The 503223-nt window shown below is 42.9% G+C and overlaps 6 protein-coding genes across 12 annotated transcripts in view; 5 read left to right on the top strand and 1 right to left on the bottom strand.

Annotated features, from left to right (window-relative positions):
- The first annotated feature begins 19554 nt into the window (after positions 1-19554).
- LOC134336724 (protein yippee-like 2) lies at positions 19555-58002 on the top strand. 4 transcript variants are annotated; one of them, XM_063031134.1, is made up of 6 exons: positions 19555-19823; positions 20396-20576; positions 23478-23826; positions 46959-47002; positions 49203-49311; positions 54604-57998. In XM_063031134.1, the coding sequence occupies exons 3-6, from the start codon at positions 23710-23712 to the stop codon at positions 54691-54693; spliced, it is 360 nt and encodes a 119-aa protein (XP_062887204.1). In that variant the 5' UTR covers positions 19555-19823; positions 20396-20576; positions 23478-23709; the 3' UTR covers positions 54694-57998. The 4 variants fall into 4 exon arrangements, with proteins under 4 accessions (XP_062887204.1, XP_062887202.1, XP_062887203.1 ...); XM_063031132.1 differs by lacking the exon at positions 20396-20576; XM_063031133.1 differs by lacking the exons at positions 19555-19823; positions 20396-20576 and adding an exon at positions 21345-21461.
- A 40282-nt stretch (positions 58003-98284) lies between these two features.
- On the top strand, positions 98285-142915 carry dhx40 (DEAH (Asp-Glu-Ala-His) box polypeptide 40). Its single transcript, XM_063031027.1, has 17 exons — positions 98285-98473; positions 102377-102522; positions 104250-104369; positions 107324-107557; positions 109364-109430; positions 110912-111043; positions 111281-111380; positions 115063-115149; positions 122751-122933; positions 124748-124828; positions 127772-127929; positions 130671-130785; positions 132068-132176; positions 132322-132416; positions 138585-138654; positions 140723-140939; positions 141827-142915. Exons 1-17 carry the CDS (start codon positions 98296-98298, stop codon positions 141937-141939), a joined length of 2205 nt encoding a protein of 734 aa, XP_062887097.1. The 5' UTR covers positions 98285-98295; the 3' UTR covers positions 141940-142915.
- A 15092-nt stretch (positions 142916-158007) lies between these two features.
- On the top strand, positions 158008-241112 carry LOC134336839 (clathrin heavy chain 1). Its single transcript, XM_063031392.1, has 33 exons — positions 158008-158196; positions 158288-158430; positions 184566-184773; positions 190210-190478; positions 191470-191631; positions 192897-193010; positions 193382-193555; positions 196361-196558; positions 198107-198307; positions 199595-199747; positions 200396-200518; positions 203262-203399; positions 205778-205942; positions 206070-206250; positions 208237-208400; positions 214203-214328; positions 214513-214655; positions 217620-217854; positions 219838-219960; positions 220631-220776; positions 222253-222436; positions 222521-222713; positions 223814-223971; positions 225053-225217; positions 226205-226312; positions 226644-226811; positions 226893-227042; positions 227915-228046; positions 229913-230023; positions 230843-231013; positions 232440-232661; positions 239928-240003; positions 240547-241112. The coding sequence occupies exons 2-33, from the start codon at positions 158389-158391 to the stop codon at positions 240666-240668; spliced, it is 5025 nt and encodes a 1674-aa protein (XP_062887462.1). The 5' UTR covers positions 158008-158196; positions 158288-158388; the 3' UTR covers positions 240669-241112.
- Positions 241113-254588: 13476 nt separating this feature from the next.
- Positions 254589-262168, bottom strand: ptrh2 (peptidyl-tRNA hydrolase 2). The gene is made up of 2 exons (XM_063031511.1): positions 261978-262168; positions 254589-260376 (listed from the first exon to the last, which is right to left on the bottom strand). Exon 2 carries the CDS (start codon positions 260356-260358, stop codon positions 259852-259854), a length of 507 nt encoding a protein of 168 aa, XP_062887581.1. The 5' UTR covers positions 260359-260376; positions 261978-262168; the 3' UTR covers positions 254589-259851.
- Positions 262169-262213: 45 nt separating this feature from the next.
- Positions 262214-441618, top strand: vmp1 (vacuole membrane protein 1). Of its 3 annotated transcripts, none has more exons than XM_063031509.1 (12): positions 262214-262354; positions 296138-296236; positions 303670-303805; positions 316962-317052; positions 319675-319785; positions 346959-347123; positions 381619-381738; positions 409186-409266; positions 410952-411068; positions 417737-417798; positions 436692-436794; positions 439937-441618. In XM_063031509.1, exons 2-12 carry the CDS (start codon positions 296167-296169, stop codon positions 440078-440080), a joined length of 1200 nt encoding a protein of 399 aa, XP_062887579.1. In that variant the 5' UTR covers positions 262214-262354; positions 296138-296166; the 3' UTR covers positions 440081-441618. The 3 variants fall into 3 exon arrangements, with proteins under 3 accessions (XP_062887579.1, XP_062887578.1, XP_062887580.1); XM_063031508.1 differs by lacking the exon at positions 262214-262354 and adding an exon at positions 270364-270493; XM_063031510.1 differs by lacking the exons at positions 262214-262354; positions 296138-296236; positions 303670-303805; positions 316962-317052; positions 319675-319785 and adding an exon at positions 331999-332140.
- Positions 441619-476058: 34440 nt separating this feature from the next.
- LOC134336843 (ribosomal protein S6 kinase beta-1-like) overlaps positions 476059-503223 on the top strand; it is an 81937-nt gene continuing 54772 nt past the window's right edge. For both annotated transcript variants that reach the window (XM_063031406.1, XM_063031407.1), the window contains exons 1-4: positions 476059-476241; positions 492492-492535; positions 493435-493555; positions 501341-501409. In XM_063031406.1, the coding sequence (XP_062887476.1) occupies positions 476164-476241; positions 492492-492535; positions 493435-493555; positions 501341-501409 (312 nt within the window). In that variant the 5' untranslated portion in view covers positions 476059-476163. The remainder of the gene's footprint in view (positions 476242-492491; positions 492536-493434; positions 493556-501340; positions 501410-503223) is intronic.

Below are 503223 nucleotides of genomic sequence, written 5' to 3'. Positions count from 1 at the left end.
TGTCAAAGTGCTGCTGTACTGTAGTAGTGATAAAGCTTGTGCTGATTGGTTCAAGAACCCAATGGTTGAAGGGAAGTTGCTGCTTTGAACCGGTGGTGTGGGATTTCGGGCTTCGGTACCTCCTGCCCACTGGCAGCTGCGAGAAGATGACATGGCCTGGATGGTGGGGATCTTTGATGATGGACGTTGGCTTCCTGAGGCAACACCTCCTGTAAGTAATGTCAATGGTGGAATTCATTAAGAGGGAGATGTAGCACTGAGTCCTGCTGAAGGGTCCCGGACGTGAAATATTAACTATTTCGCTTTCCACAAATACGGATCAACCTTCAAAACTCTTGCAGCCTCTCACGCTGACTGGCCTGTGTGTTTGACAGTGTGGCTAATGTCGCCATCTGGTGACGAATGCAGGAAGTGCTACCAGGAAGTCTGGGCACTGATTCCCCTTGGGATTGCTATCTGGTGGGGATGAGTTTCAGGCTACTTCAATTAGATTATCAATTAGACTTACTTTTCTTCTTCTCGACCCTGCCTCTATTTTTCACATCTTAACTGAGCTAGTGCGGTAAAGTAGTTCATAGATTGTGGTGACACTTGGAGCATTGTGTATAGTTCTGGTCATCCAGGTATAGGAAGGATGCCATTCAGTTGGGAAGGATGTGGAATTTTCATGAGGATGTTACCAGGACTGGGCAGCTTGAATTATGAGGGGAAGTAAGAGAAGCATTGGAGATTGAGGGGTGACCTTATAGAGCCATATTAAATCATGAGAGATGCAGATAAGGTGGACGGACACAACACTTTCCCCCAGGGTAGGGGAGTCTAAAACTAAAGGACATAGATTTAAGATGAGAGGGGAAAGATTTAAAGAGGACCTGATGGGTAAGTTTCTCAAACGGGGTGGTGGGTTAATGGAATGAGCTGCCAGAGGTGGGTACAATTATGATACTTAAATGACATTTGAACAGATTCAGAATCAGCTATTTATCACAAGTACATCGAAACGTACAGTGAAATGTGTCATAGACAGGAAAGGTTTAGAGGGATGTTGGCCGAACACAGAAAATGAGACTGGGACTTAGTCAGCATGGACAGGCTGATCGCAACCCTCTCTGCTCCAGATTCAGATTCTTACACATTGCTTTAAAAATTTGTCATGCAGCAGTTGGTACAGTTTTCCCTTGCACCTTTCAATCTCGGTGGTTCCTATGTTTGTGTGAAAATACTTAGTGTCCTGGAGTCAGCCAGGTGCTGGAACTCAGTGCAGTGAAGCCCCTCTACCCACACAGACCTGTCACAGATTCAGTTTTAAATCAGATTTTGATTCATTATCTATCACATGTACATGGAAACACAGTGAAATGTGTTATTAGCATTAACAACCGACACAACCTAAGGGTGAGCTGAGGGCAGCCCACAAGTGTTGCCACAATTTCCAGCACCAATGCAGCATGCCCACCATGTTCAGCAGAACAAAACAAGCCCCATTCTTCCCCTCGCCCCCCTCCCCCCTCCTCCCTCTCCCCCAACTCCAAGTGATGCTGTCTCCAGACTTACAGACTTCAGGCCTCCGACTTCTCCAATGGACTCACAGATGTGGGGCTACAGCCACCGTGTTTCAGCCTTCAGGCTGATCACCAGCCATGTTTCTACTGCAGCCACAAACGGCAGTCAGAAGTTGCGTACCGACAAGACACGCTCCTCACATTCCCAAACCTTTCCAACAACTGCTGTTGAAATAATCTTCACCTGGCCGTATCTTTATCACCAGGAAGGACAAGATCAGCAAGCAAATGAAAACACCACCGCCTGCAGATTCATCTCCGAGTTACACGCCATTCTAACTTGGGAATATATTGCAAATCTACTGAATATTATAAGTTCAAACACCAGAACAGAAAATGCTGGCAGTCCACAGCCGGGCAGGCTGCATTTCGTGAGAAGCAAAACGAAGTTCAAAGTAAATTTGTCATCAAAGTACATTGATGTCACCATAGACAACACTGAGATTCATTTTCTTGTGGGCATTTACAGCGGAAGAAAGAAATACAATAGAATCAATGAAGAACTACACAGACTGACAAAAAAAAACAATGTGCAAATACAATAAATAAATAAATAAATAATACTGAGAGCATGAGTTATAGAGTCCTTGAAAGTGAGTCCATAGGTTGTGGAATCAATCAGTTTGTTGAAGCTCTAACAGGTTCTGATGAAGGATCTTCAGCTTAAAAAGTTAGCTCTGTTCCTCTTCCCACAGATGCAGCCTGATCTCCCGGGTATTTCCAACATTTTCTGTTTTAATATTTTCGACAACTTTTTTTTTATTTTTCACTTTGAAAATCTACTGCTGTTACTTCCTGGCCTCTGGATCTAAATCCTGGAACTGCCTCCCCAAAGGCGCAGGGGGAGCACCTTCACCAGCAGGGCTGCAGCTCATCCCCAGCGTCTCTAGAGCAAGTGGGAATGAATATTTAATGCTGGCCTTGGCCGCAACCTCTAAATCATTAAAAGCACTTTCTAAATAGCCCAGAAAGTGCCAGGACAGAGGCGCACCACATCCTTCAACAGATTAGTTTCAAACCACATGCAGTGGTGAGCAAATACAAAACTGCTTGGGAAAAAGACCGTGTGGTTTGTTGCCGTGCAAAGCCTCGAAGGTCCAGATTCAGATTAATCCATTTATCACGTGTACATTGAAACATGCAGTGAAATGTGTCGTTTGTGGCAGCGACTAGCGCAGCCTAAGGACGTGCTGGGAGCTGCTGCAAGTGTCACCATAGCATGTCCACAGTGTTCAGCAAAACAACACAAACCACCATTAAGCACATCGACAAGGAATGCTGCCACAAGGAAGCAGTGTCCATCATCAAAAACCCCCACCACCCAGGCCGTGCTCTGGCCTCTCAGTTGCCACCAGGAAGGAGGTACTCCTGGTCCCACCCCACCAGGTTACCCCTCAACCACCAGGCTCCTGAACCAGTGCGGTTAACTTCACTCAGCAGTCAGAACTGATTCTGTGACCTACAGGACACTTCACAACTCGTGTTGTAAAAGCAGGAGAACGGGGTTAAGACGGAAATGGATCAGCCATAATGAAATGACAGAGCAGACTCAATGGGCCGAATGGCCTAATTCTGCTCATGCCTTACGGTCACGTTCTCCGTTTATTTCTTATCTACACAGTTTCTGTCCTTTTGCCCTTTGGTTGCTTGTCAGTCTTTGTTCATGTACAGTTTTTCATAAATACATTATTATATTTCCTTTTTTTCCCTGTAAGTGCCTGCTAGAAAATTAATCTTAAGGTAGCATATGGTAACGTATGCATCATTGCATAAATCTACTTTGAACTTTGGGGATATGGCTTAAGGTGGTGACACTGATGTTGGATCGCTTATTCTTGATGTAAATTTGGAGGATGATGTGGAGCCAGGTTTGGTGGTATCCTTCTCGTGCCTTGAGATCCCTATTACTGACAATCCAAGCCTCAGAACAATATAGGAGAGAGTTTGCTCTTGTCCAGGAGGTTACGAGGTCTGTGCCAGGTCTGGGGCTTTGAGCAAACAGTGCATTGAAGGTGATTGGAGAATTTCCTCGTCAGTGCCAGTCCACTTAGATCATCGTCTGAGAACCCTGGGTTGTCTCCAGTATTCCTGCAGTTTGTTAAACACGACACCAGGTGGCAACAGGGCCCACTCTCCGATACACCACATTCATCCCTTACACAGTTTCCAAGGATTTTTTCATAGACAGTAGATTGTTGTACATTATCTTTAAATATCTTCTTTGTCCCTTTTCCCTTGCACTTTTGATCTCAGTTGTTCCTATATTTGTCTGGAAGAACTTGTCGCAGAGTCAGCCAGGTGCTGGAACTCGGTCAGAGCAGCCCCTCTACCCCTACTGACGTGTTACAGGTTCCGTTTTAGATCAGATTCTGATTAATTTATTTATCAAAGGTGTACCAAAACGTACAGTGAAATGTGTCGTCTGCATTAACAACCAACACAGTGTAAGGATGTGCTGGGGGCAGCCCGCAGGATTTGCCACACACTCCAGCGCCAACATAACAAGCCCACAACGTTCAACAGAACAACAAAACAAATCAACAGCAGCATCACCAGCTCCTTTCTCCCACCCACACACGCACACAGACTGCAGGCCGCCTCCAGCCTCCGCCCTCCAGTCCTTGGCCCTGGACTGTCAGGTTTGCAGGCCACCGTCCTCCGGACACTCCGACCAAGGGGCTTCAACCTTCGGGCCTCAGTTTCCAGACACGCCAGTTCCTGGACTTCAGTCTCCGGCTGTGACCTCCAGACTTCACTGGCTATCAACCACAGGACTCTGACGCCCAGGCCTTGGCATCTGGGCCCGCATGGACTCGCTGACCTTGTGGGACTCAGTCCACCTCGAGGGTCACCATCCCTCATCCTCGGGGATGCCAACCTCTGTCGTTGACCACAGGGCTCGCTGGTCTTCACCCTCGGCGCCTGCCAACCTGACATCACTGGCCTTTCACTGGCCCACTCCATCCACCAGCTCCTGTCCTGACCTTCACTGACTGCCCCGACCTCCAACTACTCTTCATAAGGCCATAGGACAGGGAGAAGGAAGGAGGGATAATAATATCTGAGGAAGACTGGACAATAATATGGAGGTATCAATGGAAGTGTACCAGTTCACAGAAATGGAGGGAGTTCGGGTGGAAAAACTTGATAAGATATTTTATTACACCCTCTCAGAAATCCCATTATCCCCCACCACGTTTGCTGGAGATATTGTGCAAATCAAAATGCAAACCATTATCATATTTTCTGGGAATTCCCCGTTATCAAAGACTATTGGAGTGGGATACACAATGCCCTACAAGACATCTTTAAATGTGAAATACCCTTAGAGAGTAAGACCATATATTTTGGGTATATACCTCAAGAATGGTTGAAAAGGGATAAATATTTAATGAATGTACTGCCGGTGGCTGGTAAAAAGACTCTTACCAGGAAATGGTTATCACAGGAGAGCCCAACTTTAAATGTATGGATGGAAATTACAATGGACATTTACAAAATGGAGAAGATAACAGCGTCTGTTAATCATAAGTTGGAACAATTTTATTCATACTGGAAAAAATGGTTTAACTACATAACACCTCATAGGCCTGATTTTATTCTCACAACTCAATGAATAAGTTGTAAAAAAAAATCACTCCCTACTCTGTACATAGTTTTCTTCTTTCATTTGTTCTTTCTTTCCTCTCCTTTCTATAAGTGTCTACCTCAGATAAATATTATGTAGAGATTTGTGACAAATATGATTATATGATATATATGTACAATATCTGAAATACATCTTATGGAAAAGTTTGATGATGAAATTCAATAAAAAATAAATTACAAAAAGAAAAGACCATAAGACAGAGTAGGATTAGGCCCTTCGGCCCATTTAGTCCATGCTGAACCGTTACTCTGCCTTGTCCCATCAACCTGCACCCAGGCTGTAGCCCTCCCTACCCCTCCCATCCACGAACGTGTACAAATTTCTCTTAAATGTTCAAATTGAACCCACATCCACCACTTGTGCTGGCAGCTCGTTCCAGACTCTCCCACCCTCTGAGTAAAGAAGTTCTCCCTCATGTTCGCCTTAAACATTTCACCTTTCACCCTTAACCCATGACCTCAAGTTCTTATCTCACCCAACATCAGTGAAAAGAGTCTGCTTCCATTTACCCTGCGAATTTGTATACCTTTATCAAATCTCCCTTTATTATCCTATGGTCCAGGTAAAAAAAGTCCTAACCTATTAAACTTTTTCCTATAACTCAAGTCTCAGGCCCTGGCAAGATCTTTGTAATTTTTCTTTGCATTCTTTCAATCTCACTGACGTCTTTCCGGGGATGTTATTCCGGGGAAAGATGTCAGTAAGGTAGGTGACCAGAATTAACATAATACCCCCCTCACCAACATCGTATGCAACTTCAACATACGATGGCTGATTTATTTTCCCCCTCAACCCCATTCTCCTGCCTTCTGAACCCTAACCTGTCCCCTAACTTCCCACACTGCCCCAAAGACCTTCTGTCCGGACCGAGAAAACAACAAGGTCTAAGCCGCGACCACGGTGGACATCGAAGCTCGGAGATGTCCACAGGTTGGCTCAAGACGACCCTGCGTACCTGGGAATTCCCGGGGGCCGGAGTGAGAAGAAAATGAGCCAGTGACCGGCCACCAGCATCCAGATGAAGGGTTTCAGCTCGAAGCGTCGACTGTCCGCGTCCCTCGCTAGCTGCCGTCTGACCCACTGAGCTCCCCCAGTGTCTCCCGTGATCAGCTTTCTTGAGCTCTGGAGGTTCAACTCTTCTTCTGGCCTTGGCTGCAAGATCGACTCCACCTGGGACTGTTGAAAATCTGCACTTTTTATAGATTTATAATATTAATGTTATTGTGCTGGTGAATCAGTGTGAGTTTTATAAAAGAATGGGGAGGAAAGGGTTAAATTGATCTCGCTGGGCAGCCAGCCAGAGAAGGCCCCCATTCTTCCCACGGGTGCTCACAATCCCCGGAGGGAAATTGAACTGATCTGATTTGGGGATGGACAGTGAAGAAGGAACACCATACAGTAGAAGGTACAGGAGCCTCAGGACTCTCACCACCAGGTCCAAGAACAGTTACTACCCCTCAGCAATCAGGCTCTTGAACAAAAGGGGATAACTACACTCACTTGCCCATCCATTGAGATGTTCCCACAACCAGTGATCTCAGCTTGGGGACTCTTTATCCTGTTATTTCATGTTCCTGTTATTTATTGAGTATGCTCACAAAAAAAATGAATCCCGGAGTTGTATATGGTGACATAAATGTACTTTGATAATAAATTCACTTTGACTTTGACCATGTCCAGGAACAAATCTTAATCTAACCTTTGCCACACATTGGGCAGTATAATAAGACCATAAGGCATAGAAACAGAATTAGGCCATTCAGCCCATCAAGTCTGCTCCGCCATTCGATCATGGCTGATTTAGAATCAGAATCAGATATATTATCACTGACAAATGTCATGAAAGCTGAAGTTTTGCTGCAGCAGTACAGAGTGACTCATTAACAGTTACTGTAATCGAGGAAATCTGCAGATGCTGGAATTTCAAGCAACACACATAAAAGTTGCTGGTGAACGCAGCAGGCCAGGCAGCATCTCAAAGGGTCTCGGCCCGAAACGTCAACTGTGCTTCTTCCTAGAGATGCTGCCTGGCCTACTGCATTCACCAGCAACAATTACTGTAAGTTACAATAAGAAATATAAAATGGGTTAAAAGAGCAAAGGGTGAGGTAGGGTTAACAACACACTCAAAACGCTGGAGGAACTCAGCAGGCCAGGCAGCATCTGTGGAAAAAAAGTACAGTCGACATTTCGGGTCGAGACCCTTCAGCAGGACTGAGGTGGTGTTCGTGGGTTCATTGTCTGTTCAGAAATCTGATGGTGGAGGGGAGGAAGCTGTTCGTAAAGCATTGAGTGTGTGCCTTCAGGCCCCTGTACCTCCTCTCCAATGGTAGCAATGAGAAGAGAGCATGTCCTTGATGGTGTGGGTCCTTCATGATGGACGGCACCCTCTTAGGGCATTGCCTATTGAAGACGTCCCTCAATAACTCTTCAATTTGTTAACCCTGTCAACTTCATTCTCTTGCTTTCCTTTGCTGCCTTTACTAATCAAGAACCCATCAACCTCCACTTTAAATATACGCAATGACTTGGCCTCCACAATTGTCTGTGGCAATGAATTCCACAGATTCACCAGCCTTGATATTGAGTTGGGTCAATTCATTATTGAAATGGGTCGGTTGTATTAGCTGTGATACTGCTTAACACTCGTCTCTAGCAAAGACGAGACTTCAAAACAAAAACCTAAAGTTATCTTCAAAGTTGCTGGTGAATGCAGCAGGTCAGGCAGCATCTCTAGGAAGAGGTACAGTCAACGTTTCGGGCCAAGACCCTTCGTCAGGACTGACAGACTCAGTCTGGGTAGCCTCCAACCTGATGGCATGAACATTGACTTCTCTAACTTCCGTTAATGCCCCACCTCCCCCTCGTACCCCAGCTGTTATTTATTTATTATATATATTCTTTCTCTCTCTCTCTCATTTTTCTCCCTCTGTCCCTCTGACTATACCCCTTGCCCATCCCCTAGGTTCCCCCCCTTTCTTTCTCCCTGGGCCCCCTGTCCCATGATCCTCTCGTATCCCCTTTGCCAATCACCTGTCCAGCTCTTGACTCCATCCCTCCCCCTCCTGTCTTCTCCTATCATTTTGAATCTCCCCCTCCCCCTCCCACTGTCAAATCTCTTACTAGCTCTTCCTTCAGTTAGTCCTGATGAAGGGTCCTGGCCCAAAACGTTGACTGTACCTCTTCCTAAAGATGCTGTCTGGCCTGCTGCATTCACCAGCAACTTTTATGGGTGTTGCTTGAATTTCCAGCATCTGCAGAATTCCTTGTGCTAAAGTTATCTTCGTCCGGATTTGTGTGTGTGTGTGTGTGTGTGTGTGTGAATGTGAGTATGAGTGTGTGTGAGTGCAGATCCAGATAGAACAGATGGGACGGCAGGGGATGTTTTAGTTTGGTCTCTAACTCCAGTATAAGCAAAGCTTGTTGGGGAACAGGAACCAGTTGTGGATACAGTTTTCCAGAGCTGGTGCCTTGCAATCTGCAAGCTCTCAGGTTTGCCTGTAGCTGGTGACAGTCGTTCAGACTGCCTGACCCCATCCAAGTGCCGTTGTCTACCACCAAGCCTTGTCCGAGTTCTTGTCCCTAAGTTCATTCTACCCACAGCGCGGTTAAAACCTGCCGGCAATCCCAGCAGCCGTTTCTCAAGGAATTATGGTTGCATTTTCAGGATCTTGGAATGAAATTCCTTTCAGTTTTTAACTGCAGACACAGATCTTACAAGATGGCCAGTTAATATGCAGTGGGGAGAATCTCAATCTATTCTTCAGATCCTAATGAGTAAATAAGAGGTCTTAAATACTCATTCCGACACTTAACACATAGAGGGTGAAGCCCGTGGAAGGTATGACTGTCCCAGGAGACTATTAAATTAAAAAATCTGACAACACTCATTAGAGATAGATTATAACGGTTAATGCTTTGTCCAATACCTCAGCCTGACAGTTACTGGTTAAACAGAATTTATGTGGCTGCTTTGAGGATTTCTTGAAGGAAAACAATGACCACTTCATGGTAATGGCTGGCTTTTAGAAATGTTAACCAGGAGACTTTGCAGATTCAGAATTGCATTTATTTGTCACATTACATCAAATGCTTTTGTGTAGTCGATAAAACAAATGAACAAATCTTTTTGCACTTGAATAGCTCGCTCTGATAGTATCCTTAATGTCAATATTGCGTTTCTTGTACCTTTGTCTTTCACAAAACCACATTGTTCTTTACCTATTTCAGCTTGTATCTTACTTTTAGCTCTTATCATCAAAATTCTTAGAAGTATCTTGGTGATATGACTCATTAAACTTATGGTCCTATGTAATTCACATTCTATTGCTTGAATGATTTGTTTGTTTGTTTTATCAACTACACAAAAGCATTTGATAAAGTGAAGCACAATAAGTTATTTGAAATATTACAGAAAAACTCTAGATCTAGATTCGAAAGACCTCCGCCTAATCAGAAATCTGTACTGGGAACAAACTGCCGCTGTAAGAATAGATGGAGAAGTGGGTCAGTTTACGAAAATCAAGAGAGGCGTTAGACAAGGGTGTGTTTTCTTCCCTGATTTGTTTAATGTGTACAGTGAAACAATATTACAAAAAATAAGAGACATCTTGGGAATCAAAGTTGGCGGTAAAAACATCAATAATTTCAGATATGCAGATGACACTGTGTTAATTGCAAGTACAGAGGAAGAACTACAAAACTTAATTGATATAGTTTGTTGAAGAAAGTGCAAAAATGGGTCTATCATCATTTGCAAAAAGACAGAATGTATGGTGATATCCAAAAAGAAGGAGGATCCTATCTGCAGGCTGAGAATAAATGGGGAAGACATAAAACAAGTGCAGAACTTTTGCTACTTAGGAAGCTGGGTGACATCAGATGGCAGGTGCGACATGGATATCAAAAGAAGAATAGGTATGGTAAAAGACACCTTTACGAGAATGAAGAGTATACTGACCAACACTAAACTAGGCATGACGACCCACCTCAGAGTACGGAAATGTTACGTTTACTCAGTTATGTTATGTACGGGGTCTTTCTTTTTACGTTACTGCGGAGGCTAATTAAAATGGCGTCTTTGTTATGTTAATCTGGGGAATGCGGCTTTGTTGTGTTAAACGCTGAGAAAGTTTGCGCTAGCAGCTTGTTTTTCCTTTAGAGTGTGATAAGTAAGTGCTATTAACCAATTGGGATAGTTGTTATGGTTTTGGTGTATTTGAAGATACTGTATGCGCAGGGTTTTGGGGCAGAAGGCGGGAGAGCGAGACAGACGATGGACCAGGTGCTGTGAGTCCGCTAATGGGGTCGGACCCCGAGCGGGACGTTCGGCGAGGAGACGGTGACGGACTCAGTGGAGCATCTGGTCGACCACCGTTGTTGGTCCCAGGCGGCCGGTCGAGGTGGTCCGAGGGGGTCGCAGGGTGAAGAAGAAGGTTCTTGAGCTCCAACTGTTTTGTGCATGAAGAGATTGAACTTTGATAAGTGTGGCGCCTTTTATTTTCCTTTTATATTTTATTCTCTTTTAATTATATAGTTCCAGTAATATCTATAAACTGTAAATCATTTAATTGCATCTGGTGTATTGCCTGTTATTTGGGTGGGGTGGGGTACGTCACACAGCATCCACACAAACGAATTACCCAGTTTGCCGGGGCCAAGGCTGTTTCCCTAGACGACAGCAAGCCGAGCGACCCTGAGGGTGACCGGCGGGGGGGGGGGGGGGGCTACAGTTATATGGCTCAGAATGTTGGATAATATCTAGTAACATGAGGAAATGAATTGTAGCAGCAGAGATGTGGTTTTTGAGGATGATGCAAAGAATATCATGGACGAAAAAATATCTAATGAGGATGTCATGAACAGCGCAAACACAAAAAGAGAAATAACATATGAGATCATGAAAAGGCAACATAACTTCATTGGACATGTGGTTAGGAAAGAGGAGTTAGAGTGCACGGTAATTATGGTAAAGACTGAAGGGAAGAAAGCAAGAGGAAGACAAAGACAAATGATGATGGAGACAGCAGCCAGAGAATTGGAAATGAATACCAATGATTTGATCTACTTGACCCGAAACAGGAGTGTGTGGGCCAGGGCAGTCAAAGCTCAAACTGGGCACGGCACCTGATGATGATGATGTCACATTACATCAGAACATCCTCCAAGAAGGGTTTGGTCTTGTGTGCCTCAATGACCCAGAGAGCTATGTTGGCTGGAGTCAGTGTTTAACACTTCAGCTCTTGGTAGGGTCACCCATGCCAAACAGGTCAAAGGGTAGAGGTCAGACCAAGAGTGATCCTCTGGTCCTCCAGGCTCAGGGTTTCAGGCCAGGGCTAACAACCCAGACTAGTAAAACAAAATAGTTATGGAAATGGCAATTAAATATCTGAGTGTGATGGTATTCCTGAGTATACACCTGGGACTTGCGTGGTTGACAGTAGTGAAAACCAAGAGGAAGCTACTGACACGATGAAGGAAGCCCTGACACCACCAGAGATGGAGGACCTTCATTGCTGCCCTAAATGCCAGTGGTGTAACGGGCAGTAAGACATCAGAACCTACAGCAAAATGTGTCATTTGTGTCAAATGAAATCAGCAAGGGTAGTGCACAGCAGCCTGCAGTAATCACCACACAGTCTGGTGCCAACACCGCGTGTCCACAATGCTCAGCAGAACAACACAACACAACAAGCCGTAAAACAACAAAACAAGCCCCGTTCCTCCCTCCCACCCACCCAGATATATGACAGTCCTCCAACTCCAGAACCATCTCCAACTCCAGAACCATCTCCAACTCCAGAACAGTCCTCCAACTCCAGAACCGTCCTCCAACTCCAGAACTGTCCTCCGACTCCAGAACAGGCCCCCATCTCCAGAACCATCCTCCGACTCCACAACCGTCCTCCAACTCCAGAACCGTCCTCCAACTCCAGAACCGTCCTCCATCTCCAGAACAGGCCTCCATCTCCAGAACAGGCCTCCAACTCCAGGGCAGGTATCCAATTCCAGGAGAGGCATCCAATCCCAGGGCAGGCCTCCAGCCTCCAGTCTTCAGCTACTAGGCTTTGTATTCCAGACTCCTGATCAACCTTCGGATATAAATCTTTGGTGTCAACCCCCCAGACTAGCCAATAGCTTGATCCCCAAACTCCAGGCTCACTGACTGACCTACTCTTGTTCCTCCTCATGAATCCTGCTTGCACTGACCTCTGACCCTGGGGCCCAAAGACTTGGACAATCCTGACACCTGCCCACATGGCCGACTTTAGAGTGCAGAGCAGAGGTGTAGACTACAGACGTCTTTCTTCCCAGCTTCACATCACTGGCCCCTCAAGCGTGGAGTGGAGGCCTGGACTGTAGCTGTCCTTCATCACCCAGCTACGTCACTGCCCTTCGAACACGGAGAGTAAGGAACCCTGGCCCAACCTCTAGCTCCTCCACATCCCTGTCCCAAACCCCAATCTCTCCACATCCCTGTCCCAAACCCCAATCTCTCCACATCCCTGTCCCAAACCCCAATCTCTCCACAACCCCATCCCAAACCCCAATCTCTCCGCATCCCTGTCCCAAACCCCAATCTCTCCACATCCCTGTCCCAAACCCCAATCTCTCCACAACCCCGTCCCAAACCCCAATCTCTCCACATCCCTGTCCCAAACCCCAATCTCTCCACATCCCTGTCCCAAACCCCAATCTCTCCACAACCCCGTCCCAAACCCCAATCTCTCCACATCCCTGTCCCAAACCCCAACCTCTCCACATCCCCGTCCCAAACCCCAATCTCTCCACAACCCCGTCCCAAACCCCAATCTCTCCACATCCCTGTCCCAAACCCCAATCTCTCCACATCCCTGTCCCAAACCCCAATCTCTCCACAACCCCGTCCCAAACCCCAATCTCTCCACATCCCTGTCCCAAACCCCAACCTCTCCACATCCCTGTCCCTAAACCCCAATCTCTCCACATCCCTGTCCCTAAACCCCAATCTCTCCACATCCCTGTCCCAAACCCCAATCTCTCCACAACCCCGTCCCAAACCCCAATCTCTCCGCATCCCTGTCCCAAACCCCAATCTCACCACAACCCCGTCCCAAACCCCAATCTCTCCACATCCCTGTCCCAAACCCCAATCTCTCCACATCCCTGTCTCAAACCCCAATCTCTCCACATCCCTGTCCCAAACCCCAATCTCTCCACATCCCTGTCACAAACCCCAACCTCTCCACATCCCTGTCCCAAACCCCAATCTCTCCACATCCCTGTCCCTAAACCCCAATCTCTCCACATCCCTGTCTCAAACCCCAGTCTCTCCACATCCCTGTCCCAAACCCCAATCTCTCCACATCCCTGTCTCAAACCCCAGTCTCTCCACATCCCTGTCCCAAACCCCAACCTCTCCACATCCCTGTCCCAAACCACAATCTCTCCACATCCCTGTCCCAAACCCCAATCTCTCCACATCCCTGTCCCAAACCCCAATCTCTCCACAACCCTGTGCCACACCCCAATCTCTCCACATCCCTGTCCCAAAACCCAACCTCTCCACATCCCTGTCCCAAACCCCAATCTCTCCACATCCCTGTCCCAAACCCCAATCTCTCCACATCCCTGTCCCAAACCCCAATCTCTCCACATCCCTGTCACAAACCCCAACCTCTCCACATCCCTGTCCCAAACCCCAATCTCTCCACATCCCTGTCCCTAAACCCCAATCTCTCCACATCCCTGTCTCAAACCCCAGTCTCTCCACATCCCTGTCCCAAACCCCAATCTCTCCACAACCCTGTCCCAAACCCCAGTCTCTCCACATCCCTGTCCCTAAACCCCAATCTCTCCACATCCCTGTCCCAAACCCCAATCTCTCCACAACCCTGTCCCTAAACCCAAACCTAACTCCCCTCTCTGTCCCCAAAAACATCCCTACAAGCCTAAAAAGGCAATTAAGTCTGAGCCACAGAGACAGCAGCTCAGCGCCAGTTGTGTTCGCTGCCTTTCTTTGATTGTATTTCCCTGATGGCGGGTAGGTTGGTGTGGGTGATGTGTCTAGCGGTTGTGGGGTTTTCCTGTCTGCCACAGTGCAGTTTCTGTACCATGCAGCGATGTTAGGATGAACCTAACAAACCTTGTCCACTTTGTCAAGAGGACAAGTGCAGCGAAGTAAAGTTACAATGAAAACAAGTGCTTGTAGTGGCCCCGCAGGCAGGCGGGTACTGACAACAGAATATAAATAATACATGGAAGTGAAAGATAAAAAGTCCATGCAGAAGCAAGGCCTCGGTGCTTTAAACAAACACGATCAGAGACAAGCCCAAGGCAATTCAAGAAGTGGACCGTGGTCTTTGATCAGTGACGGAGAATTAGGGCGTTGCAGTTTGTTTCACCTCCAAGAGGATCACAACCTTGTCGTAGGGTTTGGAGGCTTGTGTGCCTCAGTGACCCGGAGAGCTGTGTTGGCTGGAGCCAGGGCTTTATGCTTCGGCTCTTGGTAGGGTCACCCATGCCAAACAGGTCATAGGTTAGAGGCCAGATTAAGAGTGGTCCACTGGTCCTCCAGGTTTGGGGGTTCAGCTCAGGGCTAACAACCCTGACTGGTCAAACCAAATTGTTATGGAAACAGCAACGAAGAATCCTTCTACACATGAGGGTGACAGTATTCCTGAGTCTCCACCCGGGACTTACATGACTGACAGTCATCCAAACTGAGAGGAAGCTACTGACACGATGAAGGAAGCCTTGACACCACCAGAGATGGAGGATCTTCATCGCTGCTCTAACTGCCAGTGGAGTGATGGGCAGTAAGTAAGGTTGCTTCAAGTGGCACAGTGACGTAACAGATTGTGTAACACTATTACTGCACCAATGATCAGCGACAGGGGTTCAATTCTCACCACTGTCCATACGGAGTGGTGACTGCATGCGTTTCCTCCATGTGTTCCATTTTCCAACGTCCCAAAGGACGTACCGGTTCGGGTTAGTAAACCGTGGGCATGTTATATTGGTGCCAGAAGCAAAGTGACATTTGCAGGCTGTCCCCAGTACAGTCTCGGATTGTGTTGGTTGTAGACGGGAATAACACTTTCCCCTGTGTGTTTCGATGTACATGTGACAAATAATCTCAATCTTTAAGATCTGGAGCAACTCAAAAGCAATCAGATGAGTTGAATGGACAAGGTGAGCAGAAAGACCTGTCTCAATGCTCTTCACTATAACTCCTTCTAAAGGGCCTACACAAGTGTAACTCTTCTCAAAAGGAATATGTAGTCAATTCTGGTTAACTGAGACATCGTTTAATCAGGGCAACCACTTACTTGGGACAACTTTTAAAGAGCAAAAACTAATGGAGAAAACAGGATTTCCTTCATATGTCTGGGACACTATGCTGCTTAATTGGGGCAGGAGACTGCCACGGAACATTTTCTAACTAGCGTTCGTGGCGTGCACTTGTGTGGCCGTTAGACGCTACACCATGCTTAGAGCCAACGGTTTTTAAATGGTGTGTGTTTGTGTTCAAAAAGCAGTGTTTTTTGTCACTGATAGTTGGCAAGAAATAAGCAGTGACTGCTTTGCTCACCACAGTTTCGAGCATTCAGACTTGGAGATGCTAGGGATGTCTGGGAGTGAAAATGAAACAATTTCACTACTTCAACAAGTTAGGAACTATGAAGAATTTGAACGTATCGATAATCACCTTGAATGTTAACTTTGGTCCCAGCAGACACTCAGCTCTCACCTGCGGCTCCAAGTAGCAGCTGACGTGTGACAGCAGTCAAACCCACCGGGCTAAACCGGGTGAGTGTTGCTTGCGGGTCTCGTACCCCAGTGAGATAGGGACGTGACTGTCCCAGCATGTAATGTCAGCTCGGACAGACTGGGTGGATGAGACCTACAGTGAGATTCAATGGCTGGGAGGCTGGTTCTGCAACGCTATGTGGAGATTGGAAGGCACGACGAGGCACAGAAGAAATCGTGGTTATTAACTGCAGCCAGGGAAGACCCCAGTTGTGATGTCTACTTGTCCCTCCAAGGTTAAGAGAGTGGAACTGCCCCAGTCCAAAGACTATTCCACTTTAAAAAACTTGCCAGCACAGGTTTCCTGTCATCATTAGATACAATGGACAATCATGGTGTTCACATTTATTCTGTATTTCATTTAAATACATAATTTGTTACTCAGTTAAACCACAGATTGTCTCTTTCATATGTTTCTAACTATTTCTGTGAAACTTTGGCTAATTGGGCCAAAATGTACTGGTCCCAATGAGCCAGGTTCACTGTCTATAAAAACTGTAATGATCGTATACGACATCAATACAAGCACTTATTTATACTGTACCTTTTCATCTACATGTTACTTTAAGACCATAGGATATAGGAGCAAAATCAGGCCATTCAGCCCATCAAGTCTGTTCCACCATTCCATCAAGGCTGATTTGGTGTCCCTCTCATCCCCATTCTCCTGTCCTCTCCCTGTAACCATTGACACCCTTACTAATCAAGAGCATATCAACCTCCACTTTAAATATACCCAATGGCTTGGTCTCCACAGATTCACCAGCCTCTGGCTAAAGAAATTCCTCCTCGACTCCGTTCAGAGTAAATGACCCTCTATTCCGAGACTGTGTCCTCTGGTCCCAGACTCTCCCATCCTCTTCATATCCACTCTATCCAGGCCTTTCAATGCGCAATAGGTTTCAATGAGCTCCCACCCCTTTCATTTGACTAAACTCAATTCTAAATTCTTTTAAAGTAATATTTAAAAAAAAACTATGAAGATGTCGTATTGATGTGAGTTTTTGTGAAATATGATGTAATTCTGGGTAAAGTAGGGTACTTACACTCTTACTACAAATGGTAGACTAATGCGAGCTCTTTATAAATTGGTTATAAATGTGTAATTAAAGATGCTGTATTAATGGAATCTTGTCAAATATGCAAATCAACTTTAATATTAGATCCGCAAAGTGCATGCAAGATTTTGTTAGAACTGTATTATAGAGTGCAAAACCTTTAGAAGGCGAACATAAATACAGAGTCTCTACACAAAATGAAAGCAAGGTTTTGTTAAACCTGACACAAAAATGTACGGCATTGGTAATTGTTCAAATAAATACATCAAATGTTCAGGCCACCATATTAAGGCAAGCTTGTTAAACTTGCAAAATAAACACAAGTGTTTGTTAAAACTGGTGAGTAAATACAAGCCCTCGCGCAAAGTTTATGTTCCTGTGGTGTCCTGCTAACATTGGATACATAAATGGGAGATCTTGTTAAGGAAGCTATTTAAATCCAAAATCTTGTTAAAGATGTAAACTACGTTTATAAATACATGCAGACTTTTTTAAAGGGTTTACATGAAGGGAAGCTCTTGTTCACGGCGCAATATGAAAGCAAGCTTTTGTTAATTGTGCTATTTCAATACATACTTGTAAAATTGTATTTCTAAGTTTAAGTTCTTCTTAAAAGTGTAAGTGTGCTTTTATAAGGCATTGACCAGACCGCTGTTGGATATTGACCAGAATGATCTTGGGGAAGAAAGGGTTACTGTATGAGGAGTCTTTGATGACTCTGGGCCTGTACTCACTGGTGTTGGGAAGAACGAGGGGGGATTGCATTGAAATCTATTGAATATTGAAAGGTCTGGATAGAGTGGATGTGGACAGGATGTTTCCTATAGTGGGGGAGTCTAGGACCAGAGGGCACAGCATCAGAATAGAAGGCCATCTCTTTAGAAAACAGATGAGGAGGAATTTATTTAGGCAAAAGGTGGTGAATCTGTGGAATTCATTGCCATAGATGACCGCGGAGGCCAGGTCATTGGGTATATTTAAAGCGGAAGTTGATAGGTTTGTAATTAATATAGGTGTCGAAGACTGTGGGGAGAAGGCGGAAGAAAAGGATAATAAAACAGCCTTGATAGAATGGCGGAGCAGACTTGATGGGCCGAAGGGCCTTCTATATTTTATAGACTGATAGTAATACCTTATAAAGGCACAAAATGCAAATTCTTCATAATTGTGCAAAAGAAATGTGCACTCTTAATAAAAGTATGAAATGATTTCAAAACTTCTGCTGGGGAGAGAAGGACAGAGTTAATCTTACAGTTTGGTAACTTTATGTTAGAGCCAGCCAGTTCTGACCGTAACAGGAAGGACGGTTGGCGAATTCGTTGTTGAGTGCCCAGGTGCAATGCACCTTATGGCAAAATGAATTTTTGTTTCTTGACTTTACACTGGGTTTTCGTTGGAACAGTGCAGGAGACCAGACGCAGAGAGGCTACATTGGGTGAAGGGTGACAGAGACCCTTGTTGGCCAGTCCCAGGTCGGAGGTCTGTACAGGTCTGAAAATTGCGATCCAAAAGTCAAACCTGCGACAGGCAAGTCCTGAGGTCGATTGACAAAGTCTGCAGGACAAAGGCAAAGGCTGAAGTCCAAAGTTCAGCTAGAAGCTCTGACGGTAACAGAAACTAACTTTTGCTGGAAGCCCTGGACTCAAAGACCTTAGTCTGGCTTGTCCAGAGGTCAGAAGCTCGATGTCCGTGAGCCTGCGAGCCCAGGCCAGGGACTGGAGGTTGGAGGCCCCAGTGTCTGTAAATCTGAGAGACCAGGGCCAATGGCTGGAGGCCCAGAGGTGGCCTGTCCGAGGGTCTGTGTGTGAGAGAGGTGGGCAGAGGGCCTGTTTCGCTGTTGTTGTCTTGTTCAAAGTTCAAAGTAAAAAATTATCAAAGTACATATATTATTCCCATATAAAGTACAAGGTATACATTCAGCCATGATGAATGGCAGAGAAGACTCGGTAGACCAAATAGTCCAATTCTCTCCTATGTCTTCTATATGTCACTATTGTACTACCCTGAGATTCATTTTCTTGCTGGAATTTACTCTTGCCCAATGTTATATGAATAAAGATATTCAAAAATACAAATCCATTTCCTTTCCAATCCTGATGAAGGGTCTCAGTCTGAAACGTCGACTTCTAACTTTTCTCCATAGACGTTGCCTGACGTGGTGAGTTAAAGGTGCTCTATAAATGCAAGTTTTACTGAAACGATTTTTGAATTATTATTTTACAAAACTAGGTGCATCGCCACAATCTGCTACGGCATGTGTGCTTAGGGACTAGAAGCTGGAAGGGCAAGTCTGCATTTGCTTTTTTGGTGGAATTTCCTGCAATTATTTCTGGTGCTTGGTTACAATCCAAGTCCGCGCTTTGCTCAACTTTTTTCATGAGCCGCTCGCTGATTGGTCCTCCGGGCGCCCAGGTGACGTCTGCCGCGACTCAACCTACCTTGAATATCCCCACCGTCGCCCCGCCCCTCCAGTGAGACGCGATTGGTGGGAATTCCGCGGCGGGGCGACGGATCTTGACCAATGGCAGTGGTGTTGCTAGGACCCCTCCTGCGCTGGATTGCTGGACGAAACTGTCAATTTCTTGGCGAGCAAGCTAGGATGCGCTCGGTATAAAGTGCGGTGGCTGGGGCTGCAGCTGTTGCAGTTCTTCAGTCTTGCCCGAATTGTGATGTAAATTGTAAAGAAAAATAGGCAAACAGTCGTTTGGTTAGAGAAAAATAATACAAACAAATAGTAGAGGAGTTATAATTTCTTATCTTAAGGTAAGGGTTTGCAAATAGGCTTACAGGTTTCAAATGCTACATTTTCCTATTGTGCGTTTCCGCGTTTCCAGATTATATTTTTTACGGAATGTTTGCGCTTTATCTTTATTAATGCAAAGGAATCTGAGACTGCATGATTGGAATTTTGCAGAAACTGCCATGTGTCACAGTTCTGCGGCGTTGTTAAGGCTAGGGAGATGCTGCTGCAGTGGGTATTTGGGTTTGTTTTGCTTGGAGCTGATGTGATGCAGTCGGAAATCTGTGGTTTAGGCCGGCGAGAGGCTCAGCAATTTTTAATCTCCAAGCTCCGCGACTGCTTTGAGAGGTTAAAATTAAATACAACTTGCCAGGAAAACCCAATTTTAATGTTAATTATGATCAGATTTTTAAAAAAAAGTTGGGAGCTGTAATGATGCTTTAGCCTCTAAAGCAGTATTTTGTTTCAAGAAAATTAAAATATATTTGTTCCAGTTGATGATCTCAAAGTGTGTTTGTACGAGGTAGTCGTTAAGATTTAGCCCGTTTTCTGACCACCGCCGTGCTCTTTTGTTCCTGTCCCGTGCTCTCGCCAGATGCAACAGTTTAAAAAAAGCACACGAAACGCTTCGAAGATCAGAACAAAGACTTGGAAGGGGCTCCCTGACTACGGTTGAACTTTTAATACACTTTTATTTATTTTGGAAAAAAAAAGTAATTCCTACCTTCCTTGCCTTCGGCGAATGGGTTGAGGAAAAAGTTAATCGGATCTTTGAGGTAGGCTAATCGTGGGGATCTTCACATTTGTTTATGCAGACGTCATAGCATTTTGAAATATATTTTGGGTAAATACAAACAATATAACTTAATGGCTTTTTTTTGGGTTGGAGTGTCGTACTTACGGTTGCATTGATGGAGTTGGAAGTTGGATATTGAATTGTTAGTGTTGCACCGGGTCTGTACAGGTCTCGCTCCCTCGATCGTGCCCAGGATTAGTCCTCCACCCCCCACCCACCCCCGTTCATTTTCCGGGGTTCCCTGTTGTCCCAAGCCTCCTCTCGGGGTAAAGGAGTGATGTGATCTTTCAGTCGCACGGTCTGCCTCCCATTTCTTTTGTTCTGCCTCGTATCCATCGACTTCGTGGTCCCAGGTCGACATGTGACATGTGCCCAGGGGTGTATTTCATCCGACCACCCCCTGTCCCGGCTCCGGTCTGTCCCTCTTCCTACCCCCGCTGGTCCCTGGTCATTCCCCCCACCCCCGTGTTTATGATGAGGGATCTTCCCGCCATCTCTGCTCCCGAGACCCCCCCCCCCACCCCCGGTTCCATCTCCTCCCTGCACGGATGGAACGCCCGATCCGGTTGCCTGGCGACGCCGCGGTCCCGTTGCGCGGTAACGGCCCGGGCCTACCGTTGCTCTTGGGAACCTATTGGGGGGGGGGGTTTAGCTTGTATAGAGATGTTTGTCTGCGGAAGTGACGCCGGGGGGGGCAGGTCACGTGTTGCGTTTGTTTACCAACAGTGCGGGGGCGGGGCGGGCGAGCTGTCCGTCACCGGGCGAGGCCCCGCCCCCTCGGTGCCGTTGGCAACCGGCGCCTGATGGCCGGCGATGGCGAAGGCCGCCTGAACCCGTCACTCGGTCAGTCCTCCGGGAAGCCAAGGTTAGGCCTTCGCGTTGCAGGGTTTGGCCGTCCGGCCGGCCGTGTGGGTTCATTGTGTTGGAATATATAATGTAGTTGCCCTGATTGTCCAAATCGGGTTTATTATCACTGGTGCCTGCCGTGAAATTTGTTGTTTTCGTGCAGCAGCGCGGTGTCTGGGCGTCAAAATTACTATAAGTTGCCAAAAAAGAGGTTATATTCATGGACCATTCCGAAATCTGATGGCAGAGGGCTGTTAAATCGTTGAGTGTGTGTCTTCGGGCTCCTGTACCCCCGCCCTGATGGTAGCAACGAGAAGAGGCCATGTCTGGGTGGTGAGGGTGCCCCGATTGAGGCACTGCCTCTTGAGGGTGCCCACAACGGTGGGGAGGGTTTTGGCCGGGGCAGAGCTGGCTGAATCTATGTCCCTCTGAAGCCATTTTCCAAATCTGCACATTGGAGGCATTGACACAACCAGTCTGAATCTTCACTGTACTTCCTCATTGTGTTGGTTAGCACAAATGGTGCAATTTCCTTGCATTACACATAGTGAGAATATGAGTGATTTTCAAGAGAAATTGATTTCGGTTTTGGAAGGAGCTCCCAGTTTGGGGGGGGGGACGTGGAGTGCAGGAATGAAATGATAAAGATTAGATCCAGGTTCTGTGGGAGAAGCCTCTCCGAAATAATTGGGGGGAGGGAAATTTCAAAACTGAGTTTAAAGGTTGGATGAATGATTAACCTGAAATGTTCACTGTGTTTGTGTCTCTGTAATTGCTGTCTGACTAGCACAGTGTGTGCGTGATTGTTTTAATTTTCAGAAATCCAATGTTGCAAAGCAGGTTTGCTTAAGAAAATTCCTACACTTTAGTTATTAGGCATTACATCATGGCAGGTGAGAATTGAGATGCAAGTTAGTTCTTATGTAATCAGATAGCAGAATCAACTTGAGGGTTTGAACAGACTCTTTTAGTAACAGAAACAGGCCCTTTGGCCCATCTAGTCCATGCCAGATTGTTATTCTGCCTAGTGCCATCGACCGGCATGTGGACCATAGCCCTTACAAATGCCAATTCAAATTTCCTTTAAATGTTGAAATCAAACCCACATCCACTACTTCTTCTTGCAGCTTGTTCTACATTTGCACCACTCTGAGTGGAAAAAGTTCCCACTCAAGTTCCCCTTAAATATTTCACCTTTCATCCTTAACCTATGACCTCAAGTTCTAGCCTCAATTGAGCTCAGTTGTATTTACTGTATCTATACCCCTGAGTTCAGTGCTGACTGGCAACTCCTGCGATGCTGCTGGTGCCAAACAGTCTGTTTCTGCTGTTCCTTTGGGTTCATTGGATGAGTGAAGAGGGGGAAGCTTGCTCTGCATATTGTACTGCCCTGGCTTGTGTACCTAGACAGCTAGGACACCACATCCATGGTCATCCCTGACCACAGGGAATAAGTTCCTCACCTATTCAAGCTTTCCCCTATGACTCTGGTCCTGATATCTTTTCTGTAAGTAGGTGAACGTAACTAGACACTACTTCAAAGTAGCCTCACTAGTGTCTTACACCTTCAACATAACATCCCAACTTCAGTACTCAGTAGTTCGACTTGTGACAGCCAATGTGCCAAAGTATCCATGAACCTATCTACCTGTGATGCCACTCTAAGGAATTATGAATCTGTATTCCCAGATCATTGCTCACTGTGACAGTGAATTCCACGGATTCACCAGGTATCCTTGTATTCTGAGGCTGTGGCCTCTGGTCCCACACTCCCCCACTATTGGAAACATTCTTTCCACATCTACTCTCTCTTGGCCTTTCAGGGAAGCTCCAGGCAGACGGTGTTGGATTTTTCTTGTGAGGAGCTTTGCGATCAAGGAGTGGAGTTGTTGCTTTGCTGACAGTTGTCTGTTTTTGAGCATTTGAATGGTCAAGCAGAACAGAGAATTGCATGGCTTGTTTCTGTATTCTTAACAGTCTTCGGTGCTAAAGTCTTTTAATCTCTCCACTAACAAATGGTTTTTCTCTGTGCCAGGTTGGTGGGTTAAGACGTCGGTGTCTCGGGCTGTCGCTCCCTCGTTGTGAGGCTGGTGCTACCCCCTCCCTCCTTCCCTGCCCCGGTGCCGCAACAGCGTGTGGAGACCTGCCACACCGCTTGCCCGCACACCACGGCCTTCACCTGCGTGTTCCAGTGTTTCCCGTGCGAGCCCGCCTGCCTCGGCGCCTCGTGGAGCAGCCCGGAGTTTGCGCTGCGTCCGGTGGTCCCCATGGTGAAGATGACGAGATCCAAGACCTTCCAGGCCTACCTCCCCACCTGCCACAGGACGTACAGCTGCATCCACTGCCGGGCGCACCTCGCCAACCACGACGAGCTCATCTCCAAGGTACCTGCTGCCAGGGCAAGGAGGGAATAAAGGGACCTCGGGATCCACCAACGTGGCCTTCTGAAAGTGGTTGCACAGATGATGGGGGTAGTAACGAAGGTGTATGGCATGCTTGCCTACATGAATTACAGGGTATGTTTGATAAGGAGAGGCTCAACAAACTAGGGTTGTTTCTGTGGAGCAGCGTAGGTTGTGAGTAACCTGACATGGGTTTATGATATTAGTCAGAATCGGGCAGTTCGGTCACTTGGTGGTTAGCCTAGCATTTTAGAGCATCGAAGTAAATTTATTATCGAAGTACATGTATGTCATCATGTGCAACGCTGAGATTCATGTTCTTGCAGGTACACTCAATAAATCCACTAACCACACCAGGAGGGCAAACAACAACCAGTGTTCAAAAAAAACAACAAACTCTGCAAATACAAATTAATAAATAAATAACGAGAACATGAGATGAAGAATCCTTCAAAGTGAGCCCATGGGCTGTGGGAACATTTCAATGATGGGCCAAGTGAGGGTGAGTGAAGTTAACCCCTTTGGTTTAAGAGCCTGATGGTTGAGGGGTGATAACCGTTCCATATTCTGGTGCTGTGGGCTCACTGTGCCTGAAGGGCCTGTTACTGTGCTGTATCTCTAAATAAAAATAATGGATGGATGTGGACTGTGTGCTGGCAGAGGGAATTTCACTTAATTTGACTCTGTGTTTTGCACCATCATTGTGTTCTGGAGCGGCACTGTTTTATTAGTTGAGGCACTGAGCTCAGGAGCTGGAAAGTTTTGTTGCCGCTGTATAAAACTGCGGTTAGGCCACTTGTGTTTATTTCTGGTCGCCTCATAGAAAGGATTTGATGGCTTTGGAGAAGGTACAGTAGAAGTTCACCGGGATGCTACCTGCTTTGGAGGACGTGCTCTGAGGAATGGTTAGACGAGCTGAGTCTGTTTTCTCCCAAAGGGGAGGTTTGAATGAAGTTTGTAAAACTGTGAGGTATAGTAGAATTGATGACTACTATCTTTTTCTCAGGATTGAAAAGTTTACAACTGGAGGGAATGTATTTTGGGTGGGGAGGGGGGAAAGACAAAGGAACTATGCATGGCAAATTTTTATAAGAGTGGTCTGACATGTGCTGCCAGAGACGGTGATAGAGGCAAGACAGCATAGACGTATTTCAGAGACTCTTCGATAGGCAGATGAAAATACAGAGAAGTGAAGGACACTGTCAACGTGCAAAGAAGATGTGTTAGTTAGTTCAGCACAGCACATGAGCTGAAGGACCTGGTCCGTCCTGCACTGTCAGGTTGATCAGGATGAACTTCCCAGGCATGAGAAATGAGAACAGAAGTTGAGGGGGCTTTCAGTCTTCCTATCATTCAGTAAGACCATTTTAACCAAGTCCTGGAAATCTGGAAGTCGCTCCCCAAAATGCTCCAAGAGTCAAAGAACTGAACGCAATCGAACTTTATAGGATAAGAACATGGAAGATGCAGCTGTACAATGTTCAGATGACACTTAAGTGATGAAGAGCCTCTTCCCAATACTTTTGGTTGTGCCTCCTCTGAACCCTGGTGATGGTTGATTCTATTTACTTTTATCTAGAGATGCAGCACAGTAACGAGCCCTTTCAGCCCACTCTGCCCAATTATACCCATTTGACCAATTAACCTACTAACTGGTATGCCTTTTGAATATGAGGGGAAACCAGAGCACTCAGGAAGCCATGCAGTCACAGGGAGAAGGTACAAGCCGGGGTTGCTGACTCTATCGCAGTGTTGTGCTAACCACTACATTACCACACCACCACTGGTTGTTATGCTCTTGTGAAGCTTGGCTTTCACTTCCTGCAGTCAGCTGCTTTTATTTTGTAATGTTTGCATTAGTTTGCTTTAAGGAAGTTGAGTCGTATTTATTATATAGTTTCTCTCCAGGTGGCATAGTCAATGAAGTCCTTCAGGATGGTTTGTTTGCATGAAAACAGCCATTTTGTACACAAAATGCTCCCACTTTTTAAAAAAAAAAGGTCAGTCAAGTGAGCAGATATGTTTTGATTGGTGATTGAGTGATCTTTAAAGATTGGGCAGGACTTGGTCATTTCTTTACATTATAGTTTTGTGTGTTCTTTAGTGTTCCCAGTAAGAGCAGCCGGATCCCCACCCCAGTGAAGTGCTAGGAGTATTGGCCAGGCTGCAGTCTCCGAACTTGGATCCGCGACCTCCTGACATGTGCTACCCGCTGAGCTGTGTGTTTGGCAAGCCTTGCTAAATATACTCTTGTCAGCCTTAACATTCAGTGTGACAACAAAAACTCTATTCGCAGCCACTGCGGCAAACAATCTCTCTGACCCAGAATACAGGGCTCACAATAAAACTGTTGTTCCTGTCGAGTTCTGCGCCTGCTGCCGTGGTTGAGAGGATTTTGCGAGCTTAATGTGCCCAGCTTCTGAAAGAAAATAAACGTACCCGGCTACCCAGTACACTGATGCTTTTGACTCCTGATCTCTGTCCTATTAATAACTTGGTGATTGCAGTGGACTGACTTTCTGAATGTTGGCTTGTGCTTTTTGTACCAAAAAAAAAGAGAAAAGGGTGTGCTAAACACTCTCTCAAAGTGATACTTTTTTCTCTCATAAAAATAATTTAGAAGCCTCCGTCCGCTCTCATTTCTCTAATCTGTTGTCTGCCAGCAACTAGCTCTTTGCTCTCCTGGCTGGAGTCTGAGTAAAGTCAGTTCCTTGCATATTGTGGTTTCAGCACTGACCTCAGTCAACCAGCGGTCAGGGACCCTGAGTGGTAAGTTCTAGAATTGAAACTGGATTTTTAAAAACAACTTGCCAGGGAAGAAATGGATTTCTCTCTGTGCCAAAAAAACTTTACAGAAATAGTGTAGTAAAAAGTTTACAAATCTTTCAGGTGCTTTTTTTTATGCTCCTTCAGAGCCAAACAGAACTGTGCAGGTACTTTGAGAGTGCAGTTAGTGTGGGAAACACAGCTGCCAGTTAGTACATAGAAAAGAGCGGCGTGACGATGACTCTACAAAAGTTGATTGAAGAGTAAACATTGGCCCAGACACCAGGAAGAACTTCCCTGCCTTCTCTTTGAAATATGTTTGTATTCACTTAAGCGAGGTGTGTGTGTTGATGGCACAGCCAGCATTTACAGCCTCTCCATACCTGCCCTTGTGAGGGTGTGTGCGGAATTGCTTCTCACAGTCTACACTGCAGCTGAGGAGGAAGAAGGCGGTTAGTCTTTTGTCAAACGTGTGTCAAAACATTGAGTGAAATGTGTTGCTGGCGTCGAATTCAATCATCGATGATTGTGCTAAGTAGCCCACAAGTGCTACCACTTAGCATGACCACAACTCAGTAACCTTAACCGTACGCCTTCAGAATGTGGGAGGAATGCGAAGGACACCCACATCGTCACAGGGAGGATGTACATACAGCAGGAGGAATTGAATCCTGATTATTGGTCACCGGCCTGCGCTGTAAAGCGATGCGCAAACAGCTACCAGACTGCCCTGCCCTTAGTTGTGAGGCTAAGGCTTTGATGCATCATGAAAGGGAATGCGAGCAGGGTGAGGTTCCCATGTGCCTGCTGCCCTTGTCCCCTTTGATAGGGGTTACCAGATGTAGGAGGTGCAACTCTGGTAGCCTGGTAGTAAGCATTGTACCTGCCAGTGGAGGGAGTGTTTAATGTGGGCTGCTTTACCGGAATGGTGTTCTCTTCTTTAATTTGGAGATACAGCACGCTAACAGGCGCTAACGGGCCCTTCCAGCCCAGTGTTCCCATGCCACCCAGTTACACTTGTGACCAATGAGCCTCCGAGCTCGTCCGTCTTTGGACTGTGGGAGAAACCTGGAGCACCCAGTGGAAACCCACATTGTGACGGAGCATGGGCAAACTCCTTATAGACAGCAGTGGAATTAAACTCGAGTGGCTGACCCTGTCATAGCGTTATGTTGACCTTGTTGCCCATGTTGGTTTTCATGCTATCATGGGGTCACTACAGGGGGCGGCTGGATCCTCAGCTTAACATTTTCCTGAAGCTTCTGCCATTGCAGCACTCTGTGTTACAATTTTATTTATAATAAAAGTAAAACAAAACATGGCTTTCTTCACATTTCTAGTGTTGTCCAGTCTATACATTTGTCATTAGGACGTATGGTGGCACAGTAGCGTATTAGTATTATGCTGTTACATCGCCAGCATCCCAGTTTCAATTCCTGCTGCCATTTGTAAGGTGTTTGTGCGTTTTCCCCCCCGTGACCACATGGGTTTCCTCTGGCTGCTCTGGTTTCCTCCCACGCTCCAGAGACCTACAGGTTAGTAGTTTAGTTGGTCACGTGGGTGTAATTGACTGGCGTGGACTCGTGCTCGAAGGGCCTGTTACTGTGCGGGGTCTCTAAATAAATGTACAGGTTTCCCCCGCTATCCGAAAGTAGAGCGTTCCTATGAAACCGTTCGTAAGCCAAAATGGCATAAAGCGAAGAAGGAATTGCCATTAATTTATTTGGGAAAATTTTTTGAATGTTTTCAGACCCATAAAATAACCCACCAAATCATAGTAAATAGCACTTAAAACCTAAAATAGCACTAACATATAGTAAAAGCAGGAATGATATGATAAATACAGCCTATATAAAGTAGAAGTAATGTATGTACAGTGTAGTTTCACTTACTAGAATGGGGAAGATGCAGCCAAAACCGATTTGTAGAAAAAAATCGGCAGGTACACGCACGCGCACACACCTGCCCGCACAAGGCTTCATGGTCATGGTAGTCTTTCTCAGAGTAAACACAAGTTTAAAGCGGGCATCTTTTTTCGTAAAAGCGAAAATCCTCTTTTGGTTAGTTAAAACAGGTACTAATGTAGCTCTCTCGTAAAAGCGAAGTGGCGTAAAGCGAACGTTCGTAAAGCGGGGGACACCTGTAATACATTGTGTGTACAAAGCACCAAAGCCACAGGTGGCTTCTTTGAACAAAACACCCTTCAAGTGTTTGAGGGGCTCTTACACAAGGTCCATTTCAATGGTAACAGGATCTTGGATTGCCGTCCTTTTTCCCCCTCTTCCCCACCCCCAGTCCTCCACAAAGCCTCTGTGTTGGCTACACCAAGCTTCAATACATTCCTTGGCATGTATTCCTGCAGTCTGGAATGTGCCAGACAGCAGCATTCATTTTTGGACATCTCATTGTAGTGGCAGACCCACACACTTCAAGCAGTGCATCTTTGCTTAGTTAATGATCCTATTGCAGTACTTAATGTTTGCCTTGGGTGTGTGTCCCTGGGAACAGCCTGTACATCAGAGGGTTCTCTTGTGCGACAGATTGAATTAAGCCTCCTTCTCCAGACCCATCTTTACAAATGCAGTCCATTACAGCTGTCTCAGGATGTTAGCCCTCCCTACCGTTACCTGCCTAGTGAGGTCACTATCTTGTTGGTGAGTCGCAGTGTTAAGGCAGTCTGCTGAATGGTTTTGAAATGAACTTGAGGTACCATCCCGTAGGAGCTGTCGTATCCTTCTCCTGCAGGGCATGTAGGATGTTCTGTGCTGACCACTGCGTGGTGAACTTGTTTGAAGTCAAAGTTGTTGATGTCACTGTTGTTGGGGCTTGAACCCCGACCCTTCAGCTCGCTGTGTTTTCTCGTTGAGTGGGCAAGTTGGGTCAGTGACCCAAAATGGGTGGTATGAGAACCAAAGAGTGAAGGGGTGGGGGAAGCAAGGTTGTCAAATGGTTCCCTTTGCTGAATTTCAGGTCCCCAGGAGACCAACAGTTTAGTTCCTTAATTGCAGCTGCTCACGTTTATTTTCAGATACAACATGCAAACAGACCCTTCTGGCCCAAGGAGTCCAAATTGCCTAATTGCACCCATTAACCTCCTAACCCAGGCATCTTTATGTGGGGGAAACCCACAGAGTCACAGGGGGAATGTACCAACTCCTTCCAGACAGCAGTGGGCATTGAACCTGGGTCATTGGGGTTGTAATCGGGTTGAGGTAAACACTATGCTACTGTGCTGCTGTCTTGTACATTTTCCTTCCTCCTAGAGAAAGGAGCATTTCCTTCAGGGAATAACAGAAAAAGCTAATGTTTTCTAGGATTCTTCCTTTGAAGCTTCTGATATTCCTGTCACACACTTCTTGCGCCTCTTCTCAATACTCAGTATTTCTGTATCACCAAGCCTGCAGCCTCCTCCCTCCTCCCTTTCCCTTCTCACTCCATCACTGCAACCTACTGTTTTCTCATTCCTTGTTTAGTTGGCTGTGGGTGGGTGATTGAGACTTCTGGCACTGTCTGGCAGAAGGTTAGGTACTTGAGACTTGCTCAGTGTCTGCAGTGGACCCCAGTGAATAAGGTGTTTTGAAAAACCAACCTGTTTATTTTCTTGTAGTCAGTTACTCCTTGTTGACTTCATTCAGCCGGACATAGATGTGAGTCCCTATGTTATCAGAATGGGACCATGAAGATTGATTAATATTTCCCAGTCAGGTCCACAGATATGATGAGGGAGGCATGACTGTTGCTAGATCATCACAAAATGCTGAAGGAACTCAGTAGGCCAAGCAGTGCCCATGTAGGGGAATAAACCATCAATGTTTCTGGGTAAGCCCTTTCATTCTCGTCTTGATGAAGGGTCACAGCCCGAGAATAAACAGCCCACTTCCTCTTCATGTGGCCTACTGAATTCCTCCAGCATTTTGTCCGTCATTCTGGTTTAACAGCACTGCCAGATTCTATTTTTTTTTTTTTGACTGTTGCTAGACTTTTCCTGAAGACTATTATACCCACACGATGTTTTGTGGGCTGATAGTCAGTTCTATGTAAATCTCATTCAGTTGGCAGTGAAGGGAACAGACTTGCTTTTGCAGCTGTATGCAGATCTTTTGTGTGGTAGCTATCGTGAAAGTGTCAGCACGACCCGTATTCCTGGTCGGTCTCAGCGAGCCAGGAGTCTGATTCCCGATCACAGCCGCTGCTCATTGGGCCCAGAGTGAGGCTCAGTGTGGGACCGATGCTGCTTTCTATTAACAATTTGAACGTGGTGAGGGGGTTGAGGCATCACCTCTGATAGGACAGAGGTCCCTCAATGACTTATCAGCCTGGGCTATACACAAGTGAGTCAAGTATGACCTCAAACCTCCAGGCTGATAAAGACGACAAGTATACCCCATAACCCAAAGCTGAGATGGGACATTCTTGACATCCCTGGCTAACAGTTATTCCTTCTCCACACAAGGCTTTCATTCTCATTATCTCTTTGCTGTGTGTGGGGAACTTGCTATGTAGACACTGCTTACCACCTTTCCTATTTTAAATTAAATTAGCTTTATTTGTTACATGTACATCAGCATAGCCTGAGGATGTGCTGGGTGCAGCCCACAAGTGTCACCATGTTTCCTGTGCCAATATGGCATGCCTACAACTCAGTAACCTTAACCCGTACATCTTTGGAATATAGCAGGAAACCAGAGCACCTGGAGGACACCCACACGGTCATGGGGAGAATGTACAAGCTCCTTGCAGATGGCAGTGGAACTAAACTGAGGTTGCTGGCATTGTAATAGCATTATGCTAGCCTCTTTGCGATCATGCTGCCTGTCCCTTAGTTTGTTCATTCGTTTTGAGCAGTGTCATATGATATGGGTCATCATAGTCTTTCCATGACCATGCTTGTTCATGGCTAATTTTTCTATGCAAGTGGTTTGCCATTGTCACTTTCTGGGCAGTGTCTTTACAAGACAGGTGACCCCAGCCATAATCAACACTCTTCAGAGAGCATCTGCCTGGCGTCAGTGGTCGCATAACCAGGACTTGTGATGTGCACCGGCTGCTCGTACGACCATCCGCCACCTGCTCCCATGGCTTCCCGTGACCCTGACTGGGGGTCGGGGGGCTAAACAGGTGCTACGCCTTGCCCGAGGGTGATCTGGCTTGTGGAGGGAAGGAGCGCCTTGCTCCTCCTTTGGAGTTGTGCCGTCCAGTTCTTTAGTGCATTTGCCAAATAAGCAAAAAGCAGCTATTTTTTAAACTTACAACAGTGACCACACTTCAGAATTATTGCAATGGCAGTGGGTTACTTTGGAACATCTGAAAGTGATATGGTTGCTAATACAGAGTGCAGTGTCTTTGATTGTGATAGCTGCAGTCTGTCCTCCTCTCACAGCAGAGCACCTGGTGTTAACCCGATACTGCTCATGCTTGAACTTGAGTACAGCTGAGGATGACACTCACTGTGTTCCTGTGTGTGTGTTTTTGTGTGTGTATCACTATTTGTCCAATACTGTCAAGCATAGATGGGAAACACTCTTATTGGAAGAGGGGGTATAATTTTTATGTGCTTGAGGACCTGAGAAATCTTTTAAACCCAGATTTGTTGATATCTTGGACATGCAGGAAGGAGGTGCCATGATAGAGCATAGCAGTTAGCATAGCATTTTACATTGCTACAGGTGAGCAATTGGGATTCTATTCCTACTGCTGTCCTTTTAGAAAGGAGTTCTCCCCATGACCACTTGGGTTTCCTCCGGGTGCTCCAGTTTCCTCCCATATTCCTCAGATGTTCGGGTTAGTAAGTTGTGGGCATGCTGTGTTGCTGCTGGAAGCATGGTGACACTTGTAGGCCTCCCCAGCACATCTTCAGACTGTTTTGGTCATTGAGGCAAACGATGCAAACGTGTGACAAATAAAGTTAATCTTTAAAATCTCTGAGGTGGAGGAAGTCAGATATGATCAGTACATTTGAGAAGTATTTAGGCAGGCAGTTACATAAGCAGAACATAGCAGGAAACAGTCCAAAAGCAGGTAACTGAGGGTAGATTGGCAGAAAGGTTGGTGTAGATGGTGAGCGAAAGGGCTCTATCTTGGAGAAATAAAGGTAAGATTTTTATCCCAGGGTGGGGGGGTAAATTCTCTCTCAGAAATGAGAGTGGGGTACTCTGGCTCAGCCCAATTGTCATTATGTGCTGTGTCATTATGATGTGGGCAGTCATGATCCTATGGCCAAGCTTGTTCATGGCAATTTTTTTCTGTAGAAGGCGGCTTACCACTGCCTCCTTCTGGACAGTGTCTTTACAAGGCGGATGACCCCAGTCATTATCAGAGACTGGCTGATATCAGTGGTTGCATAACCAGGACTTGTGATCTGCACCATCTGCACCACAGCTTCACGTGACTCTCATCCAGGGGCGGGGTGGCTAAGCAAGTACTACACCTTGCCCAAGGGTGACCTGCAAGCTAGCAGAGGGAAGGAGTGCCTTCCACCTCCTTTGGTAGAGATGTAACTCCATCCCTGTATTGGTGCCAGGTTTTTTCATCAAGGCCTTTGTGCTGAACTGATTGCAAGCTGTAATCTTTGCCTCTCTAGCTGATGAAACCTTGAATTGTTTTTTTTCCAAATATATGAAGTCACCTTAACCAGTAGGTATGTTGCAATTGTTTTCAGATCTCCTAATGTGATGAGCTTTTGTATTCTGAGGAGGCTAAATAGTCAAAAGGCAGGTGATCATATTCAGTCATGCAAGTGAATATTTAATGATTAAAGTGCTGGATTTGTGTCGAGTTATTGATTGTGATTCAGCTGATAAAAATGCTGCCCTATCTTGTACTAAGCCTTATAATAAACAAGGCCCAGAATGCCAAGCTAAATGTAGACATGTACATCTTGTGTTTACATAGCACCAATTCTGTTGCAAAGGTCCTGAGGCTGTTTATCAGTGGACAGATGCTTGTTGCCTAACCAGAATCCAAATCGGGTTTAACATCACCAGCATATGTTGTGTACAATGCCACATGTACAATAGAGGGAAAAAATAACCATGTTCAATAATTCCATTTAATATCAGAAAATGTATACAATACACACCCTGAAATTCTTACAAATGTATATTAAATAAGTAGTACAAAAATTTTTTTTAAAAAAGTATGTTCATGGGTTCAGTGGCCATTCTGAAATTGGATGGCATAGGGGAAGGAGCTGTTCCTGAATTGTTGAGCGAGCCCTCAGGTTTCTGTACCTCCTCTTTGATGGTAGCAATGAGGTGTCCTGGGCGATGGGGGTCCTTGATGATGGATGCAGCCTTTTTTCTGAGGCATCGCTCCTTGAGGATGTCCTGGATACTACAGAGGCTAGTGCTTATGATGGAGCTGACTGAGTTCACAACTTTGTAGCTTATTTTGATCCTGTGCAGTTCCTCCTCTTTCCCCCCCCCCCATACCAGACAGTGATGCAGCCAGTTAGGATGCTCTGCACAAATTTCTGTAGAAATTTGTGGCTGTCTTTGGTGACTTGCTAAATCTCCTCAAACTCCTAGTGAACATCAGTCAAGTTAAAAATTTAACAATGAGCTTTGTTCGTCACATGTACATCGAAGCACAGTGAAATGTATTGTTTGTGCGAGTGACCAGCACAGTCCATGGATCTGCTCAGGCAGCCCATACACGTCATCGTGCTTCTGGTGCCAACATAGTGTGCCCACAACTTACTACCTCTAACCTGTATGCCTTTGGAATGCGGAGGGAAGCTGGAGCACCTGGAAGAAACCCAGGCAGTCATGGGGACAGTGTACAAACTCCTTGCAGGCAGCAGTGCAAATTGAGCTCTGATTGCTTTCGCTGATTGAGTTTATCCCTGCATCCAGTACCAGAATAGCTACTTACACAGTTGATATTTAAGTGACTTTAAGCCCCTTTATAAAATCATTGTTTGCAGTTCATTGGATGCTTAAAGTGAGATTATAGTCTTGTAATTGGCTTGGGTGCTCTGAGAAGTTGCTGCTTCCTGTTTGAATTAATGTTTTCACAGCTCGGTGACTCACTAGCCCACTTCTAAAGTCAGTGAGGAAGAGAAATTGATACATACAATGCTGGAGGAACTCAGCAAGACAGGTAGCATCTATGGAGGAGGGGAATAAACTCAATGTTTCAGGCCGAGAGCCTTAATCAGGACTAGAAAGGAATGGGGAAGAAGTCCCAATAATGTCGGGGGAGAGGAAAGAGCACAAGCTGGCAGGTAAGAGGTGAAGCCAGCGTGTTCTGTAGATTTCCAGCATCTATCAAATCTCTAGTGTTTAAGAAGTGAGATCAGCTTTATTTGTCACTTGTACATTGAAACATGCAGTGAAATGTGTCAGTGAGCAGCACAACCTGACGCTGTGCTGAGAAGTCTGCAAATGTCGCCATGTTTCTGGCACCAACATAGTATGCTCACAAATTAGTAACCCTGATCTTTTGATCAGTGACACTGTAAAATGTTAATGCTAACTGCTATGCTGCTGTTTTGCCCCCACTACTCTGATTAAAGAATATGACTGGGTGAGACCAGTGGTCCCTCCTGAAGTGTTGCCCCTGGCCTAATGGTGCTGAGCTTGTTGTAGTGAGGATGTACTACATACCACCAAGGTGTGACGACTGACCGTGGCTCTCCTGATAGTGATCCATCGAGCAGATAAGTGGTAAATGCTTGGCTGTGATGGATTAGTCAGTTGAGATGTTAGTGTTGGTTTAGTATATGCTCTTCCTGTGAAGCTGGTCTCTCCCAGTAGGTGGACGCAAGAATATGGTGGTCTTTACTCCAAGATTCAGTTTCAGTACTTGATGTTCATCTAAAAAGGCAAGATCTTCATTTCTACCTCCCAGTGATATACCATCAGCAGGGCCTTTTTACATTTTCTTCCGGAAGCTCACAGAGCATTTTGAAAGAAAAATTCCTGCTTCAGTTTGACAGACTTTGGCTCAGTGATTTGACTCTGATCCAGGATATCAAACTCCAAAGTGAAAATACTGCAGAATCTGGAAATCTGCAATGCAAACAAGCTGCTCGAAATCTGTCAGCTCGTATTTGAACCGTACTGACACAAGACTGTTAACCCTGTTTCTCTCTTCACAGCTGCTACCTGACCTACTGAGAATTTCCAACAGTTTCTGTTTGTACTTCAGCATATTGACAAGCACACCTTCATTCCATCTGTTGAGTACTTTTTTATAAACAAGCTGACTTTGCAATAACATCAACATCGTGTGTTTGTGTGCTGAGTAAGGACCTGAGGCAACATGCAGAAGCATCCAATTTGATCCTGAACCACACGAGAGGATCGAAGCTCAAACATAAAACACTACAACACAGTCCAGGCCTACGACTCATGATGATGTGCCAACCATTCCAAGATCAATCTAACCCTTCCCTCCTGCATAGCTCTCATTTTTCTATCATTCATGTGCCTATTTAAAAGTCCCTTAAATGTCCCTGATATGTTTCTGCCACCACTCATTGCATTTATTCCGTGTACCTATGACTTTTCTTTTAAAAAGCTACTTCTGACATGTTGCCTGTACTTCTCTTCAAGCACCTTAAAGCTATGCCCCTTTGGGTTAATCATTTCTGCCTTAGGGGAAAAAAGGCATTGAATGTCCCCTTTAACACTGCCACTTGTCATTCGGTACACCTCTAGCAAGTCACCCTCATCTCCAAAGAAAAGCCCTAGCTCGTTCAACCTTTCTTCAGAAGACATGCTGCCTAATCCAGGTAGCATTTCTGAGCATGTGTGATCAGAGATGATAGTGGCTTAAAGGAAGTGGGTTAGGAAGCAGGTTCCAGGGGATGGGGACTTGGTAGCTGAAAGGGTGGCCACCACTGATGGAGAGTGATTGACAAAGCAAGCCTGCTGACACCACACCAACAGTGACTTAACCACATGATGACAGGAAGGAGGTGATTCTGACACGATGGTGTTATAGCTGGAATGTGCTGCTCAGATGCGCATTCAGTAGCAACTCTCACACTACAGAATTGAGGGCAAATGCAAGCAGGATTTTTCCACTCAGGTTAGGTGAAACTAAAGGTCATAGGTTAAGGTGAAATATTTAAGGGGAACTTCTTCACTCATAGGGTGGTGCAAGTAAGGAACACACTGCCAATAGAAGTGGTGGATGTGGGTTCATTTGCAATATCTAAGAAGTTCCGATAAGTACATGGATTGGAGGGCTATGGTCCGATGAGACTAGGCACAGAGGAGATAGGCCGATGGGCCTCTTTGAACTGTAATGCTTTATGACTATACATTTGAAGAATTCTCAAGTTTTAGTTTGGAGAACTGAGCTCAATGGCATTCATTTGAGTATTGGACGATTTGTACTGGGGGGTGGGTGTTTACAGTGGATCTCTTTATTGACTGACTGCAGTGTTATGAACACAGATGACTCCTGCTCATTCAGACAGGGTAAGAGTCAGCAACTGACAGGTTCCTGAGGCAGCATGATAGAGTAGTGGTTAGCATAATGCTCTACAGAATCAGTGATCAGGGTTCAATTCCATTGCTCTCTGTGAGGAGTTTGTACATTCTTTCCATGACTGGGTGGGATTCCTTTGGGTGCTCCAGTTTCCTCCCATGTCCCAAAGAAGTATGGATTAGTAAGTTAGTTAGTCACATGGGTGTAACTGAGTGGTGCAGGTCCGTTAGACCGGACCAGAAGGGCCTATTTATTACTGTGGTCTATCTCTAGTATAAAAATGTAATTTTAAAAATCACTTGGGTGGGGGAAGGGCAGAGGTTTAGCAAGTTGCTCTTCAGTTCCTGAACCGTATTCTTGTCTTCACCCCCACCTGTTCATCCTATGCACGTTGCACCCAAGGTGAGAAGAGGGGAAGGAGTACAAGCTGGCAGGTGATAAGTCACACCAGCTGAGGGGGAAGGTAGGTGAGTGGGGTAAGGAGGAAGAAGTAAGAAACTTTGGCATCTACCCCTTTTTCAGTCGTGATGAAGGGTTTCTGGCTGAAACGTTGACAGTTTATTCATTTCTGTAGATGCTGCCCAACCTGCTGAGTTCCTCCAGCACTTTGAATGTGTATTGCTCTGGATTTCCAGCATCCACACATTCCCTTGTTTTATTCGAAGTTCTGAGTGATTTTATTGCAGCTGTAGAGTCACAGGGACATACCAGAAGAGAACCATCTCGGTGAGCTGGCATCATACCACCATCCCAGAGCACAGGCCTGCTCTGGGGACCCCTGCAAGGCAGGTGACAGACAGCAGCCCACTGCAATGCACTGGGGGTTGGATGGTGTAGATGTTGGGTGCAAGATGCATGGGGTGGACAGATGTGGTGGGGGTGTGTTGCTTTGAATAAAACATCTCTCTTCCGGAATCTCCTTGCTGGGAAATTCTGTGAGAATCGGAAAACTGATTTCCACTGTCCCTCGGGTTGTTCCTGAGTCTCTGGATGTAAAAGCACTGTCGGCCCAGTGGCTTGAAGCTGGGATCCCTAATTATGGGGTCAGAGCAGGCTTCCCACTGCCTCCCACCCTCTCCCCACCACTTGACTTCCTGGCCCATACCCATCCTATCTCAGTTAATCTCTCAGGTCGACATTTCATTGCAATCTGTGGGAATTTGCCACTGCTAGTGAGCTTCAGCGCATTTCACCAGGTACTGCACCGAGTGCATGTCATCGGATGTGAAATGTTTGAGCTCTTCATTGTGAGGAAATAGTAGGAGCGATGATGGGAATGTGCCCTTTTATCCGTCAGTCCCCAGCAACGCTCAGCCCTGCCCGTGTGTTGTCCCACTGTTACCTCTGGGTCGGCGCTGCTGTGATGTGACGTGGCCTGTCACAAACAGGACAGCACGAGGCAGTTGTTTTCTGTTTGTGTTCCATCTTTATTTAGAGCCTGTGATCTGGGTACTGGCAGAGTTGAAGCACCTGGGAGGATGTTGTGTTCTTGTTGCTCATCTGGCTCGGTACTGTGACACTGGCCCACACTCAGTGCTGCTCCTGCGTGAGCCGTTGTGTTGGAGCACTTGTATATTGTCAAAGTAAAACTTATTATCAGAGTATGTGTATGTTACCGTTGTGACGAGAATACACATAAAATTAAGATGTTTGCTGGCCTGGGTTAGCATCAGTGACATCAGCAAGTGGTCTGCCACCTGCCCTCAGGGGAAGGAGAGATAAGGAACAATGGAGCAGCGTCTGGAGATGTGTAATGAAGGGACGTGGGAGAAAGAGAGCTGTCTGGAGCGGCTCCCCCTTTGAACCCTGAACTGTTTGAAGTGGTGGACAGGCGATGCCCCAGCAGGGGGATAAAAAGGGACAGGTTCGCTAAGACAGACACACACGCCACCCGAGGTAACGAGACCCTGGAAGCGGTGCGCCTCTCACGAGTGGGTGAGAAGTACCAGACAACGACCAGGGTGGAAAGGTACGATCAGCGGGAACCCGGTGTGTGTCCGCCCTTGCCTGGGTGCCGGGTTCACTGCAGAGGATCGACCGCATCTGGAGGAGGGGTCACAGTCGGTGACCTCAGGTGACATCACCAAGGATCTGCCCCAAAAGCTGCTTGTGAGCCATCTCGCCGGTCTGTGAGTGAAGCCGTGTCTGAATGATCAGTTGTTCCTGTTCTCTCTGTCTCTCTTCCCCCACGTTGTCCATCGCCATGGCAACGATTACTGCGGACTGAACTTTGAGTCACTTTTAAATTTGGTCATTTACCCCTAGACAACGATAGAGCTTGATTGATGCTGTTATCTTAATTCTGTGCACGTGTGGTTATCATTGCTGAACTGTTGCATTTATTATCCTTTCGATTACTGTGTTGCTTGTTTCTTTAATAAAACTTTCTTAGTTCTAGTAATCCAGACTCCAACTGAGGGATCCATTTCTGCTGGTTTGGCAACCCAGTTACGGGGTACGTAACACTGTGTACTCCCTTGAGGTTCATTTCTTGGGAGGCAGGTACATTAGAGGTGATGGAAGATTCGTTTATTATCAAAAATGTATAAATTATACAGCCATGAGATTTGCTTGCTCACAGGTAGCCACAAATCAAGAAACCTGAAAGAACTCAGTTTTTCTTTTGGAAAGTCCCACACTTGACCAACACACTTAAACTCTAAGATAGGCACATGGATGATAGAAAAATGGAGGATTTCTAGGAACGAAGGGTTAGATTGATCCTAGAATAGGTTAAAAGATCAACATATTGTGGACCAAAGGGCCTGTGCTGTGAGGTTCCATGTTCATTTGCAGGAAAGATGTACAATGGAATTTATGAAAATCTATACACTAATAAAGGCTGACAAATAACATGCAAAAGGAAGCTAATTGTGCTAATAAAAAAATAATGCTGAGAACATGGATTGTAAGGTCCTTAAAAATAATTCTACTGGTTATGGAATCAGTGAAGAGTTGAGTGAAGTTATCCACAGTGATGGTTGTTGGGTAATAACCGTTCCTGAACCTGGTGGTGCTGGACCTGAGGCTCCTGTACCTCCTGCCTGATGTTCACAGCGAGAAGAGAGCATGGTCATGCTCTGGAGTGTGGGAACTTTGAAGATGGATGCTGATTTCTTGTGGCAGCCCTCCTTGGAAATTCATGACTGTTTATTGTCATTCTTCAGCGCAGAAGTGTAAAGGAGAACCAAATGATTGTTACTCTGGATCCAATGCGGCAGGAAAAAAAAGCAAGAATAAGCATAAAGAACACAATATAACTAACAATCAATAAATATAAAAGCAATCCTCTAAAGCACAATATAACTATTATATACATAAAGAGATTGAATATACGTAAAGTAACGCTATGTGACATGGTGTGGTGGGTTAATGGGTGGCAGTATTGATCAAGCTAACTGCTTTGGGAAAGAAATAGTTTTTGAGTCTGGTGGTCCTGGTGTGGATGCTGCCTATTTCTTCCCTGATGGGAGTGGGATAAACAGAGTGGGTGGGATCCTTCGTGATATTGCTGGCCCTTTTCCAGCACCTTTCTGTATATGTGTTATTGATAGCAGCATCTAGGATGGTGTCGGTGATGTGTTGGGCAGTTTTAACTACATGTTGCAGAGCCGCCTTGTCTGCCTCAGTGAAGTTTCCAAACGTGTTTTTGGTGCTTGATATCCCACAAGATGTGGAAGAGCCAAACCTTGTGGCCTCTGGCCATGATGAATACAGTCAAAATTGTCGCAGTGTTTGATGGTGAGGAATTCTGCAGGATTCTGGCATAGAAACAGGCCATTTGGCCCAGCTGGTCTAGGCTGGTGTTTGCATCCTATGTGTGAGACAGGTTGTATTGCAGGGAGAGGATGGTGAGGATACAGAAGACTGGAAACCACCTGTTTACAAGGATGTTGAGGGATGTTGTCTACTGTTAGTTTTTTTTAAAAAAACTGACTTGCTTTCATGTAATCTCGGGGGAACCATTTATGATCATAGAAAGGTTGTTGAAAAGTTATCACTATTGTAATGTTTGTGTTTGATAAATGTAGTGGCATTTCAGGAAATTGTTTCTCGCTCCTCACTTGCCAGTTCATAGAGGGATGGATGGCACACTAGTGTAATGCTTTACAGCAACTAGTGGTGGGCTCTATAAAGAGTTTGCATGTTCTCCTGGTGATCATGTGAGTTTCCTCCTGTTACTCTGGTTTCCTCCCACATACATGTTCGGGTTAGTAAATGTGGGTAGGCTATATTGGTGCCAGAAGCATGGTGAGGTTTGCAGGCTGCTTCAGCACATCCTGGACTGTACTGGTCTTTGATGCAAACAATGCATTTCACTGTATAAGTTTTGTTGTACATGTGACAAATTATCCAGTTTTTCTAACAATTAATCCCACTGGGCAGAGAAGGCTGCAGACTCAGCGTTAGTAAAAATGGACTTGTATCGGTAAGTCTGCTTCTGTGCTGTGTAACTGACGCTCTTCCAAAATGGTGCAGGAACTTGGCAGGGCAGGCAGCATCTATGAAAAGGAATAAACAGTCAATGTTTTGGGCTCAGACCCTTCATCAAGACTTCATCTTTATTCCTTTCCATAGATGGTGCCTGACTAGAGTTCCTCCAGTGTGTTATTCTGGAGTTCAAGCATCTGCAGAACTCTCGAGTTTCTGCTGTCCATCCACACCTTGCTAGAAATGATCTACAGTGGCGAATCTACCAACTAACATGAATTTTGGAGATGGGAGAAATCTGGAGCACCTGGGAGATCCGTACACAATCAGAGGCAGATGGTGCAGACTTGAACAGAGCAAGATCAGCGTCTGTGTTACCGGAGCTTTGAGGCGGCAGCTCTGCGAAACCATATCGCTCTGTTCTCATCGGTGTCGCTCTGCACCTCTCCCCAGTCCCTGGTGATAGAGTAATGTCCTGTGGGAGCTGAGGGAAATTTCCATTTGTCTCAGTAAGCTGGGTTTGCACCATGGCTTCTGACCCGCAGCTGGAGCCTGTCCAGAGGGAGCTGGCTCTTCTCGTGCTTTGCAGTGCTCTTCCTTGGCAGGCTGAGTCAGAGCAGGAAGCTGGCAGTGAACACAAGATATTTATATTTCTGGGGAAAACGAACCAGCACTCTAGTTGCGGCACTAATTGAGGGATGGCACTCCCATTTGATTTACTAGCCTGAACTTTCTGTTGTAAATGATTTGTCTTCAATTATGGAATCCCAAAGACAAAAATAAAAATGAACAAATAAGGACAGCTGGTAGCACGATGCTTTACAGCATCGGCATTTGGGGGTTCAATACCCACTGTTGTCTCTGAGGAGTTTACATTCTCCCTGTGACTGCGTGGGTTTCCTCCCCACAGGTTGCAAGTAGTGTTCATACTGTTGATGCTGGAAATGTTGCAAGAACAAGGGCTATCCCTAGGACAATGCTCGGACTGTGTTGGCTGTTGACACAAACAATGGATTTCACTATATTTTTAGGTACACGTGACAAATAAAGCTAATCTTTGTCTTTATTTCTTTTTTAAAAGGCAGCACTTACAATTAGCAGTACTGACTAGCATTTGCACAGCCCCCAGTGAAACACCCCAAGACAGCAATGTATGATGTAATGAAGCCCTGTGGAATCAAAGACTGATTTTCAAGGGTTGTTTTGAGGAAAGAAAGGGGTATAGTGTTAGAAAGGGAATTCCAGAGCTGGGGGCCCAGCGGCTGAAGGCATAGTTGCTAATGGAGGGGGAAGGAAATGGACTGGAGGCACATCAATATCTGAGGATGGAGGACATTGCGGGGATGGGGAGGTAAGGGATTTGAAACTAAGGTTAAGAATTTTCAAACCAGAATAATATCACCAGTCATAGGAGAACAATACCTCCTGCTATCACACCAGGGATAGGGTTCCTCATCCTCACCTACCAACCCACTGGCCTCCACATCCAGCACATAATTCTCTAACTTTTGCCATCTCCAATGGAATCCCAGCACCATGTACATCTTTCCTTCACCACCACCCCCGCGACTCTTTTCCACTCATCCCTCCCCACTGATCTCCCTCCTAGTAATTATCCTTGCAAACAAAACAAGAGCCACCCCTGCCCCTACACCACCTCCCTCACTACCGTTCAGGGTCTCAAACAGTCCTTCCAGGTGTGGCGACAGTTCACCTGAGAGTCTGCTGGTGTTACCTGTTGTATCTGGTGCTCCTGGTGGGGCATCTTGTATGTCAGTGAGACCCGATGTAGATTGGGAGACTGCTTTGCCAGGCACCTATGGTCCGTCGGCCAGAAAGTGCGGTATCTCCAGGTAACCACCATTCCAATTGTACTTTCCATTTCCATTCTGACATGTCAGTCCATGGCCTTCTCTACACTCGCGATGAGGTCACACTCAGATTGGAGGAGCAACACCTTGTATTCTGTCTGAGTAGCCTCCAACCTAATGGCATGATCATCTATTACTTTTCAACTTCCAGTACTTGCCCCCTCCACCATTCCCATCACCTTTTTTCCTCCCCTCTCACCTTATCTCCTTACCTGCCCACCACCTCCCTCTGGTGGTGCTCCTTCCATTTCTTCCATGGTCTTCTATCCTCTCCTATCAGATTACCCCTTCTCCAGCCCTTTATCTCTTTTGCCAGGCAACTTCCCAGCTCTTTACTTCACCCTCCCCCACTCCCAGTTTCACCAACCAGCCTCGCCCTTTCCCTCTCCCTCTCCCAGCTTCACCCTCCCCAACTCCCTGTGTCACCTATCACCCACCAGCTTCACCCATTCACCTGTCACCCACCAGCCTTACCCTCCCCCACTCCCCATGTCACTCATCACCCACCAGCTTCACCCTCCCCCACCCATTCACCCTCCCCCACCCCCCCTCCCCCATCCCCGCTTCACCCATCACCCACCAGCCTCCCCCTCCCCCACCCATTCCCCCGTCACCCACCAGCCTCACCCTCCCCCATCTTCTTACTCTGACTCCTCTTCCTTTCCAGTCCTGCTGAAGGGTCTTGTCCTGAAATGTCGACTGTTTACTCTTTTGCGTAGATGCTGCCTGTCCTGAGTTCCTCCAGCATTTTGAATGTATTGCTTGGATTTCCAGTATTCCAGTACCTGCAGATTTTCTTGGGCTTGTAATGTCACAGTAGTGCACAAATTTTAGGAAGTCAGGGATTAGCCTGGGTGCTGGAGTTGATGGTATCACAGTAAATTTATTATCAAGGTACTGAAATGTGACCACATGTTTCCTTAATTCATTTACAGGAAAGTGTTAAAATACAATGGAATTTATGAGAAACTACACTACATGATAAAACTGTGGTAGCAAAGAAGCCCTACTTTGACTATGGAGTAAAACTATTTCCGGTGCAATGAGCAAGGGAGAGAACAGACCAGCTTCATGTATCGGTATCCATCTCCTTGCTCTCCAGGGCAGACAGCTAGGGAATCCAATAGAACAAGACCTTTCTTAAAGGTATCAAAGGTTATGGGGAGAAGGCAGTAGAATGAGGTTTGAGAGGGATAATCAGCTGTGATCAAATGGCAGAGCAGCCTCAATGGGCCGAATGGCCTCATTCTGCTCCTAGTCTTATGGTCTTCTATGAACAGTGGCTGGGTTATTTGCCACAGTTACAACATCTCAGCTATTTAGAGTGGTAATAAAAGGGTTAATTGTCAAGTTTGCAAGTTAAAACATGTCTGTGTGGTGGAGGCTCCCCCTCCACCCCCACTGGCTTCTTCATGCCTGACCACCATGTTGCATTTGTCAACTGTTGCCGAGCTTCCCTTCAAATGAATCGGCATAATTCACCTCTGCTTCCTGAGGAAGCGAGTTCCATGTGGAGCAGTAATTCAATATTTTCCTTCCCCCACCTCCTTCGAACAGTTCCTTGTGTGAACACAGCAGGCCAGACATGCTACACAAATAGCAAGAGCGCTTGTGGCACTTAGCCACATAACAAGCAGGATAGTGTGGAGAACTACTGGATTTAAAGAGTCTTGCTTGCCTGACTCGAAATGGTCAACGAGCAACTGAGTTCTTTAATACAGCTTAGCTTGTAAATGGATTCTATCAAAGTTCCTTGGAAACTGTAGCAATTGTCATGGAAAGAAAGAGGAATCTGTATCCTTAAGTTGTTTTTTTTTAAGTCCAGCTTGCAGCTGGGAAGGGGAATAGCTGGTGCTTCCTGTTCAATGAAAACATTTTTCTTCACCAGCCGTCCTCTTGACTGCATCATGGTTGAGTCTTGGAAATCGGCAGTGTAGTTATCTTGCCACACATTTTTCACTCTGGTGGTCCCTCCCCACTGATTTGTCTTTGAAACGTTTCCCTCCCCAACATTGTCATTGTGACGCCCTCACCATCATCTCTGATTGCAGTGGCCTCTGTGTTTAGCAGCCAAGGCTCTGAGTTGTCCCTGCTGATAGCTCTGCCCCTTTCCTTTCTCTTTTTTAGATGAGGGTTCAGAGGAGGTTTGCAAGAATGATCCCAGGAACGAAAGGGTAATGTGTGGAGCGTTTGTCTCTGGGCCTGTAATCACTGTAGTTTAGAAGAATGAAGGGGGATCTTTTTGAAACATTGAAAGGCCGAGATGGAGTGGATGTCGAGAGAGTGGGGGGGGGGGGTTAGGACCAGAGGGCACAGCCTCAGAAGAGAAGATTGTCCCTTCTGAGGAGGAATTTCTTTAGCCAGTGGATGCTGGATCTGTGGAATTCATTGCTGCACAGCTGTGGAGGCCAAGTCATTGATAATAGTTAAAGTGGATGTTGATAGGTTCTTGATTATTTAGGGCATCAAAGGTTACAGACAGAAGGCAGAAGAGTGGGGCTGAGAGGGATAATCAGCTGTCATAGAATGGCAGAGCAGACTCAATGGACTGAATTCTGCTCCTTTGTCTTGTGCTTACCTCTTGACTTGGACTTGTCTTTTGGTCACCTGCCCTTTTTTCTCCCAAAACAGCTTGGTATCAAGTCAGTTACTGTGGCCAGCTGAAAGCCTCACCTTTTTCTGTGCAGTGACATTAATATATTGGAGGAACTACACCTCACTATGATATTCTGCTTGGCTCCCCTTGCTCCCTGAGCTCAGGCTTGTAGGTACCTATTTCATCTTTCAACTTGAAAGCATGGGTTCAAGTTATAGAGCACTACAGCACAGAAACAGGCTCTTGGCCCATCTAGATCATGCCAACCTGTTATTCTGCCTAGTCCCATTGACTAGCACCTGGACCACAACCAACACCCCCACATATCCCTCCCATCCAAGTACTTATCCAAACTTCTCTTATATATTCTATGGAATCTCCATCCGCCACCTGTGACAACAGCTCTTTCCTGCTCTAGAAATTCATACTTCAGTGTAGGACCAGCAGTGCCTTCCTGCAGAATAGTCTTGAATCACTCACTAGATAAAGATTAAAGATTTAAAGTTAACTTTATTTGTCACGTGTGCATCAAGACAAACTGAAATGCATCGTTCATGTCAAATCAGCAAAGATTGTGCTGGGGGAAACCCACAAGTGTTGCTACGCTTACGACGCCAACGTAGCACGCCTACAACTCACTAACCCTCACCCGCACTTCTTTGGAATGTGAGAAGAAACCAGAACACCCAGAGGAAACCCACAGGGTCACAAAACATAGAAATTCCTTACAGACAGTGGGGGGAATTGAGCCCCAATCGGCACTAATCACTGTGCCAGCATGCTGTCCTTTCTCTGGAAGAAGAGCAGGCTCTTAATTTAATTGCTTGCAGAAACTTGCGGTGCACAAGCTCTCTATTCAACCAAGTTGTAGCAGTTATAATTTAAAACATTATTGGCTGTTACGGTGCAGAGTTTGTAAAATTTGCTGAATCAATACACACTCTGATGGGTTCCTTTTATCCTTTGGCTTTGAAATATTCAATGATTTTTTGTTTCCGTTTCCTTTGCAGTCTTTTCAAGGGAGCCAAGGCCGAGCTTACCTGTTCAACTCAGTGTGAGTATCACGGTAATGAGGCCGTAGCACTAAACTGCCCAGAGATGCCATCCTCAAACCCATACTCCTGCATCCTACACCACTTCCCTGCCTCAACTTTCTCTGGTTTGTTCCTTCCCTTCGTATTTTTTTTTAAAAACCGTAGAAATGGAAGCAGGAGGGAGCCATTTCAGCATTGCACAGCCATTCAGAATTGGGTTTATTACCACTGAATTGTAGGGTATGAAAACTTTTGCAGTAGCATCAGTACATACAAAGACTTGATTACTATAAATTACAAAAATACAACAGTGCAAACCAAGATTGAGGTGTGTTCATAGACCATTCTAAGATCTATGGAAGGGAAGAAGCTGTTCCTGAAACGTTGAGTATGGGTCTTCAGGCTTCAGTACCTTCCCAATGGAGAGCAGGGCATGTCCTGGATGGTGAGGATCCTCAATGGTGGATGCTGTTTCTTCAGGCATTGCCTTTTGAAGATACTCTTGATGGTGGGGAGGATTGTGCCCGTGATTGAACTGACTGGAGTTTACAACCCTCTGCGGCCTATTGTGATCCTGTGTGTTGGAGGCTCCATAGCAGGCTATGATGCAGCAATCAGACTACTCTCCATTGCATGTTTGTAGAAATTTGTAAGAGTGATGACATATCAAACCTCCTGACTTCTGACAAAGTAGATCTGCTGATGTCCCTTCATGATTGCAGTGTGTTGGGCCCAGGATAGATCCTTTGAGATGTTGATGCCCTGGAACTTGAAGTTGCACACCCTTTCCACCACTGAACCCTCAACAGGGACTGGTGTGTGTTCTCCCACCCTACCCCACAATCAATTCTTTGGTCTTAATGGCTTTGATTCCCCCCCCCCTACCCCCCCAACACCAAAATGGAAGGCTTTGCAGTTTTTCATAGTCATACTTTATTGATCCTGAGGGAAATTTGGTTTCGTTACAGTTGCACCAACCAAGAACAGAATATAAATATAGCAATATAAAACCATAAATAATTAAATTATAACATGTGAATTATGCCAGGAAATAAGTCCAGGACCAGCCTATTGGCTCAGGGTGTCTGACCCTCCAAGGGAGGAGTTATAAAGTTTGATGGCCACAGGCAGGAATGACTTCCTATGACGCTCTGTGCTGCATCTTGGTGGAATGAGTCTCTGGCTGAATGTACTCCTGTGCCCACCCAGTACATTATGTAGTGGATGGGAGACATTGACCAAGATGGCATGCAATTCAATGTACAGTAATTCCACATTACTGTATATTCCATCTGCCATGTCCTTGCTGAATCATTGTCTACAGCCCCCTTGCTCCCTTGTCACCCAAACTACCAAACTACTACCCATGTTGTGGTGGAACTCGTTTATTGTTCCCTGTTTTTATTCTCCCTTCAAAGGTTCAAAGTAATTTTATTATCAATGTTCATATTCTACCCTGAGATTCACTGCACTCCAACTGTTGTGGTTATATTTGAGACCATCCAGTCTACAGCAACAACTCCATAATCTCTGGAACTTTGAGAGATGATGGTCAATGCATCGATTAAAGCTTAATCTTTCCTTCTAAACCATAGGTTCCCAACCTGGGGTCCAAGGACCCCTTGCTTAGTAGTATTGTGCGTGGCATAATAAAGGTTGGGAACCCCTGTTCTAAACATTAAGATTCAGTCCCTTGGGCCCCGGGGGTTTATTGGTTTTCAGTCCTATTAACTTCTCCAAAGTGTTGTTGTTTTTTTAAAGCCAGAATCAGGTCAAAGTAGATCTATTAATTATGTATCTGTCATCATATATAAATCTGAGATTCATTTCTTGCAGGTATTTACATAAGAATAAGGAAATGCAGTAGAATTTATGAAAACCTATACATAAATACTGACAACCAATATGCAGAAGAAGACAAATTGTGGAAATAATAATAAAATAATAGAGAATACTATTAAGAGTGACAACTTTAAGCTCCATCTTTACTCTGTACCTGAAGCTGTCTATTTAAGGAGGTTTCTGTGTTGCTTTCAGTGAAGACCGACAGAATATTGGATGTTGGCTGCTCTAGTGTCTGTCACCAAGGTGGGCAGGAGGGTGGGGTGTCAGTTGTTAAGGACCCACACCCCAGCCCAGTACTATTTCATTTCTCAGGCTATTGCCCAGCATGTGTGTAGACCAATGTTAACCCAATCATTTGCTTGCATCTCTTTGCAGAGTTAATGTGGGCTGTGGACCAGCTGAGGAGCGAGTTTTACTCACAGGCCTGCATGCGGTGGCGGATATATACTGTGAAAACTGTAAAACCACGCTGGGCTGGAAATATGTAAGTTGTAGTGTCTGTTAGCGCTCCAGTGAAGTGCCTCGTAACATTTTGCTACATTCTGGGTGTTATGTACAAGTAAACTGTGGTTAAAATTGCACTGTCCTCCTCTAGACAGTATATTGTTGCCTTTTTTACACAAATCTTCATTTGGCAAACTGACATAACCTTAAACCAAGCGTGAAGTTGTTCTAGGATGTAATGTCAGTGTGACCGAGCTTGCCTAACTATCTTTGTGTGCCGATAAATAATGAAGCTACCACACATTAATCTTTTCCTTACATTCGTGAGTTGGCTTGTGAGATGAGGGGAAGTTCCTAACCAGATTCTGACATTCCAGTGCTGAATTTGGGAATGATCCAAGCCTAGCAGCTTCCTGAATATGAGAATCAAAAACTCTGAATATGTTGGAAATTTGAAGTAAAAATGGGAAACGCTCGACAGGTCAGGCATTGCCATTCCATTATGGCTGATTTATCTTCCTTCTCAATCCCAGTTCTCCTGCCTTCTCCTAGTAACTTTTTGATGCCCTTGCCAATTCAAGAACTTCCACTTTAAATATACCCAGTGACTTGTCCTTTACAGCTGCCGGTGGTAATGAATTCCACAGATTCACTACTCTCTGCCTAAGGAAATTCCTCCATCTCTTTTCTAAAGGGACATCCTTCTATTCTGAGGCTGTGCCCTGTGGTCGTAGACTCCCCTACTGTAGGAGACATCCTGTCCATGTCTACTGTGTCTACGCGTTTCAATATTTGATAGGTTCCAATAGACCCCCCCACTACCACCACCACCACCACCACTACCACCATTATTCTGAAATGGTTTCATTATATTGATGGGTTGGCTTGTGTATTGAGGGAACTTTTTAACCAGATTCTAACATTCCAGTGCTGAATCTAGGAATGATACAAGCCTAACAGGTCCCTTAATATGAAAATCAAAAACACTACAGATGTTGTAAATCTGAAGTACAAATCTGATGTAAAAATGGGAAACTCCAAAGCACTCAGCAGATCAGGTAGTGTCTGTGGAAGGAGAGATGGGTGAGTGTTTTGGGTCAGTCTGATTTAATTTCCTTCTCAAGTCCATTCTCCTGCCTTCTCCCTATCACTTTTGGCATCCTTACTAATCAAGAACTTATCAACCTCCACTTCAAGTGCAGCCAATGAATTGGACTCCAGAGCCATCTGTGGCAATGAATTCCACAGTGTCACCTCCCTCTGGTTAAAGAAATTCCTCTGCATCTCTGTTCTAAAGGGATGTCCTAGTATTCTGAGGCAGTGCCTTCTGGTCCTAGATTCTCCCATGATTTGGAACATCCTCTCCATGACCACTTTATCTCGGCCTTACTATATTCCTTAGGTTTCAGTGAGATTTCTCCCAACACCACTCTCAAACTCGAGTGAGTACAGGCCTAGAGCCATCAAAAGCTCCTGATTTATTAATGGCTTCATTCCTGGAATCATTCTCATGAACCTCTCTGGACCCTCTCCTTTCACAGCACATCATTAGATACGAAGTCCAGAACTGCTCGTAGTACTCCAAGTGAGGCCTCACCAATGCCTTGTAAAGGCTCAGCATTACACCCTTGCTTTTATATTCCAGTCCTCTCGAATGAATACTCACATTGCATTTGCCTTCCTTACGACCAACTCAACCTCTCAACCTGCAAATTAGACTTCGGGATTCCTGCACAGTGACTCCCAAGTCCCTTTGCACCTCTGATTTTATTTTTTTTTGTCTCCCCATTTAGAAAATAGTCTGCACTTTCATTCCTTCTACCAAAGTTATTCCATCTGCCACTTCTTTGCCCATTCTCTTAATCTTTGTGTAGACTTCTTGCTTCTTCAACACTATCTGTCCCACCACATATAACTATCAATTCCGCCATCTCGATCATTGACATACAACGTAAAAAGAATCTGTCCCAATACCAACCCCTTCAGGACACCACTAGTCACCAGCAGCCAACCAGGAAAGGCTCCCTTTATTCCCACTCTTTGCCTCCTGCCAATCGGCCAATGCTTAATCCATGCTAGTATCTTTCCTGTAATACCATGAGTTTGCTCTGTGCTGCATTGTTCTGCCGAGCTTTGTGGGCAAGCTGTGTTTGTGCCGGAGTGTATGGTGACACTTGTGGGTTGCCGCCAGCACATCCTTGGGTGAGTTGGTTGTTAATGTAAATGACACATTTCACTCTGTGATGTATCTGAATTTAAATCTAATCCCTATAGCGTGCAGTACAAAGCAGCTGCTAGGTTTGCACTCCACCCATTATTGTAAGTACACTCTCCCTCCCCATTGCCATCACACTGTGGCTCCTTTGTTTACCATCTGTGAAATATACTGATGTAGCTGTCACAGAAATTGCCTCCCAAATCCTAAACTTTAGCTGGAGTGACAAAGTATCAGGCAGATGGGGAGTTTACCAGGTCTTGGTTCCCTCTGAGGCGGCATAGTGAGACTGTCTTGCAAGCCCCAGTAACGTGGATCCAGTTCTAACTTTCAGTGCTGTTTGTGTGGAGGTTGCATATCGTCCCTGTGACTGTGGGTCCCCTGCACACCCCACCCCAGTACCTCCCCTGGTGGGAGAAGCGGAATTGGAGGGGGTCATGAGTGTGTGAAAACATTAGTTACGGGGAAAAGGATTTTTTTTCATTTAGAGATTCAGCACAGTAACAGGCCCTTTCAGCCCAACCCAATTACACCCATGTGGCCTACTTAACCGTAGGTCTTTGGAACGTGGGAAGCAACTGGAGCACCCAGAGGAAACCTGCGCCGTCACAGGGAGAACGTACAAACTCCTTACCGACAGTGGTGGGAACTGAACCCAAGTCATTGGTGGTGTATTAGTGCTGTGCCACCATACCCCACAAATTGATTGGATTATTGAGGGTCAACATAGAATTAATGTGCTGAATGTAAGACCATAAGACCAACATCCACCAATTCTCCTTTGTCTACCCTGCTTGTTATTTCTTCAAAGAATTCCAACAGATCTGTCAAGCAAGATTTTCCCTTAAGGAAACCATGCCGACATTTGGCCTATTTTATCATGTGCCTCCAACTACCCTGAAACTTCATCCTTAACAATCAACTCCAACATCTTCCCAACCACTGAGGTCAGACTAACTGGCCTATAGTTTTCTTTCTTCTGCCTCTCTCCCTTCAGGAGTTCCAGTCCTCTGGAACATTGCCAGGATCTATTGATTCTTGAAAGATTGCTACCAATGCCTCCACAATCTCTTCAGCCATCTCCTTCCGAACGCGTGGGTGTAGACCATCTGGTCCAGGTGACTTCTCTATCCTCAGACCTTTCAGTCTCCCAAGCACCTTCTCCATAGCAATGACAATTTCACACACTTCTGCCTCCTGACACTCTCAAACTTCCGGCATACTGCGAGTGTCTTCCACAGTGAAGGCTGATGCGAAATATTTATACAGTTCGTTCGCCAATATCCTCCTATATTGTAAGGAAATACAAATTGGCAGCCCTCCTGACTTGGAAGTACTATCATTCCTTTGTAGGTTAGTCAAAAAAACTCCCTCCATAGTAGCAACCTGAGAGTCCTGTCACGGAGTGGTTAAAATAGGAGCTCAGTCACCATGAGCATTTGGGGATTGACGGTAAATGCTGACCTTAAATGAAATCTATTGCAGTTCTCCGCTCTCAGTTGCCTGTCCTGATATCTGATTGGGTGATTCGGTGTCATGTTTTGTCCAACCACCCCTGGGGATGTTCTGTTACTTTGAAAACACCATATTCCAACAAGCAGCACACACAAAAAATGCTCAAGGAACTCAGCAAGAGGGGAATAAAAGCTGACACTTCAGGCTGAGACCCTTCAACAGGAGTGGAAAGGAAAGGAGCAGAAGCCAGAAACGGCTTCTTAACTTCATAGTCATAGTCATACTTTATTAATCCGGGGGGAAATTGGTTTTCGTTACAGTTGCACCATAAATAATAAATAGTAATAGAACCATAAATAGTTAAATAGTAATATGTAAGTTATGCCAGTAAATTATGAAATAAATCCAGGACCAGCCTATTGGCTCAGGATGTCTGACCCTCCAAGGGAGGAGTTGTAAAGTTTGATGGCCACAGGCAGGAATGACTTCCTATGACTCTCTGTGCTGCATCTCGGTGGAATGAGTTTCTGGCTGAATGTACTCCTGTGCCCAACCAGTACATTATGTAGTGGATGGGAGACATTGACCAAGATGGCATGCAACTTAGACAGCAACACACATCAAAGTTGCTGGTGAACGCAGCAGGCCAGGCAGCATCTCTAGGAAGAGGAACAGTCGACGTTTCAGGCCTGAAACGTCGACTGTACCTCTTCCTAGAGATGCTGCCTGGCCTGCTGCGTTCAACAGCAACTTTGATGTGTGTTGCTTGAATTTCCAGCATCTGCAGAATTCCTGTTGTTAACTTAGACAGCATCCTCTTTTCAGACACCACCGTGAGAGAGTCCAGTTCTATCCCCACAACATCACTGGCCTTATGAATGAGTGGGTTGATTCTGTTGGTGTCTGCTACCCTTGGCCTGCTGCCCCAGCACACAACAGCAAACATGATAGCACTGGCCACCACAGACTCGTAGAACATCCTCAGCATCATCCGGCAGATGTTAAAGGACCTCAGTCTCCTCAGGAAATAGAGACGGCTCTGACCCTTCTTGTAGACAGCCTCGGTGTTCTTTGACCAGACCAGTTTATTGTCAATTCATATCCCCAGGTATTTGTAATCCTCCACCATGATCGTTCCCCTTCCCACCCACCTTCCCCCCTCACCTGGTCTCAACTATCACACGCCTCCTTTCCCTCCCCCCATCTTATTCTGGCTTCTTCTGCCCTCTCCCCTGGTCCTGATGAAGGGTCTTGGCCTGAAATGTTGACTTTTTTTTATTCCTTTGCCTGACCTGCCGAGTTCCTTCAGCACTGTGGCTTGGTGGTTAGCAGAATGGTTTGCAGTACCAGCGGACCAGGTTCAATTCCTGCTGCTGTATGTAAGGAGTTTGTACGTTCTCCCTGTGACTACCTGGGTTTCCTCCAGAAATCCAAAGACGTACAGGTTGATAAGGTTAATTGGTCATTGTAAGTTGTTCTGTGGTTAGGCCAGGGTTAAATCGGGGGTTACTGGAGGTGCAGCTGGAAGGGCCTGGTCCACACTGTATCTGAATAAATAGGTAGTTTTTTAAAATTGTGTGTGTGTAGCTCAAGATTTCCAGCATCTTTTGTGTTTATATTCTGACAAGCTCTTGTTGCTACCACCACTCTGTTTGTTGACAGGAGCACGCCTTTGAGAGCAGCCAGAAGTACAAGGAAGGGAAGTATATCATAGAGCTTGCTCACATGATTAAGGACAATGGCTGGGAGTGACTGAAGGAGGTGCTGGGACCGACCGCCGACTTGTCGACCCTGGAGCCAGAGAAGTAACGGAAGGCTTTGGTTAGAAGTGGATTGGGGTTGGGGGGGGAAGATGGGCTGCTCAAATCCACCTGCCAGATGCCTGCCTCTGCGTTTTCTCTCATCACTGTTATCCCTCGGCATCCCAGGTCCTTTCTGCTTCTGCTCTGGCCAAATGTCCCTGGCCCCTCTCCATTACAGTGTCGGCTGAGCGATCACATTGAAGCTTGAGAGGCCGTTCCGCTTCCCATTCCGTTTTCCCAACGTGCATTGAGAGCAGTTCTGCTGACGTCTGTCCAAGCGCAGGCCTCATTTGGGATTAGTGTGGGAGGGAGGGAGCTTCAGGGGTGGGTTGAATGTGGAGCTTGTGGCCAACTCCTTGGGCCTTGAAGCCTTGACAGGACCAGGATATTCAGTTTGTTCCATCTGTCAGTTCAACTGATATAACCCCCTCCCTTGTGTTCTCCCATGCTGGTCAGTTATTGGGAGTGTTCAACTCCTGCAAACACTGGGAGCTGCCCACCCTTCTCAGAAAATATAAATTTGGCCCTAATGCCTTGAGACAAAGTGTACCCCACCACACCTCTTCACTCTAGCTGTGCATTTGATTGGTGCACTGACTGGAGCAGGAAAACAATGAAGGGCAGAATGGCCTCATCTCTTCTCTTACCCCCCCCCCCCCAAAAGGATGGATGTTTTTGGACCAATGAGAGGGAACTCTAGTCACTCAACAAAAAATCCCTCTAAAAGTGCCACTGTGGTGCCACAGACATGTTGGGATGAACATTGCCAAGGGAAAGCATAGTGTCGTAATTTTAAGGGAATTATGATGGGTTCAGGGCAGTCTCTGCCCTGTAAAGCCGCTCAGTCATTGTCTCCCATTTTCCTAGTTTTCCCCTCTCCACGTCCAGCCTTCCAGACTTGACCCTGTGTCATTCATTTGGGGTGTTGTCTCTGGCTGAAGAAGGTTTGCCCTCTCGTGGCTTTTAGTTCGGCCTTCTGGCTGCCTTTGCCAGTGCTTCAGTTTGTGAGGAGGGAGCATCTCGGCCACCCTGTGGGTGACTGTGCCTCAGCTGTAGATCAGGGCAAAGACACCGAAATGGAGAGAATAGAGCCTCCTACCAAGGTGTTGTGAAGGAGTGGAACCCCAAATCCTAAACGATGGCCCTGATAAAACATTGAACTCTGAAGGTGTCAAACATCGGAGGGACTGAATTACTTGCCTGGGGAGAGGTGGCTGGCCAGTTTGGCTCTTCCTATTGGTCTTGGTGAGGCTGCTAGTTGCAATAATTGTCACAGATTCATGGGAGGGCCTGTGTTAGGACTGAAGTCCCAACAACAATGACACCACACACCTCTTGGTCCCCTCAGTTTTCCCACTCCCACCCCCATTTGCTTGGGTTACCTTGATCTTGTCCATGGTTTTTGCTCAGTTCTGGGTGCTCTCCCTCAGGGGAGATACTTGGGCTGGAAAGGGTTGCACTAAGGCAGTGGTTCCCAACCTTTTTTTAATATACCATGGACCAATATAATTAAACAAGGGTTCTGTGGACCCCAGGTTGGGAACCCCTGCACTAAGGATTGGTCAGGATAATACCAAAGTCAATGGCTTTAAGATTTGGACAGATTACATCAGCAGTGGTTGTTGCTCTGAATATTGCAGATGATTAAGGACTGATTAATTGAGATTTGTACAGTAGGGCCTAACCTCTTGTCTGTGCTGGATGGTCTCCAGAATTTGGAGACGGCCTTGACATCAGATCCAGGATATTGAATATAATGTCAGAAAGCTCTTCCTTACGCACGCGGGTGGAAACCTGGAACCCTCCCACCCAGAAAACTGAGACTGAGCATCAGTTGAAGTAGAGGGTGGGGGATTTGAAGGGTAATGAGGGACTGTCATCAGACCAAGACGGGTAGGTGGAACTGAGATGCAGATCAACCATAAATCTAATTGAATGGCAGAACAGGTGTGAGGCTGAATGGCCTCTTCCTGGTCATTGCACACAGGATTGGTCCAAAAGACATTTGTGTCAGACCAGTTTCCTTCCTTCCTCCTGAAGGTGTGACTGTGGGAGGGATTTAGCATGTATATTGAATCTTCTGTTGATCAACTTGTAAGTATTGGGAATCATTTTCTATCAACATCAGCCCTCCCACCATTAAGTGACCTGTAGGCCTTTTACACTTGACTGCATTAGACTCTGGTCCCAGTAAGCTTTCTTCGATCCTTACAAAGTAATGACAGTGATGGCTGAGCAACTTGGCCACAAGCACTGTGAAATCCTTGGCTTGGGCAGACAGACTGACCTCAGAGTTTTCATGTGTAGCCCGTCATGGGCACCCATTAATATGTTGACCAAAGCACCTCAGTTTGTACACTGTTAAATGGATTGACCTTGTAAGGCCGACCATATGAGGCTATGTTGTCACTGGACTGTGGTTAGTTGGTACCCAAACGGTACAAGATCCTTCCCTCCTCTACTAAGTTTTGAGTGCTAGGTCCTCTCTTCTGGTGCAGGGGAGCTTTGCACTGTTCACTGTGGTGCATACAGTATGTGAATTTTGCACACTGGCTATGGGGCACCGCCCAGTATCCCAGTGACAGCACTGCCAGTAACACCATTGAAATCAATGGCTAAAGAGCCTTTTGTTTCCCAATTTTGGGCATTGGTGGGGTAAGGTGGAGCAGAGACTGTTGAGATGCTCGGACCTACTGTCCAAAGAACAAACCCAACAGAGTGTGGCCGGTTCACTTGGATGATGTTGGTGTTTTAAGACGGTGGGGGGGAGAGAACAGAACTTCCAGTAGCGTGTTAGTGGATATATTGTAAATCCCGCTGTGCCTGTCTTCTCTGCCACGCATGTAAAACCACGTGTCCAAAGTAATACCATGCAGCCTCAGTCACTGGACCTGTCATCCACCAGGCAAGTCCAATTGATTCATGCAGCCAATTCTGTTTCCTGGTGGCCAAAGCTGGCTTGTGATTGGACACTGCTTTGATCTGACTTTCTCCAACTCCGGCCCCCTCATTGGCTGCTTGTGGAAAAAGCAGTCCCCTTGACATCGCCTGATTGGCTGGAGGACACGCACTCTGCTGAATCATCTCTCGTGTGATAATGTGCTGTGCCCCTATTTAAACAAATTGCTAATATATATATACAGAATTTTGTCTTATATTGTGTACTCTTGTAAATATTCATATTTAAAAATGTTTTTTATAATATATTCAGCAATGCCTGATCCAATCCTCTGACTTAATTTGTATTTCAAAGTAAGGACTTTACGTTTGGTCTTGGTTGTCTCTGGAGAAAGTTCCTGTGATCGCCGGTGGTGTCACCCGCAAGCAAATACCAGATACCCCATGCTTGGCAGAATTCACGGAGTCATCCCACCCCCAACTTGCGCAACACACACAAAATTCTGGAGGAACTCAGCAGGCCAGGCAGCATCCATGGAAGATATTTCAGGCTAAGACCCTTCGTCATGACTGGAAAGGAATGGGTCAGAAGCCAGAATAAGGTGGGGAGAGGGAAAGGGGTACAAGCTGGCAGATGATAGGTAAGACCAGGTGAGGGGGAAGAGGGGATGAAGTGAGAAGGTGATGAGTGGAAGAGGTAAAGGGCTACAGAAGGAATCAAATAGAGGACATTGGAGCTTGGGAGAAAGGGAAGGAAAAGGGACACTGGAAGGAGATGATGGTCTGGTAAGGAGAAAGGAACGTGAATGGGAAACTGAATGGGGGGGTGAGGAAATTAATGGAAGTTGGAGAAATGCCCTCAGTTTGGTGGGTACCCAGACAGAATGAGATCACTACTCCCTCAACCTCAGTGTGGCAGCAGAGGAGGCCATGGGCAGAAATGTTGAAACGTGACCTCGAACTGGAATGGGTTGCCACCAGCAGACCCTTTTGTGGTGGATGGAGTGAAAGTGTTCCTTCTCTTACAATCAATTGCTGGAAATGGAGGAGGAGTTCAGTGGGTCAGTCAGCATCTGTGGAGGGAGGGACATCCTGAAATGCCAACTGTCCCTCTTCCTCTACAGATGCTACCTGACCTGCTGAGTTCTTCCATCACGTTTTTTTAATGCTCCCTCTTCTAGCATCTTCAGCCTCCTGTGTCTTCCCAGTATTGGTATGGACCCTGCCTGCAGGAGTCAGCTTCTCTTGTTCACAACCAGGTCACACTTCGGGGAGGGGCTGGACTGTTTTAATTTAACCTGCTGCCTTTCTGGGGACTGAGTGCTGTTATCACGGGTGGGGGTTGGCTGCGAACATTACAATTTAAACCGCCCCTACCTGCCCTCTCCCTTTTCCACCCGAGCATGTTCCACTGTCAGGATGGAATGCCATCGACACTTTACCTGTGCTAGCAACATGGGTGGTTGGGGAGATTAGAAGAGCAATACCCTCTGCCTTGTAGTGTATCCACGCATTCTGATGTTTAATGCAGCTGGAGAAAACACGGATGTACAGCAAGTTCCATAAACAGCACTGCCAGAGGCACAGAGTTGTAATGATTGGTGGGACATGGGCTAAACTCTCAAATACTGACCTGCTGGCCAGGGTTTTTTGTTGCTGCACCAAGACAGTGTTTGAGGTTCCATTGAGAAGATGGACACACCATGGTGCAGTGATTACTGGTCAGCCTGGTGTTCAACTCTCGAAATTGGACTATTACCATCAAGTCAGTGTGGAAACAAGATCCTTCATCCTAACTTAATCAATGCTGACCAAGGTGCCCATATCCCTGTAAATCTTTCCTAGCTGTGTACCTTGACAACTACCCTTTACATAAGACATTGGAGCAAAATTGGGCCATCTAACCCATTGAGTCCACTCTGTCCACTCATGGCTGATTTATTATCTATCTCAGCCTAATTTTCCTGCCTTTTCCCTGTAACCTTTGGCATCCTTACTATCAAGAACCTATCAACCTCCACTTTAAATCTACCCAGTGAGGACCTCCGCAGCCGTCGGCAATGAATGTTACATGTAAAGATATCCACCTCAACCACTTCCTCTGGCAGCTCATTCTATATACACATCACGCTCTGTGTGAAGAAGTTGCCCCTCACCTTAAACCAATGCCCTCTGTAATTTTTGATTAGGAAGGGGGCAACTCTGTCCATTCACCCTCATTATTTTATACACCTGTGACGTCTCCTCGGCTTTAAGGAATAAACATGTCCAACTTCTTGCGGTAACTTGAGCGCTGGCAACGTTTTTGCACTCTTCCCAGTTTACCGATGCCCCCCCCCTATAACTGTTGCCTCATCGACACGAGATCCTGCAGATGCTGGAAATCGTGGGCAATGCAAATAAAATGCTGGAAGAGTTCAACAGGTCAGGCCGCATCTATGGAGGGAAATAAACGTCCCACACACGACTTTTGCAGCATATCTTCTGTACGCAATGCCCCGATCACTGAAGGCCAAATGTCTCGCAGAGCTTAAGCGGGGACCTCTAACTCGGGTTTGAGTCCTGCTCCGTCCTCTTCTTACCCCGTCTCCCAGATTTGTGCAGAGGCAGCAGCTCGCCTGCTGGCTGTCCTCTCTCTCTGAGGCATCGTCTTTGGAACGTTGTTTACTTGAGGTGTTAGTCGCTGATTCAGGGAGATTTGGCTGTAGCAGCGAGCAACAAAGACCGCACGTGTCCACTGACCACAGGCTGACTGAATAGCCGGGCGTTAACACGTCCCGCAGACCAGCGAACGCTCTGGCTGGCCCATTCACTGCACCCCTGAACCCGTGCCAGCCAGCTCGCTGCGCCGTCCGCCTCGCCGATCTCTCCTGTAAGTATTCAATTCTCCCGCGGCAACTGTTTATTCTGCTCCTAACAATAAATCCCAAACTGGAAATCTTGATCCACGCACACGCGCAATGCTGGAGGAACTCAGCAGGTCATGTAGCATCTGTCAACAGGAGCAAACAGTCGACGTTTCGGGCCAAGACCCGTCATCGGGACTAATAAATCCGTTCTCCAAATGCAGGAGTTCAGACTCAGTGAAATGAGGCGCTTGCGTTAACAACCAGCGGAGGTTGTGCCGGGGGCAGTCCGCGGGTGTCGCGACGCATTCCGACGCCGAGCATAACATGCCCGCAATGTTCAGTGCCACTTCCCCCATCATTTGAAGGGCTTTTTTGGTGGGGGAGACGAGCTTCCTTCAGTCTACAAAAAGCCATTCAGATTCGGAACAATTCGATCAAATCTCTTGCAAGCATCTCTTCCAGAGGGGGAAAAAAGGGTTTCTTTAGTAAAGAGGATTCCCCGAATCACATAGATTATAATGTTCAAAAAATGAATGATTATATAGATAAACGGATTAGGAGATGGGCCCCCGCAGGGTGGAGTGGGCAATGTCTGCGCTCAGACGCTGAACGTAAAACGCGATCACAGCAGTGGGGTTCCGTGGGGTTAAGTCGCCGAACACGAGAGATTCTGTAGACGCTGGAAATCTAAAGCAACAGACACAAAATGCTGGAGGAACTCAGCAGATCCATAAAACCATAATACATAGGAGCAGAAAAGGCCGTTCAGCCCATCGAGTGCTCCGCCATTTCATCATGGCTGATCCTGGTTCCCATTCAACTCCATACGCCAGCCCTCTCACCATGTTCCCCGATGCCCTGACGAATCAGGGATCCATTAACCGCATTGAATATACCCACAGAGTTGGCCTCCGCCGAAGTCCGTGGCAGAGCCTTCCACAGAATCACCATTAAATAAATAAATTACTCCTTCTTTCTGTTCTATAAGGCCGCCTCTCAATTTTGAGGCTGTGCCCTCCATTTCTGGATACCCCCACCAAACTCTCCACATCCACCCTATCTAGTCCTTTCAACATTTGGTAGATTTCAATAAGATCCCCATACATTCTTCTAAATTCCACTGAGTGCAGGTCCAGATCTACCAAATACTCCTCATATATTAACTCCTTCATTCCTGGAATCATCCTCGTGAACCTCCTCTGGACTCTTCTCCAATGACAGCACATCCTTTCTGAGATTAGGGAGCCAAAACTGTTGACAGTACAGTACTCCAAGTGCGGCCTGACTAGTGTCTTATAAAGCTTCAGCATAATCTCCTTGCTTTTACATTCTATTCCCCTTGAAATAAATGGCAACATTGTATTTGCCTTCTTTACCACAGATTCAACCAGTAGATTAACCTCTGGGAGTCTTGCACGAGCACTCCTAAGTCCCTTTGCACCTCTGGTATGTGAATTTTCTCCCCATTTTGATAATCTGCTCTATTGTTCCTTTTACAGTACCAAAATTCATTATCATACTGTACTCCATCTGCCACTTTTTTTGCCCTTTCTTCCAATTTGTCCAAGTCCTGCTGCAATTGTGTTGTTTCCTCAGCACTAGCTACCCCTCCACCTACCTTTGTATCATTCACAAATGTTGCCACAAAACTATCAATTCCATAATCTAAATTATTGACAATGTGAAAAGAAGTATCACAAAACTGACCCCCCTGATGAACACCACTAGTCACCGGCAGCTAACCAGAAAAGGCCTCCTTTATTCCCACTGGCTGCCTCCTGCCTGTCAGCCATTCCTCTACCCATGCCCGTATCTTTCCTGTAATGGCGTAGGATTTTATCTTCTTAAGCAGCCTTATGTGTGGCAATTTATCAAACGCATTCTGAAAATCCAAGTAAATGACATCCACTGCCTCTCCTTTATCCACCCTGCTTCTTACTTCCTCGAAGAACTCCAACAGATTTGTCAGGCAAGATTTCCTTTTACAGAAACCATGCTGACTTATTTTATCATTAGTCTCCAAGTACCCAGAAACCTCGTCCTTAATAAGGGACTCCGACACTTTCCCAACCACTGAGGTGAGGCTAACTGGCCTATAATTTCCTCTCTTTTGCCTCCCTCCCTTCTTAAAGAGTGGAGTGACATTTGCAATTTTCCAGTCCTCCGAGACCATGCCAGAATCAAGTGATTTTTGAAAGATTACAACCCATGCATCCATTGTCTCTTCAGCAACCTCTCTCAGGACTCTGGGATGTAGTCCATCTGGTCCAGATGACTTATCCACCTTAAGACAATAGGTGCAGGAGTAGGCCATTCAGCCCTTCGAGCCAGCACCACCATTCACTGTGATCATGGCTGATCATCCACAATCAGTATCCAGTTCCTGCTTTCTCCCCATATCCCTTCACTCTGCTATCTTTAAGAGCTCTATCTAACTCTTTTTTGAAAGCATCCAGAGAATTGACCTCCACTACCTTCTGAGGCAGAGCATTCCACAGAACCACAACCCTCTGTGTGAAAAAGTTTTTCCTCAACTCCGTTCTAAATTATCTACCCCTTATTCTCAAACTGTGGCCTCTGGTTCTGGACTCCCCCAACATCGGGAACATGTTTCCTGCCTCTAGCGTGTCCAATCCCTTAATAGTCTTATATGTTTCAATCAGATCCCCTCTCATCCTTCTAAATTCCAGTGTACACAAGCCCAGTCGCTCCAATCTTTCAACATATGACAGTCCCGCCATCCCGGGAATTAACTTCATGAACCTACGCTGCACTCCCTCAATAGCTAGAATGTCCTCCCTCAGATTTGGAGACCAAAACTGTACGCAATATTCCAGGTGTGGTCTCACCAGGGCCCTGTACAACTGCAGAAGGACCTCTTTGCTCCTATACTCAATTTCCCTTTCAGTTTGCCTCACACTTCTTCCTTTGTAATAGCAATGGCATTCATTCCTGCTTTCTGACACTCACGGATCTCTGGCATACAGCTAGTGTCTTCCACAGCAAAGACTGAAGCAAAGTGCTTATTAAGTTTGTTTGCCATGTCTTTGTCCCCCATTACTACCTCACCAGCATCATTTTCCAGTTGTCCAATAACAACTCTCATCTCCATTTTGTTCATTATATAACTGAAAAACTTTCAGGATCCTGCTTTATATTATTGGCTAGTTTGCCCTTATATTTAATCTTTTCCCTTCTTTTAGCTTTTTTAGTTGCCTTTTGTTGGATTGTAAAAGCTTTTCAATCATCCAACTTCCCACTTACTGTTGTTACCTTATATTCCCTTTCCTTGGCTTTTATGCAGTCCTTAACTTCCCTTGTCAGCCACGATCACCTAGCCCTGACACATGAGAACAACTTCTTCCACGGGACATATCTATCCGGTGAACTATTCCCAGAAATTTCAGCCACCTCTGTTCTGCCGTGATCCCCCTCCAACCCACCTGGGAAGCTCATCTCTCATGCCTCTAAATTCCCTTTATTCCATTGTGATACTGATACATGAGGCTTGTGCTTCTCCCTCTCAAATTGCAGTATGAATTCAATCATATTATGATCACTGCCTTCTAAAGGGTCCCTTTGCATTAAGCTGACTTCTAAAATCTGGACTATTACACAACACCCAATCTAAGATAGCCTTTCCCCAAGTAGGCTCAAGCACAAGCCGCTCTCAAAAGCCATCTCGTAGGCATTCCGACATCAACCTGATTTTTCCAATCCCCTTGCATATTGAAGTCCCCCCATTACGATTATGACTTTACCCTGATTACATGCCTTTTCCAGATCCCTTTGCAATCTCAACCCCCCATCTTGGCTACTATTTGGAGGCCTATATATGACTTCCATAATGTTTTTTTTTAACTGTTACAGTTTCTTAACTCTGCCTACAAAAATGTGACATTCTCTGATCCCAAGTCCCCTTTTTCAAAGATGTAATTCCGTCTCTCATCAACAGAGCCACACCACCCGCCTATGCCTTCCTGCCTGTCCTTTCTATACTAAGTATATTATTTGAGGTTGGACGCCCAACTACGGCCTTCATTCAGCCTGACTCCGTGATGCCCAAACGTCATACTGACCAATCTCTAATTGCGTAACGAGTTCCGATTGGTCCACCTTATTCCGAATGCTACATTCATTTAAGTACGGCACCGGGTCAGGCAACGTCTATGGAGGGAAATAAACAGTCGACCGAGGCCGATGAAGGATCGACTCCTTATTGCTCTCCAGAGACGCTGCCTGACCTGCTGAGTTCCGCCAGCATTTTGTGTGCGTCAAGCCGCCGTCGTCTTTGGCTGGGATGAGTGTGTGGAGGAGAGGGGGGCCGTCTTAAACACTGGCCGGGTGATCAGCGTGGTACCCCCTCCACCCGGCGATGTGTGTGTATGTCCTTTGCCCCAGGTGACCTCCCAGCAGCGGGGCTGGCTTTCGCTCATGTTCCCACCGTCTCTTTGTGTTTTACTGTGCCCCATCGAGCGGATGCGATCCGCGCTACGAAAGCTCCGGCCTTCTGTAGGCGCTAAGGTTTGTCGCCCGGGGCTTTACTCCAGCCTGACTGAACGGCACAGCAAGATCCCATAGGGGTAGTCCATTCAAATACAATGGAACTAAAATAAGATATTCCCTTCGTTTAGTGTCCACCGCCGTCCCTGGAGTTGTTCCAGCTCCGCACTGCTCCCTCTGCCTTTCAACTTTGTAAGTTCGAGACTCGCATAATTGTGATCTTGCTGCTCAAAGTTAAGGGGTTGCTTGCTACCTGTGAGCACCGTGCAGGCGCTCCTATACCCCCAAGGTACAGAAGGCTTGTCCAAGCGACCAGTTCCCTGTCTGGGCCAAACCCTTCAGAGTCAGGGATCCCAATGCCGTCAACAGGAGTCCCGCACAGCGAGGAGGACTTGCCGATCGGGGTCCCAGAGGATGGTTGTTTCGGCAAACCAGTAATCCGGCGCTTTGTGCAACCCTGGACTCCCCCCGCCACCCCAACACCTAGGACGTGCTCTCTTCTCATTACCACCACCAGGGAGGGGGTACAGGAGCCGAAAGAACCAGACTCAATGTTCTAGGCACAGTTTCTCTTCTCCCCCGCCATCAGATTTCTGAACGGTCCATGAACGAACACTACAGTACTTATTTTACATACGTATATACATTTTGTAATTTATAGCTTTGTATGTGTTGTACTGCATTGCTGCCGGAAAACAACAAATTTCACGACATAATAAACCTGATTCTGATTCAGATGACGAGCAGCGGTCACACTGGAGCAAACTCTACCTCGCTGCGTAATATGTCTCATCCCCTTCTCTTGCCCCTCCCCTGAATTTTCTAACGGTTAAAGTTATGAGCTGTTTAATTCCCACTTCCCTGTCCAGCTCGCACACTGTGTCATTTCACCAGCCCCTGCATCGTCATCCACCCCCGCACTTTGCCGTGAGACGCTGTTTGTCCTTCCGAGGCAGAACCCTGACGTTCGGAATCTATCACGAATACACTTTTTGACATCAGAAACACTGTCTGATTCTTTTTTTTAGTGTCTTTAATTTCACAAGCCTCAGGGTTACGCACCGCTGCCAGGGGTGGGATAAGCGGTCGCGGTAATGCAATTTTAATTTTTCCTTTGTTGACAGCGCAACTGATAGCGTCTCTCTCGTTAAAACAACGCTTTACAGTTCCAGCGACCCAGGTTCATGTCCCGACGCCGTCTGTGAGAAGTTTGCACATTCTCCCTGTGACCGCGTGGATTTCCTCTGGGTGCTCCTTTCCTTCCCAAAGACCAAGTGTTTGGTCATTGTAAATTGTCCCATGAAAGAGCTTTTTTCTTCCCAGCGGGCAATTGGGATATTGGAAGTTTTGGGAGGGGGTGACTTCAATTAGGTCCACTGCCTGATTACAAAAGGCAGGAGTGTGGTCGGTACAGTGAGAAAGAGCTTTGGTCAGCGACCGATCGGCGTTTGGAATTGATTAGCGAATTAAAGATAGCGCAGCGGCCATTGAGGACAGAGTCAGAGTGATGATCTTGAGGCTTTAGCTCCTCGGGGCTTCTGGAGGAGAGGCTTCAGTCAGAGAAAGCAAAAGAAAAGAAAAGCTCTAAGTTAAGTTTTTTTCCTTCCCTTATTTATATCTGCTCAGCTAGGATGGTCGAGATGCCAGGCAGGATAGTTGAATGCTCCACTTGCGGGATGTGGGAAGGCAGGGAGACCTCCAGCATCCCCGACTACTCCAACTGCGAGGAGTGCATCCAGCTGCAGCTTCTAATGATTGGAGTTCAGGAGTTGGAGCTGGAATTGGATAAACTCCGGATCAATCGGTAGGCTGAAGGGGTGATAAATGGGACATATCGAGAGGTAGTTACACCCAAGGTGCAAGACACAGGAGACTGGGTGACAGTAGGAAGTGGAAAGGGGTTAAGGAGCCAGTGCAGAGCCTCCCCCCAGCGATCCCCCTCATCAACAGGTTTATCACTGGATACTGTCGTGGGGGGGGGGGAATGACCTAACCACGGAAAGTCACAGTTGTCGGGTCTCTGGCACTGAGTCTGCCTCTGTGATTCAGAAGGGAAGGGGAGAGGAAGAAGAGGTATGTTGTGGTGATAGAGGATTCATTGTTTAGGGGAAGTTCTGTGGGTGAGAATGAGATTTCCGGATGGTATGTTGCCTCCCGGATGCCAGGGTCTGGGATATCTCAGATTAAGTCCCCAGCATTCTTAAGTGGGAGAGTGAACAGCTAGAAGTCGTGGTCCATGTAGGTACCAATGACATGGTGAGAAAGTGATGAGGTTCTGCATAGGAAGTTCAGGGAGTTAGGTGCCAAGTTAAAGGGCAGGACCTCCACAGTTGTGATCTCAGGACTGCTACCCACGCCACATGCTATGAAGATTATACAGTTTAATACGTGGCTAAGGAGTTGGTGGAGGAGGGAGGGCATAACAATTTTGGATCATTGGGCTCTTTTCCAGGGAAGGTGGGACCAGTACAGAAGGGACAGTCTGCACCCGACCTGGAGGGGGACTAATATCCTAGTGGGAAGGTTTGTTAATGCTGAACCATAGGGTTTAAACTAGAGTTGCAGGGGATGGGAACCAGAGGGCCAGAACAGTTAGTGGAGAGGTTGTGGAGGCAGGTGTTGGTAAGACCTCCAATAGTCAGGAATTAAAAGGTTGAGTATGTTTGAGAACAGTGCCTGAGCGCCTATATTTCAATGCAAGAAGTATTGTAGGAAAGGCGGATGATAGTGCTGAAGGTGAGGCAGCTAGCTCACAAAGAGAAGCAATGTGTGGTGAGGAGAGGTTGTTGACAGTGCAAAATTGCACTCAACAAGATGAGTCGAAATATAAAAGGCAGATAAAATCAAAAGGGTGAATACAGGACTGAAGGTGTTGTATTTGAATGTGTGCAGTATACAGAATAAGGTAGATGAACTTGCAACACATTTGCAGATGTTGTAGGCATCACTGAATTATGGCTGAAAGAAGATTATAGCTGGGAGATTAATGTCCAAGGATACACATTGTATCGAAAGGACAGGCAGGAAGGCAGAGGGGGTGACATTGCTCTGTTGGTAAGAAATGAAATCAAGTCATTAGAAAGCGATGACATGGGGTTGGAAGATGTTGAATTGATTGGCAAGATGGCCTACTCGTTTCCTATGAATTATTGTGGATAGAGCTAAGGAACTGCAAGGGTAAAAAGACCCCGCTGGGAGTTGTATGCAGACCGTCAAACAGTAGGAAGGGTGTGGCCTACAAATTACAACTGCCTCTCCTTTGTCCACCCTGCTTAACAGATTTAGAAAACCTACAGCACAACACGGACCCTTTGGCCCACAAAGCTGTGCCGAACATGTCCTTACCTTAGAACTACCTAGGCTTTACCCATAGCCCTTTATTTTTCTAAGCTCCATGTACCTATCCAGGAGTCTTTTAAAAGACACTTTCGTTTCCGCCTCCATCACCGCCGCTGGCAGCCCATTCCATGCACTCACCACTCTCTGCGTAAATACTTACCCCTGACATCTCCTCTGTTTGTCAGCGAAGATTTCCCTTGACAGAAACCATGCTGACTTTGACTTATTTTACCATTAGTCTCCACAAGTACCTTAAAACCTCATCCTTAATAGTAGACTCCAACACTTTCCTAACCACTGAGGTTAGACTAACTGGCCTATAATTTCCTTTCTTTTGCCTTCCTCCCTTCTTGCCTGACAAATCTGTTGGAATTCTTTGAAAAAATAACAAGCAGGGTAGACAAAGGAGAATCGGCTATTGTTGTGTACTTGGATTTTCAGAGGACCTTTGACAAGGTGCCACACGTTTAACAAGCTACCTGCCCATGGTATTACAGGAAAGATTTTAGCATGGATAAAGCAGTGGATGATTGCAGGAGGCAAAGAGTGGAAATAAAGGGAGCCTTTTCTGGTGTTCCACAAAGGACTGATTGTTTTTATGTTACATATCATGTCAATGATTTAGATGATGGAATCGATGGCTTTGTTGCAAAGTTTGCAGATGGTATGAAGATAGATGGATGAGCAGGTAGTTTTGAGGAAGTAGAGAGGCTGCAAAAGGACTTAGACAGATTAGGAGAAAGGGCAAAGAAGTGGCAGATGGAATACAGTGCCTGGAAGTGTATGATCGTGCAATTTAGAAGAAATGAAAGGGTTCACTATTTTCTAAATGGAGAGAAAATACAAAAACTGAGGTGCAAAGGGACTTGGAGTCCTTGCGCAGGATTCCCTAAGGGTTAATTTGCAGGTTGAGTGTGTGGTGAGGAAGACAAATGCAATGTTAGCATTCATTTCAAGAGGACTAGAGTGTAAAAGCAAGGATGTAATGTTGAGACTTTATAAAGCACTGGTGAGGCCTCACTTGGAGTATTGTGAGCAGTTTTGGGCCCCTTAGAAAGGATGTGCTGAAACTGGGAAGGGTTCAAAGGAGGTTCAGGATTGAATGGCTTGTCATATGAAGAGTGTTTGATGGCCGTGGGCCTCAGTGAGTGGATGTGGAGAGGATGTTACCTTTGATGGAAGAGCTTAAGGCCAGAGGACACAGCATCGAAATAGAGGGGAGTTCTTTTAGAATGGAGATGAGGAGGAATTTCTTTAGCCAAAGAGTGGTGAATCTGTGGAATTCTTTGCCACAGGCAGCTGTGGATGCCAGGTCTTTAATTAAGGCAGACGTTGACAGATTCCTGATTGGTCAGGGCATGAAGGAATACAGGAGATTAGTAGGAGAAATATGTACACAATAATAAAATAAACTCAGGATTTACTCACCTTTGAATATTGAGGATGAAGGGATGAATTGATGGAAATATTTAAAGGAGTTGAGAATATGGAAGGAAGTGATTTTTGCTGCTGACAGAGTCCAGTAAAAAGATTTACTGAGAGGCTGTTCAGATGGGAGCGCCAAGAAGGATTTTTTTCTCAAACAAATGATAACAAAGACCTGGAGGTCCTCTCTCTAAATGTTTCTGAACTTGGGGATTAACTATAAATATTAAATGTAGATCAGTGGCTTTTTATTTAGCAAGGAGATCAAAGGTACAGAACAGCCATACCAAAAACCTTCCCCATTTCTGTTTGCACATAGCACTGAAGGGCAAATATGGTGACGTTGGTTCTTAATTATAACAGATAATTTTTAAAAATACTTCGTGAGAGTGATCCAATTTTTTGTTACCCTTCAGTCAAGAAAATAGAACTAGCTTTTCTGTTAACTTTATCAACCGTTCTTGAAACTGGAAACTCAGCTGGATCACCCCTGAATTAAAGGTGACTTTAAGAGTGATTGGAGGAAAGTATAGGGGGGATGTGAGAGGTACATTTTTTACACTGTGGTTGGCAGTTGTGTGGAGTGTGCTGTCAGGGGTGGTGGTAGAGGCAGATACATAGTAACACTTAGACTGTTAGATGGGCACATGGGTGAAAGAAAAATGGAGAGTTATGTGGGAGGAAAGGGTTAGATTGATCTTGGAGTCGGTTCGAGAGTCAGCACAACATTGTGGGTGAAGGGCTCGCACTGTTCCAGGTTCTAAACAGACCCTGTTTTCTGAGATCCTTTCTCATCTTTTATCCCCTTGAATCTGGGCATCGTTCTTGTCTATCTCTGATGCTCTCTTGAGAGATGGAGAACCCAGAGTATCTTTCAAAGTTCCATGTGAGAGGCTGGTCCAACGTCTGAAATTAGGAGGACAGGACCTGACTCAACGGAGAGTGACAATAATAAACCAACATTAAAACTAAACATTTACCTCCAGATAGAATCGGCTCCATCACAGCCACTTTCTGCCTTCTCTCCCTGTCTGTCTCTCCTCCCTCTCTCTTTCTGTGTCTGTTTGCCTGTGTCTTTCTCTCTGTCTATCTCTCTGTCTCTCCCTCTTTCCCCCATCTGTCTCACTCTCTCTCACTTGCCCTCTCTCTCTCTCCATCCTTCTGTCTGTATCTGCCTGTCTGTATCTTTTTCTCTGTCTCTCCCTCTCTCTTCTCTCTCTCTGTCTCTGTCTCTCTCTGTCCTTAGCTTGTCTGTCTGTGTCTTCCTCTGTCTCTCCTTCTCTCCTCTCTCTGCCTGCCTGAGTCTTTCTCTCCCTCTCTCCCCCCTCTCCCCTCTCCCCTCTCCCCCCCTCTTCCCCCTCTCTCCCCTCTCTCTCTACCCCTTCCCCTCTCTACCCCCTCTCTCCTCCCTCCCCTCTCTCTCCCCCTTCCCCTCCCTCCCCTCTCTCCCCCTCCCCTCTCCCCTGTCTCTCCCCTCCCTTCCTGTCTGTCATTCTCTCTCTGTCACTCTCTCTCTGTCAGTCTGCCTGTGTCTTTCTTTCTGTCTCTCTTTCTTGCTTCTATCTATCTCTTTGTCTCTCCCTCTCTCCTCTGTCTGTGTCATTCTCTCTTTCTCTGTTTGTCTTTCTGTCTCCCTCTCTCTCTCTTCCTGTCTGTGTCTTTCTCTGTCTCTCTCTGTCTATCTTTCTGTCTTTCCCTCTCTCCTCTCTCTCTGTCTGGGTCATTCTCTCTCTCTCTCTCTGTCACTCTCTCTCTCGCTGTCTGTGTCTGCCTGCCTGTGTCTTTCTCTCTGTCTCTATCTTTCCCTCTTTCCTCTCTCTCTGTCTCTCTCTATCTCTCCCTCTCTCCTCTCTCTCTTTCTCTGTCTCTCCCTCTCTCTCAATCGAGTGTCTAGAGCATTGGGGAGGAAAGTGTAGGCCAAGAGCAGATCAGACATGCTGTTATTGAATGGCAGGAGAATGGCCTACATCTGCTCCTCTTTCCTCCGTCCTTATGAGACACAAACAGTCTCTATGGTGACAGCTCTGCCAACGTGGTGTCGCCAGGGGAACAGACTGGGTGACGGGCAGCCCCAGGCAGCATCAGCGTACAGTCGACATGTAAGTCAGAGAGAGATCGCAGCAAAGAGCCAAGGCTGGATCTTGTGGTAGGAGCTCCTTATTTTCCCTGGAATCAGGTTCAGTGTGTTGCAGAGAATCGGTTTCTTTGCAACAGGAAAAGTGTTTTTAAAAGGATTTCATGGCTGAAGCTGAATGAACAGTATAGCAATCGGTTGTTTAGACATCTGCAGTGTTGGAAACCCCAAATGATGATTAATAAACACCAAGATGAGGGTTTCTTGGGGATCAAGGGGTAGAAGATTCAGGTGGGAAAGCAGGTGTGAGGAGAAGGATTAGCCATAATTTTACTGAACAGCAGCTGAAGAAACCCAGCCAGTACAGCACTCCCTCAGTACTGCATAAGACCATAAGATAAAGGAGCGTAATTAGGCCATTTGGCCCATCGAGTCTGCTCTGCCATTTGATCATGGCTGATTTATTATCCCTCCTGTATTGGTAGTTAATCCTACGCCACTCAGCACTCCCACGTGGGAGGAGTTCACATACCGTACAAGCAGGGTTATCAATAAAGTTCAGTTGAATCTCCTGCATGCTGGCATCCTGGTGTGCTCTGCACTCTCCCTCAATATCGAACACAACACCTCCCAAACCCACTCTCCTGTCTTCTCCCTCTAACCTTACTGTTTGTAATTAACAACCTATCAGCTATTTTAAATATACCCAATGACTTGGCCTATGGCAAATGAATGCCACAGCTTCACCACTCTCTGACTAAAGAAATTCTTCCTTGTCTCTGTTCCAAAGGGACGCCCCTCTATTCTGAGTCTGTGCCCTCTGGTCCTAGACTCTCCCGCTATCGGAAACATCCTCTCCAAGTTCAATCTATATGCAATGAGATTCCCTCTCATTCTTCTGAACTCCAGCAAATACAGGTTCAGGGCCATCAGATGCGCCTCATATTTTAACCCTTTCGTTCCCAGGATCATTCTCATGAACCTCCAGTGCCAGCACATCCTTTCTTAGGTAAAGGCCCAATGATCGATGGGCCCATTAGTGCATCATTGTGCTGGAGTGCCACCTTAAACCCCGTGCCCATCTGCAGGGTGGACAATTATTTCATGATTTATTTATTACTTAGAGATACATTGCGGCAACAGGCCCTTCCAGCCTAACGAGCCTGTGCCACCCAATTCCACCCATCCAACCACTCACTCTACCAATCTTTGGACTGTGGGGGGAGTCTGGAGCACCCAGGGGAAACCCCTGTGTTCACGGCGATAACATGCAAACTCCTCACCGACAGTGGCGGCAACTGAGCCCAGATCGCTGGCGTGATAATAACGTCACGCTAACCGCGACACTGCTGCACCGCCCCAACCTTCTTGTTAAAGCACGATACGATTTTGTCTTTAAAGTCCACCAGGGAAGATCTACAGAACCTTGGTCTAATGTCTCAGCTGACAGTCGGATGTAGATATTTGAGCAGTAATCAGCTCATCCTGCAGAGGATCCTGACGACATCAGATGCCTCTGAGCTATTTCTGGTCTTACGCATTGATTTTTCCACAGACATGGACAGCATTTGTAACAAATCCTGAAGATAAGATCCAACACAGGTGCCAAGTATTCAATTTGCTGCAGTCTGCATTTCAAACTCTGCCCAACACCACCTATAAGATCATTTTTGCAGTTCTATATCATCACTATTCCTACCTCCTTCCCAATATTAGGCTCTCTGACAATGTTCCCTCTCATTTTTTTTATAGCTATGCAGACCAACCATTGCTCTGCCCAGGAGCTCTTTAAACAGCCTGCAAACTGCTTGGCACTTTAATTTTTTTTTTGTAATATGCATACTATAAATATTTAGAATGAAAATTGAAAAATCACATTTGATTTTATTTATGAAATATAGTACAACCAAAAATATTTTAGTTTCGTAAATTTTTTAACTTAGACGGCATTGGTGTTCAGGGGGCCAGTGGTCTATTAATAAGCTACTTTTTTTTTAGATTATGAGAACGCTCAGTCCTCTTTTATTGTCATTTAGAAATGCATACATGCATTAAGAAATGATACGATGTTTCTCCAGAATGATATCACAGAAAACAGGACAAACCAAAGAATAACACTGACAGAACCACATAATTATAATGTATAGTTACAGCAGTGCAAAGCAATACCATAATTTGATAAAGAACAAACCATGGGCATGGTAAATAAAGGCTTATTTCCATTCTTTGTTTATTGTTACAATTTGTAACAATGCTGTAACTTGAAACACTGACAATGTAAATACATTGAAGCTCTAAAATGCTTCAAAGTAGAAATTGTGGTATGTTTATTGTTTTAAAAAATTATTGATTATATTCATTAACACATAATTAATTTTACAGGATATTTCACAATATATTAACATATATTTCAAAGTAATATCAGCATAATTATTGTTAAGGGGGACAGCCACTGGGGTACTCTCTAGCACTTAGAAGATAACATGATGAGCAGAATCAATGTGGATAAGTGACAGCGAAATAACCTACATCTGTCCTGTTGGAGATTTGAAGTGTACAAGGGGGAAACTAGTGGATTTTAATCTTCAGAAAGACTTCAATAATGTCACACACAGGATGATGGGGAACAGACATTTAAAGAAAGAGGGAGCCGGTGGATTTTTGGACGAAGGGTGTAAATGGGGTGAGGCAGAGTAGCATAGCATAATGTTATTATAGCACCAGTGACCCAGCTTCGGTTCCAGTCACTCTCTGTAGGGGGTTTCTACGTTCTTCCCATGACCATGTGGATTTCCTCCAGGTGCTCTGGTTTCCTCCCACGTTCCAAAGACGCATGGGTTAATTAGTCAAATGGGTGTGAGTGGGTGGTGAGGACTCAATGGGCCAAAGGGCCTGTTACTGTGCTGTCTCTCTAAATAAGAGTTTAAAAATATGAATGCCATCATTGGACCGGCTCTGTGGGGCAGAGTAGGCTCAGAGACTGATCGGTCTGCGGTCTCATCTCAGTTTAGGCTCAGAGACTAAGATTGGAATTCAGTCAGTGTTATTCCCTTGTTCAAAAGGGCAGAAAGACAGAAGACTGAGTATTCTAACATCTGTTGTCATCAATAATCAAAAGAAAAGCCAAATATAATGAAGCCCTCGTCAGCATGGTTTTATGAAACAAAATTCATGTGTGACAAATTTGCTCTTGATTTCTTTAAAGATGTGACAGAGAGAGCTGATAGAGGAGAACCCATAGATGTAGTGTGTTTAGATTTCTAAAAGGTATTTAACAAGCTGCCACATTTAACAAGATCCCAAGGTATTAATATGGATTGGCCATCATATAGAAAATGGAGAGCTGAAAAGTGCTAGAGGACCATTAAAAGAAAAGCTTCACACCATTTTAAAAGTTTTTATTCCCCATGCAGTTAATCTGATCAACCATTTTAGTTAGCCCCACACCCATCTCTATGAGCTTTGTAGCTGCACACCATTTATAATGCTGTTCACATTCTTTTTTTTAATTTTTTATTTTTTAATTTTATTTTTATTTGGATAAGGAATTCACAATTATCATGTACTTTTTTCACACATATAACCTTTTCCATTTTTTTTATATGTATAAAACTAAAATTATTTATACATTCTTAAGTACACATTGAGATGATATAAAAGCAAAATAAACATTTAAATAGATAATTATGTACTGTGGTAAATCTAACCTATTAGGCTAAGTAATGAAATTAGTTGTTAAGAAAAATGGTAATAATAGTTTCCATACAACCCTTCTGGACCATTTCCACTGGTCCAAAATGTTGCATACAAGCCTATATACGAACCATTGTAGGTGTTTATATCCCAATTTGTTCATGCTTGTTCCTGCCCGCAGACATAATTATCCAATCCCTATGTACTTATTTACTTAATTTTTTCATTTTTTTTTTATCCCTTTCCCAAATCTTTCCCTTTACTTGCGTTAATTCTCTATTTTCCAAAAAAAAAAACAAACATTTAGACTAGGGGTGTTTACGTTAGCAATATTACTGTGTTGATGAGAAGAGCAATATAAATCATTAGGAGAGTCATCTAAAGTCTGCTCGCATTGGGGTTATATATTCAATCCATTTATTCCAGATTTGATGAAATGTTTCTTTTTGAGTTCTCAGGGAGTAAGTCAACTTTTCCATTTAAAATATTTCCAAGATAATTTCGTACCAATCTTCTAATGTAGGTGGTATTGGATTTAGCCATTTTCTAGTGATTGATTTCTTACTTGCCGCTAAGAGGGCCTGCAGCAACTTTATATCTTCCTTCTGTTCAAGGAACAGTACATGCCCCAAATAGAGCGTCTCAAAGTTCAGAGGTATCTGGGACCGAAGTACCTTGACTAATGTTGTATGAATACCTTCCCAAAATAGACTTAATTTAGGGCAATCCCAGAAAATATGAAAATGATTTGCCTCCTTGGAGCCGCACCTTCTCCAACACATCACATTTGTATCTTTATATTTTTCCTGATATGGGGTCTTGAAGTATCTTATAATGTTTTTCCAACAATGTTCTCTCCAAGTCAAAGAATTAGTCGAGGACCATTGAAAGCTGCAGATTTTCCCCCAAGCCTCCTCTGAAAGTACCAACCCCGCTTCTTTCTCCCACTTCTCTTTAATATACAGTGTATTTACATTTTTAGCATGGGAGAGTGCATTATATAGGCGAGAAACTGATTTACTAGGTATTGAACTGCAAGCCGAATTCAGAATCTTGAAAAATTCTAATTCTACTTTTGATAGGTCTGTATATCTACAACTCTGGTTAACATAGTTTCGTATTTGAAGGTACCTAAAAAAGTCATTATGTTCTAGGCCATGTTTGTCCTGCAGGATTTGGAAACTTTGTAATACTCTTTTATCTATAAATGAGAGGTAGGTTGTAAGACCTTTCTTTATCCATAGCTCAAATCTTTTATCTCCCCTGTTGGGAAGGAATTCGGTATCATATGCACACCATCTAAAAAGTTTTAACATGTTATTAATTCCACATGAATTAACCACCTTCTGCCATACTTTTAATGTAAGATTTATCCAAGCATTATTAAATTTTTCCAACTGGGCCATCAATCCTTTGTCAGCTATTGAGGCCTGAAGAGGAAAACTGTCAACTAATCCAAATTCTATTTCCTTCCATCTAGCCTTATATTCCCTATTACACCAATATAACAGAGGGGTTATCTGTGAGGCATAAAAATAATTTCTCAGGCAAGGAAGAACCATACCTCCTCCTTCCTTCCCTAACTGTAAGGTGTTATATCGAATTCTAGGTTTCCTTCCTTGCCAAATGAAGCGGGAAATCCATTTGTCCCATTCCCTGAATTGATTATCATCCACCTCCACCGGTAAAGTACGGAAAAGATACAATAACCGAGGAAGAATATTCATTTTTATAGTATTTATCCTTGAATTTAAACTTAAAAAGGGGATAAGATTCCATCTATGCATATCTGCTTTTATCTCTGAGATTAATGGCCCATAATTTACCTGTGACAGTGTTGAAAGATCCTTCGGCAGGGTTATTCCTAAATATTTTAATGATTTAGCTTCCCACTTAAGATCGTATGTATCCTGCAATTTTTTGGATGGTGTATAATTTAGGGACATAACCTGCGTTTTCTTTACATTTATTTTATAACCTGATATTTTCCCAAAGTCATCCAACAGTGTAAACAATCCTATAAATGATTTTTCTGGTTCACTCAGATAGACCAAAACATCATCTGCGAATAACGCCACTTTCTGTTCAATCCCTGCCACCTTGATACCTTTTACGATTTCGCTCTGTCTTATTAGTTGGGCAAGTGGTTCAATATATAGCGCAAAAAGGAGAGGAGAAATTGGGCATCCCTGTCTAGTGCCTCTCTCTAAAATGAAGGAGTCAGAGAGGTCCCCATTTATCTTAATTCGGGCTGTAGGGCTGTCATATAGAGTCTGAATTACTTTAATAAACCTTTCTTGAAAGCCGAATCTTCCTAACACTCTGTATAGGAATGCCCAACTAACCGAATCAAAAGCTTTCTCAGCGTCCAATCCTACTACCATTGTCTCTGTCTCGTTCTTATTAACCTGTTCTAATATGTGTAGAGTTCTCCTTATATTGTCCTGTGTTTGTCTTTGTTGAATAAATCCAGTCTGGTCTAAATGGATTAGGCCAGGTAAAAACTTTTCCAATCTGCGCGCTAATATAGATGTAAATAGTTTGTAATCTAAATTAAGAACACTAATTGGCCGATAATTGCCACATTCTAGTTTATCTTTACCCTCTTTAGGAATAACTGAAATAATCGCTTCTCTCCAGGAAGGTGGAGTTTCTCCTCTCTGCAAGATCCAATTAAAGGTGTTAAGTAGTAATGGGGCTAACTGTGTCTTCAGGGACTTGTACCACTCTGAGGTAAACCCATCAGAACCCGGGGACTTTCCAGCCTTTAACCTAGAGATGGCCATGTTCAGTTCTTTGACAGTTACTGGTTCTAATAAACTTTCATTTTGTAAATCTGTAAGTTTAGGTAGACCTAAAAAATTCAATACACTGTCTATATAGGGCTCATTGGGGGCCCGGGGTTGGGAGTACAGCTCTCGATAATATGTTTCAAAACTCTCTTGAATTTTCCCTATTGTACTCTCCACAAGCTTTGTCTTTGGATTCTTTATTTTATGAATTGTATTGTCTGCTTGTTGTTTTCGTAATTTATATGCTAATAATCTAGCTGATTTACCTCCTACTTCATAATTCTTTTGTCTCAGGTAAAGAAAATTTCTTTGAGTTTCCAACGTATAAATATCATCAATTTCACTTTGCAATTTCCTAATTTCCTGTTTTCGATTTGAATTACTTTTGTTGCTATCTACAACTTGAAGTTGTTTTAATTTTCCTTGAAGGTCTGCTAATTTTTGTGCATTGATTTTTTTCATGTGAGTAGTAATGGAAATAATTTTCCCTCTCAGCACAGCTTTCAATGTATCCCATAATATCACTGGTGATGTTTCTCCCGTGTCATTAAGGTCTAGGTATTCTTTGATTTCTCCCCTTAATCTCTCCATTACTTTCGGGTTATTGAGTATATGTGAGTTTAGCCTCCATAGTGTTTTCCTCATTTTCCTTTCCAGGATTAGAGACATAGAGACTGGGCTATGATCCGACAGATCAATTGTTGCAATATTACAGTTTTTTATCCTGAGTCTATCTGTATTAAAGATAAAGAAATAGTCTATCCTTGAATAGGCTGAATGAGGGAAAGTAATATGTATAATCTTTACTAGTAGGGTGTAATTCCCTCCAGTCCTTGCCCCACTAACTGCCACGACTTCTGCCGAATCCTCTCCAGTAGCGACTCCGGTTGGGTGGTAACTTTAATAGGTAGTCCCCAGTCCGCCAGGTCCAACGTTGCCTCCTCCACCGTAGCGTAAGTTTTTGTCCCTTCGTCGTAAAAGACTCTCAGCTGAGCTGGATACAGGGTCTGGAATCTGATGTTGTTTTCCTTCAGGACCCTCCGTGTTTCCGTATATTCCTTCCCTCCGGCAAGAATCCCCGGTGCGTAGTCGTGGTTTAAACTGATTTTGCAGTTGTTCCACATGAAACCTTTCTTTTGCCATGCTCTTTTAAGCACCTCTTCCTTCGTTCTGTAACTGAGAATCGATCTGGGCTGGGCGCCTGCCGGGGGCTGTGGTGCCAACGCGCGGTGAGCCCTTTCTATCTGTAGGTCTTTTGCGGCCGGTATATCAAGGTTCTCTCTAAGCAGCTTCCCCACGAAGGGAATCATCAATCCGGGTTTACCTTCGGTTCCTTCGGGAACTCCGTAAATCCTCACATTTTCCCTTCTCGAGCGGCCTTCTTGATCTATTAGCTTCCACTGGAGCTGGTCTTGTAGCTTCAGCATTTCTGCTATCACTTCCTCGGCATTTTGTAGCTTCTCTTCAATTCCAACAATCCTCGCTTCGGCTTCATCTATCCGTGAGTTAGTTTTTACTATTTCTCCTTTAATATCTTCCAGCTGTTTGCTGTTATCTTGTCGGAACTCGCGAATCTCTCCGAGAATCAAAGACAGAGTCACCGATTCCCCCTCATTATCTCCGTCCTGGCTTGCCGTGGGGGAGCTAGGCCCGTCGCCTTGCTGCATCTCTTTATGTTTATCAGCCTTTGAAGCGGACTTTTTATTCTCGTTCTTAGACATCATCCTTGCCCCTTTTATTAATATAGTTATGCAATATTAAGTATTTGTCTAAATTTGATTTTGGGGCAGTTTACCTTCTTTTTTGTCGAGAGACCTTTTCCTTACGCCGCCATTCCCTTGATGACCCGGAAGTCCTCCCCGCTGTTCACATTCTAAATACATGCTTGTATTTATACCATATCTCTACTTTAACCTTATTTTTTATATAATTCTTTATTTATAATTATCGAATGTTGCGTTTAGTTGCATGTAGGGCCAAAGCATCACAGCAAATTCCTAATATATGTAAATATATACAACAAATAAAGTTGATTCTTGAATCTTTCTTGACTGGTGAGTGGAGTATTTCAGGAATCAGTCCTTACCTTCAGTTGCTCATATTTACTTTAATTAGATGGAACAGAATGTAGACTTTCCAAGTTTGCTGATGATACAGAAGTTGCTGGAAGGGCGTGTTGTAACGAGCATGCTGTGATTCTGTAACAGAACATAGAAAGACTGAGTGATTGGATGATAAGATGGTAAAATGGAGTTTAATGTGAGGGAAGTGAGAGGTTGTGCACTTCAATAAAGTGGAATAACAGGTGGGTTATTTTCGAAATGGAGAGAGATTACAGATGAGTGAAGTTCAGAGAGTTCTGTGTGTTCCAGCAGATGAATCACAAAAGGTTAGCAAGTGGGTTCAGGAAGTATTTAAGAAGCCAAACCACTATTGAAAAAAATCAGAATCAGGTTTAATATCTCTGGCATATGTTGTAAAATTTGTTGGTATTGGGCAGCAGTGCATTGTATACATAATAAAAACTAGAAATTACGGTAAGAAGTGTATGTGTTTATTAAAAAGTTATATTAAATTAGTGAAAAAAGAGAAAATAAAGTAGTGTTCATGGGTTTAATGCCCATTCAGAAATCTGATGGCAGAGGGAAGAATCTGATCCTGAATCACTGAGTGTGTGTCTTCAGACTCCTGTACCTCCTCCTTGATGATAGCAATGAGAGGAGGGTATGTCCTGGGTGATGGGGGTTCTTAATAATGGTTGCTGCCTTTTTGAAGATGTCCGGGATGCTGGTTTAGGCTAGTGCCCATGATGGAGCTGACAGAGTTTACAGCTTTCTGCAGCTTATTTCGATCCCTCATACCGCCCATACCAGACAGTGATGCAGCCAATTAGAATGCTCTCCACGGTAAATCGGTAGAAATTTGTGAGTGTCTTTGGTGACAAAGAAGTTGGAGCATAAAAGTAGAGAGGTTTTGTTATAGTTGGACAGGATGTAAGTGAGGCCACACCCACCGAACCCAGGAAACATCTGGCCCAGATGGGTTCCCAGCAACAGCCAAGTCTTGGGACCAGTCGGCAGGAGTATTCTTAACTTCTCCATACTTCAACTTGATCTCAGAAGTCCACGATCATTCTGATAACCGGGAAAAATAATGGGCACTGACGACTGCCCAGTGGCTCTGACATCCACCATCATGATGTGCTTCGGGAGGCTGGTCATAACGTGCCTTAACTCCAGCTTCCCCGACACCTCCACCCACTGAAACTGGTCCTCTCTGACACAATCTCCCAGGGCCTACACTCATTACTGGAGCATCTGGACAATAAATTATAGGTTTAGACATAGACTACAACTCTGCCTTCAGAACTACAATTCCAAGCAAACTCATCTGGAACTCTGCAACTAGATCTTTGACCACCTGATCAACAGGCCATAGTCAGTAAGGAGAGGCAGCAACATCTCTGCCACGATTATCCTCAACCCTGGTGCTCCGCAAGGCTGCATCCTCAGCTCCCTATTTCACTCTCCGTTCACTCAAAACTGTGCAGTCAGTTTCGGCTCGAACTTCATCTACACGTTTGCAGATGATGCCCTGTAGTGGGCTGAATCACAAGTAACAGTGCGTCAGAACATAGGAAGGAGACAGAGAGCCGAGCGTCAAGGTGTCAATGCGACAAAGGAGCTGGTCGTTGACCAGGACGGAGATGGTTCTCCTGCATTGGTGCTGAGGTTGAGAGAGTTGAGTTTCAAGTTCCTAGGAGTTAACATCACCAGTAGCCTGACCTGGTCCATTATGTGGACACCATATCCAAGAGGGGCTCCCAGCGCTTCTACTTCCCCAGCAGGCTTAAGAAGTTTGGCATGTCCATGGTGAACCACTTCAGTTTTTGCATCATAGAAAGCATTCTACCTGAGGCATTGCAGCTTGGAACAACAGCTGCTCTGCCATGACTTGAAGAAACCACAGAGGGTTGTAGGCACAGCTTAGTGCGTCACAGGAACCAGGCTCCCCTGCATGGACCTGGTCTCCACTTCAGGCTGCCTCAGTAAAGCAGCCGACATGATCAAAGACTCCACCCAGCCCAGGCATTCCCTCTTCTCTCCTCTCCCATCGGGCATGAGATACAAAGGCGTGAAGCACATACCACCAGGCTCAGGGACAGCTTCTGTCCCACCGTTACCAGACTACTGAATGGATCCCTAGCATGATAAGATAGGCCTTGACCTCAAATTTATCTCATTATGACCTTGCACCTTTTGTGACTAATTACACTGGACTTTCTCTGAAACTGTAACACTTTATTATCTAATTCCCCCCCCCCTTCACCATTCCCCATTCCTGTTTCCCTCTTTCACCTTATCTCCTCACCTGCCCATCACCTCTCTCTGGTGGTCCTCCCCCTTCCCTTTCTTCCATGGTCTTCTACCCTCTCCTATCAGATTCCCCCTCCTCTAGCGCTTTATCTCTTTCACCAATCAACTTGCCAGCTCTCTCCTTCACCTCTCCCAGTTTCATCTATCACCTACTACCTCGTACTGTACTACTTCCTCCCCTCCTCCCACCTTCTTACGCTGACTTCTCCTGTTCCTTGCCCATCCTGATGAAGGGTCTTGGCCCAAAATGTCGCCTGTTTGCTCTTTTCCATAGACACTGCCTGGTCTGCTGGCTTCCTCTGGCACATTGTGTGAGTTGCTTTATTCTGTGTTACCTCAATGCACTGTTGTAATGAAATTATTTGTATATATGGTATGCAAGACAAGTTTACCACTGTACCTGCTATAGGCAGGTCGTCACTCCGGGGCCTCGGGAGACAGATAAATTTAGATTAGATTATGAGAACACTCAGTCCTCTTTTATTGTCATTTAGAAATGCATACATGCATTAAGAAATGATACAATGTTTCTCCAGAGTGGTATCACAGAAAACAGGACAAACCGAAGACTAACACTGACAGAACCACATAATTATAACATATAGTTACAGCAGTGAAAAGCAATACCATGGGCACAGTAAAAAAAAGTCTCAAAGTCCCGAGTCGATCGACTCCCGAGTTCCCGATAGCAGGTGGCAAAAGGGAGAAACTCCCTGCCATAAACCTCCAGACACCGTCAACTTGCTGATGCCTTGGAAGCAGCCAACCACAGCCGACACTGAGTCCATCCATCTGAAAACTTTAAGCCTCCGACCAGCCCTTCTAATACAGCCTCCCGAGCGCCATCCTCTGCCGAGCACCTTCAACCTCTCCCCAGCTGCTGAAACACACAAAGCCGAGGATTTCGGGGCCTTCAGCTCCAGAGATTCCAGTGAGAGGAGAGGGAAGGGCAAGAAACAGGTGCTAGAGAGTACCCCTGTGGCTGTCCCCCTTAACAATAAGTACTCCTGTTTGAGTACCATTGGGGGAGATGGCCTACTTGGGGGAAGCAACAGTGGTCGCGCCTTTGGCACAGAGTCTGGCCCTGTGGCTCAGAAGGGTAGGGAAAGGAAGAGGATGGCAGCAGTGATAGGGGACTCTATAGTTAGGGGGTCAGACAGACGATTCTGTGGATGCAGGAAAGAGATGGTAGTTTGCCTCCCAGGTGTCAGGGTCGGGGATGTTTCTCATCGCGTCCACGATATCTTGAAATGGGAAGGAGAACAGTCACAGAGGTCGTGGTACATATTGGTACCAACAACATAGGTAGGAAAAGGGAGGAGGTCCTGAAAGCAGACTACAGGGAGTTAGGAAGGAAGTTGAGAAGCAGGACCTCAAAGGTAGTAATCTCGGGATTACTGCCTGTGCCACGTGACAGTGAGTAGAATAGAATGAGGTGGAGGATAAATGTGTGGCTGAGGGATTGGAGTGGGAGGCAGGGATTCAGATTTCTGGATCACTGGGACCTCTTCTGGGGCAGGTGTGACCTGTACAAAAAGGACAGGTTGCACTTGAATCTGAGGGGGACCAATATCCTGGCAGGGAGGTTTGCAAAGGGTATTGGGGAGAGTTTAAACTAGAATTGCTGTGGGGTGGGAACTGAGCTGAAGTGACAGATGAAAGGAGTTTGGCTCACAAATAGAGAAAGCTTGAAGGCTGTGCGAGAGGGAGGATAGGCAGGTGATAGAGAAAGGACGTGTTCAGACCGATGGTTTGAGATGTGTCTATTTTAATGTGAGGAGTATTATGAATAAAGCGGATGAGCTTAGAGCGTGGATCAGCACTTGGATCTACGATATTGTGGCCATTACAGAGACTTGGATGGTGCAGGGGCAGGAATGGCTACTTCAAGTGCCAGGCTTTAGATGTTTCAGAAAGGACAGGGAGGGAGGCAAAAGAGGTGGGGGTGTGGCACTGCTGCTCAGAGATAGTGTCATGGCTGCAGAAAAGGAGGAAGTCAGAGAGGGATTTTCTATGGAATCTCTGTGGGTGGAAGTTAGGAATAGGAAGGGGTCAATAACTCAACTGGGTGTTTTTTATAGACCACCCAATAGTAACAGGAACATCGAGGAGCAGATAGGGAGACAGATTCTGAAAAGGAGTAATAGTAACAGGGTTGTTGTGGTGGGAGATTTTAATTTCCCAAATATTGATTGGCATCTCCCTAGAGCAAGGGGTAGAGGTTGTTAGGTGTGTAGAGGAAGGTTTCTTGTCACAATATGTAGGTAAGCCTACAAGAGGAGAGGCTGTAATTGATCTGGTATTGGGAAATGAACCCGATCAAGTGTTAGGTCTCTCAGTGGGAGAGCATTTTGGAGATAGTGATCACAATTCTATCTCCTTTACCATAGCATTGGAGAGGAATTTGGAAGCATAAATTGGAAACAGATGATCTCAGGGAAACGTATGGAAGAAATGTGGCAAATGTTCTGGGGATATTTGCGTGGGGTGCTGTGTAGGTATTTTCCAATGAGTCAGGGAAAGGATGGTAGGGTACAGGAACCATGGTGTACAAAGGCTATTGTTTAAGTCTAGTCAAGAAGAAAAGAAGAGCTTACGAAAGGTTCAAAAAACTAGGTAATGATAGACATCTGGAAGATCATAAGGCTAGCAAGAAGGAGCTTAAGAATGAAATTAGCAAAGCCAGAAGGGGCCATGAGAAGGCCTTGGCAGACATGATTAAGGAAAACCCCAAGGCATTCTACAAGTATGTGAAGAGCAAGAGGATAAGAAGTGAGAGAATAGGACCAATCAAGTGTGACATTGGAAAAGTGTGTATGAACCAGAGGAGATAGCAGAGGTACTTAATGAATACATTGCTTCAGTATTCACCACGGAAAAGGATCTTGGTGATTGTATGGATGACTTGCAGCAGACTGAAAAGCTTGAGCATGTAGATATTAAGGAAGAGGATGTGCGAGAACTTTTGGAAAGCATCAAGTTGGATAAGTCACCGGGATGTGGGAAGTGAGGGAGGAGATTGCTGAGCCTCTGGCAATGATCTTTGCATCATCAATGAGGATGGGAGAGGTTCTGGAGGATTGGAGGATTTCTCCAGTATGATATCACAGAAACACAGGACAGACCAAGACTAAAACTGACAAAAACCACATAATTATAACATATAGTTGCAAAGTAATACCATAATTTGATAAAGAGCAGACCATGGGCACTGTAAAAAAAAGTCTCAAAGTCCTGATAGCCCATCATCTCACCAGACGGTAGAAGGGAGAAACTCTCCCTGCCATGAACCTCCAGCACTGCAAACTTGCCGATGCAGCACCCTGGAAGCACCTGACCACAGCCGACTCTGAATCCGTCCGAAAACTTCGAGCCTCCAACCAGTCCTCCGACACCGAGCACTATCTCTGCTGAGCGCTTCGACGCCGCCCCGGCCGCCGAGCAACAAGCAAAGCCAAGGACTCGGGGCCTTACCTTCCCAAGATTCAGGATCACACAGTAGCAGCGGCAGTGAAACAGGCATTTCAGAAGTTTCACCAGATGTTCCTTCGTGCTCTCACGTCCGCCTCCATCAAATCAGGATTGTGCACGGCATCCTACTTGACAGACAACAGATATTCATCACCGGAGTGGCCGCTAGGCACTGCGTCGCGCCGCCATCTTCTCCCCCTTTGCGGCTGCGGATGTTGTTCCTTTACTCAAGAAAGGGAGTAGGGATAGCCCAGGAAATTATAGACCAGTGAGTCTTACTTCAGTGGTTGGTAAGTTGATGCAGAAGATCCTGAGAGGCAGGATTTATGAACATTTGGAGAGGCATAATATGATTAGGAATAGTCAACATGGCTTTGTCAAACAACACACATAAAAATTGCTGGTGAACGCAGCAGACCAGGCAGCATCTATAGGAAGAGGTACAGTTGATGTTTCAGGCCGAGACTCTTCGTCAGGACTAACTGAAGGAAGAGTTAGTAAGAGATTTGAATGTGGGAGGGGGAGGGGGAGGACTGAAATGATAGGAGAAGACAGGAGGGGGAGGAATGGAGCCAAGAGCTGGACAGTTGATTGGCAAAAGGGATATGAGAGGATCATGGGATGGATGGGAAGCCTAGGGAGAAAGAAAGGGGGGAGGGAAGGCCCAGAGGATGGGCAAGGAGTATAGTGAGAAGGACAGAGGGAGAAAAAGGAGAGAGAGAAAAAAATATATATAATAATAAAAGATAAATAGTACAGAGTAAGAAGGGGAGGTGGGGCATTAACAGAAGTTTGAGAAGTCAATGTTCATGCCATCAGGTTGGAGGCTACTCAGACGGAATATAAGGTGTTGTTCCTCCAACCTGAGTGTGGCTTCATCTTTACAGTAGAGGAGGCCGTGGATAGACATACCAGAATGGGAATGGGACGTGGAATTAAAATGTGTGGCCACTGGGAGATCCTGTTTTCTCTGGCGGACAGAGCGTAGGTGTTCAGCAAAATGATCGCCCAGTCTGCGACTGGTCTCGCCAATATATAGAAGGCCACATTGGGAGCACCGGACGCAGTATATCACCCCAGCCGACTCACAGGTGAAGTGTCGCCTCACCTGGAAGGTCTGTCTGGGGCCCTGAATGGTGGTGAGAGAGGAAGTGTAAGGGTATGTTTCACTTACAAGGATAAGTGCCGGGAGGGAGATCAGTGGGAAGGGATGGGGGGGGACGAATGGACAAGGGAGTCGCGTAGGGAGTGATCCCTGTGGAAAGCGGAGGGGGTGGGGAGGGAAAGATGTGCTTAGTGGTGGGATCTCGTTGGAGGTGGCAGAAGTTACGGAGAATAATATGTTGGACCCGGAGGCTGGTGGGGTGGTAGGTGAGGACAAGGGGAACCCTATTCCTAGTGGGGTGGTGGGAGGATGGGGTGAGAGCAGATGTGTTTGAAATGGGAGAGATGTGTTTGAGAGCAGAATTGATGGTGGAGGGAGGGAAACCCCTTCCTTTAAAAAAGGAGGACATTTCCTTCGTCCTGGAATGAAAAGCCTCATCCTGAGAGCAGATGCGGCTGAGTCAGAGGAATTGTGAGAAGGGGATGACATTTTTGCAAGAGACAGGATGAGAAGAGAAATAGTCCAGGTAGCTGTGAGAGTCCGTAGGCTCCAGGTAGCTGTGAGATAGGTTATACCTTACGAGCCTGAGTGAATTTTTTGAGGATGTGACTAAACTCATTGATGAAGTAGAGCCATAGGTGTAGTGTATATGGATTTTAGCAAAGCATTTGATAAGGTACCCCATGCAAGGCTTATTGAGAAAGTAAGGAAGCATGGGATCCAAGGGGATATTGCTTTGTGGATCCAGAACTGGCTTGCCCACAGAAGGCAAAGAGCGGTTGTAGACGGGTCATATTCTGCATGGAGGCCATTTGCCAGTGGTGTGTCTCAGGGATCTGTTCTGGGACCCCTACTCTTTGTGATTTTTATAAATGACCTGGATGAGGAAGTGGAGGGATGGGTTAGTAAATTTGCTGATGACACAAAGGTTGGGGGTGTTGTGGATAGTGTGGTGGGCTGTCAGGGGTTACAGCGGGACATCAATAGGATGCAAAACTGGGCTGAGAAGTGACAGATGGAGTTCAACCCAGATCAGTGTGAGGTGGTTCATTTTGGTAGGTCAAATATGATGGCAGAATACAGCATTAATGGCAAGACTCTTGGCAGTGTGGAGGATCAGAGGGATCTTGGGGTCCGAGTCCATAGGATACTGAAAGCTACTGTGCAGGTTGACTGTGTGGTTAAGAAGGCATACAGTGCATTGGCCTTCATCAATTGTGGGATTGGTTTAAGAGCCAAAAGGTCATGTTGCAGCTATATAGGACCCTGGTCAGACCCCATTTGGAGTACTGTTCTCAATTCTGGCACCTCACTACAGGAAGTATGTGGAAACCATAGAAATGGTGCAGAGGAGATTTACAAGGATGTTGCCTGGATTGGGGAGCATGCCTTATGAGAATAGGTTGAGTGAACTCAGCCTTTTCTCCTTGGAGCGACGGATAATGAGAGGTGACCTGATAGAGGTGTATAAGATGATGAGAGGCATTGATTGTGTGGATAGTCAGAGGCTTTTTCTCAGGGCTGAAATGGCTAACACGAGAGGACATAGTTTTGAGGTGCTGGGGAGTAAGTACAAAGGAGATGTCAGGGGTAAGATTTTTACGCAGAGAATGGTGAGTGCGTGGAATGGGCTGCCGGCAGCAGCGGTGGAGTCGGATATGATGGGGTCTTTTAAGAGACTTTTGGATGGCTACATGGAGCTTAGAAAAATAGAGGGCTATGGGTAAAGCTAAGGTAGTTCTGAGGTAGGGACATGTTCAGCACAGCTTTGTGGGCCGAAGGGCCTGTATTGTGCTGCAGGTTTTCTGTGTTTACGAACAGTTCACTGAATGCAAACCTGGGGAGATCTGTAAACTGGGACAGGCTGGAACATTGCTTGATGGATATAGCCACTCAGACAGTGAGATCACTGAGTGTTTTAGTTACACTTCAGGCTGTTGATCACACCTAATTAGATTTGTGTCTTAAGTAATTAATGTTCTGAAGTGAAAGATGTTCTCGTCTGATGTGACAGACAGCGGGAACTCGGCGTCACTGAGAAACCCAAAATGGATTCTCTGTTTAATTGGGAAACCAGGAGTGGAAAAGGAGAGTGGGTTCTGTCCCTCTGAACTCCGCTCGTCCACGCGGCTTCTGTCACCTCTGACACACCACCTTACACTTGGGTTGGTCTTGAGTCCTAACCCGGTTCACTTAGTAACTTCCAGTTCAAGTTTCAAGATTCAAGATCCTTCAATGTCATTTCCAGCACACCGCGTAAAGGAGAACAAAAAAATTGTTTCTCCGGATCCAAAGCAGCACTAAAAAAACACAATAATAAAAAAAACATAATAAGTATAAATACATAGGCCAGCTTCTGTACATAGGTAGATTGTATGTCCATAAAGTGATGCTAGGCCAGGAGTGTCTATATATAAGGTAACTGATAGGAAATGATAAAGTAGTGGTGGTTAGGGGTGTGGAGGTGTTGATCAGCCTCACTGCTTGGGGAAGGTAACTGTTTTTGAGTGTTGGTCCTGGTGTGGATTCTACATAGCCTCCTCCCTGATGGGAGTGGGACAAACAGTCCATGAGCAGGGTGGGTGGGATCCTTCATGTTGTAACTGGCCATTTTGAGGCACCTTTCTGTATGTATGTCCTTGATAGTGGGAAGGCTGGCACTGGTGATGCATTTGGCTCTTCTGATGACCAGTTGTAGAGACTTCCTGTACTCCGCAGTGCAGTTTCCGTGCCGTGCAGTGATGCCGCTTGTTGGGATGCTCTCTACTGCACGTCTGTAGGATGACGTGAGTATGGATGTGCACAATCCAGCTCTCTTCAGCCTCCTCAGAAAGCAGAGACGTTTCGTGAGCTTTCTGGATTGCTCTGGGACCACGAGACTTGCAAAGGTGCGTAGTCACTGTTGTAATGTCAGAAACATGGCAGTCAAAGGTTATACGATTGCATGGACTCCAGTCCAGTTGAATCCAGGGTCATAATTCATTGAAAGTGGTATCACAAGTAAATAGGGTCATAAAGAAAGCTTTTGGCACATTGGCCTTCATAAATCATGTATTGAATACAGAAGATGGGATGTTCTGTTGAAGTTGTATAAGACATTGGTGAGGCCTAATTGGAACACGGTGTGCAGTTTTGGTCACCTACCTGCAGGAAAGGTGTAAACAAGGTTGAATGAGTGCAGAGAAGATATACAAGGATACTGCTGCGTTTGAAGGACCTGAGTTATAAGGGAAGATTGAATAGGTTAGGACTGTATTCTTTAGAATGTAGAAGATTGAGAGATTTGATGGAGGTATACAAAATTATGAAGGCTATAGATAGGGTAAGTGCAAGCAGGCTTTTCCCACTGACGTTGGGTGGAACTACACCAGAGGTCATGAGTTAAGGGTGAAGGGTAAAATGTTTAAGGGGAACATGAGGGGAAATTTCACTCAGAGGGTCATGAGAGTGTTGAATGTTGCCAGCACAAGTGATGCATATGAGCTCAATTCCAGCATTTGAGGTTTGGTTGGGTACATGGATGGTAGGGATATGGAGGGCTACGGTCCCAGAGCAGAATGATGGGACCAGGCAGTTAAATAGTTTCAGCATGGACTAGATGGGCCAAATGGCCTGTTTCTGCACTGTACTTCTCTATGACTCCATTTGATTCAGTGACATTGGTCAAGGGGCTGACTCCAGCACACAGTGGAAGAACGCCCCCAGTTTTCAAATTGTCTCCATTTGGTAGAGCAGACAGGGCCGTGGTTTAACAACTCATTTGAAAGATGGCACCTCTGACAGTCCAGGTGCTCTTCAGTAACACTCCATTTAAATTATCAGCACACGTCTCTACAGTGAAACTCCCACCCAGCTTCTCCGTACTGGAAATATCACAAACTGGACCCAGCAGCAGAGGCTTGTGGACTCAGTCAACATCATCGAGGACATCTTCAAAAGGTACTGCCTGTTGAAGGTGGCATCGTTCATTAAAGACCCTCACCATCTGAGACATTCCCTCCCATCAGCGAGGAGGTACAGGAATCTGAAGAGCCACATTCAATGTTTTAGGGCCAGCTCCTTCCCCTCGGCCATCAGAATTCTGCGATGGTCCATGAACAACATAAGGACATGCTGGGGGCCACATGATCTGGCACCAACATAGCGTGTCAACAGTGTTCAGCAGAAGAACACAGGCGGCAACACGGGTTCGGTTCAAAGTTCACAGTTCAAAGTACGCTCATTATCAAAGTACACAAATGTCATCATATGCAACCCTGAGATTCATTTTCTTGCGGGCATACTCAATAAATCCGAAATAAAATAATAACCGTAATAGAATTAATGACAGACTTACCAACTTGGGCGTTCAACCAGCGTTCTTATCTTGGGAGCTCGCCCATTCTCTCTGTCACCATGAGGATTTCCCCTGGGAGCTCTGAATTCCTCACATCCCGAGGGCGAGTGAGTTTGTGTGTGTGTGTGTCTAAGTGTGTAAACTGCTTAAATTGCCCCTGGTGGTGAGGGGGGTGAGTTGGATGTTGAAGGATGAATAGGTGACAGGGTGAATGAGATAGAGGATGGGGCTGTTTTGAGAGCCGGAAAGCCTCGATGGGCTGAATAGCTTCCTTCTCTGTCGAAAGGAAATAAAAGCAGATTGAAAGTTGATAATTCCTGGGTGTGGCTGGGATGTGTGCTATTACCAATAGAAAATATTGGCGGCTATTGCACACTGGAGTGACATCAGGGGTGGGGTGATGGTGGGAGGAAGGGTTGTTAATTTTTTAACTGCTCGAGATAAGGAAGGGGGTTAAATTAGGAAAATGCAAAGTGACAATGCTGGTGGATATATTAACAGAAAGTGTTATCAAGACAAAGTAAGCTTTGTTTTGAGTAAGCAAAGGTTAGTGAAGGAGAGCTAGTTGAGGCAATTCATGGCTGACTTACATAGGATATATGGCACAGAATCAGAATCAGGTTTATTACCAATGGCGTGTTGTGTTGTGCTGTGCTCACAGTACAGTGCAACACATAACAAATTACTACAGGGTACAATAGGAAATACACAGAAATAAATAATAACGCAAAAGGAGAGCAAGATAGCAAGGTGGCGTTCAAGGACTGCTCAGAAATGCGATGGCGGAGGGAGAGAAGCTGTTCCTAAAGCACTGAGTGTGTACCTTCTGGCTCCCGTGTCTCCCCTCCCATGGCAGCAGTGAGAAGATGGCACGTCCTGGGCAGCGAGAGTCCTTCGTGTTTGGCACCGCCTTTCTGAGGGATCAGCTTTTGAAGATGCCCTTGATACCGGGGAGGTTAGCGTTGAGTTTACAAGCCTCTGACCCTGTGCAGGGGCCCCTCCACACCAGACGGCGATGCAACCAGTCAGAATTCTCCCCACCGTACATCTGTAGAAATTTACTAGTCTTAGGTGACATACCAAATCTCCTCAAACAGGAATCTACTTTTGTTCCAAATTCCAGCACGTACAGTCCCTTGACTCTTTGTACTTCAAATAAAGTTCTTCTCCACAGTTGGAAATATTCTTTCTGTGTTCAACAGTTGAGAGGTTTCATTATTTTAAGGGTGTTAGAGTGCATTGGTGGAGTGTGGAGTTCAGTGGGAAATACCAGTATTTACTGCCCATTGTCAAACGCCCTTGAATTGAGTTGTACAACAGACCTGTGTAAACAAGAGATTCATAAACACAGGAGATTCTTCAGATACTGGAAATTCAGAGTAACACACACACAAAATGCTGAGTTCCTCAAGTATCTTGTGTGCCTTGTCAGAACAGGGTAACGACAGTGAAGTTGTCTAAAGGAATTGCTCCGCTGGTAGATAGCACAGTCTCTATGGACCGAACGGTCTCTATCCGCGCCGTTACTGTTCTCTGGTTCTGGCAAGAGCCGTCACGCAAACCCAGATCCGTGAACGGGTCCTGAGCTCGGCTGGGGCCACAGGTTGGTATGCTCCCCGGTGCAGGGCCGAGGGAGCGCCGCGCTGTCGTGTCGCTCTGGCGAGGGAGCGCCGCGCTGTTGAAGGGTCAATGACAGGGGACTGCCGGAGCGGAGGAGCAGGGACGAGGGAGCGCCGCGCTGTCGTGCCGTTCTGGCGAGGGAGCGCCGCGCTGTTGAAGGGTCAATGACAGGGGACTGCAGGAGCGGAGGGGCAGGGACGAGGGAGCGCCGCACTGTTGAAGGGTCAATGACAGGGGACTGCAGGAGCGGAGGGGCCGGGACGAGGGAGCGCCGCGCTGTTGAAGGGTCAATGACAGGGGACTGCAGGGGCGAGGGAGCGCCGCGCTGTCGGAAGGGGAGTCGAGAGGCACCGGGGGGATGGCGGCACTATCGGAGGGAGAGAGGCGGCAAAGAGCCGGGAGAGCGCAGCGCCGCCTGGTTTAGAGATGTCAGTCCGCTGCGGCTGGGTTTGGGGGGAAATGCCGGCGTGCCTGAGGGGTACATCTCCCCGCGAATGGGACAAATCCACTGACGCGGGTCCAGGCGAGGAGTCAAGTTCCTCAGAACCGGCTCCTTCTGCCGAAAACGTGGGCAGGGGGAGACCTCTGCCGGCCGGCCCTGTCATCAGCTACAAAGTCACCGGGAAACGTCTGGCATTCCAGTGTCTAGACGTCAGAAAACTTTGCAAGGAGCTTGCGCTGTCAAAAAATTGGCAGCGAAGCGGACAAGGAGTTCCAGGGCAGCCTGCTGGACGCTAGGTAAGATAAGAAATCAACTCTACAGAACCAGAGGGAATAACTTCACTCGCCCCATCACTCAACTGTTCCTACAATCTATGGACTCACTTTCAAAGACTCTTGATCACATATTCTCGATATATATTGCTTATTTTAATAATAATAAATTGTTATTATTTCTTTTTCTTTCTGTGGTTGCACAGTTTCTTTTGTTCATTGGCTGTTTGTTCACCTGTTGGGTGCGGTCTTTTATTAGTTTTATTGTGTTTCTTCTATTTACTGTGAACGCCCACGAAAATGAATCTCAGGGTTGTATATGGTGACATATATACGTACTTTGATAATAAGTTTACTCTGAACTTTTGAACCGGCGTGAGTAACAGTTCACCACAATTTGGAACTGTCCCCACAACCCACAGACTCACTTTCAAGGACTCCACTACTTACGGGCTCAGCATCATTTCTTTTGTGTTTACGGGATCTGCCTTCCTTTGCACGTTGGTTGTTTGTCAGTCTTTGTTTATGGTTTTTAATCAATTCAATTGCATTTCCTTATTTTTCTGAAAATGCTACAAAAAATAGTGGATACGGCCCAGTCCATCACGGCTGCAGCCTTCCCCACCATTGAGTGCATCTACACGGAGCGTTGGCGCAGGAAAGCAGCCTCCATCATCAGGGACCCTGACAACCGAGGTCACGCTCTCTTCTCGCTGCTGCCATCAGGAAGAAGGTACAGGAGCTCCAGGACCCACACCACCAGGTTCCGGAACAGTCATTACCCCTCAGACATCAGGCTCTGGAACCAGAGGGGATAACTTCACTCAATTACACTTGCCCCATCACTGAACTCCATGGACTCACTTCCAAGGACTCTTTATTTGGATAGGTACAGGGATGGGAGGGGTATGGAGAGCTGTGGTGTAGATGCAGGTCGTTGGGGCTAGGTAGAGGAATGGACTAGATGGGCTGAAGGGCCTGCTTCTGTGCAGTGGTGCTCCATGATTCGATGGGCTCATCTTTCTCAACACTTCTTCCAGCCCTCAACTCTCTAAGATTCCTAATCTGCTACAGTTCTCACATTTCCTTCTTCCTGGCTTTGCAGCTGTGGCTTCATCACTCTGGAATTCCCTCCCTGACCTCAAGGTTATTCTCCTTTTAAAAAGCTCCTTATTTGCTCCTGTTCAAGTTTATTGCCATTCAACTGTACACGTGTACACAGCTAAACGAAACAGTGATTCTCAGGGACCTAGATGCAAAACACAGTACATATATCACACAGCGCACATAACATAATTCTAACACAATCATATTGACGGATAGAAGGAAGTATTCTGTAGATTTACAGAGGGTGCATTTATGACATATCCTAAGTTAGATATACAGTACAACAGTATAACGCTACTGGCGCTGTCATAAGTAATGTGTACTGGGTGACAGCAGGGTGCTCAGAAGTCTCACAGCCTGGGGGAAGAAGCTGTTACCCAGCCTCACAGTCCTTGTTCTTACACAGAGGTACCTTCTGCCTGACGGTAGGAGGTCAAAGAGATTGTGGGACGGATGGAGGGGTCCTTGACAATGCTGGGCACTCTGTGAACGCAGCACTTCTGGTGTGTGTCCTGGAATGGGAGGGGGGGAGCAAGACCACCATCCGTCAAAATCTGTGGTTCTGTGCGTTTGCTATGCTCCTGGTAACTCTGTGGGAGATTTTACTGTGTTAAGAGGGATAAGCATTATTGTCTGTTGTTTGTTGATATGGATGACTTCACCATCAGGACCGACGTAGTCAAACAGCTGGTGGGGACTCACAGCGGAATAATTCTCACGTGGATGGGGCAAGGAGTTGGGGGCCCGGAAAAGGACCAGGAGAAAACCGGAAATGTAAAGGAAATTAGTCCATGCTTTACATTTGCAAAGCGAGTCGGAATCCTTCTCCTCTGAGGAGATGCTTTACATAAAACATTACGGCACAGTCACTTCAGCCCATATCGCCTGCGCAGAACATCGTGTCAAATTAAACTAAATCTCTTCAATCTGCATACGATCCATCTCCCTCCAATCCCACCATATCCGTGTGTCTATCTAAAAATATCTTAAGCAAGACCATCGTACCTTCTTCAACGACTACCCAGGAAGCTCATTCCAAGCACCTATTACTCTCTGTGTTAAAAGCGCTTGCCTACGTATCTCTTCTAAACTTTGCCCCTCACGCTGATATTTTCTAGTTTTTGACACTTAAGTCCTGGGGGAGAAAAAGACTGCTTACCTGGTTATCATTCTGTGAGGTCTCCCCTCGGCCTCCAGAGAAAACTACCCAGGTTTGTCCAACCTCTCCTGATAGCACATACTTCCTTCAACTTTTGAACTAAAATCGAAAAAGTTCAAGGACTAAAGAAATCACCAATAACTTTTTTTTTCATGATCTTAATCACTTCATTGACCTGGCTGGTGGCGTAGCGGCATCAGTGTCGGACTTCAGGACGAAAGGTCCCGAGTTTGAATCCAGCCGGCTCCCCTGCACGCTTTCCATCCGTGCTGGGTTACAAGCTGGTGATCTCTTTGGAAACTCACCTGGCAGAGGGCAATTGCAAACCACCGCTGTAACTTGCCTCGTACGCGGTTCCCCACTATGTCAGAGAGGCGTGGAGGGAAATCGTCCGCTAACCGGAGAAACTCCAGATGCCAAGTACCTTTCCTAATCACTTCATCAGTATTGCAAAACTTTGCATGCCTGCGGACATTTTTTGTTCTAATTATGCTCGACCTTGAATAATACTTTGTGAATGTTGATGTTTCATTGTCAGAGACACAAGTACATAGAAGCAGGTTTGTCGTTACAGCTGTGCAAGCACGTGCTTGACAACAAACTCAGCGTTGAGATTGAAAACAACTTTTGATCAGAGGGACTGTTGATCTCACAGCCTTCCTCCTTGTGGCTTTTTGGCTGCCTACCCAGCACTTCCTTTGTATCTGTAACTAGATCCTGGATTTTATTTAGGTATTTATTTATTTATTGATAACAGTGCGGAGAAGACCTTCCGACAGACCCACTTAACTGGAGCTCCAGGGAAAACCCACACATTCCACAGGGAGGACGTACAGACTCCTTACAGAACGGCACCGGAGTTGAACTTTTTTTTTCCAAAATACTTTATTCAGAAATATTACAAAATAAAAATAATTACATACAAGAAAAGAAAACCATTCGTTGACTGTGAGTCCTTATTCAATACAGTTATTAACAATAAAAATTTTGCATTGACTCTCTGTTCATTTACAAATGAAAGATGTTTACAGTAAATCATGCGTTTACTCTCAACCCTTGGTCAAGAGTTAAGACTTATTAACAATCAAAATTTTCAACAATAAAGGCAGGCAATGGCTCTAATACTTTCCCAAATTAACAATTCCACCCACTCCTTGAACTCTGAACTCCGAAACACCCTTAGCTGTAATAGTGTTGCACTATCCCCTATGACTCCGTGGGGCTCTATTCTGCCTACACCACACTTAGTCATAGTCATAGTCATAGTCATACTTTATTGATCCTGAGGGAAACTGGTTTTCATTACAGTTGCACCTTTAATAATTAAATAGTGATAAAACCATAAATAATTCAATAGTAATATGTAAATTATGCCAGGAAATAAGTCCAGGACCAGCCTATTGGCTCAGGGTGTCTGACCCTCCAAGGGAGGAGTTGTAAAGTTTGATGGGCACAGGCAGGAATGACTTCCTATGACGCTCTGTGTTGCATCTCGGTGGAATGAGTCTCTGGCTGAATGTACTCCTGTGCCCAACCAGTACATTATGTAGTGGATGGGAGACATTGTCCAAGATGGCATGCAACTTAGACAGCATCCTCTTTTCAGACACCACTGTCAGAGAGTCCAGTTCCATCCCCATCCCTCTGTAACTGTAAACACTGTATTCTGGATCTTCTTATTGCTTTTCTATTGCAGATGAAATGATCTGTATGGATGGCATGCAAAACAAAGTTTTTCTCACTTTGAGTCCTGATGATAAAGAGTCTCAGCCTGAAACATCCACTATTTTTTAATTTGCTCTATAGATGCTGGCTGACCAGCTGAGTTCCCCCAGAGTTTATGTGCGTGTTGATCAGGCTTCCGGAATCTGCAATCTCTCTGACGTCAAAAGTTTTCACTGTGCATTACTAATACATACGACAGTAACAAATAAATATTGTAAGTTGCAGGGATGCTGTTCCGGCATTAGACAGGAGGGGGAGCAGCTGCGCGGAACCAGACCCAGCCGCAGCGCGGAGTCCCTCCCCAGGGTAAATGGCGTGATGACGTCAGGGGGCTCGGCGTGTGGAGGCCCGGGCCTTGGGGTGTGGATGTATCGGGAGAGCAGGGGACGAGACGACTGGGGCGGGCCTCGGTCCGGGCCGCTGCCCATCCAGAGGCACAGGGAGCAGCTGGTCCAAGCGGTTCGGGAGCATCCGTTCCTCATAGTGACCGGAGAGACGGGCAGTGGGAAAACCACGCAGTTCCCGCAGTATCTGCACCGGGCAGGTGAGGCCGGAGCCGCAGGGCCCTCCATGGTTACCCCGGGACAGGTCCCGCTGCCTCCGCAGGTGCTGCTCGAACCGCTGACTACAAGTCGGGAGAGTCCCTAGCAGGACAACGAGATTCCACAATTATGTGTCCGGTGATGACCAGAAGGGATGATCTTTCACTGTCCAGTCTGGGACCCTACATGTAAACGTTGGAGAGCTATAAAGGGTGGCTTTGCTACACAGATTGTGCAGCTTCCTTCAAAGGATGGTGAATTGGCGATGCCAAACACTGAAGAAAGGGGGCAAGAAAATGCAGTAGTTATCCATTCCTCTCAGGCACCCCAAAACACACAAGGATAAATGATCCGAACACAGCTCGCAAAAGGATAGTTTAGATCCAAAGCAGACTCGTTTTAAGAAGCAAGCCCAAGGATTGCGAGCAGATTGGAATTCAGCAACCATAGACCAAGAGGTTGAGCAAGAGAGTGAAAATACACCGTGAGAGTAAACTTGCGGGGATCTTAAAAGCAGATTGTAAATGCTCACATTTAAAATAAGACAGTTGTAGATCCTTACAGTCACAAACAGAGAATTTATAATAGGGGGAATAAAGAAATGGAAAAGAAATTAACCACAAACAAGAGAAAATTTGCAGATGCTGGAAATCCACACACACAAAATGCTGGAGGAACTCAGTAGGTCAGGCAGCATCTATGGGGAAAAAAAAGTACAGTCAAGGTTTTGGGCTGACGTTACAGTCGACTGCACTTTTTTCCTGTAGATGCTGCCTGGCCTGCTGAGTTCCTCCAGCATTTTATGTGTGTTGCAAGTGATTAACCAAATCCTTTGGCTTTCCTGGAAATGTGAAAGGTCTCAGTTGAATGGAACAAAAATGAAAGATCATCATTCTTATGCGCCGTGTTGTATGGTGTGGGTGATCATGGTCTCATGACCATGATTGTTCTTGGCAAGTCTTCTACAGAAGTGGTTTGCCATTGCTGCCTTCTGGGCAGTGACTTTACAGGATGGGTGACCCCTGCCATGATCTGTACTCTTCAGAGATTGTCTCTGGCATCAGTGGTCGCACAGCCAGGGTACCATCCACCTCCTGGTCCCATGGTTTCATGTGAGACCGATTGGGGGACTGAGGTGCTGCAACTTGCCCCGGGGGTGACCTGCAGGCTGGCAGAGGGAAGCCTTTCACCTCCTTTGGTGGAGATGTATCTCCACCCCGCCACCCAGTTCAAGGATATTAGTGTCACTTTAAATCAAAGTGCTGCAGTAGCTGTTCTCAATTTTCCAATCACATGGAAGGAAATAATTTGGCCCATCGACTCTGACAACTCTCAGAGCATACACACTCTCCCTCTTAGTTTCCTTAACACATTCTGTATCAAACCTCTGGATTCTCCCATCGCTCATTATATTAGGAAAACGAACAGTAGCTTATTAATCTACAAGATAGCCCATCTTTGGAATATTTATTTATGAAGAGATACACTGTGGAACAGGCCCTTCTGGCCATCTGAGCCATCCCGCCCAGCAACCCATCAATTTAACCCCCAGCCTAATCACAGGACAATCTACAATGACTACTAACTGGTGTATCTTTGGACTGTGGGAGAAAACCCCTGTGCATATGGGAGGAATGTACAAACTGTCTTACGGAGGATGCTGGAATTGGACTCCGACACCCCAAACTGTAATAGCGTCGTGCTGACCAGCAGGCTCCCGTGTTGGAGGAAACCAGCGCGCCCGGGACAGTGTGCAAACTCCACATAGTCAAGTCACAGGAAGACCAGATCCAGCTGGAACCGTAAGGGAGTCGTGCTAGCTGTTGCCCCATTGAGCTGAGGGCTTCTGGGGGACTGGAATCTGATGAGTCTCCAGGCCCTGAAAATTTCCTCACCTGAGTGCAAAAGATTAACTTTATTTGTCACACGTACAATGAAACATTCGGTGAAATGCGTGGTTTGCTTCAAACCGAATGAATGAGGTTTGTGCTGGGCAGTCCGCAAGTGCCACCGTGCTTCCAGCACCATCATAGCTTCCTCACTAACCCTAACTGTATATATTTGGTACATGGGAGGAAGCAGGAGCACCTGGAGGAAACCCATGTGGTCACGGGGAGAGTGTACAAACTCCTCACAGACACCAACAGGAATCAAACCGCAGTCTTACAGCTGGCGCTGTACAGCGATGCACTAACCACTACTCTACTGTTCCGCCCCAACTTGCTGAATATCTTTAAGAAGGAGATGGATAGATGAAAGGTGGTAAGGTTTATGAGGAATCTGGGAATATGGTATTGAGACTGGAGATCAGCCAGTATCTTATTGAATGGCAGAGCAGCCTTGAAGGGCTGAAGGATCTACTGATTGTAATTGTATGCTACTGAGTAGTGGTAAAGTCGGAAAGTATACTGTCATATGCACAGGTCAGTTAAAACCTTGCCTGCAGCAGCATCGCAGGCACAGAACCTGAATCAGGTTCGTTATCACTGGCATGTGATGTTAAATTTGTTAACTTAGCAGCGGAAGTTCAATGCAATACATAATACAGAAGAAAAAAAAACAACATAATAATTATAGTAAGTAAATCAATTGCAGTATATGTAGATTGAATAGATTAAAAATTGTGCAAAAACAGAAATATTTTTTTTAAAGTGAGATAGTGTCGAAGGGTTCAATGTCCATTTAGGAATCAGATGGCAGAAGGGAAGAAGCTGTTCCTGAATCGCTGAGTGTGTGCCTTCAGGCTTCTGTACCTCCTCCCTGATGGTAACAGTGAGAAAAGGGCATGCCCTGGGTGCTGGAGGTCCTTAATAATGGACGCTGCTTTTCTGAGACACTGCTCGTTGAAGATGTCCTGGGTACGTTGTAGGCTAGTACCCAAGATGGTGCCGACTAAATTTACAACCTTCTGCAGTTTCTTTCGGTCCTTTTATTTATTTATTTAAGGATACAGCAACGTAACAGGCTGTTCCAGCCCAACGAACCTGCGCTGCTCAATCACACTCGTGTGACCAATTAAATTACTCACCCGTACACCTCCATGGGGTAGGAAGAAACAGGCGTCCGGACAAAACCCCTGTGGTCAGGCAACAACATACAAACTCCTTATAAATAGCGGCGAAATTGAACCCGGGTTGTTGGCACTGTAGTAGCATTACGCCAACCACTGTGCTACCCTGCAGCCTCTGTCCCTCCTGTGTGATGGTGATTGTTAAAAGATGGCATAGAGCAGATGGTGGGGATCTTTGATGATAGGTGTTGCCTTCCAGAAGCAGTGACACACTGTGAAACGGACCCTTGGTTTAACGTCACATTGGAAAGATTGCTGCTTGGGCTGAGGAGGACTTCCTTGGTGTTGTAGTAGGAATGTTGGCCTGTATTGTTTGCTCTGGAGTACGTCGTGTATTCACAACCCTAACGATGTCGGCGAGAGAGTGTAACCACCCTGAGCCCCAGATGATACCGTTGACTGAGAACGGCTGGTTTTCACCTGCAATGGTCTCTGTAGTCCTGTCTGTCTACAGGTGACCACAGCCGGTAACGTAAAGGCTAGTGCAACGCTTTACAGTACCAGCGACTGGGGTTCAATTCCTGCCGCGGTCTGTAGAATGTATTCGTATGTCTTCCCCATGACCACATGGGTCTACCTCCGGGTGCTCCGGTTTCCTTCCACAGTCCAGAGACGTACCGGCTGGTGGGTTAATGGCTCATTGTAAATTGTCCTGCGATTAGGCGAGAGTTAAATCGGGAATTGCTGGGTCGCATGGCTCCAAGGGCCAGGAGGGCTTATTCCATGCTGTGTCTCAATAAATGAAAGTGAGGGGCGTCCAACGAAGGGGTTTTGTGTTTTCTGGGGAAGGATGGCCTTGTCCTTTCTACCTTACGTTTCCCCGCTTCCCTTCCAGGACTAGGACAGCATGGGGTGATCGGGGTGACGCAGCCCCGACGAGTTGCCGCCATTTCGGTGGCCCTGCGAGTGGCCGAGGAGATGGGCGGCGACCTGGGCAGGACGGTGGGCTACCAGGTGCGCTTCGATGACTGCACCTGTGAGGTGAGGAGTCACCCAAGGGTCAGGGTGCCTTTGGTTCGATTTGAAACCCACCTGCACTGAAAGTGATAGGTAGTCAGTCCAGCGCGGTTGAAATTGGATCGGAGTGGAAGGTTGTGTGCAGTGCTTGTGAAAGCTGATTGATTATTTATAGTGCTTGCTTTGTCTCAGTCCCTGTCTTGACATGTGAGTCTGTCTCCCTGTGACTCTTTGACTATTTGTGTGTATCATTCTGTCTGCATTTGTCGCCTGGCTTTGTACGTGTCATTTACCTTCAGCATTCAAATATAACGTAAAGGTCAGAAACTTCAAGACAGATTTGTTCTTCTATCTCCCTCATTAGTCTACAATAGTGATTTTCAGTTCCTGCAGATCCCCAACGCATTCGTGCCCAAGTCCAAGGGCAAAATGTTTTTCATCACCCCCCCCCCGCCAGTTCTTATGTCTTCAGTCCCAATAGAAGTCTATGAAGAAAAGAGAAAAGGTCGGGGGAGGCTTTGTAGAACATGCATCGGATGGGCTGAATGGACTCCCTCTGTGCTGGAGGTAGGCAGCATCTGTGGAGGGGAATGAGCAGTCGCTGTTTATGGCCAAGACCCCCCCCCCCCATCAGGACTGAAATCAGACCCATTTCTGTTACGACATTTCGGTCCATCGTAGCCTCTACCGCCATGATGAGGCCCCTCTCAGGTTGAAGGAGCCGCACCTCATTCCATCTGGGCAGCCTCCAACCTGATGGCATGAGAGAACTATCAAACATCTGTTTATTTCTCTCCCCATCCCCTTCCCTCATTTTCTATTCTCCATTCGCATTTCTTTCTCACCCCTTTCCTTGCCTGCCCATTACCTCCCTCGGGTGCTGCTCTTCCTTTCCTCTCTTCTGTGCTCTGCTATCCATTCATTTGTAAGGCCAGTGATGTTGTGGGGATGGAACTGGACTCTCTGACGGTGGTGTCTGAAAAGAGGATGCTGTCTAAGTTGCATGCCATCTTGGTCAATGTCTCCCATCCACTACATAATGGACTGGTTGGGCACAGGAGTACATTCAGCCAGAGACTCATTCCACCGAGATGCAACACAGAGTGTCATAGGAAGTCATTCCTGCCCGTGGCCATCAAACTTTACAACTCCTCCCTTAGAGGGTCAGACACCCTGAGCCAATAGGCTGGTCCTGGACTTATTTCCTGGCATAATTTACATATTACTATTTAACTATTTATGGTTCTATTACTAGTTATTATTTATGGAGCAACTGTAACAAAAACCAATTTCCCCCGGGATTAATAAAGTATGACTATGACTATCCTCTCCTATCAGATTCGTTCTTCTTCAGCCCTATACCTTTTTCACCAGCCCCCCTCCCTGCTTCTTTCTTCATCACCTTCCCCCCTCAAGCAACATACATCAAAGTTGCTGGTGAACGCAGCAGGCCAAGCAGCATCTATAGGAAGAGGCGCAGTCGACGTTTCAGGCTGAGACCCTTCGTCAGGACTAACTGAAGGAAGACCTTCCCTCCTCACCTGGCTTCACCTATCACTTCTATCTTGTACTCCTCCCCCTCCCCCTTCCTTTTTACTCTGGCATCTTCCCCCTTCCTTTCCAGTCCCGATAAGGCGGCTCAGCCGGAAATGTCGACCGCTCATTCCCCTCTATAGATGCTGCCTGACTTGCTGAGTTCCTCCAGCATTTTGTGTGTGTTGCTGACATAACAGCTGTTCCTTTTGACTCAGGACACTGTGATCAAGTACATGACTGACGGCTGCCTGCTACGGGAGATTCTGCAGGACCCTGGTCTGAACAAATACAGCGTGGTCATTCTGGATGAAGCCCACGAGAGGAGCCTCAGCACTGTTAAGTAACACTTCAACATTCTTATGAAGTAGGTCTGTTTGGTTAATGCCATTTCTCTAGTTAACTTGCTGTCTGGCCAAAGACAGGAGGCCTGGAGGCAGCCTTTCCTGGGGTTGGAGTCCTGTCTGTGTGTGTGAGTGGGGGTGGGAGAGTGGCTTGTTTGCTGCTGTTGCTGTTTATGTTCAGCTCAACATACTGGGCGTGCTACGTTAGCTCAAATGTGTGGCGACATTTGCAGGCTGCCCCCAGCACGTCCTTTGGTGTGCGGTTATTAACACAAGCGCCACATTTCACTGTGCTGTATGTCTTATGTACGTGTGATAAAGAAATCGGAATCAGAATCTGAAATCCTATCAGTATTGGTCCCATCCTTTACTTAATTTCCAAATTCAAAGTAAATTTATTATCAAAGTACATATAGGTCACCATATACAGTATAAACCTTAGATTTGTTTTCTTGTGAGCATACACAGTAAATCCAATAACCATAATAGAATCAATGGAAGACCACAGCAACCTGGCCATTCAACCAGTGTGTAAAAGACAACAAATACACAAATAATAATAATTGTAAATAAATAAATAAACAATAATTACAAAGAACATGAGATGAATAGTACTTGAAAGTGAGTCCTTAGGTTGTGGGAACATTTCAGTAATGGGGCAAGTGAAGTTATCCCCTCTGGTTCAAGAGCCTGATGGTTGAGGGGTAATAACTGTTCCTGAACCTGGTGGTGTGAGTCCTGAGGCTCCTGTACCTCCTCTTTGATGACAGCAGCAAGAAGAGAGCATGGCCTGGATGGTCAGGGCTCCTTGATGATGGACGTTGCTTTCTTGCGACAGTACTCCCTGTAGATGTGTTCAGTGCTGGGGAGAGCTTTCCCAGTGACGAACTGGGCCATATCCACTACTTTTTGTAGGATTTTCCATTCAAGGGCATTGGGGATTCCCTACCAGGCTGTGATGTACCCAGTCAATATAATCTCCACTATAGACGTTGATCAGAGTTTTAGATGTCATGCCAAATCTTTGCGAACTTCTAAGGGAGTAGAGGCACTGCCGTACTATCTTTGTCATGACTTTTACATGCTGGGCCCAGGGACAAACAGCACCAGGAATGAGAAACACAGAGGCGTGGTCACACCACTATCTCCAGTCTCCTTTCCAATTCGCACACTATTCCACAGCAGAAATTGATCAGCAGACTGGGACTAAAGTGCAAAAGTTCATGAGGACTCACTGTCTCTTCCATGAGCTACAGGTGCGGGCAGTGAGTGCGCCTAACTTGCCACTGATGCCCATATTCCTAGGGTCAGTCACTTTAAAACCAGTTCTCTTGAATGAGCCCAGGTCTCAGGAGGCAGTGGGCTGTTTGAGGGAGATATCCAGTCTCATCCAGATTCAGTCACGCCCAATTCCTGTCGATGGATTCCCTTATTTTCTTTAAGGATCCAGCTGAGTAACAGGCCCTTCCAGCCCAGCGAGCCCGCACCATCCAATTACACCAATTAACCTACTAACCTGTATGTCTTTAGACTGTGGGATGAAACCGGAGAACCCAGAGGAAACCATGCAGACACAGGGAGAACGTACAAATTCCTTACAGACAGCAGCAGGAATTAAACCCCGATTTTCCAATTGCTGACGCTGTAAAATGCTATGTCTGTGAATCTTCCTTTCTTACCCCTGGTGTAGGATTTTTGCTTCTTTTACGGGTACCCTTTACCGAAAGCGGTGGGAATGAAAGTTAGGAGGGGTGCCTTTCATGAGTGGGGGAACTGTCATGAGTCATCAGCTGCAGCATTTTGGATCGCGGACACTGATGGCCACTTGCTCTGGGGTTGCGTGGTAATGTAGTAGTTAGTGTAGTGCTTTACAGTGCCAGCTGTAAGATCAGTGTTTGATTCCCAATTCTATTTTTAAGGGGATTATATGTTCTCCCCATGACTGTGTAGATTTCCTCCGGATGTTCCAATTTCCTCCCACATTCCAGAGGCATATGGTCGGATTAGTAAGTGGTAGGCATGCTATGTTGGCGCTGGAAACGTGGCAACACTTTGTGGGCTTCCCAGCACAATCCTCGCTGACTTGATTTGACGCAAACGGTGCATTTCACTGTGTTTCTGTGTCAGAACAGTTTGGCCATGCTAACTCTCCCGCTAACCTTGCCCCTTTGCCCATTTAGTCACTCGTCCTGTCCCTGGTCTAGTTTCCCCAGTAGTTCACGTACTTTCTCCTCCTGTTCTGCAGTTCACCGTTTACACACGTGCCAACAGTAAAACAATTGCTAGCTTGGCTAATCAAAACAATCCCTGCAGTTAATGTGCTCTACGGGTTTATAGCTCATAAAAATAAGGATTCCAGACACTGGTGTTCCAAGCAGTTTCATTTATTTTCACTCACATCGTTACATTGCTTTGTAGGCAGCAGAGCGTCTTCAAAAGACCTGAGGGACAGTTTGGGGCGTCCTAAAATAATGCCTGTGTTAGTGGGAGCAGTCGCACTCCACCCAACGCAGGCAGGTTTGAATTCTCAGTTTGTCTTTGCTGAGGGCTGTGGAGGTTGGGTTTGATAGTTGGTGAATAGTTATATTGGAAAGTTAATGATAAAGTGTGTTGTGGAGAAAGCCTCTGTAAATTTGTAAATTTTAATACGTTTGCTTTCATTTGTCTATTTGTAAATACCTTTTCTCTTCACAACTTTTGGGCAGCTTTTGCTCTTTTTTTTCCCCACCTGACTCTAAATAAAACCCCTTGCACTAACGTACTGTTGTGTCTTACCATCTGTTCTTTTTCCAACTGGTGACCCTCGTCGGGCATGCGTCCCCACACCTGATAGCAACAGTTCAATGTACCTGTGACAAGTAAAGCTAATCTTTAAAATCTTTATGGTGTGTGGACATTGCCAGGGTTTGCTGGGCTTCTCCCACTAATGTAGCCCTTTCTTCCCACAGGACATTCTGTTTGGCCTGCTGAAGTCCCTGTCGGCCCAGGGCACATCGCCACCCGTACGCAAGGCTCCCCTGAAGGTCGTTGTGATGTCAGCCACACTGGAGACAGAGAAGCTGTCAGAATTCCTGCATGGTTGTCCTGTGTACCATGTGTCAGGCAGGGCTTATCCTGTCAAGGAACTATTCTGCAACCTGATTGGACCGAAGGATAAGCATGGCACGGGACTTGTTAAAGAGGTAATTGTTATCACTCTCCAGGGTGTGTCCATGCAGGCACAGCCTTGTTGAACTGCAGGGTCCCAAATTGACCTCTGCTGTTGTGTAAGCAGCCAGCACTCCTGTGTCAGAGAGATGGCCCAGTCTAGTAATCCAGTGCAGAAACAAAAGGAAGGTACATTCTTAGAGGCGAAATCATCAGGCATAGGAGCAGAATTAGGCCGTTTAGCCCATCGAGTCTGCTGCACCATTCAATCATGGCCGATTTATTAACCCTCTCAACTCCATTCTCCAAGCTTCTCCTTGTAACCTTTGTCAGTCTTACCAATGAAGAACCTGTCACTTTAACTATCCCGAATGACTTGGCCTCCACAGCCAGCTGTGGCAATGAATTCCACAGATTCACCACCCTCTGGATAAAGAAATTCCTCTTTATCTCTCTTCTAAAGGGATGTCCTTGTATTCTAAGGTTGTGCCCTCTGGTCCTAGACTCTCCGACTAATGGAAGCATCCTTTCCACATCCACTCTATATCTTGACCTTTAAATATTCAATGGGTTTCGATCAGACCTCCCGTCATTTTTCTAAACTCCACTGAGTACAGGGCCAGAGCCATCAAAAGCTTCTCATTTGTTAATCCTTTGATTCCCAGGATCAATCTCATAAACCTCATCTGGATCCTCTCCAATGCCAGCACATCCTTTCTTAAATAAGGGATTCACAGTACTCTAAATGCGCTCTGATCAATGCCTTATAAAGCCTCAGCATTACATCCTTATATTCTAGTTGTTTTGAAAAGAATGCTAAAAAGAATATTTTGAGAAGAATATTTGCCTTCCTTACTTCTGACTCAACCTGCAAGTTAATTCCCTAAATTATCCTTTAGGGAATCCTGCACTAGGACTCCCAAGTCCCTTCATAGCTCCGATTTCTGAATATGCACCCTGTTTACGAAGTAGCAATGCCTTTATTCCTTCTAACAAAGTGCATAACCATATACTTCCATACACTTTATTCCATCTGCCAATCTTTGCCCGTCCTCCTAATCTGTCCAAGTCCTTCTGCAGACAGCTTGCTTCCTCAACACTACCTATCTCTTCAGCTATCTTTATATGGTCTGCAAATCTGGTCACAAATCCATCAGTTCTGTCATCCCATTTAAGCCGTTTGGTCAAGCATAAAAAATTCCTCACAATAATGTGTTGGGGGCAGCCCTTGGGTGTCACCATACCTCTGGCATCAACAAAGCATGCCCGCAACTTACTGACCCTAACCCTAACCCATAGTTCTTTGGACAATGGGAGAAAATTGGAGTGTCTGGAGGAAACACATGCGATCATGGGAAGAAGTTACAAACTCCTTACAGACAGTGGTGGGAATTGAACCCCAATTCTTGATCACTGCACTACCATGCTGCCCTCTGTGCATTCTCCATTCTCTATGCTGCGTCTCGGTTGTCTGCAGTTTATGGAAAATCACTTGGATTGTTTTCCTAAACCCCCTAACCTCTCTTCTGGTAAGATTATACTTACCCTTGGCCAGACTTTCTGTTACCTTTCCTAATGTCTCCTTCGGGTTAGATATAACATATTTGCTTGTGTTCCTCTGTGGAAACTGCATGTCCTTTTTAAAATCATCAACTTTTATCCTTTGAGAAAATGGCTCTTTATGTCTGTGAGTGGTTTGTCTTATTCTTTGACCTTGGTGCATTAAATAGCTGCCTGCTGACTGAGGTAATTGTCTGCAAAGATCTAGAAGGCACCTTGTAATTGCTGTTTTTAAACCACACTGGTTTACTTGTAATATCATCTTGTTTCTGCTTTTCTAGGTTGTAAGTGTCACTTTGGATATACACATGAATGAGTCAGAAGGAGACATCCTGGTGTTTTTGACAGGTAATAGGCAGGTGGTACGGATACTTTCTACACATTGTAGGCGAGGGGGACAGGGAGATTAGTTGCTAGATTTTGTGCTATTTTCTGTTCATACAACATTGGCTCTTCAGCCCATGATGTTGTGCCAACCTTTAACTCACTCTAAGATCAATCTAATCCTTCCCTCCCACATAGCACTTCATTTTTCTTTCATTCAGGTGCCTATCGAAGAGTCTCTTAAATATCCCTAATTCAGCTGCCTCTACCACCATTCCTGACTGTGTGTTCCACGCACCTACCACCTTGTGTGAAAAAATCCTACCTCTGACATCCTCCTAATCACCTTAAAGTGATGCTCCCTTGCATTAGCCATTTCCGCCCTGGGAAAAAGTCTCTGGCTGTCCACTTGATCTATGCTGCTTATTATCTTGTATACTTCTAACTAGTCACCTGTTTTCTTCTTTCACTCCTAGCTTACTCAGCCTATCCTCATAAGGCATGCTCTCTGATCCAGTCCATCCTGATAAATCTCATCTGCACCCTCTCTAAAGGTTTTAGAACCGAACACAATACTTCAAGTTTGCTCTAACCAGGATTTATAGGACTGCAACGTTAACTCGCGGCTCATGAACTCAATCCTTGACTATTGAAGGCCAACACACTGTTAGCCTTCTTAACCACTCTATCAACTTGTGTGGCAACTTTGGGGGATCTATGGGCGTGGACCCCAAGATCCCTCTGCTGAGAATCCTGCCATTAACCCTGTACTCTGCCTTCAAGTTCAACCTTCCAAAGTGAATCACTAATTTGTAGATATTAACCTGCCAAGTTGTGGCAAGTTCCTATAAACTCCATACAGACAGTGGTGGGAATTGAACCCCAGTTGGTGATCTCTGGCGCTGTAAAGCACTGTGCTAACCGGTATTCTACCGTGTTGCCCAGAGGCCAGAAATTTAAAACCATTTTGAAATGATCTAAAGAGACAAAGTATAGGGAATCTCCTCTTCAAGGTGAAAACATTATAGAGGCTAATTCAAAGTTCAAAGTAAATTTATTATCAAAGTTCATATATATCAACATATACTACCCTGAGATTCATTTTCTTGCAGGCATTCACAATAGCACAATGAAAGAACGCACACGACAAAGACGAACAAACAACCAGTGTACAAAAGACAACAAACTGTGCAAATACAAAAAAAAACAATAAATATTGAGAACATGAGTTGTAGAGTCCTCCAGAGATTATGCAATCAGTTCAGTGTGGAGTGAGTGAATCTATCCCCTCTGGTTCAAAAGCCTTATCATTGAGGGGTAATAACTACATGCAAGGGATTCCATCTGTGAGTTGGGTGGTTGTTGGAGGAAGACGAGCACGCAGGGTAATAGAAAGTGCAGGTTGCAAGATCACACATGACTGCCACAGCTTCCTGGCGCTGTAAGCCTTGACGATTGAATGAGTGCTGGATTGAATTAGTCTGACGTATGTTTTATTTGTACAGGACAGTCTGAGATTGAACGGGCATGTGACTTGCTTTTCCAGAAAGGAGAATCGATTGATTACCAATATGATGTGAGAGATGGATCAGTGGAGGGGCTGCTCATCCTGCCCCTCTATGGCTGTATGTCAACAGGTATAACCAACTGCAAAAATACACACCTCACATCCGTTCAGCTGGGACGGATTTACTCTGAAAACAACACTTTCATTGGCTACTGAACCTTTGCTGGATAATTCTGGAGAAAAGTATATTTCCCGTTCCCGTCACAAGTCAGTAGTTAAGCTAACTGAACTGTTTCCAAATGCAAAAGTGCCCTTTTAATTAACATGCCCTTTTCTCATTCCTTATAGTGTTTATTTTTTCCTTCAGATCAACAAAAAAAGGTTTTCCTTCCTGCAGCACCTCGCATCAGGAAATGCATTGTTGCTACAAATATAGCAGCCACTTCTTTGACTATCGACGGAATACGGTAAGAAAGTGCAAACTAAGGGCTACGGCTGGACCCTAATCATGCTCTGTTATCTTCACTGCAAGTGCCATAGCAGTTCGCAGATTGCTTTACAGCACTAGCTGTAACATCGGGGCTTAATTCATGCTGCTGTCTTTTAGGAGTTTGTTCGCTCTCCAAATCACCGCACAGGTTTCCTCCGGGTGCTCTGGTGTCCTCCCACATTTCAAAGACGTATGGGTGGTTAGTAAATGGTGGGGCGTGCTATGTTGGTGCTGGAAACTTGCCCACACTTGTGGACTGCCCCTGTTGGTGTTGACGCAAGTGGTGTGTTTCATTGTATGTTTCAATGTACATGTGAGAAATAAAGCTAATCTTAGTTATAATTTTAATCCTAGCTCTCTCCCAAAAATATCGTATAGTTCCCAGCCACCATCTGCTAATTTTTCTGAGTAAGTGACATTGGGAAAACAGCGTGCATCTATACCAAGCATTCATACATATTTGGTCACAGTAGTGAAATCAGTGCCCTGACTGGTCCTGTTGTCTGCATATTTCCATATAAACAAATTTCCCTATAAACAAATTTCCCAAATGATAAGGGAGCCTCTGGGCAACTTCCTCTCTCTCAGAGCCACCTTCCTGTGCAAAGTAGCTGCTTTCTTACTGAAAAATTTCAGAAAGTAGATGACTGCTTTATCAGAACTCTGATCATAAGTCTGCCAAGTTACAGTGCAGGGTGTTTGACTTGTCTGTCAGTGGCAGGGGAGCGCTGCCAACAGAAAGGCAGAGTTATTTTGCACACAGTCCATGCTGACACATCAGTGCAACAGAGAGAACTACCAGATTGTGTGTTAGTTAGTTAGGGACCTCTGTTACGATAGAGGGTGTGCACTTAATTGCAACACCCTCTCCAGGTCCAACAAGTGGTTTTACTTGTGATCCCAAGACCTTGCTGAACATTGATAATACAAAATACTGTAAGTTTGGTTCATTAATTCATTGGCGGGACTGACTGTAGAGGAGCTGCATGGCCCCGGATTACATAGAACATAGAACAGTACAGCACAGTACAGGCCCTTCGGCCCACAATGTTGTGCCGACCCTCAAACCCTGCCTCCCATATAAGCCCCCACCTTAAATTCCTCCATATACCTGCCTAGTAGTCTCTTAAACTTCACTAGTGTATCTGCCTCCACCACTGACTCAGGCAGTGCATTCCACGCACCAACCACTCTCTGAGTAAAAAACCTTCCTCTAATATCCACCTTGAACTTCCCAACCCTTACCTTAAAGCCATGTCCCCTTGTATTGAGCAGTGGTGCCCTGGGGAAGAGGCGCTGGCTATCCACTCTATCTATTCCTCTTATTATCTTGTCTCCTCTCATGTCTCCTCAATCATGTCTCCTCTCATCCTCCTTCTCTCCAAAGAGTAAAGCCCTAGCTCCCTTAATCTCTGATCATAATGCATACTCTCTAAACCAGGCAGCATCCTGGTAAATCTCCTCTGTACCCTTTCCAATGCTTCCACATCCTTCTTATAGTGAGGCGACCAGAACTGGACACAGTACTCCAAGTGTGGCCTAACCAGAGTTTTATAGAGCTGCATCATTACATTGCGACCTTTAAACTCTGTCCCTCGACTTATGAAAGCTAACACCCCATAAGCTTTCTTAACTACCCTACCCACCTGTGAGGCAACTTTCAGTGATCTGTGGACATGTACCCCCCCGATCCCTCTGCTCCTCCACACTACCAAGTATCCTGCCATTATCTGTATTGTTGTATGGACAAGGCCTTCATCCCATGACCATAAAGCAGAGGAGGAGTGTTGGAGAGAACAGAGGCAAGGCAGTTGCGCTGGAATCCTTGCTGGGTTTGGGGTGGCTCCTGCAGGCCGGCTCTCCCATTGGTGGCTGCTCACCAGTGGTTTTCCCTGGAAGACAAACTAGATTGCCTTTGTCTGCAGCTGACCCAGTGCGAGATGAGGAACTGCTGCATACTTGTTCTTGGAGAAACATGTCTCCAGGTCAGCAAGCCATATATCATCAATCTACAAGCCCTGCCACTCAGTGACTTGTTTTAGTATCATTTTGTGATAGTACGTGCTGGATCGTAACTATATGTGCTGTGTGTGACTGTATGTACTGTGTTTTGCACGTTGGTCCTGGAGAATCACTGCTTCGTTTGGTTGTCTACATGGTTATGGTGAATGACAATTAAACTTGAACTTGAAGAATTTAACCAAGGTCCCAGTTTGTCATTTTAACATAACTTGAAGAATGTCTCCGATATTCTGACCCACAGTTATTCTTCACTGGACATCACTAAAAGTAATTATTTGGTCATTATCTGATTCCCATTCAAGAATGCTGCTTGTTGGCAAATTGACAGTCCTGTTTTCCTACAGTGACTAAGCTTCATTGGCTGGAAGCACAGAGGAGCCCAGAGTTGTGCAAAGTACATTAGAGAGGCAAGTTCTGTCTATCGAGCCAGAAGCCAGAGGAGCTCAGCAGGTCAGACTGCATTGGTGGACGAAAGTCAGAATCAGGTTTATTGACAAGTGTTTATTGTTGTTCCGTTGCAGCAGTGCAGTGCAGTACATAAAAAATACTGTAAGTTATAATAAGGAATATTAAAAAATATGTGATGCAAAAAGTGAGGAGGTGGTGGTGTTCATGGGTTCATGGATTGTTCAGAAATCTGATGGCAGAGGGGAAGAAGATGTTCCTAAAACATGTGTGTCTTCAGGCTCCTGTAACAAAAAGATGGTATGTCCTGGATGGTAAGGTTCTTTCATGATGGATTCTTCAGGTGCACCTATTGAAGATGATGGGGAGGCAATCATCTGCAGCTTTTGCCACTCCTGTGCATTAGAGGCACTATACGGTCATGCAACCAGGCAGAATGTTTTCTGTAGAAACTTGCAAGAGTCTTTGGTGACAGACCAAATCTCCTTAAGCTCATAATGAAATATAGCTGTTGCTGTGCCTTCTTTGTAATTGCATCAATATGTTGGGCCCAGGATAGATCTTCAGAGATGTTGGTACCCAGGAGTTAGAAGCAATTTTAACTTTTTGGGTCAAGACCCTTCATCAGGTTGCCATCTTGATTGCTGATGAAGGGTCTCGACCTAAAATGTCAGCTGTTCATTTCTCTCCACAGATGTTGCCTGATCCACTGAGTTCCACCAGCTTTCTATTTTTGGCCTCTATTCCAGCATCTGGAGTCTCTTGTGCCTCCATTCTGTCTATGGATGATATATTCTAGGTGTTATGCCCCAGAATTACAACTCAGAATGTACAGCTGAGAACAGAGCAGGAACCAGGGAAGGAGGATTTAATCCTTAGCAGTATGCAGAATTTTTTGACAGAAGTGGGTTTCTGTTTATCACATGTGGTATACATCAAAACATACGGCAAAATGCATCATTTGCGTCTAATCACAGCAACGAAGTTTGTGCTGGGGAAGTGTCACCATGCTTCTAGCGCCAACGTAGCATGCCCACAACTCCCAAACCCTAACTGTAAGCCTTTGTGAGAGCAAACTGGAGCACCCAGAGGGAACCCATGCAGTCGCGGGGAGAACGTACAAACTCTTTAGAAGCAATGGCGGGAATTGAACCTGGACTGGTGCCGCTCCATTGTCCTTTTTGACTGGTTGCTGGTGTTAACGAATTCTTCCTCTGTCTCTTTCATCACAGGTATGTTGTAGATTGTGGCTTCGTGAAGCAGTTGAATCACAATCCCCTTGTTGGACTCGACACTCTGGAGGTTGTTCCCATTTCAAAGTGAGTTTTTAAAAAACTTACTGTTTTTAAGTAAACCCACCAGCTGCAGACTCGGCATTCCGTGAATCCTACCATTTGGCATCTCTCTTCATTATGAATAAAGTCTCGGGTGACAAATCCCATCAATACATTCCTATTGAGTTCCAAACTGAACCTTCATTGGTGCTGAAGATGGTGTTGCAGGTAGACTGTGTATGAGGAAGGCTTTTGGCATGCTGGGAGTCAGAGAACTGAAGATAGAAGTCAGGATGCCATGTTGCAGTGTACAAGAAGCTGGTGAGGTTGCATTTGGAATGTTCTGTTCAGTTTTGGCCACCCTGTTCTAGGAAGGATGCCATTATGTTGGTAAGAGCACAGAGGAGACTTACACTGATATTGCTGAGTCTGGAGGGCCGGAGTTATCAAGCAGGTTGGGACTGTCTTCATTGGAGAGTAGGAGAGTGAGAGTTATTGGTTTATTATTGATATTGATTTATGATTGTCAAGTGTATCAAGATACAGTGAAAAGCTTGTCTTGCATACTGTTTACAGAGATCAAATTGTTACACATTGCATTAATCTAGAATAGGTTGGGGGCCATGGACCCTGGTATTGGTCCATGGCATAAAAATGGTTGGAAGCCCCTGATCTAGAACAAGGTAAATCTTTAACAATGCAGAATACGGTGTAAAAATTACTGAAAATGTTCATTGCAGATAAACAATAAAGTGAAAGATCATATCGAGGTAGGTCGTGAGGTTAAGAGTCCATCTTTTCTTGCAAAAGGGCCGTTGAAGAGTCTGATAGCAGGGGAATAGAAGCTGCTCTTTGAGCCTGCTGTTACGTGCTTTTAGGCTTTTCTAGGGTGATCTGCAAGAGATGTATAAAATCGTGAGGGGCATAGATAGAGTGAATGTGCACAGTCTTTTTCCAAGGGTTGGGGAATCAGGAACTAGGGGATATTGGTTTAAGGTAACAGGGAGGGAATTGATGAGAACCTGAGAGGCAACTTCTTTACCAGAGAGTGGCAATCTATGGATTGAGCCTGCCCGAGGAAGTAGTTGAGGCAGGTACATTAACAACATTTAAAAGGAACTTGTACAGCTACATGGATATCATCATCATTGTCATTATGTGCCGTGTTGTATGATATAGGCGATCATGGTCTTTCGATGATCATGATTGTTCTTGACAAATTTTTCGACAGAAGTCATTTGCCATTGCTTTCTTCTGGGCAGTGTCTTTACAGGATGGGTGACCCCAGCCATTGTCAATACTCTTCACAGCTTGTCTGCCTGGCATCAGTGGTCTCGTAACCAGGACTTGTGATATGTACCGGCTGCTCATGCGCCCATCCACCACCTGCTCTCGTGGCTTCACGTGACCCTGGCGGGGGGCTAAGCAAGTGCCACACCTTGCCCAAGGGCAAGCTGCAGGCTAGCCAATGGATGGAGTGCCTTACACCTCCTTTGGTAGAGATGTATATCCACCCTGCCACCCAAATATGGATAGGAAAAGCTTATAAGGATCTGGGCCAAAAGCAGGCAAGTGGAAATCTTAGTCAGCATGAACCAGTAGGGCCAAAACATGTTTCCATGCTCCAGGTCCCTATGATTAACCTCCTTCGCAAACACACCTTTTGCATATTAATTTAATGAACCAAACCCTGTGTGTGTCTGCTACCTCATTATTCATCTTTTACAGTATTATTTTTGTAACATAGCAACATTTATGCCTTGCACTGACATGCTGCCACAAAAGCGCAAATTTCATGACAGATGTCAGTGATAACAAAACCTGATTCCATACAGAAAATCCAAATGAAAGTTAAAAACAGTGTCTGGACATAAGTACAATTTGCCATAAAACCATAAGACCATAAGGTATAGGAGCAGAATTAGGCCATTTGGCCCATCGAGTCTGCTCTACCATTTCATCATGGCTGATCCAATTTTCCTCTTAGTCCCAATCTCTGGCCTTCTCCCCATATCCCTTCATACCTTGACCATTCAAAAATCTATCAACCTCTGCCTTAAATATACATAAAGACTTGGCCTCCGCAGCTGCCTGTGGCAAAGAATTCCACAGATTCACCACCCTCTGGCTAAAGAAATTCCTCCTCATCTCTGTTCTAAAAGGAAGCCCCTCTATTCCAAGGCTATGTTCTCTGGTCTTAAACCCTCCCACCATAGGAAACATCCTCTCCTCATCCACTGTTTCAAGGCCTTTCATCATTCGATAGGTTTCAGTGAGGTCCCCCTCATTCTTCTGAATACAGACTAGAGCCATCAGATGCTCTTCATGTGACAAGCCATTCATTCTGCAATCATTTTGTGAATCTCCTTTCAACCTTTTTCAGTTTCAGCACATCCTTTCTAAGATTAAGCGCTCAAAACTGATCACCATACACCAAGCGAGGCCTCACCAGTGCTTAATAAAATTTCAGCATTGCATCTTGCTTTTATATTCTAGTCCTCTTGAAATGAATGCTAATGTTTCATTTGCCTTCCTTACCATAGACTCAACCTGGAAATTAGGATTTAGGGAATCCTGCACAAGGACTCCCAGATCCCTTTGTATTTCTTTTTTTTTGTATTTTCTCTCCATTTAGAGAATAGTCAACCCTTTAATTTCTTCTACCGAAGTGCATGACAATACACTTCCTCACACTGTATCCCATCAGCCATTTCTTTGCCCATTCTCCTAATCTGTCTAAGTCCTTCTGTATCCTCTCTTCCTTCCTCAAAACTAATTGCCCCTCCACCTATCTTCATATTGTCTGCAAACTTGGCCACAAAGCCATGAATTAAATCATTGAATATAATGTAAAAAGACTTGGTCCCAACATAGACCCCCGTGGAACTCTGCTGGACACCAGCAGCCTGTCAGAAAAGGCTGCCTGTATTCCCACTCTTTGCCTTCTGCCAATCATCAGAATCGGGTTCATTATCACCAGCATGTGATGTGAAATTTGTTAACTTAGCAGCAGCAGTTCAATGCAATAGATAATATAGAAGAGAGAAAAAAATTAAAATAATAATAAATAAATAAATAAATTGCAGTATGTTTATATTGAATAGATTAAAATAACATGCAAAAAACAGAAATACTGTATATTTTAAAAAAGTGAGGTAGTGTCAAAGGGTTCAATGTCCATTTAGGAATCGGATGGCAGAGGGGAAGAAGCTGTTCCTGAATTGCTGAGTGTGTGCCTTCAGGCTTCTGTACCTCCTACCGGATGGTAACAGTGAAAAAAGGGTATGTCTTGGCTGCTGGAGGTCCTTAATAATGGACAGTGCCTTTCTGAGACATCGCTCCTTGAGGATGTCCTGGGTACTTTGTAGGCTAGTACCCAAGATGGGGCTGACTAGATCTACAATCCTCTGCAGCTTCTTTCAGTCCTGTGCAGTAGTTCCCCACACCCCAACCCCACACCAGACAGTGATGCAGCCTGTCAGAATGCTCTCCACAGTACAACTATAGAAGTTTTTGAGTATACTTGTTGATATACCAAATCTCTTCAAACTCCTAATGAAGTATAGCTGCTGTCTTGTCTTCTTTATAACTACATCGATATGTTGGGACCAGGTTAGATCCTCAGAGATCTTGACACCCAGGAAGTTGAAGCTGCTCACTCTCTCCACTTCTGATCCCTCTATGAGGATTGGTATGTGTTCCTTCATCTTACCCTTCCTGAAGTCCACAATCAGCTCTTTCGTCTTACTGACATTGACAGCCAGGTTGTTGCTGCAGCACCACTCCACTAGTTGGCATCTCTCACTCCTGCACACCCTCTCATCACCACCTGAGATTCTACCAACAATGGTTGTATCGTCAGCAAATTTATGGATGGTTTTTGAGCTATGCCTAGCCACACTGTCATGTGTATACAGAGAGTAAAGTGTGGGCTAAGCACACGCCCCTGAGGTGTGCCAGTGTTGATCGTCAGCGAGGAGGATATGTGACCACCAATCTACATAGATTGTGGTCTACCGGTTAGGAAGTCAAGGATCCAATTGCAGAGGGAGGTACAGAGGCCCAGGTTCTGCAACTTCTCAATCAGGATTGTGGGAATGATGGTATTAAATGCTGAGCTGTAGTCGATGAGCAGCATCTTGACGTAGGTGTTTGTGTTGTCCAGGTGGTCTAAAGCCATGTGGAGAGCCTTTGAGACTGCGTCTGCTGTTGACCTATTGTGGCGATAGGTAAATTGCAATGGGTCCAGGTCCTTGCTGAGGCAGGGGTTCAGTCTAGTCATGACCAACTTCTCAAAGCATTTCATCACTGTCAACGTGAGTGCTACTGGGTGATAGTCATTAAGACAGCTCACATTATTCTCTTAGGCACTGGTACAGTTGTTGCCTTTTTGAAACAAGTGGAAACTTCCGCCCGTAGCAGTGAGAGGTTGAAAATGTCATTGAATACTCCCGCTAGTTGGTTGGCACAGGTTTTCAGAGCCTTACCACCTTGCAAGGGTTTTTTCACTTTAAAGACAGCCTAACATCGGCCTCTGAGACAGAGATCACAGGGTCATCAGGTGCAGCAGGGATCTTCACAGCTGTAGTTGTGTTCTCCCTTTCAAAGCAGGCATAGGAGGCTTTGAGTTCAACTGGTAATGAAGCATTACTACCATTCATGCTATTGGGTTTGGCTTTGTAGGAAGTAATCCACTGCTTTATCCATGCTAGATTATTTCCTATAATTCCATGGGCATGTAGCTTATTACGCAGCCTCATGTGTGGCAACTTGTCAAAGGCCTTCTGAAAGTGCAAGTACACAACATCAATCTGTTCTCCTTTGTCTATCATGCTTGTTACTTTTTCAAAGAAATCTAGCAGATTTGTCAGGCAAGATTTCCCTGGAGAAAACCACGCTGATACTACGGCCTATTTTATCATGTGCCTGTACTTTGAAACATCATCCTTAATAATCGACTCCAACACCTTCCCAACCACTGAAGTCAGACTAACTGGCCTATAGTTTCCTCTCTTCTGCCTCTCTTGCTTCTTGAAGAGTGGAGTGACATTTGTAATATTCCAGTCTTTTGGAACCATTCCAGAATTGAGTGATTCTTTAAAGATCATTACTAATGCCTCCACAATCTCTTCAGCCATTTCTTTCAGTACCCTGGGCTGTACTCCATCTGGGCCAAGTGACTTATCTACCTTCAGACCTTTCAGTTTCCCAAGAACCTTCTCTCTAGTTATAATAACTTCACACACTTCATGCCTCTTGACAACTGGAATTTCCACAATATTGCTAGTGTCTTACGCAGTGAAGACAGATGCAAAATACTTATTCAGTTTGTCCACCTTTTCGTTGTCTCCCATTACTACGTCTTCAGCATCATTTTTTTGCAGTCCAATATCCACTCTTGCTTCTCTTTTATACTTGATGTATCTGAAGAAACTTTTGGTATTCTCTTTAATATTATTGGCTAACTTACTTTTATATTCCATCTTTACCTTCTTAATTACTCTTTTAATTGCCTTCTGTTGGTTTTTAAAAGCTTCCCAATACTCTAACTTCCCATTAACCTTTGTTCTATATATCCCCTCCTTTGGCTTTTATGTTGTCTTTGACCTCTCTTGTTAGCCATGGCTGTGTTATCTTCCCTTTAGAAAACTTCTTCCTCTTTGGGCTGCCTTCTGAATTGCTTCCAGAAATTCCAGCCATTGCTGTTCTGCTATCATCCCTGCCAAGTGTTCTTTTCCAATCAATTCTGGCCAACTCTGCTATCACGCCACTGGAATTTCTTTTATTCCACTGTAATACTGATACATCTGATTTTAGCTTCTCCTTCTCAAATTTCAGGGTGAATTCAATCATATTATGATCACTTGTCCCTAAAGGTTTTTTTAACCTTAAACTTTCTGACCAATTCTGGTTCATTGCACAACACCCAATCCAGAATAGCTGCTCCTGGAGTGAGCTCAATCACAATCTGCTCTGAAAAGCCATCTCGTAGGCACTCCAGATATTCCCTCTCTTGTAATCCAGCACCAACCTGATTTTCTCAATCTACCTGCATATTGAAGACCCCCATGACTATTGTAACATTGCCCTTTTGGCATGCAGTTTCTATTTCCCATTGTAATTTGTTTGCGGAGACTGTATACAATTCCCATCAACGTCTTTTTACCCTTGCAGTTCCTTAGCTCTATCCATAATGATTCGTTACCTCCTGACCCTATGTCACTTCTTTTTAATGATTTGGTTTTTATTTTTTTACCAATAGAGGAACACCACCCCCTCAGCCTTCCTGCCTATCCTTTCGATATAATGTGTATCCTTGGACATTAAGCTCCCAGCTATAATCTTTCAGCCATGATTCAGTGATGACTACAACATCATACCTGCCAATCTGCAACTGTGCTGCAAGTTCATCTACTTTATTCCGTGTACTGCGTGCATTCAGATAAAACACCTTCAGTCCTGTATTCACCCTTTTCGATTTTGTTGCACCATGCTCAACCTTTTGATTCCTAACTTTGTCTGAGATCTTACCTACATCTGCTCCACAACCTCTATACTAACTGTTCTGGCACTGTGGTTCCCATCCCCCTGCAACTCTAGTTTAAACCCTATGGTTCAGCATTAACAAACCTTCCCACTAGGATATTAGTCCCCCTCCAGTTCAGGTGCAAACTGTCTTTTCTGTACAGGTTCCACCTTCCTTGGAAGACAGACCAATGATCCAAAAATCTTATGTTCTTCCTCCTACACCAACCTCTTAGCCTCATATTAAACTATATCATCTTCCTAGTTCTGGCCTCACTAGCACGTGGCATGGGTAGTAGTCCTGAGATCACAACCCTAGAGTCCTGCCCTTTAACTTAGCACCTAACTCCCTATGCAGAACCTCTTCACTTGTCCTGCTGTGGTCATTGGTACCTGCATGGACCATGACTTCTAACTGTTCACCCTCCCACTTAAGAATGTTCGAGACTCGATCCGAGAGATCCTGGACCCTGGCACCCGAGAAGCAGCATCTGGGAATCTCGTTCTTGCCCACAGAACCTTTGTCCATTCCCCTAACTAACAAATCCCCTGTCATCACGGTGTACCTCTTCTCTCCCCCTTCCCTTCTAAGTCACAGAGGCAGACTCAGTGCCAGAGACCTGAGCACTGTGACTTTCCTCTGTTAGCTCATTCCACCCCTCCCCCCACCCCGACAGTATCCAAACTGATATGCCTGTTGTTAAGAGGGATGCCCACAGGGGTACTCTGCACTGGCTTTTTAACCCCTTTTCCCTTCCTGACTGTTACCCAGTTTCCTGCATCCTGCACCTTGGGTGTAACTACCTCTATACATCTTCAGCCTCCTGAATGATCTGGAGTTTATCAATTCCAGCTCCCTCATCCCGCAAGAGGACCATTGCCCTCTCCTGCCTGTCACCTCAACCGATCTGAGCAGATATAACGAAGAGAAGGAAATAAACTTGAACATTCCATTCTCTGAGTGAAGTCTGTCTTCTTGGAAGCCTCTAAGAGCTAAAGCCTTATGATCACCACTCTAACTTTACTTGCATCTATTTGCATTCAGTACGGTGCCAAAGTTTTTGAAGATTAAAAAGTTTTATTCCAGTTCAAAGCCTAACTGCTCCCTGTTGCCTCCGCAGGAGTGAGGCCATGCAGCGGACTGGTCGAGCTGGGAGGACGTCTGCTGGAAAGTGTTATAGGATCTACAGCAAAGAATTCTGGGAAAAGTGCATGCCAGATCACATGGTCCCAGAGATCCAGAGAGTTAGTCTAACGTCGGTGGTCCTCACTCTCAAGTGTCTGGGTGTCAACAATGTCATTGGGTAACGTTGTTCAGATACAATTTCTGCTCTTTAACTGCCTTCCTCAGAGGTGATGGATGTTGTCTTGCCTTTGTAATTCTACACAGGGATGAAATGTGAAGCAGACCAGGTATTTAGCCCTGATGAAGTGTCTCGGCTGAAACACTGACTGTTTATTCCTCTCCGTAGATGTTGCTTGACGTTCTGTGTTCCTCCGGAATTCTGTGTGTGTTGCTCTGGATTTCTGCCAAGTCTCTTGCGTTTACACTTTTTAAGGCACTTCACAGGTAGATGGGGTGGGAAAGGATTTTGGCACGTTGGCTTACATCAGTCAGGGCGTTGAGTATAGAAGTTGGAGTGTAATGTTGCAGTTGTAGAAGATGTTGGCAAAGCCACATGGGAGTATTATGCTCAGGTTTGTTCACCCTGCTACAAGGAAGCTGCCATTAAACTGGAAAGAGTGCCCAATAAATTTACAAGGACGTTGCCAGAATTGGAGTGACTGAGTTATAGAGCAAAGTCAAGCTGGCTGGAGCTTTATTCATCAGAACAAAGGAGAATTGAAACCAATCACTGAAAAGCCTAGGTAGAATGGATGTGGAGAGGATGTTTCTTATAATGGGGGAGTCTAGGACCAGAGGGCCAGTCTCTGAATAAAGAATGTCCCTTTGGAACAGATTTGAGGGGGAACTTCTTTAGCCTGGTGGTGGTGAATCTGTGGAATTCATTGCCACAGATGGCTGTGGAGGCCAAGTCATTGGGTATGCTTAAAGCAGAGGTTGATAGATTTGATGTTTTTCTTGAACGGATTGGTTCTTTGTCTTGTGGCTGTCTATGGGGAAGACAGATTTCAGGATTGTTTGATGCATACAACTTTGATAAATAAATGTACTTTGATAGGTTATTGATCCACAACGGCACAAAAGTTATGGAGAGAAGGCGGGAGAATGGAGTAGAGAGGGATAATAAATCAGCCATGATGGAATGGTAGGGCAGACTTGATGGGCCAAATGGCCTAATTCTGCTCTTATGTCTTATGGCCTTTCCCTGTCTGCTTTTCTAAGTTCAGGAGTTCTCCTTTGTAGCAAACTCTCTGCCTGTCACATTTTCTCTGCTTTGACAATCCTTGTAGCTGGCAACTTAGTTATGCAGCCCTTAGGCCCAACTAGTCCATGCCGACCAAGATGCCCATCTAAGCTAGTCCCATTTGCACACAAGGATTCTACATCTTCTGATCCTATGTCACCTCTTCCTAAGGATTTGATTTCATTTTTTATCAACACAGCCACCCCACCCACTCTGTCTGCTCGCCTGTCCTGTCGATACAGTGTGTATCCTTGGATGTTAAGCTCCCAGCTGTGATCTTCTTTCAGCCACAAATCAGTGATGTCCACAATGTCATACCTGCCAATCTCTAACTTCGCTACAAGATCATTTACCTTGCTGTGTGCGCTTCATGCCTTCAAATATAACAGTCCTGTATTCATCATCCTTTTTGATTTTGCCCCCCCGTTACATTTCAACTCATCCCACTGATTGCAATTTTGTCTTATCATCTGCCTGTTCTTCCTCACAGTCTCACGACACTGCATCTAGTTGTACACCAACTGCCCTATCCTCAGCCCTGTCACTCCAGTTCCTATCCCCCTGCCAAATTAGACTAAACCCTCCCCAACAGCTCTAGCAAACCTGTCTGCAAGGATATTGGTCTCCCTTGAGGCCAACTCAATTAAACTTAAGGTGAACCTTTCCTCCACCAGTCTGCAGTTCAGTCCATCATGGATCGAGGTGCAATCTCTCATCTCCTAATTGAGGATCTTCTGGTTGCTCTCCAGGTTCTCATACCTTGACAGGCCGGAGGAGAGACACATCCTGGAGGCACTGAAACAGCTTTACCAGAATGATGCCATTGACAGGTGGGTGAATGAGAGACCCAATCATTTAGGCAACCGGTCAGAAGAATATATTGTGCTGCTCCCGCAATACTGCACAGGATGTGCCCCGGAGTTGAGTTCGAGCCCACAACCTCCGACTGTACTATCTAAAGGAAATAAGCCACACCAGCATGTTACAGTTCTCTTGCTAAGCAATCTGTTGTAGTTATGATGTTTCCTCTTAAATTAAAAAATTATTATTTATTGTTAATCCCTCCTGTATAACGCAAATCTGAGGCAAATTGAACCTGCCTTCATCATCCCCTTACAGGATTAAAGATTAGATTTATTTGTCATCTTTATATTGAAACATACAGTGAACTGCATCATTTGTGTCAATGACCAACACAGTCTGAGGATGTGTGGGAGGCAGCCCGCAAGTGGCACCACGCTTTGGGCGCCAGCATGAGTTCAAAGTAAATAAAGTATTGTCAAAGTACATATATGTCACCGTATACAACCCAGAGATTCATTTTCTTGTGGGCATACTCAATAAATCCAAGAACCATAATAGAATCAATGAAAGACCTCGCCAACAGGGCAGACAACCAGTGTGCAAAAGGTAACAAACTATGCAGATACAAAAAGAAAGAAATATTAATAGTAAATAAATAAACAATAAATATTGAGAGCATGAGATGAATAATCCTTGAAAGTGAGTCCATAGGTTGTGGGAACATTTCAGTGAAATTGAGTGAAGTTAACCCCTTTGGTTTAAGAGTCTGATGGCTGAGGGGTAATTTTTTTTAAACCTGGTGGTGTGCTAGGCTCTCTGAAATGATAACACCATGGAATTTAAAGTTGCTGACCCTCGCCACTTCTGATCATCTGGTGAGGACTGGCTCACGGACATCCATTTTCCTCCTCCTGAAGTCAATAACCATTCCTTGGTTTTGCTGACTTTGAGTGAAAGGTTGCTCAGCCAAATTTTCAATCTCCTTCCTATATGCTGATTCATCACAACCTTTGATTTGGCTATGTCAGTGGTATCGTCAGTAAACTTGAATATGATATTGGAGTTATGTTGAGCCACAGTTGTAAGTGTCAAGCGACAGAGCAGGGGGTAAGCACACAGCCTTGTGGTGCACCTGTGCTGATGGAGATCCTGGAGGAGATATTATTGCCGATCTGAACTGACTGGGGTCTGCAAGTGAGGAAATCGAGGATCCAATTGCACAGGGAGGTATGGTCTTGAAGCTTATTGATTAGTATTCAGGGGATGATGGTATTGAATGCCCAGTTGTAGTCAATAAAGAGCATCTAGTGTATGCATCTTTGTTGCCCAGATGTTTCATCACCAATGTCTCAAAACACTTCATCACGATGGGTGTAAGTGCTACTGGATGATAGTCATTGAGGCCGGTTATCACATACTTCTTAGACACCGGTATAATTGAAATCTGCTTGGTACCTCAGACTCCCAAAGTGAGAGGTTAAAGATCTCAGTGAACACTCCAACAGTTGACCAGCACAGGTCTTTAATACTTGGCCAGGTATCCCATCTGATCCGGATGCTTTCCATGGGTTTACCCTACTGAAGGAAACTCGTGCTTCAACCTCGGAGACTGAAATCATAGGGTCATTGAGGACCCTGGGAGTTTGTGAAGATGCCTCCATGAGTTGATGGTCAAAGTGAGAATAAAGGGCATTGAGCTCATCTGGGAGCAAAACCTTGTTGTCACCTACGTTGCTTAATTTTACATTATAAGAGGTGATAGCATTCCAGCCCTGCCACAGCTGTCGAGCATTCTTCAGTGATTCAAGTTTCATCCAGAATTGCCACTTTGCATGTGAGGTGACTTTCTGTAGATTGTACTTGGACCTCTTGGTCACCAGATCTGAATGCTACTGATCTGGCCCTCAGCAAACTGCAGATCTCATGATTCATCCAGGGCTTCTGGTTGGAGATGACTGAATGATTCTTTTTATAAAGTCCGTGACAACCATGGTGTATTCATTCAGATCCTCTAATAAATCCTTGAATATGGTCCAGTCTACCAACTCCAAGCATTCTTATAGCCTCTGCTCTGCCTCCTGTGACTACCCCTTCATTGTCCTTGCTTCTGGAGCCTTGCCTTTCAGCCTGTATGCAGGTAGGAAGAAGACAAATAATCAGATTTCCTAAAATGTGGTTTAGGGATCGAACAGTAGGTGTACCTTATGTTAGTATCATGTTGGTCAAATGTGTTGGAACCCCTGGTATTCCAAATAATATGTTGATGATAATTGGGCAGAGAGTTTTTTTCAAATAAGCTTGATTGAAGCTCCCGGCAATGATTTGAAAGGCACTTAGGTAGGATGTTTCTTGTTTGCTGATGGTGGCCTTCAGTACCTTGAGTGCTTGCTTAACATTGACTATTGGCAGTATGTGAACTGTAGTCAGGATTACGGAGGAGAACTCTTGTAAGTAGAATGGTTGACACTTAATCATTAGTTGCTCCGGATCAGGCAGAATAAGAGTGTAACAAGACCATTGTGTCCGAGCACCATAAAGTGTTTATCATGAAACACAAGCCCCCACCCCTTGGTTTCTTCAAATCAGCAGTTTGGTACGTTGTTCTATTGAGATGCCATTGGGTTTGATTGCGAATCGTTCATGTCTGGAGTGAGCCATGTCCCTGTGAAACACAAAATGCAGCAATCCCTCATTTCCCTCCAGTACAGCCTCCAGGTCCTCAATCTTGTTCTCCAACAAATGTAAATTTCCTAACAGGATGCTGGGTAGAGGAGGTTTCATACCCCGTTACTGTAGTCCGCTTGGAGTCCTCTTATAATGTCTTTCGTCTTATGGTGTAACCATGTGGCCTATGACAATTATATTCACAATGGTCTAGTGGGATTTTTAACCTTCACCTGAGAGGGCTGATGGAGTCTTGGTCTTTGCAGAGATTTTACTGGTCATTTCTTTCCCCTTCCCTCTCTCAGGGCAGGTTGTGTGACCAAGCTCGGGCGGCTGATGGTGGAATTTCCTCTCCCACCACCTATGACACGGGCTCTAATTAAAGCAGCTGCACTGGATTGTGAGTGCCTTTTGCTTCCAGTGGCTGCGATGCTGTCTGTGGAAAATGTTTTCATTCGACCAGGTAAGAGGAGCAGTTCTTGAAATGGTTTGTACAACACTTTAGTATGTGCTCTCAATGCTCTTGCTGTTAGTGATACACAAGTGAAGGTGTCAGCCATTTTACACGGTGTGCACTCGGACCATTCTGATGGGTGGCCATCTTAATCTGAGCTTTGATTGAGGGGGAGAACGTAGTCCAGGTCACTTAGAGAATCTCCTGCTAGATCTTGAATAATTCTGTTTTATAATCTATTTTCTAATTGAAGACCTGAGTTTAGAGGAAAAGGTTGAACAGGTGAAGACTTTATTTCCTGGAGCATAGGAGAATGAGAAGAGTTTTGATAAGATGGATACAAAATAGGGTAAACGCAAGCAGGGTTTTCCACTGAAATTGGGTGAGAGGTCATCGGTTAAGGGTGAAAGGTGAAATATTTAAGGGGAACACAGGGGGGAACTTCTTCACTCAGAGAATGTGAGAGTGTGGAATAGTGAACGTGGGTTTGATTGCAACGTTTAAGAGAAGTTTGGATAAGTTTATGGATAGAAAAGTTTGGAGGGCTATGATCCAGGTGAGGGACGGATGGCTAGGCAGAATAACAGTTTGGCACAGATTAGATGGGCCAAAGGGCCTGTTTCTGTGCTGTGGTGTTCTGTGACTCTATCTTGTTTAAGCTTCTTCATCCAGTTTTTCTGTTATTCCAGTAGTTGAGTACCACTATAGGTTAGTTATTCGAGTCTCTGGAGCAGGTCTTGAATCACTGTCTGGCAGGATGTGTGTGATAGTCCGCTCATTCTTCAGTATGACAGCAAATTGCTATTATATTAGTCCAACACAGAGGCCACTTTATTAGGTACACTTCCTTGTTAGTGCAAATATCTAATCAGCCAATCACATGGCAGCAACTCAATACGTAAGAACACGCAGACATGATCAGATCTTTGTGCTGTTGTTCAGAACAAACATCAGAATGGGGAAGAAACATGATTTAAATGACTTTGACTGTGGAATAATTGTCAGTGCGTGACAGGGTGGTTCGAGAATCTCCTGGGATTTTCATGTACAACAGTAACAGAGAATGGTGTAAAAAAACAAAAAAAAAATCCATTGAGCAGCAGTTCTGTGGGCTAATGCATCTTTTTAATGAGAGGTCAGAGGAGAATGGCCAGACTGGTTCAAGCTGCCGGGAAAGTGACAGTAACTCAAATAACCAGGTGTTACAACAGTGGTGTGCAGAGGAGCATCTCGGAATGTACAACACATCAAACCTTGAAGTGGATGCACTATAGTAACAGAAGACCAAGAACAGACACTTTATTAGGTACAGGAGGTAGCTAATAAAGTGGCCACTGAGCATAAATTATTTGTTTCAACAGTGATTTTGCTTGTGGGCAGTTGCCTTGAGATTCCAGTTAAAGCTGATGAACTTTGGTAGATCATGCATTGTTATCAGCTGAACCTGGGTGACAGTGGTGTTGCAACAGATGTCCTCAGTCATTTGGTTCAGAGGGGAGCTGGGTCAGACTGGGTTACAAGTCATGATCACTGTCGAGTGACTGCAGCTGCTTGTATGCATTGGGGGTGGACAGGCCCAGGCAAGATCTGGCTGAAACCCTTCGGTTTGGATTCCCTAACCTGTTTTCTGTGCGAAGAATAGTGTTTACCACCCCAGTAGACACCTTAGTGAGCATTAGAGCCTTGAGTGCAAAAATCAGATTCAGACTCATTTATTTATCCCACGTACGTCAAAACATATAGTGAAATACATCGTTTGCGTTGACTGGCAGGACCTAGGGGTGAGCTGGGGGAAGTCGATAAGTGTCACCACACATTCCAGCACCAACATAGCATACCCACGATGCTCGGCAGAACACAGAACACAACAAACAACAAAACAACCTCAGCAAAAGAAGCCCCTTTCCTCCGTACAACCCACATGGGCAGTCCTCCAACCCTAGGATAGGCTTCCAGTGGACTCATGGTCATCAGGACTCGTAACTTCTCAAGTAGACTTCAGACTTGTAGATCCAGGTTTTGGGCCATCAGGCTTCAACTTCTGGACTTCTGATGTACCTTCAGATTCTGATCTTTGGTATTAACCCAAGAAATAGCCGATGAAGGGACCCTAAAGTCCTGTGGGGCTTGACCAGTTGGAACATTGAGCACAGAGCAGTACAGTATTTGTAACAGTAACAGTGCGGTATCTGTCAACATGGAGCAGAGAGCAAGTTTGTAATTGTGGCAGGAGTAAAGGATGTTGTGAATGGTGAGGGTGGAGTGCCGTGGGAGGGGTGTGGGACAGGTGGCAGAGGAATGCTGGGGTGGGGTTGGCACGGGTGCAGACACACTCAGTCCTGAGACACCAGGCAAAGTCATTTCATTCCAAACAATCGGTTTATTGATCATTACAGAATGTCTCCCTGGTGCTTCCCGCTCCCTTCCCCTTTTCCCAACCATGAGTCCCTGTCCCCTTTCTACTCTCAGTCCACAATAGAGACCCATATCAGAATCAGGTTTATCATCACTCACATATGTTATGAAATTTGTTTAGTTTTTTTTGTGGCAGTAGTGCAGTGTAATACATAAAATTATATAAATTTATTTAAAGTACATCAAATTACTGCAGTACTATGCGAAGGTCTCAAGCACCCTAGATATGTCTGTGTATGTATATATAAGACTTCTGCACAGTGTTGTAAAATGTGGGGCGGCTTATTGAGCTGCAGAGCTGACAGCTACTGAGGTTTAGTGCTTTGACCCAACAGGGAACCCAGACAAGCAGAAGGAAGCTGAGCTGAGGCACCAGCAGCTGGCTCAGGAGGCTGGCGGCAGCAATGACTTCTTAACATTACTCAACATCTTCAAGACATGCAAGGCAAGGTATGGCCAACGTGGGAAGTTGAGGAGAGGGTCTCAGCAGTGTGGGTCAGCTTGATCTTCTTGAAGAGCTTGGGACTGGGAGATGTAAAAGTTAGGGGGCCTGTTGGAACATAGAACAGTACAGCACAGTCCAGGTCATTTGGCCCATGATGTTGTGCCAATGATTTAACCTACTCCAAAATCAATCTTACCCTATACTTTACTCCAATCACCTTAAAATTAAGCCCTCTTGCATTACCTATTTCTTCCTCTTCTTCTTGGCCCTTAGTTGCCAGTGTAGCATAGGCCATTGGTGACCTCCTGTCTCCATTGTCCAAAAGTCGATGGTAAGGTTGGAGTTCATCAATGTTCCTACAAGTTATCTACTTATTGAGATAAAGTGCGGAATAGGCCCTTGCAGCCCTTTGAAACACTCCGTCCAGCAATCCCCCAATTTAACCCGAGCCTAATCACGGGGCAATTTACAATGACAATTAACCTACCGTCCAGCAAGTCTTTGGACTGTGGAAGGAAACTGGAGCACCCGGGGGAAACTGATGCCATCACAGGAAGAAGGTACAAACTCCTTACAGGCAGCAGTGGGAATTAAACCCGGTTCCCCTGTACTGTAAGCGTTGTGCTAACCACTACACTATCATGCTGTACAGGAGATTGCCCTATACAGCTTCACCAGAACCTTGTTGGCCGGCCTCAGCCCGTTTCCACTTCTCACGACGGGGACTTTGAGCCCTGGGGAAATGGAGCTGGCTGTCCTTGTACATCTTGTACATACCTCTCTGTAAAGAGTTACTCTAACTGCTACTTTGCCACACCACATTCATTGGTTAGTTGGTCACTGTAAGTTATCCTGAATTTGTAGGTGAGCGAGAATCTGGGGGAGTTGATGAGCACAAGGTAAAATAAATAAAAAATAGTGTTATTGTAAGTGAGTGGTTGATGGACGGCAGGGAATCAGTGGACAGAAGGGCCTGTTTCTCTGCTGTATCTCTATGACTATTGCACCTCTGATAGCTTAACACTTCCTCAGTCCTGCATTGGTAGTAACTGGTTAAATTATACGCTTATACCTCTGAAGTGGGTGACGTAGCTCGTGAGTAGACTTAGTGCTTAGTGTCTGGGCTCACAAGTGTGAGCAATTGAGCAGAATCGTCTCCAAGTGACTTTGATGAAATGGATGACTTCTGGTTTACTGCTGTCATCCTATGAAAGTTGGGGACACTTCTTTCACTTCTGGCACATATTTCCTGTCACTCACGTGTGATATTCCCCCCCACCCCCGCAGTGACTCCCCATCTTCCTGGTGCCGAAAATACTGGCTCCACTGGCGAGCGATGAAGACTGCGTTTAGTGTGGAGACCCAACTCCAGGAGATACTCAGGAAAATGAAACAGGTTCGTGTGCCCAAGAGTTTACATTTCTTGAATTGCAATTTAAAATGCTTTCTCCTTCACCTTTTCCCACTGCATCTCTCGTTCTCCTTGCTCTCCCATCCTTTTGGGCGCAACTCCAGAATGACGTCCCTGTTGTTATTTACAGAGAAAGGACTTTCCCTCAGAGACGTACAGTGGCTCCAAGAATGAGCTGCTGAGGAGATGTTTGTGTGTTGGATATTTCTCCAATGTTGCCAGAAGGTAATTAGTGTTTCAGCCCTAGTCTCTTTGTCTCTTGTCTGGGGAATCTTCGTAAAGATTAGCTTTATTTGTCATATATACCTTCAGGGTAAAAGGTGCACAATATCAAAAAGGGTGAATACAGGACTGAAGGTGTTGCATTTGAATGCGTGCAGTATACGGAATAAGGTAGAATAACTTGCAGCACAGTTACAGATTGGCAGGTCTAGATAGATAGATATACTTTATTAATCCCGAGGGAAATTGGGTTTCATTACAGCCACACTAACCAATTATAGAGCGTAAATATAGCAATACAAATACCACAAACAATCAAACAACAAAATGCAAACTATGCCAGATGGAAAATAAGTCCAGGACCAGTCTATTGGCTCAGGGTGTCTGACCCTCCACGGGAGGAGCTGCACGTTCGATGGCCACAGGCAAGAACGACCTCCCGTGCCGCCCAGTGTTGTATCTCGGTGGAATGTGGCCGAAGTCCAACAGTAAAAAGTTCAATATCCAGTCTGCAAACACATTCCTCGATCGTAATATACCCCGGATTGCACCATCCGTTGTTAGCCAGAACAGTAAGCACCCAACTCCTTCACGCTTACCGCTCTCAGTGCACTTCCGGTCAGCCGGAACGGTCTGGAAGCCATCCATGGAGAAGTTTTGATTGGGAATGTCCTCGTGCAGCCCTGTTCCAGTGAAGCACATAACACTGCACTCCCAAAATGTTCTCAAACACCTGGCTAGCGTCGTGAACTCGTCCATTTTATTACCTACCGAACTCCTCTTCTCCATAAGTCTCTGTTGTCTCGACCCGGTCCTCTTTCCTTGACTTTGTGATCCCTCTCTGCATCCTCTGTGTGTTTTCCTCCAGATTTCAGCAGGGGTGTCCGCCACTCTGCTCGCTAAACCGGCCGGTATTAGTGCATGATGTTGTAGGCATCACAGAATCATAGCTGGGAGCTTAATGACCAGGGATACACATTTTATTGAAAGGACAGGCAGGAAGGCAGAGCGGTGGTGCTCTGTTGGTAAAACTGAAATCAAATCATTAGAAAGAGGTGACATAGGGTCAGAATGTTTTGAATTATTGTGGACAGAGCTAAGGAACTACAAAGATAAAAAGACTCTGATGGGAGTTGTATACAGACCCCCCCAAACCGTAGCAAGGGTGTGGCCTACAAATAACAACAGGAGATTAAAAATATGCATGCTAAAAGGGCAATGTTACAATAGTCATTGGGGACTTCAGTATGTGGGTAGATTGGGAAAATCAGGTTAGTGCTGGATTCCAGGATGTGAAATTTCTAGAATGCCTACAAGATGGCTTTTTAGAGCCGATGGTTGAGCCCACTCAGGGATCAGCTATTCTGATTGGGTGTTTTGCAATGAGCCAGAATTGATCAGAGAGCTTAAGGTAAAAGAACCCGCAGGGGTAATTGATCACTTAGACCACAAGATATAGGAGCAGAATTAGGCCGTTAGGTCCATCTGCCGTTTTATCATGGCAAATCCATTGTTCTTCTCAACCCCACTCTGCTGTCTTCTCCCTGTACCCCTTCCTACCCTGCCCAATCAAGAATCTATCAACCTCTGCCTTAATATACATACAGAGTTGGCCTCCACAGCTGCCTGTGGCAATGGATTCCACCGATTCATCACTCTCTGGCTAACAAAATTCCTCCTCATCTCCATTCTAAAAGGAAGCCCCTCTATTCTGAGGCTGTGTCCTCTGGTCTTAGACTCTCCCACCATAGGAAACAACATTTAATAGGTTTCAATGAGGTCATCCCTCATTCTTCTGAATTCTAGTGAATACAGGCCCAGAGGCATCAAACGCTCTTCATATGACAAGCTGTTCAATCCTGGAATCATTTTTGTGAACTCCTTTGAACCTTCTCCAGTTTCAGCACATCCTTTCTAAGATTAGGGGCCCAAATCTGCTCACTTGTATGACTTATGCATTTTATCTCGTTATTGCCCACACCAGTTACTTTAGCTCAAGTGTGGTAGTTGGTATGAGTAGCAGGTGTTGGTGGAAAGCCCTGTCGTTAGCAGTGGTTTGTCTGAATCCTGGTGCAAAAATTTTGGCATGTTTTGGGCTTTTCTCTATGGTCCCACTCTCCTCTTACTGATCACCTAACTCACAGAAAATTCTGCTAGAACATTTAAAATGTGAATTGCATATAAACTGATTGATGGATTAGAGAGCACTGTTTGTATTATGCAGGCAAATTGGTTATTACAAATACACATTTTTGATCAGGACATAGCCCCGTAGTAATCAGACGTCATTGTCTCTTAAGTACACAGGCTACCAGTTTCACTGCTGGAGGCGACTTAAGAGAATTTCTTTGGAAATTGCCAAGCAATTGCTTCCATTGACACTTGTGGAACCCATCTCTAAGGCCTCCGTCGTTCATAGTTGACCACGGATATTGCGTCCTAGCTGTCCGGATACGCAAGCCTGGGCAGTACAATATGGAGAGCAAGCTGTTGCCCGTGTGGCATTCTCTTTCGCTCCACGCATCTGATGAATCCAAAGAAAGGGCAGAGACCGATACAGTCTGGTACCAGCAGCGTGGCAGGAGTTGCCAGTCAGCACTGAGTGCAGTGCAGGACTGCCTTAGGGACTCCAGCTGCAGATTCTTCCCGTGGGGATTTACTCCCAAAGCCTTCTGCATGAGTGGGTTTAGCTGCAAGGCAGTGGAGGTTTGACATCACAGTTTTCCTTCTCCTAAATGAGCAGTGAACCACAGCTGACAAGCCCCATCTGCCCAAAGCAAGGCACCGGTAACCCACCTTTTCCCCTTCTCCTGTCAGTAGAAATGGTTCCACCAGGCTTAGTAGCCAAGTCACGCATGAAGGCCAGGAGCTGGACTTGGTTGTCAGAGGCTATTTGAGATCCATGTTATTGGGAGCATTTAATAGGTAGTGGGAGCTTGTTCCTATTACCAAGCTCGGCTATAACAACCTTAAGAAATCAGAACTAATCTCTATCAAACAACGTAATATGTAGCCTTAAACACAAAAGGTTCTGCAAACGCTGGAAATCTTGAGCAATACATACAAAATGCTGGAGGAACAGAGCAGGACTGGCAAAGACTGTAGAGGGGAATAATCAGTCGACATTTCAGGCTGAAACCCTTCATCAGCACTGAAGCATATATAGCCTTAAGCATTTTTATCTTGGAGTAACAAAATACATTGAGAAAAAATTATAGCCAATATCCTGGCAGGGAGGTTTGCTAATGCTGTTGGGGAGAGTTTAAACTAGAATTGCTGGGGGGGTGGGAACCGAGCTGAAGAGATGGAGGAAGGGGCGGTTGGCTCACAAATAAAGAAAGCTTGTAGGCAGTGTGAGAGGGAGGGTAGGCAGGTGCTAGAGAAGGGATATGCTCAGACCGCTGGCTTGAGATGTGTCTGTTTTAATGCAAGAAGCATCATGAACAAAGCAGATGAGCTTCGAGCGTGGATCAATACTTGGAGCTACGATGTTGTGGCCATTACAGAGACTTGGATGACTCAGGGCAGGAATGGCTACTTAGAGGGCCAGGGTTTAGATGTTTCAGAAAGGACAGGGAGGGGGGCAAAAGAGATGGGGGCTTGGCACTGTTGATCAGAGATAGTGTCATGGCTGCAGAAAAGGAAGAAGTCATGAAGGGATTGTCTACAGAGTCTCTGTGGGTGGAAATTAGAAACAGTCAATAACTCTACTGGGTGTTTTTTATAGACCACCCAATAGTAACAGAGGCATCGAGGAGCAGATAGGGAGACAGATTCTGGAACAGTACAATAATAACGGGGTTGTTGTGATGGGAGATTTTAATTTCCCCAATATTGATTGGTATCTCCCTAGAGCCAAGGGGTTTAGTGGGGGTGGAAGGTTTCCTGACACAATACGTAGATAGGCCTACAAAAGCAGAGGCTGTACTTGATCTGGTATTGGGAAGTGAACCTGGTCAGGTGTCAGGTCTCTGAAGAGCATTTTGGAGATAGTGATCACAATTCTATCTCCTTTACCATAGCATTGGAGAGGGATAGGAGAAGACAAGTTAGGAAAACATTTAATTGGAATAAGGGAAATATGAAGCCATCAGGCAGGAACTTGGCAGTATAAACTGGGAGCAGATGTTCTCAGGGAAATGTACTGCAGAAATGTGGCAAATGTTCAGGGGATATTTGTATGTCGTTCTGCATAGGTATGTTCCAATGAGACAGGGAAAGGATGGTAGGGTACAGGAACCGTGGTGTACAAAGACTGTTGAGAATCAAGTCAAGAAGAAAAGAAAAGCTTACAAAAGGTTCAAAAAACTAGATAATGATAGAGATCTAGAAAATCATAAGGCTAGCAAGAAGGAGCTTAAGAATGAAATTAGGAGAGCCAGAAGGGGCTATGAGAAGGCCTTGGCGGACAGGATTAAGGAAAACCCAAAGGCATTCTACAAGTATGTGAAGAGCAAGAGGATAAGACGTGAGAGAATAAGACCTATCAAGTGTGACAGTGGGAAAGTGTGTATGGATCAGAGGAGGTAGCGGAGGTACTTAATGAATACTTTGCTTCAGTATTCACTACGGAAAAGGACCTTAGCAATTGTAGGGATGACATACAGCAGACTGAAAAGCATGAGCATATAGACATTAAGAAAGAGGATGTGCTGGAGCTTTTGGAAAGCATCAGGTTGGATAAGTCACCGGGACTGGGTGAAATATACCCCAGGCTACTGTGGGAGGCAAGGGAGGAGATTGCTGAGCCTCTGGCAATGATCTTTGCATCAACATCAATGGGGACGGAGAGATTTCGGAGGACTGGAGGGTTGCAAATGTTGTTCCCTTATTCAAGAAAGGGAGTAGAGATACCCCTGGAAATTATACAGTGAGATCTTACTTCAGTGGTTGGTAAGTTGATGGAGGAGATCCTGAGAGGCAGGATTTATAAACATTTGCAGAGGCATAATATGATTAGGAATAGTCAGCATGGCTTTGTCAAAGGCAGGTCTTGCCTTACGAGCCTAATGGAATTTTTTGAGGATGTGACTAAACATATTGATGAAGGTCAAGCAGTAGATATATATGGATTTCAGCAAGGCATTTGATAAGGTACCCCATGCAAGGTTTATTGAGAAAGTAAGGAGGCATGGGATCCAGAATTGTCTTGACAACAGAAGGCAAAGTGTGGTTGTAGATGGGTCATATTTGCATGGAGGTCGGTGACCAGTGGTGTGCCTCAGGGATCTGTTCTGGGATCCCTTCTCTTCATGATTTTTATAAATGACCTGGATGAGGAAGTGAAGGGACGTGTTAGTAAATTTGCTGGTGACGCAGATGTTGGAGGTGTTGGGGATATTGTGGAGGGCTGTCAAAGGTTACAGCGGGACATCGATAGGATGCAAAACTGGGCTGAGAAGTGGCAGATGCCTTGTAAATCTCCTCTGCACCCTTTCAATAGTTTCCACATGCTTCTTGTAGTGAGGCGACCAGAACTGAGCACAGTACTCCAAGTGGGGTCTGACCAGGGTCCTATATAGCTGTAACAATACCTATTAGCTCTTGAACTCAATCCCACGGTTGATGAAGGCCAATACACTGTATGCCTTCTTAACCACACAGTCAACCTGCGCAGTAGCTTTGAGTGTCCTATGAACTTGGACTCCAAGATCCCTCTGAACCTCCACACGCGGATACAATAGGGTGTTTTAAGAGACTCTTGAAAGGTACATGAAAATTCTGCATGAATTAGCCCCCCCCCCTATTTTCCCATTGTCACAATTGTTTTTGAAACCCAATTCTAAGGTTTCTGAGGAATGCAACGATATGGTTCTAGCAGAACTACTTGTATTTCATGAAGGATTTTTGCTGCCAGCAAGCCCTGGGCTTGTTTAATCTCAGCAGCTAAGCATCTGAACATTGGTGCAGGAACAGGACCAAACGCCCTCGTCACTCAGTAGCACCTTGACTTGTGTTGCTACGGGGAGTAATTTGTCAGCAGAGACATTTGGTTGTGTAGAGAAATCTGGTGTCTGTTTACAGTATGGGAGCTGATTAGTCCAGTGGGGCGGAAGACATGGAATAATCTCCACGAGTCCTAACATTGATTCGGGCTTCCTGGTGCCTGGATACTTTTCATTGATGGACCTCATATGGTCACATAAAGTAATATGTCCTATTTCTTTGCAGGTCTGTCGGTAAAGCCTTTCACACGATGGATGGTCATGGATCAGTTGTCCACATCCACCCTTCCTCTGTCGTATGTAGCTGTTTACAGTGTTTATGTCTCCAGTTTAATTCTGCCTGCATGTTTTCCAGCAGGTGGGACACAGGCGGTTGATATTGACAGCTGAACCCGAGCTTGTCCCACTGGGAGTGAACATAGACAGGAACCTGTTGGTTATTGCATCTCCCTGGCTCAGCTGATGCCTAGACCCTCTTGGCTGACATCTCCTCTGCCTATGGGTGTCTTCACCCACTGAATAATCAGGCAACCGAACAACAATGCTGCACACCGCCCATCCCTCAATAGAGTAAAGCCATGGTACTTCTAGAGCATTGTCAAACACTACAGCGCAGAAACAGACCCTTTGGCCCATCTAGTCTGTGCCAAACTTTTATACTATTATTCTGCCTGGTCCCATCAACGTGTAATTGAACAACACACTTCCCATCCATATGCGCATTCAAACTTCTCTTAAGTATTGAAATCAAACCCACATCAACCACTTCCGGTGGCAGCTCGTTCCACACTCTCACCACCGTCTGAGTGAAGAAGCTCCCCCCCATGTTCCCATTAAACATTTCACCTTTCACCCTTAACCTATGATCTCTAGTTCTGGTCTCACCCAACCTCAGTAGAAAAGCCTGCTTGCATTTCCCCTCATAATTTTGTATACCTCTGTCAAATCTCCCCTCATTCTCCTACACTCCAGTGAATAGTCCGAACCTATTCAACCTTTCCTTATAACTCAGGACCTCCAGTCCTGGCAACGTCCTTGTAAATCTTCTCTGTACTCTTTCAATCTGATTGATATCTTTCTTGTATGTTGGTGACCAGAAATAATACTCCAAATTATACCTCTCCGACGTCTCATACAATTTCAACATAACATCCCAATTCTTGTACTCAGTGCATTGATTTATGAAGACCAACGTGCCAGAAGCTCGCTTTATGACTCTCTTCTACCTGTGATGCCACGTTCAAGGAATTATGGGTCTATATTCCCAGATCCCTCTGTTCTATGGTACTCCTCGGAGTAAGTCCTACCCTGGTTTGTCCTCCCAAATTGCAACACCATATGCTTGTCTGCATCTACTGAATTGTGTTTGTTGAATTAAACACAATGAATCCCACCCTGTGCCCTCACCCCCTGAGTCCTGGTGGTGGAGAGACGGTACAGACCACTAAAGCACAGCAGGCAGTGATGGAGCAAAAGAACTGGGGAATTATTGAAGACCAGACTGGAGGGCGTGACAGATTGGGGTAGTTTAAAGATGGGAAGAGTCCATTTCTAGGACAGTAGAACATATAACATAGAACAGTAGAGCACAGTACAGGCCCTTCGGCCTCAAAAATGTCAACTTTTTAACCTACTCCAAGGTTAATCCTACCTTTCCTCCCACATAGCCCTCAATTTTTCTTTCATCCATGTGCTTATCCAAGAGTTTTTTATGAATGTCCCTAATGTATCTCCCTCTACCATCACCCCAGCAGCACAATTCACATATCCACTACACTCTGTGTAAACAAAAAAACTACTTCTGACGTCCCCACTATACTTCCCTCCAATCATAGAGTCATAGAAAAGTACGGCACGGAGACAGGCCCCTCAGCTCATCTTGTCCGTTCTAAACCTACTCCCATCTACCTGCATTCGGACCATAACCCTCCATACCCCTACCATGCACATACCTATCCAAACTTCTCTTAAGTGTTGAAATCGAGCTCACATGCACCACTTGCGCTGGCAGCTCATTCCACACACTCACTACCCTCTTAAAATGACATTCTCTTGTATGAACCATATCCACCCTGGGAAAATGTCTCTGGCTAGCCATTCTGTCTATGCCTCTTACCATCTTATACACCTCTATCCAGTCACCTCATCCTCCTTCACTCCAAAAAGAAAAGCCCTAGTTCCTCAACCTTTCCTCATAAGACATGCTCTCTAATCCAGATAGCGTCCTGATATATCTCTGCATCCTTCCTCATCCTTCCTATAATGAGGCAACCAGTTGATTCTCCCTGAGGATGTTACATTATACTAAGGGGCAAAGTCGAACATGATTGAAAATGAAGCCTCACCCTTGTATTCTGTTTTCAGCTGTTTGACCAGGAGAACCAACTTGATTGGGTTATTTTTCACGATGTCATGGTCACGTCCAAGATCTACATGCGGACTCTGTGCCCCATTCGTTACGAGTGGGTGAAGGATCTGCTGCCCAAGCTGCACGAAGTGGATGTGTACCAGCTGAGCAGTGTGGCGAGGGATGAGGGGCCCAGAGACGTGGGCCGACAGCAGCAGAGCAAAAGAACATCAGGTGAGCATCTGCCACCACCACCTCCTCCTGTCTTCACTTGGGGAGAGTGACCTTCGTTGAGTTATGATCTCTCATCGCCATCAATGCAGAGCGTGTTCAACATCCCTGAGCCTTTGGTGACATTTCTCACATCGTGGGTGCTACTGGCAGGGCCAGTATTGGTTGCCATGGTTACTCTCCAGAAAATGAGTTGCCTTCTTAAACATGGAACATCGAACAGTACAAGCCTCTGGCCAGACAAATCAGATCATTTAATCATTTTTAAATTATTTAGAGATACAGCACGTTAACAGGTCCTTTCAGCCCAACAAGCCTGTACCACCCAATTACATCCGTGGACCAACTAACCCACCAACCCATATGTCTTTGGAATTTGGGAGGAAACCCATGCAGTCACGGGGAGAACGTGCAAGCTTCTTACAAACAACAGCGGAATTGAACCCAGGTTACTAGCGCTGTAATCGTGTTGCACTAACCGCTACGCTACTGTGTTGCTCCACCCAATGCCGACCTAAACTAATCCCTTCTGCCTACAACCAAAGTAATCACTTCTGCCTGCATAAAGGTCCATTCCTTCCATTTTGTACGTCGTCAGCTTCTTATCTATGAGCCTCTTGAAGACGCCCACACCACCATCACAGGCAGTGCATTCCAGGCACCCACTGCTCTTTCACTATCTGATGTACAGACTACAGCAGGAATCGAACCCCAGTCTTACAGCTGGCCTTGTAAGGTGATGTGCTAACCCCTGCAAATCCTTAGGTATTGACCTTGTATGGTTTACAAGCATCAGAACTGAAGGAGTTATTTCCCATTTGAGCTCTCTGCTGCTTTCTGGTTTTAAATAAGGGTATTTGACCTTCCCTCCTTCTCTCCCCCTCTTGCAGAGGAAGCTCTGGAAGAAGTTCTGAGGAAGCTGGAAAAGAGGAACGATGAGAAGTCCATATCAGATGCTCGGGCTCGATACCTTCAGCGCAAGCTGGACAAGGCACAGAACTAGGTGGGGCAGTGAGGCTGGAGCAAGGTTGTCACCGGACAGGCACCATGACCCCAATCCCGGACCGGGAGGCGCATGGGGTGCAAGTTCAGACCCTTTTTCGGTCTTGGTAGAGGGGGGATTACATTTCCGCAGGGGCTAAAGGCAAATCTCTTGAAGCATTGTGGAATTGAGAATATGAATACTTTGCAAGTGGTGGTGTTGGAATGTGGGGGAGCGACTATCAGACACTGGCACAGGATTTACCTGTCAGTCTGAGGATCCAATTATCCCCCACCAACCTATCTCAAGGACTAGTATTTACAATCATAATGTACATTTGTCAATTCATCACACTGTGATTATACTGCTGTCGCTGTGTCAGGGAGTACACATGACATAGAGGGGTTATGGTCTGGGTGCAGGTGAGTGGGACTAGGCAGATGAATAGTTTGGCATGGACTAGATGGGCCAAAGGGCCTGTTTCTGTGACTCGGTTACTTCAGCAAATATTGACAGACCACACGCAAATATTCTAGCCCTTTTATCGAGAAATATGAGCTGAATCTTAAATCCTTTTCCGCAGATGAAAACCATCTTAAAGCTCCAGAACTTACAAATTAATAATATTGGATGTTGTTACCTAAAGGCCCCATTGTTATGGCTCATGAAATGTGACCCTGTTACCATCTGAATACTTTAACCAGGTTAGAGAAACACTGCACAGAGGTACTTCACATCTGACTTACCTTTACTGTTGGTTTCATGGTTTGGTGATCGGAACTACATGTTCGATGGTGCACCGTCCTGTCGGACTCCAGGGAAGTGGGAGAAAGAGGATTGATGAAATACGGAGCCATTCAGAGTGGTGTATGAATAGATGCTGTGTTAAGTGAATCACTTTTGTCTGATTTATTTGTATAACTTTTTATAAATTATGAAAAAATATACTTTAAGGTAACTTTTGTAATGTTTTATTTTTAATAAAATGAGATGCAACCCTTAATCCGCAACAGTTGAAATTATTGGAGTTTTAAACTTGGAACTGTCCCTTTCACCACTGGAGCAAGCAGGCCTGATACCACTGAGGATACAATGTATGATTTTTGTGTGGTTTATTATAAAATACTTCATAAATTTCTTAATTCACTTGTGCCGGTCAAGGATATGGGTTCTGTAGCACAACCGGATAATGGATCCTTCCTTGATCTATAACGCCTGACCTTGACTGGGAATTCTATCAGCAAGGCCCCGCTCTCATCTCTGCCAACATTCACATTCATGAACTTTTGACCAAGTTCTCTAAATGGTTACAAGTCTCCTTTCCTCCAGTGAAATCCGGACTCTGATTTGTTTAATCAGAGACACACAGGTTTCTGTAAATGCTGGAAATCTAGAGCAAAACACACAAAATGTTGGAGCAGCTCAGTGAGTCAGACTGTACCTATGGAGAGGCTCAGTGGGTCAGACTGTACCTACGGAGAGTCTCAGTGGGTCAGACTGTAGCTACGCTCAGTGAGTCAGACTGTACCTACGGAGAGGCTCAGTGGGTCAGACTGTACCTACGGAGAGTCTCAGTGGGTCAGACTGTACCTACGGAGAGGCTCAGTGGGTCAGGCTGTACCTACGGAGAGGCTCAGTGGGTCAGGCTGTAGCTACGGAGAGGCTCAGTGGGTCAGACTGTAGCTACGGAGAGGCTCAGTGAGTCAGACTGTATCTACGGAGAGGTTCAGTGGGTCAGGCGGTACCTACGGAGAGGCTCAGTGGGTCAGACTGTACCTACGGAGAGGTTCAGTGGGTCAGACTGTACCTACAGAGAGGCTCAGTGAGTCAGGCGGTACCTACGGAGGGAAACCGTTGACATTTTGGGTCGAGACCCTTCATGAGGATCAATAAGATTAGTATTTGCTCTCAAGGTGTGGTTAGAGAGGGACAATGAACAACTATATATTTTGATCTAAATTTTTAAAAAGTATTCAAAGATAATGCTGTAAACAGTGAAGTTTATAGGGCTCAGTATTTGGAATTACTTAGTAACCTGTTCTTTCAGTACTGATGCAGGGTTTCGACATGAAGCATCAACTGTTCCTTTCCTCTCACAGATCTTGCTGGACACCAAGTTTCTCCAGCAGATTGTTTGCTGCTTCAGGTTCTAGTATTTGCAGTCTCCCTGAGCCAGCACTTCTCTTTTTCATTGAAGAGTGGCCACTGACAGTGCTCTTTGTGCTGCACCTGCGTGGCTGGTACAATTGGAAGGCGTCGGGTCTGGGTTTCACTCCAGAGGTTGGAGCACAAGATTCCTGGGCCAATGCTTCAGCAGCAATGCGGCATTGTCATTGGAGACATGGTAAACTGAGACTCTGTTTGATGAGTGTGGAGAAAAGCAAAACTCTTCCATGGCAACTCTCACAAAAAGCAGGGGGTCTCAGCAGGTCAGGCAACATCTATAGAGAGGATTAAACAGAGGACATTTTCAGGCTGAGACCCTTCATCAGGACTCTTCAAGTGTTCCACATCATTATTTTGAGAAGGAGAAAGGGAGTTCTCCGCAGTGACCAGGGCAATATCACTAATAAATGGTTGACATGATCATTATTACAGTACTGTGCAAGCCTTAGGCATCCTGGATATATATATAAAAGTGTGTGTGTGTCTAAGACTTTTGCACAGTACTGTAGTACTTTATTGCTGCAAAAAAAAAACATTTCATGACATGTGAGTGATGATAAACCTGATTCTGATATGATTCTCTATTGTGGACTGAGAGAGGATGGGGACAAGGAGAGGAGAATCATGGTTGGGAAGAGGGGAAGGGAGGGAGCAGGAAGGATCAGAGGGACATTTTGTGACAATTAATAAGCCAATTGTTTGGAATCAAATGACCTTACCTGGTGTCTCAGGGCTGGGTGTGTCTGCACCCACGCCACACCCACCCCCGGCCCTCCTTCTCTGCCACCTGTCCCACACCCCTCCCATGGCACTCCACCCTCACCTTTCCCAACATCCTTGGCTCCTGCCAGGTTTACAAACCCGCCCTCCGCTTCACTTTGACAAACACAGTACTGTGCTAAAGTCTTAACCACCCTAGCTATACAGATGTGCCTAACACCTTTGCACCGTCCTGTAAGTGGTTGCTTGTTGGTGTTTCTAGTAAGCAAATTTACTCCTGTGCTTCATGCATAACAACAGTGATTGCACTAAAAGTTATTTATTGACTAAATACTTACAGTGTTGTGTCATTTGCTATATATAATAATACATGTTTATGTGACTTCATGTAAAATTTTGAGCAACACACGCAGAATGCTGGATGAACTCAGCAAGTCAGGCAGGAGAATAAACAAGTCGAAATCATCATCGTCATCATGTGCCATCCTCTGCCAGAGCCTCAGTGACCACTTTCTTCCACTGCGGTCTGTCGGCAGTCAAACCTCTTGCATCTCTGGTGGTGAGGCTGGTCCACTTCTTGATGTTGTCAATCCAGGTTGTCCTCCGTCTGCCTTGGGAGCGGTTTCCTTCTACTCTACCTTCAAGCACAGTGCGTTCCAGTGTGTCATCAGTGCTTGAGATGTGCCCAAAATAGTGAAGTTTCCTTTGGATAATGGTTTCCAGAAGTATTGGTTTTGTGCCAATCTCTTCTAGGATGAAATTGCTGGATCTCCTTTCAATGTATGATACCCTGAGGATCCGTCTGTATGTCCACAAATCAAATGCTGTCAACCTCTTTTCATCAGCTGCTTTGAGGGTCCATGTTTCACAGCCGTATAGGGTTACTGGCCAGACGAGACTCTTGAGGAGGCGTATCCTGGTGTCAGTGCTCACAGATCTATCTTTCCAGATGTTCCAGAGTTTGATATATACAACAATAAATGTTTATGTGACTTGATGGAAAATCTTTTCTGGACAGACTATGTGAAATCCCTTGGAATGTTTTCCGACCTTAAGGACTGCCATCACCAAGGATGTTTTCAAGAGGTGGCGTCTCGAGAAGGTGGCATCCATCTCTAAAGACCTTTCCCATCTGGGACATGCTGTCTTCTCGTAATGACCATCAGATAGGAGCCTGAAGACCGACTGGCGCGGTGTCACCGTGGCAACAACTGAACCAAGACTCTGGGTACTGGCAGCGACTGAGCCCAGGTGTGGAGGAACAGCAAAAGACTCTGGGACTCTGCCACGGTGAGCGCTGGCAGCGACTGAGCCCAGGTGCAGATGAATGGCAGACTACAAGTGAAAGTCCTACCGTTTTACTCAGTCCCCCTACAAGATTCACTCGGACTGGGTCTGAGCAGGTATTGCTAGAAGTTGAAGTTACTTTACACATGCAATAATGGGAGGATAAACCAATGGATTATTGGGAAGCCAGGGTAAATTATTTACTGCCCATTTCACTTTTTAATAATTCCGCCATGGTCGGCCCCAAGCCAGGCTGTGAAGGGAGGAGGGTTGGGCATGAAGCTAGCAAACCCATGGCATAAAAACTCAGAGCTACAGAAGCACCAGCAGTTGCTCTGAAGACCTCATCCCTGGGAGAGGAAGGAAGAGATGGGCTACACCTGGCATAACTTGAAATATTGGCCCAGGACCAGGGAATCTGATGAGGTGTTGTCAGCGGCCTATGCAGGGGTGATGGGTTGAACTCAACAAACTCACTCTTTTTGTTCAAGGGATGTGGACTTTACAGACTGATTGAGCACTTAATTGCTCGTCCATGATCGTCCTTGAGAAGGTGATGAAGGGCTACCGCCTTGTAACGCTGGGTCCAAGGTATACCCACAATACTGTCAGGGAGAGACTGCCAGGAGTTTGGGAAGGACAGTGTGTGGCTTGGAGGCAACATCCAAGCAGTAGTTTTGGTGCTTCTGTCCTTCTTGTTGGTAGAAGGAGGACAGAAGCGCCTCCATACAAACTTCTATTAAATGTTGAAATTGAACCCAGATCCAGCAGCTCGTGCCGCACTTGCATCAACCTCAGAGTGAAGAAGCTCCCCCTCTGGTTCCCCTTAAATACTTCACCTTTCACCCTTAACCTATGACCTCTGGTTCATGCATCATGTCACATAAGGTTCAAAGGTCAGAGACATGTATACAATATACATCCCGAAATGCTTTTTCTATGCAAAACATCCACGAAAACAGAGAAGTGCCCCAAAGAATGAAAGACAGTTAAACCTGAGAACCGCAAAGTCCCCCCCAGCTCCTCCCGTGTGTAAGCGGCAGCGAGCAACGATTACCCCTCCCCCCAACAGCAAAATTAAACGTGCATCAGTACAATCACTGAGCCCAAGCATGTGCTAAGTGATAACAAAGACACGGACCTTGCAGTTACCCCAGAAGTTTCACATTTCATCCGAATTCAACAACCCACAGGTTCTCTCTCTCCACGGCAGGGGAGAGGGAAGTGTCCCCCATTTTCACAGCGGGCAGGAGACATAACAACAACCTGCTGGTTTACGATCTTAAAAGATGACATAAGATGACATACCACAGAGTTACACTTGTCCCTCTTTTGTTCACTGTGCAATTCAGTGTGTATGTTATCTCCTCTCCCAGCATTGACCCTAGGGTCATTTGATGAGGTAGCCAATAACATGGCTACAAAGAAACAAAAGTCAATGCCACGGTTCTTTTATGCACACACTTTTAAATTTGTGTCACTGCAGTGTAAATCTATGGTGTCCAAGGCACCATGGTAGTGTAGCAGTTAGCATGGTCAGGCCACACTTAGATCCCCTCCAGTTCGCCTACCAGCCCCGACTGGGAGTTGAGGATGCCATCGTCTACCTGCTGAACCGTGTCTACGCCCACCTGGACAAGCCAGCGAGCACTGTGAGGGTCATGTTTTTTGACTTCTCCAGTGCGTTCAACACCATCCGCCCTGCTCTGCTGGGGGAGAAGTTGACAGCGATGCAGGTGGATGCTTTCCTGGTGTCATGGATTCTTGATTACCTGACTGGCAGACCACAGTACGTGTGCTTGCAACACTGTGTGTCCGACAGAGTGATCAGCAGCACTGGGGCTCCACAGGGGACTGTCTTGTCTCCCTATCTCTTCACCATTTACACCTCGGACTTCAACTACTGCACAGAGTCTTGTCATCTTCAGAAGTTTTCGGATGACTCTGCATCAGCAGGGGAGATGAGGCTGAGTACAGGGCTACGATAGGAAACTTTGTCACATGGTGTGAGCAGAATTATCTGCAGCTTACTGTGAAAAAGACTAAGGAGCTGGTGGTAGACCTGAGGAGAGCTAAGGTACCGGTGACCTGTTTCCATCCAGGGGGTCAGTGTGGACATGGTGGAGGATTACAAATACCTGGGGATACAAATTGACAATAAACTGGACTGGTCAAAGAACACTGAGGCTGTCTACAAGAAGAGTCAGAGCCGCCTCTATTTCCTGAGGAGGCTGAGGTCCTTTAACATCTGTCGGACAATGCTGAGGATGTTCTACGAGTCTGTGGTGGCCAGTGCGATCATGTTTACTGTTGTGTGCTGGGGCAGCAGGCTGGGGGTAGCAGACACCAACAGAATCAACAAACTCATTCGTAAGGCCAGTGATGTTGTGGGGATGGAACTGGACTCTCTGATGGTGGTGTCTGAAAAGAGGATGCTGTCTAAGTTGCATGCCATCTTGGTCAATGTCTCCCATCCACTACATAATGTACTGGTTGGGCACAGGAGTACATTCAGCCAGAGACTCATTCCACCGAGATGCAGCACAGAGCGTCATAGGAAGTCATTCCTGCCTGTGGCCATCAAACTTTACAACTCCTCCCTTGGAGGGTCAGACACCCTGAGCCGATAGGCTGGTCCTGGACTTATTTCCTGGCATAATTTACATATTACTATTTAATTATTTATGGTTTCATTACTATTTATTATTTATGGTGCAACTGTAATGAAAATCAATTTCCCCCGGGATCAATAAAGTATGACTATGACTATGTCTATGACGTTGTCACAGCTTGGAGCATCAGAGTTCAGAGTTCAATTCTGATGTCATCTGTAAGGAATCTGTATGTCCTACCCATGAACCCTGTGGGTTACCTTTGGGTGCTCTTGTTAGCAGGTTAAGTGTAAATTGTCCAGTGATTAGTCTAGGTGGAGGTTGCTGGGTGGTGCAGCTCGAAAAGCTGGAAAGGTCTGTTCCATAATACATAGTAGAAGAATTATGTCATTTGGCCCATCGAGTCTCAGCTCCAATCTCCTGCCTTCTCCCCATATTCTTTCTTGCCCTGACTAATCAAGAACGTATCAAACTCTGCCTTAAAGATACCCAATGATTTGGCCTCCTCAGCTGCCTGTGGCAACAAATTCCATAGATTCACCACCCTCCGGCTAAAGAAAGTGTATCTGAATAAATAAATATTTAACATTTAATTGATGTTTTTTAAAACATTACTGATTTAAAGAATTTTTGTGATCACAAGCATGTACGTAATTATTTTTTGACTTACACCGCTAAGGTTCAAAAGGCCTAGGGAGCTTGTGCGTGTCCAGTGCAGGCAAGTTTGTCCCGACCTTTGGAACAGGCACCTCTCAGAAAAAAAACAAAAGAGACGAAAGTCAATCCACACCATGTCTGGCTGAAGTTTTGATTTACAACAGCAACTTTACAGAGGAAAGAAAGAAACTTGTCACTTGGCTCCCCATCCACCCTCCCCTTCACCAGGGTTCACCTATCACCTCCCAGTTTCTACTCCCACACCTTCCCCACCACCTTCCTCCCCCTCCTGACGAAGGGTCCAGTTCGAAACAATTGGGCTCTTTATTCCTCTCCACTGAAACTGTTCGACCTCCTGAGTTCCTCCAGCATTTTGTGTGACTGAGTATGACCTCTGCTGGACTTCTGGCCACTGACTACGATTGCGAGGGTCTGTTGCCAATTCCTGCGGAATAAAAGCGGAGAACTCGGCTGGTGGGTTCCCACCCCGGGGTCCACAAACCCCTTGCTTATGGTATTGGTCCATGCAATAAAGAACGTTGCCCACCCCCATACCCCTGCAAAGATGATGAAAGGTCACCAGCTGAAATGCAATGTGACCTTGATTCATTTCTCTTCAGATCCTGTGTGTTTCCAACACTCCTCTTTTCTACTGTACATTTCAACTGCATATGATATTTTGGGGAGAAACGGTTAAGTTACTGGACAAATTTGTCCGCCTTTTCTCTGTGCGGTTTCTCAAACAAGAGAAAATCTGCAGGTGCTGGAAATCCAGAGCAACACACGCAAAATGCTGGAGGAACTCAGCAGGTCAGACAGCATCTGTGGAAAAATGTACAGTCGATGTTTCGGGCCAAGACCCTCCAGGAGGACTAACCGAAGGGTCTCAGCCCAAAACCTTGACTGTAATTTTTCTATAAATGCTGCCTGGCCGGCTGAGCTCCTCCAACATTTTGAACATGTTGCTTTTCACTGATTCTATTGTGTTTTTTTGTATTTACTGTGAATACCCACACGAAAATTAATCTTGGTAGTATTTGGCGACATAGTGTATATGTACTTTCATAGTATATTTTACTTTGATCTTTGAAAATATATAGTGCCAATTAATTTAAACTCTTAAATAAGTTTTTTTTGGGTGGGTGGTTGCTTCATGATCAATTCCTCATGGAATACAAATGTAGTGTGGTGTCCCAATCCTGTTCGCCAGATCTGGAACACCTCATGATCGAGTGCCGTCCATTTTACCTGCCACAGGAGGTTTCAGTAATCATTTTGGTAGCGGTGCACGTTCCACCTCAGGCCAATGTCCAACAGGCTCGAGACGAACTGAGCGATGTGATCAACAGGCATGAAGCAACACATCCTGATGCCTTCCCCGTCACTTTGGGGAATTTTAACTAGGTCAGCTTCAAAAAGTCGCTAATTAATTATTATCAACAAATCACTTGTAGCACCAGAGGAAACAACACACTGGACCATTGCTACACCACCATCAAGAATGCCCACCGTGCGATTCCACGCCCTCACTTCGGGAAGTCTGATCACCCGGCTGTACTTCTACTCCCTGAGTACAGGCAGAGACTGAAGACTGCAGCACCAGTAGTGAGGACCAAGAAGGTATGGACAAGGGAAGCACAGGGGCTCTCACAGGACTGCTTTGAATTGGTGGACTGGATTCATCTTCAAGTCTGGATGAGCATACTACAGTTATTAGCGACTTCATTAAAACCTGTGTGGAAGAGTGTGTGCCTATGAAAACTTGCTGTACATTCCCAAACCAAAAGTCATGGGTGAACCAGAATGTTCACAGCCTGCTGAGGTATGGACAAGGTATAGCCAAGGCTCTTACCATTAATACTATATTCTGCCATCATATTTGACCTACCAAAATGAACCAGCTCACACTTATCTGGGTTGAACTCCATCTGCCACTTCTCAGCCCAGTTAGAGGCAACATTGGATGCACGTCAACTCTGGCAGGGTTTGTGGTCTATTACCCCCTGCAAAGTAAAACCCAACATCATGAATGGCAGTGATGTTTCACTACCAGACGAACTATGCCCGCTTTGAAAGGAAGAAGAGAAGATCCCTGTGGCACCCGGTGACCCCGTGATCTCTGTCTCGGAGGCCGACATCAGGCTGTCTTTCACGAGGGTGAACCCTCACAAGGTGGCAGGCCTCAATGGAGTACCCTGTAAGGCTCTGAAAACTTGTGCCAACCAACTGGCAGAGGTACTTGAAGACATTTTCAATCTCTCACTGCTATGGTTGGAAGTACCCCCCCGCTTCAAAAAGACAACAATTATACCAGTGCCTAAGAAGTGTAGTGTGAGCTGCCTTAATGAATATCGGCCAGTAGCGCTCACACTCACGGCAATTAAATGCTTTGAAAGGTTGGTCATGGTGAGAATCAACTCCTGCCTTAGCAAGGACTTGGACCCACTGCAGTTTGCCTATCACCACAATCGGTCTACAGCGGACGTGAACTCAATGGCTCTCCACACAGCCTTGGATCACCCGGACAATACAGATACGAATGTCAGGATGCTGTTCATTGACTGTAGCTCAGTGTATAACACCATCATTCCCACTGTCCTGATCCTGCAGAACCTGGGCCTCTGTCCCTCCCTCTGCAACCGGATCCTCGACTTCCTAACCGGAAGACCTCAATCTGTGCGGATTGGTAAGAACATCCCCACCTTGTTGACAGTCAAGACTGGTGTACCTCAGGGGTGTGTGCTTAGCCCACTGCTCTACTCTCTCTATACCCATGACTGTGTGGCTAGGCACAGCTCAAATACCATCTACAAATTTGCTGATGATACAACCCTTGTTGGCAGAATCTCAGATGGTGACGAGAGAGCGTTCAGGAGCCAGATATACTCCCAACAAAGATAAAACAGCCTACAGAGAAGTCAGTGCCCTGACACAGTTGTACCTAGAAAACAACCTCTTCCTCAATGTCGAAAAAAATAGTTGATCATGGATTACAGAAGGAATGGAGAAAGGCTAGCCCCTATTGTTATCAATAGCACTGTAGCTGAGAGGGTGATTAGTTTCAAGTTCCTGGGTGTACACATCTCTGAGGATCTCAGCTGGATTGTACATACCGGCTGTGTGGTGATAAAAGTACGGTCGGACGGCTGAAGAAGTTCGGCATGTGTCCCCAGACTCTCAGGGCTTTCTACAGGGGCACCATGGAGAGCATCCTGACCGGCTGTGACACTGCCAGGTACGGGAACTGTACTTCCCCGAATCGCAGGGCATGACAGAGAGCGGTGCGGCAGCCCAGCGAATCTGCGGATGTGAACTGTCCTCCATTTGGGACATGTACAGCAGCAGGTGTGTAAAAAGGGCCCGGAGGGTTGTCAGGGACTCCAGCCACCCCAACCACAAACTGTTTCAGTGCATTGCACCATTAAGGCCAGGACCAACAGGCTCCAGACAGCTTCTTTCACCAGGCCATCAGATTTATCAACACACATTGATCTGACTGTACATATGTGTATACAAAACAATCATGTCTAGTCAAGTCAAGTCACTTTTTATTGTCATTTCAACCATAACTGCTGGTACAGAACATAGTAAAAATGAGACAACATTTTCCAGAACCATGGTGCTACATGAAACAACACAAAACTACAATAGGCTACAGACCTACCCAGGACTGCATAAAGTGCGCAATACAGTGCAGGCATTACGATAAATAATAAACAAGACAATATGCACAGTAGAGGGCAGTAGGTTGGTATCAATCCAGGCTCTGGGTATCGAGGAGTCTGATGGCTTGGGGGAAGAAACTGTTACACAGTCTGGTCGTGAGAGCCCGAATGCTTCGGTGCCTTTTGCCAGATGGCAGGAGGGAGAAGAGTTTGTATGAGGGGTGCGTGGGGTCCTTCACAATACTGTTAGCTTTGTGGGTGCAGCGTGTGGTGTAAATGTCTGTAATGGCAGGAAGAGAGACCCCGACGATCTTCTCAGCTGACCTCACCATCCGCTGCAGGGTCTTGCGATCTGAGATGGTGCAATTTCCGAACCAGACAGCAATGCAGCTGCTCAGGATGCTCTCGATACATCCTCTGTAGAATGTGGTGAGGATGGGGTGGGAGATGGACTTTTCTCAGCCTTCGCAGGAAGTAGAGACGCTACTATAAATTCTAAATACTAAATTCTGAATTCTGTATCAGCAGACTGAATGATGTCACAGCAACGTCAGTAAGACCAAAGAGCTGATTGTGGATATCAGAAAGGGTGGGAGGAGGGAACACCAGCCTACCCTCAGAGGGATCAGAAATGGAGAGAGTGAGCAGTTTCAAGTCCCTGGCTGTCAATACCTCTGAGGATCTAACCTGGTCCCAACATATCGATGCATCTATTAAGAAGGCAAGACAGCAGCTATGTTCCATCGGGAGTCTGAGGAGATCTGGTTTGACACTGTACTGTGGAGAGCATTCTGACTGGCTGCATCACCATCTGGTATGGGGGGGGGGTCACTGCACAGGGTCGAAAGAAGCTACAGTAAGTGGTAAACTCAGTCAGCTCCATCTTGGGCACTAGTCTCCAGAGTACCCAGGACATCTTCAAGGAGCGATGCCTGCAGAAAGGTGACGTCCATCATTAAGAGCCCCCATCACCCAGGTCATGCCTTGTTCTCATTGCTGTCAACAGGAAGGCACACACTCAACGATTCAGGAACAGCTTCTTCCCCTCTGCCATCTGATTTCTGAACGGACATTGAATCCATGAACACTACCTCACCACTTTTTAAAAACATTTCTGTTTTTGCACTACTTTACATATATTCTTAATGTCATTCAGTTTCTTTCATTCAATATCATCATGTACTGCTGGTGCAAAGTTAACGAGTTTCACGACGTACGCCAGTGATACTCAATCTGATTCTGTTTACAATGAAACCAGTGGACTGAAATTTACGAAAATAAACCTGGTTTGATAAATGCTTCATAGAAGGTAGTTGACTATCCCCTTGTGGTGTGACGTCTCGTGATCTACCAGTATAGCTGACTTTTCCGTGCTCTAGCGGACTATTGATTTTGGGGCAATCAGTGGTGACAATGTCTGAACGATGTGCAGAAATAAAGTACTAAGTACGTATACATCACCATACACTACCCTGAGATTTATTTTCCTGCAGGCATTCACAGTAGAACAAGGAAGTTTATTTATTTTTATTTGGAAAGGGCCCTTCCTGGCCAAAGAGCTGCATTGCCCTTTAACCCACCTACTTGACCCGAGCCTAATCATGGGACAATTTACAATGACCAATGAAACTTACTAACCTGTACGTCTTTGGACTGTGGGAAGAAACCCACGTGCTCATGGGAAGAATGTACAAACTTGTAACAGACGGTGCCGGAGTTGAACTCTGAACTCCAGAACGTCCCAAACTGTAGTAGCGTCATGCAGTAGAATCAATAAAAAAATACAAGAAAAACAGACTGACAAATGGCCAATGTGTCCCGACGAAGGGTCTGGGCCTGAAACGTCGACTGTACCTCTTCCTATAGATGCTGCCTGGCCTGCTCTGTTCCACCTGCATTTTTTGTGTGTGTTGGCTGAACGACCAATGTGTAAAAGGCAAACTGTGCAAATGCAATAATAATACAAAATAAGTAAATAATACTGAGAAAATGACTTGTTGAGTCCTTGAAAGTCAATCCATGGGTTGTGGAATCAGTTCAGAATCGAGGTGAATGAAGTTGTGTCCACACCGGTTCAGGATCCTGATGGTTGAAGGATAATAATGGTTCTTGAACTGGTGGAGTGGGGCCCAAGGCTCCTGTACCTCCCTCCTGAAGGCAGCAGCAGGAAGAGAAATGAATAGTTCTCCTTTCATAGAATCTTATTTCTGAGGACGTTTGTATGAATATTGGTACTTCCAGAGTGTAAGTCACAAATACACCTGTTTTCTAGCAAAGGTGAGTTCAATGTACACCAGCAGGAATGGTAGCCCAAACTTGCCCTGCATCGAGAATCCAATAGTTAGTTCTTAGCTGAGATTTATTATCTCAGGACTTGCCCTGTGTGTCACAGAAGCAGATGGAACATGGTATCAACACACTCAGCTGGGACTCCAGACCGGTGTCTGTGGAGGCATTGACTGCTGGAATGGGTTCCTGATTTTCTTGGGCTGTCCAATGGAGAAAGAACGATAATCCGGGAGGGGTGGGAGAAATGTGTCAACTGAGTCTGTAAATGGCCATTGCTCCTTCTCTGGGACGGTTACAGTGGTTGCTGAATGACTTGCAGGTTCAGGTGGATTGGATGGGATTAAGGAAGTAATTTCTAACTGCATCTGCAAGATATATTGATTCACACCCCACAACAACTCACCCCTTTCTCTTCCTGATGGCACTTCCTCGGCCTGAAATGTAGTCTGTTTAATCCCCTTCCATTCGGGCTGCCTGACCTGCTGAGTTCCTCCAGCACTTTGTGCGTCTTGCTCTTAATTTCCCTAAGAAAAGTATTGTGCAGCGTGTAAGTTCAGGGCAAATCTCCATAGTTTGAAAAATCTTAGATGATAGGGCATATACAAATAACTGGGGGATCTCCCTCCGTTCACATGCATACTTCTGGTCTGGTCTAACACTGCCCTACAGTCCTCTGAGAGCCCTGTCTTAGTTCAACCCTGCTGTCTTATCCATCTTCCACTCCCTCCACTCCACCCACTACCACTCGTGCTTTCCTCTACGCAGTTCTCAAGCTCAGGGATTCTCATCTAAACCTCTCCATGTCTAACTGGTTGGGCGCTGGATGAGAATTGAACCTGCGCACAGCAGTAATGGGAATATTGAAGGTCAACACCCGTCAGAATAAAGTTTATTATCACTGAAATTTGTTCTTTTGCAGCTGCAGTATGATGCAAAGACAAGCTTAGTATTAATGACAATAAATACGTAGAGCAAATAGTTCATGGACCATTCAGAAATCAGCTGGCAGAGGGGAAAAGCCATTTCTGAATCTCTGAAGGTGGGTCATCAGGCTAGTAACAAGTAACTAGTAACTAGGAGAGTGCATGCCCGAGATAGTGAGGGATCTCAATGATGGGTGGCACTTTCTTGAGGCACCACTGCTTGAAGATGTCCCCGGGGTGGGGAGGTTTCTGCCTGTGGTGGAGGGATCAGCCATGATGAAATGGTGGTGCACACTCAATGGGCCCAATGGCCTAATCCTGCTCCCATATCTCAGAGTCATATGGCTGTTGGTTTCTGCTTTGAATGGAAATGTCTGAGAAACTATGGGTATGAGTTCGAGTAATATGGGTTAAAGTGTAACCAGGACACAAATTATAAAGATAAACTTGTAAATTTAAGATCTTTCTTACACAACAGTTGGGAAGGGTGGAATTGGGACACAGAGGCCAGTGATGATAGAAGGGACCAGACAAAAATAGAAATAGATAGAGCAAGCAACACACACAAATTGCTGGAGAAACTCAGCAGGGTTCAAAGGATTTCGGCCCGAAACATCAGTCGTACTCTTTTCCTAGATGCTGCCTGGTTTGCTGAGTTTCTCCAGCATTTTGTGCGTGTTGCTCGGATTTCCAGCATTTGCAGAGTTTCTCGTTTGTGAGTAGATGGAGTGAGATGTTTTCCCCCGTCTGCCTCATCCATCTCCTAATTCCACCCCTTCCCTCCCCACCCTAACCTAGCTCGACCTGCTTGTCATCCTCCAATCGTCCTCAGTTGACCCATCACTCAGTCCTGTATCAACATTCCCCCTATCCTCTTAATACTGACTATCAGTCCCGATGCAGGGTTTCAACCTGAAGTGTCTACGATTCCTCCCACACCACCACCTGCAGATGCTGCTCCATATGCTGAGTTCCTCCAGCAGATTATTTGTTGCTCCTGATTCTGGTATCCGCAGTCTCATGTCTCTGACTATCTATTATGTATTGTTGGGCAGAGGTGTCACCTTTCAGGTGGATCTTAAAATAAGGCCTTGTGTTTCCTGTTGCAGTGCAACTGATCAAATAACCCTCTCCAAAGAGCAGGGGAGATATTCCAAGTGTCCTGATCTGCAACAATATTATCCTTCAAACACTGTTACTAAGTAAGTATTATTTGATCACTTTATTGTGAGATTATGTTTAAGCTATTTGCAGAATTCTTACAACACAACTCAATTTTCCTTTTTAAGTTGAAAATATGTGCAGGTTATAAAGTTGACCTGAAGGATTTGTCTTTCCACTGATGTTGCTTAACCTGAGTGTTTCCAGCTTCAAGATGAGCAGGAAAGGCATATGCACAGAGAAAAGAATATGTTCATGCAACTTATTAGTGTTTGGAATGGAAGACCCGCGGGGTGGCCGTGCGCCCAGCTGAGAAAGGACGGTGCAACCTTCCAACACTGCACCAGCCTCGGCTTCCAAATGAATGAAACCCGCCGCAGGGAAGGGGGCAAAAACCCGGAAGCTCCGTCGGAAGTGGCGTCAGTCACGTGTCAATGATGTGGCAAGAAATTTCTATCGAAACCTCCGCAGAACAAAATAGTCCTCCCAGCTCTCCCTACTCGGTGAGGGAAAAATAAAACGAAAAGCGCAAACATGTATTTTTAAAAGTTAAATGTAGGTGAATACGGATGATTCTGGGCCGGTGAAGAGGCGATGTTGAAGGGGGTAGGTGGTACTCTCCCCTTCCCAGTCCTCGAGGCCAGGCTGGCGGCGGTTCACCTCCACGGCGGGGCGGGGCGGGTGTAGCACTCCGCCGCGCTGTTTCCGGTTGGCCGCCATTGCGGGTTGGTGGCTGCGCTGCGGCTCGTCGCCCCGGACGGTTCCCAAGCAGACGGAGGGAGCGCCGCCGACGGACAGGTGAGGCGCCGGCGTGCGGCCAGGCTCTCGGGGGGACTGGCACGGGCGTGGTGGCCGCGGTGTAACCGGCTGTCAAATTTCTCCCCCTCAGGTTCCTCACGCCCTCCCTCTCGCACCGACCTCCCCTCAGTCCGTGAGGCGCGACCCCGAACGCCGACACCACAGCCCCGGAGCCGGGACTCGACCGCCGACATGGCGCAGATCCTGCCCATCCGCTTCCAGGAGCACCTGCAGGTGAGGTCAGGTCAGGCCGGGCCGGGCTAGGCCGGCTGCGCCCTCGGGCTCGCCGGGGCCCGCGTTCGCCTCTCAGCCCAGCCCCTCTGGGAGGGGAGGGTGGGTGGGGAGGCGGCGAGTGTCAAGCGGGAGCCGCTATCCCCGGCACCCGCCTCCCTCTGCAGCTCGGGTCTCGAGTTTTAATCCAACTCCCCGGGGGCCGGTTAAACCTCGAACCGCAGCCGGGGGCCCAATGTCAGCCGCGGGAGGAAATGTTTAACATTTCAGCCCTTGAGTTGTACTTCCTCCCCCTCCGGCCCTGCGCCGAGGAAGCGGAGAGTCCAGTGGTCGGAGAAGGGCTCTCGCCGGCAGGGTTCCGGTATGCTGACTGATGCTGCCTTTTTTAGTATGAATTCTCGGCCACTTGAAACGTTTAACGGCTTGACACTTACGGCGGTTTCGCACTGAAACCGAGAGATTTCTCAAAGTTTAATTGCCTGCATCAGGTTGAAGTTAGGAGTCACTACAGATGAATTATAAACGGGCTGGTCGCTGTATGTATCGAGCTGCTGACATCTCGTGTTAATTCGATGTCATGACTTTGGTGTTTTTTTGGGGGGAGGAAAGACTGTAAACTGTTTTCGTACTCCCTGTATCCACACGTTTTTAATTACAGAGGAACAAGCTGAGGTGTGGGTGGACTGTGCTGTTTGAAGAATAAATACTTTGACTTGCTTGGCAAATCGGAATTGGAGGGAGGAATTAGTCATGTGACCTTTAGAACTCGTTCCGCCATTCATTCATCTTGTCTGACTGACCTTCTACCTCGGGTGGTTTCCTGCTCTCGTACGCTAATATGCAGGGATCCATTGATTTAGTTTAAGCTCCCACTAAGTAGGGGGGACAATTCTTAAACTTCCCATCTTCTAAAGTGAAGAAATTCCATCTCAGTTGTGCCCCTTCCTGCCATAGGCTCCTGGTGACAAGTTCAGCCAGGTGACACATCCTGCATGTGTCATTCAGCTGAGATTCAAATTTTAATGAGATCAAATTTCGATGAGATCACTTCCCCACTTTCAGCCATGGGCCATGTTCTTTTGCTTTTTCCTCATTGGCATACCTGCCCATTCTAGAGCCAAACTTATTAGACTCGGTGCCATACACACAAAATGCTGGTAGAACACAGCAGGCCAGGCTGCATCTGTAGGAAGAGGTACAGTCGATGTTTCGGGCCAGGACCCTTCGTCAGGACTGACAAGACTCAGTGCCAGTTGTCTTTCAAGACCAAAACTCTGTATAGTACTCCAGTGTAGTCTTGTAAATGCAGTAATATGTATTTAACAAACTCCTGTGTATTTAAGGTAAATGTGTAATTTTCTCTGTAGTTTCCCTGCATGTTAATTTTCAATGATTTGTGTACAAGCGTATCTAGGTCCTTTTCAATACTATTCAAATCAGTTTGTCAAAACTTTTCAAGGCACCCAACTTAACAGAAATCTGTTAGTGTAAACTAAATCTTAAACTGCTGATATGATCTTCCCTGCAGTATGGTTGTAAATGCTAGTTTCAACTTTTCAACATGTAATGAAGGGATTGCTCATCTTTAATTGCCTGATAAATGTGCTATTTTTAGACTATGCAAAATTCAGGGCATTGTGGTAGTAGTTGAGTCGTGTTAGGGGTTGACATTGAATTTGTCTTGAAGTTCAGTTGATTGCTGTAAGTAGGTGGTGGTGTGTGGTTTTTCATTTTGAGAGCAGGGTAATGATCTGTTTTGGGGCTGGGGCAGTTGGGGTGGGTATTACAGCAAAACTTCAACCTAGCACAAGTGCCAGCTTGTGTACTCTCACTTAACATCCAAAACAAAGATTCTGAAGATGCTGGAAACCCAGAGAAACAGACAAAATGCTGAAATATCCCTTTCCTGGTGATTGGTCTTGGCCTGAAACGTCAACTATTTATTGCTCTCCAAAGATGCTGTCTGAACCACTGAGTTCCCCTGGCATTTTGTATGTTAACATCCAGACAGCTTTAATTTACTTGATAGATGTCAAGCTGTGTTCCCAATGAGCAGGTTAAAATTAAAGTGAACGTGGCCCTGGTCAGTGTAAAGGTGGGGGAAAATTGCTGCTAAGCCAGATGTCATAGATAATGGATTATCAGAGTTCTGCTATACCCTGGAACAGAAATACTGCACTGAAGTGTGGTGGCCTTCCCCCAAAAATCCTCATGTCAGGTGTATGTTTCCAGTACTTAAATTGCAAGCAATCTTTGAAAATGACTAATCAGATTTCAGTTCCTGTCAGACTTCGCAAATGAACCTGACTATGCTACGATGTTAATTAGGGGCATAAGCAACCTTAAGCTCACCTCATTGATTCCACTGTTTTGGAAGGAACCCTTTAACAAACCCAGTTTACCATTGGACCTTGGCTACCCACGTGGAAGAAGGAGGGCTGTGTGAGAGAGAAGGGTTAGATTGATCTTGGATATACGAGATTTTGTAGATGTTGGAAAGTCAGAGTAACATAGACATACACATATGCTGGAGGAACTCAGCAGGTTGGGCAGCATCTATGGAGAGAAATAAAGAGCTGACATTTTGGCCCAAGACCCTTCATCAGGACTCATCACATCCAAAACGTCAGCTCTTTATTCATCTCCATAGATATCACCTGACCTGTTTCTCCTGCATTTTGTGTGCTCTTGATTGATCTTGGCACACCATAATGGGCCAAAGGGCCTTTACTGTGTTCTGTGTACCCCAGGTGATGGTCATGACCTAGGTTCCCACTTATTTGTGTTGCTTCTTTATAATGGTCTCCAATTTTAAAACTGGTAAAGGTCCTCCAATTGAAACAAGGCTTGACCTGGTGAGTTCTTCGGGCAGATAGAGTCATCAGCTATGGTTGGCAGCTAAAGGAAAGCTCTGATCTCAAACTTCCGCTGCCTTGCGGCCATACCATTCATGGGCATGTCTTCGTGAGTAAACCCTGAGGAAATGCAGTTCCTGAGGTAGTCCAATGTTAAGTTTAATGCTGATACGCAACTCCTGTGACACAACTGGTGCCAAACTGTATTGGTCTCTGCCGTTCATTAGGATTCATCAGCTGTGTGGAGACGGAAGCTGGGGCATGGGCAGTAGTGTGTTCTCCATATCATACTTGGTTTTGTGATGTAAAATTTCTTTGTATGTTCATTCTGGATTGAAATCCCAATAAACCCGCTCATCTCACATGCTGGGATGTACAGTCTGCTCACTGGCAACTTGTAGGATGGTAACTGGTGCAGTATTGATTGATCATTACTGCATGCAGTAAATTGATATCTTTTGGTACTCATATAACTCCAAGGCAGTTATGCACATCATTTTTCTGTTAAATAGTTATAGTCATACTTTATTGATCCCAGGGGAAATTGGTTTTCATTACAGTTGCCCCATAAATAATTAAATAGTAATAAAACCATAAATAGTTAAATAGTAATATGTAAATTATGCCAGTAAATTATGAAATAAGTCCAGGACCAGCCTATTGGCTCAGGGTGTCTGACCCTCCAAGGGAGGAGTTGTAAAGTTTGATGGCCACAGGCAGGAATGACTTCCTATGACGCTCTGTGTTGCATCTCGGTGGAATGAGTCTCTGGCTGAATGTACTCCTGTGCCCACCCAGTACATTATGTAGTGGATGGGAGACATTGTCCAAGATGGCATGCAACTTGGACAGCATCCTCTTTTCAGACACCGCCGTCAGAGTCCAGTTCCATCCCCACAACATCACTGGCCTTACGAATGAGTTTGTTGATTCTGTTGGTGTCTGCTACCCTCAGCCTGCAGCCCCAGCACACAACAGCAAACATGATCGCACTGGCCACCACAGACTCGTAGAACATCCTCAGCATCATCCAGCAGATGTTAAAGGACCTCAGTCTCCTCAGGAAATAGAGACAGCTCTGACCCTTCTTGTAGACAGCCTCAGTGTTCTTTGGCCAGTCCAGTTTATTGTCAATAAAAACCAAACTTCCAGATTCCTGACCTGGATATCAAGGGTTGGGATGTTTAAAAACTGTCTCATTTTGTCATCTGCTTCTCTCCCACCCTTGTGGTTATTACCTGTTTTCGTCTAGCTGAAATGGAAAGTTATGGAAAGGGTCTTTTAAGAGACTCCTGGACAGGTATTTGGAGCTCAGAAAAATAGAGGGCTATGGGTAACCCTAGATAATTCTTAGGTAAGGACATGTTCGGCACAGCATTGTGGGCCGAAGGGCCTGTATTGTGCTGTAGGTTTTCTATGTTATTACACCTACCAGTTTGTAGACCCTTGTGTCATTTCTATTTGTACACCAACCTTTCATTCACAAAAGATGGACAAGTACATTACCAATTTGGAGTTTTTGTGTGTACTTTAGTTTACGCAAGTCATCAGATCCTAATTCTGTGGTTTTGAAACTTCAAGTTTGTGAACTTTTTCACTAAAAGGAATGGTATTACTGGAACTTTGTGTTTGTCTTCAGGAAGTTTATCTATTTGTCGGTGTAACACTTAAAATTTGCAAATTTGAATTATGACCAAACTGCTGCTTTGAGTAACCTTTAAATCTATTTAATATTGTATTGATCCCAAGATTTTTAGTGTAAACTTCACTAAATTTCTTAAAACCAGGGCTTGACAAGGCCTGACTGTTTTGCCAACATCTGTTTGTCTAGCAGGTGCCATCAACCAAACAGGATACTATTCATAAGATTAACATTATCAAAATGTAAGCACAACATTTTCCCCAGCCCCGTGGGTTTGGTTTAATACCCTATAACAAAGTTATGTGGTTGGTAGGTTAACTGGCTACTGCTGGTTATTGGGTGGTGGGGTGGAGATGTGTCTCTTATCAAAGGAGGTGTAAGATGCTCCTTCCCTCCATTAGCCCGCAGGTCACCCTTGGAAAAAGTGTAGCACCTGCTAACCTCTCTTCCTCGTCTCCCCCCCCCTCCCCCTGGGATCAGGGTCACGTGAAGTCATGGGAGCAGGTGGTGAATGGTCGTGTGAGCAGCTGATGCATCTCACAAGTTCTGGTTATGTGACCGTTGATCCTAGGCAGACAATCTCTGAAAAATACTGATAATGGCTGGTGTCACCTGTCCTGTAAAGGCACTGCCCAGAAGAAAACAATGGCATACCACTTCTGCAGTTAAATTTTGCCAAGAACAATCATGGTCATGGAAAACCCATGTCAAACAACACGGCACATAAAGATTGAACGAAGTATTTACAGCTGGGTAATTGAAATAAGTTGAGCTTGTAGATGTTAATGGAGAAATGGCTAGGGGAATAGACTGCTTAAGAGCTGCAATAGACTTAATGGACTGAATGTCAAATGAAATGTAACGGCAGATCACAGCCATAGACTGGTGTTGGCTCTAACTCTTCAAATTTGACTAAAGTAACTTGCTCACTTTTTCAGCCCACAAAATGCTGGAGGAACTCAGCAGGTCAGGCAGAGCAATTGACATTCGAAGTTTTGTACAATGAGGCAAATTCAGTAATTTCTTAGTCCCCACCCAAATTTCAGTAGTTCTGGAACCCTATGATGGTGGGTTGGGAAGGGATCACCTTGACTGCCAGGCCCTGTCATGTGTGGGTGCAGTAGTTCATAGTTCTCTTGCAGGCCTTGTCATAGCCCACAAAAGGTTTGGTAGAAAAACTTTCTAAAATACCTACTTTCCCTGAGTCATCATGTGACCTCAAAAGCTGCTTGGATCTTCACGTAACCTTTCCATTTTTGTTTTTTACCACTTTCCTGCTGGTGCTTCCTGGCCCAGTTCCTTGTTTCCTAGATGACAGGATGTGATAATTGGATATTATGGGGAAATTGATATTTTTGGAAACGTTAGCCCTCCTCAGTTGTTGAGGTCCCTCTAGGTTCAATTGCATCTTAATGAATTTTTGGCTCTAAATTGCATTATCACGTTAAACTTGATGGAGGATTGTGGAGACTGATTTGTACAGCCCTCTAAATTATGGTCTTTTTTTCCTTTTGAATGCAGAGTCATTTGTAATTGGACTGCTACTTGCTCTGGTTAGCTAACTACTACTTGGCAGCCATACATCTGTGTGACTTGATTAAATGGATTATTCCCCTGTCTTGGTTTTTTTTTGGGAGTATTTTAGTAATATGTGTATAGAATTTGAGCTAATTTTACCAAGATTCCAAGAATCAAACTGCAGACTAATTAATCACCACTTATTGTGCCTTGTTTTGAATTTTTAGTTGCTTCAAACATGCTATGCCTGATTACTACCCAAAACCTGGCCACTTTTCAAACCCACCACTTCCCACTTTCAGTTGAAAGTCCACAATTTGACTTATTTTAAATTAAAAATGCAATATTAAAAGTTTGCATCTGTAGCTTTAATTCATGAACCATTGTTGTTTTTATGACTGGCTCTTTATATTGGTAGTGAGCATTTGTATTTTAACTTTATGCCAGTTTCCTAGGCAGCTGGTAACTTGGAAATCAGACCATGGTGTTCACAGAATTGGAATAAACTAGTTTCTTCACCAACAAAAGGCACATCTGCAGTAGCTTTATACTTGTGTGGGGTCTTCACTGAGTATCAGCTGCCTGCATGTAGATCAATATTTTAAGATCCCCTTCCCAGCATTGCATATGTTGGACTAACAGGCCTTTTTTTTTTGCTTCTAGCTCTAAATTTCAAGGCTTGTTACATTTTGACTACCATGGTGTGCATTAATCATTAACAATATGGACATAGTAAAAGTATGCCAAAGAGTGAAACGAGCTAGTCCCTGCACATATTTGTAAGATCTATTGAGACTTGATGTACCAGCACACTTGTTATAGAATATTAGATGGGCTTTGTAACTTGTATACAAATCAGTGTTGTGAGCTTGCACCCTGGTACAATGGCTGAACTGTTACATTTATTTTTTACGTAAAGGGAATGTTGTGCTAGGGCTACTGACGAACCATTCCATTTTCGGGTATGCAAAATTAAATGGTCACCTCCATAATTCAACTTGCGTCACATGAATTTTGGTAAAGATGTTTGAGGGAATCTGCCACAGAGCATACAAGAGGCTAAGGTCTGGCAATATTTTGTATCTTGGATTCATGACTTATAGATTCTACATTTAAATAGTATTAAGAAGATGAAATGATACCAGTTTTGGTCTCCGGGCTAACTTAGCCATAAGATAGTTCATGGACACCCAAGTGCTTGAAGTAACTTGGTTAAGTTAAAATCATCTCTGATGCTTGACAAGATGTGCCCTTTGGCAGGCTTGCTTGCAGGTTGAGTAGAATCTAATTGTACTTGAGATGTTGCCTGCCAGGTGAGGGAAAGCAACGATAGTGATTGGTGTATCAAATGTTGGATTGTTCCACCCCAGATTTGAAGCAAGATGGAGCTCCAGCACCATGTCATCACTTGGTTTTCAGAATGTCTGAAGCAGATTTCTCGTCTCATCAAGATGGGGGGAGGGGTGGAAGGGAAGACTCTCTTTGCACAAGATCCTGGCTCATCTACGTTCTACATTGCAGTAGGCATCTTTGGCTCCGAAAAGCTTTTGCTGCCACCCTCTGCATTCAGGTGCTCTTCCACAGGATGTAAATTATGTGGGTAAACAAGGCATGGCTGTGCAGGAGATGTGTAAGGTGGTATGTATTTAAATATAGCTATTGTTGCAGACTGCTCTAGAGGCAAAGTTATTTACAAAATGCCAGCTACATTGGTTAAAGTGTGGACCGGTTAAAAGCAGAGGTTGGTAGATTCTTGATTAGTAATGACACTGAAGGTTACGGGGAGAAGGCAGGAGAATAGGGTTGAGGGGAAAGTAAATCAGCCATGAGTGAATGGTGGAGCTGACTTGATGGGCCAAATGGCCTCATTTTGCTTCTTTGTCTTGAGGTCTAACACTGAACCTAATTTGTTTCTGTAAGTTGCTTTTCAAAATGGGCATAATTGACAAAGTTGGTATTTTGTGAATATTGCCCTCCGACCAATGTAGCAGTTGTGATTTAGAACTGCATGACTTTCTGAGTAACTTGAAAAGGTTGAGACCCCCACAGTATTGTGAATCTACGGTTGAGGAGACGAGGACAGCAGGTTACTTGGTGTGAAGATAAATAATTTGAATGGCTTAACAACAAACCTGTAGTTTTATAGTTCTTGTTAATCTAAATTGAAATTCCATGATATTTTGAAAACTCTCCTGAATTAAGTGCAGGCTTCTGTGTGGTGTCGAGTGACTTAAATTCTATCTCCAGCCAATTCCGCGTAATCCTCTTTCTGGATTTAGAAGCATCCAGTCATCGGCTTGTCAGTTACCACTGGATGGTATCCCAGATTATATTTTGCCGTTGGTCTGATAATTGGAAAGGAGGCCAAGAGCTGCATGTGCATTTGATTCTAAATTTTTATTGAATGATCTTTTGTCCATTTCTTAATCATTTGTCTTAATGTATAGAATGTCTACAGGAGCTGGATTACATTGAGTACCTGCAAGTTCACTGTGCAGTACATTGGCATGTGCTACCAGTGTGTAGTGTCATGGCGTAGTTGGTTATCAGCACATGCCTCAGCTTTGGTTAGATTGCTGCAACTTGTGCATTCCACTGGAAATCCTGAGTTTTTCTTGCCACTTTTAGTATGGGTGTTTTGCTATTGGCCGGATTGCTGTCACCCGACAAAACTAACAGAAATAATTTTAAAACAGTACTGTGCCTACTGTATTACTGGGAGTTATCCTACAGCAGTCTGGAGCCATTGGTTTTTATGTATAGTGAAATAGTTTTTGTCCACTTCCCATGGGACCAAGTTGGCAAATTGCTATATTATCAGTAATCAAAATGATAATGTTTCACAGTAGAAATGTGAAACATTTTTGAAGTGCTACTTTTTAAATAGGGTAGTATAATAAAATTGAATTATGTATTTGAGTAGTCTCTTGGACCAGTGATTGATTCAAGTCATCGTTGGGTAAAGGATAGTGTTCTCTTCAATAATATGCAGTTAATGTTTTAAATATATTGAGCATTCCCAGAACTACCTGCAGTACTGAATTTCAGTCGTGTAAATTAGTATTATTTAAGTTTGTGCTGTCCAGTGGGAATGACCTGTTAATCCATTGTTTCTAGTATTGGACTGTGAATTTGCAGAAACTCTGGGTTCTGAGATTTGAGAATGGTCTCAACTGGAATGTGGAGCTGAACTGATGATGCCTGGGGGTCTGTTGAATCTGGTTTCTTCGTGAACTGCAACTGGTGACTGGTTGGAGTCCTGATTTTTCCCCCTCTGCCTTAACAGAGGACTCCATGTTAAGCATGTGTTTTTTGCTGGCATTGAATTTATGTACCTTGTTGAGCACAAGTTGTTTCTTGCAGAAAAAAAATGTCAACTGTGACTCCTCTCCATAGATGCTGCCAGTCTTGCTGAATTACTCCTGCGCTTTGTTACTCATGAATGGATCTGCACCTTGTGGTATTACAGGATTGGATCTATTGAATGCTTATGGCCCTGCTGGTATTTACTTGAATGTTATAGTGCTGGGTGGAGACTTGTAAGGTTTAGAAACCCGATGAAGGGTCACGACCTGAACATTGACTTTTTTTTTAGATTATGAGAACACTCAGTCCTCTTTTATTGTTATTTAGAAATGCATATATGCATTAAGAAATAATACAATGTTCCTCCAGAGTGATATCACAGAAAACAGGACAAACCAAAGACTAACACTGACAGAACCACATAGTTATAACATATAGTTACAGCAGTGCAAAACAATACCATAATTTGATAAAGAACAGACCATGGGCACGGTAAAAAAAAAAGTCTCAAGTCCCGATCGACTCCCGAGTCCCTGAGTAGGTGGCAAAAGGGAGAAACTCCCTGCCATAAATCTCCAGGCACTGACAACTGCCGATGCATTGGAAGCAGCTGACGCAGAGTCCGTCCATCCGAAAACTTTGAGCCTCCCTCCAGCCCCTCCGATACAGCCTCCCGAGTGCCTTCAACCTAGCCCCGGCCACCGAAACAAAGCCAAGGATTCGGGGCCTTCTGCTCCTGAGATTCCAGTTACCACACAGTATCAGCGGCAGCGAAGCGAGCATTTCAGAAGTTTCTCCAGTTGTTCCTCCGTACTGTCACGTCTGTCTCCATCAAATCAGAATTGTGCACAGTACCCTACTTGACAGATTACAGATATTCATCACTGGAAAGGCCGCGCGCGCTGTGTTGCGTCGCCATCTTCTCCTCCTCCTTTTTATTCCTCTCTTTAGCTGCTGACTGATGTGATGAGTTCTTCCAGCACTTTGTGTTATTCAAAGTTTAGAACTTTGTGTCTGGAGCTAGTAAAGGCTTCCATGGAAGGAGTAACTCTGCAGATTTGTATCTGTAGTACAATTATCCTGGTTTTAAATGTTAAGTCACTTGTACACTGGGAAATTAGCTTAAATTTTTAGGAATCTATCATCTGGGTTTAGTTTCTGCAGTATTCATGTAGTGCACTCTGCTGTAGTCCCAAGCAGCGCTATCTTTCTTGTAACATAACTTAAGTCTCTTCACACTAGAGGTGGCAGAAATGATGATTGAGATGGACACATTGGCAATGTTTAAAAGCCATCTAGCTAAATACTTGGATAGGAGAGATTTGGACAGCAATGGGTCAAACGTGGGCAGGTTGGAATAGAAGGGCCTGTTCCCATGACATATGACTGACCCAAGATGTGGTAGAGGCAGATACGTTAGGGACTTTCAAGAAACGCTTGGATAATCATAAGGCTGATTAGGAAGAAATGGAGGGCTATGATGGAGGAAAAGGTTGGATTTATCTTGCGGTATGTTAAAAGGTCAGCAGAGCATGGGCTGAAGGATCTGTACTGCTCTGTAATGTTCTCTTTTGATGTTCTGTAGGATATACACTCAATGGCCACTTTATTGAGTGCACCTGATTGTTAATGCAAATATCTCATCAGCCAATCATGTGGCAGCAACTCAGTGTATAAAAGTGTGCAGCATGGTTAAGAAGTTCAGTTCACACCAGACATCTGAATGGGGAAGAAATGTGTTCTATGTGACTTTGACCATGTTGGTGCCAGACTAGGTGGTTTGAGTATCTCAAACTACTGATCTCCTGGGATTTTCGCTCGTGCCTGTTATAGAGAATGATGCAACAAACAAACATCCATTGCATGATAGTTTGGGTGAAAAGCCTTTAGTGAGAGAGGTCAGAGGAGAATGGCCAGATTAGATCTAGCTGACAGGAAGATGACAGTAACTCAGATAATCGTGCATTACAAGTGGTGCAGAAGAGCATCACTGAATGTACAACATGTTGAACCTTGGATTCACGATGGACCACAGCAGCAGAAGACCACGAACATACAGAATTGTACTCAGTGGCCTGTTTATTAGGTACCGTTTGATTAGGTACTTTGGTCTGAAATCTAGAAATAATTTTAGTAAATTAGTAACAAATAGTAGAGAAAAGATACGTTGCTGAACTAGCAGGGTCAGTTTGTAACATTAAGCTCTATATGGTCATAGTAATATTTGTTTTAAAATGTGATTTTAGCATTGTAGCCTTTCTCATTGATCTGCCAGTTGAGGTTCATATTGCCTTGCAGTGGCTGGCTTTGTTCTTTTGGGAACATATTTAAGGTAACTGTCGTTGATCAACCATTTCAAATTGGTACAAGTGCACAAATAGTAATTTAGCTGAACAATTTGCCTATTGTCCTTCCTGATTAAATATTGTGGCATTATGACTTGAGTGTGGGTTTAGTTTGTGCTTAGTTGGCTGGATCAGCACTTGGAAAATTAAGTTGCCATTGATATTAATGACTTACCTGGCTCAATGCCGCACTATTTTCAGCAATATTTGTGGGGGCAGGAGAAGATTCAGACAATGGCCTTTTAGTCGGCTTCTATTGAGGTATATCTGTGCAAACATCTCGGCTTGTACAATGTTAGAACTTCGGGGGGGGGTGGAATATGAGGTTAGTTGCCCATGAAACATACCTTTGACTTTTGAGATGCAAATATTTGGGTGCAAAATCATTGATTTGGGAGTGGAGCCATTTAAAATTTGTCTTTTAAAATGCAGTCAGACTATATTGACACTAGACTATCCTTTTGTAACACAAAGTGCACCTAAAGACAGTGATGTCTTGGGCCTTGACCTGCCTTGTTGATAACATATATAACTTTATGACAGGAGTTGCAGCATTGAAGTGGGCCCCTTCAGTTCAGTTTGTGTTGATCATAAACCATCCACTTGTTCTACTCCTGTTTCTGCAAGACATTACATAAATGTTCAAGCCCCAGCTGCAACTGGTACAGTTGCTTAGTCTAGTAGATTGTCCATGCAGAGTATGCATTTGGAATGAGGAGATATCTGAGCTGCTTCCTTTACTGAACTTTGAGTGAGTAGTTTCTGTCCTGTAGATACAAACTCTGATCATGAGATTTTGCTGTTTTAGTGTACTTGTGTTCAAACCTAAATCTTGCTAGGTTGTAAGAACTGAAATTGAGAACAAAGCAGTTACACTGGGATCTTGGTTCCTGTTATGAATGCTGGATGCAGCAGATTTGCATCCTTTCTGGAACTTGGTATGCATTCTTTCCACTGGAATAGGTTCCAGAAAAATGTTTTTCTAGGACTTTGAGCTTTAGTAAATAGTTTAGTTCTTTAAAATCTTTGAAATTCTCCTTCAGCTTCATTTACTTTTACTTCATTTTGTGTACTTGACAGCTTCATTTTTGTCAAGTTTTCCAAATCATTGAAGGTGGTAAGACATTTGCTTAGTGCAGTGTCCTACCTTGCCACATTGTAGAAGAGGGGCTGATCTTCGCAACCAATGGGAAATCAACTTGAAGCAACAGCCACCTGAGCCTCTGTAGTTGACTTGCAGTATGTAGACAGGACATGTTTGCCCAGTTCCAAGATGTCAACTCTATGTATGATGATGGGACTTGTGCCACCATCAGATCATGTTCTCCTCCAACCTGCCATACTGCACCTTATTAGCCCCCGTTCACACAACACTGTCTAGCCATGTTCTGGAGTTTCTTCTCATTATAGACTAACTTTGATTCCATGTGTCAAAATAGCTGTTGGTTGAACTTGAGGAAAAGTGTGTTTTTAAGGTAACTACTTTGGTCGTGGCTTTAAAAAAAAACACCCACTAAGTTGAATAATCCTTCCCTGTGCTTAGACCTCAGCTTTACAACAGTCATCTTGATGCACAGGAAAGGAGGCACCCAATGTCGTCTACAGTTCTTCTTTCCCTGGAAGGGTTAACAAACTAACGTCAAACCTCTCCTGGACAAATATCCCTAACACGGGTTCTAGTTGCTGTGCCAGTTACACGGCTAGATTGCATTGCTAGCATGTGGATTAGGGTGTACAATTGTTATTTTTATACTAGTGAATTTTCCTGTTTATAATTTTTATATAATCACTTATATACATGTAATTCAGTCATTTTTTTCTAGTAATTTTTCTGTAACAGGTGTTGCGCTTGAAACTGGCTATTTTGGAGATTAATTGTTATCACTGGAATGTTATCCTAAGCCTGAGCATGCGATGGTCACAACATTTCTTTTTCTTGTTTGTTCTTGTAGCACTTAAAATAGCCATATCCACCAAGCTTGTTGCTTCATTCTTCTGAACTTCTGGACTGCAAACTCATCAGATATGACACGTGCTTGATATTGAACTCCTGAAGTGGAGATTCTTCTACAACTGTTATGTGCAGTGATTTTTTTTTTGATCAGCTAGATAGTAAGACTTGAGCATGTACTGGAAGCTTCCTTGAAATGGTAACATCTGACTCTGAACAATCCCTTGCCCATGACTCATTAAGTCATTAATTAGAATCTATGTCCATGCATTTAATGTTGTGTGGACATGGACTGACCTGACCATTGCACGTTTAATGCACAAATAGTAATTCGCGATCCTGCATTTAAACAAATAAGATGGGAGTGTAATTCCAAGTTGATTCTTGCTGAGAGAACAAAAATAAGGGATGTAGACTTTGTTCCTGAGCGTATTCTGTAACTTCCTTTGGCTCAATCATGATAATAAACTGCCGGTTGCTTTGCTTGTGTCCTGAACTTGAGGACACTCAAGGCTGCTGCGCAGGTTGACTCTGTGGTTAAGAAAGCATACGGTGCATTGGCCTTCACCATAGAAAGGGTGCAGAGGAGATTTACAAGGATGTTGCCTGGACTGGGGAACATGTCTTATGAGAATAGGTTGAGTAACTCGGCCTTCTTTTCCTCGGAGCAATGAAGGATGTGAGGTGACCTGATAGAGGTGTACAAGATAATGAGAGGCATTGATCGTGTGGCTAGTCAGAGGCTTTTTCCCAGGGCTGAAATGGTTAACATGAGAGGGCGCAGTTTTAAGGTGCGTGGAAGTAGGTACAGAGGAGATATTAGGGGTAAGTTTTTTACGCAGAGAATGGTGAGTGTGTGGAATGGGCTGCCGGCGACAGTGGTGGAGGCGGATATGATGGGATCTTTTAAGAGACTCCTGGACAGGTATATGGAACTCAGAAAAAGAGGGCTATGGGTAACTCTAGGTAATTTTTAAGGCACGGATATGTTTGGCACAGATTTGTGGGCCGAAGGGCCTGTATTGTGCTGTAGGTTTTCTATGTTTCTAATCCGATTTATGATCACTGATATTGAGTGAGATTTGTTGCTTTGCAGCATCAGTAAAGTACAATACAAATTTTATTCTAAATTACAATGAGAATATATAAACAAAATAGTGTGAAAGAGCAAAACAGTGAGGTTGTCCTTATTGTCCATTCAGAAATCAGATGGCGGAAGAGAAGAGGGTATTCCTAAAATGTTGTCTTCAGGCTCCTGTGACTTCTCCATGATAGTAATGAGAAGAGGGCATGTATTAAGGGTCCTTAATCATGATTTTTGTCACCTTGAGGCACTGCCTATTGAAGATGGCTTTGATGGGGAGGCTAGTGCTCATGACAGAGCTAGTTCAGTCTATGACCCTCTGCAGCCTCTTCAGATCCAGTACAGATGGTGATGCAACTGGTCAGAAGTCTCTCACGGAATATCTGTAGAAATTTGCTAGATTCTTAAGTTACATACCAAATCTCCTCACTCCTAATGAGGTACCGCTGCTGACATCCCTTTATAATTGCAACAATATGTTGGGTTCAGAATATATAGCATCCCCCAGGAATTTGTAACGGCTCAGCCTCTTCACTGCTGACCCTTTCAGGACTGTTGTGTTCTCCTGAAATCCACAATCAATTCCTTGATCGTACTTGAGCTATTTTGTGGAATTAAGTATTCAGCAGATCACCTTAAGTTGTCTTTTCCCATATATTTTTTTTAAAGCTGCAGCACTGACCCTACTGCCTTCCTCCACTATAAGCAGTTATCAGCTTGGGTCCAAATACCATTAATATTTTTGCGCAAACTGGTTTCTCCTGCACCAACTGCAGTTGGAGTATGGAAGCTTTAACTGGTGCTGTGCAATTGTTTTAATAAACATTGACTTGTTCATATCTGTAGTCTAAACATGACCTTGTCTCGGAGACAACTGTCCTGAGTGTAATTGCAGCATTTGCTAATTGTGATACAGATTGCCTTGCTGTAACTCTAGGACGTTATCAGGAGCTTCAGTATTTGTCTAATGTGATAATTCTTCTGGCTTATTTGTACTGAATTGCATGCCCCTTTTTAATATCTAAGTAGCTTGTCAAGGGAAGTTGCTTTTTCAGATGGTATGAGGTTGCTGAAGTTGTGCAGCCAGCTAAGCCTGCTCTGATAGAGTACAAATGCAGAATTATTTTCATTGTGTAACTTATAGGAGTGGTGCAAGGAGTAAACCTCCAAAGCAGCACTGATTTCCCATCTCTTTCGAAATAACCAGTGCATGAAACAATTTTTGTAAGAGTCTGACTTTCAGTTTTAATCATAACGTTGGAGTGTTTGTTAATAGTAGGTTTGAAGGTGACATGGTAGCATAATAGTGATCGAAAGGTTGGGATTCCATTCCTGCTGCTGTCTGTAAGGAGTTTGTACATTCTCCCCATAACCATGTAGGACATTCTGGTTTACTCCTGCATTCTAAAGACACATGGGTTAAGGTTAGTGAGTTGTGGGCATGCTATGTTGGTGCTGGAAGCATGACAACACTTGCTGGCTGTCCCCAGCTCATCCTTGGACTGTGGCTGTTGATGCAGGCGATGCATTTAACAATGTTTTGACATATGTGTGACAAAACTAATCTCTTAAAGAGAATGAACTGTTGTAGTACTTGGTCACTTAGAAAAGACGATTATAATTTTGGGTGTGCACAGTAATCCAGTGTCTGAGCCAATACACCAAGTTCATCCAATTAAGTTTGTGCTTTCATATTAAGTTGGCAGAGGAAATCTTGCTTTTCTACTGATTTTGATATACATATAAAAATAAATAAACAAACAATACCCTTGAGGCAAAAATCTCAGTTCCCTTTAACTACCGGTCCTTCAAATAGACTAACAATCCTCACCTGCTAAATGCAGTGTTAAAACCTTCATTTGTAAAATATGCAATTAATACTGATATTGGCTGTTCCTATACATCACAAGAATTCAAGAAACTTGATGAAATAGTTGATTAGTGCCTTAGAAGGAGTCTGTTACAGTGCCAAGTTTTCCTCCGTGTTGGTTGCTTTGAGCAGATGCCAGTTTCTTGCCTGCATTCAGCTGGTGTCATTTGATTGTACAATGCTTGGACCTTGCTGGTGGTTTGTGCATCAGTATTCTTTTTTAAAATTGCTCGTTTAAATTTCTGCCAGTTCTTGGTTCCTTGTATGAAAGAATCTTCAAGCTGGCACCTAATTTGAATGTTGTTCTTGCTTGTCATTCTGCACTTGGGTCTTGTGTAGTTATCCTCGAGTCCTGATCTTGCCTCCTGGTTTGCATTCATCTCTTCGTATAATTCTTGGAATTTTGAGAATGTGTAACTTGATTCCTAGCCTAAATGTATTGAAAACTGAACTACCAAATGCCTTTGATTTGACTGTTGCAGGCTTGTATTCAACTCTACCTCATGCTCTGGTTGTTATAAAATTTGTGCCCAGCATTTGGGTGTCTTTTGTGGTTGCTATTTGGATGCCAAGTGCTGATAGCATCACTTGGAAACATCAGCAGCAGATGTGCAAAGTTATTTGGATTAGAGACCTGGGCATTTAAAAAGCTTCACTATGGTGCCACCAAACAACTTTTTTTTACACAAATAGTGAATTACCATGATCACTGCATATGCCAAACTTGAAATGGGTTTCATTAAAAAAAAATTTTCTCGGTCTTTCTTGCCCAAGATTACATGTATTCTAGGAGTCCTGGCAAGATTGACTAAGTTGCTTCCTGTAGAGTTTGTGTTATAAGCCTTTCCTAAAGAGTCCTCTATTCTAAATTACTTGCTGTAGGCCAAGGTTTGTCAAAGTACCTGATCATAGTTATTTGATAGCAGAGGACTAAACTTCAAAGCCTGTGTTTAAATAAACAAGGCTGTTGCACACTTAATTGATAGAGCTCTGACCTGTCTGCCATTGGGGAAACCAGATTTTAAGTCAAAGCTGTGTTTAGATCTAAAACTACAGCTTTGTCTGCAACATTAAGTTATCCAGAGTGTAGCTGCTTGGTTCATGTAATTCCATGAAACTAGATAGATCAACATTGAAATTTGGTTGTTTAGCAAGATTTAAGCAGCTTGATCTTGTGACTAGGGTAGGTCTTACACAGTGAACAGTAGGGCACTGAGGAATGTGGTAGAATGAAGGGATCTGGGAATACAGTCCATAATTCATTGGAAGTGGTGGCACAAGTAGAGAGGGTTGTAAAGAAAGCTTTTGGCACATTGACCTTCATAAATTAAAGATATGAGTACAGGAGATGATGTAATGTTGAAGTTTCAAAGGTACATTTAATGTCAGAAATGTATACAATATACACTGAAATTCTTTTTTCACAACCATCCATGAAAACAGGAGTGCCCCAAAGAATGAATGTTAAATGTTAGAACCCAAAGCTTCCCCCTCCCACGCATAAGCAGCAGTAAAGCAACGATTCTTCCCTCCCCATCTGTTTAAAAAAAACCTCAATGCTCCCCACCGAGCACTCAAGCGTGCAGTGAAGCATCAATAAAGACAGACTTGCAGTACCTCAAAGACTACTTGTTCACGTGGTAATTTGACATACCACAGGCTCTCTCCCTCCCTGGTAAGGGAAAAAGAGATGTCCCCATTTCACAGTGAGAGGGGAGACATAACAAACAACTCACCAACTTGCATTGTTAAAAGTATGTTACGTCGCCTTTTCCGAGCTCTGTGCCCAAAGAACTCGGGTCTCGGGCCATGCAGCCAGCAGCTGCTTTTGATCTTCCGTGTACTCCCATGACATCAGACGGCGGCACCGACCCCAAGTCTACCCATCTCCAGAGCCACGAAATCCCAAAAACCCGAAGGCGCGCTAGTCTTCTAGGCCACGTCCTCGCTATATTGAATAGCACCAGTCGTGAGACCGAGAGTGGATCCCATTCCCGCAAAGAACCGAAGTCAGCGTGTAACTCTAGGTCAGGGTCTTCAAAAGAACCCTGAAAGGGAAAAAAATAGAGATATTAAAGATAGAAATAGAGCTTTTTCTGAAGATGTTAGCAAAGGAGTCACTGTTAGGTGCCATCATCTCCTTAGTGTAAGTTGTATAAGATGTTGGTGAAGCCTAATTTGGTGTACTAATTTGGAGTACTGTTTGCCGTTTTAGTCACCTACCTACAGGAAAGATGTTCAGAGAAAATTTACAAGTATGTTGCCAGATCTGGAGGGCCTGGGCTACAAGGAATAGGTTAAACTCTTTGAACGTAGAAGATTGAGAGGAAATTTGAGAGGTATACTAAATTAGGAGGTATAGGCAGGTTAAATGCAAGCGTTTTCCGCTGAGGCTGGGTGAGACTACAACCAGATGTCACGGGTTAAGGGTGAAAAGTTTAAGGGGAGCATGAAGGGAAACTTTGCTCAAAGTGTTGTGAGTGTGGAATGAGCTGCCAGTGCAAATGGCACATGCGAGCTCTATTTCAATGTTCAAGTTTGGTAGGGGTATGGAGGGCTATGGTCTCAGTGCAGGTCGATGGGATTAGGCAGGTTTCAGCATGAACTAGATGGGATGAAGGGCCTGTTTCTGTGTACTTTTTGTCTCAACCATTGGATGAGAACGAGGAATTATAACATCTGTTTATTTTTGCTGTGAGGAGAATGAAAAGCAGCAAGATACATCACTTTACCATAAGTGAATACATGTAGCTTGAAACATTGTCTATTATTAATTGCCTGCATTTAATTTGAGAACTAACAATTTAATTGAGAGGTGAGTGTGGTTTAATACACATCCAGACTGGTGATCTTGTACAATATATTCAGCAGTGGCTGAATAGTCTGACTATCACGAACTGTAGGAAGGTCGTGTTTTGTGGCCAGTGTTTGGGTAGACACATCTTGAATGCCATTCCTTGTACTTAAAGATTTTTCCCTTCCTAAGCAAGGAAGTAAGAAAGAAAGCAGTTTTATAAAGGCCATTTTATACCCCTGTACTTCATGCCTTTTAAGCCCTTTTTCACCAATGAGCTTTTTAAAAGTGAAGCAACACACACAAAATGCTGGAGGAACTCAGCAGGCCAGGCAGCATATATGGGAAAGAGTGCAGTCAACATTTCAGACAGAGACTCTTCATCGGGTCTGGAGGGAAAAAAAGATGAGTAAGCATAGGAAGGTGGGGGGGGGGAGTAAAAATACGAGGTGATAGGTGAAACCAGGAGGTGGGGGGAGTGGTGAAGTAAAGAGCTGGGAAATTGGTGAAAGAAATACAGGGCTGGAAAGTGGAATGCGATGGGAGAGGACAGAAGGCCATAGAAGACAAAAGGTGGAGCACCAGAGGGAGATGGACAAGTAAGGGGATATGGTGGGGGGGGGGAATGGGAATGAAAGGGGGAAGGGGTCAAGAAATCGATGTTCAAGGTGTTGCTCCTCCAACCTAAGTGTGGCCTCGTAGCAGTAGAGGAGGCCACGGACTGGGAAGTGGAATTCAAGTCGGTGGCTGATGGGAGATCCGGCTTTTTCTGGTGGACGGTGGAGTGGTCTCCCAATCTATGTCTGATCTCACTGAAATACAGGAGGCCACACCGGGAGCACTAGGTACAGTAGATGACCCCAACAGACTTGCAGGTGAAGTGTCACCTCACTTGGAAGGGCTGTTTTGGGGCCCTGAATGGTAGTGAGAAAGGAGATGTTGGGCCATCTTCAACAGGATCCCACCAAGCACATCCTTTCCTCTTCCCCCACTTTGGTTTCTGCAGGGGTCGCTCCTTGTGCAACTCCCTTGTCCATTTGTCCCTCCCCACTAATTTCCCTTCTGGCACTATCCTTACAAGCAGGACGAGTGCTAAACCTTCTCCTACATGGCCTACTGGCCTTTCCTAACAGGTTCCCCCTTCTCCAGCCCTTTTTCTTTCAGCAATCAACTTGCCAGCTCTTTACTTTCACCTATCACCTTGTTGCTTCCACCCCTCCCCCACCACCTCACTCTGACTCCTCATCATTTTTTTTCCCTCCAGTCCTGATCAAGGATTCAGTCCGAAATATTGACTGTACTCTCGTAGATACTGCCTGGCCTGTTTGTGTGTTGCTTGGATTTCCAGCATCTTCAGATTTTTCTTTCGTTTTGAAAAATGAAAATGTTTTGTTGGGGGGGGGGTTCCTTTGAACTTGCCAAAACAAATACAGGGTAATTACAGAAGTTTTTCCCTTTCAGTTGAAGTGGGAAATTCATTGCCAAAAATGGGGGTTGATTGGTTAAAAGTAAAGTTCATTGTCAAACACATGAGTACATGTATACTCAGGTGCAATGGGAAAAACTTGCCATTGCATCAGAGGCACATAATGTCAGCAAAGTTGCCAGAATACAGGCAGTTCTTGTGTTAGAGCAGTTTGGGTAACAGATACAACCTTAGAATTTGCAAATCAGAGCAGCAGAGTAAAATGGATCCCTGTGTCACACTTTTGGCTCATTTTATGGCTTGTGTGCAGCTGATTCACAACAAGGATAATTGTGATGTAGATGTTTTTTTTTGGAACCACCCCCATAATGCAGCAGGTGCCTGTACATTTCAAATTATAGTTGATTACTATGCGGCAGGGATTGTACCAGTGTAAGAGTAGGATACTGGTGAGAAATCACTAATGGTCTTGAATGGTAGAGCAGGTATGAAGGGCTGAAAGAAACACCGCATCCACAGTGGATTCAGATTAATGGGGACACATAGGGATCAGTACATTTTGGCCCAATTAAGTGGCTGTCCCAATCAATTTAAGTTTCATGGAAATAGTTAAAAGGCTATTTTAAAAAGCTGAGTAAAAAATTAGGCAATACTACTGTAAAACTGTATTAGTTCCTAATAGTTATTGACAGAGAAATTCATCCAGTGTATGCTGTCATGTTCTTCACAATCAGCACAGACACCTAGTGCAGATAATGGACTGCCTTCATACAATGCTGCCAATGATTGCATCCCCAATCTTTTTCATTTAACATTCAAGATGATTGTCAATACCTTCATTCTTTATTGATCGTGTGGATATTCAGAGGCTTTTTCCTAGGGCTGAAATAGCTAACACAAGAGGGCACAGTTTTAAGGTGCTTGGAAGTAGGTACAGAAGGGATGTCATAATTTTTTTTATGCAGAAGAGTGGTGATTGCGTGGAATGGGCTGCTGGCGATGGTGGTGGAGGTGGATACAGTAGGATCTTTTAAGAGGCTGCTGCATAGGTACATGGAGTTTAGAAAAATAGAGGGCTATGGGTAACCCTAGGTAATTTCTAAAGTAAGTACCTGTTTGACACAGCATTGTGGGCCAAAGGGCCTGTATTGTGCTGTAGGTTCTCTATGTTTATAGTTCCTAACTTTAAGTAGTGGAATAGTTTTCACGAAGTATCCAGGACATCTTTAGGGAGTGGTGTCTCAGAAAGGCAGCGTCCATTATTAAGGACCTCCAGCACTCAAGTCATGCCCTTTTCTCACTGTTTACCATCAGGTAGGAGGTACAGAAGCCTGAAGGCACACACTCAGCGATTCAGGAACAGCTTCTTCCCCTCTGCCATCCGATTCCTAAATGGACATTGAGGCTTTGGACACTGCCTCACTTTTTTTTAAATATACAGTATTTCTGTTTTTGCATGTTTTTAAAATCTATTCAATATATGTAATTGATTTACTTGTCTATTTATTATTATTATTTTTTATTATTTTTTCCCTCTGCTAGACTATGTATTGCATTGAACTTCTGCTAAGTTAACAAATTGCATGTCACATGCTGGTGGTAATAAATCTGATTCTGATTTCATTTTTACTCCATTTCTGGTATTTCCAAGCCTGAATGCTTGAAACCGTGGTGAGCAAAAAAATTCTGAATTGCCTTGCTGCTTATTTCTTGCCAACAATCAGTGGCAACAATCACTTTTGAACAAAAGCATACACAACTGATGTGGTGCTGTTTTAAAAACTGTATACTCTAAGCGTGGTTCACTCTATCGGCCACGTAAGTGCTCATGATTGATGCTAGTTAGAAACTGTTGCAACGTTCTTCTGTCCCAGTTAAGCAACATAGTGTCCTAAGTAAACATAGAGAATCCTGGTTATTTTGTCAATTAGTTTTTGTTCTTTAAGAGTTGTCCCAAATAAGCGGCTGCCCCAATTTAACTGGAATCCACTATATTATAAAACTTGAACAGTGCAGGATGCTGGTGGTTTGGCTTTGATAGTTGAAGGATAAAGTTACTAGTTCTCCATTTTTAAACAGTGTCATTGTTTAATTATTCAGCCATCCTAATGTAACCCATGGCTGCCTTTGGGTGAATACTAGTTGATGTTGGGCCTTGTATCTAGTATGTCACAGTGACCCATTGCAGCTGATGAATGAAAAGCCCTTGAATCTGAGCATGTGGTTTTTGTGGCGTTACCTAATGGGTACCCATGGGCTTTCAGCTAATCTGATGCAGTTACAATGACTGGGTTTGCTTGAACCCAGGTAAGCTGAGGAGTAGCTACAGAAGACTACTTATACCCTTCTGATGGATCTCCTTTTGGATCAAGATTTTTGCAATTAAAGCTTACCTGTATTTGTCACATGTACATCAAAGCATTCAGTGAAATGTATTGTTAAGCATCAAATCAAATTGTGCATCTGAAACATTAGGTATACTGAAGAATCTAAAGTAGTGATTGCAAAATTTTTCTTAATTATTGCTTCATCCCCTTGGTCTCGGATCTCAGCTCTGCTGACCAAGTATTAAATGAGTTAAAGATCCTTCTGCTTGTAGTCTGGGATTCTGGTCTGGTTGTGATATAGTCCAACTTTGTGGAATCTTATGCATTGCTTCATCTTGAGGCTCTTCTAGTTGCTGCCTGTATTGACAATTTTGAATATGCGGCTGAGAGTGGAACTTGTTCACTCTGGATTTCGATGCAGGATACTCTTCACTGGAAAGTGGCCCTGGTTGTTTGGTATAGACCTAGTCTGACTAACTCTGGTTCAAACCCACCTCAGATGTGTGGATGTCCATTATTCCTAACGGAGGGTACACTATTGGTGTTGGTTTTGAGTAGGCCTTGTCCTTTGGGTGAACAAGAACGAAACATACAGTTCTTCAGTGATTTAGGATATAGAACACAGAACAGTACGAAATAGACTTTTTGGCCCATGATGTGCTGGCAGCCTTTAATTAAGAAAATAATATTTTCTTAGCTGATTTTGTTCCTCAACGTCTGGTCTTTGACATCTGGGACACAACATTGATGGTCATTTTTATTTGCACTGTGGAACATAGACTATATTACAAACTTGCATTCTTGTATTCTTATGTCATTAAATTTCTGACATTCTGCAATTATTTCCTGCCATCAGCTGTGCTAGTTAGGATGTCTTCGTTCATGTGCTTGTAATTCTATTAGCTTTGGACACTGCCAAAGGTTATTATCTACTTTTAAGCAAAAAGTCTTGGAGCCCAGTAATCTGATCCGAAGAGAATGTAGATAAGTATTGATCACTAATTTTTGTTCCAAATTCTAGATGTTGTGGTACATAACATCCTGAGGTGAGAAGTAAAGCTAAACATATATTTTAAATTGAACCATTATGGGCAATGTTTTAATCTCTCCTGGATTTTTGTTGAACTTGCAAATGAGGAATAGCAATTGTGGTGAGTTTGGTCTTATTAAAACCTTGTTCATTGCAAGTTTTAAATGAAGGCAATTTAATTCTTTGGCTTTCTCTCTTTTTTTAAAGCAAGAATTCTGTTCACTTCTGCATAGCCAAAGAAAATGCAGTTACAAAATCGTGAACCATCAGTGACCCCACCTCCCTAATCAGAGCCTTCCCATCATAGTTTTTTCACTTGCTGCTTGGCTAGATTGTGTAGATCATTCCCGCTTTATCATCTGCCAGCAGGATGAGTTGTAATGCCAATTAAAATTGGTAGTTCAAATTTTAGCAGCAGATTTTGACAATCTTTTGACCACTTTTTCTACTATATTTCAACATTTGTTCCCAGTTCCCTTTGTCTATTCTGATTATTTTTTTTAAAGAACTAATTCTTCCCATTTCTGGTGAGTGTGGATTCATGGGGACTTTTACCTTTGTATGTTATGTTGCTTTCTGGGCCTCTGTACCTCGCTGTGCAACTGGATTCTTGATCCCCCGCCCCTTGGGAGAACAGTCAATGGAGACAGCTTTAACTAGTTGCATCAGCATCTGATGTGGACGTACAAGATCAGAAAACAAGTTGTGGAAAGTTGCAAGTTCAGCCAGCACCAGCCACCCCAGCATCCTGGACATCTTTAAAAGTTATTGCCTCTAAAAGGCAGTATCTATCATTATGGACCCCCATTACCCAGGACATGCTCTCTTCTCACTGCTGCCATCAAGGAGGTGGTTCAGGAGCTTGAAGATGACTTAACATTTTAGGAACAGCACTTCCCATGTACACCACCTTCCTTCCTTTTTAATGCTCCCTTTTTGCATTACTTAATTTGTATCTTACTGTAATTTAGTTTTTATATATTGCATTATACTGCTGCAAAACAAATTTCACGACATTTACCAGTGATATTAAAGCTGATTCTTTGTCATTTTACTCGTTGGTAAATTGGATTATTGTCACATTTACTGAAGTATAGTGAGAAACTGTTTTGCATGCCATCTATATAGATCATTTCTTCACACAGTGCATTGAGGTATTAAAAAGGAAAACTAACAGAGTTTCATTTGGACAGTTTAAGGTAAATTCAGGTAGAGTTCATCTTGCTGTACTAAACAATGTGATAGAAACTGTCCTTGAGCCTGGTGGGATGTGATTTCAGGCTTTTGTATCTGTTTTTGGGGAGAGGTTAGAGTATATCTGGGCTGGGTGGAGTTTCAGTTCATGCTGGCTGCTTTATCACGGCAGCAAAGCGTAGATAGAGTCCATGGAGGGGAGGTTGGTCTTAGTGATGAGCTGAGCTGTCTCCATAAGTCTCTGCAGTTTCTTGGAATCGCAGGCAGAGCAAATACCAAGCCATGAGCCATCCAGATAAGATGGCGGTGTATAAATTGTTGTGCTCCTGAGGAAATGGAGGTGCTGGTGTGCTTTCTTGCAATGGTGTCTACATGGCTGGACTGGCTGTTGATGTTCAGTCTTAAGAACCTGAAATTCTCAATTCTCTTGAACTCAGCATTGTTGATGTACACAGAGACATGTACACCATCCATTCTCTCCTCCTTCCCCACCCCCCCTTCCTGTCCAGTTCTTGTTTTGCTAACAGTGAGGGAAAGTTTGTTGTGATGACACCATGTCACTAGGTTTCTGTCACCTTCCTGTACTCTGCATCTTATTTGGGATTTTGCCCACTGGAGTGTTGTCAGTACTTGTCAAAATGCCAGGTTGTTAGTGTATGTCTGTATGTAGGGTAAATGCTGGCTAATAATTTAATCCTGCTTCTATTTGGTGCATCAGGGTGAAATGTTAACATTTTTCTTGCCTTTGTTCATAAATGTATTGAACATTGACTCATTGATGCTCTTCTGGTTTCAGCTCCAAAATCTGGGCATTAATCCTGCTAATATTGGATTCAGCACCCTGACTATGGAATCAGATAAGTTCATCTGTATTCGAGAAAAAGTTGGTGAGCAAGCCCAGGTGGTTATCATTGACATGAATGAGCCCAACAATCCCATTCGCCGTCCAATCTCAGCCGATAGTGCCATCATGAACCCAGCCAGCAAGGTTATTGCATTAAAAGGTAAGATTTCCATTCCCATTCTGATATGCATTTTAATTCCACATCCCATTCCCATTCTGATATCCATTTTAATTCCATGTCCCATTCCCGTTCTGATATATCTATCCACGGTCTCCTCTGCTGTCAAGATGAAGCCACACTCAGGTTGGAGGAATAACACCTTGTATTCCGTCTGCATGGCCTCCAATCTAATGGCATGAACATTGACTTCTCTAACTTCCGTTAATGCCCCACATCCCCTTCGTACCATGTCCCTTATTTATTTATTATTATTTTTTTTTCTCCCTCTGTCCCTCTCACTCGCCCATCCTCTGGGCTCCCCTCCCCCTTTCTTTCTCCCTAGGCTTCCCGTCCCATGATCCTCTCCCTTCTCCAGCCTCGTATCCCTTTTGTCAATCAACTTTCCAGCTCTTGGCTCCATCCCTCCCCTCCTGTCTTCTCCTATCATTTCAGATCTCCCCTTCCCCCTCCCCAGTTTCAAATCTTACTATCTCTTCTTTCAGTTAGTCCTGACGAAGGGTCTTGGCCCGAAACGTTGACTGTACTACTTCCTATAGATGCTGCCTGGCCTGCTGTGTTCACCAGCATTTTTTATGTGTGTTGCTAAGATTTTTATTTTCTGTGGCCTGATTTGGTCTCCCTAATGATACCTGTATCAGTATCGATTGTTGGGCCAAGATCGTTTACAGATTTGGTCTTTAACTACAAGTTTGCACCATCAATCATGTCACTGCTTTAGCAATTTCCTGCAAATGTACTTGTGAACAAAAACTGTTGGCAATGCAGCTTAATTTTCCATCCCATTCTGACCCATCTGTTTGTGGCACTGTGTTGTTTTGAAGCCTAAGGAGCACCTGAATTGGACCTTATTTTCCATACGAGTATGTTACAGCCTTTCTGGCCCTCTCCAATATTAAAAAAAAAATGTTGGGGTATTTTCCAATCAGAGCTGAGTTCTGCAAGTCATGCATCTTGTAGTGACTCTCCTTTGCCATTATCTTGATCTCCCTTAACTGAACACCCCCCCTCCCCACTTGTTAACCCAAGAACTATGTGATTATAACACTCGTCCCCATTGTAACCCTGGCCTATTCCTGTTATTCTTTGTCTTGTCCATTCTCTCCTCACCATCTCCACTATCAATTCTGGCATCTTCTGTAAGGAATTTCTGCATGTCCTCCCTGTGGAATGTGCCGGTTTTCTCTGGGTCTTGCAATTTTCTCCTGTGGTCCAAAGACGTTCCAGATAGGTTAATTGGTTGTTGTAAATTGGCTTGTTATTAGCTTGGGGTTAAATTGGGTTGTTGGGTTGCTGGATAGCGCAGCTCGAAGAACCAAAAGGGCCTTTTCTGCGCTGTATCTAAATAAATAAATCACTGCCTCTCCAGCTTTATTTTCTAGTGATCCAATATCCACTCTCATCTCTTTTAACCTGCCCTTAAGATCAATCTAACCCTTCCCTCTCCATAGCCCTCTATTTCTCTTTCATCCATGTACCAGTGTGAATGTCTCTAATGTATTTGCCTTTGCCACCACCCATGGCGATGGGTTCTATACACCCATCACTATCTTTAATAAGACGTATCTCTGACATACCAACAGACTTTCTTCCAGTCACAATAAAATTATTCCCCTTTATATTCCCCTTTTGCCCTGGGCAAAAGTCTCTGGCTGTCTACATGATCTATGCCTCTTGTAGACATCTATCAAGCCATCTCTCACCCCCCTTTTCTCCAAAGAGAAAAGCCCTGGCTGGTTTATCCTCTCCAAATAAGGCAAGCCCTCTAGTCCAGCTAGGACTCTGGTAAATCTCTTCTACACCCTCTAAAGCTTCCACATCTTCACGATGAGGTGGTCAGAACTGAACATAATACTCCAGGAGTGATCTAACCAGAGTTCTGTAATGTATTCCTAAAGTCCATAAGGTTTGTAATGCAAGAACTGAGGTTTAACCCCTAAGATGACTTTTCCTTCAGTTAGTTGTAGAATGATGCATTGCACCACTAACTGTAATTCAGAACTGGTTGTGATTGCTTTTTGGTTAACTTTTAAGCTAATGTGAGCCATTCTGAATTTAAACTGGAATCTAAATAACTGTTTGAATATTTTGGCTATTCAACATTATTAGTTTTCAGACTTTGAACTTGATGTATCTTGCCAAGTAAGCATCTAGTCATTATTGTGTCTAGTCATTTGGCCACTCTGGATGAGAGTAATATAATTGGCTGCTAATCCAATCGGTGTAAATCTTGAGCTTCCTGAAGGAAATTTCAAAGGAAATTTATGAAAGTATGTTAACATGTACTACGTTGAGATTCTTGCAGGCATATACAGGAAAATACAATTTATAGAACTTCATATACATTAACAAACACCAATATTCAAACTCAGACAAACTGTAAATAAAAATAATACTAAGAACATGAGTTGTAAAGAGTCCTTGAAAGTGGCTACTAACTTTGTGTTTGGTTTCTTGGTCTCAAGCTAGTTAACAGGAACCTATAATTGAGAGCTTGTTTTGCATTGCTTAATTGCAAACCAGTTTCTTTTGACTTTAACTTTGGTTAAAATTGTCCAAGCTTTATCTTGTATTGCAGGCCCTTCACTTCGTACTTTCCTCACTGTCAACATCATTTAAAAAGGCACAAAATTGAGCTTCCCAAGATTAGTTGTAACTTGTTTATGAATTGGCTTTAGATGGAAATAGTGCTATACACATCTGTTAGCCTGTCATTTATTTGGGTTTGGTTTTATTATTTTTTTTAAAAAAAAGAATGAAGAGTCCAAGCAAGGAGCCTTTTGGGGATGGTGCATCAGTTGCTCTACACTTCTAGTTCTTCAAAACCTTGGGTAGATTGTGAAACCAAAATTATTTCTGATTACCTGGCTACTTTAGTGCGGTCTTGCCTAATGCTGGCCCCCTAGGCCTGAGTCGATGTCCTAGTAGTTTAGTGCAGTTTAAACCAATTTGCACAAAATTCCCTGTTCCTATTCAACATGGCAACCTGGTAAAATGTCCAACTCATAGTAAATTTTGTATGTCTAGATTTCAGTGGTTTGTCCTGCTGCAGAAGTTCAGTTGTATGTTAATACAGTGACACCATTTAAATATCTGTCACTCTAGTATGTTACAGAGTACACTGCAGCATTGGGATGTGAACTGGAGAGGTGTGCATCACGCAGACATTAAGATCAGCAATGCTTGTGCTATACGCAAATCCTTAAGTTTGAAATTGGATCTGCCATGCCTGAGATGCAGGTGTTACAAACATGTGTTTAAGAATGAAATGCAACTAACTATAACCTTTTTAATGTTATCTGAAATTAAGGAACAATTTATTTGGTTTTTAACTTTTTAGTTGAACTTAAATATTCAAATTAAGACCAGCTTTAAAAATCACTATTTTCTCTAATTTCTTCTAGCAACTCCTTCTCTCTGCCCCCCCCAAACCCCAGTAATTATTTTCAGTAATTTTCTTGCTCCCTTTCTACTCAACCTGCCCATCACCTCTCTGGTGACCCTCCTTCCCTTTCTCCCATGGTCCATTCTCATCTCCTTTCAGATTCCTCCTTCAGTCTTTCAGCTCTTCCCCCCTTTCCCCTCCAGCTTCTCCACTTCGTCTTTTTCTCCCCCCCTCACCCATCACCTGCCAACTTGTACTCTTTTGCTCTTTCTCCCCCCTGCCCATCTTTTCCTGTCTTTGTTCCCTCTTTCCAGTTCTGATGAAGGGTTTCTACTGGAAATGCTGTTTATTTCCCTTGTAGATGCTGCCGGACCGGCTGAGTTCCTCTAGTATTTTGTATGTTGCTCTTAAAATCCATCATTTTGTGCAGAATATTTCGTGCTGACTTTCTGCAGGGAGTCAAGGTATTGGAAATTGGAACTACTGTCTGCTCACTTAACAGTACAATTGTGGAAGCTATAGTTGTGGCACACACTTGAAACACTAGGAGGATACAGATGATATGTGCACCATATAGTTCATTCAGATCTTCATCTAGCTTTTTATGATGCCTAGTATCTGGTTTTTTACTGATTCAATTACTTTTTCTTTACTGCTTACTTTGTATAAGTAGATGGTGAGTTTTTAAAAAAATATATTAAACTCCGGTTACTGGTCCCGTTTGTAAATATATAACTTCCTTATTAGATCCTGACCAACTTCACATTTCAGAACTGAGATTCTGAAATGTAGTACTCGCGTCACAAAAGTTGGAAGCTCTGAACTTCTGCTTCAAAAGTGACCAGTCTGGACTTGCATTTGTAGTTTGAACATGTCTTTTACACTTTAGCATAATGAATGGATTAGCTTAGCCTTGGCCAACTGCAGTTTGAATCTCCCTCTTTGCAGCTATGTAAAGCTGGAGAACTTGAATTAATTGAGTAAAATGCACATTTTTAAAAAAAAAAGTAAACACTTTGGGTAAGATTTTAGAAAAAAATTGGTTGTATTGGGAATGGGTGGCCAGAATTAATTTTAATTTCAAAGTTTTTGGAGCACACCAGTGTGACTTCAGGGCATTTTTTATGAAGTCAGAATTCTAAAATGTAAGTGCATAAATGCAATTTGCACTTTATGAACTGGACCAGAATGGAGCTTTTAAGTCTAAATTTTGCATCTTGATTGGCAGTGTTGTGTATCACTGAATATTTGGGATGGGAACAAACAAAATTGGGAGTTTCCCTCCTATTTAGCCATTAATGTGTTTGTAGAACTGGGAAGAAGTTCTAATAGCCTTTTGACCACAATTGGGTAAATGTAGTTTTTTATGTAATCAATTTATCTTCAATTGCTAAATGGTCTACTAGTGAAGATCAAAACTTGTCTGGTGTTTTGGATTCTGAATGGGTGAGTGGAATTCCTAATTAGTGTTGAATTGTGGGTGAGTTTTGGGTCATTTTACTTCAAAGTGATTCAGGATTCTGGGAATGTATGGTTATTCTGATCTTGTAAACCTTGGTCCATGTCTCTTTTTTTAAAAGTAGAAAAACTGTAGCATCGTTGCAAGTGCTGGTTGTAGATGTTCCCATCCTTGAGTGGTGTGGTTTGTTCTAGAAATGCATACAGATGAATGTCTGCCTGGTTTAGGCCTGTCACCATTCACATGTAATGCAATCTTGTAAAAGGTGCATCTTTTTACAATAAATAGTACATTGCTCAATACCTTTATTTCACACCTCTGTTATAAAGCTTCTTTCAAAGATGACGAGTCAGTCCTGGAGATTCTTCACTTAAACTGCTCACCAATTTGAAAACTAAAATTTATCATTCCACATCCTTTAGTTTAAGAATGTGCAGCTGACCTAACGGTAACAAATTGTGGCATTAAATTAAGTCCAGAAGGGGGATGTGGAGAGCAGAATAAAGATGGTTGAGCAATTTGGCAGTATCTTTGGCAGTGACTTTGGATTAATGAATCATTCAAATTCCTACAGCTGGCAAAACATTGCAAATATTTAACATTGAAATGAAAAGTAAAATGAAGGCTCACACGATGGTGGACGATGTCACTTTCTGGAAGTGGATCTCTCTGAACACAATTGCCCTGGTGACTGACACTGCTGTCTATCACTGGAGTATGGAGGGGGAGTCTCAGCCAATGAAGGTCTTTGACAGGCACTCCAGTCTAGCAGGCTGCCAGATCATCAATTATCGGACTGATGCCAAGCAGAAGTGGCTACTGCTTATTGGTATATCTGCTCAGGTATGTTCTTTTTTTTAAATAACCAGATACTCATACTTTTGTCCTGTATGGGCATAATTATTTCCATGAGCAGGCTTGTTGGAAGTTTGTTCAATTGTCTCAATTTCAAAGGTGGGGTGATGGTAGTGTTAAATTTGTATTGAAGCTTGCTGTAATGTTACTTTAATGAATAGCATTGATTTAAGACAAATTAAACCTTTGTTTTATAAGCAGCAGCTAGGAGAGATTGGGGAAAGAGATTGTTGTCATGATGGATTGGAAATGCATAAGTGAGGTTTATGAGCTAGTTTTGTATTTCCGTACAGAAGTCCCTGTATGGTGGGAGGGGAGGGAACGTTGACTCAGACCATGAGAGGCCTGCGTCGGGCATTTTCATGCCTTACAAGGTGCAGATTGGAAGTCTGTGTGGGGTGCCACTCACACAGACACTAGAGCAATGTGTGATTAAGTGCCTTGCTCAAGGGCACAAACACGCAGCCACAGCTGAGGCTCAAACTAGCGACCTTGAGATCACTAGACCAATGCCTTAACCACTTGGCCACGTGCCCAACACTTGCATGGAGGTTTTCACGTAAAATTTTGACTCTCGGGTACCATAGCAAATAGCACAACACTATTTCAGTATCTGTTTCTCCCAGGTGCTCAGGTTTCCTCCCACAGTCCAAAGATGGACGAGTTAGTAGGTTAATCGGTCATTGTAAATTGTTCTGTGATTAGGTTAAGGCTACATAAGTGGGTTGCTGGGTGGTGAGGGTCGTTGGGCTGGAAGGGCTTGTTCTGTGCAGTATCTCTAAATAAAACTAAAATATTAACTCTAGAGGCCTATGGTTTCGAGTTTCAACAGCCAAGGCTGTCCAGTTGAAAAAGCTGGTAGTTGGCAAATGACTATCTATTAGTTCCAGTGCACCAAAGGTTTAGTGCACATGATGGTCTTCATCAAACTTGGGGGCATAATTGGTTGGAAACTTTTAAGTTGCGCTTCTACTTACAGCAAAACAGAGTAGTGGGTGCAATGCAGCTCTACTCTCTGGATCGGAAAGTGTCTCAGCCGATTGAAGGCCACGCAGCAGCATTTGCGCAATTCAAGATGGAAGGGAATGCGGAAGAGTCAACACTGTTCTGCTTTGCTGTTAGAGGCCAGGCTGGTGGAAAGGTGAGTCCACTGCATGTAGTAGTAGGTCTCCATAGCTTAATAGTCTTTCCCCAGTTAACTGGGTAATTGCTGCTGTTCAAAATATCTCGATTGTCCCTCTGAAGTCCAAATGTGCTAAAGAAGCTGGCAAGAAATTTATTACCAGCTCCAAACCAATTTGCTACCTAATCTATTCATGGTTGGCTATGTCGCTGGCAGTTGCAAGGCTGTAAATACTGGGATCTACAGCAAAAAAAATATAGAGCCACTCAGGCTAAGCAGCAGTGGAGGAGATGAGGTGTCTAGCAGTGGGGGCAGTTGAACAATGCTATGTGGTCAGGCATTCCTGTCTTTGGAGTTAAAATTTGACCTACTTTCTGCAAGCTTCTGCATGCGACTTTGCAAGTGCTGATCTTGAGCTGAGCTTACCCATGGAAAGATGGTTCTAAAAATCCTAGTGAAGTACCTACCTCAAAGCGAAAAAAACCAAACTGCCACTGCTGGAGGAGCTCTAAGTCAAGGAACATCTGGGGAGAAAATGGGATAGTTGACGTTTTGAGTCAAGACCCTGCATCGGGACATGGTAAAACCCTTTTTCCCCATTTGCTGGGTGATGGCTTCCACAGATATCCCTCTTGTCTCCTCCATTGCAGCTTAACCTCAGTTCCTCTACTTTTTTATTTCCCTTTTTTTTTGCTGTAGATCCAAGTATTTGCAGTGTTGTCTGAAGCAGCTTAAAGTCTGACTGGTAGTGTTGGCAGTTCCATCCCTCTCATCCTTACCAGCCGGCACGTTAACAAAGCCTGATACCCTTGCTAGTCTGTGTAACATTCACTCCAGGTGCCTAATTCAATGCTTGACTGTAGTATGTTGAGGATCTCACTAAAGTGAGCTTGAAGGATACCTAAACCTCATTGTACTTTTGGTTGTGGAACATGGAACAGTGCAGGTCCTTTAGCCCATAATGTGCCAATCTTTGAAACTACTCTAAGGTCAATCTAACCCTTCCATCCCACATCGCCCTCCATTTCTTTCATTCATGTGCCTACTACAACCCTCTACCTTCTGTGGGATAGATAATTCTGTATCCAGCAATATAAAGATGACTAGAAATTTCCGACAGTAACAACAGGGAAGCTTTCAATACACTTCCATTTTGGATTAATTTGTACAAAATGCTACTGATATCCAACAATGTCTGGTCCAGCAGTTTGATTCAATAGATTGACTGGTAATGCTTAATTATCTACCTCTATGTATGCTGTTAATATTACTGTTTCCTTTAGCTTCACATCATCGAAGTGGGTACTCCTCCAACAGGGAATCAGCCTTTTGCCAAGAAAGCAGTGGATGTCTTCTTCCCACCAGAAGCGCAGAATGACTTTCCTGTTGCGATGCAGGTAAGTTGTTATTTCATTGTTTTAAAAAAAATGGTTGCAGCACTTTCCTATCCTATTTATGGAGTAAACTGTAAAAGTTAAATAATGCCATATTCAATGTGAATTGGACTGTTGAACTTTGCACTGGGGGCTGGATGTTGGCTTGAGGAAGGAATTTCTTGGTGCGAAGTGTAAATCAGCACAAACATCTGTCATAGTTAAGGTAATTTAGAACATTCATTAATTTCAAGATGCTGTTTGCAGCATCCAAACTCTGATGACAAATTACTGGTGAATAATGAGAATTTGAAGGTAGCAGGTACCAAAACTAGTGCATTAAAGTTTTAATTAAATCAGTATGAAACTAATCCCACTTTCTTTTCCATTTCAAGATAAGCACGAAACATGATGTTGTCTTCCTGATCACTAAATATGGATATATCCACTTGTATGATTTGGAGACTGGTACCTGCATCTACATGAACAGGATTAGTGGAGAGACCATCTTTGTCACGGCAGGACATGATGCTACTTCTGGGATAATTGGAGTGAACAGAAAGGGCCAGGTACACTGATATACAAACTAGTTCAAAGATGGCAGTTCATGCGCATATACATAGCTTCAATTGTATAACTATTTCTAATCTTCTATGTCAAGTTTCAGTTTTATATCCAAACTGCCTTTTCACAGATAAGGATGCCACTTGATTACATCGAAGTAAGCAAATGCTGCAGTGTAAAACTGGGGTCTAATGTTTTAGAATGGGTCATGTTACCATTGGACTCTTGAGATATTCCAGGCTGCACAATTCACACCTGCACTGATTTGCCACACATTGTTATATCCCTGCACTTAATTTGTTGTAGGGTCTTTCCTATGGCCTTGTGATCAGTAGATATAGGAGCAGAATTGGGCCATTCGAACTATCAAGTCTGCTTTACCGTTCTGTCGTGGCTGATTATTCCTCTCAACCCCATTCTCCTACCTTCTCTCTGTAACCTTTGCCCTCACTAATCAAGAACCTATCAACTTCCATCTTAAACATACCCAATGACTTGGCTTGCATAGCCATTTGTGTCAATAAATTCCACAGATTCAGCACCCTCTGGCTAAGGAAATGTTTTCATCATCTGTTCTATAAAGGATGTATTATTCTGAGGCTGTGCCCTATGATCCTAGACTCTTCTCCCCCCCAACCCCCACACTATAGGAAACAGCCTCTCCACATCCACTCCATCTGGATTTCAGTAAGATCCGCCCTCCTACTAAACTCTTAACTACAGACACAGAGCTGTCAAACTCTCCTCGTATGTTAACCTCTTTCACTGCTGGGATCATTCTTGTGAATTCCACCCCCCCCCCCCCCCACCCCGGACCTCTGCAGTGCCGGCACATCTTTTGTGTAAGGGACCCAAAACTACCTACAGTACTGAAGTCTGACATCAGGCAAATGTTGACTTTCAAGACTGCTTTCCAAAAGCCATTCCTCTCTGCTCTCTTGTAAACAGATTTTTCTAGTTGTCCTAGGTCTGAATAACAAAGATTGGCAATTGTTGGCCTGCCAAATCAAATGGGTCTCTGCATCTCTGGGATCACCACCTTCACAGTGGGACCCTGTATTGTACATATTTTTGCAGCTCCAAGAGCTAAAAGTCCCACCCGTAATGGGTGGAATACCTGCCCAGCGGTGGGTACTTCCTGGCTTAACTGTCTCAACTTTCAACATTTGAATGTGCAAACATATTAAATTTCAGTTTCGCTTCCTGTTGCTTTTCTGACATGTCAGTCCATGGACGCCTCTACTGCTGTGATGAGGCCACACTCAGGTTGGAGGAGCAACATCTTGCACCCCGTCTGGGTAGCCTCCAACCTGATGGCGTGAACATCGATTTCTTGAACTTGCGGTAGTGGCCTTCCCTTCACCAGTTCCCCCTCCCACCCTCCCACCTTACCTGCCTATTGCCTTCCTCTGGTGTTCCTTCCCTTCCCTTCCCTTTCTTCCAAGGCCTTCTGTCCTCCATTAGATTCTCCCTTCTCCAGCCCTTTATCTCTTTCATCAATCAACCTCCCAGCTCTTTATTTCACCAGCCCCCTGTCTCCCTGTTTCACCCATCACCTCCCACCTTGTGCTACTCTCCCCCACTTCCTCTACCTGTCTGCTCTGACCTCTTTCTCCCCTCTCCCCCCCGCCCCCAGTTTTGATGAAGGGTCTCTGCCTGAAACATTAACTGTTTACTCTTTTCTATAAACATTGCCTGGCCCTGCTGAGTTCCTCCAGCATTTTGTGAATGTTGCTTGGACTTTCAGCATATGTAGATTTTCTTGTGTTTGAGTCTCTGAAGAATATTGATAATGGCTAGGGTCACCAGTCTTGTGGAATACTTCCCAGGGGAAGGCAATGGCAGAGCACTTATGTAGGGAAAAAAAAATGGCCAAGAACAGTCATAGTTGATAAGATAACTTTTGTTTTAATCTTGATGCACTTTGGAGTGATCTGTAGAAAAGACCGAAATCTTGTGCCTGCTGATAACAACTTAAATTTTTGAGCTTATTTATTGTATAAACTTTATTTATTAAGCAATTCATTGCTGTGGTGACTTTTCCACCGAATACCAAGCAACCTGATAAACTCCAGATTTTATGTTATTACACTAGTCATTCCTGCTCATCCTGACCTTGAAGATATGAATGAGGGTGTGAAATTTTCCCACCTGACCTGTGTGCTGTGACTTATAGCGTGTACTGTGCCAGCTGGGCAAGTGCACATATAGGTTAAAACCAAAGCCATTTCCCAGGTAACTGTTTCCAGAAGCCCAGATGTGCTGTCATATTGAGTAATGATGGATTTCTGGATATTGAGCCAAGCACCAGCAGATGGCTATTTGGTAGTTCTAATTTGTTCACCAAATGGAATGAGATGACTATTTCGCTGTTGGCCTTTTTACGTTCCGTGTACGGGAATTCGAACCTTATTATATCCTCTTGTAGGTTATATTTGGATTGTAATGCTATGCTTCCCTTAAATTATTTTCCAGCGTTTAGTTTCAACTAGGTGTGCATCATTTGCCACCTTCCCCTAATGAAAGTCGTCTTGCATATAAATTAAGATATCTGGACAGCTTTCTATTAATGAAAGCCTATTTCATTAAATGTCGAAGAAAGTTGAGTATCGCGATATTTGAGTAAAGAATAATAGGTTAACTTGAATGCCTTAAACCAGAGCAGGTTCAACTTCAGAGGGATGTACTGTCCTAAAGGCAATCTCATTGTTCAAGAACAGTGTTAATAGTGAAGGTTTTATTGTTGCTATTAGTTTGTATTTGATTTTTTGGTACATAATATAATTAAGCAATCGTATTTGTTTTTGCAGGTGTTGTCAGTGTGTGTTGAGGAGGAGAACATCATTCCTTATATCACTAATGTGTTGCAGAACCCAGATCTTGCTCTCCGCATGGCTGTGCGCAATAATCTGGCTGGGGCAGAGGAACTCTTTGCTCGAAAGTTCAATGCTCTCTTTGCTCAGGGAAACTATTCTGAAGCAGCAAAAATAGCTGCAAATGCTCCAAAGGTAATGTTCAATGTAAATGATCAAAGCACATGTTTTACCATATGTGACCCAGAGATTCACTTTCTTGCAGGCATACTCAATAAATCCAATAACCATAGAATCAATGAAAGTCTGTAGCCAGTGTGCAAAAGACGACAAACTGCAAATACAAAAAGAAACAAATAATAAATAACAACAACTATTGAGAACCTGAGATGAAGAGTCCTTGTGGGAACAGTTCGGTGACGGGGCAGGTGAAGTTGAATGAAGTTATCCCCTCTGGTTCAGGAGCCTAATGGCTCAGGGATAATGACTGTTCCTGAACCTGGTGGTGAGAGTCCTGGGGCTCCTGTACCATCTTCCTGATGACAGCGGTGAGAAGAGAGCGTGACCTGGGTGGTGGGAGTCACTGATGTTGGATGCTGCGTTCCTGTGAAAATGCTCTATGAAGACGAGCTTAGTGCTGGAAAGTGCTTTACTCATGATGGACTGGACTGTATCCACTACCTTTTCCATTCAAGGGCATTGGTGTTTCCGTACCAGGCCGTGGTGCAGCCAGTGAATATATTCTTGACCATGCATCCATAGAAGTCTGTCAAAGTTTTAGATGTCATGCTGAACCTTTGCAAACTCCCAAGGAAGTGGAGGCACTGCCATGCTTTCTTTGTAATTGCACTTGTGTGCTGAGCCCAGGACAAATCCTTTGAAATAATAATTTATAGCTGCTGATCCTCCGATTAAAAATGGGCTTCTGGTTTCCTCCTGAAGTCAATAATCAGCTCCTTTGGTCTTGCTGATGTTGAGTAACAGGTGGTTGTTGTTGCACTGCTCAGTCAGATTTTCAGTTTCTCTCCTATATGCTAATTTGATTTGGCCTAAGACAATAGCATTGCCACTAAACTTTAATATGGCATTGGAGCTGTGCTTAGCCAGACAGTCAAGTGTAAAGCAAGTAGAACGGGGGGGCGGGGGGGGTGCAGTCTGGTGGTGATGTTACCAATCCACACTGGCTATGGTCTGCAAGTGGAACTGCTATGATCATAGTTTCTCTGTGGAGGAGGGGGCATATAGTGAAGGGAGAATATAATTGAACCTGATCAGCTTAAGTTGAGGAATGATCTGGAAACCCTGACTCCCATCACTGGATCCCCTCTGTACTTGTTATCCTTGAGGCTGCACTCCAACTCAACAGCAGACATTTGTGCAGCATGTAGTTGCTGTTAATATTATTGATATCCTTCATCTCAATGATCTAAATTTAGTGATAGCGTCACTTTAAATCAAGGGGACATGGTGACTTCCATTTTGGTGATATCTTGGAGTACTTGAGATATTCAGAGCATGTTTTAACGAGTGCTGCCAGTGGTGGTAGTGGAGGCAAATGTGATAGAAGTATTTATGAGGCTTTTAGGTAGGCATGTGAATGTGCAGAGAATGGAGTGAGATGGACATTGTGTGGACAGTAGATTAATTTAGTCTAGCACAAAATTGTGGGGTGAAGAGTCTGTACTGTTCTATTTCAGTTATCCATATTATGGCCTTTGACTTTGTATTTGTCTCTTAAAACAGGGTATCTTGCGCACTCCAGACACAATCAGGCGATTTCAGAGTGTTCCTGCTCAGCCTGGGCAAACCTCTCCTCTGCTTCAGTACTTTGGAATCCTGCTTGATCAAGGGCAGCTGAACAAATTTGAATCTTTGGAGCTTTGTCGGCCAGTGTTGCAGCAAGGTCGTAAGCAGTTGCTTGAGAAGTGGCTAAAAGAAGATAAGGTAACATTTCCTGCAAACAGATGGCATTCCGATTCGTTTCACTGCGGGCAGTAGTCCCTGTGCCCAGCAGATGCATTCAGTGCTCCAACCCAACAGCAAGCTAATGACCTTGTGCATTGCCACATGGGAGTGGGATTCTTGGCAGATTGGATCACTTGATGTTTACCTGTGAAATTGCTTGGAGGGTTATGGGCTGAATGCCAGCAACTGGGACTAGCAGGGAGGATGTTGTCAGCATGGACCAGTTGGGCTGAAGGGCCTGTTTCCCTGCCGTATTACTCTGACACGTGTAGCTAGCTAACCTTTGGGAATGAATGAGCTCAATTTTTTCCTACTTAAACTAAAATTGATACTTGTCAATTTTACACTTTTTGCAGTAATATTTTTGTAATTTTTAATTTTTAAGTATTGCGCTGTTTTATTGCTGCAGAAAGAATTTATTGACATGCTCATGTATTAGGTACTCTAGTACACCTCATTACTGCAAATATCTAATCAGCCAATCATATGATAGCAGCTCAATGCATAAAAGCATGCAGACATGATCAAGAGGTTCAGTTGTTCAGACCAAACATCAGAATGGGGAAGAAATATGATCCAAGTGCCTTTAGCCATGGAGTGATTGTTAGTGCCAGGCAGGTGGTTTGATTATCTCAGAAGCTGCTAATCTGGCATTTTTGTGCACAGCAGTCTCCAGATTTTAGAGAATAGTGTGGAAAAACATAAAGCATCCAGTGAGCAGCATTTCTGTGGGTGAAAAGACCATGTTAATGACAGGGGCCAGAGGAGAATGCCCAGACTGGTTCAAGCTGACAGGAAGGCGACAGTAACTCAGATAACCACATGTTACAACAGTGGTAAGCAGAAGAGCTTCTCTGAATGCACAACACGCAAGCCATAGTGAATGGGCTACAGCAACAGAAGGTCTCCAATGTGTACTTATTGGTCACTTTATTAGGGACAGGAGGTACAGAATAAAGTGGCCACTGATTGTATGTCAGTGATAATAAACCTGATTCTGACTGAATTGAAATGAGCATTTTGCATATCTATATTTGCTCCTTGTGCTTGTTACATTGAAAATTTGGTCCTTAGTTAACCTGAAAGCTATCCATTGTACCCTGTTTATTGCTGCTGTGACCTGTAAGTGATCAGACTTTGTAACCCATCAGTAGGATGGGGTATAAACTTAGCTTACTAATTTGGGTTGTTCGACAAGTTTTTGACAAGTAAATTCAGGTTTTGCTCTGGTACATAAAACTTAATTTGTTAACTTTATTCCTGCAGCTGGAATGCTCAGAGGAACTTGGAGACATTGTGAAATCTGTGGACCCCACTCTGGCCCTGAGTGTCTACTTAAGGGCAAATGTCCCCAATAAGGTGATCCAGTGTTTTGCTGAAACTGGTCAATTCCAGAAGATCGTTCTGTATGCCAAGAAGGTAGGTTGTGTTTAAAAAGCAATTCAGTGATTTGCTTACAGCAGTGGTAGGACTAATGAATGAGTGTCTCATTTAGAGCATATTAAGCCTGCATTCAAGCTTTATAAAAATGTACTCTTCCCACTTCTTGAAATGGATTTCTTGATGTTTTCAGTTTTGGGAGCTGAATTGGACCTGGTTTGTTTAGTTGATGTGATTCTGTTTACATGGGTTGCATAGTAGGCTATAACTCTTGAGGTGCTCTGCTCTAAGATTGTGCATTGCCTTCTCCCTTGCCTCCTTTCCCTGCAACCACTAATCTTTTACTTTCTTTGGGATTACTTTCAATATACTTTATAGATTTTAGTCACTACTTTACTCTATCCCTGTTTCACCGTACTCCATCTTGTGTTACTTATTGGCCGTGTCTGCGGTATTATCTTGTGGGTTACTTTCACAAGCTGGTTTGTTTTCCATTAATTGGATAGATTTTGCTGCAGTTGATTTGCATTTCAGCATATTGGCACAAACCACAAAGTAAGTCCATACTTTACTGCATCTTGAGAAATCAAGATGTTGAACAGTAGAAATACAGAATCTATTTTGACTGCTACCAGGACACAGGATTACCTTTCACATTTTGTTCAAATTTCCCTGGTCTTTCCTTAGGTTGGATACTCGCCAGACTGGATCTTTCTGCTGAGAAATGTGATGAGAGTTGGGCCTGATCAGGGGCTTCAGTTTGCTCAAATGCTGGTTCAGGATGAAGAGCCTCTAGCTGACATCACCCAGGTGAGAATTTGATTCTTGTCCTTACCTGAATTTAGGAGCATATATTAAAATGCATTATAACATAGCAATAAATGGAATGAAAGGTCTTGTGCTGAAACCTTTCCCAACTTGATTCAAGTCATCTGTTCAAACTGCTGCTGGGCTTAGCTGTCTTTTGAGTGACTTTCTAGCACCTGTCTTCCTGACTAGGAAATTCCATTGCTGTTGAATCATAAAGTGTTCTACAGGATGTTCATTGTGCAGTCAGGTTCAAGAACAATGGAGTATTGATGGGTTCATGGCTAAGTGTGAACCAAAGATTTTTGGTGACTTGTGGCAAGTAAAACTGCATTTTGTTGTTACTGGTACAGAGTGAAATGTGAGGCTGTGGTTGATTATCCTTTAGAGAGAGAGATATAAGAATTCATAATACTTTGTCACGAACTCACTCTCTCTCACTCTATTCTGGGGGAGCTCAGCAGTTCAGGCAGCATCAATGGAAAAGAGTAAGTCGTGCTGGAGACTTTTTTTGGTCAGATGGCAACTGAATATAGCAATAATTGTGGCAATTCCACTCTGAATTGTAGCAAAAGCAGACCGTCTGGAATACATGGTGAAAATTGAGTATTTAGTTACTTGAGTATACAGTACATTTGTGGATGAGTGGCATGGACTGAAGGATCAAAGGGCCTGTTTTTTGTGCTGTGGTGCTCTGACTTTGAATGGCATGGCTAGAATAGTTTTCACAGGGAACAATGAATTTTCAGTTCAAGTTTGTAAACTTTCCTGTTCACTTTGCTTAAAGGTAAAATAACCGGTACCAACCTCCTTGTAGGACCCACTCCAATGAGGATCTTATTTTATTGAATGGTTTGAGTTGGCTTTGGTAATTTGGAAATTGGAGATTTAGCTTTGTCACATGTGCATTGAAACATACAGTGAAAAAGGTGAGGTGACACTTCACCTGAGAGTCTGTTGGGGGCATCTACTGTATCCGGTCCTCCTGGTGTGGCCTCCTGTATATTGGTGAGACCTGCTGTAGATTGGGAGGTTCCTTCACCAAGCATCAATGCTTTGTCCACCATAAAAAGCAGGGTCTCCCAATGGCCACACCCATTTTAATTTTACTTCCCACTCCTTTTCTGGCATGTCAGTCCATGGCCTCCTCTACTGCCATTAGGCCATACTCTGGAGGGTTAACACCTTGTATTCCATCTGGGTAGCCTCCAACCTGGTGGCATGAACGTAGATTCTTGAACTTTGGTAACTGTCCATCCTCTTTCTCTCCCCCCCCCCATTCCTATTTCCCTTCGCTTATCTCCTTACCTGCTCATCACCTCCCTCTGCTTCACCCCGTTCCCTTTCTTCCTTGGTCTTCTGTCTTCCGTCAGAGTCACCCTCCTCCAGCTCTTTTTTTTCACCAATTAACTTCCCAGATCTTTATCTCACCCCTCCCTCTCTCCTGGTTTTACCTATCACCTGTCACTTTGTACTATTTTCTCCCCTCCCTCCCCCACCTTACTGACTTCTCACTTTTTTTTCCCTCCATTTCTGATGAAGGGTTTTGGCCTGAAACATCAACTGTTCACTCTTTTCCATAGATGCTGCCTGGCCTGCTGAGTTCCTCCAGCATCTCGTGTGTTGTTTGGATTTCTAGCATCCGTAGATTTTCTCTTGTTGGTGAAATGCATTGTTAAGCATCAAATCAGTGAGTTTGTGCTGGGTAGCCAAGTGCATGATTGATTCTTGCAAATAGGGATTACAGGACTATTTAAACAGAACAGTATAGGTCCTTCAACCAACAATGTGCTGACTTTTTAACCTATTTTAAGATTGATCTAACCCTTTCCTCTTATGTAATTTAATTTTCCTTTTTTAATGGAAGACCAGGCAGTAGAAAATGCTTGAATCATCCCTCAATTTTCTTCTCGTTACATTGCTGGTGTTTAGGGCACCATTGAAGGTCCTCTGTCTCTGGTGGCATTCATGACTTCCATCATGTCAGTAGTTTCCCCTCTGTTTACTCTCACTTAGGTAAGTCCTGGGTGAAGACTCAGGAATACTGTCTCACACAGACGTGGAAGGACACTTCAGTGCCGTTTCCATAAGTTTTGTTTATCCAGTCAGGGTTGCTAGCTCAGAGCTGATTTCTCAATATGCTGTAGAGAAAATTTAGTTAGTTTTACCTTCAGAATGTTTACTGTGCCTGGACTTGGTTGAAGTTCATCCAGTGACCCTTGGCCACCGCTGATATGGAAGCCTGCTGAAGTTGTGCAGCAGTCGAACTAGACCATCTGCATCATTTAATGTTTGTGGAAGGTCGCTTCTTTTCCTGTCACGATCACTCTTCAGCCAAAGAATGCCACAGCACAGTAACAGGCTCTTTTGGCCCATCTTGTCTACCAAACATATTCTGGCTAGTCTGCCATCAACTCGCATCTGGACCATGATAGATTCATAGTGAGTCACTAATTTCCGAACCAATCACCTCTTTCACATCCCCCACCCACTGCGATCCTGCCATTTTCTTGAACCCTTAATTCACCTCTTCTGTTTTTTTTTCTCATTTCGGCATTTGTTTACACTACTTCAGATTGCACTGTGTTAGTTTGCATCATTCTGTTCTAAACTTGCTGCTGTATCTATTACCGTGTGTGCTGTTTACTGGGCTTCATGGGAGCAAGGAATTTCATTGCACCTTGGTGAGTGTCCAATAATATAAAGCTGAGGAGATCCTCTACTTCCAACTGTGATCTTGTTGCAGATTGTCGACGTGTTCATGGAATACAACCTGATCCAGCAATGCACATCCTTCCTGCTCGATGCTCTGAAGAATAACCGTCCATCGGAGGGTGCCCTCCAGACTCGGCTCCTGGAAATGAACCTCATGCACGCTCCCCAGGTACAGGTTTTGCTGCAGTGGTGCTTTCAGTGTGGACCGACAAAGTTACTTCACTTGGCTGTCCAAAAACAAAGATGTAAAGATAGCTTTGTCAGATGTACGTGGAAGCATACGATAAAATGTGTCGTTTGCGTCAATTTCCAGAACAAGTGCTAAAGAGCATCTTTATATAGAGACGTTGACAGTTGTGCTTTGCCTGGAACTACTTGGGGTTTGGGACTCTGGATACTTGAAAATGGTCAGTGATATGATGTCTCCAAGGCCCTGTGCATTATAAAGGCCTTGATGTTGCTGGCCAGGTGGGACCAGGCCCTTGCACTGGGATGTGGAATCTGACTCTACTCTGGCTGGTATGGTGAGTGTTAGACTTTGCTAGGGTTAGCAGCAACTTCCTGGTGTTGACAACAAACTACCTGGGTCGTATGGTATTGTCACCATCTGTTAATAGGAAGTGCTGTTTCTTTTTGCATTCCCCCCCCCCCCAAAAAAAACTTTCTGGTTAGTAATAAGCTCATGCTTAACAGTCATTATCAGAAATAAAATCTGGTAAATTAAGTGGCCACTACATGGCCCTAAGTGTCTGGCTGAATAGTAGAATCTAGGGTGCAGCTGTGGGACGAATGGTTTAATGTAGAATTAGTGTAAAAAGGATGGTAGATGCCCTTTAAGACTAGAAGCACAATTAAACAATTTGGCCCATCCAGTCTGCCCTGCCAGTCATGGCTGATTTATTATCCTTCCCAAACCTGTCATTCTCCGCTTTAAATAAACCCAGTGATTTGCTTTCTACAGCCCTCTGTGCCAATGAATTCCACAGATTCACCAGAACTTCTCTGACTAAAGAAATTTCTCCTCCTCCTCATTGTTCTAAGTGGACGTCCTTCTATTTTGAAACTGTGCCCTCTGGTCCTAGACTTCCCCCACTATAGAAAACATCCTCTCAACATCCACTATATTTAGTTCTTTCAGTATTCAGTAGGTTTCAATGAGATGCCCCCTCATTCATCTAAACTCCAGTGAGTACAGGCACAGAGCCATCAAACACACACATTAGCCTTTTAATTCTGGGATCTATCCTGTGAACCTCTGGACCCTCTCCAATGCCAGCACACCCTTTCTGTATTCCTGACTGCAGTGGAAGCATCCGCCAGGTCGAACAGCATCAGTGAAGAGAACAACAGTTGCTCTCTGGGGTCAAAACCTTTAAAACTCTGAAATGGGTGTTGCAGTGAGCAAGGGAATGCCCAAGGTGAGGTACAGGCTTGTCATCAAGGTCACAAACGCTGGTGAGCCTTTGGTTGGTGTCAAAGCAAATTTTAAATATGGTACAGTCACATCTGTGCTGCAAGAGGAATGTTACCTGAAATTAGTAAATTCAGTAGTTTGGATTGCATTATAACCATGTGCTGGATGAGGTGTTGTTTGAGCTGCAGGAGTGCACAGGCAAGCAGATTGGAGTAGAGGTTGTGAATTAAAATGGCTGGGAGATTGATTAGTGTGTGTGGTTTGTCTTCCATTGTAAATTGTTCACTGATACCCAAAACTAGCCTGCAAAATTTCTTATCTTCTATGTTCACTTGGAAATTTTAAATGCAATAACATTGTTTGTCATCCTTAATTCTAACCAGTTTCTCTTTCTTCCCCGCAACAAATTTCAGGACATTTGCCAGTCATGTTAAATTTGATCTGCTTCCTTCAGTTGGAAGGAACAGCAATGTACCTTTAGGCTGGCTCATCCTCCCTCTAGTGTCTGTTCTGCATAATTACACTTTGAACTATTTGCTAGGCTGCATTGAATGTTATTGCCCTGGGACAGTAATGAGGAATTTTTTTAGCCTGAGGGTGGTGAATCTGTCTAATCTATTTCCACAGGTGTCTGTGGAGGCCAAATCATTGGGTATATTTAAACTAGAGGTTGTTAGGTTCTTGACTAGTAAGGGTGTTAAAGGTTATGGAGAGAAGGCAGATGAATGGGGCTGAGAGGGAAACTAAATCAGCCAGATTGTATGGCGGATCAGACTCAGTGAATTAAATGGCCTAATTCTGATCCTGTGTCTAATAGTCTTATCACTTTAGCCTACTTTAATATGAAGGAAGTGACTGCAGTGTTGAGAATGTCCAGTATATCTTTCTCTCTGCTCCTCATGTTTTCTATGACTCAGTAACAGATGTCTGGCTAATCTGGTACTTTCACTTGGAGTTGGCATCTGTACAGTGATTATATCTTCAAATCAAGCCCCTGACAATTTAAGAAACATCTGATATTTTATCTGGACTGAAGGGGGATTGTGTGCTAGTAGAGACCTGGCATGTTGTCATAAAATGCTTGATTTCCCCCCCCCCCCCCTTTTACACTTTGATCATTGTTTTATTTGCAGGTAGCAGATGCTATTTTAGGAAATCAGATGTTCACTCACTATGATCGTGCTCACATTGCTCAACTCTGTGAGAAAGCTGGACTGCTACAAAGAGCTCTGGAACATTATACGGATCTCTATGACATCAAGCGTGCTGTCGTCCACACCCACCTCCTCAATCCGGAGGTCAGTAATAACGTTCCACAATTTGTTTCTGGGACATGGGGAAGGAATAATTCATTTAAATTTTAAAACTAATATGGTTAAATTTCATGTTGTAAAATGTTATATTTACGACTTTGATATTCCACAGTGGCTCGTCAATTATTTTGGCTCCCTCTCTGTTGAGGATTCTATTGAATGCCTGCGTGCCATGCTGTCTGCTAACATCCGTCAGAATCTACAGATCTGTGTGCAAGTTGCATCCAAATACCATGAGCAACTCGGAACACAGCAACTGATCGAACTATTTGAGTCTTTCAAGAGCTTTGAAGGTAGATGTTTAAAAATTCTATAGCATTACCTTCATGGAGATTTAGCATTAAATTCGAGTTATTGAGTGAGCCAAATGCATAGTTTTTGTCAATTTAATTCTAATTGAATAGTGCAGCCTAGTCAGTATGTCCTGTAATTTCCCTCCTAGCTAGGTACATGTTTAATTACAGTTTGAGTAAGTGCTACAGCCTATGTAATTAAAGTTTACCATGATCCTTCATGTATGTGTAGAGGATCACCAGTAATTTGTTTGATAATCAGTTTGTGCCCATGCAGCTGCCAGTGTCTTCAAATGAATGCCACCTCCTTATTATTTAAAGATGATTCCCTCTGTCCTGCAAGCACTTGGGCCAACTTGCAATGTCACCACTTGGTTCTGTGAACTAGTGCATGGAATTTCTGGGGTCAATTTGGAAGGCGGGGGATAGATGCATTCCAAAGATGTAGTAATATTCGAAAGGCGGGATGATGCAACTGTGGCTAACAAGGGAAGTCAAAACCAACATAGAAGCCAAAGAGCAAAGATTAGGAGTTGGAGGATTGGGAAGCTTTTAAAAACCAACAGAACGCAACTAAAAAGTCGTTAAGGTAAAGATAGAATATGAAAGTAAGCTAGCCAATAATATTAAAGGATACCAAAGATTTCTTCAAATGTATAAAGAGTAAAAGGCAAGAGTAGATATTGGATTCCTCTAATGAAGCTGTGCCCTCTGGTTTCAGACTGTCCCACTATTGAAAAGATCCTCTCCACATCCATTATCTAGGCATTCAATATTTCAATAGGGTTCAATGAAATTTCTGTTTCTCTCTCTCAATGGGGGCACCATTCTTCTAAATTCCAGTGAGTGCAAGCCCAGAGCCATAGAATGCTGCTCATATGTTAAACACCCAAATCTGCTCTCTCTACTCCAAATGTGATATCCAAAGCCTCAGTATTACATCCTTTCATATTGTTGTCCCCTGGAAATGAAAGCTAATGTTGCATTTCCTTTCCTTGCTAATCACTTAACCTGCAAATTAACATTTAGGGAATTCTGCAAGATTCCTAAGTCCCTTTGTTCCTTCTACCATGTACTTTTCTAAACTTGAACCTGCAATCTTCACTACTCTTAGGTTGAGTAAATTGGTGCAAGTACATTATTTTGGGTCACACTTCAAGAATTTACCTGTCATATTCATTCATTAGTCTTTTATCTTCACAGCAAATATACTTCAGCAAAGTTTCTGAATATTGCACTTACTTGTCTTCCCTTTTGTTAGAAATCCAAAGATGTGCATTTTAATTTAGACAAAGCTTTGTTTTCCCATCCTGTCTTGGCTAATTCTACCCTGTTCCCTACCCCTTGGGCACCATAATCATAAACAAAACCTTTATTCATGTGACTTTTACTTTGGTCTTCGTTCTCTTTGTCTTGTGAACATGTCTTTAATGAAAAGATCTTTGAATTGCTAATTACAAGTTAAGGTAGTTGGCAAATCGACAGGGCATATTCCAAGTAACATTGTGGGCATTATCATTGTGTCCAAAATAAAAGCTTTGGGTTTGAGTAGAGATATAAGAGATTGCAGATGGTGGAAATTTGGAGCTACGTAGAAAATGCTGTAGGAGTTCAGATCAGGCAACATCTATGGACAGAAATGGAAGCTGTTTTGGGTGGAGACCATTTCTCTCCACAGACGCTTCCTGATATGCTGAGTTCCTCCAGCGCTTTGGACTTGAATGGGTTTGACTGTTTATTCCCTTCCATAGATGCTGCCTGACTTAGTTTCTCCAGTATTTTGTGCATGTTTCTCTGGATTTCCCACATCTGCAGAATCTCTTGTTTATGATTCATAGTCTGTCCATTTTGATGAATAGTTCCAATTTTGCATGCAAGATTTTTAAACCTGAAATTTGAAGTGCATGAGGATTTTGTCCATGGATATCAAGTAAAGGTGGCTGCTTCCTTCGTGAACGGCATACTATAACAAGCTTTTCTTTTAAGGTCTGTTCTACTTTTTGGGCTCCATTGTAAACTTCAGTCAAGATCCAGAAGTCCACTTCAAATATATCCAGGCTGCCTGCAAAACCGGTCAGATCAAGGAGGTGGAGCGAATCTGTCGTGAAAGCAATTGCTATGACCCAGAACGTGTGAAGAACTTCCTCAAGGTAAATTATTTCCATTTGTCAAGCTCCTCCATAAACTCTGTAGGTCAGTTCTAATAGCTGGTATTACTGTTGCTTAGCAGATTGCTTTGCAATCCTTATTTCCAAACAAATTTCTTTATCGATTGCCCCATGCCCCGAAGTTCCTGTTTGTGCCTGGGATTCAACTTTGCTGACTAACCCATAGAAATGTTTAATAAATAGGATTTCCTATATTTGTCCCAGTTGATGCCTGTTGGCACAAAATACACATGTTTGAGTTGGCTTGATTGTAGAACATGGCACAGTACAGGCCCTTCAGCCTGTAAAGTTGTGCCATCCTTTTAACCTACTCCAAGATCAATCTTATGCTTTTATTCTACTACCCTCCATTTCTCTTTCATCCATGTACCCATCGAAGAGTCTCTTAAATCTGTTATGAAGCTGTTTGGTTGCCAAAAATGGTTCAATATCTGCACTTGCTGTTTTCCTGATGTAGGCCCCTGCAATTTTTTGTGTAGTAAACTGTTCACTTCTCTTAAGCTGAACTTCAGGCTACTCATTCATAAAGTATCTAGGCTGAATCTCAAGACCAAGCATTGGTAATCAAAGTCACACAGCATGAAATGGGTTATCTGTCCCAGCTTATCTAGGCTGACCAGTGAGCACCATTCTATACTAATCCAAGCCCAACCCTTGAGCAATGCTGAATACTCATTGCGACTCTTGAATGCTCTCAGCAAACCAGCTTCATCCATTCTCTCAAGAAAATCTTGTCATTCAAGCAGGTACTTGCCATTCTTTGGGTGAAGATCTCCCTTGTATCTCCTTCTGCCCTTGCTCTAAGCCAATGCTATCTAGATTTATCTACTTTTTTTTTGTTTTTTTGGGTACAGGGTAGAAAACTTTTCCAATCTGTACTCCTTTTTATATACCTCAATTACTCTCCTCTTAACTGCTCCAGGGAGAACAAGCATAGCTTTTGCAGTCTCTCCACATGACTGCTCCATCCCAGGCAATACTTTGGTGAACCTCCTTTGCACCTCTCCAGTGCTTTTACCTCTTGTCTTTACTGTGACGAACACAACTTCAGCTGGGCTCTGGCTGAGCTTTTATGTTACATAATCTGTCTGCATTCAGTGTCCTGACCACTGAGGGGCCCCCTAAGACACAGGAATACATAGAAGAATGTCTTAAGCATAGAATATTGGCCATGATACTGAATGCAGATGTAGACGATTGTGCTCCAACTTCATAATAATTACATACCCAATCGTTATGAAATTGGGACAAAATCTGTATTCCGTGTCCTGACCAGGGAGGGCCAACATTGTCTTCCTAGCCATTTTACCTCCCAGGATCTAAGGACTTTGTACTCCAAGATCCCTCCATTCCTCATTCACCAAGCCCTTATTTCAAAAGATGTCCTAGCCTCATTAGTGCTCCTAAAATGCATCACCTCATTTCTGGATTAAACTCCATTTGCCACTTCAGTCCACTTTGACAATGATAATAGATTTTCTCTCTAAAACTTAAAACCATCTTCTACTCAATCAGTAATCCTTGCAAATCTTGCCTCCAAGACATGTATATTTCAAACAGTAACAGTTCCAGCACAGGTCCTAGTTGGGTATTAAAAGTATTGGATATCCATTTCTGAAAACGACCCTCTTCCTCACCTACTGTCTCCAATCAGCGATCCAGTTTGCCCACTTGCCCTGAGCTGAAGCAATGGGCCCTAACCTGTCTGAACTAATTTTAAAGGCTTTATAGCTACCCTGCCCTTACCAATGCACTACTGGCTCAGAAGGCTTGCACTAAATTTGGATGGTTTTCAAAATGAGGTGTTGAATTTGTGGCTGAGATTGGTCATTTGTACCTTAATTTGTTCTGCGTTGATCTACTTGTTTTACAGATCCCATTCACTCCCACCCCCTACCACCACAAACGTCAAACCTGTTGACTAAAAACCTTTAATTCATTGCTATGAAGGCAGCCATTAAGTGCTTAAAGCTTCCTGCTGCAATAGAACTGACAAAGCTGTAGAAGCTTATTCTTCTAATACTAATGTTTGAGAATGTTAAGCTTGGTCTGCTATCAATTTCTGAATATGGTGACCAGCTGTTGACGGAGCCTATTGTCTTTTGTGCTGTTCCTTGTATTTGGAATGAGCAGGACATGTATCAGGTAAACTACATGCAGGTTGCCTCTTTTTCTCCTTCCCTTTTGTTAAAACAGACATGATCCTTCTGTATTGGTGCAGGATAGTGCTCTTGGATATGGAGATGGAATTAAAATCAGCTATATACTGGGATTCACAAGTTTCTTTTTCCACATGTCTGCCCAATTGCATTGCATTTAAAACTGTTTTGCATGCAGTCTTGCATGATGGGGCATTCGGACTGAGCTGAATAACTTTGTCTTGGTGAAGCATTTAGTTCATATTTAGACCTCCAAATTAAAATACAGTAAAGCTAAATGGTCTTGACTGTTACCACGCACTCTCCCAAACCTGAGAAATTGTCCAGGCTGCATCTTCAGTCAAGCAAGCAGTGTTGAATTGCACACATGAAATCCATCTTTATCTGATACTTTCCAATGAAAACTAAGACTTGATATGGCATAGGGGTATGGCAGGTTCACTGGACTAATCCACTTAGCTGGATTACTGATAATGCACATCCAAGTTCACCATCTCATCAGGGGAATTCAGTATATTGAATGAGTATCTAGGATTGGTTAGAGAAAGCATCAGAAAAGCACGTTATCTGAAGAGGACTTGCCATCCTGTCTTGTCTAGTTTATAACTTAGAATGATTGACTTCTAACTCTGAGCAACTTACTGAAGGATAATTGGGGAATGGACAATAAATGCTAATTTTGGCAACAGTTTAAAAAAGTTAAGCCAGCTAAATGACCCCAACCTCACCGGGTTTCTTAAAATGGGTAAGAGATGACCTTGATCTTAATCCACATTAAAAGTTAGTGTCCAACTTTGGGCAGACCTGATTGCAAGGGAGATCGTGGGGTAGAGGGTAATGTTGGATTTCAGCTGCGTCTGTCACCAGTTTGTCCAGAGATAAATGATTTGCAATTCATTTGATGCTGATTGACAAATTTGTAAGTTAACGTTTTGAGCAGAAGTGGACATTCAGTATCAGAAGGCAGAGTTAAATATTTGGAACCCCTCAGTTTAAATGGAAAATGGAAATCGGAATCTGGTGTCAGGTTAGTTGACTTCACAGCTACCGAACTGGCATTGGGCACCTTGAGCAACTTGAGGCCAACTCACTGGTAACTGGTCCATGAAAGCAAGGGAAATAGCAGTTGGTAATATTGACAACTGCATTGTGTCCAACATGAGCCCTGACTAGTAGAGTTTTATGGTTTGGTAGAGGTTTTAACACAGTAATACTTTAGGCTGATGGGCTTGGTGGCATGCTGCTAGATTATCCAGATTATTTGTTTTTTCCAATTAATACCTCACTCTTGCATGGTATAATCTTTCACTGATTTAGTGAGTTTAAAGAGCATAGAAGTAGGGCCCCAGTGAGCCAGATGCTGAACCTCTTAATCATCAAGTTTTATCAGTTGAATTGTATGTTTATAGTTATTTCACTTCCTTGTCTTAAATAGGAGTGGTTTTGGTGTTCCCATAAAATGTCCTTGGTACAAAGTCTTGAGGTGTTGCTGAATGAAAAATGAATTGTCACGTGTGGCAAAGTACAGCAGGAAGCTTATCAAGCATGCTGTTCGTACAGATTAGTATACAGTGCATTGTTAGAGTAAGGTAAAACAATAACAATGCAGAATGAAGTGTAAAAGCTACTGAGTCCAGTGCAGGTAAACGATAAACTCAAGATCATAACGAGGTAGATTTTGAGTTTGCATCCATCTTGTTGTGCAAGAGGTCCATTCATGAATCTGAGAACAGTGGGATTGAGTTGTCCTTTAGCCTGGTGGTACATGTTTTCAGGCTTTTGAATCTTTTTGCCCAGTGGGAGAAGAGAGGATACCTAGGGTGGGTGGGATCTTTGATTATATTGGCTGCTTTACTGAGGTCATGAAGTGTAGACAGCACACGGGAATCAGCCTCTTCTCTATGGACTGAGTTGCATCCTCAACTGTGCAGTTCCTTGTAGTCACTTGAAGGGCGTTTGCCATATCAAGCCATAATGCATCCAAACAGAGTGCTTTCTATGGTGCATTTGTTAAAAATTGGTAAGAGGTGATGGGAACATTGAATTTCTTCAGCCTCTAATGGCAGAAATGTTGCTGATAAGAACTAAACCAGAGATGTTTCTTGCAGGATTGTTTAAGTACACATGACAGAAATGGGCCATTTGAGAACGGGGCACAGCACTTGGAGTTAGTATACTGCAGATTGGCTGAAGTGCATTTTCCAAATCAGATTTAAAATTCCATCCATTTGTTAACATCTGCTTTCCAGTCCCAGAGTGCTAATCCTGCAGTAATTGCAAACTTGAAGATCATTGCAATAGCTTTGGGTTTGTTATCTTAATGCATCTAATCTGGCTTGTCGCTGAAAAGGTATTATGCTAAGGTTGAAAATGAGAAAAATTTGGGCAGGCCTTGCTAGCATTGAAGGCTACAGATCTGGTGCAGGAGCCACTAACTGTTGCAAGCAGAATCTCTAATGTTCCTTGCTCTGCTAAGCAGTGTGTGCCATGTCCTTGTGTTAAAATGGATTAGATTTGGTGATTAGAACAAAGATGCATTTAAGATGAGCTAGACTTAATGGCTTGTTTTTAGAACCCTGTTCGTAGATAGCTGCTCATTCCTTAGAGGAACACGTGTACAAGATGCCTTTATTTGATTGTAAGAATTGCCAAAACAGTTTTCAAACATCTTTTGAGTTTTTGTCGCCCACAGCTAGTGCGACATACTGAGTAAGCTTAATGTTTTGGAATCTGTTTGAATTAACTGAGACTTTGACTAGAATTTGAGGTAAAATGTTAACCAGTAAGTAGATTGTATAAAGGTAAAATAATCTTTGTAAACATGAAATTCTGCAGATGCTACAAATCTTGAGCAACACACTCAATGCTGGAGGAACTTGGCAAGTCAGGCAGCATCTATGGGAGGCTGATCAAGGGTCTTGGCCCAAAATGTTGACTGTTTATTCCCGTCCATAGATGCTGCCTGATCTGCTGAGTTCCTCCAGTATTTTGTGTGTTGCTCTTCATTGTAAACCCTATTTATCTTTTGTTCTTCAGGTCAATCTCCTTAACACTAAAGTTCCTTTCCTGAGCATGTCTTGGACATGATCCCTTTTGCTGCCTCTTTAAATGTTTTTGGCATAACTTGAGTGATCCATTACAGGACGTACATTAGAATATTTATAATTTGGGCTGGCTGGTGGCGCAACGACATCGGTGCCGGACCCGGGAACGGAGGTTCTAGGGTTCGAAACCAGTCAGGTCTGCTCCCGAGTGCACTTTCCATCCGTGCCAGGTTGAGTGTCAAGATCGCAACTCGACCTTGTAAAATAAAGGGAAAAATACTGCAAAAATGTCTGTGTGAAGGAGTGATGCGCCACACAGTCTCTCTCTCACCCTGCGCCTTGTAAAAGCCATGAAAAAGACATCATCATGGACGGACGCAGACACACACGCACAGACTCACATGCACACGCCAAAAGAAAAAAATTATAATTTGACAAGGTGCTTTTACTACTGGAGGAAAGCAGCATCCTATCTGCACATCAAGGTTATGTATCTGAAAATTCCACACTTGGTTCCGTCAAGAACAACAGATGGTTTGTGCTTTTGAACTTCAAAACTACTTGTTATATTTTGTTTCCAGGAAGCCAAATTGACGGACCAGCTGCCACTGATAATAGTGTGTGATCGTTTTGATTTTGTGCACGACCTGGTGTTATATCTGTACCGCAACAACCTGCAGAAATACATTGAGATCTATGTTCAGAAGGTGAGAACTCTGAGGGACAATGCTTTTGTCTAGTGGTTTGTGGGTTTTTGGGAATGGTTTCTGGGGTGGAAAGCTAAATTTGCCATTTTTGTTGCTGTTTGTATGCAAAGAGTCCATTTTGCCCACATACATCTCTATTCTACTGCAACTAAAATGTGTCAAAAACTCAATTATATTTGCACAGGTGAATCCAAGTCGTTTGCCAGTCGTGGTTGGAGGGCTGCTTGATGTGGATTGTTCTGAAGATGTCATCAAAAATCTGATACTCGTCGTTCGTGGACAGTTTTCCACGGATGAGCTGGTTGCTGAAGTAGAGAAACGAAACAGGTATCAAAACTATTCTGTGACTCTTCAGGCTAAGCTTAATCTTGCCAAAGTGATTGATTCTTTGCAGATGCGCTTCATGGGTTTGTAGTTGGAATAATCCATACTGATTTCAGATTTCCTCAGCTGAGGCATGGAAGGATTTTTCAGGACCAAGCACTGCTCCAGACACCCAGTTCCTCTCTGCCATTGACTTGATCTGGTCTGTTTTCATACTCTGTATAGGCATATACGCTTGTCCATTTAGAGTCTGGATAAACAAGACCGCTAACCAAAAGGTGTAGTGTATGCCCTCCTCTCATTACCACCATCAAGGAGGTGCAGTAGCCTAAAGGCACCCACTCAACGTTTTAGGAACAGCTTCTTCCCCTGCTTCATCAGATTTCTGAACAGTTCAGGAACACTACCTCATTATTTTGTTGTTTTTATTCTGACTTGTAGTTTTAAAAAGATTATTGCATTGTGCTGCTGCCACTAAACAAATTTATTGATGTATGTCAATAACAAGTCTGATCTGGTACATCCGTAAAATTTAAAGCAGGTGGGCTTCACTGGTTATAAAGTGCTTTGTACACAACCCTGTGGTTGTAACATTGTTCTGTTTTGGAGCTTGGTATCTGCTATACCCCTTTAAAACATGAAAAATTCCGGGGTGGGGGGGGGAGGGTTCCTGAATACTTTTTATCGTTTTATGACATTGAATCACAGTGGATTTGGTGGTTTTTTTTGACACTCATCAACAGAACAGACTCTTCTGTGTCAAAGTGAAAACAGATCTCTACAAAGTGATCCAAATTAAAATATAAAGCACTAATAATTGATTGCATAAGTATTCACCCCCTTTAATATGACACACCAAATCATCACTGGTGCAGCCAGTTGGCTTTAAAAGTCACATAATTAGTTAAATGGAGATCTGTTTTTGGAGACCTGTGTGCAGTCATAAGAATGTAAGAAATAGGAGCAGGAGTAGGCCACCCAGCCCATTGAGCCTGCCCCGCCATTCAATAAGATCATTGCTGATCTGTCCGTAAACTCAGCTCCACCTACCTGCCTTTTCCCCATAACCCTTAATTCCCCTACTATGTAAAAACCTATCCAACTGTTTCTTAAATATACTTGGTGAAGAAGCCTCAAGATGTTTCAATTGATTGTAGTAAAAATAAATCTGTCCTACTGCTGGTAAGTCAGTATCCTGGCAAAAACTACACGATAAAGACAAAGAACACTCCAAGCAACTTCGCAAAAAGGCTATTGTAAAGCACAAGTCAGGAGGTGGATACAAGAAAATCTCCAAGTCACTGAATATCCCTTCGAGTACATTTGAGTTAATCGTCAAGAAATGGAAAGAATATGGCGCAGCTGTAAATCTGCCCAGATCAGGCAGCCCTCAAAAACTGAGTGACTGTGGAAGAAGGAGGCTTGTGAGGGAGATCACCAAGAGACCTATGACAACTCACTGCAAGCTTCAGTGGCTGAGATGGGAGAGACTGCGCAGACAAGAACTGTTGCCCTGGTGCTTCACCATTCACAGCTTTATGGGAGACTGACAAAGAGAAAGTCACTGCAGGAAAAAACTTGCATGAAATCTTGGTTAGAGTTTGCCAGAAGGCATGCGAATGACTCTGAAGTCAGCTGGAAGATTCTATGGTCTTATGAAACCAAAATTGAGCTTCTTGGCCATCAGCCTAAACATTGTGTTTGGCAGAAGCCAAACACCGCACATCACCAAAAACACAACCATTCCTTCCAATGAAGCATGGTGATGGCTGCATCATGCTGTGGAGATGCTTCACTGCAGCAGGCCCATGAAGGTAAAGGGTCAAATGAGTGCAGCAAAATAGAGAAATCCTGGAGGAAGACCTGATGCAGTCTGCAAGAGAACTGCAACTTAGAAGATTTGCTTTCCAGCAAGACAGTGACCCCAAACATAAAGACAAAGCTACATAGAAATGGTGTAAAACAAAGTTAATGTCCTGGAGTCGGCAAGTCAGAGTCCAGACCTCAATCCAAGTTAGAATTTATGGCGACTTGAAAAAGGCTGTTCACTCATGATCCCCTTGCGATCTCACAGTTTTGTAAAGAATAACGGGGGGGGGGGGGGGGGGGGATGGAATTGCAATGTCCAGAAGTGCAAAGCTGCTAGAGACCTATCCACACAGACTCAAGGTTGTAATTGCTGCCAAAGGCGCATCTACTAAACACAGACTTGAAGGTGGTGAGTAATTATGCAATCATTTTGTGTTTAATAGTAATAAATTTAGACCAATTTGTAGAAATTTATTATCGCTTTGACACAAGTCTTTTCTGCTGATCGGTGTCAAAAAAAAAGCGCCAAATTAAATCCACTGATTCAATGTTGTAAGCAATAAAAAATGAAAATTTCCAAGGGGTGTGAATACTTTTTATAGGTATTGTATACCTGTTTCTGTTCCCCCAAACTTTTTTGTCGAATCTTTGTAAGACTGGGATGAATTACAGAACAGAAATGCACGTGCTCTTCAACTCTCAATCGTGCTTATCTGTTACCCAACTCTAAGATTAATCTAACTCTTCTCTCCCACATAGTCCTCCATTTCGCTTTCATTCATGTGCCTGTCTGAGTCTAAAATATCCTTAATGTAACTGCCTCTGCTACCACCCTTGTCAGCATGGTCCGCTCCCCTAGCACTGTTTCTATTTTTAAAAAATCTATCTTTGACAATTTTCTCTCACCCCCCCCCCCTCATACTTCCCTCCAGTTACCTTAAAATGATGCCCCCCTTGTACCGGCCATTTCCACCCTGCTGGCTGTCCACTCTCTATTACTCTATCTTGTACAGCTCCACCAGCTCACCTTCCACCCTCTTTCATTCCAAATTGATTTGGTATTTGTTCTCTCAGACTGCCTGGTGTTGCCTGATGATGCTTATTAGCCAACTTGGAAAAGCGTGTGCTTCCTGTTGTAAGTTTGTACGTTGTTTGCAGGTTGAAGTTGCTGCTCCCCTGGCTGGAATCTCGAATCCACGAAGGTTGTGAGGAGCCGGCCACCCACAATGCACTGGCAAAGATTTACATCGACAGCAACAACAATCCCGAGCGCTTCCTGCGGGAGAACCCGTATTACGATAGCAGAGTGGTGGGCAAGTACTGTGAAAAGAGGGACCCTCACCTGGCCTGTGTGGCCTATGAACGAGGCCAGTGTGACATGGAGCTCATCAATGTGAGTTGGGGGGGGTGCGGTTGCCTGTTACAGACCAATAGAATCAGTGCTACAGTACCGAGCTGTGCTAAACTGTATTCTGCCTCGTCTCATTGACCCAAAACTGTATCGTGGCCCCCTCCCATCCATGTACTTTTCAAACCTCTCAAATGCTGAATTGAGCCTGCATCCGCTACTTAAACTAGCAGCTCATTCCACACTTGCACCACCCTCCTGAGTGAAGAAATTTCCCCTCGGGTTCCCCTCAAGTATTTCACCTTTCATCGTTGTCCAATGACCTGTAGTTCGAATCTCACCTAAAAGCCTGCTTGCATTTACCCTACTCGACTCGACCACGTCAACTCAGGCCTAGGGGGCTGGTGTCAGGCATTTACCCTAACTATACTCATAATTTTCTATACCTCTATCAAATCTCCCCTCATTCTCCTACACTCCAGGGAATAAAATTCTAACCTATTAAGTGTTTCACTGTATATTGTGTCCTTGAGTTCTGACAACACCTTTGTAAATTTTGTAGTTTACAAAAATGTAAAAAAAAATAGTTTGCCCTTCATTTATTATTTCATAGCGAGGCTGTCAGTGAAATGCCAGGTAGAAGCATTTTGAAGTAATGTTCATGGATGCTTACAAGCTAATTGAGTAACCTAGAAGCTTCATAGTGTTAAATAATGTAATAATTAGCATTAGAATGCATTGGGAACTCGGCTTAAGTTGGCATGTGCCTTGAAACTTCAACCTGCCTTGAAGAATATAACTTTTCAAGCTTGCTACTTAACTCACTGAATTCATCCTGAACACTGACACCTTACCTTGACACAACCTTTACCGGAGAAAACAGTAACTTATTTTTAAGTTTTTAAAAGGTTGCTGCAGGAAGTCAGGCAACATCTGTGGATTGAAATACAGTTGACGTTTTGGAGTGTGACTCCATCTGGATTGAAAGGAGAGGTTGCAAGTATAGAGTTATGGGGCAAAGGTGGCAAGCAGTAGGTGGGATCTCAGCGGGTCAGGCAGCAACCATGGAAATGAACAAATTGTTGACGTTTTGTGCCGAGGCCCTTCTTCAGGACTAACGATTGTTGGATTTGCAGACGGAATTGGGTTGGGGAGAGAAGGGTCATGATGGTGACAGAAACTGGGCGGTGATGAGTGGAGATGAGGACTGCAGATTATGAAATTTCATAAGGAAGGTGAAGAATGGAGCAAAGGGAGGGAAAGCGGGCCGATAGGAACAGAGGGGAAGAGTATCACTAAGATTTGAGCATAAGTTTGATAATTCAGTCTTGATTTTGGAGTCAGAGTAATACAACAGAGAAACAAACCCTTTGGCCCAGCTCACCCATGCCAACCATCACTTAGTCATAGTCATACTTTATTAATCCCGGGGGAAATTGGTTTTCGTTACAGTTGCACCATAAATAATTAAATAGTAATAAAACCATAAATAATTAAATAGTAATATGTAAATTATGCCAGGAAATAAGTCCAGGACCAGCCTATTGGCTCAGGGTGTCTGACCCTCCAAGGGAGGAGTTGTAAAGTTTGATGGCCACGGGCAGGAATGACTTCCTATGACGCTTTGTGTTGCATCTCGGTGGAATGAGCCTCTGGCTGAATGTACTCCTGTGCCCACCCAGTACATTATGTAGTGGATGGGAGATATTGGCCATGATGGCATGCAACTTGGACAGCATCCTCTTTTCAGACACCACCGTCAGAGAGTCCAGTTCCATCCCCACAACATCACTGGCCTGGTCTTATTTGCTGCATTTGGCCCATATCCCTCTCGGCCTTTCCTATCCATGTAATCATACAGATTACCTTTAAATGTTAATATACCTACCGCAACCACTCTAGCAGTTAGCTGCATATGTACAACACCCTCTGTGGAAAAATTTGCACCTTGAGTTCCTGTCAAATCGCTTTAAACTGTTTAAAACTATTGAAGGATATTCATGAGCTATTTTTCTCCTCCTTTTGTAGGTGTGCAATGAGAACTCTCTGTTCAAAAGTTTGTCGCGTTACTTGGTTCGTCGGAAAGATCCTGAGCTCTGGGCAAACGTCCTGCAAGAAACCAATCCTTACAGGAGGCCACTTATTGACCAAGTAAGAATCAAAAATAACTTCATACCTGGACTCTGAAGAGTATACGGGGTACATGCAGCCGCAGATATTTTACAAAATCATCTTTTAAATCCGATTTGGAGGGGCAAGCCCATTGGTACCTTGAAATTGCATCCTCTTCAATGGAATTAAGCTGTCTAGAGTATTTGCACTATATCCAGGAAATTCAGTGTGAATCTTTCGGCAGCATTTACCATTTTAAATTGTAGGCGGAGGGGTAAGATGTGCATACGATTGTGGTCCATTAAGGACTGAGCTCCTAATGTACTGGCGAATCAATTATGATGTTAGCCTGCCAGTTTGAGGGCATCAAATGGAAAAACTGATGTCTGCTTGAGACCGAATAAGATGGCCTGTCTTGGGGTTTTGAGGACTGAGGAACGGGGTTTGTTTTGCTCTGGTGGCTTTGTCACTTGGTATGTTTTTGTTCTGCCAGGCGTGTTGGGCATGTTGTGTTGGCACTGACACTTGTGGGCTTCCCCCAGCACATTCTTCAGTGTGTTTGATTGTTAATGCAAGCGATGCATTTCACTATTTCAATGCACGTCTGATAAATCTGAAAACTGGAAGCGTGCTGTTTCTTTTTGGAAATTTGAGTCTGATTTGAAGCTCATGATACTGTTTCCACCTCCTCCTCCTCCCCCCCGCGCAGGTGGTACAGACGGCTCTGTCAGAAACTCAGGACCCCGAGGAGGTCTCTGTTACTGTGAAAGCTTTTATGACTGCTGACCTTCCAAATGAATTAATTGAATTGTTGGAGAAAATTGTCCTGGATAATTCAGTCTTCAGTGAACACAGGTAAATCAGTATTTCAACTAGACAAATAACTAAGTTTGCAGTCCAGATCAATTTGTACTCTGCTATTGGCAGGTATGTCTGTAGGAGGCTGAATTTTATTAAAATAGCAACTTTCCCATGTCTCCTGTGTCTCAGTCCATACTTGAGCCTGAAGCTTTTTGTTCTGGCCTTTTGGTTGCTGGGCTATGGAGACCCAAGAAGGACAAATCACCTAATGTGTTAATTGTTCAGGGTGCGTCTTTGTATACATATAAAAATAGACTATACTTTGAAGGCCTTTCTAACTTCATATTTGAATCTTAAATTACAATAAATCTAATTTGAATTCTTGTACTCAAAAACATGGATGAGAGTTGTGTAATTGGCCCCAGTGTCAATGATGTTAGGGGAATGAAAAGTGGTTCTTTTTCCATTTAGAGATATAGCACAGTAATGGGTCCAACTAGCCCATCTTACCTAATTACACCCATGTGACCAATTGACCCATACATTTTTTGGAATGTGGGAAGGTGGCATGGTAGCACAATGGTTAGCACGTTTGCTTTACAGAGCCAGAGATCACCAATTGAGGCTCGTTTTCTTTTCTTGGTGCTATCTTGTAGGGAGCTTGTATGTTCTCCCTGTGAAGACATTAGTTTTCTTTGGGTTCTTTTCCCCCCTCATTCCAAAGACATACAGTTAGGGTTTGAGCTAGTAAGTTTGGGCATGCTGTGTTAGTGCTGATAGCGTGACAACACTTCCCCACCACAATCCTTGGACTGTGGTTGTTGATGCAAAGCAATGTGTTTCAATGTACATGTGACCAATAAAGCTAATCTTTCATCTTGAAACTAGAACAAACCCATGAGGTCATGGAGAACGTACAAACTTCCTACAAACAGTGGCAGGAATTGAACCTTGGTGGCTGGTGCTGTAACAGTGTTATGCTAACGGCTACGCTACCTTGCCTCTTCTGCAAGGACAGGTTGTCACCAATACTTATTGTACGCTCTGCCATTTGGATAAAAGCAAGATGGTTTCAGTGCCATGCCAGGCAGCATATCCATTAGCCCATTGCTCTATAGTGCCAACGGTTGCTGATCTGGGTTCAATTCCTGCTGTTGTCTAAGGAGGTTGTATAGTATGTTCACCCCACGACTGTTTACTGCTTTCCTCCCACATTCCCACATTCCAGAGACATATGGGTAGAGTTAGTGAGTTGTGGGCATGCTATATTGCTGCTGGAAGTGGGTTGCCCCAGCACAATCCTTGGACTTTATTGGTCATTAATGGGGGGGGGTGGCAGTGGGGGGCATTTCACTCTGTTTCAATGTACATGTGATGAATAAAGCTAATATTCAGCTAAAATACAAACCTGCATTTTGAGGGTTGGTTATGAATTCTTGCAGCATGAGAAACAATAGTTGCCCTAAAAGCTTATCTTGACAATATTAGCAGAGTTCAATTCTAAGGTTAGTCCTTCTTCTCTGAAACCAGGAATCTGCAGAACTTGTTGATCCTTACTGCCATCAAAGCTGACCGTACCCGTGTGATGGAGTATATCAATCGTCTGGATAACTATGATGCTCCTGACATAGCCAACATTGCCATCAGCAATGAGCTCTTTGAAGAGGCATTTGCCATTTTCAGGAAGTTTGATGTCAACACATCAGCAGTGCAGGTAGGGTGGTGAAGCTTGAGCAAACTCTGCAATTTGAAGCTTTGTCCGTTAAGGGGAGATCACAGCCTTTTAAACATTCCGTAGGTGCTGATCGAACACATTGGCAATCTTGATCGTGCGTATGAATTTGCTGAACGGTGTAATGAGCCTGCAGTGTGGAGCCAACTGGCTAAAGCCCAGCTGCAGAAAGAAATGGTTAAAGAGGCCATTGACTCCTACATCAAGGCAGATGATCCTTCGTCGTACATGGAGGTTGTAGAAGCAGCCAACAAAAGTGGTATGTTCTTAAAATGATTAATACTTTTCATTGAGCTCCATTATGTTTAATTGTAATGCTTGGTTATTTGAAGGGTAGCGACACACTCTAGTAGAATAATCTCCCAGTTCCAGTAGCCTGGGTTCAGTCCTGACCTGGCACTGTTTGTGCGATTTTTATCATATTCTGCAACTGTATGGGTTTCTCCTGAGTTCTCGGGTTTCCTCCTGCATCCCAGATGTATGGGTGGGTATGCTGATTTTCCCTGAGTTAATCTGATCAGCCATTCTAGTTGGCCACCCTTCCCCTCTATCTACTACCTCCCATCTGCACTACATTGTAGGCACTTTAAGCCACCCTTTATAATGCTGTTTACATTAGGTGCATGCTGGTTATTTATAAACTTTATTCCATATCCGCACTTTAATCTCACTGCTTGAACACCCAGTTGGGACAGTCTTTCATTGATTCCATTATGGTTATTATATTACGGATTTGTTGAGTATGCCGGCAAGAAAATGAATCTCACGGTTGTATATAGTGACATATAAGTACTTTGATAATAAATTTACTTTGAACTTGACCTTTAAATGTCTTTGTTGCACGTCACACCAACCCACCACAGCAAATTCCTAATACATATAAATGTATATGGTGAATAAAGTTCCAAACACGAGGAATTCTGCAGACGCTGGAAACTCAAGCAACACACACCAAAGCTGCTGGTGAACGCAGCAGGCCAGGCAGCATCTCTAGGAAGAGGTACAGTCGACGTTTCGGGCCGAGACCCCCCGACCCCTCCAGCTTTCAAATCCCTTACTCACTCTTCCTTCAGTTAGTCCTGACGAAGGGTCTCGGCCCGAAACATCGACTGCACCTCTTCCTGGAGATGCTGCCTGGCCTACTGCGTTCACCAGCAACTTTGGTGTGTGTTGGTGAATAAAGTTGATCCTTGGTGTAGATGGGAAGTGGAATTGATGAGGATGTGCGAATTAGTTGATGGAACAATGGGACTACTGAGTTGTAGAATAGTTACGGAGTGTTTCGTCCATTCGGTTCTATGGGCAAAAGATAGTGCGCACACCAGTTTCATCTGCTTACTGCCTTATTCTGCTCACCAGGGAACTGGGAGGACCTTGTTAAATATCTGCAGATGGCCAGGAAGAAGGCTCGCGAGTCTTATGTGGAGACGGAGCTTATCTTTGCATTGGCAAAGACCAACCGGTTAGCAGAGCTGGAGGAGTTTATCAACGGACCTAACAATGCTCATATCCAGCAAGTAAGTTTTCATGCAGTAATATGTGCAAAGCAAGGTTAAGCTATTGTATATTCAGTTAAGAGGATCTGAGAATATTAACACTGACCAGGGCTTCCGCTTTCTTCAATTTAAACCAACAACTGCAGTAACTGGCAAGAATCTACTAATGATTTAAGCTTTACCAGTATTGAATAGCTACTAGTTTTAACAGTTTAAGGCATCCCGTTTTTCTCCTATTTCAGAGTTGTATAATCTGAATAAATTCCAGTGAAAATGAGCTGGAATAGATTACCACTATTCCATTCAATAAGATTGTGGCTGATGGAATATTGACTCTTCTCCCCACACCCTTGATGACTCGTACTTCAATTTGCAGTTAATCTGTGCCTTGCACAAGTAGGGAATTCCAAAGTCATGGACCCTAGGAAGAAATTCCTTTTGTTCTTCATGGGGCAGCCCGCGTTTTGAAACAATACCCTCTAGTACTAGGTATTTCTTGAGGAAATGATCCTCATCCTTCACTTTATCCTTCTCCAGGAACCCTTGGCGGTTAGGCTCGACCTCAGCATAATTCCCTTCATTCCAGAAATCCGTACAGTGAATCCTATGTAAGTTTAGACTAGAATGCAAATTCCTACCTGTGCAATATGCTTCACAGATACTACTTGACCTGCTGAGTTCCTCCAGCAGATTGTTACTTAGTGCTGGCAACCTCTGACTTGTGTGGGGGTTTATTCCATTTTCCATGAGTGAACTTTATTCCGTGTATCAAATCTTTAGGTAGTGATTTATGAATTTCTTTTACCTGAATCAGCTGTATACTTCAGGTGTGATATTACCAGTACACAGTTACATCAAAACTGCCCCATTTTCACATTCCCTATCAATTTTTTAAGCACCAATATTTCATTAGTTTTCTTAACTTTTGTACTTTATTTTCCCCCAATCCATTTGGAATTTGAATATCAGACGGGAGGTTCTGGTAGCATTTTTTTCCAGAGTACAAACTGAAAGTTCAGGGATGGATTGCTGTGGTATTAAATGCTAATTTAATGACTGTCCTTTGCTTGAACCTTTTCATCTATAAGCCACTTACTTGCAGGTTGGTGATCGCTGCTATGATGAGCAAATGTATGAAGCTGCCAAGTTGCTGTACAACAACGTTTCCAATTTCGGTCGCCTGGCATCGACACTGGTTCACCTAGGGGAATACCAGGCTGCAGTGGATGGTGCTCGCAAAGCAAACAGTACTCGGACTTGGAAGGAGGTACACCTTGTGCACTCTGGTACACTGCCTCTTAATTTGACTTCAAACATCTGGATCCATCAGTGGTGTATAGCTTCACCTTTGTTAATGTCCATCTTGCAGTTAGCATTAAAACTCTAAGCAGCAGTAGTTCCCTGGAAGAATGCTGGTCTTTGTGAAATTGACACTTTACACTGGAGTATATTTTGCGGTGCAGGGTAAATTGAGACTCTCAGAATTATTGATCCTTTCCTATCAATATCCTCGTTTTCTCATGTGCTTGAATGTAGTGTGCTTGATCTTCCTCCTTCGCCAGAGCATTTCTGGACTTCCATCAGATAATAGGAGCAGAATTAGGCCATTTGGACTCAAGTATGCTCCACCATCCATCATGGCTGATTCATTATCCTCGCAACCCCATTCTTCTGCCTTCTGCTTGTAACATTTGGCGCCCTGATTAATCAAGAACCTATCAATCTCCACCTTAAATATACTTTGCCTCAACAGCTGTCTGTGGCAATGACTTACACAGATTCGCTACCCTCTGGTTAAAGAAATTCCTCCCCATCTCTGTTCTAAAGGGACGTCCCTCTATTCTGAGGCTGTGCCCTCTTATCCTTTCTGCACATTGGTCATAAGTTCTCAACCTGACCACCGAGCTTGTTCTTGTTGCTCTGTGGTTAACGTGAATCTATGCCAGTATTACCTCAGTACCATGTGTTAACTTTCAATCTCTAATATGGATTGCTACCCAGTTTTCAGAGTCCAATTCAACTTGGTTGCCTCATCTATTTTCCAAGTTACCATCTCAGTCTAGCGAATCTGATCTCAGTGAGTTTCCCTTTTTGGTGTGTTACCGGTACAATACATGAGGTGCCCTGTATTGTTCAGTGACGTGAGGCAGTGTTTGTGAAAAATCTCAACTTCCATAATAGGCAAGCAGTTAATTTCACAGCAGATTCTGAGCTGGGGCGATTTTTCCATCACTAACTTTGCCTTTGTTTTCAGGTGTGCTTTGCCTGTGTTGAAGGGAAGGAGTTCCGTTTGGCTCAGATGTGTGGTCTCCATATTGTTGTGCATGCTGATGAACTGGAGGAGCTTATCAACTACTACCAGGTAATTTCTGCGCATTGGGAACCGGTCTTGAACCACCTTGGATGTATCTAGTTTTTACTGTTTAAAACTGCAGCTTAAAACTAAAGGGGTCCCATGCAAATACTTAAACAATTTCTCCCAATCATGTTTGAGGACATTTGAAGTCTCGTCTTAATCAGAACCTGCTTGGCTTGTAAACTAAATGTAGTCTATATTCTAACTTGATATTATAAAAAAAATGTTTAATTGACAAAATTGGGTTTTTAATATGTATAGTATTTGAGAATAGCTTATTTTGGCAGATTGGCATGATTTTAAACTGTTCTGAATGTTCGTGTGTACCCTTCTGCAGGACCGTGGTTACTTTGAGGAGCTCATCACCATGTTGGAGGCAGCTCTTGGTCTGGAGCGTGCTCACATGGGGATGTTTACTGAACTGGCTATCCTGTACTCCAAATACAAACCACAGAAGATGAGGGAGCACTTGGAACTCTTCTGGTCTAGAGTCAACATTCCCAAGGTAATCTAACTCTGCACTTTTTTTTTTACAAGGGAAGGCTTTATGTGCCTGAACACCTACTAACCGTGTGTACCTGCACAGGTGCTGAGGGCGGCCGAACAGGCTCACCTTTGGGCTGAACTAGTCTTCCTGTATGACAAGTATGAAGAGTATGACAATGCCATTATCACAATGATGAATCACCCAACGGATGCTTGGAAGGAAGGGCAGTTCAAGGACATCATCACAAAGGTAGTCTTGAACAAACTATTTTCTAACCATTCTCTTGTGCATAAGTGGGAGTGCGCATTAAAAAAATACAATTTGCAGGAAAACTCGTGGTATCTCAGTGAAATATCTGGTGGCCAATTGTCCAAAGTAATTTAAGCTTTGTGAAATAAAGCAGCCCCTGAGAGCACTGAAGATTAGTGTAAGCAAACGCATTTAAAAGCACTGACTAACTTGACAGACAAATCATTTTGTGCTGAAAGCAATTTCTTTTTAAAAAGTTATTTTTAAATACCGCTTCAGTCCACTGGGTGGCAGTAAAGAAACTGCTTTCCTTATGTGGATGGAAGTTTTTAGTTTAAATTGGATGCCGCAGTAAAGTAGCATTTAGTGCAACGCTATTGCAGCTCGGTGCTGGAGTACGGAGTTGAATTCCGGTGTTGTGTGTAAGGAGTCTCTGTACTGTTTCCCCTGTGGAATGTGTGGGTCTTCCGTGTTCTCAGGTTCCCTCCCACAGTCCATAGATGTACTGGGTAGGTTAATTTTTCATTGTAAATTGTCCCATGATCAGATTAGGGTTAATCGGGGATTAGCTGGAAGGGCCTACTCCACACTGTATCGCTAAATAAATGAGTCTTGACTCGCGTCTGGGGTGGGGGCTGAGCTGGATTTGTAGCAAGTGCAGTAGCCCTTTGCCCTCAGTGATTAACTACCATTTTGTAATGAGGATATGAGAGCAAAACGAACTGGTAGTACATTCAGAAAGGTCAAGTGTATAAACATTTGGGAATTTTTGTTGCAAATGGTCAGAAATGGCTGGAGCTTTTGCTATATTTAATAAATGTTCTGTCTTTTTGCAGCATTTTATAATCTGTATTTTGACTTTACATTTACAGGTGGCTAATGTGGAGCTGTATTACAAAGCAATCCAGTTCTACTTGGAATTTAAGCCTCTTTTACTGAATGATCTGCTTATGGTTCTGTCTCCACGTTTGGACCACACGCGTGCAGTGAACTTCTTCAATAAGGTATTTCCTTTAAGAGTTAATGTACGAGGAGTATTTTGATGGCTCTAGGCCTGTACTTGCTAGAATTTAGAAGAATGGTGGGAGAGGATCCTCATTGAAACCTGCCAGATATTGAATGGCCCTGATAGTGAACATGGAGCTATTTCCTGTGTTGGGGGAGTTAGGACCAGAGGCTGTGGCCTCGGTATACAAGGGTGTCCCTTGGAACAGAGATGAGGAGACGTGCACATGATGCTGGAGAAACTCGGCAGGTCAGGCAGCAACTGTGGAGGGAAATAAACAGTGGACATTTCAGACCCCAAGATCCTTCATCAGGACTGGAAAGGAAGAAGGAAGAAACCAGAATAAGGAGATGGAAAGAGGGGAAGGAGTAAAAGCTGGAAGCTGATGGGTGAAGCCAAGTGGTTGGCGGGGGAGGAAATGAAGGAGCTGGGAGGTGGTAGGTGGAAAAGGTAAAGGCTGGAGGAGAAGGAATCTGATAAGAGAAGAGAGTGAGCCATGGGAGAAAGAGAAAGAGGGGGCAAATGACTAGAAGATGGGGAAATCTGTGTTTTTTTTTTGCCATCAGGTTGGAGACTACCCAGGTGGAATATGAGGTGTTGCTTCTCCAACCTGAGTGGCCTCATCATGGCAGTAGAGGAGGCCGTGGGGATTGGAAATGAAATGGTTGGCCACTGGGAAATGCTGCTTTTTGCAGACTGGGGGACTACATTGGTGAGCGTCTTTGCTCCAAGCCTCACCAATGTTGAGGTCACATTGGGAGCGCTGGATACAGTAGACAACCCCACCAGGTTGGCAGGTGAGGTTTTGCCTCACCTGAATGGAGGGGAATGAGCAGGTGTGGCATTTCTGCTTGCAGGGGTAAGTGCCAGGAGTGAGATTAATGGGGAGGCACAGATGGACAAGGGAATAAAGGCAGGAGCAACCCCTGTAGAAAGTGGGGTGTGGGTGGGGGAAGTAAAGATGTGTTTGAAAGTGGCATCCCATTGAAGCTGGAGAATGATGTGCTGGATGGGGAGGTGCCTGGGTTGGTAGGAGAGGTCAAAAGGAACTCTATCCCTTTTAAGGTAGTGGGAAGATGGGTGAGATGAAGAGGAATTTCATTAGCCTGAGGGTGGTGAATCTGGAATTCATTGCCATTGGTGCCTGTGGAGGTCAAGTGATTGGGTATATTATGATGGAGGTTGATAGATTGGTTAGTAAGGGTATCGAAGCTGACGGGTTTGGGGGGTGGGGGGGAGGGAAGACAGAAGAGTAATGCCGAAAGGGATAACAGATCAGCTGTGATGGAATGGCAGAGTAGTTTCTGGGCTGAATGGCTTAATTCTGACCATGATGTCTTAATTCTGACCATGATGTCTTAATTCTGACCATGATGTCTTAATTCTGACCATAATGTCTTGTGCTCTTTAACATCTGTTGCAGACCACTGATAATTAGTAGATTCCAAGCTGTGTTCAGTGATAGAGCAAAACGGCTTTGAGACAGCCCCCTTGGCCCACCTAGTCCATGCTGGCACAGTGCCCACCCAGGGGTGGCAGTAGAGGTAGATACAGTAGGAATATTTAAGAAACTCTTGGGCACATGGATGATAAAAAAAAAATTGGAGGGCTATGTGGGAAGGAAGGATTAGATTGATTTTAAGAGTAGGTTAAAAATGTGATCTTGTAAAAGGTTGGCACAATACCATGGGCTGAAAAGCCCATACCATCCTGTAATGTTGTGTTCTATCTAGCAGTGTAATCTGATACTCAGCTCTCACCTTGTCAAATTCGTCTTCATTGAGGTGGGTTAGATGGTAAGGGGTTAACCTTTTATACAACTTGCAAAACCAAAAGGCTACTGCACACATTTTTGTCCCTTCAGGTTAAGCAGCTGAATCTTGTTAAACCCTACCTGCGCTCTGTACAAAGCAACAACAACAAGTCTGTGAATGAATCACTAAATAATCTCTTCATTCAAGAGGAAGACTACCAGGTGAGCTAAACTGAGGAAACTATCTTGGATTGTGTAATTTTATTTAGCACGGTATCAAGTGAATAAAGCCAAGTAGATTAATCTTGTAATTTGGACAAAATTGATGGGAAAGATTTTCAAATTAACATGTCCAATAGCCTATCCTGGTCTAGTCATCTTGATGCCACAGCCTAGAAAGCTCACCGACATCTCTACTTCAGGAGGCTAAAGAAATTCGGCATGTCCTGTGAACCCTATCAATTTTTATTGATGCACCATAGAAAGTTTTTCATCTGTATGCAGAAGGGAAAAAGCTCTGCACGTGACTGTTAAATCTGCATTTGTGGACAGGGCTCAGCACCTGGGATCCAGCCTCCTCCGTGGACTCTGTCTATAATTCTCACTTCCTAAGTAAAGTGGCCAATATAATCAAAGACCCCACCACCTTGGACATTCCTTCACCCCCCACACCCAAATCAGCAGAAAACACATACCTCCAGGCTCATGGGCAGCTGTTATCTGACCCTTTTACAATGAAAATTGACTCTTGAACTCGTCTACCTGTTATGATTTGCACAGTGTTTCTCTGCATTGCCCTTTTGGTAACATTTGATTTACCTTTTACCTCAGCACTGTAATGACTTGTCCTGTATAAACAGTATACAAGACAAGCTTTTCACTATCTGGGTACATGTTGCAATAATAAACCAACACCAACTGGGTGCCAATTGACCACTCCTGAAGTGTACTCGATGTCAGTGAGACTGTCCTGTGTGTAAAATGGTAACAGTTCTTTAGATTTTTGCTGGTTGTCTGAGCTTAGTGTTTCTATTTGCTCAGGCCCTTCGCACGTCCATAGATGCGTATGACAACTTTGATAATATCGCCCTGGCTCAGCGGCTAGAGAAGCACGAGTTGATTGAGTTCCGTCGAATTGGTGCTTACCTCTTTAAAGGCAACAACCGTTGGAAGCAGAGCGTGGAGCTGTGCAAGAAAGACCGCCTGTACAAAGTAAGAGCTTCTGCCTGTGGGTTTAGTTTGTGAGTCCACGGTAAACTAATGACAGTTCCACACTTCCCAAGGATTGAGCTTGCAGTAAGATTCAAGGCATTAACCAGCCCCACAAGAATCAGCATGTTGGAAATATCAGTCGTGGATGGCTGGTGGTTTGTACTGTAAAGAACAATGTGGACCATAGCTCTAATAGAACGTGGAACTTGTGCTTTTTATTAGTTAGTTCTAAAACTACCGTAGTCATCTCGGAACTGAATGTGCCACTAGGCTGATCTCTGGGAGCCCTGTTTGTTTTCTAGCCTGGCTGTCAACGTGAAACTCTTCAATTGACATCAAAAATTGTGTAACTTTACTGTGAGTGGTGTAGTGGAATACAATTTCTGTCTAGGTAATGTGCTAAAGGAAAGGATTGGAGTATAAACGTGGGATTCTACAGGTGCTGGAAATCTTGAACAATACACAATGCTAGAGGAAATCAGTAAGTCAGGCAGCATCTATACTTGCTGTCCTTTACACCACTGACGTTTTGAGCAGCAATGAAGGTCCTCCATCTGTCTACCCTTGGCCATTTTCTCTGTTGTGCCCCAGGCGTGGTTCAGGGTCCTCATTTCTGCCTCTACAGTATGGCACCAAGTTGTCTTTGGCAGCATCTGTGGAGGGGGATAAACTGTCGATGTTTTGGACCAAAATCCTCCCAGACTGGAAAGGAAGCGGAAGTCAGAATGAGATGAGGGGAAAAGGAGTACAGGTTGACGGGTGACAAGTGAGATGGATGAGGTAGGAAGCTGGGAGGTGATGGAAGTTGTACAAATCGATGTTCATGTGATCAGGTTGGAGGCTACCCAGACAGAATGAGGTGTTGCTCCTCTAGATAAGAGTATGTTCAGCTATGGTATTTGCAAATGCCTGGGCTTGATGTGTGAGCACAAATTATTCAGTCTGATGTCCTGTTTCAGCTGGGTTTTATACTCATTGTATAAATGACCAGTACCTTCTACGAAGATTTCATCTTTGATTGAGGATGGGTGAGGCTCAAGCATAGGTTGAAGTTGAAGGGTGACCTATTTAAGGGGAACTGGAGGGAGATCATCTTCCCCCAGGATGGTGTGAGTGTGGAAGTGGTGGATGCAGGTTCAATTGCAACATTTGAGAAGTTTTGATTGGTAAATGGACAGGAGGGGTACGGAAGGCTGTAATCTGGGTCAGGGTTGATGGGACTAGGCAGAATAACAGTTCGGCAAAGACTAAATGGGCTGAAAGGCCTGTTTCTGTTCTGTAGTACTGACCCTTATCTCTAGCTGTTGAAGCATTTTAGTCTTGGATGCACACAGTCTAGTAGATGTCCATCGCCTGTTGTGGGTTTGGCTAGTGTATATGCCACATAGCTTGCATCAAATTCTGGACATGTGCTGTTTTGTTTCAGGATGCTATGCAGTATGCATCTGAGTCCAAGGACACTGAGCTGGCCGAGGAGCTACTACAATGGTTCCTGGAGGATGGGAAGAAAGAATGCTTCGCTTCCTGCTTGTTCACTTGCTATGACCTGCTGAGGCCTGATGTCGTGCTTGAGCTGTCCTGGAGGCATAACATCATGGACTTCTCCATGCCGTATTTTATCCAGGTGATGAGGGAGTATCTCACAAAGGTAGGTGTTCGACAAACCGAGCATAAAGACTCGTGTGTCATCACCCAGCTGCAGTTGGGTTTGACCTTACCTAGAGGTTGTCAATAGCTTCCAGTTGAAGTGTCAATGTGTAGCCTGATTAAACTGGTAAGCATCGAGACTGATTTATTTATCACATACCCATAGAAACATACTGTGAAATGCATCATTTTGAGTAAACAACCAACAGACCTGAGGGTGTGCTGGGGCAGCCCACAAGTGTTGCCACATGTTCCTGTGCCAACATACCACGTTCAACACAATACAACAAATCAGAACGCAGCAAAACAAGCCCCATTACTCCCTGCCACCCTCGCACATACAGTCCCCTAACTACGGGACGGGTCATCTTCTTTGGCCTCCAGACTCTGACTTTGACTGAGACGTTGAGCTCTGACTTCCCTGGACATGATGTAAAATTGCTTGTGTTTTTTTTTAAAGTACTTGCTGTGAGGCAAATAAGCAGGTCAAATCAAAGAAAGTGTCACCTGAGCATCCTACAAATCATTGTTTAGTGCCAAATTGGAAGACTACTGTCTAGTTTTGTTCTCACTCCTATTCCCCTGTAGAAACTAAACTGGAAGTGAGTTTCCATTGGAGGGGCCAGATGTAAAGTAGCTCCTGACATCTGGGCCACTCTGCCCAAAGAGTTGCTGTAGGTTACTCAGCCTCTGGACTTTTCCCTGCTGTTTTACTATATCAGTGTTTAAACTATAGCAAAATATAAACAGATTCTATAGCTTTGGTAGAAATATCTGCCGTTAATCTTCCAAAGGACTTTATTTTAGAGTGCATTGTACCTCATTTAATTTAAACCCTGTCCTGACTGTATGCCATTTGCTACGAGATTGCAAATCAGCCACTTGTGCTGGTTAGCTTCAGGCTGGTCCCAGTATGTATTAAGTGGGTGCTATTTGACTATTATTGGCCATTTTTACTTCAGGCACTTGCTTGGTGCCTTCAGCTGGCCAGTAATGTTGGCTGATGGAAATGGGTCACTGGAGACATACAGTGGTCCTTTCTGTCGTTCTCGCCACTGACCATTGATCTGTACTCCATTTGCTTTGAACTCTTGAACATTGAGTTGGCCAGACTTGAGCTGTCACAAAACGTGATTAATTATTTTTGGGTGGTAGGTACAAATTTAAAATCTCTTTAGTTAGCGGACGATCCTACAGCTTTTGGTATATCCAACGGGGATGATGACACTGAGGGTTATATAAATAGTCCCAGCCTCAGTTCATAATTGAACTTTGCCACCTGACACTGCTCAGCCCGAATTTGACCTACAAGATCAATCCATAGAATCTCCTGGTGAAGCTGCTGGAATTGTCAACCAGCCCAGACTCGTCCAATTCTTATATCTTCCCTGCAGTTACTTCTCCAGCCACCTTGCATTCCTGTATAAAATTGATCCTTTTATTATGCTTGCTGAGTCTAAGGTTTTTCTGTACTTGTTCGTAAGCTATTTTAATTTGCTTGCAGATGAATGGCATAATAAAAGATGGGTTTGGAATCTATTTTTGTATTTATTTAGAAATGCAGCGCAGTAACAGGCTCTTTTGGCTCAATGAACCCACACTGCCCATTTGCACCCTTTAGACTAATTAACCTACTAACCCTTACGTCTTCAGAATGTGGGAAGAAATCGGAGCACCCAGATGAAATCCACATGATGTACAAACTCCTTACAGACAGCATGGAATTGAACCTGGGTTGCTGGTGTTATAGTGGCATCACACTTACCGTGATGCTCCTTCATTCAGTTTTAAAGCCTACCTGGAGTTTTTTAATTAGGTCAAATTAATTTTAAAAGTAATTGCCCTTTCTATCTAATTAACTGTCTTGGGACAAAATTACTTGTTTCCCTATATAGGATGAGCTGTGTGCTTGCTTTTCCAGGTTCATCAAATTAATCTATTAAACAGTCCTTGCCATATTAGTTGGCAATTTAGATGGCTTGGGAACTGGTTACTCTCAGTGGATTCCTGAGTAGTCTGAAATCCTCTAACGTGCCAATTACACTGGAGATTTCGCTCATTATTCAATTATATTAATATATCTAATCATTTCTAGTCCATTCAATTTTATTCTGCCAGTATTCATCTGTATAGTTGGTGTCCTTCCTGATGTTTTGTGGTACACTAAAATGCTGCTCTTTACTGTTCTCTCTTCCCTCCCTGCCTTCCTTTATCCCCTTCATTCTGAGTTATCCTTTTTTTTTGCTGTTTTGCGTCTTTCCCCTTCTGCTTTATGTGCTGGACATTGGAGTTTGGATTCTAAGCTGCTACCCTCTGAATTTCCTTGCAGGTTGATGAAATAACGAACAAGGTGAAAGTTGACTCCATTTTCCATCTTAGTTCTGGAGCCTCAGGAGCTCTGCATGCGTCGTTTTCTTCCCATCTTACACTGCTTTATAACTCCACTAGATCCACTGCAACCCCTTTTCAGGCAGAGCTATCAATGTTGAGTGAAGACCACCCACCATCATTACTAGGTGGCCATATAGTGACTGGTTCCCAATCTCTGCCTTGCATCTGCTCCTTGTTCTGAAACATTCTAGCATTAAACCCAAAGCTAAGTTTTAAATGAGGATATTGAGATGTAAACAATCTAGTGTAAGGATTAACTATTTCTAGTGACAAATACAATAGACTTTGTGGGATTTTGTAATAAGACTTGTCCCACATGCCATTTATTTAATGGATTAAAACCAGTTTTGACATACTTGAGGCAGGGATTCACCCCTTCAAGGATACTTTCAACTAGCAGCATTAAAATTGTACTAATTAATTGAAGCCACAAATACCAAGTACATTTAGTTCAGTGCCTCTGCCCTGTGGCTCAGTAGGTAAAAACTTTCTCGGACCTGGGGACAACACCTCGTGGTATTGGGTATAGCCATTCATCAGTGCTTCCCCCTTCTCCCCAGCCACTGTTTGTGTGTGTGAAAAATGGGTAACTGGACTGCAGTGTTTCTTTAAAATCTGAGCATGTGCAACACTGTCCACAAGGAGGTCACCGTTGTGGCCACAGGTATTGCTGTTTGGCTGCATGTGTGCTTTCGAAGAGCCTGTATGGCTGAACCATCTTTTTGTTTTGCTTCAGTACTATTGCCTCTTTTTCATGCACACATTAAAATGAAATTATCATTTTTGATTAAAAAAATAAATTGTGGAAAAGCCTTTGCATTTGTTTTATAACTGCTATTAATGAGGGGTATGCAAAGAATTTTCAGTCAATTGTCATGCAGATCAGTTAAAAACATTTGAATTCTACACAACATTACCAAAGTGTTTGCTTATTGTGTCCTCTGATCCAGTTAATACCTCGAAGGTTGAAAGGCATTTCAAGTTTCATTTGTAAGATGCATTATGGTAGGTGATGCTAAATTTATTTCAGTTTCTTAATTTTGGGTGACAAGAACAATCCCACAGAACAGTCTATACCCTAGATGTTAATGGTATTTAGATGGACGGGGAGTACCTCTTGCATGGTGCATTCTTGGGGTCCAAGTTTCAGGTGGGGAACTTATTCCTGCCTGGAAATTTCCAGACAGAGCCCAAGGTCATGGGAGTAGGACAGGAGAATGTTGTTGAAAGGGAAAATACAGTAGTATGTCAGCCATGATCAAATGGTGGGGCAGACTCTGGGCTGGACGGCCCAGTTCTGCTCCTGTCTGATGGTCTTGGTGGAAAGGTATTGATTTTAGTACATCAAAAAATCATGTGGAGGAACACAACAGAAATTTGCATGCGGGTCTCCACTTCCCAAAATCAGTTTTTAAAATTTTAAACAAGACTACAAATGATTAGGGTAGAGACACAAGGTTAGTATTTAATCTTAAGAGCAATTAAAGATTTTTCAGATTGATAAACTGGTTTGATCTAGAAACCAGTATTGAAACTGAGCACGTTTTGCATTGAAAGTGTATGCTTTGAAATGAGACAAAAGTTGTCTGGGTGTAGGGTCTTTCCTACAAGTGGGGTTTTGCTCTTCAGTAGACTTGAATTTAGATTTGCATGAGCAATTTATCTTGATGTTGTCATACATCAAGCTGCCATTCATGTGTATTCCAATGTGAGGGTTAGTCACATTTGGATTGTGCTGTTCTGACATTAGTATGTGGTAGTTCGCCAGGGTTTGGGGGGGTGGGGGGTGGGGGCTTGGGTTACAAAAGAGATTGGTCTTTGGTCCATTGGAAGCTTGAGGGGTGACCTTGTAACTTGAAAGGCCTAGAATAGTTCATTGAACCTCAGGGCAGGAGAGTCTAAAGCTAGAAAGAATGGGTTTAAGGTGAGTTGGAAGGGGAATAAGGGAGCTCTGAGGGAAGCCTCCTTTGGGTGCGTTAGTTATCTGAACTAGCTGCCAGAGGGTGTAGTGGGGGCATTTGGGCAGGTGCTTGGATGCGGGCCCAATACTGGCAAATGGGGTTGACATAGATGGGTATCATGGTTGGTATGGATGAGTTGTGATTCAATTCCAAGGACCTAATTCGTGAACTTTAAAGATGGCTGTTAATTCTCTTGTCTCATTCCCCAATTACCCCCTTAATATGGAGTTTCATTTGATTTTTCCCAAATGAAACTACCCTTTGGGATATCAAACAGCTTAAAAGCAATTAATGCAAATTGTAGATTACTAAAGACAAGGCCTTTATACAAGACCCAATTTGTTCTGACTAGCAAAACAAACCAGGTTCTCCCCACACAATTGACTTGTTAGTTAGTCTGTGATCTGCCTCCTGATTAATTTCTCTGCATACCTCCTGACTAATAGTAATATTGTTAACAAGCATGGGGGTGGGAGACCATTCAATGGATAAAGTCCAGGATGCAAATATTGCATGCACTAGTCAGCATCTGGTCGTCCAAAGTCTTGCTAACAGTTTCTCTTTGCACAGGTCTACGTGAGCTGCCTACATCCTTTATTCAGCTGGGGGTAAACAATTAAGTGTTGTCCAAGTTCAGCCCTCAAGCTGGCTACTGTCAGAGGCACAAACGTGCAACATTGGTCTCAGTATTTGTCCTGGGCACATACAGTTCTCAGAGCTTTTGAAATAGCACAGCAGAATCACAGGATCAGTGGGAACTTGTTGGGCTTGTTTAGGGCATAGATGAGTCAGTCAGGTTGAGTGTGTTGTCTACACAATGTGGTGGAGAATCTGGAAACTGTTTCTACACTTTGCTGCATTGCCACTGTCAGAAATGATTGCAGTACTCAAACATTTTGCTATTAAAACTTCCAGTGTTAACTAGTGTTCTCCAAATGTGGTAACGAGCCTTTAGAAGCAAGTAACAGTGAAGGATCATCATAACAAAATACTCAGCCCTTTGGCCCATTTTGTCCTGCTAGCTCTTCAGTCTTCCAATGAGAATGCCTGTTCTTGTGTTCCACTTATTCTATCCTCCGGTGTCTGGTATCTTGGAACAAACGTCCTGCAGCCATTGTGTATCTTGGAACAAACATTCCTGCAGCCAAGAGCTGTGAATGATGCACATTAAATTGTGGGTGAAAATAAGTGGGAAGGGTGACTGGCCATTTTAACTCAGCACTGGCCTTTGCTGTGTGTGTGTGTGTGTCCTTTTCAAGCTGTTGTCCCTCTGAAATATTTCACCAGTTGCTGCTGCCCACTTCACAATCATTCCAATTTATTGCACAGCTCTTGCGTTGTGCTTGGAACCTGTCATTGAGCTTTGCACTGTTGTAAATTTGTGCTTTTAATGCCTGCCCACTTGTGAAGATCCTGTTGAAAAGAGCTGATGACTAATGTTACACACAACCCTTTAAGTTCCAATGGTTAACCAATTGCACAGCCTTCCCTGAGCAAGGCTGTAATTCCAGCCCACCTTGACTATTGCAAGGCGAAGAAAATTTGCCGAGGCTAGTGCATCTTTGGAGTTCTTTACCTGAGAAGGTTGACAGTTGCGGGTGTGTTGGGGTCTGTGTACAGAATGGTGCTGTATGAGCAGAGCCTGATCTCATTGTCTTAGAGAAGGACTTCCCCTGCTGTCCAGCTGCCCATGTTGAAAGTACTCATGCACTAGCATCTTCTGGAGCAGCACTTTGATGTTTGTATTTTCACTGATGAGTTTTTTCTTTGGATGTGGTGGGTGATGGTACTTTCAGAAAGCAAAATGTAAACTTTTGACAAATAGTATAATAGTAATATTTACCAACGTAGTTTAAGTTTTAAGGAGCGTCTAAAGTACTTCATTCCTTGTTTAATGCATTGCGTCCGAGAGATTAACATGTCCATCCAAAAGAACATGGTGTTTCACTCCTAATCTAGGTGTAAAACATTCATAGGGGCTTCCTGCTTTAATGACTATTGCTTAGAGTGGCATGGTAGATGTTAGCTGACTGTCACAATAGAGCAATATTTCTACTCCAGCCTAACCAGTACCTCCCTTTCTGCTCGTTGAACTCTCCATTTTCCCCCTTGTGCTTCTCCAGCTTCCCCTTCTAAACTTCTCTTCGGCCTCTTGTTCCTTAATTTCCCCGGTTAAATTTCTTGGGAGCTGATCTTACTGGCCTTCATCCAGCACAGGCATTGACCACTTTCATCATGTTAGACCTCTGGACCAGTCTGTTCGTCCTTCACTGTTTTTGAATCGGTAGATTTTCTGTTGCTTCAACCACAACTCGTGATTTTAGCAGGAGAGTGTAACTGCTATGTTGAGTCTTGTACTGGAAAGGTATAAATTTAAAAAGTCAGTTCTCTCCATTTAACCTGTTGACGTTAAGGAAGCTTCCACTGAGTGTTCACCAACTTCTCCAGGTAATATTCAAGAACAAATAATTTGATGGCTAATACTATTGGGAATACAGATGGGAAAAGTTTAATAAGATGTACACATCTTTGTTTTAATTTGAAGGTTGTGGATGATTAGTGCAGTTGCCAACTGCGTTGCTCTTCCCACTTCAAAAGTAACTTACTGCTTGGTTGGAAACTTCAGGTCTAAGCAAATACCTTTCAGTGTTTTCCCTGTCATTAGAAAGCTCTTATTATTGTAACGTATGTTCCAGGCTCCATCTAACTAATCTTAGAAAATGCTAGATAACAAATAATTTTTTTAAATAACTTGGACAATTAAACTGAGTGTTTTGCATTGCTTGCCGCAATCTGTTGAATGGTCGCTCATTCAAGTGTTTTGAACTCGAAGCATTTTTTAAGGCTTTTCCTTGAGCTAAGTAGGAATTTGCTCTCAGCAGACGAGTGATTGATTTATTTTTGTTTTTGTTTAGGTGGACAAGTTGGACATTTCAGAGTCATTGCGGAAAGAAGAGGAGCAGGCCACTGAGACGACACCCATTGTTTACGGTCTGTAGCTGATAATGAGTTGACTTAAGTTTGATTAAAACAAGAATTGAAAATGCTGGTGATCAAATGCTGCTAAAGTGGTTCGATGGTTTGATGAACTGCGCTGAGGATAGGCTGAAGTGTGAGACTTGAGATCTTTCTCCCTGCTTTCTCTCTCTCTCTCCCCAACCCCGGCCACCCCAAGCAGCATGCTGGGTTGACTTTTAACTTCTGGTGTTGGTTGTTTTAATACTATAACCACCTCTGGTGAAACCCTGATGTCTAAGCTGCAGGTATGAAGCTCCATCTCTTTGCTTCAAAAGTGTTCTGTGTTTTTGCACTTCAAGGACATTTGATGATACCTTTTAAATAAGTTCTCTACACAAATTGCCTGTTCCATTGATGCTGATTCTTTACAATTGATCAGTGTTTGTACAAACAGCTATAGTGCTTTCACTGTATATTCAATAGGAGTAATTGCATTTTAAATAGATGAAATTCATATAATTTCACCTTTATCACCTCAGTGGGGAAAATACAATTAACATCTCTCTCCCTCCGCAGGCCAGTCACAGCTGATGTTGACAGCAGGACCCAGTGTAAGCGTCCCTCCACAGGCGGCCTTTGGCTACAGTTATGGTGCCCAACCATATGCTCAGCCTGGCACTTATGGGTACGGTATGTAAGGTAATCGCAAGCTACCCACCTGCTCAATGTCTGCCAGATTCCCTTCATCTTGCAACGGGGAAGAGGAAGTAAAGCTCTTTATATATTGTATGTCATGAAGGACTCGAGTCTTTTTTTTTTGTTTTGTTTTTCTAGTTCTAAGTGTCTGGATCACAGCTCTAACTTGTTTCTCACATTCCACAGTAATTAGATTGTGATTTTTCTCTTTGGATGGGAATGGTTGTTTCATTTAAAGCTCTTGGTGTGAGCTAATGTCCTGCAAACGTCTGTTGTAAAGAATTTAATTTTCACTCTGTAATGAGGCAATACTTCAATGTCGTATCTCCCAACTGTACCAGCAACTTGTGCTGTATTTAAAATAAAGTAAATCTCATTGTATTCCTAAACCGAGTACAGGACTTGGCTGCTTACCTGTAAGATGTTGATGAGCAAAAAAAAAGAAACACTAATTACAGTGCACCAACACCATGACTTGAAAGCTGGAAATTATGTAAAGGCGTACAACAAGTTCAGCTGACCCATTGATGTAAAACTTGGGCTCATCCCAAACTATGCAGGCTCTGTTTAAACCCCTTAGAGGCTTTCAATTTCTACTACGTTATTCACTCACCGTGGTTATGTATAGCCTCTCTGTGCTAATACAGTGCTGATGTGGGACCATTAACTCCCCAGAACCAGTCTGTTTCCAACCCTGTGCTAAGGTCTTGCGTTTGCTGGATATTGTGGTGTGTTAGGTCACTGTCTTTGAGTGTACAGAATAAAGAATTAATTAAGTGGTCCTGTTGGTTTTGTGCAATTTGAAAACAGATTGGAAATAAAATAACAGGGCTCTGAATCTCCAATGGTGTTCGTGTTGTTCATTTTAGCAGCTGTCCGCTCTGCCACAGCTCAAATGGAACAAGCCAGAAGCTGCACATCCTGTAATTGCGTTCACTGTAACGGAGCATGTTGGGTTCAGTGGCAACAACTTGTCCATGTATTTGCTCATTTTACATTCTGTACAAGCAACGTGTTCTTGAAACCCAAGTTGGACAGTTATCCCTGCTTGTGGTATGTTTAGCACAACACTTTTCAGAACCAGCAGTCAGTGATCGAAGTTCAAATCCTGCCACTTCTGTAAGGAGTTTGCATGTTTTCCCTGTGACTGTGTGGATATCCTCCCAGTGCTCCTGCTTCTGTACATTTTAAAGATATACAGTGCTTTGCTCACATAAGTGAGTATTAAAACCTGAGATTTCCATTAATTCAACTGAAAATGTTTATTGGCCTCTGAAAAAGGAGCATGTGATTCACAAAGTTGTAAAGCTTAAAAACCTAAATCAAAAATTGAAATGTCAGCAGTTCAAAAGTACCCTTTGTTCAGCTGAACGACCTCCCACACGTATTATAGCTAGTGGTCTTTTTGGGTAAGTCCCTACTAGTTTTATAAAAACCTAAAGAAGCAAGATTTGCCTATTCCTCCTTGCAAAATTGCTGAAGCTGTGCCAGGTTAGCTATGGAGGAGTAGTGGACAGCAACCTTCGAAGTCTTAGCAGAGATGTTTGATCAAGTTAAGGTTAACTATGACCAGGCCACTCAAGGACCTCAATTTTGTTAACTTGAAGCCACTCCATGGTTCCTCTGGCAATGTGCCGCTGAAAGATAGACTTCCTCCTCAGCTGAAGTTTTCTAATAGGTTAGCAGATTTTTATCCAGGTTAACTCTGTAATTAACAGCATTCATCTTCGGGGACGGTTTACAATGACCAATTAATCTAACCAATCTATGGACTGTGGGAGGGAACCAGAGCTCAGGGGAAAACTCATGTATTCCAAGGGGAGGATGTGCAGAGGCTCCTTGTTGGCACTGGAAACATAGTGACACTTGCAGGCTGCCCGCAACACATTTCAGTTTCAATGCACATGTGACAAAGCTCATTGTTAACAAGACCTAAATATACACTGAACTGTTCTCATCCATCAACTTCATTTTCTCATGAGGCTTCTGATTGGGATGAATTTGTACTTTTGGGTTTCTTTCATTTATTCTTTGCATCTGTGCTTGGCCGTGAATTTGTATGCATACATTTGCTACGAGTAGCAATAGCAGTCCTATCTTTACCCTTTGAGGTGTGTGGTGTGCAGTGTACAGAATCAGGTTTATTAACACCGGCATGTGACATGAATTTTGTAACTTAGCAGCAGCAGTTCAATGCAATACGTAATCTAGCAGAGAAAAATAAAATAATAAATAAGTTAATCAATTATGTTATGTATATTGAATAGATTAAAAAACATGCAAAAACATAAAGACTGTATATTTTTTTTAAAGTGAGGTAGTGTCCCAAATATTCAATGTCCATTTAGGAATCGGATGGCGGAGGGGAAGAAGCTGTTCTTGAATCGCTGAGTGTGTGCCTTCAGGCTTCTGTACCTCCTACCTGATGGTAGCAGTGAGAAAAGGGCATGCCCTGGGTGCTAGAGGTCCATAATAATGGACACTGCCTTTCTGAGACACTGCTCCCTGAAGATGTCCTGGGTACTTTGTAGGCTAGTGCCCCAGATGGAGCTGACTAGATCTACAACCCTCTGCACCTTTCAGTCCTGTGCAGTAGCCCCTCTGTACCAGACAGTGATGCAGCCTGTCAGAATGCTCTCCACGACATGACTATTGAAGTTTTTGAGTGTATTTGTTGACATGCCAAATCTCTTCAAACTCCTAATTAAGTATAGACACTGTCTTGCCTTCTTTATAACTACATCGATATGTTGGGACCAGGTTAGATCCTCAGAGATCTTGACACCCAGGAATTTGAAACTGCTCACTCTCTCCACTTCTGATCCCTCTGAGAATTGGTACATCACAAAAGTTTGTGTTTCTTGCAGTATGTTGCTTCCATTATGAAGTACTTGGCCTGTAGCAACACTAGGCTTGAAGTTTGGTACTATTCCAACTTGAACACAAGATTCTATTTGGAAATCATTTTGTCTTTACCCCCACACTGTTCCTAGACCTATTAGAATGCAGCTGCTTCAGTTTTGATCTGATATCCTTTTGGATCTCCCCATTTTACAGCATTAATATTGTTTTTGTCACATCTACCAAGATCCAGTGAAAAGCTCATCTTGCATAGACTGTAGAGATCAAAGAGTTAGACAAGCCAGTGAGCAAGAATAAGGTAGAACAGTAACAATGTGGAATAAAGTGTAAAAGCTACTGTAAGAGTGGAATGCATGTGAATAATAAAGTGCAACATCATAGGGTAAATAGTGAATGCAAGAGGCCATTTTATTGTACAGGAAGTTCATAAGACATTGGAGCAGAATTAGGCTATTTGGCTCATTGAGTCTTTTCCACCATTTGATCATGGTTAATCCATTTCAACCCCAGTCTCCTGCCTTCTCCCCATAACCTTTCACGCCCTGACTTATCAAGACTCTTGTCAACCACCACCTGAAATATACCCGATCACTTGGCCTCCACGACCACTTGTAGCAAAAAAATTCCACAGATTGATCGCCCACTGGCAAAAGGAATTTCTCTACTGCTGTAAGTGGACGTTCCGCTATTCTGAGCCTGTCCCCTCTGGTCTTAGACTCACTCACCAAAGGAAACATCCTCTCCACATCTGCTCTAATGAGGCTTTTCAACATTCAATAGGCTTCAATGAGCTTACCCCCCCACCCCCCCATTCTTCTGAATTCCAGTGAGTACTCATCATCAGATATTCCTCATATGATAAGCCTTTCAATCCCAGAATTAAAGTATGATAACAATGGGATAGAAGCTGTTCTTGAGCCTGGTGACAGATGCTTTCAGGCTTTTGTGGCTCTTGCGTGCTTTATTTTTCTGGGGAGGGGGGCAGGTAATTTTGCTAGCTCGAGCAGCAAGAAGTATAGACAGAATCCATAGAGGTTTATCAGCCAGAGTGTGCTCCATGTGTTCCAGCAGAGAAATGGGATCTGTGGACCACCATGCCATGCTAACCTTGTCTCCTTCTCTGCCTTGCCAATTTCAGTGAATTTGTATCTCCAACCCTGTGATTACCTGATTTTCCCCTACCACCTAAGATAATGAGGTGCATTGATCGTGTGGATAGCCAGAAGCTCTTTCCCAGGCTGAAATGGCATAGTTTAAAGGTGCTGGGAAATGGGTACTGAGGGGATGTCAGGGGTAAGTTTTTCACACATAGAGTGGTGGGTGTGTGGAATGCACTGGTGGTGGTGGAAGTGGATACAATAGGGTCTTTTAAGAGACTGTCAGATAGGTACGTGGAGCTGAGGACAATAGAGGGCATTGTGCCAGGGAGATTCTAGGCAACCTCTAGAGCAGGTTACATGGTCGGCACAAGATTGTGGGCCGAAGGGCCTGTGATGTGCTGTAATTTCTATGTTCACCTCTGACAGCACGTTTCAGATACATTACATTTTTTAAAGGGCATGACAGAAGTGTATTTTTAAATATATATATTCTTCTTCTCACCCTCTTGTTTTGGATGTTTGTTGTTCGTCCTTCGTAGTCGAAGGTGACCATGGCTTCAAAGTCAAATGGGAGATTGGTGGCTGTGGGTCCGGAGGTGACTGATGAGGCCAATCCGGGCCCTGAAGGCTCGCCCACATGTGGGACACAAGTGAGTGGGTGCTGTCGTGGCAGTGGATGCTGCTCGGGCCTTGCGCACAGCATGCTTTCGTTGCGCCTCGATGATGCGCCTGACTTCAGCTGCACGGGCTCCTGTGGTGATCTTGCTGCGCCAAGCTGGACGGTCGAGGGCAAGCATCTCCCACGTGTTGATGTCGACACCCAGGCCTTTGAGGGACGCTTTCAGGCAGTCTTTGTAACGTTTCTTCTGCCCCCCGACTGAGTGCTTGCCCTGACACAGTTCTCCGTACAGCAGCTGCTTAGGCAATCGGCTGTCTGGCATTCTGACCACATGTCCAGCCCACCTGGCTTGGGCTTTCAGCAGGAGGGTGTAGACGCTGCAGAGCCCAGCTCGTTCCAGGATTTCCATGTCGGGGACTTTGTTCTGCCACCTGATATGGAGAAGTCTGCGGAGACAGCTCAGGTGAAAGTGGTTGAGCTGTTTAGCGTGTCTGCTGTAGACAGTCCAGGTCTCGCTGGCGTAAAGGAGGGTGGTAAGGACCACTGCACAGTAGACCTTCAGCTTGGTGGTAAGGCTGAGTCCTCTCCGCTCCCAGACGTTCTCACGTTTTGGATACCCCTCCCATAGAAAAGGTTCTGACTGACTACAAACTGAGATCACCCCTCAGCATCCCTTGCTCCAGGTAAAATAAACTCACCCTATCCCTATTGAGTCTCTCCAGAACTAAACTTCTCCAATCCAGGCAACAGCCCAATGACAACTCCTTCACTCAGAGGGTGGTGAGTGTATGCAACAAGCTGCCAGTGAATGTGGGTACCATTTCAACATTTGAGAGAAATATAGAAGGGGTATGAAGGGCTATGATCAGAATCGGGTTTATCATCACTGGCATGTGATGTGAGATTTGTTAACTTAGCAGCAGTTCAATGCAATACATAAAATAGAAAAAATAATAAATGAAATAAAACTAATAATAAATAAATCAATTACAATATATGTATATTGAATAGATTAAAAATCATGCAAAAAACAAATATATTATAAAAGTGAGGGATTGTTCAAGGGTTCAATGTCCATTTAGGAATTGGATGGCGGAGGGGAAAAAGCTGTTCCTGAATCGCTGAGTGTGTGCCTTCAGGCTTCTGTACCTCCTACCTGACGGTAACAGTGAGAAAAGGGCATGCCCTGGGTGCTGGAGGCCCTTAATAATGGACGCTGGGTGCAGGTTGATGGGACTAGGCAGAATAATAGTTTAGCATAGACTAGTTGGGCTGAAGAGTCTGCGCTCAATGGTTTCTGGTAGGATCAGATATAGAACCCAGGGTGATCTGCTGTTGCGTAACCCATCCACTTCAACATTAGACTTTAAGACATAGAAGCAGCATTAAGCCATTTGGCCCATCAAGTCTGTTCCACCATTTCATCTTGGCAGATCCAATTTTCCTCCCGGCCCCAGTCTCCTGCTTTCTCCCTGTATCCCCTTATGCCCTGACCAATCAAGAATCTATCAACTTCTGCCTGAAATATACATACAGACTTGGCCTCCACAGCTGACTGTGGCAACAAATTCCACCGATTCACCACACTCTAGATAAAGAATTTCTCATCTCCATTCTAAAAGGACACCCCTCTATTCTAAGGCTGTGTCCTCTGGTCTTAATCTCTCTCACCATAGGAAATATCCTCTCCACATCCACTCTTTCAAGGCCTTTCACCATTCAATAGGTTTCAATGAGGTTACCCCTCATTCTTCTTAATTCCAGTGAATACAGGCCCAGAGCCATCAAACTCTCTTCATATGTCAAACCATTCAATCCTGGAATCATTTTCTTGAACTTCATTAGTTTCAGCACATCCTTTCTGAGCTAAGAGGGCGAAAACTGCTTACAATACTCCAAGTGAGGCCTCACGAGTGCTTTATAAAGACACAAGACAAGATCACAAGACAAAGGAGCAGAAGTAGGCCATTCGGCCTATTGAGTCTGGTCCACAAGTCTCAACATTACACCCTTGCTTTTATATTCAGTTCTCTTGAAATGAATGGGCAGAAACTTGGCAGATGGCGTTTAATGTGATTAAGTGTGAGGTTATTCACTTTGGGAGCAAGAACAGGAAGGCAGATTATTATCTGAACGGTGTGGAGTTAGGTAAGGGAGAAATCTAGGAGTACTTGTTCATCAGTCTCTGAAGGTGAATGAGCAAGTGCAGCAGGCAGTGAAGAAGGCTAATGGAATGTTGGCCTTTATTACAAGGGGAATTGAGTACAAGAGCAAGGAAATCCTTTTGCATTTGTACAGGGCCCTGGTGAGACCACACCTGGTGCAGTTTTGGTCTCCAGGGTTAAGGAAGGACATCCTGGCTGTGGAGGAGGTGCAGTGTAGGTTCACTAGGTTAATTCCTGGGATGTCCGGACTGTCTTACGCAGAGAGGTTGGAGAGACTGGGCTTGTACATGCTGGAATTAAGGAGATTGAGGGGGGATCTGATTGAGACATATAAGATTATTAAGGGATTGGACAAGATGGAGGCAAGAAATATGTTCCAGATGCTGGGAGAGTCCAGTACCAGAGGGCATGGTTTAAGAATAAGGGGTAGGTCATTTAGGACAGAGTTGAGGAGGAACTTCTTCTCCCAGAGAGTTGTGGAGGTGTGGAACGTGCTGCCTCAGAAGGCAGTGGAGGCCAATTCTCTGGATGCTTTCAAGAAGGAGCTAGATTGGTATCTTATAGATAGGGGAATCAAGGGTTATGGGGACAAGGCAGGAACCGGGTATTGATAGTAGATGATCAGCCATGATCTCAGAATGGCGGTGCAGGCTCAAAGGGCCGAATGGTCTACTTCTGCACCTATTGTCTATTGAATGCAAACATCGCTTTTGCATTCTTCACCACAGACACAAGCTGCAAATTAACCTTTAGGGAATCCTGCACAAGGACTCCAAGTCCCTTTATACCTCAGTTTTTTTTTGTGTTTTCTCTTCACTTAGAAAATAGTCAACTCTTTCATTTCTTCTACCAAAGTGCATGGACGTACACTTCCTGACACTGTATTCCATCTGCCATTTCTTTGCCCATTCTGCTAATCTGTTAGGTCCTTCTGTAGCCTCTCTACTTACTCAAAACTATCTGCTCCTCCACCTATCTTTATATCATCTGCAAACTTCACAACAAAGCTGTCAATTTCATCATCCAAATCATTGACATAAACATAAAAAGAATTAGTCCCAACGCAGACCCTCGTGGAACACCACTAGTCACTGGCAGCCAACCAGAAAAGGCTCTTTTTATTCCCACACTTTGCCTCCTGCCAGTCAGCCACCACTTTATCCATGCTAGAATCTTACCTGAGCTCATACCTTGTTAAGCAGCCTTATGTGTGGCACCTTGTCAAAGGCCTTCTGAAAATTCAGGTACACAATATCAACCAATTCTCCTTTCTCTATCCTGCTTGATATTTCTTCAAAGAGTTCCAACAGATTTGTCAGGGAAGATTTTCCCTTGAAGAAACCATGCTGATTATGGCCAATTTTATAAGGTGCCTCCAAGTACCCCAAACCACATCCTTGATGATTGACTCCAACATCTCCCCAACCACTGAGGTCACCTAACTGGCCAATAGTTTTCTTTCTTCTGCCTCTCTCTCTTCTTGACATTTGCAATTTTCCAGTCTTTCAGAACCATTTCATAATCCAGTGATTCTTGAAAGATAATTTCTCATGCCTCCACAATCTCTTCAACCATCTCTTTCAGAACCCTGGTGCGTAGACTATCTAGTCCAGGTGATTATCCACCTGCAAACCTTTCACTTTCCCAAGACTCTTCTCCCTAGTAATGGTAATTTCACATACTTCATGACCTCTGACACCTGGAACTTCCATCATACTGCTAGTATCTTCCACAGTGAAGACTGGTTATTGGTTATTGGTCATGTCTAGTTATTTGAGTTACTGTCACGTTCCTGTCAGCTTGAGCCAGCCTGGCCATTCTCCCCTCACCCTTCTCAGCAACGAGATATTTTCACCCACAGAGATGGCACTCACTGTTTTTCGCATATCTCTCGTAAACTCAGACTGTTGTGTGTGAAAATCCCAGGAGATCAGCAATTTCTGAAATATTCAAACCACCCTCTCTGGCACTGACAATCATTTGATGATCAAAGTTACTTAGTTCACATTTCTTCCCCCATTCTGATGTTTGGTCTGAACAACAAATGAACCTCTTGACCATGTCTGCATGCTTTTATGCATCGAATTGCTGCCACATGATTGGCTATTTAGACATTTGTATTAATGAGCAGGTCTACCTAATAAAGTAGCTACTGAGTGATGTATCCCTTCTGCTCTCCTTCCTGTACTGTACAACCCACAACTGCACATAATACTCTGAAGTAGCCTAAATAGTGTTTTGTAAAGATTCAATTCATGTCCCAACTTTTATTGTTTGTTCTGAGAACAAGCAAGACGTATGCCTTCAGTACCCCCATCTAGCCATGGTGCCATTTCCAGGGAACAATAGACATGAACTCTGTAATGAGTGAGTCAGTCTCCCTCTCTTCCTCCCTTGCTTTCTCAATTTCCCCTACCTGTTCTTGTCAAGATTAAATTCTATCTGCCTGCTGTAGCCCTGGACAACCTTTCTTGCTTTCCACAGCAACATGAGAGGTGTACACAACAACTTGATAGACATGTGCAAGATGATAAGAGGCACAGAGTGGACAGCCAGGACTTTCCTGGGTGGAAATGGTTAATCTGAGTGACCATCATGTTAAGCTGATTGGTGACAAGTATGGGGGGAAGGAATGTCAGAGGTAGTTTATTTTTGCACAGGGTAGTGGGTGCGTGCAATGCCCCTCTGGGGAATGGTGATTTCAGACATTTATGATATTTCAGGTAGACAAGTAGATGAAAGAAAAGTGGAGGGCTATGCGGGAGAGAAGTGTTAGATTGATCCTGGAATAGGTTAAAATGTCGAAAGAACATCATAGGCCAAAGGGCCTGTACTGAGCTACGGTGTTGTATGTTCTAACACCAACTTCAGACGAAGGATTCCGGCCCAAAACGTCAACTGATTGTTTCCACTGATGCTGCCTGACCTGCTGCGTTCCTCCAGCGTGTTGTGAGTGTTGCTTTGACCCCAGAATCTGCAGATTATTTTGTGTTTACCATACAGACAGTCCCTCCTCCCTTGCCTTCATCAATCATTTTAGTTATGTTGGGTCTGGTGATATTGATCCGGAGGTTCGTCCAGAGTCAGGAATGGGGCATAAACTTGATAATTATGTCCGTTTTGTTAAGCCTTACAAGGACAAAGAAGGAACAGAGAAGCCTAAAAAACATACAAAATCAGCTACACTACACTTACTAGAAAAGTTACTGAACAATTAACACGTGTAACAGACAAGACACAAACTTCTGGAAGAACTCCGCAGCATTTAAGGAGGGGAATAAAGAGTTGATGTTTTGGGCTGAGATCCTCCATCAGGGCTGGAAAGGGAGGGAGGTGAAGGCAGGATAAGAAGGTGGGGGGAGGGGAAGGACCTGGCAGGTGACAGGTGAGTAACGCAGCATCTATGGAAAGGAGTGAGTCGATGTTTCAGGCCGAGACTATTCTTTTCCGCAGATACTGCCTGACCAGCAGAGTCCCTCCAGCACTTCCTGTGTATTACCCTGGATTTCCAGCAACTGCAGAATCTCTTGTGTTTGCAAGGTGATAGGTGAGACCAGGTAAAGGGGGGGGGCTGATAGGTGAGACCAGGTAAAGGGGGGGGCTGATAGGTGAGACCAGGTAAAGGGGAGGTGATAGGTGAGACCAGGTAAAGGAGGAGGTGATAGGTGAGACCAGATAAAGGGGAGGTGATAGGTGAGATCAGGTAAAGGAGAGGTGATAGGTGAGACCAGGTAAAGGGGGAGGTGATAAGTGAGACCAGGTAAAGGGGGAGGTGGATGGGGAGGGGTGATAGGTGAGACCAGGTAAAGGGGGAGGTAATAGGTGAGACCAGGTAAAGGAGTAGGTGATAGGTGAGACCAGGTAAAAGGGGAGGTGATAGGTGAGACCAAGTAAATGGGGGGAGGTGATAGGTGAGACCAGGTAAAGAGGGAGGTGATAGGTGAGACCAGGTAAAGAGGGAGGTGGGTGGGGAGGGCTGAAGTGAGAAGCTGGCAGGAGAAAGGGAATCTAATTGGAGAGAGAGCACCAGAGGGAGGTGATAGGCAGGTGAGGAGAAGAGAAGCGGTAAGAGGGGAGTCAGAATGGGGATTGGAAAAAGGGAGAAGGGGGTCGGGGGTGGGGGAGAAATTGCCGCAAGTTAGACAAATCGATGTTCGTGCAGAGACAGGCGCGGGGAGAGCGCCAGCCGACTCGTGTGTTAGCTCTGCTGGGTTTAACCCGGACTCCGATTGATGGGTGGGGTGAATCGCGTTGAGAGAGAGAGTGCAGTGGCGAAGGGAGAGAGTGGGATATATTGTCATCGTCACAGAGAGATGGATGGGTCAAAATAGGACATACATGGTAAATGGTAGGGCATTGAAGAATGCTGTAGAACAGAGGGATCTAGGAATAATGGTGCATAGTTCCCTGAAGGTGGAATCTCATGTGGATAGGGTGGTGTGCTGGCCTTTATAAATCAGAGCATTGAGTATAGGAGATGGGATGTAATGTTGAAATTGTATAAGGCATTGGTGAGGCCAAATTTGTAGTATTGTGTACAGTTCTGGTCACCGAATTATAGGAAAAATGTCAAAAAAATTGAGAGAGTACAGACGAGGTTTACTAAAATGTTGCCTGGGTTTCACCTCCTAATTTACAGAGAGAGGTTGAACAGATTAGGTCTTTATTCTTTGGAGCGTAGAAGGTTGAGGGGGGGACTTGATAGAGGTGTTTAAAATTATGAAGGGGATTGATAGAATTGACGTGGATAGGCTTTTTCCATTGAGAGTGGGGGAGATTCAAAGGGCAAAAGTTTAGGGGTAACATGAGGGGGAACTTCTTTACTCAGAGAGTGGTAGCTGTGTGGAACGAGCTTCCAGCAGAAGTGGTTGAGGCAGGTTCGATGTTGTCGTTTAAAGTTAAATTGGATAGATATATGGACAGGAAAGGAATGGAGGGTTAAGGGCTGAGTGCAGGTCGGTGGGACTAGGTGAGAGTAAGAGTTCGGCACGGACTAGAAGGGCCGAGATGGCCTGTTTCCGTGCTGTAATTGTTATATGGTTATATGGCCCGGAGAGAGAAGAGTAGACACACAGAAAGTCCCGTCCCCACCGGGCAGAAGATGCCTGCAGCCGGCGAGACTATGCCCATCCATGCTGCCAGTGCCCAAAATATCACTGGAAATACCATAGTCACCTCTGAAAAAGACCATCTGCAATCTCCCGGCAGCCGGTGCAGACCTTCCAACAACCTGAACACATTCCTGGGCAAATATCGCCTCTGTCTCGGCAGCCTTTTATGTATCAAAAGAAACTTTATTCATAACAAAACAAATATTTGCAAGAATAATCCGCGCAATGCCTTTTTCATTGTTACATTGATAGTCAGTTCTGTTCTGTTACATTCCTGCAACCAATAGCATTGTTGCCACTTGGGGAGATGGAGCTGTAGGTTCAGGTCCAGGTCCCGGTTCCGGTCTCGTTGGCTAACTCCAAATCACCCAATTCCCCTCACGTTCACAGACCCAGGCAAGGTCTGCCGTAAAGTTAGAGAAGCTTAACTTGTTAAAAAAAAAGTTTAAGAATTCAAATTTAAGCCAAAAACCTGTAAATCAGCTTATTGGTATATGTATGTAGGTGTTTGGAACTCTGAGAGGGCTTGAAATGGCAAAGACATCACATTCCTTCACTCTGTGTTAATTTTGGCTGATCGGGGGTCTCCACATCCCTTCGGTGACGCTCTTGAACCTGGCTGCAGGGAAGCAACAGTCCTCCTGGAGTTAAATCTTCTTCCAGAAGAACACCTGGGGATGGTCCCTATCCTCATCAGACAGGCTTGAAAAGGGGTGGGGAGGGGATTCAACAGCGGATAATTTGATAGTGACAAGAAACTGCCACGATCCCTCGGACTTCACAGTCTTTAGACTCACGTTCAGCCACTCTGCCTTTGCTATGGTTTTCGTAGATTGTATTGTGTTGCATTTCTCTATTTCCCGTGGGTGTCGGCAAGAAAATGAATCTCAGGGTTGTATACGGCCCCCATACTTGGTTAATAAATTTACTTTGAACTTTGAAATCAGGGTACCTGAGTTCCTCCAGCATTTTGTGCGTGCTAATCTAATTTCCAGCACCTACAGAACCTCTTGTGTTTATTCGCCCATTCGAGCCCTGTTCCAGATGTGCCGCTCTGTATGATCGGTCGCTCTTCCCAGAAACATTCCCTCACCCGCAGCAGATTTGTCAATCTATATTTTAGAAGTCGGAAAGTAACCAGATTCAGCTGCAGAAGACAAGTATCAAGGTGATTCACATTAACCTTCAATCAGTCGGAGCCTCGGCTCGTCTCCGCCCACAGTTAAAAGGTGTGCAGTTAATTAGTTGATTTTTGTTTTAAATTCCCAGTGCAGGTTTAAAAGAAAATTGATTTAAAATTTCCTACACCCAGTGTCACAATCGGGCTTATTCTCTCTAGAATCAATTAGTCTTTGGATGTTCGATAGTGCATTCAGGGAGGGGATTGGTCAAAAATGACCTTTTGTCAATTTCGTCCCAGTAGTTGCTAATTGCATAATGAGCAGTGTGGAGAAATAATTAGCAGCAAAGTGATTATCTGTAAATTTAGAATTTATTCATCTTTATCCTCGATCTATTTTTGCAGAGAATCACCCTTCAACAATCAATTAGATGTAATAATTGGGTTATGGAACAAGAGCAATGTGGAGTTACTGTTCTGCTGGGACTGAACCAGTTTTGCTGCCTTGACTTTTTTTTTGTCTATTTACAGACTTGGTTCCACTCACAGTCTTTTCATTGGTGCCTATGTCAAAGTCAAAGTAAATTTATTATCAAAGTCCATATATCACCATATACTATCTTGAGATTCATTTTCTTGCAGGCATTCACAGGAAAAATATATTTTTATGATAAATAGAATTTACCAAGAACCATACAAAAGTGGAGAGGAAAAAACAAGTTGTGCAGCAAAAAAAGACATTTAAAGATATTTTAAATTTACTGATATCTCTTTAGAAGATAGGCAAGACTGTACACAAACAACAACTGACAAACAACCACAGAAGACATTTTGCACCAGCAACAAAAAATACTGAGAACATGAGTTGGAGTCTCTGAAAGTGAGTCTGTGGGTTTAAGAATCAGTTCAGAGTTGCAGTGAGTGAAGTTTGCGTTCCTTTTTAAAAAAATTTGGCCCATCTTTACATCTAAAGATATCAGCTTGGTGGGTTAAGTGGTCAATGTGAGCTGCCCTTAATGTGTAGATATGTCGTAGAGTTTGAGGTGTAGGAACTTGATAGGGGAGAATATAATGGTGATAGGATTAATGTGAGTGTGGGTGCTTGAATAGATGCTCCAGACAGTCGACTGGACGCTCAGTTTTCCCTGACACAATGCAGGCGGAACAGTACAGCACATTCTGGGGTTCAATTCCTGCCGCTGTCTGAGCTTCAGTTTACACCCTCGTTCTACAGACCTACAGGTTAGGGTTAGTGAGTTGTGGGCATACTCCGTTGGTGGCCTTGTGGGCTGCCCCCAAGCACACCCCTGACGTAAGTGACGCATGTATGTTGCAATGTATATGTGATAAATAAAGCTAAAAATTTCAATCGCAAACGTGAGGAAATCTGCAGATGCTGGAAATTCAAGCAGCACACACAAAATGCTGGTGGAACGCAGCAGGCCAGACAGCATCCATGGGAAGAAGCACAGTCGACGTTTCGAGCCGAGACCCTTTACTTTGCAGGCAACGGATTTCAAGCAATTTATTTATTTATCGAGATACAATGTGGAATAGACTTAACCAGCCTCCCCGCCCATCAACCCCCAACTTAACCTGAGTCTAATCACGGGACAATTTACAAAACCAACCGTGGTAGGTCTTTGGACTGTGGGAGGAAACTGGAGAAAATCAAGGCGGCCACGGAGAGAATGCATGCACTCCTTGCAGACAGCGGCAGATACATTGGCCTGCACCAATCAAACATTAGTTAATGTTAAGTTGGATACTGGGCTAGGATAAAACACTTTGCTTGTTGAGGACAGTGACCAGGCATCCCGGAGATAATTGGGGAATCACTGCTGAAGTGCACACCTCGAGTGGTCAAAGGGAAAATCAAGTCAAGTTTCGGGGTGTGCTGAAGAGAATCAAGGCGCATCAAGTCGTTGGGACATTTTAGGGTCAGGTACGGCCACATATGGGAGTGTGAAGCTCTGCTTTATTTCTGACCATAAGCAATAATTTTGTCATAAGAGTTAGGAAACGTTTTCTTTTGGCAAAGAATCACTGCATTAGAGAAACAGCAGGTAACCTAGATGGCCAACTGTCAACTAAACCTGATAAATGCTGAGGTGAAAGGGCGCAAATCCACCCCCACCTCAGAGGTGACCCGGATCTTCTCCAAGATGCCTACCAGCAAACAGATCGACAGTACAGCTGAGGCCAAGTCATTGGATATATTTAAGGCAGAGGTTGATGGATTCTTCATTGGGCAGGGCATGAGGGGATACGGGGAGAAGACAAGTGATTGGGGCTGAGAGGGAAAATGCATCGGCCATGATGAAATGGCAGAACAGACTCAGTGGTCCAAATGGCCTAATTCTGCTCCTATATCTTATGGTTACAGAGAACCACAGGATGCCAGAAAGGTTTGCTATGCTAGTTGGAGTTGACTGGATTGACTGAAGATTCAGAATGACCAATGTTCCTTGCAGTTTAAAAGGGAGGAGGTTTCATCGGATAAACGTCGGGGTTAACCTATGAGGAAGAGAGCAAGTCGCTTGAGACATATTTGGGATTTAGAATGAGAGGGGAGCTTATAGAAAAATATTAAATTATGAAAGGGATAGATAAGATAGAGGCAGCAGAGATGTTTTCACTGGTTATTGAGACTAAAACTTGGGGACAGATTTGTGAGGACAGATTTAGGATGAAGATAAGGAGAAACTGCTTTTCCCGGAGAATAGTGAGTCCGTGGAATTCTCAGCCCAGGGAAACAGTAGAAACTGCCTCATTAAATATATTTATTCATAATTAGATAGATTTTTGCATAGTGGGGGAATTAAGGGTAATGGGGAAAAGCCAGATAGGTGAAGCTGAGTTGATGCATGGAACAGTCAGGATGTTATTGAATGGGTCAGATGGCCGACTCCTGCTCCTGTTTCCCTACGTCACAGGGCTGTTTACTCGGTTGATAAAAATAGCTCAGTTTCAAAGTGTCATGCATTTAGAGTTGAGAGGAAATAATGGCACAACTAGCAGAGCTGCTGCCCACCAGCCCGGATCCAATCCTGACCTCCGGTGCTGTCCACGTGGAGTTTGCACGTTTTTCCAGTGACTGCACGAGTTTCCTCCAGCATCTTAAAAACATGCGAGGTTATAGGTTAATTGTCCCTGTGTGTGTGTGTGGGGGATAAAATGGGGATTGGTGTGGAAGGATGCATGGAGGTGAATCTGGATTTGGTGGGTCAAAGGAGCTTCTTCTCCAATGTACATAGAGTCCAATCACAATACATCCTTGAAATTCTCTGCAACGTAAGGATGCTCAAAATTCAGATTGGTATTTATTCAGTTAGGGAGTTAAGAGGAAGGTGAACTACTGTGTACCAATTGGAGAGTGGGGCAGTCTGAAGGAAAGCAACCTCCTGCCCCAGTTGCTTACGCAGCACAAACCCAACCTCAGGACATGAAGCTACTCACAGCAAACTGAGAGAGCTCTGAAATGTAAAAAGTTCCTTCATACCCACACATTGTCATACCTCAAACTGGTCACCATAGGGAGGCAGAGATGACATGGCCAACTTCAACTCGCTCACCTGCCTTTCAGGCTAATTATTAGTTCATTGTTATCACTGTGCCTTCTCAGTAACCCTACAAAAGTCCTTTGTCTCGTTCCTTTGTTCAGTCTTGGAATCATCATGTTTTAAAATATAAAAGTAAAGCCTGGCCTTTGTAGGAATCTCCAGTTGCTGTTTTTTTGGATTTTGATTTCTGAAACATAGAAAACCTACAGGACAATACAGGCCCTTCGGCCCACAATGCTGTGCTGAACATGTACTTACTTTAGAAATTACCTAGGGTTACCCATAGCCCTCTATTTTTCTAAGCTCCATGTATCTATCCAGGAGCCTCTTAAAAGACGCCATCATATCTGCCTCCACCACAGTCGCTGGCAGCCCATTCCACACACTCACCACTCTCTGCGTTAAAAAAAAACTTAGCCCTGACGTCCCCTCTGTACATATTTCCAAGCACCTTAAAACTGTGCCCTCTCGTGTTAGCCATTTCAGTCCTAGGAAAAAGCCTCTGACTATCCACACGATCAAAGTCTCTCATCATCTTATACACCTCTATCAGGTCACCTCTCATCCTCTGTCACTCCAAGGAGAAAAGGCCGAGTTCACTCAACTTATTCTCATAAGGCACGCTCTCCAATCCAGGCAACATCCTTGTAGATCTCCTCTGCACCCTTCCTATAGCTTCCACATCCTTCCTGTAGTGAGGTGACCAGAACTGAGCACAGTACTCCAAGTGTGGTCTGACCACGGTCCTATGCAGCTGTAACATTACCTCTCGGCTCTTGAATTCAATCCCTTGGTTGATGAGGTATGCCTTCTTAAACACAGCAGCAGCTTTGAGAGTCCTATGGACATGGATGTGGAATCCAAGATCCCTCTGATCCTCCACACTGCCAAGAGTCTTGCCATTAATACTATATTCTGCCATCATATCTGACCTACCAAAATGCACCACCTCACACTTACCTGGGTTGAATTCCATCTGCCACTTCTCAGCCCAGTTTTGCATCCTATCAATGTCCCGCTGTAACCTCTGACAGCCCTCCACACTATCCACAACACCTCCAACCTTTGTGTCATCAGCAAATGTACTAACCCATCCCTCCACTTCCTCATCCAGGTCATTTATAAAAATCATGAAGAGAAGGGGTCCCAGAACAGATCCCTGAGGCACACCACCGGACACCAACCTCCATGCAGATATGACCCGTCTACAACCACTCTTTGCCTTCTGTGGGCAAGCCAGTTCTGGATCCACAAACTGTCCCCTTGGATCCCATGCCTCCTTACTTTCTCAATAAGCCTTGCAGAAATCCATATACACTACATCTTCTGCTCTACCTTCATCAATGTGTTTAGTCACATCCTCAAAAAATTCACTCAGGCTCATCAGGCATAGCTTGCCTTTGACAAAGCCATGCTGACTATTCCTAATCATATTATGCCTCTCCAAATGTTCATAAATCCTGTCTCTCAGGATCTTCTCCATCAACTTACCAACTACTGAAATAAGACTCACTGGTCAATAATTTCCTGGGCTATCTCTACTCCTTTTTTTGAATAAGGGAACCACATCTTCAACCCTCCAATCCTCCGGAACCTCTCCTGCCCCCCTTTGCCCGTCAGTTTTTTTTGGACCCTCTAATTTTGTGACTTTTCTCTGCAACTGGGTTCACCACTATTCAGTATGTGGGAAGTTAAAACTGAAGAAGTTACCCAGTTAGCTGTGATATATATCTCGTGAACAGGACCCACCTACAGAAATGAGCCAGTTCAGGCAGTATTTTTGACATTTCCTTTATTTCAGTGAACCAGCCACCCAGGTACCTCCCGCCAGCAAAGCCTACGCCAGCCGATATGGTTCTGGTCAGCAAGGCTGTAAAGAGTTATCAATATTCAGCCTATTCCACTGACCGGCCCCCGAGATGTTTTGGAATGTTAAAATTCCTGCATCCAACAAAGAATGTATTTGTACAATGTGAGCAAACAGGAGTGTGGTTGGCGAGGGTGGGGAGCAGATGGGAAGGACAGAGGTTGTTCCTTGGAGAAGTGCCCAGGCACTTCTTGCAGGGGAAACGTCCATTTCTAGGCCTCAAGCTGGCGCTGAGTAGCTTTGCTGCCTTTTACCGATAGCTGCCGGGAACACTGCACCTCCTCAGAGTGCAATGGAAATGAGTGGGCCGTGCTTACTGATCCTGTCACTACTGTTCCCCACTTGCCTACTGTTAATTAAGTTGTCCAAACACTTGAGTGTCATGGCATTAGCAAAGATGACAGATGCCACAATAACACTGATCCAATTAGTACAGATGGACATAAACTTAAGGCGATTGGGGGAAAGTATAGCGGGCAATTTCAGAGGTAGATTTTTTTTTGTTTTTACAATGAGTGGTGGGTATGTGGAACACTCTGCTGCCGGGGGGGGAGGGTGGTAGAGGCCAATACATTAGGAACAACATTGTGGGTTGAAGGGCCTGTATGGTTCTATGTTCTAATGAATGCAGAGCACAGCATCAACCCCAAATAATTTGGACTGACTCGGCTCAGTGTCCTGGAGCCTGTCTACTGAGAAATACCACTAACTGTCCAGGTAATGGGTTTCAGATCCATGAGTCAGTCAAACTGCACAGTCAGTCAAGGCACAGATATACTTAATACAGTTTCAGGTGTCCTGTCACCTGGTCCACCAGCTTTGCTGAGGCTGGGCCGATGCCCAGCACCGTGCGTGAGCCAGGTGCTATCTGAGTGCGCCCAGCGTCCTGGATCAAGCTAACGGTCAGCCCCAGCTCCTTGGCGTGCATCAATAAGCTTACGATGCTGTCTTCGTCGGGTGCCTTGAGGACCACTTTGGGTTGTCCGCAGTACTCCCACTGTCGGAGCAGATCGGGATTCCGGACCTGGAGCTGCCTGTACGCGGAGACCGCCGCGTGGGAACACTGCGCCGCCACTTTACCCTTGCCCATCTTCAGGTCATTACGAACCACCAGCACCATCTTGTACTCGCCACTCTCCCCCATGACACTGGTTTCCATCACTGTGTTTCGCAGTGAGGTTTTTAAAGGCCCAACAAAACGCCCACGAACCACCCAACCCAGGCACATGCCAGATCCTATTCCGGCCAATATCGCTAGAGCCATAGGAGTGCTCAGAGTCTCCATACTGTGTGTCTGAAAAGCCTATGGAAGTGAAGGACAAAGAAAAAAATTACTCTATCAGCCTCCTCAGAATCTGACTCAGATGAAATTTCTGGAACATCAATCGAAAAAATGGTTTTTGTCTCAAATCAGAATCAAATTTATTACTGCTAAACATAAAACATAAAATTTGTTTTATTTTTGTGGCAGCGGTACAGAACAAAGACGTGAAATTACTATGATTTGCAAAATAAATGCAAAGGAATAAAGGGGTATTCCTCATTCCAAGTGACCACTTAAATTTGTAAAGAAAGCTGCTCTCCTCTCAGGATTTCTGGACTGACCCTTCCTGAGCAAATCAAGACTTATCTCCTGATGTTAAGCATAAAATTCAAGACTGTTGGTAAGTTTGGCAATTTAAAAACATTTTGAAGACTAATCTGGCCCCATTTTGTACTCAACCTGGGTTTGCTTTCTTTATTGTGAATGCTCTTAAGAAGATGAATCTCAGGGTAGTACACGATGACATAACTGTACTTTGATAATAAAGTTACTTTGAACTTTCTAGATTTATTTGCACTGTCTAACTACAAAACTACGAGCAGGACAAGGACGGAAGATCCTTCGTCCAGCAGTGATGTCAAAACCAGCTTATTGTCATATACAAAAGTGGACTTATAACCATATAACAGTTACAGCACGGAAACAGGCCCTCTCGGCCCTTCTAGTCCGTGCCGAACTCTTACTCTCACCTAGTCCCACCGACCTGCACTCAGCCCATAATCCTCCATTCCTTTCCTGTCCATATATCTATCCAATTTAACTTTAAATGACAATATCAAACCTGCCTCAACCATTTCTGCTGGAAGCTTGTTCCACACAGCTCTCTGAGTAAAGAAGTTCCCCCTCATGTTACCCCTAAACTTTTGTCCTTTAACTCTCAACTCATGTCCTCTTGTTTGAATCTTCCCCACTCTCAATGGAAAGAGCCTATCCACGTCAACTCTATCAATCCCCCTCATAATTTTAAATACCTCTATCGTCCCCCCTGAACCTTCTATGCTCCAAAGAATAAAGACCCAACTTGTTCAACCTTTCTTTGTAGCTTAGGAGATGAAACCCAGGCAACATTTTAGTAAACCTCCTCTGTACTCTCTCAATTTTATTGACCTCTTGCCTATAATTCGGTGACCAGAACTGGGCACAATACTCCAAATTTGGCCTCACCAATGCCTTGTACAATTTCAACATTACATCCCAACTCCTATACTCAATGCTCTGATTTATAAAGGCCAGCATACCAAAAGCTTTCTTCACCACCCTATCCACATGAGATTCCACCTTCAGGGAACTATGCACCATTATTCCTAGATCCCTCTGTTCTACTGCATTCTTCAGTGCCCTACCATTTACCATGTATGTCCTATTTTGATTAGTCCTACCAAAATGTAGACCTCACATTTATCAGCATTAAACTCCATCTGCCATTTTTCAGCCCACTCTTCTAACTGGCCTAAATCTCTCTGCAAGCTGATCTTACTTTTATCAATCTAATCTTATCCCAGCTCCGCAGACCCCGGGAAGGAGCGGGACCACCCACGGTCCCCGGGCGGCTGCGGGAGCAGGACAGGGGCCACACGTACCTTGGAAAGCGGGTCCCCAGACTCCCGGCCCAGGCCAGGCCAGGCCGTCGCACCGGTAATGACGTCACCGCGAGGCTTCACGGCGGGAGCATGTTTGGGGAACAACGTGTTGACCTTTCGGTTTGAGGTGATCGTTAGATTATCGCACACTTGACAGAAGTCTTCGCTGACAGTCCCAACCGTGACCCGGCCCCCCACCGGCCCCGAGGGATTTCAAGGTAAAAAAAAGAAGGGGCGGATTCAATAAAACGTCACTGGTGGTTGTGAACAGAAACACGTCAACTTCCGGTGCGGCTCCTGAGCAACGGAAACAGCGCGAGCCGGGAGCGTGAGGCGTCCGAGTGACCGGGGACTGGGAATCGGGACTTGGCGGAGAGGTAAACCGGGAACTGGGGGGATGGTTGTGAGGGGAACCGGGAACCGGGAACCGGGGGGCGGGCAGTGAGGCGAACCGGGGACCGGGGGGATGGTTGTGAGGGGAACCGGGAACCGGGGGGCGGGCAGTGAGGTGAACCGGGGACCGGGGGGATGGTTGTGAGGGGAACCGGGAACTGGGGGGCGGGCAGTGAGGCGAACCGGGGACCGGGGGGATGGTTGTGAGGGGAACCGGGAACCGGGGGGCGGGCAGTGAGGTGAACCGGGGACCGGGGGGATGGTTGTGAGGGGAACCGGGAACCGGGGGGCGGGCAGTGAGGTGAACCGGGGACCGGGGGGATGGTTGTGAGGGGAACCGGGGGGCGGGCAGTGAGGCGAACCGGGGACCGGGGGGATGGTTGTGAGGTGAACCGGGAACCGAGGGGTTGGTTGTGAGGCGAACCGGGGACCGGGGGGATGGTTGTGAGGTGAACCGGGGACCGGGGGGATGGTTGTGAGGTGAACCGAAAACCGAGGGGCCGACAGAACAGATGTACTGTACTGGGAACGAGGGATGGGGCGGAGATATTGGGGAAGAGCGGTACAGAAGCGGAGAGGGTGATAGCGGCAGTCCTGAGGATGAGAACGACTGGGGGAAGGATGCCTGTCGAGACGGAGCAGAGACGGGACTGGGGAGCGAGGAAGAGAGGGCAAGGGCGGTGGACCCGGGAGGGGGTCCCGATCTGTGGTAGTACTGTACGTGGGGGTGGGACAGCAGTGTGAGAGGATGAAAGAGTCCTGATATTTTATGGGCCTGGGGATTGGGTCCAATGTGGAGCGACTGTAAGTTGCACCTGGGGGTGGAACAGAATTGGTGGGCTGGGTGACCTGAATCTGCTTCTGTGTGTGTGGAAATGGTCTATAATAATGAGGTAGTTTTATGGGTGAGGCGAGTTTCTAGTGTCAGATGGTTGTGTGTCTATGGGCTACGAGATCTGTGGTAGTTTTGTGTGCTGCAGGATGAGATCTGGTGTGGAGGGCTTCTGATATGTGGTAATGAATATAGAAGGGGGCAGATTTCTGGTTGAAGGTAGCAAAGGTGCCTTTGGTTTATGGGGGTTGGAGGGTCTATCAATTTGCTTTTGGGATTAGGAGAGAATCTTCTGTAAGTGTGGTGTGGAGACAGACTGAATGGGTCTGTGGTAATTACGTGGGGGTAGGGTAAAGTCTGAACTGAGAAGACGGGGATTTTTAAAAAAAAAGAGATTAGGATTTGCTTAGATTGCAGAGAGGAGTGTGCTTTTGATGGAGAGAACAATAATTGTGATAAATGGGACTGGGTTGTGTACAAGCAGCTGGTTGGAATGGGAGTGCTAGTCTCGCAGCAGGGACCCAGTGGCCAGTTGAGTAGACTAGCCTCTTCTAGAAGTTTGGGGTGGATTTGAGGGCTGAGAGTTACTGCTTTTGTACATAGAGAATGTGTTGTGAGTAGAGGGTCCAAAGGTTGTCCTGATAATACTCTCCCTGGCTTATGTCTGGATTTTGTTGTACAGTAGTGGCCTGATGCTTAGGTGGTCACAGTCACCGAGCCATTGTGGAATTTCCACCCCTTGATCTGCTTTTCATTAGCCGTCTCGAGTTATATATTTTTGAATGAGGAAGTGGCGCCTCTGTATCCCAAGTTCTTAAACATTTTGAGTTTTACTCTGATCCATCATCAGAGGGTTTATTTGAGAGAGCGCATAATATTAAGTCCATCACGTGTCATGTTTGATATGGGATCAGTTTAAAACTAATGATGGGAATGTATGAAATTGGGGGCTGTAAGGAGTACAAAATGTGTGGTTAGGAGTAAAGCTAATATGATATTTCAGTTTGTAAAGCAGATTTTTGCTTATTGTTGCAGGTTAGTTTAACATTACATCTATTAACAAATGAGGGCTCATTTATGATTTAAAAACAAGGTTGGCAGCACCCGTGGAAACAAGGAAACAGTTAGTACTACAGGTTGAAATCCCTTTGCAAGTTTTAATGTCTGGATTGGAATAAGACAGTAAAATTTCTTTTGGTAAAATTTGAAATCAGATAAGTACTAATGCATGCTTCTTGCAAAACACCATCCTTGTGTATTTTGCAAGCATGTTGGAGAAAAGATTGGATGTCAGGTGCTTTTGTAAATCCTGCTGTTGCCTTTTAGAAGATACAGCACCTTATTGTTGAATATGGCTGGTCAGGATCTATGAATGTTAAAAAAACAATAAGTTTAAATGGGTGAAGAGTTTATAATCTTAGTTTACAATTCTACCCCACAAGAAACAAATTCCCACACTTAAGAAAAGCACCTACTAAATTATTTCCATTTTCTTTATCACTTTTTTCAGATATTTTGAGTCATCTAATGTTATTTTTTAATAACTCTAGTCGCACACATGGGATGCTAATCAGTTGAATAAACGATTGATGTGTGTGTTTGTCAATGTGAAAGGAACAAACGGATCTCTTATTTCATGTACACTTTAGATATTTCTGTTTCTCTAACTTTGCATCTGTCTCCCATTCTTTCTATCTTCTGCACTATTTTTAGATTGGCATTGTTTTCTTGTATATTTGAATGAACCTTTCCTTATCTTGCTTGACTTTTACCATGTTGAGAAATATTGGCAAGTATTAGTTCAAAGGCCTTGTCTAGTTGTGGTTCCATGATCAAGGAGCAACGTCTAAGTACTCATATAGATAGAAGTTGAACATTAACTAGCACTTTAGCATTTTGTTAACTTTCATACAAAACTTACACGTGTAGAAATGGCTCATGTATATTAAATCCATTTGATTGATCTAATTTGGAGCTTAGTTAACTGAACTTGTATAGTGGTACAGTATTGTAAAATTAATTTACCAATGCATGGGTGCAGAAGCCGTAAGAGATAACACCAGGCTATGTGGTCCATTGAGTTTGCCCGCCCTCAAAGCCGTGAGTCTGCAAGACCATTGGGAAGTCAGAGGCCCGATGTCTGCGAGTCCAGTGGAGACTAGAGGACTGGCTGTGTGTGTGTGATGGATGGAAGGGGCTTGTTTTGCTGTTGCTTTGTTTCTGTTCTGCTGAGCATTGTGGGCATGGCATTTGTGGCGGCGTGTGTGGGCTGTCCCCAGCACGTTCTTGGGTTGTGTTGGTTGTTAACTCCAACAATGCACTTTGCTGTATGTTTTGTACGTGATAGTAAATGAACCTGAAGATGATACTCCTAATCGTGGCATCAAATTAATATGGTAAAGGGGTGAAGATTAATTGGATAAAAGATACCGTGTGGTATTAGAGAAAAAACACGACCAGAACTTTGAGAAGAGTGGGGGGCCAGGTAGATCAATTTAATGATGTGACAATGCAAAGAGTTTGGGTTTTTATGAAATTTTTAAAATGTAGGTTGAAAAATAAAGGATTCCACCTTGATTTTTTAGTGGGAACTGAATAGCAATTTGACTGCATTATAACTTCTGTAATAACTCAAGCAACTTTTTGGGTTTTATGAACAAGGAAACTAGAGTTCATCAGAACTTGTGGGGATGCTCTTGGCAATCAAACTGAATAGTTGATTGAGTAGAACTGATTTGGTTTACATTGTATGAAAGGATTAGAGTTGTATTGAATTGTGAGCTTTCTCTTGTGTGAAGGATAAATGCATTTTCTTGGACATTTTTTAAATGTCTAATGGTCAAGGAAGTGCTTTGAAATGAGAGAGATCAAGAGAACAGTACTTCAAGGAAGCCTTAAGCTGGATAACAATCAGTGTGTGAAGATGTAAATGAATAACTCAAGAAGGAAGTTCGAGTAAGATTGAGGTATGTTGAATATAGTGCAACTAAGGGGGAAGATGGTTGATTTGATTAGAGATTTCACTGTTTTTTATTTTTAAATTTGTCCTTGGTAGAACACATGGATCTGGAGTATATAATGTCAGATATCAATGAATGGAAGTTGATATGAGAACTTGATTCTGTCCTTCAGTCAAAAAACTATTAATGTGCATCAGGCTTTCTAAACTACAAACAAAGTTAACTCCCATCTTTCATTCCAATGAACTTCTGTCTAAATGTGTGTATAGTTTAGGCTTCCAAGTCTTTAAATGCATCTGAATTATACTGAGTTCTTGTTTAATTTGAAGTGGTGTTTTAATTTTTTCCCTTTCTAATTTTCTTTGAAAACATTGATGACATTTAATATGCACTGGCCATTCAACTGCATATATAACCAAACCTTATGTTGACAGCCTTCTTAGTTGTTTTTTTTAGTCAAGATAAATTTAATATTCACCTGTAATTCATTGATAGTGTCCGTGAATTATTTTCAAACCCTTTGTATGTGTCCATTGCCACCATCTCAATATCTCTGTTGATCAAAGTCACCAGTGAGACACTGAAGCTGGTGGTCTTTATTCATCACAAGCAGGCATCATTCTGGAGACACCTCTCAGTCAAGGCTCACAAACCCATGCACGTTTTTTATATCCATAAGAACAAAGGTAATAGTAGCTGATATAATACAATTTCAATAGTTACAATGACATTGTTTCCTTCAGTATTTTGGGTTGACAATGCTTCCCTTGAGTTAGTGATTTAGTGTGATTTGCATGGGGTGCTTTGATCTAAGTCTGGGGTTCCCAACCTGGGGTCCATGGAGTCTTGCTTAATGGTATTGATCCATGGTATAAAAATGGTTGGGAACCCCTGGTAAGTTAACAAGAGTTATTGTTATGAAGTATTCCTGTAACTTTAAGATCTTTGTATTGACTAAATTATAGGAATTATGGAATTGTAGATCTGTGGATTTGAGGAGATAATCTGTGTACACTGGTCTTTGGGATCTAATTGGTCTCAGCTGCATCTGGTTTAATCACTGAACATCGCAGTTGACTAAATATGGGAAACATCACGATAATTATGTGGTCTGCTTCTGATCTGCATTGATAACCTAATTTTTGTATACAGAAAGCACTTTGAACTGTGTGGTGAGATAATCTGCAGATATTTAGAAGTTCTTGGCATTAAAATTTAATATGGTAAAGCAGAAAGATGGTGTCATGAAATTTAGCTGTGCATTGATATATAGGTACTTTGTGATTATTAAAACCTCTTACACTTTTATGGTTTTTGGCTGTAGCAAACTTATATGTTAACTCAACATCTTTTCTGCAAATGCACACTGCAAATCATGTCTCTCTTTAGGGGCTTGCTGTTGCTTGGTGGGTGGTGAGTGCTTCATGCTGGAACAAGTGGAAGAGAATTGATGCTTTGCTGCTGTTTGTGTGTCGGAAGGGGAGGGGGGTGCTGGGGTTTTAAAGTTTTTCTGTCATTCATTCTTTGGGGTTTTCTGTTTCATAGATGTCTGGGAAGAGTAAGAATTTTAGGTTGTATACTGTATACATTCACAGATATTAAATGGAACAATTGAAATGCCAGTATTCCGTAATCAAGATTCATGTTAGAACATAGAATATAGAAAACCTACAGCACAATACAGGCCCCTTGGCCCACAAAGCTGTGCCAGACATGTCCTTACCTTAGAAATTACCGAGGATTACCCATAGCCCTCTATCTTTCCTATCCAGGAGTCTTTTAAAAGACCCTATCGTATCTACCTCTACCACTGTCTCAGGCAGCCCATTCCACACACTCACCACTCTATGCGCTTGCATAAAAAAGCCTTGCCCCTGACATCTCCTCTGTTGGCTCATAAGTTGGGTAATGCTGCTGGAAAATGACAAAAGATTGCCTCAATTGTTGTGGAACTTTCCTTCATTTATATCTTGGCCAAATATGTTGATACTTCATGATGCTAAATATTGTAAATGTTAAGACCTTCCACGGTGTTCCCATTTCATTCTGACTTTTTCCTCCCACCTGTGCCTAAATAAAATTACAAAGAATTCCAGTTAATTGGGACCAGTACATTTTGGCTCCATTATGCTGCTCTCCAATTAGCCAAAGTTTCATGGAAATAGTTAAAGGTATTTAACAAGAAAACAAACTACTGTTTAACTGAGCAACAAATTATGTATTTAAATAAAATACAGAACAAATTAGAACATTACAAAGACTACTTCAGTACTATCAAACTGTGTTGGTTTCTAGTCGTTACCGACGGAGGAATACATTTGGTGTGTACACTGCCATGTTCTTTTGATTGACTATAAAGGACAAAATCAGTGCAGATAATGGACTACCTATATACAATGTTTTTGATGATTGTATCTTTGACATTTTCATCGTAACATTCAAGATGACTGTCTAAACCCTAATTCTTCATGGTTCCTAATTTGTTGAAGTAGTGAAATTGTTTTCACTCCTGGCCATTTTTGGCATCTCCAAGTCTTAATGCTTGAGACTGCAATGAGTAAAACAGTTCAGAATTGTTTTACTGCTCATCTGTTGCCAACTATCAGTGACAAAAATCACTGCTTTTTGAACACAAACACATGCAACAGACGCTGTTTTAAACATTGTTTGCTCTAAGTATAATGTGTCTTAACGGCCACGCAAATGCACGCAACTGATGTTGATTAGAAATTGGCATAGTCTCCTGTTCCAATTAAGCAAAGGGAGTGCCGGATATTTTCTTTATTAGTTTTTGATCTTGAGTTGTCCCAAATAAGTGGCTGTCCTGATTAACCGATGGCCCAATTACTCAGAATCCACTGTACCTGCTTTCTCTTTCCTCATTCTTTCTTAGTTCTGTTGGTTTTGATTTGGGAACTCAAATTTGTACTTTTACACAACCAATGAAAAAGAATATCTGACTTGTCTTGCTCCTTATCTTAGACTTATTTCTGATAGTTTATACGGCTCTTTATCACTTGATTGAGATTATATAGTCTAATCAGTTTCCAATCCGGGAACTTTGTTTAGTATGAAATAACTAGCTGTATACAGGTGTCCCCCGCTTTTCGAACGTTCGCTTTACGAAACCTCACTGTTATGAAAGACCTACATTAGTACCCTGTTTTCACTTTCAGAAGGTGTTTTCACTGTTACGAAAAAAATTCAGCGCGTGAAAAAAATCAGCGTGCGATAAAAGGCGCCCCGAACAGCCGCTCTCCCCCGGATTCGGAACGGTACTCTTGCCGGCATTGCTTTAACACGTGCCTGTGAGCAGCCGTTAGCAAGATGAGTTCTATGGTGTCGAAAAAGCCTCAAAGAGTTCATAAGGGTGTTGCACTTGGCGTAAAACTAGACATAATTAAGCGTTTTGATCATGGTGAACAAAGTAAGGACAACGTGAGTTTGGCTTGTGGAAGCTGACGAAGATGATATTGAAGAGGTTTTGGCATCCCATGTCCAGGAACTGATAGATGAAGAGCTGATGCAATTGGAAGAGGAAAGGATAACAATCGAAACCGAATGCAGTAGCGAAAGTGAAGCAACTATGTGAGATTTTTGCTGCAATGATAAAGTACGACTTTAATTTTGAAAGGGTATGTAGGTTTAGGGGATATTTGCAAGATGGTTTGAGTCCTTACAAAGAACTGCATGATAGAAAGATGTGCGAGGCTCAGCAGTCAAGCAAGCCTTCCACATCAGCCACAGCAGACGACGAACCTCGACCTTCGACATCGAGGCAGGCAGTCATAGGAGAAGATGAGCTGCCTGCCCTGATTGATGATGAGATGACACCAACGTGTCCCACCACCCCAACCCCCGGGCTCTAGACAGATACTGTACCGATTCGCGGAGAATGCAGCAGTAGCCGGGAGGCACACAACACATCTTTAAGAAAAAAACCGAAATAAACAAGCTAACAACAGGAATTCTGCAGATGCTGGAAATTCAAGCAACACACATCAAAGTTGCTGGTGAATGCAGCAGGCCAAGCAGCATCTATAGGAAGAGGCGCAGTCGACGTTTCAGGCCGAGACCCCGCCTAGCATGTAAATGTCGGCCCAGATCAGTGCCAATTGCATCGGCTCTGATCTGGGCCGACAATTATGTACCGGGCAGCACCTAATTAATTAGCATGTTTATTTCGGCTTTTTTCTTAAAGATGTGCTGTGTGCCTCCCGGCTACCGCTGGACCCCTGCATGCTTCGTGGCAACGTATCGCTCGGTGGCCTGGAGGGTGAGGGCCACGGTAACACACCATCATCAGTGTGCTCGGCGCTGTCCCGATTCCCGTAAGTGATACTACACTGTACATACATTATTTGTACTTTATATCGGCTGTGCATTTTCACATGTTATTTGGTATGATTTGGTAGCCTCATAGCTTAAAGGTTACTGGAGAGCGCTTGTGCCGTGTTTTTGCCAACAGCGCTTGCGTGAGATTTTCTGCTGACGGCGCTTGCGTGAGATTTTCGCTACGGAGAACAGTTCAGTAATAATTGTGGAAAAGTATTTCTACTTTATATAGGCTGTGTATTTATCATATCATTCCTGCTTTTACTATATGTTACTGTTATTTTAGGTTTTATGTGTTATTTGGCCTGATTTGGTAGGTTATTTTTTGGGTCTGCGAACGCTCACAAAATTTTCCCATATAAATAAATGGTAATTGCTTCTTCGCTTTAGGACATTTCGGCTTACGAACCGTTTCATAGGAACACTGTACCTTCGGATGGCGGGGGAAACCTGTATACATTTCAGTTATTGGAACACAGGTGACAAGCTTGCTGGAAGTATACAGTCTTTGTTGGGACATTGAACTAATGGCAATGATTTGGCTGTAACTGGTTTAAACTGTTTGTTTGCTTTAGGTTTTGCTTCAACCAACTGCGTTCTTGACGCTGCTTCAAAAGTTCAGACTAGTGGTGAATTAATAGGTTGTGTAATTGAATAGTGCAGTGGAGGGAAATGGGTGATGTAGGTGACAACAAGGCTTTGCTCCCAGATGAGCTCGGGGACCTTCACAAACTTCCCTGATGACCCTGTGATTTTCAGTGTCTGAGGCCGACTTGAGAGCATCCTTCAGGATGGTGAACCCTGATCAGACAGGATACCAGACTGAGTACTGAAGACCTGTGCTGGAGTATCATCGATATCTTTACCCTCTTGTTTAAGTAGTCTAAGGCTCCACCCTACTTCAAGCAGGCTTCAATTATACTGGTGCCCAAGAAATGTGTAGTAACCTGCCTGAATGACTATGCATTTGCATTCACTGTGATGAATTGCTTTGAGAGGCCAGGGAAGTGACTTGGACCACTCCAATTTGCTTACCATCACAACAGGTCAACAGCAGATGCCATTTCATTGGCTCTTCACTCAACCCTGGAGTATTTGGACAGTGAAGATGCATATGTCAGGATGCTTTTCATTGAGTACAGCTCAGCATTCAATACCATCACCCCCTCAAAACTAAGCAATAAGCTTCAAGACCTTGACCTCAAAATCTCCTTGTGCAATTGAATCCTTGATTTCTTCACTTGCAGACCCCAGTCAGTTCGGATTGGCAACAACATCTCCACAATCTCTATCAGCACAGGTACACACAGCTTAGCCCCCTGCTCTACTCGTTTTATTCTTATGAGCATGGTGCTAAGCACAGCTCCAATATGATATTTGAGTTTGCTGACTGTTGTTGGCCAAATTGAAAGTGGTGACATTCAGCCTTTAGGAGGGAGATTGAAAATCTGGCTGAGTGGTGCCACAACAACAACCTCTCTCAATGTCCAAGGAGCTGATTGGCTTCAAGAGGAGGGGACCAGAGGTCCATGAGCCGTCCTCATTGGGGTAATCAAAGGTGGAGATGTTCAGCATCTTTAAATTCCTCAGTGTTATAATTTCAGAAGATCTGTCTTTGGTCCAGCACGTAAGTGTCATTATGAAGAAAACACAGCAGCGTCTCTACTTTCTTGGAAGTTTGCGTCGATTTGGCATGTCATTTAAACCTTTGACAAACATCTATAGACGTGTGGTAAAGATTATATTGACTGGTTTCATCACAACGTGGTATGGAAACACCAATGCCCTTGAACAGAAAAGCCCACAAAAAGTGTGGATATGGCCCAATCCATCAGTAGTAAAGCCCTTCCATTGAGCACATCTACACACAGCGGTGTCACAGGAAAGCAGGATCCATTTTCAAGGACTCCCACCATTCAGGCCGTGCTCTCTTCTTGCTGCTGCCATCAAGAAGAAAGTACAGGAGCCTCAAGATCCATACCACCAGGCTCAGGAACGGTTATTACCCTTCAATCATCAGACCATCAGACTCTTGAACCAGAGGGGATAACTTCATTCACCCCATCACTGAACTTCCCACGACTCCTGGATTCACTTTCAAGGATTTTTCATCTCATGTTCTCTATTTATTGTTAGTATTTTTTTCTTTTTATATTTGTACAGTTTGTTAACTTTTGCATTGTCCATTCTTTTGGGTGCAGTGTTTCATTGATTGTATTGTTTCTTGTATTTACTACCTTTTGCAAATTTACAAATAAATTAGGTCAAAACTGCCTCCAAACCATCCAGTTCAGAGTTCTGCTCAACCCATTACCCTGAATGTGGTTACAACATGGCCACATAAGACTTCTGGAAAATTGAAGTAAACTGTTTCAACATGTTACTGTAAACTAATTTAAAAGCAGCAAGGCATTGTTATCCACTTAGTATTTAAACTTAAGTTGTTAGTAAGTATCCAAAATCTAATAAAATCTTATTTTCAGGTGTGATGAATCATTAGCTAATTTACCGTTTCACCTCTAGTCCATTAAAGTCATAAACAGGTACTATAGAACTCCACTTCCCATTCAATCCAATACAACCATCATGCAGAAATAAAAGGTGGCCAATTAACTTAGAAAATATGTTCACTAATTAGCTTGGAAAATTTGGAATAAATGTGATATTTTACAGATTTGTTAGAATATATTGTAAACTATATTTATCCCAGCATCAAAATTGACCCAGATAGAAGTATACCTCCTTCAAAAAGTTACCCTCAGCATAATACTAAAATATTGTCATCTCATTACGTCGCTGATCCAATGTACCTTATTTGTTGTGAAATGAAAGTATGTGGGACTCTCATTACAGAAAAATGTTAATATAACATTTTGAGCTGGAGGCCCTAAAATCACACCTACAGTATGGTCCTACAAAAAAAGTAGTGGCTAAGGCCCAGTCTATCACAGGTAAAGCCCTCCCCATCATTGAGCACATCTACACGAAAGTAGCATCCATCATCAGGGACATCTACTATACAGGACATGCTCTCTCCTCGCTCCTGCCAACAGGAAGATGTACAACAGCCTCAGTAATCACACCACCAGGTTCAAAAAACTTATTACCTCTCAACCACCAGGCACTTGAACCAAAGGGGATAACTTCACCTGTCCCATTACTGAAATGTTCCCACAACCTATGGACTCACTTTCAAGGACTCTTCATGTCATGTTCTTGATATTTATTGCTTATTTATGTTTTATTATTATTAATTTCTTTTTGTATTTGCACATTGGTTGAATGCCCCATATAGGTGTGCTCTTTCATTGATTCTGTTATGGTGGTTATTCTATGAATTTATTGAGTATGCCTGCAAGACAAAGAATCTCAGGATTGTATATGGTGACATACATGTACTTCTATAAACAAACTTTCCCTCCGAAGTTCAAAGTAAATAAAACTTCATTTCAGAATACTAATTGAAATATTTATCCTTCGTGGTCAGCTTTTTTTCCTAACGAAATTACTGTATTTATGAAGAATACTTTTAAGTGTTGGCTGCAATTCAATGTAATGGAAGTGACAATTTGTTTTACATTAGTTGTAACAGTTTTGCAGTTATAAAGCATTTTAGATGACCTTTATGTCCAATTAAAATGATTACAGGTCTGTTAAAATCATTAGTGAAATCCAAGAAGTGTCAGTTAATTTTACCAGGGATTATTTTTATACTATCACTCACTGGGGGGGAAAAAGAAAACTTTTCACTAATGTGTGGGCTTAATATGCACACCAAAAAAAAAAATCTGAGGACCATTAATGGGATAAAAATAAATCGACATGAAAACAATCATAACCTCAAAAGGAAGTAGTTACAAGTTTATGCAACAGTGCTTGTTGGCAGTTAAAGCAAATCAAATGTCATTTAAGCCTTCGCTACATCGATGACTGCATTGGCGCTGCTTCCTGCACGCATGCTGAGCTCGTTGGCTTCATTAACTTTGCCTCCAACTTTCACCCTGCCCTCAAGATTACCTGGTCCATTTCCAACACCTCCCTCCCCTTTCCTGATCTTTCTGTCTTTATCTCTGGAGACAGCTTATCTACTGATGTCTACTATAAGCCTACAGACTCTCACAGCTACCTGGACTATTCCTCTTCCCACCCTGTCTCTTGCAAAAATGCCATCCCCTTCTCGCAATTCCTCCGTCTATGCCACGTCCACACTAAGAATGAGGCTTTTCATTCCAGGATGAGAGAGATGTCTTTCTTTTTTAAAGAAAGGGGCTTCCCTTCCTCCACCATCAACTCTGCTCTCAAACGCATCTCCCCCATTTCACGCACATCTGCTCTCACTCCATCCTCCCGTCACCCCACTAGGAAAAGGGTTCCCCTTGTCCTAACCTACCACCCCACCAGCCTCTGGGTCCAACATATTATTCTCCGTAACTTCTGTCACCTCCAACGGGATCCCACCACTAAGCACATCTTTCCCTCCCCCCCCCCCCGCTTTCCGCAGGGATCGCTCCCTACGTGGCTCCCTTGTCCATTCGTTCCCCCCCATCCCTCCCCACTGATCTTCCTCCTGGCACTTGTCCTTGTAAGCGGAACAAGTGCTAGACATGCCCTTACACTTCCTCCCTTACCACCATTCAGGGCCCCAGACAGTCCTTCCAGGTGAGGCGACATTTCACCTGTGAGTCGGCTGGGGTGATATACTGTGTCTGGTGCTCCCGATGTGGCCTTCTATATATTGGCGAGACCCGACTCAGACTGGGAGACTGTTTTGCTGAACACCTATGCTCTGTCCGCCAGAGAAAGCAGGATCTCCCAGTGGCCACACATTTTAATTCCACATCCCATTCCCATTCTGATATGTCTATCCATGGCCTCCTCTACTGTAAAGATGAAGCCACACTCAGGTTGGAGGAACAACACCTTATATTCCGTCTGGGTAGCCTCCAACCTGATGGCATGAACATTGACTTCTTGAACTTCTGCTAATGCCCCACCTCCCCCTCGTACCCCATCTGTTATTCATTTATATACACACATTCTTTCTCTCACTCTCCTTTTTCTCCCGCTGTCCCTCTGACTATACCCCTTGCCCATCCTCTGGGTCCCCCCTCCTTTTCCTTCTCCCTGGGCCTCCTGTCCCATGATCCTCTCATATCCCTTTTGCCAATCAACTGTCCAGCTCTTGACTCCATCCCTCCCCCTCCTGTCTTCTATCATTTTGGATCTCCCCCTCCCTTTCCCACTTTCAAATCTCTTACTAACTCTTCCTTCACTTAGTCCTGACGAAGGGTCTTGGCCCGAAACGTCGACTGTACCTCTTCCTAGAGATGCTGCCTGGCCTGCTGCGTTCACCAGCAATTTTGATGTGTGTTGCTCAAGTTTTCTTCCCTGAATGTTACTAATATACTAGATTGATGTTTAACAAAAATATATCAGTTTCATCACCATCCACAGCATCAGAGTCTGGAAACAGGCCTTTCAGCCAAACTGGACCAGGTTGACCAAGATTCCCATCTAAGCTAATCCCAGTTGCCCATTTAGTGCATGCCCTTCTATATGCTTCCTGTCAATGTTTTTGTCTTGGTGCCTAGGAAATGTTTATAATGTATCTTCCTCAACCACTTCCTCCAGTAGCACACTCTATACACCAATTGCTTTCCGGGTGAAAAGGTTGCCACCCCACACAACCCCCACCTCCCCTAGGGTCCTATTAAATACCTCAAATCTCACCTTAAATTTATGCCCTATAAGTTAACGGCAGGGGCATGTCCCAAATGGTGAGGGTCACCACCTTGGGGTACTGCCTGTTGAAGATGTTCTTGATGGCAGGTAGGGTTGTGTCCATGGTTTCACTGGCTAAGCCTACAACCCTTTGGGGCCTATCAGACTGTGATGCTGCCAGTCAGAATGTTCTCCACCATACATCTGTAGAAATCTGCTACAGAACTTGATGACACACCAATTCTCCTCAAACTCCTAATAAAGTATAGCCACCATCTTAGCTTCTTTGAGATTACATCAATTTTTTGGACTCAGTACAGATATTCTGAGATATTGGCACCCAGGAACTTGAAGCTGCTCACCCTTTCTATCACTGACCCCTCAATGTGTACTATTGCGTGTTCTACCAACTTACCCTTCCTGAAGTCCACAATCAATTCCGTGGTCTTGCTGACACTGCATATGAGGCACTCAATCAGACAATCTCACTCCTGTCTATCGTCTCATTACCAATCAAGATTCTGCCAACATCTGTGGTGTAATCAATGATCCAGTTGTAGAGGGAGGTACACAGGCAATTGAGCTGTACCTAACCACACAGTCGTAAGTGTGGGCAGAGCACGCATCCTGTGTTGGCCATCAGTGAGAAGGAGATTTTATTATTGATCTGCATCGACTGTGATCTCCAAATAAGAAAGTCAAGGATCCAGTTGTAGAGGGAGGTACAGGGGTCCAGATTTTGAAGCTTGTTGATTAGTAGTAAAGGGATCGCAGCAGGCCAAGCAGCATCTATAGGAAGAGGCGCAGTCGACGTTTCAGGCCGAGACCCTTCGTCAGGACTAACTGAAGGAAGAGTGAGTAAGGGATTTGAAAGCTGGAGGGGGAGGGGGAGATGCAAAATGATAGGAGAAGACAGGAGGGGGAGGGATAGAGCCGAGAGCTGGACAGGTGATAGGCAAAAGGGGATACGAGAGGATCATGGGACAGGAGGCCTAGGGAGAAAGACGGGGGGGGTGACCCAGAGGATGGGCAAGAGGTATATTCAGAGGGACAGAGGGAGAAAAAGGAGAGTGAGAGAAAGAATGTGTGCATAAAAATGAGTAACAGCTGGGGTACGAGGGGGAGGTGGGGCCTAGCGGAAGTTAGAGAAGTCAATGTTCATGCCGTCAGGTTGGAGGCTACCCAGACGGAATATAAGGTGTTGTTCCTCCAACCTGAGTGTGGCTTCATCTTTACAGTAGAGGAGGCCGTGGATAGACATGTCAGAATGGGAATGGGATGTGGAATTAAAATGTGTGGCCACTGGGAGATCCTGCTTTCTCTGGCGGACAGAGCGTAGATGTTCAGCAAAGCGGTCTCCCAGTCTGCGTCGGGTCTCACCAATATATAAAAGGCCACATCGGGAGCACCGGAGGCAGTATATCACCCCAGTCGACTCACACATCTACGCTCTGTCCGCCAGAGAAAGCAGGATCTCCCAGTAGCCACACATTTTAATTCCACATCCCATTCCCATTCTGACATGTCTATCCACGGCCTCCTCTACTGTAAAGATGAAGCCACACTCAGGTTGGAGGAACAACACCTTATATTCCGTCTGGGTAGCCTCCAACCTGATGGCATGAACATTGACTTCTCTAACTTCCGCTAGGCCCCACCTCCCCCTCGTACCCCAGCTGTTACTCATTTTTATGCACACATTCTTTCTCTCACTCTCCTTTTTCTCCCTCTGTCCCTCTGAATATACCTCTTGCCCATCCTCTGGGTCACCCCCCCCCGTCTTTCTCCCTAGGCCTCCTGTCCCATGATCCTCTCGTATCCCCTTTTGCCTATCACCTGTCCAGCTCTCGGCTCTATCCCTCCCACTCCTGTCTTCTCCTATCATTTTGCATCTCCCCCTCCCCCTCCAGCTTTCAAATCCCTTACTCACTCTTCCTTCAGTTAGTCCTGACGAAGGGTCTCGGCCTGAAACGTCGACTGCGCCTCTTCCTATAGATGCTGCTTGGCCTGCTGCGTTCACCAGCAACTTTGATGTATGTTGCTTGAATTTCCAGCATCTGCAGAATTCCTGTTGTTTGAGTAGTAAAGGGATGATAGTTTTGTTGAATGCTGAGTTGTAATTGATAAACAGCAGCCTGAAGTGACTAGTGGGGTACCGCAAGACTCAGTGCTGGGACCCCAGTTGTTTACAATATATATTAATGACTTAGATGAGGGAATTAAATGCAGCATCTCCAAGTTTACGGATGGCACGAAGCTGGGCGGCAGTGTTAGCTGTGAGAAGGATGCTAAGAGGATGCAGGGTGACTTGGATAGGTTAGGTGAGTGGGCAAATTCATGGCAGATGCAATTTAATGTGGATAAACATGAGGTTATCCACTTTGGTGGCAAAAACAGAAAAACAGATTATTTGAATGGTGGCCGATTAGGAAAAGGGGAGGTGCAACGAGACCTGGGTGTCATTATACACCAGTCATTGAAAGTGGGCATGCAGGTACAGCAGGCGGTGAAAAAGGCGAATGGTATGCTGGCATTTATAGTACAGGATTCGAGTACAGGAGCAGGGAGGTACTACTGCAGTTGTACAAGGCCTTGGTGAGACCACACCTAGAGTATTGTGTGCCGTTTTGGTCCCCTAATCTGAGGAAAGACATCCTTGCCATAGAGGGAGTACAGAGAAGGTTCACCAGATTGATTCCTGGGATGGCAGGACTTTCATACGACGAAAGACTAGATCGACTAGGCTTATACTCTCTGGAACTTAGAAGATTGAGGGGGGGATCTTATTGAAACGTATAAAATCCTAAAGGGATTGGACAGGCTAGATGCAGGAAGATTGATCCTGATGTTGGGGAAGTCCAGAATGAGGGGTCACAGTTTGAGGATAAAGGGGAAGCCTTTTAGGACCGAGATTAGGAAAAACTTCTTCACACAGAGAGTGGTGAATCTGTGGAATCCTCTGCCACAGGAAACTGTTGAGGCCAGTTCATTGGCTATATTTAAGAGGGAGTTAGATATGGCCCTTGTGGCTAAAGGGATTGGGGGTATGGAGGGAAGGCAGGTACAGGGTTCTGAGTTGGATGATCAGCTATGATCATACTGAATGGCAGTGCAGGCTCGAAGGGCCAAATGGCCTACTCCTGCACCAAGTTTCTATGTTTCTATGATGGCTATTGTCTAGGTGCGCTAGAGATGAGCGAAGAGCCAGAGAGATGGTGTCCACTGTAGACCTTCTGTGGGGTAGGCAAATTGTAGTGGGTCCGGTAGGAGATAATTCTAGCCATGTCTAACTTCTCAAAACACTTCAATACTGTAGATGTGAGTGTGACCAGGCAATTGCCCTTGAGACAGCTCATCCTGCAGTTCTTGGACAGAAGTATAATTTAATAACTTTCCATTACCAGAACCTGAGGGGCTGAATTATGTCAAGTCTACTCGGCACTTTTTCCAGCTTAATGGCATCCATCCTGTAGCAGGTTGACCAAAACTGAACACAATATTCCAAATACGGACTCACCAATGTTTTATACAACTGCAACATAACATCCCAACTTCTATACTCGGATCACTGACTGAAGAAGGCCAAAGCGCTGACAGCTTTCTTCACTGTCCTATTTACTTGTAACCCCACTTTCAGAGAACTATACTTTATTCTACATCTCTCTTATTGCTCACTGTGGAGGTCCTGACCTCATTTGTCCTCCCTGATGTTAGTTTTTTTAAAAAATTCAATTTTAATAAGTTAACTGAATTTGAATTTCACATTTGTTCCAATGGAATTTGAACTCCTTTCACCACACCATTAGTCCAGATCTTTATAGCAATCATTTCACAGCTCCATCCTTCAAACTAGATTTAAGTCAAGACATTTGGAATAGAAATTAATAGGAAGAAACATATGTAAATGTAGTATGCTGGGACAAAACAGACCACCATCGTGATCACTAGCGCCTATATCACTTCATGACCATCCATTATGGATTAGTCTAACTGAGGTTAACTGGCATAATCGGTCAACAAAACCCATTACTTGTGCATCATCCAATGAGATACTGAGCTGGTGACTTATGGGTGCATATAAAGGGTTTGAAAATTATTTATAGACATTATCAATGAAATGCAGTAAAGACTAAAAATCTCAACTAAAATGGCTAAGCTGTCACCGTAACACTTGGTTGCAGATAAAGTCAAATGGTTAACTGCATATTGAATGTCGTGTTTTCAGAGACAGAAATTAGAAAGTTAAATTAAAGCACCTCTTTTTTTTGTGTGTGCCTACGTGCATGCGAGTCTGTGTGTGTGCGTCTGCGTGTCCGTGATGATGTCTTTTTCATGGCTTTTACAAGGCGTGGAGGGAGAGAGACTGTGTGGCGCATCACTTCTCACATAGACATTTTTGCAGTATTATCCCTTTATTTTACGAGGTCGAGCTGCAATCTCGACACTCAACCCAGCACAGATGGAAAGCATACTCGGGAACGGACCCAGTTGGTTTTGAACCCGAGAACCTCCGCTCCCAGTTCCGGCGCCGATGTTGTGCCACCAGCCGGCCCTAAAGCACCTCTTCAAATTAATCATGAGCTTAATACAATTGAAACACAACATAAAGCTAGAACATATTGATAATACCTTTTCATTAATCTACACCCATTTTGTGAGTTTGCAGACTGAAGAAGATGTGGAGAAAAACACAATCAAATAGTTGGATTTATTTAGGATATTGTCACTGGAATACTTGCACAGTTTTATTGCAAGCCCCATTGAAACTGAGCTGCGTGTTAACACATGGCACATTTGACCTGTTGGCCCACATGAGGTCCACAGTCCACAGTTGTACTGCAACATAATCACTTGTTCAGAGGTCAAACTTCAAACAAACATAAAAGGCTAGACAAACCCCATTTTATTTTAACTGGTGCTTGAGAACTCAAAGAAGCAAGTCACTACCATGAGCTATTCATTATTTAAGATCACAATACAATTCACGATATAAAGAACAATTAAACATAATTTAAAAATCGTATTTATAAACCCCCTGAATATCCTACATCAAGTTTGTCATCTGCCTGTACATATATACAACCAATCAAAACAATGCTCCTCTGGACCATGGTGCATCCATAATACATATATCACATACAGCACATGAAACAAAATAATATCACAAATAAGTTAATAAAAATAATTCAAAATTTATGTGAAGTGTGCAGCATAGGTAAACAGTGAACAATAAACAGCTCACTATTGTAGTGATAAGACCTCAGTGACCTTCACTACCTGAGGAAGAAGTTGTTACCCAGCCTGGCAGTCCTGGTTCTGGTGTTCCTGTACCTCCCTCCTAATGGTAGTGGGTTAAAAGAGGCTGTGGGATGGATGTAGGGAATCTCAACAATGCTTCTGGCCCTTCATGTACACTATTCCCAGTAAATGTCACAAATAGGGGGTTTCTTGTATCAGCTGGGGGGGGGGGGGTAGGAAAGCAAAATCTTAAAGGTACTTAGAGAGGAGGTGGATAATGTTTTGTAAGATTGGAGAACTGGGCAGGAGGAGATGAGACCTGGCACAAATTAGCCATGATCGTATTGAATACTGTTCGCTTGTTATTTCATATTCCTCCAACCTATCATAAATTTATTATGATTCCTCTTGCCATGACTGTAACTTCACTCATAGTTGGAGTGTGAGCAGGGAAAGTGGCAAGTGATAAGAAAATAAAGATTAAAAATGAACAGATATCCCAAAGGGTAAATGGTGTTATAATGAACTTGGTCAAATATTCATAAACTAAGTGAATACACATGCACTTCTAATCAATAGTTCAAAGTTGCAGAGCACTGAGTTCTATACTATAATGACTGTTTGTAGAAAGTGGATTAAACAGACTGATCCTTTCTGTCAGTTATGTGGAAAAATAAAACCACTCTTTTACCGTTGTCAATGACAGTATTGTAAAATTTTAGTTTTGGCAGCAGACGAGACCTTTGAGCACACTGAGTCAGCTCCTAGTATAGCAATCACGAATTTCAGTTTTTCCATGTAGACCTCTAAATTATCCTTGTCTTTCAATTTATTTTTGGAAGGCAACAATTGATAGGGTTTTCATCACCCACAGCCTACAAATGGTGAAATAAATTACAACTACTGTCCCAGGTGCTTGAATCTGGAATACTGGGTAATGATGTGTTGAGAGTTTTCAGACAAAGCAGAGTGAAGGTTGACAAATCCTCCTTGGGTTGGCAGGATTGAAGGCAGAGAGATTGGTGCTTTAGTTGCAGCTATTCATAATCTACATCTTTGTTTTGCATGAGGGCATCAAATGTTGTCATATTTCTGTCTGCTCTTGATACTAATATGTTTATGAGTATGCAGGATGATATATAAACAAGCTTGAGGATACAGAGAAGCTTAAGGAGGACATAAGACATGTCCATACATGGTCTCCTCTACTGCCATGATGAGGCTAAATTCAGGTTGGAGGAGCAACACCTCATATACCGTCTAGGTAGTCTTCAGCCCCTTGGTATGAACAAAGAATTCTCCAACTTCCGGTAATTCCCTCCCCCTCCCTTCCCCTATCCCTATTTCACTCTGCCCCCTCCCCCAGCTGCCTACTATCTCCCTCATGGTTCCGCCTTCTTCTACTACCCATTGTGCTTTCCCCTATTCCTTCTTCACCTTTCCTGCCTATTCCTTCCCTGCTTCCCCTCCCCCACCCCTTTATCTTTCCCCTTACTGGTTTTTCACCTGGAACCTTCCAGCCCGCTCCTTCCCACCCTCGCCCCACCTTCTTTATAGGACCTCTGCCCGTTCCCTCTTCAGTCCTGATGAAGGGTTTCAGCCCGAAACGTTGACTGATTGTTTCCACGGATGCTGCCCGATCTGCTGAGTTCATCCAGTTTGTAGTGAATGTTGCTCTTGAATATGCAGTCAGTGACCACTTCATTAGGTACAGGCGTGTGCCTAGTAAAGTGGCCACAGGAATGGAACCTGGTGAGGTCTTCTGCTATAGCCCATCCACTTCAAGGTTCAGAGATGCTCTTCTACACACCGCTGTTGTAACACATAGTTACTTCAGTTGCTGTCGCCTTCCTGTCAGTTTGAACCAGTCTGATCATTCTCCTCTGACCTCTCTCAGTAACAAGGTGTTTTTGACCAGAGGACTGCTGCTCACTGGATATTTTGTTTCTCATACCATTCTCTGTCAACTCTCAAAACTGTTCTGCATGAAAATTCCAGTAGGTCTGCAATTTGAAATATTCAAGTTCAAGGTTGGTTGTATATATGTACAGGCAAATGACAAACTAACGAAACACAAACAACAGGAATTCTGCAGATGCTGGAAATTCAAGCAACATACATCAAAGTTGCTGGTGAACGCAGCAGGCCAAGCAGCATCTATAGGAAGAGGCGCAGTCGACGTTTCAGGCCGAGACCCTTCGTCAGGACTAACTGAAGGAAGAGTGAGTAAAGGATTTGAAAGCTGGAAGGGGAGGGGGAGATGCAAAATGATAGGAGAAGACAGGAGGGGGAGGGATAGAGCTGAGAGCTGGACAGGTGATAGGCAAAAGGGGATACGAGAGGATCATGGGACAGGAGGTCCGGGAAGAAAGACAAGGGGGAGGGGGTGACCCAGAGGATGGGCAAGAGGTATATTCAGAGGGACAGAGGGAGAAAAAGGAGAGTGAGAGAAAGAATGTGTGCATAAAAATGAGTAACAGATGGGGTACGAGGGGGAGGTGGGGCCTTAGCGGAAGTTAGAGAAGTCGATGTTTATGCCATCAGGTTGGAGGCTACCCAGACGGAATATAAGGTGTTGTTCCTCCAACCTGAGTGTGGCTTCATCTTTACAGTAGAGGAGGCCGTGGATAGACATGTCAGAATGGGAATGGGATGTGGAATTAACATGTGTGGCCACTGGGAGATCCTGCTTTCTCTGGCGGACAGAGCGTAGATGTTCAGCAAAGCGGTCTCCCAGTCTGCGTCGGGTCTCACCAATATATAAAAGGCCACATCGGGAGCACCGGACGCAGTATATTACCCCAGTTGACTCACAGGTGAAGTGATGCCTCACCTGGAAGGACTGTTTGGGGCCCTGAATGGTGGTAAGGGAGGAAGTGTAAGGGCATGTGTAGCACTTGTTCCGCTTACACGGATAAGTCTCAGGAGGGAGATTAGTGGGGAGGGATGGGGGGGACGAATGGACAAGGGAGTTGTGTAGGGAGCGATCCCTGCGGAATGCAGAGAGAGGGGGGGAGGGAAAGATGTGCTTAGTGGTGGGATCCCGTTGGAGGTGGCGGAAGTTACGGAGAATAATATGTTGGACCCGGAGGCTGGTGGGGTGGTAGGTGAGGACCAGGGGAACCCTATTCCTAGTGGGGTGGTGGGAGGATGGAGTGAGAGCAGATGTACATGAAATGGGGGAGATGCGTTTAAGAGCAGAGTTGATAGTGGAGGAAGCGAAGCCCCTTTCTTTAAAAAATGAAGACATCTAACGAAACAACTGTTCCAAACCACAGTGCACCCATAATACACGTGTAACACAGCACATAAAACAAAATACTACCACAAATAAATTAATAAAATATAATTCAAAATGCACGTTAAATCCACAGTACAGTAAATAGCTTGCTGTCCTAGTGACAAGACCTCAGTGCTGGCAGGGTTTTCAGTTGTCTCTCAGACTGGGGGAAGAAGCTGTTATCCAGTCTGAACAACAATTGAACCTCCTCTTCTAGAAAATTTTGATGGTGGTTGGCAGACCAACGTAAGGTACATTACTGCCACTTACTGACCTAATCTACGTACCGTGCTTCCAAGATTTTACCAAAATGTATCATGCACCACAAGGGGAAATAAAACCTTAGATCATGTCTACACAAATGTGGCTGACGCTTACAAAGCCATGACCCTCCCCCACCTGGGACAGGCCGACCATCTTTCATTGTTTCTGCTTCCCAAGTGTAGCCTGGTTATTAAACGTGTGAAACCCACAGTGAAGACTATTAAGATCTGGCTGGAGGGGGCTGACTCTGCTCTTCAGCACCAATTCCAGCACACAGACTGGAGTGCGTTTGCTGCCCATGCCACCACAGACTCTCAGGTTAACATTGACTTAAATGCCAACTCTGTCCTTGAGCACATCAACAGTGTGTAGATAGAGTGACATCACAAAAACAAATAAAAGTTTTCCCCAATCAGAAACCATGGATGAACAGAGAGGTTTGCCTCCTGCTCAAAGCCAGAGATTCAGCCTTCAGGTCTGGAGACCAGGAGGCTTACAGCTCAGCCAGGGCCAACCTGAGGAGGGGAATCTTTCAGGCTAAACACATACCAACAGAGAATCGAGGAGCATTTCAACTCCTCAGACCCCTGGCACATGTGGCATGGCATACAGGTCATTACAAACTTCAAACCACCTAGTACTGTGCCCCCTTCCAGCTCTGCTTCCCTCCCTGATGAGCTCAATTACTTCTATGCTCGCTTTGACTGAGAGAACAAGGAGGTCACCCTCAAAGCGGATCTCCCACCTGGTGAACTGCCTTTCACTGTCCACCACCGATGTTTGCGCCACCCTTTGCAGGGTGAATGTACAGAAGGCAGCTGGTCTGGATGGAGTATCTGGCCACGTGCTCAGAGTCTGTGCAGGGCAGTTGGCCGGGGTCTTCACGGACATTTTCAATCTGTCCCTGGCCCAGGCATTTGTCCCCACAAGCTTCAAGATCGCCACCATCATGCCAGTGCCGAAGCATTCCACTGCCACGGGCCTGAATGACTTCCGCCCAGTTGCACTCACCTACATCATTGCAAAGTGCTTTGCGAGACTGGTTCTACTACATCTGAAACCCTGTCTGCCGACTACCCTGGACCCCCATCAATTTGCCTCTCGCACCAACAGGTCAACAGAGGACGCCATCTCCACGGCATTTCACTCTGCCCTGACCCACCAGGACAGCCCCAACTCTTAGGTCAGAATGCTGTTCATTGACTTTAGTTCGGCATTCAATACTGCAGTCCTCTCCTAGCTGATTGCCAAACTTTGCCAGCTTGGAATCAGCTCATCCCTCTGCAATTGGATCTTGGACTTTCTGACTAACAGGTCCCAATCAGTTAAGTTAGACAACCTCTCCTCCTCCACTCTCACCATGAACACTGGCGTGCCTCAAGGCTGTGTGCTGAGCCCTCTTCTGTACTCCCTTTTCACCTATGACTGTGTCTCAGTACATGGTTCTAACTCCATAATCAAGTTTGCAGAGGACACCACGGTGGTTGGACTTATCAGAGGGGATGATGAGACTGCCTACAGGGATGAGGTCCAGCACCTGGCTGTGTGGTGTGCCGACAACAACCTGGCCCTTAACATCCAGAGGACCAAGAAGATCATTGTGGACTTCAGGCACGCTAGGAGCCACACTCACGCCCCCATCTACATCAACGGAGCTGTAGTTGAGCATGTATCAAGCTTCAAATTTGTTGGTGACCACATTTCCGAGGATCTCACCTGGTCCCTGAACTCCACTGAGAGCATACTCACCAACTGCATCTCAGTGTGGTATGGCAATTGTCCCGTATTGGACCGCAAAGCACTCCAACGTGTGGTGAAAACTGCCCAGTGGCTTATCGGCACCCAATTGCCCACCATTGAGAACGTCTACCATAAACGCTGCCTGGGCAGGGCGAAAAGCATTATCAAGGATGCATCTCACCCTAACCATGGACTTTTTACTCTCCTCCCATCCGGTAGGCGCTACAGGAGCCTCCGTTCCTGCACCAGCAGGCACAGGAAGAGCTTCTTCCCTGAGGCTGTGACCCTGCTGAACCTCACATCACAGCGCTAAGCAGTATTGCACCCATATTGTACTGTCTCAATACTTTTATATTTGTGTGCTGTAGCACTTACTTTTATTCGCAGTTATTTTGTAAATAACACTATTCTTTGCATTTCTGGTTAGATGCTACCTGCACTTCATTGGCTTTGTATCTGTACTTGGCACTATGACAATAAAGTTGAATCTAATCTAATCGTATAAGCACACCAAATACTTTTCTTCCAGAAAGTCTTCCACCACTGGCCTTCTCTATTTGTGTTGCTTTCACCCCACATATTAGCTAACAAACTTTAGCATTCCATGGGAAGATTTTTTTTTAAAAAAAGGAAAAAAATACATTAACAACCCCTCTCTGACCATAAGTTAACATACTTCTAGCATTCCATTGTAAGAAAAAGGAAAAAAGAAAAAAATATTAACAAATCTTCTTTAAAGCCTGAATTTTATTTGGCCCTCCTTGTAAAGCATTGTTAACAATTTCTAGAGTTAGTCTTTTATGTCTTACATTTTTCCTGTAGCTTTAAATATAATCTTTTCTCACCTATCTTTAGTTTGTGCTGTACAATTTACCATATCTACTATGAAAGTAACAAATTTTAGTTTATGAAAAATCAACAATCTTGTTCTAAAATAAAGGACTTTACACATTGACTTTAATCTATCTGTATTCTGGATATTAATGGGTCCCATTGATAATTGTCTTCTGTACTTTCTGAAGAGCCTCTGCACATGATATGCCCATTTTTACCCAAATAAGCTCCACAGCTTTTTTATGTACAGGACAGACTGCATAAGCAGAGCAATGTTCCCTTCCACAATTGCTTCATTTTGGCCAAAATTGTGTTAATCATGTTTTCCAGCACATATACAATTCTACTTTTTAACCCCAACATATATTTATATCCCTTTGTGGAAATGCTTCTTCATGGTGAAATTGAATAGTGTGTGTTTGTTTTGTGGAGTATCTGCACTCAGCCCACAGGAATGACCCAGAGCTTCCATTTACCATCCCAATGCTACTCTAATCTATCTGTAGTCTCCTGCAGTGTAAGAACAATACTCATTTTCTGTCTAGTTGCAGCCTTTGACATTTAACATTGAATTTGTTAATTTTAATTAACACACCATTTCTTCTTGTGTACTTAAGAATCATTCCCTCCTCGCTGTCTTTTTTTTCTACCCTGTGCATAGTCTATTCTGCTTAAATTGCCAAAACCACATCACCCTGATGAAGGGTCCAAAATGTTGACTGTTTATTCCTTTCCATAGATGCTACCTGACCTGCTGAGTTCCTCCTGCACTTTGTGTGTGTTGCTCAGATTAGAAATGCAGAGGCAAAAATATCACTCACAAGGAAACTTGACACTTTAGTTATGGTTGTTATAAATCAGGAATGGTGTAGACTGGTGAAATCTCCTGATGCCAAGCAAGAAAAAAGCAGGTCATTGTTTGTTACTGCTTCTTGTTATTGCCACACAATGGATCTAAATATAATGGCATTTTTATGATCTTTACAATAGACCAGGGGTCCCCAACCTTTTTTGCAGTGCGGACCAGTTTCATATTGACAATATTCTTGCAGACCGGCCGACCGGGGAGGTGATGGTTGCCAATGGACAAGAGTACAGTAGCAGTCAAATACGTTGTGTTTACCCCGATAAGACTACAATGACCATGAAGCCTTGCGCGGGCACAAGTGCGCATGCGTAACTTGCGTATGCGTGCACGTGTCGTTTTTTGCTACAAAGCGTTTTTGGCGATTCTGTTTGGGAGGGGAGTGCTGTTAATCACGACCGGAATATCGGTGATAAGTGGCTAATACACTCAATTTCGTTTCTCAAAGGGTTTATCTAACGAATTTAATATTAAACACACAGCGCATATTTTCCTCGCATGAATATAGCGATAAGTCAATTATCAGGGGAGGACGGGGGGGGGCTTGAAATACGTGTTGAACGAACTCCCAGTAGAAGTGGCAGAAGCAGGTTCGATATTATCATTTAAAGTTAAATTGGATAGGTATATAGACGGAAAGGAATGGGGAGTTATGGGGTGAGTGCAGGTCGGTGGGACTTGGTGAGAATAGCGTTCGGCACGGACTAGAAGGGCAACGTTTGGATATTAAACACAGCGCATATTTTCCCCTAATGAACATATAAAATCATTGCAACGCACCAATATCGCTGAATTAGTGGGAGCCCTCGGCTTGTTTTCCTGCAACAAGACGGCCCCATCGAGGGGTGATGGGAGACAGCGATACTCAGATGGGTTCCTTATGTCCAGTCTATTCCACAATTTAGTTTTTGTTACATTCATCGCAGAGATAAGTTGGAAATGGAAGCAACGTTTTCAGTGCTTCTGTGGCTATCTCAGGATGTTCGCCCATGACTTTGATCTAGAATGCCGGCAGAGATGTTATGGCAAACATAATTTTCAACCCGCCGTCATTTGCAAACTCGAGGAGTTGATCTCCTTCTCGCGCTGACGTGGACGACACGCGGGTAATGACTTCGCGTGCATTCAAGCTCAACAGTGTGCGTGACAGGGAATGAGGAAAGGTGCAGCTGACTCATATCGCCAAATCATATCGTTTCCTCGCGGCCCGGTGGTTGGGGACCACTGCAATAGACTATCTACTCTGTTTGCTTAGCAAGTGGCAAACATGAATTTGTTCAGCAGACATGAAATGCTGGTGGAACTCAGCAGGCCAGGCAGTATCTATGGAAAAAAAGTACAGTTGATGTTTTGGGCTGAAACCCTTCGGCAGGACTGGAGGGAAAAAAAAGCTGGAGTAGATTTAAAAGGTGGGGGGAGGGGAGAGAGAACCACCAGGTAATGGGTGAAACCTGGAAGGGGAGGGATGAAGTAAAGAGCTGGGAAGATGATTGGTGAAAGAGGCAGAAGGCTATGGAAGAAGGAAAAAAAGGGGGAGGAGCACCAGAGGGAGGTGATGGCTGGGCAAGGAGATGAGGTGAGAGAGGGAAAAGGGGATGGGAAATGGGGGGTTGTTGTGAGGCATTACCAGAAGTTTGAGAAATTGATGTTCATGCCGTCAGGTTGGAGGCTACCCAAACAGAGTATAAGGTGTTATTCCCCCAATTTAAAGTGTGACCTCATCGTGACAGTGGAGGAGGCCGTGGATGGACATATCAGATTGGTAATCAGAAGGGGAATTAAAATAGATGGCTGCTTGTTCTGGTGGATGGAGCATATATGCTTGCCACACTGGGAGCACTGAGCACATGAATTTTTAAATGTTTGTACAAGTGATGACTTTGGGATCATCCAGAGGTTCTCCTATTTGAGCCCAGATTTTCATCTGAAACACATCAGTTCTGAATTTTCTGCAACCATTCAACCGTTGGGAGACATAGATAGAACATAGAATAGTACGGCACATTACAGGCCCTTCAGCCCACAATGTTGTGCCGACCCTCAAACCTTGCCTCCCATATAACCCCCCCACCTTAAATTCCTCCATATACCTGTCTAGTAGTCTCTTAAACTTCACGAGTGTATCTGCCTCTGCCTCTGCCACTGACTCAGGCAGTGCATTCCTCGCACCAACCACTCTCTGAGTAAAAAACCTTCCTCTAATTATCCCCTTGAACTTACCACCCCTTACCTTAAAGCCATGTCCCCTTGTATTGAGCAGTGGTGCCCTGGGGAAGAGGCGCTGGCTATCCACTCTATCTATTCCTCTTATTATCTTGTACACCTCTATCATGTCTCCTCTCATCCTCTTTCTCTCCAAAAAGAAAAACCCTAGCTCCCTTAATCTCTGATCATAATGCATACTTTCTAAACCGGGCAGCATCCTAGTAAATCTCCTCTGTACCCTTTCCAATGCTTCCACATCCTTCCTATAGTGAGGCGACCAGAACTGGACACAGTACTCCAAGTGTGGCCTACCCAGAGTTTTATAGAGCTGCATCGTTACATCGCGACCCTTAAACTCTATCCCTCGACTTATGAAAGCTAACACCCCATAAGCTTTCTTAACTACCCTATCTACCTGTGAGTCAACTTTCAGGAATCTGTGGACATGTACCCCCAGATCGCTCTGCTCCTCCACACTACCAAGTATCCTGCCACTTACTTTGTACTCTGCCTTGGAGTTTGTCCTTCCAAAGTGTACGACCTTGCACTTCTCCAGGTTGAACTCCATCTGCCACTTCTCAGCCCACTTCTGCATCCTATCAATGTCTCTCTGCAATCTTCGACAATCCTCTACACTATCTACAACATCACCAACCTTTGTGTCATCTGCAACTTGCCAACCCACCCTTCTACCCCCACATCCAGGTCGTTAAATCACGAAAAGTAGAGGTCCCAGAACAAATCCTTGTGGGACACCACTAGTCACAATCCTCCAATCTGAATGTACTCCCTCCACCACGACCCTATGCCTTCTGCAGGCAAGCCAATTCTGAATCCACCTGGCCAAACTTTCCTGGACCCCATGCCTTCTGACTTTCTGAATAAGCCTACCATGTGGAACCTTGTCAAATGCCTTACTAAAACCCATGTAGATCACATCCACTGCACTATCGTCATCTATATGCCTTGTCACCTCCTCAAAGAACTCTATCAGGCTTGTTCGACATGATCTGCCCTTCACAAAGCCATGCTGACTGTCCCTGATCAGACCATGATTCTCTAAGTGCCCATAGATCCTATCTCTAAGAATCTTTTCCAACAGCTTTCCCACCACAGACATAAGGCTCACTGGTCTATAATTACCCGGACTACCCCTACTATCTTTTTTGAACAAGGGAACAACATTCGCCTCCCTCCAATCCTCCGGTACCATTCCCATGGACAACGAGGACTATTTTTTGTAGTTCCTTTCATTAGTTTTGACCATTCAAAGCACAACAAAATTGCATTAGAAATATAAGTTTTATGAAATGGAGAATGGTAACTGTTAATTTTGTATAGAATTTTTTGGTTTATGCAAAAAATGTTATCTTGGGGTCAGAGCTAATTTCTGAAGCCCAAGATCAAAAATAGAATGTGCAGAATACCTGTATCATGAAATGAGATCATTACATCCAGTGAGTCCAGTTCAGTTAGTTCCACTGTTCCATCCTCCCACAGACCTGCAACGTCTTTCTGAAATCTATCCAGCTCCCTTTCAACATGGTTGAATCTCCCTCCACCCGTAAACCTGGAAGTATATTCCATACATTACCATTTGTTTGGAAGTGGTAGGGTATAGAACTTCAATCACAATAGTTCTTTCTCTGGTTTTTTTGATTGTGCCCACCCAGTTCCTAATCTCTGGCAGTGAAGATATTCCTCTCTATCCACTGTCTGTACCCAGAGATAGAGCAGGGCCCCTCAGAGAATAGCAGGACCCTTTTTGTCTTGAGCTACTGGATATGCCTGGGAATTTTATGGAATAGATCTCATTGGCGTTTACTGAGTGGGGGAAAAAATCATGCTTGCTCTAAAGATAAAGGAAGTAAGTGGAGATATTCTGGAGAATATTCATGTTATCAAGGCGGAGGATGTTACAACCTTACAGGGCATTAAGGTGGATAAATCCCCAGGGTCTGATTAAGTACATGCATGGACCAACAGTTGGCAGTGAGTATAAGATCTAGGGCATTATGTTACAGTTGTATAAATATTTGCCGAGGTTGCCATTAAATGCCTCTTGATATTTTGGGTTGTATTTACTCTTTCCAGAAAGAAAATTGTCATTTTCTACAGAAAGCAGCAATGCCTTAGTGTGAAAGCAAGATATTGATGAAGCATAATGATTACTCTGCAAGTCAGTAAATTATCTGCACATCTAAGTACATGTGAAAATGCAGGTTTTGCAACAGATCAGCTTTAAGATATGCCTACTGCCTGTTAAGCTAATTTTAAAGCAGGATGGCTAGCTACAAAGGCCAGTAAATGGCATATTTAAGTATGAATTTCCCACCAATCTCTCGCCACTGAGGTTAAGGATACTGGAATAACTAGCTTTACTCTTTTTTTTGGCACAGGAATGACATTTGCTTTCTAGTTCTCTGGTATAACCCTGTGCCAAAGAATATTAAAAGGTTACGGGCACTTGCCCTGCAATTGCCTCCTTCATGTCTCCAAAAATTCTGGGATGCAGAATCAAATCAACTTTAATGTCACTGACATATATCACAAAGTTTTGCAGCAGCACAGTTGGTCCTGTTTTAGATTTAAGGCCTACTTTTCTAATACTTCCATGTTATCAATTTTTAATCTCCTTTTTCATTATTACTTTGAAAGCACCCTCCTCCCCAGTGAAGACTGATCTAAAGTACTGATTTAGTGCCTTAAGTGTATCCTTGGTGTCCCATGCAAAAGTATAGTTCTGTTCCAGGCTCTACTTTTGTTAATTATGTATCTGTGGAACACATTGGATTTCTATTTGTTAACAGTGAACATTTTCTCAAATATCTGTTCCTCTCGTTTTAATCTTTACTTCCTCTTAGAATATGTTGGTAGTCATTCTGATTCTCATTGGTATTTACAACCCGATGCATGCTATATTCAGTATTTTTGTTTTATCTTCATCTCTTTTTTTGTCATCCAGAGGGCAGGCTGTGGATTATTCATTTGTCCTTGAGAGAACGTGCCTCAACTTTAACTGAAACATTTCTTTCTTAAAGGCAACCCATTGGAGACAGAGAAACTGTCAGTGCCCAGTGAAAGAAAGACCTCTTCATTTACAGCCTTATCCTGAGCATGTGTTCCCTTAATTCCATCTCATAACAGTTATTTAGGGCATCTCTATTTGCACAGACATGTACCTAACAACCCAGTAATATAAGAATAAAGTAGATGGCCAAATCTGTGATCAGTATGCTGGGTTTAAAGAAATGTCTTAATGTAGTAGAGGGGTACTTGTATCTCTGCATTTCTGTTCAATAACACTCTCTGAGAGTCTTGCACTGTTTTAACTTTCTAAAATGCAACACTTAAGTTCAAAGTAAAATTTATTGTCAGAGTACATGTCACGTCACCAAGTTCAACCCTGAGATTCCTTTTTTGCAGGCATACTTAGCAAATTTATAGAACAGTACCTGAACAAACTGCAAATGCAGGTATAAATAAATAGCAATAAATAACGGCATGAAATAACAATATAAGCATTCTTAAATGAGTGTAGCTAACCCCTTTTGTTCAAGAGCCTGATGATTGAGGGGTAGTAACTATTCTTGAACTTGGTGGTATGAGTCCTGAGTCCTGAGTACCTTCTACTTGTTGGGAGCACCGATTTGAGCACAGATTCCTGAGAATGTTGAGGTGCTGTTGTGCTTTCTTTGTGATAATATTTATATGATGGGTCCAGGGCAGGTCCTCTGAGATGGTGACACCCAGGAATTTAAAGTTATTGACCCTCTCCACCTCTGATCTTTTGATGCTTACTGGCTCATAGACCTCTGGTTTCCCTCTTCTGAAGTCTACAGTCAGTTCCTTGGTCATATTGACATTGAGAGGTGGTTGTTGTTGCACCACTCAGCCAAGTTTTCAATCTCTCTCCTGTATGCTGATTCATCACCCCTTTGATATAGTCTACAACAGTGTGTTGTCAGCAAACTTGTATATGATGTTGGAGCTGTACTTAGACACACAGTCATAGGTGTAAAGTGAGTAGAGCGGGTGGCTAGGTACACATTCCCGTGGTGCTTCTGTGCTGATGGAGATTGTAGAGGAGATGTTCTTGCCAATTCCGAACTGACTGGGGTCAACAGGTGAGGAAATCCAGGGTCCAATTGCGCAAGGGGTTATTGAGGCCCAGGTCTTGGAGTTTACTGATTAGTTTTGAGAAGATAATGGTGTTAAATGCTGAGCTGTAATTGTTAAAGTGCATCCTCGCTGTCCAGATGCTCCAGGGTTGTGTGAAGAGCCAATGAGATAGCATCTGCTGTAGACCCATTGCTTTGGTAAGCAAACTGGTGCGGATCCAAATCGCCATTCAAACAGGAGCTGATGTGCTCCAACACCAGCCTCTCAAAACACTTCATCACTGTGGATGTAAGTGCCATTGGGCGGTAGTCATTTAGACAGGGTACCACACTGTTGTGCACTGGTATGATTGAAACATACTTGAAGCAGGTGGATACCACAAGTTGCTGAAGCGAGAGGTTGAACAAATCCATGAATACACCAGGGAGTTGGTCGGCACAGATCCTCAGTACTTGGCCAGGTACTACATGGTGTGTGCTGGTTCCTCCCTGTTTTGGTGGTCAAAGCAAGCATAGAAGGCATTGAGCTCATCTGGAAGCAAAGCTCTGTCCCCTATATTACAAGATTTAGCTTTGTTGGGGGTTATGTCATTTCAAACCCTCCACTGCTGCTGAGTTCTTCCAGGTTTTTCTTCTCGGTTGCATTATCTGCAGACTCTTTGTCCTTTATGTTATTGATTTTTTTTAAACTAATAAATTGTTAATTGTAAAAGATCATAAATTAGTCAGGTTACAAAATTTAGTGAAAAAATGTATTTTCAGATCTTTATGAAACCCATCTGTATCAAACTGAAATTGCTTTTGTCACTTGCAAAGTTAGAGTTGTGATTACACAGAAAATTTAAAATAGTATAAGCACTGTGGGAATCCTTTCGCTGAGATTGTAAAACATACTTTAGCATGAAAGTTGCAAGTGTTGTACAGCAAGTTGGCACATAGAAATTCAAATGAATTATTAAATTTACTTTCGGTTTATTTAGCTAAGCATTATGTAGCTTGACATGCTTTCAATATAATATCCAGATATCTTGACATCTTCCATTTGTCTTACTCAGTTGTTCTTGAATGTGGAGGAATACGGAGGAATCTAAGGTGGGGGCTTATATGGTAGGCAGGGTTTGAAGGTCGGCACAACATTGTGGGCCAAAGGGCCTGTACTGTGCTGTACTACTCTATGTTCAAAAAAATGTTTTGAAGAATTTTACCTCTATTGATTAAAAAGTTTTGTTTCTTGCGTTGTTCTGTGCATGTGTGAAATAGAATTTCTTACTCTCTAGCCTAGTCTGGGGCACTTTTCTACAACTTTCTTGCAGTTTGGGAGAAAATACTATCCGCTGCATAGTTTGAATTTGATTTTCATTTGTTTGAACAGAATCACGAGGTGTGGAGGAAATTTATAAAATGGCAGAAAGTGAATCCAAGCATCACCGCTCAAGAATGCAGAAAGAGCAGCAGAATGGTAATTTCACAGGTCAGTCAATCCCTCTGGAGCTACAGATGCAGCTTTAAAAAAATGTAATTTTCACTGCCCTATCCGTGTATGTGCAAAGATTTTACCTGCAGTATATTTTTAAAACTTTGCTCTTGTTTTGAAGGTGATGATCACTTTAGAGAAATAGATGAAAGTTTCCTCAGTGCTCATGTTTTGCCACTCCCCATTTGTCTTTACCAGTTCCCACTCTTTTATTTGTTCAGCTTAAGCAAATGATAAATTAGACCCTAGCAGTAATTCTGTTGATCCAATGATATTCCCTTTCTTTTTGTCCTAGTGATTGAGTCACCTCCCAGTGGAAACTGATTTTAAAATATCTTGCTAGGTGATTTTGTAGATTTCTATATCTAAGGCAACATGTTCCAGCAAGCTTTGATTTGCGGGTTGTAACATGATACAGTATGCAGAGTCCATCTCCTTAGAACCTGACAACTTTGCTTGTACTTCTACAGTATAATTAAAAGCAAGAGTACTTTTCTGATTCATTAATTTAGTTTAAAGGTCCAAATTAGTGATCCTACTGAAATTTCGTCATTTGTATATTGGCAGAGATAAATCAGAATCAGATTTATTATAAGACCATAAAACATAGGAGCCGAATAAGGCCATTCAGCCCTTCGAGTCTGTTCCATCATTCCAACATGTCTGATCCCCGGATCCCCCTCAACCCCATACACCTGCCTTCTCTCCATATCCTTTGATGCCCTGACCAATCAGGAAACTATCAACTTCTGCTTTAAATATACCCATGGACTTGGCTTCCACCGCAGTCTGTGGCAGAGCATTCCACAGATTCACTACTCTCTGGCTCAAAAAAAAAATTCCTCACTTCTGTTCTAAAAGGCCTCCCTTCAATTTGGAGGCTGTGCCCTCTGGCTCTGGATACCCCCACCATAGGAGATGCCCTCTCTACATTTACCTTATCTAGCCCTTTCAACGTTCAGTTGGTTTCAATGAGATCCCCCTATCTCCCCCCACGTTCTTCTAAATTTCAGTGAATACAGACCCAAAGCTGCCATACACTTCTCGTGTTAACCCCTTCATTTCTGGAATCATCATCCTCAACCTCCTCTGGACTTTGTCCAATGACAACATACCCTTTCTGAGATATGGACCCAAAACTGTTGACAACACTCTAAGGGTGGCCTGACTAGTGTCTTGTCAAACTTCAGCATTATTTCCTTGTTTTTATATTCTATTCCCCTTGAAATAAATGCCAACATTGCATTTGCCATCTTTACCACAGACTCAACCTGTAAATTAACCTGGAAGTCTTGCACAAGGACTGCTAAGTCCCTCTGCACCTCTTGATGTTTGAATTTTCTCTCCATTTAGATAGTCTGTACTATTGTTCCTTTTACCAAAATGCATTATCATACATTTCCCAACCCAATACTGACCCCTGAGGAACACCACTAGTCACTGGCAGCCAACCAGAGAAGTCCCCTTTTGTTCCCACTTGCTACCTCCTGATTGTCAGTCATTCCTCTATCCATTCCAGTATCTTTCCTGTAATGCCATAGGATTTTATCTTGCAAAGCAGCCTTGTGTGGAACCTTATCAAATGCCTTTTAAAATCCAGGTAAATGACATCTACTGCCTCTCCTTTGTCCACTCTGCTTGTTACTTCCTTGACGAACTCTAATGGATTTGTCAGGCAAGATTTCCCTTTACAGAAACCATGCTGACTTTGACATATTTTATCATTAGTCTTGAAGTACCCCAAAACCTTATCCCTTAATAGAGTCCAACACTTTCCCAACACTGAGGTTAGATTAACTGGCCTACAATTTCCTTTATTTTGCCTTCCTCCCTTAAAGAGTGGAATGACATTTGCAATTTTCCAGTCCTCCGGGACTATGCCAGAATCAAGTGATTCTGGAAAGATCATGACCAGTGCATCCGTTATCTCTTCAGAAACCTCTGTCAGGACTCTAGGATGTAGTCCATCTGGCCCAGGTGACTTATCCACCTTAAGACCTTTGAATTTGCCTAGCACTTTTTCCTTTGTAATAGCAATAGCACTCATTCCTACTCCCTGACACTCATGGACCTCTGCTCAAGTATTCCACAGTAATAACTGATACTAAGTACTCATTAAGTTCATCTGCCATTTCTTTCTCCCCCATTGCTTCCTTACCAGCATAATTTTCCAGTGGTCCAATATCAACTCTCACCTCCCTCTTATTCTTTGTATAACTAAAAACATTTTAGTATCCTGCTTTATATTATTGGCTAGTCTGCCCTCATATTTCATCTTTTCCCTTCTTATAGCTGTTTTAGTTGCCTTTTGTTGGATTTTAAAAATTCCCAATCATCCAACTTCCCACTCACTTTTGCTACCTAGTATGAAACACAGAAACATAGAAAACCTACAGCACAATACAGGCCCTTAGGCTCACAATGCTCTGCCGAGCACGTACGTACTTTAGAAATTACCTAGGGTTACCCGTAGCCCCCTGTTTTTCTAAGCTCCATGTATTTATCCAGGAGCGTATTAAAAGACCCTATCGTATTGACCTCCACCACAGTTCCCGGCAGCCTTTTCCACACATTCACCACTGTCTGCGTTTTTTTTAAAAAAAAGACAACTTGCCTCTGACATCCCCTCTGTACTTACTTCCAAGCACCTTAAAACTGTGCCTTCTCGTGTTAGCCATTTCAGCCCTGAGAAAAAGCCTCTGACTATCCACACAATCAATGCCTCTCATCATCTTATACACCTCTATCAGGTCACCTCTCATCCTCCGTCGCTCCAAGGAGAAAAGGCCAAGTTCACTCAACCTATTCTCATAAGGCATGCTCCTCAATCCAGGCAACATCCTTGTAAATCTCCTCTGCACCCTTCCTATAGTTTCCACATTCTTCCTGTAGTAAGGTGACCAGAACTGAGCACAGTACTACAAGTGGGATCTGACCAGAGTCCTATATAGCTGTAACATTATTTCTTGGCTCTTAAACTCAATCCCACAGTTGATGAAGTCGAATGCACCTCATGCCGCCTTAACCACAGAGTCAGCCTGCGCAGCAGCTTTGAGTGTCCTGTGGATTCTGACCCCAAGTTCCCTCTGATCCTCCACACTGCCAAGAGTCTTACCATTAATACTATATTCTGCCATCATATTTGACCTTCCAAAATGAACCACTTCACACTTATCTGGGTTGAACTCCATCTGCCACTTCTCAGCCCAGTTTTGCATCCTATTAATGTACTGCTATAACCTCTGACAGCCTTCCACACTATCTACAACACCCCCAACCTTTGTGTCATCAGCAAATGTACTAACCCATCCCTCCACTTCCTCATCTAGGTCATTTATAAAAAATCACAAAGAGAAGGGGTCCCAGAACAGATCCCTGAGGCACACCACTGGTCACCCACCTCCATGCAAATATGACCCATCTGCAACCACTCTTTGCCTTCTGTGGGCAAGCCAGTTCTGGATCCACAAAGCAAGGTCCCCTTGGATCCCATGCCTCCTTACTTTCTCAATAAGCCTTGCATGGGCTACGTTATAAATGCCTTGCTGAAATCCATATACACTACATCTACTGCTCTACCTTCATCAACGTTTAACAAAGCCTTGCTGACTATTCCTAATCATATTATGCCTGTCCGAATGGTCATAAATCCTGCCTCTCGGGATCTTTTCTATCAACTTACCAACCACTGAAGTAAGACTCGCTGGTCTGTAATTTCCTGGGCTATCTCTACTCCCTTTCTTGAATAAGGGAAAAATATCTGTTACCCTCCAGAACCTTTCCCGTCCCCATTGACGATGCAAAGATCATTGCCAGAGGCTCAGCAATCTTCTCCCTCGCCTCCCACAGTAGCCTGGGGTACATCTCATCCAGTCCTGGAGACTTATCCAACTTGATGCTTTCCAAAAGCTCCAGCACATGCTTTTTCTTAATGTCTATTGCTTAAGCTTTTCAATCCTCTGTAAGTCATCCTTGCAATTGCCAAGATCCTTTTCCGTAGTAAGTACAAGCAAATCTGCTATCTCCTCCGGTTCCATACACACTTTTCCATTGTCACGCTTGATTGGTCCTATTCTCTTACATCTTATCCTTTTGCTCGTCACATACTTGTAGAATGCCTTGGGGTTCTCCTTAATCCTGCTCGTCAAGGCCTTCTCATGGTCCCTTCTGGCTGTCCTAATTTCATTCTTAAGCTCCTTCTTGCAAGCCTTATAACCTTCTAGATCTCTATCATTACCTAGTTTTTTAAACCTTTCATAAGCTTTTCTTTTCTTCTTGACTACGTTTTCAACAGCCTTTGTACACTATGGTTCCTGTACCCTACCATCCTTTCCCTGTCACATTGGAACATAGCTATGCAAAATGCCATGCAAATATCCCCTGAATATTTGCCACATTTCCACCATATCTTTCCCTGAGAACATCTGTTCCCAATTCGTTTCCAAGTTCCTGCCCTGATAGCCTCATATTTCCCCTTACTCCAATTAAACACTTTCCTAATTTGTCTGTTGCTAACCCTCTCCAATGCTATGGTAAAGGAGATAGAATTGTGATCACTATCTCCAGAATGCTCTCCCATTGAGAGACCTGACACCTGACCAGGTTCATTTCCCAATACCAGATCAAGTACAGCCTCTGCTCTTGTAGGCTTATCTACATATTGTGTCAGGAAACCTTCCTGAACACACCTAACAAACTCCACCCCATCTAAACCCCTTGTTCTAGGGAGATGCCAATCAATATTTGGGAACTTAAAATCTCCCACAATGACAACCCCGTTATTATTACACCATTCCAGAATCTATCTATCTCTCTCTCTCTCTCACTCTCTCACTCTCTCTTTTTATTTATATACACACACACACACACACACACACACACACACACACACACACACACACACACCCAGTAGAGTCATTGATCCCTTGTCTCTGATCAGCAGTGCCACACTCCACCTCTGCCTCCCTTCCTGCCCCTGAGCCATCTAGGTCTCTGTCATGGCCACAACATCATAGCTCCAAGTACTGATCCACGCTCTAAGCTCATCTGCTTTGTTCATAATACTCCTTGCAGTAAAATAGACACATCTAAAGCCATCGGTCTGAGCGTGTCCCTTCTCTATCACCTACCTATCCTCCCTCTCGTACTGTCTCCAAGCTTTCTCTATTTGTGAGCCAACAACCCCTTCCTGACTTGTCAGTTTGGTTCCCACCCCCCCAACAATTCTAGCTTAAACTTTCCCCAATAGCCTTAGCAAACCTCCCTGCCAGAATATTGGTCCCCCTGGGATTCAAGTGCAACCTGTCCTTTTTGTATAGATCACCCCTGCCCCAAAAGAGGTCCCAATGATCCAGAAATCTGAATCCCTGCCCCCTGCTCTAATCCCTCAGCCATGCACTTATCTTCTACCTCTCTCTTTTCCAATACTCACTGTTGTGTGGCGCAGGCAGTAATCCTGAGAATACTACCTTTTGAGGTCGTGCTTCTCAATTTCCTTCCTAACTCCCTGTAGTCTGTTTTCAGGACCTCCTCCCTTTTCCTACCCATGTTACTGGTACCAATATGTACCACGACCTCTAGCTGTTCATCTTCCCACTTCAGGATATTGTGGACACAATTAGAAACATCCCGGACCCTGGCACCTGGGAGGCAAACTACCATCCGTGTTTCTTTCCTGCGTCCACAGAATCGCCTGTCTGACCCCTTAACTATAGAGTTCCCTATCACTGCTGCCATCCTGTTCCTTTCCCTACCCTTCTGAGCCACAGGGCCAGACTCTGTGCCAAAGGTACGGCCACTGTTGCTTCCCCCAGGTAGACCATCGCCCCCCCCAACCGTACTCAAACAGGAGTACTTATTGTTAAGGGGGACAGCCACAGCTACTCTCTATTATCTGACTTCCCTTCCCTCTCCTGACTTTTACCCACTTATCTGTCTCTCGAGGCCCCAGTGTGACTACTTGCCTATAGCTCCTCCCTATCACCACTTCACTTTCCCTGACCAGACAAAAGTCATCAAGCTGTATTTCCAGTTCCCTAACCTGGTCGCTAAGGAGCTGCAGCTCGACGCACCTGGCACAGATGTGGCCATCCAGGAGGCTGGGAGTCTACCGGACATCCTACATCTGACTCCCAGTACAGAACACCAGCCTCACAGACATACTTCCTGTTACTATTCTTCACAGGTAACCTACCTCACCTCAACCCATTATCAACTGAAGGCTATAAAACTGCCTTCTTTTAAACTCCTCGTGCTGACGTCCACATGCTTGCATAGTCATCCCTTTGTCAAACTGCCGAAGAAAACTCTGTCTGCTTTTAAACTCTTCGCACTAGTCTAACTTGCTGACATTCACATGCTTGCACAGTCGTCCCTCGATGCCCTTTCCTTGGCTTTTGAAGTCCTTAACTTTCCTTGTCAAGCATGGTTGCTTAGCCCTGCCATTTGAGAACTGTGACTTCTGTGGGACATAGCTATCCTGTGCCTTGTGAACTAGTCCCAGGAACTGCAGCCACCTCTGCTCTGCCATCATCGCCGCTAGTATCTCCCTCTAACCCATCTGGGCAAGCTCCTCTCATGCCTCTGTAATTCCCTTTATTCCACTGCAATATTGATACATGTGACTTGTGCTTCTCCCTCTCAAATTGCAGTCGTGTACAGTCTTGTAATTAACACTGTCTTGTACAACTGGAAATTTGTTTTAAGGCAGCAGTGTAGTGCAAAGACATGAAATTGCTATAGATTCCAAACTAAATGAATAGTGCAAAAAAAGAGTGATGGAAGTGTTAATGAGTTCATGATTAATGGTGATGGTCCTTGGTAAAGGAAACTACCATCTTGAGTCACAGTTTCAGGACCATGTCCTTGATGGTGAAAGGGGTTGTGTCAATGATGGACATGGCTGAGTCTACCATACCACACTCTTCTGCAACTAGTCAGAATGCTAATTTTTAGTGACATATTAAATCTCCTCAAGCTGTTAACAAAGTTCGTTCATGATTGCATCAACGTGTTGGACGCAATATAAATCCTCTGAGATATTGATGCCCAGGAGCTTAAGGCTGCTCACTGGTGATCACTAAATGAGGACCTGTGGGTGTTCTCCTGACTTTCTCTAAAGGTAGGAGAAGAGTGTCACTTGGTATGTCAACACTTCAGAATCAAGTTTTTAAACCTTTCCCTACCTTGTACATACCCAAATACCAAGGGACCATTAGATAATTCAGGTTTTGTTAATGCTCGCTTAACATCCTTGAACACCTCTTGGTAGAGGTTTGCATGTCTGATAACTTTTTGTGCTCTAAGTTAAGTTTTCAAAATCAGTTCTGCTATTGAAGATCAAACTGGATGCTACCAGGGCATTTTTTAAAATGCAAAATTGATGTATTGATTTGAATAGATGGTTTTTGAAAATGGCTTTTTTATTTCAGATCTCTTGTCATTGAATGAGAGGAAACTGAAGGATCAAGAGGAGAGGGAGACAATAGTTTTATGGAGGCGGCCTGTCACCACTCTACACTACTTCCTCCTAGAAGTTATCATAGACTTTAAAGAATGGGCAATAAAGTAGGTAATCGAATACTTTACTGGTCAGTCCCGTCTGAGGAGCTGGCTATTATTTGGACATTGTAAATCTGTATTATGTTGCAAAGTTCATTGAATGCTGAAGTACTAATTAAAAATTAGGAATACAGTCAAGTTCCCTGACTTAAAAAAAATCTGATATTCATGTTGCATACTTTGTCTTTTGCAGTAATTTTAGTTTTAGTAAATTACAGTGCAATCAAAGTGGATGTTGGGATTATTCTAATCAAATAATTGTTTTTGATGCTTAATTTTCCACATTATACGCCTTCTGCTGTTTAGTTATTCATTGAACTTATCTATGTCCCTTACACTGTGCATGAAATGTGTGTCTATTGGTTTCTGTCAGCAGATTTAGATGTGATACACTGTGTCCTGTCATCCAAGTCATTTATGTAGTTTGTAAATGCAGTAACTGGGAGCCAAGTACTACTCCTATTAGTAACTGTGCCTGTCTGAAAACTATCTTTATTTGTTTTCTGTCCTTTAATCAGTCTTTCCTCCATGATGATGTATTATGCCATGAGTTCTTAGTTCATTTAAGAGTCTTGTGTGTTACTTTATCAAATAACTTTAAAAATCCAAATGTGTTCTTGTGTACCTACCCTCCCTCAATCACTTGGTTGGTGGTGTTTAAAACTTAGATGTTTTGAATGGTCTGTACTATTTCATTATTAAAAATTCTATTCATCTGTGACATTTGTTCGTAGCAGCACGTTTTCAATGATCTGAGTAGACCCTCCAAGTATTACATACATATAAAAATATGAGTTAGGCGTTGAAGACTACTTGCCCTCTCAAGCCTACTCTGGCATTCATAAGACCATAAGATATAGGAGCAGAATGAGGCCATTTGGCCGTTCAAATCTGCTCCTCCATTTCATGGCTGATCCATTTCCCCTGTCAGACCCAATCTCCTACCTTCTCCCCGTATCCGTTCATGCCCTGACCAGTCAAGAATCTTATCAACCTCTGCCTTAAATATACAGTTGAAGTCAAATGTTTACATACACCTTAACCAAATACATTTAAACTCAGTTTTTCACAATTCCTGACATTTAATCCTAGAAAACATTCCCTGTCTTAGGTCAGTTAGGAACACTATTTTAAGAATGTGAAATGTCAGAATAATAGTAGAGAGAATGATTTATTTCAGCTTTTATTCCTTTCATCACTTTCCCAGTGGGTCAGAAGTTTACATACACTTTGATAGTATTTGGTAGCATTGCCTTTAAATTGTTTAACTTGGTTCAAACATTTTGGGTAGCCTTCCACAAGCTTCTCACAGTAAGTTGCTGGAATTTTGTTCCATTCCTCCAGACAGAACTGGTGTAACTGAGTCAGGTTTGTTGGCCTCCTTGCTCGCACACGCTTTTTCAGTTCTGCCCACAAATTTTCTATCGAATTGAGGTCAGAAAATAATGTCAAAGTCTGGTTCATCCTTGGGAGCAATTTCTAAATGCCTGAAGGTACCACGTTCATCTGTACAAACAATAGTACGCAAGTATAAGTACCATGGGACCACACGGCCGTCATACCACTCAGGAAGGAGATGCATTCTGTCTCTTAGAGATGAATGTTCTTCGGCGCGAAAAGTGCAAATCAATCCCAGAACAACAGCAAAGGACCTTTTGAAGGTGCTGGAGGAAACAGGTGGAGAAGTATCTATATCTACAGTAAAACGAGGCCTATAGCAACATAACCTGAAAGGCTGCTCTGCAAGGAAGAAGCCATTGCTCCAGAACCGCCATAAAAAAGCCAGACTACGGTTTGCAAGTGCACATGAGGACAAAGATCTTACTTTTTGGAGAAATGTCTTCTGGTCTGATGAAACAAAAATTGAACTGTTTGGCCATAATGACCATCGTTACGTTTGGAGGAAAAAGGGTGAGGTTTGCAAGCCGAAGAACACCATCCCAACCGTGAAGCATGGGGGCGGCAGCATCATGTTGTGGGGGTGCTTTGCTTCAGGAGGGACTGGTGCACTTCACAAAATAGATGGCATCATGAGGAAGGAAAATTATGTGGATATATTGAAGCAACATCTCAAGACATCAGCCAGGAAGTTAAAGCTCGATTGCAAATGGGTCTTCCAAATGGACAATGACCCCAAGCATACTTCCAAAGTGGTGGCAAAATTGCTTAAGGACAACAAAGTCAAGGCTTTGGAGTGGCCATCACAAAGCCCTGACCCTGATCTGATAGAAATGTGGACAGAACTGAAAAAGCGTGTGCGAGCAAGGAGGCCTACAAATCTGACTCAATTACACCAGTTCTGTCTGGAGGAATGGAACAAAATTCCAGCAACTTACTGTGAGAAGCTTGTGTAAGGCTACCCAAAACGTTTAACCCAAGTTAAACAATTTAAAAGCAATGCTACCAAATACTAACAAAGTGTATGTAAACTTCTGACCCACTGGGAAAGTGATAAAAGAAATAAGAGCTGAAATAAATTATTCTCTACTATTATTCTGACATTTCACATTCTTAAAATAAAGTATTGATCCTAACTGACCTAAGACAGGGAATGTTTTCTAGGATTAAATGTCAGGAATTGTGAAAAACTGAGTTTAAATGTATTTGGCTAAGGTGTATGTAAACTTCTGAAGTCAACTGTACATAGAGACTTGGCCTCCACAGCTGCCCATGGCAATGAGTTCCACCAATTCGCCACTTTCTGGCTAAAGAAATCCCTCCTGATCTCCACTCTGAAAGGATGCCCTCTATTCTGAAGCTGTCTCCTGTGATCTTAGACTCTCCCACCACTCTATCAAGGTTTTTCACCATTTGATAGGTTCTAATGAGGTTGTCCCTCATTCTTCTGCATTCTAATGAATATGGGCCCGGAACCATCAAATGCTCTTCATATGACAAGCCATTCAATCCTGGAGTCAATTTTGAGAACCTCCTTTGAGCCCTCTCCAGTTTCAGTACAGCCTTTCTAAGATAAGGGGTCCAAAACTGCTCACAATGCTCCCAAGTGAGGCCTCGCCCGTGTTTTATAAAGTCTCAACATTACATTCTTGCTTTTATATTCTAGATGAGTGTTAATATTGCATTTGTCTTCCTCACCCCAGACTCAACTTGCAAATTAACCTTTAGGGAATCCTGCGCAAGGACTCTAAGTCCCTTTGCGCCTCAGATTTTTGTATTTTCTCTCCATTTAGAAAATAGTTAACCCTTTCATTTCTTATAAATTGCATGATCATACACTTCCAGGCACTGTATTCTACTTCTTTGCCCTTTCTCCTAATCTGTCTAAGTCCTTTGGCAGCCTCTCTACTTCCTCCAAACTATCTGTCCCTTCACTTATCTTTGTATCATCTGGAAACAAAGTCATCAATTCTGTCATCCAAATCATTGACATATAATGTAAAAAGAATCGGTTCCAACACAGACCCCTGATGAACACCACTGGTCAGCAGCAGCCAGCCAGAAAAGGCTCCCTTTATATCCACTCTTTGTCTCTTGCCAATCAGCCACAGCTTTATCCATGTGAGAATCTTTCCGATAATACCATGAGCTCATATCTTGTTAAGCAGCCTCATGTGTGGCACCTTCTGAAAATCCAAGTGCAGAACACCAACTGATTCTCCTTTGTCTATCTTGCTTGTTATTTCTTCAAAGAATTCTAACAGACTTGTCAGTCAAGATTTTCCCTTGAGGAAACCATGCTGACTACAGCCTAGTTTATGTGTTCCAAATACCCCAAAACCATATCCTTAGCAATTGACTCCAACATCTTTCCAGCCGGAGGTCAGACTAACTGATCTGTGATCTCCTTTCTTCTGCCTGTCTCCCGTCTTGAAGAGTAGAACCATTCCATAATCCAGTGATATTGAAAGATCATTACTTATACCTCCAGTCTCTTCAGCCACCTTTTTCAGAACTCTGGGGTGTAGATCATCTGGTCCAGGTGCCTTATCTACCTTTAAACCTTTCAGTTTCCCAAGAATCTTCTCCCTAGTAATGGTAATTTTGCACACTTCATGACCTCTAATACCCAGAACTTCCACCGCACCAAAGTGAAGAATGATGCAAAATAAGACATAGAAGTAGAATTGGGCCATTTAGTCCATCCATCAAGTCTGCTCCACCATGGCTGTTATATTATCCCTTCCAACCCCATCCTCCTGCCCTTTCCCCATAACCTTTGATACCTTTATTAACCAAGAACCTATCAAGCTCTGCTTTAAATAAACCCAATGACTTGGCCTCCACAGCCAGATGTAGCGATGAAGTTCACACATTCACCACCCTCAGGCTAAAGAAATTCCTCCTCTTCTTCTTTGTTCTAAAGGGATGTCATCTGGTCCTAGACTCCCTTACTATAGGAAACATCCTCTTTGCATCCACTCTAGATATTTATTCAATCTAGATATTTATTCAGTTCGCCTGCCATTTACTTGACCCCCCCCCCCATTATTACCTCTCCAGCATCATTTTCCAATGGTCCAATATCCTCTTTTGCACTTTATCCTCTATGTATAGAAACATAGAAAACCTACAGCACAATACAGGCACTTTGGCCCACAAAGCTGTGCCGAACCTTAGAAATACCTAGGCTTACCCATAGTCCTCTATTTTTCTAAGCTCCATGTATCCATCCAGGAATCTCTTAAAAGACCCTATCGTTTCCAGCTCCACCACTGCTGCCGGCAGCCCATTCCATGCACTCACCACTCTCTGTGTAAAACAACAACTACTTACTCCTGACATCTCCTCTGTACCCACTTCCAAGCACCTTAAGACTATGCCCTCTCGTGCTAGCCATTTCAACCCTGTGAAAAAGCCTCTGACTTTCCACATGATCAGTGCCTCTCATCATCTTGTACACTTCTATTAGGTTACCTTTCATCCTTCATTGCTCCAAGGAGAAAAGGCCGAGTTCACTCAACCTATTTCATAAGACATGCTCCCCAATCCAGGCAACTTTCTTGTAAATCTCCTCTGCACCCTTTCTATGGTTTCCACATCCTTCCTGTAGTGAGGCGACCAGAACTGAGCACAGTACTCCAAGTGGGTCTGACCAGGGTCCTAAATAGCTGCAACGTTACCTCTCGGCTCCTAAACTCAATCCCACAATTGATGAAGGCCAATGCACCGTATACCTTCTTAACCACAGAGGCAACCTGCGTAGCAGCTTTGAGTGTCCTTTGGACTCAGACCCCAAGATCCCTCTGATCCTCCACACTGCTGAGAGTCTTGCCATTAATGCTATATTTTGCCATCATATTTGACCTATCAAAATGAATGACCTCACACTTATCTGGGTTGAACTCCATCTGCCACTTTTCAGCCCAGTTTTGCATCCTTTCAATGTCCCACTGTAACCTCTGACAGCCCTCCACACTATCCACAACACCCCCAACCTTTGTGTCATCAGCAAATTTACTAACCCATCCCTCCACTTCCTCATCCAGGTCATTTATAAAATTCACAAAGAGTAGGGGGTCCCAGAACAGATCCCTGAGGCACACCACTGGTCACTGGCCTCCATGCAGAATATGACCCATCTACAACCACTCTTTGCCTTCTGTGGGCAAGCCAGTTCTGGATCCACAAAGCAAGGTCCCCTTGGATCCCATATCTCCTTACTTTTTCAATAAGCCTTGCATGGGGTACCTTATCAAATGCCTCCTGAAATCCATATACGCTACATCTACGGCTCTACCTTCATGTATCTGAAGAATCTTTTGGTATCTTTTTTAATATTATTGGCTAACTTACCTTTGTATTCCATCTTTACCTTAATGGCTTTTTTAGTTTCCTTCTGCTTTTTAAAAGCTTCCCAATCCTCTAACTTCCCTTCAATTTTGGCTTTATTATATGCCCTCTCTACTTTTGCTTTTACTTTGGCTTTGACTTGTGATGTTAGCCATGGTTGTGTCATGTTTCCTTTAGAATAATTATTTCTCTTTGGGATGTATATATCATGTGCCTTCTGAATTGCTTTCAGAAATTCCAGCCACTGCTGTTCTGCCTTCATCCTTGCCAGTGTCCTTTTCAGTCAATTCTGGCCAACTCCTCCCTCATGCCTCTGTAATTCATTTACTCCACTGTAATACTGATACATCTGATTTTAGCTTCTCCTTCTCAAATTTCAGGGTGAATTCTATCATATTATGATCACTTTCCCCCAAGGCTTCTTTTACCTTATGCTCTCTAATCAATTTTGGTTCATTGTGCAATACCCGATCCAGAATAGCTAATCCCTGAGTGGGCTGAACCCTGAGCTGTTCTAAAAAGCCATCACGTAGGCATTCTAGAAATTTCCCCCTCTTAGAATCCAGCAACAACTTGATTTTCCCAATCTACCTGCATATTGAAATCCCCATGACTGTTGTAACATTACCCCTTTGATATGCATTTTCTATCTCCCATTGTAATTAGAAGGCTACATCCTTACTACTGTTTGGGGATCAGTATATAAAAGGTCTTTTTACCCTTGCAGTTTCTTAGCTCCATCCACCATGATTCAACACCTTCTGATTCTGTCACCTCTTTCTAATGATTTGATTTCATTTCTTACCAACAGAGCAACATCACCCCCTCTGCTCTCCTGCCTGTCCTTTCGACATAATGTGTATCCTTGGACATTAAGCTCCCAGCTATTGTCGTCTTTCAGCCATGATTCAGTGATGTTTACAACAACGTGCATGCCAGTCTATAACTGTGCTAAAGTTCATCTACTTTTCCTGTATACTGCACACAGACAAATATAGCATCATCAGTCCTGTATTCACCCTTTTCTATTTTGGCCACCTTTTATGTTGCAGCTCATCCTGTTGACTGCAATTTTGCCTGATCATCAGCCTCTCCTTGCTTACAGTCTCACTGCACATTAACTCTGTTAACAACTACAGTGGTGCTAGAAAGTTTGTGAACACTGTAGAATTTTCTCTATTTCAGCAAAAATATGACCTAAAGTGTGATCAGATCTTCACGTAAGTCCTAAAACTGGATAAAGAGAACCCAATTAAATAAATAACACGAAAAGCATTATACTTGTTGATTTGTTTATTGAGAAAAATGATCCAATATCCAATATATTCTAATAGATGAGCAATGAACAAATCAGAACAGAGAGAGTAACTTGCAAAACAATTTGCCTCACTCAAGCCTAATCTCGCATAAGCCTGATGAGCCAAAGCCACTCTAACGAATTGCACACTTAAGAATGCCTGCTCTGCTTGCACCTGCATTACTTGTATTCCCCCTTTCTAATGAATCCCTCAACTCAGAGAAACTGCTGCAAAACTCTGCCCTTAAAATCTCGATCGATTGTACTGATTTTAAAAAGCAGTTCTTTTTACACACCCCTGGCAACAATTGTCTAACTTCGAAAACTGGGTCAAAGTTCTGCTTTTTAAATCTAGAAGACAGAATTGACTGTCGATTCAGTAAGGTCATGGATGATATGGTTGTAATCTGAACCCCTTATTTCTCCCTGGTAATATTTCATCTTGTCTATCTGTTCAACTTTGGCTGAAGAATGTTCAAAGACTGTTTCTACCTTTCTTTTCCTTGAGTGGCACAGTAGTATAGCGGTGAGTGTAAACTTTACAACACCAGCTGTAAAGGAGCTTGTACATTCTCCTTGTGACTGTGTTGGTTTCCTTTGGGTGCTTTAGTTTCCTCCCACTTTCCAAAGACATTGGTTAGGGTTAGTAAATGTTGGCACTGGAAATATGGCGACAGTTGTGGGCTGCCCAGCGCATCCTTGAACTGCGTTGTTCATTGATGCAAAGGATACATTTCACTGTATGTTTAGATGTACATGTGACAAATAAAGCTAATCCTTTTCGGATAAGAATTCCAATGACTTGCAACCCTCAGAAAATTTTTTGCTTTGTGCCCGAGTTATATTGGTGACTTTTAAACTGTGACCCCAATTCCAGATTCATCCACAAATGAAAGTACCCTCTCCACATCCACTTTGTCAGGATAACTCACCCTTGTATATTTCAGTCAAATCATTTCTGTATTTTTAAACTCTGGGATGTACAGGGCAATCTGCCCATTCCCAAATGTCAGTCCAGTGACCTGCCTTTGAACTCTATCCAATGTAGTAACATTTATTCTCAAATTAGACCACTGCTTTATAACTTAAGTATAATCTGGCAATTAACATGAATAATTTTTAAAAAGCATTTACTTGCTGCATATGTATGCTGATGTTTTATGAATCATGTACAAGGGCATCCAGCTGAGTTCCCCATACTTCCACTAATTAAATAATATGCTTTTCTACTTTCCTGCTAAAATCACAATTTCACTTTTTCCAATAATGTACTTCCAGTTGCCTGATGTGTGCCTATTCATATAACTTGTTTATATTCCTTTTAATCTCATTTTCTCTTTGTAACTATATTCCTACCTACCTTTATGTGAAGTTATCTATCTAAAATAATGTAAATTGTCATGCAAACTCCTAATTCGGTTACTCATGTGAGAAAATATCTATTTTCTCAAAACGAATTGCACCAAATACTAATCCGATTTGATGAATTGCTTTAAGGATGTTGGACATTCCAAATATCTCACTGAGATTGACTATTTAAACTCTACTTCAAAGAACAGGGTTTCCCTTCTTCCATCATTGATGGTGCCCTCACGCATATCTCCATTTCCTGGACATCCATCCTCACTCCATCTTCCCGCTGCTCTAACAGGAGGAGTTAGAGTTCCTCTTATCCTTACTTACCACCTCAAGAGCCTCCACTTCCAACACGCCGTTTTTCGCAACTTATGCCATCTTCAAAGAGATCCTACCACCAAACACATCTTTACTTCCCCCCGACTCTTTGCTTTCCACAAAGATTGCTCCCTCTGTGATTCCCTTGTCCATTTGTCACTCCCCACTAACCTACCTCCCGGCACTTATCCCTGCAAGTGCCAAAGTGCTACACCTACCCATTCACCTCCATTCAGGGCCTCATTCAGTCCTTTCAGGTGACGCAATACGTCACGTGTGATTCTGCTGGGGTCATCTATTGTATCTGGTATTCCTATGTGGCCTCCAGTACATTGAGACCCATCATATATTGGGGGACAGCCTCATTGCACACTTATGCTCCATCCACCAGAAGTGGAACTTCTGGTTGGCCAAACATTTTAATTCTGATTCCAGTTTCTGCACGTCGGACCATCACCTCCTCTCGTGCCACGATGAAGCCACTCTTGGGGTGGAGGAGCAACACCTTATATTCTGTCTGGGTAGTCGCCAACCTGATGGCATGAATATAGATTTCTCCTTCTGGTTTTAAACAAAAATCTCCCCCGCCCTTCTATTCCCCTCTTGCCTCTTCTCATCTACCAGCACCTCTCCCGGTGCCCCTCGCTCTTTCCTTTCTTCTGTGGTCCGCTCTCTCCACTCTCTTCTTCTATCGGGACTCCTTCCTCTTCAGCCCTTTCCTTTCCCACAAACCTAAATCTACCTGATGCCTACCTGTTCTTCCTCACCCGCCCCCCCACCCCACCTATATTTTATTCTGGCATCTTTCCCCCTTCCTTTCCGGTACTGAAGAAGGGTCTTGGCCTGAAATGTCAACTGTTTGGTCATTTCCATGGATGCTGCTTGACCTGCTGAGTTCCTTCAGGTTTTTATGTGTGTCATTTTAGACAATAATGTCCAGCACTTGAGAACATGGATTATCAAATGCAGGAGTTCTAAACTTCATGAGAAATGGCACTTAAGGTGCTGAATTTCACAGCAGCACAGCTCTTCCTTCTAAGATTTATGCTGGGAGAAATCACATATTGGATTCTCTGCCAGGTTAGACCTGGTACTGAAATTGACCCAATTGATTTTGAGAGGAATTTTGGTGAAGTGGTGAAAAGTCAGCCAAGGGGTGGTGGGAGGGGTAAGGATGGTGGATTCTTTGTATTAGTTCAATTTTATGTTTGCATTAACTTTATTTTTTATGTATGACAATATCAGTGATATTTCAAAGTCAAAGCATCATTCAGCACAGAAACATGTCCTTTAGCTGACCTTATGCCATCCACGCTAATCTCACTTACCTGTCCTTGCGATACTTTTTTACATGTCTCTTAATCTTGTATCTGATTCCACCATCACCTCGCAATGCATCCCAGCTATCAGCTGTGCCTCTCAGACCACATTTAAAATTTCTTCCTCTCACCTTGGATCCATGTCCTTTTGATTTTCAAAGTATAAAAGGCACTCGCAGCTGTCTCAGCTGGGGTAGGGGAGCTTTGATTGCTCTCAATGCTTTTGGAATCATTCAGGGTGCAGGTTCTTTCTGTCCTCTCAGAGCCTGGTCACCACTTAGAAAACATCACTCAAGTGTAGACCATCTTGGGGCTTCATATGTGGATTTGGTCAAGTCAATTGTGGATGATGGACCCTGCACAACATGTTTCTGCCCAATGTCTATATACCATAACTCAGAGTAATAGAGCAATGTAACAGAGAAACAGGCCCTTTGCCCCAATGAATCCATGCCAACTACATTAGCAGTGTGATGTTAACCTGTTAATCAACTGTTATTGATATTGAAGCTACAGCAAAGGCATTGATGATTGTATTGTTATGTAAAGAGTAGTTCATTTATTCCTTGTTGACATTTTTTGAAAAGGATGTTCTTGTGTTGTTCCATAGCTTGGTGTGTATCTGGGCTTTAAAATCATTAACTTCATCTTTCAAACTGCTAACGGCTCCTTCATTCTCCACTGCAGCACAGTGACTATAAGAGTTTTTTTAACAACAGATTTTCATAGAACGATTTTTAGGCATTCAAAGCAGGCAAGATCGAGTAATAAAACATTAGTCAGTTATTGATTTTTCATAAACAAAGTTTTTAATATTTCATCTTTAAATACTGCAGTGCTTCCTGTGTTGTGTGTGTCACTTGTAAATGGGGTAATCAAAGGGCATGTTTCAGGAAGGAGTATTAAAGATTGAGATTTAATTTTCCCCCACAAGAAACTTGTTGATATCTAGAATGTATTGGTAGAGGAGGTGATGGAATTGGATACAAATTACTACATTTACATGGCACTTAAATAGACCACATCAGGTGGTCCTAATGCGAGCGGAAGGGATAAGTGTGGATGGACAAAGGGCGTGGATGCAGTGTGCTGAAGAACCCATTTCATGAGTTAGTAGGAGGAAGAATCCACCTAGTGTACTTCTATTCACACCAATTTTCATCTAATGCACCCTCTGACTTTAATTGATCTTTGTTTTTAATTCCCAGCTCTGTGGTTAGTGATGATGTCAGTCAGGAATGTTGAAATAAGCTTCTATTGAATGTGGCGAGAGTCTTGCTTTCGTAGGCATTACCTGTATTAAAAAGAACATTCTTGCCTAAACTTGTCTCCTATTGAACTAATTTTTCTTTCTCCACTGTGTACTTTGCCCTTTTCTAGCACCAATTTGTAACGAAGAAGGACCTGCTGAGAAACTAAACTGAATAGGGTTTCTTCCTTTCTCCATTTAAACTGCCCCTGAGATATTCATTTGCAAAATTAATAAATTTCCAGCACAATCTGACAGAGAGACAGTTCTTTTTCAATTATGCTCTAATTTAAAAAAAATAGCCAATACAGTGGATTCCAATTAATTAGAACACATCGAGACCAGTACGTTTTGGCCCAATTAAGCAGTTGCCCCAATTAACTGAAATTTCTTGGAAATAGTTCAAGGTATAAAGAAGACAATTTACCATTTAACTGAGTAACAAATTATGTGAAAAAGAGTCTTGGGCTTTCCTGGTTATATGATGAATAAACTCTTCTCGAGCTTCCAGCTGGATACAGGTATTGATTATGAACCGACATTTCAATGACATACTCTGCCATCTTCTTGGATTATCCTTGAAGATGGCAGAGGTTGTCATCGAAAAGTCAGTTATAGTTCACACCTGTACCCGGCTGGAAGCCTGAGGTGTATATTAGTAAATTATGTAGTTAAATGAAATACAGAACAAATTAGAACCCGATCTATTCTACAATACTACAAAACTGGATTAATTTCTAATAGTTATCCATAGAGGAATTCATCCATTGTATGCTGCCATGTTCTTTTGATTGACTGTAAATGAACAAAATCAGCACAGTTGCAGATAATGGACTGCTTTCAAACAATGCTTTAGATGATTGCATCCTCTAAATCTTCATTTTCATTGTAACATTCAAGATGATTACTGATACCTTCAAATTATTTGTAGTTTATAACTTGTTGAAGTTCATTTTCATTTTCACTCCCAGCCATTTCTGCATCTCCAAGCGCAAATACTTCAAACTGCAGTAAGCAACTAGTCCCTCACCTGAATTGTCCCTCTCCTTATTTCTCGCCAATTATCAGCGGCAAAAATCACTGCTTTTTGAAGACAAACACAATTGATGTTATTTTAAAAACTGTTTCTTCTAAGCATACTGTTGCATCTAACAGCCACGCAAGTGCATGTGACTGAAGTTATTTGGAAACTGTTTAGCAACAGTTTCCTGTCCCATTTAAGTGGCATAGTGTCCCAAATAAATGAAAGAACACCTGGATACCTGGTTATTTTCTTGATTAGTTTTTGATCTTTGTGTTGTCCCAAATAAGCAGCTGCCCAAATTAACCAAAATCCACTGTATATGTACTGAAATCAGCTGGGAGGCAGTTGATAAAGTGCCACATCAATGGTAATTGCTTATTTCATTTAATGTTGATGATATAGAGGGTCTGGATAGAAGATTAGCTGGTTTTCAGGAAAACGATCAAGCATAAAATATTTGTTTTCTGATTGGTAAGTTATAATGAGTGGCATAAAGCAACGTTGGTGTTAGAGTCTCAACTTTTTCCAAATGATATAAATGACATGATTGAAGTGATTTAATATGTGGTTGTTAAATTTGCTCATGGGACAGATAGCCAGGAAGGTAAGTTGGGAAATGGACTTGAGGAGTCCATCTGTCCTATAGAGGACAGAGATCATTGGTAGCCTCATGTCCATTTCTCAACCTGCACGACAAGTTTTTCACTGTACTTTGATACATGTGACAATAATAAACCAATCTGCCAATTTCTTTTTTTTCTTTCTATCTTCCCCCAACTAAAACTATAAACAGTCGCAGAGCTACCTACACACAGCTTCATTAATTCTGAACATGTTTTCCTTTCCAGGTTGTGGCAACGGCGGAGGTTTGTTCTGACTCTGCTGTTCTTGTTGGCTGTGGCTACACTGGCCTATTATATTGAAGGTGAACATCAGAAGGTGAGCTCTGGTTAAGGCTATTGATGTGATGAGGTAATATCCAGGGGAACAGTAAGCAAATGTAATAATAAGGTATTGCAGTGAACACAATTCAATATTCAAAGTACATTTATTGTCAAAGTATGTATATGATATACAACTTTGAGATTTATCTTATTGTAGGCAGCCACAAAGCAAACACAAAAGAATTCACTGAAAGTCCCACACCACAAAGGCAGTCACACATGATAGTACATGTCATACAAACAATCCACGGAGCATGTATCATGGAGTCCCTGAAAGAATGTCCACAGCCAGTTCAGTGCTGCAGCTGGTCCATAAGTCAATGGCTGCAGGCCACAGCCACAGAGCCAGGACTGGCACTGAGGCGACTGCAGATGGCCGCAGCTGCGGAGCTGAGGTGACTAAAGCCTGCTGAACAACAGTTCATCCTCTGCCCTTGGCTTCGATGCCTTAATCTTTTTAATTTTGCTCGTTGCTTAAATTGGCTAAGCATCATTTTTTTTAATCTGCCCTCGGTCCTGGGCCCCACTGCTTCAGTCTGGCCCTAAGTCCACTCCAGCAATTGCCACCGTAACTGTACCTGCATTTTCAAGAACCTAGTTCGCCGAATATTTCAGGATACCACAAAAATGCCAGGTCATACAGATGATTCAAAAGCCCATTTCCCGATGGGAAATTACAGGATGCGGGTTGCAGTGATTGTAGTCCAGAAAAAGTATATTTAGTAAAATTGTTAGAAGTTTTGTTTGCTTCCTGCAAGTGTCGTTGTGTCTTGCCAGCACCATCCTGCTAATTGCTAATAAATGGATGTCTGGTTAGTATCTGAAAGTTAAATAGTAATCATTCCTGGTTACAATCAGCAAATAGCCTTTGAACATTGCAATCTTCTCTTATTCTTAACTCTAGTGAATCCATGCAATTTATCACCCTCCCCCCACCCTTCACAGAACAAATGCCTCTGAACAAGGATCAATCTAGTGAGGAAATCTACTGTGAACAGCTTGTAACTGATTTTTCTATTGCCCTTTGTCTTTATATACACCATACAAAACTTTAAGATCCATGCATGTCATTGGGTGTAAGGCCCTCTGTTGGTAGTTCACTATATGTTCAGTCCATCATTCTGGGTTTTCCATGTATAATAATTCAAAAATCCACATCTTGCTTTGTTACCTTAGCTAGTCCATCAGGCTTTATTACTTAAATCTTTAAGGTAAAATGGTTTATTTGCATTTCTTTGTAATGATTTTACTTTTGTTAACAATAGATCATGATGTCAAATTGAAAGAAATTTGATACAAATTTGGCCAATATAGCTTTCTTCTGTCAAGGTGGCATTTTAAACCCAAGAGAAGGTCTGTGGTTCAATCATTATCCGAAAATATTTTCTCATCAATGAATAGCACCTTGATAATTTGGTTTGCTGATATGCAGTGCCTATTAAAAAGTATTTACTCCCTTTTAGAAGTTTTCACGTTTTATTGCTCTACAACATTGAATCACAGTGGATTTAATTTGGCTTTTGTGACACAGGTCAACAGAAAAAACTCTCATGTCAAAGTAAAAACAAATTTCTACAAAGTGATGTAAATTAATTACAAATATAAAACACTAAATAATTGACTGCATGACTCTTCACCCCCCCCCCTTAAAATGACACACCAAATCATCACTGGTGCAGCCAGTTGGATTCAGAAGTCACATAATTAGTTAAATGGAGATCTGTTTTTGGAGTCAAGGTGTTTCAATTGATTGTACTGAAAATACACTTGTATGTAGTGAAAATACACTCAGATGTGGAGAAACTTCTGTATGACAATTGCATATTGTGACCTAATTCATTCAGCCTCCAATTTCTCGGTCACATTCTCAGTTTTCATCAAAATTTCAATTGCTAATAATCGATTGTTTATTTTGTTACTTTATTGTACTCTGGAATCATCTTGGTATAGATTATCATACCATTAATAAAAAACAATGAAAACTATATCGTCTGTAGATAATGTGGAAGATAAAAACATGTAGTTACCATTTTTAATGTCTTTCCTCAGTAGCCTATGTTGGTGATTACTTTACCCAACTCTGGAACAGTGTTCCTTCTAAACTATGTGAGTGTATAGCCGTGCAGTAACTGAAATGCTCCTGTGCGCATAGCCTTTGTTGCCACTCAGCTGGAATTTTCTTTTATATAATGTTTTATTAATGTGGCGTGCAAGTTTCAGGCCATGTAAAAATTTCCTGCACAGAGCAGTGGTTGGTCTGCACAGCTCTTTGTATATTAAAAAAAATTAGAGGAAAAGTTACTCTGGAAGCATCTTGGTATACGTTATTTTACCATTAGTAAAAACAATGGAAACTGTATCATCTGTAGGTAATCTGGAAGGTAAAAACATTTTGCTATTACTTTTAATGTAGTGTCTTTCCTCACTAGCCTGAGTGCGCTTGGCTGTTTAAAGTTCAATGTTGTTTTCCTCTGTCTTTGGGAAGTATTTAATCTATTGGATTAATTCTGTTCAAAAATTCTTTTCCTTTTTAGCATTAATGGTTCTGCATGTTAAAATGTATTCAAAAAATTATGAGTGATACAAAATAGTAATTATTCTCTTTCTCTTTTGACAGTTTGTGGAACTTGTGGAAAAGAAGTTTCTGTGGTGTGCCTACTGGGTAGGCTTGGGTATCTTGTCCTCTGTTGGGCTTGGGACAGGTCTGCACACTTTCCTGCTCTATTTGGTAAGTTAATTAGTTACTTCAATTCAAATGTACTGTTGGGAGATTTTTGGTTGTATTTAATAAGCAACTGGCAAGTAATGAAATGGAAATGTAGAGATCTGATAACTTAAAATCATTGAAAAGTTTTGACACTGTTTTATCCCCCCCTTGTTCAATCCCTTCCCACCTATGTGCATGGCACTTCTCACGCTCTGAATCTTTTCAATGATTTTAAGTTCCCCGGCCCCCACTGCTTTATTTTCACCATGGATGTTTAGTCCCTATATACCTCCATCCCCCACCAGGAAGGTCTCAAAGCTCTCCATTTCTTTTTGGATTCCAGACTTAACCAGTTTGCCTCTACCACCATTCTGCTCCGTCTAGCTGAATTAGTCCTTACTCTCAACATTTCCTTCTTTGGCTCCTCCCACTTCCTCCAAACTAAAGGTGTAGCCATGGGCACCGTATGGGTCCCAGCTATGCCTGCTTTTTTGTTGGCTTTGTGGAACAATCCATGTTCCAAGCTTATACTGGTATTTGACCCCTCTTTTCCTTTGCTACATCGACGACTGCATTGGCGCTGCTTCCTGCACGCATACTGAGCTCGTTGACTTCATTAACTTTGCCTCCAACTTTCACCCTGCCCTCAAGTTTACCTGGTCCATTTCCGACATTCCCTCCCCTTTCTTGTTCTTTCTGTCTTTCTCTCTGGAGACAGCTAATCTACTGATGTCTACTATAAGCCTACAGACTCTCACGGCTACCTGGACTATTCCTCTTCCCACCCTGCCTCTTGCAAAAATGCCATCCCCTTCTCGCAATTCCTCTGTCTCTGCTGCATCCACTCTCAGGATGAGGCTTTTCATTCCAGGACGAAGGAGGTGTCCTCCACCATCAACTGTGCCTTCAAATGCATCTCTCCCATTTCACGCACATCTGCTGTCACCCCAGCCTCCTGCCACCCCACTAGGAATAGGGTTCCCCTTGTCCTCACCTACCACCCCACCAGCCTCTGGGTCCAACGTATAATTCTCTGTTACTTCTGCCACCTCCAACGGGATCCCACCACCAAGCACATCTTTCCCTCCCCCCCACCTTCTGCTTTTCGCAGGGATCGCTTCCTACGCGACTCCCTTGTCCATTCGTCCCCCTCAACCCTTCCCACCGATCTCCCTCCTGGCACTTATCCTTGTAAGCGGAACAAATGCTACACATGCCCTTACACTTCCTCCCTCACCACCATTCAGGGCCCCAGACATTCCTTCCAGGTGAGGCAACACTTCACTTGTGAGTCAGCTGGGGTGATATACTGTGTCCAGTGCTCCTGGTGCGGCCTTCTATATATTGGCGAGACCTGACGCAGACTGGGAGACCGTTTCGCTGAACACCTATGCTCTGGCCGCCAGAGAAAACAGGATCTCCCAGTGGCCACACATTTTAATTCCATGTCCCATTCCCATTCTGATATGTCTATCCACAGCCTTCTTTACTGTCAAGATGAAGCCACGCTTAGATTGGAGGAACAACACCTTATATTCCATCTGGGTAGCCTCCAACCTTATGGCATGAATATTGACTTCTCAAACTTCCGTTAATGCCCCTCCTCCCCTTCACACCCCATCCCTTTTTTTTATTTGATATATTTTTTATTCCCCCCCCCACCTTTTTTCTCTCTTTTTTCTCCCTATGTCCCTCTCACTATAACTCCTTGCCTGCTCTCCACCCTCTGGCTCCCCTCCCCCCTTCTCTTTCTCCCCAGGCTTCCTGTCCTATACTCCTCTCCCTTCTCCAGCTCTTAGATCCACCCCTCGCCTCCTGTCTTCTCCTATCATTTCGGATCTCCCCCTCCTGCTCCTACTTTCAAATCTCTTACTATCGCTTCTTTCAGTTAGTCCAGACAAAGGGTCCCGGCCCAAAACGTCAACTGTACCTCTTCCTATTGCCTGCTGCATTCACCAGCATTTTTTGTGTGTGTTACTCATATTTCCATTTTTAAAATCAGGGTCATAAGTATTTACATTCCAGAATTTGTTAAAAGTTAATATTTTAAATTGATTTTTAGTTTGGTAATACTGCTGTGTTTCAGGGAAGTTATTTAATAGACTTTAGGGAGTAATTTAAGAGACATGCAATTTGATTATGGTAGATATGAAAAAAACTGAACAAAGAGACTGAACCCAGAAGAAAATTCAGGCCAGGTTCAATAGGCATAGTATAGATATGAAGCTATGTCATTATGTGATGAATTTTTATATAAGTACAAATTTTGGTGTTCACATTTGCACTGCTTTGGTTACCGTCTCTCATCCTTGAACTATTTAGCACTGGCTTTGCACTTCAAAAGTTTATGCATTATTTGTTATTTTAAAACTAAACAGTAATAGCCAAGACTCTGAACTTGGCAGTAAAGTGACACCATTGTCTCCTGATTGAAGAAAACTGACCACAAAGACGTAGTGATTTCTGTGGTATGGATCTGACCTTTATGATGTTGTTGCTGTTCACTGTCATTTGAAGTAATTGAATACAGGTGCTTTAGGAAGGTATTGATATGTTGGCCTTCACTGGGATAGGGCTTGATTACAAGTATATAAAAAGTTTTTTTTGTAATTCTGTTGGCCTTTGGTAAGAGTACACCTGGAGTATTGAGTATGGTTTTGCTATCCTTTGTCTAAAAAAGGATGTACTTGCCACATAGTGAGTACAGCCAAGATTTACCACTTGGTGTTGCAGGGAATGGTGGGTTTGTTATGAGGTCAGAGTGGTACTGTGTCCTGAGTTTTAAAGAATGAGAGAAGATGTAGTCAAACCATTCAAGATTCTTAAAGGGCTTGATGCAGAGGATATTCCTCTGAGGATTCTAGGAACAGGGCATACCTCAAGAATAAGCAGTGGATAGGTTATTTGGAATGGAGATGGGGAGCAGTTTCACTCCTGATGATATTGAACCTTTGGAATTCTCTACGTTGGATAGTTGTGGGATTCAGTCATTCTATTTGTTTAAAATGGAGAACAATAGATTTCCAATTGTTTAGAGTATTGAAGGATATAGTTGATAGTGCTGGGAAATGGTGCTGAGGCAGGAGATTGGTTATAATCTTGGTGAATGGGAGAGCAGGATGAAACGGCCAGAAAGTCTGCTGTAGCTCCTCCCATCTGTTGTGAAAAGGATTCCCAGAGTGTAACAGCTCAATCAACAAAATGGCTGAGCAACCAACAATTTGAAAGACATCACACTGGAAAGCCACAGCACAATTTTTAACTTTTTGAACAATTTGCAGAGGACCAGATAAAGATTATGACTTGAACATGATTTGTTAGAAGATATGAGAAATATTGTTTAGAATAATAAATAGGCTTAAAAATCTGTTATTTTCAAATTTGTCCATGTTTTTAGAGCCAGAGTTTTTAAGAAGTAATTAATCGTTGACATGGTCAAAGCGTTGTGCAGCACAGAAACGTACCCTCTGATCCACCAAACCCTTTTTGTCCTTTCACCCTGATCCCATTTACCCACACTTTGTCCGTATTCTTTTATATCTTGCCTATTTAAGTGCATTTCCAAATGTTTCTTAAATGTCATTCTCCTCTGGCAAATATCAACCACTCTGTAAAGAAAGAAAATATTCCCCTCAAATCGCTTCTAAAACTCCTTCCTCTCACTTTAAATGTATTCTTTTATCTTTGATAGCCCTATACTGGGAAACAGATTCTGACTACCTTTTCAGTGCCTCTTATTATTTTGTATACCTCCATTGAGTCACCCTTCAGCTGCCTTTGCTCCTGGTAAAACATACTCAGCCAATCCATTCCCTCCTGTAACTGCAGTCCTCTACCCAGGCAATATCTGAGTGAATCTCCTGTGCACTCTCTCCAGCACAATCACATTCTTTCTGTAATTTTGCAAACAGATCTCCAAGTGTTGTCTCAGCAGTGTTTTATAAAGTTGCAACATAATGTCCCAACTTCTGTATTCTCTGCCCTGAGCTATAAAGCTGGTTGTGTGCTGCCTGCAGTTTTAGGGAACTATTGACTTGAACCCCAACGTCCCCCTGTTTATCAACATTTTAGTGCCCACTGTTCATTTGATTTGTATTACCCCTGTGTAAGATCCCAAAATGCATGCTTACTGAACATGACATTTTAAAAACTCAGATGCTGTGTAACACTTTCAGGATATTTTTCAGTGGGACTAGTTCATAAATGGCTATAATTTTACGTAGTGCAATTGATTTCCCTTATGGCTGTGAAACAGTGAGGGCAGTAGATTTGTGCACAGGGTAAGATTAAAGATTAAGATTCTGCCAGTTTGAAGATTAAAGATCTTTAAGATGAGCTTTATTTGTAAAATGTACATTAAAACATATAGTGAAACAACAGGAACTCTGCAGATGCTGGAAATTCAAGCAACACACATCAAAGTTGCTGGTGAACGCAGCAGGCCAGGCAGCATCTCTAGGAAGGGGTACAGTCGACGTTTCAGGCAGAGACCCTTCATCAGGACTAACTGAAGGAAGAGTTAGTAAGGGATTTGAAAGTGGATGTTTGTGTGTCCACATACAAGAATACCACCATTTTGTGAACATCAAGGTCTTTGAGTCAGTTTGACAGTGCATTGTGGTTTGGTAGAATAGTGCTTTACAATACAGATACCAGTTTGATCAATTCCTTTAAGGAGCTTATAAGTACTCCCTGTGACCGCATGGATTTCCTCTGGGTGCTCCGGTTACCTGCTACATTCCAAAGACATACAACTTAGGGTTTGTAAGTTACGAGCATGCTATGTTGGCACTGGAAGCATGGCAAAGCTTGAGAGCTGCCCCCAGCACACCCTCTGACTGTGTTGGTCGTGTGCATCAATGACCAACACAGTCAGAGGGTGTGCTGGGGGCAGCTCTCAAGCTTTGCCATGCTTCCAGTGCCAACATAGCATGCTCGTAACTTACAAACCCTAAGCTGTATGTCTTTGGAATGTAGCAGGTAACCAGAGCACCCAGAGGAAATCTATGCGGTCACAGGGAGTACGTGTAAGCTCCTTACAGGAATTGATCAAACTGGTATCTGTATTGTAAAGCACTATTCTACCAAACCACAATGCACTGTCAAACTGACTCAAAGACCTTGACGTTCACAAAATGGTGGTATTCTTGTATGTGGACACAGAAACATTCAGTTGTAGGTGCCAACAGGTGCCTTCCTCACCAACCCCTTCTACACTTAAACCCTATAAGCTTCAATTCTCTCAATACGTGAATTGAAAAAGTTCAACTTCCATGATCTTGTTGCAGTATTTCAGCTGTACACTTCCAGGATACACCAGCAGATGGGGCTGATGCCTCATTTGAATGACATATTGCAGGAAAGATTCTGGTCACAAAATGGTCTGTGATTGCATCAATATATGTGTAACTCTTAATTACCTCACTCCATGAGGGGAGCCTTTTTCAGAACAAAAAAAATATATTACTGTCATTTCCATCTGGTTTTGTTAAATTATAATATTGAGAAATGCCCATTCAGCTAGTTCCGACTCAAAATGCGCTTTTTGCAGCACAATCTGTTTTAGTCTTTAAAATCAGAATCAGGTTTAATATCACTGGCATATGTCATGAAATTTGTTAAGAGTGGCAGCAGTACAATTCAATACATGATAACACAATTAGTATATATGTATATTAAATAGTTAAATTAAAAATAGTGCAAAAACAAATACCTGGAATAAAAAAGTGAGGGAGTGTTCATAGGTTCAATGTCCATTTAGGAATCAGATGGTAGAGGGGAAGGAGCTGTTTCTAAATCACTGAGTGTGTGCCTTCAGGCTTCTGTACCTCCTTTCTGGTGGTAACAATGAGTAGAGAGCATATCTTGTGTGATGGAGGTCCTTAACGATGGACACCGCCATTCTGAAGCACGGTCCTTGAAGATGTCTCGGATACTACAGAGGCTTGTACCCAAGATAGAGCTGACTAATTTTACAACTTTCTGCAGCTTCTTTTGATCCTGTGCGGTAGCGCCCCCACCATACCAGACAGTGATGCAGTCTGTCAGAATGCTCTCCACGATACATCTGTAGAAGTTTTTGAGTGTTTTAGATGACAAACCAAATCTCCTCAAACTCCTAATGAAATATAGCTTTTCCTCCTGTATTAATTAATCCAAGTCCTTATCCCTCTTATGAATTTTTAAATTACTTTGTAAAATAAAGAAGGCTTAAGATACTCTTAAAGATACCATTGAAGATTAAACTTTATTAAAAAGAAATAAATGACAACAGATGCCTAGGCTGACTAGGAAAAAAAGGCTTATTTTTCTGAAAACTTGACTCCCAATAATGTATTAAATGATAATTTAATCTCTAACTAAGTAGTGGACAGTTAAATTCAAAGTAAATTTATTTGTCAAAGATGAGATTTAAATTTAGATTTATCTGACATACATTGAAACATACCGTGAAATGCATTGTTTGCTTAATAACCAACACAATCAAGAGTGTGGCCACACATTCCTGTGCCAACGTAGCATGCCTACACTGCTCCACAAAAACAATATAAGCAGCAACAAAAAAACGACATAACAGCAAAACAAGCCCTTTTCCGATCCCTCCCACCCACATATCCATCCACTAACAAATTCACAGGGATCCAACCCCAGGACAGGCCATCTCTGGGCTTCCAGTCCTTGTCCCTGGACTCTCAAAATCACAGACATCAACTTCACCCCAGGATGCTGATCATGGGTTTGATCCTCTGTCTTGGACTTCTGAACTCGCATGGATCTCTGATTTCATTGACCTGGGGTCTCATGATTCCTTTGGATCCTCCTGACTCCTTTAAGCCTCTACCTTCAGTCTTCAACCTTCAGGCTTCATCCCCTGTGGGTTTGCCCTCCAGACTTCACCGGGTTTGGCTTTCAGGCCTCTACTTCCAGACTCTCATGAACCTTGATCTCCAGACTTGCACAGACCTCTGTCCCTGATGACCTGGTGGGTCACTGACCATTGTGATTCTTGTTCATACTTGTGAATTGCAACCTACTTGTTGCTTGTGTCGTTCCGCAGAACATTTTGGACATGCTGTATTAGAACAGGAACGTGTGTCAAGTACGACTTCCAACCCAGGACCGATCTCTGATCTATATATGATTTTGTATATCCACCACCTTCTATACTTTTTCTAGCCCTGGATGTTGGTGTTCCATACTAGCCCATGATATAACTAGCTAGGATAATCTTCACTTGACAGATGTAAATAGGCAATATTTTTGCCTTTTGCAAAAGAGGAAAGGCTCTCATTTTAATGTACATGTTCATTACTTCAAGCTACAACAGCACTGAAGAATCTCTGAACTGAAGTATAAACTGTTTCTTTCTTAAGAGATGCTGAGTGTTTCCAGCATTTTCTGATTTTATTGCAAATTTCCAACATCGGCAGTTGCTTTGGATTTTTCATTGTTTGATCTTGATTCTGAGTATCGCTTTATATCATAAATGTGTGATATAAGTTGTGTTTATTTTCTGACCTTGTTTGCCTAACCATTTTCTCCCATCCCTTCAGAAGTTGTCATGTTGAGGAAATAACAGAAATATGGAAAAAGTACATGAAATGCTGGGAAAGCACATTAGCTTCACTGACGAGAAAATCTGCAGATGCTGAAAATCTGAGCAACATTCATAAAATGCTGGAGGAACTGCTGAGTTCCTCCAGCACTTTGTGTGTGTTGGCTTCACTGTGTTCAAGTTAATTCATGGATGGATTTTCTGCAATTGCTCTGATGAAAGGACGCCACCCAAAGACGCCTTCCAGTGTTGCTGCCATGTAGTGAAACTGGTTGAGCAAGTAAACAGGAGGTTCTCTAATTTCTGTTGAGGGTTTATTATTTGGCCAAAATAATAATGGAATACTTTAATGCTAATTAGATATACTTGCAATACATGAGCGAATTGTGCAAATTAAGTGTGGTACAGGATCCTCAACTTCCTCACTGGAGACCACAGTCAGAACGGATCAGTGATAACATCTCAACCTTACTCAGTCAACACGAGCGCACCTTAAGGATACATGCTTAGCCACTGCTCTACTCACTCTACACTCAGACTGTGTAGCTAAGCACAGCTCAAATGCTAACCATAAATTTGCAGATGACACCAGTGTTCTTAGTAGAATGTCAGATGGTAACAAGAAGGCGTACGCAAGTGAGATAGATTAGCTAAGTGATGTTGCAGCAATCTCACACTCAGTATCAGCAAGACTAAGGAATTGATTGTGGACTTCAGGAAGGGGAGGTTGAGGGAACACACACCAGTCCTCATTGAGGAGTCAGCAGTGGAAAGGATGAGTAGCTTTTAAGTTCCTGGGTGTCAACATTTCCAAGGATCTGTCCTGAACCCAACACATGCAATCACAGTGAAGGCATGCTAGTGCCTCTACTTCATTAGCAGCAAAGACTTACGAGTTTTATAGATGTATGATGGAAGAGCACTCTTGACTAGTCACATCACTGGTTTGGACACTCCAATGCGTAGGATTGCAAAAGGCTCCAGAGTTCTGTCATTCATTCTTCGGGGAACTCCTTTGTTTTCATGGATGAAAAGAATTTCAGGATGTATAGCGTATACATTTCTCTGACATTAAATATACTAAGTGTACCTATAGTAGACTCATCCAACTTTATCATGGGAAAGCCCTTTCCACCACCGAGAACATCTTCAAGAGGCGGTGCCTCAAGGAAGCAGTATCCAGTATTAAGGGCCTTACCATCCAGGATATGTCCTCTTGTTGTTACTACTGCATGTAAGGAGTATAGGAGCTTGTTGATACACTCTCACTGATTCAGGAAGAGCTTTCCCCCCCTCATTAGATTTCTGAATGGTGCGTGAGCACTACCTCGTTATTCCTTTTTTTTTGGGAACTTTATTTATTTTATAATTTATAGTAATTTTGTTTTTGTGCAGCTGGTGCCAAACAATTTTCACATCATATACGACAATGTTAATAAACTTGATTCTGGTAGTCAACCAGTGTTGACAGAAATTGCTAATGAAGTTGTGGTGTGAGTATGGTAATACTGGTTTAATCTCATGTTATAATTTTAGTAGAAACACCCTAAATCCACTGCTTCAACACAGGTGAAGATGCTTCCTGGTTCATTTGAGTAACAAACATCTATCACTATTGACAACTAAGGGAATAAAATCTCACTCTGAAGGGAATAAAATCTCACTCTGAACATAACACTTGCATGCTCTAGAACACAGGCCCTTTGACCCAAGATGTAGTGCCGAACTTTTAACCACTCTCAAGAACAATCTAACCCTTCCCTTCCCTGTAGTCCTTATTGTTCTTTCATCAATGTGCCTATCTAAGTATCCTAAATGTCCTTAATATATCTGTCTCTGATGAAACACTCCACCCCTGGTAGTGCATTCCACACACCTACTCGCTTTGTAAAAACACTTACCTCTGACATCTCTCCTATACTTTCTGTTATACTGGTAAAATATACTCTACTATTCAAATTTTACAAACAAGTGCAGAGATTTTAGAACTGTGTGTCAGCAACAATATCTAATGATTGGTCTATTTGATTATCATAATTACAATTATGTTGTTCCAAATTTCCATTTATTCAGAAATACTCAGAATTAAGCCCTGGTATAAAACCAGTTCCTTATGCTTTGGTGAAGTGGGGTGCAGTTTCACTCCTGTGACCTTCCACATGCTGGTGGTTGTTCAACTTGTGATTTGATTTTTTGTGAAGATGTTGATGAACGTTCAAGTCCCTCCCCCACACCATAACCTGTGAAGATATTGATGAGTATTCAAACACTCCCCACACCATAACCTGTATAAATGTTGAGTGTTCAAGCCCCCCCCCCCCGCCACTACACCAGCCATAACGTGCTTGAGGCTGAAGCTGTCCTTTGTAAGTCTGCAAACAATAAACAGGAACTGGACATTGGAAAAACCTGTAGGACCTTACGGAATGAGGGCTGTTCACAGCAAGTTACAGGTTTGCTCAAAACTGCAGTGAGGGTTAATTCTACAGATGGAACTGAAAAATGCTGGTGAGTTAGTTCTCAGTGACACTTGTGTAGTGTTTCATCATTAAGCATCACATGGTATTTTGTGACTGCAGACTGGCCTTCTGCCAGTTCTTTTCACAGAAGTCAGAAGGATGGGGAATTTGCAGGGTTTTTTATTTGAAGATTGCAATGTAAGGATAAATAAAATCGCAAACTCAAACAGTTGGCAAAATTACCTTTTAAAATCTCAGCAATGTGAGAAACCTGCCTTGAAAATGTTGTTTCTTACTTTAGTTTGATTAATGGTGGATACTCAAGAATCTACTCATTGCTGCCTTTTCTTCTTGGGTTGTCCTGGGATCTAGGATTAATTGTTCCATCTGGCTTTGTGGGTTCCAAAGTATTGCTAGCTATGATGGTCAAACATGTATACCACCATTCAAATTTCATCAGAGGCTACATTGTCAAATTATAAAGTGGCTTAAACACTGGTTCAGGGTAATTGCATGAATTATATTCCATTGCACTCAAATATAGTTTCTTGACCTTTCTTGTATATATTTGAAACCTCAGAGCATAAGTCATAATAACAGGTAACACATACAAAATGCTGGAGGAACACAGCAGATCAGGCAGTATCTACAAAGAGGAACAAAGCTGACATTTTGTGTTTGAGACCCTTCAGGACCTGGTGAAGGGTTGTGTCTGAAACATCAGCTCTTTGTTCCTCCCCATTGGTGCCGCCTGACCTGCTGAGTTCATCCACCATTTTATGTATGTTACTCTGGATTTCCAGCATCTGCAGAATTTATTGTGTTTATGAACAAGATTTGATATTTGACCTCTTGACTACTCAACCCTTCAGTAGACTCATGCTTGGTCCTTTAAATTCAAGCCACATTCTGCACTCACCCAAAAGCATTTGTTTCCCTTAACATCAAAACATCTATTAATCTTTGTTCTAATCTACTCAGCAATTGCACTTACACAGCCTCTTGGAGAATTCCTAACGTTTGCCACTCTCTGGGTTCAGACTGATAAATACTGAAATAATTTTCCTGGTGAGTTTGTGGAAAATTTTAATATGTGTTAACTGGCCAGTTTTACCAGTAATTTTAAATGCATACCTAGAGTTTAAAATTAAACAAAGTATTTTTAAAATCATCCTTTCTGGTAAAGTTTAAATTATTGTAGTTGATGTGCCTGGAAATTTTCTTTGAGAGAACATAGTGTGATTCAACTCTAACTGAATAAAGTCTTGTTTTATTCTTGCTTTTATTTTTTTTCCCTCCTAGAGTCATAGAACACTACACAAAACCAAACCCTTCTAGTCCATGCTGAAGTTCAGCCTAGTTCCATCGACCTGCACCTGGACCATAGCCCCTCCATGCTCAAGCCCATACCCCTCCTGCCTGCAAACTACTCCCAGCATCCCTCATCTATCTGCATCATCTTGAAGCCACACACGAAATGCTGGAGGATCTCAGCAAGTGAGGCAGCATCTATGGAAGTGAATAGATGGTTGACGTTTCAGGCCGAAACCCTTTGACCGAAATGTCAACTATCTATTCAGTATCATAGATGCTGCCTGACCTGCTGAATTCCTCCAGCATTTTGTGTATGTTGCTTTGGATTTACAGCATCTGTGGACTGTCTTGTGTTTATCATTTTGAAGCACTTGGCATTTCTGTTGATCTTGATGGTTCAATGATACTGCCCGTAGTATTTTATGTTAATAATCAGCACCAGAAAATGACAACCAGGATTTGCTCATCGGGGGTCTTAATGCATATTCATGTCCAATATCTTAAGTTATATTTAAGTGCATTTATGCTTTTGTTTCAACATTGTGCCATTTATCATTCAGTATGCATACAAAGTATAAATGGAGCACTGAATTTGATTCAGTGCCATGTCACTGATTTGTATCAAGGTAGTGTGGTAATGTGTATTGGCTGGCTGTCATGTTGGTATATGGTGAGTTTTAGTTGAAACAGTGTGCTTGCAGTGTGGTGCACAGAAGTTATAGGCATTGATGTTTCAGTGTTAAGTATTTGCTGCAGTGTGACAGTCATAAAGCTTTCCTCGTTCAGCTGTGGAGGTCACATGATTGAGGACTAAGCCTCTGTACATAAAATTTGAAAGCAGATGCACTTGGGAATTGGATTAGTCCATCCCTCCCCTTATCCAGTGGTTAGCATTTGTTGCATTTACAGGGAAACAGCTGGGGAGGAAAAATAGTGCATCCCGAAAATTTGAGTGAAAACATGTAACTGCACTTACCTGTTGTGCACTGATGCAGCAGTTCATCCCCAACATGAAGCCCAAGCTTTTTGTTTTGGAAAAGCTCATTTGGTGAGTGTGAAATGTAATTTCTTCCTACCCGAATAAACCTTGTACTAATCTTCCCAATGACTAAGCTTGTTTACTCTTTTGGTTTGCTAGATCCCCTTCCTTTAGTAAAACCTAGTGGAATCCGAGCATCATTTTAGTTTTTCTTTCCCATTCCCAATGAATTACAAATATTGCCAGATAATTTTCCTCCTTTGTATATTTTGCTGTGGGTGATAATCAGCAGTACTACTGTCCCTTATCGCAGTATTTCTTTCAGTTGCTCTTTATTATTTCCCCTTTTGCATTTGGAGGCATGTTTTGCGTTTCCTTTTACATACTGGTGGTTAGGAATAAAATACTAAGAACTTGATTGCTGGTTTGCATAGCCATGATTTGGCAGCTCCAGAAGCCTAAATTCAATCCTGCTTTCTATTGTTGCCTGTGTGGAGTTTGGGCATGACTGTGCCAGATTCCCCTTGGTGCTGCAGTTTCTCTTCTTCCAAATCCCAAAATGGATGGTGTTGGAAATTAATTGGATGGAATGATCATTGACATTAGTGAGTACAGGTGGAATAAATGGGATGCTGAGAGTAGGTCACAGTAAAGTGGTGGAAAGCAATTCTAAAACGTTGCAGAGACCTGATGAGCTGCATGGCCTCATGTCAAAGGAAAAGTTAAAAATATGACAAAATGGAAGCCCCAGCTCACTGTTCTACATTTGATTCCCAGCTTCCAGCAATAGAAATATAAAGTTTTTATTTGCATGCTTCATCTTCTCCTTGGCTTCATCCTTCTTACTCTATTTTAAATCTAATGCTGTAGTCCTGTCTGAGCTGTGTCTGGTTTTCTGTATATCCTCTAAATATAGGAACAAAAATAAGATGTCCCCATTTTCTGTCCCTCTTTTCAAGATATTCCCACCTCTCTCCTCTCCCAGTCCGCTGTTCATTGTTGACAAATACAGGAACCTTTTGGGAATAAACGGGACCTTTTCAGAATGGTAGACAGTGACTAGTGGGGTACAGCAAGGCTCAGTGCTGGGACCCCAGTTGTTTACAATATATATTAATGATTTAGATGAGGGAATTAAGTGCAGCATCTCCAAGTTTGCGGATGACATGAAGCTGGGCGGCAGTGTTAGCTGTGAGGAGGATGCAGGGTGACTTGGATAGGATAGGTGAGTGGGCAAATTCATGGCAGATGCAATTTAATGTGGATAAATGTGAGGTTATCTACTCTGGTGGCAAGAACAGGAAAACAAATTATTATCTGAACGGTGGCCGATTAGGAAAAGGGGAGGTGCAACGAGACCTGGGTGTCATTGTTCACCAGTCATTGAAAGTGGGCATGCAGGTACAGCAGGCGGTGAAAAAGGCGAATGGTATGCTGGCATTTATAGCGAGAGGATTCGAGTACAGGAGCAGGGAGGTACTACTGCAGTTGTACAAGGCCTTGGTGAGACCACACCTGGAATATTGTGTGCAGTTTTTGTCCCCTAATCTGAGGAAAGACATCCTTGCCATAGAGGGGGTACAAAGAAGGTTCACCAGATTGATTCCTGGGATGGCAGGACTTTCATATGATGAAAGACTGGATCGACTAGGCTTATACTCTCTGGAATTTAGGAGATTGAAGGGGGATCTGATTGAAACGTATAAAATTCTAAGGGATTGGACAGGCTAGATGCAGGAAGATTGTTCCCGATGTTGGGGAAGTCCAGAACGAGGGGTCACAGTTTGAGGATAAAGGGGAAGCCTTTTAGGACCGAGATGAGGAAAAACTTCTTCACACAGAGAGTGTTGAATCTGTGGAATTCTCTGCCACAGGAAACAGTTGAGGCCAATTCATTGGCTATATTTAAGAGGGAGTTAGATATGGCCCTTGTGGCTAAAGGGATCAGGGAGTATGGAGGGAAGGCTGGTACAGGGTTCTGAGTTGGATGATCAGCCATGAATGGCGGTATAGGCTCAAAGGGCTGAATGGCCTACTCCTGCACCTATTTTCTATGTTTCTATAACCTTTTGAACCACGACATCATAGCCATTAGTCTTTACTCAATCACAATGTTTTTTAACTTCAAATGCTCCCATTTGGAAAGTCAACTGTTATTTTACTCATATGTGGGCATGTCCTGCAGTTATTTTGTTTTATGTCACTTGACTTCCAAAGTAAATTGCCATAATTCTAACATTTCCTTTGTCATTCATTTTGACAATGTTTTGGTCTAAAGTAAGACACATGAAATGGAACCTGAATGGAGTTGTAAAATTATTTTCGTTCATTTCGCTCAATCTGAATGCTGTTAATCTTTTCAAACTAGGCAACAACTGTTGGCAATACAAATCTAGGAGAAAGAGCTGCACATTTTAATAATTTGATAAGCAAACTTCTGACTCATTTTGGTCTACCTAGCTACAACATTCTTTTAGACCCGGTGTGGCCTCCTGTATATTGGTGAGACCCGATATAGGTTGGGAGACCATATGGTCGAGCGTCCACTCTTCGTCCGCAAGAACAAGCAGGATCTCCCAGTGGCCACCCATTTTAATTCTACTCCCTTTCATTCCTATTCCAATATGTCTATCCATGGCCTCCTCTGCTGTTGCGTTGAGGCCACACACAGGTAGGAGGAATAAAACCTTATATTCTGTCTGGGTAGCCTCCATCCTGAAACACAGAAGCACAAAGTAACTTGCTTTTGTGTCCTCTATTCATTGGCTTGAACTTCATAGATTTAGTAAACTATTAGAAACCTGTATCGAAAGAGCCATTTGACTCACAGTGGGTTCACTGAGTGTACATATGTCTTCTGCTGCAGCCTTCTGTTTCAGGGTTCAAGTGTTGTGCATTCAGAGATGCTCTTCTACACGCCACCGTTGTAACACGTGGTTATTTGAGTTATTGTCGCCTTCCTGTCAGCTTGAACCTGTCTGCCCATTCTCCTCTGACCTATCTCATTAACAAGGCGTTTTCACCCGCAAAACTGGCGGTTACTGGATGCTTTTTGGTTTTCGCACCATTCTCTGTAAACTCTAGAGATTGTTGTGCATGAAAGTCCCAAGAGATCAGCAGCTTCTGAGATGCTTAAACCACCCTATCTGGCACCAGCAATCATTCCACAGTCAAAGTTACTTGGATCATATTTTTTCCCCATTCCAATGTTTGGTCTGAACAGCAACTGAACTCTTGACCATGTCCTCATGCTTTTATGTATTGAACTGTTGCTACATAACTGGCTGATTAGTTATTTGCATTAATATACAAGTGTACTGAAGAAAGTAATAGTGTGTATGCCTGCTCTCAAAAGTTATCTCAACACACACAAAATGCTGGAGGAACTCAGCAGACCAGGCAGCATCTATGGAAAAGTGTACAGGTGCCCCCGCTTTACGAAAGTTTGCTTTACGCCACTTCACTTTTACGAAAGGCCTACATTAGTACCTGTTTTCGCTAACCAAAAGAAATCTGAGAGGATTTTCACTTTTATGGAAAAAGGCGCCAGCTTTAAACTTGTATTTAGCGCGAGAAAGACTACCATGAGCGTGAAGCCTTGTGCGGGCAGGTGTGTGCGCATGTGTGTACATGCCAATTTTTTTTTCCTCTACAAATCAGTTTTGGCTAAATCTTCCCGATTCTGATAAGTGAAACTACACTGTTCATACATTATTTCTACTTTATATAGGCTGTGTATTTATCATATCATTCCTGCTTTTACTATATGTTAGTGTTATTTTAGGTTTTATGTGCTATTTGGTATGATTTGGTAGGTTATTTTTTTGGGTCTGGGAACGCTCAGAAATTTTTCCCATATAAATTAGTGGTAATTGCTTCTTTGCTTTACGCCATTTCGGCTTACGAAAGGTTTCATAGGAACGCTCTACTTTTGGATAGTGGGGGAAACCTGTAAACAGTTGATGTTTCAGGCCGGGACCCTTCATCAGAAAAAAAGATGAGAAGTCAGAGTAAGAAGGGGAGGAAATAAGTACGAGGTAGTAAGTGATGGATGAAATGGGGGGCGGGGTGAAGGAAAAAGCTGGGAAGTTGATAGGTGAAAGAGAAAAAGCACTGGAGAAGGGGGAGTCCGATAGCAGAGGGTAGGAGACCATGGAAGTAAGGGAAGAGGGAGGTGATGGGCAGGTAAGGAGATGAGGTGAGAGAGGGAAATAGGAGTGGGGAAATTATGAAGTGGAGGGGGCGGGGGTTAATTGCCAGAAGCTCGAGAAATCAATGATCATGCCTTCAGGTTGGAGGATACCCAGACGGAATACAAGGAGTTGCTCCTCCAACCTGAGTGTGGCCACAATGTGGCAGTAGAGGTGGTCATGAACCAACGTGTCAGAATGGATTTTCTACTCATCTTTCTCTTGTTCACGGTCCATTTCTTCCTTCAGTCTACATGATTTGATGTTAAAGTACAACTTCCCTAATATCGACTTACTCCTCTATTGCTCTGAATGGAATGAAAATGTAACTTGAAGGTTTAACAGCTAATTATGACTGGCCCATATTGTGAAACCCAGATGTACAGCTAGTTGGTCTAGATTCGTATTTAAACATTTCACCAGGTGCATTATTTCTTTATATATAAAGATATGTTTGTCTCCTGTTCACTACTATGATGTACAAAGATTTGACCCATGATCAAGAAGCTCTGTTGCGATTTTGTCTGTAGTTGTGCTCACGATGCTTTATCTCTCGCTGCCTTGTCTGCTTAATCTTCCTGTTTTCAGTAAGTGGGGTTGGTACGCTGTCTGCAGCTGCGGGGGTTTGTTGATCAAAGGAATAAATTCAGAATGAATCATACTATGGAGGCAGAAAAGTCTTCTATGCAATGCAGAAGAACAAGTTATGGCTTTTGTGTTTTATAAAGTTTTAACCTGAGATGGCAACTAAAATATTAATCTTGAGAACTGCTTTGACACATTTTTATTTTTATTTATTTTTTTAGAGATACAGTGTGGAACAGGGCCTTCTGGTCTAATGGGCGGCACCACCCAGCAACCAACCCCTTTAACCCTAGTCAAACCATAGGACAAATTACAATGGTCAGTTAACCTATTAACCAGTACGTCTTTGGACTGTGGGAGGAAACCAAAGCACCCAGAGGAAACCCATGCGGTCACAGGGAGAATGTACAAACCCCTTACAGTGCTGGAATTAACTCTGAACTCTGCCCTAAACTGTAGTAGCATCATGCTACCGTCTGCGCTTCCATAGTACCCTATTCAGTACTGAGAGATATCAATCTAAGCACGTTCCTATCATGTTGTAAAAATCTACTGATGTGTCTGATGAGGAATGTGAACTTTACAGATAAGAACCTGTTTTCTACTTCCAGTGGAGTGACTGGTTTTGTGTGGAAAAATTACAGTTTTCACTTGAAATTGAGGATCTAATCTGGAAAAGTTGCATTATTACCTAGGTTTGTCTTTAGCATGTACAATTTGTTGGACTGGCCCAAAATAGAAAAAACTGTATATATAAGAACAAATAAAAACAAGAATAGACCATTTGGCTCCTCATGCCTTCTCCACACTTCAATCAGATATTATCTGATCTCGACCTTCATTGCCACTTCCCTGCATTAATATCCAATACTCCTTATATTTCAAAACCTTGTCTCTTTCAGCAACTGAGCTTACACATCTCTTGCCCAGAAAATTCCAAAGATTCACATTCTGAACTGGAATGGCTGTTTCAAAAAAAAAAGAATGGATTTCTAGTTCTAGCGACCTCAGTTACAAGAAACTAATATCATATTTCTCCTGCTCAGCTCTGTAAGAATCTTGTATGATTCAATGGTGACATCTTCCAATTTTCTCAACTTGAAAATTACAAGTCTGGTGAGCTCAACTGCACCTCTCGTAGCAGATCTACTATCTTAGACATCACTACAGAGGGCTTGTGCTGAACTCCCTCGATCAAAATATCTTTATCCTTGGCATAGTCACTTTTTACCAGCTTTTCCATGAGACTGAGCTGAGAATTTTTAATGTGTAAAGTAATTTTATATTGGCTTTGATATATTACATTGCACCCCTGTCACAGCTCTTTACCCTATATGATGCTGATATGTGGTTTATCAACCCCATGTTGAACATTGTGTAACTTGGAAGCCCTAATTAGTCCTGCATGCTCCGTCCTGCTTGCCAGTTTTTGTGTTCTCTGAGCTGCTGCTAGCCAGCTGATCCTTCAAAAAATTGAAAGGGGAGGAGACAATGTAACTAGTGTTGCAATTCCTTTGAAGATGGTGGAAGTTACGAAGAATCAGTTGTTGCAAGTGGATGCCATGAGGTGAAAGGTCTCAGAGCAACTGTTGGTCTGGCTCGGAGGAGTTGGATAACTTAACTCGCTTCAACTCTGTACTGTTTTCACAACCTAGGGGACTCAATTTCAAGGACTCTACAATTCACATTCTCAGTATTTATGTATTTATTATTATTTTTGTATTTGCACAGATATTTTTCTTTTGCACATTGGTTGTTTGTCAGTCTTTGTTTACGTGTAGTTATTCATCGATTCTGTTGTATTTCTTCGTTCTACTGTGAATGCCTGCAAGAAAATGGAACTCGGTAGTATATGGTGACTTATGAACTTTGATAATACATTTATTTGGAACTTTGAAAAGAAAGGGGATGGGAACAGAAGCGCAGGAAATACGGGATGTGTTTTAAAAAAATCAAAGATCATCAATTGGAAACTTTGTTTTCCTCTCCACAGAAGCCATCTAACCTGCTAAGCATTTCCAGCATCTGTTTGCTTCTGTTAGTGCTTTTTTTTCCCTTTTCTAACCAATAAACTTGAATCTGAATTGCTTAATCATTAAGGTACATAAACAGTGGAATGCCATTGGATCATTTGGCAACTTCATGTGCACCATTCTTTTTTGATAAAGTCACCCTCAAGTACATTTTGTTTTGTATCCTCACCTTGTTATTCCTTCCCTCTCCCCAACCAACCAAACTGAGACTTTAAAAATAATAATTGATTTCAAATCATTTTGGATTTCCCAAACAGCAGAAAAGCTATGTAGTTAAACTTTGAGTATGTTGTGAAAGGATTTATGCTTCTGGCAGTGATTTGATGGTAAACCACAAAACGTGGCTTATTTTGTGTATAATATATATATTTTTTTGTTGATTTAATAGTTTCCAGGGTAAATTTAAAAGTTTGATTATCCATCTGTTATATATTAGATTTGGTTACCCTTTGCGTGTATTTCATTTATACTTGGGGAATAGTGGATTTGAGCTTGCTTCACAACAATGGAATGTAGTATTCTGGATTTTCTTCACTTTGATTCCTTAAAGAAATGATCAAGAAGCTAAAGTGCTTAAAGGGGAATCCTGGTTTCAGACTCATGGACTCGTGATTTACTTTGCACAGTCTTTTAAGAGCAAAGATGAGAGATTAGCTTTATTTGTTGCATGTACATCGAAACATACAGTGAGATGTGTCATTTGCGTCAGTCAGCACAGTTCAAATATGTACAAGTGTCACCATGATTCCAGCGGCAACGTAGAATGCCCACAACTTACTAACCTGTCTGTCTTCGGAATGTGTGAGGATACCGGAGCCGCTAGAGAAAACCCATGTGGTCATGGGGGTGGGGGGAATGTATAAACGCCTTAAAGATATCAGTGAGAATTGAACCCTGTTCATTAATGTTTTACAGCATTACGCTAACCGCTATGTTACTGTGCTACAACCAATATAACCACCAACATACCGTAAACTTTACCTCTGAGCAATGTTTTCTCTGAAAATATTGGTTGAGCACATGAGAATTGTAACCAGTCTTTCAGATTCTTGACTTAATGCAGTTTCAGAGGTTATGAATGATTTCCAATGTCCTGGACTATACTTTGCCCCCTCTAACCTATTGTGTAGCGTACTTGTAAAAATTACTTAGATAAAAGTAATGGGGATTCTTTGAATGGAAGAAACACTTGATGTATTGTTCATCAGAGACAACATTTCAGAATTTTAGTGAGCTCACCATGAGAGAATGAATTTCAATCAGCCTGAGAGGATACATTCTTTTTGAAAACAGACCAAATAGAGGTCTGCTTGGATACAAACTAAAACTGACCAAGGCCAATCCACATAAAACCATAAGGTATTGGAGCAGAATAGGCCACTTGGCCCATCAAGTCTACTCTGCCATTTCGTCATGTCTGATCCAATTTTCCTCTCAGCCTCAATTTCCTGCCTTCTCTCTATATCCCTTCATGCCCTGACCAATCAAGAATCTATCCACCTCTGCCTTAAATATATTTAAAGATTTGGCTTCTGCAGCTGCCTATATTAAAGAATTCTACAGAATTTCTGAAGAAATTCCTCCTCATCTCTGTTCTAAAAGGATGCCCCTCTATTTTGAGGCTGTGTCCTCTGTCTTAGGCACTCCCACCATAGGAAAAATCCTCTCCACATCCACTGTATCAAGGTCTTTCACCTTGAAGATGAAGACATTTCGTGAGAGGACTTGTAATTTTGGTAACTGAACCCAGACATTGAAAGGGTTGTGTCTGCAAGTGTCTGAGTGTACTAGGAAGCCATATTATCCTGTCATAAATGTTAGTATTTTGGTTTCACTTCAGAAAGTGCTGTGAGATCATTCTACAAAACAGCAGAACAAGTAATCGGGCCTCTGGCTTTAAAATTTAAGGGTGGAAGTGTAACTGTCCAATGTGTCCCTGGTGCTCAATGAGTGTTAACCCAATACAGACAGGGAGGCACACATCTACAAAGTATTCTGAAATACAGAAATATGGCATAATTTTCTTTGAAGTGATTGGCTGCATCCCAGCCTGGTATGGAAGTACTGATGCTCTTGAATGGAAAATCCTACAAAAAGTAGTAGTAAAGGCCCAGTCCATCATAGGTAAATCCCTCCCCACCATTAAACACATCTACAGGAAGCATTGTCGCAGGAAAACGGCATCCATCAGTAGGAACCCTCACCACCCAGTTCATGCTCTCTTCTCATTTCTGCCATTGGGGAAAAGGGTACAGGAGCCTCAGGGCGCACCGCCAGGGTCAGACAAGTCATTACCCCTCAACCATCAGACTCTTGAACCAGAGGGGATAATTTCACTTGTCCCATCATTGAAATGTTCCTACAACTTTTCGACTCACTTTCAAGGCCTCTTCATCTCATGTTCTTGATATTTATTGCTTATTTATTTATTATTATTAGTTTTCTTTTTGTATTTGCACAGTTTGTTGTCTTTTACACACTGGGTGAATGCCCAACCTGTTGTGGTCTTTCATTGATTCTATTATGGTTATTGTTCATTTATTGAATATGCTCGCAAGAAAATAAATCTCAGGGTTGTATATGGTTACTTTGATAATAAATATACTTTGAACCACTGTTTTGGCTTCTTGTGGAAAGTAAAAACAAGATAATAGTTCAACTCTAAATTTAACAGTCGTTGTAGGTACTTTTTAACCTGCAGGTATGAGACGTGTAGTGTAAAGGCATTGCAGCTCCATCTTACATGTACTGCTTCTTTAAATGATCAATCATTTGCACTAAGCTGTACTTCAGAAAATTAATTATATATCCACTGAACCAACTTGTCATGTGTAGTCTCCAGACTTGTTCCAGACAGAGCTATAAGAACCATGAATGTTTGAGGCTTTGGGACTTCATTTGAAGAAAAATATTTCTGTTTGAAAATTGCCAATAAATGATCTAAGAAATTTAAAGTGTAAATATTGGTTAGTCTCTTCTCCTCCCTCTTGCCCCCTCCCCCCCCACCAGAGGTGGAAAAATGTTGTGTTTGCAGCACTTGGAAGACTGGGGTAGCCAGAGGAAAGTTCTAAGCAGAGAGTTGATGTGGTTGACCACTGATCTTATTCCATGTGTTGAATACTCTCCCTGGTAGATGATTTTGTTGAACAGTTTAAAGGAATGTACATGTATCAAAATATTTTAAGTATCTTAGAAACGAGTTAACCCCAAACCTCATAACTAACACGCTGTAAAAGAGAAATTATTTGAATTAAGTGGCCTTGCACTTCAACAGCCAGAGTAGGACCTTTTTTTTTGGGGGGGGAGGGGGTGCGTGTAGAAAAAGTACAATATCTGAAATATCTATCTTTTATCTTTTTCTCCTGATCCCACCAGACACAATCTCTTCCCCCCCCCCACCTTCTCCATCTGCTCAACACTCACACATGCTCTTCCCACCAATTTCCCCTCCCTACTGTGCCTTCTCTTTGGACCATAAGACATAGGAACAGAATTGGGCCAATCGGCCATTGAGTCTGCTTTACCATTCCATCATGTCTGATCTATGTTCCTTCTCAACCTCATTCTCCTGGCTTCTCCTAACCTTTAACACCCTGACTAACCAAGAACCTATCAACTTCCACTTTAAGTATACCCAATGACTTGGCCTCCACAGTATCCATGGCAAAGAAATGGATTCACACCCTCTGGCTAAAGAAATTCCTCCTCTTCTCTGTTCTAAAGGGACTGTCATCTATTGAGACTGTGGCCTTTAATCTTAGATTCACCCATGATAAGAAACATCTTCTCCACATCTACTCTATCTTGGCCCTTCAATATGCAGTAGGTTTCAATGAGATCCTCCATCCCACCTCACTCTTCTAAACTCCTGCGAGTACAGGCCCAGAGACATCAAATGCTCCTTGTACGTTCATTCCTGGAATCACTCTTGTGAATGATCTCTGGGTCATCTCCAATGCCAGCACATCTTTTCTTAGATAAGGGGTGAGAAACTGCTCACAATATTTCAAGTGTGTTCTAACCAATGTCTTCTAAAGCCTCAGCATTACATCCTTGCTCATAAATTCTAGTCCTTTTGAAATGAATGCTAACATTGCATTTGACTTCCTTATCACTGACTCAACCTGCAGGTTAACTTTTAGGGAATCCTGCACAAAGACTACCAAGTCCCTTAGCACATCTGAATTTTGAAGTTTCTTCCTGTTTAGAAAATAGTTTACATTTTTATTGCTTCTACGAAAGTGCATGACCATACATTTCCCTACACTATATTCCATCTTCCACGTCTTTAGCCATTCTCCTAATCAATCCAAGTCCTTCTGCAGACTCCCTGCTTCCTCAACACTACATGCCCTTCTTTGTATCTTTGTATCATCTGCAAACTTGGCCACAAAGCCATCAATTTTGTCATATAACGTCCTACTATTGACCTGTGCAGAACACCACTAGTCATAAGCACCCAAAAAAAAAGGACCTCTTTATTCCCACTCTTTTCCTTCTGCCAATTGGCCAATCCTCTATCCATGCTAGTCTGCTTCCTGTAATACCATTGACAAGGAGATTCATGTGCAGCAAAATCTCCCCCTCCCCCTCCCACTTTCAAATCTCTTACTAACTCTTCCTTCAGTTAGTCCTGACGAAGGGTCTCGGCCTGAAACGTCGACTGTACCTCTTCCTAGAGATGCTGCCTGGCCTGCTGCGTTCACCAGCAACTTTGATGTGTGTTGCTTGAGTTTCCAGCATCTGCAGAATTCCTGTTATTTCAAATCTCTTACTAGCTTTTCTTTCAGTTAGTCCTGACGAAGGGTCTCGGCCCGAAGCATCGACACTGTATCTCTTCCCAGAGATGCTGCCTGGCCTGCTGTGATGACATACCGACTGTCCACTTCCCTTCAAAGATGCTGCTTGACCTGCTGAGTTCTTCTAGTGCTCTGTGTGTGTGTGTGTGTGTGTGTGTGTGTGTGTGTGTGTGTGTCTTGCTCGGGATTTCCAGCATTTGCAGAATCTCTTGTAGCTCAGTTGTTTCTTGATTTTTTTTGGGGGGGAGGGGTTGGTTGGCAACATGTCACTTTATTCTGACAACCCATCTCTTTATTCTGACAACCCATCTCTTTAATCTTTGAGGCACGGGAGAGCTGCTCTCCTGCATGAAGATGAGAACCTAAATCTGTAGTTTAGAATTATCATATGTATAACAAGATTTGGTTACACTTGGAAATAGTGACAAAACCCAAATCTATTTAGTGCATCAGAGAGCTACTCACCTAGGAATTCTGACATGGCTATTGGAACATCTACTAGAGCAGCTGCCTCATGACTCTGGTGACCCGGGTTCAATCTTCAACCCAGGTGTATTCTTTGTGGAGTTTTCATGTCCTCCTTATATTGGTGCAAGTTTCTCTTGTGTGCTGTGGTTTCTCTGCAAATCCAAAGATGTGTTGGGTTGTTAGGTAACTTGCCACTGTGAAGCCAAATGGTGAAAACTGGCTAAAGTGGTGGGAATATGGGGAAAATAAAACGGGACTAGTACAAATGGCTGCTTAACGGATGATAGGAACTCCCTGGGCCAAAATGTGTAATTTCTGTATTATATGTCTCTATTACTTCTGGCACTTTGGTTTATTACTGTCACATGTACTGAGATGCATTGAAAAGCTTATTGTCCTGCTGTTCGTACAGATCATTATAGAGTGCATTGAGGTAGAACTAGGTAAAACAACAATACAGAAAGTGTAACAGTGACAGAGAAACAGCAGTGAAAGTGAATAATATTGGCGATCAAAACAAGGTAGATTGTGAGGTCAAGAGTTCAACTTGCCATATGAGGGAACTGTTTAAAGTCTTAGTACAGCAGAATAGAAGTTGTCCCTGAGTTTGGTGGTACACACCTTCAGGCTTTTGTATCTTTGGTCCGATGGAAGAGGGGAGAAGAATGAATGTCTGGAACGGGTTGGGTCTTTGAGTATGTTGGCTCCATAAAGGAGAGGGGCAATACTTCTGCCTGATTAAGACTGAATATATGGAACAGTTATAAAGAATGGTGAGAGCCGGATCTATGTTGCAAACAGTTATGTTTTTGATCTCATTACACAAAATCTCATAGATTGGAAATTGCTGCCGTCTCACATTTAAAAATCTTTCCTGCTATAAACACTGCAATTATAATTATTAGCATGTTTTCATTACAAAATTCAAGCACTGATGAGAAATCCTTTGTAGGTCAGAACTTGTAAGCATAAATTTAAATGCCAGGTTTTATACCTTACTGATTCATGTCCAAAAAAAAGCATTTCAAAATTCTGTTCCCTCAGGTGCCCATTGTATCTCATTTGCTAAATTGGCATCAATCTTGTCCTGAAGATAAAAGGTTTCTAAATGTTATTCCAGGATGTGCGCAATTCTCTTGCTGACACTGAGGCACATACTAGGGATGCCATATTTCAGATGGATCTCTGCACGAGTGGAGATTTTACCCTAATGCGAGTAAAATCCGTGATGCTGTTTGAATTGAAAGGAATTTGTCTAAAGCACTGGGTGTTGATTTCCTTTTAGCTCGTACAACCAAACCATATTTTAAAGTTATCCATTTATTTGCAATCATAATGAAAGTTGTCTGCGACACTGGAAGATAAAATTCTATTGATCTGTGACATTGACATGTAGAAATATAGTTGACATGTTGTGGTGTTGAGTGACATGTTTATTTTATTCTCTCCTCCCAAAAAACCCTCTTAGTCATGCATTTTTTTTACAATAAAGTTTAAATTATTTAATAAAAGCGGTAAGTTGGCAAAGTAGGGTAGCATCCCATGTATTGCAGCTTGTTTTTTAAGCATGGAATGCAACACGTTGAGCAGAAAACAGTTAGGCAAGTATTGATTTTAAGGATGATTATTTTAAATATGTAGCTATTTTGTAATGAATAATGTATACATTTTAATGTTTACAATTTAGGTTCATTATATTGTTTGGGTCCAAGTTTTCAATATTGAGTTGTCACGAAAGTGCACTACTTTTCTCGTTCTATTTGTTTTGGGTGTGAATTTTCTGTTTTACTTCCAACTCCATTTCTAAATCCACCTCTGTTCTTCCCCTTGCCAGACTTAGAAACATAGAAAATAGGTGCAGGAGTAGGCCATTCGGCCCTTCGAACCTGCACCACCATGACTGATCATCCAACTCAGAACCCTGTACCTGCTTTCTCTCCATACCCCCTGATCCCTTTAGCCACAAGGGCCATATCTAACTCCCGCTTAAATATAGCCACTGATCTGGCCTCAACTGTTTCCTGTGGCAGAGAATTCCACAGCTTCACCACTCTCTGTGTGAAGAAGTTTTTCCTCATCTCAGTCCTAAAAAAGGCTTCCCCTTCATCCTTAAACTGTGACCCCTCGTTCTGGACTTCCCCCAACATCGAGAACAATCTTCCTGCATCTAGCCTGTCTAATCCCTTTAGAATTTTATACATTTCAATCAGATCCCCCCTCAATCTTCTAAATTCCAGAGAGTATAAGCCTAGTCGATCCAGTCTTTCATCATATGAAAGTCCTGCCAGCCCAGGAATCAATCTGGTGAACCTTCTTTGTACTCCCTCTATGGCAAGAATATCTTTCCTCAGATTAGGGGACCAAAACTGCACACAATACTCCAGGTGTGGTCTCACCAAGGCCTTGTACAACTGCAGTAGTACCTCCCTGCTCCTGTACTCGAATCCTCTCGCTATAAGTGCCAGCATACCATTCGCCTTTTTCACCGCCTGCTGTACCTGCATGCCCACTTTCAATGACTGGTGTACGATGACACCCAAGTCTCGTTGCACCTCCCCTTTTCCTAATCGGCCACCATTCAGATAATAATCTGTTGTCCTGTTTTTGCCCCACCATTCAGATAATAATCTGTTTTCCTGTTCTTGCCTTCTTTGGGTTTGGGGCATAATCATCAACATTGATCTAATTTGCCTGAGGAGAACAAGATTTTGTATCAAATTATTCACTTAAAATTAATTAAGATTTGCAGTTAATAGAAATTTAGGCTCAGTTACTAATTCACAAAATGTTGTTACTTGTGCATTGCTTGCAGGGACCACATATTGCTTCAGTGACTTTGGCTGCATATGAATGTAACTCTGTGAATTTCCCAGAACCTCCATATCCAGATAAGATCATCTGTCCTGATGAGAAATTGAAAGAGACAGTCTCCTTATGGGCCATCATCTCCAAAGTCAGGCTGGAGGCCTGCATGTGGGTAAGATTCTCAGTGTTGTTCTATAACAACTTGCATGTATGTGGCAAGCTTAAATATAGTGGAAGCATCATTTCATTGGAGAATTATCAAACAAAATTTGTCTGAACTACCCAAGGTGATTTGATGGCTGATTTAAAAATTAGTATAATTAATTGGGAGAAGGAATCCCCTTCAGAGTTTGAAAATTGTCACACTTTGAGGTATGGCTAATGTGGGAGATGGTTAGGGGATAATTATTGGAAAAGCTAAGTTACCTTTGTGGATTGCAAGACTGAATGAGAAAGATGGCAAGTCCAATGAAATCGTGTAAGAATTTTAAAATGGAATAGTTCAGCAGCCACTGTTGTAACAGGTGAATGAGATGTGTAAATGAGGATGCAGCCAATGATGTTGTGAATACTTTCAGATTTAGAGGGTGCGCATGAGAGCCAGCCAAGAGACTTTGTAAAGTTGGAGTTTCAAATGCCTATTTAGAATTCAGCCCATGATTTTGTTTAATGATGGAACAAACTTAAAAGCCCATAACAACTGTTCCTGTTCTAAACGAATGCAAGAATTCCATTAAAGTCCTTTCCTCAGTCACCACCGTTAAAAGTCAAATAATCATTATTTTGTTCACTTCCAATTAATTTCCCCTCTGAAGGACTGTCTCAAAGAAATTTCATCAGGATATGCTTTGAATATCTGGGGTCACAGAAAGGTAGTTCAGAAACCAAGTCACATTTCAGTGCAATTCCTTTTATGCCTCCAAAGTAATAATATTCAGCCTCAATCCACAGTCACAGTTCAGCCTCTTTTTCTTGGTATTCCTCTATTGATAACCTGGAACTTTGGACATTACTCAACATCTATGAAATTAGAAATAAAACTGCTAGACGGCAAGGTCAGTTGGCGGAAGTTGTTTACATCTCAGGTCAAGGACCTTTTAGAATTGATAAAAAAGTAAGAAATGAAACATATTTCAAGTTGCAGAGAGCTAGGGGTTGGATGTAGAGGGATTTTGGAGTCCAGGAAAAACTGAATGACTCTAGCAGTTGATAGTGCTGGCTGAATAGTGCTGTTTGTATTTATTCACATTTTGGGATCTGCTTTCTTTAAGATAATGTTGAATGCAATAGTTTCAGGTAACCAACCATTCCATTCTTGTAAGTTGCCTTTTTAGAATTGTTATTTTTCTCTCTGGTACTTCAGATTTGACTTCTCTTTTCCAGCCTAAGCATTTGGTCTTCCAAGTATTTATTTCTGTCTGTCAGCCATAAAATCAGCACCCACTTTCCATGTTTTTTTCTGACTTAGTAAAAGCCTTTCAGCTATCAAGTCTGTGCTGGCTTACAGAGCATTCCCTCACTAACTTTGTTCAAGTCTGTCCAGAGTCTTGCACCTACCCACACCAGTGACAATTTGCAACTGGCAAACTATCCTACCAACTCACATCTTTGGAATGTGCGAGAAAACTGGAACCGAGTAGAAACTTTGTAGTCCATAGTACTGGAGATTGGGATTGATGAAGCTCTGTGAGCTACCTGCTACAAAGTCAAAAATCAAAGTTAAACGTATTGTTATTTGCCCAAGTTCATATATGAACAGGTGCAATGAAAAGCTTACATGCAGCAACATCACAAGCACATGGCATCGTATAAGCAGCATTTTTATAAGAGGGAAAACAATTAAGAACAAAACAAAATCCATTTTGGTGCAGTGATACCTGAGTCATCCAATCTCTTGGTCTGCACCATGTCACCAATCTTACCTCCTGTACATCTCTGCTGTTTTAAATTTGTTTAATTTCTGTTTCCACCTCTTGTCAGCACTCACTGACCTGAAACTTAAACTGTTCTTCTGTCCACAAATGCTGCCAGACGTGGGTATTTCTAGCATTATTTGTTTTATTTCGGCTGGCGTGTTTTTTTGGATCATTGGAGTAGGTCTCCACTGATTGAACAATGAAACAGTTGTGCTGAAATCTGGTTCCCATATCATGTCTTTTGAACATCAGGAGAATATTAGTACATGAATGATTATGCTTTTGAAAGAGAAAGCTGAAACAAGATATCATGATTCAAAACTAAATACAGCTTGCTGGAGAGTTTTTTTATTTTTCTTTGTCTCCTCATGTAAGCTTGTTTCATCAATTGTGGGCAGGATGAAAATTGTTTACAGTTAGAAAAATATGGACATCTCCTCAGTTGCCCACCATATAATCTTTGTAGAACAATCATTAACACATTATCAATTATACAATGAAGATTAGAAGATTTATGTACTGAGCTACTCTCAGATTCAGCCTCTGACTCATTATCAAACTGTTATAGTTATGAGCTGTTTGACCTGTGATTTGCCTTTCTTCAACCTCTTGTACTGTTGTACTGGCAACCCTTCAGAACATTGTCAATTGAGTTTGTTTTGTTGTAAGTAGATTTAGGACTGTTGCTATGGAAAAAATCTTGGCTCTAAAATCTGGCGCAGATAACAGTGACTAAATTTGAATTAAAAATAGTTAACTAAATTTTAAGTGATCTAGCTGGGCTCCAAGTTAATTTGGAAAATTTAGTATTACAAGAGGTGTATGGAAACTATGTAAATGCTTATAAACCCTAATGACTAGCATCTTGCCCTTCCTATTAATTAAAAATTAATTTATTAAGGTATCAGTGACATCAGATGCTATGATACTTAATAACTGTTATAAATGTCACTGAAAATTCATGTTTCACTTTGAAGTTTAATATATGGGATTATCTTCTGCACCTCCTGTTTAATAGATCTCTCAAATCAGTTTTAATTTTCATTGAAAAGTTAAGATTTTAACAGATTGTGAATGTGCAGAAGAATTCCTACTGAATTTGAGAAAGTCCTCCTTTAAAAAGTGCATTACAAGATTAAAAAATAACCAAAATTACAATTAGTCTGTACAAATAGCAAGCCTTCCACGAGTTTTGGATGTCCTATTGAGGGTACTGCACACAAGTTACAGAGTAATACAGCATAGAACAGCATTCCTGGTCTCACTTTTTACAACTGACTGTACCTCCACAGACAAATCCATTTCAAATCCTGAAGTTTGCCACTGGCACGACTGTAGTTGGTCTGATTCCTGATAACATTGTGACCTGCTGACCAAGAGAGGTAGACCATTTTGCAGCATGGTCTGTTTGTAACAACTTGGAGCTTCCACCAACCCCTCCGTACCTGCACCCCACCCACCTTGGAAATTAATGGGTTATGATTGAGTCATTCAAATTCCTGGAGATTACCAGGATAAGCATGCTCATCACTAGGAAAGCCCAGCAGAGACTGTTCTTCCTACACCGTCTTAGAAAACTTAACATCTCAGGGTGTATCCTGATTAATTTTTACTCAGCCATCAGTGATAGTATCGTGACCACCTCTGTCACTGTTTGGTTTCCTGCCACCTCCTCCCTTTTAAAATCCAGGTTACAGTGAGTGGTTCACTCAGCAAAAATCAATGGTAGGCAGCTACGGACATTAAAGGACCTATTCTTCGCCAGAGCAAAGAGAAGGGCTGAAAAATTTGCTGCTGACTCTACTCACCCTAGTAGTCACCTATTCTCTAAGTTCCTTTCAATTCACACAGCACCATAGATTTTACATCTACTTGTGCAGAGACCCAACTTCATGAGCTTATGCTTTGGTTTTTGTTATTCATATGATTATGATCACTCACTAAAGTGTCAGTGATTTTCATTGTGTAACAAATGTATTTTCTGTGCATTCTTTACTTTAGTTCTTCATCCTTGACATCTGTTCTTCCAGGGTAGTAATCTTTGATTGCTACCTGTACCCCACAACAGTGAGGATAAGAATATTATGATTTGGCAGATGAATGTGTGGCCGAGGAACTGGCTCAGGTGGCAGAGCTTCAGATTTCTGGGTCATTGGGATCTATTCTGGGGAAGGTATGACCTGTACAAAAGTGATGGGTTACACCTAAACCTGAGGGGGACCGATATCCTTATTGGCAGGTTTGCTAGACCTGTTGGGGAAGATTTAAACTTAATTGGCAGGGAGTTGGGAACCAGAGTGATAGGGCTGAAGATGGAGCAGTTGGTAAACAATTATATGCAGGCTGCAGTGAGACTGTCAAGAAAGACAGGCAAATGATAAGGCAAAATTGCAATCAGATGAGTTGCATTGTAACATCAGGACAAATACTAAAAGGGTGACAAATACAGGACTGAAGGTGTTGTATTTCTTTTTCAATATTATTAATTTCTACATAGGAGAATAGAGTACAAGAAGATATATATTACAAGTCAAAAAAAAGATAAAATAATACCAAATACATTATATTTGAATCACACTTGTGATCTCATTACCCTATATTCATGTAAATTTAATTAAATCGTAATATTGAAATATGATAATTTATTACACCAAAAAAATGTAAGCCCACTACTAAGATCGAAGCTGTTTGGTAAAGAAAGAAAAAAGGGGGGGAAACCTTATCATATAGTGAAATATGTTATTAGCCAACATCTGTACTTTAACAGCAAATCAAAGGTCTTGAAAATAGTTCAAAAATGTTTGAAAGTCTTGGCTGGATTCAGAAATTGAACAACGAATATTCTCTAAACTTAAACATGACATAACATCACGTAACCATTGAGCATGAGTAGGTGGAACAACATCCTTCCATTTAAGCAAGAGCACCCTCCTAGCTATAGGAGAAATAAAAGCCAAAATGTGCAAATCAGATGTCTCCAAAATAATATCTTTTCCTCCAACAATACCGAATAAGGCAGTCAAAGGGTTAGATTAGATTATGAGAACACTCAGTCCTCCTTTATTGTCATTTAGAAATGTATACATGCATTAAGAAATGATACAATGTTTCTCCAGAGTGATATCACAGAAAACAGGACAAACCAAAGACTAACACTGACAGAACCACATAATTATAACATATAGTTACAGCAGTGCAAAGCAATACCATAATTTGATAAAGAACAGACCATGGGCACAGTAAAAAAAAAAAGTCTCTCAGTCTCGAGTCGATCGACTCCCGAGTCCCCGATAGCAGGTGGCAAAAGAGAAAAACTCCCATAAACCTCCAGGCACCGTCAACTTGCCGATACCTTGGAAGCAGCCGACCCTGAATCCATCCGTCCGAAAACTCCGAGCTTCCAACCAGCCTCTCTGATACAGCCCTCCGAGCGCCATCCTCTGCCGAGCACCTTCGACCTCTCCCCGGCCACTGAAACACGCAAAGCCGAGAATTTTGGGGCCTTCAGCTCTGAAGATTCCAGTTATCACACAGTAGCAGCAGCAGCGAAGCAGGCATTTCAGAAGTTTTCCAGATGTTCCGCTGTGCTCTCACGTCTGTTTCCATCAAATCAGAATTGTGCATGGTCCCCTACTTGATAGATAACAGGTATTCATCACCGAAGTGGCTGCGCGCCCTGTCGTCGCGCTGCCATCTTCTCCCCCCTCCCGGGAGGTTAGACTTAAAATTTATTTTGAAAAGTGCAGAGAAAGCTTAGAGTACTTCCTTCCAGTATTTTTCAAGACTTGGGCATGTCCAAAACATATGAATTTGTGAAGCTTCTCCATTGTTACATCTATCACAATAGGGAGATATATCTGAGTAAAAATGAGATAGCTTATCCTTAGTCATGTGGGCCCTATGGACCACTTTAAATTATAGGAGGGAGTGGTGGGCACATAGCGATGAAGTATTAACCAATTTAAAAATATCATTCCAAGTTTCCTCCGAAACTGATGTCTGTAAATCTTGTTCCCAGAGGTTCTTAATTTTGTTTAAAGGAGCATTTCTCATTCCCAGCAACATGCCATAAATATTGGATATTGAACCATTATGAAAAAGATTTCAAATTAGAAATTACATCTAGTAAGTTCTTATCCGGACTTTTAGGAAATGTATATTTTTGAGGTCACAGAAAGTCTCTAATTTGTAGATATCGAAAAAAGTGGGTTTTTGGTCAGCTATATTTAGCTGACAATTGCTCAGACGAAAAGAGACTTCCTCCCACAAATAAATCATGGAAGCATTTAATACCCAATCTATCCCATTCTTTAAAAACTAGATCAGTCATAGAAGGTTTAAAAAAATAATTAGAAAAAAATGGGACTTGAAATAGAAAATCTCAATAAACCAAAGTATTTTCTAAATTGTATCCAGATCCTCAAAGTATGTTTAACTACCAAATTGTCAGTTAGTTTACTTAAAGATAAAGGAAGTGAGGATCCAAGAAGAGAAATGATAGGAAATTTATTAACAGAGTTAGCTTCTGAAGAAACCCATACCGGACAGTCCTCACAGTTAATATAATATGACCAGAACGTAAGATTTCGTATGTTGACTGCCCAGCAATAAAACCTAAAATTGGGTAAAGCTGAACCTCCATTATTTTTAGCTTTTTGAAGATGTGTTTTATTTAATCGAGAATGTTTGTTTTTCCATATATAAAAAGATAGAATAGAATCAAGAGAATCAAAAAAGGATTTAGGAATAAAAACGGGTAAGGCCTGAAAAAGGTATATAAATTTAGGTAAGATATTCATTTTAATTGAATTAATTCGGCCAATTAACGATAACAAGAGGGGCAACCAATTTGATAATGCTCTTTTTACATAATTCAATAGGGTAAGAAAATTTTCTTTAAGTAGGTGTTTATAATTCTTAGTAATTATTGCACCCAAATAGGTAAATTGATTTCTTACAATTTTAAAAGGAAGTATTAATACCAAATTATTCAAAGGAAAAAGTTCACTCTTATGTAAATTCAGTTTATATCCTGAAAACTGGCTGAAACAGGAGAGTAAAGAAAGTGCAGGAGGTAACAAAGTCTCGACATTAGAAATAAAAAGCAATAGGTCATCAGCATAGAGCAAAACTTTGTGGGTAACACCCCTCCTTAAAATACCGGTGATATCACTAGATTCTTGAAAAGCAATGGCTAAAGGTTCTAAGGCCAGATCAAAGAGCAAAAGACTCAAAGGACAGCCTTGTCTGCTTCCACGTTGAAGCTTAAATGGTTTGGAATTCTGAAAATTAGTAACGTAGCCCCCTGGTAAGCCTCAGGCTTGCTCAGCTCGCTTTCGTCTAGGGGGAGCAGCCTTCGGCCCCACCAAACTGGGTAATCAAGTTTGTGTGGATGCTGTGTGATGTACCCCACCCCACCAAATAACAGACAATACACTATATGTGATTAAATGATTACACTTTATAGATCTTACTGGAACTACATACCCCATTTCCAGAAGAGTTGGATATTTTCCAAAATGCAATAAAAACAAAAATCTGTGATATGTTAATTCACGTGAGCCTTTATTTAACTGACAAAAGTACAAAGAAAAGATTTTCAATAGTTTTACTGACCAACTTAATTGTATTTTGTAAACATACACAAATTTAGAATTTGATGGCTGCAACACACTCAACAAAAGTTGGGACAGAGGCATGTTTGCTATTGTCTTTCATCACCTTTCCTTTTAATAACATTTTTTAATCGTTTTGGAACTGAGGATACTAATTGTAGTAGATTTGCAATTGGAAATTTTGTCCATTCTTGCTTGATACAAGACTTCAGCTGCTCAACAGTCCGTGATCTCCATTGTCTGATTCTCCTCTTCATGATGCGCCATACATTTTCAATAGGAGATAGATCTGGACTGGCAGCAGGCCAGTCAAGCACATGCACTCTGTGTCTACAGAGCCACGCTGTTGTAGCCTGTGCAGAATGTGGTCTGGCATTGTCTTGCTGAAATAAGTATGGACGTCCTGGGAAGAGACGTTGCCTTGATAGCAACATATGTCTCTCTAAAATCCTAATATACGCCTCAGAGTCAATGGTACCTTCACATACATGCAACTCACCCATGCTGTGGGCACTGATGCACCCCCCCTACCATCACAGATGCTGGCTTTTGCACTTTTTGCTGATAACAATCTGGATGGTCGCTTTCATCTTTGGCACGGAGAACTTGACGCCCGTTTTTTCCGAAAACTAGCTGAAATGTGGACTCATCTGACCACAGCACACGGTTCCACAGTCTTTCGGTCCATCTGACATGAGCTCGGGCCCAGAGAACTCCCCGGTGTTTCTGCATAGAGTTGATGTATGGCTTCCTCCTTGCGTAATACAGTTTCAAGTTGCATTTCTGGATGCAGCGAAGGACTGTGTTGAGTGACAATGGTTTTCCGAAGTACTCCTGAGCCCAGGTGGCTATAATTGTCACAGTAGCATGATGGTTTCTTAGGCAGTGCCGCCTGAGGGCTTGAAGATCACGGGTTTCAGACCTTGCCCTTTACACATTGAGATGTCTCTGAATTCTCTGAATCTTTTCACAATATTATGTACTGTAGATGTTGAAAGACCTAAATTCTCTGTAATCTTGCATTGAGAAATGTTCCTTTTGAACTGACTAACAATTCTGTCACGAATTTTGGCACAAAGGGGTGAGCCACGACCCATCCTTGCTTACAAAGACTGAGCCTTTGATGGGCGCTACTTTTATACCCAGTCATGATACCTCACCTGCTACCAATTAGCCTGCTTAACGTGGAGTCTTCCAAACCGGTGTTACTTGAATATTCTGTGCACTTTTCAATCTTATTTTAACTCTGTCCCAACTTTTGTTGAGTGTGTTGCAGCCATCAAATTCTGAATTTGTGTATATTTACAAAATACAATTAAGTTGGTCAGCAAAACTATTGAAAATCTTTTCTTTGTACTTTTGTCAGTTAAATAAAGGTTCACGTGAATCAACATATCACAGATTTTTGTTTTTATTGCGTTTTGGAAAATATCCCAACTTTTCTGGAAACTGGGTTTGTATGTAATTAATAGAGATAAAATAATAAAAGGAAAATAAAAGGCACCAAGCTTATCAAAGTTCAACCACTTCATGCACACAGTTGGAGCTCAAGTAACGGGGTCCTCTTTCCACCATTTGATCCCCTCCGACCTCTTCGACCCACTCGGGATCCGTTCCGCCGCCGAGCTTACAGCATCGCGTCTCCTCTCCCTGTCCCCATCGTGCCTTCTCCCCCAAAGCCCGCAAAACAATACAGACACACAAGAAAGAATATCATCTATCCCAATTGGTTAGCAAATGAATACAATTCTCTTTATAACCCAAACAAGCTGCAAGAGAGAGAAGCACTTTCTCAGCAGTTAACATAACAAAGAAGCCATTTTATTCTAACATAACAAAGAAGCCATTTTTATTAGCCTAAAGAGTAACATAAAAGAAGAAACCCCTTACAGTAAGGACCCAAGCAGAGGGGGATAAGTTAAGTAATTTAATCCGTTGAATGAAATCTGGTCCAAAATTAAATTTTCCTGAGGTTTTAAGTAAGTAGTTCCATTCAGCCCGATCGAAAGCCTTCTCAGCTTCTAAGGATAACACACATTCCGATATCTCCTTAGAAGGAGAATAGATACATTTAATCAACGACAAATATTAAAGTGGGAATATCAATTTTTAATAAATCCAGTCTGATCATCAGAAATGATAGATAGTAAAATATTTTCAATCCTACGAGACAGAACTTTGGATCGGATTTTAGTATCAACATTAAGTAAGGAGATTGATGTATATGAAGAGCATTCAGCTGGGTTCTTATTCTTTTTAAGGATGTGAAATAGTAGCTTTATGAAAAGATTGTGACAACCTACCCAACTTAAAGGAATCCGAAAAGACTGAACATAAATGAGGTATAAGCAGTAAGGAAAAAGCCTTATAAAATTCTCCAGAAAATCCATCAGGTCCCGGAGCCTTCCCCAAGTGCAATGAACGTACAGCCTCGGCAATTTCCTCATAAGAAATAGATTGATCCAAATGTTTTCGGTTATCAACAGAAAGTGTAGGAATGTTTAATTGGTCTGAAAAGGTGTTATATTTGAATGCACGCATTATACTGAATAAGGTAGGTGATCTTGTGCAGTTTAGAGCAACTTGTGATTGAGCCCGGAAGGAAAGGCAAATCTGGATGTTGTGTAATGAACCTGTTTTGATTAGGGAGCTTAAGGCAAGGAACTCTTTGAAGACAGTGATCATAATATGATAGACTTCGCCTTGTAATTTGAGAGGGAGAAGCTAAAGTCAGATGTATCAGTATTACATTAGAGTAAAAGAAATTATAGAGGCATGTGAGAGGAGCTGGCCAAAGTCAATTGGAAGGAGGCACTAGCAGGGATGGTGGCAGAACAGAAGTGGCTGGAGTTTCTGGGAGCAATTTGGAAGGCACAGGATAGACACATCTGAAAGAAATAATAGTATGGATGACACAGCCATGGCTGATAAGGGAAGTCAAAGCCAATATAAAAACAAAAGAGAGGGCATATAATAGAACAAAAATTAGTGGGAAGTTAGAAGATTAGGAAGCTTTTGAAAACCAACCATAGGCAACCAAGAAAAAAGCCATAAGGAGGGAAAAGTTTAAATATGAAGGTAAGCTAGCCAATAATATCAAAGAGGATATCAAAAGCTTATTTTACAGATATATAAAGAGTAAAAGAGAGGTGAGAATAGATATGACCTTTGGAAATTTTTGCTGGAGAGGTAGTAATGGGGACCAAGAAATAGCAGATGAACTGAATAAGTACATTGCATCTGTCTTCACTGTGGAACACACTAGCAGTATGTCAGAAGTTTGAGTGTGTCAGGGAGCAAAAGTGAGTACAATTACTATTACTAGGGAGAAGATGATTGGAAAGCTGAAAGGTCTGGTGGATAGGTCACCTGGACCAGACAGACTACATCCCAGGGTTATGGAGGAGATCGGTAGGGAGATTATGAAGGTGTTGGTGGTTACCTTTCAAGAGTCACTGGATTCTGGCATGGTTTCAGAGGACTGGAAAATTGCAAATGTCACTCCACTCTTCAAGAAGGCAGGGAGGTAGAAGAAAGGTAGATTATAGGCTAGCTAGCCTGACCCAAGTGGTTGGGAAGATATTGGAGTCAATTGCTAGGAATGAGGTCTCGGGGTAGTTGAGGCACGTGATAAAATAGGCCATAGTCAGCATGGTTTCCTTAAGGGAAAATCTTGGCTGACAAATCTGTTGGAATTCTTTGAGAAAATAACAAACAGGATAGACAAAGAATAGATGGATATTGTGTACTTGGATTTTCGGAAGGCTTTGGATAAGAGGCTGCTTATCAAGACAAAAACCCATGGTATTACAGGAAAGATGTAGCTTGGATAAAGCAGTGGCTGATTGGCAGGAGGCAAAGGGTGGGAATAAAGGAGCCTTTTTCCGGTTGGCTGCCGGTGACTAGTGGTGTTCCGCAGGGGTCAGTGTTGGAACCACTTCTTTGTACAGTATATGTCACTGATTTGGATAAAAGAATTGATGGCTTCGTGGCCAGGTTTGAAGACGATACGAAGGTAGGTGGAGAGGCAGGTCATGTTGAGGAAGTGGGAAGTTTGCAGAAGGACTCAGACAAATTGGGTGAATGGGCAATGAATTAGCAGATGAAAAACAATGTTGGGAAGTTCATGATCATGCACTTTGGTAGAAGGAATAAAAGCATAGTCTATTTTCTAAACAGAAAATTCAAAAATCCAAGGTGCAAGGGGACTTGGGAGTCCCCGTAGAGGGTTCCCAAAAGATTAATTTGCAGGTTGAGTCTGTGATGAGGAAAGCAAATGCAACGTTAGCTTTCATTTTGAGAGGACTGGAATAAAAAAAGCAAAAATTTAATACTGAGGCTTAGAAGGCACTGGTAAGGCCTTACTTGGAGTATTGTGAGCAGTTATGGGCCCCTTATCTAAGAAAGGACATGCTGACATAAAGGATTCAGAGGAGGTTCACAGGAATGATTCCGGTAATGAGAAGAGTGTTTGCTGGCTCTGGGCCTGTACTCGCTGGAATTTAGAAGAATGGGAGGTGGGGGAATCTCATTGAATCCTATCAAATGTTGAAAGGCCTAGATAAAGCAGATAAGGAGAGGGTGTATCCCTCAGTGGGGGAGTCTAGGACTGGAGGACAGAGCATCATAATAGGGGGATGTCCATTTAGAACAGAGATGAAGAGGAATTTCTTTAGCTAGAGGGTGGTGAATCTGTGGAATTTGTTGCCACAGGTAGCTGTGGAGGCCAGATCATTGGGTACATTTAAGGTGGAGGTTGATAGGTTCTTGATTAGTCAGGGCATAAGAGGGTACAGGGAGAAGGCTGGAGAATGGCGTTGAGAGAGAAAATGGATCAGCCATGATGAAATGGCGGAGCAGACTTGGGCTGGATGCCCCAATTCTGCTTTTATATTTTATGGTCTTATAGTCTTATTATTCTTTCCTTCTCTGGTGTAAAGGTTCTGGCATGGCTGTCTGCATCTCTTCCTTCAAGCCCTAATACATACTTGTAAAGTGAAACACCAGAGAAGCCTTGACCCTTTGATTTCTCCTTTGGTGTGATTCCAATAGCAAACACTTGAAGAAAAATATTAATATGACTGAAATTCTTTTGTTTTTTTTGTTGCAAGTATTAACTCCAGTAAACCACCATGATTAGTGTGTATTTAAAAAATCTTTTCAACAGGTTAAACTAGAATAACCTCTCCAGATTGGAATGTCATTGTAAAGAAAACAAATAGGAACCCTGGGTTGCTAGGGTGCATTGAAGGAAGTGTATTTCACAGAGAACTTTGCTGGAAGCAAATGATGACTATAATTGTTGAGGAGAAAGCATTGTTCTGAGCACCAGAAAGATCCCCTTTTGAGCCCCTAAACTAAAAAGTTATGGTGCTTTTGTATGTTTTGAAATAACTAGTTGGATTTGCTGTTCAAAAAGAATATATATAGTGCCTATAAAAAGTATTCTCCCTCACCCCAGAAGTTTTCATATTTTATTGTTTTACAACATGGAATCGTAGTGAATTTCAGTTGGCTTTTTTGACACTGATCAACAGAAAAGACTCTTTCATGTCAAAGTAAAAATAAATTTCTACAAATTGGTCTAAATTTATTACAATTATTAAACACAAAGTAATTGACTGCATAATTACTCACCCCCTTCAAGTCAGTGTTTAGTAGATGCAGCTTTACACATTTGGACACTGCAATTTCCCCCTCATTCTTCTTTAGAAAACTGCTCAAGCTCTGTCAGATTGCATGGGGAATGTGAGTGAACTGCCCTTTTCAAGTCCATCCACAAATTCTCAATTGGATTGAGATCTGGACTCTGACTTGGCCACTCCAGGACATTAACTTTGTTGTTTTTAAGCCATTCCTGTGTAGCTTTGGCTTTATGCTTGGGATCGTTGTCTTGTTGGAAAACAAATCTCCTCCCAAGTCACAGTTCTCTTACTGACTGCCTCAGGTTTTCCTCCAGGATTGCCCTGTATTTTGCTGCATTGATTTTACCCTCTACCTTCACAGGTCTTCCGAGGCTTGATGCAGTGAAGTACCCCCACAGCATGATGCAGCCTCCACCATGCTTCATGGTAGGGATGGTGTGTTTTTTGACGATGTGCTGTGTTTGGCTTACGCTAAGCATAGTGTTTAGTCTGATGGCCAAAAAGCTCAAATTTGGTTTCACGAGATCATAGAACCTTCTGACAGCTGACTTCAGAGTCTTCCACATGCCAAATCTCGGCTAGCAAATGCTAGGTGAGATTTCATGTGAGGTTTTTTTTAACAATAGCTTGCTGTTTGCCACCCTCCCATAAAGCTGTGACTGGTGAAGCACCCGGACAACAGTTGTTGTATGTGCAGTCTGTCCCATCTCAACCAAGCTTGTAACTCCTCCAGAATTGTCATAGGTCTCTTGGTGGCTCCCTCACTAGTCTCCTTCTTGCATGGCCACTCAGATTTAGAGGATGGCCTGCTCTAGGCAGATCCACAGCTGTGCCAAATTCTTTCCATTTCTTGATGATTGACTTAACTGTATTCCAAGGAATATTCAGTGACTTGGAATTTTCTTGTATCCATCCCCTGACTTGTGCTTTTCAATAACCTTTTTGCAGAGTTGCTTGGAGTGTTCTTTTGTCTTCATGATGTAGTTTTTGCCAGGATACTGACTCACCAGCAGATGATACAGGTGTATTTTTCCTATAATCAATCAAAAACTTTGACTGTACACAGGTCTCCTAAAACAGATCTTCATTGAACTAATTATCTGATTTCTAAAACCAATTGGCTGCACCAGTGATGATTTGGTGTGTCATATTAAGGAGGGTGAATACTTATGCAATCAATTATTTTGTGTTTTATATTTGTAATTAATTTAGATCACACTTAGATAATTTTAGATCTATTTTCACTTTAACACGAAAGAGTCTTTTTCTGTTGATCAGTGTCAAAAAAAGCCAAATTAAATCCACTGTGATTCAATGTTGTAAAACAATAAAACATGAAAACTTCCAAGGTTTGGGGGGGGGGGGGTGAATACTTTTTATAAGCACTGTAATTTGAATGAATCAGTCAGATAAAACCTTGAGTTTTCTGAAATACTTATTTTTCTTTTTCCTCTTAGCTGTTGGCAGAGAATCATGATATATCTCTCATCTTCTGAGCTAGTTTGTAAATGGGCATTCTTCCCCGGGATGTTGGGGCAGGGGTTTTCAACCTTTTTTATACCATGGACCAATACCATTAAACAAGGGGTTCATGGACTCTATTTTGGGAACCCTGCTTTAGGATGTATGGAAGTTAGTTTTAATTGTTTCTTCCTCTGAAGTCTCTTTGGACCATATGTCCACTTCAGCTTTCCTGATGGCAGTGCAGATGTGAAACTGGCACTCAGTGAACTGTATTCCTTGGTCAAAAGATTCCCTCCTCCACTTCTACTCAGTGGCCATAGAACACACCGTGTGCAAAATGTATTGCAGTTACTTACAGTAGTCTGATAGCACATCCCAAACACACAGCTTGCAGCAGTAAAGCAGGCAGGAAGCAAATACATGAATATTTCCATATGTGGGTTCCCCTCAAGCTGCACACTGTTCCAGCCTGGAAATATACTACCAGTCTATCATCACTGAGTCTGAATCCTGGAATTCCCAGGTACACCAAGTAGCATTGTGGATGATTGTGTCAATTGAAGAAGCAGTTCACAGTGACGTTTTTAAAGGCATTTCAAGTTCTAGTTTAAGTTTATTGTCATTCAACCATACACATGCTAAATATACAATATCATTGGTGCTGTCATAAGTATTGAGTACTAGGTGGTAGCAGCATATTCAGAAGTCTCTCAGCCTGGGGGAAGAAGCTGTTACCCAGCTAGCAGTCCTTGTTCTCATCCTGGGGTACTTCCTGTCTGGCAGTAAGAGGTCAAAGAGGTTGTAGGATGGATGGGAGGCATCCTTGGTAAAGCTGAGGGCTCTGAAAACATAGTGCTTCTGGTATATGTCCTGGAATGGGGGTGGAAGGTGTGGAGAGAGACCTCTATGATTCTCTCAGCAGTCCTCACAATCGGTTGCAGGATCTTGTAGTCAGATGGGTAGTAAATGCTAATGACAATAGTTTACAAAATTATTTCGTTTTAAAACTACAAGGTGGTAAATGCCTGCAAAATAAACTCGTCGCAATTGAATGGTGAAGTTGGTATTTGAACTTTCTTCTTTAACTAAGTATTGGATTGTAATATCTGTTTCCAGTCTGTTTTACTTTTATTTTACATTGAACGGAACTATTGTGAAAGCTGTCTCCACGTGGTTTCTGACCAGTGGGATGCTTTCAAAGTATAGTTACTTGTGTCAGCAAACCCAGCAAACAGCTGTCATACAACAAGGTCCTAAATGTGTGAGCAGCTAATGTGATTTTGATGGTGTTGTTTGAAGGAGGAGTGGTCACCAGTAGGTAAGGTGAAGTACCTGTTAAAATATAGCTTAAAGTCTTTTTAGTCACTCTGCTTAGCTGGATAGAACCCTCAAATTTATTCTCTCACCTAAAAAAAAGTTACTTCTAACACACTTCAGGCTAGGTTAGGCTAATTATCAGGCTAGGTTATGTACTTGTCGATACTAAAGCTAGTACTGCCTTTACATTTTTATATAACTAATGCAATTTGTGATTTTTGTGAAAGTACAATTAATTAATGAACATGTTCATGCTTTGTAAGTGGAATAGAGGTGGGGCGAATGTTATTTGTTGGAAAAAGGAGAAAGAAGAAAAGAAAGGAAACTGAACTTGAGATGAATTATTGCACCCTTTGGTATTTAAAAAAAAACCCTCTTTTTTCCATTAGTTATTTTTGGAAAAAGTAAAGTGTAATAACTTTGCATTTTGCCCCAGAATCTATTAGTACCAAATTTAAAATGAAAGGATGCTTATTTAGAAATTGCTTCAAAATATGGATGAATAAAAACACAGCAGAGGTGACTGCTTTTTGAACAATTTGATGGTTACATAAAATGCTTCACCCCATCTCATGAAGCAGCTGCAGAGCAGAGGGCTTATGCAATCCACTCCAGGTAGGTTGATACTATCTCTCAAAACCGTTGCAATAGTAGGAGTCATCCCTCTGGGCAGTGCGATACCGTGCTTCCTTCACAGCTCTAATAACTCACTATGATTTAGGGGTATAGGCCGTATTGGCAAGCCACCCTTTGAAAGTATGAACACTTTAGAACACACGCAACAACCTGACTGGTTAGTATGCGACATGTATTCTTAACTAAGATAAAGTATTAGGTGTGTTAGTGTCATGAGGAATTTCTGCACTTAAGTCAGGAATAGATGCCCAAATTACCAAAACTTAAAATGCGTAGTGATTCCTTAAAGTCACAGGTAACGATGGTAAAATTCAGTTAATTAGTCCTTATGAGACCATAAGGTGCAGGAGCAGAAATAGGCCATTTTGTCCATCGAGTCTGCTCTGTCATTTCATCACAGCTGATCCATTTTTTCTTCTCAGCCCCTGTCTCCTGCCTTTACCCTCATATCACTTCGTACTGACCAGTCAAGAATCTATTATCCTCTGCCTCAGAAATAGATAAAGACTTGGCCTCCGCTGCTGCCTGTGGCAATGAATTCCATAGATTCACCACTCTCTGGCTAAAAAAAATTCCTCATCATCTCCGTGCTAAAAGGACACCCCTCTATTTTGAGGCTATGTCCTCTGGTCTTAGATACTCCCACCACAGGAAACATCATCTCCACATCCACTCTATCAAGGCCTTTCACCATTTGATATTACATCCTTGCTTATATATTCTAGTCCTCTTGAAATGAATGCTAACATCGTATTTGCCTTCCTCACTACAGACTCAACCTGCAAGTTAACTGTTTAGAGAATCCTGCTCAAGGACTCCCAAGTCCCTTTGCATCTCAGTTTTTTAAAAATATTTTCTCTCCATTTCAAAAATTGTCACCCCTTTCATTTCTTTTACCAAAGTGCATGACCATACACTTCCCAACACTGTACTCCATCTGCCATTTCTTTTCCCATTCTCCTAATCTGCCTGTCCTTCTGTAGCCTCTCTGCTTCCTCAAAACTATCTGCTCCTCCACCTATCTTCATATCATCTGCAAACTTTGCAACAAAGCCATCAATTCCATCATCCAAATCACTGACATAAACATAAGAAGAACCGGTCCCAACACAGACCCCTGTGAAACACCACTAGTCACTGGCAGCCAACCAGAAAAGGCTCCCTTTATTCCCACTCTTTGCCCCCTGCCAGTCAGCCAGTGCTTTATCCATGCTGGAATGTCTCCAGTAATACCATGGGCTTGTAACTTGTTAAGCAGCCTCATATGTGGCACCTTGACAAAGACTTGCTGAAAATCCAAGTACACAACATCAACTGATTCTCCTTTGTCTATCCTGCTTGTTATTTCTTCTGAGAATTCCAACAGATTTGTCAGGCAAGATTTTCACTTGAGGAAACCATGCTGACTACAGCCTTTTTTATCATATGCCTCCATGAACCCTGAAACCACATGCTTGACAATTGACTCCAACATCCCAAGCACCGAGATCTTACTAACTGGCCTATAATTTCCTTTCTTCTGCCTCTCTCCCTTCTTGAAGAGCAGTCAAGGTTCTTCTATCCATCTATTCCCTGGTCCAGTGCACTACCAGCTTAATGTGCGAGCTAACTTCAGGGGGTGAACCCACAAAAAGCATCTGGCCTGGACGGAGTACCAGGCCACACACTAAAGATCTGTGCTGATCAGCTGGCTGGTGTGTTCATTGAGATCTTTAACTGCTCACTTCGGCCATGTGTGGTACCCACTTGCTTTAAGTAGGCTTCAATTATATTGGTGCCCAAGAAGAGTGCGGTGATCTGATGACTAAAGCCCAGAAACACTTCCATCCACAGTGACGAAATGTTTTGAGAGGCTGGTGATGAAACATATCAATCCCTGCCTGAGAAGCGACTTCGATTTACTCTAATCTAATCTAATTTGCCTATAGCAGCGGTCCCCAACCACCAGGCCGCAAAGCATGCGGTACTGGGCTGCGAGGAAGCGATATGATTTGGCGATATGAGTCAGCTGCACCTTTCCTCATTCCCTGTCACGCCCACTGTTGAGCCATTACGCATGCGAGGTCATTACCCGCGCATCATCCATTTCAGCGCGGGAAGGAGATCAACTCCTCGAGCTTGCAAATGACGGCGGGCTGGAAAGTATGTTTGACATAACATCTCTGCCGGCATTCTGGATCAAAGTCAAGGCTAAAGATCCTGAGATAGCCACGAAAGCACTGAAAACGTTGCTTCCATTTCCAACATATCTCTGCAATGAATGCAACGAAAACTAAATTGCGGAATAGACTGGACACAAGGAACCCCCTTCGAGTATCACTGTCTTCCATCACCCCTCAACAGGACCGTGTTGTTGTAGGGAAACAAGCCCAGGGCTCCCACTGATTCAGCGATATTGGTATGTTGCAATGATTTTATATGTTCATACGGGGAAAATATGTGCTGTGTGTTTAATATCCAAACATTACTTAAAATGTTATGATGCCATTGACTTATAATAACCATATAACAATTACAGCACGGAAACAGGCCATCTCGGCCCTTCTAGTCCATGCCGAATGCTACTCTAACCTAGTCCCACCGACCTGCACTCAGCCCATAACCCTCCATTTCTTTCCTGTCCATATAGCTATCCAATTTTTCTTTAAATGATAATATCGAACCTGCTTCTGCCACTTCTACTGGAAGTTCGTTCAACACTTACTTCAAGCTCCGCTGATAACTGACTTATCACTACATTCATGTGAGGAAATATGCGCTGTGTGTTTAATATTAAATGCGTTAGATAAACCCTTTTAGAAATGAAATTGAGTGTATTAGCCACTTTTCACCGATAGTCCGGTCGTGATTAACACCCCCGCCCCCCCCCCACCGAACAGAATACCCAAAAATGATTTGTAGAAAAAAATCATACACGCATGCCCAAGTCACGCATGTGCGTTGGTGCCCGCGCAAGGCTTCGTGGTCATTGTTGTCTTTCTCGGTGTAAACCCAGCGTATTTGGCTGCTACTCTTGTCCGTTGGCCCCCGGTTGGCTGGTCCGCAAGATTATTGTCAATATGAAACCGGTCCGCAGTGCCAGAAAGGTTGGGGACCCCTGGCCTATAGGAACAACAGGTGCACAGCAAATACCATCTCACTGGCTCGCCACTCAACCCTGGAACATCTAGATGGCAAAGGTGCATATATCAGGATGCTCCTTATAGAATCAGCTCAGCATTCAACACCATCATCCCCTCATAACTGATCAATGAGTTCCAAGACCTTGGCCTCAATAACTCCTTGTGTAATTGGATCCTGGATTTCCTTAACCCTAAGTCAGTCAAATTGATAACAACATCTCTTCATAATCTCCATAGCACAGGTGCACCAAAAGGCTGTCTGCTTAGTCCCCTGCTCAACTCACTTTACTGTGTGGTTAAGCTCAGCTCCAGAGCCATATTCAAGTTTGCTGATGACACCACTGTCATCCCAAAGGTGATGAATCAGCATATAGGAGGTAGGTTGGTGTTTCAACAACAGCCTCTCACTCAATGTCAGCAAGAACAAGGAACTGATTATTGATTTCAGGAGAAGGAAACCAGAGGTCCATGAGCCAGTCCTCAACGGAGGATCAGAGGTGGAGAGGGGTGGCACCTTTAAATTCCTGAGTGTTGTTATTTCAGAGGATCTGTCCTGTGCCCAGCATGTGTGTGATTACAAAAAAGGCATGGCAGTGCCTCTACTACCTTCCAAGTTTGCGGAGATGCAGCACAACATCTAAAACTTTGACAAACTTCTATAGATGTGTAGTGGAGAGTATATTGACTGGCTGTATCACGCCCTGGCATGAAAACACCAATGCCCTTGAACAGAAAATTCTACAAAAAAAGTAGTGGATATGGTCCAGTCCATCACGGGTAAAGCCCTCCCAACCATTGAACACATGTACATGAAACACTGTTGCAGGAAAGCAGCATCGATCATCAGAGATGCTTTCTTCTTGCTGCTTCCAACAGGATGAGGCCTCCTACCCAAGATCCACAAACCTGCTTGTCCAGGTAGACCCACTGTTTCAGTTTGTTCCTGCCCCCGCTGAACTCATATCGGCATACCTCGACTCTTGTTTTATCCCCCCTAGTTCAGTCCCTACCTACCTACAACCGTGACACCTCACATGCTCTTGATCTTTTCAAGGATTTCAAGTTCCCTGGTCCCCATCATCTTATTTTTATTATGGATGTCCAGTCACTATACATCTCCATCACCCACCAGGAAGGCCTCAAAGCTCTCCATTTTTTTTTCTGGACACCAGACCTAACCAGTTCCCCTCGACTGTCGCTCGCCACTGCCTAGCGGAACTTGTCCTCCCCCTCAATAATTTCTTTGCCTCCCTTCAACCAAAGGGGGTAACCATGGGCACACGCATGGGTTCCAGCTATGCCTGCTTGTTTGTCGTGGAACAGCCCATGTTCCAAGCCTACACTGGTGACCGCCCTGCACTTTCCCTATGCTACCTCGATGACTGCATTGGTGCTGCTTCCTGCACCCGTACTGAATTCATTGACCATCCACTTTGCCTCCAATTTCCACCCTTCCCTCAAATTCTTCTGGTCCATTTCCGACACCTCCCTTCCCTTTCTCGATCTCACTGTCTCTATCTCCAAAGACAGCTTATCGACTGATGTCTTTTACAAACCCACAGACTCTCACAGCTACGTGAACTACACCTCATTCCACACTGCTACTTGTAAAACGCTACCCCCTTCCTCTGTCTCTGCCGCATCTGCTATCAGGAAAAGGTTTTTCATTCTAGAACAAATGAGATGTTCTCATTTTTCAAAGAAAGAGGCTTCCCTTCCTCCACCATCAATGCTGCCCTCAACCACATTTCTTCCATTTCACACACATCTGCACTTACCCCATCCTCCCGCCACCCTACCAGGGATAGGGTTCCTCTTGTCTTCACCTACCACCCCACCAGCCTCCGCGTCCACATAATTCTCTGAAACTTCCGCCACCTCCAACAGGATCCCACCACCAAGCACATCTTCTCCCCCCCCCCACCCCTCATCCCTCACTTTCCACAGGGATTGCTCCCTATGCAACTCCCTTGTCTATTGATCCCTCCCCACTGATCTCCCTCCTGGCACTTATCCTTGCAAGCAGAACAAATGCTATACCTGCTCCTACACCTCCTCCCTCACTACCATTCAGGGCCCTAAACTGTCCTTCCATCTGAGGCAACACTTCACCTGTGAGTCTGTTGGGGTCATTTACTGTGTTCGGTGCTCCCAGTGTGGCCTCCTGTATATTGGTGAGTCCCGACGTAGGTTGGGAGACCTCTTCGCTGAGCATCTACGCTCAGCCCGCCAGAACAAGCAGGATCTCTCAGTGACCACCTATTTTAATTTCATTTCCCACTCCCATTCTGACATGTCCATCCATAGCCTCCTCCACTGTTGTGATGAGGCCACATTTAGGTTGGAGGAACAACACCTTATATTCTGTTTGGGAAACCTGATGGCATGAATATTTGATCTCTCAAACTTCTGGTAATACCCCCCACTGCTCTCCACCATTTCCCATCCCCTTTTCCCTCTCTCACCTTATCTCCTTGCCCACCTATTGCCTCCCTCTGGTACTCCTCCCCCTTTTTCTTTTCCCCATGGCTTATTGTCTCTTTCACCAATCAACTTCACAGCTCTTTACTTCATCCCTCCCCCTCCAGGTTTTACCTATCATCTGGTGTTTCTCTCTCCCCTCCTCCACCTTTTAAATCTTCTCCTCAGTTTTTTTTTCCTCCAGTCCTGCTGAAGTGTTTCGGCCCAAAATGTAGACTGTACTTTTTTTTCCATAGATGCTGCCTGTCCTGCTGAGTTCCTCCAGCATCTTGTGAGTGTTGCTGGAAAAAGGTTCAAGAGCCTTGGAACTCATCACCACCAGGTTTAGGAACAGTTACTACCCCTCAGCCATCAGGCTCTTAAACAAAGGGGATAACTTCACTCAACTTCATATGTCCCATCACTGAAATGTTCCCACAACCAATGGACTCACTTTCAAGGACTCTTCATCTCATGATCTTGACGTTTATTGTTTATTTATATTATTTCTTCATTTTGTATTTGTACTGTTTGTTGTCTTCTGCACGCTGGTTGAAAGCCCTAGTTTGGCGGTCGTTCATTGATTCTGTTATTTTTACCATTCTGTAGATTTGAGTATGCCCATGAGAAAATGAATCTCAGAGTTGCATATGGTGACATGTATCTACTTTGAAACAATGTAAATTTTATTATCAATGTTGACTTCCCTTGGTCCTTCAAAGTAGTATACAGTATGTTGTAACGGATTTTCCGACCAGGGCTTAAGGCAGTTCTTTCATCGTTCGATAGGATCTCATCGGTACCCAATCTCCTGGCTGGTAGGTCTGACACTCTGCAGCCAGCATGATTTTCTGGGCTTCAAGTACCTGTTGATGGAAAGTTTTAAGAGCTTGTGTTAGTGCTATACAAAACTACAACATGTTTTCATTCATAGTATGGATGTTCATCTGTTTTCCTGAAAAGGGAGGAGTAACTGGCAAGTGCATGGGATGTCCCAATGCATTCTTGCATAGAGATAGCCCTGTTACACAGTTTGGAGTGCAGCACATTGTCATGAGGGCCTGTGGAAGTGCTCTGGCCACTTTAGCTTGGTCTCATCACACAAATGCTAACCTTAAGATTAAGGATGGTAAGGGCAGGTGAAATGATGCTTACACTACAAGTCTTTTGTCAACTCCCATATAACTTTGCCCATAAAATGAACACCATTATGACTTGAAATTTTCTCAGGGATCCAAAACCTAGGAATAAATTCTGGTATTGCTCCAGATTTCCAGCATCTGCAGTACCTCTTGTGTTATAATTTCTGGTAATCAAATATTTTTACATCACTTCTAAAAGTTTGATAAGCTTCTACCCATGGAGATGGCAAACACAATTACAGGTGCATAATCACAACCCATACATAAAGTCCATTTGGTGATGTGCAGATGACCTCCAAAGGGAGGGTCTAGCATTGGCAGATGTCTTTTGGAATTGTGTCTCTGGCAAATGATTCTGTTTGCTGCTACTTGCTTTGGTTGAGAATTTCTCATTTTCATTTATACTCATTCTTCATAGTCTCACACATAGTGTGCTTTCATCCATAAAGCCTTTTTAGCCACAGAAGCATCACACTGTAATTGTACTAGTTCATCAAAAGAATTTGGAAAGTATTGGCAGCCTGATCACACTGGAATGCTATGTAGCCATGAAGATCTGTTGTTACTGCCTTAGCATAGGAATCAGCTTGTTTGTTCCCTCTTATTATTTTATCTGTCCCGTTAATAAACCACATATATTAGAACAACAATTGCAGTTGGTAATTAACAAGCAGGAAAAAAGTTCAACGTTAATTCAGAGTTTTATTAACATTCTCGAAGAGGTGAGAAACCCACATAATTTTCATAACTATCCATTGTCATGTTTTATTCCAAAGATTTAACGAGAGTTGGTGTAATTATTTAGAGCAGCACTAAAATTTTTCCCAGTATCAGATTGGGAAGAAAAGCCCTCAAAGAAAATTACATGGGTTTATATCAGGTGGCATTTTATAATGGACAAAATTTAAATTGTACAATTTCTTAAGTACAGAAAAAGAATTATTTAAAATAAACTAAGCAGTTTATGATGCTGGTAGTGATTGAGGCAGTAACTGTTTATTAAAGTTGCCTTTTTTGCAAAAAGTGCACAAAAATACTTAAGAAAGAAATCAGGAGGGCTAAAAGAAAACATGAGGTTGCTTTGGCAGTCAAGGTGAAGGATAATCCAAAGAGCTTCTACAGATATATATTAAGGGATAAAATTGGTCCTCTTGAAGATCAGAATGGTCGGCTATGTATGGAACCAAAAGAAATGGGGGAGATCTTAAATGGCTTTTTTACGTCTGTATTTACTAAGGAATCTCGCATGGAGTCAATGGAAATAAGGCAAACAAGTAGTGAGCTTATAGAACCTATACAGATTGAGGAGAAGGAGGTGCTTGTTATCTTGAGGCAAATCATAGTAGTTAAATCTCCAGGACCTGACAGGGTATTCCCTTGGACCTTGAAGGAGACTAGTGTTGAAATTGCAGGGGCCCTGGCAGATGTATTTAAAATGTCGGTATCTACGGGTGAGGTGCTGGAGGATTGGAGGATAGCTCATTTTGTTCCGTTATTTGAAAAAGGCTCTAAAAGTAATCCGGGAAATTATAGACCGGTAAGTTTGACGTCGGTAGTAGATAAATTATTGGAAGGAGTACTGAGAGATAGGATCTACAAGTATTTGGATAGACAGGGTCTTATTAGGGTGAGTTAACATGTCTTTGTGCGTGGTAGGTCATGTTTAACCAATCTATTCGAGTTTTTCGAGGAGGTTACCAGGAAAGTGGATGAAGGGAAGGCAGTGGATGTTGTCTACATGGACTTCAGTAAGGCCTTTGACAAGGTCCCGCATGGGAGGTCAGTTAGGAAGATTTAGTCACTAGGTATACATGGAGAGGTAGTAAATTGGATTAGACATTGGTTCATGGAAGAAGCCAGAGAGTGGTAGTGGAGGATTGCTTCTCTGAGTGGAGGCCTGTGGCTAGTGGTGTGCCACAGGGATCACTGCTGAGTCTGTTGTTATTTGTCATCTATATCAATGATCTGGATGATAATGTGGTAAATTGGATCAGCAAATTTGCTGATGATACAAAGACTGGAGGTGTAGTGGACAGTGAGGAAGGTTTTCAAAGCTTGCAGGGGGATTTGAACCAGCAGGAAAAATGGGCTGAAAAATGGCAGATGGAGTTTAATACAGACAAGTTTGGAAGGACAAACCAAGGTAGAACATACAAGGTAAATGGTAGAACACTGAGGAGTGCAGTAGAACAGAGGAATCTGGGAATACAGATACAAAATTCCCTAAAAATGGCATCACAGGTAGATCGGGTAATAAAGAGAGCTTTTGGTACGTTGGCCTTTATAAATCAAAGTATTGAGTATAAGAGTTGGAATGTTGTGGTGAGGTTGTATAAGGCATTGGTGAGGCCGAATTTGGAGTATTGTGCACAGTTTTGGTCACTAAATTACAGGAAGGATATTAGTAAGGTTGAAAGAGTGCAGAGAAGGTTTACAAGGATGTTGCCGGGACTTGAGAAACTGAGTTACAGAGAAAGGTTGAATAGGTTAGGACTTTATTCCCTGGAGCGTAGAAGAATGAGGGGAGATTTGATAGAGGTATATAAAATTATGATGGGTGTAGATAGAGTGAATGCAAACAGGCTTTTTCCACTGAGGCTAGGGGAGAAAACAAAAACAGAGGATATGGGTTAAGGGTGAAGGGGGAAAAGTTTAAAGGGAACATCGAGGGGGCTTCTTCACTCAGAGTAGTGGGAGTGTGGAATGAGCTGCCAGATGAAGTGGTAAATGCGGCTTTCTTTTAACATTTAAGAAAAACTTGGACAGGTACATGGATGAGATGTGTATGGAGGGGTATGGTCCAGGTGCTGGTCAGTGGGACGAGGCAGAACAATGGTTTGACACAGCCAAGAAGAGCCAAAGGCCTGTTTCTGTGCTGTAATGTTCTATGGTTCTATGGTGCTGAGAGCCAGGCTGTCTGCGAACAAAAACGTACCCATTGCAGACATCCCATGTTTTACCCCAAAACTCTGCCCACCTTCCTATTTCCATGTTTGATGACGTGAATCAAAGAGCTATAAAATCATACCTTTAGAATAGCATTATTTAAAATATACCTATGCTGTTCAAAATAATAAAACCAGTCACAAGTGGATCAATAAGCTAAGCACATCTAAAGCAGGTAATGTTAAACTCCATTTACAGTGAAGTTTTAAGCTGAAATTAATATAGTAATGAGCTAAAATTTGGTCACTATCATTTTAATTAAATATAAAACCTTTAAGTTAAGATGACATTCAAATTGTATAGGACCGCTATGGCAACAGTTTTAAAATTATGTGCAATATTGCCCAGAGACTATAGTGGAGCAGCGGGAAAGTTTCAACAGTTTAGAGTTCGACAGTTTTAATCCTTTGTAATTTCATTTGGTAATATTATAAAACACTTGCAATTTATTTATGATAACATTTAGTTAGGCAGGCTTCCCTGCTTCTGGAGTTAATCCAGGATACTTTTGAAAACATTTACATATGCATTCTACATATTATTCATTAACATCATTGTTTTTTTTATGATGCTGTATTTCTTATGCCAATCTACAGAGCAAGGGAAACACTTTCTTCGAGCTCCTACTAGAAGAGTTCAAATTGGATTTAGATCACTATATTGCTCATCCACTCTGTACCTCTTCATCTCCCATCTCCCAGAGAGCTATTGGGAGCTGCCGCCTGTGGCAGGATACTGGCCTCACCAAGTACTCGAGGTGCCTTGTTGAAACCATGCATGGGGAAGGCAGGGTAACAGCAGGTTATAGTCATCTAGTTCATTCTCAGACTCTGAGCACAAATTATGTAATAAAAAAATAATACTGAGAATGAGTTGTAAAGATTCCTTGAGTGTAGGTTGTGGAATCAGTTCAGAGTTGAGTTGAGTTAAGTTGAAGTTATCCACACTGATTCAGGAGCCTCATGATTGTAGGGTAGTAATTGTTCCTGAACCTGGTTGGTGGGACCGAAAGCTTCTGTACCCACTTCCTGATAGTGGAAGTGAGAGAAGAGCATAGGTGGATGGTGGGTTGTCTTTATCTCTGCCTTCTTGTGGCAGCACTCCATGTAAATGTGTTCAGTGGTACGGGGTGGGGGGTTTGTGCACTTTGCCTGTGATGACTGGGCTGTGTCCACCACTATCTGTAGTCTTTTCTGTTCCTGGGCCTTAGTATTTCTATACTTGTTTCACAGGTCTTTTAAAATGCAGTTTGCTGTTGAATTGAAGGCATTTTTACTGCAGATTGATACCAATATTCAGATGTGTCTCTCCACCAGAACGTTTATTGGTATCTCTAATTTAAAACACTTAAGCTCTTCTGAAAAACCTACAAGAATGTTCATGTTTTTCTGTTGCCTTCAAACATCCTTTTAGATGGGTAATATGTTAGAGTGGAATAAGATTAAGCAGTCCAGAAATTCTGTACAAAAATACAGCAACTATGAAGGTCTGCTATTTCAAACTTATTGTAATGTATATTTTGATCTGGCCAGTAAAATAAATATGACACAATTGTATTTGCAAATCTGTGTTTACAAACCAGAAACCCATTGAGTTCCTTCCACTTGCTGTTGACAGCCTACTGCAGCTGTCCTTTACCATAGTTAGGAAATAGCAGAGATTTGAGAAAATACTCGACTGTTCAATATAGAAAACACTTAAAAAGGTCTTGATAATGGAAGAAAATTGGGTGTCAAAAGGGAGGAGCTTGTATTCAGGAAAATCTAATAGATAAGAAAGTCAGCAAGTATTTTGCATCTTGTGGTTTGCGTCCTGGAGTGTCCAAAGTAGAGCTTTAGAGATTGTTTGTGTGCTGCCTTTAATCTCAAAGTCTTTACAGTGTGGAGATAGCGGATTGGAAAATGTATTCTAAACAGTTCAGTAAAGGAGGGCAGTGGAAAGCAGGAAATCTTAGACCAGTTACCTCTTTGTCTGTCATTGGGAAAATTCTGGAATCCAGTATTAAATAATTATTAGCAGGATATACAAAAATTCTAAGTAGAGTTAACATGGTTTCATGAAAAGGTAATTGTTTCACACATTGATTAGAGTTGCTTGCGGATATATCTATCGAGGTGAATAAAGGGGCATGAGTGGCATTAAATTTGAGTTTCCTATGCAAGTTCGATAAGATACTCAAAAGGTTATTGCACCAAGTTAATCACTTACAGAATTGGGGCTGATACTAGTTGTGTTGGCTAACAGCAATAGAGTCCTGATGAAAGGTCTCAGCCCGAAGCGTCGACTCTTAATTCCTTCCCATAAATGCTGGCTGACCTGCTGAGTTCCTCCAGCATTTTGTGTGTGTAACAAAAGAGCCAGGTTATACTGGGGCATCTTTGGGCTGACTAGCTATGCTTGGGGCCTTGTGTTGTACAATCTACATTAATCATGTTGATGAAGGGATGTACAAATGGTCTGGGTGTCCTTGAACTTGAAACAAAGAATGTAGATGGAGCAAGTGACTGGGAATGCAAATGGTATGTTGGCTTTTGTTGCAATTAGTTTGGAGGACAGAAGTAGGTTGTCTTGCATCAATCACACATTTCATTGGCAAAGTATCCCCTGGAATATTGTGTATCATTTTGGTCTTATTTGAGGGGTGTTCTTGCAAAGGGACATTTCGGAGAATATATTCGAGGCTAATTTCTGGAGCAAAATGCTTATTTTATGAGGAGTGGTTGGGCCTATGCTTGGAGTTAAGAAAAGTGAGAGATGATTTCAATGTAATAGAGGAATTGAGGAGAAAGAATGTTTTACATATGGTGTAATACAGGATTAGGATCCAGACTTCCAGAATGAAGAGTCATCCATTTAGCCATATAGTCGTAAGGGCTATGTATCTGATCAGTGAGGAGGAGGAGGGATTGTTCCTGATCCATACTGATCGATATCCGCTGATGAAGATGTTAAGGATGCAGTTGCAAAGGGAGATGCAGAGCCTCAGGTCTTTTAACTTGATAATAAGTTTGGAAGGTATATGGGTGTTGAACACTGAACTGTAGTTAACGAATAGCAATTACCGGTAAATGAAAATCAAAAAATGCTGCAGACTCAGACTTACAACCTAAATGAGTTAGTCTGCTACCTAGGCTAATTTATTTCTCTTCCACTTCTGGAAAAACTTTCTCAGCCCTGAAAGATTGTTTTACATTCCACACATTCTGCCTGAATATTTATTCCAGTATTTTATTTTATTTATATATACAGTGGCATGCAAAAGTTTGGGTCAAAATTTCTGTTACTGTGAATAGCTAAGCGAGTAAAAGATGACCTGATTTCCAAAAGGCATAAAGTTAAAGATGACACATTTCTTTAATATTTTAAGCAAGATTACTTTTTTATTTCTATCTTTTACAGTTTCAAAATAACAAAAAAGGAAACTGGCCCAAAGCAAAAGTTAAGTACTGGCCCTGCATGGTCAGTACTTAATAACAGCCCTTTGGCAAGTATCACAGCTTGTAAACACTTTCTGTAGCCAGCTAAGATTCTCAATTCTTGTTTGGGGGATTTTCACCCATTATTCCTTGCAAAAGGCTTCTAGTTCTGTGAGATTCTTGGGCCATCTTGCATGCACTGCTCTTTTGAGGTCTATCCATGGATTCTCGATGATGTTTAGGTCGGGGGACTGTAAGGGCCATGGCAAAACCTTCAGCTTGCGCCTCTTGAGGTAGTCCATTGTGGACTTTGAGGTGTGTTTAGGATCATTATCCTGTTATAGAAGCCATCCTGTTTTCATCTTCAGCTTTTTTACAGACTGTGTGATGTTTGCTTCCAGAATTTGCTGGTATTTAGTTGAATTCATTCTTCTCTCTACCAGTATTTAATTGAATTCATTCTCTCTACCAGTGAAATGTTCCCCGTGCCACTGGCTGCAACACAAGCCCAAAGCATGATTGATCCACCCCCGTGCTTAACAGTTGGAGAGGTGTTCTTTTCGTGAAATTCTGCACCCTTTTTTCTCCAAACATACCTTTGCTCATTGCGGCCAAAAAGTTCTATTTTAACTTCATCAGTCCACAGGACTTATTTCCAAAATGCATCAGGCTTGTTTAGATGTTCCTTTGCAAACTTCTGACACTGAATTTTGTGGTGAGGACGCAGGAACGGTTTTCTTCTGATGACTCTTCCATGAAGGTCATATTTGTGCAGGGGTTGCTGCAGAGTAGAACAGTGCACCACCACTCCAGAGTCTGCTAAATCTTTCTGAAGGTCTTTTACAGTCAAATGGGGGTTTTGATTTGCCTTTCTAGCAATCCTATGAACAGTTCTCTCAGAAAGTTTTCTTGGTCTTCCAGACCTCAACTTGACCTCCACTGTTCCTGTTAACTGCCATTTCTTAATTACATTACGAACTGAAGAAACGGCTACCTGAAAATGCTTTGCTATCTTCTTATAGCCTTCTCCTGCTTTGTGGGCATCATTTATTTTAATTTTCAGAGTGCTTGGCAGCTGCTTAGAGGAGCCCATGGCTGCTGATTATTGGGACAAGGTTTGAGGAGTCAGGGTATTTATAAAGCTTTGAAATTTGCATCACTTGGCCTTTCCTAATGATGACTGTGAACAAGCCATAGCCCTAAAAAGCTAATTAAGGTCTGAGACTTTGGTAAAAGTTATCTGAGAGCTCAAATGTCTTGGGGTACCCAAACTTTTGCATGCCACTGTATATGTTTGTGTGTGTGTATGTATATGTGTATATGTATCTGTACACACACACACACACACACACACTTTTTATATGTATAAAATTATGAATTTGTATGTATTTAAAACTGATATGGTTCAGTAAAGTTCTTCAGGAAGGGTGAATATATTTAACATGGGCATATTTAAAGCAGAGGTTCTGGATTAGTAAGGATGTCATCCATTAAGGGAGAAGAATGGAGAATGCGGTTAGGAGGGGAAAATAAATCAGCTATGATCGAATGGTGAAGCAGACACAATGGGCTTAATGGCCTAATTCTGCTACTAAGTCTTATGCTCTTATGGAAATCTACCACTCTTGTTCTACATTATTCAATGTTATGAAACTTTAACTGCCCTCTGAAATAACCCTCCAAGCTGCTCAGTTGGGGGCAATTAAAGTAGACGATAAATGTTTGCCCCACTGGCACCATCCACAAATGGCCATGAATATATTGGAAAAAGATTTTTGATGAAGGAATCTTTTTTGAAATCCAGGATTTGACATCTGTTGTCAGTAGGAAGGTCAGTTGTTATTGTCCATTCTTTCAATGGTGATGGTGAGTTACTTTCTTGAACTGCAGTCCTTTAGGTTGATGTCCTCACATAATTCTGTTTGGAAGAGGCTTCCAGACTCCAGATCAATCAACAATAAATAACTGTTGTTTTATTTCCAAATTAAAATGGTGTGTGATTTGGAGAAATTTCTCAGAGAAGCATGTCCATTTTACTAAAAACATACAAGGTCCTGTGGGGAATTGACAAGGAGGATGCTGAAAGGGTGTTTCTCCTAGTCCAATTTTCTTGAGATAGGAGGCATAGTTTCAGACTAAGGTACTTCACATTTAAAACAATAGAATTTCATCTCTCAAATCAGTGTAACTCATCGAAATTCTCCACCCTAATGAAATTGACAGATGTTTGATGTCCAAGTCCATTTGAAGTTAGGCTAAGATTATATCAACCATGATTGCATTGTATAGTAGATCAAGCTTATGTGGCTAGTTGGTTGATTCTTTCTCCCGTGCCCTACCCGATCAATTGCTGAATTAACATTGAGGACATTCTTTCCTTGGCTCTGATATATAGATCATAGAGGCAAGGTTGTGGTGAGATCTGGAGCCAAGTGGTCCGGGCAAAAATCAGACTGGTTATTGTTGAGCAAGTTCCTCTTAACGACATTGATGACAATTTACATTGTTTTGTTGATGACTGAAAGGAGAGAGTAATTACCAGGTTAGATTTGTCCTGTGAGTTTTTTTTGTGAACAGAACATACCCAAAACAATTCCCCAATGCTGTGTAGGTGCCAGTACTGTAACGATACTGGAACAGCTAGGCTGCAGCTGAAGTTAGTTCTGAAGTGTAAATCTGAAGCTGAGGTTCTGTTTGGTCTCATAACTTTTGATCTCAGCCATTTCTTAATATGCGAAGTGAATTGGATTGTTGAAGACCTTGTTTTGTGATGGTGCGAATCTCAAGTAAAGTAGAAGAGGAGCATTAATTGAGCACTTTTTAAATGTGGTTGTATCATCTTTAGAGCCCACATATTGGCTTTACCTTCGTTGAAGAAAGTAATATTTTTGAAACTGCCTTCTCCCATTGGCTATTTAGTTGTCTCATGACGAGATGTGTTAAGACTGCAAACTTCAATCTAATTCTTGGTTCTGAGCTCGCTTAGCTCTCCCTTGCAAGTTTTTTTTACTGTTTAGCATAGATGTAGTTTTGTATTATAGTTATGGTTGTCAGGCATATCATTTGTAGGTATCATAAGCACTAGATTTTGTAGGTACTGAAAATCTTGAGCAACACACTCAAAATGCTGGAGGAACTCAGCAAGTCAGACAGCATCTACAGAGGGGAATAAACAGTCTTGTTATGATGAAGTATCTCGGCCCAAAACATCAACACTTATTCTCCTCCATTAATGCTGCATGACTTGCTGAGTTTCTCCAGCATTTTGTTTGTGTTTCTCATTTGTACAGGTATGGTTAGTTCTCTCCTGGTATGCTCTTCTGCATTCCTCATTGAACAAGAGTTGGTACCTTGTTTCATGTTTGTGAGGCCCAGAGAAAGCCATTACAAATTGTGCTGATGTACTTTGCTGCAGGTGATGCTGAATGCCTCATGGATTCCCTTTTTTGATATTCCAGATCCATTAAGTCTATTACATTTAGTATAATTGTAGTGCCTGCAGCATGACGTGAGCATATTTTGATGTGAAGTCAAATCTTTTGTCTCCATGAAGGCCATGCAGTAGTCACTTCCGCCACTGCTCTTGTGGGCATGCATCTGCTATGCCTTGTGTGTTATATCCCATTAACTTGTTAAACTCCATATGAGGTACACAAAAAGGAAAATAAAGCTTACGTTTCTTTTTCCAAAAAAAAAGGACTTTTAATTTTCTACAGGTAAATGTGTAGTTTAAATAACTTCCCATTTTTTTAAAACTAAAAATAGTTGATATTACTGAATTTCATTCATTGAAAGAAGACCTGTATATCTGAAAGCACCCAACTTTTTTTTGATAACCAAGGTTATCTGGTCCTCAATTTCAGTCACAGATCTAGACATCACAATTGAGAAAGTTTTTGTTATTCCAGTATCACTGCTACTCAAGTTATAACCCTTAAGGTTAACCTCCAGGTTGAGTCGGTGGTGAAAAAGGCGAATGCAATGTTGGCATTCATTTCTAGAGGAATAGAGTATAGGAGCAGGGATGTGATGTTGAGGTTCTATAAGGCGCTGGTGAGACCTCACTTGGAGTACTGTGGGCAGTTTTGGTCTCCATATTTAAGAAAGAATGTGCTGACGTTGGAGAGGGTACAGAGAAGATTCACTAGAATGATTCCGAATGAGAGGGTTAACATATGAGAAACGTTTGTCAGCTCTTGGACTGTATTCCTTGGAGTTTAGAAGTATGAGGGGAGACCTAATAGAAACATTTCGAATGTTGAAAGGCATGGACAGAGTGGATGTGGCAAAGTTGTTTCCCATGATGGGGGAGTCTAGTACGAGAGGGCATGACTTAAGGATTGAAGGGCGCCCATTCAAAACAGAAATGTGAGGAAATTTTTTTAGTCAGAGGGTGGTGAATCTATGGAATTTGCTGCCACGGGCAGCAGTGGAGGCCAAGTCATTGGGTGTATTTAAGGCAGAGATTGATAGGTATCTGAGTAGCCAGGGCTTCAAAGGTTAAGGTGAGAAGGCGGGGGAGTGAGACTAAATGGGAGAATGGATCAGCTCCTGATAAAATGGCGGAGCAGACTCGATGGGCCGAATGGCTGACTTCTGCTCCTTGGTCTTATATTTTTTCTTTCTCACTCTAATATTAATTTTGTCGATAGCATTAGGGGTATATTTTGTTTTTAATCTGAACAGAACAGTGAAATCTGTTGCCAATTAAATGCTTGTTTGTCTGTATTGTTAGATATCCAACCGTGAATCTTGGTTTATATTAGTATCTGAAAGAGAAAGTAAAATATCAGTTAATCCGCCACTTCCCATTTGTTTTTTGGAATTGATGCGTTCTAATTACAACAAAAAAATCAGCATCTTTAAAAGCTTCTTTAATATTTTATCAATTATGATCGAAGCTAGTTTTCTATTGACATTTATATATGCTTGGAGATGTATTCTGTAAACCATTGATTATTCCCTTGTTTTTCCTTTATTCCCTGCAGGGAGCTGGCACTGCAATAGGAGAGCTGCCTCCTTACTTCATGGCACGAGCAGCTCGACTATCAGGCACAGGAGCAGATGAGGAGTTTGAAGAAATACTGGAACACGGTCAGAATTCAGAGGTGGGTTTATTTGTTAAACAAGGCGCTTCAGATGGATCAGATTCTTAATGAATGAAGTAATTGTGCAATTATTGCAATCCAGTAATCTATCTGCTGGCATCATTCAAATAAATAGTGTTATCAGCAGTTCGTATCTCATGAGAAAGTTAATGTTTTATAGACGGAAGGCATTTTTAAAATCATGCTTATGATCAGGATTAGAATTGAGAGATTAGTTCTTTGTCAAATAAGTCTTGGGTTATACATTTCCAGATATTAATGAAGTTACTGGGAAAGAAATTGAAATAGTTCACTCAATTTTGCTGCACTCTTATGGATAGCAAGACTTCAAACGAAGTTGAAGGTTAAATCAAAATTTATAGATTGCCTGTGGCACTCAATGTGATAATAACAGGATGTTTATAAATGGTGTGTCAGTTAACCTGAAAGTTTTGCCATTTCTATGTGATTTCCTATTTGGAAAGTGAATGTGCATTTGAGATAGATTTATCTTGAATGAATTTTCCACTGAAAATGGAAGCAAAAGTCTGTATTGATGTTGGGAAGATCCCATTGCCAATTCCTGCCATTATTTCTGTTATGTAAAACTATGATAAAATGCTAAACTAAATTCAGTGGAACAATTCAGAGCTTTTTAATCAGCACCTGATTTTTTTATTCTGGAACCATCCTCTGTTGGTCAGGGTAAGTTATGGATGTTGCATCCCAACTTTCTACGTAATACGCAAACTAGGACAGTACGATATGGAGAACAAACTGTTGCTCATGTAGTAGGTTCCCCCTCTCCATGCAGCTGATAAATCTCAAGGAACGGCAGAGACCGATATAGCTTGGTAACAGCAGCATCACGTGAGTTGCTAGTCAGTGTTGAACTCAAAGTAGGACTATCTTAGGGACTCAATTCTGGGTTTACTCCCAAAACCTCCCTCATGAGTGGGTATAGCCACCATTTTAAACTGCCTACTCCCATCGACCTGCATTCGGACCATAGCCCTCCATACCCCTACAATCCATGTAGCTATACAAACTACTTTTAAACATTGAAATCAAGATTGCATGCACCGCTTGCGCTGGCAGCTCATTTCATACTCTCACAATCTTCTGAGTGAAGAAGTTCCCCCTCATTTTTCCCTTAGACCTTTCACCCTTAACCCATGACCTCTAGTTGTAATCCCACCCAATCTCAGTGGAAAAAGCCTACCTACATTTGCCCTATCTATATCCCTCGTAATATCATATACCTCTATCAAATCCCCCCTCAATCTTCTACTTTTCAAGGACTAAAGTCATAACCTTGTAAATTTTCTCCGTACTCTTTTAATCTTATTTACATCTTTCCTGTAGCTAGATAACCAAACTTACACCCAGTACTGCAAATTGGATGTCACCAATGTTTTATACAACTTCAACATAATATCCCAACTCCTGTACTCAATACTTTGATTTATGAAGGCCAATGTGCCAAAAGCTTTTTTTACAACCCCATCTACCCGTGATACCACTTTCAATGAATTATGAATCTGTATTCCTAGATCCCTTTGTTCTACTGCCTGCTTCATATCCTCCCGTTTACGATGTAAGGTTGGTCCAACTGAAGTGCAAACCTTGCACTTGTCAGCATTAAATTCCATCTGCAGTTTTTCAGCCCGTTTTTCCAGCTGGTCCAATCTAGCTGCAAGCTCTGATGGTCTTCCTTGCTGTCCACTGCACCCCCAATCTTGGTGTCTGAGTGTTCTTTCTTTTAGATGAGCTGCCAACCACAGCTGGTGAGCCCATCTGCCTGAAGCGACTGGTTTTAAGATGCCAGTAATTCTCATTTTCCCCTTCTCCTGTCAGTGGAAAAGGTTCCGCCAATGTTAGTAGCTAAACCACATATGAAGACCAGGAGCTGGCATTGATTGTCAAAGGCTATTTGAGATGCACACCATTGGGAACATTTTATAGATAATGGGAACTTATCCCTACTACCTTATTCCAGAACACCTGGGATATTGTTCTGAATGGTCACTACCCATCTTTCTTACTGAGTTGCCTGCCCTCGACCTAGAGCAAAGCCTAGCTGACATGCTTGAGTTTTTCCTTCATCTTGAAACCAATTAGATTTTAAGAGCAATGCCATCAGTTAAAGAATGCATCTATATCAATACTTTAATTTCATAACTAGAGATGTAAGTAAAATCAAATGCACAGTGAGAGAATCCAAGAATATTTCTTTAATCTTCCAGCATTGCTGAAGCACAGAGGCTCACTGATGAAGGGATAGTGGAACCATATTCAGAAAAACATCCTTGTAAAAATTGTAAAAATAAACCTTGTATGGGAAAGAGAATGGAACTAGGACAATACAAATTGTTATCTGAGAGTTGGCAAGGGATTGTGCACAAATGCTACATGCAAATGTAGGTCCCCTACAGACAGAAACAGGTGAATTGATTATGGGGAACAAGGACATGGCAGACCAATTGAATAACTACTTTGGTTCTGTCTTCACTAAGGAGGACATAAATAATCTTCCAGAAATAGTAGGGGACAGAGGGTCTAGTGAGATGGAGGAACTGAGGGAAATACATGTTAGTAGGGAAGTAGTGTTAGGTAAATTGAATAAATCCCCAGGGCCAGATGGTCTGCATCCCAGAGTGCTTAAAGAAGTAGCCCAAAAGATAGTGGATGCATTAGTGGTAATTTTTCAAAACTTTTTAGATTCTGGACTAGTTCCTGAGGATTGGAGGGTGGCTAATTAACCCCGCTTTTTAAAAAAGGAGGGAGAGAGAAACTGGGGAATTATAGACCGGTTAGCCTAACATCAGTGGTGGGGAAAATGCTAGAGTCAGTTATCAAAGATATGATAACAGCACATTTGGAAAGCGGTGAAATCATCGGACAAAGTCAGCATGGATTTGTGAAAGGAAAATCATGTCTGACGAAGCTCATAGAATTTTTTGAGGATGTAACTAGTAGAGTGGATAGGGGAGAACCAGTGGATGTGGTATATTTGGATTTTCAAAAGGCTTTTGACAAGGTCCCACACAGGAGATTAGTGTGCAAACTTAAAGCCCACGGTATTGGGGGTAAGGTATTGATGTGGATAGAGAATTGGTTGGCAGACAGGAAGCAAAGAGTGGGAATAAACGGGACCTTTTCAGAATGGCAGTGGGGTACCGCAAGGCTCAGTGCTGGGACCCCAGTTGTTTACAATATATATTAATGACTTAGATGAGGGAATTAAATGCAGCATCTCCAAGTTTGCGGATGACACGAAGCTGGGCGGCAGTGTTAGCTGTGAGGAGGATGCTAAGAGGATGCAGGGTGACTTAGATAGGTTAGGTGAGTGGGCAAATTCATGGCAGATGCAATTTAATGTGGATAAATGTGAGGTTATCCACTTTGATGGCAAAAACAGGAAAACAGATTATTATCTGAATGGTGGCCGATTAGGAAAAGGGGAGGTGCAACGAGACCTGGGTGTCATTATACACCAGTCATTGAAAGTGGGCATGCAGGTATAGCAGGCGGTGAAAAAAGGCGAAAAAGGCTAGCATTCATAGCAAGAGGATTCAAGTACAGGAGCAGGGAGGTACTACTGCAGTTGTGCAAGGCCTTGGTGAGACCACACCTGGAGTATTGTGTGCAGTTTTGGTCCCCTAATCTGAGGAAAGACATCCTTGCCATAGAGGGAGTACAAAGAAGGTTCACCAGATTGATTCCTGGGATGGCAGGACTTTCATATGATGAAAGACTGGATCAACTAGGCTTATACTCTCTGGAATTTAGAAGATTGAGGGGGGATCTTATTGAAACGTATAAAATCCTAAAGGGATTGGACAGGCTAGATGCAGGAAGATTGTTCCCGATGTTGGGGAAGTCCAGAACGAGGGGTCACAGTTTGAGGATAAAGGGGAAACCTTTTAGGACCAAGATTAAGGGAAAACTTCTTCACACAGGGAGTGTTGAATCTGTGAAATTCTCTGCCACAGGAAACAGTTGAGACCAATTCATTGGCTATATTTAAGAGGGAGTTAGATATGGCCCTTGTGGCTAAAGGGATCAGGGAGTATGGAGGGAAGGCTGGTACAGGGTTCTGAGTTGGATGATCAGCCATGATCATACTGAATGGCGGTACAGGCTCGAAGGGCGGAATGGCCTACTCCTGCACCTATTTTCTATGTTTCTATGATTCTTCTATTCTAATACAGAGATAGTCAGACAAATAGATAGTAAAATAACTGGATGGTGAATGTAGCCGCTGTCCTTGAGCTGCATGTGATCAGCTTTGTTTTTATGTATTTCTCACTTTCTTTCCTTCATTCCTTCTGTCCTTTCTTTTCTTTCCTTTTTTCTTTCTTCTTTATTTATTGCTTTATTTAGTGATGCAGCATGCCAGCAGGTCCTTTAAGTCCAATGAACCTGTGCCACTCAATTACGCCCATATGACCTACTGACCCAAACATCTCTGGGATGTCGGAGAAAACTGAAGCACCCAGAGGAGACCCACACAGTCATGGGAAGAATGTACCGACTCCTCAAAGACATCAGCAGAGATTAAACCCGGGTCGCTGGTGGGGGCTGTAAAGTGTTGTGTTAACCACAACGCGACATTTGTGTTATATTACACAACTCACTCCAGATTCCATAAGAGTATTATCCATCATCTGTAACTATGACTATATTAATTTCTTTAGAAGGCTTTATTCAAATTTTGAGTCAGCCAACTGTTCAGACATTACTAAGAAATGCCTAGACTGAAGACAGTCAACTCTAGAATGACAGTACTAACTAAAATGCATGAATGATATCCCATTTTCTTCCTTCCCCATTGTAAAGCAGAGAGACTAAACTAATAGTGAGCAATGTTTTTGATATTTGTTGGTTATGTATCTCAGTCTAGACAGAGTTCTTAATTCGTAACTTGGTCTTACATTGAAAACACAGAAAAGTCAAATTTCTGAATGTGTTCAATATTAGTGAGAAAATTGTCACTTGCATCAAATAATCCTGCACCTCCATGTCTTCTGAACTTTGAGTATATGATTGTGGATTTTTAGAGCATAGAACATTACAGTACAGTACAAGTCCTTCAGCCCACAATGTTGTGTGAAACTTCTGTAAGTTCAGTCTAATCTTTCCCTCCTACTTAGCCCTCCATTTTTCTATCACCCATGTGTTCATCTAAGAGATTATTTTATTTTTAATAGATTTCAATGAAACTTCAATTTTTATAGTAGTGCCTTATTTGTGGAAAATCCTCCTATGTTTTTAATCATTTTGATAATGTGTACAAAGTTAACTGTGGTGAAGAATTAAACTTCTATCACTATGGCATTCAGTGTCAACAGTTTGGGGACAATCGTAAGTATGGAATAAGCTGAATGCTCCTTTAACGGTCTCCATCTGGTTCTGTGTTGGTTAGATATTAGCAGTTCATTGCTAAATTACAGACAGCTTTTTACTGTAATCTGCTACACACAAACTGCTTGAGAACTTGAGGCTGTTTACAGTCACAGTATTTCACCTTGTCTCTGAAGGTACTGACTCTGACCTTTGGTTTGAGTGTAGTGTTTGGTGTGCACTATTCTTCATGCAAAACTAGTTGGTCTAATTCTAACACTTCCCTTGCTAGACCCAGGACTACATTTGTAGTCATCAGTAAGGCCATAGATTCTCACTTCCTTTCCCAGTCCCACCCTGCACGGCTTATATGAAAAACAACTATCCCACCCTGTCCCTGCCATGGGTGAGGCTGTCTAATTGGCACAGGCTAAAGGAGCAGACTTGGAATCTTACTGTCAGAGTTATTCGCTATCTTAATGGAATTAAGGCTTGGTAATAGTTTGTGGCACAACTATTTCCAACAAATGGCCCATTTATTTTAAAGAAACCTCTCCCAAGCAAATTGATGAAGCAGTATTTTATGGTTTTGCTAGTGGTAGCAAAATGAGTATATTCTGGGTATTTTTATTACTAGTTGCTTTTCAGAAGATTTTTGCATAAACCGAAGAGATGAAATTACTCATCTGGCTACACATGGCAAGTCAAGATTGCGTACTTTGGTTTTGCCTGTTACTTTGAGATGAGCGTCAAAATGTTCACAAAATGACTAGAAGCCTGTCACACGCCTATGGCATTGATAATTGTGGTATCTTGTATGAGTCAAGACATTTTCAAAATTAATTTGATTGGATATGCTTTGTATCTTATTAATATTGTTCAACACCCAATGAAGTTGAAAAATCCTAGTTGTAAGGCCAGAGAATTAGGCCATTCAGCCCATCAAATCTCTCTACCATCAATCATGGCTGATTTATTATCCCTCTCAGCCCCATTCTTCTGCCTTCTCCCTTAATGTTTGATGCTTTACAGCTACACTAGTGACTCTGAACCAATGAACTAGGTAAGGTATTCAGATTGCACATCTCTGTATTAAGGTAATGAGTACTATGGAAGTTAGAACATAGAAGTTGGGGTATGCTTTGTACATGAGTTTGCCATTCAATAAGATCATTCTGATTGATTAGCTTTATTTGTCACTTACATTGAAACGTACTGTGAAATGTGTCATTTATGTCAATGACTAACACAACTCAAAGATGTGCTGGGGCAGCCCGCAAGTGGTTGCCATGCTTCCAATATCAACATAGCCTGCCCACCCTAACCTGTTTGTCTTTTGAAGTGTGTGAGGAAACTGGAGCACCCTCAGGAAACCCACATAGTTACAGATAGAACATACAAATTGCTGGCAAACAGTGGCAGGAATTGGAACTCAATCTTTTGATCGCTGGCGTTGCAAAGCATTACACTAAATGCTGCGCTATCGTGCCGCCCCTTTATTTATTTCTCTCAGTGCCACTATATTAATCATTATTAATTATTTGGTGCCAGAATATTTGGTGTAACTTACAGGCTGCCCCAGCACATCTCTACGATGTGTTAGTTATTAACGCAAACAGTGCGTCTCACCACGTTTCAATGTACAATTGATAAATAGATGAATCTGAAACTTGAACCTTTCATTGACTGATTCTCTTAATTTGTAAAATATCTATCTATTTCTGTCTTGATTATATTTAAAGACTAACGCTTCAGTAACCCTCTTGTGGAAAATTCACTACTGTCAGAAGCCTCTCTCAACCTCTGGAACAATTTTGTATGATAACCTACAATCATTCTTTGAAATAAAAGAATGTGTGGACTAAGCGGGTATGGAGCCTTTAGTATACAAGATTACAAGAGGCTGCAGACTCAGCCAGTTCAATCTCAGGCACAGCCCTTCCCACCATTAAAAATATTTTCATGAGGTGGTACAATTATTAAAGACGGTCACCATCCAGGACATGCCACTTTTTCTTACTAGAGTTGGGGAGGAGGTATAGGAACCCGAAGATCCGCACTCAGAACAGCTTCTTCTCCTCTGCTATCAGATTTCTAAACAGTTCATGAACATGACTTCATCCTTCATCTTTTGCACTATTTATTTTTGTAACTTGTAGTAATTTTGTCTTGCACTGTATTACTCCTGCAAAACAACAAATTTCACTGGTAATAAACCTGATCCTAATTCTGAAGTGCCAAGAAGAGGAATACTTTACATTCATAGCAATCTATCCTCCTCCACCTTAAAAACACTGCTGAAAATATTATAACTTTGGCCTCTGAGCTGATTACTTTTTAATATTTTGATTTGTTAATGAATTGAGGAGATAAAATCCCTCTACTTGAGCATTCAGCGGTAGGAAATTACTTGCAAAGACATGGTTGGCACTCCTACGTGCAAAATAGTCAAGCATTTGCCAACTTGATACTTTATCCAAAATCAAACTAGTCTTGAATGATTCAATAACTGATGTCTTTCTGCTCGAGTAATCTGAAAAATGCTTGAAGACTTGTTCATCATGTTAATCATTCATGTATTGGAAGGTGGATGCATTTTATGAGAGAATTTGTAGCAATGTTCATTTGTTAAATATTTGCATTCAGCAAATTTCATGATTGTTTCTGCTGGAGACTGATTTAATCGTTTTTAACTGTAGATGATGAATTTTGCTAACTTGTGTTCAAGTCTATTTGATGTTTTCATTCTGAGGTGTTCTTTCCATTGATTGACATACCTGGTTGTATATGATAAGATATGAAGTAATCATTCACCTTTTTTTGCCCATAGTGACCGTTTGGCTTTTGTTCTCCTGAACATTAGTCTTGAACATGCTGACAGTGGGTTGGTGAACTCTATTGAGGCAGATTTCACCCACTGTGACCCAGCACAGGTCCAGTTGTTGGCATAAGGAGTGTCATGCTGACCATTGTGCTGTTTGCATACTTTATGTGCACCAATAATGTCTCTGCCAATAGAGTCAATTGGGGGATCTTGTCAGCTATTGTATGTCCTTAAGGTGTGGCTGACTGTGTGCAGATTCAGGGGTTGGGATTTCATTCCTGTTGTTGGGAATATGGTCACACTCATTGAGGGTTGGCAAGGGTAAGCAGGCCACCACAAAAAATCCACTGGCTCTTCTTCCGCCAACTTCTGATGTTCCAAAACGTGTTTTAAGAGTGTATGAGGAGACAGAACTTTGGATACTGAATGTGTCAAAAAATGTTGACTCTGCTGATGATACATTGTTCAGATGCTGGAAAGCCAAAGCAACACACAAAATGCTGGAGGAACTCAGCAGGTCAGGCAGCATCTATGGAAAAGTGTAAACAGTCAACATTTCAGGCAGACACCCTTCATCAGGACAGGAGAAAAATGGAGAAGTCAGAATAAGAAGGTGATATGAAGAAGAAGTACCAGCACACACAAGAGAAACCTGCTGCCTGTATACCTTTGGTGGACAGGTTGGGCTCAGAGTCATCCAAAGACTGAGACCATGGCCCTCAATGTAGAGTCTCCTACGTGACTTACCCAGCACAGACAGATTCACCTAACTGACCACATCATTTGGCAGGATGTTGGGACCAATTCCGACTCTAGTGCAGACTCACTCAGCAAAGCTAGAAATGTTTTCAGATCAATGAGCAACATATGGAGATCAACCAAGGTGAAGCTGTACCAGAGCCGTGTTCTGGCCATGCTCTTGTACAGGTCAGAATGCTGGCGCGTGACAGAGAACGACCTTGCCAAGCTGTCATTCCACACCATGAGCCTCCGGAAGATCCTTCATATTTTCTGGCCAAGAAAGATCTCCAACGACCTGTAGACTTCTTCAGTGTCACCAAGAGGACATGGTCACAGTCATCATGGGTAAACATTGGAGATGGCTTGGGCACATGGTGAGAAGAGAGGCCAACTCCATCATCAGGACAATACCTCTTGGGACCCCTGAAGGGTGAAGGAAATGTGGGAGACCAAAGACAACTTGGCGCCGTAGCTTAGAGGCAGAAATGAGGACTCTGAACCACACCTGGGCACAATAAAGAAGATAGCCAAGGACAAACAGAGGCAGAGGGCTTTCATTTCTGCCCTCATCGCCAGTGGCATAACAGTCAGTATCTAACTAACTTTGTGAAACTGTAGAAAGTTAAGTAAAACGTGGTATTAGATTCAATACAGAATTATTGCATGCCTGAATATACAAAGTACTAATATTGATTATTTTCAAAATCAGCATTAAACAAGGTAAAACACACATTCAACTTTCTATAGCCATGCCATAGACCAGTGTGAACTTGTGGCACAACCATAGCTTAATAGTGATGAGCGATAAACATAGTACTTCATTCAAAGTACTGTACATCTAAATGTTTACCAAAACTAAGAAAGCCTAAGGCTCACAAATATTGCTGTTTCAAGGGCAAATAAAAAGTGAGTGGAGGTGGATGTTTTTCTACCATGTTTGTTTCAAGTTGTACAGGTTTCCCCCGAAGATAGAGCGTTCCTATGAAACGGTTTGTAAGCCGAAATGTCGTAAAGCAAAGAAGCAATTACCATTTATTTATATGGGAAAATTTTGTGAGCGTTTGCAGACCCAAAAATAACCTACCAAATCATGCCAAATAACACATAAAACCTAAAATAACAGTAACGTATAGTAAAAGCAGGAATGATATGATAAATACACAGCCTATATAAAGTAAAAATACTTCTCTACGATTACCTGCACAGATCTCCGTAGCGAAAATCTCATGCAAGCGCTGTTGGCATAAACATGCTCTCCAGTAACCTTTAAACTATGAAGCTGCCAAATCTACCAAATAACACGTAAAAATACACAGTCTATATAAAGTAGAAATAATGTATGTACAGTGTAATATCACTTACCGGAATTGGGAAAACAACGCCGAGCACACTGATGATGGTGTGTTAGACTGAGTCGTCGCAGGCTGGGTGGTGCACTGGCTCCCACCCTCCGGGCCGCCAACCCGATACATTGCCGCAAAGAATGCAGCAGTAGCCGGGAGGCACACAGCACATCGTTAAGAAAAAAGCCGAAATAAACATGCTAATTAATTAGGTGCCGCCGACACGTAATTGTCAGCCCAGATCAGAGGCGATGCAATTGGAAATCGGCACTGATCTGGGCCGACAATTACGTGTCGGTGGCACCTAAATAATTAGCTTGTTTATTTTGGCTTTTTTCTTAAAGATGTGCTGTGTGCCTCCCAGCTACCGTTGCGTTGTTCGCGAATCGGTACACTATCTGTCCGGGGCCCGGGTGTTGGTGGTGGGACACGTGAGTGTCATCTCATCGTCAATTCGGGCAGGCAGCTCATCTTCTCCTATGACTGCCTGCCTCGATGTCGAAGGTCGAGGTTCGTCGTCTGCTGTGGCTGATGTGGAAGGCTTGCTTGACTGCTGAGCCTCGCGCATTTTTCTGTCATACAGTTGTTTGTAAGCACTCAAACCATCCTGCAAATATCCCTTAAACCTACGTACCCTTTCAAGATTAAAGTTGTACTTTATCATTGCAGCGAAAATCTCATGCAGTTGCTTCACTTTCTGCATTCGGTTTCGATTGTTATCCTTTCCTCTTCCAATTGCATCAGCTCTTCATCTATCAGTTCTTGGTTATGGGATGCCAAAACCTCTTCAACATCATCTTCATCAGCTTCCACAAGCCAAACTCACTTTGTCCTTGCTTTGTTCACCACGATGGAAACACTTAATTATGTCTAGTTTTACGCTAAGTGTAACACCCTTACTCTTCCAGGCTTTTCCGATACCTTAGAACTCATCTTGCTAACGGCTGCTCAATGCAACGTGTTTCAGCAATGCCGTTCCGAATCCGGGGCAGAGCGGCTGCTCGGGGCGCACGCTGCCTTTTATCGCATGCTGATTTTTTGTCGCGCACTGCCTTTCTTCGTACAGTGAAAACACCTTCTGAAAGCGAAAACAGAGTACTAATGTAGGTCTTTCATAACAGTGAGGTTTCGTAAAGCGAACGTTCGAAAAGCGGGGGACACCTGTACTCCAAATTAATTTGTGCAGGAAATGATGTAAAAAACTTACAAACAGGAAGTGATGTTTGTACAGTGTGAACGACACCTATAGAGACAGAACACTCTGCCTCTCATAATTTTAATCATTTCTGTAGGATCACCCCTCATTCTTCTACATTCCAAGGAATCAAGACCAAGCCTGGTCAATGTCTTTCTGGAATTCAGGCCCTCTAGTCCTGACAACATCCTCATAAATGTAATCTGCACTCTTTCCAGTTTAACCATGTCTTTTCTGTAACAGTTTGACCAAAACTATACATCGTACTCCCAAGTGTAACCGCACCAATAATTTGTATAATTGCAACATAATATCTCAACTCTTATACGCTGTCCTAACTGATGAAGGTCAGTATGTTTAATGCTTTTTCATCACCTTGTCTCCCCATGAGGCCACTTTCCAAATGCAACCATGCATTTATATTTGTAAATTCCTCTTTTTACACTCCTTGGTGCTCTACCATTCATACTCTTAAGTCCGACAATGGTTTGACTTTCAAAAATGCATCAGCTCACACATATCTGTATTGAAATCCATTTGCCCCTCCATAACCCAATTCCCTCACTGATCAGGAATCATAACGGTCCATGAACCAATGAATGCTACTTCACTATTTCTCTTTTTATTGTAACTTGTAGTAATTTGTTATGCCTTCACAGTACTGCTGCCAGAAAACACACTTAATGACTTATGTCAGTGACAATAAATCTGATTCTGAAGATGCCCGTGTAATCTACAATGAGCTTCTGCAGTATCAGCAATGCTTCCTAAATTTGTGTCACCCACACATTTATTAATCAACCCTTGTGCATTCTTATCAAATTATTTATATAAATAATAAATAAAGGGTCCCAGCACCAACCTGTGCAACATACTGCTAGTTGCTGTCTTCCATTCCAAGTAACAACCTTCAACCACCATCCTCTGCTTCCTATTTCCAGGCTAGTTTGGAATCAACCAGAAGTTATTTTCAGACATGAGTGTGAAGTCAGTTTGAAAACCCATTATAGAGTCTCATTAAGGGAAGTCTGGTGAGCTTGTACTCTTGCTGAATTGTGCATCATATTCTTGGAGCCTTTTTTTTAAAATAGTAAGGGCTATTTTTCTGGACAACAGAATACAGGTAAAGAACTAGTGTAGAATATTATAAAGTCATACTTGGGCTACGTCCACACTACGCCAGATAATTTTGAAAACGCCGGTTTTGAGCAAAAACGACAGGCGTACACACTAAGCATTTTTCAAAATATCTCTGTCTACACTAACACAGATATTTGGGCGAATCTCCTCTACTGAGCACGCGCAGGACACACAGAAAACAAGCGAAGAGGAAACTGTATACTTAGTGCATGTTTATCCAGTTACAGAGTGAAAAAAACTTAAAAGGAATTGCTGTTGGCTCTCGTGCAGGAGGACTTAAAACTAAAAAAAACACTGGAGCGTATGGAGGCAACCGACAGGGAGTTCACGGACAATATGACCCGGCTGATGACGAAGATTGGAAAAACTGACCAACTCTGTTACGTTAATAAAGCACCTTGTTAAATGTATAAAACATGTCTGCATCAGTGTTATCTTGTATTTCCATACAATGTTACATTAGGCTGTTACACACCTATTGTTCGAGAATTACTTGCACAAATAGGTAAACCACCTTCATACAAGCAAGGACAGAAAACAGGGCAAAGTGAGTATACTTATTTATTCAGTAAGCTGTGGGTCAAAGTATTTGGTGAGTACATTTCTAACTCTTCTGGCTTCAGTCTTGTTGCCGTCTGTTCTGAAATTGTTAGGTTCTGCGAAGCGCAGAATCAAATATCGCTGTGATGATTGTATGCTCTAGTACCAATTATTTGGCGACAATAAAGTAGTAATAATAATAATAAGAAAACAATGAAATGCCGCGCTGCTGTCATTTGTTCCAGCACGTCATGACAGCGGTTTTAAAAAGCTCCGGTTACCCCGTACACACTGCAACGGATATTAGGCGTTTTCAGATTTATTCACTCTGGAGACCGTTTCTGAAAATCTGTTTTCGGGGGCTGAAAACGCTGCTTCAGTGTGGACGGAAGGTCAAAACGAAGAGAAAAGGCTTCATTTTTGAAATTATCTGGCGTAGTGTGGACGTAGCCTAGGAAAGCATGGAAACAGGCTCTTTGGCCCAATGGTTCCATGCTAATTAAGATGTTCTATTCAAGCCAGTCCCATTTGTCAGGGCTTGGCCCATAACACCCTTAACCTTTTCCAATATATGTATATGTCTCAACTACTACCCCCAGCAGCTCATTCCGCATAAATACTACTTGTTATGTTTTTAAAAAAAAAAGGTTCCCCTCAAGGTACTCTTAAATCTTTCTCTTCTCACCTTAAACCTTTCTCTTCTCACCTTAAACCCTATGCTCATACACAAAAGATTCTGTAGGTCCTGGAAATCTTGAGTAACACATAACCATGCCTTTACATCTTCCACCTATCACCTCCCAGCTTCTTACTTCCTAGCCCCTCCCCACCCAAACACCTTCCCCATCACCTGGTCTTACCTCTCTCTACTATCACTTTCATATTCTGGCTTCTGCTCTCTTCTTTTCCAGTTCTGATGAGGGGTCTTGGCCCGAAACATTGACAGTTTAATTCCCCTCCATAGATGCTGCCCAAGCTGCTGAGTTCCAGCAGCATTTTGTGTGTGTTGCTTAAATCGATACTCCCGAGTTCTTAATTCCATAAGCCTGGGGGGGATAAAAACCAGTGTATTCAGTCTATCTACCCTTTTTATTTTATACATCTCTACAAAATCTCAGTTGCCTACATTGAATGAAGTCCTAGCCTGTCCAACCTCTCCCTATAACTCTCACTCAAGTCCTGGCGACGCTCTTTCCAGTTTAATAACTTTTAAAGCAATTTAAAGCAACACTGTTGCTTGAAAAATACTGCTTTCCATAATATTTGTTCTTCTATATATTTACACGACTTTTTATGAAACTATTTTTAAAACCTCAAGTCTAAGCATCTGCAATTACCTCATTGTGTTCAACATTTGGTCTGATCCTCCCCTCATACTTGTTCAGCTGCCTTTATCAAATCACACTCTCATTAGACTGTTTAAAGTTTTACCAGTTGGAAGCTGATGATCAAATTTTGAAAAAAAAAATCTTTCAATGGAATAAAAAATCAAGTATAAAAACGTTGATTTTCTGTGAGTGCCATTTTTAACTATTAAAAATGAGGCTATAGTCTCTTAGCTAAGTGCTGTACTTAATCCTTAAAATTAAGAAGGGAAAAAGATCAAATTTAAAGGTGAAGTTTTCTCTGGCTGAAAATGTAAGACTGAGAACTGCTTTGAAGCCTGAAACATTTGTGTTAATTTGGCAAATGAGCTGAGAAGTCACACAGTGTGGGTTGAGTTACTTTGCTAATGAGGAGCAGCTGCAGTGTTTGTGTAACCCTGAGGCGTTCTCATTGAACCTTCACTGCACCCTCTGAAGTGCGGTTTTGTCTGGGATGGTCACGTGGTTTCGGTGAAATCTCCATTTCCAGTAACCGTTTGGACAGGGATGACTCAGAAGATAAACAGCTTCCTCTGACCACAGTTGTTGAAGAATTTGTCAACGTGGACTTTATAGTAGTTAGCTGGAACTGCTGTGGTAAGATTGCATCAGCAAGCAATAAGGAAACTTCCTGCTATTAAACTGTGTTACTTGTCTGGAACAGCCCTACCTCTAGACTTTGGAAAACCCAGCTGCCTTGTTCTTATACCTTTTTGATCATTACACTTCCTTCAGCTTTTGTTCCATGGATTAGTTTAAGCATTGAATATTTTCCTATTTTAAAATATTGCTAGATTATGCCACTCCTCAACCCTGCCTGGATTCAAAAAATTCTTCACTTTCTTAGTCCAGAGGCTAAAATAACTTGGTGCCAATTATGCCTGCTGACATTTAAGGCAACAATAAAGATCCTCCATTCTTGTTGGTATTCATGCTTCCTTCATTGTGTCCATAGCTTCCTCGCTGTTTTCACTGCTGTTAGCCATGCAAGTCCTAGGTGGAGACTCAGAAATACTGTTGCACTCAGATGTTAGAAGGATTCTTCATTGCTGTTTCTGTAACAGTTTTGTTTGAATAGTCAAGATTGTTAGCCCTGTTCTGAACCACCAAACCTAGAGGACCGGTGGACTACATATAATCTGGCCTCTGCACTTTGACCTGTTTGGCATGGGTGACCCAGCCAGTATAGCTCTCCAGGTTATTGAGGCATGCAAGCCTCCAAACCACGATAAGGTTGAGGTCCTCTTGGAGAGGCTGAAGCTATCCATGTTAACATTGTCCTTCCATTTTGTCGATCCAGGAAAGCCCTCCAGCTTGTAAGATTCATTATATCATTATTAATTTTGGCCATCTATTTATCAATCAATCCTACTGATTCCTTGTGACAAGTTAACATTGTATTTTGCTTGAACACTTGCACAAATCTGGTTATAAAAGCTTCCAAACTTCGACACTTTACTCTGGATGAATAATTAGTTGTATGACAATGAGACAAATATCTAGTCATAAATGAGCAGAGGTAAATGTGCAGTCTGCACAAATAGCAAGAAACATAGTATTTTGCCCGCTGAGAGATGCTATAAACAAAAAACGCCAACTTAGACAGGTGATGGAGAAGTTACTGACAGTCAATAAGGCGAGGCAATATTCATAAAGAAGACAACTGGTCTGATGGACTGACACTTTAGAACTCTAACTTTCTTATGCAGCCGTGCAGATATTTATAGTGATAGACCATGGCCACCTGGAGGTTTCTTGACCATCTGGAGAATTCCTTGGCAAAGAGTTTTGCCTGAAGTTTAGAATAATTTTAACCTAATACAGCCTTCTATATTTTCAGCAGTGAAGACTGTAGAGGCCAGACTAAGAGTAGTCTACTGGTCCTTTAGGTTTGGGGGTTCAGATTGCGTTAACAACTTTGACTGGTCAGACAAAACTGTTAGAGAAACAGCAGTGAAGAATCCTTCTACATCTGAGTGCAACGATATTTCTGAGTTTCCACCTGGGACCTTCATGGCTGACAGTCCACCTAGGATTTGCCTGACAAATCTGTTAGAGCACTTCGAGGAAGTAACAAGCAGGATGGACAAAGGAGAGGCAGTGGATGTCATTTACTTGGATTTTCAGAAGACATTTGATAAAGTGCCACACATGGGGCTGCTTAACAAGATAAAATCCTATGGTGTGATAGGAAAGATGCTGGCATGGGCAGTGGAATGGCTGATAGGCAGGAGGCAGCAAGTGGGAATAAAAGGGGCCTTATCTGTTTGGCTGCCAGTATCTAGCGGGGGTCAGTATTGGGATCATTATTTTTCATTGTCAATGATTTGTGTAATGGAATTGATGGCGTTGTGGCAAAGTTTGTGGATAATATGAAAATGGGTAAAGGGGTAGGTAGTGCTGAGGAAGCAATACAATTGGTGCAGGACTTGGACAAATTGGAAGAATGTGCAAAAAAAGTGGCAGATGAAATACAGTGTTGGGAAATGTATGGCAGTGCAGACTATTATCTAAATGGGGAGAAGGTTCTAACACCAGAGGTGCAAGGGGACTTAGGAGTCCTCGTGCAAGACTCCCAGAAGGTACATTTACAGGTTGAGTCTGTGGTAAAGAAGGCAAGTGCAATGTTGGCATTTATTTCAAGGGGAATAGAATATAAAAGCAAGGGGGTAATGCTGAGCCTTTATAAAACACTGATCAGGTCGCATTTGGAGTATTGTCAACGGTTTTGGTTCCATATCTCAGAAAGAATGTACTGTCATTGGAGAGAGTCCAGAGGAGGTTCACAAGAATGATTCTGGGAATGAAGGGGTTTACATATGAGGAGGTTTTAGCAGCTTTGGGCCAGTAATCACTGGAATTTAGAAGAATGCGGGGGAATCTCATGAAACCTACCGAATGTTGAAATGCCTAAACAGGGTGGATGTGGAAAGGATGTTTTCCTTGGTGGGGGTAACCAGAACCAGAGGGCACAGCCTCATTATTGAAGAGAGGTAGGGAGGAATTTTTTATTAGCCAGAGAGCAGTGAATCTGTAGAATGCTCTGCCACAGACTGCGGTGGAGGCTGTGGGTATATTTAAGGCAGAAGTTGATAGATCCCCCCTGATCAGTCAGGGATTCAAAGGATATGGTGAGAAGGCAGGTGTCTGGGGTTGAGTGGGCACCGGGATTGGCCATGATGGAATGGCAGAGCAGACTCGATGGGCTGAATGTCTTAATTCTGCTCCTATGTCTTATAGTCATAGTCATACTTTATTGATCCCAGGGGGAAATTGGTTTTCGTTACAGTTGCACCATAAATAATAAATAGTCATAGAACCATAAATAGTTAAATAGTAATATGTAAGTTATGCCAGTAAATTATGAAATAAGTCCAGGACCAGCCTATCAGCACAGGGTGTCTGACCCTCCAGGGGAGGAGTTGTAAAGTTTGATGGCCACAGGCAGGAATGACTTCCTATGACACTCTGTGCTGTATCTTGGAGGAATGAGTGTCTGGCTGAATGTACTCCTGTGCCCACCCAGTACATTATGTAGTGAATGGGAGACATTGACCAAGATGGCATGCAACTTAGACAGCATCCTCTTTTCAGACACCACCGTGAGAGAGTCCAGTTCCATCCCCACAACATCAATGGCCTTACGAATAAGTTTGTTGATTCTGTTGGTGTCTGCCATCCTCAGCCTGCTGCTCCAGCACACAACAGCAAACATGATCGCACTGGCCACCACAGACTTGTAGAACATCCTGAGCATCGTCCGGCAGATGTTAAAGGACCTCAGTCTCCTCAGGAAGTAGAGACGGCTCTGATCCTTCTTGTAGACAGCCTCAGTGTTCTTTGACCCATCCAGTTTATTGTCACTTCATATCCCCAGGTATTTGTAATCCTCCACCATGTTCACGCTGACCCCCTGGATGGAAACAGGGGTCACCGGTACCTTAGCTCTCCTCAGGTCTACCACCAGCTCCTTAGTCTTTTTCACATTAAGCTGCAGATAATTCTGCTCACACCATGTGACAAAGTTTCCTACAGTAGCCCTGTACTCAACCTCATCTCCCTTGCTGATGCATACTCAACCTCATCTTGCTTGCTGATGCCTTATGGTCTGAGGATACTGTTCAGTTAATAGATTCTGACTTTTCTAATACTTGCATCAGAGAAGGCAAACTATGGTTTTATGATATGTTCAAGTATCAAGGTATTTATCACAGAATGCTTTTTTGCTTCTGCAGTAATGAGCAATCTGCTTGGAAGAACTCACGAGGTTAGCAGCATCTGTGGAAGGAAGTGAATTGTCAACATTTTGGGTTGAGGCCCCGCATCGTGACTGAGAGCAGAGAGATGAGATAGCCAGTATAAAAAAGGGGAGTGGATTGGTGAGACTTGGTGAACTGAGGAGGAGCAGAAGATGACTGGTAACTTGTGCCAGATAGGTGAGGGGAACAAGAGTAGACTTGGAGAAAGTGGCGAATGAACAATGGATGGAGGCAGTCAGAGACGAGGGGGAAAGAAAAATATGAAAAGGTGGGTTGAGGAGTGTGGGTAAATTGGTTTAATTGCATTGTCACATTAAAAAGTTGTTTTACATGCCATACATACTGATCATTTCATTGTAGCAGGGCATTGAGGGAATACAAGAGAGAAATAACACCAAATCATACCAAAAGTGCAGTGCAGACAGACAATAAGGTGCAAGGCCACAGTGAGGTAGACCGTGAGTTCAAGAGTTCATTTTATCATTCTAGGGGACTTAGTCTCTCTTATGTAGCACTGAATGTACTGGATAATTGGATGAGTTGCATGTGAACTTTTGTCTCATCCAGGTGGGTTGTTTAGATCCCCGATAGAGGTGCAAGGATAAATGTCACACCTCGTACAACTGCAGGGGATAGGTCGAGAGAAATGAGCTGACTAGGGAGTCATAGCGGGAGTGGTCCCTGTGGAAAGCAGAAAGGGGTAGGGAGGAGAAGATGTGGCAAGCAGTGATATCTCATTACAGGTAGCTGAGATGACAAAGGATGATATGCTGGAAACAGAGGTTCATTAGGTGAAAGGTGAGGATGAGGGGAACTCTGGAGGGAGGTGGGGTGAGGGCAGAAGTACGAGAAGCAGAAATGTTAGAGTAGGCTCGATCAGGCACAGCAGAAGTGAAGCTGAAAAAAGGCATTTCAGCTGTTCTGGAGCAGAAAACCTCGTTTGTAAAAGGAGAAACTGGGAGAACAGAATAGCATCCTTGCAAGAGCCAGGATGGGAAGAGGTGTAGTCTAAGTTGCTGTAAGTTTTGGTCAGTTTATAGTTAATATCAGTGATAGATTGTCTCCTGGGATTGAGGCAGATTTAATAAGTTGATGCAGTGCAGTCGACCATGTAACAATGAAATAGGTGGGCAGCGGTTCGGGAGAGCAGTTCCGTGTACCCACCAAAAAAATCAGACATTACTATTGATTACTGTGAAGTGAGAAGAGTCAGAAAAGAAATTGTTCAAAATAAGAACATGTTCAGGCAGGTGGATGAGAGTGTTGGAGCAGAATAGGTGAGTCTTTGTTGTAGAAAGAAGTGAAGGGCTTTAAGACCTTCCTGATAGGAGGTGGAGATATATAAATACTGGATATCCAAATTGAGGCAGTGGGAGCTGAGGAATCGGAAGTTGTCCAAATGCTGGAGGGCATGCGAAGTGACCCAAATGTAGATGAGTAGTGACAGGACAAAAACAGAGGAGGAAATCTGGAAATGCTGGAAATCTGCAAATGCTGGAAATCCAAGCAACACACATACAAAATGCTGGAGGAACTCAGCAGACCAGGCAGCATCTATGAAAAAAAAAGTACAGTCAACGTTTTGGGCTGGGACCCTTCAATGGGACAAAACCAGTTCTGTGGGACAAGAGCAAGCAGAAACAATGTGTCTACCAGGACTGTCCTGTTTATGAATCTTGGGTAAGAGATAGAAGTAGAAAGTGTGGTCTTGAAGCACTATCATGTTAGAGGTTGAATGGAGTTCTCCTGATATAATTAGATCTGTGACAGAGCATGATATGGCCTGGTGTTTGTTGGTGGGGTCATGGTCCAAGGGGTTCATAAGGGGAGATAGCAGAGAGCAGTCCTTTGGCATCTGCTTGACCTGCTGACTTGCTCCATCAGATTTTGTTGCTGCCAATTCCATTATCTGCACTCTTTTATAACTCTATTTTATTCAGCAGTTTATAATTCAGCCATGTCGAAATATAGGCACTTAGGCCCAGCAAGTCCATACCAACGACTTGCCCACACAGCTGATCCCAGTTTCCTGCATTTGGCCCATATCCCTGTAAGCCCTGCCCCTATGTGAATCTGTCCAAGTGATTTTTTTTAAGAGATTCATTTGTACCAGCCTCAACCACTTCCTCTGGCAGCTCTTTCCATACACTCTCCACCATCTGTAGAAAATGTTACCCTCGAGTACCTTTTATATCCTTGCCCCTTACCCTAAACTGAATTTTGGATTCCCTTACCTTGGGGGGGAAAGACTGTTACCATCCAGCTTATCTATTCCTTTCATAATTTTAAACACTTCCTACATACACACGTCCCTATGTTCCAAAGAATAACAGCTGAGCCTGGCCATTCTCTCCCTATAACTCAAGCCCTCTAGTTCTGGTAATATTCTTGTAAGTGTTTGCATTCTTTCCAGTTTAACTATGTCTTTCCTATAACAGAATGACCAAAACCATACATGGTACTCCAAGTGTGGCCTCGCCAACACCTTGTACAACTGCAGCATGATGTCCCAACTCCTTTACTCAGTTTCCTAAATGCCCTCTTCACCACTCTGTCTTCTTGTGACTGTGCTTTCAACAAACTCCTAAGTCTTATTGTTCAATTATACTCGTTATTGCCCTACATTCATAATATTAAGTCCTGTGCTTTTTTTGACTTCCTAAAATACATCACCTCATGCTTATTTGATTTGAAATTTAATTGCTACTTCCCTAAATGATCAAGATCCCCCTGTAATTCACACCCTTCTTCACTAGCAGTAGCACCTGTTTTCTGCAAACTTCCTGATCAAGCCTTGTGTGGCCACATCCAAATTATTTATAACAATAACAAGTATTAACACTAATCCCTGTGACACCACTTGTCACCAGTCTCCATTCCAAGGAACAAGAATCAACCATCACCCTCTGCTTCCTATCTTTGAACCAATTTAGAATCCACCTAGCTGGCAATCCCTAGATTCCATGAGACCTAATTTTCTAGACCTGCTTGCCATATGGGACTTCATCAAAGGCCCTGCTAAGGTCCGTATTGACAACATCCTGTGCCCTACCTTTCAAATACCTCTTCTTTAATTACTTCAAAACAATACTCTGAAAGATTCATCAAACACAACTTCCATCAGGCATTTTACTGGAGGGACACTTAAGAGTTAGTGATTATTATTGCATTGCTGATGAGTTGTCCAAACTGAGAGGTGACAAAGATGAGTGGCAGAAGCCGGGACTACATCTCGAGCTTGCACTGATTCCTAACAATGTTGGGTGAGGAGAGAAAATCAGAAGAAATTGAAAAGAAATGATTAAGACCTGAATCTTTGTGTCATAAAATTTGGTACCTTAGATTTATTAAATCAAATTCCCCTGTCGTTGACTTTCTGCAAATGCTGATGAGCGACCACAGATGGAATTTACCCACGCCAACCTACCTTCCCCTGCTAATCCTTTGGTACAGTCATTTCTTAAGGTGTTGCTTTATTACATGGATATGGTTGTGTTCCAATTTACAATCCCCTGGAGTCACCTTCCCTATTCTTAATAACTTTGATACTATGAAATTATTACAATGTGGTAAAGGGTAGCCCTTTCTTATTCATACCCAGTGGCAATGAAGACACTGGGTAGTGATTAGGAGCAGCAATCCAACCTTATTTTTTTCCATAATAAAGATTTTGCTGTTTTTAACCACAATTGGGATGTCAAGTAGGAGCAGTAAATAGTAGGGCACTAAGGAATACTAATGAACAGGACGACATTGTGATTTGAGTCATAGTGCCCTGAAAGTAGCCACATGGGCAGATAGCATGGTAAAAGCATTTGGCATGCCTGCCTTCAGAAGATAGAGTAGAGAATATTAAAGCTCAGATGTTAGGTTGCACATTTACAAAGCTCTGGTTAGATTGTATTTGGAAGTATTGTGTGTGGTTCTTTTGTCACACTACAGGAAGGATGTGATTGTACATGAGAGTGTGTGGAAAGATTTGCCAGCAGGTGGCCAGGATTTGGGGATTATAGTAATGGGAGTGACTGGATAGATTGAGTTTCTCTGGAGTGAAGATGACTGACCTGGTAAAAGTAAATTAAGAAAGAGACTTGGTACGGATGATTAGAATCTTTTTCCATGGTAGTGAATTAAAAACAAGAAGGCATTGGCTTAATGTGAGAGAAGGAGTTTAAAAGAAGATTTAAGGGAAAGTGTTTTTTTTACACAAGAGTGGTTGATGCTCTTCCAGAAGAGGTGTTGAAGTCAGGTGCAATCTTTATATTTATGAAACATTTAGACAGGTGAGGCGTGGAAGGATATGAACCTAGTACAAGCAAATTGAATTGTTTTCAATGTGGACATGGTGGACCATAGGGCCTGTTTCGTGCTGTACAACTTTGACTTGGATACCATCTGTGTACTAACTGAGCCCAAGTTAGGGTCTTAGTCTATATAGTCAACTGCACACTTCAGAGAACTGAGAACTTACAGAAGTATGTTGATTTCTATTCCTTTAAAATTTTTCTACATTAAAAATATGCACATTCTTAATTCTGGTAAATGTTGGGTTTTTAAATACACAAAATGGTGGACAGCTACTGCTCTAAATTTTCCCAGTGTGAAGCAGTGAGATCTTGGTTCCCGCCTGTGCTGTTACTTAATCTGAATTCATAATGGAGAATTCTGTACAGTCTGAGCAAGTTAGTTTTTTCCCCATGCTAGATGCCTGGACTTTAATGAACTACATTGTGTGTCATCATCCAGGTTTAGTAATTTTAAGGGGCCCTTCGAGGAAAAGGATTTGACTGCTCAGTGGCCCCTTTGGCTTTGCTAAGAGTGCTCATAGAAGAGTATGGAGAAATTCTTTGTGAAAAAATTTGCATAAGGAAGAAAGAACAGAGATGTGAAACACCTGTATTTTGAAAGCTAGAAAGATGCAGAAAAACATAAATCCTAGGTTCAGCTTTGCAATTGCAACTGAACACCTGCTGAACAAAGATTTGCAGCTGAAGATAATTTTAGACTCTAGACAATGGAAGTGAGACAGTTCTGCTCTTTTCAGCAAGCTTAGATGACCTTCAAATTGAAGTCTCGAATATGGTCAACGATGAGGTAGCTGAACAGCTTAACTTGAATATAGTGATCTCATTTTTACTGGCAGTCATAAAGTTATTTTCCATTACCTAAGTACATTTGAAAACATGATAAGCGCATAGCATACAGGTTCTTGCGCAAGTATGTTCCACTACTACAAAATGGGGGTAGCCACAGATTTTGTGATGGAGAGACTGTGCTAGGTGAAATTTGCTGCATCAGATTCCCAAAACTTTGTGAGAAATAACTTTAATGTTACATTACTTTGAGAGAGTAGTCTTATTTGCAATATGATTTTCAATAAACCTTATCCAGTGAGGAAGACAAGAATGCTCAGAGGGTGAGATAATAGAGGGTTAGGTTCTTGTATCTGTTCTAGCAATATGATTTAATTATCCAATTAAACAATGACTCAGCAAAGTTGACAGGCTGCAGCGCATTACATCTGTTGAACTTTAGATTAGTAAATTTGGTTTTAGTGACTATGACTAGGGTGGAGTTTGGTTTTATGTTCTCTTTCGGTGCAAAGTGATATGCTGAAGGTCATTTGCTAAACTCAAGTAATTTCCGTAAATGGTCGTAAAGTAGGTTTGTGCACTGAATATGCTTCCTTATGGCAAATAAAACTGCAAATTATGAGAGATATAGATGGTTGTTTATAAACTGCACAACTGCCATTTATACCGGTTAAACTTTGGTATTGAATTCATCCAGGTGGTCAGTGCTCCTTGGAAATTAGGAGAATAAGAGTGACTTTATTCAAACTTGTAAAGTTTTAAATGGGCTGTTGAGATGTTTTCACTGGTGGGAAAATTGTAAACAAGGCAGTCAGCTGCAAAATACTGTTCAATACTTTAATACTAATATTTTAGTACTAAAATGCCTTTAGTGCTATAATTCCAAGCAAACTCACTACCAGATTTCTGGATCTGGGACTTTGCAACAGGATCCTTGACTTCCTGACCAACAGACTGCAGTCAATAAGGATAAGCAGCAATATCTTCACCGTGATTATTTCAACCCCCTACTCTATTCTCTCATTTACTTATGACTGAGTGGTCAGATCTGCTCAAACATCATCTACAAGTTTGCAGATGATGCCACCATTGGGCTGAAGCTCAAATAATACGAGTTGGAGTTCAGGGAAGAAGTAGAGAACCTAGTGGCATGTTGTCATGGCAACAATCTTTCTCTCAATGTCAGTAAAGCAAAAGATCTGGCTATTGACTTCAGGAAGGGAGGCAGTGCGCATGCACTATTAATGATACTGAGGTCAACAGTGTTGAGCTGCAAGTACCTAAGAGTGAACATCACCAGTACCCTGTCCTGTCCAACCACATAGATGCCATGACCAAAAGAATGCACACAATTTCTCTACTTCCTCAGGAAGCTAAATAAATTTGGCATGTCCCTCTGAATCCCATCAACTTTTATCAATGCACCATAGAAAGCATCCTATTTGAGTGCATCATAACTTGGTATGGCAGCTACTCTGTAACAACAAATTGCAGAGAGTTATGGACACAGCTCATCACATTACTGAGGCTCCCCTCCATGGTCAATTCCTCCCAGCTCAGTAAAGCAGTCAACATATTAAAGACCCCACTCATTCCAGACATTCTCTATTCTCCTTCCTCCCCCGCCCACACCAAGAACAAAAGTCTGAAAGCACTTAACCCTAACCAAGTTCAAGGACAGATTTTATCCTGCGGTTTTAAGGCTTTTGAACGGTTCCCTGATGATAAAAGATGGACACTTGACCTCACAATCTACCTCATTATGGCCTTGCACCTTATGGTCTGTCTGTACTGCACTTCCTTTGTAACCATAGCTCTTTATTCTGCATTCTGTTATTGTTTTTGCTTGTATTATTTCAATGCATTGTTGGAATGAAATGATCTGTGTCGATGTCATGCAAAACTGTTTTTCACTGCACTTGTTCAGCAATATAGTGTGGATTGAGTCCTTCCAGCCCTTCAAGCCACATTGTCCCAGCCACCCCCGATAAACTCAATCAGCCCTAACCCAATTATGGGACAATTTACCGTGACTAATTTACCTACCCATTATGTCTTTGGAATGTGGGAGGAAACCAGAAGACCCAGGGAAAACCCACACATTCCATGGGGCGGACATACAGAATCCTTACAGAATGGCACCAGGGTCGAACTCTGGAACATGCTAACCACCACACTACCACGATACCCTGTTAGTTTGCTGACACATGTACTTTGGTACCTATGACAGTAAACTAATTTACCATGTTGCTAATTTCAAATTAAATATTCTAGACCATGTTCAAAGGGGAAAGGAAGGTAATTTTAATTCTACAAAGGCCTTTGAAATAATTGCAGAGAGCAGATGAATCCCTTGTGATTAATCAAACAGATTATATTAGTAACCTACAAATTTTTATTGTGGTTAAAGAAGAGTTACTAGGGTAAAATGCTTTTGTACGCTCCCCATATTTTCTACTGTGATTAGGCACACTACATTGCCTTCCAGGACCCAAAGCTTGTCTCATTCAGTTCTGTAGTCTACAGGTTGAGGCGGGAGAGGTGGGGAATAGGTTACAATCCTAGTTTAGCTTTCCTTATCACTACTACAGTATTTATCCAATTGACTTCCCTTCTTTCTGAAATCCTGGCAACTTTCCACACTTCCTGTTTCTTTTGACAACTAATTGACCTTTTCCACACACCCCCATCATGTTCCATTTGAACTCATCACCCTCCCTCACCTGATTCTATCTGCTGATCATCCTCATAATTATTTCCCTGGGTTCCTGGGTTGCTTCTCGCGAGGTTCATCTTTCCTATCCACTTGGTTACCTGATTCTATCTGCCCTTCATCCCTTCCTTATCTGGTCTACCTATCATTCTCCAGCCCTCCTGCCTCCACTCCCCCCCCCCCCGCCCCAGTCTGGCTCCATCTGCCTAATACTTTTTTCTTAAGTTTCTAGTTATCTCTTATCAGCTTCTACCTCACCCTTCCCCGGTGCTGTTTGCAAAATGTTTGTATGTTCTATCTGTGGCCGCATTGGTTTTCTCTAGATGCTACTGTTTCCTCCCACGTTCTAAAGAAGAATGGTTAGTGTTCATAATTGGTGGACATGTTATATTGACACCAGAATCATGGCCCACCACAATTCTTGCTGATTTGATTTCACAATGTGTTTTGAAGTACATGTGACAAATAAAACTAATCTTCTCCCTCTCACATCTAAATGCTGGCTATCATCCTGTTCTGCTGTCAGTCCTGATACAGGATCTCAGCCTGAAACATCAGACATCCCCTTGTCTCTGCAGATTCTGCTTGAGCCTCTGAGTTCTGCCAACAGATTACTTTTTGCTCCAGCTTCCAGCATCTGTAGTCTCTTGTGTCTCCATTAAACTAGTGTCAATATTTGGCAAAAGTGTTATGATATATTATTGTTAAAGCGATTGTGATCACTAAACACATTGATCTTTAAGCACAAAGCAATCAGTATTGACAATGAGACAATCATAGGGGGTAATCATATCAAATGGTGAGACAGGCTTAGCAACAGGTGCCCAACTCATATTTGCTTAAATAAAAGCTTTGAAACATTAAGCTGTTTTTGGATTTTGTACCTTACTGAATTTTTTTTTCTCATTAGGATCTTCCCACCAGAGCCAGGATGGCAGTTCAGAACTTGGTACAAAGAGTTGGTTTCTTTGGCATCTTGGCTTGTGCTTCAGTAAGTTACAGATGAAAGTTAATAAATATAGTAATCTGGTTTAGTAATCTTGGGATAAAAATCAATGTCTCCAGTGAAAGAAAAAATGTACGTTTACTTATAGAGTATGATCTTTGAATCCTGTCCGGGAATGTCTAAATACTGCAGATGGACTCCTAGCCATTTTATTAGGTGCACCTGCATGCCTGCTTGTAATGCAAATATCTAATCAGCCAATTATATGGCAGCAACTTAATGCATATAAGCCTTCAGACATAGTAAGAGAGTCAATTGTTGTTCAGGCCAAACATCAGAATGGGGAAGAAATGTAATCTAAGCGAATTGGACCATGAAATGATTGCTGGTGCCAGATGGGGTGGTTTGAGTATCTCAGAAACTAATCTCCTGGGACTTTCACACTCAACAATCTCGAGTTGACAGAGAATGGTGCAATAAACAAAAATCATCCAGTGAGTAGTGATTCTATGGGCGGAAATGCCTTGTTAATAAGAGGTCAGAGGAAAATGGCCAAACTGATTCAAGCTGACAGGAAGGCAACAATAGTTCAAATAACCACACTTTGCAACAGTAACTCAATTAACCACAGGTTGCAACAGTGGTGTGCAGAAGAAAGAGCATCTCTGAATGCACAGCATGTCAGACCTTGAAATGGATGGACTACAGCAGCAGAAGACCACAAACGTACACTCAGCAGCTACTTTATTAGGTACAGGAGATAGTTAATAAAGTGGCCGCTGAAGTGTATTGCATATACTTGTAGTCAGTAGACATTTCGTGTATAACATTCCGCAAACAAGATTGAAATGAATGATGATTTGATTTGCTTTGTTAAATGTTGACAGAGGAAGAATGACAACTGGGAAAACTGCCTGCCTTTAAAAGATGAACAGCCACTCGGGGATTTTGTTTTATGTCCCATTTTGTAGGATGCCACCTTCAACTTTGCCAAGTTCTCCCAGTAAACCACTTTAATGTTAGTCTGCATTGTCTTGAAATCCTGGGGTGAGACTTTTCCATGAATTGATAATGGCCTTCTTATTATGCATTTGATGAGTTTTCTGCCCGCTGATTTTTATCTCTGCCTGGGGAGGTGGGTAGTTGTAAAGCATTCTTTCATTTTGTTAATTATCTTTTTTTAAAACCATGTCAGCTGGTTTCTTTCATCATGGATTTCCTAATTCAAACTATTTTGTATCTTGGTGTTGCTGGGTTGATTTCCCAAAAGTAAATTTACACAGACATTGCTATCTCACAAATTATAGAAACAGGAATTGCAGTTGTAATGCAATCTTAATATAAAAATATTCCCTTCAATACAGAATTGTAGCCTCATTAATGGAAACATAATGGGGAGCTGAAAAAGATTACTTGGAGAAAGGTATCACATTTGAATATAACTTAATCCAGTTTCAGCATCTGACAGCTGATCAGTATCTTTCTGACTCTGTTTATCCCATACTTTTAACAGAAGAAAAAAATAAAGCCAGTGGCTACATAAGAGAGAATTGAGTTAGAAGCATCATTACCTGTCTGCAAGATGCTTATTAGCTTTATTATATCTACACCTTTATTCAATATTAATAGTAGATCGTGTCTAAAGTATCTTCATGTTTTATTGTGGTATAATGTTTCCTCCGTATGACTTCCCTTTATCCTCTTTAAGTGTCATCCTTGATGTGTTGTAGATTCCCAATCCCCTCTTTGACCTGGCTGGCATAACATGTGGACACTTCCTCGTTCCATTCTGGACCTTTTTTGGTGCAACTCTTATTGGAAAGGCTATCATTAAAATGCACATTCAGGCAAGTATCATGCCTAGCAGCACCTAAATGTAATTATTCTAAAATGCTATCTAGCTGTGGGGTTGATTGTTGTATATTTTTCACTGATGTTTCATCTGAGCAGTTTGTTGATGATTAAAACAAAACATAATGTTCTTTTGATTTTTGTTTTGTATTATGTATGCCATTAAGCTTGGCATTAAATTGACATAATACAAAGTACAGTGTCATTAAACATGCCTTTGAAATTTGAAACAAAATACTGGGAATTACTTGTCATTGAACCTTTTTACATTAGTTTATCTACCTCCGTTTGGCTCATTGATTTATCTTGGGTAAAGATTTTCATTTTATTCTCAAGCTTCCTTTTGTTAGATTATACTTGGAAAGGAAATTAGGAGCTAGTTGTTAAAAGATGAGTAAAGCAAAGTATTCAATGGAATGGACCAGCTGAGAGAAAGGGAGGATTGGAGAGGTTCATATTCAAATTTATTTATCACATGTATGTACATTATACAGTGAAATGCATTGAAACACTCCCAAGGATGTGTTGGGGGAAGCCCGCCAGTGTCGCCACACATTCCAGTGCCAGCATAGCATGCCCACAATGCTCAACACAATTACAGACAACTGTTTTGACTTCCGGCTCTCAATCCCAGGACTCGCCAATCACACGTTTGACCTTCAGGCCTCAACTAACCTGACATCCAGGTTCAGTAACCTTTGACCGCACAGCCCCTTGGGCCATGACTTGCAGGCTCAAATGGACTTTTGATCCCATAGCCTAAGGGGTTGGGGGTTGTCACTGGCCCATGTGACTCCTGGACATACAGACCTCTGTCTTGGGGATTGCTAGTCACCGCAGTGCCTGTCGACCTGACCCAGTCTCCAGGTTGCTGACCTTCAACTGCAGAGTGTTCCAACCTGGACTCTCCGAACACCTCTCCTGCCCTTGGCCTCTAACTGTGCCATAGTGCTGTCCCCAAAGCTATCTGTAAAAAAAAAACCACTAAGTCTGAGTCATGACGTCGACAGACATTGAATTTTAACTGATAGTGATGATACTGATATCCTTATATTCCTTGATTTCCCTTGCATTTGGAAATCCATTGTACCTACGTAGCCTTGGGGGAGGTGAACTCCAAAGGTCCATCACCCTCTGAATGACAAAGTTTCTCTTTGTCTCAGACCCATATCATGAAACCAAGATTCCTCAATGAAGGGAAGCATTATATTCTGTCTGTAAGGGGCCTATTATTGCCCTAATTTCTCTCTCTACGTATCTCTATGTATTAATGCTTTTAGCCCATTTTTATGCTAGTCTACTGTCATATTATACCTTGCCTTTCTTGTGCAGTTTGCTGTTGGTTTTTGGGATTGTGAGGAGAGAGCTGGTTGATGGATTTGTTGTCTTTTAATCCCATTACTATTTCCAGTGCTCGTTCTTTGTTTCTCTCATCAAGCCACCTTGGTTTCCAATATTTTTGGATTTCTCTTTCAGTCTTCTATTTTGTGAAGTTGGATACAAGGCATTCATTTATTATATTTTGTTATTGCCCATAATTTCAGCCTCTAAGAGATCAGCGCCTCATTTGAATAGTTTTATGGAATCTAAACAATTCTTCTTTGTCTTTCACAAAGTAAATTGGAGTTACAAGTAGTCTGGTTCTAAAATTTCATGGTGAACCTTGCCCTACTTCAATATGTGTTAAATGTTGTCAGGATGCTGAGACTACAATGCACATAGCAGCAGGGGATATCTTGTAGGAAGGAACATTTTTGGAAATTCAGTATTTAAGGGGTTAAAGTATTGTATAATTTAACAATTTTGGAAATATGCAAACATGTTGAGGCTCACGCTGAATTCTCCTAGCTTTTTCTCTGATGTCTTATAATACTGCCATGTACTTCTCACGCAATTGATCTTGCTCAATCCATTGTATATGTTGCTGTTTTCAGTTTAGTAAGGAAGATATAATTTACTGATTTGTTTGATCTGTCTTTCGAAGTATTTTGTGTTTGAAAGGCCCAGTCTCATTCCTCAGGCTAATGAGTTAGTTAATCTTGGCCTGGGCATATGTTGAACTGCCTCAAGACCCAGAAGCAGCTTTCTCAGTTTGGTAATTTCTTTTATATAATCCCCACTTGTGAAAATTGAATGTAGTTCTAGAGCTCTCTATATCTTGGATAAATGCTCATTTTTAAAAATATATTTCTATATGACTAGTCACTTGCTAATGATGGTGTGTTCTTCCATTTTAATTTCATTTAGATGTTGGTGGCCAGTTTAGCTGGCTTACAACAATTCCACTCCCACTCAGCTTAGCCCGTGTTCTCATCTAGAAGATACTAAATTAGGCTCTGTTTGCATACCCATGTAGATATAAATGATCTGTGGGCATGAGATCTCCAGGGTGTCCTGCCTGGCCAATATTTTTGTTTCAATTAACATCACTAAAAACATTATCTCCTAATCAAAGTTCTATTGTGGGAGTTTTCTGTGTACAAATATACAGTCAACATTGCTTCACTAGAGAAGAGACTACACTTATCTTTTTTCCAAAAAAAACCCAACTTAACTGGTGTTAAAATTTTGGAATATTCTAAGTGTAATGTGAAAGGTGCCAATGAATGTGAATGTTTTGCATTTATTGGGGGGGGTGTCAGCCAATGGGAGGCCCATGATTGTATCCTACTTGCAGATCATTGGGTGTAGGGGCGTATACCTGACTGGGTTTTACACACCCAGAGATGTAATGTTTGCTTAGTCCTCCAAGCAATCGTCAGTGAAAAGCTTAAGCAATTTCTCGGTTGTGTTCTTCTGGGATGAGGCATGACTTCATATTATCCCTATCAAAAGTAAGGGAAGGCATTATCAAAGTTTTCCATATCAATCATCTGGAAGGAAAAATGTATTTCAAAAATTATTTTTAATCTTGGTCTGCTGTTACCTCTTAAACTGGCCATCAATATCACCTTACAACATTGTACTCCTTCCCCAGCCTTAACTGCTTCTCACTCCCATTCCATTTATGACTTATCCCCGCCCCCCACCACCCCTTCTAATCCTCCAAACTTGGCAAAGGACTCTGTTCCTTCCTAGAGTCACACTCAATCAGACCTTTTATCTGAAACAATTAGTCCAATGACATTTGCTCTTTGCTGGTGTCCAAAATGGCTACCTGTCTTATTTCAATTAAAATTCCTAGATTGCTCATCTTAGATACGCAGTAGAAAATGTCATATGCTAACTTGTATGTTTGAGGAATTCTTAAAGCTATACGGCTCGGTAACAGATTCTTAGCCCAACTAGTCCATCCCAATAAAGATGCCTATCTAAGCTTGTCTCATTTGCCTGCATTTAGCCACGTCTTTCTAAACCCTTCCTCTGAATGTACTGTCCAACTGTCGTTTGTAAATTGTTATTGTAAAGTTAGTTGATATAAATATGTGTTTTGTATGTTTGTCATGAGTCTAAATTGCATTGTATTTTCTGAAAGATGAATTGCTTAAAAAAAACTTATTTACAAGGAGGTATTTAACCTCAATTGGATTGCGGGGGCAGAAAGGTGTGGTAAAGTGATTGTGAAATCCCAGGGTGATCATAAGCAGATTCAGATCATGTTGCAGGATTAAAACAGCACGATTTAAAAGCTTGGGAAAAAAAATTAGGGAGATGCTTTCTTTTTAAATTTCACAATCCTTTTTGTTTTTCTAAGAATAGAAGGTCACAAGTGCTGATGTAATCCTCATACATTTATAAGTCCATAAATTTGCAATGGTTGTCTAACAGATAAGTCTTTTTCTAGACTCACATTCTCTCCACTGGGTACTGAAAGGCCTGATAGCTCAATAGACCAGCAGCGATAAATGTTGTAAATCTGAAATAAAAATACGTGGCGTACTGTTTAAACAACATTCATGGGGAGAGAACCAAATAACTTGTCAGGGCAATGTTCATTTATCTGAGTAGCGCTCACAAAATGCTGGAGGAACTCAGCAGGACAGGCAGCTTCTATGGAAAGGAATAAAGAGTTGGCATTTCGGGCCAAAACCCTCCCTTACCTAAGTTCTTCCAGCATTTTGTGTGTTCTTCTGTGTTTTTGATCATTTATCAGAACTCACTTTTGCCTGACTGATGAAACTTGAAATTAAGCCCAGCTCCAATGCCATATTTAAGTTTGCTAATGACACCCATGTTGTTGACTGAGTCAAAGGTGGTAGGAGGGAGATTGAAAATCCAGCTGAATGGTGCCATAACAACAACCTCTCAGTCACTGTCAGCAAGACCAAGGAGCTGATTACTGACTTCAGGAGTAGGAAACCCGAGGTCCATGAACCGGTCCTCATCAGGGGATCAGAAGTGGAGAGGATCACCAACTTTAAATTCCTTGGTGCTATCATTTCAAAGGATGTGTCCCAGCATGTAAATGCCATTATGAAGAAAGCACAGCAGCGCCTCCACTTTCTTAGAAGTTTACAAAGATACGGCATGATATCTAAAGCTTTGACAAATTTCTATGGATATGTTGTGGAGAGTATGCTGGTTGCATTACGGCCTGGTATGGAAACACCAGCTCCCTTGAATGTAAAATCCTACAAAAAGTAGTTGAATTGGCCCAGTCCATTACGGGTAAAGCCCTCTCCACTATGGGTAAAGCCCTCTCCACCATTGAGTCCATCTACATGGAGTGCTGCCACAGAAAAGTGGCATCAATCATCAAAGACCCCCACCATCCAGGCAATGCTCTCTTCTCGCCATTTGAGAGTCTCAATTAATTTGGGGCACGAATTGAAACTGATAGCCACAGGCTATAGTTTAGTGCAGTTGCGTTCCCGAGTTCAGTGATAAGTAACACCTGTGAGTGGCACTGCATGACTCACTTCAAGAGTTGCTTTGCACAGACTTATATTAACATGCTCTGCTCTCACCGTACACTGACGAGCTTTGCATAACCTAATGAAAACCCAGTTAAAAGATTAAAGATTAGCTTTAATTTGTCACGAAACATTGAAGCATACAGTGAAATGCATCAAATCAAATCCATGAGGATCGTGCTGGGCAACCCACAAACTATATTCATTCTTAACTGCACTTATGGAGTGTTGAATAGTTGGAGTTGCTATTATTCGGATGAGCATTCATACCTTCTCTCATGTAGATATAAAAATTCCTGTGCTGCATTTCAAAGTACAAGGGCTTTTTTGAGGTGTCCAAGCTAATATTTATCTTTGAAGAAGTATCTCTAAAATAAAGCCATCTTGTTGCTGATCATAGGGTTTGGCATGTGCATTGCTGACTGATTTACTTTAGTATGACTTGGGACATCCCAATGCCATAAATGGCACAATATAAATTCAGGTTCCTCCTCCTTACCACTAAGCTGACAGCTGTAGCCGGTTCAGTTACCGTCTATTTCCTAGTCCATATGCTGTGCTTGTACAAACGTACATCTTGAGCTGCTTCGTTCCTTTGTAGATTTTACAAATGTGATTGGGAGTATACATGAGACAGAAGCATATGGCAAATGTTTTTGATAAAACAAATTAAGTAATTATTAAGGACAAGTTGACCTCTACCCACTAAGGTCCACCATAGTCATGTTTTTGTTTATTGCTACTACACAAGTCCTCTGATTTTTTTTTCAAGACAATGTAATTATATCTGAGACCATTATTTGGATCCTTTCAGCTTGTAATCCTTATAAGCACAGCTATATGGATCAGTGTCCTGAGGAGCTGAGTGCCTGTACTATATGTGAGAGTACAGAGGTTGATAGGGAATGAATGAAGCAATCACCTTACCAAAAGGTTCATCATTTACCTGGACACTCAATCACTTTTAAGATTTGATATAAATATGTGAATCCACGGTGATGATTGAAATTGTGACATAAATTGTAGCATTCCAAATTATTACCGTACGGTGAGAAGCGAGCATTGCCTGGATGGCAGGGGTCTTTGATGATTGATGCTACTTTTCTGTGACAGCACTCCATGTAGATGGACTCAATGGTGGAGAGGGCTTTACCCGTAATGGACTGGGCCGTATCCACTACTTTTTATAGCATTTTACATTCAAGGCAGCTGGTGTTTTCATAGCAGTCTATAATGCAACCAACATACTCTGCACCACACATCCACAGAAGTTTGTCAAAGCTTTAGATATCATGCTGTATCTTTGCAAACTTATAAGAGTAAGCTTAAAATACTGTTACCTTCCTCCTGTTCCTTTGCTGTATTGAAATTGAGACATACCATGCTACCTTATAGTTTGATGCATTATTTCTTAAGTTTGAAATTGTGGAACTCCTTTCTCATTCCTTCTGCACTTCACACACTCTAGCCACTGCACCATTAACGTTGCCTCTTCCTTCGTCTTTATCTTACCTAATTGCAATTGCCCACGAGACAACCAAAATGAATTATATTTTAAGTGGTTAACTGGAGTTTTTTTTAAGAAAGAAAACATTTGCTCTCCACTATTTCCCATGATGTTTTGAAAATGCCTATTTTATAAAGAGAAGTGTCCTTGAAATCAGCGGATCACATCTCGTGTATCCTTGGTTTTGTGAATAAATTGAAAGGGCTGATCTCTTCCTGTGCATGTAAGTGATTTCATTCTTTGTGTATCTACTCTATTCCAAATTAATTTTTTCTCAACTGTTCTTTCTGTTTTAAACCCACAGAAATTATTTGTTATTATCATGTTCAGCAAGCACATAGTGGAACAGATGGTGTCCTTGATAGGGTGAGTAATTTATCAACTGATCTTCACATCTGCTTTATGTGAATGGAAACTTTGTGGGTGGAGATTCCCAAGAAAGGGTTAATCAAAATGAATATATTGTTCCATCCTCCATGGGGCGTAATCCACCTGCAGTGCTAGTTGATTCATTTAAAAGACTTTACTCTTTGCTTTCAGTGCAAAGTTTACTGTCTTTCTGCCGGGAGTTTAATCTTTAATGGAACTTGAGTCATGTCAAATATACTGTACTAGATCAATAAAAGCCCACTATCAGTTTCCTTTGAATATATATTTTATGTTTTAGGTCAACAGAAAGTTGTCAAGATGTTTATTTATTTGATGAGGTCTTAACCATGAAATTGTGCAGAGTTTTTGCTAGAGCAACTAAATTAAGTAAAAATGGAAACGGGAGCCACGTAGAGAATGCAAAGCAACTTGTCCGTACCTTATCCTTTTCATAGTTTCATTTTTCTCCATTAAGCAAATAAATAAATTTGGACAGGAAGGTGTCGGTGAAATTTGTAAGGGTTAATGAGTGTGTGTCTACACATAACCATTAATTTGGATTCCAAGGTTAATGCGATGAATGGGTGCTGCTGAGAGTTTGTGGTTGAAGTATATTGTGATCTAGCAAGGGGAGATTTGCTCTGTATGCCATGTCAATGGTTTGATATTCATGTTGCATGCATGTAATGGACATTGTCTTTCTTCTGCTGAGTACGAAATTAAAGAGGCAACCTGGGATATCACACGATGCTATTTGTAGAAGCTATTGAAGCCCCAATATGCCTGTCTGATTGTGGAAAATCCCATTCTATTTTCTCAACAAATTTCTCGATGCCTTCTTTTGTTAAAAACTGCAGTTATACTTTATACTTTATTGTCGCCAAACAATTGGTACTAGAGCGTACAATCATCACAGTGATGATATTTGATTCTGTGCTTCCCACTCCCTGGAGTACAAATCGATAGTAAATATTAAAAATTTAAATTATAAATCATAAATAGAAAATGGAAAGTAAGGTAGTGCAAAAAAACCGAGAAGCAGGTCCGGATATTTGGAGGGTACGGCCCAGATCCGGGTCAGGATCCGTTCAGCAGTCTTATCACAGTTGGAAAGAAACTGTTGTCAAATCTGGCCGTATGAGTCTTCAAGCTCCTGAGCCTTCTCCCAGAGGGAAGAGGGACGAAAATATTTAATCAGTTAAATATTGAGCTTTAGAGCTTTGGTCCTCCTTCGGTTTCTCATTATCAAAAATATATAAAGAATGAATGTTGAAGGACAATGTTGGACAATCATCCCATGCTAATACTAAATTTAGTGATCTACAAAGAGGCTGATGCCTTCTGATTCCTTTCTAGAGCTTTGACATTGCAAAATAAATAATTTATTGTTGTCCCTTCCAAATCATACAGTTGGGTTGTTTAACAATGATTGCACAATTACTTTTATCATCTAAATTTATGATCTACTTTCTAAGGACTATATTAACTTTATTGGCAATAATGTATGTGGGTTCACTGGAACTGACTAGTCTGTAATATCTGAGGGTTCATTTGGAATCAATAAACCACTTGAGCTTTGGCTTTTTGAGCATGTGTGCTGCTAAAAAAATTAATAGAGTATTGTTCTCAACAGATAATCTTGTTATCCTAAATTTCACTTTTATTGGCTATTAAAGTAAAGATTAGACTGAGCCCATAATTATTGTTCTTACCTTAATATCACTTTGGCAGCTCAATGGATAAATGTATTGCCTGGTCAGAGATTAAGCCAAATCAGCCAGTTCAGTGCATGTCCAGTCTGTGGTCTGTACAATTTTAGCGAGGTTAGTAATTTAAGAATGACAGAAGAGCACTTCAATTCCCCAGTCTCTAGTTTGGAACCTCTGAAAATTGTTTGTGTAGTTGCTGGCAATCATGTGAGGAAGATACAAGAAAAAGCCCATGGAACTTGAGACCACAGTAGTTTGTCATCAGAGAAAGAGAACAAAATTAAATTTGCAGAATATATTCATGCATATTTTGTGGCTGGAAAAACTAGTTGCCACTGAAAGGGTGAACAAAAGGGTGAAAGGTCCAAAAAAATTGCATTGAAACTGCTGGTCTTCAAAATGGGGAAGGTATTATGCAGCACCTTTTTTGCAGTTTAAATTCAAATCAGTGATGGCCATAAAAATAACTTGAAGCTCCTAGTGTCTGCTTTGCTGATGTATCACTGCTTCTTTGCATGTGCTTTTAGCTGAAGTTCAAGATTGCCTATAATACATCTTGCACCTTTACTCTGAGAGGCTCTCTTTTTCAGAATTGTAATTTAATTTTTATGGACTAAATGACATTCTGTGACTTGGCAATGGTTGTTGAATGGTACAAAACTAACCTGAAGTAGGAAGTTGATTAAAGCTGTTAAACCTATCTAGTTTTCCCGGTGCATGTGCAAGACCTGTCCATCATGGACAGGTTGCACAATCCTACCTGAAAAGCCAAAAACAGGACAAGATCACTGAAGAACATGAAAAGAGATTGGATTACCAGTTGTGTTATGGTTCTGAAGATTTTAGGAGAATAAAGAAACTAAAGGAAGCAAAGATTGTTCATTTCTGGTTATAAAATAGTTGGTGTCAGTGTCTTGTTTTAACTACTTATTTAGTGCAGATCCAATTTGGACACTGGCTGAAATCATAATGGTTGAAAAATGTGACATGGGACAGTTTTAATCATCTGTATTGCCTTTGCAATGTAATTTCAAAGGTAGCATTTTTAGTGTCATTCTCAGTAAAAAGCTAATGCTAAGACAGCTCAGTCCATCACAGGCAAAAATTTGTTGGAGCTTGACCGAAAAGGTCTACAAAAAGTGATAGGTCAATCACAGCAAAGCCCTCCTCACCATTGAGCATATTTGCAAGGAGCGTTGCTACAAAAAAGCAGCATTCATCATCAAGGATCTCCCCATTATCTTGGCCATGCTCTCTTCTTGCTACTACCATTTGCAGGAGCCTTAGGTTTCACACACTAGTTTCAAGAACAGTTAATACCCTCGAACCATTGGGCTTCCCTACCAGTGTCGATAACTTCACTCACTTCAACTCTGAAATGATTCCACAACTTATGGATTCGCTGTCAAGGACTCCACAGCTCGTGTCTAAATCTGAGACCTCCGTTGGTCAGAGTTCACCATGGATATTGTGTCCTAGCTGCCTCAATCTGCAAGTTTGGGCAGTACGATATGGAGAGCAAGCTCCCCTCTCCACACATCTGATGAATCCAAAGGAATGGCAGAGACCGATACAACTTAGCTCCAGCAGCATTGCGGGAGTTGTCACTCAACATTGAACTCAATGTAGGACTGCCTTAGGGACTCCAGCTTCAGATTTTTGCTTTGGGGTTTGCTCCTGAATCCTTCCCCATAAGTTGGTATAACTGCAAGGCAGTGGAGGTTTGAGATCAGAGTTTTCCATCTCCTTGATGAGCTGCCAAACATGGCTGACGAGTTCCATCTGTCCAAAGCAACTGGTTTTAAGGTGCCAGTAACCTGCCTTTGCCCCTTCTCCTGTCAGTAGAAACAGTTCCGCCAGGCTTAGTAGCTACGCCACACATGAAGGCCAGGAGCTGGACTTGGCTGTCAGAGGCTATTTGAGGCACATGACATTGGGAGCGTTTAATGGATAGTGGAAGCTTGCCTTCATTACCACTCGCAGCTGTAACAACTCATGCACTTACTATTTATTTACTTACTTTTTTTTCTCATACTTGCACAGTTTTCCTTCTTTTACATATTGTTTGTCAATCTTTGTGTATAGTTTTTCATTGATTCTACTGTATTTCTTTGTTCTACTGTGAATGCCTGCAAGAAAATGAATCTCAAGATAGTATATGGTGAGAGAAATGTACTTGGATAATAAATTTACTTAATCTGCAAGAGTTGATTGAGATAAGATGATCCAAAATGAAGGCTTGATCCAAAAATGAAGTCATTTTGTTGGGGAACAGCCCGGGAATGTAATGGAATGGTGATTATTGTGTGTGGATATCAGTCTCAACATTTTGAATAAGTTGAACTTTGAATATTTTTAGATGTTTTAAAGAAACCTAGCCTCATTGATTTAAAAAAACATAAAAAGAGAAGCTTTCCAACAAAAGCACAGGGCCAATAACGTTAATTACAAAGATAAGAGTTAACACTGAATGATTGAGAATGTCACTTCTTTGTTTAGAGCTGTCTCTATTTTGGTCTGCCGTGTTTCAGTTTTCCAAACTCTCATTCTCATTCTCCTCTGCCAACAAGTCCAGACACGAAAGATCTCTTATTCTTTCTCTCTGACTTGTATCCTTAGTCATCAACATTTTATTGGCATGAATTGGGTCTGGTTTTCCTTTGTTCTGTTTATCACAAGACTAATCATTTAACCACAGTCCCCCCCTTTGCAATGCATACCAGTGTGCTGACATTGCATCATTTTGCCCTTTGTTTTATTCTCCATTTTATATTTTAATCAGCTGTTGGCTTTTACATAAATTAATGATGCTGTCCACACAATGACAGAACTTGCTTCAAGGTTTGTTCCTCATTGTTAGGTAAGGGCTTCACAATTATGGTTGATGTTTATCACAAAACATACTTTTGTCTGCATTACTGAGTGTGTGGTAAGGATCCACAATAATGTAACTTCTAGAAGCATAAGCAGTTAAGGTCACAAACATTTTCAGCGCCTTTAAGTACCTAGGTTATTTGTGATCCAATTGATGAGGTATTTCCAAGTTTGTGATTTAAAGAAATGTGCAGTCAGCTCTCTTAGAAGGGATGGAACACAAAATCCTAACTTTGTGATTTTTTAAAATTTTAATTTATTTTTTTACAATCTTTACTATGTAAATTGCTTATAATGATCAGTTTTGTGAACTCGAACATCAGTTCGGCACCTCACAGAGTTGTATCCAGGATGCAGTCTATTACAGCTGGGATCTGATATAATAATCATTATCATCATTATGTGGCGTGTCATGACTTAGGTGATCATGGTCTGTCCATGACTGTGATTGTTCTTAGCAAATTTTTCTACAGAAGTGGTTTTCCATTCCCCCCCTTCTGGGCAGTGTCTTTACAAAATGGGTGACTCCAGTCATTATCGATACTTTACAGAGATTGTCTACCTGTGTCAGTGGTTGCATAACCAGGACTTGTGATATGCACCAGCTGCTCATACAACCGTCCACCACATGCACCCATTGCTTCACGTGACCCTGATCAGGGTTGGGGGGGGGGCGGGTGGCTAAGCAGGTGTTACAGCTCGCCCTAGGTGACCTGCAGGCTGGCAGAGGGAAGGAGGAAGGAGCGCCTTACACCTCCTTGGCAGAGATGTATTCCACCCCGGCACCTGCGGGATCTGATAACCAACTTTAAAATGTGTTCTCCAGATAATGGAAATACAGGCAAGACTGCTTTAATTGCAGGTGCTGATGAAGGGCCTTCCCTGGTTGAAGTTCCTGGAACAAAATTCACGCAACGCTGGTGGAGTAAAGAATTATAGGAATCTGACTCTGTGGCAACAGAGAAGAAACTGTATTGTTTGTCAGAGCCAGGATGAAGGTGACATGGTTGTGAAGTTCCAAGAACATTTAGTTCTCTCAAGAATTTTCACTAAATGTTCCCAGGAGAGAGGTGGTGTTTAAATAGCCATGAGTCAGCCATGCATCCTGCAGATCTTGATATCAAAGGCTCACCAATCAGCCTATTAAAAGTGATAGCTCCACCCCTCTAGGCAAGTGCAAGTATTTTTGCCTTGTAATTTGAGAGATCAGTAAAGGAACTGCTCACTGTAGAATACCCAGCTTCTGTCCTGTTCTTTGGTGGTTAAGGTGTGGCAGGTGGCCTGACTCTTCTCTACGCTCACTGTGTAGAAACTGCCTGATCCATTGTATTTCAAATGTTATCAACCATTCTTAAATTCAATATTTAATATTGTCCAGGTCCTGTATGTGTTCTCACCATTCGCAAAATAACTGAATACAGTTTAACATCAGATTCAATAGTTCTATTTAATATCAGAGAATGTATGCAATGTACAACCTGCAATTCTTACTCTCTGCAGACATTCTCAAAACAGTAGAAAACCCCCAAAGAATGAATGACAGAAAAAAATGCAAGAACCCCAAAGCCCCCTGCCCCCTCCCACACACAAGCAGCAGCAAAAAGCATCAACTCTCCCCTCCCCCCACTTATACTAGCATAAAGTGTCAGTATTCCCACAGCCCATCCTGCAAGTAACAGGAAAGCCCCGAAAGAGAAACTATGGTTTACAGTACATCAAAAACTAACTGTTCACTCCAACATTTCAAAATCCCACAGGCACTCTTTTCTCTAACAAGGGAGAGACAGATATCGCTTCTTACAGAGCAAGAAGGGAGAGAGAGTGATCCTGTACAGAGCCCTCCAACAGCACCTTTCGCTGTCGTCAATGTTCTGGCTCCCGCTGCGCTTCAGTTTGTGACACCAGTGAGAAATTGTGTCCACAGGGGCCATGCAAGGCTCCCAAGGCACCTGACTTCAGGCCACATCTGGACATACTGTAACGAAGCTGATCAGCGAACTTCAAGAACGGGAACACGCCCCTGTGTAGAACCGCAGTTTTTGAGTGCCACTGTAGATCTGAGACCCCGATAGGACCCCAGCCACCCTGAAAGGAGATTAGAGACATCCAAGATATTCATCAGTATTTGATCTCTTGATAGAATATAGAACATAGAACAGTACAGCAGTGGTCCCCAACTACCAGGCCGCGAAGCATGCAGGGATGCAGCGGTAGCCAGGACACACCCAGCACATCTTTAAGAGAAAACCGAAATGAGCAAGCTAATTAATTATGTGCTGAGGCACGTAATTAATTAGCTTGCTTATTTTGGCTTTTCTCTTAAAGATGTGCTGGGTGTGTCCCGGCAACCGCTGCATCCCTGCATGCTTTGCGGCCCGGTATTGGTCCGTGGCCCGGAGGCTGGGGACCACTGCTGTGCTGAACTAATTAATCTAGTTAATGCCTAGCTAAACTAATTACTTCTGCCTACACAATGTCCATATCCCTCCATTCCCTGTCATTCATGTGCCTGTCCAAGAGCATCTTAAATGCCTCTCTAGTTCTAACAGTTAGTTCAGATTGAAGAACCTCTGGGCAAGTACAGCAATGATATCCTAGCCCAAAATAACTGGCTCTTGATACTGTGACCCCTTTCCTTTACATATAGGCCCATGGGTCCATGTTAGTTCCAGGAAGACTAATCCCAAAGGATCTTCTTATTTTCCTTATCCCTCTGCCTTGTTCTCTCACACATACATAGCAACATTGCTTTGATTTTTTTTTCCACTTATCTAATGAAAAAGTTGTCAGCAAAACCAGAGCATGTAAGAGAAATAAATGCAATCACTTGAGAAATCCCCATAAATCCACACGAACTACTGGCACCTGAAGTTAAGGTCAAACATGGGTCCCGAGGGTGTGCAGCAGAAACCTGAAATTGCTGTGCTACTATGCCACCTCTCTTAGGTCAGATGTGATTTCAACCATTATTTTCTCTCCCTCCATTTAACCCCTCCGTCCACTTTCTTCATCATCATTATCATATGAATCAGTTGTGCTATATTTCCTTTGACCATTTTCCAGTGGGTGTTGCCTTAATGTTGAGAGCAGGTGTTCTTTGGCCCAGACCATGTTGTGATAAAGTCTGTTACTTAAAACATATATGAATAATTAAGATGTTCATATAAATAGCTCAAGTGCTTTTGGTTCCTGATGCTTTTGCAATTCTAAGGGTCTTTGGAAGTCGAGAATAAGGCATAAAGCTTTTTGCTTATAATTGTTTTATTAAGTTTTACAAGAACAAGAGGAAGTGCCGAGAGAACCAAAGAAAAAACAGACTGAAAAGTAGTTGTGATCTTTTCCTGCTCAGACCAGAGATTAAAAAAAAAATTCCATTGATATTAATTAACCTATAATTTACAGTGAATTCCGGATAATTGGGACGCATCGGAACCAGTGCATTTTGGCCCAATTAAGTGGCTGCCCCAATTAGACCAGGTTTCATGGAAATAGTTAAAAATGTATATTAAAAAAAGACAACCTAATTTCAGCTAAGTAACAAATTTGTATTTAAATGAAATACAGAACAAATTAGAACACTACCAATCCTACTACAGTAATATGAAGCTGTGTATTAGTTCCTAAAATTTATCGACAGAGGAATTCATCCAGTGTACACTGCCTTGTTCTTTTGATTGACTAAATGGGTTCCACAGTGGTGTAGCAGTTAGCGCGACGCTATTACAACTCTGGGTGTCAGAGTTCAATTCTAATGTCACCTGCAATGAGTTTATGCATCCTCACTGTGGAATGCATAGTTTTTTTTTCCAGGTGCTTCAATTTCTTCCCATAGTCCAAAGACATACCAGTTTGAAGGTTAATTGGTCATCGTAAATTACCCTGTGATTAGACTAGTGTTGCTGGTCAGTGTGGTTCAAAGGGCCAGAAAGTTCTATTCTGTGCTGTATCTCAATAAATAAATACATGTGTCCCCCGCTTTTCGAACGTTGGCTTTACGAAACCTCACTGTTATGAAAGACCTACATTAGTTACCTGTTTTCGCTAACAGAAGGTGTTCTCACTGTTACAAGAAAAGGCAGCGTGCGAAAAAAGCAGCGCGCGATAAAAAGCAGCACGCATCCTGAGCGGCCGCTCCTCCCCCGGAACGGCATTCTAGCATCCGTTTGCAAGATGAGTTCTAAGGTATCAGAAAAGCCTTAAAAGAGCTCGTAAGGTTGCGATTGGAAGAGGAAAGGATAACGATCGAAACCGAATGCAGTAGCAAATGGAAGCGAAGTTGTCCAGGAACTGAAAGTGAGGCAACTGCGTGAGATTTTTGCTGCAATGATAAAGTACGACTTTAATTTTGAAAGGGTACATCGGTTTAGGGCATATTTGCAAGAGTGCTTACAAAGAACTGTATGATAGAAAAATGCGCCAGGCTAACTAAGCAGTCAAGCAAGCCTTCCACATCAGCCACAGCAGACGACGAACCTCGACCTTCGACATTGAGGCAGGCAGACATAGAAGAAGATGACCTGCCTCCCTGATGGAAACAGACGACGATGAGATGACACCCCAGTGTCCCACCACCCCAACCCCCGGGCCGCGAATCAATACATTGCCATGGAGAATGTAGCGGCAGCCAGGATGCACCCAGCACATCTTTAAGAAAAAAGCTGAAATAAACAAGCTAATTAATTTAGTGCCGCCCGGCACGTAAATGTCGGCCCAGATCAGAGGCGATGCAATTGGCAATCGGCTCTGATCTGGGCTGATATTTACGTGCCGGGTGGCACCTAATTAATTAGCTTGTTTGTTTCGGCTTTTTTCTTAAAGATGTGCTGGGTGCGTCCCAGCTACCGCTGTATTCTTTGTGGATTGGTATTGGTTCGCTGCCCGGAGGGTGGAGGCCACTGCACCACCCCAATCTCCGACAACTCAGCCTAACACACCATCATCAGTGTGCTCGGTGCTGTCTTCCCAATTCCGGTAAGAGATACTACACTGTACATACATTATTTCTACTTATATAGGCTGTGTATTTTTATGCGTTATTTGGTATGATTTGGCAGCTTCATAGCTTAAAGGTTACTGGAGAGAGTGTTTCTGCTGAGAGCGCTTGTGTGAGATTTTTTGCCGAGAGCGCTTGCGCCGTGTTTCTACCGAGAGCGCTTGCGTGAGATTTTCGCTACGGAGAACAGTGCAGCAATGATTGTAAAGAAGTATTTCTGCTTTATATAGGCTGTGTATTTTTCATATCATTCCTGCTTTTACTATATGTTACTGTTATTTTAGGTTTTGTGTGTTATTTGGCATGATTTGGTAGGTTATTTTTGGGTCTGCGAATGCTAACAAATTTTTCCCGTATAAATAAATGGTAATTGCTTCTTCACTTTACGACATTCCGGCTTACGAACCGTTTCATAGGAACACTCTACCTTTGGATGACAGTGGAAAATGTGAACAAAATCAGTGCAGGCACCTAGTGCAAATAATGGGCTGCCTTCATACAATGCTTTCCACAATTGCATCCTCCAAATCTTCATATTCATTGTAGCATTCAAGGTGATTGTCAGTACCTTGAAATTCTTTACAGTTCCTAACATGCTGAAGTAGTGGAAAGATCAAAACCCAGCGGTTTCTTCCATCACTAAGCCTGAATTCCTGAAACTGCAGTGAACAAAACAGTTCTGAATTGTCTTGCTTATTTCTCACCATTTATCATCTATCAGTGACAAAAATCACTGGTGTTTGAGCACAAGCACAAACAACTAACTGTTTAAAAACTGTTCGCTCTAAGCGCAGTGTAGTGTCTAATGATCACATAATTGCACGTGACTAATACTGTTTGGCAACAGTCTCTCTCCCAATTAAGCACACTTTTTCTTTTTTTTAATTTTATTTTTATTTGGATAAGGAGTTCACGATTATCATGTACTTTTTTCACACATATAACCTTTTCCAATTTTTTATATGTATAAAACTACAATTATTTATACATTCTTAAGTACACATTGAGATGATATAAAAGCAAAATAAACATTTAAATAGATAATTATGTACTGTGGTAAATCTAACCTATTAGGCTAAGTAATGAAATTAGTTGTTAAGAAAAATGGTAATAATAGTTTCCATACAACCCTTCTGGACCATTTCCACTGGTCCAAAATGTTGCATACAAGCCTATATACCAACCATTGTAGGTGTTTATATCCCAATTTGTTCGTGCTTGTTCCTGCCCGCAGACATAATTATCCAATTCCTATGTACTTATTTACTTAATTTTTTCATTTTTTTTTATCCCTTTCCCAAATCTTTCCCTTTACTTGTGTTAATTCTCTATTTTCCAAAAAAAAACAACAAACATTTAGACTAGGGGTGCTTACGTTAGCAATATTACTGTGTTGATGAGAAGAGCAATATAAATCATTAGGAGAGTCATCTAAAGTCTGCTCGCATTGGGGTTATATATTCAATCCATTTATTCCAGATTTGATAAAATGTTTCTTTTTGAGTTCTCAGGGAGTAGGTCAACTTTTCCATTTTAAATATTTCCAAGATAATTTCGTACCAATCTTCTAATGTAGGTGGTATTGGATTTAGCCATTTTCTAGTGATTGATTTCTTACTTGCCGCTAAGAGGGCCTGCAGCAACTTTATATCTTCCTTCTGTTCAAGGAACAATACATGCCCCAAATAGAGCGTCTCAAAGTTCAGAGGTATCTGGGACCTAAGTACCTTAACTAATGTTGTATGAATACCTTCCCAAAATAGACTTAATTTAGGGCAATCCCAGAAAATATGAAAATGATTTGCCTCCTTGGAGCTGCACCTTCTCCAACACATCACATTTGTATCTTTATATTTTTCCTGATATGGGGTCTTGAAGTATCTTATAATGTTTTTCCAACAATGTTCTCTCCAAGTCAAAGAATTAGTCGAGGACCATTGAAAGCTGCAGATTTTCCCCCAAGCCTCCTCTGAAAGTACCAACCCCGCTTCTTTCTCCCACTTCTCTTTAATATACAGTGTATTTACATTTTTAGCATGGGAGAGTGCATTATATAGGCGAGAAACTGATTTACTAGGTATTGAACTGCAAGCCGAATTCAGAATCTTGAAAAATTCTAATTCTACTGTTGATAGGTCTGTATATCTACAACTCTGGTTAACATAGTTTCGTATTTGAAGGTACCTAAAAAAGTCATTATGTTCTAGGCCATGTTTGTCCTGCAGGATTTGGAAACTTTGTAATACTCTTTTATCTATAAATGAGAGGTAGGTTGTAAGACCTTTCTTTATCCATAGCTCAAATCTTTTATCTCCTCTGTTGGGAAGGAATTCGGTATCATATGCACACCATCTAAAGAGTTTTAGCATGTTATTAATTCCACATGAATTAACCACCTTCTGCCATACTTTTAATGTAAGATTTATCCAAGCATTATTAAATTTTTCCAACTGGGCCATCAATCCTTTGTCAGCTATTGAGGCCTGAAGAGGAAAACTGTCAACTAATCCAAATTCTATTTCCTTCCATCTAGCCTTATATTCCCTATTACACCAATATAACAGAGGGGTTATCTGTGAGGCATAAAAATAATTTCTCAGGCAAGGAAGAACCATACCTCCTCCTTCCTTCCCTAACTGTAAGGTGTTATATCGAATTCTAGGTTTCCTTCCTTGCCAAATGAAGCGGGAAATCCATTTGTCCCATTCCCTGAATTGATTATCATCCACCTCCACTGGTAAAGTACGGAAAAGATATAATAACCGAGGAAGAATATTCATTTTTATAGTATTTATCTTTGAATTTAAACTTAAAAAGGGGATAAGATTCCATCTATGCATATCTGCTTTTATCTCTGAGATTAATGGCCCATAATTTACCTGCGACAGTGTTGAAAGATCCTTCGGCAGGGTTATTCCTAAATATTTTAATGATTTAGCTTCCCACTTAAGATCGTATGTATCCTGCAATTTTTTTGGATGGTGTATAATTTAGGGGCATAACCTGCGTTTTCTTTACATTTATTTTATAACCTGATATTTTCCCAAAGTCATCCAACAGTGTAAACAATCCTATAAATGATTTTTCTGGTTCACTCAGATAGACCAAAACATCATCTGCGAATAACGCCACTTTCTGTTCAATCCCTGCCACCTTGATACCTTTTACGATTTCGCTCTGTCTTATTAGTTGGGCAAGTGGTTCAATATATAGCGCAAAAAGGAGAGGAGAAATTGGGCATCCCTGTCTAGTGCCTCTCTCTAAAATGAAGGAGTCAGTGAGGTCCCCATTTATCTTAATTCGGGCTGTTGGGCTGTCATACAGAGTCTGAATTACTTTAATAAACCTTTCTTGAAAGCCGAATCTTCCTAACACTCTGTATAGGAATGCCCAACTAACCGAATCAAAAGCTTTCTCAGCGTCCAATCCTACTACCATTGTCTCTGTCTCATTCTTATTAACCTGTTCTAATATGTGCAGAGTTCTCCTTATGTTGTCCTGTGTTTGTCTTTGTTGAATAAATCCAGTCTGGTCTAAATGGATTAGGCCAGGTAAAAGCTTTTCCAATCTGCGCGCTAATATAGATGTAAATAGGTTGTAATCTAAATTAAGAACACTAATTGGCCGATAATTGCCACATTCTAGTTTATCTTTACCCTCTTTAGGAATAACTGAAATAATCGCTTCTCTCCAGGAAGGTGGAGTTTCTCCTCTCTACAAGATCCAATTAAAGGTGTTAAGTAGTAATGGGGCTAACTGTGTCTTCAGGGACTTGTACCACTCTGAGGTAAACCCATCAGAACCCGGGGACTTTCCAGCCTTTAACCTAGAGATGGCCACGTTCAGTTCTTTGACAGTTACTGGTTCTAATAAACTTTCATTTTGTAAATCTGTAAGTTTAGGTAGATCTAAAAAAATTCAATACACTGTCTATATAGGGCTCATTGGGGGCCCAGGGTTGGGAGTACAGCTCTCGATAATACGTTTCAAAACTCTCTTGAATTTTCCCTATTGTACTCTCCACAAGCTTTGTCTTTGGATTCTTTATTTTATGAATTGTATTGTCTGCTTGTTGTTTTCGTAATTTATATGCTAATAATCTAGCTGATTTACCTCCTACTTCATAATTCTTTTGTCTCAGGTAAAGAAAATTTCTTTGAGTTTCCAACGTATAAATATCATCAATTTCACTTTGCCATTTCCTAATTTCCTGTTTTCGATTTGAATTACTTTTGTTGCTATCTCCTACTTGAAGTTGTTTTAATTTTCCTTGAAGGTCTGCTAATTTTTGTGCATTGATTTTTTTCATGTGAGTAGTAATGGAAATAATTTTCCTTCTCAGTACAGCTTTCAATGTATCCCATAAAATCACTGGTGATGTTTCTCCCGTGTCATTAAGGTCTAGATATTCTTTGATTTCTCCCCTTAATCTCTCCATTACTTTTGGGTTATTAAGTATATGTGAGTTTAGCCTCCATAGTGTTTTCCTCATTTTCCTTTCCAGGATTAGAGACATAGAGACTGGGCTATGATCCGACAGATCAATTGTTGCAATATTACAGTTTTTTATCCTGAGTCTATCTGTATTAAAGATAAAGAAATAGTCTATCCTTGAATAGGCTGAATGAGGGAAAGAGTAATATGTATAATCTTTACTAGTAGGGTGTAATTCCCTCCAGACATCTATAATTCCCAACTCCTCCATCAATGAATTCACTTTCCGAGTCAGAGGTTTATTCTGAGTAACTATTCTTGAAGAATCTATTATAGGATTTAATCTAATATTAAAATCCCCTCCACAAATTACTACCCCTCGAGAACTGACCATTAGGTCAAAAATGTGTCTATAAAATGACCATTCACTACCTGGAGGAGCATAAACATTCAGCAATGTTATTTCTGTACCTTCTATTCTTCCTGTGATTTTTACAAACCGTCCTTCTTTGTCTCTAGTGTCTGAAATATGTTCATAATTAAGAGTACTTGATATTAAAGTAGCTACCCCTCTTTTGTGACTCAATTTATATGATGAATAAAATACATGCTTAAAGCCCATTCTTTTTAATTTTCCATGTTCAGATTGGCTCATATGTGTTTCCTGGAGGAAAGCTATTTGTGCCCTCTCTTTTTTCAATTTAGACATAATCTTATTTCTTTTAATTGGATTCAAAACCCCATTAACATTATAGGAAATTATTTTTACCAATTCAGTTTGCATTTTTCTCTAGTAGAAAAAAAGCACTCTCCTTTTCTAACCAAACAGTAAGCAATCCCTTCTCAACAGTAAACCAAGACATATAACCACACCCTAGACATTTCTGAACGTCTAACATTTGAAAATTTTCCCCGACTTCCCACAGTGAGGCCTGAGCACCAACCTGCCTCAGTTCAGAGGGATAACCTCTATCTTCACCCTGTGTTAGAGGGCCCTCAGCAGTTTGAATAATTACATAGAGAATTTTCTCCTATTTATGTCTCGACCATATTGCTATCATTCAAATTATTCCGCCTAGATTATTTTCAGTTACCAGTTTTCATTTTACTTTTAAGTCCGATTTACTCTTTTCAGTCATTTCTCTTAATTAATCTGTATTCTCTGTACATTCGCGTCTGAATATTTGCAGCTTTTCCTTGTAGTTTGACACTCTGGTTCGAGTGGAGCGTCCCCGCCCCACTAACTGCCACGACTTCTGCCGAATCCTCTCCAGTAGCGACTCCGGTTGGGTGATAACTTTAATAGGCAGTCCCCGGTCCGCCAGGTCCGACGTTGCCTCCTCCACCATAGCGCAAGTTTTTGTCCCTTCGTCGTAAAAGACTCTCAGCCGAGCTGGATACAGGGTCTGGAATCTGATGTTGTTTTCCTTCAGGACTCTCCGTGTTTCCGTATATTCCTTCCGTCTGGCAAGAATCCCCGGTACGTAGTCGTGGTCTAAACTGATTTTACAGTTGTTCCACATGAAACCTTTCTTTTGCCATGCTCTTTTAAGCACCTCTTCCTTCGTTCTGTAACTGAGAAATCTGATCAGAATCGATCTGGGCTGGGCGCCTGCCGGAGGCTGTGGTGCCAACGCGCGGTGAGCCCTTTCTATCTGTAGGTCTTTTGCGGCCGGTATATCAAGGTTCTCTCTAAGCAGCTTCTCCACGAAGGGAATCATCAATCCGGGTTTACCTTCGGTTCCTTCGGGAACTCCGTAGATCCTCACATTTTCCCTTCTCGAGCGGCCTTCTTGATCTATTAGTTTCCACTGGAGTTGGTCTTGTAGCTTCAGCATTTCTGCTATCACTTCCTCGGCATTTTGTAGCTTCTCTTCAATTCCAACAATCCTCGCTTCGGCTTCATCTATCCGAGAGTTAGTTTTTACTATTTCTCCTTTAATATCTTCCAGCTGTTTGCTGTTATCTTGTCGGAACTTGCGAATTTCTCCGAGAATCAAAGACAGAGTCACCGATTCCCCCTCATTATCTCCGTCCTGGCTTGCCGTGGGAGAGCTAGGCCCTTCGCCTTGCTGCATCTCTTTATGTTTATCAGCCTTCGAAGCAGACTTTTTATTCTTGTTCTTGGACATCATCCTTGCCCCTTTTATTAATATAATTATGCAATATTAAGTATTTGTCTAAATTCGATTTTGGGGCAGTTTACCTTCTTTTTTGTCGAGAGACCTTTTCCTTACGCCGCCATTCCCTTGATGACCCGGAAGTCCTCCCTAAGCACACTTTTTCAAAGGCTACCTGAGAATCTGGATATGCCATTTGGTTCCAGTCTCTGTTATGTTTTCAGTGTCCTGAATGCTTTAACTTAATGACATTAGAGTCTTTCCAAAACACAGAATTTCATTTAGTGACATCTGATTTTTGAAATCAATTAAAATCTGTGGTATGATATTGTTCCACCTCTGAATTTTCATTCCTTTTTCAGAAATGCATATACTGATTGTTGTAAAAGATGGTATGAATAATACACTAGCCACTAATGTGTGGCATTATGTCTATAGAACATACAGGCCCTACAGCCCACAATCTTGTTCCAAGGTAAATAAACCTACTTGAATATCAAACCACCCCCTCCTTCTGTAAAGCTCATAACTCTCCATTTTTCTTCCATCCATATGCTGTTTAGATCAATGTCTTTGTAGATAACTTTTAAGACTCTTGCATTGAATTGGAAAATGCATTGCATTTGGGAATTTTGCATTGAACATTAACCGCTGGTCATCCTAAGGGTTTGTGCATCTTCTGCAGTGGTTTAAGTCTTGTATTGCATTTGCAGTCTGATCAATAGCTGGGATGCCACACATTGTTAATTCTACCAGGAAAAGGAAGAAATCATGTTGTTTCTATCACTAGAATCAGAATCAGGTTTATTGTCACTGACATGTGACGTGAAACTTGTTAACTAGTATGCCAAGGTGACCATGGATTTGCATTGTTCATCAATAAACAGCTATAGTTGTTTTCACACATGCATAATACTAAATTCGATCTGGTAAAATTTGCCAAAACTTGAAAATCAATTTTACTTGACTTGTGTATAAATTCATTTACATATCAAATTATGTATGGAAACGTTTGAGGAAGAAGCCAATAAAGTGAATAAGTTAACATTTTATTAATTGCCAGAGGTATTATGTATTGAAATATCTTATTCCTTTCTTCATTAGTCTTGTCCCTGGGGCAGTGCGTGTGGGGTGTGTAGAAGGGATTCTATTCAATATGGAGATAGGGCATTTTACACATTGTGAGTGCTCAATCTAACTCTGTTCTTTATCTCTTAGCATCCTTTACACATTTAAGTTGAAAAGTACAGAAATGAAAATAGGACCCTGAAATCTTTATTTTAATACAGTTTAGAGATAGTTACAAGAGCTCTTAAAGAACTTTATCTACTGAATAATTCCATTTTAATGAAGCAATGATTAATCAACTTGCATAAAGCAGAGATATCTGTTAGGTCTATTTCTCCGATTAGCACCTTTTTTAACAATTCTGCTGAAATTGCTTGTAAATGTTTCCTGTGGTGGGAGTCTAAGACCAGGGAACATAGCCTCAGATTAGGTGGGGGGGGGGGTGGTGTCCTTTTAGAACGGAGATAAGGAGGAATTTCTTTAGCCAGAGAGCGGTGAATCTGTGGAATTCATTGCTGTAGGCAGCTGTAGAGGCCAAGTCTTTATGTATATCAGAGGCGGAGATTGGTAGATTTTTGATTGGTCAGGGCATGAAGGGATACGACGGGAAGGCAAGAGATTGAGGTTGAGAGGAAAATTGGATCAACCATGATGAAATGGTGGAGCAGACTTAGTAGAGCAAATGGCCTAATTCTGCTCCTATACCTTATGATCTTATGGTCTATGGTAAAGTATAAATTTGTTCATATCCTTTTATATCAAAATGGATTTTTTTTAACAGTATTATTTTAAATTGTGTCCTTTGTGGAAGTTGCTCATTAAAAGTGCAACCTTGTGGGTTTAGAATTGCGACTAGAAAACATACACTTGTACAAATGTGGGATCTTCATCATCAATTCAACACTTAAATTTTTCCGTTGTTACACCCTCAACAGTTTTATGCTTTTCATTGTTAGTAATTTCTGCACTGTGAGAACAAGTTGTTCAAAAATATATAAAGTATCTCGTATCATCGCATGAGTCAGGAGTTTCTGTGTATGGGTTATGGGTACACACCCTTTCATTTCAATAAGAGTATATTGTGTTATGGGAGGGAATAAATATGAAGTTACCTTATTAAAAGATCCATTGTACCTTGTTTGTTCTTTGGTTAATCACCAACTGTTCAGTCGTGGTTGAGGGTGGGGTTGAGTGTGTGTGTGCGCGCGTGCGCACATGTGTGTGCATAAAAATAGAGGAAGGACTACTATGAAAATTTTCAGTAGATTCTTAACAGCCAAGAAATGCTGTATTTCCTTATAAGGACTTCAAAATTCGGAAGTGGCCATCCTTACAGGAGCTTTAGGGACGAGTCATACGTGAAGTGGGAGTGTAGTTTCGTTCTTAGCTGGCAATGACACACTGCAGACTCACTTCCTTATTGATCAGTTTAAACTAGTTTTTACAGGAACTGACAGTGATATATGGGGCCAGGCTTGTGGAAATCATTTACTTGAGATACTGTAGTCTGCCAGTACACAACTTGAGTTCCTCCTTCTGCTCCCATATTAATTATAATGAATGATGCCAAACGTGCAAATTCTTAACTGCTTGTTAAATTATTTTTCAATAATGTGGCACTTTAACAGGTGAGTAAAATTAACTTTTTTTAAAATCTTTTTCCTCTCTTGATTATGGATTTTGCCCACACAGGGCAATTCCAAGGTTAGGCCCTTCACTTCAGAAACCCTTCCGAGAATACCTGGAGGCCCAGAAACACAAGCTTCATCACAAGTCTGGAGACAAAATAGAAGCGGTAAGGATATCACTAATGTTGGATATCATTAATTTTGTGACTTTGGTGTTAAAATGTTTATTGATCTATGTACGTCTTTCTTTCACTCAACACTTTGGTGTACATGGATTTGAGTGCTAAATCCACGTTAATTAGGTTATAACTCTGTTTCAGAAACAGGAGGCCACAAGTTGGTCAAAGATCCATCAGTAAAATTGGACATTGAGCCCCCAAGGATAGGAAAGTCAAAGAATGTAGTCCTCATGCCTCTTAGAAAATAAACTCTTTTAGCTAAGTGAATCACCTGAAGTTTTTAATGTCCCAAAAAACTGGCACTGATGACCAGAGCAGCACTTTGAACTGGTTATTCATTGTTTTATTTTAAATATTGACTGTAAGTAATATTTTAAATAACAAAATCTTCATGCCTTATTGAATTGACATGGAATTGATGCAGGATCTGACTTAGGAATATTTAGCATTCAAAGATATTCTAATCTTAAAATTGGTCTATTTTGTTTAAAAATTAGAAGTGTTAAGTTTCTGAACTCAATTTACTTTTTACTTTTGGATTTTAATTCTGTTATCAGCTAATTTAGATTTTCCGAAGGATCTTCTTTGCCTGAAGATAACTGTGTTTTAATGTTTGAAATGTAAAGTGTTCTGATCTTTGTAATCCAGTGTTTTGAAAATCCCTATTAATACATATAAATTCAATAATTGTCCTCCCATAATGATGTTTCTAGAAAGATATTCAAGTTGCCTTTCTCACCAAACTCTCAGCCCCCCTCCATAAAATAACTTAGTTCCTGCTGTGTGGTTGCGATGACGTGTAATACTTGCCAAACCCAAGTTGTGCAACATTTTTTTTTAAATTACTTCCTCACATGGACAGCTATTGTATATCATGCTGCCACTGATTGCCCAATATATTTAAACATTGTGCAAATATTCTGTTGACTACATCAATTAATTTTTGATCTAAAAATGTAAGTCCTTATTTTGATTGATAAAGATTTGGCACGTTTTTGGGAGATTACAGCTTTACCTCATCTTGGCTATTGTCTTTGATTGTTAATCTTTCCTGTATAATGTTTTCCTTGCTATATAGTCTGCAAAAATTTGAAACATTGGAGATCTCAGTGAAAAAAATGTGAAGTAATGCTAATGTTCTCCCATTCACCGTCTCTGAAATCCCAAATAGATTCAATATATTTGTAGAGGGGTGGGAAATGGATATAGAATTTATACTTTTCCCTCCCTTTTGAAATTGTTTTCAGTCTTTGGTGAGCTATTTTAAAATACACAAATGTTTAATTTCATATTTAAAGGCAATTCAGCCAAGTTCCTGCTGGTATCCTACAGAATTTGTGGGGCGCCACAGTAGCATAGCGATTAGTGTGATGCTGTTACATCTCGGGGCGTTGGAGTTTGGAGTTCAATTCCAGTGTCCTTTGTAAGCAAGTTTGTATGTTCTTTCCCATATGCACATGGGTTTACTCCAGGTCCTCTGGTTTTCTCCCACAGTTCAAAGATGTACTGGTTATTAGGTTACAAACACGAGAAAATCTGATGAAGAGTCTTGGCCTGAATCGTCGGTTTACTCTTTTCCATAGATGCTGCCTGACCTGCTGAGCTCCTCCAGCATTTCGTGTGTGTTGGTCTGGTTTTCCCGTAATTAAGCTAGGGTTAGATCAGTGGGTTGCTGGGTGCTGGGCGGCCAGAAGGGCCTGTTCTGTGCTGTATTTAGAGATTTCGAATTACAGTGCAGAGTAAGCCCTCCAGCCCTTCGGGCTACGCCACCTCAGTGACCCCTAACAACCCTGATTTCACCCTATCCTAATCATGGGACAATTTACAATGACCAGTTAACCTACCTTTAGGTCTTGTGAGGAACTGGAGTACCCAAGGAAAAGCCACATATTCCATGGAAAGGGCCTACAAAGACTCCTTACAAAGGACCCTGGGATTGAACACTGAACTCCCAACATCCTGAGCTGTTACAGTGTTACGCTGACCGCTAGACTACCATCTCTAAATAAAATAAATAAAACTTGCATTTATTTTTACGTAGGTCAAAAATATCTAAATCAGTCTTTTAATCATGACACACATTGAATCACAGTATTGATCCTGGTACCAGATTAATATAAACTGGTTGCTTGTAAAAGACAGTGTGTCAGTCGAAGCGAGATGCTGAAGATTCTCTCCTCTTTTGATTCAAAATCTATTCTGGCCTTCATTGGCTTTTCAGATCTCCAAATGGTGCTGCTGTCTCAAGGCTAATACCAGCTGGATTGACCATCAAAATTTGTTATGTACACTTATGAAAGAGGAGTTGGTGAACTAAATCCCCACCCGTTCCTTCCTGAATGGGAATCCCCACTGAACTGACATGTTACCAGGTTTAATCTACTCACATCTAATGGCCTCAGTCCAGAAAAGTAGTCATGATCTAGATTCCTGCAACTGCATTGGCCTTTTGGCTGTTCATCTAAGACTAATATGTGTGACCAGTTACTTGAAATCATATACAATAAATTGTCTCAAATTAGCTACTTTGCAATGAAATGCTCAATTTTAAAGATCTTTTATTAAACCAACTTCCATTGGGAAGTATAAGTTGCTCATTTTATATAAATGAGTGCAGAAAATATTATCTAAAGTACACCACATAATTATTTGGGATATTGGAAATGTGTAGAGATGCTACACTGAGAACTAGTGCAGCTCGTCATTTAAGGCAGTAATTCTCGTGCATTCTCACTGATGCACTTGATTTGCACAACGTACTATGTCTGTAGCTGGTATTTTAATATTTTATGCTGTTTATCTGGTTTGTTAAAGTATCCTATTGATTAAAATTTTAAATGATACCTTTTTGATATGTGGAGCTATCTGGAATTTAAAATAGTTTTGTTAGATTAATTTCAGCTTTTGCATTGCTTGTGAGAGAAACTCTATTGCTCTGTTCTCCTAACACTGATAAATTGGTATTTGAAGGTTAAAAAATTGTTTAAATTTTGGATTTTGTGATTATTTTATAACAAAGAAAACTGCCTTAACCCTAACAAAAGTTGCCAAAAAGTCTGCTATTGACGTTGAATTGTATTAATACTTGTATTATTTCCTTTATTCCCTCCCCCCACCCAATCTCTCACAGAGTGAAAACTGGCTGTCATGGCTCTTTGAAAAAATAGTCATTGTCATGGTGTGCTACTTCATTCTGTCCATCATTAATTCTATGGCCCAGAGCTACGCCAAGCGGATCCAGTCACAGAAATACACTGAAGAGAAAATGAAATGAAATAAGTAATATTTTTTGAGAAAGGGACTGTACAAGGCCCAGATTAGAAAGTGATTCCTAAAGCCATCTGCTGCTGCTTGATTCCATCAACTGGAATTACTTTGAGGAGGCAAAAGGGGTATGTTATAAATGTATGCAGTTGCAAGTTCTGAAAGAATTATTTCATGCTTATCATAAGTATTCCAGAATGGAATCTACGTTTGTGGATTCTTGCTCATTTATTTTCTTCATTTTCATTTTTCTTAAGAATTTTTGGCTTCAGTGGAGGCCTTGTTAGGAATGAATGGCATAAAGGAAGTTGTAGGGTAGATGTAAATAATTAGGCATGGAGTCCAAATGATAGAAATGATTTTGATTGTCTCCCAATTACTTTGGGCATGGTAGTGAATACATGAGGGCTGGGCGTGGTTTGCAAAAGCCATAGCAGCTCAAAAAAATAGCATTGCATTGTCTTGAGTACAAGTATATTCCCACAATTCCTTTCTAACCATCAAAAGTTGGCTGTATTTCGCACAATGGTTGGTAATGGTTCTGTAAACACAGAGCTGTGACACTGTTTTAATACCAGCCCCTTAAGGCTGTGTTGAAACACACACTCAAACTCTTTCAGAGCTTACTAAGTTAATATAGTTGGTTGGGGACTTGCATTATTTCCTCCTTTCTATTGCATCATCTTCTGTGGTATCGCTGTCCTCCACAAATGTGTCCCCTTGCCAACAACGTTCTTCTTTGGTGCTGAAACTTCATGCTGCCTACACACCAGTAACTGAACTGTGGTCTGACGCTGCAAGTTGCAGTGAACTGACAGACCCATCATTGTTGCATTTCTCAACGCTTAGAGGTGAGACTTCCAGTCACACCGTCATCTGCTAGGAAAAAAACGGAGGCATTCATTTTTTTTATCGCTTTATTTCACCTTTTTCTGTTAGAGAATAGCTATAGAAAGTAAGTATATGTGAATTTGAAAAAGTTTATAGGTATTTATAATCGCAATCTTTGAATTTTATTTATCTCCCATCTGAGCAATGTTGTCTTGTGCCCGAAGCAGCATCAAACTTTTAGAATTGTATTGCTCACCTTTACTTGTGTTTTAAACTCTGATAGTGAAAGAAATGCTGTAAAACCAGTCCATTCAAACTGTACAGAAAGCAATGTAAATTTTACCAGAAAGACCTAACCTGACTTTATAAAACTACATTGTCATTCCGCACACTAGATCTTAGTTTGATTCTGTCCAATTACTGAGGAATGTCATTAACATGTATAAATAAAAACCAGAATCTCAAACTACATGTGCCAATCAAATACAAATTCAATAACTTCACTGATTAATTCATATAGGACTATTCGTAAAAAAGGCAAAATAACAGATGTTTGACTTGATCATAGTGTACATTTTTAATTATTCCTATGCGAGATATGTTGCATGAACGAGGTCCTTCAGAAGCTTCTCTTTCAGAGCCGTTTAAGCTGAAGAAACTCTGGTTCTGTTTTAACTACTGCATTTTCTAACTGGAATAAAATTGGAGTTATGGTGATATTGTTCTAAGGTTTTTATTGAAGTGTGTGAATTTGAATACTTAAATTACTATGGTTACAGTGCTTCAGTCTAGGCAGGGTTCTAATCCAGCTCTTCCTCAGTACTGCCATCCAGCAGTGGTCTGAAAATGCTTCAGCACAGAAAGTTCAAAGTTAGTTCATTCTTTGCTAAAACAGGTGGCTAACCACAGCATTTTGACCCACAGGTTCTGGATCTGTACTTTGTGTCTGTTCAAAATCTTCTTTGGAGTTTGTGGGAAGTGACTAAAAATGGAAGTTTGTGCAAAATTAAACTCGATTAATGTTCTGTATAATTAACACATCATTATTCTATTCCATAAAGTAAACTGGAGTGCTATTTCTCAACATTTTCATGTGCCTGAATGGTAAGTAATTTGAATTCCTAGAAATTCATGATACAAAAAGTAAAAATTGAAGAGGATTTTTGCATCTAGTTGTGCTATTGGTTTTATCTTCAGCAACTTGGATATCTCCACCTTTCTGGTGATATTAATCCTGAACAATAAGGCTGAGTTTATGCTCTTCAAGAACAACCAAATGATCACACCATACTGTGAAACCAAACACTGATGCTTCTGCCTGACCAAGGAAACTTGTCCAATTCTAGCTCAAATTTTGAATCTCAAGTATGGAGTTTAAAGATAATGGTACTGTACTAGTGCCTTGGTACAACCAATATATTGAAATGTAGCAGTGTTGTATTCTTGTAGTTGGAATTCATTTCTAAGCAACAAACTAATTTTTATTACTCAAAAGGTACTAATTTTATTCACTAGCAGGTAAGATTCTGAGTACCTTCATTGTTTAGTTTCTAGCCTCAAACAGCAGGTGTAGATTTTATTTCACATCCAGCTTCTGCATTATTGTGCCATTCAGTGAGATAGCTTATCAGACTGGTGTTGGCTGTTTGCTCAGTTGGCGACAACAGTTGGTAGGCTATCTGACATTGTGGTGTCTTCCATCTCATCAGCATTGCATTTTATGTTCTGCTTCTCCATTTTCATTTTGGTACTCATTGTTTTTGTCTGAGTTATTGGTACATTTATGAATCTCATTCTCCACCACAGTTGTTTTGGGAAAAACAAACTAATACTCTGTAGTAATATGATCTACTGCTATTATATTAACCACCTAGTTATGTTCAAACTCCCTCCTCTTTTTACGTGTCACATTCAGAGCTCACACCAAATTGCTCCGCCTTCAGGTGCTGTGTAGTATTCTGCTATTTCCAGGTAAGGGAAGGTTAGACCTCAATTCCATGCAAGTGGGTTCAATAATTGTGTCACACTAACTTAATCATGTAGCAGTGTATAGATTATTTAATAAAATGTGTCAGTCGATACTTGAGGAGTTTGTAGTTATTTAAGCACTGTCGAGAGCCTTTTTCATTCTTGTTGGAGGCTAATTTAATCCACTTTACAATTCCGGTCTGACAATAATCTTCATCATTAACACATCGCTTACAATTTTGCCCTTTTGGGAGCAACATTTCCATTAATTTATTGACTAATAAATAAGGGTTCAATGTTCTATTGGACTTCAGGCAATCACTTTCCATTTTCAGAACTGTGATCTCAATGCACTAGAGAAATATTTAACATTGGAAAAGAAACAGGTTTTCCCCTCAATTCCAAGTTGTTGGAGGATATTCAACTTTTCAGTTTCAGTATCAATTGATCACCTTCGTCCTCATTCCCTCTCCCCATATCTAGCCAACTTTAGATCTTGATCACCCTCTGGTGCTTTGGCCAGATTACCATTATTTATGATGCTGACAGTGAGCTGGTAATACCTTAGTGGGTGGTGAACGTTAAAAAAGAAGCAAAAGTGCAGATTTCAATTCTTTACTACTTACTAAAGCATACAGCAATGAAGAGCTAGGTGCACCAGTTATGTTGTGCATATTCTGCCATTGCCACCCAAAATGGCTAACAAACCCTTGGCTAAGAGTTGCCTTTATCTGTACAGGGTGCTTGTTAAATCTTCAATACATACTGCTCTCCTAGTGCTGCCCAGAACGGAGCATTGCTGGAGGGAAATCTAAGCTAAGGTACACAATGCCTGAAAAAGAAAATCACACTTAAAGAGGAATTGGTACATTTTGTCATTGCCATATCTAACCCTATAAAAAGTTGAGACTCCTACTTCAGAGAAACATCATGAACAAAATCGACACTGCTATTAGCATCTAGACAAAAACAGAGCAGTTAATGTGGAGGACATCAAGAGAAGGGTAAAATGCTGCAAAAGATGGTAAACTCTGAAGTGGCAGGATGAAATGGTGATGGACAAGTGCCCATCTGATGGAAAATGACAATTCTTTAACAACAGTATGTAGTGAAAACAAAACGTTTAGAGAGGAAACAGATGCAACAATTATTATTTGTAGTTTATATTAGCAGAAATATCACTTAATTTTAATAAACCTTTCAGGAAGATCTGAGCTGTAATGCTTTGACTCTTCGTTAGCTTTACTCAACCAGAATGGGTTCAGAGCTCAACACTGGGATTTGCTTCACCTGGATGTAATGTTCTTTTACTGAGTAAAACCTTCAGCTTAGGAGGTAGATTATTCAAAGAAAGTTCCAGTCCTGGAGAATCAAACCCTGTAATAGTGATTGCTAAGAGGTTTGTTTTTAATTACAGTTCCTTAAGGATAATGAGAAGTTTAAAATTAATAAAAACTTTCCAGTTCAGTGTGCATGAACTACATGACAATCAAATGTTCACTGCAAAGCTATAATTCAGTTGTTTAAAAAGCTGTCCTGATTAGATCCATTTTGTTAGCTCTGCGTAACACATTCTACCCCTATTCTGCTTGACTGCCTGATCTATCTCCAATAGGCTGGCTTCTGCTGGGCTGGAGACAGGAAATTAAAGCAATCAATTTACTCAGAATAAGGTCCTGTAATGGAAAAAAGTAGTACACTTTAGGAAATCTCTGCCTCAGAAGTTGGAATGTGCAGGCATTGAGAATGTTTGAGATTGATAGTTCACTAGGGATGCTGAGGGATATGGCAATCACACAGGAATGCCTTGGCATTTGCATCCACAAAGAACCCCATTTTAAAATCAGCCTTCCCAAAGTCTTGAGAGCGAAAATCTGTTGAGGATAGACATTCAGAGATGCAATTCCAAAGTAGAACTTTGTGTGGATGGCAAAGTTGGAAATGATTAATAAATCCAGAGATGGGAAAGACCAGAATTGAAGCAATGCAGAAATCTCAAAGATTTCTCAAAAGAGGCATTGTCCTTAAAACTAGAAGAGGAAAAATCAGGAAGTATATTTTAACCCCACAGACACTGACAGAAATTCAGAGCACTCTTTTAAGTTTTGAAAGATGTTCCCTAACATTGATTTTTTTTTCTTTAAGAGAGGGCATGGATAAGTTGGATGCCCACGTTCTTTTTCCCAGAGCAAGGGAATTAAAAACTAGGGGTGGAAATTTAAGGTGAGAGGGGAAAGATTTAAAAGGGACCCAAAGAGCAACAGGGCATCAGGGTAGTGTAGCAGTTAGTGCAATGCTTGTACAGCTCAGCACAATGGAGTTCAGAGTTCAGTCCCAGCAACATCTGTAAGGAGTTAGTACATTCTCCCTGTGACTGTGGATTTCCTCTGGGTGCTCCAGTCTCCTCCCATAGTCCAAAGACGTACCAATTATTTGGTTAATTGGTTATTGTAAATTGACCTGTTATTAGGCTAGGGTTAAGTAAGTGGGTTGCTGGTGGTGCACCTCATTGGGCCAGAGGAGTTGTTCCACACTGTGCATCTAAATCAGGGGTTCCCAACCTGGGGTCTGTGGACTCCTTGCTTAATGGTATTGGTCCATGGCATAAAGTTCAGGAACTCCTGCTCTAAATAAACTCCGTCACACAGGGTGGTGGATATATGGAACAAGCTGCCACAGGAAGTGGTAGGGGTGGATATAGTTATTACATTTAAAAGACATTTAGGCAGGTACATGGACAGGCAAGGTTCAGAAGAACATGGGAAAATAAGACCAGCTTAGGTGCTGTATACTGTACTTCTGACTCTGAAATTGGGATTGTGGATCATAGCTTGCACAGTGTAATTGAATGGAGGGTTAGGCTGAAAGGAGCGTGAAGGTACATAATGAGTAAACAAAACAATGCAAAGCCCAGGTTACATAATACCAAAGCTGTATTCTCTAAACTGGTCTTCTGCTCATGTACGGAAGCTTGTTATCCAATAGGCTTTAATGAACTTCAGTTTTTGAACCCCATGTTACAGTGAAGCAAAATTCAAGTTTGTGTCACGTGTACATCAAAACATATAGCAGAAGTGTTGCCTGTGTTAACAACCAACCAAGGGTATGCTGCGGGCAGTCTGCAAGTGTTGCCACACATTCTAGCACCAACATAGCGTGCCCACAATGGTTGGCAGAACAACACAACAGAAGCAGCAAAACAATGCTCGTTCCTCCCACTCATGCACATAAACAGTCCTTTAATCCCAAGGGTTCAACAGACTGCAACAAATTCAGACTGGGGCACACAGACACTGCACTTCAGCCTTCCAACTGGACTTGCAAAAAACAGCAGGTTAAAACGAACCAAGAATTGAATTACAACCCAACAATACAATTGTGCAAGAGACAATTTGTTGAAGGTTCATGACAAGATGACTAAACTGCTTTCGTAAATAAGGCAGATTCTCAAGTAGACACCAGAATGAATGTCTGTTATATTTACAAGGAATTCATATAATGTAATTCAGTAAAGGAACAAAGAAGTAATATATTACAAGTGAGATTAGGTTATTGTTGATTCACTATGTTTGAATCATTTCAACAAACAACTCATCTACTGTATTCCTCACTTTCTTCATTGCTTAGATTTCAAGCTCGGAAATTCCCTACCAGACTCTGCATTCGTAGGCACCAATTAAAATGCACCACTGACCAACTTTTAGCTCACCATCCTACCATCTCCTTTGACTTTTTTAAAAATGCATTTGGATGTTTCTGCTGTTAAGACATTCTATAAATGCTAAGATGGAATGTAAAAAAAATGTTGACAATCGAACAAAAGGCTTAGTTCGACTTGATCTAATAAGCTGCTGAGTTATTTAACCACGCATTTATAATTTCAATGCAAGAAGTATCATAGGAAAGGCAGAAAATAGTGCTGAAGGATGAGGTAGCTGGTTTACAAACAGGCAATGTGTAGTGAGGAGAGGCTGTTGAGGGGTGACATTGCTCTGTTGGTACAAAAATGAAATCAAATCAAATCATTAGAAAGAGGTGACACAGGGTTGGAAGGTGTTGAATCATTGTGGATAGAGCTAAGAAATTGCAAGGGTAAAAAGACCCTGATGGGAGTTGTATACAGATCTTGCAAACAGTAGTAAGGGTGTACCCTAAAATTACAACGGGAGATAGAAAATACATGCAAAAGGACAATTTTACAACAGTCTTGGGGGACTTCAATATGCGGGTAGATTGATTGATCAGAGAGTTTAAGGTAAAAGAACCCTTAGGGTCAAATGATCATAATAAGTTTGAATTTCCCCTGAAATTTGAGAAGGATAAGCTAAAGTCAGATGTATCAGCATTACAGTGGAGTAAAGAGAATTACAGAAGCATGAGAGTGGAGTTGGCCAGAACTGAATGAAAAAGGACACTGGCAGGGATAATGGCAGACCAGCAATGGCTGGAATTTCTGGAAGCAATTCTGAAGGCACAGGGTAGATACACCCCAAAGAGGAAGATGTATTCTAAAGGAAAGATGACACACCTATGGCTAACAAGAAAAGTCAAAGCCAACCATAAAAGCCAAAGAGAGGGCATATAATACAGCAAAAAAAAAGTAGGATGTTACAGGATTGGGAAGCTTTTAAAAACCAACAGAAGGCAAGTAAAAAAAAAGTTATTAAGAAGGTAAAGATGGAATATGAAAGTAAGCTAGCTATTAATATTTAAAGAGGATACCAGAAGTTTCTTCAGGTACATAAAGTGTAAAAGGGAGGCGAGAGTGGATATCAGACCGCTGGAAAATGATGCTGGAGAGGTAGTAATGGGGGACGACGAAATGGTGGACAAAATGAACAAGTATTTTGTATCATTCTTCACTGTGGAAGACACTAGCAGTATGATGGAAGTTCCAGGTGTCAGGGGTCATGAAGTTTGTGAAGTTAACATTACTGGAGAAAAGATTCATGGGCAACTAAAAGGTTTGAAGGTAGATAAGTCACCTGGACGGGATGGTGTACACCCCAGGATTCTGAAAGGTGGCTGAAGAGATTGTGGAGCCATTAGTAATGAAAATACAAAAACTGAGGCACAAAGGGACTTGGGGGTCCTCGTGCACAATTCCCTAAAGGTTAATTTGCAGGTTGAGTCTGGTAAGGAAAGCAAATGTAATATTAGCATTCATTTCAAGAGGACTAGAATATAAAAGCAAGGATGTAGTGTTGAAACTTTATAAAGCACTGCTGAGGCCTCACTTGGAGTATTATGAGTAGGCCCCTTAGAAAGATTGTGCTGAAACTGGAGAGGTTTCAAAGGAGGTTCACGAAAATGATTCCACAATTAAATAGCTTGTCATATAATATGTTTGATGACCCTGGGCTTGTATTCACTGGAATTCAGAAGAATGAGGGGTGACCTCATTGAAACCTATTGAATGGTGAAAGGCCTTGAGAGAGTGGATGTGGAGAGGATGTTTCCTATGTTGGGAGAGTCTTCAGACCACAGAACACAGCCTCAGAAGAGAGGGACATCCTTTTAGAATGAGATGAGGAATTTCTTTCACCAGAGAGTGGTGAATCTGGAATTCGTTGCCATAGACAGCTGTGGAGGCTAAGTGTTTCTGTATATTTAAGGTAGAGATTGATAGATTTGTGATCGGTCAGGGCATGAAGGGATACAGGAAGAAGACAGGAGATTAGGGGTGAGGGGAAAATTGAATCAGCAGTGATGAAATGGTGGAGCAAACTCGATGGAGCTAATGGCCTAATTCTGCTCCTATATCTTATGGTCTCGTGTATTTTCTGATCAGCCAGAGAGTTCTTCAGTAACAAGGTGTACCTGTGCAAAAGTATTTTGTCCTCAGAATGATGGCCCCAGGACATCCTCATGTAGTTATTCTGCTCTTTGAATTTTCTACAACTAGGAACCTCAGTGCATAATGCAACAGACAGTGTGGGTGATTGTCCTGTATGTTTTCTACATTATAAGGAAATGGTGTCTTTATTTTGTGGTCCAAACATACTGATTGCTAGGTCTCAACTTCTACAAATGGTTCACCTCATCCATCCCAGCACAGGTAGACAACTTCATTGGCATAGATGAGTTGGACTGAAGAACCTGTTTCTGTACTGTAGAACTTTATGTCTCTATTTCATCCTTTCTAACCCCCACCACCCCCAGCCTTGGCTGTCATGTCCCAGGTATCGTTTCTGGTTGATTGTCACATGTCCCAAGGATACAGTGAAAAGCTTATTTGGTGTACTGTTCATACAGATCAAATAATTACACAGTGCATTGAGTTTGAATAAGGTAAAACAATAACAATGTAGACTAAAATGTAAAAGCTTCAGGGAAAGTGCAGTAAAGATCATAAGGTAAATTATGAGTCCAAGACTCCATCTTATTGTACAAGAGGTCTGTTCAAGAGTCTGATAACAGTGGGGTAGAAGCTGTCCTTAGTGCCTGGTGGGACGTATTTTCACACTTTAGTATCTTCTCCCCAATGGGGTGGAGATGTGAAAAGAGAATGTTTGGGGCAGGTGGGAGCTTTGATTATGTTGGCTGCTTTACTGAGGCAGTGAGAAGTATAAGCAGTTCATAGAGGGGAAACTTCTTTCTGCAATGTGCTGGGCTGTGTTCACAACTCTGCAGTTTTGGGCAGTTGCTATACAAAACCAATGTGCATCCATTGAGAATGTTTTATAGTTTTCCTCATGGGATGTCTGTCATGCGCTTAAACTCCAGTAGTCCGATCCTTTATCCTATTCCTTAACGTCCTCAAAACTTCCCTCATTTATACGTTCAAGCAACACACATCAAAGTTGCTGGTGAACACAGCAGGCCAGGCAGCATCTCTAGGAAGAGGTGCAGTCGACGTTTCAGGCCAAGACCCTTCGCTTTCCCCGACACTTCCTCCAGTTTCAACACCAGTTTCCTTTCACACTCCGCCTATGGAACGATGAGAATGTATGTTATTTATTTATGCACAAACTCAGCTGAAACTGTTATAAATACATGGTCTTGATGATGATTCACTGACCTTTAGCCACAAAGCTGCTTTACTTCACCCAGCCCACAGGATGATTACCTAATAGCATAAGATCATTGGAGAAAGCTCTGCCAAAGGCATAATGACCATGAAAATCTTCCATGAATTTCTAGCTAATCTGAGGCAGATTCCAATAATAAATGTAAGGCCAGTTTTCATTGATGTCACTGAATGTGAAGTGCCTTCTGTTCTTGTACCCTCCACTTACTTTGAAGGAATTATAATATTTAATATCCTGTTGCTGAGTCATTGCCATAAGAAATCAGGCTGCCATTCCATTACCTACGCCAGTTTATGCTTTTCCCCTGAGCCACCAAGTGTTAGGATAGCTTATCCTGGCCAGAGTCTGTCCCACTAATGTGCTATCTACAAACATTTCTATTTGCTGTTAAATTACTTCTCTTCTCTCTTAGAACATAGAACAGTACAGGTCCTTTGGCCTACAGTGCTTCCTTCTCTCATGGTCCTCCATTTTTCTATCATCCATTGCCTATCTAAGAGTCTCTTAAATCTCTCTAATGTATCTGCCTCTACCACCACCTCTGGCAGTGCTTTCCACACACCTACCACTCTTTTTTTTAAAACTACAGCTAACATCCCCACCCCCCCTCCAATCACCTTAATATTATGTCCTATTGTATTAGCCGTTTCTGCCCTGTGCGAAAGTATCTGGCTGCCTGCTGTTCCTCTTATCTTGTAAATCTCTGTTCTCCTCTCCAAAGAGAAAAGCCCTAATTCACTCAACCTTTCCTCATAAGATGCTCCCTAGTCCAGGCAATATCCTGTTAAATCTGCTCTGCACCCTCCCTAAACTTCCATGTCCTTCCGGAAAAGAGGCAAACAGAACTGAACACAGTGCACCAAGTGTGGTCTAACCAGAGTTTTATAGAGTTGCTGCTTTAGCTTCTGCGGTTCTTGGATGCAATCTCCCAACTATTGGAGGCCTGCACCCCATATGCCACCTTAATCACACTTTCAACTAGCACAGCAATGTTAAGGGATCTGCCCTGTGGCCTGCCTGTGGCTTGAGATTTGTTTCATGAAGCTTCCCGAGAATTCACACCGTATCAGCACTCACAGAGGGACTGCCCCTTGGCCCAGTGGATGAAAAGTCACTGATCCTGCACCCTCCATCTACTTTGAAGAAATGAGCTGTGAGCTGGGTATGACAGTTCTGAAAATGTATAATGTGACCTTTATGGAATATTTGAATAAAGTAGTTGTATTACACAAGAGTAATCTGTGTAATGGCATGAATATCAATTTCTTCTTCCAGTAAACAAATTCCCCCACTCCCCCCCATTCTCCTTCTGACCTTTTACCTCTTCTCATCTGTCTGTTAGTTCCCCCTGGGACCCCTCCTCCTTCCCTTTCTCCTATGGTCCACTTTCGTCTATCAGATTTCTTCTCGCACCCTAACCTTCCCACCCACCTATCACCTTCCACTTCCCCCACCTTCTTATTCTGGCATTTCCCCCTTCCTTCTCAGTCCCGAAGAAGGGTCCCAGTTGTTTATTCCTCTCCATAGGTGCTGTCTGATCAGCTGAGTTCCAGCATTTTGTGTGTTGTTTTGGATTTCCAACGTCTGCAGCCGTTCTCATGTTTAAGAGTAATCTGGTAACGTGGCTTCTTGTACGGTAATTTCCATTGCAACACATAAGTATCGAAACATGTTTGGGCATTAAAAATGATTATCATGTGAAAGGGTAATGCAAATCTAGAATTTGCATATTTAAAACTGTGGCTGTCCTACATAAAATCAGTCATACTTGTTCTGACTGAACGTGCTCTCACGCACCCTTTAATCGGGAAGGCAGGTCACCAAGTGGAGTCTTTTTCCTTTTACCTCGCCCTCTCTGAGAGATGTTTTGCACTGAGTATTTGACCATAAGATGTAGGAGCACAGTTAGGCCATTCAACCTATTGAGTCCGTTCCGTCGTTTCATCATGGCTGATTTATTATTCCTTTCAACCCCATTCTCCAGTCTTCTCCCTGTAACCTTTAATGCCCTTACAAATCAAGAACCTATCAGCCTCTGCTTTAGATATACATAATGATTTGCCCTCATGGGTATCTGTGGCAATGAATTACAAAGGTTCACCACCCTCTGAATAAAGAAATATTTCCTCATCTTTATATTCAATGTTTTGATGAGATCCCCCCCTCCCCCACCACCATTCTTCCAAACATATTGAGGGGCCGTGCCTCTCTGACTCACTGTCATTACACAATGGTTAAGTGAAGGAACTCCCTTGGCCTGTTTCAAATCTTCATGTTAGGAACAATTCAGCAAGCCCAGTCCTGCCCATTGCCCAGCGAAGTCTATGCACTGCAAATTTTTACGGCTGCTTGTGTGACGTTTGCTGCCCGATACGAATCTTGGTGATATTGGTTGAAGGACAAATCTTGTTCTAATTCAAGGGTTTTCCTTTTCTCTGGTGTGTCTTCCCACCTCTGGCCTCCCAAATAGATGTTTTAAAGGCATCTGCACCCACAGTACATCCCTTGCATTCTGAATTCAGTACTTCTTCGTATTTTGGTTCTACAGTCTTTAATAGCATTAAAGGTTAGCTTTATTTGTCATGTGTATATACTTTATACTTTGTACTTTATACTTTATTGTTGCCAAACAATTGGTACTAGAACGTACAATCATCACAGCTATATTTGATTCTGCACTTCACACTCCCTGGATTACAATTATTAAATATTAACAATATTAAAAATAGTTTAAATTAGTAAATAATAAAAAATTAAATTAAAAATCATAAATAGAAAAATGCGAAGTAAGGTAGTGCAAAAAAACCAAGAGGCAGGTCCGGATATTTGGAGGGTATGGCCCAGATCCGGGTCAGGATCCGTTCAGCAGTCTTATCACAGTTGGAAAGAAGCTGTTCCCAAATCTGGCCGTATGAGTCTTCAAGCTCCTGAACCTTCTCCCAGAGGGAAGAGGGACGAAAAGTGTGTTGGCTGGGTAGGTGGTGTCCTTGGTTAACCTGGCAGCACTGCTCCGACAGTGTGCAGTGTAAAGTGAGACCAAGGATGGAAGATTGGTTTGTGTGATGTGCTGTGCCGTGTTCATGATCTTCTACAGCTTCTTCTGGTCTTGGACAGGACAACTTCTATACCAGGTTGTGATGCCCCCAAGAAGAATGCTTTCTACGGTGCATCTATAAAAATTAGTGAGGGTTTTAGGGGACAGGCCAAATTTCTTTAGTTTTCTCAGGAAGTAAAGGCGCTGGTGGGCCTTCTTGGCAGTGAACTCTGCTTGGTTGGACGAAGTCAGGTCATTTGTGATATTGACCCCGAGGAACTTAAAGCTTTTGACCTATTCCACTTGCACACCACCGATGTAAATTGGGTCGTGCGGTTCGCTACTCCTTCTGAAGTCAACAATCAATTCCTTCGTCTTGCTGATGTTGAGGGATAGGTTATTGTCTTCACACCATGCCACCAGGTTCTTAATTTCCTCTCTGTACTCAAACTCATCATTACCTGAGATATGGCTTACAATTGTTGTGTCATCAGCAAACTTATATATTGAGTTTGATGGAAACTTGGCTACACAATCATGGCTGTACAGTGAGTACAGCAGGGGGCTGAGTACACAGCCTTGTGGGGCACCGGTGCACAGAGTGATTGTAGAGGAGAGCTTGTCCCCTATTTTTACAGCCTGGGTCCTGTCTGTGAGGAAGTTGCAGATCCAGCTGCAGATCTGAGTGCTAAGGCCCAGGTTACGGAGCTTAGGAATCAGTTTACTGTATTTGGAATGATGGTATTAAAGGCAGAGCTGTAGTCAATGAAAAGGAGCCTTACATATGCGTCTTTATTCTCCAGGTGTTCTAAGGAGGAATGTAGGGCCAGAGAGATGGCATCTACCATTGACCTGTTGCTCCAGTAGGCGAATTGCAAAGCATCGAGGTTGACTGGTAGGCTGTGGTTGATGTGTGCCATAACCAATTTCTCGAACCACTTCATAGCAATTGATGTCAGAGCCACAGGTCGATAGTCATTCAGGCATGCCACCTTGCTCTTCTTCGGCACTGGGATTATTGTTGCCTTCTTAAAACATGAGAAACATGAGGGGATCTTAGACTGAAGCAAGGAGCAGTTGAAGGTGTCAGCAAACACTCCAGCTAGCTCGCTTGCACAGGCCCGGAGAACCCGTCCTAGTGGGACGCCATCTGGGCCCGTTGCCTTTCTTGGATTTATCTTCAGGAAGGCCCTTCTAACGTCCTCCTCAGTGACGATGAATCTCGATGCCACCAGGTCCGGTTCATCCGGAGGGAGCGGGATGCTCCTCCTCGATCTCCTCTCCTCTATCTAAACATCTACTTCATCAGGAGATCACCAAAGAAGCTAGCAAATTTCTACAGATGTACCATGGATGGCATTCTGACTGTTTGCATCACTGCCTGGTATGGAGGGGGTCAAAGCATAAGATCGCAGGTGGCTTTAAAGGGTTGTAAACACAGTTAGCTTTGTCATGTCTCCCCACCATTGAGGATATCTTCAAAAGGCATCAAGAAGTTGGCATGGTCTTGATGGACCCTCACCATTTGGGAATGCCCTCAGTTTCTTCCCCTCTGTTAATCAGATTTCTGAATGGTCCACGTATGCATGAACACTATTTTGTTCTCTTTTTGCACTACTTACTTAATTTTTTAATTTATTTCCTATTATGACATAGAAACTTTTAATATACTGCACGGTACTGCTGCTGCAAAACAACAAATTTCACACATACGTCAGTGATAATAAACCTGATTCTGATTTAGATTCAGATTCGTTGGACCATGAGTTCTGCACCGGGTCCAAGATCTCAAACTCCCTTTTCCCCCATCGACCTTTTTTGGGCATTAAAAATAAAAGGCTGCAGGGGATGTGGAAGTTCACCTGGGCATTTAACACTGGCACAGATTGTGCTGAAAACCTTGATGGTGCCTGCAAAATCAGGTGTGCTTTCCCTGTCGCTGCCGTGGCGTGGTTTAGATTTATCTTTTAGATTTTAGAGATACAGCAGAGTAGCAGAACCTTCTGTCCCAATGAGTCCACGCTGCCCAATTACCTTACTCACCCTTGCGTCTTTGGAATGTGGGAGGAAACTGGAGCGGGCTTGGAAGAAATCCACATGGTCGTAGAGAGAATGTACAAATTCCTCATGGACAGCGGCAGATTGAATCCGGGTCACTGTAATTGTGTTACACTAACTGCTACACTACTGTGCTGCCCCACCATGGTTGGCAGGAATTGTTCTGTCCCCAGAGTGACATGACGTACAACGGAGGACATCCATGGGCGGATGTTGGACCAGCAAGCACTGTGAGAATGAGGGCTGGTGAACTCCTCCGGGTCAGTGGATCGTGGGAGCAGAGGTCTATGTGGGCAGGAGGCACAAGGGTCAGTAACACCTCCCTCCACCCCCTCCCCACAAGGTCAACAGGTCTGGAGTTCAAGGCCTTGGAGTTCCATCATCACTGAGTCCTGGGGTCGATACCAAAAGTTGAAAACCAAAGTAGGCCCAGAATTTGAATTCCAGTGTGCAAAGCCCCGGGGCTGCAAGTCTATGAGTCCACTGGAGAAGTCAGAGGCTGGAGACCTGTGTGTGTGTGAGCAGATGGGTTGGTGGAAAGGAGGAAAGGGGCTTGTGTTGTTTATTTATTTATTTTATTAAAAGATGGCACGGAACAAGCCCTTCAAGCCGTGCCATTGGCATTCCTGGATTTAATCCTAGTCTAATCACGGGACAATTTACAATGACCAACCGGTTCTTTGGACTGTGGGAGGAAACGGGAACACCTGGAGAGACCCACGCAGTCACGAGGAGAACGTACAAACTGAGAACTGAGCCTGGTTTCTGGTATGGTAAAGCATTGTGCTAACCACTATGCTACCCTACCGCCCTATTGAACATCGTGGGCAAGTTGTGTTGGTGCCAGAATGTGTGCTGGCACTTGCAGACTGTCCTTGCACAGCCTCAGATCGTCTTTGTTATTAACACAAACGACACATTTCACAGTGTGTTTCGAAGTACATTTGATAAATACAGCAAATCTCAATCTGTATCCAGCGTCAGCCCACTCACTCTGACCCTGAGCCTCAAGCAGGCAACAGCACCACTTGCTGTAAACCATTAAAACTGCAGTTTCACTGAACAACGCAAGAACAACTGAAACAATTCGACGTGGGGTCCCAGATTCAATCCCACTCTTCACTGACCACACAACAGATTGTCAGAGTCGATAGCTAGAGATGGGAGTAGAAAGACATGTCAAAGTATCTCTGAACCTTCAGTTAGGTGCATTTCCAAATCAGATTCATTTATTGATCACGTGAATGCCAAAAAATGCAGTGAAAAGTGTCATTTGTGTTAACAACCAACACAATCTAAGGATATGCCGGGGGCAGCCCACAAGTATCGCCACACATTCTGGCACCAACAACAGAACAACACAAGATCAGGGAGTTAGGGGTCAGGTTAGGATTTAGGGTCAGGAGTTAGAGGTCAGGCAGAAGTCCAGACCTCGACTGCAGTCCAAGGCCAGCGACCATGAGGTAGGACTGAGGACGTCCATGGATGGATGTTGGACCAGTTAGCACTGTGAATAAAGACCAGTCAGGCTGAGAGTTGGTGAATTCCCCCAGGTCAGCGGGTCCTGGGATCAGAGGTCTACATGGATAGGAGGCACAAGGGCCTGTGACCCCCAAGGTCATTGAGTCCAGAGTTCAAAGCCTTGGAGCGCAGGGTCCCATCGTCAGTGAATTCTGGATTCGATACCAAAGGTAACAACACAGCAACAATACAACAACAGCAAAACAAGTCCCTTTCCTCCCTTCCAGTCACCCACCCACCCAATCACACACACAAACAGGCCTCCGTTACCAGGACAAGCTGTCTCCAGTCCTCTGACTCGCGGACATGGGGCCTCTAACCTCCAATCCCTCTCTCGGACTCACAGACCTGGACGTCTGGACTTTGCTGACCTTTGGGTCAGCCCCCCACATTTCTACTCAGCTGAATAGTTGGAGGATTCTTGCCACACAGGGATCTCTGGGCCATGACTGCTCAGAATACAGACAGAGCAGTCAGGATGATATAGAGACCCCCCCCCCAGGGGATGCAGATGGAAACTGGTTAAAATTCATCTCTGACAGACCACCTGCCCCAAATGGTGGAAGAACTTGTGGAAATGGATTTGGTGTATTATCGTCACATGCAGCTGGATTCATTGGAAAAACTTTTCTTGCAAACTGTTCAAATTAACAAAAAAACAAAAACAAGCAAGTCACCCATGCACCCTCTCACACTCACGCAGTCAAACCTCCAACCCAGGACAGCCACGTGCAGTCCTCCAGTCCTTGGACCTGGGCATATATCAAAAAACAGTGAAAAACTATGCTTTCAATTATCTCACTTTCAAGGACTCTTTATCTCATCATCTCATGTACTCATTATTTATTGCTATTTATTTATATTTGTATTTTCACCGTTTCTGCACTCTGGTTGATCTTTCGTCAATTCTGTTATAGTTACTATTCTACAGATTTGCTGAGTATGCCCACAGAAAGTTGTATCTCAGGGTTGTATATGGTGACAGAAATGTACTTCAATAAAAATTTACTTTGAACTTTGCATTACCACTATACAGATCATTTTGTTACGATACTGCATTGAGGCAGTACAATAACATAATCAGAGTTTGAAAGGTCAAAGTAAATTTATTATCAAAGTACATATATGTCACCATATACAACCCTGAGATTCATTTTCTTGCGGGCATACTCAATAAATTCATAATAGAATCAGGGAAAAACTGCACCAATTTGGCATTCAACCAATGTGCAAAGGACAACAAACTTTGCAAATACAGAAGAAAATTGTTAATAATAATAATAATAATAAGCAATAAATATCGAGAACATGAGATGAAGAGTCCTTGAAAGTGAGTCCATAGGTTGTGGGTTCCTTTCAATGATGGGTTGAGTGAAGTTATTCCCTTTGGTTCAAGAGACTGATGGTTGAGGGGTAATAACTGTTCCTGAATCTGGTGGTGTGAGTCCTGAACCACCTTCCTGATGGCAGTAGTGAAAAGAGAGCATGACCTGGTTGCTGGGGGATTCTTGCTTTCCTGCAACAATGCCCTGTGCAGATGTGCTCAATGGAGGGGAGGGCTTTACCTGTGATAAACTGGGCCGTATCCACTACACTTTATAGGCTTTTCTGTTCAAGGGCATTGGTGTTTCTATTTCAAGCTGTGATGCAGCCATCTTAACTATACATCTATAGAATAAGATGTTCGGTTACAGAGAAAATGCAGTGCAGACAGACGATAATGTGCAAGACAATGACACATGGGTTGTGAGGGCAAGAATACAATCATTGTTGGTAGAATCTCAGATGGAGATGAGAGGGCATGCAGGAGCGAGATATACCAGCTAGTTGAGTGGTACCACAGCAACAACCTTTTTACTCAACGTCAGTAAGTCAAACGAGCTGATTGTGAACTTCAGGAAGGGTAAGACGAGGGAACACAAACCAAGCCTAATAGAGGGCTCAGAAGTGGAGAGAGTGAGCAATTTCAAGTCCTGGGTGTCACGATCTCTGAGTATCTAATGTGGCCCCAACAAATTGATGCAGCTATAAAGAAGGCAAGACAGCAGCTATATTTCATTAGTGTTTGAGAGTTGGTTTGTCACCTAAAACACCTGGAAACTTGGACCAATGTACTGTGGAGAGCATTCTGACAGGCTGCGTCACTGTCTGGTATGGGGGTGTCGCCCTGCACGGGATGAAAAGAAACTGCAGAAAGTTGTAAAATTAGTCAGCTCCATCTTGGGTATGAGCCTTTGTAGTATCCAAGACATCTTCAAGGAGCGATGCCTCAGAAAGACAGCATCTGTTACTCAGGAACCCCATCATCCAGGACATGCCCTTTTCTCACTGTTACCATCAGGGAGGAGGTACAGAAGCCTGAAGGCACACACTCAGTGATTCAGGAACAGCTTCTTCCCCTCTGCCATCCAATTTCTAAATGGACATTGAACCCATGAACACTACCTCACTTGTATCATTTTGGTTTTTGCACAATTTTTATTTTAATTATTTAATATATATTTACTGTAATCAATTTACTATTTTTCTATATTGTATTGTACTACTACTAAGTTAACAAATTTCACAACATCTGCAGGTGATCCTAAACCTGATTCTGATCTTACTGTACTAGGGGTCGGTTCAAAGGTCTTAAAACAGCGGGGTAGGAGCCGTCTTTGAGCCTGGTGGTACAAACTTTCAGGCTTCTGCTTGATGGAAGAGGAGAGAGGAGGTCCAGGGTGAGTTGATTATGCTGGCTACTGTACTGAGGCAGTGGGAAGTGTAGACAGAGTCCATGGAAGGGAGACTACTGGCTGCGATGTGCTGAGCTGGGTCCACAACTCCCTGCAGTTTCTTGTCCTCATCAGCCACCTCAGGGTAACAAAGCTGCAGTAGAAAGTAGGTCACCCTCAATCCTGAGGAGCCGTCTCAGAACTCATCAGGCAGGATGCTCGATTTCTTCAGGGAGACTTCGAGCATCTCTTAAGTCCTTTGCCCTCTCCGTCTGTCGTTCATTCCTCTGACGGTGCTGAGAAATTGGTGTCAGATGTGGGTGGTAGGTGAACTGCGTGGACCACTGCCCACAGGAGACGATGGGTAATCCGAATTCTGGAGACGTTTCTGTAGGCAGCCAAGCTGCTGTCAGCTCCCTCGTCCGTGCGGTAAGTTGACCCAAACTCTCAGGTGGGCCATCTTCAGAACGACCCTTCAAACTCCGTCCACGTTGTTCACACTGTGCTCACGTTCACCTGCTCACAACTCCATTCAGCTGTTCGCCAGGTACTGACAGACCTGCACAGAGCAGGCGTGAAGGGGGTGTTTCCATCAGGAGGCAAGTCTTAAACCAGAGGGCACAGATACAGAAAGGAAGGATGTCCCTTTAGGACAGAAATTAGGAGAAATTTCTTTAACCAGAGGATTAGGAATCTGTAGAACTTGTTGCCACAGCAGATGATAAAGTCATTGGGTATACTTAAGGCAGAAAATAAGAGGTTCTAGATTGGTAAGAGGGTTAAAGGTTAGATTAGATTAGATTATGAGGACACACAGTCCTCTTTTATTGTCATTTAGTAATGCATGCATTAAGAAATGATACAATGTTCCTCCAGAATGATATCACAAGAAACACAAGACAAACCAAGACTGAAAAAACTGACAAAAACCACATAATTATAACATATAGTTACAACAGTGCAAAGCAATACAGTAATTTGATAGAAGAATAGACCATGGGCACGGTAAAAAAAATCTCAAAGTCTCTCGAAAGTCCCATCATCTCACGCAGATGGTAGAAGGAAGAGAAACTCTCCCTGCCATGGGGTTCCAGCGCCGCAGACTTGCCGATGTAGCATCCTGGAAGCACCCGACCACAGTCCGACTCTTGAGTCCATCCGAAAACTTTGAGCCTCCAGCACCGAGCACCATCTCTGTCGAGTGCTTCGACCCCGGCCCCGGCAATAGGCAAAGCCAAGGGTTCGGGGCCTTCCCCTTCCAGAGATTCTCGATCGCACAGTAGCAGCGGCAGCAAAGCAGGCATTTCAGAAGTTTCTCCAGATGTTCCTCCGTGCTTCTCACGGCTGTCTCCATCAAATCAGGATTGTGCACGGCATCCTACTTCACAAATATGATATCATTTCGGAGCGGCTGTGGGCGCTGCGTCACGCCGCCATCTTCTCCTCCCCCTCCTGTTACAGACAGAAGGCAGGAAAATGGGTTTGAAAAAAGTTGAATAGCAGGAAAGAGTCGATGGGCTGAATGGCTAATACTGCTTCTATACCTTATGGTCTTATTTAAAGATCTCAAGGTGCTTGTTAAGCCTTGTCCGTCAAACACTAACCCAAAAAGATCAGGGCACTTGGAATAAATAGGTCAGGGAGAAGTGGTGGGGTGTGACTAGTTTAGATGTCTGAAGAAGTTTTACCAGCAAGTTGTGTTTGTGGGGCAGACTCAGTGCTGGCTTTGCAGGATTACAGAGGTAAGGGCAGGATTCTTGGCAGTGTGGAGGAAGAGAGGGATCTTGAGGTTTATGTCCCTAGATCCCTCGAAGTTGCTGGAGTTGTTAAGAAGACGTACGGTGTGTTGCTCTTTGTTGGTCAATGGACTGAGACCAAGAGCCACAAGCTAATGCTGCAGCTCTGTAACACTCTGGTTAGACCACACGAGTGAATTGGATTAGACACTGGCTCTGTGGGAAAAGCCAGAGAGTGGTAGTAGATGGCTGCCTTCTGACTGGAGACCAGTGACTGATGATGTGCCGTATGAATCAGTGCTGGGTCCATTGTTGTTTGTCAACTATATCAGAGATCTGGATAATAACATCGTTAATGGGATTTGCAGATTTTGTGGATGACACCAAGGTTGGGGGTGTCGGGGACAGTGTGAAAGACTTGCAGTGTTTGCAGTGAGATCTTCAGAGGATCAATATTTGAGAGAAGTTTTGATAGGGACATGAATGGTAGGGTTTGGAGGACTATGGTCCAGTGCAGATTGACGGGACTAGGCAGTTTAAAAGGTTCAGCATGGAATAGATGGGCTGAAGGGCCTGTTTCTGTGCTGTACTTCTCTGTGACTCTAAGTTTTGTTAGACTTTGAGTTCAGTTCTCGTGTTTCCCAGAGCCACTTCTGTGCATGTCTGGGACGATCAGGGAGGTATCCCTGGGGGCAGGCTAAACTCTTGGACTGGCTTCACTAGTCCAAACTAATTGTCAAGGAATTTCCCATCTTTTATTCCTGTAAATAAAAGGAAATAGATGGAATGCAGTATTGGGAAATGTACGATAATCCATTTTGGTTAAAGGAACAATACTGCAGAATATTATCTAAATAGGGAGAAGGTTCAAACATCAGAGGTGCAGAGGGACTTGGGAGTCTTTGTGCAAGACCCCCAGAAGGTTAATTTACAGGTTGAGTCTGTGGTAAAGAAGTCAAATGCAATGTTGACATTTATTTCAAGGGGAATAGAATATAAAAGCAAGATCTCATCGCTGTATACTCGCTGTCCTCACTCAACACACTCAGCCATGAAGCCTGGTTAGATGCCTCTAGAGCAACTGCGACAGATGCACAGGGGAGAATACCCTGACCGATTGCCCCATGGCCTGGTACGGAAACACCAACAGCCAGGAATGGAAAAAACCCACAGAAAGTGAACCTCCCGGGAGGGGGGAGAAGATGGCGGCGCGACGGCAGCGCGCACGGCCTCTCCGGTGATGAATATCTGTTATCTGTCAAGTAGGGGACCATGCACAATCCTGATTTGATGGAGACAGACGTGAGAGTGCGGAGGAACATCTGGAAAACTTCTGAAATGCCTGAATCTCCGGAGCAGAAGGCCCCGAAATCCTCGGCTTTGCATGTTTCAGCGGCCGGGGCGAGGTCGAAGGTGCTTGGCAGAGGATGGCGCTCAGGAGGCTGTATCGGAGAGGCTGGTCGGAGGCTCAGAGTTTTCGAACGGATGGGCTCAGTGTCAGCTGGGGTCAGCTGCTTCCAAGGCATCGGCAAGTTGACGGTGCCTGGAGGTTTATGGCAGGGAGTTTCTCCCTTTTGCCGCCTGCTGTCGGGGACTTGGGAGTCGATCGACTCAGGGAATTTTGAGACTTTTTTTTTACTGTACCCATGGTCTGTTCTTCATCAAATTATGGTATTGCTTTGCACTGCTGTAACTATATGTTATAATTATGTGGTTCTGTCAGTGTCAGTCTTTGGTTTGTCCTGTTTTCTGTGATATCACTCCGGAGAAACATTGTATCATTTCTTAATGCATGTATGCATTTCTAAATGACAATAAAAGAGGACTGAGTGTTCTCATAATCTAAATCTAAAGTGGTGAACACAGCCCAGTATATCAGAAACAAAACCTCTGACTATTGAATACATTTACATGGGGTGCTGCCACAAGAAAGCAGCATCCATCATCAAGGGCCCCCACTATCCAGGCCAGGCTCTCTACTCAGTACGGGCAGGAGGTACAGGAGCCTGAGGTTCCAGACCACCAGCGTATCCTACAACCACCAGTTTCCTGAACCAGTGTGGTTAACTTCAATCATCACTACTCTAAACTGATTCTACGACCTACAGACACACTTTCAAGGACTCTTCACAAATCATTGTCTCTGCATTAATTTTTATTTGTGCTGTTTCTCTTCTTTTACATGTTGATTGTCAATTTTTATGTATAGTTTTTTCATGTATTTCTTTTTTTCCTGTAAATCGTTATGTGCCATGTCATACGATGTTGGCGATTGTGGTCTTTCCATGACCATGATTATTCTTGGCAATTTTCTTCCACACAAGTGCTTTGCCACTGCCTTCTTCTGGGCAGTGACTCTACAAGGCTGGTGACCCCAGACATTATCAATACTCTTCAAAGATCGTCTGCCTGGCGTCAGTGGTCGCACAACCAGGATTTGTGATGTGCACCGGCTGCTCGTACGACCATCCACCACCTGTTCCCATGGCTTCACGTGACCCTGATCCGGGGGCAAAGCAGGTGCTACACCTTGCCCAAGGGTGAGCTACAGGCTTGTGGAGGGAAGGGGTGCGTTACAACTCCTTTGTTAAAGACGTATCTCCACCCTGCCATCCTGTGAATGCCTGCAAGAAAACGAATCTCAAGGTAGTATGTGCTGACATATATGTACTTTCATAATATAACCCTCTGCCTCTACCTACGCTCCCTGGCCTGCTGAGTCGTTCATTTGAAATGTGGGAAATGTTGGACAATACCGCCACCTCCTGCCAAACGAGACAAACTGCAGGTGTGGCTGAATTTAGCCAAGCAGATCAGTGGGAAATCAGAAATGTTTGTTAAATGTTGAGAGACAGTGTAATGTTGATGTTCAATGGGCAGAGTTCAGTGTGTAGATCAAAAAGAGCCAACAGCATGCCATCTGTAAACAATTATGAAGGAATGGTATATTGGCTGTTATTACCATAAGAGCATAAGGCATAGGAGCAGAATTAGGCCATTTGACCCATCAAGTCTGCTCTGCTATTCAATCATGGTTGATCCTCTTTTCTCTCTCCTCCTCAACCCCAGTTCCTGGCCTTCTCCCTGTAACCTTTGATGCTATGTTCAATCAAGAACCTATCAATCTCTTCCTTAAATACACCCAACAACCTGGCCTCCACAGCTGCATGTGGCAACAAATTCCAGAAATTCATCACCCTTTGGCTAAAGAGCTTTCTCCGCATCTCTGTTTTGAAAGGGCGCCCCTCTATCTTGAAGTTGTGCCCTCTTGTCCTAGACTCTCCCACCATGGAAAACATCCTTTCCACATCTACATCTGAAAGGTTTCAATGAGATTCCCCCCCATCCTTCTGAATTCTAGCGAGTACAGACCCAGAGCCATCAAACGTTCCCCATATGATAACACTTTCATTCCTGGAATCATCCTTGTGAACCTCCTCTGGACCCTCCCCATTGTTAGCACATTTTTTCAAAGATAAGGGGCCCACAACTGTTCATAATCCTCAAGGTGAGGCCTCACCAGTGCCTTATAAAGCCTCAGCATCACAGCCCTGCTCTTGTATTCTAGACCTCTTGAAATGGATGCTAACATGGTATTTGCCTTCCTCACCACTGACTCAACCTGCAAGTTAACCTTCAGGGTGTTCTGCACAAGGACTCGAAAGTCCCTCTGCATCTCAGATTCCTGGATTTTCTCCCCATTTAGAAACTAGTCCATACATTTATTTCTACTACCAAAGTGCATGACCTTGCATTTTCCAACATTGTATTTCATTTGCCACTTTCTTGCCCATTCTCCTAATCTGTCTAAGTCCTTCTGCATCCTACCTGTTTCCTCAACACTACCTGCCCATCCACCAATCTTCGTATCATCTGCAAACTTGGCAATAAAGCCATCATCTAAATCGTTTATATACAACATAAAAAGAAGTGGTCACAACACCAACCCCTGCAGAACACCACTAGTCATTGGCAGCCAACCAGAAAAGGATCCTTTTATTCCCACTCGCTGTCTCCTACCAATCAGCCAATGCACTAACCATGTTAATAACTTTCCTGCGATACCATGGGCTCTTAACTTGGTAAGCAGCCTTATGTGTGGCACCTTACTAAAGACCTTCTGAAAGTCCAAATATACAACATCCACTGCATCCCCTTTATCTATCCTACTTGTAATCTCCTCAAAGAATTCCACCAGGTTTGTCAGGCAGGATTTTTCTTGAAGGAAACCATGTTGACTTTGTACTATCTTGTCCTGTGTCACTAAGTACTCCATCACCTCATCCTTAACAATTGACTCCAACATCTTCCCAACCACTGAGGTCAGGCTAACTGGTCTATAGTTTCCTTTCTGCTGCCTTCCTCCTTTCTTAAAGAGTGGAGTAACGTTTGCAATTTTCCAATCCTCTGGCACCGTGCCAGAGTCCAATGATTTTTGAAAGATCATTTCTATTGCCACCACAATCTCTAACGCTACCTCTTTCAGAACCCTAGGGTGCAGTTCCTCTGGTCCAGATGCCTTATGTACCTTTAGGTCTTCCAACTTTTTGAGTACCTTCTCTCTTGTAACAGTAATTGCACCCACCAAGAGATGATTTGAGTGCAGGAGTAAAGATTGCATAGTCATAGAGTTATAGAATCATAGAAAAGTAAAGCACAGAAACAGGCCCTTTGGCCCATCTAGTCCATGCCAAACCATTTAAACTGTCTGGTCCCAATGACCACACTTGGACCATAGCCCTCCATACCCCTACCATCCATATACCTATCCAAACTTCTCTCAAATGTTGAAATTGAGCTCACATGCACCACTTGCACTGACAGCTCATTACACACTCTCACAACCCTCTGAGTGAAGATGTTTCCCCTCATGTTCCCTTAAACTTTTCACCTTTCACACTTAACTCATGACCTCTAGTTGTAATCTCACCCAACGCCAGTGTCACAATTCTGCTTGCATTTACCCTGTCTATACCACTCATAATTCTGTACACTTCTATCAAATCTCCTTTCAATCTTCTATGTTCTAGGGAATATAGTCCAAACCTATCAATCTTTCCTTGTAACTCGGGTCCTCCAGTCCCAGCAACATCCTTGTAAATTTTCTCTGTACCCTTTCAACTTTATTTACATCTTTCCTGTAAGTAGATGACCCAGGTACTCCAAATTAGGCCTCACCAATGTCTTCTACATCTTCAACATAACATCCATAACATCCCATCTCCTGTACTCAAAAGTTTGTTTCATGAAGGACAAATGTGCCAAAAGCTTTCTTAACAACCCTACCTACATGTGATGCCCCTTTCAATGAATTATGAACCTGTGTTCCCAGATCCCTTTGTTCTAACACACTCCTCAGTTGCCTACTGTTCATGACGTGGGGTTGGTCTTCCTGAAGTGCAACACCTCGTACTTGTCGGCATTAAATACGATCTGCCATTTTTCAGCTCATTTTTCCAGCCAATCCAGATCCCTCTGCAGGCCACCATAGCCTTCCTGACTGTCCACTACACCATCAACCTTGCTCATCCAGTTAACCACGTTAGCATTCAGATCATTGATATAGACAATGAACCAACAGTAGACCCAGCACCAATCCCTGTGGCACATCACTAGTCACAGGCCTCCAGTCAGAGAGGCAACCATCTACTACCACTCTGGCTTCTCCCACAATATCCTCAATCAGTCCATGTCTATCCAAATACTTATATATATAAACATTGAAAACCTACAGCACAATACAGGCCCTTCGGCCCACAAAGTTGTGCCAAGCATGTCCCAACCTTAGAAATTACTAGACTTCCCCATAGCCCTCTATTTTTCTAAGCTCCATGTACCTGTCCAAAAGTCTCTTAAAAGACCCTATCGTATCCGCCTCCACCACCATTGCTAGCAGCCCATTCCACACACTCACCACTCTCTGCATAAAAAACTTACCCCTGACGTCACCTCTGTACCTACTTCCAAGCATCTTAAAACTGTGCCCTCTCGTGATAGCCATCTCAGCCCTGGGAAAAAGCCTCTGACTATCCACACGATCAATGCCTCTCGTTATCTTGTACACCTCCATCAGGTCACCTCTCATCCTCCGTCGCTCCAAGGAGAAAAGGCCGAGTTCACTTAACCTGTTTTCATAAGACATAATCCAGGCAACATCCTTGTAAATCTCCTCTGCACCCTTTCTATGGCTTCCACATCCTTCCTGTAAAGAGGTGACCAGAACTGAGCATAGTACTCCAAGTGGGGTCTGACCAAGGTCCTATATAGCTGTAACATTACCTCTCGGCTCCTAAATTCAATTCTACAATTAATGAAGGCCGATACACCGTATGCCTTCTTAACCGCACAGTCAACCTGCGTGTCTGCTTTGATCGTTCTATGTACACGGACCCCAAGATCCCTCTGATCCTCCACACTGCCAAGAGTCTGACCATTAATACTATATTCTGTCATCATATTTGACCTACCAAAATGAACCACCTCACACTTATCTGGGTTGAACTCCCAGCCCAGTTTTGCATCCTATCAATGTCCTGCTATAACCTCTGACAGCCCTCCACACTATCCACAACACCTCCAACCTTTGTGTCACCAGCAAATTTACTAACCCATCCCTCCACTTCCTCATCCAGGTCATTTATAGAAGTCATGAAGAGTAAAGGTCCCAGAACAGATCCCTGAGGCATATATCCAGGCCTTTAGAAAACCTTCCAATAACTCTCCCAACACTGATGTCAGGCTCCAGCTCAGGCTCACCGGCCTTCATTTCCTGGTTTATTTTTAGAGCCTTTCTTAAACTGCGGAACAACATTGGCCATCCTCTGACACCTCACCTGTTGCTAAGGGTAATTTAAATGTCTCTGCCAGGACCCGAGCAATTTCTGCACTTGCTTCCTGCAGTGTCCGAGGGAACACTGTGGCAAATCCTGGAGATTTATCCACCCTAATTTGCCTCAAGATAGTCAACACCTCCTCCTCTGTAACCTGTGTAGGATTTTCCTCATCTGCGAGGGCAACCTCATGCCTTCTTTTAGCCCTCCTGTAAGTGTTCCCTTGCATTTCTCACACTTCATAAACACCTCATTTGTCCCCATTTGCTGATACCTGCCATGTACCTCCTCTTTTTCTGAACCAGGGCCTGGATATCTCCTGAGAACCAAGGTTCCCAACACTAGTTATCTTTGCCTTTTATTTTGACAGGCACATAATTTTGAGACAGACACTCTCAAAATTTCACCTTTGAAGTCCTCCCACTTACCAGCTGCACCTCTGCCAGAAAACAGCCTGTCCCAATCCACACTTGCCAGATCCTTTTTGATACCGTCAAAATTGGCCTTTCTCCAAGTTACCTGCAGACCTGACCTATCTTTTTGCATATTTATTCTGAATCTCATGGCATTGTGGTCACTGGATGCAAAATGTTCCCTTACACAAACTTCTGTCACCTGCTCCACCTCATTCCCCAATAGGAGATCAAGTATTATACTTTCCCTAGGTGGAACTTCTATTACTGATTAAGGAAATTTTCCTGAACACATTTGACAAACTCTATCCCATCCAGTCCTTTTACAGTATAGGAGTCCCATGGAAAGTGAAAATCATCTGCTATAACAACTTTACGTTTCTTGCAGAAGTCTATGATCTCTCTACAAATTTGACATTCTTACGTATAAGCTATTGTTAGAGTGATTTTTGGGTTGAGGTCATTTACATTTAGTAAATGGCTTTGGCTACCAGTCTTCTGTTCCTTAACAATGTATTGTGGTTTTAATTTGGAACAATGGATTCCTAAAAGCCCAGTCCAGACACTGCTGGCACCTGTGGGATGGATGCCAATCAGAAGGTGTGAAGTTTGTATGTAGCTTCAAAAGAAAGCATTGCCTATTCTTTGTAAATATGGAATTGTCCGTTGTGTTTAGCAAATAAATATCAAGCTCCACATTGGGCCAGCAGACCTTTCCACTGAATGTGTCTCAGTAAGATGCCTGCTGTACCTTGTTTTGTCAAATAAAGAAGCTGCTTTGGATCTACCAGTAACTCTCTGTCCGGTCATTTCATTCACGCAACAACAGCTATGGTGAAATTGCACCTACTGCATTGTTTGACTTCGGTCTCCTCTCTTGCAGAGGGAGTTGAAACAAAGGTTCACTAGGCTCGTGACAGGAGAGACTTCAGATGATTGAAATCTGGAGCAATATACAAAAAACTGGAGGAATTCAACAGGTCAGGCAGCATCCATGGAGGGAAATGACCAGGTGATGCTGGGGTCTCAACCTGAAATATTGTCTGTCCATTTCTCTCCACGGATGCTGCCTGACCCACAGAGGTCCTGTAGATTGTGTCTCAGCAATCTGGTTCCAGTTTTGGAAGAGGAGGGGTTGGTTGGACTGTGTTGTTCTGTGGAGTTCAGAAGAGTAAGAAGTAATCTCTTTGGAGGTGTTGTAGGGATAGGAACAGAGAGGGTTAACAACTAGTAAAGTTGGAAACAGGAGGAAATCTGCAGATGCTGGAAATTCAGGCAACACACACAAAATGCTGGTGAACGCAGCAGGCCAGGCAGCATCTGTAGGAAGAGGTACAGTCGACGTTTCAGGCCGAGACCCTTCGTCAGGACTAACTGAAGGAAGAGTGAGTAAGGGATTTGAAAGCTGGAGGGGGAGGGGGAGATGCAAAATGATAGGAGAAGACAGGAGGGGGAGGGATGGAGCCGAGAGCTGGACAGGTGATAGGCAAAAGGGGTACAAGGCTGGAAGAGGGAGAGGATCATGGGACGGGAGGCCTAGGGAGAAAGAAATGGGGAGGGAAGCATCAGAGGAAGATATAGTGAGAGGGACAGAGAGAGAAAAGGGGGGGGGGGAATTAAATAAATAAATAAGGGATGAGGTAAGAACAGGAGGAGGGGCATTAGCGGAAGTTTGAGAAGTCAATGTTCATGCCATCAGGTTGGAGGCTACCTAGACGGAATATAAGGTGTTGTTCCTCCAACCTGAGTGTGGCTCAATGGAAAAAGCCTATCCACGTCAATTCTATCAATCCCCCTCATAATTTTAAACACCTCTATCAAGTCCCCCCTCAACCTTCTACGCTCCAAAGAATAAAGACCTAACTTGTTCAACCTTTCTCTGTAACTTAGGAGATAAAACCCAGGCAACATTTTAGTGAATCTCCTCTGTACTCCCTCAATTTTATTGACATCTTTCCTATAATTCGGTGACCAGAACTGTACACAATAACTTCAAATTTAGCCTTACCAATGCCTTATACAATTTCAACATTACATCCCAAATAAAACCAATCTTAATCTTATCTTAAATTTAGTTTCCAGTGTAATTGCGTATGTGGAGAGGTGCAGAAGACTGTCTCCTACTGTTCAGACAGGTCAGCTTTGCCTGGTCTCCTGTTTCAATAAATTGTCTGTGGCTTTGACACTGATACTCTGTGGGGTTTCTCATTCACCACTACAGAAACATACAGGATTGTTACAGGGCTCGGCTAACTGGATGCAGTGGGACTGCTTCCCTTGGCTGAGGAGTCATAGAGCACTATGGCACAGAAACAGGCCCTTCAGCCCATCTAGTGCATGCTGAACTGTTATTCTGCGTTGTGCCATTTCCCTGCACCCGGTTCATAGTTCTCCATACCCCTCCCATCCATGTACCTATCCAAATATCCCTTAAATAGAGTCATAGAAAAGTACAGCACAGAAACAGGCCCTTCAGCCTATCTAGTGCATGCTGAACTGTTGTTATGCCTAGTCCCACCTGGGCCATGGTTCTCCATACCCCTCCTATCCACGTATGTATCCAAACTTCTCTTAAATGTTTCAATTTAACTCACATCCACCACTCCTGGTAACTCATAGAGCCAGACAACAAGGGAGGAGCTCCCTACTGAAGATAAAAATTAACTACAAGCTTTATTTTTCACATGCACGGTACTTCAAATATTGAAACAGTGATGCGCATCATTTGTGCCAGTCTGAGGATGTGCTGGGGTAAGTGTCACCAAGCTTCCAGTGCCAACATATTGTACCCACAGCTTACTGACCCTAACCTCTATGTCTTTGGAATGTGGGATGAAACCCACACTGTCACAGGGAGAAGTTACAAACTTCTTACAGACTGTGACGGGAATCAAACTTCTGATCGGTGATGCACTGGGTCTTGTGCTTCTGCACTACCCAGTGAGACCCACCAAATCCACGCTGACCATCAACCATCCCACCAATCCAACATAAATCCTGTCTTTTATCCCTTTAATCCCTTAAACTCTTATCAACTCTCTCCAGAATCTACCACTCACCAAAACACTCGCATTTAGGCCAATTAACTTTGCAGCCCACCTATCGGAGTGTTGGATGAGGGAGGAGACCAGAGTATCTATGGGACCCCACAAGGTCCCAAGAAGAACGTGAAAACTGCCCGCAACGAGAGCCCGGGGTCAGGATTGAAGCCGGGTCTCCAGCGCTGTGAGGCAATGTTTTAAACCGTTCAATTTAAATTTAGAGAACGGACAACCTGAAATTCTTACTCTTCACAGAAATCCACGAAACAGAAAAAAAACGGAGAATGAATGACAGAAGCATCAGAACCCCAAAGCCCCCCTCCCACACACAAGCAGCAGCAAAGCGTCGACCCTCCCCCTCTCACCAACTTGCACCAGCCCCACACCCCCCATCACCACCATGCAAGCTATAGCAAAATCCCCCAAAGAGACCTTGACCTGGAGTCCTTCGAAAACTACAGCCCATCCCGACTGGTGTCTCAGGCTCGCTCGCTCACGAGCGAGGGAGGGAGAAGTCACTCCTGCAGCAACGAGACAGGGAGACCAGCAGCTCGCTGTTCCAATGTTACAATCTTCCACATCACTCCTCCGAGTCCTCCCACCCGAGGCTCTCACTCACCGTCAGAGAGAGAGAGAGAATGCTGGAGTACAGGGGGCTGCCTTCTGACAGCTCTGGCACTGTGTTGCCCGAAGGAGAAAGGGTCTGGCACTAGGGGTATGGGCTCAGAATACAGGGTTGGGCATTTATGACTGAGATAAGGAGACATTTATTCAAGTAGAGAAGAGAGTCTTTTTTAGAATTCTCTTCCCCAGCGATTGCAGTTCATGTTATGATGTGTTTCTGGTCTTTCATTTTTTATTGCTATTTTGCGCAATTTTGATTGGGACAGACTAGCTCTGCGGCATTTAGTCAATGAACAGCACAGAGCTAAACTGAACTGAACTCAACCAAACCGGACATTCCTGGACTGTTTCAAGCACTCTGCGGTTCGATGTTTAAGATCCTGTGTGTTATTCACTCATTTTTTTTGCCGTTTGCAGGTTTTTTTCTCTTTTTTCTTGCCTGTTGGGTATTTGTTATTTTCCGTGTGCAGGTTCCTTGGTGTTTCTTTGTTCCGTGGCTGTCTGTGGGAAGACAAATCTCAGGGTTGCACACCACAAACAGACTTTGGTAATAAATGTACTTTGAATTGGAGCCTTGAACATTGAGTTCATTCGAAACACTGATCATTACTTCCCCTGGATATTAAGGGGAATGGTGCTAAAACCAAAGATTGACAGTGACCTTGAAGACCGGAGAAACAGATTCGAGGGGCAGAATGGCCTTCTGTTTCTTAAGTAAAATTCTGATGATAATTTATCATTTTTGGGCGCATAGGAATTCACCCAATTAGAACCACCTACCAAATATTCATTGGAAGAACATAGTAGTCTAACGGGCCCGGGCCCATCAAACACTCCTCATATGACAACCCTGGATCATTCTCATGAACCTCCCCGGACCCTCTCCAGTACCAGCACATCCTTTCTCAGACAAGGGGTCCAGAACTGCTCACGATACTCCAAGTGCGGTCTGACCACTGCTTCAGCTTTGCACTTTTGCTTTTATATTCCAGTGCACTTGAAATGAACGCTAGCATCTCAATTGCCTTCCTCACCACCAACTCAACCTGCAAGTTAATTAGGGAATCCTGCACAAGGATCCTCCCAAGTATCCTTTTCACCTCCGATTTCCGAATTTTCTTCCTGCTCGGAAAATAGTTTGTGTCTTTATTCCTTCTAGCAAAGTGCATTTGCCGACACTGTATTCCATCTGTCAGCATTGTTCAGAGTTTCAGGATGGGTCTACAGAGGGGGTGCAACACTGCCCTGTGCCTGTATCTACTGCTGTTCTGAGACCAAACTTTCTCTGTGTTCATTGTTCCAGAGTGACCGTCACTGTGAAAAGAGCAAACCTTCTGTAGAATGTATGCCTCCTTCATTTAATATCAAAACTTTATGTTACTTAAAATAAAATAATTTACCTTAATAATTAAAAAGGAATCCCGCAGTTTGTTCTTGAAATAAAGGTGCTTTGGACAGTGGGAAACACGAGCATTCGTTTCAGCACAGCGAGTATGAGCATAGCGGTGAGTGTGACGCTATCACAGCTCGGGGTGTCAGAGTTCAGAGTTCAATCCTGAAACCACCTGTAAGAAAGATTCTACGTCCTCTCTGTGGCCGCATGGATTTCCTCCGAGTGTTCCAGTTTTCTCCCACAGTCCAATGACGTACCGGATAGTAGGTTAATTGTAAATTGTCCTGTGATTAGGCAAGGGTTAAATAGGTGGGTTGGTGGGTGGTGTGGTACGTCTAAATAAAAATAAATAATAAATAACATCAAAGAAGAAATTCTGCAGATCATAAACACAAGAAAGTCGGCAGATGCTGGAAATCCAGAGAAAGACACACAAAATGCCGGAGGAACTCAGCAGGTCAGGCAGCATCTACAGAAATGAATAAACGGTTGGCATTTTGGGCCGAGACCTTTTGTCAGGTCTGGAAAGGAAGGGGGTAAGAAGCCAGAATAAGAAGGTGGGGTGGTGGGGGTGGGGAGAGGCCATAGATGCTGCCTGACCTGCTGAATTCAGTCAGCATTATGTGTGTTCCTTTGTTGTCACACCACGAACATGTCGTAGAGTTTGGAGGCTTGTGTGCCTCAATGATCTGGAGAGCTGTGTTGGCTGGAGTCAGGGCTTTATGCTTTGGCTCTTGGTAGGGTCACCCATGCTAAGCAGATCAAAGAGTAGAGGCCAGACTAAGAATAGTCCACTGGTCCTCCAGGTTTGGGGGTTCAGCTCAGGGATAACAACCCCGACTGGTCAAACAAAACTGTTACGGAAACAACAATAAAAGACCCTTCTATATCTGAGTGTGACGGTATTCCTGAGTCTCCACCCGGGGCTTGCATGACTGACAGTAGTGAAAACCGAGAGGAAGCTACTGACACGATGAAGGAAGCCCTGAACACCGCCAGAGATGGAGGATCTTCACTGTTGCCCTAAATGCCAGCTGTGTAATGGGCAGTAAGTCTGTTGTTACAGTGTTGAGGGGTGGCTCCCTGAATATACAATGAACTAGACTACTAAATGTAAAACAGTCCTGTCCTGAACTCAAACAACAGGAATTCTGCAGATGCTGGAAATTCAAGCAACACACATCAAAGTTGCTGGTGAACGCAGCAGGCCAGGCAGCATCTATAGGAAGAGGCGCAGTCGACGTTTCAGGCCGAGACCCTTCGTCAGGATTAACTGAAGGAAGAGTGAGTAAGGGATTTGAAAGCTGGAGGGGGAGGGGGAGATGCAAAATGATAGGAGAAGACAGGAGGGGGAGGGATAGAGCCGAGAGCTGGACAGGTGATAGGCAGAAGGGGATACGAGAGGATCATGGGACAGGAGGTCCGTGTCCTGAACTGCACATTACGAGGCAGGAAATTTTAACATTGTGTTAATACAGGAGGTGGCCACTTAATGTTTTTTCTATTCTCTTCCAAAGTTTGCAATGCCACCAATTAACAGGAACATTCCCAATTTGTAGATTGCGAGGCCAAGAGTCCATCGTATCTGACAACAGGTCCATTCGATTGTCTGATAACAGTGGGGTAGGAGTAGTCCTTGAGCCTGGCTGTTTCTGCTTTCTGGCTTTTGAATTCTCTGCCCCCAATGGGAACAGGGTGATGAGGGAAAGTCCTGGATCGTTGGAGTGTTTGATTCTGCTGGCTGCTTTAACCAAATAACAATTACAGCACGGAAACAGGCATCTCGCCCCGTATAGTCCATGCCGAACTCTTACTCTCACCTAGTCCCACTGACCTGTGCTCAGCCCATAACCCTCCATTCCTGTCCTGTCCATATACCTATCCAATTTAACTTTAAAGGACAACATCGAACCTGCCTCAACCACTTCTGCTGGAAGCTCGTTCCACACAGCTACCACTCTCTGAGTAAAGAAGTTCCCCCTCACGTTACCCCTAAACTTTTGCCCTTTAACTTTTAAGTCTCAACTCCTGTGAAGCCACACTGCTTTCTGAGGCAGTGAGTGTGATAGTTGGACAGAGTCCATGGAGGGGAGGCTGTTACCTGTGATGTGCTGAACTGTCCCCAACTCTCTAGTTTCTTGTGCAAATGCTGGAAATCCACACACAAAATGCTGAAGGAACTTGGCAGGTTAGGCAGCACCTCTGGGCCTGGATCCTTTACATGACCCACCAAGCCAACACACTTTTTGTCCCTCTTCCCTCCGGGAGAAGGCTCAGGAGCTTGAAGACTCGTACGGCCAGATTTGGGAACAGCTTCTTTCCAACTGTGATAAGACTGCTGGATGGATCCTGACCCAGATCTGGGCCGTATCCTCCAAATATCCGGACCTGCCTCTCGGTTTTTTTGCACTACCTGACTTTCCATTTTTCTATTTTCTATTTATGATTTATAATTTAAATTTTTAATATTTATTCATTTTTATTAAGTTTAATATTTGATATTTGTAATCCAGGGAGCGGGAAGCACGGAATCAAATATCGCTGTGATGATTGTACGTTCTAGTACCAATTGTTTGGCGACAATAAAGTATAAAGTAAGCAGCCGCTGATTTTATTTCAGGTTTGCGGCATCTGCGATATTTTACGCGTTTGCCCTTGCCCGGTCACGTGCTCGCAAGTTGGACTTGCGCCGGTTCCTGCACGGGCTTGGGGGGGGGGGCGCGAAATTGCGCAACCGGTCGGCGTGGTGACGCAGGCCTACGTGCGCGCCGACGCGCGGCGGGACGGGGCGGAGGACATGGAGGGAAGCGGCGCCGCTGCTACGCATGTGCGGTGGCTGTGATGGTGATGGTTGGCGAGTGGAACCCATGAGGAGCGGAGCCGGCAGCCGGAGAGCGACATGGCGGGAGTGTTCGACATCGATCTGGACCCCGAGTACCAGCAGGAGGAAGGCGTCTCAGACGAGGAGTTGGAAGGGGTAAAGATGTGGGCGGGAGGCCGGTGGAGGGGGTGGGGGGGAAGAGGGCAGGTGAAGGAAGGAAGGAAGGGAGGGAGCGGGGCTTCACCGCCCCGGGGGCAGGCGAGCGGCAGGCCTGTGCGAACAGGCCCAAGGGCCGGGCCGGGCCCGGCCCACTCTCCCTTGGCAGCACTTAGCGGCGCTGCCCCGGAGCGCCTGCCAGTGAGGCTGCGGCGGGGTTCGGTGAAGTCGCTACCATCGCCTACCGCTGGTCGGTGCGGCCGGACTCACGGGCCGTGTGTTCGTGGCAGCTCGGCCTGGTTTTGGAAGAGGTGGGGGGGGGTGGGGGACAGGTGCAGGTGGGGATCTCGGTCAATGATTAAAGAGCCACAGAACACGTTACTGCCCTGGTAATGAGTGCAGTTGGTGTCATGCAAAGAAAATCCAGCTTTTACTGTGGGGTCTGTTGTGCAATAGACGGTGCGACGAATAAAGCAAGCAGTGAAGTCTGCAGCCGCGCTGTGGGTCGAACCTCGCGGCCTTTCTCCGAACTGCGGAGACTTTATACCGTTTATTAGGATCGCACCTTGCATTTCTGCGTGTATTCCCGCATTTTAATTTAATGCGCATCTAATAAAGTTCCCGGCTTCACCATGTGGTTTTGCTGACAGCACCTGTCCAGGTCATACCAGGAAAATCAGTGTTTTTAAAGTGCCAGTAGGGGCCGGTATCAGCCATTGATCCGCCGTGGGTATTTAAATTCGAATTTAAATTTAGCGATGAACCATTTCACTTGGAGACTGTTGCCTACTAAGTTCACTCTTTTATGCATGTGTTATATTTTAATGTGATGGAAATGAATGAGCTGTAATGGAAGTCTTAGTGGTTCACTAATGTCCGTCCTGAGCAGTGCCTTGATAACATATTTTCTTTTCTGAGCCCGATTTGCTGTGCCTGACTGACTACAGGATAGAACACGGAACATTGCGGCACAGCACGGGCCCATTAGCTCACGGTGTTGTGTGTCGAACTTTTAACTTACTCTAAAACTAATCTAACCTTTCCTACCAACATCCACCTGCCTATCTGTGGGTCTCTCATTTGTGCTTCTGACATCACCCCCAATGCATACAATGCATCCACTACTTTCTGTGTTTAAAAACAAACTTACCTCTTGACATCCCTCTCCCATATTTTCATCCAGTCGCTTTAAAATCATGCCCTCTCTTATTCCTCCCACCCCCCCCCGCCCCCCCGGAAATGTCTTTGGCTATTCTCTTGATCAATGCCTCTTCTAATCTTGTACACCAAGATGATGAAATAATTAACCAATTCATGTGACAATTCTCCCTCACCCTTATTTTAAGTTTTATCTGATGCTTGCATCCAGTGCAAAGGAAGACTGAACTCCAAGGTGCTTTAAAAGTGAACCTTAGTTGTGCTATTTTAAAGTACTGAGTGGGTGCCAAGTGCTTCCGAGAGAGGATGCCCTTGACTGTTCTTGAACACCTCTTGGTGGTTCATTTTAATGCAGCCTTGGCAGAGATGCAGTCATTGGTCTCTGCAAGAAAACTGTGCGGAGACAAACTTTGCATCAATAAGCAAATCTGCTTACAATCTTGGCATGTTTATTTTATACAATGCCTATAGTAGCGCAGACAAAATGCTGCAGGAACTCAGCAGGTGATGCAGCATCTGTGGAGAGCACTAAGCAACTTTTAGTCAACTTTTCGGGTGGAGATCCTTTGCTGCCGGGACAGGAGGTCCCGAGTTATAAGGAAAGATTGAATAGGTTAGGACTGTATTCCTTAGAATGTAGAAGATTGTAAGGTGGTTTGATACAGGTATGCAAAATTGTGAGGGGTTTAGATAGGATGAATACAAGCAGGCTTTTTCTACTGAGGTTGGTGGCACTACAACCAGTAGTCATGGGTTAAGGGTGAAAAGTGAAAAGTTTAAGGAGACCATGAAGGGAAACTTAATCAGAGGGCTGTGAGAGTGAGGAACAAGCTGCCAGCACAAGTGGTGCATGCGAGCTGGATTTCAACGTTTAAGCGAAGTTTGGATAGATACATGGTTGGTTGGGGTCTGGTCCCGGTGCAGGGCAATGAGAGTAGGCAGATTAAATCACTTTGATATGAAGGAGATGGGATGAAGGGCCTGTTTTTGTGTTATACTATCCTATGACTTGCTGAGCTCCTCTAGGATGATGTTCAAAGTAAATCTTCTATTAAAGTGAATATTTGTCACTGTATACAACCCTGAGATTCACTTTCTTGCTGGCACACTCACTAAATGATAATAGAATAATCATAATAGAATCAGTGAAAGACCACAACAACTTGTGTGTTCAACCAAGTGTGTCTAAGACAGCAAACTGTGCAAATACGAAAAGAAAGAAGAAGTAATAGCAAATAAGTATCGACAACATGAGCTGAAGTGAGCCCATAGGTTGTGGGAACATTTCAGTAATGGGGCAAGTAAAGTTGAGTGAAGTTATCCCCACTGGTTCAAGAGCCTGATGGTTGAGGGGTAATAACTGTTTCTGAACCTGTTCGTGTGCAAGATTTCCAGCTTCTGTAGAAATTCTTGTGTTTATGATTTGCCTATAGTGTTTTTTTTGTGCAATCAGTAATTTATCTTGGGAGGCTATGATTGGGTCTGATCTTTACTGATTTGGAGCATCACTTTGACTGCGGTATGGGAAATAAATACCCTGTTCTTCAAAATGAAGAGATGATTTTGCAGCTGGTGGACTTTAGATTTTTAAAATGTGGAATCTAAAAGAAGGTGCCCGAAGCAGTTTGGTGCTCTCTCAGTACTGCAGAAAGTTAACTAGATTTTATGTTTGGTTTGTGGAGTGGGCTTTGAGCGTAGGAGAGTACGACTGACATGGCTTGTATAGGTGTTTTAAAATCGTGATGGTCAAAGAGTGGAAGGAGGCTTGTTTGATTTATTGACTCCTTAGTGGTGCTCTAGAATAGCCTGTTTTTATAACAACTTGCTTGTGTTTTTGAATGCTGGTTGAGACTTGCCTTTTGCAACATGCAGCTTTTCTTTGTATAACAGGAAACCACTATTGCCATCTGTGTCTTTTAGAATTGATTTTAAAACGCGTGATAACCTGAGACCGGAGTACATCACAGAATCGTTTTAATAATGCTGCTTGAGGTCGTCTTCCGCTGGTCTCTTAAATTTAAACAATTTCCGTCAAAAGATAATTGGCAGGTCAGCCTTTTTGAACTACACTCCTAAAGTCTGGAATTCAATATCAGAGACATATCAGACTCAGTTGACACTTGTAAGTGCCAGCCCAAAACCTATTTATTTCATCTTGCTTTTAACTGACATCTTTTTTGTCTTTTATTTTCATGTCTATTTTAATTTTTTTCTTGTTTGCACTTTACCCCATTGTAGAGCACTTTGTACAACACTGTATGAAAAATGCTCTATAAATAAGTTACTGTTATTACATTGTGAAGATTTCAATTTCAAATTGTAACTTGATGTGACAAATAGATTCTTAAAGGGTAATCATTAGAATTTAATTGTTATATCATGAGATTTATCTTAACTCTGCCCACCCAAGTTGCATATATTCTTATGAAGGGTGAATATTTGCTGCCTTGGAATTATCCTTGGTATAAATATTGAACCCAAGAATAGATATTTTAGAATTTATTTTGTAGTTTACTTTGACTATTTATTAAGCACATTTTCTTGTTTATTTGAAGATATTGATTTGTGCTGATCTCTCAACACTGCTTTGTTCTTGATACTATTTGTGCAAGGGTTGACATTGATGCTGATTTGGTTCTATGCCTGGATTTGAATGTTTGTAACAGAAACCTGGACTAACTTGCATGTAATTGCATCAAAAGAGCCAGTAAATGTTGATTAGGAGAGTAACAGAGAAAGCTGCTGAAGAGACTAATGTTCAAGCAATTTATTTGACTTCCTGGTCTAGCTGCAAGACCTCTATTTAGAATTTTAAAGAATTGCATCCTTCATGTGCCATTGTGAACCATCTGGATTGCTGCTGAGATAAAATGCATTGAGTAGCGTATGTTTTTCTGAAGATGTTTGTTGGTGATGCTGAAGGTGACCTTTCCCCAGAGGAGTAAAAGCCTAGAATCAAAAACAGAGCATCCTAATTCCTAGTGTCATCTATTCACATGGGGAGCAATTACGGTCCCAAGATGCTTTGCAAAAGCTGTAGTTGGACTAAGTGAAGAAAGATTTTAGATTCATTCATGCATGGCCTTTACTGTGAAGAAGACAGCAATTACCCGTTCCTAATTGCCCATGAGGAATTGGTGGAGAGCTGTCCTTTTGAAACCCCTGCAATGTGTGTAGTGGAGTTAGTTCCACAGTGTAGTATGGTTGAGTTTTAGGATTGTAATCCAGACAGTGTGAGAGCAGGGTGTGGGGTTTGAAGCAAATAGCTGAGAGGCGGGAAAGGAAAAGGGTTGATCGGAGAGGACAGTGGACCATTGGAGATGGAGGAAAGGCACCAGCGGCAGGTGATGGGCAGATGAGAAGAGAAGGGTGAGAGAAGACCATAGGGGCTAGAATTAGACCATTTGGCCCATGGAATCTGCTCCAAACAGGGAATGGGAAAAGTGGCGGGGTGGGGGGGGGGTAGAGATTACACAAAGTTGGAGAAATTGATGTTCGTGCTCTCAGGTCGGAGGCTACCCAAACAATATGAATTGTTGCTCCCTCAACCCGAAAGTGGCCTCATCATGACTATGTGGAGGAAGCCATGGATTAGAAACATAGAAAATAGGTGCAGGAGTAGGCCATTCGGCCCTTCGAGCCTGCACCGCCATTCAGTATGATCATGGCTGATCATCCAACTCAGAACCCTGTACCTGCCTTCTCTCCATACCCCCTGATTCCTTTAGCCACAAGGACCATATCTAAATATAACCAATGAACTGGCCTCAACTGTTTCCTGTGGCAGAGAATTCCACAGATTCACCACTCTCTGTGTAAAGAAGTTTTTCCTCATCTCAGAATGGGAAGACAAGTTGAAATGAGTGCTCACTAGGAGATCCTGCCTTTAGCAATGAGCAGAGTGAAAGTGCTCATAGATGCTGTGTAACCTGTTGAGTTTCTCCATCGACTTGTGTGTGTTGTTCAAGATTTCCAATGTCTGCACAACCTCTTTTGTTTAAGCATAATTAGTCCCACTTGTGTGGCTGAATATGGATTTAGACCCATCACAGCAGAATTAGGCCATTCAGTCCAAGTCTGTTATGCCATTTAATCATGGCTGATTTATCATCCCTCTCAATCCCATTCTCCTGTCTGCTCCCCATCACCTCTGACTCCTCTTACTTATCAAGAATCTATCAATATGTGCTTTAAATATGCTCAATGACTTGGCGCCCATAACCATCTATTCCACAGATTCAACATCCTCTAGCTAAAGAAGTTCCTTCTCATCTGTTGTAAAGGGGCATCTATTCTGAGGCTGTGCCTTCTGATCCCAGACTCCCCCACTATTGGAAATATCCTCTCCACGTACACAGAAATTGCTTTCAGAGTACAGTGATGGTGCCCTGGGATTACAATTTTTGTGATAGCTCTCTGTGTAATTTAACCTTTTTAATCTTAATTATTCTGTTAAATCTATAATGTACATCAAAGGCAAATATATCATTAGGTGGGATGTGCAGTACTACTCAAACTACATGAGAGTGCTTTCTGCAGCACCTTATCACCATGACGACCTTGGCTCCACAAAACAAACTACATTGTTTTCTCTTTCCCAATTCAAGATTAACTTTCTTTCTGTTTCCACAGTTGCTGCTTGACATGTTAAGTATTCCAGTCGTCCAACAAGGGTCTTGTGAAGTTGTAATGTGTTGTTCTAAAATTGAACTTTAGATGTAGAGTTCAGGTGTCCATTAACTTTGGTATCTGTTGCTGACATTTCTGTGGATCTCCAGTATCATCTCTTAATTTAGAGCGAGGGGGTTCCCGACCTTTTATGTCGTGGGGACCCCAGTTTGGGAATCCCTGCTTTAGCGAATATTTCTCTTAATAGAACTCATCACGATTGCCTCCATTGAAACCTTTGTTTTGCCAAATATAGATCTTGTTAATATTTTTGTAATTTATTATTTCCATCAATATTGTTTTAGTGTGGCCTATGCCATGTTCTCTCAGAGCTAGGGAATCCCTTGACTTTCCACCCCTGCTATCCACATCTGTTATCTGTCTTTGGGCCCTTCCTTCCTATTTCTCTTTCAGTATGGTGATGCTAAAGCATACTATCACTTCCACTTCCCAAATCTACCTATTCGTGACAAATTTTGACCACCCCTCCTCTGCCTGCTCTTTCATTTCAAGATTAAAAACTACTTGTTGTGCAAAACTGGATGAACAGACCTTTCTAAATATTGGGCCAGTCAAGGCCATTTTCTTTGTTGTCTGTTACATGTTATGTTCATTGCTTGCTGCGAAGTGCCTTTCCCTAGACAGGTGTTTGAAACTGGATCAGACTGATTGTAACTGAGGCATTAGATTTTGTTCCAAGTAGAGTGGGTCACTAAATGCCAAGCCCACCTGTTTTCTCAACTCAAATTTGTTGTTACTGAAGTACTCGTACATTCTTCCTCTATACTTAATTCTTCTCTAAACTTGGACTTCCAAAACTTTGGCTGTACCGTACCATGTCCTACATCACGTTCATTCGCCAGTCAAGTTTGGTTAAACAGTTGTTGAATTTAAAAATGCTCACCTTTCGTTCTCTCTCCTCTTCAAACTCTTTGCACTCAATTTCTGGTCCATTGATTATACTTAATTTTAAACATTTTACCTTTGTCTGGCAAGGCCCTTTGCTGTGGATATCCCCATGTAAAGGACTTTACTTTAAAACTACACTTTTGCTCTTCAGCTGCAGTAAGCAAACTAGCAATGGAGAAAATTGAATGGAGCAGCATGGTAGTGAAGTGGTTAGTGTAACACTATTACAGTGCCAATGACCCAGGTTTAAGGAGTTTGTACGTTCTCCCTGTGATTGCGTAGGTTTCCTCCCACATTCCAAAGCTGTATGGCTAAGTAGGTTAATTGGTGCCGGCTCGTTGGACCAGAGGGGCCTGTTACAGAGCTATATCTCGAAATAAAAAAAATAGCACTAGTGGTGGGTCAGTAGACTTGAAGGTTTCCATCTTGGAATCTTGACATCAAGTTTTGCTGCTACTTCTGTAAATGGCATTAGGATATTTGGCTGAGAACAAATGGTAAAGTATTGTTCAACTGCATTGTCTGGTTCATTGTGGCCCAACTCAGATCTTTGTGTGACACCTGTTTATTTCAACCTCTTATCTGTAGGCCGTAATACTACCTCTACTGTTGCCTAGCTGAATTCCTAGAGGGTGAATAATTTGCAACCAGTTCCTTAACCACCAGTTTTAGATATTAGGGTAATAAGCAATTAATTGAGTGGCTTAGATGTTCCAGACAGCTAATATCCATAGACATCCCCTCTCCTTTTATTCAGTTCCTGAAAAGATTTACTTTGTTGTCTTTGATAACTAAAATTTCAAGGTATACAGTCACTCCATCCTTAATTACTGAGTCAGTAATATCCTGACAACAGATGCTAGCTTAACTGGTCCAAAATTCCTTCCTTTTTCCCTTTCTGATCTTTCTTAAAAGGCAGAATGACATTCATTTTCAAAGTGAAAGGATGGGGTGTCTAATCAGGAGAACGTTTGAAGATTGCTGCAAGGCACCAGCAATTTCCTAGCCTCCTTCCATAGAAATTGTGGGATGGCAACCAGTTGATCCTAGGGACTTGTTACACTGCGCTATTGTTTATTTCATTAACACTAATTATCTTCATATAATTTTGCTATGTTGCATCTTCTATTTAATTATTTCCTTAATGACCAGCTTACTTTCATTTTCCTCAATTCTGAAGTCCGTCATTTGTTTGGTGTTCACTCTGCTTGTTTCCAAGGGATCTTCATTGCTGCTGCTTCTAGCCACGAGGGTTTTATTTTATATAATTACACTATTTCATGTTCTGTTCTTTATCTTGTGTGAGTTTTCTTTGAATCTCCTTTGTACCTCTCGCTTTGCTTTGCCTTGCCACTTTTTGATCTTTGCAGCCCTCCCAATTCATCAGGAATTGTGTTATTTTGTATGTTTTACCTTCTTGTGTTGTCCCTTGCTTCCAGCTTTTTTATTGGGAGGATAGGTCACTTGCCTTTGGAGGAAGGGGGAATTTATTTCCATGTCAGAATGGAGTCTGATTTGGAAACAAATGTGTCCTTAATCACTTACTGTCCTTGTGCTTTTGGGTATAGGCAATGCTGTTGAGAAAGTTTTAGAAGTTGCTGTAGATGTTACATTTTGACGTGTGTTGGATTTGGGGATGGAGGTATAATCTAAAGTTTGACCGAAAATAGTGAGTTCATACTTGGCAGGAGAATCTGGGATTTAAAATTAGATGCTTTGGAGAGCAAATGCACAGGTTAAAAAACTGGGAGCGTTGGGAAGAAGGAAGAGTTGCAGACAACTCTCATATTAAAGGAATGTTTGAAAATTCTAGGCTTGGAGGAGCAAATGTTTAGGCCGTAAGTATTTTGAAAATTTTAAATTGACTATTGAGAGAGATGATGGGTGAGGGTAGATTTCAGAGAACGATGAATCAAAGTAAGCTACCTTGTCTGTTCTGTGATGAGCCTTCTCTTTGAATGAATTCTTCATTATTTCTTTTCTTTCCCCGTAGCCAACAGCTGTTTGCTCTGAAGTTTTTGATATACTTTTCCCTTCAAAAAAAAGTTGGTGATTTGCAAGACCCTTTCCACCATCTTCAAGGCACATCAGTGATGTGATGGCTTTCTCTGAGCTAAAGTGTAGCTTCATTAATACAGATGGTTGAACATTCATAAGAGTTATCCATCCCTTTAAATTCTGCTGTTCCCTTCTAATAAATCAAAAGAAGCCTTTCTGTTGATAGTGGAGATGTACACTCAGCCCATTACCAAGGAACTGAAACACCTATGTCTTTCATTAATATTGCAGTGTAGCTATGCTGCCTGGGAAGGAAAGGGTGAGTACTTGAGACAGATGTTGAGATGCCAATCAAATGTGTGATTATACTGCATATAATCAAGCATGAATACGTTTGGCACCTCCACACCTGTGTTAAATATTCACTCATCCCTTGCCAAGCACTATGTCTACATTGTCCGGGTTGCAAATACTAAATGCTAGGTGCTTCTCTTCCTCACATATCACATCTCTGATTAGCGGCCTTGTGGGTAGTAAGGACAGCAGGTGATAGAAACACTGCTAATTCCATCCAGATCATACTGGTTTAGGATTACAGAATCATTGAAGCATGTCACTGTCTTCTCTAGGTGAATTAGGGATAGGCAATTACCGTTCACACGAGGAATTCTGCAGATGCTGAAAACTCAAGCAACACACATCAAAGTTGCTGGTGGACGCAGCAGGCCAGACTGGAAGAAGGAAGGAAGAAGCTTCAGTCAGTCCTGACGAAGGGTCTCAGCCTGAAGCGTCGACTGTACCTGTTCCTAGAGATGCTGCCTGGCCTGCTGCGTCCACCAGCAACTTTGATTGTGTTGTGGCAATTACTGTTGCCTCCTTTCGACATTTTTGTTAGAAATTCATTTCTGAATTTATCTCCTGAATTAACACTGATAAAATGTGGCTTGATGTTTTCATTTGATATGCTTTTGGTATGCTGCAATATAAAAAGGAACCACACAAAGAATTTATGTGAAGTAGACATTTTTAAAGCTAATCTTTAAAGAGAAAAAGTGCATCTTACCATTTTCAAAACATGAAGAACATGGAAATTGTTGTTTGGTGGGGGGAGCACATCTGTCAATGGATAAATTTGCATGTTACTGTGAATTCACTAACACTGACCCACATCCTTGGGATTTCCTGTGCAAGTTTGAAACCCAGTGAAGTGCATGCTGTAACTGAAGCTTTTCATTTCAGATTAAGATGATGAAATATGATCAGTTCACTGGAGGAAGACTTGAAACTCGTCACCTGGTTTGAAATATTTATAAATGAGTGTTGTGATGGACACTGCAGTAAGCTGCATTGTGTGTGGTAACATCTGTACTACTAACGAAAAGACTTCCATCTGATTTAATAGAAATTAACTGCAGAATTGGAGTGATTGGTAGCTTTAGATCTTCAACCATCTGGTGCTTCACCCTTTCTCCATTGCAGGATGCAAGCAGGTTGAAACCAAGTAAAGTTTGCCCAGGAAATATGGTAACCACAAGAGATTCTGCAGGTGCGGGATATCCAGAGTAACACGCAAAGAGATCAGGCAGCATCCTCCTGAAGTCAATAAATCAGCTCCTTGGTCTGCTGACTTTGAGTAAGAGGTTGTTGTGGCACCTCTCAGCCAGATTTTCAATCTCCCTCCGATATGCTCATTAGTCACCACCTTTGATGCGGCCAATGACAAGTGGTGTCATAAGCAAACTTAAATATGGCATTGGGGCTATGCTTAGCCAAACAATCATAAGTGTAAAGTGAGTAGAGTCGAGGGCTAAGCTCACAGCCTTGTGGTGCACTTGTGGAGATGTTGCTAGTCTGAACTGACTGCTGTCTGCAAGTGAGGAAATTGAGGATTCAATTGTACAAGGAAGTATTGAGACCAAGGTTTTGAAGCTTGTTGATTAGTATTCAGAGTATGATAGTGTTGAATGCTGAGCTGTAGTCGATAAAGAGCATCCTGATGTATGCATCTTTGCTGTCCAGATGTTCCAGGGTTGAGTGAAGAGCCAATGTGATGGCATCTGCTGTGGACCTGTTGTGTCGGTAGGCAAATTGGAACGGATCCAAGTCACTTCTCAGGCAGGAGTTAATGTTTCATCACCAACCTCTCAAAACACTTTATCACTGTGGATGTAAGTGCTACTGGACGATAGTCATTGAGACAGGTTACCATGTTCTTCTTAGGCACTGGTATGATTGAAGCCTACTTAAAGCAGGTGGGTACCTCAGCCTGCTGAAGCAAGAGGTTAAATATCTCAGTGAATACTCCAACCAGTTGATCAACATATGGCTTTAGTACTCAACCAGGTGCTCCACCTGGCCCAGATACTTTCCGTCTCTGGAAGTTTGTGATGGTTCCTCTGTATTATGGTGGTCAAGTAAGCATAGAAGGCATTGAGGTTATCTGAGAGCAAAGCCCTGCTGTCACCTATGCCACTGGATTTCACTTTGTAAGAGCTGATAACTTTCCAGCCCTGCCGCAGCTGTTGAGCATCCTTCATTGATTGAGGTTTAGTCCAGAATTGCCACTTTGCCCGTGACGTGGCTTTCCGGAGATCATACCTAATCTCTTGTAACTGTCTTTGTCCCCAGAATTGAACACCTCTGATCTGGCTCTCAGCAGACTGCGGATCTCATGGTTTATCCAGGGCTTCTGGTTGGGGAAGACAATAATTTTGTGGGGGTGTGGGGCACTGTTTATTTGTAAAGTCTATAACATCTGTGGATTCATTCAGATCCACACGAGTCCTTAAAAGTGGCCCAGTCCACCAACTTGAAGCAATCCCGTAGCTACACCTCTGTCTTCTGTGACCAGCTCTTTGTTGTCCAGATCTCAGTAGCCTCTGAATATATGTAGGTATGATTTCCAGCATCTACTGAATCTCTTGTTTTATTCCACAAATCTCAACCAACTGAGGTTGATAGCCGTGAGAAGCAGATTCTGGTGGGTGTTGAAGTCCGATTCCGGTTTAATTTGGGAGGAGTTCTGGTCAAGATGTCAGAGAAGTAGAGATTGAGATCATAACAACTTTCTGACTTAAAAGGGACTATGGAAAATTGACCTTTAGATTTGGAAGATGAGATGGCTAGGGCTGGTTTTAATTAGCAACGTAATTTTTTTGTTTTTAAAATGTATTTGCGCATTGTGGCGGGGGGGGGAATAAAGTGAGCTGGTACCAGTGGGGTTTTATTTTGAAAATACGCTGCAGCAAGTGCAAGTAAAAATGATACCTGTTAATGAAGAGCTTATCTAGTTAAGGCTTTGTTAATTTGGGTTTATAGCCGTATAAATTTTACATTTGAGAGACAGAATTATTTAAATTGGTGCTGTAACAAGATGAAATGAATAGGGAGATTAGAGACGTAGAACATAGCCTGCCTAGTAGTGCGTTTAATTTTCTAAACTGTGAAGCATTGTTAGTTTATTAGTAAATTGAATTTCCAGATCAACTGCTAAGTAAAATACTGCTGCGGAAACTATGAAAAAAGTGTGTCTTGACAAGTTAATTTTCATTGGACAGAATTTATTCCTGGTAAAGGAAGAGCGGAGAAACAAGAAGCTGCTGTAGATTTCTCCAACTCTGAGCCATGTTTCCATTTTTTAGGGAAAACTGTAGAATTGAGGAATGAAATCCTTCATCCTGAAGTAAAAAGTATATTGAATCATGTGTAAAATATAAATGGATCTTAATTTATTAAGATGCTAAACGAATGAATTTGGCTGATCTCAAGTTGCAAAACTATCTTAAAGTGCTTGTATGTTAAGATCTTGTTACTTAAAGCCAAATTTGATAAATGTCATTAAGTTATCTTTTATTCTATGCTTAAAATGTCATCAGAGGTTTGTTTGGAGATTTTTAATTTATTTTTCTTGTAGTCTTCAAAATAGAGTTAGTGGAAATAATTGACTATACACCTAAATGTTACTGTTTCCAGACTCTGTTAACTAAGGACTTTTGGCCAATGGCATAAATTTTTTAAAACTTAGGAAGTGTATGAAGATGTAAAAATTGAAGTACTTGAGGGGTGGGGAGAAGACTCCCAGACAAAGGGAGTCAGAATGTTTTGCCACTGAATGAAAATGTTTCCTTAACGTATAGATTTGGAATGGCATTGGAAAAAGATGGATGGAGTCAGAGGCTTTCAATAGGGTGTTGCATGCACCTGGTTACATGTAGCTTTTAGAATAACAAGGTTGTGAAATTTGAAGCTTAATTATGAACCGTGTAGGATGCATTGCCTCATTGTTTTTGTTCTGAAGAGGTAGGGGGTTGTCAGGAATGAATATAGTATTACAGATTACATCATGGAGTTTCTTGCAAGAAGTCTATACAATAAGCTTCAAAATTGGCATTGAATTGCAGAAAGCCTCAACACTCATGAGAGATAGTAGAGAATTAAAGACAGATAATGGTGGTAGACCCTTTAGTACATGATGAGAAACTGCTGTAAAAATCATGAGTGACACTAACTAACCCAGAAGGCTCTGGATCAAGGTGGGTCTTCTTTTGTGCCGAACAGAAATAAGGTAAGACTCTTCCAATCTGTATAAAGACAGTGAGTAGTGGGATGAGTGCAATGTAGTTGGGCTGCACTAACCCAATGTTTATTCACTGATGAATGGGCAAGGCAGCTGGAACTCACTTCCGGCAAAATTCAAAGATCAAAGTGTTGTCATCATGGAGGATGTGGTGGATGAATAAAACTATTGTAATGAAGGGAGGAGACAGACCTCACTGGAGAATATTAAATGTTTGGCATGTTCTTGCCTTTTGATTGAAAGGAAAAAGAAAACGCCCTTCACTTTTGTCATTTCCTACAGCAAAGGACAGGGAGTCCAATTCCTGTAACAATGGTAAAAGTCTAGGAATTCCCAGTAAAAGGAAACTACTTTATCTTTGTCGACCCATCTTTGGCTCTTTTGACTTGAGAGCAATAACAATACAAATAAGCAGAGCTAACTAATCTTGGAATTAATGTTCAGCAAGAACAGTAACAGAACCAATAAGCAGAGCTAACAAGTCTTAAGACTAATGTCTAACATTGTTGTATGGTAAGGTAAATCCAACTTTGTACACAATTATGTTCCCACAATTGAGAGTGCTTAATTTTATGTTTGCTTTTTGGAGGTTCTTAAATAGTACACAAGCGAAACATAATAAAGCAGTGTATCGTAGTTGTAAGTTTCCATTTATATTGCAGGTTGACTTAAACAAAATTAAAATGCTACACCAAAACTGTGAGAGAAATTATTTAAAATGGAAGTTGTAAGTGATAGGTGATAACCACATTCAGATGAATCCAACTGCATCGTACAAAGATAAACTATAGGACGAACTAGCACAGAAGCCCATTAATGACTAGAGACCCTGGATGGCTACCTGCTGGCAAACCAGGAATGATTGTCAATTATGTCCTGTTGCAATAGAAATAATGGCAATTGCTGTAAGACCAACGAGTATGCATTTTTAATGTGGATTTTGCAATATCTTTTGGAATCAAATAGTTCCAGACAGATTTTGGGGTACAACTTACTCACAAAATTTTGAAATTAAAAGTATCTGAAAGATTAAACGCAAACATGAGGAATTCTGCAGATGCTGGAAATTCAAGCAACACACATCAAAGTTGCTGGTGAACGCAGCAGGCCAGGCAGCATCTCTAGGAAGAGGTATAGTGGATGTTTCGGGCCGAGACCCTTCGTCAGGACTAACTGAAAGAAGCATTAGTAAGAGCTAGCTAGCTCTTGACACCCATTACACCTGTTGGTGTTTAGAACAGCAATGAAGGCCCTCCGTTTGTCAGTCCTTGGCTGTCTTGGTCTTGGCCGTGTTCAGGGCTTTCTTCATTGCTTCTGCTGGGATTTCACTATTGTCAGCCATGCACGTCTCGGTTGGAGACCCAGTAATACGGTTGCACAATACTATTATAGAAGGATTCTTCATTGCTTTATTTGGCCAGTCAGGGTTGTTGCCCCTGAGCTGGAACCCCAGAGCCTTCCCATCCTATCTGAGATTCAGTCAGGAGTATGGGAGAATATGCTTCGCTTTCTTGGATACATGCAGGTCCAACAATTCTAAAGATGGTTGACACATCCTGGATAAAACTGTCTACTTTATCCATAAGACCATATAACCTTATACCCTTACTAATCAAGAACCTGTCACCCTCTGCTTTAAATATGACAAATGACTTATCAGTATTACTTCCATCTGTGGCGCACAGAACCATCTGCAAAATGTACTGTAGTTACCTATGCAGACTTCTTCAATAGCACCTTCCCGACTTTCGACTTCTGAGAAGGATTATGTCTTTGGATGCATGGGAGTCTTGCATGTTCCTCTGCAAGTTGCATGCGTCCTGACTTGGAAATGCATTGATATTCCTCCACTGCTGGTTCTCCATATAGGAACTCATGGCAGACAATAATTGTGGGAATACAGTACTTCCAGCAGGAATGCATCAGTGCAAGGTTGTAATCACTGCTGCTTTCTGCTGTCAGCAGTAGTACCCAGTTCCAGAAAAATGAATATTTAAAATATGTCAGCATGATCAGTGCAATATTTGTCCTAAACTTCCTGAGAGCCTGCCCGCTTTAATTCCAGATTAAAGTGCACCGACTCTCAAGACATTTAGGCTTGATGATTTAACTGAATGGTCCATGAATGTTTCAGATGGTCATTCTGGCCCATCAATTCTGAACCACTGTTTTATCTCCTGAAGGAAAATGCACGTGGTCACAGCATCAAAACAGAAACCGAAGTAGTTCATTACTGCATTGCTGTGAAATAACCTCAGTGACGCTGTACCTGCAGGATAGTCTGAAGTCAAAAATAGAAAAGAGACTGGTTAAATTCATCTGAAGGAGAATGAAGACAATTTTTTTTAAATGGCTTTTTGTCAGAGAAAAAGAAATTTGGAATGTGGAATGCCATGGTCAATTGTGGAATTTGAGCAATGTTTTCAATATTAAGGAATTGGGAGTTTTAAGTATATGGGTGTTGGAATTGAGCCAAATGAACAAGATTTGTGAGCTTTTCATTGAAGTTGTGTGGCTAATATGGGCGAAGATAGAATCAAAACAACATTACCACATTTTGTTACAATACTATATAACTGAGTGTGATTGCTAATTTGCATCAATAGAGGGTACAAATTGAAAGTGACCTTTTTACCAGATTTGTGTCCTGATGCAAGGTTTTGGCCTGAAGCGTCAACTGTTCATTTCATTCCATAGATGCTGCCTGACCTGCTGAGTTTCTCCAGATTTTTGTATGTGTTGCACCAGGTTTGTGAGTAGTTGCAGGGAGCCTGATAACCAAGCTACTGTTGAAAGATGGTGTATGTTTGCTATTAGGCCTGGATATTTAGTGCCTAATTTGATTTATAATAGTGGTAAGGTTGGTAAATTGGAGAAGCTGTTTAATACAATAGAGGTCTTAATTGTGTTCTGGTTGTATTAATGATTTCTTGCTTTTCAGGTGCAGTACAGTGACTGCATGGAGCATGGAGTTCCCTTTGAACTGTGAGTTGATATTTAACATTTTAATAAATGTTGCAATAAAAGTTAAACCTATTGAACAATTCAATTTTGTGTTAACCATGCCAATCCTTAGCAGAAACAACATCTAATATTAAAGATTAGCTTTATTTGTTATGTGTATGTTGAAATGTACTGTGAAATGCATTATTTGCATCAACGACCAACATAGTCCTGAGGATGTGCTGGTGACAGCCCACAAGTGTCATCGTGCTTCTGGTGCCAACATAGCATGTCCACAACTTACTAACCCTGACCTGTGTGTCTTTGGAATGTGGGAGGGGACGGGAGCACCTGGAGGAACGAGGAGAACATACAAAATCCTTAGAGATGGCAGTGTGAATTGAATCACCATGCCGTCCTTCTGGGAGAGTCCTGATGTTTTCTGCTTCTCTCCTTCTCGAAACCCTGTGATTATTTCTTGCACTACACATGCAAAAAAAAAAGTTGGTCCCAACTGGGGCAACCAGGGTATTGCAGGGCTGGGGGTATGTTGGGAGCGTTGTGTGGAGGAAAGTAGAACTTTGCTTGTTTTGTTAACTGCTGATAAACATGGGTGTATATTAATTTTAAGTATAGAACCACTGGGCAAAACTGGGGGACCTCTCCAAGTGCTAGATCAGCCAGCTTAACACTCGAGTGATTTGGTTGAGGTGTAGGGAATGTAATGTGGCTTCAGTCCATGCAAAGGTGATAGTTAAGGGAACAGGAAATTGCAAGGAAGGTTGCTTTTTAATGATAGATAAACACCCATGTCCTTGTACATTGAAATTATCTTATTTTTCCAAGGTTTTGCATATGCTCAATTTCTTTAAATGATTTTTAAAGGATGTGATTGTACTAGCTTCAGTGGACACTGAAGTATATTTTCATTTGCTTTTCAGGGATATGGAACACTGTGAAAAATTTGAAATCTCTGAAAACAATGTGAATAGAGGTCCAGAAAAAATCCGACCGGAATGCTTTGAGCTATTGCGGGTGCTAGGCAAAGGTGGTTACGGGAAGGTAAGACTTTTCTCAATTTATTTTTCCTTGCCCATGTCTGATCAGATGGAGAATTTATGCCCTGCTGGTTGTAGTAACATGGCATTTGTTATGATTGAATTATTTTTCCCTTGTTACTTTTGGTAGACAATACTACCTAATCCTGTTTTTCAGATTCAAAGTACAATTATTATCAAAGTATGTTTTCAATATGCAACCTTGAGATTCGTCTCCTTACAGGCAGCCACAAAACAAAGAAAGCCAATAGAACCCATTTAAAAAAAAAGAGGCCGTCAAACACCCAGTGTGGAGAAGAAAAAGAATTTGCAAACAATAAAAATAAGCCAGTAACTTTCAAACCAGAAGATCACAAAAGTGAATCTGCGGCCGCAAAACCAATCATCATTGCAGCCACTCCAGGAGCCTGTTTGTTGCAGACGCCAGCCTCGGTTCAGCATCAGAGATGAGTAAACCTCACTGAGCTGAATGTTGGCCTGTCCCCTGTCTCTGGCCCTGAAACCCTGACCGTTTCATTCTGGCCTGATGCTCAAATCAGCCAAATAATGGGCCATTCCTTGCTGTTGGACCTGGGCCCTGCCACTTTGTTATGCTTCAATTGTTATAAAAGTTAACATTGAGTTCTCGAACTTCGGGTAGTGTCCCACCCCCTTCACCACTCCCCATTCTCTTTTCCCCCTCTCTCACTTTATTTCCTTACCTGCCTATCACCTCCCTTTGGTGCTCCTCCTCCTTTTCTTCCTTCCATGGCCTTCTATCCTGTCCTATCAGAAACCTCCTTCTCCAGCCCTGCATCTGTTTCACCAATCAACTTCCCAGCTCTTTACTTCACCCCTTCCCCCATCTCCTGGTTTCACCTCTCACCTTGTGTTTCTTCCTCCCCCCCCCCCACTTTCTAACTCTGACTCCTCATCTTTTTTCTCTAGTCCCGATCTCTTGACCTGAAACGTCGACTGTACTCTTTTCCATTGATGCTGCCCATCCTGCTGAGTTCCTCCAGCATTTTGTGTGTGTTGCTTGGATTTCCAGCATCTACAGATTTTTTCTTGTTTGTGATTTAAAAAAATTCCTTTATTCAGCTCAATACTCCTTATTATCTACATTTTTTGCTCGTACATGGCTGGGTCAATATTGACCAGAAAACTAGTATTGACAAGTGTTCAGATATGGAGCCAAGAGTGTTTTTCCTATTCATTCAAGGGATATGAACATTTAGTTGCCCATCCCTACTTTTCTTTGCGAAGGTGGTGGTGAGCTGCCTTGAACTCTGTTGTCCTTGATGTTGGTATGCCAACAATGCTACAGTGGAGAGAGTTGCATCCAGTGATAGTGAAGGGACTGCAGTATATTTCCAAGACGGGATGATGTGTGCTTGGAGAACAACCTCCAGGCATTGGTGTTTCCATGATTTTGCTGCCTTTGTCCATCTGGCTGTATGGGATTGGAAGGTGCTATCTGAGAAATCTTGGCGAGTTGCCTCAGTGCATCCCGTAGATAGTACAAACTGCTACCGCTGTGACAGTGGAGTGAGTGGACTGCTATGCCCTGTACAGTGTCGAGTTACTTGAGTGTTGGAGCTGCATTCACCAGAGCAAGTGGAGAGTGTTCCATCACATTCCTGACCTGAGCCCTTTAGATGGTGGACAGGCTTTATATGAGTTAGTTGCTGCAGGATTCCTAGCTTCCGACCTGCTCTTGTTGACAGAGTTTGTATTTGCCTACTCCAGTTCTGTTTTTGGTCAATGGTGACCCCAGCATATTGATAATGGAGAATTCAGTGGTAATGTTGGAGTGGTTTGGTAAATTCTGCAATACCAAAGGCTGAGAATATTTCTCTGTCTTTTCTTTGTGTGCTGAAAGCATGCAAGAGTGCTGCTCATTATTGAGATTTGCCTTTTGGGCTCGTTTGAAATGGTGGATTCTCATTTGGATAGAGAAGAAGGGAAGTGACACTTGCACTCCTTTGATTTTCGTGAGATTTAGATATCCCAAAATGCCGGCCGGTGGTGTAATGGCATCAGCACCGGACTTCGAGGCAAATGGTCCCGAGTTTGAATCTGGCTAGCTCCCTGCACACTTTCCATCTGTGCTGGTTTGAGCTTCAAGCTATCAACTCAGCCTTGTTTAAAAAAAAACAGTGGCAAAAAAAGCTGCCTGATGCGCCACAAGGCACGAGAAAGTACAATAACAGATGCCCCAAAATACTTCCCACTCAAGTAAGTACTTTGAAATTATTATTGTAATGTTAGAGATTTTGGAATACCCTCAAATTAGTAAAATTCTAATGATAGAATCATTTGATAAAGATGATAATTAATGGATTTTAACCAGGAGACTTGTAACTTCACAACTCTTCAAAGTACTGGCACCTGGCTCTCTAACAGTTAAGTAGGTTGTTAATACTGTATTGACGTCAACTTCCACCCCATTAGTCTTCACATTTAATAGATCACTCTCTAATTTCTTTCACCTTCAACGTGTATTTTTCCCAAGGAGACTTTGTAAAAGAGGATGGAGATACAGAACCTTGGATCCCACACCACCAAATTCAGAAACAGTTATTACCCTTCAAATATCAGGCTCCTGAATCAGTGTGGATAATTTCACTCACCTCAACACTGAAATGATTCAACAACCTTATAGAGTCACTCTCAAGGACTCTAAAGCTCATATTCACAATATTTATTTATCATGATCTTGTCCGTTAGTTTATTTATTTGAGATAAACCACAGAATAGGCCCTTCCTGCTCTTTGAGACACGCTGCCCAGCAATACCCCAATTTAATCTGAGCCGAATCATAGGGTTTTGTCTAACTGGCCCAAAAGATTTGCAGTATCTCAGCCACAATCATATTGAAAAGTGGAACTGATGACATCCTTGTATTTTCTTGTGTTTTTGTGCTGTATGTAGATTTCCTTTCCCGTAAAAGTGCCTTGAGTGCTCCTTCCATATGTGCTGCTTCCAGCTCAGCATACCATATTCAGTGCTCACCACATCAGTGGAACTAAACAGATAGAGTAATGGTTTTACAGAGCACGTCTCTACCATCTGCAGAGGTGACCCTGAGTTTGTAGTTACTTCTCACTCTTTTGACCAATTCGCTGTCCTAGTGCAGCCCAGTGTAAACTTGCTGAGCAGCATTCCATCTCCCAACTTGTAGCCCTCAGCACTCGATATTGAAATCAGCAACTTCAGATAATTAGCCTTTTTGGTTGGTATCAGAACTCTATGGCACTGATGAATGGTCATTAACTTTAACCTTATTTTTCTCTTCTCACAGATGCCACCTGATCTTGAGTATTTCATGCACTTTCTGTTTTTATTTCAGATTTCCAACATCTACGGTGTTTCTTCTAATCTTGCAGATCCTGTCTTTTAAGACCGTAAGACATGGGAGCAGAGTTGGCCTATTCGGCCTTTCAAGTCTGCTCTGCATTTTCATCCCTTTTCTATCTACATCTCCAGGCAGATCATCTGTGAACAACAGACTTTCACCACCCTCTGAGCGAGTGACATCGCTACAATTTGTAACATTTAGCTTGGTCTCCACCCTATTACAGGCATTCTTTACCCCTTTGGAATTTAAAACATTTGATTTTATGGCTCTTATCTATCTCAATTAAATGTCATTGACCTGAGCCAGTAATTGCTTCTCTTTCCAGCATAGCTTTTTAATGTTTAATGTTTTAATTGATAAAGATATTGGCGGGCTGTGTGAACTATTCCCTAAGACGATTCAACTTTCAAGCTGAACTCTTTCACTTTTCCTGAATATTTTTTTAATGGATGTTTCATTAGTGGATGCAGTGAGAAACCCAACAGGCATGGCATTAATCAGTTATACAAATGGTAAATATTCCTAGAAATCTGGGGCAAGTCATTTAAGCAATCACGGAACATCCAGTGTATGCTTACACTGAATTCTTTAAAGCAAACTCTGTGCCTTGAGTCCTTCTGTTCCCTGTTTTTGCTCTGTCATTACGGTTATTGTCAACATGTGGGCATGTGAAGTGTTGACACTTACCAGCTAATCTCTGCTGTCCTTGGACTGCACCTGGTGTCTGTTTAAAAAGAACTAATAATTAGCAGGGATCTGGGACCAAGTAACTTCTCGTATGAGGCAAAGGAAGATGTTAATTGGGAGTTACGGATGTTATGGCTGGGAGTGATATCTCAGTTCACTACCAAATTAGTTTAAATTAATTTAATGCAATGTTTGGGTACTGTAGCCAGAAAAAAATATATGCATCTGAGCTCTTGTTTGCAGCAAAGGTTAATGAGATGTGCAAGATATATTAGTGGGACTGTTGGAAAATATTCTGAAGCAGCACAGCCATAGACATTACCCGGGGCGCTGGAGGAACTCAGCAGGTCCGGCAGCATCCGTGGAAACGAACAGTCAATGTTTTGCACCGAGACGTTGGCTGTTCGTTTCCATGGATGCTGCCCGACCTGCTGAGTTCCTCTAGTGTGTTGTGTGTGTGTGTTGCTTTGACCCCAGCAAATTTTATGTTTGGCAGTAGCATGAAAATACCTTTTCAATCAGAAACTGCAAAGCATGCCTAAAGTTTATTGATAAGGGGTAAGAGAGGAATTTAATGAATGAAGATTATTAATGAAAAGGATCAGGTGAATAAAGGGCTGTCAAACCCTCTGGATTTGATGGTTTTCTATTTTATGGTTACGAGTTGCAGCAGTGATAATGGAAGAGAAAAGCAATGTTATTTAATTGACGTGAAGTCATTGACTGTCAGTGTTTGGAGAAATCTGATGTCCTTGTACAAGTACAAAGTTACTTGATTCACCCACAATAATTTGCGTTGGTGTATGTTTTGATGTACATATGATAAATGGATTTGAATCTTGACTTAAATCTTGAGGGAAATACTGGCGTTTATTGCAAGCAGTTTGGACCACTGGAATAAATAAGTATTGTTGCAATAATGCAAGGCCACTTTGTAAATTTTTGATCTCTTATTTAAAGAAGCTTATACTAAGATGTAGTGCAGTAAGGGCTTGTTTTCTTGATTTTTCATGTCCTATGAGAAAAGATTGAATAGAGTGTACTGGTTTGGAAGAATGAAGTGATTTGACCGGATAGATACACTCATATGATTTCCCCTCCTGAGGTTGTCTGGAAGTAGTGGCTGAAATCTGTGGATAAGGAGTTGAGATGAGAGATACCTAAATCTTTGGCAGTTCATTAAGCTTTTCCAAAGCTGCAAGAATGTGGAAGAATTGAGAGTTATGGGGATTGGAAAGCAAAATTGACTGACTGACCATGACGTTGTTGACTGGGAGATGAGATTTGACAGGTCATCTGGTTTTCTTTTGTTTCCTTCACTTTCAATGTGGGCTTTTCATTTGGTTCACTGTTTCAAAGGCTGCTTGCACTTTGTGGTGATCATGGGCAGAATGGGCAGGATTCTCGCAAAGTGTTTAGGTGCTACCCTTTTCTTACTGTTGTACATAACGAATATTTTTCATTGCAGATCACCAAATGGTGACAGGACTATGAGTCCTGATGTTTTCTTAGACGCACTGAGCAGTACACATCCTGTTGAAATCTGCACACACAGCCTTTTCAATCAACTGGAACAACAATTCCTTATTGAGTCAATATTCTGTTTATTTAAACTCATCATCAAGCGGTGTTGACTTTTTAACAGATGAAAGGCTGTTCAAAGAGGAAATTTGACTTGAGCATGTCCTTTCACAGTGCCTTTTGGCAAGTGGGGAGCATCTGAGCATGGATCTTGAGTGCTAGAGGAGTGTACAAAGACACATCTACCCTTATTTATTTAAATAAATATGTTTACAATTATATAATTTTTCATTGTAGTTTATAGATTTTGGTCTTGCACTCTCCTGCTGTCACAAAACAACAGATTTCACGACAATGTCAGTGATAAACCCGATTCTGATATAAAGAAGAGTTCAATTTTGCCTCTCTTCAGTTCTCTCCATCATCAGCAAGTGATGGAAGGTGGTGATAACCTAACGAGAAGCAAGGACATAAGATATAAACATTTTCTAGCATTATACTCTTTACTAATTCCCTTAATGTCTAGAGATCTTATTCGTGCTTTGAAAGAACAATGTCTGAGTCTGTTTGCCGAGCTTGGCAGTTAGCTTGTAGATGTTTCACCATCAGCCGAGGTGACGTCCTCAGTGCGCAGTTGTTGGTGTTTCTCTCTGGGAGTATTTGCATTTATATAGCCCCCATTTGCTTGCCTTGGTCCTGATTGGCTATCCCTCCAATTGACCTTTGAATTCTATTGGCTCGCAATATGGGAACACAAACTGGTGGTATGGAGACATGATCCACTGTCGCTGATCTTGGTACGTGAAGACCAAGAAGGACACCTCTTTAACTGGGGCAATGCAGAGGTTCTGGTGCAGGCATGAGAATCTTTAGAAGCATGGTTCTGTTCTGATTACTCTGTAAACAAACATACCAAAATAGATGTCATCTACAAACTCCCAAGAGCTAAAGAAAGATGAGACAATAGAATTCAAAGGTCAGCTGCAGGGGTAGCCAGTCAGGACAGAGGCAAGTGAATGGGGATCTATATAAATGTGAACACTCCCAAAGAGAAACACTAATAACTGTGCACTGAAGATGTCACATTGACTGGTGATGAAATGTCTGCAAACTAATTGTCAAGCTTGGCAAACACTGCAACATCAAATGCCTCAACCCGAGCTACCAATATTCACCACCATCCAAAATGTCTGAGTCTCTTTAGCACTCTGTGGTAGAGGACCCTAAAGCGTTACGTTCTAAAAAAATTTCCTCCAGCTATCTGTCCTCTGGCACTTTCTGAAGCTGCCATCTGAACTTAGACTCTTCAGCCAGGGAAAACATCCATCCTGCCAAGCATTTTAGGAATCTTGTATGTTTTGGTGAGACCTTTCAATCTTTTCAAATCTAGAGACTGCAGTTGCAGTCTATTCAATCTCTTGTCATTTGACAAAGCTGTCTAATGAATCTTTAGTGTGCTGCCTTTTCTGACAAATGTATAGTATCCTTTCTTTGTGGTGAGGAGAGCAAAACACCAAGTCTCACAATGTCGTAGGCAAACTTGATTATGTACCATTTGGCCCCTTCAACACAATTATTTTTATAGATTGTGAATCATTGTGGTGCCCCAATAGTCTCAGCCTGCCAGTCAGGCAATGTGTTTATTCCTAAACATTTTTTTTCCAACCTGATAACCAACTCTAAATCCATGTTAACATTTTACTCTAGTTATATGTGTTTTTTACTGGTTGGCGAACCTCTGGGATCTTACCGGTTTTTTTTTGAGACAATTAAAAATATCCCACATCCACTAATTCCTTGTCAATTCTGCTAGTTATCTCCTCAGTAAAGCACTAGCAGATTACTCAAACATTATTTAAATTTTATAAATTGTACTGATTTGGATTTTATAAAACATTCTATTAAAAAATCATCTCAAAGTCTATTATTTTCAAGGTGGTTCTGTTATTACATCCTTTGTTACAAAATTCAGTATTTTCCCTGCTGCTGAAATCAAGCAGGTGGTTGATGGCTTCCTTGTTTTGTTTTCTCTTTTCTGTTTGTAATAGAGTCACATTTGAAACTATAACTTCAAGGTGTTTTTTTGGAATTTCTTGATATTTGAATGAGATAAATATATTTAAATCTTTTTCCCTCCATTGGTTGAGGTCTGAAATCAGGTACTGATCTACTTTTGGAATTCTGTACTGGGCCAAATGTGATTTTTGAGAGTAAGATGAGAAACTTTTCTCTGGATTGCAGGTTTTCCAAGTGAGGAAGGTATCGGGTGCATATACAGGAAAGATATTTGCCATGAAAGTGCTAAAGAAGGTAATGTATACAATCTTTAAACTCCTATTTTGTATCCTGAGCCCAGAGTCATTGTTCATTTTAATTGCTGTATTTTTTTTCACGTTTCTGTAATTAATGTCTTTGGACCTATCTCCGAACCAGAACTAATTTGTCACCTAACCCTGATTCCTTTTAATGATTTCAAATTGTCTTTTAAAATAACTGATATTCATGACTTGTCAGATTAACTCTGTACATTATATGTCAGTGCTGCCTGAGACAAATCTGTTATAAAGGTTAGCTAGAAATAATATTTCCAAAAATAGTCTGTGACGTCAATAAAAAAAAAAGTGCAGGAAGCTCTCTGAGCACTTTGTCAGGGCGTTTGCCCTCATGTTAGTTGTCACTAAAGTTGCCAGATGAGAAAATTGGAGAGTTTGCTATGTATGAAAAACTGGCTCTGTAAACTTAATGTCAGAACTTGTTCAAGTAGTTCTTGGATAAGCACATTATTACCTAGATGGTAGCAGAAAATTATAACTGGACTTGGTCAAGCGAGTGGCTCAAATTGTGGCAGATCAAGTTTCATCTTGGGCTGTGTACAGATCCAATATAGATCTAAAGTATTTTCTAAGTGATGAGAAACTCAGAACTTCACACATTCAGAGCGATTTGGAATATCATGTAAACCTATTCCAAAAGTCAGTTTGTAAATTTTTCCAAAGTATTGGTGTTATTTCGTAAAACAAAGAAAAGGTGCCATGTTCTGTTTTGGTTATCACTCAAGATGTATTTGCCTTTTTACTAGGTATAGCACCAGATTCATTGGAACAGTACCAGGGCTTTTGAGGATTTTGTTAGGGTTAAGCTGGATTTGCGTTCCCTATGTTTAGCGGTCTGAGGGAGCCTGAGCTTCTTAATGTTGTAAAATGCATTTGGCAGTGAGGATCTTTACTGGGGAAATCCAAGAAGCACAATCAATCTCAAAGTTAGGCAATTCAAGAAAGGAATCAAAATATACTCTTTACCTTTCACACCCAAAGACCCGAGAGAAATTGTGCATTTTCGAGATTATTTTTATTAGATGCAGTTGTTGTACAGATTTGATTTTAAGAATTAGGTTTGGAGCTGATTTGCCTTCCGCTTTGTTCTCTATGATAGCATCCTGGAGATGAAAAGTGCAATGTGGAAAACAATCATTCTTATAAGTGAAAAGTACAGTCATCTGTGTTTTCTTTCCAACGGTTTTAAAGTTGCCTATGGGATGGATGCGGGAGTGGCAGGGTAGAGATGCATCTGTACTAAGGGAGGTGTAAGGCACTCCTTCCTTCCACTAGCCTGCAAGTCATCCTTGGACAAGGTGCAGCACCTGCTTAGCTCCCAATCAGGGTTATGGGAAACCATGGGAGCTGGTAGTTGTATTGGAGGGGTCGTGACTGTCACGTGACAGCACTGCCCATTACCTGGTCGAAAGACTTGCCACCTGCCAATCAAGGTTTGACCCCTTCTCGCCCATCAATGCACACCTAACCATTGGCCCCTTTAATTAGCCTTGTACCTGGCCTCAGGCAATTGGCCTTTCTGTGAATCACCTGGGTGGGACCCTGCAGCTGTGCTGCACTATAAAGGGTGCCTTCCTCTTTGCCGTCCAAGGGATCACCCTGCTTCACTCTAGGCTGAGAAATGTGGAACAGTGCTGGAGAAATTATTGGTGAGTTGTGCATTGAATAGGGTTGGGAGCATTGGTTATTGTCCCTAAAAGCAGAGAGCTGTGCCTACACAGAGTCAAGGGGTGGCAGGTATCGTATTGACTTTTCCCTTGGTTATGTGTGTGTGTATTTTGTCCCCATTCG

Source organism: Mobula hypostoma, chromosome 23, assembly GCF_963921235.1.
Source record: "Mobula hypostoma chromosome 23, sMobHyp1.1, whole genome shotgun sequence".
Lineage (NCBI taxonomy): Eukaryota > Metazoa > Chordata > Chondrichthyes > Myliobatiformes > Myliobatidae > Mobula > Mobula hypostoma.
Note: the sequence above shows the minus strand (reverse complement) of the source record. Positions and strands in the feature narration are given on the sequence as shown.

Coding starts and splice junctions, on each gene's coding strand:
- LOC134336724 (XM_063031132.1), top strand. CDS start 23,710: ATGGTGAAGATGACGAGATCCAAGACCTTCCAGGCCTACCTCCCCACC. Junction 23,827..46,958: donor ACGACGAGCTCATCTCCAAG/GTACCTGCTGCC, acceptor TTTCCTTTGCAG/TCTTTTCAAGGGAGCCAAGG. Junction 47,003..49,202: donor GCTTACCTGTTCAACTCAGT/GTGAGTATCACG, acceptor ATCTCTTTGCAG/AGTTAATGTGGGCTGTGGAC.
- dhx40 (XM_063031027.1), top strand. CDS start 98,296: ATGTATCGGGAGAGCAGGGGACGAGACGACTGGGGCGGGCCTCGGTCC. Junction 107,558..109,363: donor GCACGGGACTTGTTAAAGAG/GTAATTGTTATC, acceptor CTGCTTTTCTAG/GTTGTAAGTGTCACTTTGGA. Junction 140,940..141,826: donor GCAGAGCAAAAGAACATCAG/GTGAGCATCTGC, acceptor CCCCTCTTGCAG/AGGAAGCTCTGGAAGAAGTT.
- LOC134336839 (XM_063031392.1), top strand. CDS start 158,389: ATGGCGCAGATCCTGCCCATCCGCTTCCAGGAGCACCTGCAG. Junction 200,519..203,261: donor CTCTAGCTGACATCACCCAG/GTGAGAATTTGA, acceptor ATCTTGTTGCAG/ATTGTCGACGTGTTCATGGA. Junction 240,004..240,546: donor GACGACACCCATTGTTTACG/GTCTGTAGCTGA, acceptor CTCCCTCCGCAG/GCCAGTCACAGCTGATGTTG.
- ptrh2 (XM_063031511.1), bottom strand. CDS start 260,358: ATGGAGACTCTGAGCACTCCTATGGCTCTAGCGATATTGGCCGGAATA.
- vmp1 (XM_063031508.1), top strand. CDS start 270,364: ATGTGCTGTGTGCCTCCCGGCTACCGCTGGACCCCTGCATGCTTCGTG. Junction 303,806..316,961: donor TTTAAAGAATGGGCAATAAA/GTAGGTAATCGA, acceptor TTTCCTTTCCAG/GTTGTGGCAACGGCGGAGGT. Junction 411,069..417,736: donor TCATTAAAATGCACATTCAG/GCAAGTATCATG, acceptor TTAAACCCACAG/AAATTATTTGTTATTATCAT.